This window comes from Vicugna pacos, chromosome 6, assembly GCF_048564905.1.
Source record: "Vicugna pacos chromosome 6, VicPac4, whole genome shotgun sequence".
In the NCBI taxonomy this organism is placed as follows: Eukaryota; Metazoa; Chordata; class Mammalia; order Artiodactyla; family Camelidae; genus Vicugna; species Vicugna pacos.
In genome coordinates this window covers 68,569,482-69,027,611 of record NC_132992.1, presented here as the reverse complement: position 1 = coordinate 69,027,611, position 458,130 = coordinate 68,569,482, and the positions used below count along the sequence as shown (strand labels likewise).

General features: G+C 41.4%; 1 protein-coding gene, 2 long non-coding RNA genes and 2 other non-coding genes across 21 annotated transcripts; 4 read left to right on the top strand and 1 right to left on the bottom strand.

The window, feature by feature from the left end:
* Positions 1–650: 650 nt before the first annotated feature.
* LOC116280999 (uncharacterized) lies at positions 651–30,262 on the top strand. 4 transcript variants are annotated; one of them, XR_012073731.1, is made up of 8 exons: positions 651–691; positions 1,098–1,381; positions 1,526–1,617; positions 2,753–3,050; positions 3,132–3,240; positions 27,359–27,440; positions 27,803–27,874; positions 30,129–30,262. It is a non-coding gene; the product is annotated as an uncharacterized lncRNA (long non-coding RNA). The 4 variants fall into 4 exon arrangements; XR_012073730.1 differs by having other exon boundaries at positions 674–786; XR_012073733.1 differs by lacking the exon at positions 2,753–3,050 and having other exon boundaries at positions 674–786.
* On the bottom strand, positions 1,023–340,112 carry SIPA1L1 (signal induced proliferation associated 1 like 1). Of its 14 annotated transcripts, none has more exons than XM_072963345.1 (26): positions 340,029–340,112; positions 339,361–339,420; positions 267,353–267,419; positions 199,476–199,621; positions 180,804–180,862; positions 133,373–135,173; positions 114,280–114,410; positions 109,000–109,188; positions 97,687–97,861; positions 89,538–89,641; positions 86,475–86,632; positions 76,667–77,240; positions 75,769–76,043; positions 67,542–67,811; positions 49,155–49,304; positions 44,527–44,651; positions 41,565–41,683; positions 38,092–38,534; positions 23,354–23,578; positions 22,966–23,028; positions 22,408–22,573; positions 17,160–17,406; positions 6,140–6,286; positions 4,600–4,714; positions 2,060–2,144; positions 1,023–1,402 (listed from the first exon to the last, which is right to left on the bottom strand). In XM_072963345.1, exons 6-26 carry the CDS (start codon positions 134,868–134,870, stop codon positions 1,259–1,261), a joined length of 5,403 nt encoding a protein of 1,800 aa, XP_072819446.1. In that variant the 5' UTR covers positions 134,871–135,173; positions 180,804–180,862; positions 199,476–199,621; positions 267,353–267,419; positions 339,361–339,420; positions 340,029–340,112; the 3' UTR covers positions 1,023–1,258. The 14 variants fall into 14 exon arrangements, with proteins under 14 accessions (XP_072819446.1, XP_072819443.1, XP_072819447.1 ...); XM_072963342.1 differs by lacking the exon at positions 199,476–199,621 and adding an exon at positions 330,638–330,738 and having other exon boundaries at positions 340,029–340,100; XM_072963346.1 differs by lacking the exon at positions 340,029–340,112 and adding an exon at positions 330,638–330,738 and having other exon boundaries at positions 339,361–339,784.
* TRNAD-AUC (transfer RNA aspartic acid (anticodon AUC)) lies at positions 271,067–271,139 on the top strand. Its single transcript has one exon. It is a non-coding gene; the product is annotated as a tRNA-Asp (tRNA).
* On the top strand, positions 277,559–277,665 carry LOC116281125 (U6 spliceosomal RNA). The gene has a single exon (XR_004190576.1). It is a non-coding gene; the product is annotated as a U6 spliceosomal RNA (small nuclear RNA).
* A 229-nt stretch (positions 340,113–340,341) lies between the features above and the next one.
* On the top strand, positions 340,342–349,281 carry LOC140697147 (uncharacterized). Its single transcript, XR_012073985.1, has 3 exons — positions 340,342–340,490; positions 346,795–346,963; positions 349,203–349,281. It is a non-coding gene; the product is annotated as an uncharacterized lncRNA (long non-coding RNA).
* Positions 349,282–458,130: the final 108,849 nt, after the last annotated feature.

Below are 458,130 nucleotides of genomic sequence, written 5' to 3'. Positions count from 1 at the left end.
TGTCTCTGTGCTGCGTGGGACTGCGAGCCTTGGAACAATGGCCAGGGACCCAAAGCAGCTGCATTACTAGATGGGAAAAACAGCACATCAATCATTTCTGCAGCAGAACCCTGTGGACGGCGCACAGGGATGCAGAAAATGCTGGGCTGAAATTGCACACCGGGACATGCAGGTCTCAAAAGCCCATTCCATTATCACAGTCATTGCTCCTAATTAAGTATTAAAAGTTCACAATTTAACATTCACTTTTCCTAGTTACAAATACTGGTGAAGTCTTGCTCTGGAGAGAAAGGATTTATTACTTTATTAATGTGATCATTTTGAGCGAGCTAAAAATACAGTTTTGCCACTTGTTATCTTTAAAAAAAAAATCTCCAAGAACTACACTTTTGACCAAAATGCATACAAGTCATAAGATTTTTAGTTTGGAGGAATTGAAACCGATTACTGTTGGGAGCCAGGAAGCTATAGAAAGGCTGATTCCAATTTAGAGGGACTCAAGCCAAACAAAAAGGGCGCCAGCTCTGAGGAGCACACAGCCCCTGGGACCATCTCCCTCGGGGGAAGGATGACGTAGTGATGTCACAATGCAGGACAGAAAAAGGGCGTGGCCCGCAGGCTCGTCTCCGCCTCTCTCTGGTTCACTGATTTGCTATTGTTAACTAACCCCGACTCTGTTGATCTCTGTAAGGTAAGTACAAACATCACTAGCTCATGCACAAGCCATTCAAAGGAGGTAGGCGTTGTCTGAAACCACCTCCCTTCACAGGTGTTTCAAGAACGAAGGTAAGGAAATCCCCCTCCCCAAATAAACAGTTTTTAAAAACTTTATTTTCCTAGGAACAATGACATTTGTCAGGATAACAAGGGGAAAGCTTGGGTTACCTGAAATAGATAAAAGAAAGAGCTGATGGAAATAGAGGCAGATGGGCTGGGGTGGGAGAGACCCTGGTCCTAGGCCCAGTTTCTTTTTAAATACATAACAGATAAAGATATTGTGCAAAAAAATAAAGACATTCACATTTTAGCAGTTAAACTTTTATTTTACTTTTTAAAATTTTTATTTACCTTTTTTTTCTTTTTCTTTTCTACAAAAGGCAGACAATGATTGTTGATCTGCAGTTGTTGTGTTGTGCACTCCCCGAAAAGGGGCCAAGTCAGGAGCTAGGTGGGGAGCTCTGAGAATGCCTTCAGCGGCGGAACTTGGGGGCTACAAGACCTTGCCAGAGAGGGCGCCCCCGCGGCCCCCCGTCCTGGCCTAGCTCATGTCTATGGTGTTGAAGACCCACTCTGTGAACTTCTTCAGCTTGTCGGAGGCATTCTGGGACTCCTCCTGCAGCCTCAGGTTGTCCTCCCGCAAGTGCTCAACTTCTGCCTGGAGGTGGGCCTTGTCCTCTTTCTCCTGGGAGGGAGAGCAGGGCAGAGAGGGACTCGGAGGGGGCCCGCCTTGCCCAGCCGCTGGGAGGAGTGGCTGGGGCTCTCTCTGCACTTGACCCTTATTTCTCCTCTTCATTCCACTAAACAGGTGTCTACGTGGGCCGGCCCTGGGCGTTTTAAGATGCTCTCACCCCAGGAGCAGGACGTCCAGAGAGATCCACCACAGGTTTATTTTGGACTGTAAGTACATGACTGCGCAGTTTAATGTCTTTGTTAAATAATAAGGAATAAGGGCTGCCTTACTTTTTAGACGATTGTTACTTTTTAGACGATTGTTTAAGAAACAAAACAGTATCTCGCCTGGATAACAATGAGGACATGTGGGTCTGGGCTGTGGACCGCTGATACGAGGGGTGGGGAGGCCGGGAGAGGGCTCAGAGGGGGCTGGCGGAGGTTTAAAGGCTTTCGCCGAAAAAGGGAACGCTTCTTCTGTACGTGTACAATGAAGGCCGTCTTGCACTCTGTGTCAGTGGAACCAGGCCCCAAGCCCACCCGCCCCCAAAGGCGTGTGTAGCAAGAAAACGCCCACAACTTACTCCACTAACACTAGAGACCAAGGGCTCTCGAGGTTTAAGGGCAGCTTGCAAGCACTGGGCAACCCGCTTTGAGAATGTGTGTTTACCTTCTTTAGATCTTCTCGAAGCATCTTCAGCATCCCTTCCAGCTGGTCCACTTTAGAAGCCAGAGTGGGAGAGGAATCTTTACTGCTGGGAACAAGAAATAAGAGACCAGGTTGTCAGGAGCCTCCACGGCTGGGTTTGTCTGGCATTTGTTTCAGAGCCAGCTATATTTATAAAACTGTTTGCAATGTCAAATGACTCAGCATGGTGCCCCAATGCACGTTTTTTAAAAATGGCAATCTTAACGAAAGGTAATATAAGTGTGAATTACAGCCAATCAAAGATTGCTTTGATTTTGTCAAAGATGCTGCATCTCTGTGACCAAAGAATATAGGACACTAAGTGAACAAGGGCTCTTTGGCGGCATGCGAGGGACTTTCTGGCAGACACCACTGTCAAACAGTGAAAGGAGTCACTTTAAGGAGAGCTACTCCTCTGTGTGAGCGTGTCAGGTCGGGGAAGGGTTGGGGCGATCCAGGTAAGTCAAGTCTGTGACTACTCATCCAGTGGCAGCTAATTTATCATGCCCAAGTCTTTTAACTTAGGCTAGTTTAAATATCTAAGTATTTTAAAGATAAGACTACATCTTTCAGAAGCTTGTCAGTCCAACCTTAATGTCTTAAATGCTTTTCTATTATGATGAGCAAACACTAAGGCCCACAATTTTCTTATCTGCTCGTTTTCTCCCATTTAAGTGCTAAAAAGGCTAGGCTAGGGAGCACTGAATGGAAGGGGACGTAATGGATGAGAAGGCCATGCCGCTGGCCGGACAGGTGACTCAGCTGGGCCGGGGCTGAAGACTCTCTCAACTCCTTTCCTCTGCACTCCTCCACTTGAATTCAAGCCTCGGAAAATTTCCCGGTGAGTGAGTTCCTCAGAGTCAAAAGACCAAAAATCTCAAGGCTCCCATTGGGATTATATGCAGCTTCCTTTTTCCAGAGGTCAAAGGGGAAGAGGCAGTGACTTGGAATTTTTGGCATCATGAAATAAAAGGTATTCTTTACTTTAAAAATCAGAAGTTCAAGCTAGAATTCCTGACCTACAGGAAGCTGTGTGGCTGTCTTCTAATTTCAGATCCACAGCCAGCCCACAGGGGCATGGAGTGTGACACACAGGCTGTAAGTAGAAGGGAACGATCATGACCTCGAAACTCTAAGACAGGACAACCAATTAAACGCTGACAGTGAGTAGATTTTAAAAGGGAAGTGGTCAGCCACAATCCACGACCTCACTAGCGGGTCAGATCCGCATGGGTTGAAGGCTAAACGTGTGACAGAATCAGGCTGGTGCTGAACAGAAATACTGAAGTGGGGCGGAGCCGGGGGAGGGTAGGGCAGGGCTGTCCTTCACAAGCCACTGAGTCCACTGTCCCTAACTCTCAGCAGGCCAGCTTGGCTTCTGAAGACTTGCAAAATGGATTGCGTGTCTGTGTGGGCACTGATAACCTTTACAAACAGGTTTAACTCCGTCTGTATTGGCTCACCCACACTGAACAAAGAAAAGACCCCATCCTCATCTTATGATTCTACAAAGATTTAAGGACTGTTTCATAATCCCTTCTCAGGAGAACAGTCCCTGCTCACTCAGGCTTCTCTTCACCCTAAAAAGCTACATTTGGGGCTCTCCCCACCGACTTTTTTAAAGTTCTCGACAGCCAGACTACCCACCACTTTCCTTCCTCAGCAGTCCTAGTGGCAGGATGAAGGCCGTGTCAGACTGCTACACTCGTAACAAACAACCCATGACTCTCACGCTTTCTCCGTGAAGAGGGTTCCTTGCAGACTTGCCTAAGACGTCTTCCTCGGGTTATCTGCGCACTCCATTCCAGCCTCACTCTTCCTGTTTAGTGGCTGTTTCTGACCAAGTTTTATAGCTACCTGGATTCTTAGTCATTCTCGAAAGGTTTTTAAAGAAGAGATTTCAAATGGACATGATTCTGCATTGAGGAGTGCTCACTATGTGTCCACAGCTGACTGCTGGGATGCGCTAATATATAATAGCATCACCCATTTACCTAACAACTTCACCATCTGAAACTGAGGGGGAAATGGGACAGCCAGCCTCTCCATAGTTAAGGTCACCGTTCATACTTCTATGTAAAATAAGTAAAACAACAGCTGAAGGAGATCTTAATGCTTCTCCTGGGGACTCAGTTCGAACGTAGGTCTGAAGCAGAACAGAGGGAGACGCAGGCACGTTTACAAGCAGGACTGACAGCTGGGGAAGAGGCTTAAGCTCAGACTCCGACACGTTTAGTCCTTGAGTCTGGTTCTTATTTACCGCAAATGATTTCTCTTAGATTACCTAATAGACCCTCAAGACATAAAACGTATTATGGCATTAAATAGTCATGAATTGTCATAATTATGACTTTAAGTCATCAAGAACAATTTAACAGTGTTTACAGTATCTGTAACTACAAGGTGAGTGTCTGGCACCCTAGGGCTGAGCTTCATTCAGGGAACCCATGTGGCCCCATCGCCTCTCCCCCACGCCGGCTGTCACCCGTGGAGATGACGCGAGGTGAAGAGTGGTGACTGACCTGCTGTAAGACTTCATCTGGGCCAGAGCCTGGTCCTCAAGCTGGTCACTGTTGGATGCAGCACTCAGAGGGCGATGGTTTTCATCACTAGCAGCAAAGAACGAGGCTCTCTGGACTGGAAAAGGGAGAAAAAACCATTCAGAATTCTGGAGACACAGCCCGGGCCCTCTCTATCAGAAGCCAAGCAACGGCCTAATGGACAGTCAACTCTAATCGACAGGGAGGAACGCATCGGAAACCTTATCTCCCAACCCTCCCAGGACAACATGTTTTACCTGGAAGAGGATAGTAGCCTTGTAATTTCTTTTTTAAAAATAATTGTTTTGAATCAATTTCTATTCCTGCTTTTCCCTTACTCATCAAAGTAGCATTCTATTCAATGCTTCCCTGGGAACAAAACTTGTGCCAAACTTCCAGACCAAGGCTTTCCACTCAGTGACGCCATGCAATGCATTAAAGACCTAGTATGCAGCTGAGTGAGGCTTTGTGAAGGGTGTGCTCCACGAGGCGCCTGGCCACCTTGATGGGCTTTAACCTAGAGCCACACCAACTTCAAGCTGGAGCTAAGGAACAAAATCAAAAAAATTTCCCACTAAGAAAACAAAACTGATTTTATATGAAGGAGAGTGACCAACACGTTGAAATTTACAATCAAGTGAGTGCTGGGGACCTGTCATCAGCTAAAATGGGGACTCACTGTTCACCGCTCTGTGGTTGCCTGACTTTTGAATTCCATGGCCTAGTCAACTTCCTCTGAAAATTGGAGCTTGACAGAATAGCAACTTTCATTTTTCCAAGCAAGGGCAATAGAACAAAACCTCAAAAACCAATCATTTACTAGCATCATCATTTTACAAAGAACATTATTTAGCACCAAAAAAATTTTGGAATGACAATTGTAGAGTCAGTATATTAAAAAAAAAAAAAAAGATACGTGACAACCTTGTGTCAGCACAGAAAAGCATTACTTCTAGTTTTTTGTATTTCAGCAGAGCATGTCCGTACTAGTCTAAGGGCCCGCATTTAAAGACCACTGGCTTAACACAAGCACAGAGCCAGTGGGCTGACCAGGAGCACTGCAGACAGAAAGCGCGCTACCACGCCCGGGAGAGATGAGTGAGGGGGCGGAGGGAAGACCTGACGTTTGTGGGGACTGGGGCTGGGCCCAGCAGGACAAGCATCCTAACACATCCAGCTGTGCATTTGGCAATGATGAAAACACATGATGAAAAACTCTCTCTGGACCTGTGTTTTCAGTCAAGTGATAGCTGGGATTCCTCTGCGCTCTGCCCATCCCACGTGGAGGGAGGGGAGGCATCCGAATTATGAACTCCTATGTGAGGAAACACCAGGTTCCACCTGATTAAATCCAACAGCATGGGTCCTACCACGTGCTCGAGAACTGTCAGCTCACCTGGTTTCTGGCTGTGCTGGTGAAATGCATGTGCTGTCAGTGTGTCCAGAGCTGTCAGTATGTCCAGAGCAGCTCACACTGCCCACGACCTCAGCGTGGCCCAGCCTGGATGGTCAGCGGACTCACCCTCATAGGCCTTGGCGGCATCCACTAGGTTGGACCAGTCCAAATCTGCAGCAGCGTCGGGCAGCGGCATCAGGCCGGGGTCGGGCATGGGTGGCCTCCGGGTCTCCTGGACATCAGTGAGTGAGCTGTCTGAGGCTGAGAACTCTCCTGCAGGAAGGGACAAGGAATAAGAGACGTCTCATGCCTGCAGCAGAACCACTCAAAATTTTACACATTTCCTGTTTGCCACGATAGATCTGTAAGTTATTCGTTACCTGGAATCAGTTTCTAGTCTAACAGGCCATTAGTGGCCATTCTAAAGCTGAGTGGAACTAGGAACTGGCTTCCTCCAGTCCTCATTTTTTTTTTTTTTAATAACTCCCACTGTCCCATTTCTAGTGATGGGAGTCACGGAAAAGTTATGAAGGGGATGACTTCACAGAGAGCTGGGTTTTGCAGCCAAACCAGGGAGGCTCGTGGATGCCTGTGGGAGGGGATACTAAAGCTTATTTTTACCTGCATTGGACCCTGGGATCTGACTGCCCTCCCTGTGGACTCCCAGCACCCCTGGGACTGGGGAGGGACAGACCCATCCATGGCCCACATCTGTCCTATATCCCAGGGATGGCCCACTGGTTTCTCCAGTTGGGTGTATCCAGGGTGGTGTGAGAACCAAATCCGAGCACGTGAGAGTGAGGGCTGGGTCACCCAGTGGAGTAACACAGGTTAACTGGTGTCAGCATCCTTCTCCTTCCAAAGGACACAATAAGCAACTCTCGGCATCAGTTTTGGTTTCCAGCAGCCCAACATCCCAAGCCCCTTCTAAGGTGGCAATTAAAAAAAAAATACAAGTATTAAACTATAGTAACAACTCCTCTTTGCCTAGGCTGGGCACGGGAGGAGCAGGTGCAACGAGCCACTCTGTGCAGCGGAGGTGTGCTGCTACGGCTCAGGCTGATACCGGCAGAGAAGGGCGGGAAAGGGAGCTCATGAAATGAAGATGCTCTCAACGCGGCAGAAGCTGGGGTGGAAATGAGGGCAGAACGTGCGCCTCCTTGAGATGCGCCGCCCGCAGAATCCACGCAAACAGCCAAGAGTGAAGCTCTCAGTTAAAAATCTATAAGCAACTCCAGAAATACCTGTTTGTGAGGAGTTGCCAATGATGACAGCCTGTAAACCAGAGTATACTTAGTGCTTGTTTTCCTTTCAAATTACACAAAGAACCACTCTGAAGCACAGCTGCTAGTTACTAATGTGCTTAAAATTAGCACAATTTTGAGTAAATGGAAACCAACAGATATTGCCTGATAGTAAAGGCTCAGTTCTATTTAAACTTGCTCCCACCAAGGATGAATAGCAGGAACAGACAATTCTGTGTGTCACTCACAACCCTTCAGCCCTTTTATCCCTGGGGCTCAAATTTCTATTTGGGAAAGAAAGAAGTCGCGCATTCCTGAGACACCTATGGGGTGGCCACGCCCACAAGACCAAGGCGGAGGGATCAGCCCAGCAAGGATCGGCCAGTTCGGGGTGTGGGGGCACTGCGGCTGCTGCCGACTCTCAGGAAAGCAAGAAGAGGTGATGGGAGGCTGCTCCGAGAGGGGGCACCCGTTCCTTCCCTTCCTCAGCGCCAGGCCTTCCAGCCCAGGCTCCCTCGGCTGGACAGAGACCGCGGGCGGGAGGCAGATTTCAAGGCCGTTCTCTTAGTGTGTGAGCTTCGAGGAGGCAGGGTCTACTGTAACGCAGCACATGCAGACAGGCCTTCACGGAAGGTTTGCTATTATCGCTACAAAGGTTAAAAAAGGGACATGAAAGCAGCATTGGAGGTAGGCAGGAAGTTGTAGGAGGGATGGACTTGAGGGAAGAGCGGTCCCAAGGCAGGGGGAGGAGGGGTGGTTACCATTTAGGTCACTCTTAGGAGGCGGTGTCTAGAGTCTGGGTGGTAAAAAGCAGTCATTTCATGTGCCAACTTTGGTTCCTGGAGGGTGACCTCTCAGAGCAAAGAAAAGCCAGATTCGAGCTGCAGTTGGATGTGAGGAGGGAGGAGGCGGGGTGATCCTTGAGTGATGTCTGCCGAGGGTGACAAGGGGAGGGAGGGGCTATGTCGGGGAGCAGGATGGAGTTGAGGGACGAACAGTCATGAGAGGGAGTTGAGAGCTCAGGAATGATGCGGGAAGAAAGCAGACTATGCAAGCAGGAGAGCTGGAGACAGTACTGACCCAAAGCAGCCGCAGAAGGAAGGAAATGGGGTATCAATGGACACTGAGGGAGGGAAAGCTCTAGCAGAATTCACCAAAGGATAAAGCACAAGAGGGAAGTGGCGTTGCAGCCGTACTTATGAAAAACAAGCGGGAACACAGGTTTCATAATAAGTATCTGCTGTGCTGGGCTACAGTGGGGAGGGCAGGTGCAGAACCCTGGAATGGAGCTGGACAGAGAGACAAGGAAGAAAAAACAAAATCCACAGGCCCCCACTATGGCCCTTAATAACACTGGGATCTAGTAAGGTCATTGAGGAAATCAGGCATTTATGAATCAAAGGGAAAAACATGGAGATGCTCATCAATAAGCCTTTTTCTAAAATAATACCCACTTACTCAGTGCATGAATGAATGAATGAGTGCATGAGTCAACAGATGAGTGGCTGACACCACAGGTAATATTCTCACATCTGGGGAAAGGCAGAACAAATGGCGTGGCTCGGGAGAGCCAGTAGATACAATTAAACTAATAATATGTAATAATAAAATAATAAATAATGAAACTAATCTAGTGTTAGCCAAATTTGCCCAATCCTAACAGTAGCTGGTAAAAATACTAATTCCCACACCACACTTTTATATTCAAATTCAGCAGGTCTTAGGTGAAGCCTGGAAATCTGCATTTTTGGGGGGTAGGAAATGGGGGGAGAGGTAATTAGATTTATTTATTTTTAAATGGAGGTACTGGGGATTGAACCCAGGACCTCATGCATGCTAAGCATGTGCTCTACCACTGACCTATACCCTTCCCCACCTGAAAATCTGTATTTTCAACAAGTAGCCCAAAGGAGAGCTTTTACACACATCAGGTGCCCGAGTTTTGTGGCTGCTCCATAGGGGCTGCCCCTCAGTCACCTGGCTCGGAAGGCCAAGGGGGGCTTATGTTCCTGGGTCCCACAGAACTTGTACCCCTGGGGAGCTGCTAGACAGCAGACAGAACCCCCCCACTGCAACTCCCATCTTTCTAGGGAAGAAGACCTATTTGCTTGTCCTAGAGTGCTTATCCTTGTGGTTCCACAGGACTGTACAGTTTTGCATACTTTAACAGCTGCTGCCTGAGGTTCTGGTTTCTAATCAGCCTGAATCTAGGTGCTGACTGAGATCCTCCCCTTGGAGACACTGACAGGTTTTGTCAAATCCTCAACTACAGGAGGCTAATGAATATAAAATAGGCTGCTTGGACAATCACAAAGGTTTGAGAGACAACCAGGAGCTTGGGCAGGGTAGAAAGATAAGGTTCATCTTCTACATGAGGTGACTCCTCAAGACTAGGAGAGATGGCTGTTTTATCTAATGCACAGAAACCAACAGAGAGAGTCAAGGAAGACAGAGAAACAAAGGAAAATGTCCCAAATGAGAAAACAAGAAAAACCTCAGGAACAATCCTCAGTGAAATGAAGGTAAGTAACCTACCTGATGAAGAGGTCAAAATGATGGTCCTAAAGACACTCACCAAGCTCAGGAGAAGAATGGATGGACACAATGAGAACTTCAACAAAGACACAGAACATACAAGAAAGTACCAAACAGAAGTCACAAAGTGAAGTATACAATAAGTGGACTGAAAAATACACTAAAGGGTTTAAACAGCAGACTAGATGGAGCAGAAGAAAGAATCAGTAAAGTCAAACACAGGGAACTTTCCCAGTCAGAGCAGCAAGAAGAAAAAAGATTGAGAAACAGTGAAGATAGCTCCAGGGACTTATGGGGCAACATCAAGTGGACCAACATTCACATTATAGGGGCCCCAGAAGGAGAGAGAAGAGGGCAAAAAACTTGTTTGAATGACTGAAAACTTGCCTAACCTGCAAAAAGAAACAGATATCCAGATCCAGGGAGTCCAGAGTGCTCCAAAACGATGAATCCAAAGAGATCCACACCAGAACATATGACAAGTAAAAATGTGAAAAGTTAGGAGGAGAGAATCTTAAAAGCAGCAAGAGAAAAACAACTTGTTATGTGAAAGGGAACTCACCCCCACTAGACTACCAGCACATTTTTCAGTAGAAACTTTCAGAAGGGAATGGCATGAGATATTCAAAGTGGTAAAGGGGGAAAAAAAAATTGCCAACAAAAAACACTCTACCTTGCAAAGCTGTCATTCAGAATTGAATTCCAGACAAGCAAAAAAGCTAAGAGTTCACACTAGTCCCCAGCCTTACAAGAAATGCTAAAGGGTCTTTTTTAAGCAGAGAGAAAGAATGCTAATTAGTAACAAGAAAACATATGAAAGTATAAATCTCACTGGAAAAAGTAAGTATATAGTAAAGGTGGTGGGTTAACCACTCATAAAGCTAGTATGAAGGTTAAAAGACAAAAGTAGTAAAAATAACCCTAACTACAACAGTTAGTTAAGGGATACACAAGATAAAAAGGTGTAAAATGTGACATAAAAACATAAAACGGGGGGAGAGCAAAAATTAGAGCTTTAGAATATGTTCAAACTTAAGTTGTTATCAACTTGAAATACACTGTTATAAATTGTCTTAAGTAAGCCTCATGCTAACCACAAAGCAAAATTCTATGGTAGATACACAAAAGATAAAGAAGTCAAAGCACACCCCTAAAGAAAGTCATCAAACCACACAGGAAGACAGTAAAAGAAGAAAGGAACACAGGAACTACGAAACAGCCAGAAAACAATTAATAAAATGGTAATAAAAGTACATAACCATCAACAATTACCTGAAATATAAAAGAAAAATTCTTCAATTAAAAGACATAGAGTGGCTAAACAGATAAAATATCCAGCTCTATCTAATTGTTGCCTTTAAGAGACTCACTTCACAAGTAAGAACACATACAGGCTGAAAGGGATGGAAAAAGATATTCCATGCAAATGGAAACCAAAAGAAAGTTGGGGTAGCTATACTTAGATGAAACAGACTTTAAGACAAAGAAGATCATGACATAATGATAAAGGAATCATTCAACAAGAGGATATAACATTTGTAAATGTTTATGCACGCAACATAGGAGCAGCTAATTATATAAAGCAAACGTTAAAAGACCTAAAAGAATAGACAGAAATACAATAATAATAGGGGACTTTAATACACCACTTTCAACAAATGATAGGTCATCCAGACAGAAACTAAGTAGGGAAACAATGGCCTTAAATGACATGTTATACCAGATGAACTTAACAAACATACATAAAACAGTCCATTACAAAGCAAAAGAATACTTGTTCTTCTCAAGTGCACATGGAATATTCTCCAGGACAGACCGTATCTTAGGCTACAAGTCTTAGTAAATTTAAGAAGAGTGCAATCACATGAAACATCTTTTCTGACCACAATGGTATGTACTAGCAATTAATTACAGGGGAAAACTGGAAAATTCACAAATAGGTGGAGATTAAACAACATGCTACTGAACAACCAATGGGTCTAAGAAGAAATCAGAAGAGAAATTAAAAAAAAATACTTTGAGACAAATGAAAATGGAAATATAACACACCAAATTATGGGATGCAGCAAAAGCAGTTCTAAGAGGGAAGTTCATAGCAATGAATGTCTACATCAAGAAACAAGAAAGATCTCAAACAACCAAATTTTACATCTCAAGGAACTAGGAAAAGAAGAATAAAGCCCACAGTTAGTAGAAGGAAGAAAATAACAAAGATCAGAGTAAAATAAGTGAAATCAAGACTAAAAAGATAATTTAAAAAAGACCGATGAAATTAAGAGCTGGTTCTTTGAAAAGATAAACAAAATCGACAAACGTTAGCTATACTCAGAAAGAAAAAACAGAGGACTCAAAATCAGAAATGAAAGAGGAGATGTTACATGTGATACCCCAGAAATACAAAGGATCATCAGAGATTGCCAACAAATTGGACAACCTAGAGGAAATGGAACACACAACCTACCAAGACTGAATCATGAAGAAATAGGAAATCTGAACAAACCAATTACTAATAAGGACATTGAATCAGTAACCACAAACCTCCCAACAAACAAAAGTCAGGAACCCAGACAGCTTTACTGATGAATTCCAAAAAACATTCCAAGAAGAATTAATACCATTCCTTCTCAAACTCTTCCAAAAAAACAGAAGAGGATGGAACACTTCCAAACTCATTTAATAAGGCCAGCATTATCTTGATATGGAAACCAGACAAGGACACCACAAGAAAAAGTTATAGGACAATATCCCCAATCAACATAGATACAAAACTCCTCAGCAAAATATTAGAAAACCAAATTCAACAATACGTTAAGAGGATCATACACCATGTTCAAATGGGTTTTATTACAGGGATGCAAGGATAGTTAGGTAATGTTACTCACCATATTAACAAAATGAAAGCTAAAAATCGTATTATCATCTCAATAGATGCAGAAAAAGCATTTTACATTTTCAACATCCATTTATGATTAAAAACTCTCAACACCCCTTTAAAATAGCACCCAAAGTAATAAAATATCTGGGAATAAATCTAACCAAGGAGGTGAAAGAATTATACACAGAAAACTATAAACCATTGAAGGAAATGAAAGAAGACTTTAAAAAATGGAAAGATATTCCATGCTCTTGGATTGGAAGAATCAATATTGTTAAAATGGTCACACTGCCCAAGGCAATCTACAGATTTAATGCAATCCCTATCCAATTACCCAGGACATATTTCACAGAACTAGAACAAATCATAATAAAATTTATATGGAACCATCAAAGACCTAGAATTGCTAAAGCATTACTGAAGAGAAAGAAAGAGGCTGGAGGAATAACTCTCCCAGACTTCAGACAATACTATAGAGCTACAGTCATCAAGACAGCATGGTATTGGTACCAAAACAGACATATGGAACAATGGAACAGAATAGAGAGCCCAGAAATGAACCCACAAACCTTTGGTCAACTGATCTTCGACAAAGGAGGCAAGAATATACAATGGAATAAAGACAGTCTCTTCAGCAAATGGTGTTGGGAAAACTGGACAGCAGCATGTAAAACAATGAAGCTAGAACACACCCTTACACCATATACAAAAATCAACTCAAAATGGATTAAAGACTTAAACATAAGACAAGATACAATAAACCTCCTAGAGGAAAACATAGGCAAAACATTATCTGACATACATTTCAAAAACTTTCTCCTAGAAGAAATAAAAGCAAGAATAAACAAATGGGACCTAATGAAACTTACAAGCTTCTGCAGAGCAAAGGAAATCAGAAATAAAACAAGAAGAAAACCTACGGAATGGGAGAAAATTTTTGCAAGTGAAACCGACAAAGGCTTGATCTCCAGAATATATAAGCAGCTCATACGACTCAATAAGAAAAAAATGAACAACCCAATCCAAAAATGGGCAGAAGACCTAAACAAGCAATTCTCCAAGGAAGACATACAAATGATCAAAAAGCACATGAAAAAATGCTCAATATCACTAATTATCAGAGAAATGCAAATCAAAACTACAATGAGGTATCACCTCACACCAGTCAGAATGGCCGTCATTCAAAAATCCACAAATGACAAATGCTGGAGAGGCTGTGGAGAAAGGGGAACCCTCCTACACTGCTGGTGGGAATGCAGTTTGGTGCAGCCACTATGGAAAACAGTGTGGAGATTCCTCAAAAGACTAGGAATAGACGTCCCATATGACCCAGGAATCCCACTCCTGGGCTTGTATCCTGAAGGAAATCTACTTCAGGATGACACCTGCACTCCAATGTTCATAGCAGCACTATTTACAATAGCCAAAACATGGAAACAGCCTAAATGTCCATCAATAGGTGACTGGATAAAGAAGAGGTGGTATATTTATACAATGGAATACTACTCAGCCATAAAAACCGACAACATAATGCCATTTGCAGCAACATGGATGCTCCTAGAGAATGTCATTCTAAGTGAAGTAAGCCAGAAAGAGAAAGAAAAATACCATATGACATCGCTCATATGTGGAATCTAAAGACTCATGGACAGAGAATACAGACTTGTGGTTACCAGGGGGGTAGAGGGTGGGAAGGGATAGACTGGGATTTCAAAATTGTAGAATAGATAAACAAGATTACACTGTATAGCACAGGGAAATATACGCAAAATGTTATGATAAATCACAGAGAAAAAAATGTGACAATGAGTGTGTATATGTCCATGAATGACTGAAAAATTGTGCTGTACACTGGAATTTGACACAACATTGTAAAATGATTATAAATCAATAAAAAATGTTAAAAAAAAAAACTCTCAACAAAGTGAGTATAGAGGGAACATACCTCAGCATAATAAAGGCCAAATATGACAAGCCCATAGCTAACATCATACTCAACTTTAGAAAGCTGAAAGCTTTTCCTTTAAGATCAGGAGCAAGACGAGGATGCCTACTCTTATCACTTTTATTCAACATAGTATTGGAAGTCCTAGCCCAGACAATTAGGCAAGAAAAAGACATAAGAGGCATCTAGGAAAGATGGAATAAAACTGTCACTATTTGCAGATAACATTATTTATAGAAAACCCTAAAGACTCCACCAAAAAATTCTTAGAACTAGTCAAAGAACTCAGGAAAGTTGTAGGACACAAAATCAATATACAAAAACCTGCTGCATTTCTATGTGCCAATAACTATCAAAAGCAGATATTAAGAAAGAAATCTCATATACAGTTGCATCAAAAATAGTAAAATGCCTCAGAATAAATTTAATCGAGGTGGTAAAAGACCTGTACACTAAACAGTATAAGACACTAATGACAGAAACTGAAGAAGATATAAATGAAGATATTCAATGCTCATGGGTTAGAAGAATATTGTTAAAATGTCCATACTGCCCAAAGCAATCTACATATCCATCAATCCCTGTCAAAATCTCAATGGCATTTTTCATAGAAAAACAGCAATCCTCAAATTTGTATGGAACCACAAGAGGCCCTGAAGAGCCAAACCAGTCTTGAAAAAGAATCTAAAAGCTGGAGGCATCACACTTCCCGATTTCAAATTTTATTACAGGGCCACAGTAAAATAGTTTGTACTGGCATCAAAACAGACAGATAAATCAATGGAACAGAATAGAAAGCCCAGAAATCCACATATGCAGTCAATTAATTTATGGACAAAGGAGGCACGAATATACAATGAGGAAAAGACAGTCTCTTCAATAAATGGCACTGGGAAAACTGGAAAACCACATGCAAAACTGGACCACTATTTTATAGCTTACACAAAAGCTAACTCATAATGACTTAAAGGCTTGAATGTAAGACCTGAAACCATAAAACTCCTAGAAGAAAACAAAGGTGGCAAGTTCTTTGACAGAAGTCTTGGCGATGATTTTTTTTTTTTTTTTGGATTTAACACCAAAAGCAAAGGCAACAAAACGAGAACTAAACAAGTGTGACTACATCAAACTATAAGGCTGCTTTCTGCACGGCAAGGGGAACCATTAAAAAAAAGAAAAGGCCACCTACCAAGTGGGAGAAAATGTTTGCAAATTATGTATCTGATGGGGGTTAGTATTCAAAATACATACAAATAACTCATACAGCTTGACAGCAAAAAAGCAAACAATCTGAATGAAAAACAGGTAGAAGATTTGAATAGACATTTTCCCAAAGACATACAGAGAGCCACAGGTATATGAAAAGACGCTCAACATCACTAATCAGCCAGGAAATGCAAATCAAAACCCTACTGAGATGTCACCTCATGCCTGTTCAATGGCTATTATAAAAAAGACAAGAAGTAACAATTGTTGGTGAGACTATGGAGGAAAGAGAGCCCTTGTGCATGGCTGGTGAGAATGTACACTGGTGTAACCACTATGGAAAACAGTATGGCCGTTCCTCAAAAAAAATAAAAACAGAGTTACCACATGATCCAGCAATTCTACTTAGTATTTAACCAAGGAAATCAAAAACACTTACTTGAAAAAAATATATGCATCCCATGTTCATTGCAGTATTATATACAATAGCCAAGACATGGAAGCCACCTAGGTGTCCACTAATGGATGAATGGATAAAGAAAATGTGTGCACGCGTGTGCGTGTGTATATAGACACACACACACACAATGGGAATTTATTCAGCCATAAAAATGAAATCCTGCCATTTGAAACAACATGGATGGACCTTAAGGGCATTATGCTAATTGAAAAAGTCAGAGAAAAGACAAAAACTGCATGACCTATCACACTTCTTGTGAAATCTTAAAAAAAAAATTGAGCTCTTAGGCAAAGACAATAGATTGGTGGTTGTCACAAGTACAGGGTGAGGGTAGTCGAAATTAGTGAAGGGAGTTAAAAGGACAAATTGCCAACAATATGACTTGTTATAAAACAAGTAAGTCATGAGGATAAAATGTATAGCATGGAAACTATAGTTAACAACACTGTTTTGCATATTTGAAAAAACTACTATAAAAGTAGATCTTAAACATTCTCATCAGAATAAAAACTCTTACACTACGTATGGTGATGGATGTTAACTAGACTCATATCATTTCACAGTATATACAAATATCTAACCATTATGTTGTACACCTGAAACTAATATAATGTTGTATGTCAGTTTTACCTTATTTAAAAAAAACAGAAACCAGCATCCTAGATGACTCTCATGGTCTGGCGAGGTTCAAGGTCTATATTCCCCATGATCTGAGATTACAGGTGAGAGGCTGAATGAGGGAGGGCTGGTGAGCCTGGATAATCTGAGCACGCACTCAGCACTTCCTCTAATTCTCATTCTCTGAGCAAACTGAGTGGTAGGTGTTTCTGGGGACACCATCATCAGTAGGGCTGTTCAGCTGCAGCTGAGAACAAACTTACCATGCAGTGACTTCATCCCCAAGGTGTAAGAAGGCCTCCTCAGTGGAAGAGACTTGGGGAGAGAAGGGTACGTGCTACTGAAGAGGACATCGTTGGGCAGGGCTTGGTCCAGAAGTGAAGCCCTTGAGGTGAAAAAGTGCTCCCTCTGGCCACTGTAAATACTCTCATCCGACAGAGTTCTGTGCAAGGCCCGCCTCGAGGTGGGGGTGGTGGGAAAAGGAGACTGAGGAGAGGAGAGCGCGTGGAACTGAAAAACAGCATCAAGACAACAGAGTCAATTTTCCGGGTCATGTACCCAAGACCTGGGGCGGAGGATGAGTGGGTTAACAAAATCACTCTTGTAGACCCCACCCTTCAAATCCTGGAGCCCAACACGTAAGCCAAGGTCCACCATCTCTGTCCACATCCCTGAGAGCTAAAATGGGAGTTCCTGGTCACGGTTGCGTAGCTCAGCACGCTGCCTGCAGCCAATCAGCACTCAGCACAAAGTTCAGGTATGTGCCTGATAAGCAGATTCATCACTATCATATCACGGCTAACAAGACTTTAGGATCAGACAAGGGTGTGTTTTATTTGAATCCTATGTCTTTGACCAAATCATGTAATCACTCTGAGTCCAATTCCTCGTCTACTGAGACAGGGCACAACACCTCTCAGGATCATTATGAGGATTACACGAAACACTGGACGATCACAGTAGCGTTTTATCAGTGGCATTACAAAATAGCATTATGGTCCCCAGGGGAGCAGCCATGGTGCCCAGAAGGGATCCTCAGAAGCTTGTCATGTGACCGCACGTCTGCCGGGCAACAGGAACATTTGAGCATCACGATATATTAACTCAAATAATAGGTGGCTCTTGATAAACATTAACTCCTAATATAGTTAATGAGTTTGAGAGATTATTTTTTGAGATGGATTTCTTTTCATGAAATAAAAATAGGGGAAGTCATCTTTATAAATGACAAGTACTTATACAGTTGTACATAAATGACAAAAGCTCCAGACGGCTATATCTTATCAACGTCTTATGCCTTTGCGACCAGATTTGATTTTCACTTGAGATTTTTCTGCAAAGAGCAAGCTCCTGAGAATCCATTCGTGGTGAAACCACAGACACATTAATAATATTGAAATATCCAGCATGCTGATAGCCAGCAGGGCATTTGGTCCGTTAATAGAGGTGTCCTTATTCAGTTCCTTTTAGATGATTGTTCACCTTGGCAGGGGGAACAGTGTGCAGAACAGGTGAGGATGTGAGTAGGAGGGCTGACTCACTGCTGGCAGGAAGCCACTGTCAAACTTTCCATGATACTTTGAAGGGACAGAGAGATAATGATACGGCAACAGCTCCATTTAGGAGGCTGAGAACAGAGTTGAGGTTCAGACTCATTCACGTGTGGAACATACTTCCATCTAGCAAGCCTAGGGTTATTCAAGTCAAAGCTACCCACAATGTGGTACGTGCAGTTGCTGCATAAATATGAAACAATGATTAATCAGATGCATTGTAAATGAGCCCCAGGTGTAGCCAGCTGTGTTCACTTTTTAAAATCCACAATGAGTTAAACCCAAAGTATGTATACATGCTTACCTTGAAAACTAAGCCGCTGTGATAAATGCTCTGTGAGTCTTTAAGTGGAGGGGACTCGGTATGGAAATTTCCCTTCTCACTTCACAGAGAAGAGTGGGCATTAGAGAAGTTAAATGACTTGTTAATGGTACTTAAAAAAAAAATAAAAGCCAAATCATCTCTCTCCACCTTCAAGGTTCTAGGACTATCACATAAGGCTCCTGCCTACGAGGCCAGATGTCAGATCTCTCTATTCAAAACCTGCTCTCAGTCTTTTCTTGCACCTCTGGGTTCAGCAGAGGGTTTTCCTTTTCCAGTGACTATCCCCACCCTGATGGTTTTACAGGAGGGAGATTTCCCACCAGTTCTGGTTTGGCCTCTTTGGGAAATAATATACTTCAAGGCAGTAAACAGCTACCTTGAAGAGATCCTTTGAGTAATGTGATTTATTAAAAGGCATAATATCCTCCCCTAAAGGGAGGCAGGGGAGAAGGAAGGAAGCCCATCTGCCCAGATGCTCTCTACCCATTGAGAAATACCAGGACCTAGTCTGGTCCAAGCCCTGGGAAGGCCCCTGACCCCATCCCTCTTCAATTCCTGTCTCAAAGGTGTGCACACATGCCCAGTTCCCTAGGGCGCCCTCTGCCTTCCTTGCAGGTCATAGCGAGACTGCTGAGTGGCACTGCCCTGGGCTGCTGGCCCCAGGGAGAGAACCACAATGGGGTGGATGGCAGACTCGGAAGGGGTTTTAGAAATCATTAGGAAGGGAGGTTTCAAAATGTGCTCCAAGGAGCTCTAAGAGTTTCTCCCAGCATCACTGCCTGGGGAGACAAGATGTTTGGGGGGACCCAAGAGCCCATGACACCCCATGCCTCCCACAGAGCAACTCTGCTTTCTCAGTTCTACATAATGAGCTTCCATGTATAAATCTATTAAGAAAAAAGGGTACCTGAGCTTTAAAATTGTTTGGGAACCACTGATCGAGCCTGGGCCTCTATTTCAAAGGCGAGGAGCAAGGCCTTGAGACGGGGCATCTTGCGTCGGGTCAGCCTCCTGCTCTCCTCTTGCTCCTCTCAGTCCTCCTGGCTCTCAGTGACACAGGTCACCCGCACATGCATTCAGCAAGTATCCCCTCTTCCTAAACATTGGAGCCGCGTGAAGCCTTTTCCTTTGGTCTGTATCTGAGAGTGTTGGCCAGAGAGCAGGACTCTCAGTTTGTACTACCGTCTATTCACTTGCCAGACTGTTCACTCACGCAGCCCTCAGGGAAAATACGGTTATCCATCTTTGCCTGCCAGTGAGCTTTCTTAGACTGTTATGGCTCTGCCATTTTCCTTGAGGTCCGAGCTCAGGGCAGCTGCGTGGGGCCCGGCAGCCACCCCACCCCGCCAGCTCCAGCCCGCCCGGCGGAGGAGCGCTGCCCCGTCGTGCAGCAGGCATTGCACGCTGCTGGCAGGCGAGCCCGGGAATAACCCCGCCACTGGATATCCATGGTGGCTCGCAGGGAGCACTTGCTATCTGAGAAAGCCCCTGTGGCCTGAGCGGGTTCCAGGTATCACAGCCCAAAGCTGGCCACTCCTTGTACCCTGACGCCTGATGCAGTGGCTCGGAGCCTGGAACCAGGCGGGCCTGGAAGACGTCTCAGTGGCACGCTGGCCCTACTGACACAGCAGAGACACAGTTACTCACAGGGTGAGTCTCCAAAGACACACAGAGCTACTTAGCTGAACTCATCTGAAACTACCCAGAAAGGATGAAACAAGAGAAAACAGAGCATATTTCCAGCTCCTGGCTCCAGCCTTTTCACCACAATAGTTCAGCCGGCAGAAGCACTTTCGTTGCAGAGGTCTGCACAGTAATATAATCACAACAGAAAGAATGTGCACTCCTGTTTTAAATAGGAATGTTAAAGTCATTCATTTTGGAAATAAAAGCCAAGACCTGGAATAGGAGCAAGACAGACATTTGCTTTCAATTACTTCCACTGCATGAGTAAATCAAAAGAATGAAAGCTCTGAGCTTGCCCCTTTCCGAAGTGTTAAACTCAGAGGTGGAGGAAAGATTCCTTTCCAGGGCAAGTTTTATTTTCCTCTGGCCTCAAAGGAAAAATCTGAAATAATTTTTATTTTGAAACTGGTAGTTAAAAATTTTAATACACCTCTTTGGGTTTTTGACGGATAGAGAAAGAAGTTTCAAGTACTATCTTTTGCGAGGTTGCTAAGGGAACCATTTGGCCCCGGGGTGATGAGTCACAGCTGTTAAGTGCTGGGTTATAAAACAGAAATCACAGAAATCAAGAATGGCAAGTCTTTAAAATGATTTATGGTGTCCATGTTTATGTTAATAAATCAATCGATTTCTCAGCAAAACTCCAGCATGGTCTCTGGAGTACATTTCATCTCTATAAATGTTGATTTGTAAGTTTAGGAGGTATATCTGATCTATCTGGAGGAAGACGCACACGCACGCGCGTGCACAAACACACACAGAAGCACATACATGCACACACACTAGAAGGGTGACCAGAAAGCTTGGATGAGACAAGACCACACAGCTCATCCAGCTGGGCACGTCTCTTGCACTCTGATCATGTTTTGAGGATGGTGAGTGGTTAAGGAAACATGTCAACTTCCGTTTTCAATCAATTCTCAAAGGTCTTCTTAAATTAAGCTTTCTAGTCACTTCAAACAGACTATAAATCATGTAACTAAGAACCTAGAGGACTGAAAATGGTAAAGTTTGCATCCGTGAACTTCTGGGGCGGTGGTGGGCTCACTTCTCTGGGCACCCACCTCACCCCCAGTACACTGCAGACAAAAATGCCTTCTGCATAGAGTGAAATACCTTTGGGCCCAGCTCAACCAGCACCAGCTCTGTATCTGGGAGTGCGAGACAGCAGACATTAGCAGCCAAGAAATCAGAGAGCCTTCCGTAGGCTTCAAGGATCCTCCAAGCTGAGATGAGCAGAAACAAACCCTTCCACGTGGTCATGCAAAAGGTCTGGCCACTGACACACCCACGAACTCTGAGCAAATGCTTGGGATTTGATGGGGAGGAATGCTTCTAGAGAAGGCATTTGGAGTCTGGAATTCTGAGAGTGAAGTGGAGAGGAGGCTTTATGAAGTGAAGAGAGTCTGGAAAGTTTCAAAGGTAAATGTGCAACCTGTGTGTGCTGCATTGAAGAGCATGAGCTGGTAGGTGTGCCTGGCCAGGGGCAGAGGCTAGGCCAGACGGCAGGGTCCTGGGGACCCCCCAGGGCGGGAAGCACACTGGGGGCTGCCTGTGGGAGGAGGAGGCCCCTGTGGACAGAAGGTACTAAAGCCCTTTCAGAAAACTTTCTGTCCGACACAGGAGCCATGGGTATCTCTGCAGAGTTCTGAGAAGCAATGTCATTTGAGTAATACTGTTCAAGAAAGAGTACAGCTTGTGCACTGTGAGGAGGACGCCCTGGAAGGAAAAAGCCCTGGGGTGGGGGCCGGTTATCTAAACCCAGACTTGAGAGCAACGGCTCCAGGGACAGAGTATTTGGAAAACACTAGAAACTAATTATTGAGACGGCTGGGGTGATGGCAGGAAGTGGGCTCTGATGAAGAAGAGCCGGAACCACCACCTCCTGGAGGCTGTAACTGCCCGGCCAGCCTCTAACTGCTCTTTACCCCAAGCTCTGCCCTGTACCTTGAAGTTCTTCTGCGATTCAGGAGTTGGGCTTTCAAGGTCGATGAGTTTCTTGAGCTCCTCCTCAATGGTGGACTTGGAGGTTGGCTTGGGGGACGCGCGGAGGTCCCTGGTTGAGGCCCGCAGCCTGGTGTGGGCTATTTCGTTGCCATCACTCTGATGACGTCTGGAAAGAAGGGGAAGAGAGCGGAGAAGTTAAGTGGACAAGGGTGACTCAAGGGCATGATGGGCTCTGAAGGAAGTAAGTCAATGGAGAACGATTAAAGAAGAATTGCTTCTATTCAATTACACGAGAACCTGCTCGGATAAATGCTTGTCAGACAAACAGAACCAATTTGAAATACAAAATAAAAAGCCTGCTGAATAAATCGCTCTTTCACAGGAAGCTATTAACTCTGTAAGTCAAAATTAGCAACAGACTCATTAATAAAAGACCACAGGGTATGAATCCCAAATGCAATCTTTGTACAAACAAAAATGAAGTCATTGACTGAATATTTTTTTTTCTGCTGTACGACTTTGTCAAAAAGTTCTTTGTGTTTGGAGGTAGTCACTTACTTTCTGACAGTCCCTCTGGTGCCTCCTGGCCTAGTTAGGATTACGTGGGAAAGCTGTGACAGACTGCATGAAAAGGACAAGTGTGGTCTTAGTACCCGAGGGGCGATGATTCTGAAGCTTGTTCTTCAGACACACTCTTTCCTAGGAGACTTAAGATTCTCAAACCCGAATGTTCTGCAATACATCTCACTTAAGGAATGCGGCAGAGAAATAATTTAAGACAAGTTTCACTTAAGGGAAAAAAATTAACATCTCCCTACTAAACCAAGCCCTCTCTCCCCCCGCCCCTAGCCCGGCATCCTCTCTTGTAGGAAACTGCCCCAACCCGTTCTGTTCTCTGTCCTGTTATAAGCAAAGAAGCGAGCAGGAGAAGCCGAAGAATTCTTACTTTCTTGTGTCCATAAACCCCACGGAGTTAATGGTTCCTTCGGGCTTCTTCCATCCGATCAGGTACTTGCTAGTAGCGCCCTGGCGAGGGTAGAAAGTCCTAGGACCGGAGGAGGAGGAAGAGGAGGAGGAGAAGGGAGGGGCGGCAGGATGAAGTTCTTCTTTGGGTGAACTTCTGGCGCTGCTGAAGACAACCGGGCTGGCAGAGTGTCGGGAGCTCATGGTACTGCGGGGGAAAGCGGGACAGAGACACAGCGATGCATGGCATGTGTGCACCCCGGGGCAGTCTGTCAGCCGTAAAAGCACCTGCCGGGACGGGGGTTATGACCAGGTTAAAGAACAATGAATATTTTATAAAATATTAATGGGGCTGGCTGGCCTTCCTTGCTTTCTCATTTTAATTTCAATGTCTGCTGTCAAAGTGAAAGATGGTGACTGGGGCTTATTCTGCACTCTTAAGTTGAAAAGTAAAAATAATTCATATGGTCAGGGACACTTTGAAATACGTGAACACCACTGAAGTTGGCTGCAGTGAAGTCTAGAAGAGGCAAGTGATGGGAGAAAGTTGGCAATAAAAGGTCTAGCAATCTCAATGGCTGTCTGTCTTCCCATCCTCAGAACTAAGGGTCATGGTCAGGCCCGAGCTAAAGAGGGAAGGCAAGACCGGATAAGGCACAGAGCTCTCCACACACTCATGTCCAAGGCCAAAGGGGAACCTTGAGGTCTCCTTCCTCTTTACACCTGGCGCTAACTTTTACTTTCTAAAAAGCTGTTTATCAGAATGAAACTGACCACTGTCTTACACTATACATAAAAGTTAGCTTGTAATGGGTTAAAGACTTGAATGCAAGACCCAGAAGAAAACATAGGGGGTAAGCCCCTTGACACTGGTCCTGGCAGTGATTTCTTGGATTTGCCACCAAAAGCAAAGGCAACAAAAGGAGAAATAAACAAGTGGGACAACAGCAAACCAAAAAGCTTCTGTGCAGCAGAGGAAACCATCAACCAAATGAAAAGGCAACCTACTGAACAGGAGGGAAGTATGTGCAAATCACACATCTGACAAGGGGTTAATAGCCAAAACAGATAAAGAACTCATACAACTCAGTAATAAAAAAAGCAAACAATCCAAAGGAAAAAATAGGTAGAAAATTTGAATAGACATTTTTCCAAAGAAGACATACAGATGGCCAACAGGTATATGAAAAGATGCTCAATATCACTAATCATCAAGGAAATGCAAATCAAAACCACAATGAGATATCACCTCACACCTGTTAGAATGGCTGTTAGCCAAAAGATAAGAAATAACTAAGAGCAAAGATGTGGGAAAAAGGAACCCTTGTGCACCGTTGTTAGGAATGTAAATTGGTATATACACTATTGAAAACAGTATGGAGGCTCCTCAAAAAATTAAAAAGCCAAACTCTAGATACAGAGAACAGACTGGTGATTGCCAGAGGTAGAGGCTGGAGGGTGGGTGAAATGGCTGAAGAGGGTTCAAAAGGTACAAACTCCCGGTTACAAGATAAATAAATCCTGGGGTTGTAATGTTAGGCATGGTGACTAAAAATAAAAAACTGTTCATCATGTGTGTTTCACATCTGGTTAGAAATTATGAAACTAAAGTCCTGTAGGACTCAAGGAGATTACTTCATTATACTTTTAAAACTCAGGCCAAATTTTCAAAACTAGAGATGAGAGTCTAAGTTGACTACAAACCTGGAGGTCCTTTACCTGCAGGATTTCCAGACTTCCTTCCCAGTGACCTCACGGAAATGACGTGCACACCACTTGAGCCCTGCTGAGATGTCCAGCTTAGTCTGACGCCAAAGACAGGTCACTACAGTGGACTTTTTTTTACTGAAGGTTTAGTTAACAAGATACGGTCTCAAAGTATTCTTCAACAGCACTTCCATTTGTTAAAAACTAATGGTCCTGATCTGAATGAAGTACGGGCTTTAGTTAATACGAATGCATCAAAATCGAGGTCTTAGCTACGGCAAATGTGTTACAGTAACATAAGATGATGAGGACGGGAAAATGATTAAGAGGCACATGGGAACTCTGTACTATCACCGCAACTTTTCTGAAAATCAAAATCTATTTTAAAAGAAAAAAGGGTGTTATAAAAAGAAATAAGCAAAAACCAAAATACAACAAAAAACAAAACCCTAATGGTCCAGATATCTATAGATATCTGTATATACACACATAAGAAAATGAACCTCGAACTCCACCTCAAACTTTACGTAAAAACCAATTCCAGCTCGATTGTGTATTTAAATGTAGATCTAAAGATTCCAGACTGTAACATGAAAGAACATCTTTATGATAGAGACAGAGGTTTCTTTAATTGGATCATAAAGGAAATGATTGGACCCCATTAAAATTAAGAACTACTATTCATCAAAAGACACAGAGAAGGAGAATATATGTAAAATACCTATACAACAATGGGCTCCTATCCAGAATATAAATCTAACTCCTAAAAAATCAAGACAACCCTATAGAAAAATGGGCAAAGATCCAAAAAGGAATCTCGTAAAAGAGGGTGTCTAAACACCATTAAACATTGGTGCTCAACATCATCCATTATCAGGAAAATCCTAATTAAAGTCACAAAGAGGGACCACGACACACCCACCAGAATGGCTAAAATTAAAAAGACTCACAATATCAAGTGCTAGAAAGGATGTGAAGCAACTGGAACTCTCACACACTGCTGGTGGGAGTGTTAACTTGTTACACCCACTTTGGCAAACTGGCTCATGGTCTCTGCTAACGCTGAATATATGTAAATCCTACGATAGCAGTTTCCCTCCTAGGTAAATACTGGAAAGAAGCGTATCCATGTGTGTACCAGAGGACATGTACAACAGTCTGTAACATCCCCAAACTGGAAATACTCCGAATGCTCATCAGCAGTAGAACGGATAAATGAATTGTGGTGTGTTCTCACAATGTAAGTATAGTATAGCAATGAAGATAAACCAAGGCTGCTTGCAACACATGGATGAATGTCATGACATAATGCTGACTTAAAGACACCAGACACAGAATAGTATCAATGGGATGATTCCATTTATACAAAGTCCCCAGATAGGCAAAATGGGTGTATGACATCAGGATTCAGGATCTGTTCCTTTGGGGAGGAACGGGGGTGACTGGGGAAGGAATGTGGGAGAGAGGGAGCCTGGATGCTGGTGAAGAGGGAGCTCTTGATCTGGGGAGCGATGACACGGGGATGCTCACTTTGTGAAAATCCATTCTGACGTATACTTATGACCTGTGCCTATTTCTGGATGCATGTTATACTTGGATGAAAACCCAGCCACAAAAACAAAGCAAACAGAGATGACCTGAAAGGGGAAGGCCTTAGTCACTCCATGAGGCTGTGCAGCAGATTGGAGAGTGCGCGACAAAGTGTCAGGGGAGGACAAGGACACAGGGCAGAGGCCACCTCGAGGGTTTTCCACACGAACTGGGCCCTAATGCTTCCGATTAAATATAACCATCTCCTTTATTTCCGTAACTAAGAAGGAGGAACGAGGTTCAAACTTAACAAAAAATACAATTTGAAAAATGACTAACCACACCGTAATCCCAATCCCTCCAACCATTTTCCCCCCGAAGATTTTTCTGTCAAGAGAGAAAGGGGAAAGGCCTCTCACAAAACCTCAAAGGGCAGCATAACTTGAAAAGGACTGCAGTCTCATTTCGTTTTCACCTTTCAATAACAGATAGCCTACTTGTTTGCTTTTAAAACGAAGACAAGGGGACGTAAAACTTTTCCTTAAGTGTAGTACGTTAAATCAGTAAGAACAAAATGACAGCAGGTCTCTGTTACGGAAGAGAGATTACAAGAGGACAGGTGAACCAGAAGAAAGAGGAAGGGGCAGGGATGGAGGGGCTGGGAGGAAAGACGCATGCAGATCAAGGCAGACAAGCTCACAGACAGTAGCACCTGAGACCCAGTTTAACAGCAAATGCACTGTTAACACAGGGAGCATCAACCCAGAGAGGCTTCTGAAGTCAGCGCAGCCCTTGGGAAACTCGGAAGCAACATGACAGGCTTGCAGCTGTTGGTGAGTTACTTAGCGACAAGATCTAATCTTTGATTTGCAGATTTTTTTTCACCGGACTATTCCTACTCCATACACATTTACAACACAGATGTGGAGATGTCTCAAGCAGATTCTAACAAAGTGCAAAATTGTGCATTAGGGTCTAACATACTCATGTCTCATCTTGGATGGTATCACGTGCTTGCTTCACCAGCCCTGACTGGCATCCTCTAGTGAGTTGAGAGTGTCTGAATGACTAGAGCCATTCTCCTGCTTGAGCATCTTAAGATACAGACTGCAGGGCCTCGCCCCAGAGATTCTGGGTCGGAAGCTTGGGTGGGATGGGGAAGACCTGAGAACTAGCACTTCTAACTTGTTCCCAGATGATGCCGTAGCCCTGACCCAGGCCCTGGAGGAACACTGGATTGCCCATGTCTTACATTTCTCAGCAACAGGTATCTTGATGTGGTAACATCGATATTCAAAACCCTGGGGCTTTCAAAGACTAAGTACTTGATCAAAAGAGAATTAATTAGCCACGAGAAAAGAAAGTACATTTGCACAGTCTGTTAATTTACAAATCATTCCTTCATGTTTTACAGAATAGCTATGCCGCTTTTAGCCGCAGTGTTATGTACTGCATAAAAGGGAAAGCTCCTTACAAACGCCGAGGGGGGGGGGGGTAGGGAGAAAGATATACAGCATACACAGCTTTTGGAGCTCATCTTCCCATATAAATTTAATTGCAACCATTATTTCCCTGAAAGGCATTTAATAAGTTTTTGTAAACTCTTTGATGGCAGGGATTTATCTTTGTGTATCTCACAATGTCAGCATACACTGGACTTCCAGTAAAATATTTGTTGAATGGAGGGATTTTCCTTAGGATTTACGTAGCACACTATATATATTTAATTTTTTTCCCTTGTTCATAATATGTCTCTCTCCCCCTGTTTAAAGACATGCTCCATAAGGGCTAAAATTTTTGTCTGTTTTGTTAAATCACTATATTCTCCCTGCCTAGAACAGTCCCTGGCCATTGTAAGCACTTAATATTTGATGGAAGAAACTGCCAAATAAATGATAAATTAGCCATCCTTTATTTATTTATTTATTTATTTATTTATTTATTTATTTATTTATTTATTTAAATAAACTTGACTTATAGTGCTTTCTTTTTTTTTAATTGAAATATAATTGATTTACAATGTTGTGTTAGTTTCTGATACACAGCAAAGTGATTCAGTCATACACATATATATGTATTCTTTTTCAGATTCTTTTCCATTATGGGTTATTACAAGATGCTGAATGTAGTTCTTTGGGCTATACAGTAGGACCTTGTTGTTTATCTCTTTTATATATAGTAGTTAATATCTGCAAACCCCAAGCTTCTAATTTATCCCTCCCCAACCTTGATAACCATGTTTCTTTACTGTAAATTAATTTCCACTTTATAAATAGTTCATTTGTATCATTTGTTTTAGATTCCATATATAACGGGTATATTTGTCTTTCTCTGTCTGACTTACTTCGCTAAGTATGATAATCTCTAGGCCCATCCATGTTGCTGAAATGGCAATATTTCATTCTTTTTTAGTGGCTCAGTAATCCACTATATATATAAAGCACATCTTCTTTACCCATTTATCTGTTGATGGACTTGAGGTTGCTTCCATGTCTTGGCTATTGTAAATAGTGCTGCTATGAACACTGGGGTGCATGTATCTTTCCAAATTAAGAGTTTTCATTCTTTCTGTATGTGCCCAGGAGTGGAATTGCTAGATCATATGGGAAGTCTATTTTCAGCTTTTGAAGGAAACTTCATTCTATTCTCCATAGTGGCTGCACCAAACTACATTCCCACCAACAGTGTAGGATGCAGCAACATGGATGGACCTAGAAATTGTCATTCTAAGTGAAGTAAGCCAGAAAGAGAAGAAAAATACCATGTGATATCACTCATATGTGGAATCTTAAAAAAAAAAGAGGGAAAAAAAGGACACTATGAACTCATTTACAAAACAGAAACAGACTTGTAGACACAGTAAACAATTTTACGATTACCAGGGAAAGAGGGTGGGGACGGATAAATTTAGGAGTTTGAGATTTATAAATGTTAGTCACTATACACATAAAAATAGATTTTAAAAAAGTTTATGCTATATAGCACAGGGAACTGTGTTCAATATCTTGTAGTAACCTTTAATAAAAAAGAATATGAAAACAAATATATGTATGTATATGTATGACCGAGACATTGTGCTGTACACCAGAAACTGACACATTGTAACTGATGGTACTTCAATTAAAAACCAACCCCCCCCCAAAAAAACCCTACCAATGTAAGAGGGTTCCCTTTTCTGCACACCCTCTCCACCATTTATCACTGGTGGACTTTTTAACGATGGCCATTCTCACTGGTATGAGGTGATACCTCATTGTAGTTTTGATTTGCATTTCTCTAAAAGTTAGTGATACTCAGCATCTTTCCATGTGCCTGCTCAGCGTCCATTTTAAATGTAAGGGAGAGTTATACCCAAAGTTACTGTATTTTACTCATATTCTTTAAAACTGGATATTGCTTTATTTTTATTGCAAGAAATAATGAAATCTGCAGAGTATGCTTCTGTTTTACAAGTGTATTCTCAAAAAGATAACTGCTTAATTATCCATAGACCCTGATTATTGGTTTTTATCTGTGAACAGGATGGCTGACACAAGATCCCAGGTGTGACCTGTCAGCACACTTTTGTTCACTAATGGTTATAGTCAAGTACAGCCCTACTTAACAACTGATTAGATTTGGGAACAACAGTAAAATCGGAAACAAATGCACAATTCACTGGTAGTTCTTCCTACTTTAATGTGTACAACTCACAGCATGAAGTAAGGTGGGCACTTCAGTACACATGGCCTCTGGTTCGGTAGGGACATGACGATCACCTGGGAGCTTTAAAAATATACTTTCTTGGGTTCTAATCCCAGAGATTTCAATTTAAGAGAGTTGGGGTGGTGCCTGGGTCGTGTATTTTGGCAAAATCTCTCCCAAGTGTGCACACGCACTGAAGACCGCTTGAATCCAGCTGAATTATCATATCGTGATGACTTCGTGAAAACCCAGCTTCACACAGTCAAGATCAAGAAGGGGAAGGCATCCCAGCAGTGTTTCTCCAGCCACGGGCTTTGGCCTCTACAAGTGCTCATGTAAATGATGATTCCTTGGCTTCCATCCCATTTCCAAGAACCCCAGAAACATGTATGTTAACAACCCCCCAAAGATTTTCAGGTTCCCTAGAGTTTAAAAACCGCTGCATGAGTCCCTCAACACTTCCTCCACCACAGTGGGTTGTCTCCCTCCATTAGGAGCCCCTCCCCAGGCCCAGCTATGGGGTGTGTGTGTGAGGGGGTCCTTGAAGGTGACCAGTCCTGCTGGCCTGGAACCATGCGGAGAGAACAACACCCACACATTTCCCCTAAGAATCTCTGAAGTGGCTTTAATTACAGAACAACTGAAATGAAGTTGTCTGCTTCATACTTTTCAAGGGGAGCGGGGTAGCTGAGCCATTTTTCATTTTCCTGGAGATTTCATGTTAACTCACTAGGCTGCAATTCAGTTTTAGCCCTGGCAAACTAGATCTCTCCCCAGGAGCTGAGCAAGAAGGTAAGGAGCCAATGATATGGAAACAAAAAGAGAAGAGTGATGGATACGTAGGAAGTGACAAGGGCAGTGTCTGTCTGAAAAGCGGGTTTAGCTGTGAGCATGGCTAAGCCGGAACCACTAAGGACTTAGGCCGATGTTCCTGGATTCCTCACAAAGAGACCCTAGCTTTATTTCTTATATGAAGTTTAGGGCATTACCCCTTTCCAAACAAATGGACCAATCTCTGATTCGTTTGGTCCAGGACATGAATTTTGAAAGGAAGAGAGGACACATGCACATATGCATGAAGCCTCATGGAAAAAGAGGAGAAGAGGCAACAGGGCATCTGTTGATGAGAATTGAGACAGTCTGAATCTGTCCAAACTTCTTATCCTAACTTGTGGCTCAAACAAAACTGTGAGCCAAACACACTGCAACCTAGTTATTTCACACTCCTGGCTGTGGTACAGCTTTATAGGAGAGGACGCGAGATGGCCAGCCTCCAAAAGGAGCTTTGGTCACAGCAGGTGCCCCTTCACAGAGGAGGGTTTGCATCTGCTTGTCGACCTTGGAAAGGAATGAGCCCCACAGGACAGGGCAGCCTGAATGTGAGGGGTCAAAGCCCCAAGTGCCGAACCTATGAGGGCCTGGCAAACTTCTGCAATTTCTGCTTCATCAACGAGGCCACCACCTCCTCCGGCTGCCGAGAGCTGCCGAAGGGAACACTTGGAGCCACCTGCTGCTGGGCCTGACACCGAGGGATGGATTTTAGACAGACTGGGCCTCTAAGGATGGTATTTTCAGGAGGGGGAGAAAAGTTACACAAAGGCTGAATGCTGGCCCGATACCAAGGGAAGGGGAGCTGATGGGGTTTCTGTGATTACTTGTGCAGATAACAAGTAAGTCTCTGGGTGACAGACAATGTGGAGGGTGATGATTAGGGAGGGCTCCTCCCACTGGGTTCAGCTCTGGCCAATTCTGTCCAATACTGGCTCTACAATTTAGGAGGCCTTCCGAAGACACCAATTCTAAAGGACTAGGGGAAAAAGCAGCGAGGTGGGAATGATTAAGCTGGCAAAGGGGATGCCCAAGTGACTGCAGTAAAGAAAACTGTTCATTACTAACAGGGAGATATACTTAAGGGCACACAGGGAAATGAGTGGCTCGGCCTGCAGAGCAGAAGGGACCTCAGGGGTCACTGCGGATCTCAGGCTGAATAAGTGCAATGCTGAGCTAGTTACTGGGGAGCGAACAAGATAACTATGGATATGATCATTTTATTAAGCATAGCCAAGGAGAGTGTCATGGCCAGATGTGGCATCTAAGAAAGGATAAAGAACACAAAACAGGAAACTTGAGAAGCAAAGTTTCTTGGGAGATACATGTTTCCTGAAGGAAAAGTAACTGGTAACTACACTAAGTGATGGAGAGCTTAACAAAGGAAGTGACAGCAAACCTTCTGTCTTAAAAGGACATTTGCCATACATTTGATAACCTTTTTTAATTCTCAATACACCTATGAAAATAACCACTTAGTAAGGGCACTAGGTATTATTAGGTTACAGATAAGGGACAAGCTCACTGAAACGGCGGGACTGGCCGAAGGCCACATGGCTGGCTGGTCAGCGGTAGAACTGAGACTTGAACCTAGATCTCAGGATCCAAATCTACTTTCCTACACTTCCCTCTCGACTTGCCTGGAGGTGCAGGGCTCTGACCATATATACTTTGAAATTGTTTTCAAATCTCCTCTTGTTGGTATCTACAAATTTCATAATCTTAGTCTTCAAAAAATCTTCTTAGTCTTTAGAAAAGACTCAGCTCAGAAAAATCATTTGCTCTCAATTATAGATTTAAGCTGCAGCTAGAGGAATTTCAGATAGGTGGATACAGGATCAAATTTTGAAGAGGGAGGGGACTAAAGTACTGAAATTACTCGAAAAGATTATGGAATCTTTTAGAAATTCTTCTTTCTTTTCTTTTAGCAATTGGGTAATTTCTCATCCTAGTAGTATAGCCAGATGGTTTTAAATAGAAGTAGGAATAGATACTCTGTCCTTGCAGAATTCCTGCTGGTCTTCTGATGTAATGACACTTAGAGAATTTGGGCTTTCCCTATCGACTGGATGAATGCGTTAGTTGCTGCACAGAACAAAGTCCTGATAAACTGTTGGTGAGCTCTGCAATCAAGAAAGCTGACCTCTGTGGCTGGACAGAGCTCACTCTCTCAATGTTAAAACTTCAACCATAGTGGCTCTATTTTTCGGTCATTAAGGTTAGTTGAACATCCCCAAAGCTCTGGGTGAAATAATCACCCAATTCCATAAGCTGGAAGAAATGGAAATGGAACAAGACAGCTTAGGCCAGATCACCTAGAGTTCTGATGGATAAAAGCAAAATAAAATAGAACCCTGAATGGTCACTGGGCACAGGACCACAAAGCGAAAACCACCGATAAAAGCGATTCATAAACATGTGATCCGTAGAGCCAAACACATGTTGGAGAGAAGTCCTGGGTAATTTTAGAGGCTTCACTTTAAAGTCAGAATTAGTCCATAAAATTTAGAAAAAGAACAGCCTCGTCCTAAGGAAAAAATGTAGAAGAGAGGCAATGAGTTGTTAGTAATCTAAAAGGATTCCAGGCAGAAGAGATTTAACACAGAAACATTACAGATAATGAAAACGGAATGGTTTGTAATCAAAAAAGGCAGGCGTATTTCTCACCTCGGGTGCCAAAGAGGACAAAGAACAAAATTTATAACTCACAAGCGCCAATATTCATCCAGATCACACACACACAGAGAGCCCGGTCTGCTGGAGGAGCCGAGGCATTCCTTAATGTTCAGTGTACGCCGAAAGTAACAAGGCCTTCTTACCCTGACTCCCAAGAAACACACAGCGTTTCTGGCATGGGTAGCTAACCTATGAGGCTAATCAGGAAAAGCACATTCAAGAATTTGAGCTTCACGAACAGCCGGGCAGGCTTTTTTGGCCCTTAATCACCCTCTCTAGTGACCCCAGACCCTGACCAATATATGCAGATATTGATTGATATTTGCATATAAGTTGTTATAAAGGCCCTCCTGGTTATATATTGCAGGCTGAATAAAAAAACTTGTACAGAAGTGACTTTACCAAAAATTCACAAGGACTTTATGCACACTCTTATGATAACGCCTATAAATAAAAGCACTCGACCTCTGTGCAAATATTGACAATTCTATACAACAGGCTTTGACATGCAGCAGGGGTTTTCTAGAGGAGTCAGGAGTTGAGGATGTAGGCTATTTTCAAACTGGTTTATTAGTAGGGGCCTTGAGTCACCTGGCAAAAAGTGGGAACTTTTAAGGAAGAAGTTATTCTTATTTGTTCACCAAACTGGACTGAGCGCCTACAATGCTGGTGGACCGAGCACCTATCCGTTGCACTTGGTGGTGCGTACGATGCAAAGGTACTTCGGATGAGCACTCGGGATGCGAAATCCTCTTGGGTTGGAGGGCAGTAAAAATGTACATGGGTCACATAAGTGGGGGCTAATAGGCAGCAGGGCTCTGAAGGGGCCTCCTGGAAGTAAGAGGCAGCGGCAGTACGGGGGGCTAGTGAGAGTGGGTGCAGATGCAGGACACCTGAACAGGTCAGACAGGTCACGTTAGGATGTTACAGAGGAGATGTGCGTGTGCAAGCGCCAGGTGGGGTTTTTAGCTTTATCATCTGTGGTCTTAAATCTAGTTCTGATGTCAGCAATGGCCACTAGTCAGTAGGACTAGAGCTCTGTATACTAAGGAAGTCTTTGGTCAGCACACCAGAAAGGAAAGAAAAAATGCCATATGACATCGCTTACATGTGGAATCTAAAAAAAAAAAAAAAAGGACACAAACTTATCTACAAAACAGGAGCAGACTCACAGACATAGAGAACAAACTTATGGTTACCAGGGGTTAAAGGGGGTAAGAAGGCAGATAAATTGGGAATTTGAAAACTAGACCTCTTGGAGAGTGACGGAAATGTTAGCTATCTTGATTGTGGTGGTGGTTTCATGGGTGTATATATACCAGTGAAATTCACCAAAGTGTACACCTGACATATGTGTAGTTTACTGTAAAGGAGCCATACCACAATAAATATGTGTTGAAAAAGAAATCATAACCCCCCCCCAAAAAGAATATGCTTTTCGGTCTCCTTGGCTTTCCTATCTTTTCATTAAATAAATTATGATCCTTTTAAAAAAAAAACTGGTCAGAGTATATTAAAATTGGAACTATCTTCATCTCTCGTATGCTCACCACAAAGCATTTTTTTGAGTGGTTTAAGATCTGAAAGTGAAAACAGCCATTATCAAAAAAACAAACAAACAAAAAACAAACAAAACTCCCTAAGTTTCCAAACTTCATGGAAAATACATCTATATTCAGAGAGCAATACTTTAGAACAATTAATAGACTTTTTAATTGTAGAGAGCTTTCAGCGTATATGGCTTCTCTTAATGACATCCGAATATAACAACCCTATGTAATTACCGACCTACATTAATGCAGTTCTCATGGCAAGGGGAGGGGCGGGGCAGAAAAAACCTGCACAATCATCAGCCGGGAGACTGGAGGACAGAGGGAGTAGGAACACAGCCCAGGCAGAGATACACAGTGGAACTTAATCACTGTAATTTAGATTTTGTCACTAAGTCCCAGGTACAAGCTCTTTTATGCGCTGTCAAGAGATCTCCACATTAATTGCTGTTCCTGTCTTCTGAGGACACACACACTCTAATTTGCAGTGATTTTAGTTTCTCTAGCAATGTGCATTTGGTGGCTAAGTCCTCCTCTTCTCCAGAAGAGGAAGTTGCTAAAGCTCTGATTATCCAGCTCACTCTGCCAAGATCAACAGCCTGAAGTCACAAAGCATCCCCGTTTACCAGAGTCGCGAACGAATGTGACTCAACCTATCAGTGGGTGGGAAGACCTGCCACCCTCCCTGAAAGGCCACTTGCTTCTCTAGAATCTTTGATTTTCAACAGAAGAGTTATTTCTAGACGATGATTTAAATGATTTCTGCATGGTCAGTTGGAAGGAGAAAATGTGGATAATCCTTTAAGGCCTTCAGGCAGGCTCAGTCAGCACATTCAGCTAACAAAGGCCCAGGTGCCGACTTTCCGGGAAGAGGGGGCGGGCACTGTAGATCCCTGGGATTTGGCATATCTGTTAGATGGCACAGCCTATGTTTTGTGCTTTGGCTTCAGAAGCCCAGCCCTTTTTGACTTTACCCTGTGGGGATGCCATTCTAGACAAGATGTTTATGGCTGACTTTCTTCCGCCGTCAAATTAGACCAGAGATCCATTCCCAGATAGAATATCATTTCAAAAAAAGACACCCTCCTTTCAAAATGAAGAACTGAAAACCAAAGATCTGGGAGTCAGGGGAGACCTAAAAACCCCAGAGGAACTATTCAGAACTGAACTCTCTTCTGAGTCAATGCACAGGCTGTACTTAAGGGGATGGTGGGCGTGCCAGAGACAGCAAGCCAGTGGCACAACTTGGTGGCAGGCGCCCCCACATCTGTGTTATCATTATGGGATCTGACGCCAGGTCTTCTAGTCTACTTTTCCAAACACTTCCTTAATCCACTTGAACCATTTTGTTTTCTGGACTGTGGGAAGGTAACTGGATGCCTGGTACTCCAGAATCCAGAGATGGCTTCCCCATTTGTCTTTCCACAGGGGCCACGCAGTTTCCAGACCTGCCACAATCACTTTATTACTGCAACAGGGTAGTGGTAAACAGATGATGCTCGGGAAAGGCTTCATCCCATCGGGCCAACATGAAAGCTTTTAAAGATGGGAACTTGAGAATCTTATCGGGGACAATACAGACAAGCGGAGACGTGAATATTAAACTGATCGAGTTAAACCAGTCCCAGTCGAGTCAAGGATGTCCTCTCTCATTACGATGACCTGCGGTTTACGAACAGCTTATGTGCCTGGATTCCCACTTGAAAAGAGAAACTAAATGTGGCCGCGCTGCTGCTTTTCTTTAGGGTGTGACAGTAAAAGAGGCCTGGAAGACAGCAAGGTCGGATGCTGTCACACAAGCTGATGAATGACTGGCAACAATAAAAGGTAAAAGGAGAAACCATCGCAGAGACCAACAGGCCGCCAGAGAAAGGAAGGGAATGTTTCCTCCCTAAAAGTTATTAGGATCTTGTCATTCTTTGGACTGTAGGCTCGAATCCAAAAGAGGAAATGAAAATAGTATTTATTTTGCCTATCAGTGTGATCTCCAGGGATACAGGGGAGTGTGCACCTTTCTATTCTGAAAGGTAGATGGGCTGTGTCTAATTTTAGCTTCACTTTCCTGTTGGACAACCCCCATCCTCAACACATCACTGTCAGGGACCAATTACTGAAAACAAATCATCCTGCAAACACTGGGGAAGTGATGTTCTCTGACAGAGAGCCAGTGTAAAGGATGCATCCAGCCTCATAAATGATTCCCTGTTAGTCTTGGAAAAGACCGCTTTCTTTTAAAAATATGGTCCAGATTTTCTTTGAATGTCTTCAAAACACTGTCCCATTCTCCACTCTCTATTCCTAGCTGGAAGCCAACATTACAAAATTCTTCTCTTATTCCGGTATGCAGTTAGGAACATTTTCATAAAATCAAATACAGCTACAAAGAACAAACTTGCAAACTTTTCTCAGTTTAAAATAATGCACTGAGGGGAGGGCATAGCTCAGTGGGCAGAGTGCATGCTTAGCAGGCAGGAGGTCCTGGGTTGGATCCCCAGTACCTGCATTAAAAAACAGTAATACTAAAGTAAAATAAAATTAAGTTAAATAAATTAAATAATACATTAGGATTGAAGGCATAAAGTATGTTGGAGGCAAATAAAAGGCAGTGAATATACAAACATAACTGTCGTGGCATGAAACCACCCCCCCCTTTCTTAATACACTCCCGAGCAAAGGGAAGCGGGGGGAGGCCGGGAACTGGACGGAAGTGGCCCCGAGTGGGAGGAGCGGCAGGAAGGGCGGGTACCTTGCGTGGGAAGCAGCGTCGTTGATGCTGAAGGCGCTGTTCTCCCTTGTCAGAGGGCTCGCGCCGGCCTGGCTCTTGGTGTGGATGTCCAGGCTCAGGGAGGACTCGGCTTTCCGGTCCATGCCGTGGCTCTCTGCCTCTAAGGTCCGATCTGCCATGGAGATGACTTCGCTGGAACTGTGCCACAGGGGCGCCACCTTCTCCTTGCCCGGCCCTGAGCGCGGCGACGACGTGGCCGCCCCCAGGGAGGCTGTGCTGCCGTGGCTGGGGCCGTAGGAGGTGGTGTCGATGCCGCTATCCGCGGAGGTGCCCTGCAGATAGTTGTAGCTGTTGAGCTCGGACTCGGCGCGGTCCCCGTCACACCACTTCTCGTCGCTGTGGGCGCTCGACGCGTTGCTGGACAGGGTGTTGCTGCTGGAGTGGCTGGAGTAGTGGCTGTCCGACTGCAAGGGAAGCAGGATTTCCTTAAGGTCAGGCTTTGCTTCTGGAACGACCCTGGGACAGGTGTCTATAGTTACGGGGTTTGCAAGGCACAACAATTCCTATTCCTTTGACAAAACAAAGGAAGGCAGGAGGTACCTGGAAAAACCTATTCAGAAGACTCCATGGCAGAGAGCGCTGGAGACATTTTTTTAAAAAATTCACTTTTTATTACTTGGCTTATGCTAAAGTATCAAGAGTACTGAGTTCATTTTAATCAGAAAAATAACTTCAACTGTCATTAGAGTCCTTAATATCTTCATCTTAAAATAGCAAGTGATAAATCCAAACGGCTTATAGTTAGAAAAACCCTGCTGATCAGAGTAAAAAGAAGGCAGAATATAAAACGTTTTCCTAGAGACATCTCTTCTTTTGCCAATTAGGATCTATTTAGGAGACAGCTTTCTAAGGAGTGCTTAGAGGTAAAATTTATCCAGAGGTACCAAGACAATGTAGCGGGGGAAGACAGGCTTTCTAACAGATGGTATCAGGACAACTGGATATCCACATGCAAAAAAGAATTAAGGTGGATCTTTACCACATAGAAAAATAAACTCACAAAGGTTGAAGACTTAAGTGTCAGAGCTAAAACTGCAGAACTCTTAGAAGAAAACACAGGTCTTCATCTTCATGACCTTGGATTATGCAATGGTTTCTTAGATACGACACCAAAAGCACACACACACAAAAAAAGATAAATTGGGCTTCATCAAAATTAAAAACTTCTGTGCTTGAAATAACCCAATTAAGAAATGGCCAAGGGATCTGAACAGTCATTTATCCAAAGAAGATATAAAAATGGCCAACAAGCACATGAAAAGATGCTCATTCGTCATAAGAGAAATGCAAATCAAAACCACAATGAGATAACAGTTTACACACACTGGGATGGCTGTAATAAAAAAGGCAGACAGACAATAAGGATGGCATCGTTGGCAGACATGTAAGATGGGGCAGTCACTGTGGGAGAACAGCTGCAGTTCCACTCAAGAGAAATGAAAACCTACTGCCACATGAATTTCACAGCAGCATTACTCACAATGGCCAGAAAGCAGAAACAACCCACATGTCCATCAACTGATTAACGGATAAGAAAATGTATATCCACAGATTGGCATCTTCTTCAGTCATAAAAAGAAATGAAGTACTGACTCATGCTACAACATGGATGAACCTTGAAAACATGACGCTAAGTGAAAGAAGCCAAGCACAAAAGACATCGTGTGTAATTCCATTCATACGGAATGTGGAGTTGGCACCACAGAGACAGAAGGTAGACTCCCGGTTGTGGGGGCTTGGAAGGGATGAAAGACTTGGGGTGACTCCCTAAGGATACAGGGCTTTTCAGGGTGATGAGAATGTTCTGGAGTTAGATAGTGGTGCTGGCTGCATACCTCTGTGAATACACTAACCACCACTAAAGTGTACATTTCAGACGTGTGAATATTATATGTGAATATATGGTGTGTGAATCCTAACTCAATTTAAAAAAATGTGTCAGAACCTTTGCTGCAAAGTGGCTTAGTTGCTCAGAAAGAACATTTGATAGCTTACCAAAGAAACAGGATTTCAAAAGACACCTGAGTAAAATGATATTTAAATTGGTGGGAGGCTGGAAGTCCAGATTACTTGGTGGAGATGGAAAGAAAAGAGGAGGAGACTTGTGAGTGGGGCTCGTGGCTGAGGAAGGAGCATGCTCTTTGTTAGCTGCGGGGGTGGGGGGTGCGGAGTAGGGGGACAGGCCTGCCTCACCTCAAAGTGAAAGATCTCTTCCCCTGGAAAAGGGATTAATCCCAGTTACTTTCCTGTGCAACTCCAGTTTTTCTTAGCAACAACGTTTGCATTATAACACCATCATTTATTTCTACCCTTTGTAATATCCGGACCTGGGCTGCAGAATTTGCTGGCCCCAGGCCACGTGTAGCCACTTTCCACGTGTCTAGAAAATACCCAGCACTTTCCACGTGGCTAGTCTGCACTCAGATGTGTCGAGAGTTTAAAGTACATGGCAGATTTATATGCAGAGACAACCTGAACTCCATCTGTAATTTTAAGTGTTCTAGCCAAATTTGAAAAAGTAAGAAGAAACAGGTGAGGTTAACTTCAAGAATGTATTTGATCTAACCCAAGCTATCCAAAATGTTACTTGACCAGGTAATCAATATAAAAACTATTAATGAAAAAGGGGTAGCTGACACATGGACTAGGGAAGTAATCCAGCATTTACAAATGCAACTGGGAAGGCATCACATTTCCCCTACAGCCTGGTGCAGGGTGCCAGCTCGTAAACATGTGTGCTCTTTTTTTTTTTTAAGCTTCAGTATTCACTTCATGAAAGCAAAACTTACATGAGCCCTCTCATTAAAGTTCTCTGAGTATCCTATAAATTAGGGAATAGGAAATATAATCGTTCCTCATCCGACAGAATGACACAGACACAAACACACATTCCAGTGAATAGACAAATAAGGGAAATCAACTGCATTTAAAGAGGGAGGAAATGATAGCTTCTTATTCCCAATTCCACCCGTAAGTGGTAAGCTGTGTCTGACTATGGTAACAGGATGAAAACGTGCGTAGCCCTGGAGATCAGAGCAGCAGCAGGGGGAGCTGTCGGGAAGCTGTCCCTTTGACTGATGCTCCAACCACACACATCTCATGCTTGCAACTGTGTAAGCAGATAAAACCTATGTCTAGCACCTTTCTATTCCTCCCATGAGGACTGTTTGTGATTGGGTCACATGGCCTTCCACCCAAATCGGTGGGGGTAGCAGGTGCATATCAGTGAGGAATTTCAGTTTATTTCAAAGTAAGCTGAAGGCCACTGGCGGTAGAAATTCCAGGGCCCTGGCAGCCCAGGCCCACCTTCTACCAGGAGGACTTCCTCTCTGACATCATGGAAGAAGGAGAGAACAGACCGGTACCATTTTCACCTTGCAAGGAAGGTACGTTGCTAGGAATCCATCCTTTTCATTATCTTATAGTTAACTTACATGCCCTTGTTTGTTCGGAGACAAATGAACCACCGGGTCCTGACGCATCAGTCTCCCGCTGGGGCTCTCTCGGAAGGCTGGCAGTACCTTTGATACTGCTGGGAGGTGGCACGTTGGCTCTGGAATACAGCACAGGACATTATGGTGCAGGTACTAAACAGATACCAGCGCACGCTGACAAATGAAGACGGCTTGCCACTGCATCTCTCGGGTCACTGGCCAGCAAACTCTGCATTTCAGCAAGAAGCTTGTTGAGAGTTTACACAATAGACAGCATGTCAAAAACTAAGTGGCTGATGGATAAAGCTTGCAGCTGGTGACAGTGTGTCACACCATACACATTAGCATAGCCAAGTACCACCAAACCAAAGGCCATGAACAATGCGGCAAAATTAGGCATCAATTTTTGGTTTGGGGGGGCGGGGGAAGTCTAGAAAATATGGATTAAATTTATGAAATTCATTCATTGCCAAGTGTGGCTAACCTCGCTTGGTCTACATCACCTAGACAGGCATGGATGCAATCACGTGTTACTTACCATGACACTTTGGAAATATTTTACCTGTATATTCATGCTGCTCGAGGACAAAAGAATTGAAATCCTGAGGTCCTCTATAACTGTAAGCTAAGCACAACAGAAAAGACACACAGCAACTAGTTTACTTAAAACAATTGCTTCCTTTTGGACTCCACTGGCGTTCAAGATGGGGTTCCAAAGGTACAAGGTAAGTGATTGGGCCTCTCTGGCGCACCTAAGAGCTAACGGCAACAATTCTGCATTTCTGCGACACCATTCCTAACGCGTACGGGACTGGGCAGCAAACTCTTTGCGTCTCACTCTCAATCATGTCCAAAAGCGGAGAGGCAGAAAAACACACTCCACTGAGAGTGAGCCAATTAAACAAGCTAAGCTCTGCGTCCCCACTGGGCATCAGTCTATCACACACTGATGAACACCGACAGGTGGGTCTGGCTAACGGATAAGAATCTGCACAACATTTTCAATCGGTGACCTGAAGGGCATTCGACAACTGTGTTCTTACGAATTGAGCATTGGGAGGTCAGCCCTTTATACACTCAGTATAGTGTCCTAAGGAGTGAGAACACAGTAATTGTACTTCTTGGTTCCTCCCCAGCGTGGCTTATACCCGTGAAGCCCCCGATTCCTTCTGGAAAAAGTGGGGTTATTTTTCTGGAATGCTGGAAAACCAAAAATTACAAAAAAATTATTTGAACATTTTATTTGGAGCCTTTGATTTTGGATGGAGAAAGGCTATCATTTGGTAAAAAGGGCTTCTCTGGCAGGCTCTAGGGCTATCATCTTTTTTTTTGTTTAAAGGTAGACCTTACTAAAAGAGTGAATGAATGTATTAAAAAGATTCACCCATATTAATTTCAGAGCCTGTCTATGAAAAGTGGGATGCCATGCAACTAAAGTGGATGTGAGAGAAAAAAAGACTAGAGGAACGTTTACGTGAAGGAATGAATACAGGTCTAGAACGAACCTTGTAATTACCCTTTCCAGCCCCAAGATACTGCTTCACTCCCCATATAACTTCACGAGTGGGACGTGTGACAGTGAATGGTGTACAAAGGACTCACTGGCAGCTTTGTTCAAAGCCTGCACTAGGAGCCAAAAAAAGCTGCTAAAGTCATGCTGAAGAAGGGACCCTTTTCACATGTGTCGTTACCATCTCAACAGTATCAAAACATATGGGATTAAATACATTCTGTCAAGAGCGGAACCGTGGATCAGAATATGCTCAGGTTTTCTGTGGGGGGTTGGGGGGGACGAGAGTGGGGAGTGACAGATGGCTTCAATAACAAGGCACGTCTCACTGAAGTGATGGAACAAAGCTTATCCTCAGAACCTGAGAATTACGTTTCTCTTCCTCAACTCCTGGCTTAGCTGAAAGCATCTCCATTCCCTTCTATGTTTGTGGGTTTTTGGCTGACTGCCCCCATCCCCCTTGAGCAGCTTGGAGCTCCGGCTTGGCCCCAGCCTCTGCACCGAGGAACCCCTCTCCCCAGGCATGGAACCAGGGGCACAGACATTAAAACAGAATGAAACGACCTATTTGCAGAGGAGATTAAACTATGGGGGTCTTTGCCTTAAAAGTTATCTTTTTTTTCAGCCCTGGAAATTTTACTTCTTTTTATCCAACTTTGATGGGAAAGCTATTAGAGGTAAGATCAAGGGAAAAAACCCCAACAGTTCTGATCAAGTCCCTGATGTACCAATTGTGTGGATACTAAATCCCTGGTGCTACTGTGTTGACACTTAATCTTGTCTCATGGTAAAATTTTATTGTATCATCTAGTGTTTGGGTGTCATTGTAGAACTGCAGAGAGAGAGAGAGAGAGAGCGAGCGAGAGAGGGAGGGCCGGCTGTGCACCAGAAACCTAAATGAAGGCTCACTCTTGCAGATCTTCCCATCCAGCAGTTTCAGACTGCTAAGATACCTCCTTAGCTGACAGTTTAATAGTGAGGGGAGGGATGGTATAAAGGGAGGAGAAAGACGCTAACTAAGCCACAGATGTGACGAAACACCTGAATCTCTTTCCCACTTTGTACATAGTTAAAAAAAATGTTAAACTCAATATTAAGAACACCAACTCATCTCCCAGGGCACTTATGCCTGGCAAAAACAAACAAACAAACAAAAACAAACCAGGGGGGAGGGAGGGAGGTACTCAGGTCCCAGGTGGCTTGATACTCTGGCACTTTAATCTGGGGGCTGAAAATAATTCCCGTGTGCTTCCTGTTTTTTAAGTCGGGGTCACTGAGGCTTCCTTGACTTTTCTCTCAGGTACTAACTGGCTTTCATTCACACGTATGCTACTGACTGAATCTTCAGTCACACTTACGAACCAGGGCTGTATAATAGAACAGAAGGCTTTGATGACATCACCTTGGTATAAAAGCAACTTGCGTGTTGTGTTGTAGGAATTAGTGACTTACCCATCTGGTCGGCGATGCTATCCTCACTTCTCTGCCAGCTGGGTGTGGATTTCCCGCTGCCACCAATTTCTGACTGGGTGTTCTGCCTGTCGATGGAGGCTGGGGATCGGCGGCTGACTCCAAACCTGTGGGGATTTCACCAAACAAAGGCAAAGACATTAGGACCTCACCCATAATGGAAGAGAAGGTCGTCCTGGGTGTAACGAACTCAACTCTAATGACAGGGACTCCCAGTTTTCCTTGCACAGCTGTACGTTTGTATTCACCCTTGTGCATGTGTACGTGGGTGCCGGAACTGTGTTCGTTATGGTCAACATACCTCCCTCGGTTCAGATAAGTATGCATGCTAAGTAAACAAGGGCAGGGGCCATTAGCACTCAGCTAACCCAAGATACACAGAATAAGAAACCCAAATCTTCTGGCTCCTGTGGAGCTATGCTCAGATTTTCGTTCACAGCCCAAAGGAAAATATCACCATCCTAGCGTTCCATGTGTATCGTCCAACTGGCACATTCCAGGGGTTTTCTCTTAACTCAGTAATCTGCTAAATCACTAAGGCATTCATTCTTGAAATAAGCATTTTCTGAGCACTTACTCTGAGGTCTGAAAGACAAAGACTGCTACCACTCACATTATACAGGGACCACTTTCAAAATGTGTAAATTTCAATTTTTAAAAATTGAAATATAGTCAGTTTACAACATTGTGTTAATTTCTGATGTCCCCAAAGGTGATTTAAAACGTACACGTTTTTGAAGATACTACTACTTGAAACGCCTTTGAGAGGGCAATTTGGAAAGAGGTAAACTGGTATATATAAAGGCAAATGTCTATTTCTGGAAAGATTAGTTATTTAAAGAGTCCATTTATTTTTCCCTGTGTGGGATAATAATAATATAATATATGCTTAATTAAAGCATATGCCTTGATTAATAATATCAGCAAAGTAAATATTGACTGAGCCCACGGAAAAGGGCAGGAGTGTAAAATTCAGAGTCGTGGAAATTTAGAAATCTGGGTGTGGTTACTAATGAACTTATGCGTAATCTATACGAGAAAACACCAGCAGGGCCTGGATTGACAAGTGTCTTATATGCTATAGACTGATAAGTGCATAGGAAGGACCAAGGGGAGTACCGGACAGAGCAGGACAAGAGGAGGAGGAAGACCCAGGAAGACCGCAGTCAAGCTCAGCTTCCCCACCCAGATCCACTCATGTTTTATCTTTCTTTGTTTATAAAATGGCAACACTATTATATGGATCCAGGGAGAAAGTCCATATAAAAGCATTTGAAAAGTAGGGAAGGCTAGAAAATATTTTAGTAAAACTCCTATTCTAACATCTCCCTCGTTATTTTTTGCACAAATGACAGCTGTCTACAAACTCAACTCAGAAACATCACTGAGTGGGGGAGGGTGTCGCTCAGCGACAGAGCTGCTGCTTGGCATGCATGAGGTCCTAGGTTCAGCCCCCAGTACTTCTGTTAAAATAAATAAATAAACAAATCTAATTACCTACCCCCACCACAAAGAAAGCAAAAAAAAAAGAAACATCACTGACCATGAACAAAATTACCCCCATTAAAAACAAACAAAACCCTTGACTTATGAAAACTTTCAGCAAAAGTGCTCATTGGAAAAAAAAAACCAACTCACTAGTTAACGATCTTTACCATTTCCTAAGTAACACCCTTGTTTAGTTTAGGACAGCGAATATCCTCAAACTGGCTCTATGATTCTGTTCTCTGTGTGCACTAAATTAAGACTTTTTCAAAAAGGCACAGAGATAAAAGTAGAAGTGGACGCCAATCTTGCTTTTACTCTTTGGTAGCAGTGCAAACTAAAGACAAATTTTTAAACCTCCGAATTTAAAGCCAAATGCTTTTGTGGCTGTCTGCTTTTAAATAAATGACAAAGCTAGACTGTCTTTCAATTCTGCCTTGAAAACCATCTTCATCCAATGAACTTTTAATTTCAGTTCTCACACAGCCCCCTCATTTACCGCGGGGCCAGGGGGCCAGGGCTGTGAAGACCCTATCCTTAAGAAGCCCAGAAAAAACCTGTTCTAATTTTACACTGTGCCTCTTTTTGAAAAGCTTAATTGTCCCTTTGTTTGGAGGAGCGCTTAATACTTCAAGAGTCACGGTTCAGATCTGAAGGAGTTTTTCAGTAATCATTTGGCTGATTCATGAGACACATTCAGTGACCAAGAACTTCTACCTCGTGAGCCAGTCCATTGCTCTCCGGAGCAGGCTGACAGCTTTGAAATACCTTCCTAATAATGGGCTGGAAATTTCACCTCTATTATAACTTTCATTTATTGATCTCAGGTGCCCTCACAAGCAAGTTTAATCCCTCGTCTAAGAACGCTGGAAGAAAGCCACCGTGGGCTCCTCGCCCCCGCAAGGCTCCCCGCCCGGTTGCACATCCTCAGGTATGTTTCTCACACCACCACCTCCAACGCCTCGTTAGCCCAGTCCGTCCCTCCCTCTAGACGTTCAAGATTCCTGAGAGCGTGTGGTCTCAGAACACATCTCCAAGGAAGGGAGAACAGACTATGTCTTTTCATCAGTGTTGCTTTTTAACTCTTTCACTCCCATCCTAAACTTGTGCAGATGCCTTTTCTCCCTCCACTCGAGTAGGGCAGGTCTTATTAACCAGCCTCTTAAACTGCATCTTTCAGCTGATTTGGATGGTCTCAACATCCTTACACACAACGCACACACGCGGACACTGAGCCCACCGAAGCATGGGGAGGGCAACAAAGGGGCAGACTACATTTATGGACAGCCAGTGTGTGTGGACCTATTATTACCTCATGCTCTGGAGCTTTTCCAAGTTTCATTAATGAGTCTGTAGCAGACTCCATACATGCCTGCTTCACTGTCCACCTGCACCTACTTATTTTTACTGGACTAAGCGGCCGAGTAGATGTAATAGTTGTTCCCTTGGTAAGCATAAGTTTAGGATCAAACCTGGCCCATGAGCAATGCATGTGAATCAGACACAAGGTTCCTTGCATCACTGATACAGACAAAAATTGCTTGGAACCTGAAGGGAAACACCGTATCATCATCATCTTATAAAGGCTCATCTGGGTAAAACTGATGGTATACAGCCAGGTAAGTAATCACCAGGTAACCTCCAAAGCAATCGGGGGGAACCCTCAATACCACCTATGGCAGGTTTTTACCTGGCAGGCAGATTAAACATTCAGTTGAATAATTACCACCTCATTAAAAAGTGCAAGGTGAACACTGGAATCATGTTTCTGACGTTAATACTCGCCAAAACTTATGTTTCAAATTACATTTTGGTATATGTTTAGAGTACATACTAAAATGAAAGTAAACAGTGATTTCTGTTGTTGCTGTTAGCGCATTTATACTTCATTGCTGTACTACCACTGAAGTTGCAGTGAATTCTTATTTTTGAAGTCAAACTGGACCATTTAAAATCTGCTAATTAAAACAAGAAATAATTAGCTGGGCTTGCGGTGTGGTATAATAATAATACTTAACTCATAAAACCTTTTGCAGGGGCTCATAAATAGAGAGCTAAATTTTTTTTTCTAATTGTCACTGAAGTAATTAAAATAAGAAATGTGCATTTTAAATATGCCACCAAAGGAATCCTGGGGGAAGTGAGGGGGTTGGGGAGGGAAATATATTTTATAATGGTTTTTACTACTTACTTTCCACTAACATAAACATTTAGCAAAAACAACCACAAAATTATACTTAATAGTGGCAAAAATCAACAAAATACTATAGGATAAAAAATGAAGGTATTCTTATAAGCATAATTTTTTCGTAACATGGTAAAATCTCAAGAAAGTAAACAAACCATGTGTGCACTTGTTAAAAATAATTTGGGGAAAACTTGGAAGAGAAACATCAGTTTTTTTTACACACCCCATTTTTGAATTTCGAATGATACTGAGTTCTTCATCAAGTTCCCCAGAGAGATCCCAGCAGTAAGTCTGCGATGTGTCTTTTACTCTTCCTCTGGGCCAAGCCAGCTTGTGTGTGTCATGTGATGTTTGCTGCTAATTACTTCTCAGCTTCAGACATTCCAATTTTTTCCCCTTTTAATAGCCTCTAAAATCATGTACATTTAGCTTTTTACTTTTAAGTCTTGTCAGGAGCAAACAGTTACTTTTGGGTGTTCAGTGTTTTCAAAAAAGATGGGGGGACCCCCCAAACAACCCACAGACTGAAATCACAGATTTCTAAACTGTGAGAAAAATCATTTCAAGCTTCGGATATGATGTACATTTCCCCTACTTTATCAGCAATACAAACTCCAACCAGTGCAAGCAGGACCCTACTGAATTCACTTTGAAGGAAATTTTTAAAAGTGGCAAAATCTGTACTCTGAAACTAGACCATACATATAATGGAGCTGATATAATCTGATTTCTTTGTCACTGAGTCCTTAGACACTAAAGAATGATAAACTTTCTAAGACATAGTTTGACCCAGCCATGAAATCATTTTTTAATCTGGAGTATTAACTGTATTTTCCCTTTTGCTCTTTTGTGAAATGATCCAGGCTGGCTGCACGGAAGTCATTCTACACGCCTGAATTACAGGTGAGAGGCAGCGATGCTGACTGGGCATACCTACCCTTCAGGCATGGATTTTTGCCTGTAAGTGCCCCCACCAGAGCCAGTCTCGCTGGATGAAGACAGGTTGCTCGGGGAGTTGCGACACGGCTGGGATCTTGCTAAAGCCATGGATGAGACCGTCACATAGATGTCCGAACCAGGAGACAGCCTGCGTTGCAAACCAGACACATGAAGTCAACAATTCAAAGGGAAAATCTCAAGGTGACGCGCGATGGGTAATATAGAAATGTCACAAACACGGTGACTTCGTGGAGCTAGTGAAAATGAAGCCAGCTGGAAGCCCACAAAAGAAACTTCCCCATAAAACTACTCCCTAAAGGAACAGCTGGGAAACGGTCTTGAAGGGGTGGGGGCGTCAAAAAATAACAGGGGGGGACAAAAAAAATTATGTATGTTTCCAAAAGCTGCCAGAACTCCAGGCCTGAATTGCTTATGCAATTTCCTAGTACAGCAGTACAGAGGATAAATGAACTCCAGTGACATTAACATGGCAATTAATTCCAATTTGCCCCCTGGTTCTCCCAGAGTATATGACCATAGTAAGACTGGCACACTCTTTGTATGCTTCTTTGTTTTCCACTTTTATTACTCAAAGTCTGGAATGAATTTTCAGATACTGCTATTCAGGACACATAAATTTGGTAGATAGTAGCATCGTCAGGAAAACATGCTCAGAACTGCAGTTGTTGAATTTCATTGGAATGACTGAGTTTATATAACAAAACAGCAGAGGTGTGCTCCATGTAGCCACCTCAGTACATCTTCTGAAATTATGGGTCCTTCATCCTGCAGGCTAGCTCTTGAAACAGAAACCAGAGCTTTGTGGCCAGATCAGACGTGATTTTTTTTCCCTCTACCTCCTCTCCTCTAACAGGCGATGGGGCAACTGCTGGGATATTTTATTAATAAGTGAGGCTGAAGACTGTGACTAGGTGTCAACTAAATCTCAATAACAGTAATATTTTATTTCAGAAGCAAATGCTGGCACAAGTCACTGGCTCTTTGGCAGGGCAGGTCATTTCCATTTTACAGCTGAGGAAGTGGAATTCGAAGTCATTTTTTCAGTAAGCCAGACATCTCGGTTCGGAGCCCACCACACTACGTGCTGAGCTACTGCTGCCCCCTAGGGAAGGCTGGATTTTCTTTGCTTAATAAGACAGTCTGTAACAGGTCGGCAGGGTCATGACGATTTTGCACAGAAAGGTATCTTACACTGAAACGGAAGTTTTGAAGCCTTGGGACTGAAGCTGATTCACTGAAATAAAGCAGTTTCCTACAGGGAACCTATATATCTTCTGAAGCAGGGCAGGATGGGGTTTCAGGTACAGGAAACTGACAAAGGGATAACGGAATAACATCAAGAAGCTTTTCTAACAGGAAAAGAATAGGGATAGATACCAAAAAGTATGACCCTCTCCAAATTCATCTATGCCCGAGAGGCAGGTCTGACTTGGGAGCCCCGTCTCACCCCTCAGCGACAAACCTGTTACCTCAGCCGTCTCCTAGACGGCACTATTGAACACCTTCTTCGGCCATTCAAATCAAATCTCTTCCCCAGTCCCCCACCCCACAGGACCCCAAACCGGTCCCTTCTATACCCGTCATCTCAAGTTAAACATCTGGAAGCCATTTTCCCCCTTGCTCTTCCTTCTCTTCCACAGTCAATGGTCCAATGAAGTTCAGCTCTTTACTGAGTACAAACTGTGTGGTCCAGCACCCTGGGTGCTGCTCTTAAAAGCATGCAGACAAAAAAGAAACCCATCTCCAACCTGCTGACTGTCCTCTGAGTTCCCCATCTCCAGCCTGGATCAGTACAAGGGTGCTCTAACTGGTCTTCCGACTTCCAGGCTCTGGCCATCCACTTACTCCCTGATATTTTCTACTAGCCTAAGTCATCTGCTGCTAACAGCCTGTCCACAGGATAGAGGGCCAAATCCCAGGCACCCTGTCCCAGGCCTTGGACCATTTCGCCCAGGCCCGTCTTCACCCCCACGCCTCTGCCTGCCTCCAGGCCCCCTGCACGGTGGGCACACTCAGTGTGCCCAGTTCTCAGACTCGCCGCCACAGTTATATCTCACTTAGTCTGTCCTCTCTGCCTGGAATCCCTTCCCCACTTTTTACTCACATAAAGCCCCTCTCCCCAAGGCCTATTTCCAGTATTTCTAAATTCATGGATTAACGAGAGCCTCCTTGAGTCCCACAGGTCTGTTCTTTTCCCCACTGTAGTACATCCTACAGAATGGCTAGTTTTACGTGGTTCTGCCTTCTCAACGAGATTTTTGTCTTTAAAGGCCAGGACTGAGCCTTATTTATCTTTACATGTCTGGTTGCATAATATATGTCTGTTGAATGAAGAAGAATCCCTACGCACAGCGCAGAAAATGAAGAACAGGAGGCGGGCTCAGGGTAAGGGCCCAGATGTTTTACCAGATGCCTCCAGATCTCGGTTCTCAACCATGGAGGGTCTACATCAGTTGAAAATCAGTGGGTCACCAAAAATGAAGTGCCAAAATTTCACAATAATTTACTGCAAACAATTACAACAGACTCAAAGTGAATAAGCTTTCCGGGGAAATGCAAATCAGAACCACAATGAGGTATCACCTCACACCTGTCAGAATGGCTGTCATCAAAAAGAACACAAATGACCAATGTTGGTGAGGATGTGCAGAAAAGGGAGCCCTCGGACATTGCTGGTGGGAATGTCAACTGGCGTAGCCACTGTGGAAAACAGTATGGAGGTTTCTCAAAAGCTAAAAACAGAACTACCATATGACGGAGCAATTCCACTTCTGGGTATATATCCAAAACAAAAACGCTAATTCAAAAAGATACGTGCACCTCAACGTTCATAGCAGCACTGTTTAAAATTGCCAAGACATGGAAGCCATCTAAATGTCCATCAGCAGATGAACGGATAAAGCAGACGTGTTTATATATATAATAGAATACCACTCAGCCAAAAAAACAGGAAAATTTTGCCATTTGCAACAACATGGATGGACTTGGAGGGTATTATGCTAAGTGAAATAAGTCAGACAGAGAAAGACAAGGAGTATGGTATCACTTATATGTATAATCTAAAAAATAAAACAAACTAGTGAATACAACAAAAAAGCAGCAGACTCACAGACAGAACAAACTAGTGGTTACCAGCGGGGAGGTGGGGAGGGGCAACACAGGGCCAGAGGAGTGGGAGGTAGAATCTACTGGGTGAAGGACAGGCTACAAGGATGTCCTGAACAACACAGAGAGTATAGCCAGTATTTTGCAGTAACTGTAAATGGAGTGTAACCTTTAAAATTGGTATAAAAATTAAAAAATAAATGAAAAAACAAAGTTAATATGCTTGCTTAAATGCAAGAAAAGGGAATGATGGAATTACACCCAGGCACCCTTGGAAATATCATCTATCTTACATACAATGGTGAGAGGACTTACGGACAATGCATACTCTAGGCAGTGTGGAATGGGACAGTAAGGAGATCATGGATGCTAGGGCCTCGGGCAGTGTGGTAAGAAACTAGGAAAAGGGGCAGAGTTTCTAAGCTCATCCTGTCACCAGTCTTACTGCTGCACAGACACAGAGAAATATGCGCTAACCACATGGCTCCATCCTCATGAGAACGCCAGGCTTAGGAGAGGGGTACGTGTGAGGGCAGTTACAGTGAGGCCAGAAGCTAGTGGGGTCTGGGAACGCTAGCCCATCCCTACTTTGAGTGATGTGTTTTGATGAAAGATCAAGACAGTTATCTGGGTACCATAAAATGGATATCCCTTTATTTTTTTTTTCCATGAAAACATCTCCCAAATTTGTTTATTCTAAAGTAATTGGAAGGGAACTGGAGTGGGGGGAAAATGGGAGGAGCAGGTTACCAAGAAGAAAACTAGTAAGGATTAAAGGACGACATGAATCCAAACGTAACGAGACCACGCTCTCTTCTGCCTTAAGCGTTTGGCTTTTATATGCACCTTGTACAGAGAAACTTCAAATATAGTTTCATTTTGCAGCTGTTGTGACTTGTTTTAGTGCAAAAAGGAGGAAAGATGGAAAAGATGGAGACGGCAGCAGAACGTGAACATGGCTGGGGCCAGCGCAACATCTGGGGGCCTGATGATTTTTTTTTTTTAACACTCTTCAGGGTAAATAAGTAACGCCGAAGAATTACATTTATGGTGAATGTTAAAATGTTGTTGCTTCTATGAGGAAGCGACAACACGATTCCACAGCCAAAGTCAAGATGTAACTTTTTGTATTTCTATTTGGAGCTTGCTTTTCTTACCCTGCTCTCCAAAACGAACATGAAGCTAAAATATCTCAGGCTAGTTCTCAACCTCAGCTCTTTCATTTGGCACATGTATCAGAAAATTCTACTTGGTTACTGGAGTCATCCCAAAGGGAAAAAATAGCATTTCCAGAAGGCCGGCATTCATTCCCGTGCCTTTTCTGCATTTATATAACTCAATTGGGGCTTTGTTTTCTGACTGTCCACACGCATAGAACACACAGACGGCAACTGGTGGAATGCCACCCAAATGTTTTTATGACTCTGGATGTATGTGCGGTGGGCAATAAAATTTCAGAATTAGCCCTTATTCTGATGACTTACTAGTCTTTCCAGGTACTCTAAATTTGATACCATCTCACAAATACGATTTGCGAACAGATCTAGTTCAGGGAGCGGGAGGTACCCGCCTGTCTGGCATGGACAGCCCGCGTCTGCCAGAGGTACAGCCTGTGGCTGACTGTTAGTGGAGGGTGGGCCGCTTGCTGCCCCGCCACTTTTGAAAACGGGTAACCTGCAGATTGGTTCACATGGGAAGCCAGCATGCTAACCTCTTGAATCTCTGACCTCCTACCCGCCCTGCTTTAAGGGCTGTTAAGGCCTTGGTAAAGAAGTAGGACAAGATCACAAGTCTTTTCTTCTCTCTCGAGATAAACCCAGATCTTTCTACTTTCTCAGTCTTAATGAGCATCAAGCAGCCGGATGTTAGTGCTCAAACAGGTTTAGAGGACTAAGATTAATACATCTTTCGCTTGCTGTGAAATCTTTCAAGTCCGTGGAATATAGGAAGTAATCTTTTTAAAGGATGCTGTGGCCACTGTTAGAAAGGAAATAACCTAAAAACCTTTTAGCATTAATTTCTGTAGATTCTCTTCCCTGCATTTTTATAAATTTACCCAAGAAATAACTGAATGTTTTACACGTAACTGATATTAAATGTTCTCTAGGGCTATTACTTCCCTCTGCAGAAATAAAAACACCAGGGCTTTTTGATTGTACAAAGAATGTAGCAATTGAAAAAGCCATGACCATCAGTCCGACACACAATACTCCCATAGTCCGCAGGACTGCACTCAACGCCAGCTCTCCACTTACATGCCATGTATTTCATTGCAACGAAAACAGAGAGTTGAACGGGAGGGCCGTTTAGGAAGAGATGGTCTAAGATCCCTATCAGTTCCTCATCTCCCAGAAGCCTTCTTACAACAGGAGAAAAGACAGAAGAGAATCGCCAAAAAATTCCCAGATTTCTAATAAAATAACCCCTGGCCTCCAGCACACCCCTCCCGTGAATCAACTCACACGACTACACATACCGTGTAAACATTAATGGACACATTAAATTGATCTCTTTAGACTGTGACTTATCAACTGATGGATGAGGATCTCACTCTCTGAGTAACTGAGGCTAACATTCTTCTCCATGAGTAGTTATGTATGGGTTTAATTATGCCTCTGTTTCCTGCTTTTTACTCCAAAGTGACAGCACTGCTTAGATGTGTCCAAGGAGATGAGGTCCTCTGTAACTCAAGTGCAAACAGTGGAATGATGGTAAGAACAGCCAAGAGGGTTTCAAAGAGCGGCAATGACTGACAGATCAGATCTCTGAGTCCATAATTAAGAACAGCATTTTACCACAACTTAGCAATTAAAACGCTGTTCACCCAGGAAACAGGATCCAGTTAAAGTCTGTCTTTAGCAACGTACATCAGCCAGAATGCTTGCAGAACTCTGTTAGAAAAAAATTCTCTAACATGATTCTAGGTAACGTCATTTGAGTGCTACAACCAGACTAGAGTATGAACCAGCTGTATTCAAATTCAAGCAAGCCCACCCTCCGTCTTTTCCCCTCTTCCTGCTTTGTGAACCAGAGCTACCCCTGGCTTGTTTTCTTTCCTTTTTTTAATTGAAGTGTAGTCAATTTACAATGTTGTGTTAGTTTCTGGTGCCCCTGGGTTTCTGACCAAATAATTCCTATCAGCTATTTGGACTGGATCATGGAGATCCTGTTCTGATGAACCTCCTGTGACAAGATCAATTTACAAGGAATAACTCTCTCGTACAGTGAGGAAAATACAGCAATTCATCACGCCAAGATAAAAGGATCATCGCCTCCCAGCTGCTGGCAAGCTCTTAGAGGTTCACCACTTGGCACACATCATGGGTGCCTCTGGAGAAGAGTCAGTTTTACATCTAAGGGTGACTGTATTGAACAGAAAATAAAAATGGATTGCAGATGGGACCAGTTACATAATTTGTGGGACGCAGTGCAAAATGAAACTTTGGGTCCCCTTGTTCAAACAGTATTATAAATTTCAAGATAGTGACAGCAGAGCATTAAACCCAGAATGGAACCCTCTAAGTGTGGGGTCCTGTGCAGCTGCACAGCTGAAGCTGCCCTGACAGCAGCTGCATGTGGTCCCCTCCACGTAGAAGCACGCCTGCATTCATCTCGCAGGGCCTTCCTGAGCACCGTCTACATACGGTGGTAGATTTCAGTCGTCGAGTATGGTGGCTAAGTTAGGGGCTCTGGAGTCTGATGGCCTCAATCCTGATCTCAGCTCCACCACTAACCAGCGAGGGCTCTGAACAAATCATTTCATCTCTCAATCCCTGGGCATCCCTTATCTGGAGAAGGGGTAAACAGCAGCCAGCTTAGTAGGCTGTTGGGTGGAGAAAACTCACAGGAAGGACTCTGAACAGAGCCTGGCACAGAATATGAGCTCAATAGCCGCCTACAGCCTTTACATAAACCAGAAGTGGAACATAACTGTCACAAGGGCAGCTCAAACTGAGTGTAGAGGGGCTCAGGCAGGTTGGAAGTCAAAGCTTGCAGGGAAGCCTAGAGGAAAGGAAGCTTTAGGAAGAAATGAATTGCGGTGGGGTAGAGTTCAGTGGGAGAGCACATGCTTAGCATGCACGAGGTCCTGGGTTCAATCCCCAGTACTTCCATCAATCAATCAATCAACCTAATTACCCCCCCCTCCCCTTGCCAAAAAGAAATGCAGAAATGCATTTGAGATGGGTTTTGTAGGAAACCAAGGATTTTCACAGAAGTCAGGAGTTAGGACACAGGAACCTCACGGTGTGTGTGGCCACCATGACGGCATCTGAGGCTGGAACACTTGACATGGGTGGGAGATCCCTGGGGGCAGGGACTGGAAGGATGAATGCCTCCTGCAGGGTGAGCCGTCACACAGGAAGCTGAGGAAGCAGAGACTCCAGCTGCTAGGCAACAGGGAAGAACGGAAGGTTCGGCCGCAGACCAGTAGTGTGGTCAGAGCCGACTTGTAGCCCCTTGGACAGCAGGCAATGCCCAAAGACTGTCCTGTTTTCTTTCCCTCTCTTTTTTTGCCAAGGTGCAAGAGAAGTGATGAAATGAGTCTAAAATTAATGAGATTCCCACAGAGATAAGAATCCATTAGCCCACTACAAATACGAGTCTCTTTGATTTTGACTGGTTCTACCCCCCACCAATATTCACAAATACTGCATGAAAAGAAGTCACAACCAAATCTTTTCTTGAGAAGCTAAGTGCTTTTTGAGGGGCATGCTAGGATTTTAAAGCCTGGAAAAAACAAACAAAATAAATTCATTCCCATCCCATTATACAAACAAAACCAAGGCACATATGAGCCAAATTACAGCACGCCACGCTGGCCTCTGCCCTGGCAGCTGCTGGTGCACGCCTTCCTCGAGGGGCCTCCAAGACCCCCACTCCCTCTGTACACTGCCCTGAGCTCAGGGAAGAGAAAACACTACATGACCTACTTCCCTTTCCCACACAAAGCCACCAGTAATGCTCCTGGATTTCAGATTCTGAGTTCTTACACGAAAAGTCCAAACCTTTTGCAAACTAGTTCCATCAATCACTTATAAGCATGTATTTCTGATCAGGGTTCTAAGCGGCACTAGACCTTCATCTCTACATCCCTACTTTTATTTTGTGCCATTTAGCTCTCATCATCATTTGTCATTTTCTAAATATAATGAGAAACTGGAAGAGTCAAATAGAAAGCCATAGATTGGGAGACGCTAGGCTATTAAATTAGGCTGGATTCTGATTCTCTCCGGGAGTGGGACTGGTGGGGGGATAGTGAACTTGCCAGCAGGGCCACAGGCTATGAGTCAACCACCTCTCCTGCCATCCCTCCTGGTGCATTTGTGCTTGTTCCGTTCTAAAGAGACAGGTCCAGAGCAGATGGTCCAGGGCCATCTTCGCGTGGCCTGAAGCCGAGTTCTGGTGGTATGGTCACCAGCTGAGCCCAAAAGTCAGAGAACAGACTCCCTCTCAATCGACAGTCTCTGTCTCTGATTGATTTGACCCTGCTGACCACCCCTAAGGACACTGCCCATCTCATTACTTCACAGCAATTGCTCCTGCTGGGAAAAAGGAAGTTCAGGCCACTTCTTTTGACAAGCACTTTAACGCTAGGCAGAACCTGAATTACCACTCCATCACCACACCGAGGGATTTCCACAAGTGGACCGTTCATGTCCCCGGCTCTGAACAAGGGGCCTGCAGGAAAATTTCACACTGATGACTGTAGGGGTGGGTCCTGGCAGCATCTGTCTTAATTATCACTGATTTCCACAGGTTTATGTATGTGTTGCGCCATCAACAAATCTTTAAGAAAACTGTCAGTGGTTTCAAATATACGACAGCAAGATAAATATATACAAATATTATATATATTTACACACACACACACTATATATATAATATATATATTTAACCTCTGAGAGTTATTTAAATTCCTGATGCTAAACGTGTCTGTATAGTGGATGTCCCCTCATCAGGCAAAGGGCCCAGGACTCCTGTTCCCTTCTCCAGGACGGGAGGGCTGCAGCAGGACACGTGGCAGACCTGGCCTCTGGGCAGGCCTTCCCCATGGCAGGTGTGTGTGTGGGCTCACAGGGGAGAGACTGTCTGAGGAAGCCTCAGGGTCACTGGGGGCCCCTATAGACCTTTCCCATAAGGGGTGACCCGGCCAGGCCTCCCTGGGTGGTTCTAAAGCAAAAGTGCCTTGAAATGGGGAAGCGGTCAAGACCTCAGTGCCGGGCGCACACAGGATGGCTCCTGAGTGACATATGGAACAGGACGCCCACCTGCCACCTCCTGTGTTTGCAGAATACAACCACTTTCTGCAAGCTCATCCCTCAGGTCTGTCCTGATTCAATAGTTTCTGCAGCATTTCCTGCAACTTCTACAGCTGCCAGCTCCCCAGGGCTGTTTGTGGCACAGCAGGCCCCCTGAATTCACCCTCTCTCACCGGAGTGATCCAGGACACTGCCACTGAAGACAGCACAACCTGCTCCTGGAAACACCATGACCCACCACATGCGTGGCCTAGATTCGGCTGGAGACTGATTCATCAGCCCAGCCCAGCGAGCTTCAGCCGTATTCCTGAGCACCCAATTTGCACTGGCTCACTCTCACTTCCCCATAGCTGTGTTTGGAAGAGCATCTAGAAAATGACCACAGTGACAAAGAGCAACCACCATTTTCTAAGCCTCGCTTTGGCCTTGGCTTCTCCCAAGAGCTCGTATTGAAGACAGAGTAACTATACTTCCTTAGTTAATCTTTCCAGTGACTCTGAGCGGTGGGGCTGCTGGCCCCTTTGATTCTTGGGGACGGAAGTGTAGAGGGGATAAGGGGCTTCCTACTGTCACATCACTCCCAAAGGGCAGGGCCAGGATGCAAGTTCAAGGCCCCGGGAAGGCAGGGCCTGCACTCCCAGCACCTCCAGGAGTTTCTGGGCAGGTCACACTAAGACACCAGTGGCTCCGCAAGGAGGAAGCTCCTGGGAACATTCCCTGGGCTGAGGGCAGAGCAGCTACTTTCAAGGCCCAAGGGATGGGCAAGCAGTTCAAGAGCTTGAGCTGGGTACCACGTGGGAGCACCCTGGTCCTATTCCCCGGGTCACTGTGGACTTTGCAAAAGAAGGGAGCTGGGAGGTGTGCCGAGCTCAAGCCACTGGGTCCATCTCCTGAATGCTTAAAAAGGAAACATCTTGATCTTCTAATCTAAAAATGTGAACCTGCAAATCATCCAAACTCTGATCCCAATGTGGATGGCAGTGTGTGCTCATTCCTTTGAAGTGCTGGGGAAAAGGAGTCTTAGGAGCCTCGAGAGTTTAAGCCAAGTATAGCCCCCTGCTTTTCTACCTTATCTTGGCCGACAAATAAAATGTCACAATGCAGTTTCAACCCCACGGAAACCAATGACAGGAATTCAATTAAGAACAATTCACATTCGGGGGGGAGGGGGTGGGAAGGCATAGACTGGGATTTCAAAATTGTAGAATAGATAAACAAGATTATAGTGTATAGCACAGGGAAATATACACTAGATATTATGGTAGCTCACAGAGAAAAAAATGTGACAATGAATATATATGTTCATGTATAACTGAAAAATTGTGCTCTACACTGGAATTTGACACAACATTGTAAAATGATTATAAATCAATAAAAAATGTTAAAATAAAGAACAATTCACATTTCACTGAGTCCATTTTAGACAGCTTTACCCACGATATACTTTTGAAATATATAAAAACTTTTTAAGGTTTTTGCTGGGTAAGTAAAAACTTAGCCAACAAAAATAAAAGAATTCTACTTAAATCTAAGCTTCAATTTGATAGCTTTGTCAGATTATGGAGTGTTTCACTTTTACCTATCTTTTAGTTTTATAAAAATAACAGATTTACCCAAGTTTTCACTGATGGATGAATGGATAAACAAAATGTAGTGCATACATACAATGGAATATTATTCAGTCTTCAAAAAGGAAAATGTTATGGACTTCATGTCTCCCTTCCCCCTACCAAACTTATATGTTGAAACCCTGATCCCCAAAGTAGTGACTTTGGAGGTGGGCCTTTGAGAGGTAATTAGGTTTAGATGAGGTCATGAGGGTGGGGTCCCCACAATGGGATTAGTCCCCTTAGAAGAGGAGGAGACACCAGAGCTTCCTCTCTCTGTCATGTGACGACATAGCAGGAAGGTGCTTTCTACAAGCCAAGAAACAGGTCCTCACCAAGAGCCACACCTTCTGGAAACTTGATCTTAGAATTTCCAGACTCCAGAACTGTAAGAAATGTCCCTTGCTTAAGCCACTGAATCCATGTTATTTCGTTACAGCAGCCTGAACTAAGCAAGAAGGAAAACTGGACACAGGCTACCACATGCACGAACCTTGCACGCATTATGCTGAAGTGAAACAGACCACTCGCAAGAGGACGACTATTGTATGATTCTACTGATACAAAGTCTCCATTGTATGTGCCGTACCTGGAGCAGCCAAATCCACAGACACAGTGGGGAATGGTCACAGTCAGGGCCTGGGGGTGGGGGTGGGGGGTAGTTTTTGTTTAATGGACACAGAGTTTCAGTTCTGGAAGTGGATGATGGTGATGGCTGCACGACAGTGGAAATGTACACTGGGCCACAGACCTGTGGTCAAAATGGTAAATTTGATATTGTGTGTATTTTACCACAATTTAAAAAAGAAAAAAAAAATTATTTTCTCCTAAACTGATTAACTTCTGTTCCCACTTCAAGTTTTTTTTTTTTTGCTTATTGCTTCAATTACTAAATAAAAGTTTTAAACCATTCTAACTGCAAGCCTTTAAAATGCCAGAATCAGTGGTTGGTCCTTGGGACATGATGATGAATGAGACAGGCAACCTTAAATTGGAAAAAATGGACAAATGAGATTAAAAAGAAATGCAATAAATTCTGTGAATGAAGGAGACACTCAGTGATACGAACATTCCCAGGAGGGGCCTTGAAGGCAGAGATGGGAGGAGAGTTTTGGAGAAATTGAAGGAGATTTCCCAGAGAAGCGCGGCTTGGGCGTGGTGTTAAGATACCAGCAGTTGTTAAGCTGCTGAAAGAGGAAGCAGGAGGCAGAACAAGCAGAGCGGCAGGTGTAAAGGCATCCAGGAGGGAGACCCCTGAAACAGAGGGTCGCTGACAAGCCCAGAGCCTGGGGAAGATGAAGCCAAGTTGGCAAGCCCGCAGTGGGAGGCGGACCTGATACTGAGAGCTGCGCAGAAGGCTCAGATGAAAGGTAAGGCCTGTGGAGTGGTTCCGTGTGTAATAGGCTGCCCTGTGCAGTGCGCAGTGTGGGAGGGGAGAAAGCGGGAGGCGGTTCTGGCCAGAAAAATCTAGCGTAAAATGAGAGCCCCTACGGCAACGACAAGGAGGATACTTAAAAATGAGGGACTGGGGGAGGGTATAGGTCAGTGGTAGAGTGAGTGCTTAGCATGCACGAGGTCCTGGGTTCAATCCCCAGTACCTCCATTAAAATAAAGTAAGTAAAGAAACCTACTTACCTCCCCCACACCCCCCAAAAAAAGCTTAAAAATTTTTTTAAATGAGGGACTTGACAGAAGTGTCAAACTTGATAACTAAATCAAGAGTGTGGAGATGGGGACAAGGGGGAGAGGAAGGTGGTTATGAATCTGAGTTTGGCTCCGGATATTGGGCAGAAGCCCCTTCACCAAGGCGGGTAACGCGTGACAGGGAAGAGGCGGAGGAGGGACGGGTGCAGTGGAAGTCGCTCTGGACTGGTGAGTACAGGACACCTGTGTGACCTTCAAGTGCAGATGTCCAGTCAGTAGTCAGGCACACAAATATGCAATGTGAAAAAGAGGTCCGGACAAAATGTATACTATTAAGGAACTGCCCAAATGGAGATGATGGCTGAGGTCAGTAAACGAAAGCATTTGGAGATGTCGCACAGCGTGGGGTTACAAGAAAAGTGAGGAGGGATCACGGGGACACAAATTTGGGGGCGAAGAGACAAATGCAAAGAGCTGACAAAAAAAAAATCAGGAGGGGGGTTTTGTAAGGCAAAGAAAAGGAGTTTGAAGGAGGAGGGAGTGGCCAATGGTATTGGATACGCTGAGGACCACAACATCGAGGGGCTTCGGAAACACGGCAGCCAACAGGAACATGGCCCGCGCAGTCCCTGGGAATCTCAGGCATTCCACGACTCAGGGTTCCTCGTGTCACGTCAATCAGCTGTGACCCCGGGGGACAGCATTTGAAAGCACAAATCCTGAAACTTCAAACCACGGTCAATACTCCAAACTAAGGAAGAGTAAAGAATAAACGGGCACTTGCTTGGTCTGAACACAGAAAATGACGCAGCGAAGATTCTGAACGTAGAACTTGTTTGAAATTAACTTAGAAAACACTTCTTTAAAAATAAAGATCGAACGGGCACATGATGTTACGCTGTCTGAGAGGAGAACTCTGCACGTTTGTTTCAGCGGCACTTCCCGGGCACACGACCTTCACGCCCTGTGTGGTGCAGGTGTGCCTGCGGAGGATGCGCTTATGGAGGCGGCAAGTGTAGTCAGCTATGACTGCAAACGAAGAAACCCTCTCCACCCAGCCGCCGAGGGCCAAATGCAGCAGGGAGCGGGGAGCAGCAGGGCATCCAGGTCACACGCGAAGTCTCCACGGTTCGTCTGCTCAAAAGTAACACCGTCCAGGTGGCAGAGGACAGGAGCAGCCACTGTCCTCACTCCCTCTCCTCTCTGTAACCCCCTGCCCGGCCCTTCCAGGGATCTGTGAGCCTTCTCCCTCAATGGTCCTTCTTGCTCTCTTCCTTCCAGTACCCCCCCCCATTGTCTGCTGCCCCTCCCTGGGGAGTTGGTGCTTTTATTTTTTCCAGGGGGAAGAAGGAGAGGAAGGAAGGGAAGCAAAGATTCTGTCCCAGAGAGGGGAAAAGGTGAGATCTGAGAAGGGGCAGAAGGAGGGAAGGCAAAGGCTGTACCTGCGTAAGGTGGGATTGTTTGGGGTCAGGCCCTAAACATCATCCTACCTGAGACTCTATCAGGGGAAAACAAGTCAAGGGGAGCAAAAAAAGGAGCCACTACAGCCAGAGGCAAGACAAGAGATGGAATCTTAGGGGGCACCAGGGTGAACGGGTGGATCCAGGGACTAGAGGTGCACCCTGGGGTCTAGGAGGATGCAGCCGCAGTGTCTCCCCTTTCCCTCTTCCACCCCAGCTCCAGCCCTCGCCTTTTCTTTTCATCCCTCTCCCCCACAACAGAAGCTGTGGCCCTGGCCATGTCACCGTGTTCCTGTGTCCCCTGCATGTTCCCCACCCTTCACCTCCCATTTTGCGCAGACCCCATTACAATAAATTAAAAAAAAAAAAAAAGCAGCACTGTCTAAACCACTAAACTGTATGTAAAAAATAGTGCTGTAGACTAAAATAAAATTGTTACTTGGGGGAAAAAAAAAGTCTCAACGGTTCAAGAAGATCCAACATTAAAATATTTATATAAAGGTTGGCGACATCTCATCTACAAAAGAGAGAAAGGAAAATTCCTTCATATGCCAACATGCCTGTTGTTTACATAAAGCCCCTGAAATATTTAAACGTTTCTGAGCATGTTAACACAGATCAGGGTTTTATTACTGATCCCACATTACGTTTAAACACAGTAATGTGCCAAGTTCAATGTACCACAGCCAGCAATTTTTTATTCAGTTCTACCCTCACACTCTAGATAAATTTGAGGCCAGAAGAGTGATTATATCACGTTATCTACTTTTTGCCAAATATTAATTCTGTGAGTGAGAACTACCTCCACAAATACCATAAACTTCTGTACTTGAAAAGCCACCTAGACAGCATAAAGCTCCTATGTTTAAACCAAATAGAATCAGACTTTATTCTATTTAGATGACAAATTGGCGAGCTGTTCTTACCGCATCAGTCCCCCTTAACAATGCATAGAGAACACGATGCAGTGAGATAATTCTTGCTAGAAACTCCAAACACCGGCACCTTTTAGGGTGTCATAAAAATGGCGGCCTTGGTATTAAAGGAAAAAAGATAATCTGCTCCACGAGTATTTTTTTTTAATTGCTTCTAATGACCTTGACGTCTGGGAACTTGCCTACAATTCAAGAAAAACTATGCTTCTACAAGCAGTAAATTAAGTTGCTACAAGCTACGAGTTATTTAATTTTCATCTAAAACGAACCATGCTGGACCCAGCCATAGCGAACGAAGCAGGCGGCTTTGTGGAGCATCAGCAGAGTAGACTCGAGCGGCTGCTAGCTTGCGCTTAAACACAGCTGGTTTCTCTACAGTAAACTACAGTTAAACTCTCCTAACGTGAGGAGAGAAATAAATGGAATGAAACAGCCATGGAAAGGCAACACAGATGACCCCTGAATACAGGTTTGAATTGCATGGGCCCCTTCCCAGGGGAATTTTTTCAGTACATACACTACTATGCTTACGACCTGCGGTTGGCTGAACCCACAGGAGTGGAGGGCTCCCTAAGGGGCTCGAGCAGTCGCACATGTTGGTATCCGTGGCGGGTTCTGGAACAATTTCTCCACGGATACCGAGGGACTATCCCTTAGCCTGAATATCAGGCTCATGGCACCATCGCTAAGGCAAGACTCAAGGTGCGGTGGGCCAGGGCACCTGCTGCCTCTGTGGTTCATCTCAGAGGTCCGCCGCACCCTCTCCAGACTGCCCAGGTGCAAATATAAATGGCACCCAGGGCACCCAGGGCAGGGCTGGCATGAAGGGGAGAGCAAAGGCCGAGGTGTGCCCAGCCAGTGGCCTCACTTCCACATCTCAGCGAGGCGTTCTGTTCTCAGTAAGACTATGAAGGGAACGCTTACATGTTTTAGTGATGTTTTACTACGTTTCATGGAGGAAATTATATTCCCGAGGACACTTCGAGAACGTGGGCATTCATGGAGGACTCGGGAAGGATTCCTGATGAGTGTCTTAAGTTTTCTCTGCTCAAATATTCCACAAACAGTAGCAATACAAAGTCTCTCAAACGGTACCTTCTATTTTTGATTCAAAATCAAAACTTATATAAGAAATCCTATTTTAGTAAAAGTTAGGAATAATGAGATAGGGTATCACACTCTTAAATTTTCACAAAAGAATATCCTTCTGATTACCAGACCCTTCAAAATGAAGATCAGCCAAAAAATACAGATATCCTGAAAATGCAGAGCTTGGAAGCCCTCCATGATAGGAGCAGAAGCCCTAGCCCAGTGTCCTGAAGAATACGTGAAACGAAGCAGCCTTAGTGGGAACTGAGTGGAGGTTAAATTTTCTGAAAACCACTGGCGGCCTTGCTCCTGCCACGTTCACCTGAAAGCTTAGAGAGTCAAGGGGCTACTCCCACACGTCTTCCAGGGCGAGCATGCAGACTCCCCTTCCTCTGGGTGGAGGGAAGATGAAAGGCAGACACAGGTATTCCCAGAAAGAACCTCTCGGACTCAAAGATCTCCACTGGGAGGAAAAAAAAAACGGAGTTGCTGCACTCTCTAGCACTGCAAGCTGCTCGCACCATCAGAGGGGATTAGCTACGAAAAATATTTTCACTTTCGGAGGTCGGGCTGTTCAGTAACAAGCTCTAGTTTCTGCTGCAGAAATTAAATTCAACGCCTGATGACTGTCCTGGAGAGAAAGAAAACAGCACTGAGAGGAACAAAAGGTCCTTCTCTGAACGATGGTTTCCTAGGTTCATCTTTCAAAATGGGAGCCAGATCCTGAATTCCAGCTACCGCACACCTCAGAGAGAGCCAAGTCTGGAATTCGCAGAACAAAGAATTTATTCAGAGATCTCTTGGAGGTTTTTCCTCCTCGAAAATAATGAAAGCAAGAAGAGTCCAGATGGGAAGGTAGCCACTTTGGGAGAGGAATCTTGTACTGAGATAAACAGCGAGGCTCTGTGAATAACTCCCCAGGATTACACGAGGAATTTTAGAAAGACAACTAGGTTTTTCTTTTCGTTTTTTGCTTTTTTTTTTTTTTTGGTCGTCTACCTGTTTTTATTAAGTTATTTCTACATGGTATCCCAGTATTGATGGAACAGTTAAATGACAATGTTTTATGCCTGGAAGATAAAAGACATCATTAATTTGGTTTTTAAAACCTCCAGCTTTCTACTCCGGATTCACACCGACGACTCCTGCAGCCTAGCTGGGACCCGCTTTCTTTGGCACCCTGGTCTTGCTGGACCTGGTTCCTGCTGCTCAGATGAGTCAGGCTCCCAGCCTGGCTCCGCAGGGATCTTCCTTCTACCCACTGCAGCTCCTGGAACAGAAACTTCTCCCTGCCAGCTGGGGGTTCCCGACCTCCCTGCAGGCTGGGGGCCACCCAGGGACGTGAGCAAGACAGTGTGATGGGGAAAGGATGGTCCACAGACAGAAAGAAGTCAGCTTCTTCTAGGAGGCGACCAAGCAGGTCACTGAATTAAAGTGTCTCCACCGTTAGTCTAGGTAATTCGGGGTAACTGAATTTATAGTGCAATTATTCAAAATGATACAGCCAATTTGCATTGACCTTTTAAAGTACTTAATCTAGTGTAATTTTGGGCCTAGGTTCTTAAGGGCTGGATCTGACAGTGGATTTGAGACAGAAGTGCTCGGGTGTCCTTGTGAAGAAGAGTTAACCAGTTATCATTTGTGAGGGAATCCTCTGCGACTTTCAATTTAACAACAAACCTTGGCTCGTTACTTTCTGGGACCCCGTAACCCCTCGCCTTTTGCTTATTTCACTCAGGGCTGAGTGTGCTAACACGTCCCCTATTTTTTTTTTTTACATTCCGAGCAGTGGAAATACGTACTATACTTCTTGTCTTCCTTTCTCACAATCCTTTATTAACCAAGTGACATAAACAGACACTCAACCAAAAACCTGCATTCTGTTGCTACAATCTAATCACTCATCCCCAAAAGATGAAGACCGTCAAAGACGATGGTACAGTCAGTGTCACCTCAAACAGTCTGCCAAGTTTTAGTTAAATGGCTACGAAGTGTGCAGTGACGAATTCTGCCGATATCACATGGGGACGAAAGAGCAAAGCACCGATGTCACTACACAGAGCAGAATGCTTTGCCGGAATACATCTTCATTTACCCTCGCGACTTCAGAATGCTACCTTGTTTTGACAACCATGAGTACACACATCTCTGTTTTAATTTCGATTTCTAGTAAAATATGGGAAGACCAACAGCGAGTGCTTATGGGCCAGGTACCGAGTACAATTGGGGTGGAGATTTAGAGCAAACCGGGAAGGCACACTCACCGCCTCTCCAGCGGGCGCCCGTCACTGGAGATGCTTCGAGGAATGTTGGCGGCTCTCTCCGGAGGAGGCATCTTCCCGTCTCCTTTCCCAGCATTCAGCCTCGAGGTCATGGGACTTGGCACCTGGGACGGGACTTGAGGTGAATGAGGCCCCTTGTTGGCATTCCTCTGCCATTTGTTATTATTTCGAAAGGGAAACTTGAATTCATAGGAAACCCCTTCGTTCATTTTGTACTCCATCACTGGCATGCGGTAGGTTTCAGAGCAACTCCTGGGGGAGAAGGCACAGAGAGAAGAAAAATCAATCTCCTTTTTCTTGTTGGTGGGACCACACTGATTCACATTAATAGTTAAAATGGGTCGAACACTTCACCCTTGGTTTCAGACCATCTTTTAGTCCTTAGGCCCCTATAATTATTTTCTTTTCAAAAACAAGAATCTCAGGAAGTATTACACTAGTATTATCTTTTGCTCCATCCCAAATATTGAGCTTGAGATACAGAGTCTTGAAAAAACAATGATGGTCACCGTGGTGGGGGTAGAGGATGCGGGTGGAGCAGGGGGCAGAGTCAGCACTGAGACCTGGGGAGGGAAGGTGCCAGGACAGTGGGGGGCGGGGAGCAGACTCCTAAGACTGGGCCTCAGGAAACTGTCAGCTTTACACACCCTTCATGGCGTACCACGACTGGGGATCTGAGAGGGTGTACAGTTTTGAATTTGTTGGGAACTCAACAGGCAAAAAAATAAGTGGGGAGAAATTTTGAAATCCAACCTGAGAGCCAAATTTAGCTCAGGAAAAAAAAAAAAAAAGACAGTTACTGACATTCAGCAATTATCAAATCATCAGGGAACAAAGCCTAATCTGAAATCAGGCCCTTTTTTCCCCCAAAAGCCAGTGATCCCCACGGCAGAGGTGTCCCCAGGGGGCAGCCTGAGTGAAATCAATGGCAGGCACCAATGTCTTGTCACTGTAGCCTCTTTTTGCACCAACATCCCAACCCCCAAACCTTAGGAAACGTGGAACCCACTTTCCATTTCCTTTACCCAAACAACCAAGGAAGGTTCAATTAATTCCTGACTTGACTGATAGGCAAATTACTGGAGAACCCTATTCCCATTAAAGCATGAACTCAAACTGTGCATTTGAATTTCATCACCGAGTGAAAAAAATGACTTTCTTTCTTAAAGGAATTTCAAAGATTGAGAAGCAGGTGGGCAGATCCGGAAAGGAAAGGTTAAGAGTAATTAAGAAACAGTCCTGTAAGAGGCACCTTCGGGAGAGCAGGAGGAGAGTCCAGACCAGTGCTGTCCAACAGATATACAACATGGGTCACAAAGAGGAGCCACGTGTAAGTGTAAAATGTCCAGCAGCCACATTACAAAAGTAAAATGGAAAAGGTGAAATTAATTTAATACATTTTATTTAACACAGTGTATCCCAAGTGCTATCATTTCAACATGGAATCAATAAATCGATACTAAGAAAATGAACGAGACATTTTACTTTGCTGTAAACTTTGTGTGTTTTTCACACTTAGAGCACGTTTCATTTGGGGACAGCCACGGTACAACGGCTCAGTAGCCACTGGCGACTCGTGGCTCCTGTGCTGGCCAGTGCAGGTCCAAAGGGCATCCAGACGAAGGCCTGGTCTGGATTTGGGGAAGGGGCTTATGCTGGTGGGAGGACGAGCACAGTGGAAAGGGCCACCCTTCCACGATCTTGTCTCAGAATATGACTCTTGACATTTCAAACGTACCCCACCATGCATGCATCTTCTCCCACGTCTCCATGACAACCCCAGGTTTTGAAAAGTGCTGCTTTTGGAGCATCACTTGCTGGGGTCCTTGCCCTCCTCAGTCTTAGCCCAAGTCTCCAATGGGCACCGTTCCTTGGAGTTTTCTTACTATTCCCCCCAGTTCCCAAACACCTTAATCCGACCCTGTGCCCAAGACTGCACTGCGCTCCTTTTGTGCTTTCATGACAGTGGCTTTGAAATGTTTTGGACCACAGTTCTGGTGAGAAGTACATTTTATACTGTGATACAGCACAAACACACACACACACACACACCCACACACACACACCCTTCTTTTGAAAGTGTTCATTCTACTATATTTTGTGGTAATCCATTTCATTAAAAAAACCCAAAAACATTGGATACAACCTCCTACACCGATGTTATGGTCTGCTTTAGAGGTATGATCTACCGTTCGCAAGACACCGTATGGCCCATGTGATGTGACTTTCAGCAGTTACGGACTTCGTATACAGTAAACCCTTCCTCTGAAACGAGGGATTATCACTTTAGGCTTTGATAGAATTTCTAGCGTTGATTTGGTATTTCTGACAGAAATATGCCCTTGATGTACTTTTCTGGTTGTTAACACAGGTGTTATACTGTGCTATATACTGTAGTTTATCTGAAGTCTTTCATTTCTGATCATACGGTATCTACCGCTCTTGGTCTGGAAATACAATGCAAGAACGTTGCAGTCTGCCAAAGGAACATTAACACACATTTACAATAAGGCATGGAAGAATGCTCTCTCCACCTCAAAGTCAGGGCTAGCTTTGCTTTCGTCTCAGCAACAGTCAGTTCGACTTGCGAACTCAATGGATCATAGCGTATACGCCCCCTTCCGCTGACTGTTAGGAACCAACACAAGTACAGAATAGGTACAGAACTTAATCATGTTTTGGGGGCATTCGTTTCTCGCAAATTTCCCTCTAGGCCACGTTTTCCATTTACCTTCCCCCATCCCCCACCCACTTCCCAGACACACAGAGATTCCCTCACTGAGTTATCATTTTGCACCTTCATAGGCTGATTCAAATCCGTATTGCCCTAAGGGTAGCAAATAATAAATAAGTAAATAAATAAAAGTAGAAATAATAATATTAATGTAATACCAAATAGCCAAGTTGCTTTCATCTTTTGGGCCTTAGTTTCTTCGTAAAATGAAAGACAGAATTGATCATCACTAAATTTCCTTCTAGTTCAAACACTCTTTGAAAGAGTCTTTTAAGCTGCGTACCTTTTTTTAATGATTATTATTTTTCATGTATTTTTTTTACTGAAGTATAGTCAGTTTACAATGTTGTGTCAATTCCTGGTGTGCAGCACAATGCTTTAGTCATACATGAACATACATATATTCATTTTCATATTCCTTTTCACTGTAAGATATCGAATATAGTTCCCTGCACTTTACAGTATAAACTCGTTGTTTATCTCTTCCATGTATATCTGTTAGTATCTGCAAATCTCTAACTCCCACCTTATCCCCTCCCAAGCGGCACAACACTGAACACTAAAACTGCTGAAAAGACCCCATTAGCCAAAGGTTTTGTTTTCTCTCTAGTCTACATTTCCCCCCCACCACATATTACTAGAAACCCTCTGCAGAGTCCACAACTACAGAATGAAGGATGCTAAGGCCAAGGCAGGGAGAGAAGACTCATTCAGAGAATGAAAAGCAAAGATTCCCCAGCGCGCAACTCCGGCCATCCTGCCACCTCTGGGTGCCGTCCACGGTGGGGCGGGCCACCCAGCTTCTTCTGATCCCTTCCTTATCTCTGCCAGATGTGAGAACGACACGTGGAATCCAGAAGTGGGCAGTACACTGGGGACAAAGATAAAAGCTGGCTTTTCAGGACATGCAAGAAAGTTCAGAAAAGGATTTTTATATTATTTCAAGTAAAATGTGACACTGAACAACAATAACTCTAACGCTTACAGCTTATGATGGGCCGGGCGTTCATCTAGCCGCGCGACACCCACTCTCTGAAGTCCGAGCGTCACCATCCCCGTTTATCACATGGAAAAATGGAGGCCTGGAGAGATTAATCTGCCCACGACTCCACAGCCAAGGAGAAGCGGCAGAGCCAAGAACTGAGCCCACAGAATAAGTCTCCTTGGAGGTTAGTCTTACTTCAGTCACTAACTGAAGAACACCTCTACTCCACGTCCGCAGACTGCACCTTCCAGTGACCACGTGTTTCAGGAGGGACACGGCCTTGACAGAACGGAAAACTCCACAGGCTTTAAGGAGCTACGGTCAACAGGAGTTACAATTTTGGTGCTAAAAGTGACACAAGGTGATAAGCTGAAGCTGCAAGTTAACTGAAAGCCACTCCATCTCCTTTCTGTTTTTCAGTCTTTTTATTCTAACCTTCTCCTTTCATTTCTTCTTACCCACCACTCTCTCCTTTTCCCCTAAGATACTAAGAAATACGGATAGAAACCAGCTGAGCGGATCTGAAAAGGAATATATATACATATGTATGTGTACGTATAACTGAATCACTTTGCTGTACACCTGAAACTAACACTGTAAATAAACTACACTTCAATAAAATTTTTTTAATAAGATAAATTAAAAAAAGAAAACCAGCTGAGCAGGATGTTGAAACAACTTCACAACACTGGACTCTTGACTCAGGAAAGTTAGATGTCTGGGGAGAGTTATGCCTCTATTAAGACTTGTGACTCTGTGGAAAAAACAAAAACAAAAATTTAACTTCTTTGAACCAAAGATCCTTATCTAAAAAATGCAAGATAGAAACCAGGTGATTTCTAGCAGCCCTCCTAGCTCTAAAACTGTATGTTTTTGCACTTTGAAATACTTGTTTTTTAAAATGAAAAAAATTTGCAACCCTTACTTAGAAAGTAATTTGGTCCTTGCATGTAACTTGTTTTTAGCTTTTCCTCTTTAATGGCCCTTGATTGCTTTCTTTAAAAACCACAGGCTAGTGGTCCTCAACCGAACGCCGGCCCACTATAACCATGCAATACCATTCAGAGCATCACCACTGAATCTGCTATCTGGGTATTTCTCATCTGGCCAGGAGAGTGACTGCTCAGGAGTCAGAGGTCATAGACATCAAGACATACAGCTGGTCATACACTCCGCTGGCGATGGATGGGTTAGGGGTCCCTCCTGCAGCGTGGTACCTCACTCCCTGGGGCAAGCCTTCTGGTAAAGCCAAGAGGTATGTCCCAAACCTGCTTTGGCCAGGACTGATCGTCATGCTGTCATTCCAGTTGGCCCAGCTCACTCTTTGGGCAGCTCTTAACCTCTCCAACCCTCATTCTGCTCATTGTTTAAATGGCAATGGGGCTGCTATGAAGATTCTTTAAAGCCCAGCACACAGGAGGAGCGCAGAAACCTTGCTTTTCTTTTCCTGTCTCTTCTTCTCTTTAAAACACTTTACTCTGGAAGCAACTCACAGAGGGTCTGCTTATTTCCCGAGAACAGGGAAAAGAGCTCTATTTTACAGGTGTTACTGAAGCCCCAGTTTGTGGTTGTTGAACTGGCCTTTTCATTAAAAAAAAAAAACCAAAAACTCCAAAACCTTCCCTTTCAAAACTAGCGACTTCCACGTGAACATACATGTGTCTGTCATTCTATACGATCTCCATGCCAGGTGCCCGTGATCCACGACCTCTTGGATCCCAGGACCCTGAGGAGCAAGTGGCAGAGGGACAGAGGGCAGCATGTTTCCAGGAGGCCTGCTCTTCGTAGAGCTGGAGCTGCAGGACCAGCTGACAGAGAAGAGAGTGACTAGTCAGAGAACAGAGTAATTAGCTGCTAGGAAAACAGCAGTGGGGGTGTGAAGTGCGGAGGAGAGGAAAAAAGTGACAGAAGGGCATTATCTTATTCTGCTGAAAATTGCAGGAAGGTGTTAATGCTTCAACTGTTCCTTTGAAGTTGTTTCTAAAGGAGGGAAGTGGGGAGCAGGCTTGCAGTCCTCCAGAGGCAGGAGGCACGAAGAGCATCACTTTAGACCTGCACGTCTCTGGGGCCCGGGGGCACGTGCAGCGCTCTGAGCCTTCAGCCCAGCCCCACTCCCATGCCCTAACCCGACCCATCCCTGCTAGCTCCAGGGCTGGGAGGGAACGACAGTGATGCCCCAGAAGCAGGGCTGGGAAATGAAGACAAATAGGGCTGGTCCATTCAGGGCTACGCTGGAGCCAGCCCACCCTGTTTGCAAGAGGGAACTGGGAGCATCTCTATCCAGCTCTGCGCTCGGTGGTGGCCGGCTGGTGGCTTGAAACCCGCCACCATGCAGGTATTTACACCGTGGGATTCAACAAATACTACAAACGAAGGTTTTGTTTCCCTAACAGAAAGCCAGTTTCTCAGCATATCCCTGCTTTACGCTGGGACGAAAGGAAAGGATTTGTGTCCCACACATACAAGTTGACAGTCTGGATTGTGAAGTTAGACCTCAATTTGCCAGATGAGCTTGGGGATTTACTAAACTTCCTGAATCTCGGTTTCCTCTCATCAGGAATAATAGTAATGCTATTACTTCATAGGGTTGTTACAAGGATTAAATGTGCTAATCCATTTAAAGCGCTTTTTTCTAGGGCCTGGCACGTTAAAGTCATACTCAGCAAGTATCAGTTGTTTTAACCAATACATCACAGAAAACACATCCAGTGTCGTATTTTGTTGTAGATGAACCACCTCCCGTCACGGACCCGTCTCTCCAGGGCCAGGCCTTCGGTCCCATCTTCACAGTAACTACTATTCAAAATTCGATGTGAGAAATGTTGCCCAACCCATTCTATTTCCTCACACTCACACACACCTATTTCCTGCTCCCCCACACAAACTGGGGAGCCTAGAAACAAGGGGGAAGACTCTGAGCAGACAAGGCAGGGTCACAAGATCTGCCGGCTTTCCCTTGAGCAGATTCGTCCTTAGACCAGTGTCTGCAACTCTGTACTGTGTGTTAACTCAGGCCGACAAGTTACACAGCTTGGTTATCCTCTCCAGGGTACAGCTGCCTCTTTAGAAGCAATAAAGCTGACAATTTGTAGGAGAGACCAAAGGACGGAAGACGAACAAGAGGAGGATCACAGAGCTACTGGAGAGAGTCGTAAGGACCCACATGCCTTTCTGATCCCCCTCAAGAGTCCATCTTGAACTGCAGTTCAGCAAAATGCTTCACATTAATATGACATGCTTGAGGAAACCAGAAAAGACCCGGTTAACTACGGCAGATTATGTGTGCAAGGCAGTTTCAGAATATACCCTCCTTGTCCTCAAAATAGCCAAAATAAAAAGCTCTGGATGAATACTTTGGTCTCTAGGGAAATCCAGACATCCGAAAGGGAGCATGTCTTCAAACTATCAGACAAAGGGGTTGTCACCACATCCTGACATTGGCACGTAACCTCTGGGCCATGTAGGAGGTAAGCAGTATTAACTACTACCCGAGCACAGTCTGATCTAAAACACCTGGTTTGAAGAATTCAGGTAATTGACATGGTCACTGCTGCTTACTTTTCAAAGGACAAATAACCCATCAAAACTACTTATACATTCCACCATCTGAAGTTCATGAATCTACAAGAGCTCAGGTGCAGGACTGGTCATATTTTTGGGGAAAAAATAGCATAAAGAATATTGTCTTGGCTTTAGGAGACCTAAAAATTAATTACTAAAGCTTAAGAGAAACTCCTGGATAATAATGGGTTCAGAGCAAATTAACAGATTGGGGGGGCCTAGCAAAAATAGCACATGAATGCCCAAAGGAGAAAAGAAATACTTGATTAAATTTGTTCCGTCAGGAAACCTCCCCAGAGACAGTGAAATAAAATTTTCAGCAGTGCTGTTGGCTTGGCAGGAGCGAGGAGAGGGCTCCTGGGCTTCCCTTTGGGAAAGTCCAGGAACCAAACTGCCCAAGCATCTAAGCAGGACCAGCTTATTTGAAGGCAGTTTCTGACACGCAAATGCAGCTAAGAAAAAGCCTGGCTAAGTCACATTCGGCCCTCCAGGCTGAGATCGCAGGAGTCAAAACAATACTTTGAGTTCTGGACAGCAACTGGGAACAAATGGGAGACTGAGAAGAGGAAGAGTGTCATGGAATATAAAAGAAAAACGTCTGACAGACTGCCAGGCCGAGTGTTTTTTAACATGAAATGTTCAGTATTTCTCAGCTACTGGGGCCAGACGTTTATAAAGTGGGTATAACCAGACTTCTCTATCTGTAATGGTGCCTTTATACACCCAGAGACGTAAATCCGGGGAGCGGTCCAGGTTCGTGATTTTTTCCAGCTGCCGGTGCCCCATGCTGAAAGGGAGCTGTACCCTGAGTCAGACTTTCCACCGAGGGAACTTTCAGCATCCCATGTCGTCTAGGGCCCTTCACAACCCCCTACCCACGTGAAGGCGGTCTCCACTGTACACGAACGGCCGTGGACCCTCAGACCTACCTCCGCGGGGTGCAGTCATCATGTGGGGGGATGATGACCACCTTCACGGTGACGGATGTTCTCAGGAGATCGATCATCTGCTCGTGGCTCAGCGTGGCCACTGCCACCTTGCAGATCTCCACCAGCCGGCTGCCCTGCCTCAGCCCCGCCTGCCAGGCATAGCCGTAGGGCTCCACGTCTGCCACGATGCCCTCGTAGTTGACGTGGAAGCCAAGCTGTCCCAGCCCGTTCCTCCGCAGGGTCATCTCCACCGACTCACAGCCTTTTGACACAAACTAGACAAAGAAAAGAAAGAGATCACAATTTAATGAATGCAAAGGGGTACTGAGTGGTACACACGGTGCTGGGGAAACACGGCAAGCAGGGTTACTTCTGAACACCCTAACGCCAGCTGAAGAGCGGTCTGGTTATTTCCCCTTCACTAATCTCCATCCATTAGGCCCCAAAGAACAGACTCGTCGCACCCCAAGAACTTGGCGGCTTCTCCGCGGTTATAAGGAAACCTCTATCGGAGACCTGCGGGGATCTGGCAGCGAGGAAAACGCATATTCTGCTACTCACTTCACCCTTAAAACATTCAAAGCAGCAGAAACTCAATCCAACCATTCTTTTCAACAACTACAGCTGACTGGCTGGGCTGCCTCGTCAGTCACCAAGGCAGTGGGATCAGGTCACAAAAACGCACAGTGAACGTGCCTTCTCCCACTTGTTCTGTGACTTTTCCTTCTGAAAAGTGACCGGCAGCCAGTGTGACATGAACTCAGTGTTCCTTCACGTCATTAAGGGAGTTTTCAGAGGCGCTCATCAAACAGGATGAGCGTCTATAACTTGGCTCTGGTCTGTACCGAAAGCTTTACGAAAGGGACAGGCAGACGGTTAGTGGAAGGAAAACACTGACCTGAAGCCTTTTGACAATCTCTTTGATATCCTCGTTGTTAGCGAAACTCTCCACCGAAACACACTCGCCTCGCTCGTAGAAGATTTTGAGGCTGCTGTCAGTCGAAGTCCACCCTATCACATCTCGGCAGGAACAGTTGAAAACCACGCTCTTTGTTTCCTGTTCGATGAGGACGATGAACTCATTGGAGATGCCCAGGAGGCAGTCCATTTCCATGGCCCTGTTGTAATCTTTGGCCCGGACGGCCCACACAACGGCCCCCGAGCTGCTGAGCTCAGCTCCCGGGTATGGCTTAGACTTTTCCTTCTTCTTGGAGGCCAGGGAGATGAACGGGAACTTGCCGGATGGGTCAATAGGGGTGTTGGTGACATTCTTTTCTGCCAGATCTTTCAGGTACTCCTGGCGGGTCCGGGTGGCCATGGCCCGGAACTTCTCCGACTTATGAGCAGCGTTTTCTGCGTTAATCACTTTGGCCAAAAGGAAGTCCCTGAACACATTTGACTTAGGGAAGGTGACCCCTTTGGGGATGGGAGGTCCAAAGGAAGGCACATCTCTGGACCTGGTGACGGCCACACTAAGAGACAAAGCAAAGATCAGAGAAAGAGGTGTGTCAATACTTCTCCGACTCTCAGCATGAGAATGAAATACATTTTCTTAAAGACAAAGATGTCCCTCAGAATGAAAATAACTGTCACTGTCCCACAAGAAACAGGACACACTTCTGCTTAATATGAGCACACTTTCTCATTCAGTTGTATTTAGGATTTATAGAATATAAAGGTTTTCCCAGGTCAAAACCCCCAAAAACCTTTTTTTTCATTAATTGATAGTAAACCAACCATAACTCCATGAAAACAAGATTGACTGTAATATTCTTCATAGAACATAACATTTTAAATACCTAGTGATTATTTCCAAGGTGGGGGGTTGTGACTCTGACCATATAACCTTTCAGAACAAGCACAGATTCTACAAGCAATCAGATTAAAAAACATAACGCTAAAATGAAAATTGAAATTTGAGTCAATAATAGAAAGAGATTATGATTTCTACTGTAATAGCAACAGTGCTTTAAAATCACATTTTTAAACTGAGCTATTATTCTTTGGTCCAAATTGTCAACTTTTGGTATTTGGTTCTGACAATTTATTTGTGAGGAAAATACGTTCCTTTTTCTACTCCTTTAAGCAAGATTGATTTAAGAAAGCCTGTTCCAGGCATTCCTTCTGCGTTTATATTGCTAAAACTGGGCCTAAGGAAAGGACCATACAAGCATCTGTGAGAATCTATTTTGTTAACACATTTTTTTATTGAGTTATAGTCATTTTCCAATGTTGTGTCAAATTCCAGTGTAGAGCACAATTTTTCAGTTATACATGAACACACATATATTCACTGTCACATTTCTTTTTTCACTGTGAGCTACCACAAGATCTTGTATATATTTCCCTGTGCTACACAGTATAATCTTGTTTATCTATTCTGCATATACCTGTCAGTATCTACAAATTTTGAACTCCCTGTCTGCCCTTTCCCATCCCCCCTCCCCACTGGCAACCACAAGTTTGTATTCTATGTCTGAGAGTCTGTTTCTGCTTTGTATTTATGTTCTTCTTCTTCTTCTTTTTTTTTTAAGATTCCACATATGAGTGATCTCATATGGTATTTTTCTTTCTCTTTCTGGCTTACTTCACTTAGAATGATGTTCTCCAGGGACATCCATGTTGCTGCAAATGAGAATCTATTATTTTTAATCTCAAAAGGAAAAAGATTAAGTTTTTCCTAAAATAACAATAACAGAAGTGAAATGCAAATGGGGAGGTTGTATGTTTTATATCATGTTCTAAGATCTCATTCCTTAACCTCAGCAAAGTTGGAGATGGCTGGAAAAGATGACTCTAATAGATCAAACATCCCCTTTTTCAAATTAATTATTTAAAAGTGAGTCAATCCTGTAGCTGTACTAAGTATTAGCAGGGCACTATAGTATCTGTTTCTCCTGATTTGCCAGGATGGAAAGAACATAACTAGAAAGTGTGCATCCTTCAAATTAAACTGAAGCGCTCTACTGCATTACCATTATTTGCGGGGGAGGTAATTAGGTTCATTTAATTTTTTTTTTTCAATCGGAGGTACCGGGGATTGAACCTAGGACCTCGTGCATGCTAGGCATGCTCTCTACCACTTAAGCTGTAACATCCCCCTCTCTGCTGCATTATTTTTTTTCTATATTTCAAGGGTTTGCTTAATGATATTCTACTTTGCTTTTCAAAAAATGATTATTTCTTGTGAAAATAGAATAAATAAAAATCAGCAACCTCAGGATAAAAATTATGTATTTTGTCAGAAGATGCTACAAGCTGGTTTATTTTTGTGAAAATGGCTTTTCACAAATTTATCTGGAAAAAAAAAGTTTATGACAAAGAAAAGATGCAAAGCAACACTCCATTTTCTAACTGGAGATGAGAATTCACAGAAACTTCCATATGCATGATAGCCTAATTACATCAGTATTAGAAAGGCAATTTTTCTTGTCTAATGTGAACTGTCTGGCTTGAATGCTGACAGCTGTATAATTTCAATTTGATCATGTTACTTTTTTTTTTCAAGTCAAGCAGATGATGCTCAAATCCAGATTTGCTAGCTTTTCTAAGAGGAATCCCACAAGGATCCAGAAATATTTAATATTTTTCATTTTTAAATTGGCAATTTCTTTCCTTGCTAATTTCACTTCAAATCACTTGTTCTTAAGAAACAGCTGTGATTTGACTTTAAATAAGGAGAGGAAAATGTTTAGCAGGAGATGTCAATATGAGCACCATCCATCCACTTGCCCCTTAAACTCACTGGTTTTCTACAGATCTGTCTATTAACGAATAGAACTTTAGGCAAACATATACTGAAAACCCACCAATAATTAGAAGCATCTAGAATGAACTACGAGGGGAAAAAACTGAATCCTGAACATCTAATTATCAGTGATTCATTGTGGTAGGAAGGTAAATGATATAGACACTAAAATCAGCTTTGCATCATTAGAAATAGAATCCTTACAGAAGGCGATGAGGAAGATGATACCCTAGGAATGCTCTTTTCAAATAAAGGGTTTTGTTTTGGGTAAATTTAACTTTCAAGGTTTTCTACAAGGTTAAAAGCTCATTAATTTAGCTGCCACCAATTCTGAACTCTCGATAATAAGGACTGTTTTAAGCTAAGTAGAAGAATATTTTTGCCTTCAAAGAATTTCAGTGTGCTATATATAGATACTTAAGATGTATTCATTATAAATGATTCTTGTTATTTTTAAAAGCAGATTCCAAAGGGACACATGTATGTTCGCCTTGTATGCAATACTGTATCTTTTTAGAAGTAATACATTCTTTAAAATTATAGCCATGTCTCATTTACTCAGCATTGTCAAGGACTAGGATGTTCTACTCTAGAGGGTTATCTAGATGACAGACAGACAGAGAGATGGACGGACAGAAGATCAGAGGCTGAAACAATTATGGAAAGTTAGCACTGGAAGGGTACTTGGAGAAGTCAGGGTTCCTCAATCTCTGCCAATAAAATCTTCAGTTTCGTCTTTAAGTTCAACTTGATTTTGCATTCTACTGAAGAGTATGTGTATTCATTTTAACATAAATCTGTTCTGTCCCCCACATCTTGGAGTACAACTGAGGACCAGGAAGATGTTCTGTTTCACTCTGTAGTTTGACACATCCTTGAATCTCCATTTGAACAGCTGGTACAGGACAAATTCTTCATTTCTCCAGGAAATAGATTCACAGAAGTAAAATGATTTGCCCAGAGCTTGTTAGAGAGGGCGCCAGGACTGGAGCCTGAGCTTCTGGACAGCCAACAGTGTGCTCTGGGCCACCACCACACTTATCCCTTGAGGGGATGTTTTAAACTCTCCCACTCCTGAGGTGCTTGTAAAAAGGACCATCCTCAAGAGTCACAAGGCCAAAGGGATCACCATTAGGCTGTTTCTAGTGGGTGGGGCCTTGCGACATTTGCTGGCATCAAGGATGTTGGATGAAGTCACAAGCTGATAGATGGGAATGTTCCATTCTCAAGTTGACACTTGGGGATGTTCCAGAGACATCTGAACAGAGGTCTCAATGAAAAAGAGTGAGAAGAATAAGACACTTGAACTTCTGAGGCACCATGGAAATAGCAATAAACAACAGAATTCAAAAGGAAGAGGGCTTAGCATCAAAACAATAGAGCAAAGTGTTCCCTTAAAGCTTTGATGAGAATGCCAGCTTAGGGAGCTTTCCAAGAAAGCAGACCTTGGCAAAGGACAGGACAGATGAGTGGCAGAGCAAATGCATGCCCATCGCTCCCTCCCCAGGGGCTCTCCACATCTAACAGCCCGCATTCATCAACACTCACTGAGCACCCACTTCATGCTAGGAGCTGCCCTGATGTGGGGGACCAAGGATGAGCTGTCACATCTCAGCCCTCCAGCTCACAGCCTGGTGGGGGCTACATCCAGTGGCATGAGTGCTTTCCCAGGGAGGTACAGCATGCAACTGGAAACGCTTAGGAAAGGCCCTTTACCCAGTCCTGGGAGGTCAGGGGAGCCCTCCCAGGGAAGAGAAGGAGTTCATCAATGAAGGAGGGGCAGGGAAATGTGTGAAAAGAGACATTCCTGCCCAGAGAGCATCATGTGCAGAGAGGAGGGCTGTAAGGAGCTCCCCGTAGCTCGGCTGGGGTGAGGTAGGGCTGCGGGGAGGATCAGCGGTGCCAGTGGATGCTGAGAGACAAGAGAAGCCAGACCTGAAGAACCCCATGCAGTAGGCTGTGCCAAGGAGTCTCAACTCTTCCCTACATGGTTTTAAGCACAAAATGTGACATATTCAGATGTTTGCCTTAGGAAGGTCAGCTACACTGATTGGACAAGAGGGATGGTGATTATGCCTTGGAATAGACTTCCTGAAAGATATTTCCACCACTTGACCCACTTTGATTTTTTTTTCTTCCTGGTTGAAGCCTGAATGTTTATTTTCATGCAAGAGAAGAAAAGAAGATGGGCATGGACATCTAATGTGCACACACGCACACACCACCCTCCTTGCTACATCAGGTACTTGACTTTCGGGATTTTAAGCAGATGTCAAGCAACCTTCCACTGCACAGAAGGCGAAATCTAAGATCTGGGGGGTTTAACAATCTGATCTGATTCCAAGTGCTTTTTGTACTGCCTCACAGGAACTCCTTTCAATACTGATTACATTTTAACCACTGAACATGGGAATCTTTCTGAGAGGAGTAACATATATAGCTACCTTCCTAAACACAGTTACTGACCACAGTTTAACACTCGTTTTGAAGATGGGTTGTTATTGTAACCACTTATTACTATACTAGTTTGAAAATTAACAATTCTTCAATTTCATCAAATAGTGAGTCAAAAGTTCTGTTTCAGTTGTTTAAGATGTCCTAAGTTTTTTTTTTAAAATCCAGTCTGAACTGTATCCAAATAAGGCCCATTCATTACAATTAATTTAATCTTGGTTTTTTTTTTTTTTTCCAGTTGTTGTTGTTATTTCCCCTCCACTTCCCTCACTTCTTTCATTTCCGGCAACTTACTTGCTGAAGAAACTGGGCTGTTTGTCACACAGAGCTGTCCAGAGTCTGAATTTTGCATACAAAACTGCGTACATGTTTGAATACAAACATGTTCTTTATATTTCTTGCAAATTGGCTTCTCTAGAGATTTGATCAGATTCATATTCAATTTTGGGGAGAGGGGATAAGACTAATTCATACATAGGGGTGTATTCTTCCATTATGAGACACACATTTGTCTCTTTCTATGATTAGTTGCTTTAAAAAAAAAACTGGCAAAAATTGTCACACTGTGTTTTCACAAAGTGAGGCCCTCAGGGGTGAGTGAAGTATGTCTGGATGACAAATGACCCCGGACTGCTATGCTTATTGAATTTGTACCTTTAACATGAATAGCGTTCCTGCATCTCCCTTATCGGTAACCACTTATTGATGCTTTCAGTACATCCTTGCCACTAAAATGGCTCATCCTTTGGATTTGTTGCCTCTAATTTATTCTATCAACTGGAACCAGATAATTAAGCTCTTTGTAACGATACAAATAGAATAAGAGAGACCAGAGGGCTCTCTTATCAGGTGCGGGCATAAGCGTTCGTACGCAGATTTAGTGATTAATTTCTGAGTTCCTGGCTATGCCTTCTACTATTCAAGGTTAACTGGTTACTGGAATTAGTTTGAGTTGGTTTTTCCTGTATAAACTTTCCAGTCCCTAGGGAGATATAACACACATTATATCAGAGCCTCACTTTCATATTCACTATAGGATTTTTTTTCTTTATTCCTCTGTTGTATCCCAGAGCCTAGAATAGTGCCCACCAGCACATTCTAACGGCTATAAAAGAATGGTGAAAAATAAATGGATAACAATAAGCTCTAAATTTGTATTTCTGTATAAAAATTACCTTGCACGGGGACAATGGTAAATGTTCCTAAAACTCTATTTACACAGTGTTATCTGATGGGCTAGCATTCCAAGGCCCTCCACTGTCCAGGAATCTTTCCAACAGCAAAGCTTCCTTACTGCACTTTCCATCATCTTTCCTATGTCTGTGTGTCTATCTATACTGCTGGCCACCCCTAGACTCTTAGAATTTTTTCTTTTTCCATTGACTTCCACCATCCATGCTCCAAAACACACACCAAATCCCATTTTCTCAGTTAAATGTTCCTTATAACTGCAGCCTGCCTTGACCCCTCAATTCTCTACACAGTTACAACCAGATGCTCCTTTGAGGAAATAACTTCCCTCAGTGTGGCCACCAAGGAGATGTCACTAAATAAATGTGAGAGTTCACAGTGGAGAAAGATGGGAACAATGGATTTTAAATGATGAAAAGCATTTGAATTATTCTAACTACATCACTGAGAGATGAAGTTAAATTAGCTTTAAAGAAAATTAGTGTAAATCAATGCATGTCTGAGTTTTACCTGTGATGAAAGTGGTAAGAAAGAAGGAAAGAAAGAAGGAAAGAAAGGAAAGAAGAAAGAAAGGAAGGAAGGAAGGAAGGAAGGAAGAAATTCACATCCCTAGTAGTTTGGGGAGGGGCTGGGGTATGAGAAAATCTCACACTATCAAAATTCTTTGAAGACCCAGATTTTATCTTAAAACTAAATTTTCCAGGCTACTTCCTAATAGGTTTAGCTCATGAAAATAAACCTCTTCACACCACTTCCTCCCTCCAAGCATTAAAAACTACAAGAGTGGTGCCCTATTTATTCTGGGCTTTCAAACATCTCCTGATATCACCACGTACCCCGAGACACATGCCTACCTCAGCCTGAGAAGGACTGAGAAAAACTGAGGTACCTAAAGTTCACAACAGGAAAAGAGCGCACCTCCGCGCCAAAGCTCGCAGCGCACTGGGCCTGCGCGCCTGGCAGCTGGGAAATTCCAGGCTGGACCCTGTGTTGTGAGCGGGGGCGCACAGCGTCCTCCTGCAAAGGCTCCCAGCATCACGCAGGGGGCTTCAGAAGATGGGCTCTCCAGGGTAAGAGATTAAAAATGAGAGAGAGAGAGTGCAAAAATCATGGTTTTCAGGCTGGGGAGGAGGGTTTGAAAGAATAAAATAGGAATCACCTCCTCATCCAGCCAAGCATGGAAGGAGGCTCAGACATCTGTCCTCCTTACCTGCCGACTGAGACCTGCACTGGCCACACATGGCCGTTGAGGATTCAGAAGTGTGGCCAGTATGACCAAGGAGTATCAAATTATGTTGAATTTTAAAAATGGACACTTGACTCAGTTATTCAAAAGGCTTTTAAAAGTATGCTTGGAATAAGCTGGGTATTATGAATTTACTTTTTCAACAAATTTTCTGAAATCTAAATACAGACTATTCCCAATGAAAAGTGAGCACCCTCACTGAAATGAGCTCTAAGTCAAAAGTGCACTCCAGATTTCAAAGTTTTAGTCCAAAAATAAAATATCTCAAGAATCTTTTAATGAATTACATTTTGAAATATTTCACGTAAATAAAATATGACCTGAAATTGACCCCATAGGCTCAGAAACATATTGTTCAAGTTAATTTTACCTATTTCCTGTTACTTTTAAAAAATATGGCTACTAGAAAATAGACAATTATTAAGTGGCTAGTATATTTCTAGTGGATAGCACTTTACTTAGACAAAGGCTTTTAAAGAAGAAACTCTCTTTAAAAGAAACTGCATAGCTGTTCACTCCCCAGACTTCCTAGTGACCATTCAAAAGGGATTCAGCTTTCTATCTGCAAAGTAGTATGAAGTCCTCTGTATGAATCCGGGACACAGCATGTTTCAATGGCTCGGGGTATTTTCTAAATGCAAACAGTTATCCATCTCAGTTATAGTCAAAAGTTCTGCCCTTGTTCTTTCCTCTACACCAAACCAAAGCAGCTTTCAGAGACCTTGTTCCTGATAAGAGGCTTCAGAACTAGGGTTCTTTTGTTTAAGTTTCTACCCCTTGAGTCTAGAAAACTATGGAGCTCCTGGATCTTAGGTTTTCACACTGGCTTGGCACTGGAGAAGTTCTGCAATAGCTTGCTTGTCAGTAGCAAGGGCAGCAAAACCCCGATTCCTGTGGCACGTGAGTGAGGCAGCATGGCCAAGCGGGTAAGAGACTGGGCTCTGGAATCAGACCGGTGCATTCAAATCTGAGCTCTGCCCGGGACCAGCTGACTCAGGCAAGTTACCTATTCCCATGTATTTATGTTTCCTCATCTGAAAATGGGGTTAAATAGTACCTACCTCAGAGGTTTTAAAAATTAAATGAGGTCACATACATAAAGTACCTAGACCAGAGCTGGGCTTTTAATTAAGAGCTCATCACAGGTAGTTATGGGGGAACGGGCAGGGATACCGACAGTCAGCGGTAGCCCAAAGTCACCTTGACTTGTTTTGTTCCCTGAACTTGTTTGCTCTGCTCCTATAATTAACCTGCATGACACCTAGGATTAGACAGTTGTAGATCTCACCATAAACCAATTAACAGTCTGCACTGGCCACTTCCTGCGTAGGTGGCTATTTTAATTCAAAAGCAAATATCCAAAATTAACAAAGCCTAATCTTCCAAATTTTAGGGAATGATAAAATTTCACATTTTGAAAGGCAAGATTCCTATCAGAACATCTTACTAATGCAAGAACAGCCTTATATGTCTTTTTGGCACTATACCCCCTCTTCAATACCAACCTCTCTAGGATTCTTGCAAAGGCCTCTGCAGGTAGATGCTTGAATTCTGATACCCATGAGACTAGGTCAACGAAGGACACTGAAACAATTCCACCAAATGCTTAACAAAGCATAGAAATGGCCCTAAGATTGCAGTCAGAAACTTCAGAGCGAATCAAGTCAGTCCCAAGCAAGGGTCTGGGCTTTCTGAATAATAATAATAATTAAAAAAAATTAAACTTCTCTTCCCTACTTATTATGATCATTCTTCTCTGCCTCTGCCATGCCAAAAGCAAAATATAATTAGCAGAATGAGTAATTAGCTGGTGACCAGATGGCATGGATGAAGGACACCACCTAAGGGGGAGGTGCAAATGGAAACGGCAGGTGTCTAACCAACATGTCTGGGGACTGTCAATGCCATCAGGTTACATCATCGTGCGAACTTGGCCATCCGCATGCAGTTTAAGGGCAGAAATAAATAGGAAAAGACTTTCCACTGCCACTTCAGAAGGCAGAGCTGGAGGGGGCCTTCTGTGTGACCACCAGCCCAAGCCCATCAAGCCACTGCTGGAACCAGTACCTGTAGCAGACACTGTCAGTGCAGGGGTTGTGAACCCTGACAATGACGAAAACGTGCTGGAAGTGGGATCGGATGTTCTTCGGGCTGAATGGCTGTGCTCCGGGCTCTTGGAAAACAATCGTTACGATGTCGTTTCCAATGTGCCGCTTCCGTAGGAGCTAAAAGAAAACATAAGCAAATGACATAAATGACAAAGCTCTGCTTTTTCCTCCCCAGTTTCCTCCTGTGACTGTACTTAAAACGCTATTTTAATCAGTACATATTAGCGGAGGTAACCCACACAGTTATTGTCAATATTTTAGCCTGTCTTATTCCCTCCAGGGAAGAATATGGAAATCAATATTCTGAAATTTGCATAAAATACATAGTCCATTCAAACAGATCTTAACCAATATCTAGCATATTTATGCCAAGTGCCAGCATCTCCAAATCCTCAGTTTCCATAACAACAGTTTTGTTTCATTTTCACATAAGAAAGAAACTTGCCATAGGGAAGATTTTTTTGGAGATGAGAATGGCTGAAGTAATTATAATGCAATTTATGTTCCGATTTAATTTGCTTCATTTAAAGAAATGCGGCTAAGGTGTTTTTCTGATAATATTTTTTTGTGGCACAAGCTGGGAATGCAGAAATTAGTAATACACCAAAATGTAACAGTTTTAAAGCAGGTTAAGTTTCAGGTTTAAATAGCTTCTTTAATTAGCAGAAGCTGCTTAAGACCACCTTCTGTTTCACATTAAATGGAGGTTTGGAAAGGTGGCTTTCTAATTTAGGTGCTCCAAATCATCCTAGGCCAGTGCCTTTCCAGGAAAGGGGTTATTCAGATCGTTTAACTGAATCATGTGAAGAAAAACTGAACAAAACTTGTATGACTTATATTTATTACATGGAAGCTCTTACCAGGAGGAAAACAACTAAACATGACATTTATATAAACTATCCATTCGACATGAGCTTGTACTTTTGAACCTTTTAAAAAAAAATTCTCCAGTGACTTTAACTTAACACAAATTACAAACTAGTAAAATCAGTGATTTAGTATTGGCTGCCAGCTGGAAGAAACAATAGCCTTTTAGATTAGGGTTGAGATTTGGGAGTAAGAATGTTCAGGAAATGTACTTTTAACCTTAGGAATTTTAGAGCATCCCAAATTATCTTCTAATGAAGCTGTTTTCTTCATTTCTAAACATGATCAGATGTTACATAAATAAAGGCTGCTCTGTACTGACTGCTACACAGAATATACCCATTATCAATGATTACTAACCTACTCAGGACCTTAAACGTATCAAACCCAAATACAATCTGTCTATGTATATGTCATTCCTGCATAGACGGTGTCATTGTCTTTTTGATGCAATGTCATTCTTCCTTCAAAGTATGGCTTGGCATGTAATGCTAATGTCTTCCTAAAGGACTCAGACAGAAATAAATCCATCTATCCATCTCACATTACACATAATGAAAAACAGTATTTATAAACAAATTCCTGCCAAAAGATGTTAAAAGATATGCCGTTCTGTTTTTTTTCCCCAAGCAGAAAGTAATCTAGGTAGAAGAAACAAATTCTTTCGCTAGAATTAAAATTTCTTAATATGTAGCAGTACCAACTGCTCCTTCAGTCTGATTTAGGATCATAATATTTTGCCTTGACTGGACTTCCAAATTAAAGGATTTAGATAGCTGTCCACCTAAATGCCAACTCATTTTACTCAGCACTTCAATTCATTTAGTTGGAAATAAACAATTAACTGAATCTTATGACTAAATTTTTTACCCCCACACCCTCACATGTTACCTTTCTGTGCCAAGTAATTAGGAAGAATAAGCCTTTATCTTCCCTTTAAAGATCATTTCTTAGTGTTCTTACATTCTCTCCACTGCCTGGTCAGAATAAGTTTAGTATAGTTTTCTTAGCATGATGTTTTCCTCCCAGAGAAATCTAGAATTTGGAATTTGCATAAAAAAAACTGTCAACAAACCCTAGGTGAAGGAATTTATCATAAAAGAGGTTTACGGCAGACTTAGAGCTGACTCATTGCTTTGCTTTCTGCTATTGGTTACTTTGGTAATCGTTAAGAGGCAAAATTCTGTCACTGAGATTTTGTGATGTAATTAAACCTAAAGTGATGGCGTGTTAGGTTAGATCTGTGTTTTGTGAAATTCTGTGAAAGGGACGTGATTCATTCTGCAGCTGGTCTGTGCTCTGTGAGTACAACAATTGACAGTAACAAAACCTATGTCCATTTTAAGGTCAGAAGTAATACTGGACTGCCCGTGTTTATAACAGCTATTGAATGGAGAGTCTGTTAGTTCTCTGCTTTTTTTTTTTTTTCAACTTCAGTTTGGTATCATTGTTTTGAAATATTTTTCAAAAACAGTAACTACCACATACTCTCTAAAACAATACTCAGTTTCCGTTTTGCTCTGCAACAACCTGGCCACTTTCAGTTGTCGCATTTTACCATCTCATTGACTACATTTTAGTAACAGGCATTGTGCTTTCAGGTCTTTTTAGAAGAAAGTCTGTGTATGAGGTACAGAAATGCACTTGTTATTTATGTGGTCTCCTGAAGAACTTATTAAGGAAAAACATTTTTCTGAGATTCCCATTGACATTTATTTTGATTTGTCTCCAAATGAGTGTAGGAAACCTCCTTTGAAATCTGAAACGAAATGTCAGTACTTTCCTGCTTTGTACACTGGCCTCTTGAGATGAAACTTCACCCACTCATATGCGTTCTCTGCAACCCTGCAGAGTCATCGAATCACCGTGATTTCAACTTGTTCTCATCAGATTTCAGGAAAACCTCAGTCCTCGTGGGCGAAAAGCAAATGAGTAATTCACAAAGCCATCCAGCTGGCTGTTGACCTAGAATTTGTGTCTCTTCATTTGTTTTCAGCTCATCTGCTACTCCTTACTTCCACCAAGTACAAAGCATCCTGCTGCTGTGACAGGTGCAACATTAAACTCTGTTTTCAGATTTTACAAACTTGCCACTTAGGCTTCTGGGGGAAAGGAAACAAGGGTGAAAAACATGAATAACACACGGCTCTCTTACCTGCTGCTTGTTGTTAGGTGTGTACGGCAGCATGGTAGAAACATGGAACATGATCTCATAGTCTTTGTAGGTTGTGTACAGAGAATGGGTTCCAGTGGAGTCAGCTATAGTAAGGGGGAAAAAAAAGAGAGAGAGATTACTGTAAGAATAGGAAAATAGTTAATTTAAGAGATGAACTATCTCAGAATATCTCAAAAAAAAAAAAAAGAGTATCTCAAAAAGAGGAGGGTGGGGCAGCAGAGGGAGGGTTGGTTTAGGATGAAAAGATCCCAGACAAGAACTAGTTTAGGAGTTCTTGCCTATTTTTGGTACCCGATCCCCTTTGGCATTCTAGTGAAGCCTATGGATTCCTCAGAATATCTGTAAACGCATAAGATAAAATACTTAAGATTTCAGCAGAAACTAATGGTATTGAAAAATACTGCTATCAAAATAATTTTAAAATCGTATAATAGCATAAGATTTAGCAGTTGGCCTAATAACGACTGTAATTTTGAAGTTCTGATGTGCCTAGGCTGCCTCTTGAGGTATCTCCAACAACAAACAACATGACATGAAAACGCCTGTATCCTCTACTGGCACTAAAATCACAGCCAGAGCTAATACCACTGCGGTTTGTTGCCTACAAGCCTAACTGAAGGACAGTTAAACTTCAATAAGGGGTCAGTGAAAATAAATGTAAAATTATTTCCCATCCAAGGTCACAGAAATTCTGCTCACAGACATCAAGTTCAGAACATCCTTCCCAACACTTCTGACTCAAGCAGGAGAACCTCTGTGTCCTGAACAAATAGACGACAATTTAACAAGATGTTAACACTGATTAACAAAGGTATTATGGCAAAGCCCAGCAAATGCAGGCTGTGTGTGTCCTGCTCTCACCTTCCTTCAGGAAGAAAGCAACCTCAACCGTCTAAATCAGTCATAAATCATAAACACCTGGAAACCAAAAGAATTATTAACTGTCCGATTGAAGGGGAGTATCTTTATACGTGAAGGACCTGGACTTAACAGGCGGCAAAATGAACAGAAGTGCATTCATTCTGGGTGACCTCAATCCAACAACCATACTGTTAAGGAGCAAACACAATACTGCATTTTAGAGACGGATGGAACAAGACAAAGCCTGGCATGTACTGTAAAGCAGTAGTAGTTCTCAAACTTGAATGTGCATGGAGTCGCCAGGGAGCTGTAGAAAGACAAGTTTCCATCCCCCGCCCCCAGAAACACACTGTTCTGTAGGCGTGGGGTGGAGCAGAGGGATCTGTTTTAATAAATACCCCCAGGGGACTCTAATGCAGTAGCTCCCTGCCCTCAGGTGCAGCTCTGAGAATAGACCATGATGGTGGTTCTTGGAGACTTAAGATGCACTAGAGCCCTGAGTTTCAACCTTGAGCTTCTTGGAGGATGGTAACTCTGAAGAGGGCATAAAATGCAAAGGGTTTTAAAAACAAACTAAATGTAGAATAAAGCAAAGACTACTCTTCAAAAATTGCAAAAATATGTACCAACACATAACCAACCCCAAGAAAAATATCATCTAAATGTTAATGACTACTACCACAAAAAGACTACAAATTAAAATTACTACAGTAAGTGACCTACGTAAGACAGGTCGTGAGTAGGAAGGAGGTGTCTGTGGTTAAGGACCCGTGCTACAAATATGTCGAGACCTGATTCGTACATTTTATCACTTTAAAGTCAATGTGTCAGCTTTGAGGCGGACTTACATGTGTTTCAAGTCAACTTTAAGCAAAATCAATGAACTAGAAAAAAAGATGATCATCCAGTGTTCATTTACTGCATTTTGCTTTATGTGTCTAATTCTAAAAGCATTACTGTCTGGAAGGGAAAGTGAAGCAAGCCAACGCTGAAGAGAACTTGTTTTCTCCTTCTCGTCCTTTCTCTCCTCCACAAGCCTCACTTTATACAATGCTGCGTGACCAGTCTTCTTCTGGGGGCCTTTAGAAACCCCAGCTTTGCCAATACTTTTTAACAGTTTGGAAACGGTTTCAAAAGTTTTAGAGATGAAACTAGGGCCAAAACAATCCTTTTTTTTTTTTCTCCCCTGAGAAGAAAGGAATTCCCAAATTCTGAAATCACTGTGTACATAACAGAATTGCTAAATGTTACCAGAAGGAATGGAAAATGAATGCCTGTTATATTCTCTAAAGAATAAAGCCGCTAATGTTGCTATTGTATGTTTAATGACCTTGAAACCCCGAAACCATGAAAGATTTAACAGAATAAAAATCAGGAAGATGACCATTGGGAAAAAAAAGACAAAAATTCTTTTTTCTCTGGTTGACGAGAATATATATTGAGTAATTTCTAAAGGGAAAATATGCACATAGAAGAGTAATGGAAAGAAGATAATGCTCCTTCGTGTATGTATGGAGCTTTAAAAGTTAAAAAATAAACTCAGGCGTCTTATAGGTCATCTTGATAATCATGTGATTTGCCTCCGAACTATACTACCAGCAAGTGAATGTATCCACTTGTAAGGTCAGCCCTCTGCACTAAGTCATAGAAAGTGAAATTTCTAATATTCAAACTAGATAAGAAGACAGTGAATAATTGAGGAATGGTATGAACATTCTTCTCAGCTGCTTTGAAAAGGTGTAGATAAGCGATAAAATTCTACATTAGGCATTTCTATTTGAAGACGGTCTGAATAGGTTAATAAGTTTGTAGAAGCAGTTGCAGATACTCTGGTCAATGTCATATTCATCTTTGACTTCCCTTGGCTCAACTCTTTTGCTTTAAGGAAGACTGAAACTTGAGCACACATTTAAGAGCCCCGATCTCACACCTGCGAAGGCAAGCTTGCCTCAGGGTCTGGGGATGCAGAGGGCAAAGCTCAGAAGCACAGCCAGGGACAAGCACTGACATGTGGAACACGTATTCTGGACGAGGCACACCTCTGCCCTGGCAGTATTATTTCACCCACTCACTAATGAAATATTTGGGGAAATCAAGAATTCCACCTGCTCTGACATCTACCATCTTTACTAACATTTTTTCGAAGTACCTTTAAACATGGTCAGGAGGTAGATGACTTTACTTCATTGAGGATGGGATCAAGGAGAGTATGTAGTACCAACCTTGCTATGACAGGTGAACTCATACTATGTCAGTTCAAGGAACGTGCAGATGTACATGTGTACGGACCTGGGACTTAGGCTTCTTAAAATCACTAATGCATTGCAAGAAAAGGACACGTGATGGTGCAGGGTGGGTGGGTACTCAGGAATCAGTCACTACTATTTTATACCTACTGCTCACTTTGCAAGACACCTGCAATGACCAGATTCCCACTTGGAAGTTAAGATCAGAATTTGACTGCTGGCAGCATCATTTGCTAAATGACCACAAACAAGTCACCTCACTTCTCTGCCCCTCCATGTTCTCACTGTTGTGAGGATTGAGTGAAAGAAAGTATATGAAAGTACCAGCCCATACATGATGCTCAAGAAGTGTGTTGATTAGAACTTGGAATTTTGTGCAGTTGCGGTAGAAAGTGTAGAAAGCTCAGTTAAGTAGGGCCTTTGACATATTTTAATTTCTTTGCCAACTGCATCTCAGGAACACTCCAAGGAAAAACCTTACTCTATAACACAGTTCAAAGTGAAGGAGGTGAAAAAAGAAACCTTTTCTTCATTCATTGGTCTCCAAACAGAACTCCAAACAGCCCTGTGCGTGCACAAAGCCTTTCAGTAATGCTAGTTCCATCCCTTTTTTTATCAAAGGTTAAATATTCCAAATAAGGAAGGATTTATTTTCTTTATGAAAAGTCTTACATCTCTCCAATACTGAATACACTGAATCTCAGTGGCCTTTACAACCCTGCTGAAGTATGGGAGAAGCAGCGAGCACTCACTAATACTGTAGCCAATCAAGGAAGGCAGAGCTTTGAAGGAATGCTTTTTAAAAGGTTTCTAAGTCTCGTACATGCCGACTTCACAAACAAGCCTTATTCAGGAAATAATTTCCCAAATAATAATCCACACACACAGTTTAAAACGAGGGTGGTCTCCAACTTTCAGGTAACGAACTGCTTGGTGGGAAGTTTCTTTTCGTATTTACTGTAGTGTGAGGGGATGGTAATCACCCTAGAGGTTACGTCATCCAAATAAGGAAACAAAAAAAGAGGAGAAAAAAATTCACTATTGAAAACGTCTTCACTGCAGAAGGGTTCCAATCCAAGACACATCTGCAGCTTGTTTGCCAGAAGCCCTTATTTCTGAGATGGGAAACTGGACTTTGTAGGGAAAACTGGGGAAAAGAAGAAATGGTTCAACAGTTCCACCAATCCTTTCTTCCCTGAGCCTCTCCGCCCTTTACCCAAAGTACTAAAATCTGAATATAATTATATTCCGTAATGAATGAGCTCAGGAGGTGGCTTGGGTGTTTTTGCCCAAGGCCTTAAGAGAGGAGAAGACACAGCCACAACGCAGAGCTCTGGGCTTCACTGTAGTTAATTCTGCATTCATGCTTTCTCTGAATACTTCATTAACCACACCAGTGGGATGTATTCTACCTCCTTAATGATTACTAACTAGCTGCCCAACCTTGGGCACAGCAGTTAATCAAAAGAAGCCAATTCTGTAAAATGGGGATAAACTGGTGCCCAGCAGAGTTTGTGGGATGAAATGAGATGACATATAAAAGTATCTGGAACTTCCATTTCCGGCCGTAACAATACTTGGTACAAGGCTTGCTCTCCCACTGTAAAAAAATAGAAAAATTGACAAAATACCTTTTACCAGACCTTTTTACAATAGGCAGCACTTGATAGTGATACCAGAGGAAAAAAAAAAATCAAAGAAGATGAGCCATGTGATCCCACCCTGCTTTCTACCTGGAGGTACTTTCAAAACAACGGCAGAGAGCAGGGATTTGAAGAGGGGAGCCAAAACACACTGGAGGTCTGGAAGGCAGATGTGGCTGATACTTGCTGGGCAGAATACCAAAGAGGAGGGAATTACATGGCGAGAGAGGCTCAGAAATCTACACAGGGGTCCCCTGGAGTCTTGGGCTGAATATTAAGCTGAACAAGCATAGAGCGAGATTCCAAAAGCCAAGGAAAGAAAAGCCATTAGGGTAATGCACAGCATAGTGTGCAGTCAACAATACCCTATTGCATATCTGAAAGTTGCTAAGAGACTAGATCTTAAAAGTTCTCAACACAAGAAAAAGATTGCATAACTATGTATGGTGCCAGACGTTACTAGACTTACTGTGGTTTTCATTTGGGAATATACACAAATATTGAATCATTATGTTGTACCCTGAAACTAATATAATGTTATATGTCAACTATATTGCAATAAAAAAAAAAAAAAGAAAGAAAGAAAAGAAAAACTACTGGGGAAATAACAAACTACCAGAGAACTACCAGCCAAACAATTCTCACAGTTCACACAGGGCTGGAAGACATTCAAGTTCTGACCGGCCATAGCAGAGATACCTCACTGAACGTGCAGGTGTTCAGATGCAAGAAAAGTCATGCTTCAGTAGGAGGGCTAAATCAGCCAGAGAGTAAACTCTATGTATGCTTTAATAAAGTTTAGGAACAGGATTCATAAAGATCAAGCTGTTCTGTAACTAACTTATTAATTGCCTACCAAAACGATATACACTTTAAAGAAGACAACAAAATCCTGATACTCAAGCATGAAACATTCACAATGTCCACTAGCCAATCAAAAATAACCAGACACCTGAAGCAGTACAATGTAACTCAAAAGCAGGAGAAAATCTGTTAAAAGGAGACCCCAAATGACAGGGATGATGGAATTAGCACACAGAGACTTTAAAACAGCTACTATAAATATGCTCCAGGCTTTAAAGGATGACATGAACCTAATGAGAAGAATATGGAAAATATAAGAAAAGAGAACCCAAATGTAGTAACTCCTGGCCTGGAAAACTACAATATCTGAAATGAAAATTTCACCAGATTGGATTAAGAGCAGATTAAGACACTATGGAAGAAAAGAAAAACAAAGTGAACATCAAGACATATTAATAGGAATTATCTAGACAGAAGCATAGAGTGGTGAAAAAAAGCTTAAAATATTAAATCACAACTAGTCAATGATCTTGTGTAATTGAAGATTCAAAAGTCGAGGGGAAGGGGCGCAGAAAAATAAAGAAATGAAGTTTGGCAAATAGTATTATAATTTGATGAAGACTACAGATCCATAGATCCAAGTGACAACTACATTGTCACGTGTAGAGGGAGTGATCCTTTAAGAACACATGTTCTGGAAAGTCTTCTCTCTTTTTAAGGATTACATTGAAAGAGTTTTCTTAACACAACATAAAGTCAGGAAAGATGTGGTAGAGCGTCTCACGGCAGACAAGAGCCGAGTCCCTCCGGGTGCGCCACGGCCAGTAGGCGGCTGCTGGGGTCTGCAGAGGCTAGTCGTTTCCTATTGCTGTGGTCTCTTCCTGCTTCATACGCTTTTAAGTGAATGAGGCTAACGGTCCCCCTTCTAGCTTGGAGTAAGAGAGACAAATATGCACCCCGTCTCGTTCAGGCTTTAGGATGGAAACACTTCCCATTCAGTTCAGGAAACCTGACCCTCTGAAAGGAGAGAAGGAAACTGTGAACCCTTCTCGGGAGCTATGCCTCAAAAGGTTACAAGGAGCCTTAAAGGAGAGAAGTTCAGTGAAAAGGAGCCCTTCCCTGCTAAATTTATGAAATAACTGTAACATGTGCCATTAGAGGTGGCCTGCTGATCCAGACTCATCTCTCTTTAGCCTTTGCAGGCATTTGGATATTGGGGCAAAATGTGCCAAGTGCTTCTTCGGCTTACCCTACTGCCTCACTCAGTGCCACGCTGCGTAGGTACAGCCTTGCTATACATTTCTCATGCTGCCCTTCATCATCAAGAGGTGGCGGGGAACATGGAAATACACAAATAGTTAGTCATCTTACCAACTCCCAATCTGGCCATTCATTGACAGAATGAGGGTGCTTATTACCTTTTCTTCCCAGACCCTTTTAATGGCTCTTTGACATGGTTCTAATTTACATGATACAACAAATCAAGACAACATGAACAGATTATCCAGGATAAATGTCAGAATATCTGGATAAAAGGAGTTTACGGGCATATTGACATTTAACATTTTATGCAGTCGCAAGCAGAGTATGGAACCTTAAAATAATATTTAAGAGTCTAGGCTATTTATGGTTTTAATAGGCTCTCTTGCATGTCGTTTCCAAGTTGGCAACAGTAAAACCATGGCAACAGGAAATTCTTCCATGCAGTGGAGTTTATGAATGCTTTTCTGTTTTCATGACTCAACTCTTTATTTAATTTCCTGTACAGAATATCAGAGCGATGACTATAGACTGCAATACAGATGTGCTAAACCAAAGACCCTCTCAGAGAAAAACAGGTCACAGGTGTCTACAGATCGATTCTGGGATAAAATTTAAAACTGCCTCCGCACAGACACACCACAGAAGTCAGCATACTCCAGATACCTTAGAACCTATTTTATTAACGACCCGGGGACAGAAATGGACAACCCCGTGTATGCATGAGCTGTAGCTAAACTGACCGTGCTTTCAGTCAGCACATTTTATGAGCAAACCTGAACCAAAGAGAAGAAGCCTATTCGCTTGGAGATTAAATTAGACTATGGGCAACAGTAACAGGAAATAAACAAAAGACCTGTAGATACGAAAATACAAAAACAATCAAGCAACCACACAACGGCTGACTACACAGATAAGCCAGGATTATGAAATGAATTCACAAAAAGTCCAAAATTCTAGGGCTTACGACCAGATGGTTATAAGCGGCTGGAGTTTTTAATCACTCTAACATTCAGCTAAATATAGTGACATTCATGCGACACTATTCAGGAGCAACTCTGCATGACCTGCACCCACTGTTTTCCACCATCCACATCTCTGATAACACTCTCTTTTTACACTTCGATCCCAGTGACTTTCATTATGCTCTGCAATTGCTGTAGAGCCACACCCTCCCTCTTCTGGCTTCCTCTCCCCCATCACCAGCCGTTTTCTGCAGTAAGTGGCAATGTTGTTTTACAGGCAACTGAGCAGGCGAACATCAACACAACGGGAGGAAGATGAGCCTAGTAGGAGGGTTTCAGTATTTCTTACTTTTGGTGTCAAGCTGCGCACGATACTTCTCAAATCCTTTGAGCCGAACGCGTTCCCCCAGCAGCTGAAGGAACTCCTCAAAGGCTGGGCCGGCTGATTCGTTGTTGTACATCTCTTCTTCCGTGCTCTGTCCAGCTTTGCAGTACATGATGCCTACTTTCTGCTGGTAGTTCAGCTGTGAAGGCAGGCAATACAGTGCACATAAATACAGGCAGATCCACTCTGCCCACTTAAATGCTAGTAAGTCCTGAGGGGCACATGCCCTCAAGTAGCTAACACCTCTCTTCTCTTGAAATCTTCCTGCTTTCCTTCTTCCCCCTTCAAAAAGGGAGGCCTGACGAATTTAAAAGTAAAGGTCCTCTTGAGGGGGAGGGCATAGCTCTTGAGGGGGAGGGTAGAGCACATGCTTAGCACGCACAAGGCCCTGCGTTCAATCCCCAGCGCCTCCTCTAAAAAAATAAATAAATAAATAAAAATAAAGGACTACTATTGAAAAAGATAATTTAAAATGAATTGTTTTGCACTAATAAGTCCATGAAAGTTCTTATAAAAAATTTAGGGGGGGTGTAAAACTGGAAAAGACATCTCCCAATGCCATTTTTCCAATATATTAAATCATAAACCTCAGTTACAACTTTGCTAAGAGCACTGGCATCATCGACACTGTAATTTTCCAATATTTCTTTAAAAGAGGAGTACCTGGAAAGAAAGTTTAAAGGGGGCCTCACAATGGCAAATCAGCTAGTGGCCAATATTCCTCCCTCAGATCCAGTTAAACCAAAGCAGTCAAGAGATTTAAATATGACACTCATCAAAACATTTATTCATCATTGAAAACTCTAGTCAGTCTGCAAATAAATTTTAAGGGGGTATAGTCCTTTAATAGGAAATGAGTTTTCAGCTTTAAAATTTAGACTCAGAATCCACCAGTGACATCAGGGCAATCCATATTACTCAGGCGTGTTTCCAGGGCGGCATTGCAACCCCTGCGTCAGGAAATCTTTATCTCACAAAAGGAAAGGAGGAAGAGGCAAAATTTTAATCGCCAACATTTATTGACTACCCACTCTCTGCCAGTCACTGATTTAGTGTTTAACTTAACATTAGCTTATCCTCACAAAAGCCTACAAAGCAAACAGTATGCCCTGTTTGACAGATAAGCAAAGAAAAGGTCAGAAAATGGAAGAGAAAGTAACTGGCCCAGGAGGGAGAGACCCAAGATCACAAACTCAGCCCTGCGATTCGGCTCTATTAAAGATTACCAGGATTCAAGCATGCTCGTCTTGCTCTATTTCTGTCACTGCGACATATGTCCACAGCCCCTTACTTGCAATTCTCAAGTTGAAAGGTAAAAACCAAATTTAAGCAAACACATTTGGCAGCAAAACTGGAGATGAGCTGACATTAATGCTTTTAATTTATTCCTCTTTCTGTGAATATTCATTTTTTTCCCCTGTGGAAATAGTAATGTGTTTGATTGGGGGGTGCTGCCCCAGATCCCACTGGGAATATTACTATATGGTGCCTGCATTTATTTTATTACCCTCCTAAACCTGGACATTTCTCACTGCCCGCTGCCCCCACCCCACATGCTAACTAACCAACAAGGAAGATGCAACAGTTTTTACACGACCCATAGATGTGAGACCTCCCTAGGAGTTCTAGAATTGCACAGAACTGACTCTGCCTTACTCTGCCAACTCCAGTGAGTGGAGGCAAAATTCCAAGTCTGAAACTTGCAAGTAACTGGATCTACTGATATTGGAATCTTTCTAAAACAGCGTACAACCTTGCATTATTGCTACTTCATTTTAATTCTTCACGAACACATTTAGGGTGTAGTTCATTTTTTTGTGTACCACATGCAGTTAAAAAAGAAAAGAAAAGAATAAAACCTACCGCAACACCACTGGCAGCTGGCCTGCTTCAAAGGTATGGATGTGACTAAGGCTTAGAGGGGAACTCCCACAGCTAGAGATTCCATCTTGCCTTTAGAATTGAGCTGTGTACCCTATTAGGTCTCAACAAACGAAAACAGGACGGGTGGGCTTTATGTCTATTACAAAAGAGGTCCTTAATATAGCCAGATCCGTACTCTCTCCCTGCAGGGAGAGCTATCCGAGAAGGGAAGCATCTGGGGAAAGGAAGGACCTTGGAGTCATTTGCTGTTTGCCTCTGTGCCTCCCAGACCAGCCTTCTGATGCGACAAAGTAAAACAAAGGTCATCCTGTTCAGCAGAAAGTATCACAGTGACAGTGGATTTGTGCATGCCTTTCTAAACTTCTCAGATAAAGGCCTGAGATTTCACTGGGCAACGTTCAAAAGGATTCACTTATACATATATAAAGAGAGTTCACTGCGGAGGGAAGATAAGGGAACTTCCCCCCAAGCCCTAGAGAAGCAGAGGACGATGCAAGGACAATGAAACAACGGATTTCTCATATTCCAGCGGACTCCACCTACAGACAGGAGCACAGACTGGCTTTGGCTTGTTGTGAAAGGAAGGCTCCGTTAAGGGGATTAGGACATTTGTTAGAATGCCCAGTTTCCTCTGGTTTGAACTATACCAAAGGTCAGGGCTCTGTCCTCGGTGGTGTCACTACGCCTGCATCCTTGGTTTCCACTGCAATTAAATCAAGGTAGGTAGCATTCTCGGAACTCAGGCTCCAAGAATCCTTAGTTAGCAACCATATTCCCTGACAGAAGATGAGACGTTGTTAAGGAGGATTTATGTAAATGTAATAAGGAACATTTTAAGAGAAAGAGCATATGTAAAGGGAGTTAGAGCTATGGTTTGGGGGTTTTGAATTGTTATGAAGTTATATAAAACAGCATTTTCTCAGACACGCAAACACATCTGTATGGGTTCGTGTATATGAATATATAATACTTGTACGTAGTGTTCAAAATAGAGTTACGATTATGCCAGACACCATCTTGGAGGCTGTAGTCTATCCACAGTTGAGGGATTTGCTTTTGGATAATCGTGGAGTCACGCTACACAACTTCATACTTGCACATCAGCTGTTCCTCTGGAGCACTGATGGAGGTGTCTGGACACTCACCAGATTTTGTACTGTAAAAAGTGATGAGGGTCAATCCTACAGGACAGAGGTTATATCTGAGATAAAAGTCTTGAACCTCAATAAAGAGTGTCTTTCAGCATCCACCAAAAGTGACGTGGGTTCCCACAGCTGGGAACCAACAGTACATAAAACTGCTCTTCCTTTCACAGAATAGGCGCTTCGACACAGAATCAAAGGGACAGGTACTGAAAAATGACTGACACAGCCCTGAGATCCTGGGAAGACGGATGACAAAGTCAGAGTAGAAAAGATTTGAATAACCAAGTTCTCAGAGACCTCTTGACAAGTTCCACATTGTCACCTCTTCTCCCGCGATATCACGACCAGAGGAAGGCCACTGAGGGTGGCACAGACCATGAGAACAACCCAGTTCTTCGTTTCTTACAAAATCTTTTAAATTGTCTGATTTAATCCAGAGGTTTACAATAATCACTGCGAGGTATTTTACCGTACAGCAATTCTCAACGTGTGGGCCATGAATCCCCGATGAGTGCCTGAGCTTTGTTCTGGGACACAGTTATTTGGCCATAGTTCCACCTTTCCAGTTCTTACTCTTAAGCTATGATAGGTCTTCTCAGTGCAGTGTTTAATTCGAGGACAATTTTGCCCCGCGACCGAGGCAAAATCGTTCTGCGACTTTACCCGACGCCATGTGAACAATGAGCAGAAACTGTTCTCAGCCAGGCAGAGGTCTGAGGATTTGCACCCCTCAATCTGAGAGTGGTTCTTACTCTGGCCTCAAAGAGTCTCCTCAAATACACGGATTTATCAGTGCTCAGCCCTGCACACGCTGGTCTCCTTTACCTCCCTGGACTCACATCTCAGTCTCCTTGGGCTTCACCCAGGCGCCCCTCCCTGCGCCGCAGCCTGGAAACAATTCAGGCAAAAAGCTGGTGCCATCTTACTGTCTGTCTGTTTCCCACCTCCCAGCGATCACTGTCCTTCTCTGCCTGCTGTCCAACATGGTAAGTACCACTGCTTCATGGCTGGGTCTGGTTTTGAAAAGTTGTTTCTGGTGGGAAGGTAACTCTAGCCCCTCTTTCTTCACTTTGGCAGGTAGCAGAAATCTGTCTTCATGCAAAAATTCACTTTCTCGGTGTACATTCACTATTGGGCATTACTATAGAGCAGTATATTACTATACTGCTGGCATATATTATTGTTTCTGAGTAGTAACCTGCAAGTCTTGAAGGCATACAATTCAATGAATTCTAGTGCACCTCCACCACAATCAAAATACAGAACAATTCCATCGCCCCAAGTTTCCTGGTTTCCCACTTGCCATCCACCCCTGCATCAACTCACAACCTCAATCCCTGTACTGTCTCCCCCGCCACTGGAAACTGGTTTTGCCTACATTTTTAAAGAACATTTTTGCTGGGTAAAATCCACAGTGAGAGTTCTTCTCTTTCAGCATTCTAGAAACGTCTTTGTTCTTTCCACTTTTCAGATTCACGCAATGCACAAGGTTCTTAGTTGCAGTGAATAAGAAGAAGGAACCTAATGCCTCCCCCTCCCCCGCCAAAAAAAGAATAGGGAAAAAATACATCTACTCTGTATCCCCAGAAACAAAAGTCTAAATGTATTAAAAAACAAAAAACAAACCAAAAAACCCTTTCATCCAGTGTTTCTGGTTATTCTCAGTGGGTGGGCTGATCTGAGGCAAATCACTCTACCAGTACTGGACCCGGAGACCTTGGTCCTTTTTTCACATCCTCATGATTCACACTGATGGCATTTACTTTGGCTTGTTCTTCATAAACATGACAATTCTCTGAACTACTTCCTAGAGATTTTTTGCTAGACTGTCCTCCCAAAAAATGACAAAGAGAATGGAAAAACTCAGTGTTAGTTAGAAAAATGCTAGTTAGAAAATTTATCCTCATTAGAAATTACCAAAAACAATCAAATTGCTTTAAAAAATGACATACGGATACTGGGTAGGAAAATGATAAAAAAAAAAAAAAACAACCTGATAGAGATGCTGTCAAAATTGTTCATATACACATGCACAGACATACTCTAGTCTTTTTTTATCTTTGGCCTAATGTAAAGGAAATAAACAATATCTTATCTAATAATATGCTGTACAAAAGTTCTCACAAAAATAGAAAGCTTCATATTAAGTATTAAATTAATGATAAGTGTACTTGTGTTGATTTGACATTAAGATGAATTTCAGTTACCCAGGAAAAGGCTCTTCGTTGAAGCATTGTTTGCAATAGGAAAAGACTAGAATCAGCCCGAATGCCTGTTAATAGAGAAACTGATGAAATAAACTACAGAACGGTTTTAAGTGTAGGAAGCCAGAAAAAGAAAGAAAAATGCCACATGACATCACTTATATGTGGGATCTAGGAAAAAAGGACACAAATGAACTTATTTACAAAACAGAAATAGACTCGCAGACATAGAGAACAAACTTACGGTTACCAGGGGTTAAATCAAGTGGGAAGGGATAAACTGGGAATTCGAAATTTGTACCTCTTGGGGAGTGGTGGAAATGTTAGCTATCTTGATTATGGTAGTGGTTTCATAGGTGTATACATCTATCAAAATTCATCAAAATGCACATCTGAAATATGTGTTTACTATACAGGAATTATACCACAATAAAGGTGTTAAAATATATTATGCAGCTGTAAAAGCAGTAGGAAAGCTTTCTGTGCACCAGCACAGAAAGATCTCCAAAATATATTACTAAGTGAAAAAGCAAGTGTCTACAGCATGCTATTTTTTGTATAAGAAAAAGGGAAATAAGACTACCTACGCAAGAAACATAGGAATACACAAGAAACTAATAAAAGTGATAACTACAGGGGAGGAGAGAGGTGAGGGGTGGGAACAGAGTGCAAACGGAATCCCTCAGTGGAGACACTTTGAACTGTCTGAAGATATTAGCTACTTAAGTCCTGCAGGAAAAGAAACTTTTTGTTTTAAAGCTGAATTTAAAGCACAATCCACAATTTAAAGTCAAGAAGACTGAAATATCTGCAATCAGTTCCTCTGTTTGTTTTTTGCTTTTTGGTTTTTTTTTTGGCTTATGAACCAAAGAATCCTCACTGCAAGTCTTGGCCATGCTGAGCTCCGTCAACGCAAACTGCAGTCCTACTGCAGCCAAATGTCTCCCGAACGCTACTGCTGCCAGTCATGCTCATCATAAATCTTACCACCGGAAAGGACTCCAGCCAGCACTCCACCCAGCCTCACCCAGGCAAAAGGGCATGGAGAGCTGGTGCAGTCACTACTTGTGAACACACAAGACCAAGTGGCCAAGGCCACGGCCTTCTTTCCCTGACCTGCTGACTGCTGTGTGCATTTCTTGCTGATAATGTACACAGGGAATCAGTCTGGTGGCCAGATGAACTTTAAAACATGCGTTAGCTGATAGTATAAGCTACAAGAAGACTGAAATTTCAGGAATGGTGATTGTTCTGCCAAGTCTTCATTCACACAAAATGGATTTTGGAAAACATGTCTTCCCTGGGGTTCATTCTTTAAATCCAGCTGCCTGAATCAAAGAAGAAAGTGGCTGATCAAATCCACTTATCCTCAATAAAATAATGCACCAGGGCAATGAACAGACTCCTTCAGCAGAGAATTTCATTTGTGCCCTTAATCAAAGGAACAGTGCCATTCATTACCAAATAAACACTGCTTCTTTCCTTACATCTATTCTTGAGATATATCTTGCAGACCTAATTAGTTATGACTACTTTTCTCCTTTAACCTCAATAACTTCAAGGGTAACATATTAAAGAATACAGAACCCAATATGTATTTTCATGTCTTTATATTTTTAATTAAGTATCTAGAAAAACAGCAGAGACACTCATTTAGGTGAAATCACTACTAGGTACATGAAACTTGACATTTCCTAATGAAAACAGGTCTTCCAATTTTCTCTACTGCAAACTGGCAATTGGACTTTAAATATTTTTAGGCTCTATTCGAGGCTGATTTGGGTTTAACATGTTATACTTAATACTGGGCACTGAAGCCTGCAGCAGTAAAACTCAGGAGTCAACTTTCCAGCTTCTTATCCCACTCAAGGGGAGGGGCAGAGAGGACGGTGTCCTGGGTGAGAATGGGGGCTCTGGAGTCTGAATGGCTGGATATAAGTGTGCTCTGGGGGTCCTTCAGTCTTTTTGTGCCTCCGTGCTCTTGACGGCAAAGCAAGAGCAATAATAGCGTCTACGTCAAAGGATTCTAAGGATTAATTAAAATAATTCATGTAAATTGCTTCACACAGTTCCTGGTTTAGTCACTGCTCAATTGAAGAAAAAGGTCTATTTTTATTACTGCCTCACCCTCCTGCCTGCCCAGCGGGACGGACTGCTGTCCCATAACCACATTCTGTGCTTTTCCCCTGCTGTACTTTGTTCTTACTGTTCTGAGCCCAGACCACCATACTGCTTATTCTCTGGCCTGATGACAGGTCCGTTTCATCCCGGTCCATCTAACCAACCATGACTGGGCCCCAATGGCTCGTACCTCCACTGCTCTGTTTGCAGGTCTCGTATTTAACTCATTATGTTAAACTAACCTTTCATGACAGTAATTTATGAACTTGTCTCCTGCACAGGTAAGGACTATGTCTCACCAGCCTATTTATTTTCTACAGTATTTAATAATCTGCAGAGTGGTTACTCAGTAACATCTATTGGATTTGAAACAGTCCTGCTTACTTATGAAAGTAAGCGTAATGTATTATGCCACACTTCACAGCAGCTTTCTCACAGGATGCTTATAAAGATTAAATGAGATAATGCATGTAAAGGGCCACTGATGAGTTATTATTTTATCATTACCAACCTCAGCTAATATTTCTTCAGTGTTCACCATGCGCCTGGCATGGCACTAAGTGTGCCACACATGTGAATTCCTTGAAACAGCCCTGGCATAATGGCCTTTCATTTCCCTTGCACAGAGCAGATGAGATAAAGGTTGTTTTGAATGACTGATGTTCTGATACAGTAAATTGAAAAGTAATGGAATTAGCCATATTATTAAAAAGTTGGCTTGAATAGATGATGAAATTCCTGTTTCACAGTGGAGTTTTGAGTATCAAGATAATTTGAGATATGCAAAAATATATGAAAATGCGCACATCTTAAAAACAAAAGACAGCATTGTGCAAATGTGTATCCAGTGGTCAGAATGTCTGAGGGAAAACGGCACTGAGAACTTTGGAAAGCCTCAGTCCTCTCAGTTGTAAAATAGGCCAATACCTAGAACCTGCTGCTCAGGGGAGCCATGAGGATTAAATCAGATGGTGCTGGTAAAGAGCTTAGAACAGTGTAATAAGTAACCATATACATGTAGCTAATGTGTTTTCATCCTAAGAGATGCTTTCAATTGTCTGAAAAGTGAAGATCTAGGACCACGATGGATAAACTAAATCCAGAGTTGATCCAAATTTGCTGGGTCACAAACTGTTCTAAATTCTTGACACTGTGAAATCATTGGCAGGTTATTTCATCTTCTTACTGCCTTTTAGATGATAATGGAAATGGACATCAATCAATAGTGAAAGGCCCAGGAAAGAATCAGCAAGGAGAATGGGGAAGTCTGGATAAGCCACAAAGCATATAATCATTATCTAAAACTTTGGAATTAAAATGCCTATTTCAGTTTCTATATACCTATCAGAGATGAGTCAAATGAAAATAAATTTTTATATTTATATTATAAATATAAATAAATTATATTTATTTATTATATTACATATAATTATATATAAATTATATATTATGTTATCTTTTATATTATATGGATATAACTTAAATTTGTTCTTCTGTTCATTCCAGCTTTTAAAAGTGGTAAAATGAAAAGGATAAAAAAAAAGCACCAAAGATCTGAAAGGCAAAATGCCACAATACAGCAAGCAAATAGTGTTTTCTTTTTCCAAGTGTTAACTGTGTAAGCTGTCTAAAGCAGAAAAGATTTTAAAGGAATCATTTACAAAATTTAAAGGGAGATGGAGGTGTCCTTTTAGTCAGTCCAGTTTCTTGGTATTCATATTACGGATCTCTTTAAATATAAGAATGTACAAAGCAGGAAATTTCAAAAAATGATGCAGATGAAAACCAAAAATGCTCTGCAATGACTCAAATGCATAATCTACTGCACTTATGAGCATTTCTTTTTGAAAATCTGTATTTGTAAAGGCACCAGAATAAGTTTCTCAAAAGGATTCCAAGGCGTTAATAAAATTTCCTACCCAAAAATGACTCCCCAGACTAAACACCTAAGTATGTGCAGTGTCTGTTTTTTATCAGAATAATCCTGGCTTTGAATGTTATGAAGATAGAAAAGAGGGGCCAAGTGGTGGTGTCCTTTAGCGGAGATACAGAGCTGTTCATGCAGAATAGCAGGTTTTAAAAGTCTAGATTCTACTGCCTAGTTAAATTTCCAACATAAAACTGGGGAGACTCACCTAGAGTACCAAAATTTTCATTTTGCCGAGAAGGCATAAAGAAAACAACTGAAATATACTATCATCAATAATTTATGAAGGAAAGGATATTTTAATATTCCCCAAGAATCAGAAGCCCATCATTTCAGAATAATGGGCAGTTTTGTGAATTAAATAAATGTACCTTTAAGTTAAACTCATTATAGGTTTCTTATTTTTCTGTATTGATAGGACTATAAAGTGCTTATCACAGAGCGGCCCCACCTGTGATCCAATGTTTTATAGCCACTAGAAGAGGATATGGGATGTGCCAGAGATCCCATAAAATGTCTATAACTGGGGCACCCATTTTAAAATTTAATGTGGATCAAACAAAGGGGCAAGGAAAATAAATACCTCCTTTACACAAAATAATCTGTTCTAATGCTGGATTTAGAATATTCAGAGTATGATTACATTATCAATGTCCAAATGTTGTTCTCCTCGAAAACCATAGTAACTGAAAAGACTGCATCTGTAAAGCTGAAGCTAATCATCATCTTTCTGCTCTTCCTTTGTTAGAATAAATGCTGAAAATATTTAACAGAAATCAGTGCCCCAAATAGTTACGTTTATGTATCAGTAGTCTTCTGAAGCATTCAAAGTGCTCACATTTACATGTTATAAACATGGACATTCGCAGCCTGCTTGAAATTTATGTACGGAATAACTAGCTGTGCTTAACCACACGTGAAATGAATGGACAAAAAGAGCAATGATTAGAATAGTTACGCCCAACTACTGGGTTCCTAATATGTTCCTATTGGCTGAATTAAAAGGAAGAATATACCTTGAAACTGATTTTTTTTGAACTCCCATTCATTTTAATAAAATTCAAATATTTGCTTAGTTAAGAAAATACCATCAAGATTTGTTCACAGAATGGCATTCAATAATGAGGCCAATTTTACTTTTGGGAGAACTTTCTAAAAATGCATGGTAAAGCTAATCACTCAGTGCTAGGATGCAATATGGCTGAAATGGTCAAGGGAAGAGTTAAAGTAAGAGTGTATGAATACGACATCTGACAAAACTAGCCCATGTGCTCAAATGACTCCAAGAGGAATGTGGATACACTGCCTGGGTGGTGGATTTTCCAGATCACAGTGTTGCATTCTCTGCTCCTCTGCTGCCTCGATATGGATCTTCCTCTCCCTCATTTGCGTCCTGACCAACAGCCCCATGTTAGGGCACGGGGAGCATGGGGGTGAGAAAATGGTCAGCACTGGGACCCAAATTTTTAAAATTATGAATTTTGTATTAAGAAATCTTGGCTAAAATAACATCTTTGGTGGTACTAATGGACAAAAAATTAAAGCTTTTAAGAATGGTGTGGTGCAGGCTTTGAACTTACTGTGTGCACTAGACTCACTACTTCAGCTCTCTGTGCCTCAGATTTGTCTCTACAATGGGGATGATAATGGTACCACTCTCCTGGGGCTGGGACGTGAATTGGGACATGTTAAGGTACTTAAAACAGAGCCTGGTGAATATGTTCACTAGTGTTAGCTATTATTACTGCCGTTATATTGCTATTACTTACTCCTGGCGTACTTGAAAAAATTCACTGCATTTAGGGGAGACTACCAAAAGAGCTGAACATTGTTTAAGTACCGTATTAATTAACTCTGACATAGAGAATTTCATCAGGAGAGATGTTCGGAGTTCACAGAGTTAAAAAAGAAAATGAGTAATTGCAAAGAGAAGCTCCTTCGCTATAAACGAACGGTATAGAAATATCCAGGTCCGTATTCTGGAAGCCAGACTCACCCCCTGTTCATCCAGTTTCATGAGCTGCTCCGTGACTTTGGGAGTGTTGAAGGCCAACCGCAGGCACTGGACATTGAGCTCGGGAATCACGTGCTCCAGCACTTCCTTCAGGGGCAGCCCCCGGGCTGTCGAGTGCTTGGCCGTTGAGGGAACGGCATCCTCCAGCACTGAGCCTCTCAGGGTCATGAGCTAGAAGAGAGACCCACGCTCCAGTGAGATGAGTAAAGACATCAAAGGCACTGAAAGGTCCGACCGAGGTCCCCCTTAGTGGGCTGAGAATGCCACTTGATTGGTTAAGCCAGTGAGGGAGGAAGGATGAGGGAAGAGACATAAGATTCTTTATAGATGAGAAACGAGGCCAACCCTTTCAAGAAGACCCAGGCGAGTCCTAAGGGACTCGTAATGCAGCCTTCTAAGGACATTTCCTTAAATGCCAAATACAGTACCTACTTCCTTGAGGGGCTCAGTAAGATCAAGGTCTCCATATGGCTACACAATGCCGCTAACACACTAACCAGGAAATTAAGGAAATAGCCCAGAGACCATCTGAAGACTAACTGCTTACAATTTAGATGTTACACCTTTTTGACTTATAAAAGGTAAGGGTGGGAGGAGATTATGTTCTGTAATGTCCTGCTGACAAGCTTAAACTTACATGTGAGCTTAAACTCATATCCCTGAATGCCTGCAACAGGACAATGATTATAGTCAGTGCCGCAGCAGCACAGTCAACAGCATTTAAAGTTGCTCTGCATTTTCCTTTTTCCCTTGAGATACCCTCTATTATTATGAAATATAAACATAAGCAAAGAAATTTCCTTAAGTAATGATGACTTGTGGAAGCAAAGTGAACCAGACACGAAGCCTCAAGTCGTCTTCATTTTCAAAAATCTGCACATGGCTAAGTTGTTAGTATAGTTTAAACTCTGCAAGAGGACTTGAGGAAAAAACCCATTAAGTTGAATGAAGTTCCATGAAGCGTGTAGGTAATGCGGCTTTGTACCGTGATGGGAGTAAATCTCGAGGGCTGGGTGTGGCGTCTAAGAGGGTGAGAGGTAAGAAATACATGATTTAGGAGGATATATTAACTAAGAGAAGTTTCACAAGGTCAGGTTCTAGGAAGAGTCCAAAGGCAGAGAGTGGACTGCAGAGGCTCAGGGCATAAGGAAAGGCCCTCGTGGAATGAGTGGCATTAGAAAGGGGCCTTGAAGTCTAGGACAAATTCTACGAAAAGACAATGTCAGAGAGCAAAGGTATGGAGATGAGACAGAGCAGGATGTGAGCAGGAAAGAGACTGGATGTTTCCTATGGGGAATTCTATATATATATATAAGCATTCCTTAGCTGATTCTAAGAGAGCACGAGGGAGCAGAGGGTGGAGAAGCTGTGAGGGGGTGGGAAAGGGTGGGTCACGTGTACCCCGAGGGGCGGGCCCCTCATCGGCCTCAGCTGGCCATCTCGAGCTTGTCTGCATGGGGACAACGATGGAAGGAAAGTCAGCTGGCAAACAGGGTGAACTGCACAAGGAAGAAACTGCAGGCAGAGGAAGGATACAGTGAGGAGGAAGCTCTAACAGTCTTCAGGCAACAGGCAAAGAGGGCGTGATACAGGGTTAGCAGGGAAAACGGAAGCCAAAGGAAGAATCATCAGGGAAGTAAAATCTGTAACATGTGCCAACTGATGGAGAAGAGAGATGGGGGAGGGAGAGCCAAGGTTACCCGCCTGTGACTCTCGGGTCAAGAAAACGGGGCTTGGGGTCTTTGCACTCTATTCCCTTCACTTACAATTTGTTTTCAAGTACTGCTTGTGTACGAAACGTCATTTTCCTGTGACTTAATATCTAATTTGAGAGAAACAGTTTTTGTTTTGTTTTTTAAATCACAGGAAACGGCGGAACAACTCTCACGCTCCTCCTCCCACAAGGTAACGCTTGCTGGGGGACAGGAGGCCGTGGGGGTGACTCATGCAGGGGGACAGGGGGCCGCAGGGGTGACGCGTACCAGGGGACAAAGGACTGCAGACTAGAGGTGTTTTCATCTGAGACACCCAGACCAGCAATGCTCATCATGGCTAATCCTGCACCACGGACAGACAGCAGCCCGCCTCAAGGAGGCCAGAGCAGATGAGACAAAGAATGACTCATTTTTATACCTGAATCACTAGGATTATGGATATTTTTGTTAATGAGTTCCAGAAACAAGAGAAGAGTCCACCTAACTCCCTGTGCACTTATGCTGCACCCACAGGCCAGGTTTTGTTCATAAACAAACGTGTTTACAAATACATGTAAGGTCCCTTCTTCTTTGTTTAGGATGCACAATGATGATCTCTGCTGAAGCAAAAGATCTGTTTGTATTTCTATAATCTTGATGCCATTTACTGAAGCTACTGGAGTGTCACTGAGGTGACTGTTTTATTTCTTCTTGATGGATTTATTAACAGGAGAAATTAACAGCATGAAAAGTCCCTACAAAGGCCTGAGAACTAAGTCTTAGTTATATATACTCAGTGCACTGCCTTTAGTGGAAAAGAGTGAAGCGTCCATCCTACAAAGTGCAGGAGCTTTGGACCAGGACCAACACTGAGAGGTATTTCCATTAAAGGACTTCTGTCATTTTATTTCTACAAAAAGTCTCATAAAGATATTAAAGGTAAACCACACTTAAGGATTAGTTTTATTGGAAAGAAAAAAAAATACACAAAAGTTAGCGGCAATTAATAAAACAAACATTAGAGAGAGGAAGGAAGGAATAAAGGTGGGAGAGCGCTATTTTAGGCATCAGGCACGTAGTAAGGACCAACTCAGATGGAAGTCCTCACCCTCCCTGAGCTCACATTCCAGGGGGGGGACACAAAAGGCGCAAAATACGTAAGGCAAATACGTGAGGCAGTGGTAAGTGCTCATGAAAGAGAACAAAGCCTGGGACTGGATATGAAATGGGATACGGGGGAGTAGACATTTTAGATCCAGTGGCTAAGGAAGGCCCCTGTGATTTAGGAGTAAAAGTCAGAAGGAAAAGAGAGCACTGTGGCCACGAGGTTGCCCGGGGAGAGCACAGGGTACAGAGGCAGAGGGACTGTCCGAGCCCTGAGCCCTGAGGTGGGGGTGCCCCAAGGTTCCCCAGAGGGAAGGCAGCCAGGGCGGCTGGGAAACACGAAGGGAGGGAGAGTGACGGGAGATGAGGTGGAGAGTCTCCTAGGCTAGCAAGGAGAATGGCTTTTACTTACTTAGAAGATGGGAAACCATGAAAAGATTTGAACTGAGGAATGGCAGGATCTGGATTGTAGTTCTAAAGGATCCCTGCTAGGCTGAAAGGATGCAGGGCTGAAGGGCAGAAGCAGCAAGAACAGTTCTCAGGGAAAGATGAGGGTGGCTTGGCCCTGGCAGAGTGGGCTGGGAGAAGTGGCTGAATTCTGGACACATCTGGAAGACCAAGTCAACCAGTGTTGCTGACAGGCCAGATGTGGGAGGCAGGAGAGAGGCAGAAGGGAGGAGTGGAGAATGACTTCAAGGTCTCTGGCCCAAACAACTGTTAACAACAGAGTTGTCATCAGTTAAACATCAATTTGAACGTGAAAACAAGTGGTAATGCTTTTCTGAACCATGAACAGCAGCTGACTTGGATGTTTCGATCAGAGGCTAAGGAAACTGACCCAAGAGACCGTCGAATACCCGGGTTGGCAGAAAAAGGGCTGAAGGGCTAGACCACAGAAGTGGTGGGAGGTGCAGGCAGAGCATCAGAGGCTGAGGGAGGCGAGAGCACAGAGGTGGGAAGAGCAAGTGTGGGTCACCAACCACAGCAGAGGGACCGCGCTCGTCAGGACAGGCATCATGCAGGGGAGAGAGGCTGGGACCAGATGCAGCGCGCCGGCCAAGCAAGCTGGAAGGGACAGTTGTGGAGACCAGAGACAGGATCTGAGAAAGTGCCGATTTAGAGGACTTCAACCCCCTTCACGAAGGATGATAGGACGATGGCAAAAAGAGAAACTACAATGGATAAAAACCACAGAAAAGGGAAAATATGACAAGGACCTAAACCAGAGGGGCCTTGGGAGGGGAAAAAAGATAAGGACAGGAAGGACAAAAACAGGTGGGAGTAAGGTAACGGAGGCTCGCAGATATCCAGTAGGACATGGGAAGCCAGAAAGGAGCAACTACCTACATCCACGTTCAAACGCACAGTGCGTTCTCCATGATTTTCCTGTGCAACAAAAGAATCTACCCGGCTTCACGGAGCCGTTGAGCTCTGGCGTGGAGAAAAAGGACACTGGAATGTGTGTGTTCACTTCTCTCTGGCTTCTATACACAACACATTTGATATCAAAGTCATGCCTTCAAATATCCTATTTCTAATTTCCCCAGAGTTCAAGCTGAGGAGCAATGACTAAGTGAAGCCAACCCCTGCAACCTGCCTTGTATTCAATGGGGGAAATGAAGCCAAATGCCCTATTTAAACTAGATTCAAAACCATTATTTTCTAGATACCTCAAGGGGGGATTAGGCATTAACGCGTAACAACAACCCTAATGTGATCTGGCTCGAAAAGGCAGTGACTTGATTGCTGGCACAGCGACATGTATGTTTAGAAAGAAGATAAAGGGACACAAAAACCTCACAGTCCCAAACTTGTTCATGAATTTAAAAAAAAAAAAGCTTTGTTGACTGTTTTTTCTTTGACCTGAATTTCATCTGAAAATAAAAACTCACATATTACATGTACTTAGGATTCCTAAAGAGCTCCAAGAACCGGTTTTACCCACAATGAGAGAGACTCTGGTTCAAATAGTCTGCACTTTAGGCCTCAGAGAATAGCTCTAAGACAGTACAGTGAAAATGCAAGAAGAGGGTCCCCTTCTTTTTTCCTGGGTCAAGGAACATCCTAAGCAATAGTTTGGAAAAGTGAGTTAAGTCTTAGGTGACCCTCTCTGGCTCCTCGTGCTGGCTCGATGCCTTCTGGCTGCCCAAGTAGGAAATGCAATATTCAATTTGGGATTCTGAGATCTCCAGTTTCCCTGGGTCATGCTTAATGGACATATCTTTCTGTGAATCAAAACTCCCATTCATTTACAGCATCTCTCCAGAGCTACATGGAAAGAAAGGATCCAGATCAAACCATTAAGTCCACCCCCATCACCACCAGAATGAATGAAAGGGGTCTTTGTTTATTATAAAGACATTTGTAACCGTGTGCTATTAAATTTAATTGCTTCGCTACTGTTTCTCCTCTATTTTTTTTCTCACTTCAATTAAGGCTCAAGTCTTTCTCATGTGCAACTTACCTCACTGGTTCTAAAAATTATTCGGTAGTTGTACGGAGCTCCATTTTCTTTCGTTTCTTCCGGTTTTTCCCTTCGAATGCTCACAGCCACTGGACCAAGATTCTCATCGGCCCCAAAATAGTTCCAGTGTTCTTCGGTAAAATAAGACAAAACAAAATTAGAACATTTATGTAATGCCTAAAAATGTTATATTCTGCTTGATGTTTAGATCAGTCAGAAATTACTCTATATCAATAAAATGTAAACACATTTAACCAAGATTAATGTTCTTCAGTGAATTATAAAAATACAGACTTAGCTACACAGGTTTAGTCTCAGAGGAAGTAAGACTGAACAGAGGTGGCCTGTTGAGTTTTCTTTACTCCTCTGTAACTTACTACTCTACTATTTTTTTAAACAGATATCAGTGTTTTCTCCCTATATTTTTTCGTTTAAATAGGCTACTTTGTGTCAGGACATCTTAGTTTTTCTTTTTTCTGCTGTTGTTGTTTATTTTTGTTTTATGAGGGGGAGGTAATTAGGTTCATTTATTTCTATTTGGAGGCGATAATGGGGATTGAACCCAGGACCTCGTGCATGCTACGCATGAGCTCTAGCCCTTGAGTTATACCCTCCCCTGATCTTAGCTTTTCTAAAAACCACCACCACCACAAAACCGCTAAACCTACTGGGAATAGAATTTGAGGACAGAGGGGTGGTTCCCCCTGCCGTCCGCCGATTAAAACAGCTTTCCCTGGACTGGAGAGAGGAGCAAGGTTGGTGGGTCACTGAGGAGCCCTCTGCTCCCATGGAGCCCAAGGAAGACGGAGTGTGAGCTTGAAGGAAAGAGCTTCAGAGTGCCCCGGGTGGGGCAGAAGCCCAGACCTAGGGCTCTGGGCATCACCAGTGGTCCCCATGTGGCAAGTACAAAAACCATCCCACAGAGCCACTGACCCTGGAGAGATGTGAAGGCTGGGATAACAGGCCTCCCACAGGCAACCACTGTGGCCAGGTGACTGATGATGATTTAGCGGCCTCTATTCAATGTGTGGCATTGCTCCAGACCCCAAATCTTATTAGCACAACCTTGGGGGCTGGGGGAACATGTCCAAATGACTGGGGTTGAATTTATCTTCCTCTTAACAAGGTAGATCAGAATCAAAGTTAAATTAATTTTCAGAAAATTTAAAAAGTGATATTGACTGTACACCTAAGTATGTACTTCTTTAAAAAAAAATTTAACTGGTTGGCACACACATGAGATGCTCACAGTTGGGGAAGTCCATAAAACAGAAATACAGGAAAAGCTAGAGTAGATAACTTATTTTTCAAACCTCCAAAAATACTTACTTTACGGTGTCCTATTTCATTTACACGTGACGTGGTTAAATGACCACACTGCAACGTGGTAGATTATTACCATACAACATGCATAGATATTTGAAAATACATATTATTCCCATACAAAATATGTATTTGAAAATCCATGAGAATAACAAGAAATAACAGCATAAGTGGTCTAATCATGTCATTTTAAAATTTAGGTGTAATATATCTGAAAATACTTTGCAAGGACTAAAGCACAATTATAAAAAATAGGATTGTAAATATCCTGGGTGCTCTAAGAATATTATCATAATCCATGGAAATTCAGGAAAACCACAATGAGAATACAGACAACAAACATCCCATGTATGGACAGCTGAGAAACAAACCAATAAATGTCACAAAACTCACGTACACACACTCATGTGCACCCTCGAAGCACATTTACTCTTACTTTGCACATAATGTTAATAAGCGTGGCTGTCTGGTCTTCAAGCCCACAGCTTGATTTCAGAGGAGCGATAATTCCAGATGTTGACAAAGTCCAGAGTGTAGGGCTGACAGAGACTTGCATGCAGAAAGCAATGGGATAGGACAACTGACAACAAGGAAGAAAACAGAAAGGGAGGAGACAGAAATAGTATAAAAAAGCAGACAGGAACTTAAAGAGAAATCAGACAGCTGTCTGGGGCCATTTACTGAAGGAGCCAAGAGCTTAACACACTGCCATTAACTTCAGAGAACATTTTAATCCTGCAGCCCAGAACACCAGTAGATGTGTCAAAGATGAGTGTCACATTCGTTATATCCTGTTCCCTGCGCTTCCCAGACTCCACTGAAACCCAGCTTTATAGAAACTCCTCAAACACATCCCCATGGACCTCAGGAAGGGCAGGGGAGATCGCTGTTCTCTGCTGCTGGAGAAATTCACCGAGAACAGGGAGCTATCAATTATCACCAACAACCTCGACTCATCCTCAAGCCGTCCTTAGTCATCTCGTGCTCCCCTTCTCTGCAGCAGATACTTTAAAGGGTCTCCGTTCTCCTTTCAAACCCCTCCACTGACCTTCTCCTCCATCTCAGCAGATAACACTGTCCATGTCACAAAACAAAGAGCCACTTCAGAAGTAACTGTCTTTGTTTTCCACCATCACACACACACACACACACACACACACACACACACTCTTACCTGGATCCAGGCTTTTGCTTCCTTCCCTTTACAATCTAAACCCAATCTCCCCCTAAATTCTGGCCTCCACTCATTCCACCTCCCCAGGGACTCTGATGCCTCATCACCCTTCTTCTTTAAGCACAGCACTTACCCTCAACTCCTTATCAACCTTCAGGTTATCTCCTTTTTCTTTTCTTCCATTGGAAACTTCTTGAAAGAGATGCCTAATTCTTCACTTTAGGATGACTATAATCTGTTACTATTGCAAAGCCACCAATGACAGCCTTACAGTTAAAACAAATATAACTTCTGGTCCTTACCTCGCTCAAACTCTCCGTAACTGGCACAGCTGCTCATTTCGGTTTTTTTCTAGAAACACTCTTCCTGGCTCCTCTGACACCACTCTCTCCTGATTTTCCTTCCACCACTTTGGCTCTGCTGGCTCAATTTCCCCTCCTCTTCCCATCTCGAATATTCCATCCACTCTCAGAACGTCCACTGCCATCTCAATGGTGATGACTCTCAGGAGTCTACGTGCCCGCTCCGGGCCTCTCTAAGCACCAGATCATTACATCGACCTAATGGGACCCTATTCGCTTGGTTCCATGGCATCTGCAAAAGTGAATCCATCATCTTCCCCACAAAGCTATATAGCCCTTCCTGCAACCCCAATTTCAGCAACGGCTACCGCATTCCTCTAGTTGCTCACTCCAGACCCACTGTCACGCCCTGTGAATTCTAGATCCTAAACAGCTCTCAAATTCACCGACTTCTCCATTCCACTGGCATTGACTTACATCATCATTTGCCTGGATGTCTGCGAATCTTCTAACTGACTGGCTTTTACCAATTCCTTTACATAGCAGCCAGATGATCCTTTTAAAATGCAAACCTGCCCACCACTATGAGGTGTAAAACCCTCCTCTGGATACTTCTCGTGGCTTCCCAAAGGCCCTCACAGCCTGTCACCAGCCTGTCACTCCAGTTTCAACCTGGACTTTTCCATCGTCCTTCTGAATTGTGAGAACCAACCGTACCAAACTTCTCAAGTCACTATGCCCCTTCTCACCTGAAATACAACCTAGAGCATTCTTCCCACAACTCCTCTTTATTTGACTAAGTCTCATCCTTTAGGTCTCATCTGAGACAGTATTTAGACACCCTCCAAAAGAGTGATTGAATATTGGAGCAAAATGAACGTGTGTACTTTGACTATTAATGCTAACGCTTTATTTAAAAATGTTAAGCCTTCATAAAAATACACACTAGGGAAACTGAATATTTCACATATTTCAACTACAAAAATGTTACAACAGAAAAATGTAAATTTATAAAAATACAAACATTAAACACGATCATTTTAGTATAAATTGACACATACAATACTACGTCATTATTTCAAAAAGAAACTAAATGCTACACAGAAATAAAGGTGGTTAATTAAAAAAAATTAAAGAGCATTTAAACATTCTGGTGTGTCATCAACCTTTGGCTACATTTTTATGCAGTTTTTCCCAGCTGCTGAAGAAGTCCGTTTCTGAGCTGGGGGAATGCTGATGAGATAATTATACACTAACTTCTAACACTTTCTTCAGACTCTGTCTTCAAATAAACCCATCTCTAGTTTGATAACTGTGGGAAGATCTTTGAAAAACTTCTATGTGTGTTTGCACAGAAATAGCAATCTATTTTTTTTTTTTACTGAAAAAGAACTCTAGCCATTAGTTCTGGGAAAGCATTTCCATTTGGCCTTCATTTACTTCAGTTTCATCAGCATAGATGGAGATTCTGGTCTGGTTTCCTGTGTCAAATTCATTACTGTCATGATCAGACTCTGCTTGTTCAAAAAGTCTTTCAACTTGAGTAGGAATTATTCTTACAATAGAAGCCTTGTTTTTCCATCCACCATCCTTTTTTTTTTCCTGTTCCTCAGGATTACAGAAGTATAGGAGGAAAAAAATCCTTTCTACATGAACACAACTCTATTCATTCCAGAATCTGAATGCAGTGTGTAACTCTCTGATAGAGGAGTTTGGTTCAGCAAGTTACCTTAAATTGAATTTTTGAGTCCTTAAACTTTGATCTCAAGACAAAAGACTTATTTTTTTTTTTAAATTAAAATATCAGCCTTTTAGGGGTATCCTGAGTCTGCTCCTTCTGGCCACTCTTGCCTCTGCCTGCCCTTCAGTTTCACTGGACTGCAGTGCCTTCCTCTGGGGAACACAGGCTCCAGGCTGCAGCACATTTTATTTCATGCACCCGGCCATCTACCTCCGCCCTTTGCTAGTGGTGCTATCCGTCAGCTGCAGAGAGCACAGCCAGACCCACAATCAGCTTTGTCTTTTGGGAGGTGGAGGAGCAGAAGAGGGAAGAAGGGTATGAGGATGGGGGAGATGGAGATAGTAAGTGTTAAAGAAAGCCCAGGACACCTTTGATGATGAAAGTTGGAGGAAGGAAAGGGGAAGGAAAAGAGGAGTTGGAGACTCAAGAAGTGTGGACGAATCTGCTGATGGATGAACTGAAACAGAGGTATTACACCACCCAAAATAATGATATTCTCATGCCAGCAAACTGGAATGCCAAGAACCAGCACTGCGATCACGCCATTAGAATGACAAAACGCAGCGAAGTGAGGCGCTCGGCCAAGCACTCTATCTGATGTTCACATCAACCACGAAAAGGCAGGCACTGCCGTCTTTTCCACAGATGTGGCAGCTATGATTTAGAGAGTAAGCCACCTCCCAGCCACAACTAGTCAACAGTGATACCAGGATTCAAACATCGCTTTAAGTACTGATTCCCAAGCTCATTTTCGTAGCCATTATATACAACGTTATCTTCTAAAATTGTATCACAAATAAAAAACAGCTAAATAAAATCTGATGCCAAAATGGATTAACTAGCCAGTTCACACACAAGATGTGGCCCAGGTTTCACGGTGTTTATAGGGAGAAATGCTCATGTTTTATCCATTTGTGGTAGAGTCCCTCCACCTTCATTTTTAACCTTTAACAGCGAAACAAATTTTTTAGCCTGAAGTTTTCTTATTAGTTCCGGTTCCTGAGTTTTACAAACAGTTCAGGTTAGTAGTTCCGCTGTCTCTAGAACATTCCACACGAATATCCCTGTTTTTGGTTGACACTGTCCCAATAACAAGAAAAATTTTCACATTCTTAGAGAAGGGACATAGTGAGGAGTTCAAAGCTCCAAGTAATTAGATCAAGTACAGTCATGTCACGCAGTTATGAGATGCAGGTAAGTATGTCTACACAAAGCAAAAAATAAATAAATAAATAAAACCCTGGCATTTTAATTGTAAAGAAGAAAAGGAAAATAAAATCACAAGAGGTACAGGGCTTCAACCAGCCATTTTTGGATTGCTTGTCTTGGTTTTCATGAGATTTGCAGGCTTCACATTAATATTTCAGTTGTACATTTCCCTAGAGGCCAGCATAATCTGGGCTGTATATAATTGTGACCAAAATACATGTTTTCTTTTTTATAAATAATTTGTAAAGTTATCATTCATGGCTCAAAATCTCTCTGTAGAATCGTCCATTTAGAAATGCAAAAAGGGAAAACAGACTGATAAACACAGATCAAAGAAACGGAAAGCAAGTAAAACTTAGCTACTATCTCAGGCCTCACAAAATTAGCAACATTTCTGAAGTGAAAAATTGTCCTTGGTAGGGCTAGAATATATCCCTACACTGCTGGTGGCACTGTGAATCGGTAACCGCCAACCGTTTTAGAAAGCATTACAGCATTATTATTATAAATGGTAAAGTGACAAAATGTTCGCATGCTAATCTTAATCACCCTAACTGACCATGCAGAAAGAGAAGTAAACACTCTTCCATTTCTTCTAGAAAAGGCATCTTAAGTCACGTATGATGGGGGTACTAAAGCTACCACGACCAGGCAGACAGACGTGGGCCTCACAGATCAGCACGTCAAAGGATGGAACAATGACAATTCAGCTTTACTGGCTGGAACTAAAATTATTTTTCACCATTTTCCATATTTTAAACTATTTTCTTCTTAAAAGAGTCTACTTGGTGGGCTATGCGTGTGCCACTGTCAGAGTGGTCAGCACTGTGAACTCTGACCATCAGTATTTTCATCAGACAGAAGAATCTGGATGGAACTAGGAAAACCACTCACCGCAGCACACGATTCTATAAAGCTGCTTATCTCTGCCTATTGAGTTCAATTTGTTCAGCTGTTTTGTTTTCGTGCAACTCATTATATCTAAATATGACTAGAAACTAGGTTAGAGAGAGAGGACAGATCTAAAAGGCAGAATTCAACAAAAAGGAAAAAAAAAACAAGAAAAAAGCAGCAGCAACAGCATAGTCTGCTTTAAAAACGAAAACACAGGTTTGCCAAAGTGCAGGTAATGAGGGTCCAACCCTTTAAAGAAGGGCTCTTACCGAGAAGTGCCCTACTCAGAGGTTCTGTCTCTGGTCCCCAAAGGGCTTGTTCTAATTATAAGGGTGGAGGTTCCATGAGAACTAAACAGCCCAGGATTTTGCATCATAATCAAAAGCAGGTCAGAGTAATAGATGGGGACACTTACACAGGACTGGCCACAGGCCAGAATTCTGTCCCAAAGCACACCACTAAGCTTATAATTATTGTTGCATAAGGGTAATTGCCCACATTTACAAAGTACACAGTACTCTGAAGTTCCAACTCTTTCCATAGGTAACTCTTAAAAAGTAGGGTGGTCTATTTGCCAAAATTACATGAAGTTGTGAGGCTTAAAACTCTACGTGGCTAAGCAGCCCCCAGTAGCCCCCCAGCCTGCCAATAAAAAGTAGACTTTAATACGAAGTAAGGCTGACATTCACAAATTGCACCCAAATGACTAAAGAAAAAAGTACAAAGAAAACTCTACTTGAAACAAAGGGAAAACAAAGAATATCAAAATCAAAATGGGAGATTTTTAATTGGCCATTACCTAAGACAAATTGCCAATAATTATACAGTATAATCTCACTAGTGATTAAAGAAATGAAAATGTCTTTGGCCTACACTAAATGTTCAAAAAATAAAAACAGTGAACATTCAAAGAAGGCAAGAAAATGTGAAGCTACACAGTCTTAAAATACCAGTTGGACCTTTCTGGTCAAAGCTCTCTTAAGAGCAATCTGGAAATAAAAATCAAGGCTCCTGTAAAGTTCACACCATTTCATTTACAAGGCTCTACTTTATGTAGACAATTGGACATGTGGGGGGAAAGTTACATAACAAGATCATTTATGTAAGGTCAGGGGTTTTTAAACTTGTCTATAAATAGAAATTGGGGGGTCTAGGGACTTGAACAAAAAATTTAGCCCTTTATTTTCTCTAACTTTTAAATGAAATGTAGCATTTCCAACCACTATAAATGGAGGCAATGAACTACAATAAATATGAGCTGTACATGTGACTTTGACACCAACAGAAATCATAGATATTTTCGTATCACAGTGCAGTTGCTACAGATACATCAACATATCCGTTATGCTCAGCACGACTTAGAAATTATGGTAGTTATCAGATGGATGCTAGACTTACTGCAATAAGAAGCATCTAGATGAGTAAATCACAAAATTTTAAACTCTCTTGCAAGACAGTATTTTAATACCTAAACTTTAATCACTAAACTGCCTAAGGGGTCAATGGGGTGGGGGGAGGGGAACCTTAGGAAGTTCTGATGTAAAAATTATTTATAATAAGAAACTGGAAATCCTTAATTTACAACAGCTGGAAATTTTAAATAAATGATGGCATAGCTAATTATGGCACTATGAAAAAATATGTAAAACTGTATTTAATGAGCATTATCTTACTTAAAAAATGAATATACATGTACTAAAAAGATGAGACAAGTAAGATCACTAGTAATCAACAACCAGGATTAATTTTCCTATTCTCTATAGTTCCTAATTTTCTGTAATGAATATATATATATATAACTTTTATAATAGGAAGATTTTTTTTAAAGTATAAAAAATCTATTTGGTTTGCAAATGGTCAGTAAGTATAAAGAACATTTTAAAAGGCTGCATATTAATGTAATTCTCTACTTTCAATGTTAGTTAATACTAATTCAAATGCTATCTCAGGAAAAAAAAAAGTATTTAACATCCAAATGAAAGAAATTACAATGAAACACCTGTCTCTAATTCAATTTCTTTATATTTAATAGAACACCTTTTGCAGAGATAGTGCAGCAAGATGTCTTTGTAAAACGCTTTTGAAAGATTTGGAAGGAAGTCCCTCGGAGACAGCCAGAAATGCAGACAAGGCAGAAGTCACTGCGGCTCCTGGGCCAGGATCAAACATGTATCTCAAAAACTCTGCACAGCCCCTCACCTCCTTGTTGACCAACTGTTCGCATGAGTTGTTCAGGCTGCTTTTGCTGAGCTTCTGCATCACTTAATGTTTCTACCTGACTCGAATGAAGCTGGGAAGATCTCCCCTCTTGCTGCCCTGAAGTTCAGAGGCACAGCCTCCCGTGTTCAGAGGTGGGGGCTCCATGCGAAGAGGGAAAAATGAATTGATACAATAAAGCAAATACGTTTTGAACACCTAGTTTCAGTGGCTCACTGGTGTCTGAAGTTAATAACAAGGTGTGCATTTGGAAAATAAGCGACAGGTTTTATTATATGTTATCAATTTGTTCTGAAATCATGTATCTAATAGGCCCTGATGTCCTTGAGGCTGCAAAACAAAGAGCACAGAAATTCTCTGGAATATGGAATCAGTAAGCAGGGCGTTCGCTTTGATGCACGTGGACACAGAAAGCTGCGTAATGAGTAATATTCCCATTTCCGTGTAGATGGTTCGTCTGTTAGCTGCTGTTATTGGCTGGACCCGAAGTCCAGGTATTTTGTTTTTTGAAGTCTTATCTTGACTGCTTTTAGACTCACAGGAAAGTTGCAAATATAGTACAAAAGGAGTTCCCATTTATCCCTAACCTAGGCTCCTCCAATGTTAACATTTTCTGTAACTACCTACACACAGAACAATCATCATTAATCACAATCAGGAATTTTTAACATCTATTAAAAATCTTACTCAAACTTCACTAGTTTTTCCACTATGCTCCTTCTTGTTCTGAAATCCCAATTCATTACTCCACGTAGCATTTAATTGTTACTATCTCTCCTTAGTCCCCTGCAGTCTGTTACAGTTCCTGTTACAATTCTTGTCTTTTGTGACCTGGACACCTTTGAACAGCACTTATCTCTCACTTTGGGTTTGTCTGGTGGTTGCACATGATTGGACTAAGGTTATACATTTTGGGCAAGAGAACCACAAACATGATGTAAACTCAGGGCATCATTTCATGGGTTCATAATAGGGACCCTCGATTCATTCCATGAAGGTGGCATGTGTCAGGTTTCTTCACTATAAAGTTACTCTATTTCTCTTTGTGGTTTACAAGTATCTTCAGGGAGATACTTTGCGATTACACAAATCCTGCTTCTCCTCCTGTTTCTCTTCAAACTGTCATCCATTGATTTTAGCATCCATCATTTGTGTCTAATAAGGTTTACAAAAGGAAAAATCAGTCTCCATAATGGTGTCTGGGGCCTTTGGGGATCAATTAATGGTCTTGGTTAATGTCCACAAACCACCACAGACTTGTCTGTGGTCTCATTTCCTGGAAAAAGAGGAAAAGGAACTACACCATAGTATTCGGTGTCTGGAGTATAAGACAAGGTCACTTATACAGAGGGCCCTCCCTGCCTCTACCTGATGCTATAAATACAAGATACACTGGCTCCTCAACTCAATCAATTTTATGCTTTACATCAGCACCAAACAGTCACACAACTGTGAAACACCCACTGAGCCTGCCTCATCAGCGGTCCTTGCCTTCAGGGAGTGCTTAGACTATCAGCCAGTGCATCACAGAAAGTGCTGGGCAGAAACTGGGGCACAGGGGACTTGGAACTGTGGTGGGAGAGCACCCGTACCTTTGGGAAGGAGGGGTTACGCAGGCATCACAAGCCCAGGAGAGGCAGGAGCTTGCCGGGGGAGGGGTGGGTACGAGGGGCAGGGAGAACACCACAGTTGGATGCAGGCACTCAGGCGGGAGGGGAGGGAAGGCAGCTCCGTGCAGGCGGGGAGCATGGTAACCCCCCAACTCCGACACCTGTGAGGGTTCTATCTGGCACCAGGTCCGCCGCCCTCTCACTCTACGGGGACACCACCTCCCTGTTAGGGGGTCTCACTTCTCTCTCAGTGCTAGCCTTCAGTGCCCCCACGCAAGGTGAAGCCAGCAGGGGAAAGAGACCCACAGCCCTGCAGGGGAAGCCAGCCACCCCCACCAGTCCTCCTCGGCCTCTGTTCATACATGTGGCAAAGATCACTGGACAACTGAGGAAAACCAACAGCGTGAAAGAGAAAAAACAAGACAAACAGAAAATACAACTCAGGAGACACATCATTCAAGGAAAAGAACTCAGAAAAAAAAAGTTTTAATTAATATCAGTGGAGAAATGTGGGGCTATACAGTAAGGATGAGCTCTTACGAAAAACAATTACAGGAAAACAAAAACAATGAGTTCCTGGGGAATAAAGCCACAATTGCTGAAATAACATAAAGTGATAAAACATAGAGGCAATAAAACAGAGACTGCTACATACCAATCCCTTACCCAGAAGATAAAACTGACACAGAACAAAAATAAAAAGAAACTGAAACTACAAAAGGTAAAAAATGGAGGCTAAAACCAGAGGTTCCATCATCCACCAAAGTGGAGGTCCAGATAGAGGACACAAAGAAATGCTAAAAGACTTTGTAAAATATTTTTTAAGAATCAGGGAAAAAATGGATGTTCAGCAGCTTCTTATCAGCATCTTAACGGCACTAATGGCAGAGAGCAAATTCCATGAAGACAGTTGGCTCTGCTTTTGTTCCCCTCTGAGCACAGTAGCTGGCAGAGAGCAAATGCTTAATAAATATTATTTATTAAATGAATAAATAAATGTATGAGGGTGCAGTTGTTAATTTTTAAAACTACTTAAAAAAACATGAAGGGCACTCATTAATAGTAAATTGGATACAGACACCCACACAAGTGACATAAATCTGGCAAAATCTGAGTAAGGCGTGTGGATTGTACCAACATCAATTTCCTGGTTTCGCCGCCATTACTGAGATGCTACCATTGGGGCGGGGAGCGGGGAACCGGGTGAAGAGTACACAGGACCTTTCTGTGCTGCTTTTTAAACTTAATGTGAATCTGTAATTATTTCAAAATAGAACAATGAAAAAAGAAAAAAAAAGTAAATTGGATAATAAATTTCTCTGTAAGAAAAAACAGACAATTACACATGGAATTACCGGGAGCAGGACTGGGATTTCTCTCTCCAACTCCGCACCATTGATTTTTCTAGTAAGCACGCATATGTACTTTTGTTTGATTTGTTTATTGTCTGGTCCCCTCCGTCAGCATGTAAGCTCCGAGAGGGTGCCCCATTTTATTTCCCAGTCCATGTGCCCCAAACCATGCCCAGCGTGATGCAGGCACTCCTGCACACGTGGCAGCCACAGAGGTGCAATAATGAAGATCTCCCTTCCAGGAAGGCCTTACAACCCATTTAGCCACAGGAAATGCAATCAGCTCAAAGTCTCTGGCTGGAGGGTCTTCTGATTGTCCACAGTTTTCCAGTCCAGCCACACTCTTCCTGGGCAGCCCTCATCCAGGGACTGAGCAGGCCCGGGGTGACAGGGCCAGCCGTTACGGCCCAACAAGGGATCTCTCTAAGGCTCATTTTCCCTCCACAGTGCTGGCTGAGTCTTCCTTGGATGTGAACCGCGGGCGAGGGTCCCCCTCCCACTTTTGCTGCCTCTCCCTTTTACTTTCACAATGTCAGACGTGCACCATGGGCTAAAGGCCTTCCCTGTTCAAGTCTGCTTCCTCCCAGCTCTTCTGTCACAGGTGTTACCCCCGAGTCCCTAACAAAGCACCTGCATGCCTAACCTGTCTCAATACCTGCCTCTCGGGGAACTCAACTGATGCGACACGTTTGTTGCATGATTAAACCATAAATGCAAGCGTGTAAGATGTAAAATGCGTGATTAGATTGTATTTGGCAAAGAAAAGGTTAGATTTGAGTAGGGCGGACTAGAGATGGAAAGACTAAGACACTTACTGCTAGAACTGGGGCAAGAGGCCATAAGGGCTCAAAGGTACAGACCTGAGACTGGGACACAGAATAAAAAGTCAGAAGCGATTTGAAGGCAGACTCAGGGGCCTCCCAACTGACTGCAGGTTGAGATCAATAAAGAGAAAGGCCTTAAAGAGGCTTCGGTGTTTCAGATCCAAGTGCTGATAATAACGGTGGCGTTTACAGCAGGAGGGCAATGATGAGGGAGGCTTGCTTAGGGAGAAAAACAAAGAGGTCAAAGCTTGTGTCCCAGGTTTCTAGTTGCCAGCCTAAGAGCTGGTGGACTTGAGTTCTGGCTGATGAGAAATGGCCCTTGAACTGAAGAGAAAGCCTGGGAATAGGAGTCTTTCATTTGGCTATGAATGTATACAAATTACCTTTTCCAAAAATAATTTTTTGAGGTTCCTTAGTTATAAAGGAAATATGTAAATCATGCTAATGAAATGGGAAAATAAAAGACAAACATGGAAACAAATGAGTTATTCATGCAAGTTGTATAATCGAGCATCAAATTTGCTTCTGGGAGTTGAGGAAAAGCAGGAGGTACACTAAAAAAATAAATGAATAAAACAAGCTAGCAAATCAAACACACCTATCATCAGAAAGCAGGCATTTGGCAGCTACCAGAAAACAATTCCTGGCATCAAATTCTAAAATAAATTTCTCACATGGAACTGTCTAAAAGGCTGAAGAATGACAAATAGACAGTGTCTTCATCACCAGTTTTACTGCAAAAGTGAGTTCTGTTTTTATATGATAGGATCTTTACAAGGTGATCTTGAATAAAGTCAAGTGTCTGAGCAAATGTGGCCTTCTGGAGGTCTAGCTGGATTTTAAAAATAAAACAGAGAGGAGCGGTTGAGGCATGAGCCCTTTTTATCAACTTTCACAAACCTCTGCACCGAGATGGCTCAGTTAATATGGAATCCTGAACGCCTCACAGACCAGAGTTCAGACAACCAGTGATGGGACTCAGATCTTGGCCAAGAAAAGACAGGATGCCTGTTTTCAAAAGAGCAAAAATACAAATCTTCCCACTGTAATGGCCTTCTTGTCACTGAAGGCCCTGAACAGATAAAGAGACAGCAGCAAAACATTCCTAGGTTCAAAGTGTAGAATAGATAAACAAGATTACACTGTATAAACAAGAGTATACTGTATACTCGCAGAGAAAAAAAAGTGACAATGAATATATGTATGTTCATGTATAACTAAAAAATTGTGCTCTACACTGGAATTTGACACAACATTGTAAAATGATTATAAATCAATAAAAAAATGTAAAAAATAAATAAAATTTCTAACAACAACAACAACAAAAAATTCCTAGGTTAGTTTCTCAAGAAATTACTTAGTGCCCCAAATTTCCCTGAAAGGGTTAAATCACTGGAGTGCTACCTTCAAACAAATTAAATACAGTTTATGTGCTTTTAATAAAAAGTAAAAGACAAGGGCATTAAAACAATCCAGTATTAGACATATATAAAATCTTTCCCTATTAGTTTTGGCAGAAGTGAACTATTAAGTTCGAGAGCAAAGAGCATAACATGGTTCAGGAGACCAGACTTGTTGACTTTGGAGTTTATCATTTAGCTGAAATACGACTGTCCAAAAACTAACACAGGGGAAGGGGTGGAGGTGGGTGTAGCTCAGTGGTAGAGCGCCTGCTTAGCATGCATGAGGTCCTGGGTTCAATCTCCAGTACTTCCATTTAAAACTAAAACACAGAATAAGAACTCTGAGTTATAAGGCATCCCATAGGAGTTTCCTCAAGCTTAATGTTGCTACACTTAGAGAAGAATTAAAAAAACAAACAAACAAAATGAGCATAGGTTTTTACAAATAAGTTTAGCTGCATGGTGTTCCCTGATGTTGCATACGTACCATACACTAACCCACTAAAACGTAAAATAGGTACGTAATGAGGCTCATTTAACAACTGGATTTGATGAATAGCTCCTGATAACAAAACCGGAGAATATATCAGAGTACTAAAGCTGTCACTTCAAGTACAAATGAACTTCAGGGTGTATGTCCTAAAGCAACGTTAAAGCCAGATGACTGTAAGAGGGTGAGACGTAAATAAAGAAAACTGGGTATTACAACAGCAACTTAAATCCAACTTGTTTGTGTCCTCACACTGATAATTCTGGGTTCCAGCACACTGCTGAACCTGGTGTGTATGTGTGTGCATGCGCGTGCAAACACACGTATGTGGTGGGGTGGGATGGGAGGAGGTGCGGGTGTAGGAGGAGGAAGGTGAACAGTAGAAAAAAATCCAACCTGGTAGTTTAAAGTCATAAGAACAAGCAGGTGCATAAGCACTAGTTTTCCTTCTTTTCAGGAGGGGGAAAATACTCTTAGCTGAGCTGCAGACCAGATAAGGGCAGTTGCTCCTGCCCACTGGGCAGTATGGAGGGGCCCTTCCTTATCACAGCATCCTCAACAACTTGATCTGTGAGTGGCACCCGGCCTGGCGTCAGATAAGCCTAAGACACTTTTGATCGAGGGAGCAACCAACAGGCAACCCGTGGGCTTCCAGTCTCTTTCCCAGTAATGCATCCTTCCGGGTGAGGTTCAGGGAGGACACGCCTCAGACACTTGCACACTCAGTGCAAAACTGAAAAAGTCCTGTGCTGGTACTTGAATCATGGTGACTATCTAAATAAAAACTAAACACAAAATATACATGTACTCAAAGGGAGACGACCAGATGAATCTTAATGCTATCCTACTGCCTGGTTTGTGTCTCTCTAGGAAGGATGTGGTTGTATCACCTGGACTTATCACAATGACAACTTTGCCTCGGGGTCCTAGGAGCACTGCGTGAGGAGGTCTGTGTAAAGCACAAAGTAATAACACAATAAATGTTAGTGATGTTATTACTGGCATTTAATCCTCAGTGAGCCTCAATAGAAACATCACACACACTAGCAAAACAGGGAGAAGTGGGCAGGAGGAAGGACCAGAAAGAAGAATGCTGATGGTGTGTTGCTTACTTCAATAAATGCAAACATTGGGATTCCCTACTGGGCCACTAATTTCCAGCAATAACGCACTGGGCTTATTACCTGATGAAGCCAAGTATCCTCTAAAGCCGGAATCTGCAAAATAATGATGTTCATAACAATGTAATGTTCAAAAGTGATTACAGCCTCATCAGCCAAATACAATTAAAATTTACACATTTCGTGAACTGTAGAGTATACAGTTCAGTAAAGTGACTTCCCCCCCAGAGACTTAGCTACGATGAAGTCAGGAATCCATTAAATGGCAGAATGGAAAGTATCTGGTGATGAAGTGAGTGAGATCCAGGTCAGTAGCGCTACACCCTACTGCTGGAAGATAAATTACATCTGACAGTGATGTACTTCTTCAACAAGATGACTCGCTTCAGGATTCTGATTAGGAAAAATGAGTGAGTGCACTAATTTCAGTGAATCAAGTCATACATTAAAAATCCTAAGACAGAGTTACTTGCCTAGCTATACTTTATACTGTGATGAAAAGTACAGATATCATATAAGTTTTTCAATACCCAGCTGTACTTTAGGGGTGTTAATTGCAGCCCCAAATGATGTCATTCATAGCCACAATTGGTTGTATATTATCATATTGTGACAAATGACCTACCTGACTTGAAGATTCTAAGTTGTGTGGCCCAAGAAAACATAGCAGGGGCTCTCTGTAACTGCCTTCCACTGCCCCAGCTTCCTGGATTAACAACTGCTCTGAGTTTGCTCTGTAAACCACGATGATAAACTCCCAGTGGCATCAGCAAACCTCTAGTGCCACACACTTCCTGCTCCCACCAGCTGGACTCCATGCTGGCAAAGAGTCGGCCGTGTCTTCCTAAGCCTGTTTATGCCAGATGACTTGTTACTGTAATTTTGAAATTTAATTTTATGAAAGCTAACGGAATATGAGAATGAAAGATAAACCTCAGTTCTATTAAAAACAAATTGCAGGCTTTGGAAAGACTTCATAAAAGCAAGTCTCTGAAAGGAAAGCTGTTGGATTACATGTGGGCAAGATCTATAAAAAAAAAATGAGAACAATTTCTCAAACCTAAGATTCTGTAAGATTCAGGTTGCTTTGTCTATGTTTTTGCTTTTACAGTTTATAGTATTAACATAATGTAGAATCCAAAATAGTAGAACCACTGTCAAAAAAATGCTCTTGGCCTCACAAGAGTTTAGCAAATTTATTTTTATTATTACATATTTTAATGAAAGTGAAATATTTTGAGTATGCATACTTTTTAAAGATTCCCTGATTTAACTAGTTTTTTCAATTAACTAGTTTCAATTATGTTGGTTAAGAAGGGTATTTTCCATAGTTTAAATTAGAAAATACTTTGGATTAGCTGCTCTTAAATTTATGAAATATTATGATTTAAGTTGGATTACTCTGAGATACAAGTGTTCAAATTTTTATTCCATACTTTTTTAAAGACAAAATACTTGGAACAAATTTCTACCAGATTTAAAGATAAAACTATATTTATTCCCTTTAGTCTAATGTAGCAGAGGGCAGAGCAACCAACAGCACGATTCTTTCTAGTCAGACACCCCCAAGGGGAGATCCTGGCCCCAACATTCCCAGCTCCATGACAGCCTGACCACTTAACTCAGCCACTTAAGCTCAGTTTTCTCACCTGGAAAACAACATCAATCATGGTACCTACCACAGTGAGCACGGAAAGGTTGAAATGAGAAAGCGCATGTCATGTCAAACGCTAAGCAAAGTTCCTGGGACACAGCAAGTGCTCAAAATGCTCATTATTAATGTTATTATACTGCATAATAGAAAAAGATCCTACCACATCAATAAGATTATAAATAATATGTTCTCTCACACTGGAATGCCAAGTTTTTTAGCAAGATGGTCTCACCTACAGACAGCTCAGAAACACCTGTGGAGGTACAGTAAAGCAGGAGTTTTCAGCTAGGGGCAATTTTACCTCCCAAAGGACATCTGGAAATGCCTGGAGACATTTTAGGTTGTCACAGCTGGAGGAGGGAAGGGGGCAGAGTCCAGCGACACCGCTAAACGTCCTAAACCCTACAATGCACAGGACAGCCCCCCAACACAGAGTTATACGGCCCCAAACGCCAAGACGGCAATGGCGAGAAACCCTGTTGCCTAAAGAACAGGATAAGAAAAGAAGCAATTTCTAAAATCTGAACTCCAGAAAGTTATTCTGAGAAAATAAAGATTGCTTACAAGTGAAATTGGGATTTTCATTATCATGTTGATTCCAGGATCTATGCCATAGATATTTAAGACACATGGATACTTAGCAATGAGATTCTTTTGGTCAATAAACCCTCTTGAATGGGGTCTATCATGTAGTAATCTTAGAACAAATTTTATTTTAAAGTGAGCAACGTCATAAAACTCAACTAATAGACGGAAGTACTAGAAATGAAACTTCATTCAGAGGAATAAATCTAAATGAGATTCAAAATCCCAAAACAGTAGGTGGGAAACCAAAGCTGTTCGCGTAGTTTGCATATAGGGGGCTCTCAAGTGGGCTGAATGCATAGGATACCAAGCTGGCTAATGGACCACAGGTGAATGTCTTTCCTTGGCAAGCATCCCGTTTTGTGGCTCAGGTACCTGCATGGCTTCAACTCATTCTTCAATTAACAATGATACTCAAAAACACTATCATAGAGCTCTTAAGAGTTCATTTACTACTCTTTAATGAATCACAGGGTCTTCTTAAAAGCATGAATAAAACTGTATATAAAGTACAATCCAAAAAGATAGGCATATGTCTTCCCTTCATAAGCAGAAAAGACTAGGAAGGAAGTCACCAACACGGTCAATGGTACTTCTCACTCCAGTGCCTTTTACACTCAAATCTAAGACCCAGGTTGGACTCCTGGCTCTGTTGCTTTTATCAAGTAATATAATTAATTCTTAATAAAATTCCTGTGAAATGAGTAAGAATGTTATTATAATTCCCATTTACCGATGAGAACACATTGAGGCAGAAAAGAAATGGTCCTGTACTAACTGTAAAAGTGCTAAATAAATGAAAGGCAGCATTAAGACTGCTTGTGTAATGCTTAAAAAAAAAAAAGCTATATTTACGATATTTTCAACTTTCTGATATTTATCCCTAAAGGTCACACAACAAAGTCTTCTACACAAAGATTATAATTTCATCCACTAAATCAAAGAGTTTTTTTAAATTAATATTTTATATACAAGACAAGGCAAATATTTACTATATCTGAAAGGAGGAAGTAACTCAAAAAATGCAAAAGGAAATTCACTGTAGCAAATAACCAGTTAACCATTTCACCATCAAGAGAAGGCACTCGTGAAAATCTTATATCACACTGCTTAAAAAACCCAATAGACAGTACATTTTCAGAAAGTATGGCAAAAAAAAAAAGAAAATTAAAATAATGAAAGATCTCTACTCACCCTTCTGATAGAAAAATTTCCTGTAGTAGTAGGCGCCAAGATCCACATGTTCCACAATGTATCTTTTCACTCGATCCAGATGCAACACCAAGCTCTCCTTGGGCACTTCAAGTACGGCCACGCCTGCATTTGTGCAATGGGAACTCAGTGTGGACTCAAAGGAGGCACTTTCACATCCACTAAAGGAGCCAGAATTTGACTTGGACAGGCTGATCTTCCTCTCCCCTTCTCCACCTATCTCATTCCGAAAATACGGACAGCTCATTACAAGCTCATTGCTTTTGTCGTCTCCCTGGTCCATGCTGAGGCTCCCTTTGGAATTCAGGTCCTCCGTGCTGCCCATCGGGGAGCTGAAACTGGCCGAGTGGGACAGAGGCCCCGACACCAAGGACGCCACGGCAGCAGCCGAAGCCCCCGTGGTGGTGTTTCTCCTCTTAATTACATTGTGCCTGTTCATAATGGCCTCGTTCAAGTCAAATAATATACTCTGAACATCGTAGTGGGCAAAGCACTTTGGACACGTCCAGGGCCTGACGGAGTCTTCCGACCGGTTATCTTCCAGATCTGACGACTTCCCAAGTTCTTCACCTTTGGCATTGCGTAATTTACGAAAAATGGACGAGTCTCCGGTTTCAGACTTGGAACGTCGCTTGAGTGGTTTTTCCCTTTCCTTAAAGAGCCTGAGGTTCTCTCTCTGGGAGATGGGCCCGTCTATAACATCCAAGGAGAAACCAGAACCCTTGCCCCCGCCGGCGATGAGAAAGTCGCTGAGCTTGGTGGGAGTGGGACCTCGATCAGACTTGTCGTCTTTGTAGCCCTTTAACAAGTCAAAGAAGCTTTCTCCGGACGTTCCCTGCTTATCGATTGAAGATGTGCTACCGTATTCCCTGTGCAGTGATGGCCCAGACTTGTATGTGGGCGAGATACATTCATCAAAGCTATCCACGTCAAGTTCACTTATGGTGATGTCGCTGTTGCTCCGCTGCCGGATCCTGCGCAGAGCTTTCCTGGGGGAGCTGGGATAGGCTTCAGGCATGAGAAATCTGGAGTCCATGTTCTCCGATGGCCGCGTCTTGTTTTTCAGTGTGTTCTGTATGCTTTTTAACATGGCTGAGTCACTGGAATTGAGGCTTACAGAACTTCCCTGACTCACAGGACTGCTTTTGGAGGACATGCTCTCAAGGCAACTTGAGGTTTCTATTTCCTGGCTTGAACGGCTAGATTCTTTGACATTTTCCTTTCTTGGGGGCCAATCTGCAATCCGTGCCCTAACCCCCATCTTTGGGACTCCGGGGGTTGAGGTTATATGGTGAGGACCTTCGCTCCGGGGAGGTCCCACGGGAGCCATGACCGAGGACCCTAAGCTGCCATTCTGGGACCTGAAGCGGCGCATGTAGAAGTCGTCTGTGTGGACTTTGGGGGTGCCATCCGTGCTTACCACCGACGCCCTGTCAGTGGCAACCGGCCTCTCTGTCTGCGACCGTTTCAAGCTGGTCATGATGTAAAAGCAATCAGGCTTAAATCCCTGCAGAAAAGACCATCATACCTAAGTCTGAAATGTGCACTTCCCTTTTGGAGAATGGCTTCCAGAAAACACAGCAGTTGGCATGAGATCTTAATCTTTTTCATTTACAAGGTTAAACGATGCTTTATTTTCCAACCTCTGAAAATCCTGATCTTCAAAACATGATAATCCACTATAGTTCCTTTGCTTCACTTTGACAGACGGCTCTCTTTCAGAAAAAACTGAACGGAACTTGTATCACTGGGGCTCTGTGATTGCCATAATCCCATGCTTTCTCTAAAAGAGAGAAGGACAACTGGAATTAGCATTTGATTAACTACATCTAAAAATAAACATGTAATTGCCAAAACCAGGCACATGAAAATATAAGCCTCACTAATGGTCTGTGGCTCACAGTTCACAACCCATATTTTTAGTATGCAGGTTAGAGAGAAAGGAAGAAAGTGAATCATTTAATAATACTCAACATTTAAATTATATATATATACACATATTTAAAAGACTATTAATATTTCAGCTTAATTGAACTGCTTCATATCACTGAGAGGAGGGTGAGGGATCTCATTCCAGGGCCGCAGGGCTCCCCGCCCAAGTACAGACCAAGTGCAGACTCCAATGACCTCTAATAATGTAGAACATCACGAACCACTGTGCTGATGAGAAGTTCAAGACATAACCAACAGAGTTCAATAATTAGAGCAACGTCCAGTTTTTCACCAAGGCTAAAAACTGAAAAATTATGTTATTAAGTATGTTGCAACACTCACTTTTTAACCTCTTCTGAGTTTCAAAATCCAAACATGTCTCTCATTTCTTTACAAAGGCTTACCAGAGTTGGCAAGGGCAAACACAATAGAGAAAAAGTAAACAGGGTTTTCCCGGAGCCATTCCACCCATCAGCTCGCTTCTGTATTTCCCTCTACTTTATTACTTACCCCGAAGAGCAGTATTTCAGAATGCATCCAGCATCCTTCACCACTTCTTCCCAAGCTCTCTTTAGTTTCATCTACTCTTAAAGCTAGAAGCCTAATTTCACTAATTAGCACAATGCCTGCATTTCCTTACGCACTGCAACCCACCCCACCCTTCGGTGCTAATTTCCAAAGACAGCAGAAACCAAAGGCTGCTGTAAACAGACCTCTCCATATTCCCCAACAGCTAACATCCTTCCAGGTGACGGGTGAAGAAAACCAACTTCCTCATGAACACGTCAGTCAGGAGGCAAGAAGCACAAATCTTGAGCATAAAATCCTGCGTGGTTGCGCACATCCTGAAAATCAAGGCAGAGGACCCTTTTCCAAGGCTCCACAAATTACACAAGAGGTGGCCTTTCAATCCCTGCCAAATGCATGTTTGGAAAGATGCTGCTGAACCAGCACTGCGCTGCCGGGGCCGCATTGTCTACAAATCACGGCTGACACCCCGGCCGACCCGCGCTCGCTGCGCTCCGCTCCCCGGCAACAAGCACTTACTTCCACGATAATTAAGCATCTCGCGAGTCGGCTTCCTGCCTCCCAGGCAGCCGCTTTAATTTCTCCTGCGGTACGCAATCTCATTTTAGAAGGCTCGCTGCTATTTAAAGGCTGGAACATTTAGGGGTGTTTCAAAAACTGCACGCTGCCTGCGAAACGCAGGGCCAGCCGAGCTCCAGCTGGGCTCGCGAGGGCTGGTCTGCGCAGCCGGGCACAGACACGCAGATTGCCTCCCTCTCGCTCCTCTTCATCATCTTTTGTGAAGGGGATGATGGTTTTGCACCGGTACCTAATTAAACCTGGCTTTTGAACTTTCTAGATCCTTCCACCTTCAGACTGCTAGGACTTCCTTCACATTTGGGAACTGGCCATGCTCCACTTGAACTGTAAGTCCTCAAGTGGAATCAGGTGCCAACTGTTGCATCTGAAGGGAGCTCATGTGGCCACAGCCAAGGTTCAAGAATTGCTCCTCATAAAATGGAAGGAAAACCGAGCAGCTGAACCAAAATGCAAAGTAAACACCAGCCCATCTCAAAAATGCAAAAAAAAAAAAATCTTTTGACAACCCCAAACCACAATTTATAAGCCATTTTGTAACTAGGGAAAAAGAAGCTATTTATTTAAATGAAATATCTATCAAAGAAATAAGACACTAACATATAAAAAATAAGTCTAAAAAGAGTCTTACGAAAATCAGATGCTTTCAGCATTTCTCACAAGCACACAAAAATCCAAATAAATCACCTACCATTCCCAGAACTGACATTCTCTAAAAGGCCAGTGCACCCATCCCACCAGGGTAAAAACTCATTCTTGCCACATTTCATTTCCTTAGACTACAGCTCACCACAGGGCTGTCTTCTTTAGGATATGTGAAGTTATGTCCATTGTAGGAGGAGACTGAAGGCCAGCACTAAAACACAGTAAACAAAACCAACTTGGAAATGTCCACTCTCGGCCGTCACTACCACAGTACCATCTCATATGCTTCCCGTGTTTTTTAATGGGGTTTTAAAAGTCTTAGAATTATATATGTATAATTATTTCTCTTCATCATTTAAAAGAAATACCAAGACTCCTATTACATCTTGATTATAATAACAACTTCATGTTTTCTTTTAATTTCAAAACATAGATGGGCACACAGAGGAGACAGTGCCCACAGTTTAATGACCTATAAACACTGAGGAGGTTCAAGACGAACAACAAAGTTATATAACATCCCCCTCCCACCACGTCATGAGGATCTTTTTTCCTTTTCTCTCTTTTCCTCTCTCTTCCCTTTCTTTCCCTCTCCTTATCTACAGTATCAAAACCCTTTAGGTGCAATATGGATTTTGGACATGGACAGGCATCTACAGAAATATACAAGCCTTGCATTTATTCAGGTACTAGTTGAAAATAAAGATGTCATCCACGTGTGTAATATGACAACAGATCAGTAACACCTAAAACCTATTCCTTAGGATTGATGGAAACAGCAAACATATGTTGACAATTATTTGACATTAGCAGTTCTCTTAATTATCAGCCAACCTGCCTCAGCATCATTAAAAATGGTAAAAAAAAAAAAAGCAGCAGAATTCAACAGAAGAGCAGTACTTATTTATAGCATGCCACCTCCATCTGTGGAAAGAGTAAACTACTTGAGACATGTCCTTGTTGTACGTTTAACTTTACAGCCCTGAGTACTTCCTGAATCTACTACGGTAGATCCATTTAGCCAGAATACCAATCCCCCGGTTTAGTTCAGGGAGCTCCTGGGAACTCTATCAGAAAAAGAGAAGATGTGTTGAAACTCTACTAGTTGAAAGTCTTTCCATCACTCACGGTCTGTCACCACATAGCCTACCACCTTTCTCTGATAACACCATGCTTCCTGGAGAAGTGCTTCCTCGTCTCCTCTAAATCATCCCCAGGCTTTCTGCATTCTCTTTGGAGTAGCAACCACACACTCGGTGCTCGGGATATCTGGGGAAACAGTCCTTCCCTCCAAGGGAAGTTACAGGTGTAGAAACAGTCCCTGTCATTCTGGCTCATTGAGGTATCAACACTCTTGACCGCTCCCTGCTTCCTGAAACTCCGTCTTCTCCAGATCTCCATGACAAACATGATCTTCTTCTATTTCCAGGGGGTCACTCCTCAAGATCACTGGTGGGTTCCATTTAAAACCCAGTGATTCCAGGGTGGTACCCATGGCTTACTCCTCTTACCACTCTTCACAGTTTTGGAAGGGACTATAAAGGGGCATTAGGATGCATCTGAGCACTGAGTGCACTAGGATGAGATAGCAGGCATGGGGACACTGAGTAAAAGTATTACTCAGGGAAGCAGGGTGTTGACTTGGTTGGGTCACCGTTGCCTGTGCAACTGAATGAAGACAGAATAATGAAATTACTTGGGGAGAGATCTGCATGGTGATGTCACAGATACCTGCAGCTTTAAATATCATCTCTATGCAGTTACCGCCAAATCTCCTCTCAGGACCCTCTCCCCTAAACTCCAGATAAAACACATGCCAGTGCTCATTTGATATCTTCCTTATTCATCTATTTTCAACAATGAATTAACTAACAAGCAGAAAAAAATGGAAAAATAAATTTTTTTCCAAGAAATAAATAAGGTGATTAGGAAATGAGAACAATAAATAATTGAAGGAACCAAACAGAAGGAACAACATGGGAAACTTTGTGCCAAGGGCATAAAAAATGGTTTACGGTTACACAAGATGATGTGGGAAGGGAAGAAAACAAAACAAAACAATACCAGCAGCTTACAGTTCCTGCCCTAAAATCACCGACAACACGATATGGTACACTCACTAAAAAGATGTAGCATTCCTCATCAAACACTTCCATATTCCAAAATGGGATGTTGTTAGATTCCTTAACTGGTAAAGCCACAAATACAGGAGCAACTCTCATTTCCAGGCATCAGAAGGAATTTTGATGATGAGTAACTACACAAAGGGTCCGAGATTCCTGAGATACACAATATGAGTACTTATGAAAGTGTCAATATTAAACAGTTTATGAAGTTGTATACACAGATTTAAAATGCCCATAGATATTCTTGCTGAAGAATGTAAGAGGAACCTTTACTTTAAAACAGAAATACCACTTCGCAGTGCTTGGACATTAGATTAGCTAAGATAACCAAATAAGGGCAACAATTTTCTTTATATCCCCTGGGCTTCCCTGAATTTCACTCACATTACATACAAGTGACATCGCAGATAGAAGGGACGTCTCTCTCTTTCAAGACAGCCTTGAAATGCACACAAGCATCTCTGTGCGATGCCCTGGATAATTTAAGCTTTATGAATCAGCACATAACTTTTTAGACTGGAATTTCCCCCTTCTTTCATTTCCATTCTGTCCCTTGAACAAAAAGCAGGAAGGATGGGGAAGAGAGGAATTGATAAATCTAGTTCCTGCTCTCCAAATGTTCACTATCTAAAAAAGAGCACTGATGAAGACAAAGTAGATTCAAGTAACTTGCCCTGAAATTACCAAAGTGTATAGAGAAGTTATGGAGTTGGTAGAGAGCATGCCGAACATTTATGAGGTACTTGGTTCAATTCCCAGCACCTCCATTTGAAAAAGGAAAAAATAAATCAAAACACAGAAAACAGGATAAAGTTCCATTTGAGTTCAGAGGGAAGAAAGCAATTCAATTTATCATGTGCTTGTTTGGACAAAGTAAGGACCTACAGAGAGAGTAACACTTGCCTCTGACCGACCCAGCAAACTGACAAAGTTCAATGAAGAAAGTAACATTTCAAAGGTCTAGTCAGCCTTGAAGATACTTTGCACAGCTGCGGATGAAGTACCGAGCTGGATGGCAGAAGACGGTGATAAAATTTAAAAGGTATGGAGTAAGTTCCACGGTGGAATTACTGACAGGCAGAGAAATGATTCAACAGCTGGCAAAATAAAGGAAAATAGAAATAAATGTGAACACTGATCTTATATTTAAATATGACAAAATTTACGCAATAAGCAATTCATACGAAGCCAGAAAGCTACTAGGTCTGAGGACCTTCAAGTAGGGAGCTAAAAGGTAAAAAGTAGGGTAAAATGTAATAAGACAGGTAGTAGTGAACCAGATTCCTAGAGGAAAAATAGTGTCTGAGGTGCGGTAAAGGAACTCTTTCAAGGAAAACAAATCGGAGCTCACCCACTAATCAGGGACCCAGGATATCCATGCCTGGCACCCAGGATATCAAGAGAGCAGACAGATCCACGAAGCCAGTGCGGGTTTTAAAAATAGTAATTGTACGTTAATATTCATTTAAAAGCCATTAAAAATATATTCATCTCACCTCCTCTCATGAACACAACAAAATCACAACTAACTGCTAAACAACCACCAATTAAAAAATAAACAGTTATTCATCAATCCTACAAACAGTGATCTACTACTGAACAGCTGATTACCAAATAGGACCTGGGGAAAGGGGCTGTGAGAAAATGGATTTCTGGCAGACAACCAATAGATGTCTGCTGTGCAGGGGAAAAGACCTGTCAACTTTCCCCAAGTTATGGTTCAGATTCTTCAAGTTATTAATTCATAACAAAAGGTTTAATAATTAAGGCAGGGAAACCCTGTACGTCACCTCCGTTAGGACATGATAATACATATGACTATATGAAGGCTCCACGAAATCTGCAGTTAAAAAAATAAAAAACCCCACTAACTATTAAATAAGATATTTCTTAACTTATTTGACTATGGACTTTTTTTTTTTTTAAAAAAAGAACATTTTTATACTGCACATCCTGTTGAATGTAACTGGGGACAAACAGGCCCAGTTTTAGAAGAATTCAGGATACAAACAAAATTGTATATACATTATAAATTTAGCTAAGTTTTTTAAAAAGTGATGTATAAATAAGAAAGCTAAAGGAAATTCACCAAAAGATTTAGAATGCTTGTCTTTAGTTAGATTTTGAATAATTTTTTTTCTTTTTGGTATTTGTCTGTATTATTTGTTTTCTGAAATAAGCATGTATAACTTTTGTAATCAGAAGAAAAAACTTAGGAGAAAAAAAAAAGAAACTCATCATTCTGTTACTAAAAAAATAAAACAGGACCTGGGAATGTGCAGTATGATGAACACACCTCTGAATACTAATTATTAAATACCGCACTATGTTAAACCCCCAACCACTCAACTCACCAAAGAAGTCAAAATTCAACAGATGTCAGGTCCCTCCAATAAGGTGATCTTGTGCTAAATCCCGATTAAAATGAATCAAAGAGGGTGACAAAGAGGACTAAAGATTACAAGATTAGCAGTATTTACAGCATTTGAATAATTACTCCATATAGATGATTAACACAACTGCTTTGTATTTACTTTTTTGCAAATCACTGCAATTTGTAAATTGCAAATCATCTATTTGTATTTAATACTGTTTTCTTTATATTTAATATTGACATAAAAGCCGACAGTCTCCATGTCACCCTTTCACCAGGCTGCAGTGACCTAGGCAATCAGGTGACAAGGCCTGAATGAAGCACAGACTAAGTCGTTGTCCCTGGTGGCCCTTTCCTGGAACACACCTACTTTCCCATATAGGTGTACATCTCACCCTTTGTCCTCACAACCCTCCTTCTGCAGAGATTCAAGCTCAGTCTCAAGGATGTCACCATGTGGGCTGCAGATGGACAGTCTGGAGAGCATTTTTGAAGTGCCAGAGAGGTACTGATGGCTGAGGAACTGAAGTTGTATACTTAACTCAGAAAAGATTAATCTAGTAGTAGTGACTTTCTCTGAGGGCAGGAAGGAAAGAGATGGTCCAAACTGTGTTAACTCAGATTTAAACTAGATAAGCCACGAAAATTACCTTTGATCCACACACAATGAACCTCAGCTGAGAACCCGCTTCACTAAGACAGCTTTTCAGGTTGCCAACGTGGGCTCCCCGAGCACTGTTCAGTGCTCTGTGCTAAGCTAGTTGCTATCAAAGGAGGAGACAAAGAAGGAACATTTCCACCCTCAAGTGCCTATAATCACGCTGGAAGAAGACGAGTGTAGGAAACCAGAGAGTTCAGTAAGAGAGACTGTCACTACCGGCTGTGTCAAGGACAGCATGGTTTTCTCATTTGAATATTTATATTCCAGAAAGAATTTAAGAAAAGGCACCGGAAAAGCATGTTTAACTTTAGCACAGGAAGACTAGAAAGTCACATCGGTAAGAACAATGGGTGAATGTAAAGGTCCTTCTATGTGCAACTCTAATATCTTCAACATTATTAATCATGATTAATATCACCAGTAACCATATTTCACGTAGCAATTTAAAAATACCGCCCAAGGAACAAGAGCTTAAAAGGGAAAAAGTAAAACAAAACCATTCCACACTGCCTGAGCGTTTCCTTAAACACAGACTTGCAGATGGTTTGTCTGTTTCATTGAACGCTTATTTCTGAGGATAAACTCCCTCCCCACGCGGCTCAGAGAGATAGGGACTGCCATCCCTTGCACTCCCTGACCGGTGTGCAGCCCTCAGTCCTCACAGGCCCCCGGGGGGTGAGCATCCCCGCTGTCAGAGAGGTAAGCAGACTGCGTCTGACCAAGTGCTCACCGCACGGCGGGCTCTCTCTTGGGACACTGTGCTGGCAGTTAGAGGATTTACAGCAGAAAAACTACTTTGAAAATACATTATAAGAGAAAAAAGGCTTCCATTTTCCAAGTATCCCTTCTGAAGCCCAACCCCGAGAAGGATCTTTATATCAGGCTGAAAGACACCCAGTGGGGAAAAATATTGGTAATTAACTTCCTTAACAGACTACCGTGGTCACATCACTTGTGTTTCGTGAACTTCTGGGGGCCCCTCATTGGCAACCCTGTTACTGTCTGACATAGGCCTGGAGTTCAGAACTAAGCTTCACTGCCCCCAAATGGCTTCCTTCTTCCAGTAATAGTAAGAAACAGGTCTGCCCTCCACAAATTGGGAGTCTTTTCAGAAAGCTCCACCAGACCATGGAACTGAATTGAGGGTGGCCCTCTCTGACCTGACATGCAGAACTTAAAATGGTGAGTCATTAGAAAAATTACCTTGTCTGAACTCTTCATTTTCCACAGGGGGTGTCTCAGGGCCAGAAACGGTAAGTCCACCAAGGTTAAACAGGAGCAGAGCCCACACGTGAAGCTGGATTTCCTCGTTCTCTGAGTCCTACCCTGTCTGCTACACCAGACTGTCCCTCCAGAACACGCTTTTCCAACAATCTGCTGCCACCAGCTGTACCTCCAGTTTGAGCATCCATATGGACCACTAACTGCCTCATCTGCTCCCCACATCAACCTGCAGGCAGGTATCAGCCCCCGCCGTCTGCATATGAAGACTCTGATGCGCAGAAGAGGCTGGGTTACTGTTGGCTCTGATCCCTGAGCCACGTTCCTGGCACCAGACCATCCACCCTCCCTAAAATGCCCTCCTCTACTACTTTCTGAAAGTCTGCAATTAACTCTACACGTGGTTGGGCCTTTTCTCTTCAATTAGATTCTTAGGTTCCTGAGGACAGTGATCCATCCAATCCTTATCCCCAGAGCACCCAGGGTCCTTGGAGTTGAATCATTTCCAACAAAAGCCACACAGCTCCAGTGAAGATGAACTAGACATTCACTGATAAATTAATAGAATTTATATTGTACTCTAAAACGTAAGTATGGTTATCTCATAAGTATCAGTGTTGAGGGAGTCATGGGGAAAAAAAGTCCACGTGGCTGAAACTTAATAAAGATTGCAGCTTCATCTTTTTCTCTCATCTGTTTCTCTTCACAACAGAAGTGAATAAAAATAATGCAGTTTGATATGCCTCCCTTCAATACACTCATCATCAAAGGGCATGAAAAACAGCCACAAAAATGAGCAAATCTCATAAAACGGCAACACGAAGTGAACCAGAACCAGACAGGGCACCATCACAGTGCAATAATAACCAGTGCACAACAGAGTCAGCTGTTAAAAACCCTAGCAAAGTAAGTGAACACATTTCCAGGAAAACAGCAGGAGGGGTGCTTAATACAGCACAGGTGAGAGAGGCAACAGAAATAAGAAATTAAAAATGACTGCCATCAAACTAAGGATGGTCACATTCACCCTCAAATAATTCCTCTCCTATACAAGTCTTCCCTTTGTGGCCCCCTTTTCCAAAGCTGTTTTTCAATAAATGAATGACAGGCTTTTTTTTTTTTTTAAATAGCGCTAATAAGTGAAAAATAATGTCTTTCCTTCAAGACATCCCAACCTCAACCCCAACGTAGCGACTCCTGGTAGTTTATGCATTCTTCCAGACTCTGTGTGTGGGCTGGGCACACACACAGTAAGACAGGCGTTGATTAAGAACAGGGAGAGGAAGGATGCGGCACAGGGAATGACTGACATCAGAGGAGACCTGCTCCAGGACCTACTACAGAAAGAAGGCAGAGGGTGGATGATGAAGAGTGAAAGAATCTATTTATGTTCAGGAGAGGCAGGGACCGCCCCTTGCCAAGCTGACATAAAGTACTTGATGCAACACTTCACAGCTAACACATTTTGAATCTTTTATATACATATCCTGGTTTCTGAAAATAGGAGCCCTATACAAATGTTTCTGGCAACTTATCAACAAAAATCAACACAAGAGCAGATGAAGTAACTTTAATTCAGTGCCCACCATAATCCTCGAAGTTTTTCTTTTACTAAGTAAGTTTTTTTAATTATGTAAAAATTAGTAAATTAGTCATTTTTACTAATTGCACAAATATACATACACACTGTATATAACCTTCAAATAAATTTTAACCTTCAAACTTAAAAAGCCCTGATGTGTAAATGAGATTTTACTCACAAATCTATTAACTCGATCACTTAAACATTCCTTTACAAACTAGAAAAAAAAATTAAGTTAAATGCAAACTGACCCAGTGTTCAAAGATAAAAGCTTGTGGCAGGAAGTCTTCTTGTGTTTCTCGGTCACTCTTTCCATCTTTGTGGCAAAGTGACATAAATCTCCTAACTGGAAATGGCAAGTCTGATGTTAAAATGTAAGTCCTGTGTGTTTGCATTATTACTTGTTTTCAGATTTGATCACTCTGCCTGCTCAGTACTGAGTGTTCATAAAGTGCATGCCCACAAACACAACACAGCACTCTCTTGCTTAAAACTTCACAATAGCTTCTCTCTGCTCTCAAGGCAAAAGAACTTCCCGGGTGCATGACGGATCTTCCTGGTTAACAGCACAGCCTCACTACGCCCTTGAACCTTCAGCTCCAGTGAAAGGGAATGGGAATCAGCTGCAAGTACTCGAGTGCAGTCTGGAGCCTTCAGGAGAAACCAAGCTGCAACTTCTGCTGAAACACAACCTCCCCATCCCTCTCTCTCCTGTTTAACTCTTCCTCCTCCTTCAAGACTGCATTTTGGGTATCCTCTCTTGCAGGAAGTCATCCACACCCCACCCCATCCCTTGCCATGCTACTGTTTTGTTTTTTTTTTTAACAGCATCGCTTGAGAGGACTGTGGGTAAATTATGGCGGTTCGAAATCAAGGTAGGGATTCCCCACTTTCAAGAAAGTGTGATTTCACTCTGCATTACTACCTTCTAACACCAGCTCAGCTGGTAATAAAGAGCAAGGGACTGCCAGTTTGAAGTCTTTTGAAAAAGTAACTGATTTTGAAGTTTTTTTTGACACAACTGGAGTTCAAACAGGTTTAAAAAAAAAAAAAGAACGTGTTGGAGTAAAATAAATTCTTTCAAGAGAACACAGCACAAGAAAAAGCCTAACTAGTGTTATAAAAAAAACCATGGGTATAATAAGCAACAAAAGACATACAAATCAAAACAGCACTGCATCATCTTATACCTACTAGGAAAAACTCTAGGAATGTCAGTCTTCAGTGTTAGTGGCGTTACAGTTAAAACAGACATCCTTATGTTGCTAGAAGCAATGGAAATTGGCAGAACCATTCCAGGGGGAAAAAAAAGGAGAGTAAACCAGAAAATATTCACATCGTTGGGCTCTGTGGTCTCTCTTTCAACTTTTGGAAATGGATGGCTGTCCAGCAGCAGAAGGGTTTCTCCTCCTCACACTCACACCAGCTCTCTCTCTATTCCTTCAGCAAACCCCGGGAGCTCTGCGGGATTTTCCATTCCTGTGGAAATCCAGTCTTTTCTTAAAGGCCCCAGCACTCCCCCAGACATCCTTGGTCCCCAGAAGACCATCATACAGAAGATCTTTATTTTTCAAGGTTTCCTGAAGCACCACCCACTAAGCCACAAGAGCTACGGGCCAGGGACTGCACCCTATTTACCTGTATGATACTTACCCTGAGTGGAGGCTGAATGATAAATGTCACCCACACTGAACAGGAAAACAAGTGGTCCAACAAACACTGAGAAGTGATTTTACCATCTGTTGGAAGGCAAACTGGTGGTACAAAGATACTGACGACTATGCTATTTATTTAGATGTTCACTTAAGTTTTTATCCAAGTAATGCACACACCAGTTAAAGGCAACAGTACTACAGTCATATAAGAAAAAAAACCAAAACCAAAACCAAACAGGAGTGCTTTACTTTTCCACTCCCAGGAGCAACCACTTTCAATTCACAGCATTGCTTCCTCCAGGTTTCATGCTCCTAAATCACATGCTTAGGTGCTATTTCTTGATTTATTAACCTTAGATATTCTCTATTGAAGTTCTGTTTTGGAAGATGAGAAATAAGCGTGCTTCCAGTAAGTCTCTCGCCCTTCCCTTGCCCTATTATTCTACATGAAGTATGTATGTATAGATGCATGCATGTATTTGTGTGTGTGCGTCATACTTACATCACATATATACATCAGGATTTATATTACTATAGCTATTATTAACTCAATTGCTTTATTTTTCCTGGAGTTAACCGCTGCATCTTTTTTCATTTGCTTAGTTTCTATACACCTATCCTTAATTCTTTCTGAACTCAACAAGAGAAGCAAAAAAAAAAAAAAAGTTTTTTTTCCTTCTCATTACTGTTTCTCACTTTGTCAAAAGCAACAGGTTCCCATCAGTTCCATTTCTCTTTCCTAGAGTCCTCTCTCCTAGAACTCTCCATCTTCATGCTCTAATCCAATGGGGCTGATCTCTAGATCTACTGCACAGGCATCTCCAGAAACATATCATCATCATCATCCTGACACTTCCTTCCTTCCTCTCCTGCGGTGAGTTCCATGCTTCCTAGATCTTATTATCTTCCTCTTCCTTAGTTTACTCCCTCATTTTGATGGACCGCTATCCTCATTCACCAACTGCCTAAGAAATACCTAGGTGGTGACAGTTTTGAATCTTGGCATGTCTAGCCAAGATAGACTGATGCTTTGGCTGGGTATAGAATGCTAGGTAGCAAAATATTTACCATTAGAATTTTTAAGGTATTATTTCATTGTTTTCTAGCTTCCACTGTTGGAACTGAGAAAGGTCCAACGATATTCTGATTCTTTTTCTTTTATACATTACATTTTTTTTTCAGGAATTTCTTAGGATCATCTTTTAAATACTGGAGGGGCCTCTGTGTGTCTTCTTATAGTCCTTGGACACATAATGGGCCTTTTCTTTTTTTTTGGGGGGGGGGCCTTTTCAAAATAAAACCATACCTCTTTCAGTTAAGTGAAATTTTATTTCACAATTTTTTGGTAATTTCCTTTCCTTCCTTTTTTCTTTCACTTTGTAAATGTTTATTTATTGGATACTGAACTTCCTAACTAGTTTCTTATCTTTTCTCTCACCCCCTCCCCTCCTAATTTCTTTTTCTTTAAGGAACTTGGGGAAATTTGTGAACTTCATTTTCCAACCAAACTATTTAATTTTTCACATTGATTCTTGGACTCAATTTTGGAGAAATTTTGTGTCCTTTGTTTCTTCTATTTAAAAAAAATCTATTATTTCATGACTGGATATTAATCCTTCATTAGACATGTGTGTCAGATATTCTTATATTCTGTAGCTCGTCTTTTACCTCTGTTTAAGGTATATTTTCTTACACATGCATTTAAATTTTTTAACATAGTCAAATGTATCACTCTTCTTGTAATTTGGGCTTTTTATATCTTGTTCAAAAAATCCTCCCAATTCCAAATATTATACAGAAGTTTTCCTAGACTTTCTTCTTAGAGTTTAAATGTCTCTCTTTAAAATACATGTCTTTAATTCACCCAGGATTGATTTGTAAGAACATAATTTTATTTTTATCACACCATCCCTCCACCATTACTTTTTGAACAGCCTGCTCTTTCCATGCTGACTTGTAATACAATGTCAAAAACAAGTTCCTATGCCATGAAGGCCTCTTTTTATAGTCTCTCATCTGTTTGGACGGTCTATTCTCTATCCGTGTGCCAATGCGGCGCCAATTCAAATATCACAGCATTATAACGACTCCTACTGATCCCATTAATTCTACATCTTCCATTAATTTTAGTATCATCCTGTCATGTTTCATGGCAAACTCTCTCGATTTTATTGCTTTGTTTTGTTTTTGAATTGCATGAAATTCATAAATTTATTTAGGGAACTTCAAATTCTTTGCAATACTGAGTTTTCCCAATCAGTAACATATATAGGACCTCTTTATTTAGATCTTCTTTAAAATCTAATAATTCATAAAGCCACTGCTTATTTTTTGTTATATTTATTATGAGGTACATTTTAACATTTTGTTATTCTGACTAGGATCATTCATGTAATTACATTTTCTCAATTACTGTTGTTAGTGTACTAAAAAAAAAATCATTGATTTTTTGCTTATTTATTTCATACCCAGTAATCTTACTGAACTCTTATTAGCATTAATAGAAGTTGATGATTCTTTTTAATTTTTCTAGTTGGACAATCTTATTTGCAAAATAATTTTTTCCTTTTGTTGCCTTGTCAAGTTGGCTAGTAGATAACATAGTTTAAATTTAAAATATAATGTTAAGTTAAAAAGTAGGCTATATTCTACTTTGTAAACATGTTTATATCTGCAAAAGCACAAGGACTTCAGGAAAATGAAAATAGTTGATTTTTTGGAAGGAAGGTCTTTCTTCTTTATAACTATTTGTTATATAGTAGTTTTCAAAAAACACTTATGACTTTGGAAGTAATGTGAAAGAAATATATACATTCTATAATTTTTATAAAAAGTAATTACAGATCAGTTAGAAAGCCATGAAAATATGCCAGAATATTTAAAGGAGGAATAAATCTCACAATATGTGGGTATTTATTTGTGCAATGATAATGGATTTGTCAACTAGCAACCCAAATGGCTCTGCCTACAATCCACCATACTCAGTAAAGCAAATGGCAAGAAGTCCACTTTAGAATGTGTTCTTATATTCCCTGTGACATGACTTTAGTAGAAGAAAGCAATGGATTATACTTTCAAGAGTATTTTTTAAATGCTGTTAATTTGGGCTCAGTGACAAAATTATTGAACAAAGGAACCTTCTGTAAAACCACAAGGCCTACCCACCACCCTCCCAAAACCAAATTCAGGATCTCTGTAATTAAGAGCGCATATAGGAAATGACTTCAAAAAGTCTCCTGTAAGACGAGGTCTCCAATGCCTAGTGAGTTCACAAGAAAACAGACAAAAAATAACATCCTGACCCAACTGAGAAAGCTGTGTGGTACAAGCGAAATGGAAACTGAGAAAAACAAAAAAGGAAGTTAAACTATCAGAGACGTAAAGTGAATGGAAGACAGTGGGGTCTATAATAAAGTAAAAGACACCAGGATTAAGAGTGAGAATTTACAAGTAGAAACTCCAAAAGAGAAAATCTGAGCAAACAGAAAAGAATCAATGTTCTCCAAGGAAGGGCCATTTCTTTATACTCTGTCCAACAACTTTTCATTTTTGCCAGTTTTCTGATATAAAATCCGAGTACTCTTTCTACAGTGAGAGATGGAGGGCAGGATTTGGCGGGGTGAAAGGAAATGACAAAAAAGGTACCGTTAAGTGAAGAATTAAAGTATGGAAAAGTACTGATAAAAACCTGTGAATGTAACTAGTACTTATTTTAGAATTAAATATCTACATTGAGTGGAGGACAGGGGAAGGAAGAGGATAAAAAACCAAGGGCAAGAACTGATAACAACAAGGAAGGGGAAGAAATAGTACTCATATTTCTAAGTGGAGTACATGTTGGAATGAGGCAGGCCTCCATGTATTTAAAAAAAAAACTCATAAAAATTAAATTATTTACTCACATGGAACCAAAGAAAAGTGGGTCTGGAGTATAGAGAACAAAAAAGTGTAACCACCTTGTAAGTTATGAAAGAAAATTGTACTGAGGAGAAAGAAGAGAAGAAAAAAACACAGAGAGCAATATTTATTGAGCACTTATTGTAGGTCAAAGAGTATAAAAATCACGGTGTGTTATAAGAAGAAAATGACTAGACATGTACACACAATGCAGTAAACACTGGACAAGACAAGTACCTAAGATTTGCTGGGGGTTAGGGGATGCTTCACAGAGAAAACAGTTGAGCTGAATCTGGAAGGTAACAGGACAGAAGAACTAGGGTGCAGAGCTTGGAGAAAGTAGTAGAGGGTAAAAGGAGCATGTGCTACTTACTGCAGAGAGAAATGCATCAAAACACACTGCACTGTGAGGTATACAGAAAAACAGCTAGAGCAAAGAAAATCATAAATAAAATGAAAGGACAACCTGCAGACTGGGAGAAAATATTTGCAAATGATGCAACTGACGAGGGCTTCACTTGCAGAATACACAAGCAATTCATACAACCCAGTAACAAAAAAGCAGAATAACAGCAGTGAGATTAAGAAGGTGGATACAGTATATAAACACTGCATCATTATGCATCTCATGACCCATAACACTAGATCATGAGAAATCATTTAGTCCAGTGATTATGCTCCAGATCATGTGAAGATAAAAGAGGAAACTAATCATGTCAGAAAGAGCTGATTATAATTTCCTAAGAATTCACAGCTTTAAGACCATCACACAGATTCTCAGATTTCAAAAAAAAAAAAAACAACTCAGTCATATAACTAAGAAAACAAGAACAGATTTCATCAACTTACTGAAAGAACCTCAGTTTGTAATACAACAAAAAACAAAACCCAGCTTGTTACTTGGAAGATGTCTAAAGCAAAAGAAGACAGAAAAACTTTTAAAGGAGCTATTAACAAAACTGTATTTTAAAATACAGGGGAAGCAATATTAGTGGGTGTCAAGATGAAAAGAAAAACATCAAGCTACATGTTATGATAAAAGAAACATGTGTAATAAAATATGACATTTTATGTCAAGTTCTAACAAATAAAATTAAGGCAAAAACTGAGACATAAAAGAAGAATTCAGCTGAAAATAATCAAATTTAGTTATTAATGAGACATATTACGACATGTCTACACCACACCAGGTATCTTTCTTGGCACCCAGGCACTGAATAAAACTAACAAAATTATCTCCCTTTCTTGAAGTTACATTCTAGGGAGTAAGGCTGACAATCAGTAAACAAACAAATTTTTGATATGTTGCAAAGTGCTACCAAGAATAATAAAGCAGCAAAGGGAAAACTGAGTGCTGAGAATCTCAGTTCTAAAAAATGGTCAGGGAAGACATGAACTGAGAAGTGGACATTTGTGACATAGCAGAAGGAGGAACGGGAGCAGGGCTACCACAGCATCACACAGACCCAGTGCGCAAACACAGTAATGACACAGGAAAACAAAGGATGAAATTAACCAAACAAAAGTTATACTGACATCTATGCCCTAAAAATGGGATCAACTTTCTAGTCAATTGTCCATGGTATGTATATATATATAAAAATGGAGACAAACATTAAGTATTTAAAAAACCTAACATGTATTTTTCCTCACTCAGTCTATATTTTTGGATCATAGTTTCATTTTTAGGAGTGTTCAGCAGAAACAAAACTACTACATGTAAGAGCAAAATGAAACACAGGAAGAGATTATTATTATTATCCTGAAAAAAGAACAGCAAAACTCCTAACCTATTGGATTAAACCAAAATCATATACTGTGATAAATGTATAGCTTTTAGTATAAACTACAGACTGAGAGTTCAACTCAAAACCTCAGAAAAGCAAAGGAAAAGGCTAATAAAGAAAAACATCAAAGTCAATAACAAATAAATATTCTAATAAAATAAATATGTCTCAAACATGGTTTCTTGTAAAAATAATAAAATCTTTATATCCCTAGAAATCGCACTAGTAGAAATGAGAAGAAAATTGGATATTAGAATCGATATATAAACCAGTTAATGTTTTTAAAAATCTGAAAATGAATGATAAAGGACATAGATGATTTCCTATTAAAAACACAATAGTGTAAGTAGAATATTAAAAAAAGGCCAATAAAACTAAAGAAGAAACAAAAAACTATCAATAAAATACATCCCAAGTACAGGCAATACAGAGACTGCGGTAATTCTTTCCAACTTGAAGAAATTTTAATTTCTTAATTAAACTAAGAAATCACACGTGTGTTATGTTCTGAATGTATATGAAAAAATACATGTAATAAACAAAACATGAAGTAAAATAAAACTAGCAGGTTATCCACTCAATTCTAAGTTAAACAGGGTTTGGGTTTCAATCTCAACATTCAAGATAGTACAGAAAACTAAACTTGTATTTTACATATTGAGAAAGTACTATTTGCCAAGCACTTTATAATAGTAACTTCACATACATTATCAACATACACAAATGAAATTTTAGGCAGTATAATTAAATCTGTTAGTATTCCACATAAGTAACTAAAATAACAAAAATATAAGATCACTTAATAAGTAAAAAGTAGACATTTAAAATTCTATACAAATTTCTATAAGAATGATTCCTATTTTTGGTAATGGTACTTATTTTAAACAACCAAAAAGAAAAACCATTGATTATCATTACTAAAGATTTGATAATTCTCTATGACCTAAAGTGAAATGACACAAATATTAGAAAAAAATGAGACAAAGTACCATGATTTTACTGATATCATGGACATGATAACTGTTATGTTGACTGTAATATTCCCAGGGTCTAATACATTATCAGGCACATGGATTGAGATAAAAGAATGGTATCTATATTAGGAATAAAATATATACTTACATAAAGAGATTCCACAAATTGTTCAAAAAATATTAATAAACTTGTCCTTGCATAACTATGGCTAATGAATGTTCTATTGTGAGGATGTATCATTTTACAACATAAAAAATGTACTCTGTCATTTAGAAAAGTAACAGACTGAAAAAGAACAAAAAGAGCTGATTCACAAGAGAAAGAAAACGCTTCACTTTGCCATAAAAAAAAAAGATCAAACTAATTCTTCAGTACAATGTTACTGGGGTGCAATTAGCTAAATGCTTCAAAAGCCATTTAAACATGAGGGTTCTAAAGAAAATAAATTACAGCATCATTAATAGCACAAAATGGAAGTAAACAAAATGTGTAACTGGGAAAGGGTTAAGTAAATTAAGGCACCAAAGCAATTTTTAAAGTGGGATAATACTACATGAGAAACATTTTATGATATAATGTTAAGCTTAAAAAGTAGAATATGAATAAATATGTATATGTATGTGAAGTGATCACAGTCCATGCATTTTGAAAATGAATCACCTTCAAGGTATTTTACTCATAAATAAAACACAATTAATCTTCTAGATGGCTACTAAAAAGAACTCCTTTTAAAAAGCACAAATTCTTCAAATTTCAAAATCCAATTTTAGGGTATTATGATGAAAACCTCATTTTTCTCATCATAACATGAAGGAAGACTCTAAAACACAGCATTTGCTGTCCTAACATCTGAGTCATTCATGAAAATGATGGGCTATGACAAAATAAGAATAATTGAAGTAAAATTTGGGGGAAAAAATCTATAATTTAATCCAGGAAGTTCAAGGAGGTGAGGGAACTGAAAATGCACAGGGCCTCTAAACTTACTTGGGACCTTCTGTACTCATTCTAGCAGGTGCAGCAGACGCTATCCATCACCTACCCCGTATTTATCCCTCCCAACTCTTCCCAAGCATCAGATTCTCAATTTGTTCAGGTAGCCATGGAGCACCTTGGCAGGTATCCTCTGTTGTACCCCAGGGGAGAAATCAAGAATTCTCCACATCAGTCATGGACTCTCATGTCCCTTGGCCAGCGACTGTTCTAGGGGCAACCACCTAATCTAGTTCTGACCAGTCAGAAGGAAGCTGATGTCTACAGTAGCCAACTTCCTGGGTAACACTAGCTCCCCTGGTAAAAAGTAACAGACTGAACTACTGGCCTTCCACCTTCTGCCTCCCTCTTCTTTCTCCTGGAGAACAGGAAGCCTAGAAGAGCGATGGGAGCTTACACTGCCAAGGCCGGCATGAGGGAAGACAGCAAGGGAAGGAAGGACAAAGATCCAGGGTCCCTCAAGGCATCCGTGAGCACGTGCACCCTCCCTGGAGTGTTGCCGCCTGGGGCTGCCTCTTTCCATTTGCTTAGGTTCCTAGAGCAGTTTTCTAATGTCTGTAGCTGGTAGCATTCCTAACATATATGTCAAATAAATCTGATTTTTATTCACAAATATTTGCTGTTTAATTGTTATCATTTGTCAACAAAAGGCTGTAGGTAGGAAAAAGGGATGAAGAAACAAATGAGTAAATAAATGGTAGATTACAATAGGATCTTCGAGATACAGCTCTCAATTTAGTTCCTATAGAAATCAGAGTCCACTAAGAAATGTTTTAAAGTCTCACACATAAAAGTATAAATTTCAGATGTTAATGAAGAGGTCTCATTCTTTTAGCTTATATTTTAATGAGTATCTAAGAAAAAGTTCTCCACATCAAATCTCGCTCAGGAAAATGAAGTCAATCTTCAAACAAAAAACAAATTTACATAGTTTTCCTACTTTTAATCGGAGTTGGCTTCTTATTTTTTCAACAGTTAGAAAACTTGCTTTTGGAAATTTCAAAATTTAATTTTACATTTGATAGGAAAAAATGCAGAAAACTCTTTATTCTGTTGGTAACAATGAATCAGATTCATAGTATTCTAGCTATGAATCAGCAACTAGGTCCAAATCCTTTGGTTTAAAAAAAATAAAGTTTGCTTTATTATTCTACGTTTATTTGTCAGGTATACTAAACGGTCACAATATTTTACATGGATATTTCTGTAAGATTATTACTGTCCTAAATGATAAAACTTTATAAAAGATTCAAGATTTTAATACAAATACAATCTTGGTATAAAATTTTTCTTGGGGGAGTCCATTGCCACTGGAAGAAAAATCAATAAACAGTGTATATTATTGGGGTGGGGAGGGTGTAGCTCATTGGTAATAAAGCACGTGCTTAGCATGTGAGAGGTCCTGGGTTCAATCCCTGGTACCTCCATTTAAAAAAAAAATGTATATTATTAAGAAAAAAACTGTAAAAACTTTTTTGTCTTATTATGCCTTTCTCTACAAAAAGTTAAAGATGCAGTTAAGTTTGAACAGAAAATGAAAATGTTGATGTCTGCTGCTAGTTTGCATGCATTCAAAATGCTTTAGAAAATTCAACAGACAGCTGTCAGATCAGTTGAATTCAAACGAAACCTTCACAAGCAAATCACCGATGTGGGTGTGCGTGCTCGTTCCACGCACCCAGGGCGTTCAGCCGCCGTCCACGCCACTGCTGATCACAGCTGGTTAAGTGAAAGCACAGGGTGGGCGGGGGGTGGGAAGTGTTTCACTGAGGCCCTTCATGCACCTTCTCTCGGAACAGCCATCTACCTTCCAACACGCTGGAGCTCCCCACGCGTCAATTTTCCTCTGTCTGCTAATAACCCATTGCTTATAATACCTCCAGAAAACAAACGGAAAAGGGAAAAACCAGGCTCATCTTTAGAAAAGCAAGACTCTCTCCATAGTCATAAGAACAGGATCTAGTACAATGCCTGGTACATTCTGGGCACTCAAGCAAAAGTATTGCTTTTCCCTCTGTTTTTCAGTCTATGCCCTGATATGTACTCAACAAATATTTAAAGCACTGTTCAATAAACAAACAAACAAACATGGGGGGGGGCACTGTTCTACATGCTGAAGCTATTGCCCTAAAAATGTTTACATTTAAAATGGGAGAGAAAATGAACAAATAAACATGATGTAAGGGCAGCATACAGTACTCAGGTTTTGAATTCAATAAAATACTTTTTAACCTATTCCCCCTGGAATGCCAACAAGAAGATTAATTCTAAAAGTGGGTTTGGCGTTTAAAAACCATAAAAGACAACATATTTACGTATCACAAACCAATACTTTTAAGAATCACCTACGGTATTGTTCAGCAGTATTCATTTTTCAGCAAATTGGAAGTATTTTCATTTCAGCTGAGTTACATATTTTTTAAAAATTGGACTTATACAAATTAGAAAAGTAGTAGTTATCATCATAAAATAAGCCATAAATAATATTTTTACATTCTTTTTGGCAGTCAACTCTAGCCTAACATTACAATGCATAATATTCCTATTAAGGAAAATCAGAGTAGCTTTCTTTATATCAGTTACAACCTGAAAAGTCGATTTTCGTTTCTGGGCCTCTTAAAACACAGTAGGAACTCAAACAGAAGTCAATTACGATTTTGATTTAATTTAATTTTACTTGGTTCATTTCTGTCCTTTATATTCAAAATAAAGCACTTTCACAAGAACCCAGGTTTAACAGAACCATAGTTATATGAGATGCACAGTCATTCCAGTATCAAGTGTCAGAGCAAAGTCAGAACCAACAGTGTAAGCGGCCCCTCTGTGCAGAGAGCAACAAAACACAACCTGGAGTAGCCATCTTTAGCAGCAAAGTCCTCCTGGTTCACACACAGTAGCCTCCCTTTCTTACGGAATTAATGAATGCAAAGGACTTAGCTAAAAATATAATAAAATGTCAGAAGAAAATATGATATAAATGGAGAAAGATTTTCCATGTGTAAAATAATGAAAAACATCAAAACAGCTTGATAGGTTTGGTTATATGAAACTTGACAACATCTGTATGTCAAAAAGCAAAACAAAAGCTGGTAAGTAAACTATGACAGACACAACACAGGTTTAACGTAGTGAATATACACAAAGAGTCACTTCAAATCAAGATAAACTGCTAAGACTCCAAAGAAAAAAACAGAAAAAGAAGTATTAATAGACAATTCACAAAACAATAAATAACTGGCTAAACATCTGAAAAATGTTTCTGTTCAATAAATAAATAAATACAAAGGAAACGAAGGTGGGGTTGTTTTTCACAAAATGTACTCATTGGCTACTGGGAGGAGTGAAAACTAGTTAAAAAAAAAACTTTCAGGAATACGTATCAGGAGCCTCTAAAATGTTTCCATACTCGTACCCAGTCATTTTATTCCTGAAAGTTTCTTAAGGAAGTAATCCAAAAGACAAAATTTGATGCAGAAGATGTCCATCACAGCATTATTTACAATAAAAAAGAACTAAACTACCTTACATGCCTCCAAACCATACAAATTATAGAATGTCCACAAACACATTATGTACTCATAAAAATTAGGGGTTTTTTTAAATTACATGAGAGGATACAATATAAAGTTTAAATTTTAAAAACTATGTGATTAATATGACCTCAACAACGTAAAGACAAAAAAAACCCCAAAAAACTAGTAACAATACCACATAGGCGGGTAAGGAGAGTCATCACCAGCAAGTAGTATTCTAGGGTTGGTTGTGTTGTTACATTGATAGTGACTATTTCCTGACTCTCTGCACTCTACAGTAAATTCCAGGTTTTCTACAGGTTGTAAGAAGATAGGGGTTTCTATCAGGTCATCACTATGTTCCCAGCACTGTGCCTGGCACATAGTAGGTATTCAGAAATATATGTCGACTAAATTTAAAGCCAAAGGAAAAAAAATAAACATTTTCTAAAAAACTTAACACACACACATATATATGTAAATATATACACATATGTATACATACATATATATACATACACATCCAAATAGAGTGGCAATATTCAAAGTTAAGAAAGGGAGTAACTTTTCAGCATCTGTGTTTACATTCATAATATTGTAAAAAGCAGTGAAATCTGGGTATAGCCAGTAAAGAGGACAAGAAAGAAAACATCCAGAAAGTTGCCCCCCCCAAAATTTTTATGAGAATAAAATCAGAAAGTGTTGTAATTTGTGAACTGTTACCTTTGTTCTCATCAATATAGAAATGAAGAGGGGAAAGCACTCTCTAGCTCTTTATATGGTGGGTGACGTGGGGAGTTTCACTCCAGAATGCAAAGAATGTCTCCTTGTGTTATATACTGGGGTAACTGATAAGAAGCTAAAGACTTATTACAATAGAAAAAGACCATCTTTTCTCACTAGCCCATATCACAAAAGCAGATGATTTTAAACTTCTGCTTTTTAATCTCAACAATTATTTTTATGCCTCTGATGTTTAAATTCTTAGTTTACTTTAAGATCATCCGCTTTTAAATTCAGTATCATGTTTTTATTCATGTAAAAAAGCAGTAACATTGCTTTAAAAAAATGAGGCACCTAAACTTAGTGAGACTGTTTGAAAGTTTCAGCACTGTGAAACTACAACTGGATTGATCATTAATAAAAAGATATTAATTGGTTTAGAAAAATGCAGCATTTTAAACAAGAACTCTCCAAACTACCCTTGCTGAACAGAAATAACATATTAGTACAAGTTCCTACAAAGTAACAGAAGATGCTATCACTCAGAACATTAGGGTAAAAAACCTTTCTCACCAATTTGATTAATCTTTGGTGCACGTGAAAGTACTGAGAGGACTGTTCCATTCAGACAGGCCAAGGCTCAAAGTCTACCACTGGGCCAGGCTACGAATTTCAAATAAAAACCCCAAATGGAAAAATATAAAGACAAGCAGAGCCATCTTGTACATTTCCTGTGAATATTAAATGGTTAGTTCAAGCATGCTACATCCATCTGTCTCCCACATCTCCACTAACTAGGGAGATTAGAAACTCAAATCCTTCAATTAAGAGACTACCTGCGATTACTTAATGTTGCGTACATAATACTGTGCTAAGGCTGCAGTTTAAGAAAGCTGATAAGAATTGCATTTATTCAAAGATGCGATCAGTTCTACACTAAAAACTAGCATATACACACTTTGATGTTTGCTTTCCATATGAAAAGAAAATTTCTATATGATGCAGGGGAGCCCTAAGCACATAAATCTATAAAATGGGTACAAGCCAAGGAAAAAGTCTCGCTTTCTACACAGTTCCGGTACACTTCCCTTATCTTTGAATATCAATTCACAGGTCAATTATGTTAGCATTTTCAGGGTGGGAAAGAAAAGTGCTCTGAAAAACAACTCTTTCCTGCCTTGATGCTCAATTTAAAAACATTCAAACTGAACATCCCGTTCAGCTGACTGAGGGGTACAGAAGAACCGAAGAGAAGAGGAAAGAAAAGCAAAAGAAAACAATTTTTTCCTCTTCTGTCATTACTGTTTTTAACCTCACATGTCTCTCAAAAGCGTTTAGCTCCATGGTGATGGAAGCAGGCGGAAAATATAGCAACACTGAAAGAACAAATTCCCTCGGAATATTTTAGGGTTTCTAACACAAAGCTTAACGTGGAATTACAAAGGCATACAAGTTGAAAATAGATTCTTATGACTTAGTAATGATGTAAGGTGAACAACATTTCTTTATAATAACTTTAAAAAAATCTCCCCTCCAAAACAGCCTTCTATGTACACACTCACATTAGTAATTTGCCAATGTAAAGAACATAGAGGAAAACATAATGACTGTAGAGAAGAATGGGTTTCAATTTTGCCCCCAAGGGGGACACCTGGCAGGATCTGCTTTTCGTAACTTGGTGAGGAAGGTTCCTGGCATCCAGTGAGTCAAGGTCTGGGATACTACCAAACGTCCTACAACAAGACAACCCTGTAACAAGGAATTATCTGGCCTCCGATGACAGAGTTCTGAGGGTGAGACCTGGGCTAAAAGTATCTTTAACACTGAGATGCAAAGATTTATAATCACCCAAGTTCCAAAACTAGTTCCCTAGGTCCGAGCAGGGAAGGAAGGTGCCAGGCTCTCAGCACGCCCACCAGGCTGATGTCTGCAGTGGTTCTACCAACACACAGGATACAGTCCCAACTGTTACAGGAGATTTCACTGCCTTATAAATTCTGAACTTCAAAGACATGTAGGGTATGGGAAAACACATTTGCAAATAAACCTGAAACGTTAAAAAAAGATTTTAACCAACGTAAAATTAGGATGACAACTCATGAAACGAAGATGATGTCAATGAGACTCCATACATCTGGGAGGAGCAATATGGATACTGTGCGATGCACTTCCACTTCATGATCCATGCTCGCTAAAATCTTTCAAACTCTTCTTTCCCTCAGAGTTTTAATTAGGTGGCTTACGGTCATTAAAGTGATTCTTTACTTCAATTAATATTATTTCCTGAACACCTACTCTGTGAACTGTTCTAAAGGCCAGGGATGGTGAACACAGCAGAAAAACACTCTTAAAGAGCTTACATTTTAATGGAGGAGCACAAGAACAAGCAAACCAGTAAATGATACGGGGTCAGACAGCGAAAGGACCACCCAGAGGAATAAAGTTAAAAAGCAATACAGCCAAGGGGGGAGGGTATAGCTCAGGGGCAGAGGGTATGCCTGGCACGCACAAGGCCCTGGGTTCAATTCCCAGTACCTCTGCTTAAGTAAATAAATAAATAAACCTAAGTTCCCCACTGCTCCATAAAAAATAAAAATAAAAATAATTTAAAAAAAGTAATACAGCCAAGATGGCTAACTGACTGGTCAAGGAAGGCCTCTCTGTGAAGAAGTTAAACTTAAGAAAACCTAAATACCCAGAAGGAACCAGCTATACAAAGGAAGGACAGTCCAGGCAGAAGGAAGAGCAAGTAGAAAGACCCTAAAACAGGAACAAACTTAGTGTGTCCAAGTTAAAGAGAGACAGTGTGGCTGATGGGGGTCGGGGGATGACTCAGGGTAGGGGAGACAGATGGTATCAGGATGCAGGGAAGCTTGGAGGCTGAACTGTAAGAGCAAAGTGAAGCAGTTGCAAGGTTCCATGGCCTCGTCATGAGTGTGGCCCAGCACGAGATGCAAATGGCTTGCTTTAAGGTGGGATCAGCAGAGATGGAGAGACATGGACAGGGTTGGGTATTTTGGGAGGTAAAGACAACAACGCATGCTGAATGGATTACATATTGTAAAGAAACATGACATACTGATGGATCAAGAAAGAGATGAATCAAGGATAATTACTGAATGTCTAGCTTGAGCAACCGGGTGGATGATTCCTTTGAGGAATTCAGAGCCAGCAGGAAGCAGGTTTCAGGACTACAAACAGGACGATCAACCATCCTGCTTTGTCTGGGACTGAGAGGTTTCCTAGAATGTCGGACTTTCAGTGTTGAAACCAAGAAAGTCCCGGGAAAGCAGGATAAGTTGATTACCCTAGATACAGATCGAGTTCTGTGTTGACCGTGTCCACCATATATCAATGTGGAAATATCAGGAAGGCAGCTGGAAATACAAATCTGAAGCAACTCTGAGCTGGAGACACAGAATTGGGAATCACGGAGACATACCGGTGGCATTTAAAGTCACAGAACTGATGACATCACGTCAAGAGAGAAGAGAAGAGGACCTAGAACAGAGTCTGCATTCCTGCTTTCACAGATAACAGAGAGATGTCTGCCCCAGTGCAGATCTCCATCTACACAGCTATTGCCTTTCAGACTTAAGACTCCATGTTATTTACTCTTACTTTGCAAATCCTCCCAGAAAATCAGAAACACAAAGTAAAATGCACATTTCAAATGCTTTGGGTGACTTATTTAAGCTACTTTGCTTAAATAAGCCTCAGCTCTGACTGCCCATGTCAGACCCTTCCTAAGGATCATAAAGAGCCCAAATGTACAGAATAGGTTTGTTTACAGTCCATCCTTTCCCTTCTCTTTCCCAAAGCTTCACTGCAAAGAAATCCCACTGTTGCTACTGACAAACGTCTGGCCTCTTTTTCCTATTCCCAATCCCACTTCCCCCCTTTGCTAATTATCTCCAACAAGCATGACCCTCAACTACCTCAACCAAAATTTCACAATTGAGAAAAAGGAACACAGAAGGAAATAAGTAGACAATAAAAACTCTCCAAGGGCAAGTTTCACTGGAGAGGGGCCCACAGTTCAGTGCATTCGTCTCTCTGAAAAGACTCCTAACACCCTTGGCTGCAACTTAACTTGGGTACATTAATATTCAGAAAAGGAACAATTACCAGAGTGACTCAACAGATGGCCCATTTAAACTGTGGGATTAATACAATGTGTCTGGTGACCTAGTTCAAGTAACTAAATAGTAGCCTCCCAATTGGCCAATTTGTGATTGAAAATATCAAATGTTGGCAGCTGACCCTGTAAAAGCTAACTCTATCTGGCCAATCTGGGCAGAGATAATAAGAGAATAAAACATGAGAAATAATCAAAAGAGGTCCTAGGGTTTGGAATGGCCATAGCAGAATTAGCTGGCTCCCCTGTGAGACATCTCCATCTTTATGAGGACAAGCATCCTGTCTAGGGAGAATAGGACGACTCAGGGCATTTAAAAAAAAAAAAAAGATGTTTTCTCACCAAAAAAGACTCTACCTAAAAGATAAGATAACTGAAAAGGTAGACATTCAGAGAACGGCAGTGAAAGGGAATGAATTATACCTATATCTACTGATAAATGGACCCCGCATTGTGGGGCCCTCTATAGGGCCAAGGACGTCCCAAATTTCTCTTGAGCATTTAAAAACACTCACATGCTGAATCTCTTTTGAAGTTTAATAAAAATGAAGCATTTTTAATCATATGTAAAGGGGGAAAAAAACAGAAAAAGCAGACTTCAGTTTAAAGATAAAAACAGTAATAAAAACCTTAGAAGAGTGAGGCTGAAAAGATTATGGTCAAAGAGCTTAAGCAATATCTCACTATATAATTACGCCTTTTCATTTCACTTTTATACTAGATACCAAATTTATTTTTAACTAAGAATATTAGCAGTGTAAACATTCTAATGTAAATCACACTTAAAACACTGATCCTCCTGTTGACCGAATGCTGATAACTTTTTTGGGCATTTAAAAATATATCATAAAACATATTCATATATAATGATTTTACCTGATATATAAATACATTCTATGGTCATTACATTCCTCTCTGTAAGGATAAAATATTTCAAAAATCCATTGGTAATAAAAGATCATTTCTTTATCTTTCAAAGTAATTTAAATTTTGTAAATGATAGAAATTCAGTGAATAAAATGCTGATAGCAGACTTTTCATAACATTAATTGGGTTTACAAACTTCTGACATTATCCTTAAGTACAGTAAAGCTATACAGACATTTAATGGATGCTAAGTAGCATACAATTGCCCCAAACCAGAAATACAGAATTTAATTAATTTAATACATTTTAAGTGCTTTTAATTGCTTCATCTTCATTCCAGTGAAATCACTAAACAATGCTTCACGTATCTATTCCATTAGTATTAAGACACTATTTATAGCTTTAGCATTTACTGATCTGAAAATACATTCATCCTTAGTTGGTGCGTCCTTTAAAAAATGTATTCTGCGTTGACATTATGGCTTTACAAGAATAAGTAGAGCTTTAGGGGGTGGGAGGGATAAACTGGGAGTTCAAAATTTGTAGATACTAACAGTCATATGTAGAACAGATAAACAAGATTATACTGTATAGCACAGGGAAATATATACAAGATCTTGTGGTAGCTCACAGCGAAAAAAATGTGACAATGAATATATGTATGTTCATGTATAACTGAAAAAATGTGCTCTACACTAGAATTTGACACAACATCATAAAATGACTATAACTCAATAAAAAAAAAAGTTAAAAAAAAAAGAGTAAGTAGAGCTTTGTAATGAGAGGCATTCTGACAAAGAGAGAAAAGCAGATGCTATCTGGGTGAAGAAATGAAACGAAAAACTCCAGGTAGGAGTTTTTGAAGATGAGGAGTATCTTGAAGATGAGGAACTCAGGAACATGTTCTGTCCTAAGAAAGACAGAGGCTGCTCTATCTACAGTCACGCACCAGAGCCAGCCTACTGACCAGCAGCTCAGAGGGAAAGGAGCCCTCTGTGAGAATGGTTGAACAAAAAATTATCCTGGAGAATTAATATACTCTGAAATTATTTTCATAATTAAGTTAAATTTAAAAATCTATCCATGAACCAAAAAAGTTTTCAAAGTATAATCAGATTACAATATTGTGTCAATTTCTGGTGTACAGCATCATGTTTCAGTCATACATAAACATACATATACATATTTTTCTATTCTTTTTCACTACAGGTTACGGTAAGATATTGACTATAGTTCCCTGTGCTATACAACAGAAACTTATTGTTTACTTATTTTATATATAGTTAATTAGTCTGCAAATCTTGATGAGCTCCTTTTTTCAAAAACATTTTCAAGTTTCTGATGCACAGGAAATTCTACCGTGTCTCTAAATATTAAGATAAACAAGTTACTACCCTCTAGCAATAAAGAGCTGTTACATAAAACCACACAGAGCACAATGCAGTAAGCACCACAGTCTAATTCTGACAACTATTCTTCTAGCTGGATTTGGAAAGTGCCCAGAGAGATGACCCGCAAAGAGTTGTGAACAGGTGCAAGCACATGCAGGGGAAAAAAAGGAGAGCCAACTGCCCATCCTGGGCCATCGCACAGGGAGGGAAAGAGAGGCAGCACCACCATCCCCCGGCGCAGCCATCTCTCTGACCACCAGACCAGGCGAGACAGCCATCCTTTCTAGCGAACTCCAGGGAACCATCCATTCTTTCAAAGCACTTCCCATGCTTTATGGTGAGTTCTTTTGGGCCAGCGATCAGGTCTTATCAACCTGTACAGCCCCAGACACCAGCACGTCACACGGCACCTGCTCGATAAATATCGGACATAAGAATAAACGGGATATATGAAAATGTGTCTGTATAAGCGTGACTGGGACTTTGTGCTCCACACCAGAAACTGGCACATTGTAACTGACAGCACTTCAATTAAAAGTATTTTTAAATTAAAAAAAAAGAATAAATGGGGACTCACAGTCTCTAAGGCATTAAACTGCTGTGACTCCCCTTTACCTGGCAAAGTAACAAGGATCTTCTTAAAAAAAAGAAATGAATCAGAAGAAGAGAAGCAAGTAAAAGAGAGGAAGCTACTTTCTTGGCGGTGGGAGAACCAAGATGAAGAAAAAAAGAGTCACTCTTTGGGGAATGAGGCAGAAAACAAAGAAAAGATGATGCAGCCATGTCACCAGCAAAGGAAAGCCCAGGGACGTGCAGACTGAGGACTGGGTACCTGGAAACCAGGAGGTCCCAGAGTTACAGGACTTCAGGAGCAGAAGCCACAGTGGAACAAGTTTACATATAAACTTAACAGTTGAAACAGAGCACTTTTTTTCCCTCAAGATCAGGAATAAGACAAGAAATCTATTCTCACCATTTCCAGTCACCCTCATATGGAAAGTTTTAACTAGTTCAGTAGGGCCAGGATAATCAATTTAAAAAGGTATAAAGATGAAAAAGAAGTAAAACTGTCATTGTTCACAGACATCTGTCACGATTATGTATGTCAATACCCTATAAAATACACACACACACACACACACACACAATCTTAGAACTAGCATGTGAATTTAGGAGTTTTGTAGAATATAAGGTCAATTTACAAACAGCAATTGTATGTTTCTGTCCTGGCAAGGGAACAGCATAAATGAAAGTTAAAACATTATCATTTAGAGGAGCATAAAAATCTAATTATGTGACATAATATCTGCTCAATAAATATTTGATATAAGGATAAATGAATGAGGGGGAGGGTGTAGCTCAGTAGTAGAGTACATGCTTAGCATGCACAAGGTCCTGGGTTCAACCCACAGTACCTCCATTTAAAACAATTTTTTTAATTAAAAAAAGAAGAATAAATGAATGAGAAGAGGAAAAACCAATAAAAGCTAGTAATATATCTAATGAAGGATATGAAAAACTTCTCTATTGAAAACTACAAACCACTGCTGAGAGGATTCAGGGGAGAGGTTTGTGCATGAGCAGACACGGTATTATCAAAATGTCTACTCTCCACAGACTGAAAAACAGGTTCAATGAAATGCCAGTCAAAATCTAGCAGGCTTTCAGGAAACAAACAAACAAAAAAAAAACAATGACAAGTTGATTCTAAAATCTGTACAAAAATGCAAAGGATCTATAACAGTCAAACAATTATGAAAAAATGAAAGTTGGAGGTCTTAACTACTTGATTTCAAAATTTATAATGCTGCTGTTCTCAAGACAGTGTATAATTGGCATAAGAACAGACAAATGGACCAATGGAATAGAAAACAGTCCAGAACAGACTCACACATGTCGGGTCAACTGATTTTCAACCAAGATACCAACTCAGTTCAAGAGGAAAAAAGTCTTTTAATTATACAAATAGTAATGGACATACGGATGGGGGAAAAAAACATCAAAACAATTACTTTATTTCACACACAAAAAATTAAAGACAGGTTATCAACCTAAGTGCAAAAGATAAAACCCTAAAGCATCTTTAAGAAAATACAGAAAAACACCTTCCCAATTTTGGATAGCCAAGGATTTTTTTTGCATAACACATAGTAAAGCACTAACCATGAAAAAATGATAAATTGGACCTAAAATTAAACTTTCTGTTCATCAAGAGACATCATTAAGAAAAAAAAATATCTATAGATATATATCTGTCTCTTAAAGCAAAGGAAATAAAAGCAAAAAAACAACAAATGGGATCTAATTAAAAGCTTTTGTACAGCAAAGGAAACCATCAATGAAATGAAAAGACAGCCTACTGAATAGGAGAAAATATTTGCAAGTAATATGACCAATAAGGGGTTAATATCCAAAATATATGAACAGCTCGTACAACTCAGTATCAAAACAAAACAAAACAAAACAAAACAAAACAAAAAAAACCCAACCCCACTGAAAAAGAGGCAGGAGACCTGAATAGACATTTTTCCAAAGAGGACATGCAGATGGCCAACAGGCACATGAAAAGATGCTCAACATCATTCATCATCAGAGAAATGCAAATTAAAACCACAATGAGATGTCACCTCACACCCGTCACAATGGTTATCGTCAAAAAGAACAAAAATGACAAATGTTTGCAAAAATGTGGAGAAAGGGGACCCCCACAGATACTGTGGGGGGAAGTACTGGTGCAGCCACTGTGGAAAACAGTAAGAAGCTTTCTCAAAAAACTAAAAATAGAACCACCAGATGACCCAGAAATTCTACTCCTGGGTATATATCCGATAAAAATGAAAACACTAATTAGAGAAATACATGCAACCCAATGTTCATGGCAGCATTATTTACAGTAGCCAAGGTGCGGAAGTAACCCAAGTGTTCATCAACAGATGAATGGATAAAGAAGATGTGGTGTGTGTGTGAACCCTATTCAGCCATTAAAACAAAGAAGAATGAAATTTTGCCATTGGCAACAACAGGGATGGACTTGGAAGGTATTATACTAAGAAAGTCAGCCAGAGAAAGACAAATACTGCATGATATCACTTAATATGTGGAATATAAAAAACAAAACAATGTACCAAAAAAGAAACAGGCTCACAGATACGGAGAACAAACTAGTGGTCACTAGTGGGGAAAGAGGGGGGGACAGGGACAAGATAGGGGTAGGGGATTAAGAGGTACAAACTATTATGTATAAAATAAATAACCCACAAGGATATACTGCACACTACAGGGACTACAGCCAACACTTTATAGCTATAAATCGAGTTTACTAACTTAATGATTGTGAATCACTATGTTGTTCACTTGTAACTTATATAATATTGTACATTAACTATATTTCAATCAAGAAGTCCCAAAAGAATATAAACATACATGTATACATACACATATATGTATATATTCTATATGTGTACACATTTATATGTTATTTAAATATATATAGGTAACATATTGAAAATTTTACAAATCAAGAAAGATAACTCAATGATATTTTAGAACAATAATCAAGACTTGAGGACACTCTGCAAAAAAAGATGAATGGCCAATAAGCACATGAAAAGATGCTCGAAACCATTAATCACCGGGAAAACTTGATTAAAATCACAAAATCACTATTTCACACTCACTCTACCAGAATAGCTAAAATTTAAGAAATAAACAGTGTGTCACACTGACTTCATTTTGTCAGCTCCCTCCTAGTCTTACCGCCCCTCTTCTTTCTATGTGACTGAGCTTTAACCTCCTCACCCCAGCCAGATAAGTTCTCTATTCACTTACCCTTGCCTTCATCTGGTATGAAAACTAGAAGGAATGTCTTTTGCTAACACAGATGGTTAATGGTCATGAGACCCCATGGGGAGGAAAAATGCCCAGGTCCTCCTGTCGATGTAGACATGCTTCTCCTTGGTGGTCAGGGTCTGTTTTTAGCTTTGCTCCTTCAAGTCTCTTGTACCGCTTTCGGTGTCACTGAGCACAGCTCTGAGTGCCCACGGATGGTGGTTCACCCGGTCCTGCCTGTACGGAAGTTCTCTACAATAAACTTCCTAACTGCACTTCGTGGAGTTGCCTGTTTTGTTTTTCAGTCTCGAAGTTCCTTCTCAGTTTGCAGGATGTTACTCCATGTCTCTGCCTTCCAACACACGCTGACAATACCAAACGCTCATAAGAACACGAAGCAACTGGAACCCTCATAAATTATTAATTGCTCAAGTATAAAATGGCACAACCACTCTGGAAAAAGTTTGGCAGTTTCTTATACAGTCAAACATACATATATTCTATGATCCAACAACTCTACTCCTAGGTTTTTACCCAAGAGATATGAAAATAATGTCTACAAAATGACTTCATAGAAGTGATTATAGCAGCCTTATTCATAATAGCCAATAATAACTAGAAACAACCCAAATGTTAGCAACACTTAAAATCTATACATTTTATTGCATATATCTTATAAACTGGTCCTACCCTCCTCCCCCCAAAACCACCAAAATTCTAGAAGAATTAAGGTATAAAAGAGTGATGGACGAGTCTTTCCCGCACCTCCACACACACACACTTTTTGTTTTTCCTACATTGGAAACAAGTAAGAAAGAGAGATCTGAGAGTGGGTGGGGAGATGTGTGCTGGAAAAGGAAAGAAAGATGAAGGATGTTTACAGGCAGAAAAAGCATGAAGAGATGAAGGGAGAGTAGAGAATGGAGTGCCAGGACCAGAGGATTCACATCTGGAGCAGGCAAGGGGACCCCAGGATAGACGGGGTGGGCAGGTCAGCTGTGGGGAAGAACAGAACTTCAGTAAGCACTGAGTGAAGCCTGGAGAGCAGAGGAGCGGAAGGCGCTGGGGTGCTGGGAACTCTCCAGCACGGGGGACCCAGGGGCTTGCCATACAGCTGTCTTTGACTCCTTCCTCTCCCTTAACCCAACAGTCGGTCAATTCCTCTGTGCCATCCAATGGAAAATGTACTGAATGGAGGGAGAACCCTGAGTTGTCTGTGTGACTGCCGTAACACTCGTTTAAAAGAAGGAGAACATATCTGGCAAAGACTAGAATCTCTCCATTGAATGATGTCTGCATTGTGTCAACATGGATTAACTTTTATAGAAAGAAGTATGCAAGAGCCCATCTGGTTCCTGCTCTTTAAATGACTTGTTTTATTATTTCTAACAAATAACTATGCATTTGGGCCTTTATTTACTTATCCTTAAAATATACATCACAGACTAATAAACACTAGAATCCTTAGATTAGCCAAACATTCTCAATATGGAACATGCTCTCTAGATTAATTCACTCACCAAGAAGTGGATATTAACATTTAATAAATGGCCCAATGAAGGAGCTAATTCACTTCATATGGAGGGGTGAATTATTCTCACTAGATGTAAAGACAAGAAATTTTCCTCCACATAGCTTGAACAACTTCTGGGGGCCATGAGAGCTACAGTTTAGACTGTCTTTTCTCTATACGTCTGAGTACTCTTTTGGAACACTACATGATTTTACTCTAATCTCAAACTATTTAAATAACTGATAAATTTAATATCATCTCTCTTTTGAAGGAGGAGAATTCTATCTTAACAAGAGTTAAAAATGTTTTCCCCGGGGCAAATCAAGTGTTTCCACTGCTCCTGTATCCTTTTTCTTATTCAACCAGGACATCACTTCCAAGATAACTGACACAAATTTTTTGGTCTGCCCTAGCTAGCTAACACTCAGTGACTTTACAAAATCCAAAATTCCAGAAAGCAAATTCTAGGAATCAGTGTTATCACAGCCTTTTGTGGACCTGAAGCTCAATATACACTGGAAAGGAAGGCACAGAGTGAGCTGAGAAGCACCCCTCTCATCAGGCCATCGTATAACACATACACTAACCAGCCCATCTCTTCCCCTGGCGGTGCAAGCTGCTGACAGCGAGCCATTAGTGTCCTGAAACAATTCCAAGAGACTTCTCAAGGTAAACTATTGGCCAGCCACAAGGAAAGTCAAATCTCCATGATCCGATCTTTTCAGAGCTCCCCATTACAGTCAGTACTGGTTTACTATGAGACACAAGAAAGCATTCTACTGCCAATGCAGAAGCAGTTTTAAGCCGGCTTCCAAATGCCACCTGGCGTCACCCCAGGGACCGGGCACCCTCTCAGATGACATCTGCAGCAGAACACACACTTCTCCCACAGCGGGTTGGGGGTTCAGCAGCAGTTCTGCTTTCTGGTTACTCTGGGAGACAGAGGAAGGAAATGACTACCTCCCCACCCCGTTACTTCATTCTCCTTGCAAGTTACGCTCTCGGTAGTCCGCGTCACGAACCTCCCCACAAGAACAGTCTTTCACATCCACGAGGGCAAAGAGTTAAATCATATGCACAAAACAGCTGTATTCTATAGGAAAGCTCGACAAAGACTACAAGCCCATCTGTCAGAGAAACAGTCCCCTTGCTGAACAGAAGGGAGACTGAGACCTGAAATGGTAATTCCAAGAGCCAGCTACTCTTCATGGGGCCGGGAACGTCACGGTCACCGCCAACAGAAACTTACTGCTGTACATAAAGGGCAGTGACTCCTCTCTTTTAAATATTATGAAATACCAACAACTCGTTTGAATGTAATATATGCTATATTTGTTCAATGGACAAAGCTTTTTCTATTGCAAAAGGTCCACGCAGGTAAAAGCTGGCTGAATCAGGAAACAGCTATTCCCTGGAAACAGGACTGTCAAAAGCAGCTTGTTCTCAGATGGAGGTCATGAACTGAGCAGAGAATATTTACAGTTAACCACTCAAGCACAGAAGAACTGTAACAACACCCTCTCTCACTTACGACAGTTTACAGTTTACTAGAGAGCATTCTGGTATTCATTATCGTTTGGGAAAATGGGCCAAGTCCACTGAGGAGGGCAGGAAGTATCCCGGCACCAAAGAGCACGTGGCCCTCTGCCCTTGGAGGGGAAGAGACTCACAAAATCAAAATAATTGCACTTTCTCTTGTGCTGAAAAACAGCTGAGAAACAGTAACTAAGAAACCATCTTACGGCCTAGATTTGAAAGCATCTGCAGTTAGTGGCGGGCTGCATACAATAAACACAACCCAAAAAGGGGAGTCTGGAAAAGAAAGATGCTAACTACTTATTGAGAAACCAGAAACTTTTTCTTTTCTTCCTTTCTTTCATTTTTTGATTGTTCTTTAAGCATTGAAACTTATAGGAATGAGCCCACGTTGCCCTTTTGTACCCAGAAATACCAGAAAACAGCCAGAAACTCCAAAAAGCATCGTGACCTTGCCTCTATTTTATAACATTAGGAAGAAAATAAACTTGACAATGAAATTTAGAAACTTAGTAATAAAGACAGAGAGATGTGCAGAAGCAAATGAGAGAAGGCAGAAGAGAAACGTGCAAGGCCAGACTCCATTCTGCCAGGCGTCACAGATGAACTGCCTTCCTCGCCACAGGTGACAAACAGCGCCATGCACAGGAGAAAGGATTATAATGAACGTAGTGATTTCCACCTGTGTTTTCATACCACCACTAGGGGACTCCAAGAATCTCAAAGAATATGGCAAAATTTTATTCCACCAATTAACTGGAGGACTAGGGTACCACAAAAACTGAATGTAAGAATGCTCAGAAATCACCTCTCTGGGAACTAGGCAACAGTGTAGCCTTTTACTTTGAAACTTGAAAAGAAAATAACTCCTCACACTTCTCATGCTTCTATAGAAAGAGACACCCTACTGTATAGCATGACGGAAGAAGGTAAGATTTTTTTTTTTTAGAAGAAAGGTATTCAACTTATTTCATAGCCTTCCTCACCAAATTAACAAAGGAGGTAATCCATCTGGTCAGAAATTAGAATGGCTATTTTAAGGAAAGAGGGAGCCTATTTTTTTCCTGCAGTTAACAAATCAAAAGAAAGTCAGTCAAACTTTCTATTAACTTAGCATCTACTATGGGGGAAACAAACAACAAGAACACTAACAAGTTAGCTTCTGCTTAAAGCTGTCCTCAGAACTTGGCCATAAAATAACTCCCCGGTGCGATTCAGGTCAACAAAGAGGCTCAGTGAAAGGAGTAATGGCAAAGTTAGCAATTTCTCTGTGCTGCTTCACTTTTGTAGGCTACAAACTTTTTACTTGAACTCTTTTCTCTCAAATTTCCTTCCCACATCAGTTTTACAACTTCATTATTGTGGTTGGAGGTGAACTCTATTCCACCATCTTGACTGCCTCCAGACCACTTCATTCTTTATTGATTTTATTGCCATCTTCCACTTAGAACAAAGTCACCAACCCCCCGACCCAGTGTCTCTCATATTAAAAAAAAAAAAAAAAAGGAAGGAAATTGAGATGGAGAGGTAAAAAGATAATCCATTTTGAAGGAATGGGCATGAGGATTGGGAGACCAGTTATGAATGGCATCCAAATCCTTTTCAAGAAGAGATCACACTGGAACCTTACTGAAACAAAGAAAGAAAATACCTGTCAAGCTGTCTTTGTGCAGGAGTAGCAAACTTAAATCAGGAACCAACCGACAGACAGTGTTGTAACTTGTTAGGAGTCCAAGCAGCAAATACACAAATAGGGAGGGTTCTTCACATGCAGCTTTAGCTTTGGGCCTGAGAATAATTACCTAAAATAAATCTAGCGAGTGTTATGCAAGAAACCAACTGAGAACACAACACTACGAATAAAAAGACTTCTGTTCAGAACCATTAAACACGATCATGCAAAACCCACATGTCCCAAGAAGCCACCCAAAAGTGAAACAGGCAGAAAAGACAGGATTACTATTTGTCAAGGATAAAATTTTGAAAGCAAATTAAAATTTGCTGTCTTCAACCATTTAATGTGCACAGATCTCAATTTGATGCTTAAAACTAAAAATACATTGTAACACCAATGAATCAAAGTCTGAGCACTTTCCAATAATACAAAGTTATAAAATAATTTAAAACTTGACCATATTTGACGAATATGATTCAGATCAGTCTCTCAGTGGAAGGTACTGCCATCACAGAAGTGAGATCCAGAGAGCTGTTGCTGTCTGACGGAAGAAGTTTTGAAGACAGTGCCATGTTCTTACTAACACTCACAGCTGCTGAAACACATTCTTTCAAAAATCCTCATTTTCTTCCAGGGGTGGAGTTTCCCAAAGAACTTCAGGCTAAAATCTAAACGGACACGGGGCCAAAACTGAGTGATACCACAAAATGCAGACTTCCTTTAAAACAACGTTTACACTCTTTACTTGGAAGAGAGGACAGAGGACAAAGCTCTCATCATTTGCTCTGTTTACACCACAAAGGCTTCAGGACAAGAAGCTCTGGGGGTCATTACTGGCCAACTAGTTGAAGTGCATCAGTGCCCATGGAGAATGCTTCTGTTATGGACAGACACTTAAAAGAAGCCTATTGGAAGCTAAGAGGGCTGCGGCATACATACCAAGCTATTTTGAGCCTCAGAGAAGAGGCCAGCAAACAAATCACCACAAAGGCAAATAACTTTCAGATCCAGGGAGATGTCTGCTGCTTCTTTGTGGTGTGATGATTTGAAAACCAGACAATAACCCGACTTCTTGTAAACTGAAGCATGAAGTGGGATAAAGGAAGTTTTGCAATGCTGCATTGTTTAAGTTACAGGACCGGGGAGGGAGCAGAGAGCAGGCGCACATCAGACCAAATGAGGTGGGGCCCCGATACTCCATATTAAAAACAAGCCCAGGACGACCAAAGTCAATTACCTCTGGAGAATTACCACGTGCAGCAAACTCTGGTCACTTGCCTTTCCTCTCCTATCTTTCTATCAGGGAAGCAGAGACATTGCCTTTAAAAATATAGCATTCTTCTACTCTTTCTGTACGCAGATTACTTTACAGGATTCCTTCACTTAAAAACACAAAGAACAAAAAATCACATGCCTACATAGAGAAATATGCCCTACACAAAAAAATCTCTCCCTAAAATCACTGGAAACAAAAACAGAATAGGCCAGAGCCCAGCTTCTCTTTAAAGAGGCTCCCTCTTCATCCTACGATGAAATGTCAACAATCTGTTTATATAAATACTTACAGCTTAGATGACATTACACTTAACATATACCATGTACAAGTACTTAAAAATTTCCCAGTGCCACCACCAGGGGGGTCAGTCTTTTATTAATAATTGGTGTGGGTCCCCCCTGCCTCTCTTTTCAATGGTGCGCTCTGTGTTCTGAGAGAACACATTATTGGCCCATGTTAATCACAGCTACTTTGGGTCAAATGGTTTTCATTTTCACTTTTATGTTAATCTTTATTTTCTACATTTTTGTAGGTATGTATTATTTTTATAAAAGTTATTGTTTAAATTTGCTGGAGAACAGAGTGTTAAATGAGATTTTCTTGATGCTTTAAACAAATATAACTTAATGGCTGTTATTCCAAATAATCAGCAAAATACAATAAAAGCATAGAATTTTAGCCACAATGAATGCCGGGCCTTGGCTTAAATCTTTATAACCAACAAGCTCTGTACACTCGCAGAGTGGATGGACAGTCACTGATGTCTCCATGTTTAAAATGAGGCCATGATGTAATAAAATGGGAATATCATCAAATTTTAGGGATAGGCCTAAATATTCTGATAGAAGTAGAGACAGCTGGTTTATCTTCACACACTACTTAGCAGAGCTTTCCAGACTACAGAGGGGGCACCTAATCCTACAGACCGGATTAATTCTGTTTAATTGATTTGAGAAGAGAGAGAGAAAAAAAAAAGAGGGTGGGAAGTTTTCATCAGAGATTAGCATTCACTTAGAAAATTGAGATTTCTTCTCCACAAGGTTGGAAGGCACCTGCTACTGAGTGCGTAAGATATAATTAAGCATAAAACTCCAGATATTTTTACACATATTAAGAACTTTGGAATTCTTGACTGAGGTCTTAACACTGTACCCACTGACAAGAGATACTGACTACCATGGGAGAAATAATTCACATGAAGTAATCTAGAAGCCATAGTGATGCTATATTCCCACTCAAGATAAACCTTTCATGCCCCTCTGTTTGGGTATCGGCTAATGATCCAATTATTTACACAACATGCAAACTAAGAGCCATAAGGTTGGGGGATTTGTATTCGGTACTGAAACATGGTCTCTTGGCTCCTAATTGCAGAAAGAGATTAAGTGAAAGGTTAATTGGGTACTAAACAAGTCCTGATGACAAACAGGATCACAGTTCTTGAAAACAAGCACCCTTTATAAACAGCCTACATCACTAAAATGAAGGTCTTTGTGATTTATATCAGGGAAAAGAGCTTAACTAACCGTGTAACAAGGAATTTTATCAGGGGTATTTACTGACATGAAAAATGCATCAGTTTCCTAGAAACTCACTCTAAATTTAATCTTTCAACTTAACTCAGCAGATGTGCTAATAATAATTTTATAATTTGAACCCCTGATTTTCCAAAATGAGCATGACAACGTCTAAGAAATAGCCATGCCCTAGACGAGCAAAGACAACCCAGCTCACGAGCTTGTGCACATACACCCACAGACGCCCAGTAGCAGTCACGCCTGCAAAACACAAAATTACACAGCATGGCTTTCTTCTGCTTCTTGTCAAAAGATGAGTTCCTCTGAGAGGCCCACTCACAGATATTCCAATATGAAAACAAAGATGCATCCATGCATTAAAAAGTCAACTCACATTATAAATTGAAAATCTGATCTTTGGGCTACTGAATGGATAAATCTGCTTGTCTTTTTTTCTCTTGAGCAGACACAGTAAGATAAGAACTGGGTAAGATCCCTAATGCACTATCAGAAAATCCGTAAGAAAAAAAAAAAACTACTTAAAAGGCTTACTTTCTACCTAAGAAAAGTCTTCATTTTATCTTTCTCCCTAAATGACTTATAAATGTCCTCTGCTTTAGAATGAATATGGTTATTTTAATGTTTTGCACTCAAATAAAATGAAACAAGGTTAACTTATTTGGTGAAGACAAAAAAGAAAAAAAAAAAGACATTCACCCATTTCATTGCCAGATAACTAACTGATAGGTCTAAGAAAGTCTGCTGACCTATCCTTTTGAGAAAGAGAAGAAACAAATTTAGGGTTTATCATCCTAAATAGGAGAGGTATTGGTGAATGGTTCAAGTTAGAAGATGCAAAATGGGGGGGAAGGGGGATAGCTCAGTGGTAGAGCACATGCTTAGCATGCACAAGGTCCTAGGTTCAATCCCCAGTACCTCCATTAAATAGATAAACCTAATTACCTGCCCACACCAAAAAAAAAGAAGATGCAAAACAGATACAATATGAACTTCCAGGATTTCCTTTGACCTCAACCACAGAGAGTTAAGCAGAGGTTCCAGACAGCAAGGCAGCCCCTGAAGACAGAGGTAGGAGGACAAACGAGCTAGAAGAGGGGCAACAGTTCCTACCTTCCTCACCAAGCAAAGGAGACAAGGCATGGAGGAACGTTCTAAAACAGACCTGCAAAATCGGAATTGCTGATCAATGTCAAATATTCTACTGCTTTTCATTCTATCCAGGGAAGAGATCTGCTTTTACAAATACATATATACCCTTGACAATACTTTCAAATGCAAAGAACAAGCCTCCCTTTCAAACTCCCTCCATCAGACTAAAGAGTAGGAAACATTTAGTAGCCTTCTGGATAATTTGTGCCAATTTAGATGATTCATGTATTGCTTTCCCAGACTATATGGTCTATGGCCAGTGCTTTCAAGTCAACAAGGGTGTGGAGAGCAAGACCTAATTACAGATCTGAGTCACTGTCTACAAGTCCCCTAGCCCAGTGGAGCAGCCCCCACAAAGGCATCATTTCATTTTGAGGCATAAAAACAAACCCGCTCTACAGATCCCTTTGCATAAGAAACAAATAAGAACACATTCTGCCACAAGAAACAGAAACATCAGTTTTCTGAATCGATTTTTCAAAGAAAAATGTCAACAAGTTTTTTTCCCCTTCAAAAGCAACTTTAACACTGAAGTTTTTAAAATAAGACAATGGATATAAAATATATTTACAGGATTACAGCTTAAATATCTTGCAGTTCTTGTCTATATTTGGCCTAAGGTACAAATGGCATTCCATCTTAAACACTGGTTGTCTCCCCATGGAAGAGGTTTACCAACTCTTTTCATAGAGACCTCATTTGATTGGATGTTTCCATTTGATGGTTACATAATCTTCCAACATTGGCAACATTTTAATTTATGATCCTGGGCCCACAATGAAAGAAAAAAGCTAATGATAGTTACATTTAAATAAAATTAAAAGAAAGATCCATTTTTTAACAAGAAAATGCATGCACAAAGCACAAAAACCTAAAATTCAATTTCCACAAAAGATGTTACTTTTCCCTTCCTATAGTGTGGAATCTATATGGATTAAGGGGGTAAAAATCTATTGAGTTTCCTTTTTTCCCCACATGTTAAACATTTAAACAAAAAATAACACCCTGAAAAAAAATGGATATCCTCTTCTGACTGTCATAAATCGTTCTCTGACACTTTATCAGTAATTATGTTCCCAAGTGGAAAGGATTAATGATCTCTGAGTGGCAATGACAGTTCAGTTCTGCGGAGGTAACATTCTGAACACAAACAAGGGGTAATATGAATCCTTCAACAGCAAAAGAACAGATTTTTTGAATGCAGAAGTTAAATCACCTAAGGTATGTTTCAGACAAAGATGCTATAAAAACATCTCCAGGACTCGCGCTGGGGCAAAAAGGGAAATCATGAGATACTACGTTTCAAAGTGTCATGCTTCACAGTCTGTTCACAGGGGTGGATGCCTGGTCTATAATTAGGGTCACCAGTGCGAGGTGCCAACTGACAAGCTGACAAATTTAGAAAGTACGTAGTCAATTTTGTCAGTTTGATGGCTAATTGACAAGAATGCAGAAAAAAATATAGATTTACACAAGTTTGCCAAAAGCATGCGCTCTGACCTCAGGATGAATAGAGCTATTTAAATGAAAAAAGTCACCAACACACTCTGAAAAGCTCACTGATGACACGGTAGGTCGTGCATCCATCAAACCTCCGAGGGGTGCAGATCAGGTAGAGACAGTGAGCTCAGTAGCAGACAAGCACCAGATGCCAGAAGATAAGCATCTTGATTAAACTCACCTGCCATTTAAAATCTAACCCATTTTATTGCACATCACCAAGATGCCTAGTAACAGATCTTTAGACCAGTGTTTGAAAACAAATTTATAGCCTCTTTCTGTGGTCCTGAATTTATTCTCAACTCCTTTGCGATCTTAAATGACAAATACATACAATATGTACATTTACCTGAAGTGAAAAAGTATACCAAAATTATACTACACATATGAGGTAAAAGCACAAACAAAATGCATGGGAAGAATAAAAACCAAAACCAGGATAGTGGGTCCTCAGAGGCAGAGAAAGGGCACTACTCCGAGGGAGGAAGGCTGGGGCTTGTTAACTGTTCCACAGAATTGGTAAACGTTCTATTTGTCTAGTGTTGTGGGAGGGTCCATGTGGACACCTGTCATATCATTCCCGATACATTTTTTATATTTGAAGTATTCGTGGTAATTTTTGAAGAATAAGAAGCAAACAAGGAACTAGAAGTTTGGGTACAGACTATTCTAAGAAAACACAAGGGACCGCTGCTTTGCACTATGGAATATACACCTATACAAGGGATGGTTTCTGGGCTGGCAGTCCAAGACCCTTTTCAGCGTTCACAGCCCAAATAGGTTGATGAAAAGGCAAAACCTCCAGGGAAGTAAAAAGGAGAATCTGAAAGCAGTGCATTTCATTCTCACGTCTTTGCGTATGAAATCACTACCTGTAACCTGTCCGGAGCGAAGAGGGTGTCAGTCAGCACCAGCACGCCCTGCCAGTTTCATTTAACCGGAGGACTTTGCCTCCCTTCGCAACCACTCCCACGTTCCCTGGGGGAGAAACTAATGGACTACTAAAAATAAAACGGGGATTAAGTGAATCACTTCGGATGTTTTGGCTCCCAACCCGAACTGGCTTAAACAAAAAGGAAATGTTACTGGCTCAGCTGCTTGGACTTCTGGAGGAGGAACAGGCTTCAGGGCTGGCTTCTCTGTCCTCCGCCCTGTGTGACTTCTTGCTCAGCCTGGAGCCACATCAGACCTCACAGCAGCACAGAACCACATCCCGAAGAGAAAGAGAGGCAGGCTCTTGGGGATGCTCTGTTTTAAGCATGAGAAGACTTCTGCCAGAAGCTCCTGGCAAACCTACTCTGGAGTCTCCTTGGCTAGAACAGGATTACAAGACTATTCTTGAATCCCGCCCTCTGGCCAGTTCATGCCCAACAGCGGCTGATGCCTCCTCCACGATGAGTTCATCATCGACACAGCGGAGATGGAACTGCCCCTGACCAGGGCCCACCCTGGAGCTGCAGTCAGTTCCACAACCCCATCACATGGTGGGGGCGGGGGGGGGGGGGTCGCGGGAGGAGACGGGGTGCACAATATGGATCCATCCCTAATGTCTATCTGCTCCTATTTACAAGGAATGGCCTGAGCAATTCTGTGTTAATCAAAAGGTTAAATAAATTATAATTAGGATATATCTGTTTATGTATATAAAGCTTGACACTCAAAAATCAGACAACCAAGTGAATTAATCCCTTTGAGAAAAGCAGATTTTTAAAAACTTGGTCTTAATACCTCCATTGCTCCAATGAGAAACTTCAAGACAGAAAGCCAGCACTTTATAAAGCAAGTAGGTCAGAGGAAGTGTGGTACAGTACTTACTATACTCTTGTGCCATAGCAATAGACAGTTAGACAGCATCTGTATTAACAATGCACAACCTGGAAAAAAAAGAAGAGAAATAGTAAGTACACAAGAAATTCCATTAAAAATAGAGGCATAGCTTTGACAAAAGTCTTATTTTTTTTCTGAAAGAAGGAAACCAGTCATTTTAAAGTAAGTAGCTGCACTTAAATTAGAAATTAGAAAAAAAATACCTGCAGTATTAGAATTCCTCTAAATATTTTGAAGTTAAAATCATCCACATCTTCTGTAGATTCAGCCACCCAAAAAAAAAAAAAAAAAAAAAACCCCAAACAAAAAACATTTTAAGCAAGTAAAACTGCCCTGGACTACTATTTATAAAACTAAAACAAAAGCAATTATTAAACAGATCTCAAAAATCACGGAGTCTACCCCCTACAACATATATGCAACCTGCTGAATTCAATGCAACTTGTAGTTAGATAAACCAGCTTTAATTTCTAAATTTAAACTCAGGGATCTGAGGAAATAGTCCTCAGAAAAAAAAAATGCACATAACTGATTCAAATATTTGACACTGCATCTTAACAAAATCTTTGAATATTCAGCTTACTATGGAAGGCTAAAGAAACAGAGCCATAGAACTGGGGACTCTAAGGTCCTGGGGTGTCTTTTAATGTTCAGAAGTAGCAGGTAAGAACTTTGTCTCTATGCAGACCCTGGGACAAGTAACAACACAGCAAGTCACACTCTTAATTAAGAAGGCCTTAAAAGCATAAAATTCTAAAGATGTAGTGGCACTTCCTGGGGATGGTGTGCCTTGACAAGGTGGAGGATAGCTATTCTCCAGGTACCTACAAATACCACGTCCAATTTCATTTTCTTCAGTGTATGTAAGATTCAGCCATGTTGTTGGCATTTGCTATAGTTTCTAGAAGAAGGAAAACATTTTCCCTTTACCCTTCCCTCTCAGGTTAATTCTTGGGAATCTGCAAATTAAACTGATAAAGACAAATTAATAGGAGAAAAGGCAGAGTTTCTTTATTGATGTTAATATTTTTACATGCATGGGGATGCCACAGTAAAATGAAAACCTAAAGAGACTATTAGACCCAGGGGCTCATATACTGTATTAACAAAGGGCAATAAACAGTGAAAAAGTGACTAAACAAAGGAAAAGGGGGGGGGGGCTCCCAAGGATGATAAATTGTGAGAAGGTAATTAGGAAATGTATGGTAGAGAAGGATTGTTTAGTAAGATTTGTTCCACAGACTCAAAAGTCTCCGTGATAAGAATCGTTCTCTCCTCCCTAGTATGGGAAATAGGGTAACCTTTACAAGTGGAAATGTATGCCCTGCTTTCAGGAAGAAAGGGGATGGCAAAAAGCTCTTCCTGTGTCTGCTGCCTCTCAGTGTCCTTCAGTTCAAAATAATCTTCATGCTAAAGTAGCATATTCTAGGGTGGGATCTTCTGATTGGGTTCATAAAAATTAAAACAAAATAAATAAAAACACTATTAAAAGAATAAAGGTGCAATCTCAGAAAGGAAGCTGGTATTTACAATACATGTATCCACCAAAGGACTCATTCAGAATATATAAAGAACTCCAAGAAAATAAGAAAAAGACAAGCCACCCAAACAGTGTATCAAAATGGCCAATAAGCTCAATGGCGTTCACTGCCATGAAAACACAAATTAAAACCACAATGAGATAAAATTACACACTGATCCAAATGGCTAAAACGCAAATATCTGACAACACCAAGTCTCAGGATGTGCGGCAATTCACCTCGCATACACTGCTGTGGGGGTGGGCACTGGAAAACTGTTCAGTAATAGCTGATAAAGCAGAACATAAGCTGGCCCAGCAAGTCCACTCCTACGGAAATACCTATCAGGAATGCACATAACCAGGTCCTAAAGACATACACAATAATATTCAATTCTTTGAATTTGGCATTAACTGTAATAGCCAAATCCAGTTAACAAATTAATTGTGGAATATTCATCTAATGAATACTATACAGCGGGAATCAGCCAACTTTTTCTGCCAAGAGTCAGATAGTAAATATTTTAGGGTTTGCAGGCCACATAATCTCTATGCCCCGGTACAACTACTCAGCTCTGCCTTTGGAGCGCAAGAGTGGCCACAGACGATATGTAAATAAATGGGGGTTGCTGTGTTCCAATAAAACTTTATTTACAAAACCAGGCAATTTTTTTGCATGCTATACAGTAATGAATATAAAGGAACCATAACTAATGTGGCAACACAAGATGAATCTCACAAACATAATACTGAGACCAAGAAGCCAGGCCATGAGAGAGCATGCTGTATGATTCCGTTTTATAAAGTTCAAAACCAGATAAAACCATGTAAGTCAGGATAATCCTGGCCCTCTGAAGGGGGCAGTAAAGCATGAGGGGAGGGAGGAGGGGAGATTCAGGCAGGCTAGGAATCCTGGATTCCCCGCTCTGAGTGGGGGTTTCCTGGTTATGCTCAATTAGGAAGATTCATCAAAGTGTCCATTTATGATGCACTTGTCTTTATATGTGTTACACCTGAATAAAAAGTGAAATATATTAGTTAGTCGTTTTGTTTTTTAAGTAAATAAGAATGAGAGCCAAGAACATAAGTGAATGCTTTCTCACAGCCCGCTCGCCCCAGACATCAAACACTGATGCAGCAGCCGCCCTGTGCCCTCACTAGGTGAGGTCCTGAAGCAACATCCCTTCCCCTGTATTTACTGTGATGTCTGTACAACTAAACCTCTGTTCTGAGTCCCGGGTAGCAGCGTGGAGAGTGCGCTACAATTAGGACACACCAGGAGTGGCAGGACGAGAGGGAAGTAACAGATGGTGGGTGAAGAGACTGGTGGAAATAAGCCCCTACACTGTACCATAATCTGCTGAATAATTTCTACAGAACAGAGAAGCAGCTTAGAAACACAATTTGGAAGTTTACGGCACTCTTCTTTTGGACAAAAATAATGACATTTTAAAAGCTGACTAGAGCTCTTGAGAGACTGTTCGAACGGATTTTGTTTCCAAAACAACAACTTCTTCCAATTTAACAGGCTAAGTGGGCAGGAAGTTTCAGCCTTTCAAGTGAAGAAGCAAATCTGACCGATAACATAGTCTTGACTTTCTAGGTCTACATATTTTAAACAATTTCTATACCTTGATTTCATCTCTTCCCTCTATACTATGTCTGAAAACTTGATTAGACATTGTAAGCTCCCAGACATCATAGGAAGCCATTAAATTACCACGGCTGTAACCAAATATATTAGGAGAGGCAGAGATTATAAAAATGCCAGGGACAACAAGATCACAGGCATCACATTACAAGGATTCACATGCTATCAGGATGGGCTTACATCATGAGTGAAACAAAGAGAGAAACAGTAAAGAAAAAGTAAGTGAAAAGAACTCACTGTACTGTATTCACTGCATAAGTGCAAGAAACTGAACCAGACGCTAGAAATGCAAAGATAAATTTCTTGTCTTTAAGGAGCTCACAGTTACAAAGAAGATGACAAGCCTATGCATCAATAATTTAAATCAAGTGCCACAAAAGTTACACAACATTCACAGGTGCTATGGAGCTATGAATGAACAGGAGAGAATTATTATATATAGGAGGAGTGAAATGCAAGTGGGGACAGGAGGGTGAGAGAAGGAAGTCTTTACACTGCAGCTGAGAGTTGAAATGAGTTTTGAATGACTAAAGATGGGCAAGGTACGAAGGGGACCACAGTATTACTCTAGGCAGAGAAGGGAATATGCAAAGGCATGGAGGCGTGAATGAGAATAACAGAAAATCTGAGGCAACCAGAACATGGTGAACAAAGACAAGCCAAGGCTGAGATGATGAGAGGACCTGTCAGTTACAGTAACTTCCAATTCTGTCCTACAGACACTATGGAGCCAGGAGGGTGGGAACTGGTGGAATGAGAATGGAATACAAAGAACGGGGGAGTGACAGGTCTCCAGATACATCTTTTTACATAGTTTTGATGTTTATAACCATGGTGATGTTTCACCAAATAAAAAGCCATATCATCAAAATCAAACACTATGTGACGGTAACTCAAAAGGAAACACAATCAGTAACAAGTGAACTGTATTACAAAGGTGTAAGTAACCACACTTAAGGGAGTTCAGAAGGAAAAACCAACCTAACCAATTTGGAAACCAGTTCTTGGCTATACACTCTGAGACTAGAGACAAAACAAAGAAAGGGAAAAGGCCAGAACGAACTGTATGGTGTTAAGACTAGAATCAGAGATATTCCAGTCTTTAATACATACTTCAATAGATGATAGATATTGATAGAGGTAGATATGTGTATACACACACATATATATATGTCTATGTGTAAATATATATATACATTTCCTAGCTCTGTCCTCTGAGAGACTAGGAACAGTGATACTCCTTTAGCAGTGAACACCCCTATCACCCAAATATTGGCTTCTAAACAGCATCCTGCCATGAGAGGAACTAGGACTACTTAGAGAAATGTCTGGCTGCAAAGCTAGGACGGGGAAAGTACCAGATGAACCTAGAACATCCTATGATACAACAAAGTAAGGAAGCGCTCAAACAAGATGAGGATTTACCAAAGGACACTGGAACCAACCTGAAGGGGCCAAATCTGGGATAACCTGAGCAATAAAATAAAAAAAAATTATGTTGATGGATAATAACTTACAGGATAAAACAAATACCTATGAGTCTATATTGATAAAAATAAGTCACTGACCACACAAAAAAAAATGGGAGAGAAGGCCAAGCCCTTCCCTGCAAGAAAATATCAACTGATAAATTTTTTTAACAATCATAGAAATAGAAAAGCCACCATTTGACAAACACCACAAATTACAGAAGACAAAGGAAATATATCAACTAAATGCAATGTGAAATCCTAAATGGGATCATGATCCACACATAAATATTACTGGGATAGGTGACAAAATATGAATAAGGTCTGTAGCTCAATTAACATTATTGGACATCCCACTGATTTCTGGATTTTGGTAAGTTTATTATAGTTACACAAGACACTAGCATATGGGAAGGTAGATGAAGGGTAGGGAGAAACTGACCTATTTTTGCAACTCTTTAAAATCATTCCGAAATTAAAAGTAAAGAAAAAAAAAAAAAAAGGAAGGACTAGATGAGAGATTGTGAGTCAGGATATTCTTAATCCAAAATTTGGCTTCAGGCCTTCTTCTCTCTGTGCCACATATTAAAGCTGATAGCTTGACATTAAAAAACACAGAAAAGGCTTATATATACATAAATGTGTAAATAAGAAGCTTGAAAGTAATGAACACAGAGTACTGTAAATAACCAACCAGAACTGAAAAAAGAACCAGACAGAATTTTAAAATTAAAAATATGATAACAGAAGTTTTTTTTTTAAATTCATTAGGTGAATAAATTATGCTTGAACACAGATGAATAATGGATTAGGAACTGGAGGACAGATCTAAAAAAAGTATTCAGAATGCTTCCAAAATAGATACAGAGACGCAATCATAAGGGACATTGGATGGTGGAGTGAACAGGCCTAACATCCACCTTAGAGGAATACTAGGAGAAGTAATGGAGAGACTCAACAGTGTAAATGACACCAGTCCTTGAACCCAGAAAGACCAATACACAACAAGCAGAGGGGGAAAGCAATATGCAGGGACATCAGAATAAAACTGTAGAACACACACACACACACACACACACACACACACACACACACAAACACATAAAAAAAATTTTAAGAGCCGCAAAGAGAAAAGAGAACCACCCACAAATGAACACCAGTGAGAATGATGGTTGATTTCTCGACAGCAACGATGGAGACCAGAAGAGGATCATTATCTTCAATGAAATAACAGAGACAGCTATCAACCTGGAATTCTGTAACTAAAGACAAGTCCTTCAAGAACAATAAACATTTTCAGCCAAACAAAGCTGAGACGTTACCATCAATTGACACACTGAATTATAAAGGAAGCGACCTTTGTGCAGAAGGAAAAGGATACCAGACAGAAGACCTGAATGGCAAAAATGAATGATGTGAAGCCTCACACAAGACAACAGTTAACAAGCAGATGAAAGATGCTCAACCTCATAAGTCATCACAGATAACAAGTTAAAATCCAGTATGGGACCACTACATACCCACTGGAATAGCTAAAATTAAAAACCATGACAGCAAGGACACGGAGCAAACAGGACTCCCTTATACCTTTGCTGGAGTGTTAACCGATACAGACCCTCTGAAAAAATGTTTGGTAGATCTACTAAAGTTGAATGTATGCATGTGTTATAACTCAGCAATTCAACTCCTAGGTGCACAGCCCACATAAAAGGACACATGTGTGACAAAAGATCAATAAGGATGTTTGCAGCAGTGCAATTCACAACAGCCTCAAATCGGAAACAACCCCAGTGTGTATCCATAACCGGAAGAAAAAATTAACTGATGAATTCCATACATTGGAACACGGTAGTTACAAAAAGAAAATCTTGCCACCTGCAACAATGTGAACATATAATGCTAAGAGAAAGAAGCCATATAGAAAGATACATGTTGTATGATTCCTTTTACAGCAAGCTCAAAACCAGGCAAAATTAATCATCAGTGATTATAATGAGAAGTCAGAACATGTACTTCTAGACTGATAGATTCTTTGACTTCTTGATCCGGGAGCTGGTTACATAGATGAGTTCAATTTTTGAAATTGGTTGATCTGTCCACAGATGATTTGTCACCTTTCTGTGTGTATGTCCTACTGCAGCACAAATTTATTTTAAAATATAATAAATGATGGGGGAAAAAAAAGAATGAATGATAAGCAAAGATATTGGCAGGAGTATTACAGAAAAGATGCTGTGTTCCTTTCACTGCAGCCCCCTCAGGTGGCACACAATTTTGATTTGAATTTTATTGATGATGTCCACATTGATGAACTGATTAAAGTAATATATGCCAGACTTCCTCACTACAGAGCTACAAACACTTCTCCATTTGGTAATTAATAAATATTCCTTAGGGGGGGTACTCTGAAGCTATGTGAATATACTGTTCCTCATCAAGCTTTCAATTAATCAATCCATTCATTCATACATTTGTATTATTCATTCATGTATTCAGTGGATTATAATATATTATTATCATGGTTTCTTATAAATGATTATGACCTTTATTTGTTTTGTAGTCCAACCTGTCCCAGATTTGGCCAGCAGAAAACCTTTCAGATGGCATCTAGGTCATTCTTACATGACCGCATCATTCTTTAAGCATTTCCTTAATTTCTAAAACTAGATGTTTCAGTCTCATTTTGTACTTTCTATTTCTCCAAGGAGCTCTGGTTCCTTTTATTGGAGGGTGGTATTTAGAAATCAAGATTCAAGTCAGGATCAAGATGGCAGAGGAGGAAGACACTGAGCTCACCTCCTTCCATGGACACATCAAAACTACTACTACATACAGAACAACTTTCTCTGAGAACAATCTGAAAACTAGTAGAACAGTTCATCTACAGATAAGGAAATTAAGAAAAAAACACACTGAGATGGGTAGGAGGGACAGAGACACAGTCTAGTTAGGACCCACACCCCCAAGGTGACAACCTACAAGCAAGAGGGGTATCACTAATTTGGAGGTCCTTCCTAGAGAGCAGGGGGTTCAAGCCCCACAATGGGCACCCCCACCCAGGGGACCTGCACCAGTAAAACAAGCTCCCATAATGTCTGGTTTTGAAAACCAGCAGGGTTACATCAGGGAGAGCCAACGAGATGTGAGAAATCTTAAAGGGCTCATGCACAAACTCACTCACTCCAAGTCCTAGTGCAGAAGCCGCAGTCTGAAAAGCATTTAAACCATAAATGGAGATTCAATGGCTGATGTTAGGGCAAGTGCTGAAGGGGCAGGGATCTACTAGAACTTCCTTCCAGAGAGAAGTACTGACAGGTGTCATTTAAAAAAACATTTTTTAATCCTCTCCTGGCCTGGCCCTGGTAGGTGCCATTTCTGACATCTGCCATGTATCTAGCTAGCACCACTGACCCGATCCCAGCATCCCCCTATGGACCCACTCCAGCCAGGGCCTTCCCAGAGTGGCTCCTGTCCTGACACACCAACAGGGACAGTCTCTGCTGGGATGGGCACACCTCCAAAGCAGGTCCCGCCCCTCCACGCTGCTGCGTGGCCTAGGCCCAGATTGCCGCCCCTCCCCAGTGCCACCTCACGAGCCCCGACCGACCTACCAAAGCAACTACAGCGGTCATGGCCAAGCCTTATAATAAGCCTGCCCAGGGGCCAACCCACCCAACAGCACATCCACAGAACAAGTCTTGATAAATTTAAGAAGACTGAAATCATACCAAGTATCTTTTCCAATCAGAACAGTGCAAAACTAGGAAATAACTCTAAGAAGAAAACTGGGATTATACTGTACAGCACAGGGAAATAGATACAAGATCCTGTGGTCGCTCACAGCAACAAAGAATGTTCATGTATACCTGAAAAATTGTGCTGTACACCAGAAATTGACACAACATTGTAAAATGACTATGACTCAATAAAAAATGTAAAAAAATAAAAGTGGAAAAGATACAAACACATGGAGACTAAACAGCATGCTATTAAACAATCAATGGGGTAAAAAAGAAATCAAATAGGAAATTTAAAAAAATATCTGGAGACAAATGAAAGGTTGGAAGGTTGTGTTTAACTTTCCAAAAATCTATGGGACACAGCAAAAGCAGTTCTAAGAGAGAAGTTTATAGTAATATAGGCATACCTAAAGAAACAGGAAAAATCCCCAAAAAGCAATCTAATCTTTCACCTAAATGACCTACAAAAGTAAGAACAAAATCAAAAGTTACTAGAAGAAAGGAAATAACAAATATTAAAGTGGAAATAAATAAATTGAGACCAAAAAAAGTAGAAAAGATCAATGAAACTAAGAGCTGACTCTTTGAAAATACAAACAAAATAATCAAGTAAAAAATGAAGGGCATAAATAAATAGTCTGAAATGAAAGAGACGTTACAGCTGATACCACAGAAATATAGAGGATCATAAGAAACTACTATGAACAATTATTTGCAATCAAATTGGAAAACCTAGAAGAAATGGATAAAATCCTAGAAACTACAATTTTCCAAGAACCAGGAAGAAATAGAAAATCTGAGTAGATCAATCACAAGTAGTAAAACTGAATCAGTAATTACAAGTAATAAAATTGAATCAGTAATTAAAAAAAAAAAACCTCCCAATAAACAGAAGTCCAGGACCACGCATCTTCACGGGTGAATTCTACCAATCATTTAAAGAAAAGTTAATACCTATCCTTCTCAAACTATTCCAAAAAATTGAAGAGTAAGGAAAGCTTCCAAACTCATTTTACAAAGCCAGCGTTGCCCTGACACCAAAACCAAAGGACACTACTAAAAATAATAATAATAACAAAATAAAATAAAAAATTACAGGCCAATATCCTTGATGAACATACATGCAAAAACTCTTAAGAACATACAAGCAAACTGAATTCAACCGTATTTCAGAAGGGTCACACACCATAATCAAGTGGTATTTATTCCAGGAATGCAAAAATGGTTCAACATTCACAAATCAATTAGCATGATACACTACATTAACAAACTGAAGGATAAAAATCACATGATCATCTCAACAGATATAGAAACAGCTATTTTCATACAATTCAACACTGATTTATAATAAAAGCTCTCAACAAAGTACGTATAGCGGGAACATGCCTCAATGTAACAAAGGCTGTATATGACAAACTCATAGCTAACATTACATTCAGGAAGACAAGAATGCCCACTGAAACCATTTTTATTCAACATAGTATTGGAAGTTCTAGCTACGGAGCTACTAGACAAGGAACAGAAATAAAAATCATCCAGAAAGGAAGAATGGAAATTGTCACTATTTGCATATGACATGACCCTATACATAGGAAACCCTAAAGACTTCCCCAAAACACTATCAGAACCAATAAATTAATTCAGTAAACTGAAAGCTACAAAGTTAATATACAGAAATCTCTTGCATTTCTGTACACTAACAGCAAACTATCAGAAAGAGAAATGAAGAAACAATCCCATTTCTAATTGCGCCAAAAAGAATAAAATACCTAGGAATAAATTTAACCAAGGAAGTGAAAGACCTATACTCTGAAAACTATAAGACACTGATTAAAGAAATTAAAGATGACACAAATAAACGGAATGACATAACTCAGAATGAAAGAACTAGTACTGAAAAGTGTATTAGAATTAGTATTAGAAAAAAATGTCCATGCTACCCAAAGCAATACACAGATTCAATGCAATTCCTATCAAAATATCAATGGCACTTTTCACAGAATTGGAATAAATAATCCAAAACTTTGTATGGACCACAAAAGACCCCAAAAAGCCAAAGCGATCTTGAGAACGAGGAACAAAGCTGGAGGTTTCATGATCCCTGGTTTCAAACTGTACTCCAAAGCTACAGTAAGCAAGAGTACGGTACTAGCAAAAAAACAGACCTATCGATCAGTGGAAAGAAAAGAGAGCCCAGAAATAAACCCACACACACGTGGTCAATAAATCTATGACCACAAAAAGGCAAGACTACACAATGGGAGAAAAGACAGCCTTGCTTCAATAAATAATGCTGGGAAAACCAGACATAAAGAAGAATGAGTCTGGACCACCATATTATACCATATACGAAAATAAACTCAGAACGGATTAAAGAATTTAAATTTAAAGCCTGAAACCATAGAACTCCCAGAAGAAAGCATGCGCTGAAAGCTTTCTAGCATCTATCTTAGCAATAATTTTTTTTTTTTTTTGGATCTGTCTCCTCAGGCAAGGTCAACGTAAGAGAAAATTAACAAATGGACCACATCAAACCAAAAAGCTTTTGCACAGTAAATGAAATCAGCAACAACTGAATGGGAGAAGACATTAGCCAATCACATATCTGATAAGAGGTTAATATCCAGGATATATAAAGAATTCATCCAACAACAAAAACAGCAAAAACCCCCCAAACGATCCAATTATAAAAATGAGCAGAGGACCTGAACAAACATTTTTCCAAAGAGAGACAGACAAGTCAGACAGACAGACAAATGGTCAACAGGCACATGAAGAGATGAAATCAAAATGAATTATCACCTCACACATGTCAGAATGGCTCTTATTGAAAAGACAACAAGTGTTGGCCAGAATGTGGAGAAAAACAAACCCTCATTCACTGTTGGCGGGAATGTAAATTGGTGCAGTTACTATGGAGGACAGCATAGAGCTTCCTCAAAAAAACTAAACATAGAATTACCATATGATCAAGTAATTCCACATCTGGGTATTTATTTACCTGAAGAAGACAAATATACTAATTTGAAAAGGTATTTGTACCTCTATGTTCATAGCAGCATTATTAACAATAACCATGATATGGAGGCAACCTAAGTGCCCGTCAACAGATGAATGGATAAAGATGTGGTGTGTCTATACATACACACACACACACATACACACACACACAAGAATAAAATCTTGCCATTTGTGACAACATGGATGGACCTAGAGAGTATTATGCACAGTGAAAAAAGAGACAAATCCCGTATGATTTCACTTATATGTGGCATCTGAAAAATAAACAAATGAACAAACAGAACAAAACAGCAACAGATTCATAGATACAGAGAACAAACTGGTGGTTGCCAGAGAGGAGGGGACAAAAAAGGTGAAGGGGATTAAGAGGCACAAACTTTCAGTTATAAAGAAAAATATGTCACAGGATATAATGGATAGAAGAGGGAATGTTGTCAATAATACTGTAATAACTGTTGACAGGCAGTAACCAGCCTTATTGTGGTGATCATCTCACACTGAATATAAATGTGGGATCACTATGTTGTACACTTGAAACAAATAATGTGCCTGTATGTTAATTACACTTCAATTTAAGAAAAATAAAGAAAGAACTCAAGATGCAAGTGCTCGATGTGCTTACTGCTACTGGGGGCTACAGGCACTGTTAGTGACAGAGCTAAGGAATACAGTGGACTCTCCATATCCATGGGTTCCACATCCTCAGATTCAACCAAACGTGGAGGAAAAATGTCGACGGGGGGAAATTCCAGAACGTTCCAAAAGGCAAAATGTGAATTTGCCATGCACCGGCAACTAATTACATGGCATTTACATGTTATTTACAATGATTTAAGTAACATTTACATTGCATTAGGTCATTATAAGTAATTTAGAGATGACAAAGTATAAGGGAGGATGTGTACAGGTTATAAGCAAATACTATGCCGTTTTATATCAGGGACTTGAGCGTCCTTGGATTTTGTATCTGTGGGGGTCTTGGAACTAATCCCCACAGAAACTGAGGGACAGCTGTATAATACGTATGTGCTTATACACATATACATACACACAGACACGCACATTTATATCTACATTCACAGGAGTTTTCAAAGAACTCAGCAAAGTGATTACATATAAATTTTACATGAAAAGTTAAAGGCCCAAGAAGACTCAAGCTGCTCTGTGAGAAGACAGTACTGAGGGACCTACCCTACCAACTATCGATTACAACACAGGGGTAATTGTAAGTTAATGTGCAAAGGCTGAATTATCTGATAATGGTACCTGCGCATATGTTTATCCACGTGGGGGGAAAATCAAATCGAATCCCTATTCCACTTCCCATATAAAATTCATTTCCCATTTAACTGAAGACTTGTACATAAAAGGCAAGATTATAAAACTTTTAGTAGACAATAAAAGCAGATTTTATGGCCTCAGCATAGGTTAACAACATAAAAAAAGAAAAACCATAAAGAAAAATAAATTTGTTCTGCGTTAAGATAAAGAACTTCTGTTCATTGAGAGACCATCAAGAAAATAAAACGATAAACCACCAATTAGAAAACATATAAGAAGCAAAATGTAAGTATGTAGACTACATCTCTTATAAATTTGGAAGGAAGTCTGGCAATCTAACAGAAAAAATGGACGAAAACTAGGAAAGGAAATCCATAAGCTCCTTAAATATATGATATGATGCTTGCTTTCTTTAGTAAATAAGGGACTACAAATAAAAAGCACCTTTCTATACCTACCAGCTTGACTAAATTTAAGAAGTCAAAATCAAGTGTGTGGCAAAGATGAGAAATGGAAAACATTCAGACTCTGGTGGGAGTCACACTGAAAGAGCCACTTTGAAAGGAGTCACACACAGGCAGATCCGACCAGCCAGCAACTCCATTCCTGAGTTGATGGTCACCAGGAGAATTGCCACCCAGAGACAAATACAATTATTCACAACCACAGAAAACTGCAAACAATTCCAATTCCCACAGTCGAATAATAAACAGGAAAATAAAATGTGGCTTTGTTAGCAGCAATAAACTGTGAACTCTGATGCTAAATGCATCAGTGTAGGAAAATTCAAGGGAGCAATATCCCCAAATACTTTTTCAGAAAAAAAAAAAAAACTAGCGATAAACTAAGTTTCTGAATATTAGATTACAAGCTCTCTGAAGGTTGGGTCAGTATCCTTTAACAATCATTAAAAGCTTCCCATAGTTTTGTGCTCAGATTTGTTGAATGTTTCCAAGACACAGGCAATTAAGTACTCCAAGAGACAGCTGCAACAATTCCTACAGCTCTGAACACAATATTAAGCCCACAGCAAATACTAGATTAAACAAAATCAAACCATAGATCTCAGTTATTTAAAGAAGAGGGTACTTAAATTCCAAAAGTCTACTGAAAATACTTCACAAGGCACCACCTGCATTGTGGTTTTTCAAAATTTTTGTTTAAAGATTCCCCCCCCCCAGATATTACTTTGTTAGCTACTGAGACAGGTGAGATTGCTTCTAAGAACGTAAATCAATTAGACTATCAATTCACTTAAAATTATATATTTGAGATTTGCAAATGTTAGCCACTATATATAAAAAAAGATTTAAAAAAAAAAGCCAAATGTCTTCTGTATAGCACAGGGAACTATATTCAATGTCTTGTAATAACCTTTAATGAAAAAATATGAAAACAAATGTATGTGTGTATATGCGTGACTGGGACATTGTGCTGTACACCAGAAGCTGACATATTGTGATTAAAAATAATAATAATAATAATTTAAATATATATATATATTAGACATTGTGCTGTACACCAGTATTGACATACTGTGATTAAAAATAATTATAATAATAATTTAAATATATATATATATATTAGAACAGTATAACTTTCTACCAAAAAAAAAAACCTTTTCAAATCAGTACAACAGGATTAAAAACAAAATAAAATAGTCATGAGCAAAACTGCTTAGAGTTGTATCTGTGGTCCTCTGGTAAGTAATCAGCTCTGGTGACACCATTTGCTAAGCTGACCTGGCCAAGGCTAGAGTGCAGGGTGCCCAGGAGCCTTACAACCACCTTCAAAGCAAAAGGTGCCTCACACCTTATAAGATTAACCAGTGTTAAGAATCTGGAAAAGTCATAAACTGAAATCTGGCATCAAGGATACAATCTATTTTCCTTGATTTTCAAATGTTATATAAGAGTGTTCGGAATTCAGAATATTGCAGTCCACATTTTATATAGGTGGATGCATGTATAAAATTTTTAAACCAGACAGTAAGTTACAAAGAGACACCAAGTGACAATTCTAGCTGACTCAGCTCTAATTCATTTTGTTCGCTTTCTAACACTATTTTAAAAAGAGCAATTTTGTAGCCCATAGAAGAGATTTCTATTTTAAACTGAGGTGGCAATCTTTACTTATGTAAGAGGTAATTATACAAGTTAGCAGAAGAAATGAACTGCAATGGAATACACCAGAAACACGTTAGGGAGAAACATTCATTTTCATTCTCAAGGGTATGTACAAAGTGCATCGGTCTAACAGTCACCAAATTGATCAAGCCGTAATTTGGCTACACAAATTCTCCACTCTTTCCTTCTGAGCACACTGGATAATCAAAAGACAGTGTCTGCGTTTCTGTCTTTCGTGGCAACTGTGCATTTGGCCTGAATTCTAAATAACCAGGTTCTTCATGAAATTTTTGAAATTCAGCCAATACACAGATCTTTTCACTAAAAATAAGCATGAAGGAAACAGGCTCAAATCGTGTCATATTTATAACTACTCAAAATGGAGGAGAAGAGCATTCTCAGGCAAGTTGGATAAACACGAACAGACCTCACCATCACCATACATGCTCCACTGGCACTAAAAACAGAACTGTTGTTAAGAAACTGAAGCATGAATATTCAATTGAATGTTTCATGACATCAGCTTCTATGGCTTAAAATGTATTGATATAATGCTTAACCAATCCCAACGTGTCTTTCTACACTGGTTAAGCCTATCCTAGGTGTGATGGTTAGTTTTATATGTCAACTTGGCTAGGCTACAGTAGGCAGTTTTTTAATCAAACACTGATTTAGATGTTGCTGTGAAGGGCAATTGTAGATGGGATTAACAGCTACTATCAGTTGACTTTATTAAAGGAGATTAGCTTTGATAATGTGGGTGGGCCTCATCCAATCAGTTGAAGGTCTTAATTCCAAAGACCGAGGTTTCCTAAAGAAGAAGCAATTCTGCATTAAAGACTTCATTAACTTCTGCCTGAGTTTCTGGCCTGCCAGCCTGCCCTACAGATTTCAGACTTGCTAGTCCCCACAATTACAGAAGTCAATTCTTTAAAATTAATCTCTTTATATGTAAGTATTATATGTGAGTAAGTGTGTGTTTGTGTTTGTGTGTGTGTGTGTATTCCTCTTGGTTCTGTTTCTCTAGAGAACCTTAACTGATACATTGGGCAAAATGGGACTCTCACTGTGAGTTTCAAAGAATTTTAAATTTAAAATTATGCAAGGAAAGAAGAGCCTTAATTCAATTCAATTCACCTGGGGAACAAAGGCATCAGGAGCCTGCCCAAAGACAACTCCTAACGGCTGAGATGCCCCATGACTAACAACTAACTGAAACAGAAGCAGACAATGAGGAGTGTGCCACAGTGTCAATATGAAACAAAATGCTGTGGGAAGAGCATTAGTTCTAACCTAGGATCTGGGGAAGAGGGAGGAAGGCTGGAAGAAAAAGGGGCAAAACACACAGAGAATGACACTAATGAGCAGAGCTGTCTAGGTAAGAACGTATTCGTCTAACCTTTTTAGGGCTTACGTCCCAGGTGTTTCACCTAGACTATCCTATCTGATTGTTCGCAACAATATTAAGAGACGGATACAATTATTATCCATAATTCTCAGGAGGGATGGGGTTGCTAAAGACATCTACAAGATGCACAGCTACTAAGCGGTACTAGGTCCCAATTTTGAACCTATACCTGTATTTGAGTCCCTGAGCTATGTGCTTCCCTAATACTGTTTACCAGGCAGAAGAAAAACAGGGCAAAGATATTCTGAGCCAAAGAACCTTATGAGCAATGCAGACGTACAAAGCAAACGGCATATTATATTTGAGATTACAGGGTAATGGTACAAGCAGAAATAGAAAAACAAAACTGTATAAAAAGAAAATATTTCTAGTCCCAAACTGCTAACCCACAAATTTACCTTTTTCCCCCCTTTTCCTATCTCAATAAAATTTAACAAGAATTATAAAATTACAAATAATTTCACAGAAGTACGGGAAATCCCAGTATAGATGACATCAGCAGATCAGGGTAGTGAGAAATTCTGAGGAATAGAAAGCATATGGGAACAGACTGAAGACAAAACTCAATAAGGCTGAGAGACCAAGAACCCCTTAGAAATAAGAGGATGGGCTTCCAATTAAATTTTCCTAGCAGAACCTGGGAAAAACTAAAAACCAGTGTCAGCAGATTCTGGGAGAAAAATCAGTGCCAGCCAAGCGTTGGATGGTGAGGCAGGTGATTGAAGAACGTTAAACTGCATCAGTCCCTTCTTTCCTCTGGGAAGCTACTAGCCCCTAGAGTAAGACCACACTGACCCTTGGGACTAAAGAAACAGCCAGAGTGATCGTTGGGACTAGAGAAGCTGGACAACATCCCAGGTAACATAACATAGTTCACCTGCCCTTCGAAGGCAAGGAACCCACACATCTCCTGGGGAAATCCACCCTACCCCATATGGCTGGCCCACCCACCACGGTTACTGTAAATCAGAGCCTAAAGGTACTACCAGGTGGACCGTCTCAACATCGCTGAATTCAAACTTCTGGTTCTATCATTCACGATACATAAATCCATGAGGGACAACTGAAGGGGTTTAGAGCATGCTACTCGAAAACATGCTGATCTCGCATACTGACTATTTTGAGCTAAAGGCACTTAAAAACAACAGGTGCAAGAAAGGCACTCTGACCTCCTCTTTTCCTCCTGAAAACAGGAGATAAAAACTCCCACGTGAAAGATGCCCTCCCTGAACCTGGAAGAAAAGAACATTTTGATCACCAGAGACAGGGTCGAGGCTGAGAAGAATCTGTACAAACTTTTTGAAAATAACCCTGTTATCTTCCTTTAGCCTCCCCTACATTTTAGTTATTTTTTTCCACAATCGCTACTCTTTGTTCAACCTGATTATATAAACATTTAAGCCTAACTGGTTCTTTGGGTCGTCATTTTCCTGTCAAAGTTCCCAGGTACCAAAAAAAAAAAAAAAAAAGCATATGCTTTTCTCCTGTTAATCTGTCTTGTGTGAACTTAATTCTCAGGCACAGTCAGAGGCCTTAAGAAGGTAGAAGAAAAGCGTTACCTCCCCTACACAATCGCCATTCTAGGAAAGTCAGTTACACGGACAAGAGCATCAAATTCAAGAATGCCTAAGGAAAAAGAGTGAACATAAGAAAACAATAAACACGCTTGTAAAGTATAATAAATTTCCTCAAGAAATTCAAGGAAATATGATATCCACAAAAAAAAAGAGAGAGAAAATGATTATTTTTGGTTAAAACAAGATTCTTGGGAAATAAAAGTACGAAGGGTGATCAACATCAGATCATGGAAGTCTTAGTTGGATTCTACACCCCAGATCCCACCCCCAGTGGACATACTACGCTCTGTCTATTATCCTCTCCCTTTGGCCCCTTCCTTTCTGCCTAGAAACACGTCTCAGTCTCCTTTAATTCATAAAAAGCTTTTCCTTTGACTCAAACACTCCTCCAAAATAAAGAAGTAATAAGGTAAGAAGGTGTCAACGATGATCTGGAATTTCCTGGCTTAAGTAAGTGGGTGGGTGGTTCTCCCATTAGATGAACAATGAAGTAAGAGGGAAGGGTGGGAAATGGGGGAGAACTGGATGATGCTGGACAAAATTTAAAGTGTCTCTACAGAAAGAGATTATAAACTAAGAGCCTACACATTGAACTTGGTCCATGGGCATCTTTTCTTTGGCCCATGCCGTGTTTCACAAAAATTCAATCCATCCTTGAAAGTCCAGCGTATTGAACATGTAAAATCCTGATTTATAGCTTCTCTTGAGAACCTGGGAGATCTGGTAACTTTGGGCCAACATTCCCAAACAGCAACAACGGCCAGAGCCAAACAGCCGGCATGGGACGTGCACCCTCCCACCTCCCACCACCCACAACGGTCTTCCTGACCCTGAGCCTACATCAACGGCCACTGATCACTCCACTTACCCTGCTGTTTTTGTTAGTGTAGAAAAATATTGTTTTCTTCTCCAAAGGCCTGTATTTGCTCATTTACATTGTTGGCGAGGCACTGAAGCCTGGGATCTACTGTAGAAGAACAGAATCAGGAACCGAGTTGAAGACAGGGTCTCCGGCTGGTAAGAGAAGACAGGGACAGAGCTGTGGTTTAAGGTGGGTCTGAAGTAGGTTACAATGGAAGGGGGTGAGCTCACAAAAAAGAAGGTATAAAAGGAGATGGCAACTACGGATGGGCCTTTAGGAAATACTTATAATTCAAGTCAGTAAAAGAAAGGTTAGTAAGTGGAGGGTAAGTTCAAAGAGTGACAGGTTTAAGTAAGAGTTCAAAATGAATTAAGCTGATGGTGCACAGCTCACAGCAAAAATTAATTCAGTTGTGAGACCAGGGCTCTAGAAAGAGATGAGAGTGCATTGTAAAGTAATTTATCTAGCAACAAAAACAAGTCAAATCTAAACTCCCCATGAAACTGTACTACATATCAATTAGTTAAGGCTAATATGGAAAGATGTGTCTTTTAATTACTGTCAATATAAATTTTATACCAAGTTCTTATTAAAAGCCAGTTTTCATTCACCAGAATTGTCAATATGATATCTAAATTAAAGTTTATCTTTCACGTTAAAAAGCATTTTCAAATAAAGAACAGAGGCAGAAAAAAATATTAGGCACAATTTAAGAACAAATTGTCAGAGAATAATTTGTGTATCATAATAACGAAACTGGTCAAAAGGAGTAAGTTACCAGGCTTTCCCTCCAAATTTCTATGTAATGAGGAGAGGAAAAAGGTCTATTTAACACTAAAAGATATACATAAATTTAAAGCAGCACATTGGCAAAAGACATCAGACTGTGAATAAAAAGGAATATCTCTGCAAATTTGGCTTAAAAAGAGGGTAATTTAGAAATCCTGAATCTAAGACAGGTTTTTCTATAATAGCTTTCATACTGGATTACTACATAGATGAGTGGGATAAAGCAGAGGGGTAGAATTCATAAGGAAATAGAAACAATATAAAGTAGATGTGAAAATGCCCATCCTCACTAATAATCAAGAAATAATCATTAAAGCAAAAATGAAGTAGCCATCATTTTAGAACTATTAAATTAGCAAAGTTGTATTTTGTCCATTTACAGCTATTAAATTAACAAAATAATTTTCGTATGTTTGACACTAATAAGCCCGTATTCAAAATCCTTATGGCCCTGTAAATTGGGGTGTCACCTATAAAAGTAGGTAACGTTCAGCAAAAGGCTCATAACCCTTGTAATTGATGGCTAAGTAACCAATGGCGCTCTTCGAAATGGGTCTGGATGAACATACACTCTACTACAATGGTTTTTAAACAAAACAGATAAAGAATCTGGAAACAAGTCAACTGTCCGACAACAGAAATTTTTTTGGAATGTTTCCATAGTCTTTTAACAATAAAGAGCAGAGGAAATAGGAAGAAAGTCCAGCATTGCGATTCTATAAACGTGGCACAGAGACAAAAACTGTAGCCATAGTTCTAAGGAGGGAGGATATAGATGGGAAGAGCAGTAAAGATGAATTGTAACAAATGAACTTCAAAGAGGGAAACAGACTTAGAAAATTAGGAAGCTTCCAGAAGCCTCTGAAAGAACAGCTTCAACAAAATGGTAGAGACGTAAACCTTACGCAGAGAACTGTCATTAGTAACAGAGGTGAGGGAGTGTGTGACTCAGGCCATGCTGAGAAAGGAGAAACAGGTAGTAAGTTCCTGGAGAAAAGAAAGGTGACAGCAGCCTGGGGAAGGACTAGGCTTGAGAACGATCTTTTAGGCTATAAACTAGAAGGAGAGCGAGTAACCAGTAAAGAGAATTGAAAATTCTGAAGAGAAGGAACACTGGGAAACAGCTCTGGAGGCCACAGCACAAGCACTCATATGGAGCGGAATGTGGCTTTTTATTCCGTCCTTGAAAAGCACTCTAATTTGTCTTAAGAAAAAGTACTTCAATGAAAATTTTGATACCTTCTTAAAATAAGAGGCACTGCTTAGAACATGTCGCCAAGTGTATTTTAGCATAAATGCAAGCAACATGATGCAAGTAAGTGATACACTGACTTCTAAAAAAGCTAGAGATCCTAAGTTAAACTCCAAATAAAATAACTCTGTTCGCGTGATGAGCGTTTTGCATCAATCTAAAATTCACATTTTCCTTCCATTTAACATCATGAAATAAAGATGCATCTTATAGTCAATGGCATCTTAGCATTGTGACATAGTTCAAAAAGCTATGGTCTCTTCCTTAATGGAACACAGAATAATGATGTATCTTACAATTAAAGGCATCTTAACTTAAGTAAAATGCAGTATCTGTCCTTACCAATTACTCCCTGGCATTATTACATAACTACAGCAGAAAAGAGGAGAGGGGGAGAGAAGCTTGGCATATGCAACTTTAAACTACTTTTTTAACTTTATAAAAATATAAAATTGTGAACATTTCACCAGGCAGATTTCTGCTTCTATAATTAAATGATCCCCATGGTCCTGATTCAGTAAAGTTTATCCAAGCTCATAAAGGGAGAACATAAATCACATATATACACATTTATGTTTCACAGCTCTCCAGGTAACTGATAGCCATTTTACACAGGAAAAGTGACATTTAAGGCAAAAGGACAACTGAAAGAGCATACTTTCACTTAAACTTAAACATAGTATGTTAAAACAAAATACTCTCCTATTGAACAAAAATCAGAGGCAAGAACATTTTACTAAAACTCTTAAATTTTTAACAGACATGCTAATTAAAGGGCCTAGCAATTAGGCATTTTAAAATACATATTCCCATCTCTTCAACTTTTCTGCAAATCTAAAATTATTCTAAAATAAAGACTTTGCTAAAATAAACAAGTATATATATGCGTATCAACAATTTTAACTGGTCAGTTCACTGGTGTTTTAACCTTAACAAATATGTAAAGATAAAAGTTCTTGAAACATTTACAGCATCAAGCTTCTCTGGCAATTACTCTAATGGCAACAATGAGCCACTCCAAACTGGCATGCACTACAAATTTTTTAACATTTTAAAAGGAAACCAAACTTGCCAGCTAATAGATTAATCTTATCCTTGCCTATTCTATTAGAAATGTGTAAGATAATCAAATCAATGAAGTCAGCATCTTAAAATGTTTCTTAAGCATAATCAGTTTACTCATAAAACATTTTAAAGTGATTCTGAATATCAACATGGGCTCTGTATCGAAGCCAAAATAGGTACCATGCCAGAAAATTCCTTCACGAACTTCTAGTTACACGAACTCTGTAACTTTCCAAGCATTTTCAAATAGCATGGTTCTTAGGATAAAATGAGCTATACTATCAAACGTAGCAACGCCAAATCCAATTTAAAAATATTATTTACACTGTTTGTGGCTAAACACTGGCAAAATTCATCATGCTGATACCTACTAATAAGCACTTTTTTTCAATGGAGGTCAGAGGTTATGATGGCTATGAAATTTCAAGAGCACCAACCAGGAAAGATGTTACATCATCATCATGCAAGAAATTGCAACTAATTTCATCTGAAATAAGAGAAAAGGGGAATATGCAGTAGAATTCAAAACTTCTAGTATCTTATTCTTCTATAAAATGTGAAGGCAATCAGCATTTTCTGACTATTTAATATAAGCAATGCATTATGTTGGGAGAAATAAACAGTTCCTGCCTCAAGAAAACTACAGCATACAGGGGAGAGAAACAGAAAGACCTGTAACATGTGGCAGAGGACGGTAAGTATTAGAAGAGTTTTATGAGAACGTAAGGATGAGAAAAACACACTGTTAACTAAGAGGTACATTAGACCGTAACCAGATTTCCATTACTGACAGTGAAAAATATTTTTGCTGGACCAACAGAGATGTTTCTGGACTAACAGGATCACTAGTAGTAAGACCTTAGCAGCACTTTTAGTTCTCTGTAAAATTTTTTATTAAACTCTGACAGGTTTTCATATCTAATAAACTCACTCTAGTTTATTCCTAACCTAATAACCAAGAAATTTTGTTTCTGACCCTTCAAACTATTTAAATTTCACAAAGAGTACAAAGACCCTTTACTACTATCCTTAACAGTAGTAAAACCAAAGCTGGCAAAGAAAAGCATCAGCCCTTGAAGGTAAAAGGATTTTTAAGAACTATTACGGCTCACTCTAAAGAATTCTAGTTCCTAGTTCCCATTTCAGGATGTAGTAGGTAGAAGAAAAGGAAAAGTTAGGTTCAATGGATTTTTAAAAGTAGACTGTCATAAAAATTGAAATATACATGGAAGTATGTAAATCCTACGTGTACATCTTTTAAGAGTTTTCACAAAGAAAAACCACCTATGTAAGTACCACTCAGCCAGGTATGATCATTACCAGCCCCTCAAAAGCCACCTTCAAAGAGGTCCTCAGTAACTTCAAAAGCCAGTAACCATTATGACTTCAAGCACCACAGAGATTGATTCTGCCTGTTTTTGAACAGGACATTTTATAACACAAAGAGAAGTATGAGGTTGGAAAGCAATTTATTTTAATGAAGTCACAGAGCATACTGCCTTTCCCTCAACGTTTGTGAACCTACGTTGTAACAGGAAGTGTTAAGTACTGTTCCATGAACATTCCACAACATACTTCTCCATTTACTACTGAGGAACACTTCAATTTTTTCTAGTTTGGCATGAGTTCAAATAACGCTGTTATGAGTATTTCTGGCCATGCTCTTCGGGGGCACAGGTGCGTGTGTTTCTGTTGGGTCTGTACATGCCTGGGAGTGAAACTGCTGGATCAAAGGTGGTACGAATTTACACTCCCACCAGCAGCGTGCATGAGTTCCAGCTGCTCCACACCTAGACTTACCAGTCTTTTTCATTTGTCATCCTGGTGAGAATATAATAGTACACTATTATGTTTTTAATTTCCATTTTCCTTATAAGACATGATTTCGAGAGCCTTTCAAAAGGCTTATTGGCCAGTGGAGTATCTTCTTTTGTGAACTGTGTATTCAAGTCTCATGCCTTTGGCCAAGGGGGAAGGTAAGAGGGAACGGAGGGTCTGGCTTCTACTGATCGATAGTTTTTTACATAATGTGGATATGAGTGCTCTGTTGGACATGTACATAGTATATCGCAAAGATCTCCACTTCATTGTGTGGCTTGTCTTTTCACTCTCTTAACAATGTTTTTCAATAAAGAGAAATTCTTAATTTTTAATGTAGTTCAATTTGTCAATTTCTTCCTTTATGATTGATTTCAATGGAATGCAAATACTACTCCCCAAATGTAAAAATAGGAACATTTAGACTACTTTCAATTAACATATTGGCCTGTTTGTTAATCATTTTAAATAAGCTTATGCAAAGATTTTAATTTGTCACAAACTCAGTATAGATAACTATCCAATAAAAAAAATTTTTAGGATCATTCTTAGTGTGAAATGATTAGGAACCAGATCCCTGGTTTCTGGCGGGACACATCTCATATTAATGACGTACATCCCAGTCAATAACATTTTAAGTTTCTACTCTTATTCAAATAATTTTGAGCAATGGTTCGGAAAGACAGATTTCACTTGAAAATCATGAAGAAATTTGGGGATCTAAGTAAAAGTGATTAAAAGAGCCCCCCAAATAAATTACATCCCCAAATAACTCATAATTAAAGTGAGGATGCTGATAATTTAGGACATCGACAACTTTTTTGTATTTTTGCCCAGATAATCTCTATTAACACAGAAGGAATTACTATTTTCATATCTTGAAATGAGAACCAAAAATAACTGAGGAAAATAAAGCTGTTAGGTTGATAATTTAAGATATGATAACTGCATAACAAATTATCATATTATGATATAATTGCATATTCTTTGGACAAGAACTTGCTTGACAGTATGAAGCATGCAAAGCAAGAAAGTACTTTAGAGACTTACGTAAGAATCTGATCAAGCATATACAAGCAGACGTTGTGCTTATATAAAGTACATGTATAGGAACAGTTTCTTTTTCTATTTTTATAATCTTTGTATTGAACCACCAAGCCACTAATCACCTTCTATTTATAATGAATGCACCAAAATGACATGATGAATATGGGAAAAGAATCAGCCCTGGAGCCCGTGACATAAACAGCTCATTTATGCAACACTTACTCAAAGAATATACTTTTTAGTTTAGCTTTGGTTGGTGTTCATAACAATTCATATAGGCCCTCTCCTTTGAAGAATTCGAAGAGCTTATCAGTATCCTTTCACAAGAAGTCTTTCAACAGAAATATGCCAGACTGCATCATCAAAAAGTCTTGTAAAAAAAAAAAAAGTTGATTAACCACTCACTTTTGGTTAAACTGCACAAACCAAAAAATCATACTTCATCATCCTGTCCTGACATAAGCATCAATGTCTAGCTTATTGGGAAAGATCCAACTGCAACTTCTACTCACCCCACAATGGCCAATAAAAAGGAAAGAAGCAAAAGAGATAGCAGAGAAACTACACTGGGGTGGGGGGTGGATTATAATAAATTCAGAGTTGCCCAGCAGTATCTACATGACTTCTGCAAAACAGGAGAATCGATATTGTGAGTTATATTGTTTATTCAGCCTATAAACAACACGTGGAGCAAGTACCGAGTCACATTCACAAACCCCTCATCTCGGTTTCATGGCCCGTTTGGAAAGCACTGGAACAGACGTTGCAGAGTTTACGCCCTTTACTTAGAGAAGAGCTCCTGCAGCATTTACTGAGAGGCACTCCGCTCGTCTCCTTCGAACGCAATTCTAGCAGGCTTATTCAGGATCATTTTGTAAAAGCAGTAACCAGAAAAGGGACGGGAGAGGGGCTGCCGCCAGAATCAGGTGCAGCAACAGCAGAGAAGTAAAGCCCCAAAGAGACGTTAGGTCGTGTAACACCGCTCAACAGTCCTCAAGAGCTTCCCAGGAATTCCAAGCCCATCTTGTAATTATAGCTCAGAACGGTGACCTCCATTATCGAGAAAAGATCATAGTCAGTGTACCTCAAATAATTTTTCTCAGGAATCCTTCACATAGAAAATCAAAAGCTTCAACAGGACGTTTCACCAAGAGGATATAAAGATGGCAAATACAGAAAAAAATGTTTAAAATAATTCGCCATTAGGGAAGTGCAAGTTAGAACCATGACAAGGTAGGTACTGCTACACACCTGTCAGGACAGCTAAAGTGAAAAACACTGGCAGTAAGTAGTGGCCAGGACAGGAGGCAAGGAGAACTCTCAACACTGCTGGGGGGAATGCAAAATGGTGCAGCCACTCTTGAAAGCAGTTTGGCAGTTTCTTTGAAAGTTAGACAGAAACTTATCCTATGATCCAGAAATCACATGGCTGGGTCTCTACCCAAGAAAAATGAAAACTTACATTAACAGAAAAACCTAAAGACACATGTGTACAGCAGCTCTACTGATAATTATCCAAACTGGAGACAACCCAAGTGTCCTTCAGTGGATGAATGGATAAACGAACTGGTGGACCCACTCATCACCAAAAAGCAAGGAACTACTGATTCATGCAGTGACTCGGATGAATCTCAAAGGCATGCTAATCTTAGAAAGTTAACTACTGTACATGACATTCTAATTTATGAAGTTAAATGACATTTTCTTTATATGACATTCTAATTTATGAAGTTAAATGACATTCTCAAAAAAACCAAAACTCTAGGACTGGAGTACAGATCAGTGATTGCCAGAGGATTTGAGTGGGATGAGGTGACGACAGAAGGGACAGCAGGAGAGCTGTGGGGTTACGAAACTGTTCTGAATCTGGATGGGGATGGAGGTTATGGGGATTTAACTATGCGTTAAAATTTCCAGCACTGTACACATACGTGTTTAAAAGTGTGTGATAATTTCAAGAGGGTCCTCCTTTTACTTTAACTCACTATCAAGTATATGAATAAAATGCTATGAAAAGTAGCAGATTTGAAGAAAGGATTAGTTGCAACATTCTCATATTGACATATGACTAATTCTAACAGCCTTCAAAAAAAGAAAAAACATATACCATAAGCAGTAATCATAAGAAAACTGGAGCAGCTGTACTATTATTAGGCAAAGTGGACTTTATGACGAAACTATTACTAGAGAAAAAGAGGGACAGTTTATAATAATAAAAGGGTTACTGAACCAGGGAGACAGAATAGTTATAAATGCATATGCCGTCTAACAACAGAGCCCCAAAACAAATGAAACAAAATGGACAGAACAGAAAGGAGAAACAGACCGTTCAACAACAATCAGAGACTTCAACACTCTAAATAAACGACAGAACAACTAGACAAAAAAAATCACAAAAGGTATAAATACTTGAACAGTACGATTCACCATACTGGCATTGACAGAATACTCTAACAACAGTAGAATACACATTCTTTTCAAGGCTCAAGATAGACCATTTGCAATGTCACAAAACATATCTCAATAAATTTTAAGACTGAAATAATACAAAATATGTTTGGGACTCCAAAGAATTAAATCACAACCAAAAGAAACTTAGGAAATCTCCAAATACTTAGAAATTAAACAATAATTTCTAAACGATCCCTCAGTTGAAGAAAAAAAACTCAAGCAAAATTAAGAAATATTTTGAACTGAACGAAAACAAGCACAAAAAAATGTGAACATTTATAAGATGTAGCTAAATCAGTTGTTAGGGAGAATTTTATAGCTTTAAACTTAAGCCCATGTTAGAAAATAAAATTTTCAATTCGTTTCCACTTTGAACTAGATAAAGGGCAAACAAAACCCAAAGCAAAAAAAAAAAGGAAGGAAATTTAAGTTTAGAGCAAAAATCAATGAAACTGAAAACAGAAAAACAATAGAGAAGAAAGAACAATGAAACCGGAGTTGATTCTTTTAAAAGGTCAATAAAATTAACCAACTTTTACTTAAACTGACCAAGAAAAATTGAAAAAGACACCGATTACCAAAATCAGGAAGGAAAGAGGAGGCATCACTATTGACCCTATAGAAAAGGATTATAAGGGGATATTATGAAAAACTGTGTACCACCAAATTAGACAATCTAGATAAGACAAATTCCTAGAAAGATAGAAATTATGAAAACTGATTCAAGAAGAGACAGAAAATCTGAACAGACCGGTAACAAGAAAGTCAATTAGTAATTAACAGTCTTCCCACAAAGAAAATTCCAGGCCCAGATGGCGTCACTGCTGAATTCCACCACGTATTTAAAGAACAATGCCAGTTCTTCACCAACTCTTCTAGAAGACAGAGGGAACACTTCCCAACTGATTCTACGAATTCAACACTACCCTGATACCAAAGCCAAAGACATCAAAAAAAAAAAACAGAAAACAACAGATCGACATCCCTCGTGAATACATACACACACAAAATTCAACTAGTAAACCAAATCCAGCAACCCCTAAAAAAGATCAGATACTGTCACCAAATGGAATTCATCTCAGGAATGCAAGTTTGATTTAACATCTGAAAATCAAGTAACATAATATAACATGTGAAAACTAATTCATTTACTACAATATATTAATATAGTAAAGGACAAAAAGCCACATGATCATATTAATATATACAACATCCACTCATGATTTTGAAAAACAAAAAACTCAGCAAACTCAGAACAGAAGGGAATATCTTCAACCCTTGAAGGTATTTGTTCAAAACCTACAGCTAACACATCGCACTTAATGGTGTAAGACAGACAGCATTCCTCCGACATCAGAAACAAGATAAGGATGTTCACTCTCACCATTTCTATTAAACATTCTCCTGGAGGTTCTAGCTAATCAAACAAGGCAAAAAAACAACCAAACAAAAATTTAAAGGTATCCAAATGAGAAAGGAAGACGAAACTAATAGCTTTCCAAGCCTCAATTTTCTAGATTTTCAATACCCACACACACATAGTACCCAACCGGACAACTCACATTTAAAACCAAGAACCAATGTGCTCTTTGTGCGGTAAATATTAAACCTTGGAGTTTTCCTTAGCGTGGTTTGTCTAAATTATCAGTAATCAGGAGTACGAAAGTTCTTCAATGGAATTAACAAACACAAACAAGGCACTAAATATGTCCATTTAAAGACTAACAAAAGAAAATAACTTGCTGAACTAGAATTTATTCATCTTAAAATACCTGATACATTTTCCAAGTGTTGATACATTTTAATTTTATCTTAATCCTTGAAGGAATAAAATTATATAGGCTTTATAATATCTTCTTTTTTTTTAAATAAAACATCAAGTTGATCCTTTAGACAGTTGGAAAAGCATGATTATCCTGAAATTTAAAACTTCTGGACTAATAAAACCAACGCCATGTTCCTATATTCTGGCATGCCTGACCTCCCCTGAAGCTTTTAGCAATCCACAGTTGCTCCTTACTGCCAAAGTCCTTTTTGTAGCTGTGTCATCAGGCTGCTAACACAAAAAATGAAGCTAATATACCACTTCTTTGTATTTTCAGCCCTGGAAGTAGCCAGTAATTCCCCAAGTATCCAAACAAAGGGCTTGTTGTCAAGGACAGGAATCTGCATGGACCTGGCTGCAACGGCCTGTCTCCAAATGGACGGGTTTAAATACTGTCTGACCGCCCGGTGGCAGAGGTGAGGTGCTGACAGACCTGGATGAGCAGAAAACAGAAGTGCATTTTTCTCAGGCCATCAATCCAATCGGTCAGCTCAGAAATATTTATTGAGCACTTTCTCTGCGTCGAGCTCTGCTCAAGGTTACAGGCACATGGCAGGGAATAAGACCAAACCGCAGGATCTCAAGGAGAGCCCACGCTCTCCTCAGAAAGAGTACTAAAGGTCATCCAAAATGCAAAAACTAAAAATTCCAGCTCTAGTTTGTGGAAAAACAAATAAAAGCAGTCCACCCCTTTACGTCCCAGGATAGTATCAGTAAGAAATGGCCTAACTTCACTATCTCCTTGTCTCCACTCTCACCACCTTCTAATACGCTCTCAACACAGCGACCAGGTGGTCTTTGCAAAAACATTATGCATCCTCATCTGAAGCCATTCGATGGCTTCTCATTACACTGGGGCACAAAAGTAAAAGTCCTTGACATGGTCTGAAAGTCAATCTTTCCAGTGTTGAAGGCACCATGTCCCCAGTGACGATGCTCCAGCCACACCAGTCTGTAAGGCTGACAAACACACTCAGCTTTCCTGTCAGGAGTGGGGGTCTGTCTGAAATATTTTCCTGCGTCCCAAGTCCCAGTGTGGAGAGTCTCCACTCATCTTTCTCAGGAGGGCTTCTCTCATTATCCCTGCCTCGTCCTCTCCCACCTTCACCCCATACACACCCTGAACTAAGTGAAGATTATCAGGGACCTTTTCATATTTTCAAATAATTTGATTTCTTTTTTCCACATTTTCCCCCCAATAATTTGCTTTCATGTATAATTTGCTGAAAATGTAGCCCTCAAACCCCACCTCTTGCTTCTCAAGTGTGTGTGTGTGTGTGTGTGTGTGTGTGTGTGTGTGTGTGTGTTTAAATGAAACACCAGGTTGCTCCTTTACACTAATGGAAACACATGAGTATACTGATTCCAGAGCACTCACTAGTTTATATATACATATCTACTTGTGTGACCAGAATATTTGTTCATGTCTCTTCCACTAAGCCCTAAGTGCCATGAAGACAGCTATGGTGTCAGTTTAGGGGAAATACAATGTCCCTGAAGGCTGGTAGGATGATGCCTGACACAAAGAAGGTACTCAAGGAAAAAAGCAACTGAATTATGATCACCACCAAGGGGAACAACTGTAATTTAAACTTCAGAGAACTGCTCCCAAAGATAGCTGAGTTTCCAAGAGCCACATTTAGTTTTGCTTTACTTTCTGTTGTAATGAAGACTTTACTAGGAAAACAAAATCCAGACTGATGAAGAGACAGCTGAAAATCTACTTGGAGTTGACACTTCCTTTCCCATCGGTTAGAAATGTATCTAATATGTGGATTTGGTTTCTTTTTATTTTTAAATGTGGACATCCTGTCTATTTGAAAGGATAATTCTGAGGATCATAAAGAATGTTTATTACTTAAGCACTCAGTGTATTATTAAAATATAAGACAGTATAAATATTATTACTAGTTTAAATGAACAAACTTCCTAGTAATAGAAACAGACATCTTGATCCCTATTAACCTCGAAAATGCTCTCCATAATATATACACATCATTAGGCAGCTACTCATAACCTAAGGTTCCCTATTTGAGGGGTAGTCTACTTTTCTTAGTTTCAGCTTTTATGTTATGATGAAAAATGACTATAGCGGGTAAGTGTTTCACTTTTGCCCAAATAGGTACACAGCAAAGAAAAAATTACAAATACCTCGACAAAGGTGTCAAACAATGTCACTGTATGACACATCTATCCTAGCTAGTATCATGGTAATATTAGAGACTCACAAACGTCACTTGTGCAATGCCAAAAAATTCACAGCAGCCCTCTGTTGGAAGCACAGCAATTACTACAATAACACGGACTGTACATGTGTGTGTACACACAGAGTATATATAATATATTCTGATCTTTTATAAGCAAAAAGCAAGCAAAAACCTCTGTATTTTCTCTTTTTCAAAAATATTTCTTTTGACGTAAAAAACAGTATTACTAACACAAGTGGGTCACAAAATAATATATAATTTTGTACTGCTAAAGGTACCAAAAAGAAACGTTAAACACTAATTGTTAAAGGTATCAGCCTCAGAGGAACATTTAAATGACTGTCTGGTGAGTATTGTCCAGTTGGACTCTTACTTTAGTTGCTTGAGGGAGGTCCAAACAAAGTAATCTTATCACACAAAGGTGTCAGTAAAACTGATAACCATTCAGCTGCATTAAAAAAAAATTTTACCTTTTTAAATCATGAAGAAAAAAATTTGCCCTTAATGGTTTTTTTTTTTTTAATGAAGTCTAAATAATTCAAATAGTTAAAACCTCAAGCTGACCATTTTGTTTCCGTTTTGGACAAACGGCAATTATTGAGAATTAGGCCTTACAAACATATCCATGCAAGCTTAATACGTTTGTTTCTCTGATCATTAAAAAAGCTAACGATAACTCCTTCCCAACCCCAGCCTTACCCGATTAACTTCTTTCTGAACACACTCTACGTAAACCTTAGACCTGGGTGTGATGAATGAGACAGGGAAGAATTACGCCATTATTTCGATAACCAATAATCTGCTTGCATATCACAAATGTGACGGTACGTATCATTTGATAAACTGCCTTCCAGCCCCAGTGAGAGCTGACAGGAGTCGTATCTCGCTCATCGTTAGGATTACCGACGGTTACTCTGTCCCCCGAGGGAAATTTCTGACTCATCTACATAAAACTGAAGACCATATCAGACAATGAATCTTAGTACCTTAAAACTAACCTGTTAGATTTTGTGTTCTCAAGCCTTTCCTTGTCCAATTGGAAAACACCCAACACAACTGACAGGAATCTGATTCTCCTCTATGATACACAGGCAGCTTGTCCTGTCGTGAATTTACTGGGAGTAATGTGTATGGACGGAAGAAACCAGCGTGTGGCAAGAAGACTGGGGTTCCAAGTTACAAGGACCCAGGTACCATCTGCCTAAATGTGCACTGCCTTCAGAGTCTAAAACAGCTGTGTGAATCCCAAGAAATGGGGCATCAGGTCCCCAAGCCCCAAACGGCCCAGAGGTCAGCCTTCTAAAGGCAGTGTCTATTTTTAAACTACTATATGTTGGGCTCTAAATTTGACCTGCACTGAAATTATCATCTGGTGAGGAATGTCCAGCTGGACTCTGACACACTGGAAGTTGCTTGAGGGAGGTCCAAACAAAGTTCATTTTATACGCAACAGACAAAGCCTTCTCTTAGCAACTGGCATCCTCTACAAAGGAAGAGCAGCAGCTGTGAAGAGAGAGCCGTCCTGCAGCTGAGGGTCCCTGGAATTCACTTCTTCACATAGCTAATAAAAGCAGGCCATTCTTCGCATTGAGATGATTGGGGAAAACCAATTTCCGATTGCACAGCACAGCCAAATGAAGGAATGGAGTATATTTGCGACACAGTGTGGAGTACATGAATATTGTCCCAGAGAAGAAGCTGACAAAAACCTATTTGTAAGGGTCCCCACAGTACACTTCTCTTCGGAAAGTTCACAGAGCAATCCTGACCGAAACAGTCTTACTGACAATGAAGAAAGTTTTCTTTCAAATTTTGTGCCCAGAAAGTGGAAGATAAAAGAAAAACATGAATATTCGATCAAAATATCAGTTAAATAATTACGCTGCCAACTGATGATCATTTTGGAAATCAGTATCATTCTTAATTTTAAGAAAACTTCAAAACACTTAGGACATTTACAATTTTTTTTTTAATTGTATTTCAGAATTACCATGGTGGACAGTTGGCACTAGCATACGTACCACTTAGGAAAATACATCCTATTAATTTTTTTTAATTTTTATTTATTGAAGTACAGTCAGTTACAATGTGTCAGTTTCTGGTGTACAGCACAATGTCCCAGTCATGCATATACATACGTGTATTCGTTTTCATATTGTTTTTCATTAAAGGTTATTACAAGGTACTAAACATAGTTCCCTGTGCTATACAGAAGAAATTTCTTTTTTTAATCTATTTTTTTATATAGTGGCTAACTAACATTTGTTAATCTCAAACTCCCAAATTTATCCCCTCCCTCCCCCTTTCCCCGGTAACCATAGATTGCTTACTATGTCTGCAAGTCTGTTTCTGTTTTGTAGATGAGTCTGTAGTGTTCCTACTTTTCTTTTTATAGACTACACATATAAGTGATTTCATAGGGCATGTTTCTTTTTCTTTCTGGCTTACTTCGTTTAGAATGACAATCTCTAAGTCCACCCATGTTGCTGCAAATGGAATTATTTTGTTCCTTTTCATGGCTGAGTAGTATTCCATTGTATAAATATACCACAGCTTCTTTATCCAGTCATCTGTTGATGGACATTTATGTTGCTTCCACGTCTTGGCTATTGTAAATAGTGCTGCCATGAACACTGGGGCACATATATCTTTTTGCACAAGAGTTCCTGCCAGATATATCCCCAGAAGTGGGACTGCTGGATCATAGGGCAAGTCTATTTTTAGTTTTTTGAGGAATCTCCATACAGTTTTCCATAATGGCTGCACCAAACTGCATTCCCACCAGCACTGTAGGAGGGTTCCCTTTTCTATGTCCTATCAATCTGAGTATTCACACTAGGAAAATCAGTGCCAGGGCAGAGGTGAAAAAATAAAATAAATAAATCTCTGGGAAAACATCTGTACAGATAAAACCACATAAGTTATGTATCTATTTCTATAAACCAAAATCACAATAATTCAGTAAAATAAACTGTCAATAATCGATAATGAAAGTAAAATACCAAAGGTGTTCATGTGTGTATGTCACACCCAAAACTTATCTCCCCCCATTAGCTTACAGTTTTGGCCCAGGCCACCATGCCCAAGATAAACTAACATTACAATTGAGAGGGCAAAGCAAATCCAAATATTTCACTTTCTAGATATACGGACGATCAATCTGATTTTCAGGTTCAAACAACAGAGACCAAGGAAAGTAAATGTAAGGTATCTGCACCAAAAGCCTTGATTCCATCATGCCCCGTTCATTTTCTTTCATTCGAAGAGCATTTATTGAGCGATATAGCAGAGGCCACTTGTTGGTGCCCAAAGTCCACTCTCCCCTCGTTCCTAACAGAACTCCAAATTTATCCGGGGGAAGCAAAGCAACTAACAGAAACACTACCTTCCACAGCCTCCCTTCCAGCTGGGTGTCCACGTGTCTAAGCGCAGGCCAATGAGACACAAGCACACGTGTTCTCAGAAAATGAAGCAAAGAAAGGCTACGTCAAGGGAGCTGACTCTGTTCAAAATTTCACCCTTTCTTCTTTCTCCTTCCACCTCTCAGAATACGAATATGATGCTTCCAGTAGCCACCTTAGGCCTTAAGGATGCCTGCCCAGAGTTTAAAGAGAAAGTCTCAGCAGTATTTCCTTACAGCTGCCATGTCCAGGGAAGTCGTGATCAAAGACACGGGCACTGCAGAGGCGGCATAACCATCTCTGATGCCGTTTTTGTCTCATTATTGCCACCAACAGTTTGGTGTCTGACACCTATGAATATAGACAGGCTTATACAACCCCTGAAAGAACGGGGCTTAAGGAACAGCACTAGCTTCCAAAGCAAGAACTTAATGTGCTTAAAGAAGAAACAGAACGTAAGAATCGCAAGTCCCTTCCCTGTTAATGCCTTTAATCTTCCGCTTAAGCGCCCACACACTGAGGATGGGGTGAGTGTGCGCCTGTCAGTCTCCTCCACTATCCTGGAAGAACTTAAAGACAAGGATTACTGTTGCTCACTTCAGCAGCTCTAGGACCCGGCATACACTGATAAATGTTAAATGAACAACTTGAAGTGGAAGAATACAGAGCTCCTAATTTAAGAGTCTTTCAGTGACAGATAATTCTCTAGCTTCCAATTACGCCATGCTTTCTGCCAGAGGGCCTCCTCATTCAGGAAGGCAAAGCACAATGAAAAACCTGCCCAGATAAGGAGCCCTGCTTTTTACGGCCAGGATGTATGGTCCTCCCTACCTCATGTCTCCACAGTGGGTGCTGGAGAGCTCCAGTCCTCCCATCTCCCCTTCCTGCTCACCCATCCGCTGTCAGTCACTACACAACGACTGAGCACCTGCTCTGCACCACACGCTATGCAGGGATGCCTGGTATAACTAATGACCAACACAAAGGAACCATCCTCAAGGAATCTATCATTCAGAAAAGCAAAAGAAAAGCACAGAAGCAAATACAACGCAACGTGGGAAAATGATGACTGTCCGCAATGCATGCTTCCTTGGAGGAGGCGGGGCACAGTTCGGATGGAGGGCTTTACTCTGATGATCTTGTTTATGCCAAACCATCACTGCTGGACTTCCTCTCTGTGATATGGGCAGCAGGGAGCAAGCCACTACACCAGTCAGGAGGTGATGCAGCAGAGGGGCAACAGCATGGAGGACACAAAAGGCTGAGCCGTGAAGTAAAACTTAAATCAACAGAATTTTCTCAAGTTGAAAAGTGTAGGCAGAACTTTTCATACAGAGAATGAACCAGGCAGAAACATCCAGAGGCAAGAAAGACCACAGTTCATCAGAAGGGTGAGGCAGAATTTGCTCCTGCATCAGTGAACAGAGCTACCCAAAGCAGTTTTTAACACCTGAGGGATTGAGTGTTCATGACTTATAGCTGCTCCGGAAGGAAGACAGATCTGATGACTTTTCATAAATATTTCTAAATCACGTGCCTCTAGGAAAGGCATGAAAGAATTTCTTAATCTAAAGCAGGTAATATCAATCCTGCTTTAAGGCCAGATTATTAATATTTATAATTTTAAAAGATCACTTACTAGAGAGTAATAAAAGGACATTAAAAATTTTATGGGGGGTGGGGAATAGCTCAATGGTAGAGCCTGTGCCTAGCATGCACGAGGCCCTGGGTTCAATCCCCAGTACCTCCATGAAAAAAAAAAAGGAAAAAAAAAAAAGAAAATCATAAAAAACCAGAATTTTAGAAAAGCATAGTAGTAGATTGGAAAAAAAATTCCCCAGACTGAAATATTTCTTTAAAATATCCCTACATGACACACTTCCCTTTCAATTTTGAAAAGATGGTTGGGTAGATTCATGATTTAAAAACAAAGCTTGCATTTGGTGGCACAGAGTCAACTCTTTCAGATCTGATTTCCACTCCCCTCCCCTTCTGCTTTAGTCATAGAAATCTGGTTTTAATGGGGCTGGCAACGTGCTCACATAAACACCACACTTGAGCCTTGCCGAAGACAGCAGTGGCGAGTACAAGTCAGTTGGGTGGATATTCCAGAGAGCTCCTCTGCTGCTTCCCTCTCCCCTCCTCCCACAGATGTGTTGGCTGGAGCCCCAAGAGCATCCTGTGGTTCGGTGGATGGAAGCCTCATGCATAGGATGCTGAAAGCTGGAAGGACCCCGAGACCCCCCCAGTGATGTGGGAGAGCCACCATCCCTAAGCAGTTTCCCTACAGACATTTCACATGCGCAAATCAAACCCTGTTTAATTAGGTCCCTGTTCCTACGAGACAAAAACACCAATTTCACTGCAGATGCTAGTGAATATTTAAAGTATACACGGTAAGACTGGGCAAAAAGCAGTTTCAACAATATTTACAGTATTAAAACCTATTTCATGATTCACTGTCCTTTTTCATCTAAATCACACATTCCACGTCCTTATTAAACAACCTTTTAAATCAAAATAAATATTTTCCTTTTCGTTTTCTCCCTTTGGAAACAAGACATCTGGATTTTAAAATATCTGATCTACTCTCAGAGCTGACTGGGAGAGCGAGTGGGGCCAGCAGAACAATCGGGAGAGGAGGCATGCTGGGCAGTGGGCAGCGGGGACTGGAAAGTTAGAACACTGATAACACAGCACAACCCAAGCTGTTTACCAGAGGTTCTTTTTGTTTTGCAAACCAGGCGAATTGTTAAGTAAGAGTCAATTTGGGGGTCTTTGATCTAAACTAATCTCTGGCAGTCACTGCCTACTGTCATAGATTCATGCTGAGATTTAAAATATAACAGCATTCTTACTCTACTTGATACCCCTGTCATGTTCTTTTTAAAAGGTATGGTTGCTATACAGCAACTTGCCTGACACAGGCGAGACACACACAATTTATTTTTATGGAAATGGTATTGCACCCCCTCCTCCACCCCCTGCCACCAAAATAGCTAAAGGATTATGTGCAACGGATTATGCCTAACACAAACAGAGTAATGCCACGGGGCTGAGGAGGGGTGGGGGAGAGGACCCCCGCCTTTGGGTGGGATCAGAAATTTACTGGTAGTAGAAAAGTCAGCATCACTTCTCCATTTTAACTCAAGGTACACTTTTTGTTTAAAGCTAGAAACAAAATCCAAATGAAGAAACTAAACAGAAAATAATCTAGTTTCACTTTTCGCTCTGTTCACTTCTTTAGAAAAAGAGTATTCCTTTCTCTTTCAAATATTTTTGCCAAACTAACAACAAGCTTATGGTCAAGTCACCACCACCTGACAACCGTGGAATTCCTGCTGTCTGTTGACTCATTGCACAAATATCAGTTTTCTTTTATGGGCAAAATGGCATAGGGAAATGTACGTAATGTCTAGAGTCAAACCTGGATTTGAATCCTGGTTCTAACAATTACTAACTGTAGGTAAAACCCTGGGCAGACGAATTTTCCCCCCTCTGACCTCAGTTCCTATAAAACTAAATTAATACAATCATTCTCTTCCCAGCATTATGGGAAAAATTAATGCTAATGTATATATTAGGCATTTTATAGCTATTAATATGATACTAATGACAAGAAAGGCTTTATTTAACTATCAAAGATAAAGTAAGATATGAAAAAATTAAATTTTAAAACAAGCTAACTAAAAGCACCAAGTAATATAAAAAAATTAGAGACAGAGTCGCTTTTGAGTCATCGAGTCCTCTCTGCCCCTGCCTGGAACACTGCAAGTAATGGGAACTCATTTCCTCAAAAGGCAGCTCCATCATTCACGCAACATTGCATTAACACACCCTGAGGGGAGTATCCACCCTGTGTCAGTTTCTGTATCAGGCTTGAGGAAACAGATAATTAAGACATGGTTCCCTGCTCTCAAGGAATTCACAGCTCCCTCACATGGACAGACAAATACAACACAGTGACAGGCAAGAGAGAGGTAAGCACAAAGAACTACCGGAGTGCAGAGGTGGAACACACCGCCCAACCTAGGGTGTCGGAAGGAAGGAAGGAGTAGAAAGAGAAGTGTTGAAAGGGATCAGCACCCTGAAGTAAGAGGCAGCATGGTGCATCAGAAGTACCAAGTTCAAAGCAGGGGGTGGCAGACGATGGGTGGAAGACCACGTGAATAACCCTGGACCGTCTCCCACAGGCTGTGAGGAGCCCTGGAAATGTTTTAAGCAGGAGAGTGACATGGTTGGACATGTTTTTTGCACAGAAATCATGGTGATAAGGTGTCAAGTGAACAGTATGTATACAGGGACAGAATGGGATGGTACACCATAGTCTAGATAAGCAAAACTAAGGCTACAGAGTTAGAATCCATATTTTGAGCTCATCTAAGCTGTCAGAAGATTTTCGAAGGAATGACAATCAAGCTGGGCCTTCCTTGTTTCTGTAGAGCTCTTGTATATATGTAATCTCCCAACAATATCAATGGCTCCAGGAAAGTAGAATCAGGTGGTCTGCTTTTAAATTCTCATTAAGCGTGGTACAATGTGAGTGAAAGGTGAATGCGAGGACATTTTCATAGAGAATGTGCAGCTTCACTGGAAGATACCACAGAGAACATTCCCCACTCTCAGTTCCACATCCAAATGCCTCTACTTACAATCAATTGTTATTAACAGAAATAAAAATCAAATCTCAAAACACTGACCATAAGCCTACATGATGTGGGTAAACTATGATCTAAGTTAAGTGTTAACATTTAGGTAAAGGATAAAATTCTGATGGCTCCCAAACTTTGACCACTTTTAAGACTTTTCCCCTTAATGACTTTTAGTATGTCTTTGGCCTCTAACTATAAGGTCACTTAATCAAAAAGAGAGCAAGGTGGGGGAGGGTATAACTCAGTGGTATAGTACATGCTTAGCATGCATCAGGTCCTGGGGATCAAACCCAGGACCTCTGTTAAATAAACAAGCACACACACACAATTACCTCCTTCCCCCACCAAAAAAGAAATTATTTAAAAAAAAAAAAAAAGCATGGACTTTAAAAAAAGAAAAAGAGAGCAAAACGACTCTGGGAGTATTGAAAAAGGACCTTATCTGTGCTTTGTTATCAGCTGCAACTGTTTGTAAAGGAAGAAGACCACACAAGTTGCCTGGCTGACTCTGAGTTGGCTGCTGCCTGTACAGTCACAAAGAAAAATGTGTGTAAACATGAACATTCAGGCACAAATATCCATCTGGACAGGATGTTAACACCGTTCCTCAATTCCTAAAAGGGTCTTATTTTCTCTTAGAAGTAGAAAATCACCCAACTGGTTTAAGAGCACTTTAATTAATTTGGGTGTGAGAAACAGAAGACGGAGAGGAGGAGTCATCTCTTAAACATAAAGAGGACCCATCTCCATGAGGTCATCGAGAAGTTTAAAAGATTAAGCATATTATCCAGATGAAAAGAGTACCAAATTCTTACTTCTTTAAACCACAACCCACCTGAGTCTTCCTTTGGATTCAGTCCCCTGGCACTGAATTAGTGGCACAATTCTACTGAGGACACGTACTCAGGAAAAGGGTGGTGATAAAAAGTGGTTACTGACACCAAGCTGACGTGGGGGAAAACTGGCAGAAGAAATGTTCGGACGACATAATGAATCATAAACCTGAGACTGTTCAGATTCTTTCTTTGGTTTAAGTTGGATAATCACAAAACCCAGCCCATGATTTTAAAGCTCCTAGATACCTAGTCAAAAAGGCTCTTTACACTTCCAAAATGTATAGTTAATTTTTAGTATTTAATTTGGACTTCTCAATCCTTTCCTTCCAAGAATTTTGCCCCATTCTACTAGGCAGTCTTACAGCTGAAAGGTTAAGAGCAGAGCAAGGCTCCAGAACGAGATCACGTGAATTCCATCGGAAGCGCTTGGCTCCTCTGTGCCTGGGTCCTCTCCGGTCAATCAGGACCAACCTCACAGGGTTCTTGAAAGGACGACGGGATAACCCACGCGAGGTGCTCAGCACAGACTCTGGTACAGAGCTCCACATACACACCCAGCTGTTACTAGTCTTAAATAATAAAAACATGGCAAGCACTCGGCGAGGCAGTATGCAAGCACTAGGCGAGGCAGTATTCAAGCCCTCAAGACTTGAATATTTTCTGGGAAACAAATGCTAAAAGCATAAAAACGCCAATAATCATCATCACTATGATATATCTATAAAGGGAGATCATAGGATTTTTCAACTGTCCTCCTTCCTATATTACTGTCATTTTCTATAATTCAAATGCCACATGAGTTATTCTTAATTACCTTAAACTTGGCCATTCTACTTGTCTACTACATCCTGCTGTGATCCCATTAACATGGCCTCCTGGGGTTGATTTCCAGAGACTTATGATCCCCTATGCTTGATTCCTCCCTCACTAATTCTTAATGAATTTCTACTAACAAACAATTACTTAAAATAAATTAGCTAATTTCTAGACCATGTAGTTGTTTCCACTAGGAATCCACTGAGTTGTATTTGCTTTTCACCAGCTGTCTAGATAATTATATTTAGTCCACATTTTTCAAAGTCAGTAGCGAATGAATATGTTAATAATTAGCGTCTCTTTTTTGGACACCCCTAAATCCTCGAATTCCTCTTAAAGCTTATGCAAGGGGTTCAGGATGAAGATGAATTAACTCACATCATGGAGGCAACTCAGTAACTGGATATTGAGGGTTTAAAATCAGATAATTACTGATGTAAAAAAGGTAAGAGCTACAAGGTAAACTGCATAGTGAAGGACAGCGGGCTTCCCAGGTGCATCCAGGTGCCTTTTGGCAACGAAAATCCAATGATACTAAACATAAATCTGCATGTGGTACTAAAATGTTTACCTCAAATCGTTAATTTTTTAGTAAGGAGGAGGAGCCAAAGAGACCACTGTAATCTTAGCACAGAATTTCCACAGAACTGGAAGGCTTTCAGTCTGTTCTCATATTTACAAATGTAAGTCAATTCAGCCAAGATAATATGACTTAAAAAAAAAAAAAGTCTAGGGAAACTATTGTCCACGCAATAGCTATCGTTCTAAGATGTCTGTGACTCGCCCAAAACAATTCTTCGGATTTTGTACTGAAAAACAACACAGAGGGGTACTGGTTCCAGGTAGGATGAAGGAAGCAGCCTCCATCCATTCCAGCTGTAACACCTGGATAGAATATAAGCAGCAGCTATTTGAGGGCTCTGAAAAATAAACGATGGCAGCTGGCTGAACAGGGGAGAAGAGCAAAACTCAAAGTACCACCAAATCAGTGATGAATTTCTCCGAATTCTCTTCCAAAATCCCCCAACCTGGACCCAAGGCAACCAGACACGAGGAAGCGAGCACCAGAATGCAGACGGGGGAGGAAATCCACAAATCCTCGGTGTTCTAGCTTAAGCGGGAAAGGGGATTCCTAACCCTGGAGAGAGTAGGGGAAATTCCCCATTTTTCTTTTTTTCTCTCACAAGGTGGTGACAAGCAAAGGGGACCACAGTCAGCTAAACCTCTGAGGGAAAGGAACCTTCTTTCCTCCCTGATCAGGGGAGCTATGGCTCTCAAGATGTAGGGGCAAACGTTCTGTTGCTTTTTTGCTCTCTGCCTGCCTGCCTCTTGGTCCAAAGTGAAGGCAGTCACGAAATTGCACTGCCCCAGTCTAAAGCCCCATCTCTGTGTCTGCAGGACTTAAAAAAGGGAACCTCAGGCAAACAGAAAATACTGTAGAAATCAACCCACACAAATACAGTCAGCTGATTTTTAGCCAAGATGCACAGGCAATTCAAAGGAGAAAAGACTGTCTTTCCAACAAAAGGTGCTGGAACAATCAGACATCCATATGCAAAATAAGGAACCTTGACTGCAACCTCAGACCTTATATAACTATTAATTCAAAATCTATGGCATAGATCTAAATGTGAAATGTGAAACTACAAAGCTTTTGGAACAAAGCATAAAGAACAATCTTTATGACCTGGTGTTATAAAGGCAAAAAATCCTTGAAAATTACACACAAAGCACGATCCATTAAAAACATAAACTGCACTTCTTCAAAATTAAAAATTCTTGCTCTGAGAAAGACACTATTAATAAAGAATGAAAAAAATAAGGTGCAGACTGGGGAAAATATTTGCAAATTACATATACAGCAAAGGATTTGTATCCAGAATAGGTTAAAAACAAAAATAAAACAAAACAAAAAAAACTCTGAAAACTAAACCAGCAAAAGAACCAACCCGATTAAAAAATGGGCAAAAGACAGACTGTTCACTGAAAAGGATGTACAAATGGCTGTAAATAAGCTTCAAGTAATAAGCACATGAAAAAACGTTCACCATTACTAGCCATTATGGAAATGCAAATTAAAATGAGAGATACCACTACACACCTGTTAGAATGGTTAAAATTAATAATATTGACAATACCAAGAGCTGACAAACGATGCCAAGCTCCTGAAAATCTCTCTCATACATTTCTGGTAGGAATGCAGATTGATACAGTTAACTCTGGAAAATGGTTTGAAATTTCCTTAAAAAGTTAAATGTATACCTACAATATAATCTAGCCATTGGACTCATAGGTACTTCCCAAAGAGAAAGGAAAGCATATGTTTATGCAAAGACTTACACACAAAGGTTCATAGTAGCTTTATTTGTAAAACCTAAAAACTAGAAAAACCGAAATGGTTCTCAGTGGGTTAATGGATACACACAGTGGAATCCTACTTAGCAATTAAAAGGAACATACTATTGACACCCACAACATGGAAGAATTTCAAAGGCATCATACTGAGTGAAAGAAGAGCGTCAAAGATTACATGCTGTATGCTTCCATTTAAAAGACATCTTTGCAAAGACAAAACTATAGGGATGCAGAACACATCCGTGGTTGCCAGGATTTAGGGGTGGGAGGAGAATGAGGGGATGGAACAGTTGTGGGCATAGTTATACAAATCTATACATGTGTTAAAATCCATAGAATTACACACCATAAAAAAGGGCAATTTATTTTTACTTCATGTTAATTTTTTTAACCAATGTAAAAATAACTCAAATTTACAATAACACCTTCTGTGCATATTGCCACAGAAATGAATTTTAAAGACAATGGGACAATGGAGCAATGTACTATTAAGTATTGTTTAAAGAACATTTAAAAAGATACCACAAAATCATCTCTTCCCAAAGTTAACTGCTCAGCCACCAAAAAAAAAAAAAAAAAGTGTCTGGTTAACAGCCAGACAGCCAATATTCAATAGAGCCCAACACTGCTAGTCATTTAAGCACCTGGCTTTTGAGATGTTGATGTTACAAAGCAGGTGAAGCAACAGGGAAACAGATGCATGAACTCAGAATCATCTGAAGTTTGTCCCCTACAATCCAGCCTCACCCTCTGTCTCCACAGGACCCCACACACCTTCTCCACTTCCTCAGCAGGAAGCACTCAATGCACATATAGTTTGTTTTAAAAGCCGAAGAGCACGTGTCCCAAAGGAAAAGGTCAAGGAATCCAGTTTCATGGAGAGCATCTGCACTCTGTCAGCACGACCACCACAAAGGCGTGACACCTCCCCAGTGTGCCTGAAACTGAGCCCAGTTTCCATAGGCCTCCTGTGAGAACTGAGGCTGTACCCAACCGAGCGAGTGCAGGGAAGAGCCACTCTCAACTCAGCCGAAATGAGCCAACCCAGGTTGGTAAATGGTAAGATCACTCTCTGCGACACATCTCTGCACGCCTTCTGTCCGCCGGAAACAGAGTAACAGGAAATAACAAGGAAAAACAATGACAACCACCAAAAGGGCGATGCAGATTCTCCCGTTCCCACCGCGCTGATGCTGTTTCCTCTTCAAGGATGCTCTGCGTGATGTAGCATCGGCCATTCAACGGCATTAAATAATCACAGATGTGTTGCTTTACAAAGTATTCTTAAATAGAATTTTTACTTTCATGATGAAGCTATGGATAATTTTTTTTCTTTCTTTTCTTCTCAAAGGTTCCCTACACTGAAACATTAAAACAGTTGAATCCCGTCTTCAACTCCTAACATAATTTGCCATAAATGATGACTGTGGGCATGATGTCTTCATTTTTAATATTCTTAGGGAAATCCTACTTTTTAAAGGTTCTATCTAATACCCCACCATCACCACCAAAAAAAGCGAGGCAGGGGATGGTTAAGAGACACTAAACATTCAGATAACACTGCTCTCAGCAATTATTACAAAAATAATTCAGTTACAAACAAATAAAAAGTCCGGTTATTTTTAAATGAGGGAGACTCTTCCTTGATTTCTGTTCACCTTGCTTGAGAACAGAGCACAGGAACAGATGAACAGTTAGTAAGCCTGCGCTGAGTCTCATATTTTCAAGCCTGAAGTATATACTACATTATTCTTTAGAAAGTGGTACTTCTTGGGGTTCTTTGAGACACGTGCTTAAAAAGAATCACCCGACTGTACATTACTGAACCTGGACTCATGCACAGGTCGTGCTGCTCTTTGCTAGATGTCAAAAGTGAAAGGTTAAATCAACTACACTTCAGTTTAAACTTTTTTTTGTTGTTTAAAAAGTGAAAGGTGATGTCCAGTGGCTCCACCACAGCACTGCTCTCCTCTCTGCTGCCTAGGATGCTATTACTTCTGAGTCTCCGTAGCCAGAAAAGATGTCCCGCATTCAAAATAAAACCAAAGTGCAGAATTTCACACACGCACTCAATATTTTTTAAAATAAAACTCACTCATGTTACATGATTTGAACCCTAAACGCACCCATTTGGGAAAGCACAGCTCTAGGTTCCTTCTGCTAAGGAAGCAACAATTTCTGCTCAAAAGTTCCTGTTTCAGAGACTTGCACCTCACCCAGTTTATTTAATCTTCTATCCACAAGCAGTTCCCCAGTTCAGGACTTTAAGCTTTCTCTCTGTATACCTAACTTGACTGAAGAAAACACTAGAAAGCAGTGCCAGGAGCAGAAAGACCAACAGATACAGAATCAGAAAACCTGAGTTCAAAATCTGCCATTACCAACTGGGTAACTTGGGGCGGGGGAAGCAACCGTTTCTGAGACTGGTTCTTTATTTTGAAAATTAGGGAAATTCTATTTTGTTTAACTGTCTTGGTTATTATAAAGATTGGTAACTATCCTAAATGATTAACAGCAATTATAAAGCTAAAAGCAATTTTATTTCTATACCTCTAAATAGTCATGTATATTTATTATATATTATAATCATTATTACTACATAGATGAACAGTAATTTTGTTTATCTATCTATATAAGGTTTTTTTCAGGCTGGAATATATTAGCAATGCTTATTCCAAAAGTGCAAGTTAGAAAAATCAACATTGAGAAGGCAATTATAAAGAGACAAATGAAGAAAGGAAGACCTGGATGCCACATGTGAAGCCTGGTGATACCAAGTCAGGGGAGGGATTCCGATGGCTCCTAGGTACCAACAGTGGGGACTTAGTGCAGTGCACGACAGAGCAGTCCTCACCTAAACAGTAACAGGGTTGGAAGAGCTGTCACCTAATAACAAAAAAAACCTCTCATTCCATCATTTTAGTGCAAGATCAAGACCTTTTTAGATGGTGAGCTCTTTAAAGGTACTGTCTTCCTCATCACACTAGCACAGTGCCTGGTATCTAAGAGATACTCCAAAAATGGTGGCTGAATAGAAAGAATTTTATAAAGAAACTGAACTCATGAAAGTGACCATAACTCTCAGTAGACATTATCCCCAGGTCCCCTGAAGTACTCAGAATACTCCTGGTATTGGCCATCAGCACCATGTCCTCCACTACAAAGGACTTGGGTAACTGCATAATGATTCTCCAAACAGAGAACTGGATTTTCTTAGACTGACTCTTCAGCTAATTTCATAGTTGATAATAGCTTGCACAGAGAGAAGTCTCCACTCTGCCAACTCTTTACAGCTCATTTGTAATTTGCATTATCAACATCACCTTCAAACCACAGTGCTTTGTAGGAATCTTTGTAAGCCAAGTGTCAACTTTGTAGCCGGTGCTTTAATTAGAACTGGTTAACATAATCTGCAAGCCTATTGAGTAAATGCAGCATGTCACAAGAGGCTAAAAGCAAACAACAGAGTGAGGGTCCCTCTCCACTTTCTCCTTGTGAAGTCCCACACAACCCCCAGGAGGGCTGTGTTCCAAATAGACACTTAGCATCTGACACAGGACCATGCAAGGGCCGCAGTTTCAATTCCAATGTTTAATACTGGTAACTTTCAGTTTATTTCTTAGAATAGCTTAATAACAACTCTAATATTTACTTCCAGCACACCAACATATACACCCATTTGGGAAAACACAGGTCTAGGTTTCTTCTGACAGGAGGCAACCATTTCTGCTCAAAAGTTCCTGTTTCAGAGACGTGCACTTCACCCACTTTATTTAACCTTCAATGTGCAGTTTCAGATGGAAGGTCAGCAGTTCCCCAGTTCAGGACTGTGAAGTCAGATTCCCACTACTCCTTCACTCCATACCTAACCTGACTGAAGAAAAGAGTAGGAAGCAGTGCCAGGAGCAGAAAGACCAACAGATTCAGAATCAGAAAATCTGGGTTCAAAATCTGCCATTACCAACTGTAACTTGGGGCGGGGGAAACAACCATTTCTGACACTGTTTCTTGATTTCAAAAATAAGGAAAATTCTATTTTGTTCAATTGTCTTGGTTATTATAAAGATTGGTAACTATCCTAAATGATTAACAGCAATTATAAAGCTAAAAGCAATTTTATTTCTATACCTATCCATATAAAATATACTTATTATATAATCTTTATTATTATTTCAGATGAACAGTAAATTTATTTATATATGTATATGTTTAATTTTTAAAATGAAGGTAATTTTACTTGTTTATACATTTAATTATAAATAATTAATAATTATTTTAAAGACTAAAAATTTTTACCATTTTCCTTCATGTTTTCTCTTAGTAAGTCATTCTATGAAGCACGAACACTTAATAGCAACAAATTCAAAAGACATCTTTGTAAAGTTTCAAGTCATCTATTACTGTAATAAAGTTATTATGTAATTACAAAAATAATACCTCTTTGAGTGGAAAATTGCAAAATTCAAAATAAATATAAACTATAAACTCAGAAGCCACCCACAATCCTATCACACAGAGGTAAGCTGCTGATATTGTAGTAGTTTTAAAAATTGAGATCATATTACGTAAAGTGCTTTCTATCCTTTGTAATTTAACATTATCCTCTGAATACTTCTCCATGTCATTTGGTATTCTTCAAAAATTGGATGCTTAATCACAGTATGATAAGTCTTCTACGTGTAGACGGCACAACTTAACCACTTTTGCACTACCTGCCATGTAGACTGCACCCAATTTTTATGTTATGAATACTAAAGTGATAAACATCTTTGGAATCTGTATGTATTAAAGAAATGTTTTTTTCACAGCATCAAGTCCTAGAAGTGGTAAAGTGGAAACAACCCGTTTGAAGTTTTTCGGCACATACACTAAAACTGTTTTTATAAAGTTCATGTAGTAAAACCCCACTTAACCAAGGTAAAAGGATGATAACTGGCTTAGAAATTAAAAAGGTTGATTTATGTAGAGTACCACTCACATACATGCACGTACACACGCATGCACACACAGACACACCCCTACCTTGCCAACTTATTTGAAATTAATAAGATGTATATTCTTTCACCAATTTCCTGATGTGGGGGTCGATGTCTTTTTCATGAACAAGCAGTCTTTGGACTGACTGTTGGGCTAATCATTCTGACACAAGCCACACCCCTCAAAAACATCACCCACAACTTCCAATCTCCCCGCTTTATCAGAGTGGAGCACAAACTCAGAAGCTCTCAGGAAGCAAGCTGACACTCCTTAAGGAGGTTTAATTACTCCTCCAGTCCTCTGCAGCTGCCATGACAATACCTAACTTAACAGCATTCTTTTTGGAGGCTTGCCTTTGGAGGCTTTCCAAAGCACTTAGCATATTTTGGTAGAAATGTAACACTCACATTTCATCAGATTACATAAAATTTTAATTATGTAATTACAATAACAAGTACCACAGACAAAAACAGGTTCTTGTTATAAACAAAAGGAACTCGTGATGAGCATTCAACATGACCAGTCTACCCCTAACGACCTGGGTGTCTAGAGAGTGGGGGCCATTTGTAGGTGTTGGCATCGTGGGCAGCAATGAGAAAGAAGGAGGAAGGTGAAGGTCACCAAAGAGAGTGCTCATCTCTCGGCACCTTGCAAGGACTGAGTATTCTGTTTCAAGGGTCAATAAACACCTTTTACATATACGTAGGTCAGTGTAAACTCACCCAGGCAAAGACCTTCCCTAAACTTAAAGGAAGCGCAGGGCACAGACACACACTGCTGAATGAGGCCAAGAGCACCCAGCTGGGGTCTCTCTGGTTTCCTCTACTAGCCATCCAACGTTGAAGCCCAGGCATGGTCCCCATCCCTCCTTCCTTTTCTATTTAAATTCAGCCAACAGCTGATCTCACCCAGTCTCAAAGCTTCAAATATCATGTATACAGCCAAGACTCTCAAATTTAAAACTCTAGGTAAACTGTCTTCTCAGCATGTCAAAACCAGAAGAATATGGATTCCCCTACCTCCCAGACCCGCTCCATTCACCAGACCGGTGACCACCACCACCAGCCACTCAGGCCAAAAGGCTCAGTTGTCCTTGACTTTACCCATCTGTAACTCCACATGCAATGTAATGCATTGTTCCTGCCACCTCTTCATGTGTTTGTGAATGTAGACCCTGTGTCCGTTCCTTAAAATGTAAGCATCTAGAAAGCAGAGGACTTGCTTTGCTCACGGCTGTGTTTCCAGCTCCCAAAGTAGTCCAAGTACAAAGCAAGTCCTTAGTAAACACTGTAGAGCAAAAAGAGCGCCTAAAAAAACTTAACATTCCTCTAGGAAGTGTTCCATATATAATCAGAAGACCAGGAGAACATTTTCCAATCCCTTTTACAATGTACAATATTCACAAGAGACCACTACCCACAACACCCTCCCTGTACAGATGTGAGCCTTAAGGTCCATAAAGTTTCTGTGATTTAACCATGAGCATGAGAACACAGCTCCTAACCTAAGTGTCTAATGATATACGGGCAGTCCCACCAGTCACCCTCTGCATCCCCTCTCCTTCTGTTTTTATACAACACATCTCTTGCAAGTGTTTGGAGAATCCAATTGAGTTAATGTCAGAGATATGCATTTTTTTTTTTCATTTTGGGTCTGTATGAAAACATTCAGCAAGAGGGTTCTCAAACTGTCCCCAGTTTCAGGGCAGCTTGAAAAGCCCACGGCTACTTTGGAGGCTGCTGAAGTGTCAGAGAGCGATTCCCAGCAGACAGAAACTAAGAGGCTAGTTTCCCAGATTCAAAATTCCCAAGTCACTGCCGGAAGATACTGCTGCAAACGTGGCTTCCTCCTTTCACCAACCCTTCCCTATCAGGATCCACTGTGAATTTCCAGGACAGAGAGAGAGGGTCTGCAATTTGGTAACTGTCACTTGTGTCGTATTTACTGTTCAAAGGTTCATCATAAAAAGCAGCAATGTAAGTCCCCACCCAGGAAGCTCCCCAAGGTCAACGTCCCACAGGAGTCAAGTAATGTCGCCTCACCGATTTTATCACTTCCCTGTCCCACTCTGAATACCCTGGTGCTTACAAACCTCCACGTACCACTTCATTAAGCTCCCTCAACACGCTGTAAGGGGCCTGCCAGGCACCCCCCGCTGCCGCCGCCAGATCCTGCAGCCATCGAGGTAAACCAGGTGTCCCCACAGCTCCCGTGCCCACTCACCTTGCCACATCACCCTCCTGGCCAGGGCTGGGCATGACGCATGATCACGCCCAATGTGTGGTTCTAGTTCTACCTGACGTGTTTTTACTGGTAACAACTACTAGTAAGTACTTTAAAACTAACAGAACAGTTTTTCCCCAAATATCTCTTCATCTGCTCCTCATAAACACCTCCCCAGAAAGCAGACAGCAATGTCACCTTCCTCATTTTTCACACAAGGATAGGGATGATCAAAGGGGTTCAGAGACGCAACCAATGTCACCTGGAGTAAAGTCCACACCTGCACCAGAGTCTTTCAGATTGGAAGCCCTTGCTCTTGTGCCTCTACTAACCCCACGGTCTCTTGTGAGAGCTGCGCCCATGGCGGGTTACCCGCCTCCACTACCCGGGCAGAGCGCCCTCCCATTAATCCCTCATTCATTACAGCTCCCTGCTGCCTTGGTTTGTTGTTTGTTTATTTGTTTTGCAGGCCAGGATGGATTCACATAAAACTTTTCACTCCTAGGGGCTCTCAGTTAATGTCAGGCCATGTGTACCAAGGGATACACATATAACAGGTTAAAAAAAAATAATGCAAGACATACATCTGGAGGAAACTCTAATTTGAAAAGATACATGCATCCCAATTTTCTAGCAGCACTATTTATAATAGCCAAGACATGGAAACAACCTAAATGTCAATTGACAGATGACTGGATAAAGATGTGAATGGACTACTACTCAACCATAAAAAAAATGCCATTTGCAGCAATGTTAATGGACCTGAGACTGTCATTCTAAGTGCAGTAAGTCAGAAAGAGAAAGAAATATATCACATGATATCACTTATATATGGAATCTTAAAAAAGAAAAAGACATAAATGAACTTATTTAAAAAACAGAAACAGACTCACAGACATTGAAACAAATTTATGGTTATCAAAGGGGAAAGGGGGTAGGGATAAACTGGGAGTTCAAGATTTGCAGATACTAACCACTACATATAAAATAAATAAACAACAAGGTCCTACTGTACAGCCCAGGGAACTATATTCAATACCTTGTAATGGCCTCAAATGAAAAAGAATATGAAAAAGAATATATATAAATGTGTGTATAGCTGAATCACTATGCTGTACACCAGAAATTAACACAACATTGTAAATCAACTATACTTCAAGTCTTAAAAAAATAATGCTGGCAAAAGAAAGATAGCAAATTGCTCCCTCCTCCCGCACTATATGCCATAGTTTGCAAAGAGCTTTCCCATAGACTCAGAGCCCATCAGAATAATAACTAAGCACTAAGACTGAAGCTGGGGAAGCTGGGACTCAGTTTGAGGGGTTGGACAAGGTATCTTGGAGCTGAGACTCAAGTGGACTCTGAAGGACGGAGTAAGATCTCAGAGAAGTTGAGGTGAGAGACATGGCATTCCGCAGCATTCCAGAATCAGCACATACCACAGCGGCCTGAAAAATGGAAAAAAGACCTGGAGAGTCAGGACACGCTAGGCTGGGCCACCTGGTTTCCACTGTGGAGTAACAAGAGCTGCAGGTGAAAACAAGGGAAATACTTAAACAAAAACATGGAGACCCAGCTAAAGCGAATGACCAGCTTGGCCGGAGAACAATCAACATAATGAGCTTTCTTTCATAAACATACATGGCTCTCAGAGACACAAAGCTGAGACTTTTCATGATAGAATTTTTGAGTTCCTGTCCTCCAAGAGACAAACTCACCTTTTATGCTTCTTCATCCCCTCTGTTTTCATTGCAAAAAGATTCATATCTTTTCACTTGTGCACTGCTGTATTACACTTTCATTTGTGTGTGTGTGTGTGTGCGTGTGTGTGTGTGTGTGTGTCTACCTTTGGGTACCTATTTAAACCTGGTGCAAGCTTTCAAAGTGGGACCATATCTTTTATTCCTTTTGTATACCTTGCAGAATCTGGAATAATATTTCTCACGAAGGTCAACCCTACAAATATAATTGACTGATCAGAAAATCATCTTTTAATAATTCTATTTTAAAAGAATTAGCAGTGATCATAGGAGAAACCCCTGAAACACACACTCACCTGTTTCGCCCTTCGTAGGCCTGTTCATCTGTCTTTACTATGTCAGGCACTGTTCCAAGCACTTTATTTTTATTAACTGACATCATCCTCCTAACAATCCTATGATGCACATGCTAGTATCACTGCTGTTATCACTTTACAAAAGAGGAAACTGAAGCACAGAGAGGTTAACTAACTTGCCCAACGTCACAAAGCTGGTAAGTGGTAGAGGCAGGATCTAAATGCAGGCAGTCTGGTTCCAGAGTCAGGGCACTAAACCCCTATGCATGACACTGTCTCTCAAAATACCGTATTATACTTGAAAACATATGAGACAAGTTTTGCTTCTTCAGTTTTTAAGCTACGTGGCAATCATATTTTCTTTCAAAATTTGCCACAATGCAAACTGCAATTATCTTTTTAAGTCACAAAAAATACAAAGATTTTAATAAGCTTCTCAATAATGCATTTGGATCTGGGCTTTGCATGCTGTTTATTCTAGGAAGTACATCTGCTCTTGGCATTAAATATGACAAAACCAGCTACTTCATGCTTACACAATCAGAATGTCAGCACCATCATCTGATCAAACAAATAGTGAATGATTAATGCTTCTTCTTAAATTTCTTTTTAAACACATTAATGGATAAATAGCTAAGCAAATATTACTTGATTCAAATAACCTGCGATCTACAAAGAGAAGTGAGTTCCTTACCTATAAATAATAGTCAACACTCACCTGGACAAGGCGGCATCTGACGGTGTATTTGTAAATATCTACACACAAGACTGACGTGAAGAATCCCGCACCGACAGCAGTCCATGCTGACATAAATCAGGATGCTGACATGACAATCACAGGCATGGCTGGTTTCACATGACAACTTAGTGTTGGCTCTTTCAGTCAGAAAACTCTTCTGTAGAAATGCTCTGAAATCTTGACGACGAGTTATAAGGCAAAGCCAGGTTGACTTATATGCCTCAAATCATTAACTCTATGACATGTATGAATAACTGATTTATAGATCAAAAGCACTCACATAGCCTACTACATTTGATCCAAATGGAGAGAATATGAAAGAGAAAAAAACTTTTCAAAATATACTGAAGCCATTAAATTTGGTTCCTGTGCACCACACGAAATAGTTCAAAAAACTAACTCGTCAACATGCTTGAGACTACAAATACCCAGTTTAATCAGAAATAGTAGCAAACGCGAGGCAAAACAAATGCTTCTTAAGAAAAAGCATTTCATGTAGCTCATAATGCAAACAAATCTCTATGTTAGGCCCAATTTTTGGATTCAAAAGTTAATATGATCTTGCTAAGAGGGCACAGTTAGAACACAGTGGACTTTATTACCGTGGCTTTCTTCACGGTTCGGCTCATGCCCGTTGTTTATCTATGCAAAGAGCAGCCTGGGAACTGTCCTAGTTTCCTTGAGAGTTACCAACTGAAGCTAATGTTTCCTTCGTGAGAAGGCCACTCTGAAAGGGTACCATGAACCTAGCCAGCTTCTCTGGCTATTTACACAGACATAAGCCAACGTGCAGCACGGGCAGCGCTAGCTTTGGGATGGGATCTGCGTATCCTCCAGTGTCTCTCCACAGTCCTCACTGTGTTCATCTGCTCAGCTCAAAATAAAGGGCAGCCTTTCCCCCCAGGTAAGTAGCAAGTTTAAAATGAGTTTACTTGTACATATTAATGGACAGCAGCCCAAGTACCAGAGTGGGGCTCCCTTTAGGGGTACATTAGCTTTTTCCTGTCACCCCTGAAGCACAGCACCTTGGACATACACCCAGTACGTGAAACCCCTCCTCTTCTCCCAAAGCACTCCACACACATCTCAAGACGGACCGAATCATCAGTACGTTTCCAGTGTTGCCTATTTCGTCTCAAGACATTTGTAAGGACTTATGAGAACGACCATTCAGAACATTTACTAGAGAACCACCGTATGTTCCCCCACATACCACCCCCAAGTACGTGACTGTGAAAATCTTTCTTAACTTCCTCTTTAAAATGAGGCTGTTGCGAGAAATGCAATGTGCGCAGCAAGGCTAGCACGAAGTCCACACCCAAAACACATACCACCACCAAAACAACACTGATTGCTGAAAATCCCCTTAGCTTTCGATGACGGTTCTGCAATGCCGGGGAGAGACCTTAAATACCAGGAATAAGGGAGGACCCCGGGAGAACTAAAAACTGATAGCAATTTTGAGCCTTATACTATGTCTACTAAAAACAATGCCTTAGGCCAGGTTAAAGAGCTGAATCAGTTTGACTCTTTCACTTCAGCTTCTTGCTGCCATATGATTATGCACCTTGACTCAACAGGCAAAGCCCACCGGGCCAGCTTCCGAGAATATCTGTATATAAACGCAACACTTCTACCTGATAAAGTACACATACGGCAAGGCTGCGGTCTTGTTCCACACTTCATACCACTGGTCTCACTAACAGGCATGCACCCAGTTACCAAAAGAATACCTATTTGTCAACAGCAATATTTATATGACAACAGTGCAGGTATATCTCAAAAAAGGTTTTGACCAAAATGCTATATCCAGATAGGACCTAACTAATCTTCACCGTGATCATGTTCAAAATGTTTTAAAATTCTAAATCAAATTTACTATTACATATAACACCTAGAGTGCCAAATCCTCAGCTTGCCAAAACCCTCATTTATACAATGGAGGTAATCTCTCTTAAAGACTGAATGTCAATAAAGCAGCACGTGAAAAAATTAATTCAAGATGGATCACGGACCTAAATATAAAAGCCAACACCATAAAGCTTTCAGAAGAAAACAGAGGAGAATATTTTCAGGACTTGAGAGGCAGGGAAAGGCTGGGGAGAAATCAATGCAAAATATAAACCTAAAGCAAAGAGGATTGCTATCTAGGCCATATAAGGAGCCCCTACAACTCAGTAATAAAATGTTCACTGCAGCTTATATATAAGACCCTGTTCTGGAGGGGGCGGATCAATAGAGGAAGAGGAGATGCTGGAAACTTCTCTCCTACGAGGAGTTAAGAGCTGGCAGGGGGAGGACAGTGGACCGCCTAGCAGACTGCTTGAGGAAGAAGACAGGAAATAAAAATCAGATAGATGCCAGGCCAGTTTGGGCTATTTAAAAATTTACCTTTCACAGTGCCAGTAAGTCTACGTTTAAAAGAAATATGGATATAAGGTGGCAGTTTTGTTATCCTATTAAGTTGATTTCAAAAAACTTCTACCCAAATTTAATGCTGGAAGCATTCATTCTTATTTGGGTTTATTCAATTCTCCAGATCAAGAAAAATAGATTTGAACAGAAAATATATTTTAGTAAAATAAAAAACTGGATTCATATCATATCACATTTAGACATTTTGTTTTCTCTAAAAATAAACCTAAATTCTTCTACAATATGCCCAGAAAATAAGGATACAAAGTGATATAAACTGGCACAGAGTTGCCAATAATTATTAAAGTTTTTCAGCCATAATTCCTGAGCTGTGATTCTACATAATTGTACATTTGGTTCTGTCTAGACATGTTATTCAGTTGGATTCGTAAAGCATACCACCCAACCCCACAAGTGCTGGCAGACTAACGTATAATGAACAGTTGCCCACTGCAGAATTATAGGAAGTGAAATTGATAGTTTTGTTTTTAACATGTAGATGTTAACTACTTGTAACAGTGAGTTTTTTGACATTTGTTGCAAGCTTTTCAGGTGCAAATCTAAACATAGGATGAACAAGTTTCTACTATACACAGCACAGGGAATTATATTCAATATCTTACAGTAACCTATAACGAAAAAGAATATGAAAATGAATAGATGTTCATGCATGACTGAAACATTATGCTGTACACCAGAAATTGACATAACATTGTAAACTGACTAGACGTCAATAAAAACAAACAAACAAATGCAGGATGAATGACAGGTCACTTAATATGGACTCAGTTTCTCATTTATTCACCCTTCTCTTTGCTATTTGACCCAGAGTGTGAAAGGGCTGCTCTGTGGCTCTCCACGCACTGTGTGAATGTGAAAGTTGAATGAAGTAACAGAAGCAAAAGTCTTTTGCAAAGTTCTGAGTACAAATTAAATACTCAATAATGGTAACTGGTATTATCATTATAGCTAACTTCAAATTTCTTCAATAAGGATTTGGAATTACTAAAAGGCCATAATGTAAAAGAACCCAATTCAATCACACACACAAAAACACACCAATGAAAGATTTCCAGTTCAGGAATTTGATCTCATGATCCCAACAACTTTGTGGAAATCAACAGAATTTTAAATTTTAAACTAGCAATATAAGCAGTGGGAATTAAGGCCTTCTCCTTCCTTCTTCCTGGTCCAAATAATTTAAGAAAAGGAATGAGGGGGAAAAACGTAAAAGATCATTCGGAGTCAACTATCGTAAACAATCAATCACTTGACCAAACAATGGCACACATACAATCATAGCCAAAGGATAAAGCCAAAAGACTTCCCCATAGAGCCACCAGTCTACATAGTCAGTTCCTCTTAGCTGTAAACCAACTGGTTGCAGTTACAGTATGATCTTCTGGGCCAGGCTGCAACTAACCAACAAGTATCCGTGGATGACAAAAATACATACTTGGGAAAAGGGCATGAAGTTCTATCTCATGCACTCCTGCATTTGTGCATTAGCTCTTGAAGGACCTATCAAGTTCCTAACTCTGTGCCAGACTCTGTCAAATATTAGTATGGTAAGAAGGTTAATCCTTGCAGGAAGAAAAGCATCCTTGAAAAGTATAAAGAAGATGTGGCATAGGAGTCCTGTCTCACACAGCTCCTGCTTCCCGTCCTCCACAGTAAAAGAGCAGGTAAAGGGAGTAAAAGGAGGGCCACTAAGTAGACAAGGCCAGTGCTACCGGGGGGCTTTGAGCTTCACCCTAAACCCTGTGGCTTTGCAACACAGACCATTTTATTGGTAATAGGTAAGTTCCTGTTTAAATTATTTACAGCACTCATTTGATCAGCATAATTATTCAGTATTAAAAAGATAAACTCTATCATGCCTTTAAGTATCCATACTCCAGCCATCCTTCAAAGAGCATTCCAAGACCACCTTCTCTAGAAACTGTTTCTCAACAAGCTGTTGCTGTAAGTTGTGTCTTGTTGCCACGAACTCCTCTAACACTTTGCCTGTGCCTGCCTCTCACCAGTTTTTCCCTCTCCATCTCATGTTAAAACTATATTCCCATACGTCTTAGATCTCCACAACTCAGGCCCCTCAGAGCGGGTTCACGTATGACTTACCCAGGACAGAACCCTACAAGGGCTGCGGGTTCAAAAATCAACGTCAATAAATGCGTGCTTTTTTTCTTTTAAGGTTGAAGTTCAGCCAAAAATTTCTCTAACTTCATCACTGCTGCTGGTAGTACTACATTTACTGATAGGTGCATCTTTAACCAGGATGCTTGCTTGAAAACCTTTACACAATAGTATAAGAAAGGATGAAGCTAGAAGAACAACTCTCTCCATAAAACACCCTACTTGGCCTTCATCTGAGATGCAACCACTACCACCGCATTCTATTACCAGTGCCCCAGGACACCTGAAGAGTTGACAGAGAAATATTGAGTCTAAGGCCCTAAATTCCGTAATTTTCCATCAGGATAATCATTACATCAGAGTTAAGGGAATTTCCACCTACTCATTATGTGGCCTCCTTTAATCTTTTTCAACTTCAACTTCCTCATACATAAAATGGGTATGACATTACCTATCTGATGGTATTGATGAGGAATAAATAAGAAAATATAAATGACAAAGCTCAGCACCATGCCTGGGTACACGGGACTTGCTCAGTCTCCATGATATTTCAAGATGGCAAACTGAAGGTCGACCATAAAGTCGCCCTGTTCAAAGACCAACAGTTTGCCAGCTCAGGGATCTCTTAGTTTCATTTCATAATCAAAGAAAATTTAATATTAAACGCTAGGAACTGGGCTCCAGGATTACAAATTCTCCTACAAAAATTCCATGGGGCAATTAAATTCAGACTTAAGTCTCATATGTACTTTCTACATGCATTAGATTTACTTGTAATTTTCTACTGCAGAGTAAGATTCTTTTCAAAGTTATTTTGAATAAAACAGGAAATAAGTCGTTCTTGATATACTAGCCTTAAAAAAAAAAAACACTACACTAAAGCCAGAAAGTTTTTCCTTTTGATTTCTTAAGCTGAATTCTCTGACCAACATTTTAATCAGTCACAATGTAAAATGGATAGATAACTTGAAATATTTCACTATTTCAAATATTCATTTAATACAGAATAAAAAGTTACATTACACTGGATCATCAAGCAACAAAATATGGGTGCATCACAAGCTGTGTCTATTAGTGACTGCCCCACTTAAATGACACAGAAGAATCAAGGTTGGCTCTTGTAATCTGAGAACCTGGAACATGGAGCATAATACATCCTCAATGCCAAGAGATAATAGTTTCTGTTAATATTGATGTAAAGTTGAATTAGTACAAGATCTAATAACATAAAACTTCCTCAAAAGGGAAGGTCTTCGGGTCAAAGGGCAAATTCTCACTAGTCACCAAGAAAAAGCAACCTATAAAACAATGGATACCACTCCATACCCAAGAGAATAACTAAAAATCAGTGTTGGTGAAGATGTGGAGCCACTGAACTCCTGAATACTGTCAGTGACAGTGAACTGGTACAACTACTTTAGTAGAAGCTTCTAGATTATCTACCAAAGCTGAACAGACACATATCCAACCTCAGTAATCCCATTCCTAGGTATAGACACCCAACAGAAATGGACACATGTGCCCAAAACACGAATCGAGAATGCTCATAGCAACATCAGTTAGAATAGCCAAAAACTGCAAAAAAAAAAAAATTTGTTCAGTAGTAGAGGAAATAAATAATAATAAATTGCACTATAGCTGCATGATGGAATAATTCACGTTGGGAAGGGGCCTGTTATAATCACAAACATAATACTGACCAAAAAAAGCCAGACCAAGAACATACTATAGCATTCCATTTCTATAAAGTTCAAAACCAGACAAAACTAATCCATGGTGACGAAAGTCAGGATAATGATTACCTTTGGTAGTACTGGCGGGTGGGGAAGGGTAGTGAAATGGGAGGGAACATGAAGGAGCTTATGGAATGTTGGTAATACTCTCCTTTTTAATTTAGGTGATATTTACACATGTGTGTTATTTACAAAAATTTATCAAAGATGAAAACTTAGGATCTCTGCTTTTCTAAACACATCATACACTTTGCTTTTCTACTTATAGGAAAAAACATTAAGGTACTTATGACTGCATGTGTGTATATATTTTATGGAAGTATATAAGTACATAAATATATTTGGAAGAACAGAGTAGATATTCTTCATTAAATTGGCACTATGTACAACTCCTAGCATACATTTTTTTCTCTTATTATACTGTGACTATTTTCCCTTCTCTCAAATATTTCAGAATAAAAACTTTTTATGGCTGCATTGTTAGATGCAGTATTGGATACAGCCATAAATCACTGCACATTATTTCCAAATTTCTGCCTTCATAAGCAATGTTGCAATGAACGAATACCACGGTACAGAGGTATTTGCACATGTCTCTATTTCATTAAAATACATTCCTAGAAATCAATTCCCAGGGCCAAAGCATACGCTTAAAATGCTAAAAGTGTACAATAAACTCTAGGCATTTTTTCATCAACATTGTTTAAGATGTTTTAGTAGTAATTACCTAAGTGAACATTTAACTACATGGAAAACTTGGATACCTAACAAAGTTCTGCTTAATAATAGACTTCTCTTCTTACAAAGATTTTAGAGCATTTTACACAAACAGGTACAGAGCCTTAGAGGAAATACTCCATAGCTATAAACGGACACCCTGAGAAATAAACTAAATCTATGACATCAGTGCAAGGGTGATCAAAAATTCAATAAAGCCTCAAAACAGAAATACAACAGAATATAAAACCAAATTTAAAACTATATATACGTATATTTATGTTATAGAAAATATATATAAGGATATTTAACAAAATGTTACAATTGATTTCTGGGTTTAGGAGTTAGGTAATGTTACTTTATTTTTTAAGTTTTCTTTTATTGTTTACATTATTTACAGTAAACATATATCATTTTTAAGATTAAAAAGTTAGCCAGAAAACCTGAAAGAAAGTCTTCTGTTAAAAAATAAGATAATAGATGCTTTCTTCTCTGTTCACAAAATAAATTAAATTGATGGGTGAGAATTTTCTCAGTTTTAAGATTTTTCTCCCACATATTTTTCATCAGTCTTCTGGCATCTGCCACAGGGTTTCTGTGAGCAAATACCAACAGAGCACACACAGCAGAACAAGTAAAGAAAGAACAGAAGCAGGAACTTGCACCCCACCCCCTGTTTATTTGAGACGCCCCACCTTCAAATCCAAGGCAGCGGTTGTGACTTTACATTACACACGTGGTCATTTTCTGCTAGTAAAATCGTTCTTAGTTCCTAAGATGAAATTTAGTATACTGATTTTTCATGGCTCTCTATTAAAATCACCATGACCTCCAGGTGCTCTATGTCTGAGCAAAAGTGAGGACCTGGACTTTCCACTTCCCATTCTCTCAACCACCCTTCTCAAGAGAACTGAAGTCACTTCATCTGTTTGAAGAGAAAAACGAAAGCCAAGTGGGGCTTGCTCTCCCAGCCAATCAAGTCATCCACATTGAACTACGGAATTCAAACCAGAATTAGCATCTGAATTTCCTAATCCCTGCCTTCCAGGTCCTGTCTGGCTTATTAATGGCAATTAAAAACAGAGCCTTAGCAAACCAAAGAAGATCAAAACACTAGGATCAAAACAGCGGCAGCCTTTCTGGTGTCCCTTTGACTTCAACCCCCTTGAAAGCCGCTCCCAGTCTTGAGTCAACCAGGAACTCTCCCACTTTGGAAGAAACTCGCTGACTCAGTAAACATCCCACCAATCGTAATGGCCTCAGTCCCCGAGCCTAACTTCAAAAGAGAGAAAACTAAGAGAGTAAATAGCTACATTTACACTGCTGTCACTTTATTTTTTTTTAACAATTGGATTTGAAAGGCAGGCTACTATGAGTCTCTTGGCTACAGCTGAAGGGAAACAACATCCTAACACAAAAACATCTCCAGCTTTCCCTAATTCCACTTCAGCCGATTTCAGAAAGTTCTCTTTATCTCAACTTGAAAGGCCCTGTTATGCTTGTCGTAAATGTCAGGATCTTCAGAACACAGAATTCTAGTGGCTGGGGTTAGCACAAAGGCTACTTTTAGGTGTGTCACTGCCTCAGAGCACTGCCAGCCCCACAGGTTCAGTGTATCACCAACCTACCCAGATGAAGCATGACGACCGATTAACCAGGTGATTAACGAGATGCTACAGTGCATTCTATCAGACCCTAAGACTCAGAATACAGCTACACATACATTCAAGGGGTACCCAGCGGTAACAGGAACACAGCACCAGCTGCAGACCAGGCCCTGGGGTAAAGGCAACCAGCAAGACCAATGCACTGTTCTCAGGGAGCTCAGTGGCCACTGAAGATGATGACATACACGCAGGAATTACAACTGGATACACGCTATGATCATCAGAATCACTATCATTTACTGAGAGCTTAGTGCCTGCTTAGAATTGTTCAGATTTTCATTTCAGATCCTTGGTGACCCTATGTGTTAAAAACCTTGGGCAAGTTACTTCTCCTGTCTGTGCCTCAGTTTCTTCATCTCTAAGAAGAGGCTAATGCCAACCCTCCAGGACTGAGATGAGGGTCAGTACATGCAAAGCACTTAGGACACTGGCACGTGGCAATTGATGGATAAAAGTCAGCTCTTACTACTATTATAATCATTGGTGTGGCTGGTGTTATTACCACTGGAAAGACAACGCAGGAAAGTCAAATTAAAATGAAACAAAGGGAAGACAAAGAAGACCAGCAGCCACCATGTAGCAGCCAAAGGGCATTAGACAAGGTCCTCCAGTTTCATCTGTAAAATGGGATGACGCCACCTGCTCCATCCTCCTCCTCCTCACAGGAGTGTCTGGAGACCACAGGAAAGCACCCCCAGCCTTATAACACAAAGCTAACATCAGACATTGTCACTGACCAGGGGGCCTCCACAAACCCTGGAAAGCAATGAACATCCACAGCGATTCCTAAGTCAAACAACTATGGGCATTAAATGAGTACCCTGACAACAACAACAGCAAAAACCATGAGTGTTTTTTTTTTTAATCCCACAATAGCTGGATAAAAAGTAAAGGCACGGTGAACTCTCCACTACCTAGCGACACCGAATCTCCCTGGAGCCTGGCACTAGCATAAAGATCAGAACTCTGAGGAAGGCGTTTGACACCATTTCAAAGGCAACCCCAAGTATTAAGAAACCAGACCGCATCGAGGTACTGCAGGCTTGTTCTGAGCACCAGCAGCAAACGGAGTACAGCAGACCTAAACCGCGCTTTATTTCAGCTATGCACATTGGAACAAAGTGATTTTCAAGCTTTAGTCTTTATTATGTCTTACAAAGCTCCCTGTCACTACAGTACTAATGTTAAAGTTACATTAGAAGGTAAAGTTTCCAATTCAGGCTTCCACAACTGCAAACACAAAAGCCTCCGGCACTGTTTTAATCTCGCGGTCAGTGTTGTAAGATCACAGACACAGGACAGACAACACCTGCCCTGTGACATTTTCTGAATAGACAGCAACCCTCTTTATCTGCAGGGTCAGCTCATTAACTGGCAGTGTGCTTCCAAATATTGTTTGCATATTTCAGTAATTGTCCTTAATAAAATACTATTAGAAACACAAATGAGGGTTTCTTTTTTGATCCTTGTTCTTTTCCAAATTAGCTAAAATTACCATATATTTCTTACCTAAGCAGCAAAAAAGAATCATTCTCAAAGTAAATTAAGAGGCATGGAAAACGGTTTGATTTTACTTGACAATTCTGTTAAGTTATGTCTAATATGACTTACTTTGTTTGGTACAACTACTACAGTAACTGGGAGGGGAAAAGTATTTTGCAATAGCAATCCAGGTAAGGAATGTTTGTCATACGACTTTTACAATCAGTAAATGTTAAAGATCATCACACTATTCAGAGTGTGTTACACTTCAGTAAGAGCAGTATTAGTATCAAATTCATATCTCCGTATAGCACACATGCATTTTTTTATTGAAGCACAGTTTACGGTGTTGTTAGTTTCTGGTGTACAGCACAGTGATTCAGTTACACATATATATTCCTTTTCATATCCTTTTTCATTACAAGCTATTACAAGGTATTGAATATAGTTCCCTGACATGTGCATTTAAATAGTGGACCACCCGTACCACCAGTCAGGGAGAGACTGCACAGTTTCTCTCCCGTTCACAACTGAGAAGAGATTCTGCTAGGCTAAAATTAGACTTTGTTTTAAAATGAAATTCCCAAGAAAGAAACAGTGATCGGTGTAGGTAAACAGGGTTCAGCTTCAGCTCTGGCTGATAACTTCTCTCACCTCAAGACAACAAGAGATAGAGAAAAACTGCTTCTATTCCTTCAGACATGGGGTAGACACTCTATCAAATATTCCCCAAATATGGGGTAGATATCAAGAAAGCTTTTCTCCAAAGAGTAAAATAATTGTGCCCTGATCCTAATCCTAGACTCTCATCAAGGCATCAATGACAGACTACTCCACACATCAGTGGAGATCACACTTTATGGAGAACAGAGTTTCTCTAATTTATCTTCTCTCCCCCTGTTCAGCCATTAGAAGCCAAAAGTTCCTACTCAAATGTTTAGCTTGCTTAAGGGATTTTCTTCCTACTCTTGGGATAAGTGAAAACTGTCAAGGAAGCAATTAGACTGGGTGTTGTCTTCCACTAGTTGAAATTATTTCATATGAACAAGTTTTCTCTCCCCAAATAGAACTTAAGCCCATTTTTTATAGTTCATCCCATAAATACGTTATACTTAAATTTGGCGTCTGCTAGCTTTCACTCAGCCTTACAACTCCGGGTGCCAACAGGTCCCGGCTAGGGTGGAGGTGCCCCCACGTTTAGGAGTTGGCTCTTCTGGGCACAGAACCAGTGTCGGTAGCTCCCCATTCCAGGCTTTAGCGACGAGGACCCCACCATCAGTTCTCTCACAACTCCCAAAGCGTCCGGTGTCATTCACGATTCCCTCACATGATACAAAAACTGCAACTCGACCGCGTGTCCGGATAAAGTCTACAGAGTCCAACTCTGTTCTCTCAGTGCAAACAAAGGAGCGAGCAGCTCACACCTCATGGGCCTGGCTCAGCGGGGCCCAGTGTCAACACCTTCCTCCAGGAACCAAAGGGAAAGAGGTCACTCTTGTTTCTCACAGTCCTGCTCAGTACACGAACTATCTGCAAAAAATAAATCTTATCTCTTGATCTTCCAGAATGAGCAAAAGAAATGCTAACCTGGGAACTGTGGGTAGGAAATAGTCCCAGGCACTGAAAAGTCTGATGCATATTCATCCCCCATTTTAAGAATCGTGAATCAGGAGAGTCTGGGAATTTTTTAAACTTCTGTCTTCTGAAGTTGCTCTGATTTCAGAACATTCTCCTATAACCCCAAGGAAAAGTACTGAATGGCATACTTTCACTTTTTTTCAGAATGAACGCTAATTTGATTGAGAATTTTATACTGGTCCTACTGAAGTGAATGAAGTCATTCTTCACATCCACAAAGAGAGAGGAAGGAAGGGCTGTGGCTCCACAGTATTTGTAAAGGCTCTAGGGAACTGAGAGGTGGTCATGAGAATTACTTTCCAGGACATGAACTGCCTGGCTCTGACCCTAATGCACCTGCCAAGTATACACAGAAACCAGATGCCCGATTCAAAGCATCTGAAGTCCCCAAAAATGGAACATTCTAATGCCACTGTCATCTGACCTTCAAAAATGTCTCGTTCTGTTGTTTTTTAATGACTATAGTAGAATTGCCTGGACAGAAACTAACAGTCAAAGAAAAACAATTCCAAGACTGTCTGGATTTCACTTGGTACTTATCTCCCATGGGTCTAAGACATTAAAACTGTAACTCTAGGCTCTTCTCCCCACTCCCCCCAGGCAGGTGCCAAGGGATGGATGACTCCACAGAGCCCACGGAGGACAGGGTCCCTGTGTAAGCTCTTTCCAGCATCGGGAGGATGACAGTGGGTCTCTGATGGGAGAGTGGGCACCACCATATGGAAACTGTCCCTACTGAGAAAACTGTCCCTTTCTAAGAAAAGGGTTGATGCAACTAAAGCTACAGATACATGTTTATGCCATTTAAGATTCTGAGTTCAATTTGGTCTTAAAAGTCTAAGTTCTACTTAGTAGAAATTATCCTGCTTAACTTGCTTAGCATGACAAGATTATAACCATCAAGAAAAATTGTTTGGTGATGACAGAGAGTGTCCAGGAATTCTGCAAGCATATTTGTTGGTTTTCCAAAGGTTCTTTTGCATAAATCATCTTAAGTACATTAAATATCTGCAACGTCCTCCCCTTCAGTCTGCTAAGCAGCTTCTGTCTGAAAACCACTTTCATTTTCACCCATTCAAAAGTCCATCAGAAGGATTACATGGAACTACAACAAGCAGAAAAAGGTAAAATTCTTCATCAATGATTAAATTTAACCAGATTTCAAAACTGATACATTGATTAGCCTAAAAGCTTATTTCCTTATTAAAAAACACTAAAAAACAACAGACAGGACCCAGAATACTACTAAGGTCTTATGCAGAATGAATGCATTGGTTAACCCCTTCACACGAGATCCTGGGCTGCAGAATTATACAATGGAATCATGACAGGCTAAGTATTTTCAGAGAATGACACTGAGAAATTTCTTTTACTATAAAAAAAAATCAAATGTCAGGACTTTTTGAACTCAAGAGCTATAAGTACAAAATTTACCTCCCCATTTACTACCATAAACCGGCTCCCAGATGAATGATGTCCAGAAGCTTCCAAAGAATATTGTGATAATCACCTGAGTGTGTAACATGCCACATTACGATGCTACACGATCTTGAAGAAAATATAAGGAGTCAGAAACAAGCTCTCTTAAGAAGGCCAAATCCTCAAATAAACACATTTCCCTCATATTCTGTTATCATCACTCTATCAGGAAAACAAATTATATTTGATATTTATACACATTTACTTCAGCTTCCTCATTATTAAATGTTAACAAAATAATGTTTTTTCATAATTAATTACTAGAATTACAAAAATAAATTCCAAGTGGCCGGGGGCAAAAAAAAAAATATCTCATTACTGTTCCATGCTTTGGCAAATCTTCTCGCACTTCCATCTACAGTCTGGGCTTTGAGTCAAGTAAACGAAATGTTGGCTAGAAAGGAGACATCTTATTTTAGGGTAGTGACCCTTTCTAAAGAGAATGGGAGAGAATGCCAAGATTAAATGTTCTATATTTTTTTAAATTGGCCTAAAAGATTTTATATTTTTAGTTCCTCCTATTCTTTTTGGTTATTTTATCTAAAAAGAATTTTAAAGTGTTGTTCACATTTTGAAGCAACAAAGCAAAAGAGCATTTAAAAATCTTTATCACTAGCAAAACCTGGAGAACCAAGAAATAGGAGCCTTAATTAAAAACTTAACCAGTCTTTCTATCAACTACAATAGTTACTCCATTGGAACAATTGCCCCAGATTCATCCAACATTCATTCAACAGGCACTTACTGAGGATTTACTGCATCCCACACACTGTACATACTCTGCCAGAGAGACAATGATGAACAAAACAAAGTACCTGACCGTCGGAATCTCACAGACTGCATCCTTCTGGGCCACCACCTCTAAGCTCAAAGAAAGAAGCATGCTTCACACTCAGTCCTGGCTAGTTCTGAACAAATTTTCTCCTCATACTGACACTGATCAATGAGAACATTTTTATTAAGAAGTATAAGGGAACTCTATTTTGAAAAGATACATGCACCTCAATGTTCACAGCAGCACTGTATACAATAGTCAAGACATGGAAACAATCTAAATATCCATCGACAGATGACTAGATAAAGTAGTGGTGGCATATATATACGCATACACACACATGCTGGAATATTACTCAGCCATAAAAAGGAATAAAATAATGCCATTTGCAGCAACATGGATGGACCTGGAAATCATTCTTCTAAGTGAAGTAAGACAGAAAGAAAGAAAAATACCACAGGGTATCAATTATATGTTGAGTCTTAAAAACACACACACACAAATGAATATATTTACAAAACAGGAACAGGCTGATAGACATAGAAAACAAACTTATGGTTACTGAAGTGGGGAAGAGGGTGGGGAGGGATAAATTGGGAATTTGAGATTTGCAAATACTAACTACTATATATAAAATAGATAAACAACAAGTTTATACTGTACAGCACAGGGAACTACACTGAATATCTTACAGTAACCTATAATGAAAAATATGAAAATGAAAACAAGTATATGTATGACTGAAACATCATGTTGTACACTAAAAATTGACAAAACACTGTAAACTAACTATACTTCAATTTTTTAAAAAAGGATAAAAGAAAAAAGGAAGTATAAAAATGTAACCCTCTCCAAACAGCAGTATAGTGGCTACATCTTTATAAAGAATCTGGCTGGCGAAAGGTTTAACCAGAACCCTTTGGGAACTTCTGGGCAAGAATACAAGCACAGTGGCCACCAGAGGTCTGGCTGGAGTGACTCTTTTCTGGGACTAGGGAAGCCAGCTCAGAGAAAGCCACACAAGGTTCCCATCTAAATGCTCTGGCCAGCCTCATGTACATGGGAAAGACTTTGGATCTGAAACAGATTCATAAATAATCTTCATCTGCAGCAGACTTAGTGGCTATGTACCAATGAAATACCATTATTTCAAACAGATTTATGACAATGCCGTGTTTCCAGTCATCTCACAGCCATGAACTCACCAAGCGGACAAGATTCTGAAAATTTATACAATCAGAATGAAAGTCCATAAAACAACAACTAAGTTTCACAATCTTTCCGAGACAGCAAATCTTTTCCTGCTGAATCTTAACTTTCCTTAGCTCTATCTTTTAAAGAATTTAGAAACAACTTCAATTTCATGCAGAGATACAACTAAAGATAAAATTCAAATTCAGAACAAAAAGAAATTATATCCTTCACCTCGGGGGCAACCACCTTCACCTGTTCCAAAACCATCAATGGTTTCATAACACCTATGTAGAAAGGGTCCAAATTCTCTAACTAGGAAATCCAAGTCCTAGACAAGTCAGTTCCAAGCTGATTTTTCAACTCATTTCCCTCTCTACCCCTTCACACAGCCATCACTCCAAGCAAACCGAGCTATTCTCTTATCTAACCACACACTTCACTTTACTTTTTTCCAGGACTTTTGTCCTATATTCCTTCTGCATTAAGTGACCATGGACACCTCTCTATAAAGCCAAATTGCATCCACCCTACTATGCTTAACTAAAGGGCAGCCTCTTCTTCAAGCTTCGTTAGCGTCCCTCTGCTGAGTTTCCCCAGGGTGGGCGCTTTGTGTGGAAAGAAACGTGCTTTGGAAACAAACAGCACTGAAATTTCAACTCTGCCATGTACAAGTTAGGCCTTTAGCAAGGGACTTGCCTCACTAAGCTCAATCAGGACAACACAGGGCCATAACTACTCTGTGCAAGGGTTACGGGGCTCTGAGCAACATTTGCCACCACAGGTTCAAAGCTCAGTGCTAACAACTGTGCATGATCTGACCTTGGAAAAGGAACTGAAACCCCATGAGCCTCAGTGTTCTCACCAGTCAGGGGGGAGGGGCTGCAACGATTTCACAGCAGAATAACAAATACACGGGAGTCACTGCAGAACTCTGGCTCCCATGCCCTGGGCCCCTCTGCCCTCGCACTCCATCCTCAGGATCAGTGGTCCTGCCTCTCCCTCTCTGGGGTCCCATCGCCCCCTGTGCTCTCCTTCCTCACAGTACTGCCTGTCTTCTCCATCTGATACTCCCTCTCCAATGGCAGGTTTACAGCCTGAACATGGACTGCAGGCACCACGATGAATAAATACACTCGGAAAAAATGCTCATTTTCAGTATGAATCGAAGCACACAAATGAAAATCAGGGCACTAAGAAACAGAGGAAAGCACCTGTTGAAATGCTGCTTATTCTGTAAGATCCAGCTCAAATAATAATAGCCACGACTTATCTGAATCCAGGAGGTGGGACACAGCCCCGAGCACACGTCCACTGCTACCTGTTCTATGAGGGTTTCCGTAGCTTCCCCATGGAAGGTGCTTAACTTTGGAAGCATAACCACACTTCATCAATTCATCTCTAACACAACTTACTACCACACCCTTCCCTATGCTTTACTTTCTCCCATCATCTTATCTCCCCAATCAGAAGCCTGAGGGCAAGGTCTGTATGTGACTGGCCCTCCTTTCCAGTCTGTCTTCCCTACCACAGAACAGAAACCGAATGAATTCAAAGAGAGTGTTAAAGCCTCTAGAAATAAATCATCCAAATCACGAGGTAATTCAACAGCACATGGTTGCTCTGCCAAGTGATTCATCAGCTCTAAGATCCCAAAGTCAAGGTTTGAAAAGATCAAGACATCTTTCTTACATTTCGGGAAAGAATGCAACAAAACTCTCTTAAAATCAAAAGAAAAAAAAATTTCCCTCCAATAAGGTTTTCATTAGTAGTAAGAATCAGAAACTACAGAAAACAGTGAACTGAAACCAAAAATGTCAGGGGAGAAAACTCTGTCTCCTTTCGAACTCTATAATGTCCATGATACTTTAATATTCTTCTCTCCTCAAGCCAAATACTTTTCTCAGCAAAATAAATCAATGCTCTACATTCCATATTCATGAGTAGTTATAAAAATAAACTAGCAAACACTCTGGTAGAGCTTTTTAAAATCATTGATTAATCAGATTAATGAAAGTTGACTTACAAAATGTATTTTGAACTCGCTATTTTCCAATGTGGCTATCACCTCATTAAAACATCTGTTTTCTATCTGCAACATTTCAGAATCAGCAAACCTATAACAAAAACAGAATGCTCCCACCCCACCCTTTGCAGCGAGGGGTGGTCGCAGTGAAAAGGTTGTGATTTCTGAATTAAATATTGACTTTCCCCTCTCCTTGTCCGGAGTGCATTCCTTGACAGTGTAAAAAGAAACAGAAGCTTCAATTTAATTCTGAGTTCACCGAAGCCTGAGGAGCCAACTGCTAAAGCAGAAACTGATGGGAAACCAGTGATCCTTTGCGTAGCCCTCTCCTCTGTGAAGTCTGCCCGGCAGAGCCCCACTCAGCCTCTCCTAAGGACACCAGAGGTGAGCTGCTGGAAATGTTCTCCCCCAGCTAAAATCAAATTAGTTGATCAAATCAAGGAACAGTAAGCAGGAAAGCCAGAGGAGGAAAACAAAACCCTGCTCTCCTAGGATTTCTGGATCAGTTCCAAGAACTTTCCTTCTCCCACTGCCAGCAGCACCCATCAATTCCCATAGTAACCAGCCCACAGCTTTCCAACCAGTCCCAAAGGGAGGCACGTAGGCTGCAGACAGAAGCACACGAGCATGACCCAGACCTCAGGCATCAATCCAACCACTGCTGAGTGGCTTGAACATTCCAATTCTACCTCCCGGCTTCCCTGAGTTCCCAGGTTGCCAGATGGTTCTCTCCTTTCTCCCTTCAACTTGATGCTGAAACAATGAAGGGGCCTTTCTTTCCTAGGACTCTGCACAAAACAATTTTCTGTTTTCTGATATAATCATGATTCAAGCCCATTTGGTACTAAAGCAATTGTGTCCCCCACCACACTGTGCATAAATGTGTGCTGAATGAAGGCATCCCCTAGCATAGAAATACAGATTTCAAAGATACAGGGGTACAGATCTGAGATCCAGGATAGGGGTGAAGAGGCTGTATTCCCAAAAGGAATGAAGAACAGATAAAAGGGTGCTGAAGTGGGTGGAGATCACCTTGTCTTTGTGAAGAAGAGGACTCCTTATGCTGACTGAGCAGGAGTGGGAACAGAAGGAGGACCACAAGGGCTGAGAGCATTTCTGACCTCAACACACTCATCAAGGGCCCTACAATCAGCAACTGCGCCTCAGGACACTGATTGCCAGCACAGAAAGCGGCAGTTATCAGCAATGGGAGAAGATGTGGGCGATGATTTAAGAAGTTTGAGAGGGAAAAAAAAATTAGCTAATTCTAACATGTTCATCTGAAGAGTTACTATGCTGGAGAGATTTTTTAAATTAAAAAGGTGGAGAATCAAATTAAAAGTGCTCAGCGTGGGCTATGAACCAGTCCTCCAAGATTTCACATCTTCAACAGAATTTAATGGCTAAAAGGGAAAGACACACTGAGGGTGACAGGAGGTGCTGCAAAAAGCAGTCTATGCCCCACTGATAAAGACGCACATGTTTCCCTCCAGGCAGATGCTAAGCAGTGCAGCTGGAGGATTACAGCGTATGCACGCATACGTTTTAAATCTTAAGACGATAATTCCGAAATACTTTTCAGCAAGGATCCCACAGCAATATGGATGAGTTCTTTAAATACTGACCTACTGTTTGCGTGGCACTGTGCTAGTTACAGAATGTAAAGTAATAAAATAAAGACCCTAAAACATGACTCAACATCACCAAAACTGTAAGGGAAATGGAAGGAAATAGATGAAAACAGTAGTCTGTCCTCATAGGAAGATAAGATTACGGGTAACTGCCCTTTATATTATCAGTAATGAATCTTTTTAAAATAAACTTTAAAAAAAGCAGAATGGGACTACATCAAACTTAAAAGCTTCTGCACAGCAAAGGAAACTATCAACTTGACAAAAAGGCAGCCTACTGAATGGGAGAGGACATTTGCAAAGAATATATCAATAAGGGGTTAAGATCCAACATATACAAAGAGCTCATACATCTCAACACCAAAAAGACAAACAACCCGATTTAAAAATAGGTACAGGACCTGAACAGACACTTTTCCAAGGAAGACATACAGATGGCCAGCAGGCACATGAAAAGATGTGCAACATCACCAATCATCAGGGAAATGAAAATCAAAACCACAATAACATGCCACTTCACACCTGTCAGAATGGCTATCCACAAAAAGACAACAAATAACAAGCGTCACCAAGAATATGGAGAAAAGAGAAAACTCGGGCACTACTGATGGGACTGTAAACTGGTACAGCCACCATGGAAAACAGTATAGCGGTTCCTAAAAATAGAACCACCATATGATCCAGCAATCCCACTTCTAGGTATTTACCTAAAGAAAACAAAAACACTAAGTCAAAAAGATAAATACACTCCTATGATCACTGCAGCATTATTACAATTACCAAGATATGGAAGCAACCAAAATGCCCATCAATAGATGAATGGATAAAGAAGATGTGGTATGTATACAAAATGGAATATTAATCAGCCATAATACAAAATATTGCCATTTGCAACAATAAGGATGGACCTCAAGGACTTTATGTTAAGTGAAATAAGTCAGAGAAAGACAAATAATATATGATCTCACTTATATGTGGAATCTAAAACAAAAACAAAACAAAAATGACAACAAACAAAAACACCAAGGTCATAGATACTGAGAGCAGATTGGTGGTGTTGCCAGAGGTAGGGGATGAGGGGTGAGTGACATGATCAAAGGGACTCAAAAGTGCAAACTTCCAGTTATTAAATAAATAAGCCATGGGGATGAAATGTACAGCATGACAACTATTGTTAATAATACTGTATTGTATATTTGAAAGTTAAGAGTGCAGATCTTAAAATTTCTAATCACAAGAAAAAAAATTTTAACTATGTATGGCAATAGATATTAATGAGATATATTGTGCTGATCATTTTTGCAATGTATGTAAATATCAAATCATTGTGTACACCTGAAACTAATATAATATTACGTGTCAATTTTACCTCAACCGAAAAAAGTGCAAAAGACGAGAAATATTTGAGCTATACCAAATTCCTAAAAAAAATCATTGCTTTTAAAAAATCTAAATTAATGTGTAAATTTATCATCACTGAAAATTCAGAATCTGAGTCTAAAGTTCACGTGAGAAAATAAACGAGCAAGAATAATGAGAGTAATTATGAAAAAGAAGAGTAATAAAGGAAACTAGATTTAATATTTGCCAGACAGTAAGATGTGTTATAAATATGTAACAATTTACAAGTGTGAAACTGGTTCATGAATAGACCATCAAATCAGAGGATAAAGTAAAAGTTTTAAAAATACTTCAGAACTGATATAGGACAAAATGTGACATTTAAAATCGGTGCAGAAAAGGTAAACTGTTCAATAAATGGTCCAGCCATATGGAAAAGAGAATGGGATACCGACTCACAATAACAACAAGTAAATCCCAAACTGACCAAAAACTTTAAATATTCAAAAAAAATTACAAAAGTAATAAAAGAAAGCAGAAGAGATGATTCATTCTCTTTGAAACTTTCTAAGTAGGATATAAAAGCCAAGTCCTATAAAGTACAGCTGAACAAATTTGATTATCCAAAAGTAATACATTTATACATGGCAAAATTTTCCATAAATGACAAAATATAAACCCAGTGGAAAAAAAGCCAGCAGCTCCTATCACAAACTGCTACCTTCTTTTTTTCAGATAAATGAGCAAAGGATCACAAGAGTCAATTCACAGAAAGAAAAAGCACTCAAACATCCGACAGTAGGTGCGACCTCATTTGTAAGGAGAGAAGTGCACAGGAAAACCACAACAAGATCTCCCTTTTTGGCTATGAAATTGACAAGGATCAAAAGGGTTAATCGCACACCCCTAGCAAGACAGAGGAGGAAGGCGTACATTGCTGATGGGCGTGTAAATTTGTACACTGTCTATGGAGGGCAGTTTAGCAATAGTTGTCAAAGATATGAAGATATATATTCTTGGGTTTGGGGTTTTTTTAGAGGGGGAAACAATTTATTACACAAAAAAAGCATAAATATATAACAGATGGTAATGCTTTTTTTTTTCCTACTCTTGGCAGGGTCCCTTTTTAGCTGAATGATTTTTGCTTCTTTTTTTTTCTATTTAAGTATATTTGACATAGAATATTATACTAATTTCATGTGGACAACATAGTGATTCGACATTTGTGTACAGTTGAGGTGAACCCCACAGTAGGTTTTGTTACCATCTGTCACCATGCAAAGTTAATCCCTGTGCTACTCATTATATCCTCATGACTTATTTATTTTATATATAGAAGTCTGTACCTCTTTATCCCTTTCACCCAATTTGCCCACCCCAACCCTCCTCCCCTCTGGCAATTACCAATCTGTTCTCTATGAGTCTGGACTTTGGTTTTTGTTTGTTCATTTGATTTCCTTTTTTAGATTCCACATATAAGTAAAATCCTGAGGCATCTGTCTTTCTCTGCCTGAATTATTGTACTTAGTATAGTGTACACAAGGTCTACCCACGTTATGGCAAACAGCAAGATTTCATCTTTTTTATGGCTGAGTAATAGTCCATTCTGTATCTGTCTATATCCTATCTTCTTTATCCATTCGTCTACTGATAGACATTTAGAGGTTGTCTCCATATCTTGGCTACAGTAAATAATGCTTCAATGAACACAGGAGTGCATCTGTATCTTTTCAAATTAGTGTTTTTGTTTTCTTCAGATAGATACTTGTAAGTGGAACTGTTGAATCACACAGCAGTTCTATTTTCAATTTTTCAAGGAACCTCCATACTGTTTTCCACAGTGGCTGCACCAGTTTAAGGATATATTCTTTAACCTAGACACTCCTCTATATAAATCTGCACACTTAAAAGTTCAAGGACAGCCACAGTGGCATTGTTAACAATACCAAAAGATTAGAAACAACTTAAGGTCTTATTATTAAGAGACTGGATAATAAACTACAACCATACTCTGGAATGTATGCACAGAATGAAAGCATAGTACGGTATGCTACAATTTCTGTAAAAATAAATTTTAAAAAGCATACATATTAAATTCACTATGACATTTCTGGATTGGATCCTGGAAGAGAAAAAGGGTAGAAAAATTGGTAAAATCCAATTCAACCTACACAGTTTAGTTTCACTGCATCACCTTTCGGATTTTACTCTATGGGCATGTATTAGTCACTTAACACATAAAATTTAATTTTAAAAAAGCCTAATTACTTTGTGACTAAACTTCCACCATTTACAATATTCATATTCTTCTATGCACTGCTAATGAGAAACATCGACGACACATGTATTGCTTCAACACTTCTAATGCTCCCATCACTGCACCTGAACACACACCTGCCTCATCTGCTAGGTTTTAGGTCCTTAAAAGTAGAGGCCATGCCAATTCATTTCTGTTCTCAAAGGATCTGGAAAATATTTGCCACAAGGTAAGAGAGCTCAACAAATGAGAGCTGAAATTATGATGTTCTGGTCCAGTGATCCAATTTTTGATTAGTAAGAAATGTTGTACTTCAACACCCAAACAATTCTTCTAAAATTTCCTCTGATCTTTAGTTCACAATGACACAGAACAGAGAAGCAAGGGGCAGAGACGGGTGAAGTGCTTCTCACTGAGGATTTGGATAAACTACCCTCCAACCTCACTTTCTAAACATTTCACTCAGTGCTAGGAGCTGCAGGGAATGTAAAGATAAGAGAAATGAAGTCCTTATGGTGAAAGCTAGGCTTTAATTAAAGTCAACACTTGAAAAGGTGAAACTATGAAACTGCCTTGGATTTTCAAACATTTTTCCCACAAAGGTTATTAAAACGCTTTTCAAAGAAAAATTACTTACTTAGCAATAGAAGAAAATGCAAAAACTCTTAATTTAGACAATGTTTGGCTTTCCTATGATGTCTATTCAGGAAAAAATCTGTGGGCAGCATTCCTAAGAATGTCCAAAAGAAAGGTGGAGGAGGGATAAACTAGGAGTTTGGGATTAGCAGATACAAACCACCATATACAAAGCAGATAAACAACAAGGTCCTACTGTATAGCACAAATGAACTATATTCAATAGCTTGTAATAATCTATGACGAAAAAGAAAATATATATATCTATCTATAACTGAATCACTATGCTGTACACCAGAAACTAACACAACATTGTAAATCAACTGTACTTCAATAAAGAAAAAGGAATGTCCAAAGGAAAAATTCTAGCCTCAAACCCCATCAAAACTTAATTTTTATGAATATTCAAAATACAAAAGATAAATGACTTAGGAAATACTCTGAGGTCCCTGGGTACAGAAATACTACTGAGTTTATCCCAAAAGCATTGATAGAGCCATGCCGTCTCCAAAAACTCAAGAGCTCTCAGACAACCGTGGGCAAACACGGGACTTCTGTGAATACAGATCCTTCACCATAAAATGAAGAGATGACAGCTGAGGCTCCTTTCAGGTCTAAAATCCTATCAGACCTCTCTTCCTTCACACCCCAAATAAAACTAAGACCCTGCAGTCTCTTCACACAAACACACTTCAACACACGCATTTGTCCGTGTGTATCATGGGAAGAAGTGACCCACGTTACTTCCTCCCTATTCCCAGAGTGGCTTAACACAAAGACAAACTGGTATTTGATTACAAATTGGCGTCATATATGAGCAGCTCTCAGATGAGTAAGAAAAGGATTTATCCAACTGCATGTTGAAATGAAATTAAAATGTGTAAGCTGTGCAGTAGAACATTCACTAAAGTATGTATTCATTCACGCTTAGGATTATAAAAGCTTCTAACTTGGTTTCCTATGATCCTTTATGTACTGGTTAGCCCACATATAAGTTCCTCTGCAAGCTATCTTCACGAGCGCACACTGGCTACTTGATATTTTTATTTTGTTCACCACTTTTCATAGCACAGAAAAAAGATGAGAACACTGGTGGAAAGTCAGAGGCAAACCCATCCATAGGCCAAGACACACAAAAGATCGGTGGAGAGTTTTGTTCTCATTTATTTAACATAATCCTTCACTCTAACCTATTCGGTTGAAAGGTGATTGTGTGAAAAAAGCAGAGCGGCGGTCTCTGAGTTGCAGCTAAGATGCTAAAAGCATGGTACAGTGCATGCTGAGAGCTTATCCCCGGCAGGTGACATTTTCCTTTCCAAAACACAGAAACAACACTGTGTTGCTAATCAATATGGTTTTCTTCTAAAGAAGTTATTTTCCCCTAAATAACATAGCATTTTATGGTATACGTTCCTTTCTAAATAATACGGACAGAGAGAAGAGTTTCCCCAGACACATATAAGTAAGTTCAAATTTCCAGAGTGAAAGATACACTTGAGTGGATGAGGATATGAAATAATATCCATCTGTTGGATTAGTGAGAAAAGCCTCCCTGAGGAAGGGAATCTGAACCTGTTTCAAAGGAGGGAAAGGTGACTGACAGGTGGAGAGAAGGGAAATACCAGGCAAGGGAAAAGAGGTGTGGAGACGCTGCCACTGTGGTTTCTCAAGAAGCAGAGTCACAACGTGATGTAAGTGCAGCAAGATTTTTTAGTTGTGAGGACAAACCAAAGGAGATTATATGTCATTTATCACTCCTAGCCTCGTTACAGAAGAAGGCTGGACTACATGACTTGGAGAGCTCACTTCCAAATGAGGCACCATACTGGCTCCCAGCACCCAGCCAACAATGCAAGGCATGTACCTTGGGAGTCCCATTTGACAGACGGAAAGAGCAAGGCTCAGAATCTCGAAGAGGCCACCAGTGAGAGGGTCTTAGTAATTAAAAAGAATGAAAAATATGAAAAGGAATATATATATGTATGCATGTATAAAGGAGTCACTATGCTGTACACCAGAAATTAACACAACATTGTAAACTGATTATACACAACTGAAAAAAAAAAAGATTCAGGAAAAAAAAAAGAATATGCATGCTAACTTTTGTAGAGAAAGAAAAGGCATACTATGAAGACTGACTTCAATAATCCAAGCTCCTGAAGATAATTAGCTGATAAAATAAAGATCACATTCCTCCCTTAAGAGATCAAAAGAATAAGGAAATGTATCTGGCTTCTCATCCCAGACCAAGGAACGGAAAGGAGTCTAGGCCATTCTTTACTTTGAAAAGTGTCCTCTAAGAAGTCCTTTAAGGGAAACTGATGGACAGGACACAAAGCCTATTCCTGGGGCTATGGTGGTTCTCACTTAATTATGTACTCCCTCAGGCCAGCAGTGTCCACAGTGAGGTAGGTGTTCCGCTGAATACACAACACATTCCTTGGCCATCAGAACGGAGGTGAGCAGTTAACTGAAGGGGCCTTTCAATCTTTGGAAGCACTGAAGACAGCCCTCACACCTGACTTTATTCCCAGCGCACAAATGCTAAAACTACGTGTTATTTCTATACAAAAGCTCAATAGCCATGATCACAATTTACCTGTGAAGATTTAATTAAAGAATTCCATGTGTGTAAATAAATTCACATCTGGCAGCAAAAGACAGTCCAATTTAAAAAAATGTGAACTTTTTAAAAAGTAGAATAAACATTTTTAAACCTTAAAAAAAGATAGTCTAATAAATAAAACTCACCTTAAAAAAAACCTTCAAACCATACTTCAATTTAAAAAAAAAAACCTTCAAAACCAAATATTAGAAGTTAACAAGCTCTACTTATTCGTAAACAAGTCAGTTCCTCAAATGGAGCGCCTGCCTTGTCCCACTTCCCTAGATAAATAGGTGGAATTAAAGAACACTTCTATAGATAAACCCTCTCTGCTGAGGAGAGCCACTCTGGTAAAACAATTTGGGAGTATCTATTACAACGACCCATGACCTGACAACTGCCTAGAGAAACATACGCCCACGTACACAGAGCCAAGGGCAAGGATACTCTTTGCAGCCTTAATTGCCATCAGAAACTATTGGAAACAACCTCGAAGATCAGCAATAGGAAAACTGCAGAAAGATGACGGCATGTTCCCAGGACTAGTCCACATAACACCAAGCAGCACTTAAAAGGATGAACTGGACTGATATCCACCAGCATGGACAGCTCTCCAAAGCATGTTAGTGAATGACAGAAAAGTTACTAATATTCCTTATAACACCAATTACGTAAAGTTTCAAGACACAAAAATACAATACTTTTATATTATAAATACCAAATCAACACAGTGTTTGCCTCTGGAGCCAGCAAGAGGAAGCAGGGAGTAAACTTACAAACTCATTTATTACTTTTGTTAAAAAATTAATTTTAGAAAACATCCTGCAAGGATGCTACAGGGTTATCAAATGACTCAGCATTACAGAAGAAAGGGAAATGTAGATAGTATCTCCACATTCACTGCTAAATTAAAATCTAATAAAATGTAAAAGAAGACAAGCTACCAGGAACAATCAGAACATCACAAATGAAGCTGGGGTTTTATCTGATCAAGGACAGAAGACTCTGTCAGCTTAAACGGCCACATGAAACTTCAGCTAGTGTAATGAATTATTATTGGTGAGAGCTCACACACATTTTCTTTTTCCAGGCTAAAAACTTGACAATAACTGAAAGCAGCTCTAACAGAGAAATGTCAAAAATTATGTTAGCATCACTAAATTAAAAGTCATGCTCCCTTTTAACCACTAAGAATCCTTTCCCACCAGTGGCCAACACTGATGTGAGAATACAAACATAACTTTTTAATAAAGGTCAGCTTACAGTAACAATAACAAGGAGGGTCCCTCCCTGTAAAGGACTCTCTGGAAAATCAGGGCCTTACATGGGTACCATTTACCTCCTCTATTTGTGACCCTGGCAGTGGACCATCAGCCAGGCTCTCTTTTATAAAACCATCCGTCTACATTCCTCAGGGAAAATAAAGTGGCTCTCAATCCAGGGAGCTGTCTCTCCAATATTATATCTATTTGTAACAGCCACTCAAGTGAAAAAGAGGGAAGGGAGGGAAGAAGAGAAATAACCAATTCATTGTTGTAATACTACATATAATCAATATAAGATTTACTTTAAATAAAATCAAATGCATCTTTCTCATTTTTAGTTACTATAATGCCAAAAGATTTAACAGAAAAAAAACTAACCATAGAAGAGTAAATAACATTCCTAATAATGTTGTTAAATATAAAAAATAAAAATCAGCAAAGTATGAGCCCAATTTTGCTTTTAAAACATACAGATACAAATTAACTTATTTACAAAACAGACATAGAAAACAAACTTATGGTTACCAAAGGGGACAGAGGGGGATAAATTAGGAGTTTGGGATTTGCAGATACTACCTACTATACATAAAGTAGATAAACAACAAGGTCCTACTATATATCACAGGGAATTATATCAATATCTTACAATAACCTGCAATGGAAAAGAATCTCAAAAAGAAAAAAATATGTATAGAACTGAATCACTTTGCTATACACCTAAAACTAACACAATATTGTAAATTGACTATACTTCAATTTTTTTAAGGTTAAAAAAAAGTATATATGATCATGCAGAAGGATTAAAAATGAAAAAAAACCTATTAAAATGTTAGCAGTCCTAAAAAGCAAATGACCCAGTTTCTTCTACAATAAATTACATGAAAAAAAAAAAAGAGGAAAGGGAAAACGTCACAGATTAAGAAAGACTTGAAAGAGACAAATGCAATGTGTTTATCAAGCTTGGATCCTGATTCCAACAAACGAATTGTAAAATGACAATTTTGAGACAAAGGAGGAACATGAACACAACAGACTTCAGGACAAACTAGAAGTGAGTAATACTGAAGTACTGTCATTAATTTCATTAAGGGTAATGACGTGACAATTTTTTAAGTCATGATCTGTTAAAAATACTTACCGAAATATTTGCAGGTTAAATGGCATAATATCTGGGTTGTGCTTCAAACTCAAAAAAAAATTTTTTAACCATAAAAACAGGAAGAAGATGGATGGAACAAGAAAGAAAAGGTGTAATTGTTGAAGCTCGATTGATGGGTGCATGGGGGCTCACCGTGCTATTCTCTCTACTTTTGTGTATGCTTGAAAAATCTCACAAACAAACAGTGGAAATGCCAGCAGGGACAATTCTCCCTGGGTGGTAGAGACTGAGTGATCTGGTGAGAATTGGGTGATTTTTTTTTACTTTATCGTATGTGCCTTTTAGGAACATTCAGATTTTACACAATATGAATTACTTTAGTTACTTAAAGAAACAAATGTTAGTCTTTTAGAAGGTGGATAGGTCTTTCAATGCCCAGTTCCAATGATACCAGTACTCCATGGATTTATTTCTCCCTCTACAGACACCTCAATGCATTTTACTGTACTTCCACCAAAGGCCTACTTACAATTTTTAATTATGTTTTATCTCCCTCGCTAGAAAAAACAATTTCCTTTTTGTATTTCTATCCTTGACAACACTAAGCAAAAAGCTCTCTCTTTATAATAGGCATTAAATAGCTACATACTTAATTGAATTAACTTTTCCACTAATAAATCCAGGGGTTAAAAACTAGTGACAACAGCAGTAGAATATTTTACTTCTTGTAATTACAAAAGTTTTAAGGCTAGAACATGCCCAGAGGGCCTTATACCCATCAAATGTTACCTAGTCAATTTCTTAAACCATTTATTTTCCAATTGACTGGGGCGGGGGGTGGGGATCACTCAGTAGCATAATGGCTCAGTTACTGATTAAGCTAAAGTCTTTTTTTTTTTTTAATGATTCCTGGGGTGGGTGGGGAATCAAAATCTATTAGTTCCTGAACAATCATTCACTATTTAACCTACTGGAGACTCCTCCAGAGTATCGATCAGTCCATTTTCATTAAGGAAACCAATATGGGAAGAACACAGAGCTAGCCATGAGCTAAGACACCCGAGGGTTCAAGCGCATCTCCTGCCCTGAAAAGGCTGGTGTTGTCTGGAAGGACTGCACACGCACTCCTCTGCTATGTTCTTACTCACAGACTCACTAGAGACTTCGGCATGTTTTGTGCTGATGTGAGCAGTAGCTTTCCTCAAGCCTAGGGCCTTGCCTTTAAAAGTCATTTCCAAAAAGACACAATTAAGCCCTCCTCCCACGAGGAGGAGCACCAAAACCCCCAAAACAGGGAAAACTGGATATCCCAACACGTACGACATCACTCACCATATGACCTGAATTTGTACGCATGACTTTGATGAAAGCCATTCAAATACTAGCGAAGACACTTACACCTTGCTTTTCTGTCTAAAGTATTTTGAGGTATTGACAAACATTAAAACAAAGCCCAGGTTTTAAAGTAAAACCCCAACTCCTAAGAGTTTCCCAAGCCCTTTGAGAAACATGAGTGTAGCATGAAAAACTGGCAGGTGCAAGCTCTCCCCAGGTTCCATCTCTCACTCCACCCGGTGTGTGATCTGTTCCCAAAGCCAGGTCTTCAAAAATGCTTTCGCCCACCCAGCATTTTCCGGCAGGTAGGCGAGGTGTGGGCGGGGCTGAGCTCTGCACAATTCCCACCCTGGCCTCCACCTACATTCCTACATAGTTCCTGTTCTTGCTTCTCTATTTTCTGATCCCTTACTTTAGACTTTTGTTCCCATCTACTCCTATTAGCAAATTTTAAATGTTTCAGACATTCAAGAAAGTGGGTAACATGGTAACATTATAAAGGATCATATCCACACAAATCCAGGGCCCCTAAAATATGAGCAGGTACTAAGAAATAAGACACTCCCCCAAAGATAACTTATTCCTATTCCCATTTGTTCTGCTTGTCACTAGAATGAGTAGTGACCTCCAGGCATGCCAAATTCAGGTCACATTAGTCATGGCCAAAGATAAAAGGAAAACTGTGCAATCATCCCTTTGCTACTCTAAATTTTCAATATTTTCATATTACACTGGAGTCAATCTTTAGTTAATAAAATTCTATGTAGTATTTATCTGAAAAAGCCACCTCCCTTTGGTACCCTCAGTGCCACTGTGAAACTCCAATTTATGTTGACCCAGAGATTCTAGCAAGTCTACTCAAGGGTAAACATCTGAGCTCTTTTCTTCTTAGAGTTAACATATTCAAACTCCTATCATTAGTTAATCTACTGTCTTTGTCACTGGACTAGGTGTAAAGAGGAAACTGTACTCGATATGATCAGCTCTCCTCATGATTTAAGAAAGGCATAATTTGTTAGAATAATGAGAAAAGAGATTCGGTACATCAGTGGATACAAGGGGTCAGGCCACAGTTCTACAGGATGGACAGCCAGGGAAGAAATGTCTTCCAAGCTTCCATTTTTTAACTGATTTCTGAATCTGCTATAGACATTCTATTGCCTGGATGACGGATGTCAGCTTCCTGTTACCACTCCATATAACACCAAGAGAAGTCTAGGAGAGTGCTCCAACATGCTTTTTTTCTTTCCTTTTCTTTATTTTTTTTCCACACTTACTAAATGGTTGGGACTTCCCATAAAACAACAAAAAAGGACGTCTTTACTTTTGTGTATTATACCAGCAAACTAATAGTCTAAGTAAATACAACCAGTATTATTCTTTTTCACTTTATTTCCAAGAAAAGAAAGAAGTGGAGAGCTTTTTTAAAAATTTCCTCACTCTTCCATGAAAAGCAGAAGCCTGGAATGCTATAAGCCAAACTGGAGAGAAAATTTAAGTAATACCTCACCTAGCTATGAGTACACAATTGTCTTTACAAGGAAAGGAAAGATCCAAAGAAAAATATACTTGAGAAAATTATTCAAATGTTTCAATGCATAAAGCACATCATTTAGTCAAAGATCATTTTCAATTAACATCACTCTGTTTCCTGTTGGGTGCTTAAAAAGAATATAGCAATTTTTAAAATTTTTTAAAGGAAGAAATAAAGTATGCTTTCTCAATTCAATTATATATATATACATATATATTTTTTAAAGGGGGAGAGGTAATTACATTTACTTATTTAGTTTTAGAGGAGGTACTGGGGATTGAAACCAGGACTTTGTGTATGGTAAGCATGTGCTCTACCACTTGAGCTATACCCTCCCACCACCTCAATTTTATGTTCTACAACAACACTACTAAAACATAAATAAATTTAAAAAGTATAAGAATGATGGACTTAATAAGATACACACAGGACTGCATACAAAATACAAAATTTTGTGGGTTGGGGTTTTTTTGCGGGGGGTTGTGGTATTTTTCGACTTTTGTTTTCTTTTGGAGGAAGGAAATTGCTTTGGATATACCTTAAGTAGAGAGCGAGCAGCTAGGAGAAAAGCATCCATTTAGAAAGCCAAGAAGGAGTCACAGCAGCAGCAGAGCTGGAGGACCGTTCAATCACGGCTCCCTCCTCTGCTGTCCCGGTCGACCTAGGATGTATGAATGCTAAGACTCTCCCACACCATCTAACAGGTGTACCAGCACCATCAGATGTCACCGCCATTAAAAGAAGTGATCTAAGTGCCCAGGGGTCCAGGCTGTTAAACTAAACAACACAATTCAGAAGACAAGGTGTAGCTGCTACAACATAAAAGCCACACAAGCTTGGCCCCACAGTAACCCTGAAACTCAGGGCTTCTGCTAAGAACTGTCCTATTCACGTGTATCAACCAGGAGCTGATTCTCATTTAAGCATGCTTAAAATACTGTAAGACATACAGGGACTGCACTGAAGGTGCACATGTCAGTAGCATACAGGTACTGAGGAGGAAAAAAAAGTGAATCTTGTAAAACAAATTCCAAGATCGAGGTAAAAACCACAGACACTCGATAACAGGCACTGATTTTTCGTCCTCTGCAAGGTAGCTGAGCCACAGCTACCTATCCGGAGCGCTCCTGCAGGCCGCCTGCCTCACCACTCACCCATTCTTGATGGTTCCAGAGACACTACATTCTAAGAGGTAGTTTCTCAGTTGTGTTGTTAATAAAAAAACCTAGGCTCTTCAAATGGCTAAAATTACAGAGATAAAAATCTTTCTTGGATTCTACCTCTTTTGAAGAATGACTCTGAGAATGGATAAATCAACTGCTAACAGGAAAGTGTCCTAATGTACTTTTTAAAAACATTTTCAGAGATAATCACTCCCCAATTTCTCTTACTGAAATTCAAGGAAGGTCAGAAATAGCAAGCCACTTTGAAATCAGTGCTCCAATTACCCAGCGGGCTTCTGAAAAGAAGCCCTCAGCTCTGCACAAAGGTTTACAGAGGTGAGATGCTCAGATAACCTTGACTGTCCTTTGTGGGATGCTCTTCACTCCAGAAGAGCTGACTCCTCAGGCAATTTGCTTCTGCTTCTCACAAAGCAGCAGATAAGAAAAATCCCCATCGCTTTGTCTCAGCATCTGGCTGAGAGGAAGGTTAAGTACAAAGTAACAGAACCAAAGAAACCGACGTAATCCCGAACTACTTGTTTAACTGAATTTAGGAGCTCATTAACATTACAGCATTTTCATCCTGTAGAAAAGTCTCTTTCTATCAAATCAAGCTGTTATTTTTCTCAATGAGAATGTCCTTTTACAACTGAGTAAAAAAATGTTTGAGGAACGTCCACTAAAACACTGGGATAGGCCCAGGACAGAACTGGGTCTCCACCTAGCAGTAACCAAGTGCAATCACTCTTAATCAATGGCAGGTGTCAATCAAACGGATCAGCCAGCCATCTCTCAACTTCTCAGGATAAGCAGGGTATTCCAAACTATGTATTAATGCATCTGGGGTAACAAGATTCTTATTTAGAACATGGATTGAGGTACAATCTAAAATGTGAAGAAACACAGAGAAGATTTTCTGAGCAATTACTATGAAACGACACGTATGTAACAAAAACATTATTATTATTAACTTAAGTTGCCAGAAAAATATCTGAACTATTTAATTTATGAAGATGAAAAGAGAATTCAGAAATCAATGACTAAAAACTGCATAGGAGTCTCCTCTTGTCTCTATTTCTGCCTCTCAGCAGTAAAACAACCAAGGAGGAAAAACCAGTGGGGGAAAATACAGAATCCACATTTGCTAAATCAAAATCCTGCTATGAGCAGCAGGCCTTCTCAGAACGAAGAACACGTGGGTGGCACTCCCTTCTCCCACCGCGACTTTGTGACTCATCTACCAACTCACCTGATTCCACTTCCCAGCTAGCAGTAAATCTGGCTTCCGAGTCCAACGTGAGGTATTCTCTCAAAACCTAGAGGAGAATAATTAGAAACTTTAGGTTATTTTACAGTTATCTTCAAATTCTGAAAAACATAAACTGTACCTCATAGTAATAAGGTGGGGGGGGGGAATTACAGCTCCCAAACCATAACTGTGAAATGTTATACTTCCCCCTAAAACCCTGTTCAATGTGTAATCTCTTTATGTGCAGTTCAACACACATTTAAATTTAAGCCAACCAACAGCCACTCCCACTTAAAAAGCAAATTCTTTTGGTGGGGGGGGGATAATTTGATTGATTGCTTGGATGATTTTAAATGGAGGTGCTGGGGAACAAATTCATAAACCTGGCTATTGAGTCTCCAGGCAGACTGCTGATCCGTGGCCTCGCCCCACACAATCTGATCAGTAAGTCTAGGAGATGCTAAGGAACCCGTGTGAGTAAGAAGCAACCCCTAGAAGGTGATTTTGATGCAGCTGGTCCATCACCTGCCTGTGGGAACCACTGCTCCAAACCAGTGGTTCTCAACAGGAGGCAATTCTGTACCCTGGGGACATTTCTGGTTGTCACAACAGAGGAAGAGGGTATACTACTGACACTTAATGGGCAGAGGCCAGGGATGCTGCTAACCATCCTGCAAGGCACAGCACAGCGCAAAGAATCATCCAGCCCACAGCGTCAGCAGTGGTGGGAGTGAGAAAGCCTGCTCCAAGGCAACCGAACATTCTGATGACGGAGAAATCCGACGATTCCCACACTGGTCATTCCAGATAGGTCCTAAACCCTGCTCCAGTCACACATTTCCTGTGACTGCAGACTTATTATTAGTTGAATGAATACACATACAGGCCCAACATTAAAATCTACAGTACATGTACTTGTTTCTAAAAATATTAAAATAAGTCAGATTATACTTGTCCAAAAGAGCTTCCAAGAAACCAATTTTTTTAATAATAGTACTTCACTGTTTTTTAAAAACAAAATTTTAATGGCAGTACTGGGGATAGAGTCCAGGACCTCGTGCAGGCTAAGCACGAGCTCTACCACTGAGCTATACCCCCATCCCCACCCCCGCCAAGAAACCAATTTTTTAATGTTTGCTGAGGTGAAACCCTATTTCAAACTGGGCTAATTCCCAAACCCTGTTCCCAAACATAAAAAATGGAAGCTAAGAAGAGGAACAAGAATCAGAACCTAGTTTCACTTACAAATATTCCCACTTCCTGGTGAGACAAGAGGGAAAGCCCTCATCCCATCCTGTCACCTTGGACATTAGGCTCCCGTCTTTCATTCAGCCAAATATAAAGATATTTCAAAACTTACGTTAACTGCATTCGAAATGAGACCCATAGAGGGCTTACCATGTCCTGCACCGTGATCTTACACAATATAGCAGAACAGAGCTTCAGAAGACCCCGCGACAGGTCTTTCCTACCCTATCATAATCAAACAGTAGAAACAGCAGACAAAAGCTGCGGGAAAAGAAACCTGTAAAAGATATTCTGAGCATCAGATACTCCAGATGATAAAACTTGCATTTTTTACATGACTGGTCTACAAATTGCACCCACAGAATGGATAAAGAAGCCTGTAACATTCCAAATGTACACTCTGTTTTGTTAATCTTAATGCATAAGCTATCATCAGCTAATTACATAAACAAAACATACCAGCTGATTTGCACTAGTAATCTACCTAGGTACATGAACAAACATGCACATTTTAAACCCAAGTGAAAGGATATGATTTGTAAACACACTTAGACTCCATAGAATCACTGCATTCCACTGGACAACATTTCCATGACATGGCATATGGGCTTATGTTCTAATTATAGTCTGGTTTCCTCCTCTGAATCCCCAGTGCTATAAAGGAACTACGCATAGCAAACTGACCCCCAGTCACCCCAGGCAGCAAGCACCTGGATGGTGGGTGGGCAGAAGGTGTTTCCATTTCAAAGCACCGGTGGGTTTAGGAGTCCAGGAATAATCTGTGGCAGAGGCAGGATTCCAATCTGGAGCTCCCCACCAGGCTTGGGGACCTCTGCACAAGCCAGATGGTCAGGATGCTTTGCTGAATGACGTTTTTCCAAAGGCAGGGCTACCATACATTCTAGATTCAAGATGCCTGTGAACTCAGTGTAGAGCTCATCACATCTCCACTACGGAAAAGACAATTGCAAAAGGCAGCCTCTGACAAAAGCAGAAAAATAATGACAAAGATAAAATTCTTAATATCCATCAATGGCTCTGGCTTCAGGAAGCCAAGTAATTTGGGAGACCTCCTTTGTTTCTCCAAAGGAAGAAAGGAAAACCCAAAAATGAATAGGAACATTCAGAAATATTAGCACACAATATGAAATGCAAGCCCTACCTTCATTTTTCTAGATTTAAATCGGCTTTCAAATAAAAATTCATAATTAAATTTCAAAACATAAACAATTCTTTTTTCTCTCTCAGCAGTAAAATATATTCCGTTCCAAAAAAGAAAGCTTGCTCAATTTCCTGTCAAAAGCAATCCAGAGAAGGCCACCTACACTGTAAAAGCAGCAAGGAAAAAACACACACACACACACAAAAAAAAAACCAAAAGCTGAAAAAAAGCCTGTACGTGTGGGAGTGTTCTAAGTGCAATGTAACTACCACTGTGGGTTTTAAAAGCGTTTCTCCCTTGATCATTCTGAGAAATAGGAAAATCAGTGTAACTGCTACAGAGAAGTCTGTCCTCCAACCTACGTAAGGAGAACAAGCCCTGTGATGGATTTCAGTTCCCCCAAAGACAGAAAAGTGCCAAGGGACAATTCAAGGCCTTAACCTGTGATTTTTCTTTTGTACTAAAGCAAATTCTACCAAATAGACCACTTACGTGTAATGTTTTCAGAGACAGAAGGCTCCTCTGACAATCAATCCCTTCCCCACAGCACAGCACACCACCCCCAATCCCAAACGACACAAATTTCTAGATTAGGGCCAGTTTGGTCCTCATAGGCTCCATTCTACACCTTTGGGGGCTAACCAGTCACACACACAAACGTGAGATGAGTAGATCACAGATGAGGGCAGCATGGAATTCACCATTCTGTCTATCAGATTCCCCTTTCCCTGTGCCTACTTCCTGAAAACCCTAAATTCTGAGACAGCAATCGACCAGCCCAACACTTGTTACTAAAAGCCTACTGAAACGTGCTCAGTGCTAAAGCAGAGTACAGCAGGGGGAGAAAAAGACAGGAAGCTTAAACAGCTCACCAGAGAATTGAGGAGAAAAGAATAGCACACACGAAGTCAGTTAAAATTAAATCCAGTATTATCACTGAATGGTAACACGGTAAAGTGCCCTATTTCTGTAAATCATACTTCCCTCGAAAGGAGGCTGTCACAAAAGCAAACATAAGTGGAGAGAAATAAATAATGGGCAAGGAAAAGGATATAATAATATGATGGTAAATATTTTAAAACCAGCATACCAGAAGACAAATCAAGGGGGGAGGGTATAGTTCAGTGTTAAGAGCACATGCTCAGCATGCACAAGGTCGTGGTTCAATCCCCAGCACCCCCATTAAAAATAAATAAATAAATCGAATTGCCTCCGCCTAAAATTAAATTGAATTAACGGTATTAAAATAAATGTTCTGAATTTAAAAAAAAAAAGCTAAATCAAGATATAACATGAGGCAGGGTGGAGGGTATAGCTCAGTGGTAGAGCGCATGCTTATCATGCACAGGGTCCTGGGTTCAATCCCCAGCACCTCCATTAAAGAAATAAACCTAATTACCTCCCCCACCACCAAAAAAAAGATGTAACAGGAAGATGCATGGGAAGGGCAGTTTCCAGACAAAACAGCCCAGGAAAGCAAACCCCTTAAACCTCACAAATGATTTGTCTGATAAGCTAACAATTTTGGAAAAAAATCAACTCACAGGAGGAGTCTCTTTCGTTTTGTTTAAAAATCTCAGGCCAGACCATCCAAAACAGTTGCAAGACTACAACAAATAACTTTATTTCCCTGAACTGCCTGAGAGTAAGGAGCCAATCTGATGGCCTATCACCCCTACAGAGTCCGGTGAGTATATTTCTGTAAACCAGGGCATTCTCCTCCAAAACTGCAAGAATTACGACCATCCACACCCAGAAATTAACATTGGTACAGTACAGTCATCTAATCCACAGACCAGGTGTGACTTTCTCCAGTGGTCCCAATAGCATCCACTTCAGTAAAAAGATCCAATCCAGGATGTCACACTGCACTGATCTTTCATACCTCAGTAGTCTGTTTCAACCTAGAATTCCTCAGACTGTCCCTGACTTTCATGACCTTGACAACTTTGAAGATTTCAGGACAGTTCTGTAGACTGTTCCTCACTCTGGGTTTGTCTGATACTTCCTGATGATTAGAGTCAAGTTACGGCCGTTCAGCAAGGATACGACGGAAGAGCCCCCTCCTCCTGTGGTTATCCTATCAGGTGGTGTGCAGTTTCAGTGTCTCTCCCTGACGGGTAATGTGAACTTACATCACTTGACTGGGTGCCATCTGCCAGACTTCCCCCCTGTAAAGTGACTCTCTTCCCCTCTGTATTGAAAAAGTATTTAGTGAGGTGATACTTTCAGACTATATAAATTTCCTATTTCCCAACCAACTTTCACCAAACACTTGAAGTCCACTGATAATTCTTGGCCAAGTTAATTATTCTATGATAGCTGCCTAAGAGTGATTATTTTAGTCTGATAATTCCAACCATTTTAGTGGGAAAAAAAAGATATTTAGAAACCAAGATCGGGGAATGAATATTGCAAACAGATTATCGCTGTTCCTAGGTCATCTAAGTGAACAGAAGCACACACATATATGTGCACACTTACTTCTTTCTTTCGGTGTCCATCCATGTATACTGAAGACCATCAGTTCAGGCAGATACCCTGAATTCCGATCACACACTACAAGATTCGTTCTAGTTTCACCTTTCCATTCCTGTAAGAGTGGGGAATCTGGTTCCCATTAACCTCTATTTATGTCCTTACTGGATTCATGCCCCCATGTCACATAATGCTGCCCCTGCCTCTGACCCAGTATCACAGAAAGCCTGCTTTAGAGGACCAGTAAGGAGGGAAGCCTAGAAAGACAAAAATGTTTTAGATAGAAACCACTCTACTCCAGTCAAACACCAAAGAAAAAGCTGCAACCCACATCCACGTCCATCAGACAGGCCAAGCAGGGAGCCAGTGGTTCTCCATGGCCTGGCGGTAATGAAGCCCTCTTACGAGAGACTGGACACTACAGTACACCACTTTCACAGAGCCCAGACAGGCAAAGCTACAAACACACAGTGGTCCCTTCTTATCCTTAAGGGATACAAGACCCCCATGGGTGCCTGAAACCACAGATAGTATCGAGCCCTATACAGGCAGACCTCGGACATGTTGCAGGTTCAGTCCAGACCACTGCAATAAAGCAAATATCCCAATAAAACAAGTCACACACATTTTTTGGTTCCCCAGTGCATATAAAAGTCATGTTTTCACTATCCTGTAGTCTATTAAGTGTGCAATAGCATTATGTCTAAAAAAAAGTACATACTTTAATTTGAAAATAGTTTATTGCTAAAAGATGCTATCATTGGAGCCTTCAGGGAGTCGTAATCTTTTTGCTGGTGGAGAGCTTGAAATATGTTGAGAATTATTAAAATGTGACACAGAGACATGAAGTGAGCAAGTGCCTGACATGGGGTTGTGCACACCTTGTGAAAAATACAATACTGCAAAGCACAGTAAAGCCAGGCACAACAAGATGGATTATGCCTGTACCTACCATGTTTTTTCCTATACATACCTATGATGAAGTTTCATTCATAAATTAGGCACAGTAAGCAATGAGCAACAATAACTAACTATAAAATAGAACAATTATAACAACACATTGTAAGATAAGTTATGGGAACGCAGTCACTCTCAAAGTATCTTACTGTACAAACTTAATGCCTTTTCCATTTTAACTAAGCACTTATCACGCACCATGGTCATAACTTTTGCAGCTTGAGATGCAACAGCCAAACTAGCATGAATTTCTTTCTCCTTCTTCATAATTTCATGGATGGAAGATTCAGCCTCACTGTAGCCCCTAGCAGCCTTAGCATACAATTTTTTTTCTTTCCTTATTAAGTCAAGAACTTTGACCTTTACCCTAAAGGAAGCACTTTACACGGCTTCTCTCTGGCCCATCTGAAATGCCAGCATTACAACTCCTGTGATTTGAGGCCATTATTAAGCAAAATAAGAGTCACTGACCACAAGCACGGTGATACCACAACAGTCAATACCAACCAGAAAAACTGAGCCGGCTGCAAGGTGACTAACAGGCAGTGATGTGGTGGACAAAGAGATGGTTCACATCCAGGGCAGGACGGTGCGAGATTTCATCACATTACTCAAAACAGCTCACGACTTAAAACTTATAAACTTTATTTCAGGAATTTTCTATTTACTATTTTTGGACCACAAAAAGAGAAACCTTGGATAAAGGGGGATTACTGTATTGTTTACAGAGATACTCATTTAAAGCTGAACATTAAATTCAGGACAGCAGTCACGTGGTTGTGCTTCACCAAAGCACAAGGAGGTCATCAGCAAAGTCTCAATTTTACATTTGAGATTTGAGGCCTAAAAGGTGAAGTATGTTCCCTGTGGCCACACAACTAATCAGCAAGAGCTCAGATGCAGACCCAGGTCTGACTAGAATCCTCTTCCACACTATTCCTCAAACAGAGGAAAGAAACGGGCAGAAGTGGAGTTACCATTCTGAGGGTAAGACTCCTTCTGTGTCTCTGAACCATTTCCACAATGGTGTGCAGGGTATGGGCCCAGAATCAGCAGGGTAAACATCTTCCTGAAGGCAGGGGCAGGGGGCAGAGGGTCAAATCAGGGCCATACTTGAGAACTGAACTGCAAGAGCAGTATGACCAGCCCTTTACGGACAGTTTCAATCACATCCCACAGGCTACCCATCCTGATTCAATTCAGGCATCTCACCTCCCCTCAGGGGGCCCGGTAAAATACTACTAACCATTGTCTGGTTTTGTTTAGAAATCAGGGGGCAAGGGAGAGAAGACCCAGCAATCCATTCACAAAAATTCCAACCACACCTTAAACATGGTGCGACTGCATATCACTTCGTGCACAGCACGAAACACGAAATAAGCGCTTCACAGTGCCGGGCCCTTTTAAAGAATCTGTGTAATAGGACAGCAATAGTACTCCAAAGGAGGGACCAGGACATCCTGGGAAGCCTAGATACCACTCTACCACCTGGTGGATGCTGTAAAACTGCTAAAAACCCTGAAAGACGGCTCTCCATTAAGAGAAAGCAAACGAAAAGAAAAGCAAAAAGATACTGTGTTTATCGTCTCCAAAAGTCAGAAATAACTGCATTCTAATTGCATTTCTGGTAGAAATACCTCCAGCGTCTACAGAAGTCATCAATAACATCTCACCCCACCTGGAAAAGCCTCGTGATCAGCACTAATGACCCTGCGGTCTTAGTTCACGTTTTCTAAGTCTGTCTTTAAAATGGAGTAAGTTCATCCACTGTGGATTTCCAGGGGGTTCGGTATAAATTGAATCAGAAATAATTATAAGCCTCGCCTCTTCCTGATCCCCTCCCCCAAATTCACTAAGCTCTCTCTTCCCTCTCCGTCAAAGTTTTCTTTCTAAAGAGGAAAAGTCTAGACTTAGGCCACAGACCAAAGAAAATGCTACAGAACAAAAGAAACAAAAGGACACGTGCAAGATGGTGCAAAGATAATTCAAAACGGATTCAGGCTTCATGCTGTAGCCCAAAACTGTCTACAATATGTAAAGGCTGAGAAACGTAAAATCATCCCGTAAACACAATAAGCACGTGAAAAGCATACACACCAAAAAAAAAAAAAAAAAAAAAAAACCTCAATAGATAAAGAGGGAAGACATTTAGCAGAACCCTGCAGGGCCAAGGCTTTTTTTTTTTTTTTCCAAAGCTTTTTAGTTACTTTCTTTATGAAAAGCAATCAGGTGCTGCTGAAATCAGCATCTGGCATTAGAAAGACAAGAAGTTATCCAAAGGGATTTCTCCATGAAGACGACAAATTGAATAAATTAATCCATAGGCACTTGTTTCTTTCATCCTACTGTATTAAGCTTATGCGATTGCAAGATGAGCAGTAATTATCCTTGAGAATTAAGGGACACTAGCCCAGCTTTCAAGGAAATTTAAAATCTAAAAAATAAATAAGAAAACGTATTACTTCAACGTCAAAGAAGGAAAAACCTTGAAACACATTAAACAGTTTCATTGTAAACTCTCACATAATGAATTCTGGGTAAAAATCGATATGGCTATTGGAAAAATAAATCCTCCCAAATAAATCTAATTTGCTGTTATTGCAACAACCCACTTATCAAGAGACCATAGAACTTGCATTTCTTAACGTTAATGGATTTGACAGCTTGTGAAGACACAGAAAAATGTTCTTCCCGGAAAAGTACCAATGGTTCTTTGATTCCAAGTTGTATAAACTATTTCTTTTTCTTCCTTTCCCTGTAATTCTTTTCTTTTTTAATTGACATATAGTCAGTTACAATGTCAATTTCTGGAGTACAGCATAATGTCCCAGTCATGTGTGTACACACACACACATTAGTTTTCATATTCTTTTCCATTAAAGGTTATTACAAGATACTGAATGTACTTTCCTGTGCTATACAGAAGAAATCTTTTATCTGTTTTTATATATAGTGGCTGTCATGCACAAATCTCAAATTCCCAAATTTATCCCTTCCCACCCACTTTCCCCTATGGTAACCATAGTTTGTTTTCTATGTCTTTGAGTCTATTTGTGGTTTATAAATAAAATTTGTATCATTTTTTAAGATTCCACATATAAGTGATATCATATGATATTTGTCTTTGTCTGACTTACTTTTAAAATGATAATCTCTCAGTCCATCCATGTTGCTACAAATGGCATTATTTCATTCTTTCTTATGGCTGAGTAGTATTTCGTTGTAAATATATATCACATCTTCTTTATCCATTCATGTGTTGATGGACATTTAGGCAGGCATGAGTTCAACAACAAACTCATCTCCTATGACCTCACAATAAAATTACTCAGAAACTAATTTAAAAGGGTACCTCTTCCCAAATCAACATCAAAAAACAAAAAACAAACAACTGATTTTAAAAATGGGCAGAAGAACTGAATAGACATTTTTCCAAAGAGGAAATGCAGATGGCCAACAGGCATATGAAAAGATGCTCAATACTGCTAATCATCAGGGAAATGCAAATCAAAACCATGATGAGATATCACCTCACACCTGTCAGAATGGCTATCATCAAAAATAACACAAATAATCAGTGTTGGCAAGGATGTGAAGAAAAGGAAACCCTTGTACACTGCTGGTGGGAATACAAATTGGTGCAGCCACTGTGGAAAACAGAACGGCAGTTTCCTGAAAAACTAAAAATAGAACTACCAGATGACCCAGCAATTCCACTCCTGTGTGTATATATCCAAAACAAAAAACAAAAAATAAACCCACTAATTTGAGAGATACATACATCCTAATGTTCATAGCAGCATTATTTACAAATGTCAAGATATGGAAGCAACCTAAGTATCCATCAACAGATGACTGGATAAAGAAGCTGTGAGATATATACATATATTCACACAAAACAGACTACTGCTCAGCCATAAAAAAGAATGAAATTCTGCCATTTGCAGCAGCATGGATGGACTTGGAGGGCATTATGCTGCCTAAGTTAAGTTAGACACAGAAAGACAAATCCTGTATGGTATCACTTATATGTAGAATCTAAAAAACACTATAAACTAGTGAATATAACCAAGAAAAAGCAGACTCACAGATACAGAGAACAAACTAGCAGTTACCAGTGGGGAGAGGAAGGGGGCAGAGTGAATAGTGGACTCAGGGAGTGGGAGGTACAAACTATTGGGTTAAGATAGGCTCAAGGATAGAGTGCACAACACGGGGAATATAGCCAATATTTTGCAGTAACTGTAAAAGGAAAGAAACCTTTCAAAACTGTATAAAAATTTTAATGTGAATTTTGACTAATTAATTAATTAAAGGGTATTGCTTCCATGATATAAAGTGAAGTATAAACTGACACAGAGGTGCTTGCTTCGGCAGCACAAATACTAAAACCGGAACGATACAGAGAAGATTAGCATGGCCCCTGCACAAGGATGACACGCAAATTCGTGAAGTGTTCCGTATTTTTCTGAGTTCCTTTTTCATTAAAGTAGCTTTCATTCCTTTTATTGCAGTTATTAAAATATGAATGAATGGAAGGTTAGTGCCAGGAAATAAACAAACAAATGACAGAGGAGAGTCTATACAACATTCATAGAAAGGAGAGAATGGGGAACATGAGACCCATATGCTAAGGTTCCTTTTAGATAACATTTTTCAAGTTCTATATACATACACATAAATAACTGAGAGCAGGTACACGTTACCAGTCGTAGTAAAGGGGAGGAGCCACGTGCACTGGTGCTTGTAAAAATTAAAATCAAGAAGAAAATATGAAAATAATGGAGAGAAAGACATGGGAAGGTTCTTTGAAGCTAAGAAAGACTTCCAGGTTAAGAGGAGTGGAGACCGATGATCCACAATGTACACATGAAAAACATTAAAATAGAGGCACACATGTCAACACATATGCATATATACATACACACAATTCTATTCAGTAGCTGCTCATTACACATGTGATGGTCTCTCAGAAAGTGCCTCCTTGTGTGGGTGGGTATAGCTCAGTGGCAGAGCAATGCTTAGTGTGCCCAAGGTCCTGGGTTCAATCTCCAGTACCTCCATTAAAATAACTAACTAAATAACCCTAATTACCTCCCCCCACCCCCAAAAACGCCTCCTTACATGTTATGTATTTTAAAGATGGCTATCTATTCCAACTCTGGGAGAAGGGGACAGCAGCAGTTACCAAACTATTCACACAGGCCTCATTAATCACAAATACTTTCACGGCAGGAAGTTCAAGTACAATCTAGGGCATCGAGAAGCTTCCTCCTTGAGACTGATTTAAATAGCCAGTGTCTAAACCCGTCTTTCAATTAAGTCATCGCCCTTATAAATAACAACAGTAGTTACTGTCTGAGCACCTGCAGGACACCAGGCACATTATATTCTCTGGCTCATGTAATCAACGTAACAATCCAGGGAGATGGGTGTTTCTATTCCCATTTTACAAAGGAGTACAAGTAGGAATCAGTGAGGTTTTAAATCTTACCCAAGATTAACTCCCTTGGCCAAGGTCACACAGCAAACTGAGTCACAGGACAAGCAAGAATCCAAAGTGAAGTCTGTTTGATACAAAGCTTGTGTTCCTACTACTGTATTATGCAACCTCCAACTTACAGATATGGGATAATTGTAATTTAGGGTTTTTTAAATTGAAGTATGGTCAGTTTACAATGTTGTGTCAATTTCTAATGTTTGGCATGTTTCAGTCATACATGTACATACTTAATATTCCTTTTCATATTCTTTTTCATTATAGGTTACTATAAGAAGTTATATGTAGTTCCCTGTGCTATACAGAATATATAGTGTGATTCAGAAATTACTTATACATTACTAGTTTATTATTCATAATATTACATGAAAATGCACATTGTAAACAATAACCTACACTAAAATATGTATTTTATAAATATTTACATGGCAAAAAAAGATTATGACATTTAGGAGTGATACAAACATTGGTGAATCTTTTTAATTTCTGTTTTTCTAATTTTTCCTTAATTATGATATATAACTTACTAAAAGGTAACGCACACACCAAAAAAACTGCATTTTAGTACAGATGTTTTTCCTCTCTGTTCTCTGGAAACTATCAAAAATAAATTTTATTATAAAACATGATACAAGTTTTAACAGACCCTCAGAATTAAAGATGAACAACCATGACAATATATGCCACAGAATTAAAATTATGCAGAAACTTGGAACCACTAAGGAAAAGCAAATAGCCTTTTGATTTTTGCATTATATTTATCCCCAAAAAAGAGAAAAGTAAATAAAAGAGGTAGTCAGAAAATTCCATAACTTGGAAGAAATGCTGAGGGGAAAAATAACAAAACCAATCAAAGTCAATTTGACGCAAGGAAAACACCCTTGGAAACCACAGTACAAAGTCTTCAAGGAAAAAAGGTCAGTTTCAGTGACTGTCTAGGTATTTCAGCAGATTAACAGTTAGTTCAAAGAAACACTTCGTGGTTCCGAGATGTTGTTTAAGCCAAACAACTGATCAGAACGTGAAGGCCACATGAAACCAAATTCACTTTTCAAAATAAATACACTTTTCATCTTGTTCAATGACCCTACACCATGTTCATGCAACCTCTCAGAAGCACCGTAACCAAAATCTGAAAATGGGAAGTACATAAACTTCATTTCCCAAAAGGAAACCACCACTCAACTACTCACTGCGTAATCTGACAAGGGTATTTGTTTTCAAAGCCATCAAATAATATGCATGCCAAGAAAACAGTATGTGATCAGAAGGGGGAAAAGCAGAGCTTCAACTTTCCCCAAAATGTTTCACGATCAAAAACAAATACAGCAAAACATGAATATCTGGTGAAGTTGGAAAGTATTATGTAAGTGTCTATATTTTCCAGTCCACTTGAAATATTTTTTAATTAAAACTAATACTAATGTTTAATATGTGTAGGTCAATACAACACTCAAACCTCTTAGTACACTTACACTGATAAAAAAAAAAAAAACCATACACCATGTCAACATCCCTCTAACCCAACCTGTGTTTTACCACCTGTGGGAGCCACTGCTGATGTAGATACCAAACATCTCCTAGTCTGCTCCTTTGCCAAGCATGAATTCAGAAACACTAATACAGATAGAACAAAAAAATTTTTAATTCTTTATGTAACAATGTCAGAATAGTTGTAAGTCACCTGAGATGTTCTGTGTGTCCTCTGCGTGTCTAGCTTGAATGCATTTCTAAAATGAAAATAAAGAGGTTTTCCTCTGAAATGGCACATTTGCAGAACAGAAAGTCCTTATCCCCCACAGGAAAGCACAGGCTCAAGACACCTTACAAAATGCACCAAATACACCAGAAAGGTCACTTTGGGTACTAAGGTGACAAGAAGATCTCTATTAATGGAAAGCTTGTGGCCTGAAAAAACTACGCAGATCTTTAGAAAGTGAGTTTTTCATTTCCCTCTCACTGAAAGAAGCAGAACCTACATTTGCACGGTGCTTCTGACTCCATGGGCAAAGGCACTAGGTGGAAACAGCTGTCGTACTCAGGAAACAGATGGGGTGAATAAAGCAACTAGATAATCAACTGCCTTCCTCATCCCTCCACTGGAATTTAAGAAACACTCAGTTAATAATGAAACAAACTAGAAACGCGGAAGTTCATAGCTGAGCAGGACTTGAACACGTATCATGGAACGTGATGAGCATCACAGAGAGGTCAGACTTAAATGACAAAGAATATGTCAGGCTGTGTTTCCCTATTCTCAAAAAAGAGTCTTATACTTGCCACAGCCTTGATTAAAACTGAGATCCATCTGTACCCTCACCAGCCATGCAATCAGATCTTAACTGAGATGTAATACTTAACTACAAGTATTTACTTTAATTCAAACACCTCCTCGACGTCAGTTGGGCATAAGGTTCTGGGCAAAAAGCTCAGTGCTCCAAAGATCACAATGGCATAGACTTTCCTTTCAAAAAGTTTATAACCTAATTTATAGGGAAGGATATGGAAAACCAGCAATAACGCAAACCGGAGGGTTGACAGGTACGGCTTCAAAGATGACAAAAGGACACAAGGTCAGAAGATGAACTCAGTGGGATGAAGGAAGAACAGGGAGTAAGTGTCCCATGGGCAGAGAAGAGGCAGAGGAAAAGCAATCCGGGGACGAAACAGAGCGAGGACAGAAAAGGCAGCTGTGCACATGGCGTTTTGAGTAAACAAAGCATAAACCATGGAAACACATTTTAAATATCAAACATACAAAGAAACACTTAAGCGCTAATGGTTGCCTGGAAATTTTCCCTGAGAGCCACAGGAGAGGAACTGGCGTTACTGTTAATTCAGTGTCTGTCTTCCAGCTTTGGCTTTGTCCTTTGTAAAAGCAGGGAAACTAGATGCCTACTTCACAACATCATTTCTGGCATCCAGGACCTCGTGTGGGATCAATCATCACATGATTACAGAGACAGCCATCGAATCCCATCATCCTAACTGGGTCAGTTACCAGCACACGGCATGCTATTCAGAGTTACTGTTTTGCAGGGAATATTTCCTTTCAAATACAGAGGAGCATTCAGATGGAACCTGGCAGACTTGTAATTCTATCAGGCAGCTGAAGTATAAATTATTTTTTTTAACCTCTGGTGGTGGTAACACTTTACGAAGCTTTGTGATCGTGTTTGTTCTACAGGGAGAGGTAGGCCAGTGGAATGAGTGTGTATGTGCGGTTCCCCCCCAACCGCATTCTACTGAAATATAACTGACACGTAATTGTATTACAGTTCAAGGTGTACAACATGATGATTTGATATATGTGTATTATACGAAATGATTACCAAAAGTTTAGTTAACATCCATCACCTGACATAGCTCCAAATAAATGAGTATCTGTCACAGGAAAAGAGAATGCTACAATTCTAATGATGAATTTGAAAACTCAATTTTATGGACAAAAATTGTTCAGAACTTTCAAATAGTGCCTAAATTGGAAAACAATAACCTTCAACAAATTAGTGTAAAGAGCTGCAATTAACTTTTTAGTTATTTAATTCCACTTAGGCCAAAAGCCTTTCAAGTAAAAAAAAAAAATTCTACGTGGGAATTTCTCACACCTTGTAAAGCAGAGAACCAACTTTGCTACTTAGACAGCAGAAATGCCTCATCGTTTACTCACACGAGATGTTCAAACAAGATGGAACAGTGGCTGGTACAGTTAAACGGCTGCCTTGATAAAAGAAAAGTTTGAATACCACATCTGGCAAGTGATGCCAAGAAAGCAGCACCGATGACAAAATGCAAAGAAAGTAGTTCATCCCCTGGAACCAACTAGAAGGGCTACGAGAAGGACGGAGGAGTCGGTGATGGAAGGCTGGACCACTCCACAAAGGTTTTAAACAACATGCCACCAGAGTTTGGATTAGCCTATTGGCAATGAGGAACCACCAAAGGTTTATTAGGGATGGTCACAATCAGAACCAAATGTGTAGGTATAATGTGCACAAACACACATGCATATATGTATTTTTTTTTTAATTTCCCCAAAAAAAACTTCAACAGTGATGTGGAAGAGAGCCTGCCAGAGGAAAGGCACTGAGTACAGGAATGCCGGAACCAAGACTGTTAGAATTTTCTAGGTGAGCAATGACTGGGATCCGAGAAAGGAATGAATTTAAGAGAGAATTAGAGACAAAGCTGACAACACGTAGAAAACAATCAAATGGGGTAACTGAGAAAAAAGGAACCCAAGTCAGCTAAAATCTCCGTCTTGAGGGACTGGAGAGGACAGTGGTGCTGCTGTCCAACGAAGAAACTGCACCACCGTAAGACGAACCACTGCACTCTTCTCAAAATTATTTTTTCTTCCAAGGTTACATTTAACTGATCTTTGACATTATTAATATTTCTCTTCAACACAGTCTGAAATCATCCATTAGCCACATAGGAACCAGTCCAAGAAACGGACTCAGCTCTAAATGGCCGTTTTGAAATTTGTCAGTTGAGTTTACCTTGAAAAATCTGTCAGGAAATAGTTTATATTTATCAAAAGATGTAAGATATCCTACACAAGAAACATTATGAAAATAGGACTAACTCAAGATTCTCCACAATGAAAAACATCTGCTTGCTGAACTTCATAATAGAATCTAAGGTTCATGCTCTAGTTTATAAATTTTAGCATTAACTCATTACATCACATTTTAAAATACAGTAAATCTTTTAAAAAACACAATTTAACATATGGTAAATTATTAACACTACTCAAAACAACACAAACATATACATATACATATACATATACATATACATATACATATACAATGTAATTAGGATTAATGCCTGATACAAGAGCTAAAAGATGACATTTTAGCAGAATATTACCCATTTTTATCATGCCACCTTTTTTCCCCCAACTTTAAAATATAATCAAATAAAATCGTAAGACATTTAAAGTGTACAATGTGATAATCTGATGTACGTATACACTGTGAAAGGATTCCTTCCACTGAGTAAATTAACACATCTATCACTTTACGTGTTTCTCTTTTTCCTCTGGAAACAGAACTTTTTAAAAAATTCATTCCAGTTATTGAATTGAAATTTCCATTATACCACAGTGTTGTCAAATACGGTCACCATGTTATATATTATATCCTCAGACCTTATTCACCTTTATAATTGAAAGTCTATGCCCTATACCACCTTCTTCATATTCACAATCAGCTGACCACCTTAGACCAAAACTCTTCTTCGAACATGCCAGTTTCTAAAGATTAACAGACTAATCTTGAAGTGAGAGAAAAAAAAACCCACACAGACCCAAGTCAACAATTCAAAGTACAACCATTAATGAACAAACGGGACAACAGCTGGCCAGAGGAATAAAAGCTAGGTTAAAAGAGATGGGGCAAAAGAAACTAACACTTGTTAAGGACTCCTACAAGTCTGGCACTGGGCTGAGAAATGCCGACCCTTTCTCTCACCCGACTCACTGTCTCAGGGTCTTTGGATAATTAAGTATGAGCTTCAGGAAGGCAGAGAGGGCTGGGGAACCAGCAGAGCTCCAGGTTCTCAAACAGCACCTGGCACACAATAAGTACTTAATAAATACTTGTCAGATGCATGGATGAATAGATGGATGGCTAGTTGGCTAATGGATGAATGCAAAGATATTTTTAATAACAATGTTGGTCTACCCATGGAGACCAAAAGAGATCCTGGCAGATTAGGAGACAGGTAGCAAGAAATGGTCTCCAAGCCACTGATACACGGTATCACAGGAGAGTGGGAAAAGCATGGGGTTCATCATCAGACCTGGACGGGAAGCCAAGTTTCAGGCTTACCTTTAGTATGTCCCTGGACAGGTGACTACTCCATGGCTGCAATGCACAGACTAATTCCTTCACTCCGGAGTTGTAAAAAGGCTTAACTGAGATAATATGTACAGAGTGCCCAGCAAATACCTAGCATATAAGTAGTACTTAATAAATACAAACCTCTCCATGTACTGGGCCAAGAGAAACGATCCTACTGCTGACAGTCTTGGTCTTAAGGATAAAGTCCAAGGGAAGGGTCTCAGTACAAGGAATCCTAGTGTAATCCACAGCAGGACCGCTCTTGAGTCACTACGAACTATGAATCCAAAGGCCCAGCTCACCTCATCACATTAGAGAAAGTAACAATCACAGCAACGAGCCTATGCAGAACTCAAAAAGGGACCAGGACTCTGAGTACGAAGAAACGGAAAACAAAACCACCAGCCTGTGCTTCATGCTTGGCAATTTCACACTTGCCCAAAGTAGGTATGTTTCTCTTTGTTATTCTGTCAAAGCTACTTTATTGACAATATTTGAACTATATTTTATTGACAATATTATGCACCATCAAGGAGTCTTTCTGAGAAAAATTTCCTAAGGGTCCTATCCAGGCTCCATCTCGAAGGGACCAAGATAATTGCATATTTGGCTCTAATTACGCCCTCATGTGTTTTCTCTTTCATACTCTGTCAGCATCATTTTATCACGTAATGCAGCCCAATTATAAAAATGACTAAAACCCCCAAACTTCTTATCCATTACTGATAAGGTGAAAGTAATTTCTTAACAAGTTCTAATATAAGTTTCCTCTGAGTTAGTAGCAAAACAAACCACAAAAATTTTAACTAACTTTCTAGTTATTACTTATCCATCGGGTGAAGTCAACAGCTGTTACCTTTCCTCTTAATGAACTAGCAAGGTTGTTTTTGATGAAATGGAAACATTTATGCCAGTTATAAAATTCTGGTTTTTGAAGTGGAAAAAAAAAAGTAAATGAAGGCTGCAAATGGCAAAATACCCTTCTTTCTTATGGGTGAGTTGTGTTCCATCACATATATATGCTGCATCTTCTTCATCCATTCATCTATTGATGTGCACTTACAATATTTCCATATCTCGGCAACTATAAAATGATGCTGTTAATTGCGGGGTGTATGTATCTTTTTGAATTAATTCTTATTTTGTTGTTGGCTTCATTCCTTTGATAACTATGTAAGTTTAAAAAGCTAGAGCTCTAAACATTCTTAGAAACAATGAGCATTACATATATGTAAATTTTTAAAAAGTACAGTATATTATATATATGTATTTACATGCAATACATTGTATATGTGCAGTCAAATAGTAACAATTCTACCTAATAAAATTGAGAAATGAAAAAACAAAAACAAAAAAGAGTTAGTGAGAGGCTAATCTAGGGGAGAACCAGTGAGTATGAATGTGACCCGTGCCTTGCCTTAGAGATACAATTAACAGGACTCACTACGTGGTGGGGTGCAGTGAAAAGAGAAGCAGAAGTAATTCAGAAAGAGAAAGAAAAGCACCATATGGTATCACTCATACGTAGAATCTAAAAAAAGAAAAAGAAGACACTAAGGAACTTATCTAGAAAACAGAAACAGACTCAAAGACATAGAAAATAAACTTATGGTTACCAGGGCAAGGGGAAAGGAGGTGAGAAGGTATAAATTGGGAGGTTGAGATTTGCAAATATTGACTACTATATATAAAATAAATAAGTTTCTTCTATATAGCACAGAGAACTATATTCAATATCTTGTAGTAATCTATAACAAAAAACAAATATATGTATGTACATGTATTACTGAAATATGCTGTACACCAGAAATTGACACTTTGTAAACTGACTATATTTCAATTAAAAAAAATTGATTTATACTCTCAAAAAAAAAAAAAAGAAAAAGAGACAGCGGGTGACAAAAGGGCACCAAAGGACAAGAAGTCACGTTACACAACAATTTCACCATCACTGGAACAAACACGGCTCAGTGATGGAGAGTGAGGAGGAGTCAGAGAGGAAGTAGGTGGCCCTCTGCCACACGAAGGCATCCAGACTTCAGCCTCTGGGTTCCGAGGAATTTAAGAAGCGTTGGCCTACAGCAGATACTGGCTATTGCAAGTTACAGCTTTTCCTGCCGTCCCCACGCCTCTGCGGCTTCCTCTTGTCTGGAGGGTTGAGACAGGAGGGGTCCGTAGGAAGGGAGAGGAGTGGACCCTTTCCCCACACCTAAATTTACACCAGCTGTATACCACCCTCAAGGTCCTCTTGGTACCCAGCAGATACTGAATGACTTCAGATCCTCTTAAAAGTATAGACTCTTAGAATGAAAAGGAAACCAGAAGAGCACCCCATCAACTTCCCATCGGCCACCAGAACCCCTTCTACACACCTTGATAAATGGCTGCATGCTGGGCAGCAGCTCACCGTCCTCCCTGTATCTTTTTTCCTCAGAATCACTTGCTATCACTCTTCTTGCCAGGTATCATTTAAAATTCTTTCTAAAATCTCTGGCGTGAGCCCCTCCTTAGAATGTAGTCCACTTGGTCAGAGCTGAGCACAAAGACCTCCCATGCCCCTACCCCTGCTCCCTCGCAGCAGAGAACCACAGGCACATGAGGTCCTTCATGTGGACAATGTATTTCTTGGTTGCACTGACCTTTATAGAAGCACAGGACCTGGAGCATTTAAAATCTGTAGCCAAAAAAAAAAAAACACCATGTCCTTATTCATTTCGACTGTTCTCATAAGCACCATTCACCTCTCCTTCAAATGACATATCACAGTTATCAGTTAACATTTATTTGTGGGATTATCTGAGCTGCATTTCCCCAGCTCACAGACTAAGTGACTGTTTTGTGGTATTTTGCCATTACCACTGTTTTGTGAGGTCTTAGCATAGTACCTGTTCCAAAGGAAGGGTTCAATAAATGCTAGGTGAAGAATGAGATGTAGACAAAATATTAACATGAGGCAAGTTATAAGTGTGATAGGAGTGTTAAAATCAACATTCCATGGAAGCCCAGTGGAGAGTCTTTCAACCTCCTCTGTGAACGAAAGGTATCATCGAGGAAAAAAGGCACCCAAGCCAAGTTTTTAATGGTGTTTCAAATGTTGAAAATAAGAAAATATTTGGGCAACAAAATAACCAATGAAAATGATGTTTTTGAAGAACAGTTATTTATATTGCTCATAATAAATTAATAAAAAGGATACAAAACACTATGTGCCTTCCACACACACACACACACACACACACACACACACACAACCTGAAAGGTTTAAATGTCAATCGTAGCTATTGCTGTGTTTGTTGTCTGATTACCAGTGATCTTTATTTTCTTCTTTACACTTTATTGCAGTTCCCAAGTTTTCTACCATAAAGATTTGATAATCTGGGAGGAAATATTTCGATTTTTTAACTCATTTGGGTGAAACTGTAATAACATTTTAAGTCTTCGGGTTTTATCAGAAAAGATTTCCGGACTGCTTTTTCCATCTCACACTTTATGGGAACCTTGTAAAGCAGAAAGAATACTGGGTAAGACATTTCAGTCCCCAAGAAATTACAAACCACCACCCCCCCCCCATTAAAATTGCACTCATTCTCTAACCTGCTTTTTCGAATCTTGACAACACGTGTGAAAGGACTTGCATTTGCAGGTAATACTAAAATCAGAAGCCAGCATCAGCGATCGCATGGGTCTACAGAACATCAGTTCCCTTCCACACTCTCAGGTGGGCCCTCTTAACAATGAACTATATGCATCGCCACCACCCTGCCGTCCCCTTATCAGGCTGGGAGACAGAAGAGCTTCCGGTGACATATCTCAGTTAAATATCAAGGACATAAACAAAGGTCCCTTCCTTGAATTAACAGATACCTTCCTCTATGGTCAACAAGTTAAGAAGGATGACACAAAATATTGTTCATTACCAAATAAAAAACAAAAACTACCTAAGTACTCTGAAACAAGAGGCGTCTAGCTTGTCCCCTGCAATCTCCTGGAACTCTGAAACAGGAGTCGAAAGTACACTTCTGTAGCTAAGCCTGCATAAAACAAACAAAGAAAAAACAGTGATGGCAAAAACTACTATTTGGGGGGGGGGCATACTTAGGTTTATTTATTTATTTTAATGGGAGTATTGGGGATTGAACCCAGGACTTTGTGCATGCTAAGCACACACTCTCCCACTGAGCTACACCCCCCCCCTAAAAACTACCACGTTAAACAGATGGCAGATTTCCTGCAAATAGCACTATCTTAAAAGCAGTCCCGATGCAAGTAAAACGTTCTCAGCAATGGCCATCAGTCATGCCCCTTCCTTATTCCAAGAACAGCAAAGGGGAAACACAAATTATGAAGAAGTTTCCAGATGGTTAAGCTCATGGTCCACCAAGCCACCCCAGAAAGACCCTTGCACAACCCATCTCCTTCTGCCCCCTGACAGCCTCTAAGCTTCAGCCTCCTCGGTCCTCTTCTTTCGGGCTGCTACCCCGACCCGCCTCCTCAGGGTACGTTCCCCTCAGAACCCCTTGCAGGGGAGCCAGCCTTCTCTCATCCTTTACTGAGTCTCCTTGTCTCAGAAACAAGCCAACCAACCAACCTTCCTGAATACTTTGGAGACTCATGAGAAATCACTACTAACAAACAGGTAAGGTGGGGAAAAAAAATTGATGCCCCATGATTACAGATTCAAGAAAGCTCATCGATGAGAAATTCAAATCCTGGCTGAAATGCAGGTAGCACTAGGGAGACCCTGGTGTGTGGCTTTTCTGGATGTTGGGACCTTCTGAATTACAGAAGGTCTTTGACCCACCCAAGTCTCTGATTATTGAATTAAAAACAAACTTTAAGATGCAGCCTTTAATGACTTTTTTAAAAACAGATGGGCCTGGGCAGCCATCAGGTCCTAAAGCACCTCAGGGGATACTGATGTTCAGTTCAGGGCTACTGCCAGACAGCACAGCCTCCCCGACCCTCAGTCGCCTGTCATCCACGTACTCGAGTACAATCAGGAGTCCACAGCCTCCCGCAGGGAGGCCCTCCAGGTCCCCCATCCATTCAGATTCTAAGTCACCCTATCAGGAAGGAGGGGCGGATGTGACTCTGCAGGCCATCAAAGTGCCTCTGGAGTCTGGAGCGTGACACAGAAAGGGTGAGCTTGTCACTTTACAGTTCCCTTATGTGAACCCACAGCATCCCCCAGGCTACGAAAAGAGAAGAGAAAGTGCATGTGAGGAGCCCTCTACTCTCAAATCCTCAGTGTACACAGGAGACAGTGATGCTCAGGTGGTTGTGTAGAAAATTCCCTGCGAATCATCTCCCAAATATGCCAGATAATCAGCATTAACTTCTCTGCTTACAGTTTAAATCAATTCAAATCAAGGCAGTGGCTTCTGTGGTGACAAAGACCTGCACAGACATTTTTCTTACTGAATAACTTCGGCATTGCTTTTTTCAAATTCATGGTACATTATCTTAAGTTGAGTAACAGTGAGCAAAATATTTGGAAACTGTCTTCTGACTCTGGGAAAAGCTTAATGTATTTTAGGCCTGTCTTTTTCTCAACAAATGCCATTCTCTGCAACCTAGAATTGTTTCTCACAAAATCGAATATTTGAACACCTTGTATTAAAGGATGTACAGTGCACTGGTATCTCATTAACACACTCTGCTCTGCAGAGTAGGATCTGGGTACAAAAGTCATCAGTGCTGGCCCCGCTCCAGAAGGATGCTGAAATGCAGCGTTCCCTCAGAAACTGACTTCAACTCCTCTTCACACATTAGCCATAACAAATTGAATCATGCCAAAAGTATCTGCTTTAGAGTTTTATTTCAACGTTAAACCGAATAAAACCAACCACTTCAATGGCTCAAGGAACAAGAAAGCCGCAAATTCCAATAACTTGAGCACTGGAGGGTTATTAAGCTGGTTAAGTCACTTTCCCTCTGTGTAAGAGATGAACCATTTTTCCATGTGCTAGAACAGCAAATCATGACCCTTTCCTACAAGAGAGTAACAGCCATAGAGGGAAACAAGTTCTGTATGGAGGGATAATTTCAAACACGAGTATCCACTGCTTGTCATAAACTATTCTTTTTACTCGCCAAATTTTTACATGCCTCTGTAATTCAGAAGGTCCTAACATCCAGAAAAGCCACACACAAGTTTCTCAGCTAGGTCTTTGACCCACCCAAGTCTCTGATTTTGAATTAAAAACAAACTTTAAGATGTGGCCTTTAATAACTTTTTTAAAAATAGCTCTGTATTAACAACATGTATTCAGCCTGTCTTTTAATATCTGTCCATATTTAAGGGCCAACCAGTGTTCACAGCGAAGGTGAGCACACCGGACACAAACCCACGGGAAGCTACAAAGCAGCGAGGAGGGCGTCCTGAACTAGGACTCCAAGCTGAGTCCCGCATCCGAACCTGGTTAAGCCACACACTCATTCAACCCAGCTAAGCCTCAGCTCAGCCAGCTCTAAATTAAAGACAGTAAAACTTGGCCCATCTAAACAATGCTCTTAAAGGTATGTGTCAACAAGATAACACATTTGCAAATGATTTCTTATAATGAAATAAGCATCATTCAGCTGCTGTTCCAGTAAGAAATGGCTACGTCACCCCAAGACACGTAAAATAGTGTTCCTCTGTTGTCCCACCTTTGAAGATTTGCCATTTTCTTCTTCCCTCCCTCTGTTTCTTCCTTTCTTCTCTTATCTAACAGATACATACTATGCATCTACCATATACCAGATAGAGTTCCAGACCTGCACTGTCCAGTGTGGTGGGCAGCAGCAAAGGTGGTGACTGAGCATCTGAAACAGCTCTAGTTCAAACTGAGATGTGCTGTCAGCATAAAACAGACACGGGACTTTGAAGACTCTGTGTAAGCAAAAAAAACTAAAATACCTCAAGTTTTTTTATATTGATCGTATGTTGAGATGATAACATTTTCGATATTTAGGCTAAATAAATATTAAAACTAATTTCACCTCTTTTTTTCAGCACGGTAATTAGGAAATGTAAATGAGTGAGGGCTCACATTGTATTTCTATTTGACAGTGCTGTTCTAGACCCTGGGGCTGTATCAGGGAACAAGACCGTGCCCCTAACCTCATGGAAGCTGATGTCTAAACACCGACAGCCCTGAAATCTTCAGTAATGGGTAGACAAGGAAAACTAAAACCAGCCACCTAGTGTAGTGAAGACTATGGGATGGAGGCCACAAGCATGAGATCTAGGCACATCTTCCCTTTAGTCCTTTCTTCTACCTAAGGGAGGGCCTCTAGTCCCCAGAATCATCAGTCAGGAAAAAGGTGAGCCATGACCCTGGCCATCTTGGGGAAAACTGCTCCTTTCCTGTCAGGTGTTTCTGAGGGCACAACCACTTTTTTTTTTTTAATTTTGTCACTGTTGTTGTTATTAATGAGGTACTGGGGATTGAACCCAGGAACTATGAACCTAAGCACACATTCTACCACTGAGCTATCCCCCTCCCCACTGAACATGACCACTTTTAATCCAAACTTAGTGAGGGAGAAAAGCTTTCCCTCTGGGGCATCAGCAGTTTCAAGGCATCATTTTTTCAGTCCCTTGGCTTGTGCCTCAAAAGCACTATAAAGTTTCCAATTGTTGGAAAATGCTTCTTAACAAAGACATCCTCTGCCTGGATTCCAACAGCCTCCTTTATTATGAGGGCTCTCCGTCGCTTTCCTCTCCTCGGGCCAACTGACCCTGCCCCTCTCAGCACCTTTAGTTCCCCCTCCCCAGTAGGTGGAGTGCTGCCAGATTAAGAGCAAGGAGCTGGGTCCAGCAACATGACCCCACGACAGAAGCCTGAAAGTCTTCACCGGTCCAGGGAGACTGTCAAAGGAAATGCGGGTCAGGCTGAACTACCTGCCAGTTAAATGTGAGCTTACTTGTTTTAAGATTTTTAAAGAATTTCTGGAGGGTAAGTGCAACCAAGACCAAATGGGCATACTTTTCAAAAGCACTCTTCCTACCAAAAAGGCATCTTGACCATTTGAAATTTCCTATTCCATGTGTTAGGAACTTACCTTAAATTCAAATCACACAATATGGCAAATGTGTTGCTGGCCCACGCATCTTTCTGGCAGACTGGGAAGAAAGCCAGGGCTTTGAGAGATTCTCTGTGCTGTGTAACGCTCTACTGGTGGCAGGAGGCCCAGAGACTCACGTTTCACGGCGGGTAGTGTTATCTCCTATCTGACCCCATCGATGTCTCTCGGCCGGCGCACCCTGTCCCCTTAGCCAACCTAAATCTTACACCTCCTCCGCGAGGGCCAAGCCCAAACCCCAGCCCCCGCAGAAATCACCCCGGTAACTCCAAATAATCTCTCTTCCTCATTCTCCCAGGAACCCGACTTCAGCCAGGGTGTTATCTCAGACATTACTTCACCTCTTCTCTAGGTATTTCTAACGCCAGTAACTCAGGAGAACGATGAAAAAAGTCAGGGTGACATCTGAACATTTATCCCCTTCCCTTTCAATCAGCTGAGATTTATCTGAGCTTCATTCAGCAACAAAGATGCACCTAACACCAAAGATACGGAAAGGACACACAGTCCCAATCCTCGAGGAAGTCAGTCTCGCTGAGAAAAATAACAAAGTAAACAACGAAGGCTGTAATAAAGGTGCAGACAGAGAGCTCTGGGAGCCCACCCGAGGGCTCTCCTTCCTGGTGATTGGGAAAAGCCTCCCAGAAAAGGCACTATATGAACGAAGAATTGAAAAATGAGTAGAAATTGACCAAGTAAAGTGAGAAAGGGATTTCAAAGGCAGTGAAGCATAGCACATTAAAAGAAATGAGAAACTATATTAAAAAAAAAACTTACAAAGAGCCATTGGGAGAAAAAAATAGTATCTTCCAATATGTTAAAAGGCTCATACAGGCATTCGAGGCTGTACATAAAGGACCCCAGTCTACTTTTGGTACATTTTCATAGTATAATATAGCAAGTAAGGGCGGGCTCTCTGGAACCAGCCTGGGGTCAAATTCTGCTAACTGTGTAGCTTTCTACAGGTTTCTTAACCTATCTGTACCTCCTTCTGTAAAATGGGGTGACAGTAGTACCTGCCTCCTAAGGTAATTATGTTACTGTTATGAGGAAATGAATTAAAACAAATAATATTTGTCACAAGTTAGACCTTCAACAAATGCTATTATTATTATTACTACTATTACCATCATTATTTACTTTTCCACACTAGACATTGTAGCAAATCTGAAATTCTTATCTCCAGCACACGCACACGTCTCAATCTGGAGGTCTCCACGTGTGCCAACCCCATGTAGCAGGACGCTGCTTGAACACCACGGCTTCCAGGAAGCTTCACCGAGCCTGCTCCCCTCACTCACTGGGGAAATGAGTGTCTCTCTCCCCCTCGTCTGAACTCCCGAAGCACCCGGATGGGCCTCTCCTGGGCCACTCATCACTCTATCCCCATTACTCCATGCCTGATTCCCCTGCAAGGCTACAGCTCTTTAAGGACACAAGACTACATCCCACTGATCTTAGTCTTCCTCAGAGAACTGACAAAGACCTTTTCAAATATGGGCACTCAGTGCCTGCGGTCGAACAAATTAAAATACTCTCCCCTTTAATCAAGTCAAGAAGAGATAAGAACTTTCTAATTTGGGGGGGGGCAAGGGGGAGGTAATTAGGTTTATTTAGTTAGTTATCTATTTATTTATTTTTCTAATAGAGGTACTGGAGATTGAACCCAGGACCTCATGCAGGCTAAGCACACACTCTACCACTGAGCCATATATCCTGCCCCCCCTAAATTTTTTTGGTTGGTTTTTTTGGGGGGAGGGGGCGGGAATTAGGTTTGTTTATGGAGGTACTGGGTTTGAAGCCAGGATTTCACGCATGCTAAGCATACACTCTACCACTGAGCTACACACTCCTCTCCAAGAGCTTCTTAAATTGCTAAAACATCTACCAAGTCATTGTTCTGAATAAAAACCCTTACCCAGAGAGAAACTCTACACAGCTCCTTTGTTAGTGAATCTTACAGAAAAATCAATGAGAGGTGGTGTTCTTAAAGGGACTGACAACAGACAAAACTGAGTCACCTTTGGACTGCTGCTGGTAAATAAATCTCTCTCCTTTCTTCATTCTCTGAGCTAGTTCTAATGTAAATTTGTTTAGGCTATTGTTGCTCTTCAGTTACATATTGACAGAAGGTGGGACAAAGTTTCCATAGCAATGTCATTTTCATTGCTTACCCAGACTATTCTGTCTGGATTTTACTGCTTTCTTGCACAGTGCAAAGGAAGGCAAGCCTGGAACCGCCCAGAACACTTGGCTTACACAATAACAGTGTCAACATACGTGCTCTTACCTCTGGTGTCCCTTATCTCTAGTGACAGAACACTGGAAGGCCAGAATCACCACCCTCCTCCGACCCTCACCTCACTCAAAAACATAATTATTGCAAGGTACTACTTGATTAAAATCCTAGAGTCCAATTAACAGAGAAAAATGTTAACTAGGATGGGCTTCCTCTTAGAATAAAAGCATTCTGACAGTCAAGTACATTCAAGCAACTCAAAGATGGTCTTTAATGACTGTTTTTCTTTTTCCACTTACTACAACTTTTCTGTAAGAGCCTTTAAAAAAAATTAAGATCAACAAAACAAAAAAGGAAGAAATAGAATAAAACAGAAGGTACTGCCCAGTCATTAAAATACACAAGCAATTATTTTCCATAGTAAAACACTGGACATCATGGATTAAAAAAGAAGGAATGAGGCACAGAAGTGAGGTTGTCACCGCAGAAACACAATCACAGAGACGAGGGTACCAAGAATGAGCAACCCGACCAGCACACCCAGAGTGCACCAGAAATCCATAAAACCATCACACTGCAGTCACCATAAAGTAAGTCTGTTTAATCCAATAGTAATGCTACTTTATAATAAAGGTTATTTTTAATATTTCTAGGACTGAAAAGGTCATAAGCAAAGGCAAAGCTTTCTAAAGCTTCTGAAACCGATATCCACATGATTTTTCAAGCATTAACCTGTTAACGCCTTATGTCAACAAATATAAAAGTTCATAGCTATGTGACTGTATTTCCTATTTTTAAAAAACTATTTCTAATGTATTTATCAGCATTACCCCCAAATTAACAAAATCACTGAAGTTACCATTTCTTCTATAATCTAGCTGCTTCTAAATATACTAATCAAGAATGCCGGTGTTGGGGCAGGGGCAGTATTTCAAACTCAGTAAATAAGTGACACATCAATGAATGCTTTATACTTTGTCCACATGCCAACCACGCTATGGTAATAGACAATTATTAACTTTTTTCCCCCAGTTCTCCCAATTAAGACTGGGAAACTCCATTATTTCTCACATGTAATACATGCCTTAAGAGGCTTACGTGAGCAGCATATGAGTATCGCTAAGCCACTATCACTTACATCTTTGGTCTTCAAGTGCCACAGACCTTGTTCAAGGAGAACCATAACCATTGAAGTATTTTGATGATTAAGAGATCAGACAGGGCTGGCTCTAAAAGTACTATAAAGTAGCCACATTATTCATACTCCACTTGAGATCATTTCCTTGCTTCCCAAGGCTAACAGCTATGGCTCTCCATTGAGGCCTACCATCTCTGCCACTGCTTTAGGCTTTAGATCTGTTCTGCCCTCCCTTCCAAAAAAACATAGGCCTATATCCTATTCCCTAAGGTCCTGTCCTCCAGATAAACTACAGTGAGCTAGCATGCCACAGGCAAACAACATCTCAAGATACGACTTCTGCAGTGATAATACCATCAACTTAACAACAATCCTTGGAAAGCATCCCAAAATACCGGGTTGGACACGGAGCAATTTAGAGGTCTGTGAGTTCCTAAGCGTCCTGCGTGTAACAGCAGAAAGCCTCTAGGCAGCTGTCTACGCTATTTGACTGGATCTGGGCATGAAGGTGTTACGAAATGAGCATTGTGAAAACACAGGACAAGTTTACACCATGAAAAATATTCAATTAAAAGCTATCTGCAGAAAGCATTCAATTACCAAAGGGCATAAACACAAACAGTTCAATTCCTGACTGCCCAAGAACACATTAATTACATACTCAATGCACTGCTTTACACGGATGTCCTACTTCATAAATTTTTAAATACTTTCTTGTCTGTTACCTCAACAGCAAGATGCTGTTAACAGCTCTTGTGAAGTTTACATTTCCCATTTACTGGTGAAGAAACTAGCAATGTATTTAAATGATTTACCCAGATTAAAACAGTAACTCGGTGGCTTTTGAATCCTAAGTCTGGGAAATCTCTATTTCATGTCACAGGCCTAATGTGTTTATTTTCAAAAAGAAGGCTCTGAAAGAATATGGCAACAATTAAAAGACTCTCAAAATAGAAAAGATAATCATTTATAACAACATTTTATGCAACTGTTAGCCCCTCAACAAAAAATGACAACTATGAAAACTGGAAAATAGAAAATGTGTAACTTAATACTCAATGTCTACAAAACCAAGCGCAAAGAAAGCAAACACCACTAAGACATTCTCATGTAAATGAAATGCACAGCAGGCAAAACATTAGTTTTCAAATCACTAAACCATACATAATGGACCCACCTACACACATTTTCTTTTTCCCATATGCAGCAAAAGATAATGCTGGACTAGTGTTTCACAACCTAAAGATCAGGTTAACAGTAATGAATGCCAATCAAAAGGCTTACTGTAATAGAACTAAAAAGTCCCTACAGGATAAAAGTCGGTGCTCAAAGATATGGTTACCTCCATTCCCTCCAGAAATGGCAATTTATTAAAAGAAAAATGGGAGAAGAAACAAAAACTTGTGAGAGACGTAAACACAAGCCTGAAAGGTGGAAAACCAATGTGTAACTAAAAACTGATTTAGCAAACTGGAGAAAGCTGAAACCTAACTGGTGGAGATAAAGAAAAAACCCCAGGAATAGAGTAGGAAGAAGCAAGTCTATTCATGCTGCAGAATTCCAGAAAGGCTTTCCACAGAAGGGATGAGGTTGAAAACAAAAGGAACTGGTTTCAGAGTCTGTGTAAAGGACCAATTCCCTAACCCAATAACTGGGCAATTTACCAGCATAAGTCTGGGGTTTATTCTGTATGCAGCTAATGAGAGGATCTGGCCGGACATAACTGAGACCAGGACTGAATCTCTATATTAAAAATACGGGGCATCAAGCTAACAGTAGACAGCCAGCCCCCATCAGACTTATAGACTGGAAGAGCCTTCCCTGGAGAAACTGACCAGATGAAAGCAAAGATCAACAGAAATTGCCATCTGGGAACTCTCAATAAAACGAAGAAACAGAAAATCTAACTCGTCCTATATCTTTTCAAGAAGTTGAATCTGTTATCAAAAATATTCCAAGAAAAGAAAACTCCAACTCCAGATGATTTCACTGAGGAATTCAAACGTTCAAGAAAGAAATTAAACTTTTTCAGAAAATAGAGGAAGTGAGATTACTGCTAGCATAACAGTAATACTAAAACCTGACAAAGACATTACAAAAAAGAAAAATTACAGACTCATACCCCTCATGAATAGTGACACAAAATTTTGGTACATTAAATCAATAATATATTTAAAAGGTACATTATAAGCAAGCACAGTTTATACCAAGAATATAAGATTGTTTTAATATCTGAAAATCAATGAATGTCACAGAATAAAGGAGAAAACCTCAGGATCAGTTCAAAAGATGCAGAAAAGGTATCTGACAAAACTCAACAGCCGTCATGATAAAAATTCTCCACAAACTAGTGAGAGTGGAGAATTTCCTCAAAATGATGAAGTACAACTACTAAAACCTACAACCAACATCACACTTAAAGATGAAAGGCTGAATTGTTTTCCCCTGAGATGAAGAATAAGGTAAGAATGCTCACATTTACCACTTTCTTGTCAATGCTATCCTGGAAGTTCCAAACATTGCAATAAGGCAAGAAAAATAAATAAAAGGCATAAAGATCAGAAAGGAAGAAGTAAGACTTATTTGAAGATCATATGATCATTCTTGCAATTTCCAAGGAATCTACAAAACAACTACCAGAATAAGTGAATTTAGCGAGATTCTTGCAGAATACAAAATTGATGTAAAAATCAAGTATGTTCTTACTAGCAGCAATTAGAAAACAAACTTTTATTTTAAATCCTGCTCGTGAGCATACGAATATTGGTACGTATTGAGATATACATGCGCGCGCACACACACACACACACACACATACATACATCCCTCCTCAAGTGAGGGAATAAACAAAGAAAGATGACAGCATAGAATCTGGAAAATAAAAGATCTCCAAAGAAGGAAAGATCTCCCCAGGGAATCCCCAAGATGGTAGTAAAGAGAAAATCCAAAATGGCAGCTCAGCGGAGGCTCAACAGTGAGCATTTCATAACCAGCAGGACACAGAGCTCTGGCAGAGACAATGCCAAGAGAAAACTGGAACTGATGGACGCTCTAACAAGTTTCACCATTTGAGTCTTTACAGTTCAATGCTAAGAGCAAAATTAGCATTTAATCAGAAAGCTAAAGCAAATTTAAAACAAAGTAACCACCATTTCCATCTCGGAGGGGAAAAGTTAAAGACAGAAAAAGTAATCACTGAATACTCTCGTGGCCAAGGTCATAAATACTCAAATGATAACACTGTAAGTACTGGATGAGGGCTTAATCAAACATTAGATTAAACTGTCACTGGGAGGATAGGGGAAGGGGAGCCAGGCAGTTAAATCATCACCTTCTGCAGGACGACGTCAAAAGGTAATGTTTAGAACTGAAAACTCAAACTGTAGGAGTAAAAGTAGATTATTTAGATATAGGGCAGTAAATGCCAAAAGAACACGGCATTTCAAATAATTGCTCTGAAGAGAGGTAGAAAGGGTGGAGCATGGAATTTTTTCTTTCCTAGGCTATATCACCATCACTATTTGATTTACTATTTAAACTAGGCATATCATTGCTTTGCTAAAAATTAAAATTAGGTTACAATTAATAAATACTTCAAATCTTAAAATCTAGTGACCAAACTTGGGGCCTCTGTCAAGGAAATATTTTTAACTGAATTTGGTTTCTCTAAACAAGTTTACAGATAAAAATCAGTTGAATAAAACACATGAGAAATGTATATAAACAATTACAAAAAAGTAAAACTATTTATAAAATGAAAAACAAGTAGTTCAATAAAAAATTTAGTAAAAGTTAAGACTGTAAAAACACTGAATCTATATCAAATATATCATTTCCTCATAAATATTACAAAGGATAATTACAGAGGAAAAAAGGTTTTTTTCAAAAATACTCAATCAGCATCAAAAAAAATATAATATTCCCCAAAACCTTGCTACCCACTGTAACAGGCATTTTATTTCAGTTTTTCAGCTGCCTACAGTAACATGGAGTACTTTCCAGTATTACCTAAGAGCTCCGAAGACCAGTTTCTGACTTCTCACAGCAGAGATGCGCTGAATGGACACATTACCAAGCACTTTAAATAGAAGGATGCCAAACTCCACTCTATTCAGTCTCTAGAGGGTGATTTACTTCTGAGAAGTATCTTTTGCAAAACAGCTTTCAAGTCACAAAAATACCAGGAAGGGAAAGAAGAAAGGAGCCAGGAGAAAATATGATAAAATTTTGAAAAATATGTACAATACATTTCTAAAACACTTGCAACACTTTAGTTCCCTCCTTTAGACGTTAGATGGGAGACTTTCTGGAAACTCTGAAAAACTATTCTTAGTTCCATCCAATCAGAAGCATTCTAATTAAATGCATAATATTAATATAATTGGCTACGAAAACAATTAAGGGAACTCTGCACATAGTTTTGAGAGTAGTCTCCAACCTGTGGGGCAATTTCTCACTGAAGATGCACGCAGTTCATGTGCTCATCCCTGTGTTTGTAATGTGTAATCTGTGATTATGCAATTGAACATTACAGTCACCCCAGGCCATTCTGTGTTTAAAGAGAAGTGTTTATGGCCATATCCTGCCAAACAACCATAATACCACTTAACCTCAGTTCAACCACTGCTTGAACGAACTTGTTAGGATGACACTGAAATACGGATGCAAAATAAATACCAGGCCAAGGAATGTGATGTTCACATAATGAAAAAGGGCGGGGTTGGGGAATGCTTATATAATTCCCCTTGTCACTAGGGCAGAAGGCACATGAGTATTTAAATTCTAAAAGCTGGAAATCTAAGTACAGAACACGGATAAAAATAACAAATTCCTAACTTGGGAGAAAGAAATGAATTCCTCTGAAGGGTGGAGTATGTCATCTCAGAAAGCAGCTCCAAGTAGGTGGCAATAAAGGACAATGTTGTTTCTGGATCTATCCAAGCAAATTAGTAAGTCTAGAAACAGAAGAAAAAGACGAATCTGAGAGCATCTTTTAAATATTCCGTTTAGAGTGGATTACACTAGGTTACTGATTTGAATCCATTTGCATTATCAACAGCAACTAAAAGTCACTACCACCCGATGGCTTCCTGTGATCTAAACCCACTTTGGGGCACCAGGCTAATTCACTGTGAACAGGTCCACACAGGGAGGTGAGCCAACGCACTCACTCTCATCTGTTGGTCAATCATCAAATACGTATTGGCCAAAAAATGTCCTTTAAAAAAATGCTTATAAATTAAAAACCAGGAATGAGATAGTATGATAATATCTGAACTGTGATTTATCATAGGTCTTCTCACATCTTAAGAAGATACAGAGTTCAGTCTGAAAGGCCAAGAGTCCACCAAACGATCTGTTTCAGCCATTCAGCCACCATACTTCAGGCCTGAACAGAAGCATTACAGAAACCCAGTAAGGGATAAGAAACTGACACCACCACATAGGCTCCAGATTATGCCATTTAGACCTCAGTTTTATTTTATCATTCAAGTGAGATGAGATGCAAGATTACAGAGACTATGTGAAACTGTATCTTTCCCAGAAGTCCATTTTTAACGATCACTGTTGAGAAATAACCACTCATGGCCCCTTAAAACCTCAACTATGCCTAGAATGAAATTATAAGAACATACATTTCAATGAGTTTAAAAAACGTTGGGGCTGCCTTCTGATACTTCATTTTAATCTTTCACTTGTCGTGAATAAACAAACCCTTCCAGAAACGCCCTCCTTATTACTTAAGGTAAGGGGAAGCATTACTAGAACTCCATTTCGCAATTCATCTAGATTACCGCTGCCGAAGGTTCTCGCAAATATTTCTTATTCATGCTTATGTTACTCAGGACTGAGGCTGATTAAGTATCAAGTGAACTATGTGACTAATGAGGAAAAAGCATTATTTTGTCAGGGTCAAGCTGTTAGCTAACAAATAGAATTCAAGATCAACTTCCCATTTAAATAATCTTTTTCACTCCAAAATATCATGCTTACTATTCAATTCAAAAAGCATTTGCCTTTATAATATCACATCAGTACACTGCTTTTATTATACTTTCTACAAAATGGATACTCCAGAGCATGAACTACTTCTGCATATGTTAAATTATTACTGGTATCAAAAAAATGAAATACATAAATACAAGTAACTTGGGAAGTAAACTGTGGTGTCATAGCTACAAAGCATCATCTATGATTCAGTGAAATTCTGACATCATAGTTGGAAGCAGGACCTCTAAATCCTATATCCACAACTAATCTTGGACAAGTGACTTGAACCCTCTGGTTCTCCATTTCTAAATGCTTCGCCTGGAAAACACCACCAATCGCACCGGGGTACGGAGAAGAAGAAATGAAACCATGTGTGAAATAAGCTCTCAGCACAGTGCCCAGAGAAGCAAGCACCAGCCATTACCGCTGCACTGTTGTTTTTACTGGAGGGAAGGTACGTTGTAATCACCCCTAGAGGAGTTAAATTCAGTGAAACACACCCTAGTCTTTAAAAGTCTATCCAAATGGTGAAATAAGAATATCAGAAAAATAAAAGAAAATATACAAGAGCATATGAAAAAGTTCTCCAAGGTCTAGTATATTCTACCATGATTTTTTAAAATAAGGTCTAAGTTCTATTTTGATTGGAACAACGTCTAAGATTTTATACACAAGACATTTACTACTTCATCTCCCAACATCTTGAATACAGAATAAATCTTTTAATAAGGATTAACTGATGTTTTCAGAAGAGCTCAAAATATTTATTTGCATTTTTTATAAAAGTAAAAAAGTGGAAAACAGGCTGAATGTCCATCAATTTGGAAATGTATGAAAAAAATGCAGCTATATAAGGAACAAAAGGGATTCATATATCCTAATATGGAATGATCTAAGACATGTCAAATTTTAAAAAAACATATAAGACTATTTATATTAAGAGAACCAAAAAAATAACTCACATTACATGCGTACATATTTATGCACTTAAATGCATACACAAAGGACTGAAGTATGTGACCAATAGTGACCTCTTGGTTTTACTCTGCATAATTCTGTTATTTGACCATTTCAGTGAGACTGTGTAATTTATGAACCCCACGGAAAGTGAGCCAATAACTACACTGGCTAAAATCAAGTAAAACAAAGTTCTGGATAGCACTTTATAGTTTACAAAAGGATTTTGTAATCTTTTCAATAAATCCCTTAAAATCCTTTAACACATTATCTAATTTGATCCCCACAATAAGTTTCTAGAATTTAACGTAGTATCCTTCCTTTAAAAGTGAGAACAGACTCAAGTATCTATTAGTAAGTGCAGAGCCAAAATGAAAACACGGTTCCCTGACTCTTAATTCAGTGCTGAGCTTCTTATGCTACAGTCCTTCCATAAACTGAAAATGCTGGCATCTACATCGAGACTCTCTAAACCTCTGCAGTGTCTCCCTTCACGTGAAAGTTTGCGGTGTGGAGGTAAAGGCATTACAGTGGGAGTCACAAGACCTGGGTTCTAGTCTTAACCACATCACCACTAAGACTTCGCAGTAAGTCAAACTCTTCGACCATGATGTTATGGCTGCACAGGAGATTCAACAGTGATGCTTTAAAGAAAACAACAAAAAACAAAAAAACTAATACCCACACCTGGCTCCAGATTAGGACTTAGCTGGTCTGGGGCATTACTACACTTGTTAAAAGTTCCCCAGGTTATTGTAAGGTGGCTTGGTTAAGGCCAGAGCTTTAAGATTTAACATTATTATCTGATAAAAAATAAAAGCTATTAGAAGTCACATGCTACATACTCCGCAGAGTTAAATGAGGGATAATGTTATCATACATGGGAAAGCCTTTTATAAACAGTAAAATGCCTTACAAATGTAAAGCATGGTTATTTATTCCTTCCAAGGTACCACATCTTCTGTGGACCAGGCATGGGCTGGGATGGAGAGGAAAGGCATCATCCTCAAGGGGCTGGGAAGCTGACACATCCTCAGATAACAGCCGAGCAGGTGGTGCTGAGCAGCCCAGACTTGGGGCACGGAGGTGTGGAGGGGTGACAGTGGGAAGGGGGCTGAGAAAGGGCTGTGCGGAGCAGACCCGTGGGCTAGGTCTTGGCATTCTAGACGGGGGGCACATCACACCCAGGCAAGGGGCTCAGGATGACCAGAGGTCCTCAGAGAAAGGTCTTGGGCCCGTAGGGGTCCTGGAGACCCCTTCAGGAGGCCTGTGAGGCTAAAACTCTTCATAACGATCCTAAGACACGTCACCACCAAAAAACTAGAAACAACCCAAATGTCCTCCAACTGTTAAACAGACAAACCGTTGTCTGTTCATACACTGGAGTCGGTCAGCCATTAAAAGGAACAAATCACTGATATACACAAAAGCATGGACAAATCTCAGATGCATTATGTTAAGTGAAAGAAGCCAGATTCAAAAGGTTACAGACTGTCCGATCCCATTTATGTGCTATTTGGGCAAAAGCAAAACTGTAGGGCTACAAAAGAGGTCAGAGGGTGCTGAGGCTAAAAGCAGAGGAACATTCTGGGGTGATGGAAATGTTCTTTGCCTTCATTGTGGTTATACAACCATACGTGTTTGTCCAAACCCAGAGAACTGTACACCAAAAAGGGTGGACTACATTGTATTTAAGTTACACCTCAGTAAACCCAGCTTTTCCAAATAGTACCCTGCTGCTATCTGCTTTTCTCACTCTCATTCTCTCCTAAGTGTACCATGTTTCCCAGAAGCTGCATGACTGATGAGGTCATCACTCTGCACTAATTTAATGGTATAAAAGGTTTCTGAGACCAAAAGTTTGAGAACCACTGCTGTAGGTATCAGGGAGGCCCTGAAGCGTTCTAAGCAGAAAGTTAACAGGGTCCAGCCTTACAGAGAAGAGCGGTGCAGGGAAATTAGTGAAAAAGTTACTACAGAGGTCTGAGTGAGGCTGATCCCGGGGTGCACAGAAAAGAAGTCATGTCCACACATCATTTGTAGCTGGTTATAGATCCCAAGCCAGCTTCTCTTTGTTGGTGTGTTAATATTTTACACACTAATTTCTTTCAGTAATTAACTAGTAATACAGTGAGGAAAGGAAATCTGCCACAAGAGCCACCCTACAGTGCATCACTAAGCGGCTTTTTAAGTGTTCACTCAGTTGCCATTGTCCCTCTTCAAAAGATGCCAGTAACTTAAAAGTCGAGTTTTATATATTTCAAACCTGAAAAGTAACCATACTAAAGAGGTACAAAAATTAATTTAGAAGTGACTAAATACCTCAAAATCAATCGGGAAAATTAGGTAACCGATTAAAAAGTCAATTTATTACTTCTCTGAAATGTACTTTCATTTGTGTCCAGCAACACTATGACAATCCCAACTCGGCACAATTTCTCTGGCAGTGTGGTTTCTTTGGATTTGGGTTGGGGGTGGGGGTGTTGTTTATTTGGTTTTTGCTTTGCTTTTGGTCTGCACAGTTCCCTTTCTTCCTGGAGAAAATTCATTTCTAAGTACTAGCCCTGTAAATCCCAAATTATTTCAAGTATACATCTTTTTCTACAATCTCCTCATGTCCAAACTATTACAGAACTGTGGGATGCCACATATAGAGAAATTAATCTTAAAGCCATCCGTGTCTTTACATTTTAAATAAATAGAAAATAGATGACAGATTGATCAGAGGAAGGAAGCAGTAGGTATTAAAAGGAAGACTTCCTCTTCCTAAAAAAAACTTAAGTACAGTTTTACAAGCCATTTTGAATGAACATGTGTGTGCGTTTTAATTGTCATCACACATTGCTTCTCTAATTGTTTTAAGTAGCCAGCCCACTGACACCTCTTAGGTAATCCCAGACAGGTGGAAACCTACCTAGAGAATTCAACTTGCCACCTTTAAAAAAATTCACCTATACATCTATTCGTTTGAAAGAGGGCAGGAGGAACCCCAGACTCCTGCCAAAGGAGCCGTGCATTATTAAGATAAAGTAAAATTAGACCTTTACCTGAAAGTACAGTCCTTTTCATCTACCTCTGATATACAAAAATCTTGGGGAATTAGTTTACAGTCAGTACTATAGGAGATTCAAATTTGAAACTGAGTCTATGGATTGAAGAGGGGAAATAATTAATGTGAAATATATGCAAAATGAAGATTAAAAACATCAATCTGATCAAAGATGAAATTTCTGTACACTTGTTAAAGCCAAATGGTTTCTGCAGGAAACCTGTTTTCTGTAACTCAAATCCAAAATGAACGTGGGTGGTTCTTCCTGTCTTACCATTAAGAGTCAGCCAATTGGCTGATGAAGTTTTCACACAACTTAAGCTCAAACACTAGCCTCCCATCTGCTCTAATACTGTCATACCTTAGTGAAACGAAAGAGGAAAAGGCTTTCTGCAGCCTCAAAGGCGTATACCTTGGGCTTATTCTGTCTAGACCATATTTGAATAAACTGCCAGGTTCTTCAAAACTTCAGATCCAGAAGATGTGAAAAATGAGAGCTGAATCACAAAATCATACAGGGGCTTTAAGCTATCACTCACTTCTGAGCTATGATGTCTGAAAAAAGACCCTTTGGGTACTGAGCTATGATAGCGTATCTGGGGACAGGGGCTTCCAGCCCGGTTATCTTAACCATAGCTCACTTATTCGCCACTCACAAGGCACTCACTATTTGCCAAATCATGCCTGCCAACAGATACCATATTTGAGCTTCTAAACATGTAAGTCTGCGAGATTGGGATATGAATCCATCACTGCTGGGTATTCTGCACGTCTACCTAGAGCTAGTGAACTAGCTCGTGTGATACAGACCTAAGTAAAAACACACACACAACAGCATGCCTTCCAAAAGAGAAAGCCCACGGGTCCATGAAACTAGCATGGGAAAATAATCGCTTACACACTTCCAACAGCAGCCTCCCTACGTGGACATCTGCAGTCAATGGAAAATCTGCAAACATAAAACAATTAAAAATTCAGATGGCTGCTTCCAACATTAACACAAGGACTCCAAGTTCCGGTTCCTGAAAATTGCAGGCCCAACTTGAAAGTTCCTCATGTCTTAGGAGGTTGTCTGAAAAATGCCCAGAGGCTCACACAGTCCACCCTGCTTAGGAGAGAAGAGCTTTTTATGAACCACCAGTGACTGTCCAGCAAGTTCTTCCCTAACAAGTCCTCCAGAAGTCACTCAGGAAAACCCGCGGGGACCAGACTGAAGCCAAGGGAAACTGGCTTCCACAATCGTCACCTCTAGGGAATTGTTTTGTGAGGAGACAATGAAACTGGAAATATGCACGTGATTTGTACGTTTAAATTTTAGAAAATACATTACTAAGCAGATTATGAGCAAATACAGATCCTAAGCTCTTAGAACTGGAAGAGACCCCAGTAGCCCATTATCACTGTGAGACTCACTTCACAGATAAGGTGAAGTCCCACCTAGTGCCCTCCCTGTCACATCCTGCTCTCTAATCGGCTGCAGAAACAATATTTTGGAGCATATTTTAAAATCAAGTTACAACGAGTGCATAATAAACATCCCATTTAACCATGCGTTACAAAAGAAACGATTAACATCAAAGATTAAGAAGTAAAAACCCTCAGAGTACTCCCTTCTGGGAAAGGGTGCGATGGGGTTAGTTGTCTTTCTCCACGTAAGTATGGTCTAATTTTACGGTCAGGAAAAGAATATGTACAAATCATATACACAAATCATCTCTCTCTCTCTGTTTTTTAAAACTGATCACTTCCAAGCCAGGACCTCTAGCAAAAAGATACAAATCGTGATGTCTTCCTTCTTCCACTTACACAGAAGGTCGAAATGACAAAAACAGCAATCCTATCTTCTCAAGCTGAGGTTTAAAATATTTTCTAAAAATTTACACTGCAGTATAATTAATTTCCCCAATATAATGTATTTGCCTTCAAAACAGATCAAGTAGACCTATTTTCCTGTTACAGTTTTAAAATTCTTTTTTTAACACTCCTAAGACAATAATAACCTAATGTGTTCTTTCATTCTGTTCACTTCCTCAAATTCCAAATGACAATTCCTCAAATAGGCACATTTTTGGGGGAAAAAAAAAAGCCAAATACATAAAAAGAGAAGGACATAAATAATTTGAATAATATGAAATACCTGCATGGACTTTTGGAATTTTAAAAATAAAACATCAATCTCTAAACAAATTCATAATTGCTCCCTGGGTTACTACCTCCAAAGCTAAGTTTATATACTCCTCTCCTATTAAGGATACTACAGTGAAAATTTGTGACAAAAATTAGTACCAATTCTGCCATTAATTTAGTTACATAATGTTGGATGTAGCATTTCAGCTTTAGGCTTAAGCTTATATAAAAAGTCAGAATACTTGATTTCTAAGGTATTTTCTAGGTTTCTTAACATCTTCCTAAGACATTAAGTATCCTCTTTATTTCCTTTGAATTTCTGAAGTCGGATATCTCTTTAAGTAATAAAAATAAGCATTTATAAACTACATTATGTCCTAGAACTTCCTAGGAGGCTACCACCAGGCTAGCGAAGTGACACTTTTAGAAGAGTATAGATTTCATCTGCACAGAACGTATCTCCTTGTCTCGTGTTGTGGCTTTTCCAAAAAGGTTCAGAAATGGATGATCACATCTGGATGACTCTGCCGAAGGGCCTTCCTCTCTGCGGAGGCTCTGATTCCCTCCTCCTCTTGCGCCTCCTACCTCAGTACCCTGAGACTCTGAAACCTGCCCCCTTTTTTTTTGGCCTCAGTGTTGAAAATGAAAACCTTCTAAGTCAATTATGTTTAAAACCAGCTACCGTCCAAGTGAGTACTTGAGAATCTCTGTGTGCATTTTTATCACTTAGTAATCTAGATTCTAATACCTAAAGAAGTTGTTCCACTGATTCAAGCTAATGATTTTTTTCATCTGAATCCGAGCTCCTCTTTTATTGCCAAATAAGCAAGGAGGTTCCAGAATACTGTTATGTAACACAAGTCACACACCTAAAATAATTTATTTTCTCTGTATACCAACTGAAGATTTTGCCACCCTCAATGAGGTCATGAATAAAATAATCACTGGGATTGAGAAGCTGTCATTATACTAGTAGGAATCCTACAGTATAGCCGCTCCTGCCAAGTTCATTCATTCAACATAAATTTACTGAATACACACTATGGACCAGGCTTCCTGCCAGGGATACACAAACTGACAAAAGTCTGCCTTCGTGGAGCTTGGAGTCTAGTGGAGAAGATACACAATGAACAATAAACAGAGTACACAAATTATATAGGAGACGCACATAGAATGTTATAGGGGCTCTGTGCTACTAAAAAAAAAAAAACGCCAGGATGGCAGAACAAGGGGATTCAGGAACGGAGGGAAGATGAGTCGCAATCTTAAAAACAGAACGGGCCAGGGTACAATTCACTACAAAGGCAGCTCTGAGCAAAGACTTGAAGAGGGTGAGAAGTGAACCAGATTTAATTTTTCCCAGTAATTTTTACCTTGTACTGAGTATGCATGTAATAACAAATGCCTTTTCAGAAGAATTGTGTAAGAGCAAACGTATGAACAGCCCAGGAGAGTAAACAGAAGAGAGCTGTGTAAGCCCCCTGTATTTCTGCAGCTCTGTCTACCACGTGAAACGTACATCCTCCATTAGGCATGATCACTCTGCGCCCCACCAAAGCCCAAGGCCGTTCTGAGCAAAATCCTTACCTCTGTGATTCACATTCCTCAAAACTCAAGCAGAAACGTCCAAGCATTCGTATTACACAAAAAAGCACCCATGTTATCCAACCAACAACCCCACTGAGATGGCCCAACGACAAGTCGAGACTTCAAATCGCAGTACGGGAGCCCAGGCAGCACTGAGCTTTTCCCGCTGTGGTGAAACCTCTGCTCTCCTAGAAGGTTCAGTGGGAAAAGACTGGGCTGTGAAATCGGGAGGCCTCACCACTAACCAGCCTTAGAACCTTGAGCAAGTCACTTCACACAGTTTTCTCAACTATAAAATTAGGGTTCTGAACCAAGTGATTTCTGAGTCCCTTCTAGGGATAAGTCCATTTCCGGGGGGGGGGGGGGAATCTCCAGGTAAAAAACCGTAAGTCAAGAAGGATAATAATGTTATGCTTTGTAACTCTCCTAACCCACCATCACAGATTCATACACTTTAATTTGTTCTTCTAATACCAGTAAATCAATTCATACCAACCCATGCATTAAAATCTCCACTCTCCTTCTCTGATCCACAAGAATGAGTCCTGACTAGGTCACCAAGGACAAAAGAACCTGCAAAAAGATGATACTCTTGTCTTGACTTTATTATCTACATAACAGTGCTAGACTAGACTAACAGGAATTCCAAAGCACGAAACCGCAGAAGTTTTAAATATTCTTTATGCACCACCACTCTCAATTTTTAAAAGTGTATTTTTAAATAGTAGGCTTCCTTCTTGCTATGATATTATTTCAAACAGCTGTTGTAATGAGCGTCTGTTACTCAGGAGGGCTGAAATCTTTGGTCCATTCTCACCACAGTTTAATAATTCCCTGCTGTGTAAAGCCCGCTTTCTCACTGTAAACTCAGAAAAAGAAAGCAAATAAACAAACTGGGATGGCAGGGCTAGGACTGTTTCCTGCCTCCCTTGTCCTCTGGTACAGGCAGACTTATGAATTAGTTCTGAGATAGGCTGGAACCTGGGACCTGGGACCCTTTACCCGAGTGCTTGCACCTGGACAAACATTTCCTCCAGCAACAGAAAACAAAGAAACTATAAAGGACTAAAAATAACTGCAGGCATGCGCATTTGGGGCAAATTATGAACAATAAGATGCAAAAAGTCCAAAACCCAACTGCCATTTCTGAGATGTCACGGGCAAGAGCAGGGGACTGCGCATGATCCCTGCACACAGCACCACCAAGGGGGTGGGCAGACCACCTAGGCCACCCCATCCACCCCCACCCTCACCCCATTTAAGGAACCAGCCCTCCCACCTCAGAGAGTGAGCAAGGGAACCTGTTACTTGTTTTCGCTCCCTCATGCTGCAGCGCTAGTCCCAATAAAGCCCTGTCTGAATTTCTCCTCTGGCCACTCTTATCAATTTCTATTGATTAAAGAGTCCAAGGACCCAGATCAGTAACAGTGCCACCGACCAGACACCACACAGGACTCCTTCAGAATGGAGTCACGTGGGGAAAGAAGCAGGGTGACAGGGTGTACGGCATCCACTTTGCTCGCAGACAAAAGCAGAGTGATGCTGGCTCTGGCGTCCGAGCCGGAGCATCCTGACCCAAGCAGGGGCTGCAGCTCCTCGGAGGGCAGGTTCCATGGTGCAGTACTGATGGCCAACTCTTCCTAGAAACTCAGCCCACCATCTCTTTCCTCAGCTCTCCCGATGATTTGCTAAGCCACCTACCACCCTTTAATAAATCCACTTCTGCTTACACTAACTAGAAGAGATCTCAATATCTGTAACTAAAAACCCTGACCCATTTACATGGCACATATTCCTTTCCTTAATTCCACATACAAGAGTGGAGACTGAAAGAAGTAAGTAACACATAGAACATTCCACACTGAGTCAAGGGTTCTTTCTTTTGAGCCAGGGCTCAAATCCACAAGCAACACTTCCAACCTTTCCTTATATGTACTTTCTCCTAAATTTCATCAGCTCTGCCATACAAGAAGAAAATGGTTTTTGCCTAACTAATTTTCTACCCATAAAAAGTCTGATGACAGTAACTTGGCAAGGTATTTGAGAATGAGATACAATAAAGATTACTTTCTATAGCAGCTCAGGTTTATGGAGAATCCTACAGGGTTAGGTAGCACTTTCAGAACATTCCCAAACTGCAGACAAGGTGATCTAATGCTGTTTGCATGCCAAAATGATTAGCACTCTGTGCCAAGGCACAACTTAATTCACAAAGCAGCAATGAACTTTTCACTTATTTTCTCCCCTCCCTCAGGGCAAGATAATCATGTTAAAACCACCCAGACTCATCAGCTAACTAAAATCTGACACTATGACCCAACACCTAAGCAGACTGGGAACGCTGAGAAGTGACTGCACACGTTAAAATTCTCTTCTTGGTAGAAAGACATTAAGTCCCATAATATCAGTTAGCAAATCTGGGACATGTAATCAGGTGTTATTAATACTGCTCTTTAAAGATGATAACAGAATCTTACAAAGAACATTCAATATCTCTGAATAATCGAATTACCCTGTGTATCAAACTGCACAAAATATCTCTCAGGTACTACTCAAAGGCAAAGCTTCTGTAGAAAAGATCACTTGACACACTTCTGAAGCTAATTAATGACACTGATACTCATTCAGAAGATGTCTCAATGCTCTGCCAAATATCAAAAAGTGGGTATTCAATTCAAAGGAAGGCACAAGTATGCATCAACCGGAACCTATCAGTAAAGAAGGTGCGCAGATGAGTACGAGCTTTACCACGATGACGCATGTGCCACGTGCCCTTCGGATGCACCTGGTGCTCTTTTTCTTTCTTTTCTTTTCGTTTTTTAAGAAATGAAGTATCTCTGGGCTAGAAATGACACATGGCCTACTTTGATGTTTCTTCTGGTTTCTCATATTTAGACTTTAACCTCAATCAATCTTAGTGCAAGTTTAAGGACGGAAAATGATGCTCATTTATTAACGGTATCAAAATCAAGGGATCCGGGTACAGTACCACAGATCAGTGATTCCCAAAGCTGGTCTGCAAAACAATACCTGCATTCGTAGGTTCTCAGAGAAATGAGAACAGAAAAGAACTTGCTTGTGAGTATTTCATAAAGCTAAATTTAAAGAGTTGCCCTTTATTCAGAGATAATGTCCTTCCTATTCTTTTGGTAGTCAAATGGCCTCTCTTTATAAAATGCTTTAAAACAAAAACAAAAACTGAATTACATGGGTAAAACTGCAGAAGTCTAGGCACTCCAGATCTTTGCCTTTCCCATCTCCACCATCCCAACTCCCCTCCTTCCAGCTGCTCTGACGAGAAGTAAAAATAAATAAAACCTAACGGCATTCTTCACTCCTCTTTCGCACGCCACTTCTGGACCATGAGTGTAGCCTGTCGGCCTTACTCTCAAAATGTGTCCATATTCAACCACTTCTCACCACCACAATGAAGACATGGAACGTTTCCATCACCCCCAAAAGTTATACCAAATGGCCAATAAACGTATGAAAAAACTCCAACTGTATTAGTCTTCAGGGAAATGCAAATTAAAGCCACAAAGGGATACTTCTACACACCCACCAGAACAGCTCAAGTTAAATGGCAGGAAATACCAAGTGCTGCCAAGAATGTGTGGCACTCTCATATGCTGCTGATGGATATATAAACTGATACAACCGCTTCAGAAAACTGTTTCTCAGTAGCTACTAAAGTGAACATACACACACCCCATGACTCAGCAATTCTACTAATTATACCCCCAGAGACGCCACGACAAAAAGACACATATGGGAACGGTCATGGCAGCACGATTCACTAGCCAGAGACAGGGAACAACTGTGGTATCGCCATATGATGGAACAAAAATGAATAAACTGCACGTACGTTTAAGAGCATGGCTGAATCTCACAAACACAATGCTGAGTGAAAGAAGCCAGAAACAAAAGAATATATTATGCATGAGCACATTAAAATAAAGCTCGGAAACTGGCCCCAAAACACTAAGCTATGGCGTTAGCAGTCAGAGGGCAATGCTTTGACGGGGAAGCGGTAACTAGGCTTTCTGAGGCACTACCAACAGTCTGCTCTCAATCTGAGCGCTGACTACAGTGCGTTCACTTTGTAAACATTCATCCCACCACACACTTGTGCCCTCTGCACTTTGCTGTGTGCTTCTTATAGTACAATACAAAGTTTTTCTTTTCAAACATCTTTCCAATAGGACTTCTCCAGCTTGACTTCTCTGTCTGAAGTTTCCACCACTCTCCAACATTTCACATTCTTCCTGCCCCCCTTATTTTTCTACTTTAGCATTTGCCAATATCTGATACACCGTCTTACATGCTAGGTCTGTTTTACAAACCTAGCTCCTTGACTGTCTCCACCCATTAAACTACAAATTTTCATGAGCACAGGAATTTTGTCCATTTTGCTGAGTATTTAGTCCCTAATGCTTAAAACAATGCCTGGCAGAGAACAGGCACACAATAAACACTGATTTAATTAACTTATTAATTGGACAGCCTTGTCCAATGTAATTATGTTTGTGGATTCAAGCCATAAATTCTTGCAGTCGTCATGGTATGCTTAAGCAATAAGCCAGTTGCTGTTCTGGTTGTAAGTTTCTCAACATGGTTTCGAGACTCTCTTCTTCCTGATCATCCTCTGGACACTCCTCTCATTTCCAGATCAGGTTCCGGCCAGCTTGGAGCACAGCAGAACACTCTGAACCCCGTAACGTCTGTTTTTACAAATGAAGCCTAAGGCTGGCATTAACTTTTTTCCTACCATATCCAACCCTACGGATTCAACTCATACTGAGTTTAGGGTCAAATAAAATTAACAAAGAAACTTAGTTCTACTTAATTTTTTTTGCCTTCACATAAATATATAAATCAAGAAATGTTCCCATCCCATAATGGAGTCTTTGGTTTCTGGTCCTAAATGTAGAAATTTTGGGGTATCCCCCTAACTAAGATTTTTGCTCACCATTCCAAACCTCAAGTTCTTTTTAAAGCAGTGCTCTCAACCTCTTTTAACTATCACTCCTGAGACTTTTCAGACATTTTTTCCTTAATCATTCTCCCCCATGAAAGGTTAATACCACAGAGTGTATATCTGTCCATGTACTTACACTGCATGTCTGTTTATGTACTTATATATATTGTGCTTTAAATATTAAAGGATAAAATTTCTGCCCCCATCTCACTTCTCTGAACATGCATACCTTAAAACCTTGATTCTGCCAACAACTATGTTACCTTACATTTCTAATTTCACTTCACAAGTAAATCTGTCAACAATAAAACCATTTCAATGATAAAAGTTGTAACCAACAGAAGTCAAGCACAGAGTCCAACAGCACAGGAGGAAAAGCTTCCCTCCCAGCTGACAGAAACCCCTTAAATCTACCATTCTTTGAGCATACTTACTCGAAGAGCTACAACCCACCAAATACCCACTTCGTATTTTCCATCTTCTTCATAAGGACAACATTTTGTTAAACTAAACACTCTGCAGAAACCAAAAGACAGCAGTCCCTTGACCAATAACCTACTGAACCTTCTTAAGATTGGTTTTAAAAAGAAAACAAGATTAGCACAGAACGACCTGTTTTAATCTCTTCAAAAATCCCTCTAGAACCTGTTCCTTTTCTTGGCCTCTGGTCCACGTAATCCCTACCTTCACCCTTCTAAGAATTTCCTGTCTCCCTAGACTCAGATGAGTACTTTTTACTTTCCACATTACATACTGGCAAACGTTTTGCAAATCTGATCATTCTGCTCCCTGGGTATTTAAAATCCTTCCAGAGCTCCTCCTGCCCGTAAGATAAAGTCCCAACTCAGCACGATATGCAAAACCTTCCACTATGAGGCCAATCAGTGGCAACATCTCCCATTTCTAGGAAGCTTTTTCACACTTTTCTCTGTAGAGCAGAAATGCTCTTACACCCAAGCCCCAGCCGATACCCGCCCTCTCTACCCTCTCTGCTTTCCCTTACGTCTGTCCAGACTTGAGAAGCAATGCCACCTCTTCAAAGATCTCCTCCACTCCACTCCACTCTCCCTCCCAGTGTCACAAAGCATTTCACAGTCAGCTTTACAGGCACACTGCATACATCTGGCCGTTACTTGCTTATCAGTCTGTCTCCTCAACAACTAAGCCATTCAAAAAGGATGGGTAAAACCTGCAGCAACGTGGATAGACTTAGAGATGATCACACTAAAGTGAAGACAGAGAAAGACAAACATCATGGTATCATTCACATGTGGAATCTAAAACATGACACAAATGAACTTATTTACAAAACAGAAACAGACTCACAAATACAGAAAACAAATTTACGGTTAAGAAAGGGGAAAGGGCGAGGAGGGGTAATTAGGAGTTTGGGATTAGTAGATACATGCTACTATATATAAAATAGATAAACAAGATCCTACTGTATAGCACAGGGAACTGTACTCAGTTTCTTGTAATAACCTATAATAGAAGAGAATATGAAAGAGATTATATATACACATATATGTATAACTGAATCACTGCTGTACACCTGAAACTAACACAATATCGTAAATCAACTATACTTCAATAAAAAGTTAATTAATTAATACACACACACACACACAGAGCAAAGAATACTTGCCACTAAGAATACTTGCCACAAGCTGATCTCCTCAACCTGGAACTTGACATTCACCTCTATGCCTCTGGCACCAGGAATGCCAGGAGACTACAGGCACTGGAAGCCCAGTACATGTTTTCAGGACAGAAACCATCCTGGCTCCGGTACCGACTACCTTTACAATCAGTGTCATCAAATCATCTGGGTAGAAACCTACACGAGGATTCTGCAAGAAACTCACATGAAACTTAATCCATTTTCCTTTCTCTAGGAAACAAAAGCACTGAATCACCTTCAGATTTCAGGAGCCTCTCACTTTCTCATTTCCTGAAGTTTCCCAACGGGGGTTCCTCAAAAATAACTGCAGCGTTTTGAGGTATCCTGGGAAACCATTCACTTCAGCCTAGGGGTTTTTACCCTTTTTAACCCTCTTGTTTTATTCGCATCATTTTCCTTCTACCTTCTCTATCTGAAAAATACTTTCTTTGCTGCAAAAGACAGTAGGAAAATGGAATGAATTACTCTGAATTCCTTCCTGTTACAATTAAACAATGAGGGGGGAGGGTACAGCTCAGGGATAGAGCACGTGCTTAGCGTGCATAAGGTCCTTGGTTTGATCCCCAGAACCTCCATTAGAAAAAATTTTTAAAAAATTAAACAGTGAGCCTAGCTTCTACCTCATCTTGTTTCACAGATCAAAAACTGATCTGCATACACTTTATCAAAGTTGAACATAAATACACTTTACAACACAGCAAGTCTTACTCTTGGATATACATTCAAAAGAAATGCAGGCTGTGTGCACCTCAGGGCACATCCAAGAAAGGGCACAACAGCCAAAGCCTGAAAATCTGAAACTCAAACGTCCATCAGGAGTAGAATATATAAATAGTTGCATATTCACATAATGGAAAACTATAGAGCAATGAAAATGAACTACAGCTACAAGCAACACATGGATAAATTTCACGATAAATAAAAGAAAGCCAGTACATATGAAAACATGCTGTGTGATGCCACTTGAACAAGTTTCAAAAATACATAAAAACTAATCTCTGGTGTTAGAAATCACAAGAGTAGTTACCTTTGAGGAAGAAGGAGGGCAAGTGGCTGCAAAGACATAAGAGAAGGTTTCTGGGGGGCTGGTAATGTTCTCTTTCTTGGCCCCACATAGTGGTTACACATGTGTATTCGTTTTCTGATAATTTATTGAGCTGTATTTTTATGATTGCATTTCATATGTATTGTACATCCAAAAAGCTTTTTAAAGTCATTCTGGTAACTTTAAATTTTTTCCTACAAGCCACAGGTCACCCTAGATGTAACCTTTCTAAAATGCTTATGGCCATTCAGCCTATTTTGTTTTCATGCCTATTCTGTGCCCTTTGCTCTTCTGTATACCACTTAAAACTCTGGCTTCTGACAAAAGTAAAAAGACAAATCACAGAGTAGGAGAAAATTTCTGCAAATCATAAATCTGATAAAAGATATGCACTGAGAGTATATAAAGTACTTTTAGAACTCAAATAATAAAAAGACAACTCAATTGTAAAACGGGAAGAGGGTCTGAGTAGACATTTCTCCAAAGATATAAAATATGAATGATGCACATCATTAGTCATTAAAGAAAAGCCAATCAAATCCACAATGAGATGCCACTGCACACCCATAAAGCCAAACAGCACAGCAACAGATGTTGGCCAGTGTGTGGACAAACGGGAACCTTCATACACTGCTGGTAGGAATGTGAAAGGGTACAGCTACTTCGGAAAACAGTCTGGCAGCTCCCCAAAAGGTTAAACAGAGTTACGATATGACCTGGAAACTCTACCCCTAGGTATAGACCCAAGAGAACTGAAGACACATGTACACACAAAAGCTTACATTACACATGAGTAAGAAGCATAATTCTTAATACCCAAAAAGGGGAAAACCACCCAAATGCCCATCAACTGATGGATAAACAAAGTGTTATATATCCATGCAATGGAATATTACTCAGTAATAAAAAAAGTTGATTCATGCTACCATGTGGATGAACCTGAAAACGTATGGTAAGTGAAAGAAGTCAGTCACAAAAAACCATATATTATATGATCCCAGCTATAGGAAACATCCAAAATAGGCAAATCTATAGGAACAGAAAGTAGATTAGTGGCTGCTTAGGTCTGGGAAGCTGAGGGGATGAGAGCTAAGGGACGTGGGGTTTCTTTCTGAGGTGATAAAAAATGTTCTAAAATTGACTTGTGGTGGGTGATGGTTGCTCGTAGCTGTGAATACACTAAAAACCACTGAATTGTATACTTGAACTGGGCTAATTATATGGTATGTGAATTATATATCAATAAAGCTTTTTTTTTTCCTTTTTTAAATCTGGCTTCTATTGCAATGAACTCAAACAGCTGTGCTGACTTCAGAAGCGGGCCTCATTTTTGCTTATCAGCATGATTTGGCATCCTACAATCACAACTTTTGTTTCTTGGAGATTCCTACCCATTTGGATGAAACCATACTCCTTTTTATAGTTCTGTTGGACATGGAGGTATACAATCTTTTCTCTGAGCTCTGTGAAATCTCTTTCCAAAAACCTAGGCTGTAAAATTCTCTTCCACCATGGCAAAACCCCAAGGCAAAATTGCCACTGTCACCCAAAGTTCTCAGCATGAATCAGCTAGTCACAATTTCCAACCTCTACCCTCTTAAAAAAAAGAATTACCAATAAGCAAGAACTTATCAGATGTCTCCATTTATAGGGTTGAGATTTCCACAGAGAGATAGCTGAAATGTACCATAATTATCCTATCCCTGTGCCTGTTTTGAACTTATACCTATTTATTCAGGGATGCATTTAACATTAGGTTCCGGAAATGCAAAATTGCAAAAGACACAGCCCAGGCCTTCAAAGGTTTAACAGAAGAAGCAAAGGCAGAAAACTAATTTTAATGTATTTTGACAAAGCTCCCCCAGCTGACCTCCATCCTGGCACTTACCCTGGTACTGTGAGTTGTAATTTTCTGTTACTCATCTGTCAACCTGGTTTGCTCTCATGAAAACGGACCTCCCTTTGAAGGACTGACAGTGCCCTGAACACAGGAGAGCTTCAACAAGCTGTTTGTTGATTGAATACATGAATGACAAAGCATGAGTACGCAAAGAGAAACAAGTATAGCCCCCACAGTATCTGTCCTGCCCTCTTAACCTCAGCTCACTGTTACAAATCCCAGCCTAGTAGGCAGCAAATTAAGCTGAGAAAATATCCAAGTTGATTCCTCCCTCTGCCCACTCCCCTTTCCCCAATCTGAGTTCAGCTTTCCTACCCCTAACACCCCCCATCTGACACCCAGGAAAAATGTTCCGGATGCCCTTTTAAGACAACTACTGATGAAATAGGATCTGCCTGTGTAACACAGATGAAATTTATTTTATAAATCCAAGGACCTGCCATTATAACCCAAGTGAAATGTACCTTTCCACTGGGGGCTTTAAAAATCCAAAGGAAATAGACTAGGAAAACTGAAAAGCTGGGAGGGCTTGTAAGGAGGGACGGGTAACTGGCATCTGTTGGACATCTATTACGTGCCAAGCACTGTGTGTGCTGCCATCCCACTGCCATCAAAAGAACTCCCATGTATCGGCACTAAGTCCCAGCAGTGAGAAGGGAGTTACGTACATGGTCTCATTTCATTTGACAATAACCATGGGAGTAAAGCATCAGCACCTTTTAAATTCCCATTTTAAAAAGTAAGAGAGAGTTTGAGAAATTGCCTGAGGTGACACTATTACCCAGGTCTCCGGTCCCAAAGCCCATACGTGCCACTGCCCCTTATATGAGAAACCCTGTGGAACGCAGCCCAGCATCTGAGCCTCTGACTCCGTTTTCTAAATCTCAGCTATAAAAATGAGGGAAATTCCTTCCTCAAACCTTGGCTATGGAAATTAAATAAGACAATATATTCAAAACAATTGCTGGTACATAAATGACCCTCAAAAATAACATTGTTTCTTTTCTTGCTTCTTAGGTTATGAACTCTCCCAGCCTTAAACCCTGGGCAAGCAATGGGCACACTGTAATTTGTAAACCATCTCTCACATCCTGCCCTAAAGGGTAGGCTCTGCTTCACTCATTAGAACAGGTTAAAATGAACCCCGTGCTTGAGAAAAGCATCTGGGATACCAACTACCATCTTACAAAGTGTCAGAACCCAACATACTTCTTCTGGGAAACTATTCACAGAGAAATCTGAGATCAAATCTGCTCTGGTCTTGTTCCCCAGTTTTCTTCCTGAGAAATCCCAGACACCCCTCCCTGGGGCTGCTGCGTCCAACATCAGCCCCCGCGGTCGAAATGCTGCACTTCTCCCGGAACCTCTTTCCCCAGCAAATTGCATTTTAAAGCCCTGTTTTACCGGACCGATCTCTGCATTTTGCTTGTTTTTAGAAGCCATCTTTAGAAGACAGTGAACATGAAAATGTTCATGGTTGTTATCCCTGGCTGGTAGAATGATGGAGGACTTTTTTCTTCTTCGTCTTCAAACTTCTTATATTTTCCACATTTTCCACAAATCCTTCTGCAATACTTTCATAAGAAGAAGGACAAGGACAAGAACACTCCGCATTTAAGTGATTTCCTTTGTCTCCTGTTGTCGGACATTTTCCTTTATTCTTTCTGAGTTCCCCCAACAAGCTGGCAGCCTCTTGAGAACAGGACTGTGAAATTATCTGTACAACACTCAGCACAGTACCCCATCCACAGCAGGTGCCTGGCACAAAACAGCTCAGTCGGTATTTGTGGAGAGAATGATGAATATTCAGGTAATATTCTAAGATGGACTTGGCTCACTGATGGTGGGTGTGAATATGGCACATCCTTAATGGACTTGGAGTATTGCAATTATGTATCATTATTATAAAAGTAGCTTTCAAACAGTCAAGGCAGTTAAACACAAAAAGTCTGCAACCCGAAGGCAAGGTGAACGACTCAAGGTGATTCACTGCTGCAGTGGTAAGCCAAGAGCCGGATGGTGAACAGATCGAGATCCTTGTGCATCTTGCCCTGAAGGAGCACACCAGAAACTGAGTCCATTCAATAACCTCAAGGCTCTGTGCCCCACCTGGAGGGCACATCAGGGCCCTGGTCAGCCACCAAAGTTCAACAAGACTCTTTAAAATTAATCTTTGTCCTTAAGATTAAATAGGAAGCCTAAATACTAAAGCAAACAGGGGATTAAGATAAAACCACCCCTGCCATGTTATTACACCACCCAAAATCCTTATCTAATAAACCAAAGCATAAAGTCTTGAGGATTGATTTAACATGAAAGAGAAGTCTCAAATATTTGGTCTGGAGAAATGACCCGAACATAAAGTTTAAAGAACCATATATTAGATTCAATGAACATACAAAGCCCACAACACAATGGCAAAGTAAAAACAGCAACAAGGTTCCCCCTTCTCACCATGACCTAAGTTAACCACGTTAGCTTTTACTAGTGGCTTCAATTCTGATTGGTCAACTGAGTGTGTTTCCTCGAAGCACACTTGTTGCCAGGGCTGGTCTTACATCTGTTTTTGTATTTTCAACTAACTTCAGTTCCATTAACCTTTCTTTAAAAATCTACATATATATTTCTAACATGCCTCTAGGCTCTTAAAAGACACTTATTTTTCTCCATACGCTCTCCAGCATTTATTATTTGTAGACTTTTTGATGATAGCCATTCTGACTGGTGTGAAGTGATACCTCGTTGTAGTTTTGATTTTCATTTCTCAAATAATTAGTGATGAAAAGACACATGAAAAAGAATATATATATATATATATATATGTACAACTGAACCACCATGCTGTACACCAGAAAGTAATACAACATCGTAAATCAGCTATCTTTCAATTTAAAAAAAAGCTGAAAAATAAAAAAGGACACTTATTTCAAAACAAAGCAGATCCTGACATGATGACAGCTTGGTAATTTTAGGTCAACAGGTGGAAGTCAAAGACGAGATGACAATTTCAGAGCAGAACTCATGCTGCAAGATGAGAAAGAAAGCACTTCCCCCAGAAAATACATTTCTCATGGTTTTGTTTCTTTTTTTGTTGTTGTTTTTTTCCATCATGCCTTCACCTGGGAAGTAAAGGGAAGGTGTTCTTATTCAAAAAAAAAAAAATGTGGTTTTTACAAACTCTGTGAAGATTTATAGTTATTTCACCACAACTATAAATATTTACATTTCTTCTAGCTATCTGTACTAGAAATATTAGCAACCCTGGGCCTGGAACTTCTCTGGCAGGTGGGAGCCCCTCATGAGGTTGTTTCCCACATCTCAGTAAATTCCTGCATCTCAGTAAGTTGACCAAAAGAATATTCAAAGGCCACCATCACCTTGACTCCACTGGAAGGGAGAAAATTAAATATATTATCCAAGGATTTTCTCTAGGAGCCTGAGATATCTGCTCCTCTTCACCTCCTAAAAGTTCGCTCATGCACCACCTAATTTTTCTTAGCGAAGCCAGCAATAGGAGAACGTGAGAGAAATGGAAAGAAATGGTGTCACTCCCCTGTAAACCACGCCTGAGTCCCGTGGAAGAGCGCAAACAAATGGGAGTCTGAAAACAAGGCAAGGTACTTAAACTTCCTAAGCCCCGGCTTCACCACCTGTTAAATATTGATCATACCTATCTCCCAGGAGTTCCATAAGGATAAAATGAGATGATGGAAGGAGAGAACCCATCATAAAACTAATTCCTTGGTGGAGCTCAGCCAAAGAGATACACGACCACGGTTAGTTAATGGAGGACCACTGTTAGTTACTACGGAGGTCACCTTGACAGGCCGAAGTCCTACAAACAGATGCAGGGAAAGAAACCACCAAATGGGTCACAGGCCAGGTCTGGGAAGTTCAGATCATTGCTGAAGACACAAAAAACAGTCCCTGAGTCTCCACTGTGGCACAACATGGATGAACAATAAACTACCTACCACACTTAAAAACTGTACCAGCAGGGGGAAAGAAGGTGGGAAGGAATAAACTGGGAGTTCGAGATTTGCAGGCACTAACTACTATATGTAAAATAGATAAACAAGTTTCTTCTGTACAGCATAGGGAACTGCAGTCAATATCTTGTAGTAATCTATAATGAAAAAGAACATGAAAACGAATATATGCATGCATAAGTATGACTGAAACATTATGCTGTACACCAGAAATTGACACCACATTGTAAACTGACTATGCTACAATTTAAAAAATAAATCAGTAAGAATTTTTTTAAAAAAGTACCAGCAAAACCAGCCTTTCACTGGAGAAATGGGTGGAGAGCTGCTATCATCCGCGTAGCACAGTGTTTAAAACAAATTTTAAGTTGAACTAACAGGGTAATGGTCATAGCCACTTTATTATATGTAAACAGGCTTTCTGGCATTCCAACAATAAAATACATTCTACGCACGCAGCCAAAACATGACTCCAACTTATCCAGTCTCAACAGATGACTGCAGCAGACAGTTCCGCAACTCAGGAGCTGCTGTAGTATCTGCTAATATGTACAAGAAGAAATTCTGTAACAGGAACTCAACATCTTGGCTCCTGCTCAGAGTCCTAATATCTGTCTTGTGGGCTTGTTATAAAGATTAGCAATAATGTGACAGGAAGTGCCTGGCACCCTGGGTGCTCAATAAATGGTAGCCAATGTAAATTTTATTACTAAGCAGCAACAAAATCAAAAGGCTGAAACTACCATGACGCAACTGAAACCAAACGGTTCCTTTTCAACCAAGAAGCTGAGAAAACAACTAGATAAAGGACACAGTCTGAGCCTTAGGACAGGGAGGAAATCAGGAAAACTGCAGGGTAATCGGGTTACCACCCAAGAATGAATGTCAATGAGCCCGCTCCTCTGGGGCAAATAAACATACAAAATGAGAAACCGACCCCATCCTCAAAGAATTCACATCCACCCCGAGGAGAAATCACAGGATGCATGCCCTCCTTGACCCCAGATCCTACGAAGGCAAAACCCACGACGTTACACGGCCACACAACGCAGGCACTCTAAAAATCTGGGAAACGATTGTGACACTGAAGTGTTATCGGACTCCAAGGTTTCCCAGCCTGGCTTCACAGTCTGCTCAATCTGAACATTCCAGCCGAGACTCTGTGGACTTAAAACGCTGCCCAGGTGATTCTGAGACTCCAGGGAGACTGAGAACCACTCATCTCACTGAGCCCCATGAACTGTCTGAACCTGAATGGCCTTTACAATGACCCCAATGATCCAGCCTATGTAGGCAGCTCTATCAGAAAAGTCCTTTCCGCTGCCCATTCAAATGCCTGCATTCACTCACTGCTCTCCTCTGTGGGGTCTGAGAAGACAAAGGTAACCTCTCCTCCTTCCCTGTGACTTTCAACTTCTGTGACAAGGGATGACATCCCTTCTGAGTCTTCTCCAGGTTAAACATCCTTGATGAATTATGTTTAATTACTAAACTGTAAGCTCTTTAAGTGTAAAACACAGTACAACAGCATTTGCAATGAGGGAGAAATCAAGGCGAGTTCTAACAATACGAGGAGGTGGGCCTTGAAGGATGAGAAAGATACAGAGAAAACCAGAGTTCAGGGGCTGGGACTGCATCAGAGCGGACAAGGGAGATGAGATAATGGTAAGAAGCATGATATGCAGGGAAGGGGACAAGAGAGATGCAGCTACGAGTGAGGAACTTGGTAGATTTCACATACATTTTGAATTGAACAGAACTAAATTCAAAAATGAACAAAGGCTGAAAGGAAGTCAGAATAGTTCGGAAGAGGAGAGCACAGAGATTCAGCACGTGAAGGCAGAGAGACAGTCCTGGAGAGGACAAAGAATCAGATAAACAGGAAAGGAGAGACCTAAGACAAAGGTCATAAAGCAGGCAGGAGAGGGTACGTTTGATGTACTGGAATCACTTAAATTTCTCCAGAGCGACACAGGTACCTAAATGGTCCATTAGAAAGAATAATCAGACACGATGCCCGGAGACTGCGGGGGGCAAGAGTCAAGCTGGTCGGAAAGGAGCCCGCTACAGCCACTTAGGTATAAAGGTCAGGGGTCTGTTCTCAGATGGTGGCAATAAAACAAACAGGACAAGTTGAGACCAATCAATTCAAAACAAAAACAAAAACAAAAACAAAAACAAAAACAAAAACAAAAACAAAAACAGGCAAGGCTTGGTCCTGACCAGACCAAAAGTAAAAGAAAGCAGAGGTGACTTCTTAGGGGTGTCTGAAAAATTCAAGAAAGAAACAGTCAGGCAGAGAGAGGCAGGACGACCATGCAACAGGGAGCAGAGCGTGCACTGGGGATTAGGGCCGGGGTGGCTTTGTTTACGAAAGCTTCAAAGCTCACTCCCTGCTCCACACACACACACAACAGGCGGTTTTTGCTATTTTCTCTGGTCCCAGCACAGGCTGCAGTTTCTGTGTCAGCAGATGGGGCACGTCTGGTTTTGAATCTGAAATCTGTAACGTGACCAGCAAAGTTAAAGCACTTTGACAGAGCTAGGTGAAAAAAGTCAGGCACTAGTGACCAGATATCATATGATCCCATTTATATGAAATGTCCGGAAGAGACAAAGCTATAAAGATGGACAGTAGATTAGTGGTGGCCGAGGGCTGGGGGCAGGGAAGTGGGGTGGGGTTGGGTAGAAATGTGGAGTGACTGCAAAGGGGGCTGGTTGGAGTCTCTTCTAGGGTGATGAAGGTGCTCTAAACTGTTTACAGTGATGGATACATTACTCTATGAATGTACTGAAAATTACTGACCTGTACACTTCAAGTGGGAGAACTGTATAGTAAGTGAATTATAACTCAATAAATGTTATTTTTTTTAAAAAAAACATTAGGAGCGCACAAATAAGTATCAGGACTTCAGAAGCTTAGAGAGCATCTCTCCAGTAAAAATTATTAGACTAGATTATTAGACTAGAGTTGAAATAAAATGCCATTAGGTGACTTGGAAATCCTACAAGATTTTAGCAAGTCTAAGTTATATTCCTTCCAGGGAGAAAATATTAGGCATGGAAAATACAGAGATTTAAATATACAGACCCCTTCCATATTAATTCTTACAATTGGTCTAAATTTTCTAATACGTACTTCGGAAGGAAAGACAAAGGCTTAGGTTTTATCAGACAATCGTGTCAAGTGAAACGTACTAGGTACCTATAGTTCAGTTTCTTAGATGTCGAAATAAAATAACGTACAGTAAGGCAATTCGGTGAAAGGCAAAAGATTACGCAACTTAACAATTATTGAGCCGATGGGTAAACTTCTTTCACAAATTTGAGGACCTGATAAAACCCCTAACATAGAGAGATGTCCTCTTGCTGGCGAGATACCAGGGAACTACCCAAATAACTTCTGCTTCCACAGAGTCTGCTCAAAAACAGAGTTCCTGTTCTCCTGACGCCCTGCTTCATTATTAAAGCCATTACTGCTTTCTTTCCACCAAACACCTGGAGTACTTTTTAGACCAAGTTCCTAAAGGTCTTCAGCTATTTGCCAACGTTATATTCGCTACACGTGTCGGGCCCTCCAAGGCACCCTTAAAAAATGGTTTTACCATCTCTTTCTGGACCACATAACCTGCGGTGGGCACACACCGCCGATGCCAGCTGAATCCTGTGGCCTGCAGGTGCAACCAGGAGGGCCGTGGAGCAGGAGCAGTCGTCTTTCTGTTCAAACCGCCAAACAATCAGAAGACCCAGGAATCATCGTCATTATCTCCTGACTGAAGACAGTCCTAAAGCAACATCTCACTGTTGGGAAGGTACCCATTACCAGCAAATACTGCTGTTTTCAAGGATAAAACTATTTCCTACGACTTCTTTTAATAGATCCAAAATACTGTTGATTGAAATATAAGACTGATGTTTTCAACATTTTTACTTGGCTCTTAAAACAAATTTTCATTCAGTGGATTCAAGTATACATTCAACATATTTCACCTGCTATAACAAATCTGTAAGCAATCAAAAAATCCCAGAATATGTAAACAGGCATGAATCCACAAACACAGAGAATGATCTCCCTAATAAATCTGGCCGATTAAACCTGATTTGTTAACTGATCCAAGTTATGGAAATAATAATGACCTTGAGAAAGGAAAGAGCCATCTTGTTTTCCTACTTGTAGTTAGTTTCCTAAACTTCCTCTCACATAAATAAAATCACTTTGGCCTGAAGCTACATTTATTAAGGGGCAAGTCTGGCACCACGTGCCTGGGTACCACTCCAATGTCTCTACACAAAATGAAGCCCCCTGAGGCCGTGGGGGTACCAAAACACCACATCCTCCCAGAAGCTGCCTGGGAATCATAGAAGGGATCAAAGAGAAAGCTTTTCCACCTATTCAGAGAGAAAACCTTTGGAGGGCCAATGCCACCTCTCTACGATACACCCTGGCCTCTGAGTGAAGTATTTCAAGAGACAACAAAGCACAGAAGATGGTAACAAGTCCACTTTCCAGAAACAATACCACCACGACAGGACTTGACTTTAGAAGGTTTAACATTTGATCTCTAGAATTCTGAGCAGGGCAAATACTTTCCCCATTTCACACAGAGAAGAAAACTGAAGCTCATGCAGACTACCAGACCTGCCCCGCTGCCAACCTGACTTCCCCACCTGCACGTCCACTGGCATCACACACCCGGCACGCACCAAGCAGCTCGGCCCCCCACCTGAACCTGCTCCTCCAGTCTTCCCCATCTCAGGAAACAGTCCCGCAATTATTCCAGCTGCTCAGGCCAAAAACCGTGGTGTCATCCTTGACTCCACTCTCTCACTGCACGTCATCCAGCGTTCAGTGAATCACGTCAGCCCCACTGGAGACGCGTCCAGAATCCAGCCACTTCTCATCCCCTCCACTGCCGCTATCACCATGTCTCACCCAGGTTACTGCTAGGATCCTCCAGCATCTCCCTGCTTCCACCTTTGCCCCTACCCTTCACCCTGTTCTCTACACCACAGAGTTCTGTCCTTTAAAAATATGTCAGCTCCAAACCCTCTGTGCAAAACCCTCAGGTGGCTTCCCACCTCCCTCAGAGTTGTTAAGTGCTATGTTTCCAGGATGAGAACGGTGTCTGCCATCTAGAAGATGCTCAGTGAATACTGCTGATTCGTATGTGAAAGAACAATGGCCAAAGTCACAGAGCCAGGACTACACCAATCTCCCAACAGTCTTCAATAAAAAGCAAGGCCAGATTATAACAGCCAATAATCCACCAGAGAAAATTCTTGAATTTTACCCTGCATAACTGAATCTGATAATACAGAATTGACACTATGTTGAATTTCTAACAACAAATTAAAATGAAAATATAATTTTATATAGCCATGAAATCTCACACTATGTTAGCTGAATACTCTGCATTTGGCAGGATGGGCAACTTCCAGCTTATGATCACAGCACTGGCACGCGGATCCGCAGTGGGACTCTGCTGCAGGCAGCGACGTGATGTCACCAAATCTCAAAGTCTTGTGTGTACCACACACATGAATGACAAAGGCTCTGCAAACAGCTCGGAACTGAGCCCTAGAAGAGGGTGATAAGGATTTCTAAATCTCCCACGCTGGCACTACACCAATCATGCGAAACGGGAATTAAGTTTCTTGGGTGTTACAAATAACAGAAAGGTTAGCTTCAAAATCGTCTCCTGCCAAAATTACAAGGAAAGAGTCTCATTTGAGCTAAAACGCTGATTATTTTCAGATCAGAGTGAAACGAGTGCTAAAATTATCCACATTATACAATTTTCTCAGTAAAATCATTGAGTTAGAAACAAAAACTCTACATTCCCCTTTCTCCAGTTCCTTCAAAAACATTTCTACTATCTGCAAAAAAAGTCCCAAATCATAATAATCAATTTACAGAGTTTAAATAACTGGCCCTAAAGGAAACAATTCAACCCTCAGCTTTCCTATTACAAATGAAAAGATTACTTGGTATATAAAAAGTGAACAATGAAGACTTAAATGAATGAACAAATGAATGAAAAAGTGAATGAAGATTCAAAAGGGGGACACGACTCTTTTAAGATCTGACAATTAATGGGAAAATTCAGAATGAGCCAAAACTAGGTTTCTAGATTCTCTTGGAGCAGGCTTGGAAGTAGAGGAAACTAAGATTTGAAAGCCTTATCTGGGGCTTCATGAAAACCGTAAGCAAAATTCACTAAAGCCAGTTTCCTTTAGTCCTGTTACTTAGAAAAGCACTTGATAAAATAAATTTAGCCAAGACAGGTCTCCTTGGAAACCAAGAGGCAGAATTATCCGGTGTTTCTTTCTTCCTCTCCACAAAGAATATTTAATATGGGACTATTTTCATAATAAACCACCACAGTTGTTTTGCATCAAAGTAAAACAGGAGGCCTTTGGCAAAAGAGAAAAATCCAACCAGAGAAGAGGAACAGGACATTGGGAAAAATGGCATCAATCAGTAGAAGAATATCAGCCACATGAGGGCAGGAGCCCTGTATTCTTTCAGCACTAGAAGCAGCCACTAGCCCCTAGCGCACAGTGGGAGTCAGTAAACACTGATGAGATACACGAGTAAATTACTCCTTAGAAAGCCACCCAAGTAGACTTAATTCACTTGGTCACCATAAGACGACTCTATACTATAGCACTACTAACATGCAAGCATAATACATTTTTCCTCCATAGAAATTCTACCAATTGTCCCCTGAATACACCCAACCAAAATTATGCCTATAGTTTTATTAAGAAGGTGAGCAAGTCTGTCTTGAGTAGCCTAAATAACTTACTAAAGCAGCCACTTATTACACTGTTCTGGCTCCAATCTCTCTCCTTCAAGTCAATCTTATACACCCCAGCCAGGTCAACTGTATGTTCTTTGCACATCCTAGAAAACAAAACAGTACTGTGGCTAAGTATTCCGTCTCTGTATGTGGCCCACTGCTATTCAACGGGCAGCTACAGCAAATCAGCAACTACTGGGTTGGAACAGGAAAGGCAGCAGAGTGTCAAGGAAAAAAATATCACAAGTGACAGTTCTTGTAATAACTGATCCCCTGAGATTACTGTCAGAGGCTTTCTTTAAAGACCTCCCTTTAGCACCACGACAGAACCGACACGGATGGTTGTAGGCATTTATACCCACTGAGGTACACGTCCCATCTTCAAGATCAATTCAAGGTCCATCGCCTTCTTGAAGCTTTCCCAATCCCCTGGACTAAGTATCTGTGGAAGCACTTTGTAAACCAGGAGCTACAGTTTGCGGCTACAGCTCTCACGCTACTAGTTTCACATACATCCTGCCATGTAAACCACTTTACCTCATTCTTCAGGTGGGTCTGGTCCCCTCAAAAGAATCAAAACTTCTTTAGATTGTTTCTTCTATTGCCAACTTCTCTGTTACTTCCCCATCAACCAACACCTACAATAGCATAAGGTGAAAATAAGTGCCATTCAAACTTCCTGATTTCAACATGTATTACAAAGCTAAGGCAATCACAACAAGGTGGCACCGGCGTACAGACAAAGAGGTCACTGGAATAAAACAGAGCGCCCAGAAATAAACCATTGCATGTATGGTCAACTCGTCTTCAACAAGGACGTCAAGACCACTCAATGGGGAAAGGACAGTCTCTTCAACAACTAGTGCTGAGAAAACGGGATATCCACACGCAAAAGAATGAAGTTCAATCTTTACACCATACATAAAAATGAACTCAAAATGGGTTAAAGAACTACTTGTAAGAACTAAAACTATAAAACTTCTAAAAGAAAACGTAAGGGGAAGTTTCATGACACTGGTCTTAGGAATGATTTCTTGGATATGACTCCAAAAGCACAGGCAACAAAAGCAAAAATAGACAACTGGAATTATATCAAAATTTAAAACTTTCATGGATCAAAGGACACAATCAAAAGAGAGAAAAGGCAACCTACAAAACAGGAGAAAACATCTGCAAATCATGTATCTGATAAGGGGCTAATATCCAGAATATACAAAGAGCTCCTGCAACTCAACAACAAAAAATCAAATAACCTAACTGAAAAATGAGCAGACTTCAAAAGACATTTCTCCAAAGATGATATACAAATGTCCAAATATATGAAAAGACACTCAATATAACTTATCAACAGAGAAATGCAAATCAAAACCACAATGAGATACCACCTCACACCCATCAGAATGGCCGCTATCAAAAAACAAAATAACAAGGGTTGGCAAGGATGTGAAATTAACACTTGTACACAGCTGCTGGGAATGTAAAACGATGCAACTGCTATGAAACACAGCATGGTGGTTACTCAAAAAAATTAAAATAGAACTACCATATGATACAGAAGTCCCACTTCTGAGTCTATATCCACAGAAATTGAAAGCAGGGTCTCAAAGAGGTATCTGTAAAGCCAGGTTCATAGCAGCACTATTCACAATAGCTAAGAGGCAGAAGCAACCCAAATGTCCATCTGTGGATCAACAGATAAACAAAATGTGATACACACATACAATGCACTGTTACTCAGCTGTAAAAGGGAAGGAAATACTGTGACGTGCCAACATCTGTGAACCTTGAGGACATTATGCTAAGTGAAATAAGGCAGTCACAAAAAGACAAATACAGCATGATTTACAAGTAGAAATAATAAAACAAAGTAGAATGGCGATTGCCAGGGAAAAGAGGCGGATTGCTTAATGGATATAGTTTCAGATTTACAAGATGAAAATATTCTAGACTTCTGTTTCACAACAACAGGAATATACTAAACACTACTGAACTGTACACTTACAAATGGTTAAGACTGTAAATTTTATGCTTTCTGTTTTTCACCCCAATAAAAAAATTAAGTGCCAACATGCAAACACCAAATTGGATTCACATGTTCTACCTCCACTGCAGGAGTCTAAGCAGCCTGACCCTTTTAGCAGTTGGCAGTCATTTCCAAATTTCTTCCAAGCTGTCTTTTCTAATCAATGGGACTGTACACATGATCGAAGGCTTTCCCTTTATCCAACCAAAATGAAGTTTCTACAAACCCTAGTCGGCTGCTTTCTGGTTTAGGCCCACTACTCGTTTACCTTATTGTCCCACAAAAATCCAAAAGATTCACCTACTGAATTTCTTCAAACCACCCATCCACGTGTTATCCAGCCGCTCCCCCAAAGAAATGCTCCAGAGATCACTGCTTCTCCACCCTCCCCCACCCAGGCAGCTGCTGACCCAAACCGCTGAAGATTCCTACTATACAACGCTACCTTGAAAACGGTCTTCGGACCAATCCCACCGAAAGCGATTATTAGGCTGAGGTTCTTGAACTTTTCATAAGCCTTTTCTGTGACTCCTGTAGCTCTTAACCTATCACGTGGCTATTGAAAAATTATTCTGTCATGCAATTACTACTATATCTTATTTCCTATTACAAAGGATCAGCACTAGGATCTTAATTTAAAAAATTAAATAAAGTGACACTGAGACTTTGGGAAGAATCAGAGAGGCATTTCTCAAATTGGAAGAGATGAGGGTTAGGAAGCACATTCAGTTTCAAGCCTCCTAACAGGATTCCCAAGGGCACATTCTAAGCCAGAAGGCAAACCCCACTCCAAAAATATATACACACAGAGTGCACTCTCGTTATCCATGAAATTCCAGCTACTTAGAAATTAGACTCCGGCAAAATACATTGGCAGAGCCCCTGAGATCTTTGTACGATTAGGGAAAAGGGAAGAGTTAAATCAAATACACACTAACCCTCATTTCAAGAGTAAGAATATTTGTTTTTGAAGTCCTTGAAAGAAAAAGGAATATGGTTCCCATAAGTCACAAACTAACATTTCTTGAAAAAATATGGGAAAATATTTCTTTCCATTTTTTTCCCCTGAGCATACACAGGTGAAGCAAGGAATGAGTTAGTCAAATTGGGTGGAAATTTTAGAACATTCTATCAATGCATAATTACTTATCTTACAGGTATCTCCTTACAAGTGGCCTCTCTTCCTGAGGGCATGAGATACCACCGTTCAGTTATCAGCTGCATCTCTGAAAGCATCAAAAAAGTGAAAAGAAACTTAAAAAAACAAATTGCCAATCAATTCCGGGAACTAAAACTGTTAAAGAAAATGCCAGGAGCTCACAACATATCAAACCAGAATTCCTATCTAGGCAAATAATTGAGAATATGAAGAAAAATGAATTAGAAAAAGATCATACAGGAGCCAACGGAAATAAGGCCGATCGCAGCTGTCTTGAGTATAGGAATGTGGGCATTCAGCACACAGCCCTTTGCTTTTGATTTCTTAATAGCTTTATTCTGAGAAGTTTAGAAGTTCTAAAAGGAAGCAAGACGCTGAACCACAAAAATCAATCAATGACAACACTTGTAGCTTTGGTAAAAGGCTTTCTGGAAAAAAAAGAGATGGGGGGGCGGAGACGGAAAGGGAGAGAGAGAGAAGAAGAAGAACCAAAATTCACTCTGCTGCTCTGAAATTGATTTAACCTGGACCTGCTCTGGGAGTGGGAGAGGAAAACAGGAATCCAGGGGCCGCCACGGTGGGATGGCCAGTCTGCTCAAGCTGGCTCTGAGTGACCCTCTGTTTGTGCAAATCAGTACCTCTCTTTCCAGGACATTCACCAACAAGCATCCTCGTGCCTTTCCCAAACTGAAAAAAGGGAAATCTAACTATGTAATTGACTGTTTCCCACAATTTAAAGTTAGGCATGCTACAATCCTAATTAGAGGGAGAACCTAGTGCAACATGACAAGTAACAAACTAGAAATCCAAAGGCTGAAAATTCTCATCCCAGACCTCTAGAAGCAAAGAGAAACAGCTTCACCCCACGCCGTGGCGCACCACACAAGGCACTGCTGTTGACTGAAGTCCAACAAAAGAAGGCCCTGACATTCCACTGGGTCGTTTTGGTGCCATCTCTCTAGATCTTCAAGAAAACACGCATGTTCTCTTTTGCAACCGGGTTACCTCATTCCTCCCCAGCCACAGTAAAAGGAGAAAATGGAAGGACCAGCCCCTCCCTCAAAAGATATACCCGACAGATTTTCCTACCTCGTGATCACAACCCAATCACACTCATGTTACTCAACCCTCACTCGAATCACCTGCGTTTCAGAGAGCCAAAGAAAACGGATTCCTTGTTTCTATGACTCACTCCAGAGCTCACCAAAAACCAACCAAAAGAATAAATGAGCTGTCATCCAAGAATAATTAACTTTACATATATAAAACCTTTGGAAAACAAAATGCCATAAAAGTGTGTGGGCTTTGTTTTGCTTTTGTTAATTAGCTAAGCATAGAAAAAACTAAAAACAAAAATCCAATGGAGCCAATTTATTACCCACACCGAAAAAGTAAAAGCACAGTGGAGAGAAGGTTGGACTGTCAATCTCAAGTGACAGTGACACTCGTATTTTAACCAGCACCGTAGGTGGGAAAGACACAAATTTTTGTGTGAGCACTGAAGGAATAACTTAATGCTCAACCCTCCCCAGGAAAGGTAGAGTCCCACACTCAAAGGGCAGTCACCCAACCAGCAGGGATGTTTCTTCTCTCCTGGCTCAGATCACCCCAGGGGAAGGTAGGGTGGTGATATATAAATCACTTGTGGTTTCAACAGGAAGCTCCTACAACTTCTTCCTGTTTTATGGGCAATTACCCCTCCACCGGACCATCCTCCCCAGCCCCTACCCCCACCCCCTGGTAACCCAGAAACATAGCTGAGAGAGGAGGTCTAAAGTTGCCACCATTCCAGAAACAAGGAAGGCACACCACTTTCTTTGACAAATGAAAAACGAGTTTAAGATGGGAAGAAAACGGTCAACTACAACAAATTAAGTTTGGCTTCTCTAAAGAGCATACAAAGTATATACTATGCTCTGAATTAGCCAATATTCCTTTAAAAAAAAAAAAAGACCACAGGCTTTCCATGTAAATACTTAAACTCATAATTTCTTTTTCCATAACTTTGTAATTTGAGTAACTCTAAAGCTTAGTTACCAAACACTACATCAATGTGGTTTTCATAACTTTTCAACTTTCATGTACATTTCAAGTTTTGCTTCTTCTCATTTTAGGCATTTAATAAATACTGAACACTTGACTGGGGCGGGGGTAGTAAATAAACTTTAACCTAACAGACTCTTAGTTAGGAAAAAAAAAAACAGGAAGCAAAGGAGTTCAGTTAAATTGGAAAACCTGCCTTCCAAACAGTGACTAGTACTTCTACAACCTTCAAAAAAAGCACTTCAACTTTCTGGGCTTCAGTTTCCCCATCTGTGAAATGGGGAAGAAGAGCCAAACGATTTATGCTCAAAATCCCTTCTAACTTCAACAATCTATGAATCCCTTCATCAGAAAGTAGGAAAGTGCAATTACAAGTAAGACTTTATGGTTTACAAAGCACTTCCATAGATACATTCTCAATAATTTTTGCAACAGAGCTGTGAACCAAGTATTATGCCCATCAGTGCAGAATCACACCTTTTTCAGAAAGATAGCTCAGAAAGAGGTTTGATTATTTTTTTAAGATCTCATAGCAGGAAAATTTAAAACCCAGACCTTCCAAGAACAAACACTGGGCCCCATTATTTCAAAAATTAATTTAAGTAAGTTAAAATTCAAAAATAATTGCCTATTAATTATTTATAATAGCCAAAACATGGAAGCAACTTAAATGCCCATGAAGAGATGAAGGGATAAAGAAGAAGATGTATACACACACACACACACACACACACATATATACACAGTGGAACATGAAGCAATACTTGGTGGAACTGAATACTACTCAGCCATGAAAAAGAATGAAATAATGCCATTTACAGCAACATGGATGGAACAAGAGATTATCATACCAAAGCAAAATAAGTCAGACAGAGAAAGACAAATATCATATGACATCATTTATATGTGGAATCTAAAATATGATACAAATGAACTTATTTACAAAACAGAAACCGACTCACAGACACAGAAAGCAAGCTTATGGTGACCAAAGGGGAAAGGGGGGGAGGGATAAATTAGGAGTTTGGAATTAGCAGATACATAGTACTATATATATAAAATAGATAAACAAGGACATACTATATAGCACAGGGAACTATATTCAATATCTTGTAATAACCTATAATGGAAAAGAACTTGGAAAAGCATATATATATACACACACACACATATACACACACACACATATATATAAAACTGAATCACCTTGCTGTACACCTGAAACTAACACAAGATTGCCAATCAACTACACTTCAATTTAATAAATTTTTTTTTAATTGCCTGCTATCCAAAACTCAGGGTATCAGAACACCAAACCAGGAAATGTTACTACAAATGGCCTCACTGCACTGTTAAGTTCCTTGAGGCCAAGAACACACTATTAATCACCATTGGAATCACAGATCTTAGCAGCATGCCTCCCAGGTAGAGGCATTCAATAAATGCTGTTTGACTTACCACAAATTTCAAAAGGTTAGGAATACAGTGATATTATGGAGGACAATTTTTTTTCTGAATTTAAGAACTTCTATGATTTGAGTGAAAAGAAAGAAAGAAGCACTGTGTATCTGAGTGCTAGCTCTACATCATAGGGATGAGTCTATTTGTCTTCCTTAGAGAAATTCCCATTTGATCAGTGAACCAAAAGGCTCAAATCTGCAATGTCACCTGAAAATCTTCAGGCATGCTTCACATGTGCACTGATGTGGACCAAGAGAGATGATAGCACAACACTGAGCCTGAAGGAAGCACATAATCGTGCTATCATTAATTACCATGTACTTTCCCCTAAATCAGAAAGATGCAGAGAATCTGTACTCATACTGTTCTGCCTCTCCTCCTGCTCCTGTTTCATAGTTCAAAGCAATAGAAAACAGCCACTTACTGAAAAACTCAAACTGCAACCATAAGACAGAACATACACATATTCCAACTCAGAGTCAACCAAGATCTTCCAAAGTCTTTACAAAACCACTAATCTCAAGCAATCTTCAATCTGACTTCAATAAAGTTACTAGAAGGTGTTTTTTAAAAGTTGCTGAAAAAAAAATCAAGGGAGTTGGGGGGGTACACAAAAATTACACACCCAATTCAATGCAAAAGTAAAATAAATACAAAAGTGAGGAAATAATAGTGAAAGGATAGAGTTAAAAAGAATCTTAATATAGAATTTCAGTGAGCTGCTTTGCAATTATCACCAAGACTTCAAGTCAACCTTGCCACAGAATCCTATGACGAAGTCATAACTAACACTGCCTGACACTTCAGATCTAAAAAGTTCACTGCACCAGAACTGCAAATTCAAACTCAAGGAGCAGTACCAGGAACTACAGAGAAGCTAACAGCAACACCTACTGACTGTCTTGAGCCACTTGTCAAACTTGTTCTTTCAGTCAACTAGAGAAATCTAATGATACAGTCAACTTCAAGAGTCCTTTACTTAGTATAATGAGATAAAAGTTGTCAGCCACATAAAACCATTCTTCCTTCAAAATCTCTTCTTTTGCCCCTAACCATTTATGTGCAGATCATCACTAAAATCATTTTAAATACACTGTTAATTGCTAATGCCTTAGTATAATTTATTCCATGGGAAAAATATTTTAATATTAATATCCTTGTGAATAACTGGCATGTCATCTAATAGTCGGACACATCAGTGACTATAAACTGTTTTATGAAAACCTTTTATTTGAGACTGCTGCTGTTACCACTGTCCTATATTATTTCCATCAGCTTTTTTTTTTTTCTTTCCTGGTAAAGGTGGTTTAATTGTACCTTTCAAAAATGAAAAAAGGGGAAAGCGAAAGTCATTAAATCAGGATTATACAGAAAATTAACACTGTTACTGAACTGGATGCAGAGAATGATTCTGTAGGATTTAATCATGTACTTTTCCAAAAGATTAGGTCAGAGAATCTTTGCCTTGGATGAATATTCCATATGAGAAAACAAGGGAAAGTTGACACTTAACTCCCACAGAGTACCAGCATAAAAACAATGGCTTTAAGAGTCTGAGTCAGAGTTTCAACATGAAAGGTTTGCTTTATAGAGGAAACGCCAACCCCAGTTCATCCAGATAGACCTGGAACCTGATGAAAGTCGACACCTTTACTCTGAAATTTGCATCGCATCACTGGCTCCCAGTTTAGAAATACAATCGTTTAGCAGATAGTGAGAATTTCAGTGAATGCTGCCTCTACAATACCCGTCATGAAAAATAAAATCTGTAAGGTAAATGCAGCCTAGGAGCCATCAGTCCCCAAATGCTTCTCTTCAAAACGAATACCAACAACTCAATGAAACATCTTCCTTGAAAGTGAGCCATTTGCCTTGTTTCTCTGTTTTCCAAACGGTGAACCCGATGAAATTTTCAACCTGCCCAACACGATTACTTGTCCACCTAGAAATGCCGTGGCGCGCGATAGGGAGCCTGGCAAATTTCCTTTAAGGTCAAGAGAAGTTGGAAACGGGGCGAAGGAGAAAAAGTTCTTTTTTGCAGTACCTTCACGCTTCCCCAGCCCTCTCGTGGTTTACTCGCTCCAAGGAAAGCTGGCTAGAGCATCCCCGGATTTCACTCTCCACCAGACCCCCGGGAGAGAAATTAACCACCCGCGGGCACCGAGCTGCTCTTCCTCCTTTCTCACGAGTAAACCTCTCGGCCTGTCCCTCCTGCACAGCCTGCAAAGCGCTCACCCAGGTGACTGAAGGTGGAGACGAGCAGCGGGGTGGTCGCAGCCACCTCGACGGGGGCGCGGGTCTCCCGGCCTCTAGCACAGGCGCCTGGCGGAGAGTTGTGCAGATTCGGATTCCACGGTGCGCGCGCGCGAGCGCCGGGCGCGGTGCAGCCCGGACTCGCCCCCGCCGGGCTGCGCTATAAGCACGCCACCAAATCGGAAATAAAAACTTTGACCGGCCTCCTGGTGTCTTGCTCCGGATTCCGGACCCGCGTCCCAGCCAACATTGCGGTGGGGGCTGTCAACAGTGCTGCACCCCCGCTCCCCTGCCCGGACCCGGGGCGCGGGAGCAACTTACCTCTCGGCCCGGCCTCCCGGTGCCGCCGCGCGTCCGGGGCGCGTCCGCCGCGCGCTCTCCCTGGGGAGAAAGAGAAATCATGCAGACGGTCGGCGCGCGCTCACTCACCGCCTCCTCTGCAGAGAACGGCTGGCGGCTAGGCCGGGGCGGGCGCCGAGCGGAGGGGGGCTCGGGGAGGCGGGGGCGGAATCAGCTCAACTCCCGAGCCTGCCTCCGAGGGGCACCCGGAATGCAAGCAGGAGAGCAGCCGGCGGGGGGCGGAGGTGCCCGGCTTCCCGGGCATCAACTATTGTCCAGGCGCTCAGGTCCCCGCTTGAGACGCCTCCGAGGCTCAGCGCCCCCCATCCGGCCCGTGTGCCAAATAGCTGAGGGGGCGGCCGAAGCTGGAAGCGAGTGCGGGTGGCTGGGGTCCGGGGTCCGAAGTCCGAGGTGGGCGCGGGGGAAAAGGGAGGTGCGTGCCCAGTGGGGGAGGGGACAGGTAACTGCAGAGGGGGGCGGGAAGGCCCCGGAGGATCCGCGGGGGGAGGATATGGGGAGGGAGCCCCGGAGGCGGGAGAGGATGGAGTGGCTGCGGGGGTTGGGGAGGAGGTCTCAGAAGCCCTGACCTGGCCCTCCCCGGGGACCCACCTCCCGGGGACTCAGGGCTGCTCGGACTTTCGCTCACTCACACAGTGAACTCGCTCACAAAGTTGCCGGCGGTGGCGGCGCCGCACTCGCCTTTCTCCTCCCCTCCCCACCTCCCCTCCCTATTCCTTCCCCTCCTTGACTCCCTTCCTCCCTCCCCAAGTCTCGGGTGAGATCACCGTGGCGAGGCTTAATGCTGCGCTCAAATCTCGCGAGAGAAGCGACAGCTCAGCCCAGACGGCGGGGGAAGTGAAAGAGTTGGAGGAAGGTGGGGGACCGCGGAACTCCTAGTTGCTATGACGACGGCAAAGCCCTGGATTCCTGTCTCCTGCGGAGAGCAGAGGCAGCAAACGTGGGTGCAAGTTCCCAACCTGTCCCCTCCTTTGCTCGACACGCTAATGGTGGGGAAAGCAAGGGATAGAAGCGGCAAAAGATTTTTAAACCAATTTGAGAGGGCATCTGGAGAAGACCAGCGTCATGGTATCTGGCTAAATTTGGAAAATAAGGTTAATTATTTTTTAGAGATTCTGCGACAGAGCTCTGCCATAGAAGCCAGCGCATATCTGAACCCCCAATTACCTACCATATAGTCAACTTTTCATGTCTAATATCTTCCCCCAACCACCACCCACTCTGTATGCTCCCTCTCTACTCCCCGGCCAGCCCCACCCCCACCCCACCTCCCTACTCACCAGACGGGCGCCTTGAGGATTTGCCTTATCCATCTTTGTATCCTCGGAGCCTCCACATGCTTGGTACATAGTAGGTATTTACTTAATGTCTACTGGGAAAATGAATGAAACAGACTGTACGTGTCCTCAGTACTTTCCTTTCACCCCACCTTGGAAAGTACTTAGGCTTAGAATATAAATTTCTGCCCACAGTTATGTTTTTGGCTCTATTCAACTATCCTTCCATTTCTGTTCACACAGAATGTATCTGTTTTTCAGTAGTTATAATCCCTCCTTTCTTTTCCTCCATCTTTATCTCGTGAAAATCCTACTCACCATGGCGGGTGGGGCGGGGGAGCAGGCAATCATTAAACTTCTTCAGATGCCTTCATACCTACTTACAGTTATTTTGGTGGGGGTGTGAGTGTATTTAGTTTGGGACTTTGGTTTGAGTTAGCATATTTATTAAATAACAAGTTTATTAGGGTTAAACTTATAATCAAGTTTATTAGGGTTAAACTAATAATCAAGTTAAGGGTGATATGAAATTTTCTCATTCCCCTATTTCTCTTATTTGTAAACACTTTTATTTGGGGATTTTATATACTCACTGCCAAAATAAAATGAATACTGTTAATAGACGCTAAGCTTACAATTTCAAAATAGATAAGTAAAATAAGATTCCATGGTATGTGAATTATATCTCAATTAAAAAAAGATTCCATTCCTATTAACACAAATATGGGAAAACCATTACTTAAATAAATAGGTAACATGCAAGCTTAAATGCTATGTTGGTGAAAGCTTTTATGTTAGAAACCTAGTGATACAGTGATAAAAAACACTGGACAAAGTCAGGAAACTAAGGTTTGAGTTCCTCTGTGTCGCTGCTAATTGAGTCTCCCTGAAAAGTTATTTAATCTTTCTGATTCTTCATCTGTAAAATGAGAGGTAGCCCACACATTAGGTCAATACAGCTTTAAAATTATGTGGCTCTTAGACCTATAAAAAATTTCAATAAATAACAGATTTTCCTTTTATATCAAATAGAGTTTTTCATCTTGTAGTAGGTCAGTTTCACAGAGTTTAGCTACATGTTGACAGTTGCTTTTAAAGTTCTCTTGTCTCAACTATAAAAACAACAAAAACATTGACCATGTTACAATAATTTCAAAGGGAATCCATTGTTCTTTCTTTGCTTTTACACAAACTCAACACAGATTTCTTGTTATTTAATAAATATGCTAACTCAAACCAAAGACCCAAACTAAATACACTCACACCCCCACCAAAATAACTATAAGAAGGAAAGAGGGAGGGAAAGAAGGGAAGAAAGAAGGACCCAAGGAAGGAAGAAGGGTAGGCCTTAAAGTCATAGATCAGTATTTTTAATATCAACGTTTTAGAAAGAAATACAATGGAGCAGCACCATCAATCCTGTTGCTGTTTTAAGGAACTATTTTTCATAGCGTAGCACGCTATTGTAAATCAGTTGTTGTTCACCGGACCTGTCTCAACTTTTAACATAGTTTTGCCCTTAAAGTGTGGCTGCCAATCTGTATTCACCAGCCCAGCACAATTTCCAGGGCACCTGTTTTATGTCTCCCAGGTAGCAATTGATAAATTTGAAATAACTGACCCAAGTGCTAGCCAAATCTATTAAGTTTTTTCAATGTTTTTTATGAGGCTCAAGAGATGAGCAGTGGCCTCAAATTACAAAGATAATTTCCCTAACCTTCAGGCCTAGTAGAGTAGGAGAGACTGTCCTAGGAACATAAAACTGCTCTGTCAAGATCCTGAGATGCTCTTTATCCCTCCCTGATGGCAGAACTTTGGCCAGTGTTTCTGAAGGAAATAGAAGACAAAATTCACCAAAGCTGAAGTTCAAACTGCATGGCTTTCTGGGTCAGGCACTCTGTCTGCATCCTCCCTGACCTTTCTCGGGTTTCAAGATAGCAGACAAGGAAAGCAGAAGGGGGAATAGAGAGTTTGTCAATCACAGATAAAATCTCAAAACCACTTCTTCCCACTCCCTCTATTGGCTTTCTATCCACCTCTACCCAACCCCCTCCCCTACTTACTCAAGGGCTGTGTAAGCCGTCCCCACTATGAATAGAACCCCCTCCCTATTCACTTCTGAGTTTGTTAGTGCTGTCAGGATTTGGTTCCCTCTGGTTATTCACTTCTGCTCAACAGCACACCCTCACATATCTAATATGGAATGAACTTTGGCACAAAGACCTGCCAAGCAAGGAAAATATATATTTTTTTCTAAATATTACCACCATCGATTTACATGTGCATGTTTTACAGTTAAAATCTGTTTATCCAGCCTATTATCATCAGTTCAGGACTTCCTGTTACTGGCTATACATCTGCAGGCCATTACTAACTAAATTTCAGAGAAAAAACTCAGCTATAAAGAAAGGCCAAAGTGCCCCTGCCAATCACCCAAGATTAAATTATATCCAATGCTGTTTAAGTTTTAGTTGTTTATTGTTTTAGCCCTATGTGATATAACTCTATTTACCTGAATACTAGATTGCTTAGAACACCTCATTCTCCCATCTACAGCATAATATTTATTACATGTTTAAAACATCAACTACCTTATAATCCATGAACATTCCTCAGCGAAGCTACTATGCTTCCTTGTCCATTCTCTCTCCCAAAGGACTGTTGCACACCTTCTCCTCCTACAGCAAACCTCCTGCTTATTACTGACAGCTAAAGGCCATGCTTCTTTCATTGGCAAAATACAAGTGATCAGAAGAGAACTTAGCACACACTCCATCCCTACCACTCTGTCTACCTACCCACCTGCATCTGTCTGCATGGCCTCTTCCATCCTCCTGGCACTTATGATAAACTCTTGGTCCTCTTAGCCAAGGTTACCCTCGCTGCCTGTGTACCAATCCCATCCGCTCTGACTTGGGAGACTGATTCAGCAATTGTCCTCTCTCACGCACGCATGTCAGGAAAATTTCCCTCTCTACAGAATCATTTCTGAGTGCTTACAAGCCCGCTGTAATATCTGCCATGGTAAAAAATAAAACATTTCCTAGATTCCATAGCTCCCTCTACTTCACTTGACCACTGGATTCATCAAAAGATTTTTCCACACTTGCTATCTTCAGTTCCTCTCCTCCCATTCTCCTGAATCTTCTCTGAGTGGCCTTTCATCCTCACCACTCCAAGGGAAACAGGTCTTCTCAGAGTCCCTAGCAACGACTGCACTGCTAAATCCAGCAGTCAGTTCCCATCCTCACCTCACCTGACCTCTAAAGCATCAGCGGAAGAAGCTGATCACACTTATCCTTGAAAAAAGGTTCTTCACATGGCTTCTGGGTTAAGAATTTGTCTTGGTTCTTCTCCTCCCTTTCTGGCTCTGTCAGTATCGAATCCCTAAACATAGACGTCCCCAGAACTCAGTCCTTGGACACCTTCTCTCTGTGGTCCCTTATGATTCCATGACAGTCTCACCAGTCTGATAGCTAAATGTCATCCATTTACTGACTACTCTCAAGTTTACATCTCCAGGCCAGGTGCCTCTGCAGACTCCAGACTTCCACATCCACCTCCTACGCAACTTCTCCAACTGTTTGTGTAGTAGGTATCTCAAAAATCACATGTCTAAAACTGGAAAGCGCCAATGTTCCTCCCCAAACCGGTTCCCTCCTGCAGTTTTTCCTACCTCAGTTAAGGGTACCTTCCAGAGATTCAGAGGTTCTTATTCAGAGGGTAAGTCTTAGAGTCATCCTTGACCTTCTAGGTCTCTTGTATGACACATCAGACCCACAGTGAATTCTGTAGGCTCTTCCCTCCAAATATGTGCAGAGTGCAACCACTTTCCACCCACTGCAACTCTCCCTCTCTGATTCAAGCCATTTCTCTCTGGGTTTCTTACAGGAGTCTCCCTTTCTGGTCTCCCTATTCCTGGCCTTTCCCTCAATATTTTATTCAACACATAGGATCTGAGTGTGGAGCATGAGCAACTCAGATCAGATCACATCTCTGCTCAAAAGCCTCCCAGGCCTTCTCATCTCCCTCAGAGAAAAAGCCAGAGTTCCAGTTCTGGCCTGGAGGGCTGTTCATTCTCTGACTCCTTTCTAGACCTCAGGCTTCACCACCTTCTAATCACCCTCCCTCTCTCCATTCCAGTCACACCCACCCCTCTCTGTTCTTTGCATTCACCAGGCACTCTCCCACCTCCAGGCCTTGCCTTTGCTGTTCCCTCTGCCTGGAAAACTGTTTCCCCGAATGTTTGCATGACTCACTCTCTGAGCTCCTTTAGGTGTCTGTTCAAAGGTAACAGTGTTGTTCAGGTGCCTTCTTGCTCTTGGATGCTGTCTCTTCTCCTGGGATATCTTGCTAGGGGGTGGACCCCCCCCCCCACGGGCTGTGTTTACCAGGCTCCCTTGCCTTGGGCCTCCAGCCGGTTGTGTTCAGCCATGGAGAAGCATGAGATGTGAACAGATGGAAGGGGCAGACTTTTCTCTTCCTCTCTGTCCACCTCTGGCAGTGTCTTAGTGGCAGATACATCTCCTCTTTGGCCCCAGGTTGCACTGGCTGAGAACCATCCCCAGGCTCTGGTATCATCTTTATCCTAAGGGTGACAGCAGCTTTCTAGTGTTAAGAATCTCTGGGTTGCCTCATCATCCTGATTAGCTTCACAGCCCTCTCATCACCTATGTCACAGTTCCCCAGTGTTAAATGCCTTCTATTTGAATTACCAAGACTGGTTTCTCTTCTCCTAACTGGACCTTGATGGTTACAGTCACCCTTTATGAAACAGCAACCACCCCAGTCTCGTACTCCCCAGGCTCCTCACTCAGCGTTATTCTTCTCTCAAGTCCTCATCACTCCCTGACACAGTGTTTAATTGTTGGCTGGTTTACAGTCTGTCTCTCGTGTAGAATGTAATGCTCTGTTACTGCTGCATTTTCAGCACCTAGAACAGCACCCACCACATAGTAGGCACACTATGCTTGCTTGTTAAATGAGCAAATAGTGCTGTTTTAAAGACAAAGTCACAGGGCTAGCAGAGTATGGTAGGGACTAGTTCTCCATGTCCTAATGCCTGCAATCTGTGAATATGTTATTTTATGTAGCAAAGGGACTTCAAAGATGTGATTAAATCAAAGATCTTGAGATGGGAGGATTATCTTGAATTATCCAAGTGTGAAAATATAATCACAAGGCTCTCATAAGAAGGAGGTGGAAGAGTCAGGGTCATAGGAGCAGCACTGACCACGGAAACAGTCAGAGAGATATTTGAAGATGCGGCACTGCTTTGACATTGGAAGAAGGAGCCATGAGCCAAGGAGTACAGGCAGTTTCCAGAAGCAAGAGAAGGCAAGGGAAATGGAATCCCCTGCTAGAGTCTTCAGAAGGATGACAGCCTGGGTGAGATCTTGATTTTAGCCCAGTGAAACCCATTTTGGACTTCAAATGTCTAGAACAGCAAGATAATATATTTGGGCTATTTTAAGCCACTAAATTTGTAGTAATTTGGTACAGAAGTAATAGGAAACTAATACAAAGAGTTTTCTTCGTGTATCAGTTCTTAGGCATGTGGCTTGTTCACTCTTAAATCTCTACTGTCTAGCATAATTCCTAATACAAGGAAAGCACTCAATAAATGAACAAAGTTTAACATCAAAGCAGAATTAGGGCTCCTGTCCTGATGGAGTGGCCAAATCGCTAGCTGACTTTACCCAATCTTAGAAAAGGAAGAGCATCTTGCTAGTAAGAAGTCTCCTTGAGCTTTTTGAGCCATGAAGATCTAGGGCCCCAGGGTAGGGAGACCACCCAGGTTTTAGGCACCAGTGTCAGCTACAGAGAATGAAGACCAGTCCCACTAGGCTTTGCATCATATGTTAAGGAGCTTGGGTTTTATTCTGTAGGCAATCAGGAGCCATTGACGGATTTTTTCAGCAAGGCAGAGATATATTCAAATTTGCATTGAGGAGGTTATAGCACAATTAAAGCATGAGTTTTAGAAATGCATGGGTCGGAGAAGAGATCAGAACTGGAGTTATAAATGTGGAAGGCAGTACCTCATAGTTGCTGCTATTATCACATTAGAATAATATTTTAATTAAAAGCAGCCTCACAAATTTTCTTTCCCTTCTCCTAGGTATCTCCTGCAAAACATACTCCATTGACTGTTCATGCCATTCCTGGCTTTCTGGCGATTTTCTTGTGAACACGGGCACAATAAAAAAATCCCAGCAGGACTGAAAGTCCTGGCTCATCCATCCCTTTAACCCTTTTCTATGTAGGCATCAGCACATCCGACTCCAAAAGTAAGTTTTTAAAGAAATCTTGTCTCCCATTTCTAATTGTTCTTATTCACCCCTCCAATAGTACTTCCTTTCAGGGAGCTCTTTGCACTGTGTAAGTCACTTGAATATTCTCCTAGGAGCTGGAAATTTTCTTCATCTAACCCTTTTCTCTTTATTCCTTTCATCAGATTTTCATGGTTGAGAATGTGTCCAGAAAAGAAGGTGGGGATGGAGGGAGGGGTGGTCTCTCCACTCCACTGTCTTTATTAAATCCCTAGAAATGAAAAGACTTCCTCATGACTTGGAAGTGGTGGGCTGAGGCCTCCTAGAACCATCTGGCTTGTTCCCTTGCCAGCTAGAGCCGAGGCGACATTCACAAGGACCCAGGAGCCGCAGGGGCTCATGAATTTGCAGCTGCTTCCCGGCATCCGAGGAGAGCGCAGTGAGATTCTGAAGGAGAAATCACACCTCGCGTGTTCCTGAGTGCGGGGAGCATATGTAACGAGGGTGTCCTTTCGTGGGCATACCAAGGAACGCAGCTGGATTGTTAAAGTCACCCTAGCCTTATTTAAGAGCAAAGAGGAAAGAATAAATAATGCTGATGGTTCAGATATATTCAGGACCTTAAAACAGTTCAGCCCGGACCCTGAATTTTCCAAATTGCCTTTTAGAGATGAATCTTTTAAAATTCTCTTTCCATTTCATTTGTTCTTTTCATGGGGGGAGGGGAAAGTGATGAGTATGTTTACTCAGGTAGGAGAAATGGCCAAGGGCAATACATGTAATTTTTTATCTATCCTGGAGATACAAGAGAAAATATCCAGTAAAGTGGAGGAAGATCTAATAGGCTGTGGATTCTACTGTAGATTTCTGGACTCCAACTCAAGTCTAATGTTGCTTGATTTTCCTGGACTTCAATTTCTTTAAATGCAAAAGGAGAGGGCTAAGGACCCATCCCTTTAGACTGAACGTTTGTATGTTGATGAATTACCCTCTTTCAGGGGTTTAGCTGCTTCTGATCAGGAATCTTTTGTTTCTGAAAATGAAAAAGATTCCAGAAGTTCCCTCCATGCCCACTGGTTTGCGATGTTTGAAATATGGTCTCTAGTTTCCCCTGATGTCTCCTGCCCCTTACCATCACCCCCATGCCATAACCCCATCTCAGATATCAGGGGCAACCACAACTCACACTGGTAGGGTGGACGTTCGGGGTAGAGAACCCTGAGCAATTTCCACAGGCACCTCCTTTCACGGTGGCTCTGGTTGGCGCTGCCAAAGTGGCTCTTGAACACTGCTTGTGGTACTGCCAGCCCAAGCGAGCTGAACTGCTCTAGCTGGCAGGGGACCTCTCAGGAGCACCCCTCCCAGCTTCTTCTACCTCTCAGAACACTCAGCTCCAGCTCCTAGGTCCCTGGGGCTCCTGGCTGATTATGCTTGCCTTGTTCCTTACTTCCTCTAGAGGGCAGCACAAATCACAATCCCTGCCAAGTAGCTGGGGACAACTTAAGGTGCAGGATTGACTTGTAGAATTCATTCAAATTCCCCTAACCCTGATGGATATTATGGGAGCAAGAATGAAAGTGTCCCACCCACTGGTCTTCACCTGAAGGCAGCTCAACATGGTGGAGCTGGAAAGATCTGACCTCAAGTCCCACCTCTATCTCTACCCTATCGTGGGCAGGGGGATTTGAGATAAATTAATCTCTCTAAGCCTTGGTTTTCTTACCTTTAAAACAGGAATAATAATAATGATTGATTTTAAAAACCACACATGGTGGTTTTGAGGATTAAATGAGATAATATATATTTTGTTAGACCCTGTGGGTGGGCTACCTAAAAGCCATTCACAAACCTCTTTTCCCTTGTTCCCCCCTTGTCTTTCCAGACTTTCTCAAAGCCTCCAGAACTAGCTTACACAAAGCAGGGACTTTATCCTGAAAACTCTGAGTTCCAAAAGATACCCAGGGGTAGAAATAAAGTTGACCCTGAACAACAGGGGTTTGAACTGCAGCGGTCCACTTATGCATGAATACTACAGTATTACACAGTCCACAGCTGGTTGAATCAAAGGATATGAAGGGTGGAGAGACCAAGGGGCGACTGCAAATCATACTCGAATTTTCAGCTCCTCAGAGGGTCTGTGCCCTGAACCTCCGTCTTATTCAGGGATCACCTATACAGAGCCATCCAAACTCTCTCCATCACTCATGTGCTCCTATCTCTACATCTGCCTCTATAGCTTTCTTCTCTCTTTCTGCAGATGGTTCCTCAACTCTTGCTCCACATAGGGAAAATACCTTCTGGGTTCATTCAAAATTCAGATATCTCTGAAGCTCACAAAACACCTGGAGAGAAAAGGACTTGACTGACTCAGCTTTGGATCAGATGCCTGCCTCTAGACCAATCAGCTGTGACCAGGAGTCCGGAGCCATGTTGCACAAAATGGCATAGAGGAACCAAGACAAGGTTGTGGAGGTGGCAGTTCCCATAGAAGAGGCACTTCAGGTGACAATAAATGTGCAGGGTGGAAGAGTTTTATAATAAGTGGAAGTCTAGGTTCCAGCCCTTAAGGAGATTACGATGTCCTTGGGGGAGAAAACAGAAATATTAAGTCTTCAGTTTAAATTGATTTTGATCCTGAGGAGGATAATGTAGGGAAAAACCCCAACACGGTCAATAGTGGAAGAGATCTTGTGCTCTTTGGGTCCAATCAATGAAACCCAATGCAGTGGTGGGGGTGGCATGTAGGCCCCACCTTTCCTTCTGTCTTGGAAGACAAGAAGCAAAAGCACGTAACTCAAAGGAAGACTAGGCTAGGAGACAGGTCTTGTCAGAGAGGGGAACATCTAAGGTGAGATCTTTCTGCCCCAGGCAGGAATTAATGGAATTAGGCTGTGAAGGCAGATTTGCTCTACACATCAAAGGGGTTACAAAATAGGATAAGACAGGATTAAGTAGCATAATTTGAGTTTATGGAAAGGAGATTGGGAAATTGGGGATGGCTCCACAAAGCCAGTGGATCTTGGCCCATGCGGTGAAGAAGAGGAGGGGGTGGGACGTTCCTGGAGGGTGAAACAGTGAGCAAAGGAACCGAGGCAGGAGTGACCTTGGAATATTTGGGATGTGCAAGGGAGCGCAGAGCTGTGGGCCTTCAGCTATGGGATGCCCGGGGAAATCTCCCTGAGTTTTTGTTAAATGTAGACTCCCAGGCCTCCAGGTCAGAGGTTCTGATTTAGTTAGACTGAGTGGATCCTGGGACTGGACACATTTAGTAAGCGCCCTCGGAGGCTGCAGAGCTCAGTCTGCGACACATAGCTATCTCCACTGGCCCTGCCTATTAGGCAAAAGAAATGGCTTCTCCTTTGGAGGATGTACTTAAGAATATTCATTCAGTGACCAGAGCTAACTGCCAGCCCAGGAGAGCTGCTCTCAGCCAGTGCCCCGGCGGCCACTTCCTGAGGCTCCTTTGTGTGCCCAGACCCCAGAGGGACGACTTGGTCACTAGCTGGTCTGGCCTTCAGCTCACACCCAGCTGGCCACGCAGCAGCAACAGTCTGGATGCTGACTTCCTCTTACACAAGGTTGTAGTTTCTGTGTCTCACTGGTTTGTTTACTGTCTTTCATTACCTAACTACTGTTAATTTTTAACATAAACTTAACAATTGGCATTTATATCAGAGTAAAGAAGGGATTTGTTTATCTCAAATTTTTAAAAACAAGAGGTTGTTTGCTTCAAGAGTTTCTATCCAAACTTCTCGTGAGTTGGTGTTTATTAACCATACATTATTTCTTTTCTCTTTCTAAGCCACTTTTGAATCTCCTCTCCTGCAGTTCCACCCACGTAATTTCCATTAAGGTATCATTTTACAGCAAGAAAGCAGAGTTAAGAACAAGTTAAGGTGGGAGGGAATAGCTCAGTGGTAAAGTACGTGCTCAGTGTGCACAAGGTCCTGGGTTCCATCCCCAGTACCGCCATTATGTAAAGGAAAAAGTCTAATTACCTCCTCTCCCAATACATAAATAAATAAATAGAAACTACCACTTTAAAAACTTAAATTAAAAAAATTTTTAAAGTTTGGAAAAAGAGAGACTAAACCAAAAAATATATATATTAAAAAAAAAAAAGTCAAATCATTTGCAAGGTGTTGGGGCTGAAACGGAGGTTTCTTACTACCCAGCATGAGGGTTTTCTTATTAAGCCACTACCTTGTCAATGTTTTATTCTTGAGTTGTTCCCTTCAGTTGTTTTCAGAAAATTTTTAAATGCTCGTCTGATGTTTTCCAGTGGCTTGAACCAGAAATCCCAAGTACACACAGGATGATTAGATCCTCTTCCTTCTCTGCTTGAATTTCTCTTATTCCTTTTTTTTTTTTTTAATTTCTCTTATTCTTCATCCCATCCTCAGTCTGATTTCTCCAACCTGTTCTGGACCCACCATTAGGACGAGGAAGGAAAGTCACCTGCCTTCTGTCATTATGTTCATTCAGGCCGGTGGTTCTCACTCCGTCGTCACCATGAATAGTCAGGTGCCTCTAATTTCCATCTTATCCCACTCTATTGGAAATGTTATTTCTATTCAGTGATTAACTCTTACAATAATCAGAAGAAAAAACTATGACGACTCAGTCCTCTTGGGTTTCAAGTGCCAGACAGAATCCTGTTTGAAATTTCTGTGTCCTGAGGTTGGTCGTGTTCTCTGGTCTGCACTGCCCTGCGGCACATGAGATAAGAAACATTTATTGGTCATAACTAGCTGTAGTGAATGAGCCCAACTCTCCTCACATGTGTACCATCCAGCTCTAGATCTGTGGATAAAAACTAGAAATACACAATTTGATCTCTGGAGTGTTGAGTAATATATGTGGGGTCTCCATCAGGAATGTGTTCTGGTTACTTATTATTGTGTAACAAATTATCCTAAAACTTCAAGGCTTAAAACCATCATATTTTTATATCCCACGATTTTGTGGGTCAGGGAATCCAGGTGAGTTGCGAGGGATACCCAGCTGGTAGTCTGGGTCTTCACTCATGGGTCTGCACCTTGGTTGGGGGTGAGTGGAAGGCTGAACTTTGCTGGGATTGCCAACTGGCTTACCTGGAAGGGCTTCCGGGAAGAGCGTTCTGAGGGACAGGAGGTGGAAACCACCAGTCCCTGAAGGCCTGGGAATTGGCATGATGTCACTTCTGTCATGTTCTGTTGGCCAAGAAATTACATCACCTGCCTATGCAGTAAAACAGAGGAATAGTAAAGAGTACGTGGCCATCTTTAATTCATCATAGAAGTTATTCACCAAATGCTGGTGGAGCATGTAGTAAGGCCTAGGCCCAGTGTAAGACTGTGGGAAGATGGAGGGAAGTTAATGCACTCCCTGCCTACAGCCTGGAGAAGCTGATGCTTTGTACAGTTCCTACGCACAACCTCTCAGGAACTCTCCGAGACAATAAATCCATGAAACCACGAACACGTTTTAGAAGGAGGCAATTTAGAATGAAAAGGACAGAGAAATCCACTGTCTATTCATCTCCAGTTGCTCATACTTCTGATGTCTGTTTATCTAACAACTCCTGCTACACCAGGAAGTTGTGTTGTGGAGATGAAGCTTGAAGTGTAAGAGGGAAAAATCAATGGCAGAGATAACTCCTTCAAGGAATCAATCTCGTGCATGCTTAGAAAAATTTGTAGCCCGAGCTCAGCGATAGTGGGGTAAATTCCAAATGGCTTCAGTTCTCATCTATAAAGCAAGCAGTCAGGCCAGTTATCACCATCGGCAAACCTGTCAATCACAAATCCGAGGAGGCTTACCCTGTAACAGTGTGTGAGGATCACAGAGGAAAGGCAGCGCCATCATTCATCATCTTCTCCGGAGAAGAGGGAAGATAATGTCTCTAGTTCAGCAGCCTTCCAGGTAGGAGGTCACCTTGCCCTGAAGCAGTCTGTTAGGCTTGAAGCCACTTAGCTTAACAGACTGGTATGTCACAATTGGTTCAGGTCTGAGATTTCCAGCGAGAGTGGGAAAAGATGGTCACACTATAATAGGATATTGCATTCATGGAGCAAAAATATGGTTAAGATTCTGACCATGGGGAAATTGGGTTACATTCTGCTTTTCAGGGATGTTTCCTGAGGGACACAATGATCAAATCACTAACCCTGCATGGTTCTTTTGGGGCCTCTTGGCTCTGCTCACATTGCTCTCTTATCTGGAACACCTGGCTTGTATTAGAAAAAGGAAAGGGAAACATGAGAAGGTGGCTGGGACCAGAGAAGAGACCCTAGCAGTGCAATTTTTTGGAAGACTCACATTCTCAATAGTGACAAATGCTGTCGTTTAGAGAAGATCACTGAGGACTTGGGGAGGAAAAAGACCTCTTGCAGACTTTATAAGCTTTAGCTAAATACAAAAGTCAAAGAAGCAGAGTCTGGGATGGCAAAACAGCACGTGGAAGAAATGAATATGGTTTTGGCCAGTGGCACCTACTCTAGAGCAGGTGTTGGCTGCCAATGAGCAGAGAACGGGACCAGGATACACTTGGGAGGCCCCGAGGAGACTAGCCCAATCCCTGTGTCTATGGGTGTTTGAAGAATATTGGGAGAAGAGGCTGGCGACATAGGCATGGCCAAGTTAGCTTGAGTCCTCTGCTGAAGTCTTTGAAGCCAGTATTCCTCTTGTAGAAACTGAAATTTCTTTGTTTGGTTTGAAGAACTCTTGATAGATTCCTTTCTGAAGGCAGAATCCACATTTCACAGGAAAAAGCATAGCACCAGCATGCTTCATACATCTCTATTGTCATCACTGCTAAATACTGTTTACACACGGGATCAAATGCCTGTTGATTCTTGGCACCTGTTCCTGTATCTCTGCCTTCTTGTTCATAGATGTTTCTTGGTTTAGACATGGTCTGCACTGTGTACTGCACAATGACTTAAAAAATGTCATTGGGTGCGCTTAAATGAGCAGTTATCAAATAAGGGGTAAACTATTTCACAGGCTGTGTTTTTCTAAATCACATGATTGAAACATTTCCATTTACTCCAGGAAGATAAGCTTAGGAGAAGGAGGGGAAAATGACATGTATAAAGTGGTCTCCTGTAAATGAAAGTAATCCCCTGTCATCTCTCCCTTCCCGCCAGCATCCACTCTACCCATCACGTAAGGCCCACCTGATATCCAGCCTCCCCCGTGGTGTCCTCTCTAGCCTTTCCAGCCTAGCTGATTATTTCCCTCCTGTATTTCCTCTTGCATGTCCATCATTATTGAATTCTCCCATTAATTTTCTGGAACTAAAGTAACAAACACTTGGAGAACAAGAAGTTAATCCTGTACAGTTTTTATATTGCTCAAGGTCCAGCTAATGATAATAATCAAAGGCAACATTTATCGAGCACTTAACTGTGCCTAGAGAGTCACTTGCTATTTAATTCTCGTAACTGTCCTTTGATGGCAGTGCTATCCTTACCCCCATTTTACAGGTGAGGAAATAGACTCCAGGTTATGTGGCCAGCAAACGATCAACTTAGGGTTTGAACTCAGGTATTCGGACTCCAGGGTCCACGTACTTAACTACTTCTCAAAATAATACCAATAACATTTATTGAATATTTACTGTGTTCCACGCATTAAGTTAAATGCATTACATGGACTGCAGCAATATGGATGGGCCTAGAGAGTATCATACTGAGTGAAGTAAGTCAGACAGAGAAAGACAAATATCATATATCACCAATATATGTAATCTTTAAAAAATGATACAAATGCTATTTACAAACCAAAAGCAGCCTCATGAACATAGATAAGAAACTACAGTTACCAAAGGGGAAAGGGCAGGGAGGAATAAATTAGGGGTGGGGGATTAACAGACACACACTACTGTATATAAAATAGATAAACAACAAGGACCTACTGTATAGCATAAGGAACTGTATTCAGTTTCTTATAATAACATATAATGGAAAAGAATCTGAAAAGAAAAAATAATATATGTATGTATATGTGTAACTGAGTCACTTTGCTGTACACCTGAAACTAACATTGTAAATCAGCTACACTAATAAAAAATTTAAAAAATTCAAGTCTACAGAAAGCTTGGAAGAGTAATAAATACCAATTAGAGTCACCAATTATTAACACTTTGCTGCACTCTATGTATGAATATGTGTATATACAAATGTGTATAATTCATTTTCACATGTACTTCAAAAAATAAATGCATTACATGGATTATTTCACTTATTTTTCACATATATCTATGAGGTTGGTACAATTATTGTCTCCATTTTAAGGATGAGAATATTGAGAGGTAGTGAGGTTTTTTGTTTTTGTGAGAGCATTTAAGTTCTATTCTCTTAGCAAATTTCAATTATATAATACAGTGCTATCAACTATAGTCACCATGTTTTACCTTAGAGAGAAGAGTTTTAACAGCTTTGTTAAGATCATATAGCTAGCAGGGGCTGGGACCCAGACTGGAACAAGCTATGACTGAATCTAGAGACCACTGCATTACTGCCTAGTACAATAAAGGTGATGTACATAGGAAGGCCTTCCACTTACCAACATCCTTGTTGCTAGAATTCTTATTTCTTTCATGACATGTTTTCCGAAGTCTCAACTGTCCTAGGCTAATCTTAGGTAATGTCCATCTTAAAACACGGTCTTCGGAACTAGAGCAAGTATCTCAGATGGTTTCTGATTGCACCATGTCCTAAGTCTGATCTCCCAAACAAAATTACAAAGTTCTTAAACTAGAATCAGTGCCATTCTCCCTTCCAGGGCCCTGAGTAGCAAGCACAGTGCACCATGTCTGTTCCCATCTTCTGCTATATGTATGCCCAGTTCCAGTCTCTGAATGTGACAGTGGTTAGGATTTCCATCGCTACAGTGAGAGGGGTATCAGTTAGGAATGCTTTCTGTTGTAAATAAGAGAATGTCTATTAATGGTTTGAAGAAAGGGGGTTAAAATTTTTACATCACAGCCATCTGGACAAAAATGGCTGCTGGTATTAGTTTACTGGCTGAATGATGGTGGGGCTGGCATCCCTACGATTCTCTTTACCTGTTCTTTCTGGTTATAAATTCCAGGCAAGTCAGGAAGATGGGCTGTGCCAGTTCTGTTCCTTTTAAAAGAAAAACAAAAGCTTTCCCAACAGCAAACTTCCCGTCTGTCTCATTGGTTACAACTGGGTCACATGGCCCTTACTGCTACAAAGGAGTTTAGGAAGCCAGGGAACAGGACTGCTCTGACTAGCTTAGACTTTTTATTATCCATTGCCTGGGGTTGGGCTCATTGCTGCTCAGGATAAGGAAGAAGGAAGAGAAAGGTTCTGGATACCAGAGACACATATAAGAGTGTCTGCCATGATGGAGCATGAAGGTAATCTATGGTCCGATAGCCAATGTCTAATTTGCTTGGGGATGAAATTAGTCTTTGGGCAGCAATATATGCATCCAGCTAGAGCCTTCCACCCTATCCTACTAGTATTCATTTGTTTCCCACTAGAACTGGAGTCCAGCTATGAATAGAAGCCATGAACTCAGCTACTTCCTCCCAGTCTCTCTGTACCTCACACCAGTTATAACATCCGGCAATATGAACAGATGTCCCTGATCTTGGACTCAGACTTGACCCCTAAGAACTAGTGCTGTTTGTTGCTCATGAAGGTCTGTATCATGCCCCATTTTATCTTTTCAAATCAGACTTCTTGATTTTGGACTTGAACTTGAACTGGGTTTTGATCTTGGCTGGCTTTAGCTCAAATCCTCTTCCTAGCTGGGAGCTCCCAGCATGCCTTGAAGCTCAAGCTACACCATTTACGACACATAATAGATTACTAAATAAATTCATGTTGAATTGCTTTGAATATTTAAATTCCCAGGATGTCAACTGCTGTTACTAACAGCAATAGCCATCTGTCAGAAATGCCATTAAGGAAATAACCCCATTCAGTGAAGATTCGTAGCAAGTTAACTTCAATGTATTAGGGCAAGATGGTCAAAGATAAATGAAGTTCCACTTTTAAAAAGGAAACTTTTGAAAGTTTCATACATTGAATAATGTCACAATAGACAGTGATAAAACAGGACAAATTTGAATACGGGGTGATTTTGTGCTGTATGGCCAGTCTACACTGAATATTGATGACTAAGCTTCCAGATTAAAGAAATAAAAGGAGAAAGGCAAAAAATTTATAGAATAATGGGGTAGCAAATACGGTAACATCATGTATGACTCCTGATGCCTATATTTCAGGAAAAATGTCTCCTCTGAAGAGTGAAATTACTTTGTTTTACCCAGATAAGGAGGATTATTTAACCTACCATATTTCACTGTAGCTCAGAGCCAAGAATAATGCTTAACCACATTATCCTAGAATTCTGGTACCGGTGCAGCTGTGTCATTCTGCAAAGGTTTTGATTTTCTATTGTTTTCTTTAATTGGTTTATCATATCTATATGTCCTATTGAAAGCTATCTCAAAGTCTTTTTTCAAAAGATAGGGTTTTTTGAGGTGGGGTGGGAGGGATGGCAGATCAAAGGGATTGAAGCTAATCAGGTCACGGTTTACAAATTTTTTGTGATCTACTTGTTATGAAATGTAGCATCTTAGAATAACTAGATATAGATAAATAGCATGTGAATTTCATACTATGTCAGTTGTGCGTTTAACATGGTCTGAAAGGACTAGAATGGCAATTACATCAAGGTTGAGCTGTCTGGTAAGAGCTTGTGCTACAGACATTGTGCCTGTGTTGCTAACTAGGGGAAATTTCATATGCTGTGGCTACTGAGTATGCATACATAAGCGAGGATAGTTGATTATGAAAGTTCAAAACTCCAACTTATTTTCTTGCTGTCCGGAGGGTCTCCTGATCTCTTAAGGCAGAGCCACAATTTTCCTTCAGGCAAATTTCAAGTAATTGAAAGAAAGCTTAACTGAAACCTCAGAGTACCATCTCCCGACTAGCCATGCCAACTCTGATTGATTTGGAATGACTGTGGATACTGTATGGAAAAGAGTTCTAAGATTTCTTCCAGACTCAATGGGAAGAATGCTCAGCTTCACTAATGATACCTGTCAGGGATGGCGGAGATGAGAGTGGAGTGGGAAATCATGGATCTATATGCCACTGGGCATGGTTAAACCATACATCGCATGGTTAAACCATAAGTCTGAGATGGGGGCCAGGAATTTGCATTTCTAACAAGTTTCCAGTTGATGGTGCTGATTCAGGGAACCACTCTTGGAGAACCATTTCTATAGGTTATAACAGAAATCACTTTAACCAGGACATTTGCTTCCAATTCTTTTAATCATAGAAAAGACTTGATCTACCACTCGAAGATTTTCTGATTCTAATTAACAAACATCTCCACAGAGTCACTTGGAGGGATTAACTGCCCTTTGTGTCTTGCAGAATTGTTGTCCTGGATGAGTTGTTTGCTAATGATCACTCAAACTTTAAGGAGATACTAGCACAAGATAGCAGTTTTGAATGTAGTCAAACTAATACAGAATAGTTCTCTCAGTGTTCATTAGATATCAGAAGGAGCTGCATAGTGAGCCCTCTCTTGGTTCATGGATCATGTAATCAGAACAGAATGGGACATCTGTCCTACTTGCTGAAATCTGAGAAAGCAGCATCCTGCTCATCTAACAGTTATTAACAGTCCTTAATAACTTAGACTGTGCCCAGCAGATTAGGTTTTTACATACTTCATCATATTTAATATATTATCCCATTTTTAATCCTCATGTTAGCCATTCTCCAGATGAGAAAACAGAGGCTCAAAGAGGTTAAATAACTTTCCCAAGGTCACAGAAATACTAGGGGGTACAGCTGGGACTTGAATCCAGGCAGTCAGCCTCCACGGCTTATACCCTTCACTCCTACAATCGACTGCAACCAAATTTAATCAGACCAGTGTTGGCTAAAGGGGCAAATGCAAAGACAACATCTGGTTTCATAACATTTGAGTTGGACGTCAGATATTCAAAGACTATTTCTCTCCACTCTGATTCTAGAAATGCTATTTTAATGCCACTTTGATTCACCTGGATCTTCATTGTTGTTATCTGGCAAGGCCACCCCAATGACACGTATGGGATGTGCTGCCCGAAAAGCTGCACATGCATCCTGCCATTGTCAAACACATCTCCTTTTAAACATGCCAAGGGACTTGGTTATTTAAAGGCATCTACCAGCAAGTACTCCTTGAAAAATGAAAAATCTTCTTATAATGAAAAGAATCACCCCATGTTCTGATTTACAAGTCTAATTTTTTTTTAACACCAGATTTTTTTTTTCTTGGCAGGTGGGAGGTGTTTGGTTTGAGTGGGAAGAATTTAGTCCGGAGGAGAAATCCAGGGCCAAAGCCAGAACCCATTGGCTTTTTCATCCTTCTTCTTAAAACAAAGGTACCAGGAGTGGGCATGATGGCACCGGACATGAATTTCTCTGCCTGGGGGGTTGCTGCTGCCCTCGTGCCAAGGGATAGCTGCCTCATCCTGCAAGACCCCACTCACAGGGGACTCCATGGCAGCCTAGGGAGCCCACTGGACCAGACCACCAGCATCTGGAAGGCCAGCCTCATTAAATTTTTAGTAACATCAAGAAAAGGAAAGGAAAACGTTAATCGCTAGTTCTCATACTGAAGGCCAAAGGAATCCTTTGTTAACTTTTCCACCCATTCATCCAAGGGTGAAAAAGTTCAATGGCAGTTTCTTGAAGAGAGCCCTCATCTTGGGAATCTTAATGGGATTCCTCTCACGAATGTGAGTTTGCCTGGATTTGTCTCTGTGTACTTAACTGATTTGCAGAGCCGTTTGGAATTGTGAAAATCTGGGGGCCACGAATAAGAAAGGGGAGGGAAGATGCAAAGCCTGGACTAAAACCTGTGCTCCCAAAATGATTTCTCTGCTGCATCAGCTCCTTTATGAATCTTCACTTATTGTTATTTAAAATGTGTTTAAAAAGCTGAAAAATCCTCCCTAATATCTGGGCTATATATAGATCAGCACTTCTCAAACATTTCAACTGAAGTACTTCTAACAGCTGAAGAGTTGAGCCCACGCTCTACCCCCGGCCCCTACACTCTCCTGATGTATGAGGTTCCTGGAAGAATCCTGCTCAAAGGCACATCCTCCTCAAGATCTTATGTTTTAGCTGAAATAATTCACATGATTTTGCATCCTTGCTTTGGCCCTGGGGTGTGAGTTACCCCAGCATGGGAATGGGTGCAGGTCATGCAACCACCTACCGAGCCATCAGATTAGCTCTGGATCATCTACTTTGGGCTTTGAGGTCACATGTGTGACCAAATTTCATAGACCTATTACATTTTTCTTAGAGCAGTATAAATAACCAGCTTGTGCCATAGTCAGAATTTCAGATCCTTTCTCAAATATGAGAGGATACACTAAATTCAGGTTAAGGTTTGCTGATTATGGTAAGGGCAGGGGAGTTAGTCAAGGGAGAGGATGTGTGTAACTTTAGCCTGGCAGAAGGATTTGTAAAAATATAAGCATCTTAAATGAGGGTTAAAAGGGGAAAATACAATATGCAATGATTATATTCTGAATCAGAAGTATTTTTTACAAGATGGGTTTTAGAGTGAGCCTGCAGAAAAATATTTTAACTCTTTTCAGGGACCACATTGGTGGTGAGAGTATTGGCATTGTTTTTCTGAGTCTGTTGTGCATAATGTGGGATGAAGCTGTAGCATCTATGAAAATGAGCCAATTTTTCAGATCTTCTGCTTCCTGGAGCATAGTTGACTGACAGCCCCAACTTCGGCCCTCTGGATCTCCCACTGCCACGCCCCGTCCTCCCAGCCAATGAATGAGCACTGTGGGTGGTACATCAGTGCAGGTTTATTCCTGTTGGATGCAGGACTCCAACTCATTTTTGTCTCTAGGTCTCCCCATCTGCCTGGCTAAAACTCTCTTGGAACTGGGATGAACTCTGGGGCTCCTCTTACCAGTCCTTCCTTCCCCAGGCCCCTTCCCAGGTGTCAGACTTGCCCTGTAGTCTGCAGGCTGTTCCTGCTGCTCTTCTTTCCTCCCTTTTACCCTTTCCAGGCTCTTCTTCTCCAAAACCTTTTGCATCTCCAAAACCTAATTCCATCTTGGTTTTTGCCTCTCAAAAGTCCTGAACTAACCTAAAAACAAATGGATAATCATGAGATACTGTAATTTCCAGGGTTCTCAGTGTGAGAGAAGATATCACATAGAATAAAATAAATAAAATCCCCGAGTCCTACATTTGAAATGGAAATATCAACACTAGTTTGTAACACTCATTTATGATAAAAACTCTGACCAAAGTGGGTACAGAAGGAACATATCTCAACATAATAAAAGCTATTTATGAAAAACCTACAGCCAGAATAATACTCAATGGGGAAAAGTTGAAAGCCTTCCTGCTAAAATCTGGAACAAGACAAGGATGCCCACCCTCACCACTTCAGTGTAGTATTGAAAGTCCTAGCCTTGCAATTAGACGAGAAAAAGAAATAAAAGGGAAGAAAAGAGGTAAAACCGTCATTATATACAGATGACATGATACTATATATAGAAAACCATAAAGGCTCCACACAGAAACTACTAGAGCTAATAAAAAAATTCGACAAGGTAGCAAGATACAAGATTAATATACAGAAATCAGCTGCATTTCTTTACACTAACAATCAAATATCAGAAAAGGAAAGTAAAGAAACAATCCCTTTAAAAAATTGCTTCCAAAAAAATAATACTTAGGAATAAATCTGGCCAAGGAAGTGAGACTTATAGCAGACAACTACGCAACACTAAGGATATTACATATGACTTAAAGAAATGGAAAGATATCCCATGTTCTTGAATTGGAATAATTAATATTGGTAAAACGGCCATACTACCCAAAGCAATCTATGGATTTAATGCAATCCCTATCAAATTACCCAGGACATTTCTCACAGAACTAGAACAAATAATCCTAAAATTTTTATGGAATCACAAAAGACCCAGAATTGCCAAAGCAATACTGAAGAAAAAGAATGAAGCTAGAGGAATAACTCTCCCAGACCTCAGACAAAACTACAGAGCTACAATAATCAAATCAGCATGTTATTGGTACAAAAACAGACATGTGGATCAATGGAACAGAATAGAGAGCCCAGAAATATAAGCCCAAACTTTTGTCAATTAATCTTTGACAAAGGAGGCAAGAACATACAATGGCGTAAAGACAGTCTCTTCAGCAAATGCTGTTGGGATAACTGGACAGCTGCATGTGAATCAATGAAATTAGAATATTTCCTCACACCATACACAAAAATAAACTCAAAACCTACCGAATGGGAGGAAATATTTGCAAAAGATGAAACTGACAAGGGCTTAATTTCCAGAATATATAAGCAATAAGAAAAAAACAAACAACCCAATCCAAAAGTGGGCAGAAGACATAAACAAGCAATTCTCCAATAAAGATACACAAATGGCCAATAGGCACATGAAAAAATACTCAACATCACTAATTATTAGAGAAATGCAAATCCAAACTACAATGAGGTATCACCTCACACCAGTCAGAATGGCCATCATTCAAAAGTCCACAAACAATAAATGCTGGAGAAGCTGTGGAGAAAAGGAAACCCTCCTACACTGTTGGTGGAAATGTAGCTTGATGCAGCCGTTATGGAAAACAGTATGGAGATTCCTCAAAAAACTAAAAAGACTTACCATATGACCCAGCAATCCCACTCCTGGGCATATATCCAGAGGGAACTTCAATTCAAAAAGATACATGCATCTCAATGTTCACAGCAGCACTATTTACAATAGTCAAGACATGGAAGCAACCTAAATGTCCATTGACAGATGACTGGATAAAGAAGTTGTAGTGTATTTATACAATAGAATACTAGTCAGCCACAAAAAATAATAAAATAATGCCATTTGCAGCAACTTGGGTGAACCTGGAGATTGTCATTCTAAGTGAAGTAAGCCAGAAAGAGAAAGAAAAATACCATATATCACTCATATGTGGGATCTAAAACAAAGACAAATGAACTTATTTACAAAACATAAATGAACTCACAGACATAGAAAACAAACTTATGGTTACCAGAGGGGGAAGGGGGTGGAAGAGGATACATTGGGAGTTTGAGATTTGCAAATAGCAACTAATATATATAAAATAAACAACGAATTCATATTGTATAGCACAGGGGACTATATTCAGTGTCTTGTAATAACCCGTGGTGAAAAAGAATATGAAAACAAATATATGTATGTATATGTATGACTGAAGCATTGTGCTGTACACCAGAAATTGATTCAACATTATAAACTGACTATACTTCAATAAAAATATACATACGAGAAAACGCCCACTAGTTTGTGAGGTATTTTATCTTTAAATACCAACCATTCTCTAGGATGGTCCCCATTGATTTGTCCTCCAGATGTTCATGACCTTCTGTAGTCCCCTCCCCTCCCCCGACCTTGCCTTTATAACCAGGAGGATAGCTTGGGGATGACAGAATGTGATTTCCAAGCCTAGATCATAAAAGACACAGTGGTTTCTGCTTTATTCTCCTGGATCACTCGCTCTGGGGGAAGCCCATGTGGTGAGGAATGGTGCCTCCTGTCAACGGCCAGCACCAGCCTACCAGTTTGGAGTGCGCCTTACCTTGGAAGTGGGTCTTCCAGTCTAGTCAAGCCTTCAGATGACTGAAGGCCTGGCCAACATCTCTTTATAAACACATCAGAATCACTTGCAAGATTTCTCAAAAAACAGATTGCTAGGCTCCACCTTCAGAGTTTCTGATTTAGTAGGTCTGAGGCGGCCCAATACTTTGCATCTCCATCAGGTTTCCAGCTAGTGATGAAACCACTGGTCCACGCTTAGAGAACCACCCCTATAAAAGTCAGGACAGTGGTCACTTGGGATGAGATGGGGAGAAAGAATGAAGGGAACTGTAATTGGGACAGGATACATGGAGGGGTTTCCCAGGTGGCTGGCCAAACTCTATTTCTTGGCTTCGGTGTTAGTTATAAGAATATTAGCTATATAATAATTCATTAAACTATACATTTGTTTTAGGTGGTTTTTTGTACCTGTGTTTTATTTTGCAACAAGGTTAAGAAATTTAAATTCTGTAAAGATTAAACAAATACATAGACTTCTAATTTTCACAGTTCAGTTGAGTGATTTCCTCATGTTCCCAAACCAGAAAGTGGGCGTGACATGTCTGTCTCATACATTCCATACACAGTCTATATTTCTAGTTCTAGACACAAGACAGGATGCCATGTACCCTACTACAGAAATTAGATAAATCACAGCAAAATGGAACCATCCCACGTGAGAGACACTTGACAACTTATTCCTAACTGGTTACTTCTTCATCTTTATCACTAATATTTCTAAAGCACCAATGAAAGCAAAGCCCTGTATAAAATGTTAGGAGTTAGAAACAAATCAAAACAAAACATGGATCCAACCCCAAGTCACTTTCGGTCAGCTGGGGAGAAGCAGATTTTTTTTAAGGTACAGATAAAGCTACATAAAATTAGAAACACTGACTATACTTTTGGTTGCTCTCAATACATTTGATTTAAAAAAACTTACAAAAGCATAAATTTAGAAGTCACTTTTATAACCCAAGCCCCAAAATAGTCTTAAAATATTTATGACAAAATTAAGTCCTAGCAAAACTTTTATGGTGATATCTTTACAGTATCTTATTTTTATTTCTTCTTGCTTCCTTCTTATCACCATCAAATATTTATGCAGTGTCTTCTCTTTGTAAGACACTGTATTGAGGGTTTTACAGTAATTCACTTATCATTAAATTAAACAGGTAACCTGGGTATACTGCCATTTAGCTGGGGCAAGAGCATAGTATTAAGTGAATGTCTTCCTATCTATTTTCTCCCTTTGAATTTGGTATTAAACAGACAGTGCAGATATTGTGAAATAGTGTCAGTTCCTCCAGAACTCTGACACTTTTGAGGAATGGCCAGAATGAATGGTTTAACATTGGGAGAGAAGAGTTGCAGGTGCACATTCATTCAAGAAATAGATGTTAAGGGCTTCTTTATGGTTATTAACTGTTACTGTTTGGCTCACACCATTGAAAACCAGATAAGAGCTATAGACTTATACCTCAAAAGATGCTCAAACGTACCACAAAGCTTCATGACACTTCCAGGCTGTTTGTCAACAAGCATGAATTTCCACTGGGCTTAAGGACCAGGCAGAGAACACCAGGCTTGGTTACACTGTATGATGCCGAGTGCTAGAACCGAAATACATAAACACGTGGTTCCTGTTTTCAAAGAGCTTTCATGCCAGTGAAGAACAAAATAGATGAAAATATTTTTATTGCAGTAAGATCATGTCTTAATTGAGCTACGTACAGATAGAAGCCTTTTGGTAAACATCACCTTTATTTTTATCTGCTTATACTTTTTCGAAACACAGTGCCTAGAGTTCTTTATAAGCCATATTATCCAGATGGAAAAGACAGGGGGAAAGAGAGTCTGAGCTTGCCAAATATGACTCAGCAAGTCAGTGACAGACCCAGAAATAGAAACGAGTTTGCAACAACCTACCTTGAAACAAGATCTCTCTCCATTAGCTCAGACCTGCAGTTGGGTGAGACCCAGCTCTGACACTAGAGGAGGAAGCCATTGAGTCAGCTCAATGTGGAGACCAGCTTTGAAGAGAGTCCTCCTGTGTGGAACAGAGCAGAGCTCTGATTCCTTGCCTCAGTCATTTCCTCCCTGCTGGCTCAAGAGATGCGACCAAGCCATCTGCAACTGCCCATCCTGCCACCTGTGTTGTCTTTGATCCATGATACAGAACCTGTCACTTCTGACTTCTGAGAACAGCGCCTGCTTCCTGCAGGTAGACCCACTGGCTGGAGCTTGAAGGTCAAGAGAGTTCCAGCCTGTGAACTCTGTCCTGCAGATTTTCCAGAGACATTCGAAAAAGACCTGAGACCTCCTGGTGAAAAACTCTCCAGATGAAATGATGTGTTTCTGTCCCTAGCGCTTGCCGAGGGCTGGGCTCATATGTGGATGCTTAATGAAATGTACTGTGAAATTAAGTCAATTCTTTCTGACATGTGAAATCAGGAAATTGTGTCATCATACTTAACAGAATATGCTAGAGTTGTGCACTTAGTGTTCTTTTCTAAATTGTGGTATCCTAATAGGCAGACATGCCATTTATTCACCTCATATTTAATGCCTAACATACAACCTGGAGCACAGTAGATACCCAATAAATTGATGAGTTAGTGACTATTGAATTATGGAGCGTCTATAAGATGCTAGTTCTTGATATAGGGGGAAAAAAGGAGTTGCAGAGAAAGAATTCAAATCAAATTGTTAAGGACATTTTTATTAGACTGACTGGTTATTTTTAAAAATCCAAGCAATAACTGGAGGTACAAAGAATAAAGCAATTACCAATTGCTTGAATCCAAAAGTAACCATGATGAAAATTTAGTTGCTATTGTTCCAGACATCTCTTGGTGCATAGATTAACAGCTAATACTTTAAAATATAGAACTGATCCATTCCAATTTCCTTCTTAATTGGTTCCCCAGCAGCCTTCCCTCATCAGGGTTGAGCTGCTGAGTTACAAGGCTTATTGTTCCTGAGAAAGAACAGGTACTATCTGGAACAGGGGGCACTGACGACAGCTAACTCCCTTGACTTCTTGATTTCAAACAAGAAAATATTCAGGAAAACCAGCGTAATCAAGAGAGGAAAAGATTTCTGAGCTATGTCATCTCCCCCTTTAACATCAGTCCTAGGTCATAGAGTTTCTTCTCTAGCATCCAGGGGACCTCTCTTCTGTGTGTGATGATTGTGCCATGAGGCTGCCTACTCCAGGAAGAGCATGTCAAAAGACAGGCATGCTACAGATGAAACAGAAACCCCCAAACCTGCCCAATTCTCACTCCAGGAATTGTAGGAAAAGAAAGTTCAGACAGAGATGGAGAAGGTGAGACACAAGACTCTGGTTTTCAACCTGCCTCAGAACCAAACGTGTGAGCACAGAGGGAGCCTTACAATGTTGTGACAGCTAACAGAAGTCCAAGAACTGGAGGCTTCCCCGTCCATCCTACAAGGAGGCTTTCAGTCTTAAAGCGGCACTACACACCCCCACCTCCAATCAGGCACAGAGCAATGGGGGCGCCCAGGTGGATAGTTCAACCCAAGGTCATGTTCCTCATCCCAATGGCTTCTGCCAGGGGCCCAGACATTCCTGCATGACTGAGGGAAGGAATGCAGAGGGGCTGATTGGGTCGGTGAACAAGCAGAAGCCTGACTGCATAGGACTTCAAGACCAGAGGCAGTAGGCCAGCACCATAAATGCCAGGGGCGAGTGTCTCACAAGTCACAGTCCAGGAAAGAGCCTACAACAGCCAGCTCAAAGCAGAGATCGCTGGTGACTGGAGGGTGGAACATGGATTTGTGAACTCTGTCTTCCCCTTCCTGCTGAGGCCACCATGAGGACACATAATCCATCGTACCCCAGGAGGAAAGACTCCACCTTGGAGGGGAACAAGGAGAATCTGAGAGACTGATTTACCTCAATGAACGCCTTAAACCGTATCATTGTATTCAGTTTACCAGGTTGGAGTAAAGTTTTGATCCCTCCTTCTTTGTATTCCACCCATCACAGTGACCATTACCACGTAGCGCAAGGAGCTTACAACCAATATCAGAGCATTTATTTAAAGCAAGATTGTGTCTTTTCTTTGTACATATGAGTCTCGTAAATGTGTAGCTCAGTTATGTAGATGTGCACATAAAAGTATAGAGAGATAAATCTACCCAGTTGTATCAACACATGACCATGGTGTACGTATCTGTTAGGGTGCAGTTGCATGTACCAGAAATGCTCCTGCAGTTTAAGTGGACAGGGAGCTGGGTGCAAGTTGAATTAAGGAAGGGCTCAGGGAGCAGGCTTCAGGCTTAGGACTCTAAGGTCCTGTTCTGGAGGTCCTGTTCTGATCTCCAGAACAATACTTTAGAAACAGTGTGTCAGGCAATGTCTACTCCTGCCACAATCAGGAATCTGGAGGACCAGGATGGTACTGTCCCAAATTCAGGCTCCAGGATTTTGCCATTTACAGTAGATGGAAAGCCCTATATCCACGCCCTCATCCCTGGAATCTGTCAATATTTCCTTATGAGGAAATAGAGTCTCTGCAGGTGTGATTAAACTTGAGGACCTTGAGATAGGATTATCCTGGATAATCAGGGCGGATCAAAAAGGCATGGATACATGTGAATGTATCCTAAGAAGAGGGAGGCAGAGGGACATTCAACACAGACAGAAAAGGAGAAGGTGACTAGAGATGGAGGTAGAGATTACAGCAATGTGACCACAAGCCAAGGAATGCTGGCAGCCACCAGAAGACAGAAGAAGCAAGGAACAGATCCCCTCTAGAGCCTCTTGAGGGAGCCTGGCCCTGCTGACATCTTTATTTCAGCCCAGTAATACTGATTTTGAACTCTTGACCTCCAGAATTATAACACAGTAATTTTCTATTGTTTTAATCCACCAAGTTTGTGGGAATTTATTACAGGAGTCACAGGAAATTAATATACCACCCCAAGGTGATCTAGGCACAAGGAATTCCCCACCTCAGGTCTCAGTGGTGACTCCAGGAACCATGGGGTTGCCTTAGCTGCAACCCAGGAGTCAAGAAGCCCCAAGGGAACTGTGGACTCCAGAGCCACCGTGCTACTGCTGAAGCTCCAACACCATCACCTGATCCACACTGAGCTCATTGGCTGAGTCCAGGTCTCACACAAGTGCATCTGATCGGTGGCTTCTACATTCTGTGTGAATAGGAGCTGCAAGAGAGTCTGCAAATACAGATTGTATCATTGCAGTCCCTGAAGAACAGGAAGACACCCTAGGCTGAAGCTGAAGAGTTGTTAAATAATCCAATCCATTTTTAGCAAGCTATTAAATGTAATATTACTTAAAAAAAGAAAAAAGAAATGAAATTGAAGTGAAAAGAGAAAAGCGCTGAACTTCAGATTAATGTATCTTCACCACTCAAGATATTTCTTCCTCAAAGAGCCCCTTACAATTGAGATGAAAGTGTTATTCAAAACTTAACAGATTAAAGTAACTTTAAGCAACTGTTTTAATTTTAGACAGGATATTTTAATTTATTTTCCTAGAATACACTCATAGCTTGTTCCCAAAGCCCCTATGAATTCTACTGAATTTTCATTCTATTAAATTTACCTTGTCAAGGTTCTAACATTTACATCCATGTTTACAGCATAAATCCCATAGGATTCAGTGCTAATTTCTGATTCTTTCATCCTGGCTTTCCTTTTTTTTTTTGGCTTCTTTATTTTGATTTCTCTCTTGGTTTTCTGCATTTTAACTTTATCAACAAGTAATTCATCAAGAAAGACCCTGAGTAATATATATTGAGTTCTTGCATGCTTGAGACTACCTGCTTGTTCCTTTTATTCTGGAAGGGTACCTGGATAGAATTGTTAGGTCACAAGTCTCTTCCCTGAGAACATGGCAAACACTGCTCTGCTGTCACCCAGCACTGAGTATTGTGCAGCTTGTTCTGTTTGTTTTCACTACAGTTTCCCTCTTCATCCCTTGGCTAACTGGATTTCATTCTTAAGCCTTTAAAATTTTTCTGGCAAGAAGTTGTGCCTCTCCCCTTGTTGGGTTGCTGCTAGGGAAGCTTGTTTGTACGTTTTTTGGTTATTCGGATGTTTCTGTTTTGTTCCGAGAGGCAGGTTTTATTATTTGCATATTATTTGCATAATAATCTGGGGACCAGTTTTCCTCACCATCTTTACCTGAAACGCTCCAAGGGCTTGTTTGGAAGATTAATGCTGGAAACTCCATCTGGCAGCCAGGTCCTGGCGCTTCTATTGGTCATAAATGTTAAGGAATGTCCCTACGGACTCGTTCTCGCTGCGAGAGCAGAGTACACTCCTTCTTCAGGAGTGGCCCTTTGTATGTTCGAAAATAGCTCCCCGATTGCCACTGTCTACTTCTTTCCAAAGTAAGTATTCCCACACCACTGCCACACCTTTTGCCATCTTGAGTGGGTTTCTGTTTTAGCATCGACCCTCTTAAAATGTGATTCGCAGTGCAGAACACTTCAGACACGACAATGAACACTGCACGTCCCTGCAGCCCATTTGGGACCTCCGGAGCCTAGTAGTATGACTCAAGTTCATATGAACACTTTCGGCAGCCACTTTTCACCATTTCCTTGTGATGAACCTGTCTTCAGTTGCAGCCTCTCTGCCTCTCTGCCACCTGCTGCTGTTGTCTCTCCCCCACCTTATATTTGCGGACCTATTTTGTTGCTGTTTGCGTGTTTGTTTTGTTTTAGCCCTTTCACTTTTCATTCTGTTTACGTTTATTCTTTTAAGTGTGGTCTATCATTCTGAACATTTTTTTAAATGATGATTTTATTATCTGACTCATGAGCTGTCCCAGACAGTTTCATGTCATAAGAGTGTCAGCAAAGTCCTCATCCAGCTAATAGCAAAGTTTCTGGAATCCATTAAGCAGAGGTTTTAGTCCTCACTCCATTTGCTAGTTATGTGATGTTGAACAAACTTATTGTCCATTTTGAGCCAATGGAGTGATGATAAAAATGGTACCTACCTTTAGGATTGACTATAGAGTGCTTAGCACTGTGCCTCGAATATATGAAGCACCTAATGAAAGGTAATGTTTGTTAGTACTACTGATTAAAATGCCAAAAAGAAGCTGCCGGAAAAGAGCTCCTCGGCAAGCCGCTGGAAACTGCCCCACGGTTTGCACGTGCCCATTCACCAACAGCTTGTGGGGATGGTCTTCATAGTCTTGCATCCACCTACAGCATCATCACAGAAACTTCATTTTGTTTATAAGGTTACGATGAGAGGTGTTGTCATACATGTTGCTCAAATCTAGATGAGCTCTGCTGTAGCACTCGGCCCACATCTGTGGAAAAGGAAATGAGATCGGTCTGCCCTTGTTCTTTCCTGGGCAGCCCTTGCTTGCTGGCCTCCAGGGTTCACTGCTTTCCTTTATAGGAGCTAATGGACGATTTATTCAGCAACTGTCAACATTACTGAGAGGTGGTTTTCACACTCAGGTTCAACAGAGTGCCTCAGATGTGCCCCCTTTCCAGGGGAAGAGCGGGGAGGCAAAATGGGGGTGTTCCTAGTTTCCCATTCCTGTGCCACCCGGCGCACCTCCGCTGTGACCAGTTTTCTATATCTGAGTTTCATAGCTTCAGATTGCATTTTTTTAAAAAGGGCACTTGAGGGGATCTGAGAGCCAACACTTGGAAACAACTGGTCTTAGCTGTTCTGAGATCTCACCGTTTTATTCCTCGAATATAAAAACACCTTCCAGGTCTTTATAATCTGTCAAAAACCACGAGACTAGGACAGCAAGTCTATCCGCAACAAGTTCTTTCTGACTCCTGGGATGTAGCTGGACTCAGATCCACCTGAGATGCCGGGAACCCTGGACTCCTGGCTTCTCCTGGCTTCTGTTCGTGCTCATCACCTCCTGAGGCGCCCCTTCCAGAATGAAGAGCTTCCTCTCTGCCCAGGAGGCCTGCGGGACCCAGTAGCTGTCTTCTCAATCATCTGTTATCATTACACAACCTGCTGCAAGCAAAAGGCCTGTGTCTTCCTCGTTCTTCTCGCTCCTAGAGCTGAAAAAGCCCATTGCGTCGTCTCAGCAGGACACGCAGACCCAGCTGCTCTGGGCTGGAGAATCCTTGCGGCTTTTACAAGGTGGGAATGACTCAGTCTCTCAATTTCTCCCTCTCTCTCTCATTTCTATTCTTGCTCTTTTCTTTTGTTCTTAAATCATGTGTATGTGGCGGCCTTTCTAATCCTCTTTGGGTTTTAAAGACATCCTTCTCTCCCTTGTTTGTGTGCTCTTGTTTTTTGTTCTTACACTAAGTTTCTCATGGTGCTCTCTGCATAATCACATCTCATTCTGTGGCTATTTCTCCACCCTCACCCCCAGACTCCATTCATTTAGAAAGTATTTGTCAAGGTTTAACTGTGTGCCAGACACTGGGCTGAGCCCTGGGGCTATAACACATGGTTTCTATTCTCAAGAAGCTGGGAGGAATAGACAAACAGGCAGTTACAATACAGTGACTGTTTTGCCACGATTCCATTTTTTGCTATTTTCCCTCTCTTTTGAGCTTTTTTCCCCCCTCTCTTTTTGAGCTCTTTTGAGCTCTCTTTTTTGCTTTTTAGAACCTGAGACCATAGGATAACTCTGCAGCAAGTAACGACCTCTACCAGTTACGAAAGAACATGACTTTATGCAGATTGGAGCCTGAGCAATGGGTTTATAGTAAAGAGATAGGGAAGTGGCAGATATTAAACGCCTACTGCATGCTAACCATTCTCCTGGGACCTCTAATATACAGTGTCTTGCTTGTTCGTCACAATTACCAAAGAAGGAGATCTTATAATGCTCATTGCACAGGGAGGAAGGTCGATGAGGAGAGCCCAGGGTCACAGAGCTATAAATCAAGATGCTGGGATTCCCATCCAGGTTTGTCTTTCCACGGAGTCATGTTGCAGAACTCAGCCTTCTTTGACATGGCGCCCTGACCTTCCAAATCTTTCTTTTGCTCAATGTACGTTTCTCATCCCCGCTTCTCAACTCAGCCTGGCTCAGAACTCACTTCTTCCAGCAGCCTTCATTAACTGCCCCAGAATATTCTTTAATTCTACGCCATCCCTCTGGGGTTTTTCATTATTTTGTACTAGTTGACTTTTGCTTTACAGCCATGCAGGCATTATTGTGTATTTATGTCCCTGGCTTTCCTAACTGAGTTAGGAAATTCCTGGAGGGCTGAGTTTATCTCACCTTGGTGACCAGCACAAGGTGTCCCCGTTGTGATCACAATCTCCTTTAGACTCAAGTCTCTGACCTTTCCTCTTCTCCTCCCTCGCTGGATGTTTGTTCCATGTCCTTTTCCTCTTTATTTGTGGGTGTTTAAACCTCCTTTGCTCAACGGAGTGATTAAAATCCAGGTCTCTCCCCAAGTAGGTAGCCAGACAGCTTCAGTAGTTGCCTTTATAGGCTCTCTCCATGGTAGGGGGTTGTGACCCACCAGCTCTAAGGAACAGCTGAAGCCAGAGCACACTTTTCCCTCCTTCCACTGGGACGTAGCCAGCGCGACTCCATTCCCTCTAATTTATGATGTCCTCTGAGACCACAGCTGGTGCTCTGAGGGACTCGGAGCTCTCCTCTCTTCTCTGGGATCCGCCCCTACCATTTAATAGTAGCCAGAGCTTCTGCTGTATTCATGAGACATATGGCATTTTCCTATGGAACCTATAAGTTTCCCCCTCCACCCTCTCCTTTTTTTTTTTTTTAATTCACAAACATTTTCCAGACCGTGTTCAACAAGTAAGGCCACAGTTTTCATTGCCATCCCTGTAGGCAAATTCTTCAGATGGCTGGAGAACAGGTAATGGTGTCATAGGACATCCTGTGTGGGAGTTTGCTATTTTTTTCTTCTCTTCTCTGCAAAGTGCACTTATCTTAACTGCAGTCTGTGAATCACTCATCTCTGACACGTGTTCCCAGCCCCTGACATCGCTGTGTAAACAACACTGCCGTTGTCCTCAAGTGGACTAAACAGTCAGCGCAGGGAAGAGGGTGAGCTTCCACACCACTGCCAAGCCTCTCTGTCCATCTCTGCACCTGCCAAAGAGGGCCCTTTCCTGCTCTCCCGGATCCATCCCCACACGGACGACTCTCTGAGCAGGTGTGTTGGCATTTGCTTGCCCATCATTTTGTAAACAGAGAAAGTAAATATTCTGGGTAAAAAAACTCATTCAGGGACAAGAAAGTTGGTGACAAGAACCACACAAATGGCTTCCAGGATCCAGACCCTGTCTGTCCTAACTTTGTCTGTCCCGAGTCTACTGAGGGAGCCTGGAAGTCCAGCGCCCGCCCTGCACCCAGAGAAAACTCAGGTGTCATTCACTGAGCACTTTTTATGTGCCAGACAGTGTTCTAAGAGCGTTTTGTGTATTAAATCTTTTAACTTTTACACAACCCAGGAAGGAGGATCTATTACTCTCCCCATTTGGGACATGAGGGAACCAAGATGTACCAAATAGAGATGGTAAGCAGTGTGTCCAAAACCACATGCTAATCAACAGCACGGCTAGAGTTTGAACCCTGGTCGCTATCTCCGAATGGATGCTCTGTTCGCGCAGTGAATGCATCTCTCAGAGAAAGTGGGAAGGGATCAGCGGTGGATCTTGTTGGTGGCCCAGAAAGAGCCAAAGAGCAGGGGCCCCAGTTCCAGGCAATGAGCCACAGGTGACTGAACTCCCAGTCTGACTTGTTTAGAGGTTGACATAGAAGTGATCAGAAGATTCTCAAAAGTTTCCCTGTACTTTCCAAGAATCCCACAGGAAGCAGCTCTCCCTTCCTGCCATCAGACAGTGTGGTGAGCGGGTAGATGGGATGCTTGGAGCTGCTGCAGCATCTTAGAAGCACAAGGGACAAGGCAAGGATGAGACCAATGTATGGGAATGGCAGAGGGGGATGAAATAAAATTCATATTTTATGGCAAGACAAGAAAAATTTAAACATAAAGTATTTCTCCTCCTGTTAGGGCCCCCTCCCTCCCTTATAGTGTGTATTGTGTATGTATTAACCAGACCTCCTCAGAAGACAGCAGTTCTTCTTAATCTCATTAAGGGTCACAGCTGCTTAGGAGATAATCTTCCTTCTTAATCTTCGGGGTCTCCAGGACCCATGGCCATTACTCACTTTGTATGGCTTTGCAAGTGTAGATCTGGATTGTGTAAACTGTCAATAATATGTTGTTTGACACTGAACCCTTTGTCTCAAAAACTTATGTAACTGTGCTTTGGCCTCTAATGGGAAGAGCAGTCCTCAGAGCTTTCTGGAAAGACTGTCCCCCTGGTTATAATCCTCAGGGTGGCTTGAATAAAATGTCCTGTTTCTTTCTTAGATAGATTATTGATTAATTTTTCATCAACAAGAGGGAAGGGAGAAAGAACTAGGCCACTGAACATCAGGGATAATCAATCTCAGAACCACCTCGTCTCTGTGTGTCTTTAATAACGTGAGATACTAGCTTTTCCTTAGTGTTTACCCAGGGCTTCTCAGCCTCAGCATTTCCGGCGTTTTTGGCAGAAGAATCCTTTGTTGTGGGGTGTCCTGTGCACTGTGGGGGTGTTCGGCAGCATCTTGGCCTCGACCCACTAGATGCCAGTAGCATCTAGTTTGACAACCAAAAATGTCTCCAGACAGTCCAAGTGTCCTCTGTGGACGTAAAACTGACTATTGCTGAGAATCACTGGATTAAGCCCTTTGTCTCCAAATGGAGTGTACGCAGGGTTACTCCTTGATCCATCTGGTTGTAGGAAGAAGGTATTAGAACCTCTATTTGTAAGCAGGTGAAAACTAACGAAAGCAATATAAGGGACCTATGGGATAATATGAAATGTGCCAATCTATGCATAATAGGGGTCCCAGAAGGAGAAGAGAGAGAAAAGGGGATTGAAAAGGTATTTGAAGAAATCATGACTGAAGACTTCCCAAACCTAAAGAAGGAATCAAATATCCAAATACAGGAATCACAGAGATTCCCCAATAAGAACTCAAACAGACCTACACCAAGACATATTATAATTAAGATGGCCAAGGTTAGAGATAAAGAAATGATTCTAAAGGCAGAAAAAGAAAAAGAGGACGCTAATGAACACATCTACAAAACAGAAACAGACTCCCCAAAAGTAAACAATTTTATGGTTACCAGAGGGAAGGCAGGTAGAAAGGGATAAATTTTGAAGTTAGAGATTAGCAAAGGTTGGGGGAAGGGTATATAGCTCAAGTGGTAAATCTCATACTCAGCACCCAAGAGGTCCCGAGTTCAAATCCCCAGTACCTCCTCCAAGTGGAAATCAGTGAAGAAACCTAATCACCTCTCGCTCAGAAAACAAACAGTACGAGATTAGCAAAGGTTAACCACTATACATATAAATAGATAAAAAACAAATTTCTTCTATATAGCACAGTGAACTATATTCAGTATCTTGTAATAACCTTTAATGAAAAAGAACATGAAAAGAAATATCTGTATATATATATGCATCACTGGGACAGTATGCTGTACACCAGAAATTGACACGTCATAACTGACTATACTTCATTTTAAACAAATACAAGAAAATAAAGCCCCATAGTATTGTTACCAAAACAGACATATGGCTCAAAGGAACAGAATAGAGAGCCCAGAAATAAACCCACAGATTTTGGTCAATTAATTTTTTACAAAGGAGGCAAGAATATACAGAGGAGTAAAGAGAGCCAATACAGGAAATCATGCTGAGAAAACTGGATAGCTCCGTGTTAATCAATACATTTCAAATAGTCCCTCATACCTATAGAAAAATAAACTCAAAATGGCTTAAAGCCATAAGATCAGACACTATAGACCTCTTAGAAGAAAACACAGGCAAAACACTATCTGACATAAATCTTGGTAAATTCTCCTATGTCAGTCTACCCAGGCAAAGAAATAAAAGTAAAAATAAACAAGGGGGCTTAGTTTAAGTTAAAAGATTTTGTACAGCAAAGGAAAGCAAAGCAAAACAAAAAGACAACCTACAGAACAGGAGAAACTCTTTGCAAAAGAGGAGACTGACAAGGGCATAATTGCCAGAATGTATCATCAGCTCATATAACTTAATAATAATAAAAAAGCAACCCAATGCAAAAATGGGCAGAAGGCCTAAATAAGCTATTCTCCAATGAAGACATACAAATGGCCAATAGGCACATGAAAAAAATGCTCAACATCGCTAATTATCAGGGAAATTCAAATCAAAGCCACAATGAGGTATCACCTCTCACCAGACAGCATGGCTATCATTCAAAAGTTCACAAACAATAAATGCTGGAGAGGGTGTGGAGAAAAGGCGACCTACCTACACTGCTGGTGGCAATGTAGTTTGGTACAGACGTTACAGAAGGCAGTCTGGAGATTCCTCAGAAAACTAGAAATACTCTTCCCAAAGGATCCAGCAATCCCACTCCTGGGTATATATCCAGAGGGAACTCTCATTGGAAAACATACATGCACCCCAACGTTCATAGCAGCGCTATATACTATAGCAAAGACATGGAAGCAACCTAAATGACAGGTGACTGGATAAAGAAGCTGTGGTATATTTATACAATGGAATACTACTGAGCAATAAAAAAGAATAAAATAATGCCATTTGCAGAAACGTGAATGGAACTGGAGATCGTCATAGTAAGTGAAGTAAGCCAAAAAGAGAAAAAAAATACCATATGAGAACGCTCATATATGGAATCTAAAAAAAAAAACAAAGAAAGAAAGAAAAAAGAGGACACTAATGAACTCATCTACAAAACAGAAACAGACTTGCAGACACAGTAAACAATCTTATGGTTACCAGGGGGAAGGGGGTGGAAAGGGATAAATTTGGGCATTTGAGATTTGCAAATGTTAACCACTATATACAAAGTAGAAAAAAAACAAATTTCTTCTGTATAGCACAGGGAAATATATTCAATATCTTGTAATAACCTTTAATGAAAAAGAATATGGAAATGAATATATGTATATATATGTATGACTTGGACATTATGCTGTACATCAGAAATTGACCCATTGTAAATTGACTGTACTTCAATTTAAAAAAATTCTAAGTGTAATTGTTTTCTCTCAGCCTCTAAATTTTTCTAGTTACAGTTTTATCATGGATGTAAATATTGGTACAATAACATAAGAACATAATTTAAAAATAAATGCATGTTTTAGAGATAATGTTCAAAAACTTTTTTTTGCAGTAGGAATATGTGATCACAAAAATTTGGAAACTACTTGTTTAAATCCCTTCTGGTTCAATTTCCTGTTCCTTGCAGCCAAACGCCAACTCCATAAGAGGATAATAGTAGCTAATTATAATGTGATTTATAATAACAAATATATGTTTGGTCTTCATCCCACTCCTGGCATAGAGCTCCTAAAATTTCCTAAGTGATAGGAGCAAGAAGGCTATTTATAGCAACCCCTTTCAACCTGAGCTTTTATCAATGAAGTGACTTTTGAAAAGCCCCTAAGGATGGAGGCTGGTTGTCAGGGGAACCAGTTGTGTGACTGGAAGATTGGAACTTCAGCCCCCCATGTCCCCAGGCTGCTGAGAAGGAGAGAGGGGCTAGAGGTTGAGTTAATCACCAATGATGAATAATTTAATCTATTGTGCCTACAGAACGGACCCTCCATAAAAGCTCAAGAGGATGAGTTAAGAGAGCTTCTGGGTTGAGGTCCTGGCAGGGAATAGAAGAGGGGATGGAAACTCCCCACTACGTCCCACTTCTTACATTGCCCAGTAGCTCTCTTCCATCTGGCTGCTCCTGAGTTATATCCTTTGTAATAAACTAGTCAGTTGTTTCTCTGAGTTCTGTGAGCTACTTAAGCAAATTAATCAACCCCAAGGAGGGGTTCATGGGAACATTTAATTTACAGCTGATTGTACGAAAGCACAAATGACAGCCTGGACATGCAACTGGCATCCAGAGGGAGGGGCAGAATTGTAGGACTGAGCCCTTAACCTGCAGCATCTCATCTCCAGGTAGGTGGTGTCAGAACTGAGTTAAATTGTTGGAATCCCAGCTGGTATCAGAGAATTGCTTGGTGTGGGAAAATCACCTAGCTGGTCACAGAAGTATTCAGTGTGGGTAGCAGAGAGGAGGAGAAAATAGAATTTTTCCTTATACTAATACGTACAAATGTTTACCGTGTACCAGACACTGTTTCAAGTCATCACTTAATCCTTACAACAACGTTAAGTGGTGGGTCCTATCATCTCCTCATCTTATAAGCATGAGAGGTTAAATCACTCGCCTGATTCAGAAATCTGGTCCATGACAGAGCCAGGGTTAGAACCCAAGCAGACTAGCTCCAGAGCCAGTGTACCTGACTGTCCTGCTTTACCGGGTCCCGGCTTCACTTCACAAATAAGGAAGCAGAGCCCTAAGGAACTTAAAGAACTTCTGCAGCCAAAGCAGCATATCAGGGCAGAACCAAGAATAGACAAGGACAGAAGGCAGTCGAAATGGCCCAAGAGGCATCTGGTCAGCCTCCAGGGCAGGAGGTGGGCTCAGCTCTATCCCAACCGGGAGATGGCATTTCTCATGGAAATGTTAGGAAACAGATGCATCTCTGCTTCTCTCTCTGACTCCCCCCTCCCCACGTCTAATGGATGTGAACCCCCACTCCTACCCCAAATCTGATCTATCACTTTCAAGTCATTTCCAAGTGTTGGGAACCCCAGAAAGCTACCCCTACCCTCTGATACATCCTTTACTTAAGAAGGAACAAAGAAAACTCTTTTCAATGGCTTGTACTGAGCAAATACGACTATGTTAATCCATTCACTTTCAAATTCCCTTTGTTTACTGACAGAAATTACCTGGCCACATTCTTTAAACTCAAAGTAATTTCTTCTAAGGGAAAGAGGATAAAATAAACTGAGCCTCTGACCTTACGTATTAAAATAGCTTTACTTTTTCCTCAGAGTGTGGCAAAGCAGGGGCAGATTTTACTGTCTCCTCAAACCCTTCCATTTCCTCTTCTGAAAAGCTGCTTCTAACTGTAAGTGCGAGAACTATGGCCCAGGGGACTATTTCCTCCACAAAAAGGTGAATTAGTGAAAAAGTAGAGTGACCAATGCTGGAAGGATATTACCAGAAAATACAAGTAAATGTGTCACCCGGGGGCAAGGTTACTAAAAATAAGCAGCAATGTACCAGAGCCATTCTGAGATTCTTCCTCAAATCCTTCCAGGATTGAGCAGTTGAATAAATTGTTATAAAGGAAATACTGTTAAGCCAGGTGCTGCTCTGGACGGCAGAGGAACGAGGGTGATCAAAATAGACAAAGTCCACGCTCTCAAGAGCTCATCTCTAGAGGGCAAAAGACAGGCGATAAACAAATGAACCAGTAAGTATGCAATTTATCACGTGGAGATGACAGTTAGGGCAAGGGGTGTGATACTGATGAGATGGGGGTTTGGTTAGTATGTATAAGAAGTACAGTTAGTCTTTGTCTCCAATTCCTGTCACAGAGCTCCTAAAACCCTTGGAACTTCTTGAGTGACAGGAGGGTCTTTTGTTATTCATAAGGCAACCCTTTTGAGGAAACCTGAGTTTATGCTAATGAGGTGACTTGGCACGAGGCCTCTAGATGGGCTCTGAGGATGGAAAAGACCAAGTGATCAAAGGGTTGTAACTTTCAGCCCCGCCCACTGACATCTGGGACAGGGAAGGAGGGGGTGCAGGTTAAACTCTGTAAAGACTTTTGTTTTTGTCTTCTTTTTTAATGGAGGTCCTGGGAATTGAATCCAGGACCTCATGCATGCTAAGCACACGCTTTACCATTGAGTTATTCCTCAACCCCTATAAAGACTCTTGAACGATGAGACTTGATGAGTTTAGGGGCTGGTGAATGCATTCACATGCCAGAGAGGTTCCACACTCCAGTTACATGGGGACAGAAGCTCCTGCGCTTGGGATCCTTCTAGACCTTGCCCTATGTACCTCTACATTTGGCTGTTCATCAGTATCCTTTACAGTATTCTTTATAATAAACTGGTAAATGTTTCTCCACCTTCTGTGAGCCACTCCAGCAAATTAAACCCAACGAAGAGCCGTAGGAATCTCCAATTTATAGCCAGTCATTCAGAAGCACAGGTAACAACCTGAACTTAAGGTTGATGTCTGAAGTTGGGGCAGTCTTGTGGGACTGAGTCCTTAACCTGTGGGACATAACACTATCTCCAGGTAGATAATGTTGAATGTAATTCAATTTGTAGGATACCCAATGAGTGTCTACCGAGAATCAGAGTATTCCTTGGTGGTGTTGGAAAATACATATCAGAGTTAGGAAAGTTGGGCCATGAAGGCTTCTCTGATAAGGTAACATGTAAGCAGAGATCTGAAGGAAGTGAGGGAGTAAGCCTTGTGGTTTTCTTGCAGAAGAAACAGCACATGCAAAGGTCCTGAGGCAGGATTATGTTTAACCATAGTCAAGGAAGGGCAAGAAAGCCAGTGTGGCTACGGGCATCCATCATTCATTTTTAGGCTTAGGGAGGGCAAGGTTTGGGAATCTCTTCTCCCAAGATTTTTTGATGTGAAGTGAAGCAAAAGGATGATATTTTGTAAGGAAGTCAAAACAGAAGGGAAATGTAAAAGATGTTCTTACAGTGAGAAGCAGGGATTAAAAGAGACAAGGGGATGTAAGAAAAGAAGATGAAAGGGTATAGAAAGAAAAGAAAATGGTTAAATCCGAAAATAAAGATGGTCCCTTTTCCTCTGAGACAAGAACGACCGAGGCAAGCTGCATTTAGGGGAGGCAGAGTTTACACCCTGCAGCCTCTGTTCTCCTTGGAAGGGAGGGCAGTGTGAAAATAGGATCGCAATGGCTTAACCATAAAAAGGCTTATCTTTTTGGCAAAACAAGAAGTAAGAAGAGGTAAGCCAGTCCAAGACTGGTGCTGGGGTCCACAATGTCACCAACGCCCAGACTCCTTCTATATTCCTCCTCTGCCAGACTTAGCAGGGTGGCTTATATCATAGGGACAATAAGGCAGCTAACACTCCAGAGATCAGAGATCGTGTCTTCACGAGGAAGGAAGGAAGGAGGAAACACGGAGAAGTGTAAAGAAATTGCATGCCAGCTCTATATCCTTCTCTTTTTTTAAATCAAGAAAACAATAGCTTTCCTGAAAGCCCTCACCCAATAGATTTCCATTTATATTTCGTTGGCCAGAACTAGGTCTGGCTGCAAGGGAATCTGGGTAGTTAGCATTTTTTAACTCTTAAGAAGGAAAAGGGTTACTAGGTAAACAACTAGCTATGCCTGCTGCACCGAGAATCCGTAAGAATGAATTCTCAGGCAACCTAAAGGACACACTTGGGTTTTGAGACCACAAACTAGTAATAGCAGTAATTTGTCCTGGGGTTCCACCATCAGCCAGTTGGCTCGCTGTGGGTCGTTATCTTACCTCAGTAGGCCTAAAGTTTTCTCCTCTGTAAGAGGAAACTGTTAAGCCATATTATTTCTAAGTTTTTATTTCATTCTACAATCTGTAATTCTAAGGGCTTATATAATATCCATTTCTAAAATAGCAGGAGACTATGACTGACTTTTCTGGAAGCTTGAAAAGCCTGTTGATGATGCTTTAATAAATCTAGCACGCTTTCAACTCAGAATGACAGTGTAGGGCCCAGGGAAAATGTTGCCTACAGGTAACGTTTAATAAGGCTTATTAGCACACTCAATTCAAACTTTCAGTTAAATATGCACTTATGAACATTCTCTAATATAGACACCTTGAAGTACAATGGCAGGGTGGATGCCCGTGAGTTTTTAAAAATTTAATAGGAATGTTCCTCCCAAAAGACTGTACCAATTTATATTCCTACCTGCAATGTACAAGACATTTTCCTGGCAGAAAATTTATATAAACCTGCAGAAATAATCTGTTCTGAATTCTTTTATTCTTTATCAGACACCATCATATGCCCTTTACCACCTTTATTTTCCGTGATTCTCCTGGCTCCCCTACAAGGCAGGTAGTATTTTTATGCCCATCCTAGAGATGAGGAAACTAAGACTCAAAGATTAAGGAGCTTGCCCAGGGCAGTCACTTCACCGTTGACAAAACTGAGACCAGAACCTAGTTTGTCTGACACCAAGTCCACAGTCTTGAACCCTGTCCTCTACTGCCTCACAATTTCTTCCTACTTGGTCTTTAGCCTACACAGAAAGACTTGTCTCTCTTGCCTCAAGATTCAGCCCAGAAGCCCTAACATTGCAAAGACTAGAATTTGGCAGAAAGCAAAATTGCTCAGAATAGGTCTGAGGCCCCACAAAGCCACAGAGTGTTACTATTCACTAAGAAAGTCTTCTAGAATTATACACAAAGAGGCCTCCCTTTTACAGTTTTCAGCAGTGTGAATAACACAGGAGCAAAGGACTTTTATTTTCACCTTTTCTTCTCTTTACTCAGTAGGAGTTACCGTTTTAAAGAAAAATTTGAGCTTTTCTTGTTCTTTGTCAGGGACCCGAGGTGAGGTCCCGCGGGGCCTGTCTCTGCCTATTTGACCCTCCTTGGATACGTGCTCACTCACACAAGCAGGCACTGAACTTGGTTTTGTTATAACACATCATCACCATGGGAGGAAAAAGAAACCGCTGAATAGAAATGATTTTGTCAGAACAAGGTCAGTAACTGTAGGAGCTGCTAGTCGGTGACTAGTTCTTGGATTCCTCCTATGACAGAAGTGGCCAGTTTAAGTAAATCTTCAGGGTTCAGGGCCTTTTTAAGTGAGTAAGAAATCGGGTGGAGGCAGGATCCAAATGACCATTCATTCAATGGTGTACCTGGATGAGAGGTAACAATAACGTGGCCTTCGAAAGACGGACACTCTCATACCGTGGAGATGGGTCAGGGGCACTCCTACCCAGCCGCGGTCAAGAAGGATGCTTAGATCAGAGTGCAAGTAACTGATTTAAGAGTCCTCTGTCTCCAAGGCTAGAGAAGTGTCATCACACGGCTTTTCTCCTTCCTCCTGTTAATCAAGTGGATCACACTGACTGACTCTTTCAGAGCTTTACTGAAGTTTAATTTGCTTACAATTTAAGCATATGCTTTAATGAATTTTGGCACATACACGTACAGTCAGGGAATCACCAAATGTCTGTAGGACTTGTGTTCCTCTTTTTCACTCCTGACACCAGGAATTTATTTTTTCTGTTTTCTTTATCAGTCTTGCTAGGTATTTACCACTTTTACTAATCATTTTAAAGAACCAAATTTTGGCTTTATTTTCCCTGTTGCTCAGCCGTTTTCCAGTTTTGTCGACGTGTGCTCTTATCATTTCCTAATTCTTGCTTTGGGTTTAATTCACTCACTTTGATTCTAGCTTCTTAGGTTGAAGATTTAGTTTTTTTGGTTTTGGTAACAGCCTTACTGAGATACAATTCACATACTAGCCAATTCACTCATTTAAAGTGTATGACTCAGTGGTTCTAAGTATATAAACAAAGTTGTGCAACTAAAATCAAATACATTTTGGAATATTTTTTATCACCCCCCCACCCAAAGAAATCATATACCCTTTATCAGTCAACCTGCTCCTCACCAACTCCCTCCTTCGGTTCTAACCAACCACTCACCTAATTTCTGTCTCTATAATTTGCCTATTTGGGACATTTCCTATAAATAGATTCAGATAATATGTGGTCTGTTGTGACTGGTTTCTTTCACTTAGCGTGTTTTCAAGGTTCATCCATGTTGTAGCATGAATCAGCACTTCATTCCTTTCAATCACTGAATAATACTCCATTGTATGAATTCACCACATTTTATGTATCCATAAATCAACATATGAATAGATTTTAATAAGTATTTTAAAAAATAGGTTTTAATGTTTCTTCATTCCTAATATATGAATTTAAAGATATAAAATTCCCTCTGAGCACATTCCTTTAGCTACATCATAGGAACATTGATATCTTATATTTTCATTATAATTCCATTCAAAATATTTTAAAATTTTCCTTAGGAAATAAATCATGGGTTTTTATAAATGTACTGATTAATTTCCAAATGTTTGGGGACTTTGTTCTGTGTCCTGTGGACTGAATAATCTCTCCAGATTTATCTTCGAGTTCACTGTTTCTTCAGCTGGCCCCAAAATGCTGTTAAAAGCATCCAATGAATTTTTCATTTCTGTTATTGTGCTTTCCAGCTTTAAAATTTCCATTTGATTCTGTCTTTATAGTTTCTATTTCTCTGCTATGATTATCTCATTATGTTCATTTGCTGTGACATCTTTTCCCTAAGTCCTTGAACATATTTACAGTGGTTGCCTTAGTCCTGTCTATTTACTGCAACAGCATCTAGATAAATCTCAGGGTTCCTTTTTACTCCCCCTGAGTACAGGTCACATTTTCTGACTTTGCATATCTAGTGATTTATAATTGAATGCTGGCTATAAAGGAGTGTACAATGTGGAGACTAGATTCTGTTATGTTCCTTTGAAGAGTAATCGTTATTAACTTGGCTAGATTCAAATTCCAAACCCTGTTTTCCTGCATTTAACAGGAGTTGAATTCTCTGCTCAGTTCTTTCAGCTTTCCACTGATGCCTTTCCTTCTTTCTTTTTATTCTTTTTTTCCCCTTTCTTCCTTTGTTGGTTTGTTTGTTCCTTCCTTCCTTTTTTGCTTTTTTTTTCACATTATTTTTACATCAGCAAGTGGGGTGGATGTTTTAGATAGATTTCAGGTCTTACACCTTCCGCAGTTCATTCTCTTCTAGGATTTCCCCCTTAATTCTGGCCGATCTGCCAGCCTGAACTCTCCCCTGACAACTCAAGACTGTGGATTGGTGAGTGTGCTCAGGTAAAAAGTGGCAGACTTGCAAATCTTGCAAAGCATACTTTCTGTTTTTAAGGGTGGACTTCTCTCTACTTTCAATAGTTTCCCAGTATATTCAGATTGCTTTTCTTAAAACATTTTGTCCAGGTTTTCTAATTATTGTTTATCAGAGGATTATTCCAACCAAACTGCTCTGCCATTATCAGAAATCAAAATTTGTTTTCAAACAATTTTTTAAAAAAACACATCTTGCAGAGATCTTACAGGGAAGTAATATAGGTATGATGTATCATAAGAATGTGGTTTTGAAAAGAATTAAGATTTACTAAGAATATAAAAATTAAGGAAACGTAAGTCTTTACCAGAAAATTACATTCATCTTTCTGAGGTGTTTACATTAGTTTCTAAAAGGGAAAGAAAACTGAAAAAGGAATAAGCAAACTATTATATCAAATTTAAAAACTGGTGTTTTTCATAGAAGACATTTAACATTGAAGAGATGGATGCATTGCAGCATATAATTCAAAGTCTTAAATTTTAAACATATTCTGTCAAATTGTGGTCAATTGCTATGTTAGATGTCCTCTATTTGATCCCACACACTTAAATTATCTGTAGCTATAAATGACAAACAAAAAGCATTCCTAAGGCTGTGACTAAAGCAGCTGCCACAAAGCTAGTGAGGCTGAAGGTGGTGGGGCCTGGCGTGATCCCCAAACTCAAGGTCCTAGATGCTGGGAGAGCAGCAGCACCTTAAGGACTGGCCTGTTGGATGAGAAGAGGTCATGACAGATTTTGTTCCCACAGAAAACCACAGTTTCACTCTTAGGCAAGAAAATTCTATAGTGAACATTTCATGCAAATCAAAAACTTTAAAGTCGCATAATTGAAGCTGGTCTTACAACCAGATAACTGGTTAATGGGTTAGCAAGATGGGTCGGTTAAAAACCCCACTATTATCATTGACTCCTGTGGGTCATGAGTGTTCTCTCAGTTTCCTCTTTTAAAAATAAAGCTTCTCCTGCAAAGGTTAAGATCTAACACTTTGGAATGAAAATAGTTTTTAAAATCTTCCCTTCTCTAGAGCTGTGTTATAGCAACATGGCACTACTGAGTTCAAAGGATCACAATTTTTGCCCTGAAATAACTGAGCTAATGACCCTAATTTAGATTTTTTTTTTTTAAGGGCAAGTTCACATGATCCAATGAACCATCAGAATATAGGAGGAGCCAAAGAGAGAAAGAACTGGCTCCCAAAGATAAACTGAGACCTTGGATAAAAGACAGAAGGGATGGGGATAAGCCATGAAAATCTTATGAGAGGGAGACAAGAGTGAGCTAGAAGGAGACAAAATAAAAATTCTGTACCAATCTGAAGAGCCATCAACATTTCAAGTTCAAAGTATCAACATTTCAAGTTCAAAGTTATTTTAACTGGTCAGGGTATTGCTGGCATCCTTTAAGAAATATTTTTTAAAAATGTTTTAGTTGTTGTAAAACACATGTAACATAAGATCTATCCTAACTATTTTTAAGTGCACATTAAGTACGTTCATGCGGTAGGGCAACCATTGGTCTATTTTCAACATTATTGCCTTTATGATGACACTACGACAGCAATTCCTAATGCCTACTCTCTCTAAGGCTAATGGTTTCTCCTTGAGGAAAAAGGACTTGGGGAGAAGACCTTGCTGGCTGATGGGTGAAAGTTATAGGGAGGAAGAATTTGGCTCAACATGAGAAAGAACTTTCTATGTTTAGATTTGCAACAGAGGAATGGGAGGCCTGGGAGCTCCCTTTGAAGGCGAAGCATGTTCACACTGGAGCTCTTAGGCCATCTGTTGGGTGTGTTTTGGAAGAGATTCCTGTCCTGGGTGGGAGAGGGACCTCTGGGCTTCCTCCAACTATGAGATTTGATAGTTAAACTGACTTAGAAATCAGTGTGCACTCAGGTTTCAGATGAGCGTACTGGAGTTCAAGTACACTAGATTTGGGCTTTAAAATAGTCACACTTAAAACCACTTATTGGCCGGTTTTATCCTTTCCTGGCACATTGTCTGCTGGTAAACCATGAAGAAATAATTAAACGTGAGATACTTAAGTTTCACACCCAGTCCAACCACTTATTAACCAAGGGATGTAGGGCAAGTGACATCCACCAAAAGGCAGCTTGCACTTAAATGGACTCTGCTGGGCTTCAGGTTTGCCCCAAACTGATTCATTTTCAATGTTGCTGCCAGAATAATCTTTCTAAGATGCAAATTATGAGCATTGTTACCTTCTGCCTCTTAAAAAAACTTCTTTAATGGTACTCTTTCATTTTTAAAATAAAGTTCACATTTCTAAGCATGGTATCCAAGGCCACCCTGCAATTCTCTTGAGATTCTCTAGTTGATCCCTCTCTAAAACGCTAATCTTAGCTGGAATGAATTATTTCAGTCTAGTCTTTATTTATCTGGCTAACTTCTACATATTCTCAGCTCAGGTATGGTCTTTTTCAGGAAGATGTCTTCCATTTTCCCTTACGGCTTAGCCAGGGCACCCTCATCATCTTTGGCCATGACTACAAGCATCATAGAATAAGCACCTTACAGGGACTTTCAGCTCTTTGAGAAAAAAATAAAGTTGGATCCCTACCTCAATCTATACATTGTAATAATTTCCCAGTGGATTAAAAGATAGGAGGATTGAAAAATAATCTTGGAATGAGAAAAGATCTTTGAATAGAGGACATGAAACACAGAAGCCACTTTAGAAAGACCATTAAATGCAATTGTATAAAAAATTTTGAATTCTCCATGTTAAAAACATAAAATATCTAAATTCAAATGGTAAGTGGCAAAAATTTGAAATATCTCGTATAGAGACTATACATCAATAAGAAAACATAAAAATGGGCAAAGAACATAAATAGTATGCATAAAAGAGTTATATATGGCTTTTAAGCAAGTGAAAAAATAAACTTTATTGTAAATTATATTCATAGTAAGAGAAGTGGAAATTAAAACTGCAATAGAGTGCCAGTTTTCATTACTCAGATTAGCAAAGATTTAAAAATTTGAAAACATTTTCGGTAGGAATATCTGAAAACAGGCATTGCATTCATACACTGCTGGTGGAAGTATTAATTGATATGATCTTTATGGTCACAATGATCAAAAGTACAAGTCCATGTGCCCTTGATTCAGCAACTTTACTGCTAGCACTTTTCATAAACCTGTACCTGAGCAAAGTGACAAACTGAAGATGAATCTGTCCTTTTTTTCTATTCTCTGAAAAAAAATTTAAATATAGAAATTATCTGTTCCATGAAAATCTCCTAAAACTTGACTGCAATATATTTGTTATTTTTAAGGTGGTGGGTTTATTTGTACTTTAAATTATGGAATCAATTTCTTTAATGAGTTTTGGTTTATACAGATTTTCTACTTTTTCTTAGGTTAATTTTAGTAATTGCTTCCTTAGTTAATTTTGGTAATTCATTTTTCTACAAAAATACATATTTTATCTAAGTTTTTCAATTTAATGGCCGCATTCACTTGTATTATTGTATTATTGATTTTTAATACATCTATGGTGCCTGCTTTTATTTCCTCTTTTTTGTTAATATTGTTTATTTGAATTTTTTTGTTTTCTTTCAGTTTTTCTAGGTATTGTATTTCTTAATTTTTCAAAGTGGAAGTTTTTGTTTTCATTAACTCCCTCAATTGTTTCCATTTCATCAACATTTATTCATATCTTAATTATTTGCTTCATTTTACTTTCCTTGGACTTACTTTATTATTCAATTTTTTAGCTATCTGAGCATAAGGATTTAATTATCTATTTAAAATATTTTTTGTGTTAATGAATTTATTTAAGGCTATAAATTTCCCTTTAAATACCACTTTAGTTCTTTTCCACACATTTTTTATGCAATATTTTTGCTTTTCATCTTAAATATTGTATAATTTCTTCTGATTTCTTCTTTAGCTCATGAGTTATTCAAGCTAATTTTTCCAAACTTTTTACACTGCAAAATTTTATTTTGAAAAATTTCAAAAGAATAGAAAAACTAAAAAAGTTACACAATGAATTGGAAGGAATGTAAAATGAACACTGCTATACCATTTACTTAGATTTACAAGTTGTCAACATTTTGGTGCATTTTTTCCTCCATTAACTTTTTTTTTTTAATGAACCATTTAAATGTAAGTTGCGGGCATCATGCTCTTCATCCCTAACTAAATATTCATTATTATTACTGTTGGTAGACTTTTCTTTTTACTATCAGGTAATATCACTCTGAAAGCCTGTTAAACACTTTTTCTTTAAATTCTATTTTGTCTGCTATTGATGTTGGTATACAGACTTACTTTTGATTGGCATTCACATGGTAATTTTTTTTTCACTTCTTTATTTCAAACCTTTTTATCGGGGATGTATGTTTAGGTATGTTTCTTGTAAGCTATTTATCTGGGTTTTACAGTAACAATGAACTATCTGAGGAAGAAATTAGGAATACAATCCCATTTACAATAGCATCAAAAACAAAAGACTTAGGAATAAACTTCACTAAGGGGGTGAAAGACTTGTACATGGAAAATTACAAAACTCTGCCAAAAAAAATAAAAGAAGACATAAACAAATGCAAAGACATCCTACATTTATGGACTGGAAGACTTAATATTGTTAAAATGTTCATGTTACCCAAAGCAATCTACAGATTCAAAGTAGTCCCTATCAAAATCTCAATAGTATTTTTTACAGAACAGAAAAATAATTCTAGAATTTATTTGGAACCATGAAGGATTCCAAACAGCCAAATTGATCTTGAGAAAGAATAAGCCTGGAGGCATCACATTTCCTGATTTCAAAATATATTACAAAGGTATATATAGTGAATAAAATAATATGGTACTTGCATAAAGGCAGACTTATAAACCAAGGGGACAGAAATATATCCATGCATATGGTCAAATAATCTTTGACCAGGGTGCTAAGGATACACACTGAGGAAAGGAGAGCCTCTTCAACAAATAATGTTGGGAAAACTGGATATCCACATTCATAAAAGTGAAATTAGACTCTTATTTTATACCATACATAAAAATCAACTCAAAATGGATTAAAGATTTAAAGTAAGACCAAAACTGTAAATATCATAGAAGAAAATAGGAGAAAAGTGTCAGGACATTGATCTTGGAAATGATTTCATAGTTATAACACCAAAAGCACAGGCAACAAAAGCAAAACTAGACAAGTAGGACTACATCAAACTAAAATACCTCTGCACAGCAAAGGAAACAACAGGGTGAACAGGCAACCTACATGATCGGAGAAAATACTTGCAAACCATATATCTGAAAAAGGGTCAATTTCCAAAATATCTAAGGAATTCTTATAACTCAATAGCAAAAATCCCTAATAACCCAATTTAAAAATGGATGAAAGAATTGAATAATATTTCTCCAAAGAAGACATACAAATAGCCAACAGGTGTATGAAAGGTGTTCAGCATCACTAGTCATTAGGGAAATGCAAATGAAAACCACAACCAGGTATCATCTCATATCTGTTAGGATAGCTATTACCAAAAAACAAAAGACAACAAATGTTGACGGTGCTGTGGAGAAACTGGGAACTTGTACACTGTTGGTGAGAAGGTAAAATGCTGCAGCCGCTATTGAAAACAGTATGGAGATGCCTACAAAATTAAAAATTAAAAATAGAGCTACAATATGATCCAGTAATCGCACTTCTAGGTATTTATCCAAAAAAACCCAGGATCTTGAAGAGACATTAGCACTCCTATTTTCATTGTAGCACACAATATACAAGATGTGGAAACAACCTAAATGACCATCAGCAGATGAATGGATTAAAAAAAAAGTGGCATAAATATACAATGGCTTATTATTTAGACTTAAACAACAAGGAAATTCTGCAATATGCAACAACATGGATGAACCTTGAGGAAATTATTCTAAGTGAAATGAGCCAGTCACAGGACAAATATTGCTTGATTCCTTCCACTTGTATAAGATATCTAAAATAGTGAGACTCATAGAATCAGAGAGTAGAAAGGTGGTTACCAGGTACTGGGGGGAGGATGGAAATGAAGAGTTCTAATTAAAGAGCATAAAGCTTCAGCTATGCAAGATGAATAAGTTCTAGAGACCTGAACTACCTTGTACCTATAGTTCACAACACTGTATTATACACTTAAAATTTTAAGATGGTAGGTCTCATGTTGTGTTCTTACCACAAAAAAATAAAACAGGCAATTTGTTAAGCTCTATATTTTTCCTATAGAGTTAATTAACTTACATTTATTGTTATTTGATAAATTTGGAATAATTTTTATCATTTTATTTTGTATTTTCAGTGTGCTATTTTTTCCTTTGCTTCTTTCTCCTCTTCTACCTTCTGTGGAGTATGACAAAATTGAGGATATTTTTCTTTTTTCCCTTCTGCTGGATTAGGAGCTATACATTATATCTTTGTATTTCTGTTCTTTTAGTGGTTACTGTTTTTTGTTTGTTTGTTTTTGTTTTTTTGCTTTCGGGTTTGTTTTTGTTTTTGTTTTTGTTTTTTTGGTTTTGGCTACAAAAGACTATGTCACACATGTATGTTCAGATGTTACCATTAATGTCTCTAAATCTTTGAGTGCCAACTCTAAGCCAAAGAAAGCACAGAGGTTCTGTGGTGCTTGGGACTTCTCTAGATCTTTGCCTCTACAACAGTGGTACAGGACCAGTAGAATAGACATCATTTGATGTCTCAGGTTAGAAATGCAGGTTGGCCCAACCCCAGACCTACTGACTGAAAAGATGCTTTTAACAAGATGTTTGGGTAATTCTGCATACACATTGCATCTGAGAAGCACAGTTCTGAACATCATCACATAATTGTGATGTTTTCTTTTTATCTCCTTGTAGAATGTGAGCTACAAAGAAACACTGTCTTTTACAATTCTACCCCTCAATGCTACATAGTAATTGGTACAGAGTAGATGCTCAATAAGTGTTTACAGAATGAATAAAATGAGGATAATGTCACTCCTACTGAAAGGTTGTTTGCTTTTGGTGGGGGCCGCACCTGAGGCTGACTGCTGTGCTTCTTGCCTAGTTTGTATTAACTATCACCCTCTAGCAAATAATAGGAACCACTCCACCTTGGGCCCACCAACATTATGTGTCATTTCATAACCATGTAGCAAAAGCTTTTTCTTCTCTTGATGGAGCTGTTAACTTGGTGATTTAAGAAAGATTTTTTTTTTAAGTCAGAGATGAGAGAGCTGTTTTAGTGGCATCCATTACATTAAGCTACTAGAAACATCCCAGAAAAAAATCCTTAATAAGAGGCCCAAGGAATGAATAAAGAATATGTGGTATTCTTTTATGGCTGAGTAATATATGGAATATTATGGTAATATATGGAATATTACTCAGCCATAAAAAAGAATGAAAATAATGCCATTTGCAGCAACATGGATGGATCTAGAGATTATCATACAAAGCAAAGTAAGTTAGACAGAGAAAGACAAATATTGTATGATATCACTTATATATGATATTAAAAAAATGGCACAAAATGAACTTATTTACAAAACAGAAACAGACCTGCAGACATAGAAAACAAACTTATAGTTATGGGGGGCGGTGGAGGTGGATAAATTAGGAATTTGGGATTTTCAGTTACACACTACCACATATAAAATAGATAAACCACAAGATCCTACTTGTCTATAGCACAGTGAACTATAGTCAATATCTTGTAATAACCTATAATGATAAAGAATATATATATGTAGGTATAACTGAATCACTATGCTGTACATCAGAAACACTATTATTCAATAAAAAACCAAACAGGCCCGAGGAGAATGGAATTGGATTTGGCCACAGCCATTGCTCCTTGCCTAGAGGGGAGGAGTAGACTGGAAGGAGATCTGGAATTTGTCAGGAATACAGTAAGAAAGGAGGGAAGCAAGGGGAGAAGAAGGATGGCAAAGGGGGAAGACAAGAGTAGAAAGAAAAATGTATATGGGAAGAAAAGAAATTTTCCATCAGCATCAGGTCCAAGGACAAAGAAGGGAAAGGAAATGTTAGAGTCCCATCGAGTGCTTAATGCTTGATAAGCACACAGTGAATTAAGTGCAAGTGCATTAACCTGTCATTCAGAATTCATCACTTAATGTCCAAATGTCGCCCTTCAGCCACATTTTCCATTATCCCTCTGTGTGTGCCCCACATTAGCCAAACTGCCTCACCTGTATTTGTCCTTGTTGATCTGGATCACTGCTCACAATGCCCTCTTGATCTAGACTGTCCCCTTGGCTGATTTCCTTCTATAAAAGTTCTACCAATCCTTCAAGTCTCTTCCAAAATGCTCTTCCTCCTTGAAGGCTTTCTTTTGTTCTCTCCAATGGATGCCCTACTCTCCTTTTTTTGCAGAGAATCCTCTTCTGTTGCTTTTACCTTCAAGTCTAGTTGCTTGAATAATTGTCTTCTCTTATTCAACTGCAAATGTCATTGACATTTTGGTCTCTCAGTCTCCTAGGGAACAGCCAATGCAGAAGGCATCTATTAGGCATGGAAAGTGAAATTTCAGTTTATTTGCACTGAGCTGATTCGGACCTTACCTGGAGATAGAGTGATTTTCTTCTCAAAAAATTACTACTCATTCTATTTTAAAACTTAGAGTACTATATATTTTTTCTCTGCCCCCCCCCTTTTTCTTTCTTTTTTTGGCCAGGTGGATCTGTCTTCCTTCTTTTGACTGGACCGTAGCTTGGTCCCATGGAGAGTTCCTCTTCCATCTCCCACTGCTGATGGCTCATCTTCAAACATGCATTTAACTTGGAGATCTAACACAGCAAGATCTTCTCCCCCATAGTTTTGACCACTCATCAGTGACCTAGGAAGTTAATGACATGTTACAATTTATGATCTTCTAGTGACTTAAATTTATAGAGCTGCCCAGTGTGCAGGAGTAAGTCACTTGAAGGTGACCATACCTAGCTGACCACACAACATATTTCAACAGTTTTTTTTGTTTGCTAGTTACTTTAGAATTCTGTTGACTGAGGAGAGGATAGCCCAAAATCTCAAAGAGGTAACTGGACTCAGATACGTTTGTCTGGCCTACCAGTGTTGGTTTGTATCAAAATTAGAAAAACACATTGCTTACCAACATTTAAAAAAATTCTGATATATTTTTATTAACTGAAGTCCATAGTTTATATTAGTGTTCTTTTTTTATGTTGTATAGTTCTATGAGTTTTGACAAATAGATAATGTCTTGTATTCACCACTATAATATCATACAGAGTAGTTTCATCACCCTAAAAACCTACTGTGGTCTTCCTTCTCTTCCCTGCCTCCTTCCCTCCTTTCTCCCACCACCCCTCACTCTGGCAACCACTGATCTTTTTAGTGTCTCTATTGTCTTGCATTTTCCAAAATGTTATATGGTTGAGATAATAGAATATGTATAGCATTTTCAGACCAGCTTCTTTCACTTAGCAATATGCATTTAAGTTTCCTCCATGTCTTTTCTTGGCTTAATAGCTCACTTCTTTTTAGTGCTGAATAATATTCCATTGTCTGGATATACCACAATTCGTTTATTCGTTCACCTGCTGAAGGATATCTTAGCTATTCTAGGTTTTAGAAATTATGAATAAAGCTGCTATAAACATTCGTGTGCAGGTTTTTGTAGGGACACAAGTTTTCAACTCATTTATGTAAATATTGATTATGTAGTAGGACTATGTGTAGCTTTGTAAGAAACTAAACAGTCTTCTAAAGCAGTAATGAATGAGATTTCCTGTTGCTCCACATCCTCACTAGCATTTGGAATTGCTACTGTTTTGGAATTTAGCCATTTCAATAGATGTGTAGTGGTGTCTCATTGTTGTTTTAATTTGCAATTCCCTAATGATACATGATGTAGAGTATATTTTCGTGTTATTTGCCATCTATATTTATTCTTTGGTGAAGTGTTTGGTCAGGTCTTTTGTCCACTTTTAATTGGGTTATTTATTTTATTGTTGAGTTTTAAGAGTTCTTTGTATATTTTGGATATAATCCCACAATATATGTGTTTTGCAAAGATTTTTCTCCAAGTCTATAGATTGCTTTTTCATTCTCCCAACAGCATCTTTCACAGAGCAGAAATTTTAAATTTTAACGAATTTCAACTTAACATTTTTTTCTTTCAGAGATGGCATTTTTTGGGTGTCATATCAAAAAGGTCATCACCAAACTCAAGCTCACTTGGATTTTTCTCCTATAGTATCTTCTAGAAGTGTTAAATTTTACACTTAGGTCTATGATCCATTTTGAGTTAGCTTTGTGAAAGGTGTTAGGTCTGGATCTATGGTCATTTTTTCTTTTTTTTTGCATGTGGATGTGCAGTTGTGCTAGCATCATTTATTGAGAAAACTATCCTTTCTCCATTGAATTGCCTTTGGTCCTTTGTCAGAGATCAATTCACTATATTTAATGTGAGTCCATTTCTGGGCTCTCTATTTTGTCTCATTGATTTGTTTGTCCATTCTTTTATCAGTCCCATATTATCGTGATTACTGTAGCTCCATAGTAAGTGTGGAAGCTGAGTTAGGTCAGTCCTCTGATTTTGCTCTTCTTCTTTAGTGTTGGCTATTCTGGGTCTTTCGTATAAGCTTTAGAATCAGCTTATTGATACCCACAAAATAATCTACTGGAATTTTGACCGGGATTGTATTGAATCTACAGGTCAAGATGGGAAGAGTATACATCTTAACAGCGTCAAGTCTTCATATCCGTAAACATGAAATACCTCTCTGTTGTATTTAGATCTTTGATTATTTTATCAAGATTTTGCAGCTTTCCTCATATAGATCTTGTACACATTTTGTTATATTAGTACCTAAGTGTTTAAATTTTTTGGTGCTAATGGAAATGGTGAAGTTTTTCTAATTCCAAATTCCAATTGTTCATTTCTACTATAAGGAAGCAACTGATTTTTGTATATTAATCTTATGCCCTGCAACCTCGTTAGAATTGCTTATTAGTTCTAAGCCTCTGGGATTCTCTACATAGACAATCTAGTCATCTGAGAACAAAGACAGCTTTATGTCTTCCTTCCTCAATCCATGTAACTTTTATTTTCTTTACTTGTCTTATTGCATTAACTAGTACTTCCAAAATAAACACAGGATATTTCACATAAATATCTATATTTCTGGCTTCTATTGAAAAAAATTAGAGAACTGGGCAAGCAGCCTATCTTGGAAGACTCTGGCTAGAGTTGAGATGGAACATCTGATTCTAGTTCACTGCAGTCCCCACCATTCCTGGTCACGACACTTTGCTTCTTTGTGAAAAGTGGGTTAAAATTTGTTTAAAGGGAAAACATGTCAAGGTATACCATGATTTCACAAAAATCACAGAACAATCTCCATGAGTATGTGATTTGGAAGAAAGCCAGAGCCTCCATAAACAGCTCCCTGCTTACATATGTGGAGATTTTTAAGACCTCCAAGTATCTCCTTGTGAATGTCAGTGGTCGCTATGGAGACAGGCCCCACTTCATGCCATGTCACCCTCAGCTGCCTCAGGCTCTCCCTTAGATCTTAAAATCTGCTCTTGATCTACCCCTTTCCATGTTTCATGGCCATTTCCTGTTACACTTCCTGTCTCTGTCATTGTTCTTTCAGGGAGCACCTTGACATATTAGGCATCCAGCAGGGGGTACCCATGTGGTTAGTGCTCTAAATCCACAGTGGTTGCCCTACAATACTGAACTGACTTGGGAACTTATCACCATGATTACACCATTTCTGTCAGAACATGTGTTGGAATTCTAAACAAATAACTTGAGATAGAATACAGCTTGTCACAAAGTTGAGGCCACCTGCAGCCCAGTAAGGGCAGGAAGACCATTTGGGCAAATAGATATCAGCTGCTTTGGTGCCAGCTTGGCCAAAGCTGGAGTTTGTGTGTAGAGCTACAGTATGTCACCGTGTGTGTGTGTTGCACATGCATGTAAGCATGCATGCACGCAGTGGAGGGGCAGGGAGGGAGGGAAGGAAGCATCATCGCAGTTCACTCAGTGTTAACAGATTTGAATATTTGACTTTTCAGAACTTTGGCCCTTAACAGCTTTAGGGGGTGTTACGCTTCCTTTGTCCTTTGTTGCTGACTGTCATCAGCTGCAGACAGGCAACCAGCTGCGAGAATCTCCTTTTGAATTTCAGAAGAGTGTTACTTAGTTCACAGGGCAACAAAGCCAGGCACAGGCAGATTTATTCTCAAAGCTGTAAGCCAGTGATGCTCAACCTAGATGCATATAAGAATCACTAAGGACCTTTACAACCTGCCAATGCCTGGCCCTATCTCAGACTAATTGAATCAGATTCTCCAGGGTGAGGCCCAGAAAATCAGTGTGTATGCTTGTGTATGTGCGCGTGCACACACACATACACACGTGTGATTCGAATGTAAAAAATTGGGTTGCACTGCTCTACAGTTGAGACGCCCAAGCTTGTACCCCTTCAGATGTGATTCAAAGACCTAATAATCTTATCTGAACAGGATCCTATGCCCACCCCTGCAGAGGAGGCTGCTTACAGACACTTTTCTTTTGTGACATGACAGGCACCTGATACTTTAGAAGGGAACTGGATCTCCCTTTTAATAAACAATGTTCTCTCTTTCAAGGGAAGAGGAAAAGGCAGAATCAACATTCACCAAGATAATTGAAGCAAATAACGCCAGACACAGATGACAGAAAGTTCCTCCACATATCCATTAAATCAAGGCAACTGCTGCTTTTACAAGAAACATAATTTGTACCAAATCTTCCCCTCGTTGGAATTATCTATAAATTTCTAAATTAACTTGCAGCTGCTGAGACATTTCTTATTGTTATGAGAACATCTTCTTCCCCTGTCTCCCTCCTCCCCCAGTGTGCTTCTTAAAAATTTTCTTTTGCTAAAAGTTGGGGGAGCTGGAGGAGAGGAAGGCTTTTATGTGTTTATTTTAAAGGCAACACATAAAATCTTATCAAAACAAGACCCAATTAAAAATACTTTCTGGCTCATTTTGCAGTTGAGTAAAGGGTGAGCAGGGGAGGGATTCAGACGTTAGTTCCCTTGGAACAGAATTGGTGAGTATCTGGCATACTTGTGTGATGATTCATGCCACCAGAAGAGTGTAATTTGTGGAATACATAACCAGGAACTAGCGCCCAAGGTGGTAAATAATCAAAACTGGAGGCCATATCAGTAACAGTCTCAAGGCAAACTAGAGTGTGGAAAACTGCAGTGCTTTAGAAACTAAGCTGGTCTTCTTCTGGGTTAGGGAAATGTGCTCCACCCTTCAAAAGTAAGGAAGTGTGATTGGCTGTGCTGATTTATCCCACCTGAATCCATAGGTGGGGGGCACAGAGTAACAGCTTTATGGTAAGAGAAGATGAGGAAGGCAAATATCTGAGGCAGGGGGGAGAAATGGAGAAAAGTGAAGTAGGGGTCAGGACAGGAGGTACGAGAAGGGGGTACCTTTAAATGTCCATCCTCATCAGATCCCATTTGTAATTCATTTACCCTCACTGATATTGACTTATCTCTGAGCTTAAAGAAATGTGCCTAGACTACAGAAGTCTGGCTCTTGAATTTAGAATGGAATAGTGACCTGTCATCACTCGTTGGTCATTGATGAGTCCAGAAGAGAGAGTGTGGCGCGATTGAATGGTCGGCTGGAATCACTATCACTACAGGAAAAACCATTCAAGATGCACGTACTATTGATGCTGTCACCACAGCAGAAGACAGATGGCCTTCCTTGTGGTTATTACCAAAGCTTCTGTCAGACTTGTTTATCAAATGTCTGGCTACACTGACAGGTCAGTTTAGTTAGAGGGGAGGAACTTGTTTGGCACATAGAGACAGTCTGAGGGGGGCCACAATGCATTTACTTGGGCAGGAAGGTCACACAACTATTTTAAACACACTTTTCACAATGCTTCTCAAATAGCTGAAATTCAGTAGTACTAATTTTCCTTTAGCATGCCTTGATCTGTGCATGAGAGATGTGAGCAGCAGGAAGGTCAGGAGCCATGGTCCCTAACACACAGTCCGGGGCACCAAGCTTGTTTCTTATATGCCACTATGAACAATTATACATCAACAAACTGGATAACTAGAAGAAATGGATAAATTCCTAGAAACATAAAACCTACCAAGACTGAATCATGAAAAGACAGAAAATCTGAACAGACCAATAATGACTAAAGGTACTGAAGCTGTAATCTAAACCTCCCAACAAAGAAAAACCCAGTACTAGATGGTTTTATCAGTGAATTCTACCAGACAATTAAAGAAGAATTAATGTCAACCCTTCTCAAATTCCTCCAAAAAAATTGAAGAGGAGAGAACACTCCTAATTCATTTTATGAGGCCATCATTATCCTTATACCAAAGCCAGATAAGGACACTATAAGTAAAAAAAACTATAGGTCAATATCCTTGATGAATATAGATGCAAAAATTCTCAACAAAATTCTAGCAAACTGAACTCAATAGCACATTAAAAGGCTCATGTACCATGATCAAGTGGGATTTATCCAAGGGATGCAGGTTTTGTTCAACATACGTAAATCAATAAATCAATAACATTAATCGAAAGAAGGGTAAAAATCATAAGATCCTCTCAATAGATGCAGAAAAAGCACTTGACAAAATTCAACACCCTTTCATGATAAAAGCTCTCAACAAATGAGGTATAGAATTAACAACCCTCAACATAATAAAGGCCAGATATGAAAAATCTACAGCTAATATTATACTTAATTGTGAAAAGCTGAAAGCTTCTCCTCTAATCAGGAACAAGACAAAGGTGACGAGTCTCATCACCACTTTTCAACATAGTACTGGAAGTCCCAGCCAAAGCAATCAGAGAAGAAAAAGAAATAAAAGGCATCCAAACTGGAAAGGATGCAGTAAAATTATCTGTATATTTGCAGATGACATGATTTTACATATAGAAATCCCTAAAGACTCCACCAAAAAACTGTGAACTAATAAGTGAATTCAGTAAGCTGCAGGATACAATATCAACATACAAAAATCAGTTTCACTTCTGTACATTGATAGTGAAATATCTGAAAAAGAAATAAAGAAAACAATCCTATTCACAGTGGCATTAGGGGAAGGCCTCACAGAAGGAATCTTTCTCAGTCTCAGCCAGTCTTCATCTAGTCTCCCTTTGCCAAAAGATGGCTTTGGGCAATTACACGGGAGTGTAATGCAACTGTGATTGAAAAGATGTGAGGGAAAGTTGTGAGAGGCACTTCTAGGAAGGGATTCCTTGCTCTTAAGAAGTTACACAAGTGAGGGACTTCTTTTTTCCCCTTTCTTGACCATTATTATCTACATGGATGCCTAAAACTGCAGAAGCCATGAGGAGAGCCGTCCTAAGAGGACCCCATTTTGAAGGTGTGAGAGGGAAAGATGAAAAGAATTGGGTTCTTGCAAAGGCATGGGGACCCTGATTAGAGGATTGTGGAATTGCCCTACCTCACCTTCCTTCTTGTTTTATGAGATAATAAATGTTTCTTATGGTTCAGACTTCTTTCTGCTGGGTCTTCTGTTACTGGATACAGATAGTGTAGGGGGTCTCTGGAAAAAGAGAACCAGGTATCGCTTTCTTGACTTAAGAGAGGCCATTTTAGGCTGAAGCTGTTCTGTGATCTAAGCCTGGCCATGATGCTTGCCCTAGAGCAGGCCTCAGGGATTAATGATCTTAAGGGAACACAGGAATGAGAAGCATTCAAGAAACAATAGCTCGACAATGAAACAGGAGTTCTAATTCTTCTTCAAGAAATATACATAACAATCGGATACAGATCTTTGTGTTATTCTGCAGGAACTAAAACCCCCACCCAGGTGGAGGATGGTAACTACATGCTGAGAGTCCAGACTGGTCAGAACCTAAGGAATGATGAAGTGGATCTTTTCTGACTGTCAAGACTTCAATCAACTAACGCTTATTCTCTGTCAACCTTTCCCTCAATTCTATGCTGAAGTCGCCTCTGCTCAAGCCCCTTCATGAATATGCATGTACCCTTAGTTTAAAACTTCCCCAGTTTTGCTGTTTGGGGAGACACTGCTTTGGGAAAGACCCTAGTATTTAGGAAAGATCCCTCCTTACTTGCTGCAAGTAATAAATCCTTCCTTCTGCTCTTTGGCTTGGTTGTGTCTTTTGGCTCAACACCCACCAAAAGGCAAACCCAGTTTTCAGGTAACATTACTTGTAGCCCAAATAAAATGAACATATTACACATAGATTGTGGTTCTGATACTAATTTCTAATATTTAAGGGGATTGTCTAAAGGAAGTAATTTTGTCCTGATTCTGTTTAGATCCTCTTATTCCAATGTCTTTGTCCAAACCTCTGTGTGGTTCCTTTAAATGGTCACCCCAGCCATAGGTCAAGCATTATATAAAAGAGCTCTGGAAACTTCAGGTGCGCTATCTTTTCTGAATCTGCTGCCTTAACCATTCTCTTCCCTTGATTCTCCCAGCTTTTGACTTCTTCTCCAGACTCCAGTATTCAACTTCCCCTGGTCCTCAGGCTAGACTGGGAGTCCTGCCTTCTTTATGACAGCTTAGACTTTCCACTGGTTAGACTGGGGGTCTCCCTGAAAACACACAGCCTCAGCAGGACGTAGGTAAATGTCCCTGTGATTTCCCCTTTCCTCTCAGAGCTCACCTGGGTCATCTCAGGGTTTTGCTTCTCATCCTTTTTGATTTGAGTTTCTATTCTGGTTTCTACTGCTACCATGTCTGCTTCCTCAGACCAGAGGTTTCAGCGAATTGCTGCAACTCGTCAGTCTGTCTGAACTGGCTCAACGTCCCCTCTGTGAAGTCTGAGTTGCCTTCAACTCTATTTCCACAGAGGGTTGCTTCTCTTCAATGTGCACTTTATGGAAAAAGCCGGCTGCAGCTGCTACCTGGGAAGAGCTCTCCCGCTGAGCAGCTATGTGTGGTTACCTCTGCCCCTTCTCTGACAGCCAGAAACTGCGCTCTTGCTATGACTGTGTTTGAGAGAAAGGGAAGCCCTCGCAGATGGGATGCAATTCTATCTGATGCTCCCAACCCTCTCCTCATTCTCAGGTTTAGCAACCAGGGCTTTTCCTGTTCAATTTTTCAGGCCAACAATATGGGAGCTACATTAGGAGGTGAGAGGTATGCAAAAATGCACAAAAAGTTCCCTGCCCTTGCTTTAGTAGGAGATGCCCGCCTACCTCGAAGGTCCCTTCCAGCTCTTAAATTCCATGCTTTCAAATAAGATAGTAAAATATTCAGCTTTATGGATGGCTAACAGATTCTTGGACCAAAGCATGAGCCACCCCCAACATGCCTAACTGGGTAACAATGCAAAGTACCAAGGTATAACATGTGCAACGCATTGTCTCCTTTTTAAAAAACTCATTTTATGAAACCCCTTAATTGAATTAAACTTCCTGTGGCATAAAACCAAACAGAATTACACTGATGCTAAAAATGTAAATGTATCCCAGATACTGCTGAATGATGTGTTCACGGGAACATTCAAGCCTGAAGACTTGGGTGCACACACTGATAATAAAGCAGAGCCCCAAGATCAGGCATGTGGAAGATAAACATTTATGGGGAACGTTTTTAATTCCCTGCTTTCTTCAGATTGTAAAACGAGTTTTCATCTTGGAATCCTAGAATGTCGGACCTCTAAGAGATCAATGGTTGTTCTCCAAGTGGTAAAAAGGATGTCTGGAAGGGTGAAGAGATACACTCAAGGGCATTCAAAGTACAGACAGAGCCAGGGCCAGGTTCAGTTCCTCACACCTGCATGAAGCTGCTACATGGTGTCTGTCACTGCTCTGGACATTGGGATCCAGAGGTAAGGAATAACCACTGCCCTGGATATAGCTCCCAGGGTTCAGATGTCCGGATCAGCCCCTGTTCCACTTTCTCCCTCATTTTGAATAGACTCCTTGAGAAATAGGAAACTCTATATTTAGCTGCATATGCCTAAGAGAGTAGGAAAAAATAAAGGAATTATTTCCCCATCTCCCTAGTCTTGAGCCCTACTCCCTAAGCAGAGTCCTACGCTGAGGTGCAGAGAGTCAATTAGCTCTGCCTTCTTCAGCTTTGTCTTCATTTCTCTCATTCCACTGCAGAAGCTCATTTCTTACTATTCATTTATAACCTCTCCGGGGACAGCCCCAGCCCAGTGACATTTCAGTTCTTCACGGTCTCCCTGTTTGGTGGCAGGTGAGGGAACATCCTTTGGAGAATGGATGTACAAAACACTAACCTTCCTTTTTTTTTTTAAAGGGCGTAGTCAGCCCACCAAAGAGGAAAAGTGCCGTGAGATGACGCTCCACCAGCGTGGAGATGCTGGCTCTGATCTTGGGGTCTGGGATCTCTCCTCGTGCTGTTGCCAGGCAGACTTGTTACTGACACACATTTCCTCCCCATAAGTTGAGTTCCTCCCCCTCCCAACTTCATTATGCCCGCAGCCGGAGCTCGGCTGCAGAGGGAGCCATGCCAGACACTCTGATTCACGCTCCTAAAATATCAGCTGGCCTGGGTATGCGAGTGATGCGATAAATCTGGAAAACATAAATCAGATCGTCGGGTGCTGTATCTGTTCATGCACATAGGCTGCAGCAGGCACGGTGACCTGCCTGTCAAGTTTTGGGGGGCTAGAGCAAGGAGGAGGTTAGAGGACCTGGGAAAGGAGAGCGAGGAGGGCAGGAGCTGACATTTAGAAGAGGCCTTAAGACTGCTGACATCCATCCCAGACACCAGATGTGAAATGGGGTGGAGCTCAGGCTCGGAGATTGTCAGGAAGGCTGGAAAAGGATGCCTCGGCAGTGGCCCCAAGATCAGCATATCTCCCAATGTAAAGAGCTTGTCAATTCCCTGAGTGTGGACATCAGAGGGAAGGTTGGCTTCAGTCTTACTAGGAACCCAGTTAAGATGGATAATCAAATATAGAGAATCAGAAGGTTGAAAGCTTCCTTAAAGAGCTCTCTAGAAAAAAGCCAACCAACAAGGCCCTTCCTTCAGCAAACAAAGGAAAGTGCTTCCACTGAGCCACTTGATTGTTCCAAAGCCCAGAAAAGAAGGGCCTTATCCATTTAGCAGAGTTCAGGCCATGTGATCCCCTGGTTTCTTGAGCTGGGCCTGGGGACAGCTGGCTTCTCACAAATGACGGTGTTCCTCTGAGTCAAGGCATGCCAGGATTCCTAGTTCAAAGGTAGTTTGAGAATTGTAGGAAAGTTAGGAGGGTCCTTACCCCAGATTCCCAACCCTCAGTCATTGCTTTGCTGGGCTTAGGTCCTGCTACATCAGTGTCACTCTGCCCTAAAATCAGATCAGATTCACTGGGGCTCCGCGCCTGGAGATGCAGGAGAGTGACTTGGAGTAGACAGGTGGCAGACGTGGGATGAGGTGGGAGGTGTCAACTAGGAGCAGCAGTGAATGGCAATGAAAGGAAATGAAGCAGCATCAGTGGCCCACCCAAAAGTGGCCAAGAGTTACTACTGGGGAAGCCAAGAAAGACCCATGAACAGACTAACAGGTGGTAGGGCCAATGGCTCCTCCTGACATCATGGTATTAGATGAGTGAGCCCAGATCGTCTGTCACCAGGTATTTAGGCAAGAGACAACATCAGTGTGCAATGAGATATTGAGAAATTAATCACTTATCTTTTGTGCTACTCTGACCAAACAGAAAAAACAATGGAAAGATAATTTCTCCCTTTCCCTTCCAGGAAAGGCAGCCAGGAATTCGAGTTCCCAGACCTGGGCGTCCTGACCCCAGGCAGGGAATTTCCAGCTCTTGGTGAGTCAGGCCCACCTGGGGAATTAAGGAGGCTTCTAAGAAGGGGAGAGGGGAGAGGTTTATGTGCTCTTTGGGTAACAGCATGTCAAGGTCTAACCCCGGAGGTGGTTGGATCCCGAGAACTTGGAAAATGAGACAAGAGGGGTTTGTAGGATTCTCCACATGGACTGCCCCCTGCACTTTGTGCCCCAGCCAAGATGAGAGATGGCTGTGGATGGGCATGGGTCCTGGACACTCTTGTGGCCTTGGGAGCAGGGTTCCAGCTCCTCTTAGGGGAGCCTGGAGAGGCAGAGAGGAGCCATGAGGGCCATCTTTGTGGTTGCCTGAAACAGAAATGCCCCACAGAAGGCAGGGACCAGCACACGGCAGAGACTTCAAAGAGCAGAAACAGCTGCAGTGACAAGAGTGACACACATCGACTGACAATAAGCAAGTGACTGAGTTGACCTTGACAATCTTCCAGATCCAAGTCATAGAATTCTATATGCCCTTTTGTCTCCTTTTCGCAAGCTGACTCCTCCTCATCCCACAACTCACGGTGACTGACAAGGCACCTGCGTGTTTCCAGTTTCCAGGCATGAGGTTCTGCCCTCTCCCTGGGTCAAGGCAATGGCTGTCCAGCTGTGCACCATTTGCATGCCATCATACCAGGATAAGGCCATGCATATGGGTACTGAGGGGGAGACGTGCTGCAGATTGGCCAAGTCCAAGGTGCCGACAAGAAACATTACATAAGCATTTGCGTTTAGTGAAAAGAACGTCTACTCCTTTCCTTGTCAGACTGCAAAACCAACAGCTGCACATAATCAGGCACCAGCATGTGGGGATCCATTCCCCTTGCTTGCACAGGAAGCTCTGCTGTGCTCCACACCTCCCTAGAATCATGCCACGGAGCCAGCCAAGGTCTCAGCCCTGGCCCTGACACATGGCTGGCTTGGACTTTGCTTTCTGAGTCCAGCCCACATCCTCGGTCATCTCCCCAGTAAAGACAACATTGCCACATCCAGGCCCGAGCTTGGCTTCTGCCAGCACTCAGCCAGGCCTGCTCAGAGTCCAGAATGCCCTAAGACTGGGTCCACTGACCTCCTCCTGCCCCAGTGCTGTCTCTCCATCTTTATCTCACGGTCCAAAGTGCCCGCCGTGTTCACCACTTCTTCTCCGTTAGTAAATTCCTAAGGGTTCCTTAAGGTCCAGTTTTAACACCTCTTTCTCTGGGAAGCCTCCCTAACCACTCAGGCAGGATTCACTGCTTGTACCTCTCCCCTCGGCCCACTATTGCACTGCCCTGGGGATTGTAGTTAATTGCTTATCTGTCTTTCCCACATATTAGCTAGCAAATCCTTGGAGAAGAGAGGTCATATCTTATTAATCCCTGAGCCTTATGTAATATGGGTATAATAAGTATTGCTTCTTCCATCTTTTACAAATTCATTTTAAAAGACATACTGTGTAGGTGGAAAGCCCAAACTAGGGAACTATCTGATTTTCAAAAGAGATCACAAGCTATCCAAATCAAAAATTCTTGTAAAGTTGCCTATGGAAAGACAAATTTCTTTCTTTCTTCAAATTATGGGAAAATGAACATAACATAAAAATTACCATTGTAACCATTTTTAAGCGTACAGTTCAGTGGCACTAAGTATATTTGCACTGTTGTGCAATCATCACCCCCATCCATCTCCAGAACGTTTTCACCTTTCCCCAACTAAAACTCTATACCCATTAAGCACTCACTCCCTTTCTCCCTTCCCCCAGCCCCTGGCGACCATCATGTTACTTTCTGTCTCTGTGAATTTGTCTGCTCCAGGTACCACATACAAATTGCATTGTACAATATTCGTCTTTTCGTGACTGCCTTATTCCATTTGGCATAATGTCCTCAGGGTTCATCCCTGTGCATGTGTCTGAATTTCCTTCCTTTTAAAGCTGAATAATATTTCATCCTATGTATATGCTATATTTATTTTTCATTTGCTTTTTAAAATACATTTTAAAATTTTATTTATTTTAATGGAGGTACTAGGGGTTGAACCCAGGACTTCATGCATGTTAAGCATACGCTCTACCCCTGAGCTATATCCACCCCCACCATTTCTTCATTCGCTGATGGACATTTGAGTTGCTTTCATTTTCTGGCCATTTGTGAATAATGCTGCTATGAATATAAGTATACAATGGTCTCTTCAAGATCCTGCTTTCAGTTCTTTGAGGTATAAACACAGAAGTGGGATTGCTGGATCATATGGTAACACTACATGTAATTTTCTGAGAAACCACCAGACTGTTTTCCACAGTGGCAGCCCCATTTTACACTCCCAGCAACATGCACAAGAGGTCTAATTTCTCTGAATCCCTGTCAACTGTTCCTTTTCTTTTCCTGTAATAGCCATCCCAATGGGTGTGAAGCAGTATCTCATTATGGTTTTGATTTGCATTCCCCTACTGATAAGTAAAATTGAGCAAAAGAAAAATGTCTTTATTCTTTTTTTCAAATTAAAGAAATCATGTACTATAGGAAATTTGAAAAATATGGGAACAAAAATTAAAGAAAAGCACAAGAACACGCAAGAGGGAAAAACCACTTATAATTCAACACCTAGAGAGAAACACTGTTAACATTTTGGAAATAACCTTCCAGTCTTCTTGTGTGTGTGAATTTTAAAATTCACAAACATTTACTTGAAACCACCAGTATTTTCCCTATCTAAATGAATTATTATGGCAAACATTTATCTTATTTAGCAACTTCCCACCCAGTGTTGTCCCAAGAAGAGACTGTTAGTTCAGTGAATGATTTAAGTTCCCTGAGGGGTTTGCTGGAAGAAAAAATATTTTGTATGGTTTTTGGCTCACTATCAGATTGTTGTTTTGCTGAGTAAACATGTAACAAAGGGCAAGAGCTGAATTGCTCAGGCAATGAGGACACTTTTAGGGGCTGGAGATGGGGAAAGGGAAGTATACAGCTGGAAAGGGTAACAAGCAAAGTGAGCCTGCTATAAGGGAAGAGAATTTTGGAGGGAAGAACAGATGCCCGTGGAGGAATTTGACTACATTTCTGTCTCCATGCAGGATCTTCAGTGAAGTCCACACTGCTCACCAGGGGGCGGTGGGCTGTATCCACCATCGGGAACATCACGCATGTAGCACCGTGGCTGAAAAGGAGCAAGAACGGAGCCTTGCCACAGGAGACGTTGTTTAAGCATTTTGGGATGTGGGCCCTTGGAAAACTTGGGCCAATACTAGGTACAATGCTCACGGCATTTTCCCATGTAATTTAATACTCTTCGAAAGTGTTCTGTCTGGGTCAAGACTGAGAACTAGTTACCAAAAATCCATTTCCTCTTCCTGGGCTCCTTTGCAGTTAGATAGATGTGCCAGTGTGGCTGAGTTTTAGCCAAGGGAGAGTGGAAATCGTTTGTCCCATCTCTGGGCCAAGGCTTTTAAGAAGCAGTGGTGCCCTCTTCATCCTCCTTTCTGTTCAACCATCTTGATAAGGGTGATGACAAGGCCTGAAGGGATAAGGGAGCCAATAGAAGGAAGGATCCTGGGTTCCTGAAAACCCAGCAAAACCATGCAGAAGAGAGTTAGCTGCTGACCAGGAACACTTGTTTCAGATTGTTGTGTGACTGTCGTTTCTACTTATAACAGCCTATTTTGTCCAAACATCATCAATGGATGCAATTTAATTACCCAACATTCTATTGTTAGACAGTCAGGCTGAATAAACTGCATTTTGCAGTGTAGTATTGCATTTTAGCTCAACTGCCCAGTAGTCGGGTGAATTAGATCAAAGGTTTTTGGCTGCAAGTAACAGAAAACCTAATTGAAACTCACAAACAAGAAGGGAATTACTGGCTAACTGAGAGCCTAGAGGAAAGAGAACGGCACTGATGACTCCAATGATGTGGGGACTCCATTTCTCTCTACCTCTCTTCTCTCTTACACCCAATGCTGCTTGCCTTCTAGGACTAACTTCCTGGTGATTGCAGGAGGACTTCACGTTTTGTTGTCCTCATGCAACAGGAGTGTTTGTGTCCCGTGCTCAACCAACAGCAGCTCGAAGCTTTGTGCTCACTGGCTCATCCCTGAACCAAACCTAATGACCAGGACAATTGGGTTGCTTGTGGCCTAGATCAGTCAGGGCTGTCTGCTGGAGCTGATAGGTTTGGTCTCATCCAATGATGGTGAGATGGCTGCCATGATGGTTATTTTTATAGAGAGACAGAGAGACTGGGTTGCCCACATGTACAGAGGAGAAAGTCACTTGATTCCAGCCTTCTCTGAAACAGAGAAAGTTTTTGGAGATGCTAAATAAGAGTGAAGTAATTTCCCCATTCTATGCATTGAAATATGTCTTTAGAAAAATTACTTTCTGCAAAAAAGACAAGAAAGATTGAAACGGTGAAAGAGGTAGATGATTTAAAGACAAGGACACAGAGTCAACAACCTGGGGAAAATTAAATGACTTGGAAATAAAGTCCAGATATTTCAGAAAGAGTATTTTATCTGAGGCACTGTCATGGTGGGCTGGTAAAAAGCAGGATGAAAAAGGACAGTGGTGTATCCTGATGTCACATGTGGGAAATTTAAGTTCAAATCCATTTCTTGGACTGTTCCCTCTCTGTTATTGGAACACATCGCACACTTATGCACATTAAGCATGACTGTCAAGGACACTGCCTCTATGCTAAATTCAGGCTATACATGCTGATCTCAGCTCTTTCCCCAAATGGTATAAATTCATTTTCCTGGACATCACACCTTGGACTGGAAACAAAAGAGAGGTAGTTAGGTAAATGCTTTTCTTCCTCTACTGCATCACTCTTTACCTCTAAGACAGGAATTAGATGGGTTTTACTTGTTGATTCAGAGAGGAGTTGGGCCAATTATTTTAATGCACACAAAAATAATTCCTTTCAGCACAGATGCTCATTGATTGACTTAAAACCCCTGCGTGTAAAATCTGCACAAACAAAAGGAATGCGAAGAGATCTGCTATAATAAGATTAAGCTCAAATGGCAAGGGAGGTGTTGAATTTAAAATTAATTGGCAACGTCAACCATAAAATGGTCCTATTCACCTTCTCTACAGAAGCAAAAGAGCTTGCTCTGTTTTTCTGCCCTACCCCCTTGCCAGTGCAATTCTCATCTTTCCAATACGATTCTCAAAATCTAATTCAACTTCCACTTCCTCCATGAAATCTTTCTGAATTATTACAGCCCCTGCCTCCAGACTTCCTGGCGCTCACTGAAATGTTACCAAAGAACAGCAGTTAAAAGCCCAGACTGCGATGCCAGATCTGCAGTCAGTCTAGATCTTTAATCCACCAGCTGTGTGACCTAGGGCTCATCTACTCTGAGCCTCAGTCTCCTCCTCTGAGAAATGGGACCAAGAGGGTGACTTTAAGAATAAAATGAGATAATGCATGCAATGAGATAATGCCTGGCTAAAAGCAGTTAATGAATATTAGTGATTATTAATCTTTTCTCTCCCCCAACTCCAACTTGGAGTCGTATATCATTGTACAGAAAGTATCACCCAACCCATCCCTGCTGCACTGAACTGAAAGGAGTTAAAAATGCTTTTTAAAGTGGAGGATGGTTGTGGACTATGTTGGACCAGGAAGGCCAATGGCAGCAGGGCAAGGGTCATACTGTTCTAAAATGGGCCTGCAATGAATAGATAAAGAAGATTCAGTATATATACACAATGGAACACTACTTGGCCATAAAAAAGAATGAAATAATGCTATTTGCAGCAACATGGATGGACCTAGAGATTATCATATTAAGTGAAGTAAGTCAGAGAGAGAAAGCCAAATATCATACATCACTTATATGTGGAATTAAAAAAAAGATAGAAATAAGCTTATTTATAAAACAGAAAGATACTCACAGACATAGAAAACAAACTTACAGTTACTAAAGGGGGAAGGAGGGGAGAGGGATAAATTAGGAGTTCGGGATTCGCAGATACAAACCACTATATATAAAATAGATAAATAACAAGGTCCTAACATATAGCACAGGAAACTGAAAATAAGATATATTCAATATCTTACAATAACCTATAATGAATGAGGGGATATATATATTTGAATCACTATGCTGTACACCAGAAACTAACAGAACACTGTAGATCAACTATACTTCAATAAAAATAGAGGGGCCTGCCTTGAGTAATTCCTAAATGCAGCATGAAACAACCATAAAACTCCAATCAACTCCAGTAACTGAAAGGAACTTCAGGGTTGCGGCTCTCAGGAACTTGAACAGGGACTTTGAATGTCAACATACTGTTTGAAAGAGCATTGCTAGTTAGAACTTCCAGTTTGATGGCTGGTCAAACAGAAATTTGGATCTTGAAGGAATTTAGAAACGGGTCAAACTCACTTATGAACATTTTATTTGTTAGACTGTAATGAGTTTGGAGGGGAGAGGCAACATTTAACACTATAAAGAGAAAAACAGATTTTTGATCCCTCCACCACCCCCCCAAAAAAATGAACGAATGAGCCACTTACAGAACATCGTTATGAATTGGTTAACTGAAACAAATCTGTAAGGTCCTGGATTAAGCAACACAAACTAACCAGAACTTATACCTGGAGCGGTGGACATTTCTTTCTTTCTCAAACACAAACGTGCACTTGTCTGATTGCAATGGCTAGGACTTCCAATACGATGCTGAATAGAAGTGATGAGAGTGGCTATTCCTGTCTTGTTCCAGATTTTAGCGGGAAGGCTTTCAACTTATCACTGTTGAGTATTATGTTGGCTGAGGGTTTGTCATAAATAGCTTTTAATGTGTTGAGACATGTTCCCTCTATACCTACTTTGGTAACATAGAAAATACACTTATGGTTACCTGGGGGTAAAGAGGGGGGGGAAGAATAAATTGAGAATTTGAGATTTGCAGATATTAACTACTAAATATAAAATAGGTAAACAAGTTTCTACTGTATAGTGCAGGGAACTATATTCAATATCTTGCAGTAATCTATAATGAAAAAGAATATGAAAAGGAATATATGTATGTGTATGTATGACTGAACATATACTATACACCAGAAATTGACACACTGTAAATTGACTATACTTCAATAAACAAATAAAAATTGTAATAAAAAATAAAAATAAATCTCAATGAGGTGTACCATATATACGGAAGAATGGACATATATGTATAATTGAAGAATAACGATAAACATTCACATAAATAACCACGCAGTCCAAAAAAACACCACAAACATCCACTGCTTTTGTCAGCTAAGAGCCCGAACCATGGAAAGATATAAATAAGCACCAGAGCTCTGGCCTAGTTCCCCACCAGGCATGATCTTAGGAAAATTATGTACGCTCGCCCATGTCTCAGTTTCCTCATCTACGAAATGGGAATAAAATTCTCCTGACATCAGATCATTTCTGTGAGATTGAAATGAGCTAACTCATGCAAAGAACTCAGTTTAGTGTCTGACACACAAGTATTCAACAAATGGAAGCAACTGTGGTGATTACAAAGATCCCACAATTCAGGTTTCTTCCTGCTTTTCTTTAGCATCGTCTTCAGATGCTGACTCGTTTACTTAACCACACCTTTTCATGAAACTTGGAGACAGCACTTTGCTATTTTAAGGAATTTGCATTTTTTGACCAATAAATCTTCTCAATAGTGCTCTGTGGATATCAAGAAAAGATAAGAATAAGGGTGGTCATGGAAAATCTGTGTAATAGATGGGAAAATTAGACTAGGAGGTAAGGAAGGTTGATATAACTTACAATTGCTTATTTGAGAAATCACCTCCTCTCCCAAACTGAGTTGTTTTCCTACCCTCAGCAAGACATGCTTCAGTTTCGTCTCCGACAAGGAAATTTCTAAAAATCAAATACCTAGCTAAATCATCTATGCCCTTGAACTAAATCGGGGAAACTCTGAGTTATGGTATTATACACCTAATATGGCAAGAATGAGCTTAAAGTCATTCTCCATAGAGAGATTTACAGAATAGGCTGTCCTTTGTATATACTCTGAGATGATGTCATTGTCTTGCTGTCATTGGGAGGGGGCCAGGAATTGTGATGGCCTGGGCCCCAGCAATGACAGATTGCTCCTCTCACCTGGACCCTTCATGAACAATGACCCCTTTGTGAGGTGTGCCTTTCCTCTGGTGAAAGGAGGCACACACACTTGGTCTGCAGGAGCCTGACCATAAGAGGGCTCTAACCACTGAGGCTAAAGATACAGACGGGCACTCGTGAGCCACTGAGCATGCGCTGAGCAAGTCAGACACGGCCACCACCCTCCTGGAGCATCCACTCTAGTGGGAAAGACAGCAAATAACTAACCCAACAAACATTAATGAATCACAATGGCAATGAGCCCCATGAAGGACAAAGCAGCACTGGGTTTTATACTGGGGAGGGGGAGGAGGAAGTTAGGCATGAAACTGCAAACACCGAGGGGAGTAGCTCAGTGGTAGAGCGCATGCCTAGCATGCATGAGGTCTGGAGTTCAATCCCCCATACCTCCATTTTATTTTTTAAAAAAGTGAAAAAAAAAAGAAATTAAAAACACAATTTTTATATCAAAACAAGTATAGATTCATGATGTAGAACACAAACTACTTCAGTGTTAAAGGTGGATTAACAGATACACATTACTACATATAAAATAAACAATAAAGACCTTCTGTATAGTACAGGGAACCATATTCAATTTCTTATAACGAGCCGTAATGAAACAGAAACTGAAAATGTAGATATGTAGGTATATATATGTATGACTGAATTGCTTTGCTGTACACCTGAAACTAACATTGTAATTTAACTACACTTCAACAGAAAATAAGAATTAAAAAAAAAGATAAAGGTGGAGACCGCAGAGAGGTCACATTTGCCTGGGGTGGGACTGGCCTTTCCAGAGTTCCAGGTGGAGGCTTCCAGCCCCTAGGGGTGGCCGAAGAGGGCAAGTCCGAGAAGCCCCGGCTGGGGCACGGAGGGCTGGGGCGCCAGAGGTCAAAGCTCTCTAAAAAAATGGGAGAACACCTCCTGGCCGGCTGCAGGGTGGCCCACGACTAGGAGATCCTTGGCCCAGATTGGCAGCCATCAACCCGTTTTCCTGGCTGTGGCATTCTCCAAATTCTTCACACAGCTCTCTGGGTTATCTCAGCCCAGATTGCCCCTTCTGTTTTAAGTTATCATCTACTCTTCCCTCAGGGTGCTGTTGAAGCTGTTAGTCTTGGGACAAAGGTGCCAGTGGGGCAAAGGGAGTGGAAGGAGGGAGGGGAGAGGAGGGGAGGGGAAGAGACAGACCCCTGACCCATTCCCCTTTCCTACTGCGCTCAGTTCATCTCTTTCTTTAGGCAATTGTCAAGTCATTTGCTCATTATCTGTTCTAAGCCCAGCCCCTGGGACACATCAGGCTCAAAGCATCTGTCAAATGATATTAGTCTTCATTTGAATGTTACCCAGGCTCTTTGACCTGCTCCCCAGCATCTTTCAACTAGACTGGCATGAGGCATTCCTGAGGTGTGGAGGAGGGCTCTCAGACTGCCACGGGATGTGGGGTGACCGGTGGTGAGGGAAAGAAATGGAGGTACAGAGGGCAGCCTTCTCTTTTACAAAGTATGTGGCATGGAAACACTTAGAAAAACACTTAGAAAACTCACCCTCTCCTGCCCCCAAGGTGGTACCAGTTGTAGGAGAGTCACCAGAAACCAGGGAAGCTCACAGCACCGTAGAACCTGATTGTTTTCAGGGACTCACCCCTGAACTATTGAATCCTTGGATTCTTGAACACCATCAAACCTAAACAGGCTCGAACTACAGTGTTCTAAAGGATAACTGAAAAATTTAAACGACCTCTTAAAAACTTTAATAATTCAATTACTACAGGACTCCAGATATCTGTAATGATCATTCATTTTCTTAGATGCCTGTATGCCTCCTTAGTAGTTGTCTGGCTGTCAGAATCATTGTTGACACGTGAAAAGGCTTTTACCTTTGTGAGAATAATTACAAGGAGCCGCGAATGCCTCTGTTGATCTATGGATGCTGGTAATTAACCTCATGCTCCTGGAGATCTGTACCCCTGTACACCTGCTTCTCCATAAAATCTGATGCCTTAAGATACAGAATACATTTTTTAAATGCTGAGAATTTAATTCATGGTACATTTCAAACCAGTGGGAGAAAGAGAGAAATATTCAAGAAAAGGTATTGGGTTGATATGGTACCTGCTTCAGAACAGAGAAAAGATAGCCTCCCTCTGCCCCACCTCACACCTTAACCAGTAATTAATTCCTCATGATTAAAGGGCTAAACCTAAAGCAAATCTAACAATTGTAAAATGTCTGTATATACAGGAGAATTTTTTAAAATAAACTTGAGATAGGGAAAGTCTCTTAAAGCAAGACTTCAAATCCCAAAACCTTACACAAAATAACTGACAGATTTGATTATGTGAAAATGGCAACCTTTGCAACTAAAAAGATGCCATGAACAAGATTAAAAACAATAGTGCAGACACTATGGAAAACAGTATGGAGTTTCCTCAAAAAACTAAAAGTAGAACTACTTTATAATCCAGCAATCCCACTTCTGGGTATATATTTAAGTGAAATGAAATTACTGCTTCTGAGAGCTATATGCACTCCCATGGTCACCGCAGCATTATTCACAATAGTCAAGACATGGAAACAACCTAAGTTTGCCTAAGGGATGGATGGGTAAAGAAATTGTGATATATATATATACTTCAGTCATAAAAAAAAACAAGGAAATCCTGCCATTTGCGAAAACATGGGTAGACCCTGAAGGCACTATGCTAAGTGAAATAAGTCAGAGAGAGAAAGGCAAATATTATATGAGCTCACTTATATGTGGGATCTTAAAAAGCCAAACTCATAGAAACAGAGAGCAGAACGGTGGTTGCCAAGGGCAACTGTGGGGGAGATGGGGAGATGCTGGTCAAAGGGTACAAACTTCAGTTATAGGATAAATAAATTCCCAGGATCTAACGTACAGCATGCTGACTGCAGTTAATGATACTGTATACTTGAAAGTTGCTAAGACAGTAGATCTTAAATGTTCTCACCACACACGCGCACGCGATGATTATGCGATGTAATGGATGTGTTAACAGACCTAATTATGGTGATCATTTTGCAATATGCATGTATATCAAATCATCACATTGTACAGCTTAAACCTACACATTGTTATATGTGGATTATACCCCAATAAAGCCAGAGGGAAAACAAAACAAAACAAAACAAAAAAACAAGATGACCAAAACTAAAACTAAAACAAAAACTAAAACAAAAACACCCAAAACGGTCAGACTGGAAGCAAATAGAGACACACCCCGCAAGCTGCCTCCTCAGGCAGACTCTTGTGAGTAGAACTCCTTCTCTTCAACATTCAGATTTCATAGAGCCTACACAGCTCTCCAATATAGCATGTTTAGGGCTGAGATTTGCATAGAAAATTTTATATGTACATCCCCCATACTCAACATAACATTTTAAACAAAGCAGTATGTATATGGGGGGAGGAGGCAAGAATTCCTTAGTTGCTTTCCAAATATAACTGGAGGAATTTCAGAATCACATGCAGATGTTTTGAAAAGGCAGAATGTCAACAAAGGGACATGAGTCGGATGCTGACGGTGCTCAGAGAGGCCGCGTGGCTATACACAAGCAGATATCTGTTAAAAGTCACAGTCACTGGTCATCAGGAAGCAATGTTTTAGGCATCTGACATACTAAGTACTTGGGTACATATACTGACATTTTTCTGATTTAGGAAATTGGTTGGTAGTGATGGATTGGCAAGAAAGGGGCTACTGGTTAATATTTTCATTCTCTGTCTGGTTTTCAGGAGGATTCCTGATGGTAAATGAGAGATACTTGCATTCACAACCAGTAGTACAGACAAAGGATTAATATTAATTAATTAATTTTGAAGAAAAAGTATAATTCAATATATTCAACTGTGAGAGAAAAAACAACCACTGGAGAATGGACAAAGAGTGGAAACAGATAACTTCAAAAGAAAAAAATGTGAAATAGCCAATAAATACAAGTAATACTCAACCTCACCAATAAACAAGGAAATGCACTATATACATTAAAGCAATGAACTACTACTTTAAAAATCATTAGATCAACGAAAAAGAAGTTTGATAATATTAAGGGTTGTTGAAGATTTGGGAAACCAGGCATGTCTACATTGCTGATATCTCTGTACATTGATGAAGGCGTTTTTCAAGGCAAGTTGGCAATATCTATTAGACATTATAATGCACAATGCTCTACTTGAATGATTTATTTCTAGAAATGTATTATTCAGAAATGTGCACGTCAGGATAAATACAACATTATTTAGAATAACTGAAAATTTTGAAAAGTTCCAAAAGTACACCCAATATTTAAATATATTATGGCATGTAATGTCATATAGCTGTTAGAAAGTGTGGGATAGCCTTATATGCACTGATGTGGAAAGGTCTCCAAGGCAGATTAAATGAACAGAGCAAGTTGCAGAACAATATGCACAATATCCTACATTCATGTGCATATATACATTCATACACACACACACACACACACAAGTATACATCAAAGGGAAAGAAGTATTGAGAGCAGTTACCTCTGGGAGGGAAGTCGTCCTACGAGGAGGTAGCGGGACATGTCTTCACGTTCACCAGACATTGCTGCCTCTCTCCCAGCAGTGTTCCTCTCAGCTGGAGGATGTATTTCCACACTGTTGACCTCAGGAATGGCCATGGGACCTGCTTTGTCCAAAGAAGTGATGTTGGTCACTTTTGTGCAGAGTCTTAAAAATCAGGGCATCATTTGTCTTGTCTTTTTCTTTTTGCTATGAGATTGACAGTGCTCCAGATAGAGGCTAGGTTTTTCCCATCAGCTTTGTTTCTGGAGTGAAAAAGGCAAGAAGGAGAGTTTGTAGCCAACTCATGGAAAACATGTAGTGTGAATAAGATATAAATATTTGTTGCTATCAGCCACTGAGATCTGTGGAGGGGAGTGTTACTGCAGCATAACGTGGCCTGTTCTGACTGATACAAATAAAGGAAGACTTCTACAGGTTTTCTTTGTGTGTTTCTCCATTGTATGAGCATTGTGCTATTTATAAATTCATATATTACTTGTATAATAAACTAATTTTTAAAAATTGACATCTCAGCAAAATTACAAATGGTTACATGTCAAGAATCTTCAGGATTATTGACAAATAGGATCTGCAAAGCTAAATCCTGAAATTCCAAAAGCAATGTTGAAGGGCCTGCCTGAGACCTACAGGGCAACACACCATGGCTACAACCCATAGTGCTGTGAAAAGGTAAACAGTGTGTTGTCAAACCAGTGGCCAAGAAATATGGTGGTTAAGTGGACATGTGAGAATTCTTCTTGTGTACATAAGTTGAGTAGGTTAGGGCAATAAACATTCTACCTCTAACCACAGTGCCAAAGGGCATCTCAATAAATGGCAGGACCACAAGTGGTTGCTTTTATAGATATTGGGAGACACTGTTCTTCCATAGCAGGGAATGGGTGGCAATTACTGCTGACTCACATTTGTCTGAACATGTCAGTTTCATCAACTGTGTCCGGAACACAAAGAATTTGAGCACCAGTGATCCAGGAAATAGAGCAGGTAATTGCACGTAGACTTTTATTTCCTGGTGGCTGCTGCCTCTTGCTCAAATTCTAGACTCACAACACTTACTCATTGATTGAGTACCTCTGTGTTGGGCACGGTCCTTATCATCAGCAATACATACAATCTTAGCTCTCAAACTCACAACCCAGGTCAATAGTACATATTCAGAAGCAGAAATAACTGTAATAGCAAGGGGAACCCTTACTTAAGGGGGTAGTAGTCTCCAAGCATTGTGCCAGGTATATATCATTTCTAAGTCTCAAAAAAAAAAAAGTCCTGCAAGCCAAGTATAATTGGCCCTACTTTTTTGAATGAAGAAACTGAAGTGGAGGGAAATTAACAAAACTTCAGTTCTGACAGCCCGAAGGTAAGGGTCAGTCTCAAGTTCCTTTTGTTGTCTATACCAAGTCACCTCCCCTGCAAAGGGATAATTAAGAATAGTATCAGAGGGCAAGTGACTGAGCCTTGAATTAGAGCTTTAACCCTCAGAGTGGGGCACAAAGACCCAGCTTTTTGTTTATGCTGTCCCCAGAGGGCGAAGCAGAGCCTGGCTAGCAGCCAACCTGGCAATCTGACTTAAGTTAGCTATGGTTAGCATTCCTCCATCTCTGCCTGCACCCCTTCCTTCTTCTAGCGCTGGAAGTAAACATCCCCTCTGCTTGGAGCATGCGGGTGAGGGTAAGAAAAGTCCTCACAATAGGTCTGCTGCTGTGCAGAGAATTCTAGAAGATGCAGATCTGGATGGTGGCATCCTGTGGGGCCCCACAGTCCCACACCTCAAGTCCCTTCTGTGGCTGAGGTTGGGGAGTCGGTCATGTATCTGCTGTCAGCTCAGTACTCTGTTTAACCTTCTTCTTGGTTAAGCACTCAGCCCAGAGAAATACCCTAACTCAGGGCTGTTCTTGGTTCCTTAAGGAAGTTTATCTGAACAAGGACAAGCTATGGCTCCCAGTCCCAAGACTATTATCATGTGGGGCTTGTTTGCCCACCCAGAAAGCAGAGAACAGTAAGAAAGGATTCACCAAAGAGCCCAAAGGCCCCAAGCAAAAATTTTGAAGGTGCTCTCATTTCCTGGGCTCTGCCTGAGGACTGAGGTCAAGGGTTCAGCTGGCCTTTGCACCTGAGGATTGACAAGTTCCTCAGAACTGAGCCAGGGCTTTCTTGATCAGATAAGAGATACTCTGGACCACCTACAGGATGGCGACTCCAGTGAGTGGCTCAGCTCCACGTTGTGGATGGAAGTAAGGGGGAGCAGGAGAGAGGTTAACACAAGTCTCTCAGCCAGTGCTCCAGCTGGTGCTGAAACGGCAAATGAAGAGAGAGAAAACTTGAGCAAGGGGTGAGGAGGATATAAGGCTACACCCGGGAAATGTGGGCTTCTCCTTGGGATATGAGGAAAGCATCTAAACATTTTGGGGGAGCACCAGGTGGCAAAGGTTTCATCAGAGTTATGACTCAATGAAATGGAGCATTGAGTTTTTATTAGTGTCAGATTTTATCTTAACAGTGTCATGAATGACTCTACACCTTTCTTTGTAGACTGTTTATCCACGGTTAGGAGGGTCACTTAACTTTTCAGTTGCACTCAACCGCTTTTTCAGGGAAATTTTGTGCCCTTGTGAAGCTAGTGTGCAGAATGTCAGGGGGCATTCACCCCAGGGCTGTACAGATGGGCACCCCTGACATCTTGTCCCTGGGGGCCTCACTGGTCTCACCCTAGACCTGGCCCTGGGGTCAAGCACGGTGCAGAGGTGAGGACAGGAGCTCAGGTGTTGAATGAATAGAGGCAAAAACAAATGAAGTGTAGAAGGAGGGCACTCATTGAAAAATGCTAGCTACTGAATGTTTTCACAGTCTTTGAACACTTTGTTTCCCAGAAAGCTCATGTGGAGGTAGATGAATGGGAACTTTAGTGTTGTAGTTGTCTTAGTCAGCCCGGGCTGCTGTAACAAAATGCCACAATCTGACACCTATTCCCCACAGTCCTGGAGGCCAGAAGTCCAAGATTGAGGTGCTGACTAGCTCTTGTCCTGGTGAGGGCCTTTTCCTGGCTTGTACACGGCTGCCTTCCTGCTATGTCCTCACGTGGCAGAGAGAGTGAGCTCTGGTGTCTCTTCCTCTTCTTAGAAGGTCATCTGTTCTATTGTAGGGGCTCCACCCTCAGGACCTCAAATAAACCTAATCACCCCCCAAAGGCCTGTCCTCTGAACATCATTACATTGGAGGTTAGGGCTCCAACATAGGAATTGTGATGGGACATAAACATTTAGACCATATTAGTAGTGTATTAAAATGACATGGGTCCCTGCCTTCATATGAAAGTTTGATCACTGAGGTAGATAGAATACCAAGATGACCCCCAAGATATCCACCCTCTAATGTGCACACTGTATAATCCCCTTCCTTGAGGTGGGTGGGCCTGATCTAATCAGGTGAGATCTTTAAGAGGGTCTAGAGGTCAGAGATGGAAGCAGTCAGAGAGATTGGAAGTGTGAGAGGGATTTTCCTGGGCCTTGAAGGAGCTAACAGCTATGTTGCAAGAGGGTCTATGAAGAGGGTCACATGGTGAGGAAATGTGGGAGGCTTCTAAGAGCTAAGAGCAGATCCCAGTGACAGCCAACAAGAAAACAGGAACCTCAGTCCTACAACCAAAAGTAACTAAATTTTGTCTAAAGCTCTGTGAGCTCAGAAAAGGAGCCCATGCTTCAGATGAGGTCCCAGCCTGTGGATACCTTGATTTCACTTTATGAGACCCGGAGCAGAAAACCCAGACACATCATGACTGGACTTCTGATCTACAGAATGGTGTGATAATAAATTCATGTTGTATTACGGTAAGTTTACAGTAATTTGTTAGACAGCCTAGAAAACCAATACAATCTCCTTTTTACCATAGATCAGCCCACATCTCTGGGTCCCTTTGTCTCATTAAAAACAGCTTCTATTTGGTTGTTGATTACATTTTCCTTTATATTAATACACAACCTCCTTACTTTCTACATCTTTCTCTTATTTCCCTACTGTTTCTTTTGGGAATTTACATAGTAATTCAAATCTACTGTGTACACATTGTTATTTTAATGCTATATAACACAGAAACTATATCATCTTTTCCCCAACCCCCACAAAGCATCTGCAGGGCACACTTCATTGTGAGGACACTGCTTTCCTCCTTCCCAAACAATGTTCAAGGCTTCCAGAGCTTAACGTTACATCTATTACATAACAGCACCATGTAAACCCAAACAACCTGCTGCTGGGCTCTTAAATACAGCAACAGCAGAAATCTCTTCTGGGCTTGACGAAGAACCACTTCAAATGTCTCCTAATTTGAGCACTTTTCTGGTCTACAGAATAAAGTCTAAAAAATGGCTCTGCGGGTGAAGTGCACAGAAAACCCACCCCTCCCTCATCAGACACAGCGACACCGGGGTGGGCGGTGGGGAGGGAACAGCGGGCCTTCAGGTTATTGGGATCTGCAGGCAGCCACTCAGGGAGAAGCGCCTCTGTGGGAACGGCTCTCAGGGGAGAGAAGGGAAAAGGCCCCAAAGTGGAGACCTTTGGGTTGGCACCACACTGATGGGACCCCGTGGCAGAGCTGGTCCTTCCCTCTGTTCCCTTTTCCGGGTGGTGGGACCGCTGGCAGGGGACTCTTGGTGGCACTAGGAGCCCATTCAGCCTGGCTTAAGACTAGGGAACTTCTTGGCCTGGGAATATGCTGAGTAGGCTGGGCTGCTCTCTTTGCCCTCCCTGTGTTTGTTCTATTCTCAGGCACCAGTTCCCCACACAGTGCCCCTCACCTCCCCGCTCCACCCCGAATCTCTGGGCTTGTCCCATGGGAAAAGGGTGCCTCTTTTCTTCTATTCCAGCCATCGACCCTGGGTTGACAGGTCAAGCTTGCGTCCCGTGACCTTCTCTCACATCATCACTGCAGCCAGGGAGATGGCACCCACTGTCTGCCAGGACGAGGGCACATGTCCACTTCTAGAGCAGGAGGACGAAGTCATCAGGGCTGGGGGTGGGGGAAAGGTAGGTCCCCAGAGGAAAACCAGGGTGCCATTGTCAGAAGAGAGCAGACTGGACCCTGGGCAGGCCAGAATGACTGATGTCCTCCACAGTCTGACCTATCCTAACGCAGGATGTTTGGGAACAGCTGGGACCCAGAGAGGCAATCGGGAGCAGGAGATCTCTCCCCACCTGTGTGCTTCCACTGAGCCACCCAGAATCCTGTATGTTCATCTATATGTGTGTATGCATTTCATCCAGGTCACCAGCCGAGAAGTAGAGTCAAAGTGTACATTTATAGCACATCCCTTCTGTGCCTTCGGCCTTCTAACCTCCTCTCTTGGCTACAAGGTGGTAGAAATGTCTGTGCCCCTGTACCTGTGCTCCTCTGAGAGTGGACTGCTTTTCCTCGATACCTGGGAAATCTGGGGGCCATATGGGGACTTCACCCCGGAGACCTGGCCTGCCATGCATTGGAGTCTGGGTGCAGCAAGAAGCGGGAGGCGGGAGTAACCCTGCGTCTCAGGCTTTGGGGGGCCCACACCGGCCCTGGAGCTATTGCTTCGCTCCTTTGGCTCACGGGGTGGCTCTGTCCCCCTCAGATCCCGTCAAGTTCGCCACCTGGTAGGATTTTTCTGTACCCACTTCCAGTGGGTTCTCCCTGTGCATCTGTCAGGAATCCCATGACCTCTGCTTTCTGGATCAGAGCAAGGACAGGGCTCTCCTGAGTTGCTTCTAACTGAGCGATGGCCCCTGGCAGACAGAACAAATACTCATTGGCAGTTCAAGGTGTCCCCTCCATGCCCTTGAATACCTTGCATTTCTGCTTTTCCAGTGAGTCTTCTCTGTTCCATCAAAGGGTTAAAGAAGTTTTGCTGGGGAAGGCAGGAGATCTTCCTTACACAGGACACATGTTTGGAAACTAGTCTCTTAGCAGTTAGGTGTGCTAGATGTAAAAAAAAAAAAAAAGTGCCAATTAGTTTTGTCCAATTTTATTAGTGTCAGGGTCTACCATAAGACCACTCTCATGTATAACTGTACATCTTAAAATGTATCCTAGGACTATCCTAGTTCATCCTGGGATTATCTATTTGATCAGTGACACTTCAATCATTAATTTTGTATGTAACATAAAGAATGTGATTAAACGATTCATTCATGTACTAAACTTGTATTTATTGAATATCTTTAAAGTGTATGGTTGTGAGCCAAGGAATACAAAGAGATATTTAATTCTCCTCCAAAAGTTTACAATCTACTAGATAAAATAAGTGCAGAGCACAAACGTGGCCAAGTATGGTTCTCTATCTGAATCAGTCTGTTTCTTTGAAAAGACAGTTTACTGCATGTTCACCTAACTCAGCTTGAGGGGTTTAGCTGAAATTAGTTAAGGTTTGGCTCGGTAGCTAGTATAAGAAGGGCCACTCAGAGGCTCTGAATACCAGGGAAGATTCTGGAGGTGGGGGAGAGAGCCATAGTATTGAAAGGAATCCTTTTGCTTCCGAGTGAATTTAAGAATCTTTTGGCCACTCTGAGAGAAGCTCTGTGAAACCCAGTGAAGAAAACGACTAACTCATTCTTGATTTTTTGGCTTTTAACCAGAGCAAGGTGTATGTGGAAACAAAGCAGAACATCAGATTAAGATTATCAACGGCCCGTTAGCCATTTGGAGAACCCACTGGTCAACAGATTGTGTAAAAGAATGCATTAAAGGAGACTGGTCATGTTAGGTCAGAGTGAATAGTAAGGAGAAGGGACATGTGCTGGGCATCGCCAGGGTCTGCCAGAGTCACCATGGAGACAGTCTCTCAGTGAGTTGGCTCCCAAGCTTAAAAATCTCTGAGAAGGGCCCTGGTTGGTCTATCTTTGATCAGATGTCACCCTTGGACCAGTCTACTGGGGCCATGGGGGAAGGTTATGTGGCACAAAATGGCTGATGATTCTGTGGTAACCATGCTTGTGTGGGGAGGGTAACTATGTACCAACTAGGGGTGGGTGGGGTTGGGGAGGAGCTGGACAGACAAAAGCACGTGTTCAGTATCTCTGACTTGAGCTGGAGAGATGTCAGTAGCTCAACTTTAATGTCCTGCCACTCGGCATTGAGTTACTCTTGTTCTTTCTGTGACTTGGATGTGAAGCGCCAGTTCTAAAAAGTAAGCCATCGATGAGAAAGCAAGTCCCCACCCGGGTTGTTGGAACTGACCCTGGGTCTTCATCACACCCCCTTCAGAAACCTGCCACCTCCTGCCCTTCCGACGGGATCACAGGGTGAAAGAGGGCCGTCAGTGAAGCCTGTCCGCAGACTGACAGTGTGAACCACTTCTTAGACTGCTGACATCCCCCGCTAAGAGGATGTGAAAAGACAGTCCAGCACCCATGCTGTTTCCAGGACTCCTGGGGAGAACTTCTGAGACAGAAGCCAAACCACAACAGTAAAGTGGTGGCATCAGGAAAGGTTTCTCCTACTCTCTAGAGGGTGAAGAAATCATCAAAACTTCCAGTTTTTAAAATTCCAATATGAGGAGACAATGCTCTCCGAGTCCCTGATCTTGAGAAGGAGTCACTAGACAAGTAAACAAATAAACAGCAAAGAAACCCCTAACCCTCAAAAGGAAGGAGTGGTAGAGAGAGTGCTTAGCACTAGACATTTCTTCGTTCTTTCCATTCTGGGTATAGACGGTCGATAGCCAGGTTTTGGTGGATGCAACATGGCACCGTAGGAAGATGGGTCTTGAAGGTGACAAATCTGAGCAGGATCCCAGCTGGCTCTTTCTTAGCTGTATGACCTTGGATAATTTATATAACTTCTGAAGCTTTCATTTCCTTATCTAGAAATGGGACATAACAGAATCCGTCTGGTATGAAAAGTTAAATGAAAGAATGCATGCCGGCCCTTAGCTAGCTCACTGCTTGGCACACAGAAGAACCTAAGGAAGACAAATGTTTTGTGAAAGGGTAGAAGGTAGAACAGGATGAAAGCAGGCATTTAGGAAGGGGCCACAACTGGGCCAAAGCCACTGACAGCAAGCTCCCTGACGTTCTGGCTTTGTCCTGCTGGTCCTTGAATCCCCCACAGCAAGCACAGGACTTAGAGTGAGTACTCAGGAAATGTTTGCATGGAGCCCTAGCGGGACCCTGGTGGGGAAGAGGTTTGCAGAAGGGGAAGGAAGGCAGGTGAGAAAAGACAGAGGCAGGAGTAAGGCAGTGGTCAGGGATGAAGGACACCCAGACTGACAAAGCCTAAATGATGGAGAGTCCAGATCATAAATTCTAACTGCCCTGTCTTTAGAGTCCCCATAAAATTAATGGACTTGTGATGGAATCGTTTCAAAAGTGTTTTGGAAGCCAGATGGGAAGCTTACGTTCATTGTGTTCATTGCAAACTCAGGTGAAAATAATGAGTGCATTTCCTGCCTGCAGGAGAGGGTTCTGGCCCAGGCATCCTCCAACTCTGTCCATCGTCACTAAGATGGACCCTTCCCATCCTCTCTGCAGATGCCTTTTGGAGATGCTGCTTTGCTCTAGGAGGCTGTCCTGGGCAGCTGGAGAGCTGGATGGGGGGTGGAGTGGGGGGGGGTGGGAGGTAATGAGGGGGCAGCACTGCAAAGTAGAAAGCGGGGCAGGGAAAACTAGTTGTTCCAGCCTCACAACAAAATACATCCCACATCTACTGGAGGCTAACTCAGCACCAAAAGCCAACCAAGTTCTCGGGCTGAGTGTCTAGGGGGCTTTTATGTGTTAGGTGCCCATGAAAGTTGTCGGAAAACTGTACACTGCTGTGCAAATACAGAGATTTGTTAGTTAATACTGTGGAGTGGAAAAAAAAACAGACCAAGAGACCTGACACAGTCCTTCTCTGCTTTGCAACTCTCCCTGTATCAGATGGACCCATTAACCTCTTTAGACCTGAGTTTTTTGTCTGCAGAACAAGGATAGCTTCCCTGACCCCACTAGTGCCCCAAGCCACAGAGCCCAGATTTTTATACGACATGTATTTTACCCTATATGGTATGAGTTTTTTTTTTTTTTTTGATATGTCAGTTAATTGTTTGTACAATTCTTCACTCGGCAGATTACAAGCTCCCTGAAGGCAGGGATTGGTGGGAAACCTTAGTCAACAGTTATTCATGGTCAAGCATTCACTTAAGAAGCATTGACGGAGCTCACTGGGCACTGGGCTAAACGCTACAAAGGAGTGAGCAGCTCAGTAACATCCCTGCCCTCTGAGCGTGTTTTCTTCTGGTGGAGAAAATGGATGTTAAGGGCAAAACATAACATAAACAAGGAAAACAGAGGCAGGGTTCCCGCACAATTCAAGGGGGCAAGTTCACAGAGAACACAGTGTGACTGGTGCTCACCGGGGTGCCAGGGGCAGCGGCCCTGGTGTCATGACATTCCCAGCGTCTGGCCCTATGCCTGATGCGTGGTAAGTAGGCTGTAAAGATTTGTTAAAGGAAAGGGGGAGGGTATAGCTCAAGTGGCAGAGTGCATGCTTAGCATACACACAAGGTCCTGGGTTCAAGTCCCAGTACTCCCTTTAAAATAAGTAAGTAAACCTAATTACCTCCCCCCCAAAATAAATTAAAAATTTAAAATAAAATACAGATTTGTTAAAGAGCAAGTAAACAGATAAATGAGGGGTCTTCCTCAGTGTGGTAACAGCTTTTAATGTCTGACTGCATCCATTTTTCTCTCCTTTCTGCACATACTTCCTGGCCCCTTGTAGAGCCATGTGACTAATTCTGCCCAGTGAGATGCCAGCAGAAGTGCCAGGATTCACTTCTGAGGGGGGTGTGCCTGACCCACCCAGCTATTTCTTTTCCTCCTACGGTGACCAGTGACCACGGTGGCTCTAAGGTAATGGATTCTATCTCCCTGAGCCCCTGAGTGATTTAGTGGAGTGGAGCGCAGCAGAGAAGGCTTTGTAAGATAAGCCTTTGTCATGTTAAGCCACTGAGACTTTGGGGTTGTTTGATTCTCTGGCACAGACTAACCTATCCTGACTGATGCTCACACTTTCCTGTTGGGTTAGGAGGCTGTTTATTGGACCCAGCACAGGGTGATTGGTAAGTGTCAAAAAAAGGAGGAGGAGGAGAAGGAGGAGAAGGAGAAGAAGAGGAAAGAAGAGGAGGAAAGAAGAAGAGGAAAGAAGAGGAGGAGGAAGAGGAAGAGGAAGAAGAAGAAAGAAGAAGAAGAAGAAGAAGTAGAAGAAGAAGAAGGAGGAGGAGGAGGAGGAGGAGAAGAAAGAAACTGACAGACAAAAGAGAAATGTACATTGATTAATAAATGTTATCAGTGCCCCTTTTCCCTCTGCTGGGATTCCTCAGCTTTTAGGAAACACACTCTGTGGGCCCAAGGCCTTGGCCACAATTACTGGATTGTTCATTTCCAATGGGTGGGTTTCCTTTGACCCCCAAGGTCCTCTCTGTAGTAGGTGAGGTAATGCTGCCCTATCCACCTAGAGAAAAACACACCAGCTTCTTTCCATGTGATGCAAACGGTCTGGAGGAAGGACATGATCGAGGAAAACTCCAGGTCCCCAGAGTTGAAGCATTTGGAATCTTTGCCTACCCAAGCGCCCCAACGTGGCTCACACAAAATACAGAGACACCTGCAGCAGGTCTGTGAGCGCAGACAGGTGTGGACTCCATCCCCACTGCTACAGGTCCACTTCCCTGGACCAGAGGTTCTCAAACTCCAACATGTATCTCAGTCACCTGGAGGACTTGTTCAGACACCACCTGTCAGCCCCCATTCCCAGAGTTTGCAACCCAGTGCTCTGGGATGGGGCCCGAAGATTTGCATTTCTATCAAACTCGCCAGTGACGCTGATGCTGCTGGTCCAGAGACTAGACTTTGAAAAACCCTTACCTTGGACAGATGTTCTGTCTCTACAAGTCAAGAATGAAACCCACACCTTCGAGATTAGCACTATAACCCGCTATCAGCCTTAATGATATAGAATGAACTTGTTTGTTTTTGGCTTTTTTTTTTTTTTTGGATTACCCAGATAAGAAAGATGGAGGAAAAGTAAGTTTCAGGGAGGAGAAAGCCTGGGAAAGAATCTAATTTGAGGACTGTTGTACACAGGGCAGGGCTGATGATGCCACAAAGGAAGGTCCTGGGATGAGAGCCAGAGGGAACCTGGGTGCTGAAGTGGCCAGGGAATGAGTGGCCTGGGTAGTGAAAAGAGCACTGGACTTGGAGTCCGAAAACCTGAGTTCTCTCCCGGAAAGCCTTGCAGCTGCTGGCAATCACCAAGAAAGCCACTCTGAAGTCAGTCAAAGCAGACCTAACAGCTCTCGTGGGTAGAGTCTGCCAGGTTTCTGGGTGGGTAAGCCCAGTCCAGGGCCCTATGCCCAGTGCATTATTTGTACTGGGCGTGAGACCCAGGGCAGGAAGCCACCGGGCCCTGCAAAGCACTCTGGCATCTTCCTGCTGATTACCCATGCTCCCGGCAGAGTTGTGCTGTGCCAAGGGTTAGCGTGGGTGGCCATGACTCACCCAGCCTCATGGGGAAGCAGATGCTGCCACGGAAACAAGCTAAATCAATCCCTGGTCCCTGGAGGGGCAGAGAACAAGCTGCCTGCTCCTGGTGAGCCGGGGCTGCTCTGACTGTGTTCTAGGTTCAGACACCAAATCGGTGAGCACAGCCCGAGCTGCGCTGGTCACGGAGCTGGCCCAGGAGCGAGGATGGGATCAGAAGCAACAGAAGCTAGGGCAGCGACTAGAGCACACGCCCAGGGCGGACAGGAGCCTGTCTCTGACGGTGGGGAGTGGGGAGGACACTGTGCCGTGGGGCACTGGGTGGCCCAGATCATGCAGATCCTGCTCCTAAAACCTGTGGGATACCTGTGCTTATTGGTGGGGTGGGGAGAGATGCGAACTTCACCCTTGACTCTCTTCCTGCTCTCTGACTTGGAAAGACCTAATTCCCATGAAGTTGCTCCCTTGCCAGATGATATGACTACAAATACCCCACCAAGAAGAAGAGGAAACTGAGGCCAATGACCTAAGCCAAGTCCCACAGCTTTCAGGGGCGGAGTCAGGCTGGGCTCCTGAGAGCCTGAGCACTGGTCCCTCATTATTGTCCGCTGGACACTGCCTCCCAAGGAAACAGTCTGAGGAGCCTCGGGGAATTTGCTTCACCTTGAATATCTGCTCTATGGCTCTGCTTTTCCCAAGAGCCACGGTGAGCCTTTAGCCAGCTTTCCCCACCTGCATCAACTCCTAAGCCAGGCGATCAGTTTTCACCGGCTCCACCAACCAGACAGTGGAAATTCCACAAGTTTCCAGGTTGGCCCAACATCCGATCATGACAGTGTGGGAACAGAGCCAGAAGTGGCCTCCTGGGTTTTCAGACCAGCCCTCCCTGGGCTGGGTGAACCTCTACCCTCACCAGTCCCAGCTGGTGATTCTCAGGCCATTTCCCCGGCTGTCCCCTCTGTCTATTCCCAGGAGAGGCTCAGAATTCACTGTGGTGGCTTGTGCACATTTTCATGCCCGGGGGTCCCTCAGTCCTGTGCAGCATCTCCCCCAGCCCCACTGCAGCCACTTCAGACCTTCCCCGTCCTGGATCCCCTCCCCTGCAGAGGGTGCTGTGAGGGCCCCCTACCCCCAACACTTCCGTTTCATGGGTGGGATGAAGGCTACAGGGTGGGTCCCAATCTCCTTCCTGCCTTCCTTCTCCCATGTCCGGTTTCAGGACAATCTCTTCTGCATTCAGGATCCCTTCCTCCACCCTTGCTGTGTCTTTGATCCATTAATTATCTCCTTTCTCCTAATTGTTCAACTTTTGCTGTTCTGTGAGCTCCTCCCCCTCAGTCTATAAATTCATTTTGGTCTCTCCCACATAAAAAACAACTAAATCAAACATGTGTTCTGCACTGGTTCCTCTCCTCCCCTAACTGCAAAGCTTCCTCTCAGAGCACCCTGCATTTTTTCTCTCTCCCCCCTCACCTCCCAGGGGGTCCAAACCTCTCTGTGCTGCCCGGCATCTCTGCTCTTCCTCCTCAGCCCAGCTCAACTCCCTTGCCAGTGTCCACCCTGGACACATCAATATCAGATGTTCCCAACACGGCTGGTCCTCAGAATACCAGAAGGGGCCGGGCTCCAAGCGGGGGAGTAGAGGAGGGTCCCTCCACCCCCAGCCACGCATCTTCTCTCGAGCCCCAGAACGGTTTTACTCGTGTTCAAGATTTCCTGAAAGTCTCTTTCAGCTCCAGCCTTTGCCCTCCCTGCTCACCCCCCCACCCCCAAATTGGGCCGTACACCAGCCCCGGGACCAGCCAACAAAAGGGATGTTGGACATCCTCTTCATCTCCTCTGGCCTTTCCCCAGCCAAAAATGTCCTCCTCAGGCTGCAGAAGAAACTGTCCGCTGGTGGAGGATGGGCAAGCAGAAGCTGGGGCGGGGAGGGGGTGTACGATGGGGAGAGGAGCAGGGAGCTCCGGCAGGGGCCTAGAGTGCCCAGCTGTGCTGAGTCAGTTCCCGTGGAGGGGAAGAGAATCCTACTGAAAGGACCGTCAGGGAGCGGAACAAGAGGTCTGATTCTCAGTCTAGGAGCCGAGGGGTGGGCTTTGAAGGATGTGGAAGATAACGTTTCCTTTGATCAGCGTTTATGGCTAAGAACCACCAGGAAGGAAGGGCAGGCTTGTCTCCCGGGAAGGCTCTGCTTATACTAACTTTGTAGGGTCCAGTTTCACGGTGGAGGATACCAGGCCTCCCTGTCTGAACACCTGCGGCTCCCTGGGGGGCGGTCAGGCCCACCATCAGCCTCCTCCCTTTGGAGCACGTGGCCCAGCCAGAGGAGCCCTGGGCTCTGCAGGTCCTGAGAGGTGGTTCCCACTGGAGTCGGCCCACTGGGGAGGCCTGTGCATGGGGCAGACACAAAGGCTCCGGACTCAAGGTCCTGCTGAAAATGGCAAGGCTGTTCTGTGACACCAGGGCGCAAGTTGTCAGTGTGCTCTTGCCTGGCTTTCAGTGCCCACCTCCCATCCCAGGACCTGGCCAGGCTTCTAGAAAATGTGCACAAAGGCCAACAGACTTACCGCCACACATAGATTCTTTCCAGAGCCCTTCTTATCCACCCAAATGTAGACGCTCACATTTCAAAGGGACCTTACAGCCCAGGGTTCAGTCCCTCTCACGCAGGACTGCTATCAGCTGGTCAACCTGTCTGGCTTGAGTAGTTCCCAGAAGGCTGTCTGCTTGATTAGGGAGTCTATTGAAGGGACTTCGGTTAATGGAAATTTGTTCATGACTTGAACCTAAAATCTGCTCCTTGTGAATTCCACACACCTGGTTCTGCTCTCTAGTCCAAGGAAGAAAATGCCTCATCAATCATCTAATTGGTCTCACCCCAGAGAAGGTGAGGACAGAGTTGTTTGCCTCTTTAATAAAGTGGAGGCTAAGGGGCTTTGAAAAAGCTGCAGGTGGAATTGGAGATGGAACCCAAGTGTTTGAATTTCCCACGCCCATTCTCCTGCCATTACTCTGCATTTCTCAATCCTCGCCCAGTGTCACTGAGTTCCTACTGTGTGCCCTGAAATACCAGGTGGGTGCTGGAAGCGGAGACCTGGACGCTCTCTCCATAGCCATGATTCTAGCTCAGGGCACACACAGAGGATTCAAATCACCTGCTCAGCCAGCAGCCTGTGGGGCCTCATCCTCACCCTGGAAGTTCAGCCTAGAAAATCAGCTTTCTTCCTTACTTTCAGCTCCCCCGCCCTCCACCCCAGCACAGGCCGACAGGTAGGAAAGGGGGAACGTAGGGAAGATGATCTGAACCAGAGAAGAGGAGAGCCTGAACTTGAAAGGAAGAAGAAAGGCCTGCAGAGGAGTTTGAAAATGATAGCTGTCAACGCTGGGCTTGGAAAGGCGGTACAGAGAGCTCGTGGGTGTGGGGCGGGGGGATGCTCACCGGGCGCCAACGCTTAGTCGTGTGGCAACAAGGAAGTAGGGAAGCAGGGCCGGCGGTGCCAGAACCGCAAGCCAGAACTGCAATCCAGAACTTTCAACAAAGGCAGGCCCTAGAAACTTCCCAGCACCTGGGCAATCGGGCCAGCCCCGCCCCCCGCCGATGGGCTTTCGTCTCTTAAAGGCGCAGCGCCCTGATGCCGGCGCTGGCTGAGGGTCCAGCCGTCAGCTTCTCTCCCTGAGCCGGAAGCACTCACCCCGCCGAATCATTCAGGCACACGCTCTGCTGATGGTGGATACAAAAGCCGACCGGAGAGGAAAGAAGGCAGAGTTGTGATTTTGACTGTGCCCATTACTCAGCAATCCCTGAGGCCTGGGAGACGAAGTCACATCAGAGGACAGCAGCTCCTACTCCTTAACTTGAGAAAGCGGAAGAAGGAGCCGTTCCCCTCAAGACGGGCAGGCAGAACTGCTTGTCAAAGCCAGGCATCTTGCTGCGGTGCAGGCTGGGGCTGGGCCCAGCCTCGTGCCTTCCTAACCTGCTCCCAGTCACAGCCAGTGCTGCTGGGGCCTTTGCGAGCAAAGCTCTGCAGGGTGTGAACGGGGAGATTTGGCGCGCCAAAAGAGGAGGCATTTGGGCAATTTGGAAGATCTCTGGCAATCAAAACAACTGTTACATAGAGTTCCTGGGAGCTGAGGGTGGGGGTGGGCGTGGGGGAGGGAGAGCAGATGTCAGAGGGTGTGGGGCTCCTGAGCGAGTGACAGCACCTGCCCACCTCCTGTCACCTGCCCACCTCAGGATATCAGAAGGCCGTGCTCCTCGGAGGAGCGCTCTGGATAAAGGCGGATCAGTGTTTGTGTGAAGAGGACAGGAGTGGGGACGTCTGTCTGTCCAACTCTGTCCTGCCCAGTCTTGCTTCCGGCTCCTCCCAGCATCAACCAGGCTGTACCTCCTGGGTCTCAGGCATCCAGGCCCCTCTCCTCTGCCCACTGGGTGTTCCTGGCATCTTAGGGGCTCTCCACACCTTTCTCCCCTCTCTCTCCCACCCTATCCAGTGTCTTCTCATCCTCCCCATGACCTCAGAGAGCACGCTGACATAAACTAGAGACTCAGACATATGTCAGGTCAGGCCGTTTCCCTGGTCAAACCCATCCAGTGGCTCTCACGTCACTCAAATCCTCTCACCGCTTCCAACGCCTCTCGTGACTGGCCGCCCACTTCCCTCAGCCCGGTTCCTTCCGTCGCCGCCTCACGGACGCCTCCTCGTTTTTCCTCACTCACACCCCACAGGCGCCTGACTTAGGGCCCCTACACTGTTGTGTGGGGCTAATTCCCTCAGCTCCTTCACATCTTTGCCTAAAAGTCCCCTTTTTTCACACAAAACTTGTACGTGAATGTTCACAGCGGCACTATTGACAACTGCCGAAAGGTGGAAGCGACCCAAGTGTCCGCTGACAGAGGAGTGGATGAGTCCGTGCAGTGGGCTCGTGCTGTCCCAGAGGGGAGAGAGGCACCTTGAGACCGTTGTTACGTGAAAGAAGCCACACACAGGAGGCCACATATTGTGCGATTTCATTTATACGAAATACTTATAAGAGACTGATCTGCAGAGACAGAAAGTTGCCTGGCTGAATCACTATGCTGTGTGCCAGAAACTAATACAACATTGTAAATCAACTATATTTCAATTTAAAAAGAGAAAGCAGTTCTTAGCTGCAGTCTTACACACACACAAACACACACAGAAGAAAAGAAGGAAAAAAAGAAAGTAGATTGGTTGCCTAGGGCTGGAGGGAGGGAGGATTGGGGACCAGCCAATGGGAACAGAGTTTCAGTTAGGGGGATGGAAATGTTCTAAAATTGACAAGGTAGTGGTTCTACAAATCTATGAATATACTAAAAACCATTTAGTCGTACATTTTAAATGGGAGCAGGGTGTGTGAATTCTATCTCAATAAAGTTGCTACCAAAAAGTCCCCTTTCAGTGGGCCGGCCCTGCCTGCTCTGTCTAGACCACAAGCCGTCCTCACCCAGCTGCTTCAGTCCCTGTACCCTGCTCCATTCCCCCCCACCCTCAGTAACACTTAACATCTAACAAACTAAGCAAGTGACTTATTTTTTAAGTTAAAAAAAAATTTGTTCCTCTCTCTCCTCCTATAATATAAGGTCCATGAGGGGAGGGACGGTTTCCTCTTGGTTCTGCTCACTGATGCATGGTACCTAGAGCAGAGCCTGGCTTCAGCAGACACTCAGTAAATATCTGTCGGATGGATAGATGAACAGACAAGTGCGAGGGAAGTTCTAGGGCTGAGTATGTAGTAGGTGCTCAATTAATGCTTGTTACTAGATTAGCACAGGGTGATTTGCAGGAAGTGGGAGGATACATTTTGCTTCACAGAGTTTGCACCCAGCCCCTCTCTTCTCTGTATGTCTGTTTTCAGCGTTTGCTGGAGGTAGAGCTTCCTGCAGGGAGAGAGGTGGCCACAAACTCCCACAAGCCTTGGGTACCAGACAGGAGTTAGCAACCGCCACCTGGAAGACCTGCTTCTGCACAAAATGGGCAGCCCTACACTGCTGTTAAAAAGTTGTGGTAAAAGTCACAGAACATAAAATTTATTGCTTTAACCATCCTTTAGTGTACAGTTTAGTAGCATTAAATACATTCACATTGTTGTGCAACCATCCACCTCTAGAACTTTTTCATCTTCCCAAACTGAGACACTGTACCTGTTAAACATTAACTGCCCACTCCCCCAGCCCCTGGCAACCACCCTTCTACTTTCTGTCTCTGTGAATTTGACCACTCTCGGTACTGCATGCAAGTGGAATCATAAAGTATTTGTCCCTTTGTGTCTGGCCTATTTCACGTGGCATAATGTCTTCCAGCTTCATTATGTATCAGAATTTTCTTCCTTTTACTTAATTTTTTTCTCCCTCACCTTCTAAAATTGAAGCATAATTGATTTACAATGTTGTGTTAGTTTCAAGTATACAGCAAAGTAATTCAGTTATACATACATATATATTCTTTTTCATATTCTTTGTCATTATAGGTTATTACAAGATATTGAGTATAGTTCCCTGTGCTACACAGTAGGTCCTTGTGGGTTATCTATTTTATAGATAGTAGTGTGTATACATTAACCCCAAACTCCTAATTTATCCCTCCCCACCTTTCCCTTTTGGTAACCATAAGTTCATTTTCTATGTCTGTGAGTCTGTTCCTATTTTGTAAATAAGTTCATTTGTGTCTTTTTTTATATTCTACATATAAGCAATATCATATGACATTTGTCTTTCTCTGTCTAACTTACTTCACTTAGGATGATAGTCTCTAGGTCAATCCATGTTACTGCAAATAGCATTAGTTCATTCTTTTTGATGGCTGAATACTATTTCACTGTGTATATATACCACATTTTCTTTATCCAATCATCTGTTGATGGACATTTAGGTTGTTTCTATGTCTTGACTATTGTAAATGGTGCTGCTATGAACGTTGGGGCGCGTGTATCTTTTCGAATTAGATTTCCCTCTGGATATAGGCCCAGAAGTGGGATTGCTAGATCATAAGGTAAGTCTATTTTCAGTCTTTTAAGGAAATTCCATACTGTTCTCCATAGTGCTGCACCAATTTACATTCCCACCAGCAGTGTAGAATTTTCTTTTTTTAAAAAGCGGAATAATATTGCATTGTATGTATATACTGCATGTTGTTTACCTGCTCATTGGTCGATGGACACCTAGTTGGCATCCACCCTTTGGCTACGTGAGTCATGCTGCCATGAACATGGGTGTACAAATACCTGTTCAAGTCACTGCTTTTAATTCTTTTAGGTACGTGCCCAGAAGTGGAGTTGCTGGATCACGTGGTAACTCTATGTTTAACTTTTGGAGGATCTGCCAGGCTGTTTCCACACCACTCTGCTCTTTGCATCTAGTGAGTTCAAGGGCTCCACTCCAGCCCCCTAGCCCACGTCCACATCCCCAGGCTGCTTGGGGCGGGCACTGCGCCCAGTGGTCTGCATTCATCACCCAGGGAGCAGGAACTCCTGCTCCCATTTTATAGGTGAGATGACATTGATGCCCGGGGAGAATGTGGGCTTGGCCACAGAGCTGGGATTTGAGTGTCGTCCTCTGACTCCAAGTCCTATTTGCCTCACAAGTGGTACTTGGTGGCCTCCTGTGTGTCCAGCCTTGCCTGCAGATGTATTTATTTAATCATCAGTTTTTAAAAATAACAATGTATTACCGTCTGTGGGAAATGATACTGTTTCCAATTATTCAGTGTCCCTGCCTGTGGGAGGCACACACCCTCAACACTGATGTCAGACCTGACTCACCATCGACATTGGACTGGGCTGCGTGCTTTGCTTTGGCCCATCCAGGGTGAAGTCACAGGTGCCCATCATCCTAGGCATGAGGTTCAGTCATTGCTCCTTTTCCTCTTCTCCAAGAATGGGGTGTCCCAGATGAGGGCTTCCTCTTCAGCCTGGACCCCAGAATAAAGTCACGCAGAAAGAGGCTGAGACGGAGCACTGACCTGGGGTCCACGTGGAACATGACTGAGACATGCATCTCTGTTGTTGTGGGTCACTGAGAGCTTGGGGTTCTTCAACTCGCAAAAGCTGTTTGACATAACTTCTGCTGTTTAAAACTTGGGAAACTTCCCAAGCAACTCCAAATTTCTGGCTTCTTTTGGAAAAATAAGATTTGCTATCCCGTCTTACGTTGTCACTTGGCTGCCAGTGGCTAGAACTACATGGTAGCTGCTGCTTTGAGATGGAGCCTGTGTCTCCCCATTGGCCACAGTCCTCACCAATCTTCCCTGCCCCAGCCAGGGTCTCTGGGCCATTCCCCAGGTTCTGCTAAGACCCATTGGTGCTAAGACTGTGCCCTTTGTGACTCTTGTGAGAGACAGGAAGACATCTGGTACCAGCTTGAGACTCAGGAGATGCAGGTTCTAGTTAGCGGCAGTCCAGGTGTGTAATCTGGGACAATATCACTTCCCTTCCCTGGTCCTCTGTTTCTTTTTCCATGAGAGGAGTTATAACCAGGAGATGTCAGGACATCTCTGAGGTGGCACTCTGGCTAGAGACTGAAGCCAGGAGAGCAAAGGGCTAAGTCAGTCATAAAACAGGTTCCCCTGGCCTGAGGCCGCAGAGGGACACAGTAGAGAGGTCGGGTAAATGGATAGCATTATGCATGCCTGCACGCACACACACACACACACACACACACACTTCCACACTCACACATGGAGTCCCACTCCTTCACTGCACACTCAGCTGCAGAGAAAGGATGTCGGTGTCCATCCAGGGTACAGAACCCTGTCGGTTCCAGCAAGAACCTTGGGCTTTTCTGCCTCAGGGACCACCCTGGCAGCTCTGGAGAGGGCAGCCATGATGTTAGCAGCCCCTCTGCCACAACCTGTCACGGGTTCAGACAGGAGAGCATCCTGGTCAAGCCCCACCGGGAGCATCATGCCAGGAACCAGGAATCTGGCTCTGCCCTGGACACGTGGAGCACCCCCCCCCCAAAGCCTGAAGGCTCTCCTCATCTCTCTCCCGCTCCAGGCAGTTTGTGGAGATTTCCAGAAACAGTAGGTAGGTTTTCAGGTGGATGAAACTTTCTGCCAGTCACACTTAACCCCTTCCCTGACTAAAGCTCACTGGGGCGCTGTGGGCTGGCCCTCCACTCTTACAGGATGGACACGCTGGGAGGATTTCCAAAGGCCTTGACCACTGGCTGATGGATTTGCTGCCCCCAAGTCTGTCTTCAGAGCTCTGCTCCATGTTCCCAGAGTCATAAAGGCCCAAACCCCATGCCATGCACCCAAATCAGGAACTTGGGATGAAAGGTTGTTTGAAGGGGCCCGTGGAGGGTTTGGGAGGCCTGGCAGCATTCTGAACCTGCTGCCTCTCCCTCATTAAAAACTTTGTTGGGAGGCAAAGCTTCTGCAAACAGAAGAGTACACATGTCACAAGTGTAGAGTTTGTTGAATTTTGACAAAATTAACAACCTGTTAAATCTGGTCACTGCAAAGATTTGGCTGCTCCCTCCAAGGGCACAACGGCTGTGTGAACACACCATTGCACTTGCTAAAGGTGTCTCAGAGGTGATGACACTAACCCGGTGCTGCTCAGGGGCCCGAGAGCACTGCCCCCTTATCAGAGGATGCGCTGACCTTGGTGAGGGGGGCTGTGCCGGAGCCCTGGTGTGCATGTCTGGAGAGAGAGCTCGGGCACTCTGGAGCTCCAAGCAGAGGGGCCAGGGCGGCGGTGAGGACACGGCCCTATGTCCGCACCCTTCATTCAGTGCTCAGTCCTAGTGAGGATCAGTCTGGATTTGTTTAAAGCAAAATATCTATTTTTTAAATGACAGAATTCCTTTTTTGAAAAATACTATGTGTGGCTTTAGCGTTCCAAGAATTTTAAACTTTGGTTTGCTTTATCCAAGAAAGTGCTGCTTGGTGACGATTAAAGGTACACTCTTCTGTGCAGCAAAATGAGTTCTTTCGGCTGTGCTCGGGACCAGAGACTGCTGGGCAGGGTGGGCACCTTAGGGCTGGCACCAGCCTCGTCGTCTGCTCTGCCCCTCGCTACTTTTATCTGCACTCTCCTTACCTGCCTGGGATGCTGCAAGGAGCTCCTGTCACGTGGACTGGATCTTACATCTCTTCCCCTCTTCGATTCCTTCAGCTGAGCCCCAAAACAATTCTATTTGGGTTATTTCCCTATTAATGGCTCTCCATTGCTTCTCACGCAGCATTCCAGACTGTCATCCAGCGCCAATCTGTCTCCTCAGTCTAACCATCAGCTACCACTCCTGTGGACTAAGAATGCGCCCACCATAGCAATAAACAAAGACACTGCAGCCATCAGCCACTACAGGCCACCCCGACCATGAGCCTGAGGGAATGCAGGATGGAGACGCGCGGACTGCCGGCCTCAGCAGGCAGACAGCCCTGCCAGTGCACCCGAGGGGACTCAGGATGGGAAAGAACAGGATACTGACCCTAGATAACTAAGGTGCATGTCAATGGAATGATTTCAACCAGCCCAGACTTTTGCGTCTTCCCATACATAGAAAAGTGCCAAATTCCTTGAGAGATCTGGTTTTCTCTAATTAATAGTAATCTTTCCATGTTCCAGCTAGCTACCTGGTCTTTGTTGCAAAAACTCCAATATATCCTGATTCCTCCCCTCTGCACAGCAGTCTCTTAGAGTGATCTGAGAGGCCACCTTCTGGACTTGAAATCCTCAGAAAGTCTGCCAAATAAAATAGATCTCTCTCCTTTTGGGTTGTGCATTTTTTTTTCCCCAGTCGACTCACTTTCCGTGGCTCTTGTGCCTCAGTCAGGCTGCAGGAACTCTCGTTCCCACGTCTCATGTTTCCTCTCCTTATGCCATTCCTTTCCGTCTGGAATGGCTTCCTTGTGAAGCTATAGCTTCTTACAGCACTTCCTCCAGGAAGCCCTCTGGAGTCTCAGTTGACGTGATCTTATGAACCTTTCTGTCCCCTCAGGAATTCTTTGATGCCTCCCTCATGTCACTGTGCACCTTCTGCCTGGTTGGAGTCATTCTCATCCGCGATGTCTCCATGAGGCTGTGTGCTCCTCAAGGCCGGGGCTTTTAAAAATTCATCTTTGTCATCCCAATACTCAGCACACAGCAAGTGCTCAACGAGAGTTATTTGAAGTGTTATGACTCTGATCCCACTTCTGATCACCAACTAAAGATTCCAGCCACCAATTTGCAATGTATGTGTGGGTGGGGTGGGTGGAGGTGTCCCACACATCCAAGCAAACCTCCCACACCAACTGGGCATCCTACAGTTGTGTTCAGCGCCGACACTGTCAGCATCCGTATTAATTTCCTAACACTGCTGTAACCAATTACCACAAATTTAGCAGCTTAAAACGGCTCATATTCATTACCTTCCAGTCCTGGTGATCAGAAGTCTGAAATGGGATTCAGTGGGCTAAAATCAAGGTGTCAGCAGGACTGTGTTCCTTCTGGAAGCTGAAGGGGAGAATCCATTTCCCTGCCTTGACCAGCTTCTAGAAGTGGCCCCCATTCCTTGGCTCGTGGCCCCCTTCACCTCTAACTCCCGCAATGCCTGGCTGAGCCTTTCTTATGCTGCCTCACACTGACTCTGACTCTCCTGCCTCCTTTTTTCCACATTTAAGGACCCTTGTGGTTACATGGGGCCCACCTGCTTAATCCAGGAGACTCTCCCTATGTAAAAGTCAGCTGATTAGCAAACTGAATTCCCTCTTCAGTCCTCTTTGCCATGTAATGTATTCTCAGCTTTCAAGGATCAGGATGTGGACATCTTTGGGAAGCTGTTTTTCTGTCTATCACAGTGTCCTTGGCCAAACCGGATCTCACAGCCACCACCAGCTGCAAGCGAGGCTGGTAAGTCAGTTAGCCTGTGGAAGGCAGCCAAGAGCACGGTCGGCTTAGCTCGCATCTCATCGCCTGAATCTGGCCCCTTTGTTATCTCAAGTCAATCAGGGTTGCACTCGCAAGGAAAAGGGTGAAGGACCTGCTACTAGGCCGGCTGCTAACTGCCTGCCGCAGCCAGCAGCCAGGAGCCGTGACTTTGAGCACACGTGCTGTTTGCACTTTGTAATGAGATGGGATGTGAATGTTGCACCCTGTGAATGAAAACTACTGCAAACCACATCAGTAAACAAAGAATGCTGAAACCATCAAGTCATCAGCGGCTGCCGCCACCCCCCAGCGAAGACAAGCCTGCAGCCTCTGCAGCCACTCACAATGGTGCACTCTGAGGGGACTCAGAATAAGAAAGGACAGGATATTGGCCCTAGATAGCTAGCTGCTTGTCAAAGGAATGAATTCAATGAACTCAAATATTTGCTTCCTCCCATACATAGAAAAGCACTAAATTCTTTAACTTGAGATGCCTGGTTTTCTTTAGATAACAAGTAATCTTTTATTGTTCCGACTACCTGGTCTTTGTTGTAAAGCTCCTATGTGTCCTGGCTCCTCCCCTGCCTCTTGGGAGCCGTCCCTCAGAGCCATCTGAGAAGGGTGTCATCCTGGCTCGAGTCCTCCCGCCAAATGCAACATAACTCTCAACTCGTAGGCTGCGCATTTATTTCAGCTGACAACCCAAACCCCTGTGTGGTCCAGCGAACTCTGGCTCTGCCAGTGAGTTTTCACTCTGTCCCCTTCTCCTGCCCCCCAGCCCTCCAAAGAAAGAAACTGCCCAGCAAAATGAGTTTCGTGGACAAAGAAAACCATTCTGCAATGGGGAAAGAGGAACGAATTAGAGAGATGAGAGAAGTGAGGGAGAATTGATTGAGGAAGTGTCAACACACTTCACAAAAGTCTGACGGAGTGAGGAGGAAGTAGAACAGGAGTGGAATTAGGAAGGTCTCAGGAGTTTTCCCAAGAGCTTTGAAGAGAGAGCACACAGGAACTGGGAACTACAGCCCTCTTTACTGGGTTAGGAAAATGCAAGTAAAGATCATGAGTGATTTGGAATTACTCTGGTTGCCTGGCTGACTGTGACTCCACTCTGGAACTCAACCAAATGGTAGATTCAACACAGAGTATTACAGAAAACTCCCTTGCTCCACCCCTTCCCCCTGGTGCTAACTTGCTAGTTAGTGGTGCTAGTCTTGGCAAATGGTTAACACCTGGTTTCAGAGTCTCAGGTAGGTGAATAGCTGCAAAATAGGTATTTGTACAAGAGGATCTCTGGGGGCCCTTCCAGCCCTGATAAGTGACGATTCTGTGATTCACGTCAAGCTCCTTTTGTACCCTTGGGTATCTGGGGTGTCGCTTTTTCATGTTCTGAAAGATGGGCTCAGAACACAAAGAAGTGATTTGGAAACCTACCACTCCTAGGGTCAACTTAGCTTCAATTCCCTCTAATGCAAATGGCCTCACTATTGCCCAGCATGGGTGCTGATGTGAGGATTAAAGATAACATGTACAAGGTGTATGATACATAGGAGGCCCTCAAGGAATGTCCACTCTTCCGATAAAGGAACAGAAGACGAAATGTGATGATCTGTTATCAAAGGGAACACACAGTTGTCTTTTGGGTGGTGACAACAACCACAAATTATCAAAAGCAAACATCTTGAAATTTTTAGTTTCAGGTCTCAGAAGTTTTTTGGGTTTTTTTTTTTTGGTTCCATGCTTTTCACACTCAAGCTGACCGGCTAACCCTGCATCTGATAACTAACAGGTTTACAGAACAGCACACCTATTATTTGGAAAGGGGAATACTTGTTTGCCAAACCCCTTTCAAAACATCATGTAAGAATCTCCCTTTCTCTATGACCAGGGTCTTCTGTCAATGTCACACAAGATTCAGGCACTGTTTTTGTGTTTGCAAATTTGTGAAACTCTTCATTTGGACCAAGATCCCCCAGCTGTCCCATATGGTGTCCACTCACGGCCACTGAAATTTAAATGAATTACAATTAAGTGAAATAAAAAACTCAGTTTCTCAGTCTCATTGGTCACATGTCAGGTGCATCATAGCTACCTGTGGCTAGTGGCTGTCACACGGAACAGAGCAGATCAGAGAACATTTCCATCATCACAGTCCTACTGGAGAGCGTTATCTCAGACTGATTTACCTATCTTTTAATAAAATAAACCTTAAAAGAAAAAAGAACCCAGCTGACAGTTGAAGGAATAAAAGGGCTGTCTGCTGCTCTGGGGAGGACAACTGTCCTGGGAACGCGTTGCGGGGGCAGTCCGCTGACCAACAGGTGGAGAAGAGTGTGTGAAGCCCATCTCCCCGGGCTCACAAGGGCTCTGCTGGGAATGCCTTTCAGTCTACGTTACGTGCCAGCAGCTTCAGGACCGATAGCTTAACTAGTCACCATTTCCAAATGTAGACTCAAGGAGTGAGTGCTCAGGTCCAGCCTGCAGCTGGAAGTTGGGGAGTCTAGTTAAAAAAGAAGGCCCCCTCGGCACTTTCCTCAGAGCAGTTAAGGGCTGCTGGCTTTCCCAGCCACAGGTAAGTAGACAGGCATGTCCTCGCCACCTTTTCTGCCTGTCAAAATCTCCCCCATTCTCCTCCACTTTCTCAAATGCCATCATCTTCCAGGACCTCCCTGACTCCCCCTGGAGCCCCCCTGAGCACTTTCTTTGCAAATCTCCAAGAGTACCTATGTATTGTGCCTTGAACTCCAAGGTCCTCTGGGCCCCACTCCCCCCCACCCCCACTAGAGAGCAACCTTTTCTGAGTGCAAGGCCCTGAGCTTGTCCCCCAGCCCAGCCGGGGGTGCTGGGTCCTGACCTGGCTGACATTAATTAGCAGGATCATCGCAAACGCTGGAGGGTCCACCCTGAAGAGCCTGGTGGCGTGGCTCTGCCTTACCATTTGTCACAGGGAAACCCGCATGGTGGCTTCATGCAGCCCTCCGCCAGGGCCCCCGCCTCGGGAGCAGGTGCAGTGTCACTACAGGATCAGACCCTGCCTCAGCCCCTTACTGGCTGCGTGACATCAGGAAGGTTATCTTACTTCTCTGGGCCTCAACTTCTCTACAAACTGAGGATACAAATACAGATTTTCCTCTACTTGATAATAGGGTTACACCAGGTAAACCCACTGGAACTTGAAAATATCCAAAGTTGAACATGCATTTAATGCACCTAAGCTACCAAATGTCAGAGGTTAGCCTCACCTGCCTTAAACATACTCAGAACATATTAGCCTATCTTTGGGCAAGGCAGCATCCAATGTAAAGCCTATTTTGTGATTAAGGGCTGAATAGCTCATGTAATTGATCGACTACTGTACTGAAAGTGAAAAACAGTGGTTGCTTGGGTACAGGATGGGGGTGAGTGCAGGGTAGGCTGGAAGCTGCAGATGCTCTTGCCTCTGTCCAGCACCACGAGGGAGGATCGCACCACCTGTCCCTAGCCCGGGAAAAGGTCAAACTTCAGTATTCAAAGTACAACTTCTGTACACAGGTACAGTCTGTTTTCTCAGTGCCTGCCATCAAATACCATCAAATAATCACTCTAAACCTTTATAATGAAAAACTGATTAGTTACACAGAGGAGAGGAATGCGGAGCCATCTCTGAAGTTGGGTGATCAAGGGAATGACAGTCCACAGGTTTCAGGACAGCTTCTCGGAGGAGGTGAAACTTGAGGATGTAGCAGGGTGGACAGAAGAGGGTTCCAGATGGGGAGTTACTATGTCCCCAAATGCTTGTTCATTCCTAAATCCTGGAGTGGGACTGTGTGGGTGTCCCCTGCCAAGAAGGCCCTCTCGGGGCCCCAGTCCCGCCTGCACAGAGACCAGCTCTGAGAGGACGGGGGGCTGGCTGGGCATGTGAGGCTGCTGTTCTCAGCGATTAGGAAGGCGGCTCCCACTCTGACACCCGAGGAACCAATGACATCCCCTCCTCCATCCTAACCCACTCCTGGTCTGGCTTGGATTTCCTTCCAGTCTCCATCCCCAAGACACCTCTTCACTGTCCCAGCTGCATCCGAGAGGCAAGCTGATACAGGGCACTTGGAAGGAAGCAGATGGCACCTCGCAGAATGCGAGAATAGAGCTGCCTGGCTTTGTGGTCCCCACCCTTACAGATGCCAGCGGCTGGCCACAGCGGACTCTCCGCTGTCACTGTTCACACCCTGAGACCTGAGAATTCAGTCCCTGGAGGGATGCAAAGAGATGAAGGCTGGGGAACAGAGTGTGAGGCTGGGGTGGGAGGGATAGGGACCAACCACAGAAGCCCAAACTCCAAGGTGGAGAAGCCCACCCCAAGCACCCTGGGGAACCAGTTATTTTGGTGGCAAGCTTCATTTCTGTGTCATTCGGAAAGGAAGAAGCAATTGCGCCTAAATTTGTGCCTGGCACACAGCAGGCTCTGGGCAAATGTTTGGCAAAGGAAAGCACTAATGGATGAAAGAACACAAGTCCTGCTCAGTGCTTCCTGGAGAAGGAGCAACAACACGGGTGGTAAGGGGAGGGGTGGCTGGGTGTGTGCCCCAGCTGGAACCCTGTGCCATGTCTCCATGCAGATCTCAGGCTTGCAGGAGATTCTCCTTAGACTGCCCTGAGGGCGAGCAGAAAAGCAGCCCAGCTGAGGAGGCTCCATCTCCAAAGGGGAGGGAAGGAGATCTTGCCTCCATCCAGAGCCCTTCTACCTCCCGCATCTTCACCCCGGAAGCCCTCACCAACCCCGCGACCCTGCGGAGCCCAGATGCGTGCTGGCTGGGTTGGAGCCTCTAGCTCGGGAGGGGAGATTTCCCGCTTGATCTGCAGATGCGCTACTCCTGTGCTGGTTAAAACTTCATGTGAAAAGCAGTCTGTCTCCCCAACGCCTGATGGGGAGTCCGTGGCTCCCTTTTGGCTGGGTTCTCCCCCGGGGTCTGAAGAGAAAGACAGTAGCACACCACGGAATGTTTGAGGAGTAGAGAAAGGCCAGAACTCCCCGTGGGACCACCAGCCTAACACCCGCCCACCCTCCTTGGGTTGGGTCTCAGCATTACTCACAGCAGCCAGCCCAGGGCTCTGGGCTCCAATTGTCTGCCTCCAGGCTCCCCACCGTGGGACCAAAACACCCGGCTGCTTTCTGGGCTGAGGGGCAGGGTGGTGGCTGGGGTGTCTGGGGAAAGCTGGTCTGAGTCTGAGGGCCTCTCAAAGGGCTGCAGGGCTCAGCCATCGCCCTTCTCCCACTGAAAACATCAGAAGCCCAGGAAAACACCTGGGGCTGGAAGGGAGCTAATTAGTGGGGGAGGGCCGTGCCACAGCTGAAGGGTTGTCCGGGGAAGAGGGGCCCCCCTGAGCAGGGGCTTTGCTCAGGGAGGCTGCACCCAGAACAGAGACCCCCGCCCTACTGCTGGGCCTCCATTCACCCACTTCCTCCGGCTGGTTTGCTCTCATTTCTCGGGTCTCCTGTCTCCCTCCAGCATGGGCCTCAGCCTTCTGGCAACTTCAGACGTTAGCCCCACCTCCCACCCCAGCAGCCGGTTGCTGCCAGCGGCCCAGGTGGAAGAGGGAGGCCAGGTGGCGGGGGCGGTGCTGACCCACTCTCGCCCCGGGGGGCCCGGCAGAGACTCAGAACTTCGTGCTCAGCAGGCGTGTGCACCTGGGTCTAGTTGGGGATGCGCGCGAGGGAGGCTGGAAAAATTCCCATCTGAGTGTGCTGCTCACAGTGCACTGCCTGGGCCTGGGAGCACCTGTGCAGGGGCACAGAGACTTCCCTTCATAAAAGAACAATAGGAGGTGGTAATAACAGTAACCTCATGTGAGCGCAGTGCTTCACAGTTTTCAAGGAGCAGGAATAGTGGGGGTACAGTCTCTCTTCTCCCACAACCCCGCTGGACACGTGCTTAGCTCACGATGAATAATTAGGAAGGGGAGGCGGACATGCTTTCTAATGGGATGAGCACAGCATTAGGAGTAAGTAGCATGTGACTTTGGGCAAATTACTGAGTCTCTTCATGCTGCAGTGTCTTCCTCCATAAGATAGGGATGGAGCGTCTGCTACCTGACCACGCCTGGCTCCCAGAGCTCGGCTGCAAGTGCTGTTCACCAGTAGAAAGACCTGGGGCTCCTGGGGGAAGTGGCTGATTCTAGGACCACAGCGGGAACTTTCCAAGACACGCCCAGAGCACCTTGTGGTGCCAGAAAATAAGGACGCACTGAAAAAACAAAATAAAACAAAAAATCACCCAACTCACGGTGATGGGCGTGGAGGTGGGGTCTGTCAAAGGGACAGAGCAGGGGACTGAAAGAACTCGCAATGACCGAAGTTGGGACAATTTGAGCAATGAAATAACGTAGTGTTAGATTATAACCCAAAGTACAAAATAAACAAACAAGAGTCCATATTGATGTAAAGAAATATTTAGAAACATAAATAAATGGATGAGAAGAGACAAATCTTTCACGCAGAAAAATTCTAAATAATTTACATAGGTGTGCTGCCCTCAGGGAGGTGTGGGCTGTGCGTAGTGACTTCCTTCCAAAGAGGCCAGTGTGGAAAGGGGAGAAAAGAGTAAGTTTACAGCAGAGAAGCCAACAAAGCCTGCCTCAAGCCAGGTGACCAAGATTAACATCATCAGTGACACGTCAGCTTAACGAGATGTGCCTGTGATGTGATGGGAGGAAAATGGCACGCTGTCTCTCGGGTCTTCTTCCCCAAAACACATTAAGATTGCTCTATTCTGGGGTGGGGTGGGTATAGCTCAGCGGTAGAGCCTGTGCTGAGCCTGCGCAAGGTCCTGGGTTTAACCCCTGCACCTCCGCTAAAAAAAACAAAAAACAAAAAACAAAAAACTGATCTAATCACAAGAAAAACATCAGTTAAATTGCAATTGAGGGCTATTCTACAAAATATCTACTCTTCAAAATTTCAAGGTCATCAAAAACAAGTCTGAGAAACTCGCAGCCAAGAGGCAGCTAAATGTAATGTGACATTACCCTAGCTGGGATGCTCCAACCAGAAAAGGACCTTATGTAAAAACCAAGAAGAGCAGGGAGGGTACAGCTCAAGTGGTAGAGCCCATGCTTAGCATGCACGAGGTCCTGGGTTCAATCCTCAGTACCTCCTCCAAATATAAATAAATAAACCTAATTACCTCCCCCTCATCAAACAAACAAACAAAAACCCAAGAAGATCTGAGTAAAGTACCAACTTTAGCTAATCATAATGCATCAATATTGAATCATTAGTCATGACAAACATACCATGCTAATGTAAAATGTTATGATGGGGAAACCGTTTTCTGTAAATCTCAAACTGTTCTAAAACTAAAAAATGCAGTTAAAAGCTATTGTCTACCTCATAGGGTCAAAGGGTTGTGAGGATTATGATGAAGCGTGGAAAGTGCCCAGCACAGTGCCTGGGAGATGGTAAGTGCCCATCAGATGGCAACTCAGGTACCAGAGAGGACAGAAACCGGAGGAAGAAACACACTGGAGAGGACTGAACACAAGGCTTGTGACTCTGCGCCCAGCTCTGGCCTCAGCACCTCATCAGCAACTCCAGGGAGCTGCAGGCCTCCTGGAAAGGGCTGTCACACCTAATCTCAGCACACAGGGCTGCCTAATTTGCATCGCTGTAAAAACCTATAGCTTAATGGTTGGGTGAGGGTAGCAGTGCCTGCAGATGCACTGATCAGAGCCAGGAGCAGCATATCAGGGCTTGCTGATGTGAACATACCCAATCAGAGCCAAGATGTGAACATGGACACCCCCAGGGAGAGGAGATTTCTGCGCCGGGTGATACTGGCTCTCTCTGCAGGGCTGCATGTTGCCTCTCAGAAAAACATGGAGAGTGGCCAGAGGCTCTGAATCTTGGGCTCTGATTGATCCCTTGGACCAGCCAACACGGAGATCTTTCTGCCACTCACCATCCACGGCCAGCCACCTGCCACAGAGACCATCTATACCTACTGGGTGACACAGGGCAGTCTAGGGCTAAAACCTCTGCAACTCTGACTTGGTCCTCACCCAAAGGTGCTACCTAGACACACACCAGACGATCTGTGAAGATTCCAGGGGGGTGTTGAGTGGCATTGGAGAAATCCAAGGACAAAGAGGAATAAACCCAGAGGCAAGAAATCCAATCCTCAGTGTGGTATTTTGCATCCTTGGGGCTGCAAGTGATGGAAACCCAATTCATCTAGGTTACAGGCCTGAGGGAAGGAGGTGACGTTTATTAGCGGGACAAAGAGATTAGCTCACACAATCAGGCTTGAGAGGCAGGATTAGGGCTGCTCCACAGATCACCCTTTGGAACTCGGGTTCCGGGTCTGAGAGGAGACACTTTCTATGGGTTTTTTGGGTCTGCCGCCTGCCACGTGGTTGCCAGTAAGTCCTCTCAGGTCTGCTTCGTCTAGGCACAGACAGCTCCCCGGCCCCTCATCACCCCACGTCACCAGCAGCGAGGACACCACTCACTTCCCTCCTCCAGCCAAGCTTCAGTTAAACAAAATCGCACGGAAACACTGATTAGCCCACCTGCACTGCTGGGCTCACCTCTAGGCTGGTCAGACACTGGGGAGGCAGGAGGCAGTGGCACCGAAGGTGTTTGCTCCCACTCGGACCACGAGTTGGAATCACGGCAGTTGAGAGACAGAAACCACTGCTGTTCTTTGGACAGAGAGAAATTTCTAGAAAGAGTTTCTAAATACGTGTAAAAAATAAATACATGTAAAGTTGTTAATTGAGGAAATGGAAAGGTAAAAAGGGAATTTAAATGAAGGACAGCGTTAGCAAACAGCTGCTAACCCCAGGGCTGGGGAACAAAGGGAAAATGTTGAAATTATTTAAACTTAGAAGTTGGAAGGAGGACCCCTGGGGGCTGGGAACCAGGCTTCTGAGGATGGGGCACCAGCTGGTTGGCGTCTCTGAGGGGGATGCAATAAAGCTGGTTCAACTAGGGTTGGAAAAATTGCTCACTGGATTCAGCTGCTGCCAGAGGAATGCGTTGCTGCTGGTGGATAAACAAAATGTGGTCTATCCAGACAATGGAGTCGTGCTATTGGACAGTGAAAAAGAACCAAGTACTGATGCCGGCTGATGCTCAGAACATGCCAAAAATATTACGCTACGTGAAAGAAGCCAGACACAAGAGGACACAGATCGTGCGCTTCTATTTTTATGAATGTCCAGAAAAGACAAATCCACAGAGACAGAAAGGAGGCTGGTGCTTGCCTCGGGTGGGGAGTGACTGCTCACAGACTCGGGCTTAATTCTGGGCTGATGGAAATATTATAAGAGAAGATTGTGGTGTGGTTGCACAACTGTCAATAATACTAGCAATTACTGAATGGCACGCTTTAAGCAGGTGAATTTTATGGCATGTAAATTATACCTGTATCAAGCTTTTTGAAAACATGCAAGGATGATACCAGTCTGGCCAACACTATAGTAGTAATCATTTTCCAATATATGAGTCTATTAAATCAACATCTTAGACTTACTCAATGTTATATATCAATTATACCTCAATAAAGCTGGTGGGGAAAGCAAGCAGACAGAAAGCCATAGGCAGATTTTCACCCTTTACTCTCCCCCTGCCTCTCAGCATCCCTCTAATGTGTCCTCTCTGCGTAGCCGAGCGGGGAAGGTGTGGAGTCCCAGAGCATCATCCAGAAGAGTGAGTTTGAAGCAGAGACAGTTACTTACTAAGCATCGCAGGGAGGTGAGGGCTCCCCACAGGAAGGTTTCTGGTTTCTGAAAAAGGACTGACGGAGATGCCTGGCAATCAGAACAAAAAACACTCACAGCAGCAGGCAGGGCTGGAAGGCTGGGGAAATAGGACAGGAGCTCAGTCAGAAACACCGGAAACAGGAAAACTGCAGAAGAACAGAGAGTCGGGTGACAGTGGGACTCACAGACATGGCAGGAGCTCCTTCCATTCCCCAGGCCAGAGTCAGGGATTGGGGGCTGAGGGAGCATTTCTAGCTCTGATGATAAAGAGCACCTTGTTCTAGAAGGCACCACATCCTGTTGTGCCAGAAGCACTCCAGCCCCACCGCGGTGGGTGGGGTTTTGTCAGGGCCACTGGGTCTGAAATACCCCCAGGAAAGGGCTCACTGCTCCTTCCTCTTCCCAGATGCAAATACACTCCTCCAAAGAAGACAACCAGATGGCCAACAGGCACAAGAAGAGATGCTCAGCATCACTAATTATTAGAAAAAAGCATATCAAAACTACAATGAGGTGTCATCTCACACTAGTCAGAACAGCCATCATTAAAAAGTCTACAAATAACAAGTGCTGGAGAGGGTGTGGAGTAAAGGGAACCCTCCCACACTGTTGGTGGGAACGTAAATTGGTGTGGTCATTATGGAGAACAGTATGGATTCCTTAAAAGGCTAAGTATAGAGTTACCGTATAAATCCAGCAATCCCACTCCTGGGCATATATCTGGAGAAAACTCTAACTTGAAAAGATACTTACACCCCAGTGTTCATAGCAGCACTATTTACAATAGCCAAGATGTGGAAACAACCAAATGTCTATCAACAGATGACTGGATAAAGAAGATGTGGTATATATATACAATGAAATACTATTCAGCCATAAAGAAAGAATGAAATAATACTATTTGCAGCAACATGGATGGACCTGGAGATTATCATACTAAGCGAAGTAAGTCAGACAAAGACAAATATCATATGATATCACTTACATGTGGAATCTAAAAAAATAATACAAATGAACTTATTTAAAAACCAAAAGTAGACTCACAGACGTGGAAAACAAACTATGGTTACCAAAGGGGAAAGGGGTTGGGAGGAGGGATAAATTAGGAGTTTGGGATTAACAGATACACACTACTATCTATAAAATAGGTAACTAACAAGGACGTACTGTGTAGCACAGGGAACTATATCCAATACCTTCTAATAACCTATAATGGAAAAGAATCTAAAAAATAAACATATATATATGTGTATAACTGAATCACTTTGCTGTACAGCTGAAACTAACACAACACTGAAAATCAGCTATACGTCAATAAAGATAAATTTTTAAAAATGCAAATACACTCAAATGGCAGCTCATTTGTTTTCATGATACCACATATGTATCAGGTGCTTATTGTATGCCAAGCACTTCCAAATCATTTTAGAAGTCTAAAGTCCAAGCATGTCTAAGTCCTTCCTTCCCCTGACAGGAGAAACCCTCAGTTGCTGAGCCCTATGAGGGGGATCTGGGTAAGGACAGTGCCTGAACTCAAAATGCTCTGGACGCTTTGGGAAGGGGACTAGAGGGACAGGAAGTAGATCCCTGGTGCCAGGGGCTGGGGGTGGGAATGGGGAGTGACCGCCAGTGGGCACCAGGTTCCTCTTTGGGGTTGTGGGCACGTTCTGAAATCAACCTGTGAGAGGCAGCACAACTCTGTAACCACACTGACGGTCATTGAACTGTGCACTGGGAACAGGTGAATTTTATGGTATGCAAATCATACCTCAATAAAGTAGTTTAAAAAATGAAAGTGTCACAAAAGAGAGTTTTCATGGACACTTGAGCAGATAAGGACAGGACATCCACCAGCAGGCACGGTGTCTGCTGCTTGGAGGTGTGTGAGCTCTGTCTTCAGAGGGCGGGGTGGGGCTCATGGAACCCGGACCCTCATCAGTTTATTAAAGTCCTGTCGCTCAGTCTCTCTGCTTCTCTGGGTGGCTGGGAGGGCCCCCCAGGCTCAGGGTCAGCCCTAGGTGGGCCCTGGCATTCAGCTCTGTCCTCAGTTTTCTTCTTCTGTGCGTCCTGAGCCTGAGATTTAGGAGTGGGATGAGGGACCGTGGCTGCGGGTTCCTACCCAGTTTTCATCTCAGTTCTGCAAAGAAGTTATTGGGTTACAGCTCAGCTATTAATAAGGTGGGCTATTGATCCCTATTTTGTCACTGTGTGTAAAAACTAAGACAGCATTTGAGTACTTCCCATCTCCCTCCAGAAAACAGTCAAAATACCATCCAAGCCCTAGAGATGTGGCCTTAGAGCATCCCCACTGAATTGTCAGGCTCTTCTGTGGCAGGCAGCCCCTGGGCCTGCCCCAGTGGGGCCCATCGCTTACTGACGAGCCTGGGGCCTAACTCGAGCCTTACGCAAAGTTATATATCAATTACATCTCAATAAATCTGGTGGGGGGGGAGCAAGTAGACAGAAAGCCATAGTCAGGTTTCCACCTTTTACTCTCCCCCTGCCTCTCAGCATCCCTCTAATAAGTTCACACATGACTCAGGGATCTCCCTAAATGCAGGTTCTGATTCAGGATGTCCGGATGCCCTAGATTCTGCACCTCTCATCAGCTCCGGGGGACGCCCATGCTCTGGTCCTGGGCTCACACACTGGGTAGCTTGCACCCAGAGCTTCTCTGCCGGAGCTGCAAAGCCTCTGCTGCTTCTCCTGGAGAACCCAGCTCCAAGGGAAGGGGTAGCAGGCCCTTCTGAGCAGAAGCTCATGGAGCCACTGGGCTCTCCGGGAGGGACTCTTGCCTCTGCATCGGGTCCAGGCTCCATGTCCTGCACTGGCTTCAGGCTGGGATGACGGCGAAGGCAGCAGCTGCCTCATCTGACCCACTCCCCCAGCAGAGAAAGTGAGGAGCTGCTGATTAAGCAGGAAGGGACCTGCTCCAGCTGAGATCAGTCGTGCACCATGGACACTGCTTAGTGCTGGGAGAGGACAGGCACCATGTGCCCCCTGCTCAGCACATTTGAGGCCCGACTCCTGCAGGTGATGGATGGGCCCTGGAGCATTGTCAACAACAAACAAGAGGGAATTTGCTGCCAAAGGGAAGAACACCCTGAACTCATCACGCAGCTCTTCTCTGAATCAGGGAGCATCTCCTGAGCATCACTGGGTACAAAGCACTGCCGATGAGCATAGAGATGATTAAGGCCTGGTCCCTATTTCTGGGAGCTCAGGACCCTGGGGCAGCACGAAGTGTGAATGACCTGTGATACAGTGCAGGCTGGGAAGGAGGCCCCAATACAAAGAAAACTGTGTGGGGAAAGGGAGACACGCTTGCGAGTAGGGGAAGAACTCCGTGCAGGACGCAGCATCAGAACCGAGTCTCCAAGGCTGGTGTGGGTTCCGGGTGGTGGAGAGAAGCTGGGAAGAGGAGGGGCAGTCCAGGTAGGAAGGGCCTGTGGATGGGGAAGGAAGAGCACGTCTGCGGAATGCATCTGATGCATCTGCTGAGGCACGGAGGTGTGTGGTTAATTGTGTCCGTTAAGCATTTACTATGCACTGGACACTTTGTAGATGCCGTAGGGGCTACAGGGAGTGACAAAAAATGTCTTAAAATGAGAGCATTTAGTGCATTCTAACTACACACCAACAGAAACGGCCATGAGGAATATCCAGAGCCGTGTAGGGGTTCAGAAAGGGACACAGTCTTCTGTGCCCTGTGCTTGGGCAACTTTGGGAAACTGGAGGGCAGACTGGCAGGCAGACTGGCGGATTAACCAGGAGTGGGCCTTCTGGTCAAAGCAGTAGACTGTGGACAGACCTGGGAAGTTCGGCCCCTGTTCACTGGTGCTCGATCTTCACTTTCAGCAACTTTTCCCCGGCCGGCCTGACAAAGACAGATTCAGGACCCCATGGTCATGAGGCTGTGCCCTTGATCAGCTGCTATGGCTGTAAGGGTTACCTTACTAGAAAAACCACCCAGAACCTGGAAATAAGGCCAAGGGGATATCTGCGTGTCCTTTCAATGTCATATTGAAAATATTGTTCAACAAACTCACCCAAAGATTATTACTATTCTAGGAGAACGTGCTATCGTTTGACTACAATATTTCCTATTACGGGCTCAGGCTCTGAAGTTAAATGTTGCAGAGCCGTGAAGATGCAAATGAGTCCTGTCTAGTGGGAAAGATAACCTCAAAGGTCAGGGCTAACTGCCTGTAGGACGTTAATGAGTTTTGTATCCAAACCATGTAGCCCATATTGTTTCGTTAGTAAGATTTTATAAACCCCAGTGCTTCCCATGCTCTTTGTACCAGCGTTGCCATTTTGTTGTTTGCCTCCTTAAGACTGAGTTGAGGAAAGATTTTTTACAAGGGTTCATCCTGTATTTGTAAGAAAGTCAGGCTTTTAATTTTGGAACATCGTATTTGCTCAGCTAAAACCCAAGAGTTCTGAGTATTATGAGAGACAAGAAACGTACATTGGTAATGCTCAATCATGTTAGAACTTCCTCATGGGTTAAGATGGTCATTACCAAGGGCCACTGGCAGCAAAAGGAATCACAGACCCCCAGGGGAAGTTCCTCAGAAGGAGAAGCTCCTTGCACAGCAAAGGAAACCATAAACGAAATGAAAAGACAGCCTATGGAATGGGAGAAAATATTTGCAAATGATGTGACCAACAAAGGACTAATTTCCAAAATAAACAGCTCATACAGTTTAATATTTAAAAAACAAACAACCTAATCAAAAAATGGGCAGAAGACATAAATAGACATTTCTCCAAAGAAGATGTCCAGATGGCCAACAGGCACATGAAAAGATGCTCAAAATCACTAATTATTAGAGAAATGCAAATCAACATTACAATGAGGTATCACCTCACACCAGTCAGAATGGCCATAATTAAAGTCTATAAATAAGAGAAAAAGGAACTCTCGTACACTGTTGGTGGGAATGTAAATTGGTGCAGCCACTATGGAGAACAGTATGGAGGGTAAAAAACTAAAAATAGACTTACTATATAAATCCAGCAATCCCACTCCTGGGCATATATATGGAGAAAACTCTAACTTGAAAAGACACATACACCCCAATGTTCATAGCAGTACTATTTACAATAGCCAAGACATGGAAACAACCTAAATGCCCATCAACAGATGACTGGATAAAGAAGATGTGGTATATATATAATGGAATACTATTCAGCCATAAAAAGAATAAACAATGCCATTTGCAGCAACATGGATGGACATAGAGATTATCATACTAAGTGAAGTAAGTCAGACAAAGACAAATATCATATGATATCACTTATATGTGGAATCTTTAAAAAATGATACAAATCTTATTTACAAACCAAAAATGGACTCTGAGACATAGAAAACAAACTATGATTACCAAAGGGAAAGGGGTTGGGAGGAGGGATAAATTAGGAGTTTGGAATTAACAGATACACTCTACTATCTATGAAACAGGTAACCAATAAGGACCTACTTTGTAGCACAGGGAACTATATCCAATATCTTGTTATAACCTATAATGGAAACGAGTCTAAAAAAACATGTATGTATATATATGAATAACTGAATTGCTTTGCTGTACAACTGAAACTAACATTGTAAGTCAACTACCATTTCAATTTTAAAAAATAATTGTAAACAAACAAACAAACAAAAAAGGAGGAGTTCATACAGACTAACTCAGTATGTTCCCAGGTGAGATTTGGGACTGTTTCTCTTGTGATGCGTGGCTTGGCCTAGAAGCATCCACAGACTTGCAAACCTTGGCATCATAATCATGCTTAGGGAACAACAGCAAAATATGTGAGCGTAACATAAAAAATCTGGAGCCTTGGGGACCCCGTGTTCCGGGACCAGGACAGGTTGAATGCCATCCCAGCAGGGCAGGGGACCGGTTGCAATGGGTGGGACAGGACCCGCTTGCATCATGATGTCATGTGGCAGCAGCAGAAGCAATGACAACCCCACCCTTGCCCGGCTGGAGGCTGAGCAGACACCCCACCCTGGTCTCTGCCTGGTTTTGGGAAGGAGGCGGGCACCTTGGACAGAGTCCCCCTAAGTCCAAAGGACAATTTAAGGCCTCAAGAAGGTGTTGGACTTCCAGCAGGTGGGCACCTGAACACCACTTTGGAAATGAAAAAACAGATGTATTTGTACCCCAAACTGGTCAACCGGGTTACACCAATTACCTACACACAAGGGTATGCAAGAGATTGCCTTTCAAGTAAAAGTCCACAGCTGAGGAGGAAACATTTGGAGACGTTTACTTCAGAGCTGTGGGCAAGCTTGGAAGGACCGGCCAGCCCCCCAGGGAGGACAGGAAAGCCTCCAGGAGCATGCACATCTGCCAGCGTCTCCTGGACCAGTCTCCGGGGTGGGGCAGACTGTGGGCTGGGATGGGACCAAGTATCAGTTTGCCGCATAACAAAGCAGCCATAATCACTCTCAGTGGCGTAAAATAACCATTATTTGTTATGGATCAGGCTAGGCTGGGCTCAACCGTGGTGAGGAGCGGGTCTGTGGGCTGCTTGGCTCCACCCTGCGTTCAATGGGGGACCAGACTGAAGGGGTGGCCGTTACCTGCGCAAGAGGACCAGCAGAAGCACAGGAGGCCCTTAGGCTCAGAACCACACATCATGACTTCCATCTGCATCAGTGGCCAAAGTCAAGGTCAAGGGAGCACCCTCTGCCTAAGATGAGGCTGTGGTAAGGATCTGGATGAAAGTAGAGGTAAAGGACTGGGGCCAGTCTGCCCCAGGAAAGGCTGGTGGCATTTGGAGGCCCCAGTCTCTGTGTCCGCCTCTCTTCTCAGCAAGCAGAGCTGGGCTGCCTCTGGTCCTCATGTCCACACCCTCAGTGCATCTCCAGGGGAGCTGGGGGCTCAGTCCAGTGGCTGAATGGTGCAGGACCTGCCCAAAAGTACAGTCTCCTTGCTCATTATTTTTTCCTGCCTTCCCTCCACTACTCTGGTGAACATGTAGGTCATTCTAGAACTGCTTCCTCGAGTCCATTAAAATGGTCCTTATTCCACCTCACCA

Bases quoted from the DNA above. Each gene is read 5' to 3' on its own strand.
- SIPA1L1 (XM_072963345.1), bottom strand. From the start codon at position 134,870: ATGACCAGCTTGAAACGGTCGCAGACAGAGAGGCCGGTTGCCACTGAC. The intron at 77,241-86,474 runs GTACTGGTTCCA...TTTGTCTCTTAG, and splicing joins ACTGACAGTGTCTGCTACAG to TGTGGCCGTCACCAGGTCCA. The intron at 38,535-41,564 runs GTAAGTTAACTA...CTTCCCTTGCAG, and splicing joins CTCCGAACAAACAAGGGCAT to TCGGACAGCCACTACTCCAG.